Here is a 576,716-nt window from a genome sequence, read left to right as displayed (position 1 = left end):
CATTTTAATCAAATTTGCTCTGATAAAAAGTAAATTAAAAAAGGAACAAGAAGTAATGAGACATAAACTTAAGGGGCTTTTTGCTGGTATATTTTATTCTAATTTACAACCAGAACATGACTTCCATTAAAGCTGTGTCATGACTAATAAAGCAGCTTTATAGGCAATTTTGAAGGTATCTTAAAAGAAGTCTCACTAATTATTGATAGTAACAAGAAAAAAACAAAAGTAAAAATCTCACTGCGAAAAGTATACATAGTGTAAGGGTAGTAGATCAAACAGTTATTAAACTTCTGTAAAGTATAAAAGACAACAGTAGTATGTTTTGTTAAAAAGAGATGGCCCAAATAAATCAGAAGTGAAAGAGATGATGTTACAACAGCCACCACAGAGATACAGAGTATCCTAAGATACACACAGGGTAACTCAGGGCTCACACTGGACAGAGCCCACTCTCCATTCTCCTGTACATGACTTACAGGAGCCTCAGGAACTGAGGAGGGGGTCCCTGAGGAGTGGCACAAGATAGAAGATGTTAGGCATTAACATGACTGCATTCATCTTAAATGTGCCTGAACTACATTCACACGAGATGATTTTGTCCTGTATGTACACTGGCACCTCTTATCGGAACTGCAGATCTTTGGCTTCACCACCTCTACTGAGAGCATTAGCTTCGCCTGCTGTGGACCCTCTCCTATAGGATTTCTTGAACCACAAAGCATCGAAGCTTCACAGGACCCAGAGTCTGTGTGAATCCACTCTGAGTCTCAGAGTCTCAACTGCACTCAGAGACTCAGAGTCTCAACAGAGACTCCACTCTTGGAGGGCACACACAAAGGAGTGTGCACATCAGGACCCAGGAGAAGGAGTAGTCACCCCATAGGCGAATGGCCATACTTAACTGCTAGTGTTAGAGGGTCTCCTGCAGAGGCGGGGAATGGCTGTGGCTCACCATGGGGACAATAACACTGGCAGCAGAAGTTCTGGGAAATACTCCTTGGTGTGAGCCCTCCCAGAGTCCGCCATTAGCCCCACCAAGAGCAAGGTAGGCTCCAGTGCTGTGTTGCCTCAGACCAAACAACCAACAGGGAGGAAACCCAGCCCCATTCTTCAGCAGACAAGCAGATTAAATTTATTAAACTTTTATTTAATCCACAGACAAGCAGATTAAAGCTCTGCCCACCAGAGCAACACCCAGCTCTACCCACCTCCAGTCCATCCCATAAGGAAGCTTGCACAAGCCTCTAAGATAGACTCAATCACTGGAGAGCAGACTCAATCACCAGAGAGCAGACAGCAGAAACAAGAAGAACTACAATTCTGCAGTCTGTGGAAGGAAAACCACATTCACAGAAAGATACAGAAAATGAAAAGGCAGAAGACTTTATACCAACTCAAGGAACAAGATAAATCCTCAGAAAAACAATGAAAAGAGGTGGGGATAGGCAACCTTCCAGTAAAATAATTTGGAGTAATGATAGTGAAGATGATCCAAGACCTTGGAAAAAGAATGGAGGCAAAGATCGAAAAGATGTAAGAAATTCTTAACAAAGACCTAGAAGAACTAAGGAACAAACACCTAGAAAAATTAAAGAACGAACAAACAGAGATGAACAATACAATAACTGAAATGAAAAACACACTAAAAGGAATCAGTAGCAGAATAACTGTGGCAGAAGAACGGATAATTGACCTGGAAGACAGAAAAGTGGAAATCACTTCCGTGAAACAGAATAAAGAAAAAGAATGAAAATAAATGAAGACACCCTAAGAGACCACTGGGACAACATTAAACGCAACAACATTCACATTATAGGGGTCCCAGTTGAAGAAGAGAGAGAGAAAGGACCTGAGAAAATATTTGAAGAGATTATAGTCTAAAACTTCCCTAGCATGGGAAAAGAAATAGCCACCAAAGTCCATGAAGCGCAGAGTCCCAGGCTGGATAAACCAAAGGATAAAAATGCCGAGACACACAGAAATCAAACTGACAAAAATTAAAGACAATGAAAAATTATTGAAAGCAACAAGGGAAAAATGTCAAATAACATACAACAGAACTCCCATAAGGTTAAGAGCTGATTTCTCAGCAGAAAATCTACAAGCCAGAAGGGAGTGGGCATGATAAATTTAAAGTGATGAAAGGGAAGAACCTACCACCAAGAGTACTCCACCCAGCAAGGATCTCTGTCAGAAGCCATCCTGGAGCCATTGCACCATGACAAAGTCGTGAAACAATGGAAGGCGAAAGTGCAAGGCAGCACCATGCCAGGAAGGTGGTCTACAGCTCTGTTGTTATGTTTTATAATAATAAATTTACATATAGTGGCAATTTTGGGGACATGTTGCTCCACGTGAAAGAAAAATTCCTCTAAGGACTCCCCCTCCTGAAACTACCACAGAATTGGAAGCACCAACTAAAGCCCCGGGGAAATGGGTAAAGAATTAAGAGCCTGGAACTAAGGGGTTGTCTTTATGGAAAACACCCTCTAGTATGGAGTTATGGCCATGGACCGGAGTTTCTGATGACATAGGAAATTTATGGTTCTATTATAAAGGAAGATTAATTATAGAAAAGCAAATGCCTAGAGCAGAATTGGTTGCTAGGATAGGAAGAAAACACTGTCTCAGTTGGAGGAAACAACAAGAAAGGGCATGCAGGGTATATTATAAATATTTTCATGGAACTATTGTAAAAGGTTGCCTATGCAAGAAGAGAAATAGGAACAAGTAGCTCCAACTCCTACAATTAAAATAATTATATAACTGCTTGGCTTGATTACTAAGAAATAACCTGTGATTAACGGGAACTTGGGGAAATATTTTACTGGGACATCTAGAAACTAGGGGATATTTTTTTAAAAAAACCTTTATAGAATATTTCGAGGTTTGATTGTGCTAAGGTTGTTTGGTCACGTACCTGGTAATGTAATCAACTGCAATATATAAACCTGTGATTGTAAACAATAGAGCGAGAGAAACATGCAATGCTGATACTTTAAGAAGTGTAATAGATTTATTTCCTTTGCCAACGCTATCCATCCCTTGGGTATTCCTGGACTCGCTGGAGCTGGACTCCAGCAAGTGGCGCCCGAATAGGGACCTGAAGGGTAAGTGTAAATAGAGTAAGTTCGGGATAGCTAGGCTTCCACCTAGGGTGCTGCAGGCCCCCTTGCAGAGTATAGGCAAGGTAAGTGAAGGGTGGATAATCTAATAAGTAATATAAAAGGTAAGTTAACTATGGGTCATAAGGAATCTAAAGAGAGAAAATTATTTATTGATATTATTAAACATATGTTATCTGGAAGAAGTATTAAGGTAACTACTAGTCAATTAGCTAACTTTTTAAACTTTATTCAAGAACAATGTCCATGGTTCCCAGAGGAAGGTACAGTTAATTTGGATACATGGACTAAGGTAGGGGATCAATTAAAAACATATTATTCACTTCATGGTCCTGGAAAAGTTCCTGTAGATACTTTTGCTCTATGAAATCTCATTAGAGATACCTTAGATCTAGTACAAGAAAGACAGAGAATACCTTATATGGGACCTCCAAATGAAAGTACTCCCTTAATAACCTCCAAAACCACCTACTGAGAAAGTATTGTCAGCTACATTTGAAAAATGTAAAATAGATAATGATGATGATGAGTTGTCCCCTCAGGATCAAAAAGACCTGGAGGAGGCTGCTGCTGCTTATCATAGACAGCCAGCTCCTTGGGATTTTCCTGTTATTAATTCTGAGACAAAAACACCTTTGCCAAAAATTAGTTATCCTGCATTACCAGATTATAAACAAGAGATGCCTTTGAGACCACCTCCACCTCCTCCAACTAACAAAATGATTAAAACTACATTTAATATTAAGCCAAAGATGCATTCCAGAAGAATGCAGGTCTTTGATGATCCAGAATTTGCTGCTTGTTTCCGTGTAGGTTTTGAAGGAGCCTTTGATGATTGGGTGACATGGGAACCTCTGCCTTATAAGATTCTCAAAGAATTAAAGACTGCATGTGCTGATTATGGACCATTAGCTCCCTATACACTCACTTTGTTAGATGCTCTTGCTATCAGATGGATGACACCATATGATTGGGTCCAAGTGGCTCGAGTGTGTCTCTCAGGTAGGCAATATCTGTTGTGGAGAACAGAATATGAAGACTTCGCTAGAAAACAAACTGCAATTAATAAAAGACAAAGGAAAGCTGATATCTTGTTGGATATGTTAATAGGTGAGGGAGATTATGATACTGCACAAAGTCAAATGTACCTAGATAAGGAAGTCTTGTTGCAGGTCACTAGTTGTGCTGTTAATGCCTGGAAATCTCTTCCTTTGGTGGCTGGGAAAGCAACTACCTTGGGGGAAATTAAGCAAAGGGCTGATGAAGCATATGAAGACTTTGTGTGAAGATTAATACAGGCAGTACAGAGAGTAATTACCAATGAAGAGGCAGCTGATATGCTTGTTAAGCAATTGGCATTTGAAAATGCAAACAGTACCTGTCAAGCATTATTGAGACCTATTAGGAAAACTGGAAATATAACTCACTTTATTAAACAATGTGCAGACCTAGGACCTGCCTTTATACAGGGCGTTGCTATAGCAGCTGAATTAAAAGGGGAAATGTATCCACAATATGTACAAAAATATAATAAAGAAAAAAGGAGCTCCTGTCATTATGGCTGGGGGTACTCCCGGAAATTGTGTTATGGCTGTGGTGAGCCAGGTCATTTTAGTAGAGCATGTCCTTATAAGAATGCAGATAACCAACAAGAAGCACCTAATATGCCTCCACTATCGGTTCCTTCACGTATAAATTCAAAAAAGTCAATCTTCCAAAGACTCTATATCCATGATGTCAGAAGGGTTATCATTGGGCAAAAGAATGTAGATCTAAATTTCATAAGAATGGACAACTTTTACCACCTAATTCTGACACAGGGAATTCGGGAAACTTCCAAGGGGGCCTGCCCCAGGCCCTCAAAATGATAGGGGCAACACAAATAAATACATCCCAACATCTGAACCCCTTCCTTCCTTTTGTTCCATCTCAGAACTCTTCAGAGCAACCCCAGGCAGTGCAGGATTGGACTTGTGTTCCACCACCTCAACAATATTAACTCATGATGCTCCTCCAATAAAAATTCCTACTGGAATCAAAGGGCCATTGCCAGAAGGTGTATTGGGTCTCATATTGGGAAGAAGTTCATCATCTCTTGCAGGATTAACAGTTTTACCAGGTGTTATAGATTCTGACTATACAGGAGAACTACAAATTATGGTGGCTCCCCCTACAAAAACGCAACAAATATTTAAAGGTCAAAGAATAGCTCAATTGCTTTTGCTCGCATATTATCAGACAGGACAATCTGTAACTGATAAACCTAGAAATGAAGGAGGTTTTGGATCTAGTGATATGGCTTTTTTGGGTACAGGAAATTACCCAGTCTAGACCTACAAAAGCACTAAGGGTTAATGGAAAAGAGATTATTGGATTATTGGATACTGGAGCAGATGTGTCCTGTGTGGCTGGTAAGGATTGGCCTCCAGCCTGGCCAACTAAAAGTACTCACAATGAGCTTACAGGTTTGGGGAAAGCTCCATCTGTAGCAAAAAGTTCACAAATATTGCATTGGACCAATAAGGAAGGTTAATCAGGTACATTTTGTCCTTATATCATACCTTCTTTGCCATTTACCCTTTGGGGAAGAGATATATTGGCACAAATGGGAATGCTATTATATAGCCCAGATGAAAAGGTTACTTCTCAAATGTTAAATATGAGATATGATCCCAATAAGGGATTAGGCAAGGAACAACAAGGTGATATGTTGCCCATACTAACTAAACAACATAAATTTAGGCAAGGTTTGGGTTATCCAAATTTATAAATATGGCCATTGCTCGAGCTGCTGACCCCATTTCTTGGAAATCAGATCTTCCTGTATGGGTAAAACAATGGCCACTAACTATGGAAAAATTGTCAGCAGCAAGACAATTGGTACAACAGCAATTAGAAAGAAGCAGGACATATTGAAAGTTCTAACAGTCCATGGAATACACCAATTTTTGTAATAAAGAAAAATCAGGAAATGGAGACTCTTACAAGATCTAAGGGCAATTAATAATACTATGGAAGATATGGGAGCTTTACAGCCTGGATTGCCCTCTCCTGTTGCTGTTCCAATAAATTATAATATAATTATTATAGATTTACAAGATTGCTTTTTTACTATTCCTTTGGATCCTCAAGATAGAAAAAGATTTGTTTTTAGTGTACCCTCTACTAACTTTAAAAAAACCTTATCAAAGATATCAATGGAAAGTATTACCTCAGGGAATGAAAAATAGTCCAAACTTATGTCAAAAATTTGTGGATAAGGCTATAACAGAAATAAGAATTAATAATCCAGAAGTATATATGATACACTATATGGATGATATATTGTTGACCCATTCAGATAGAGGATATTTACAAGAAGTCTTACAGCATTTAACAGAGGCATTGCAAAAAAATGGACTCCAAATAGCTCCGGAAAAGATTCAAACTGAACCACCTATGACTTACTTAGGGAGAATAATACATACACAAACTGTGACAGATCAACCATTATAACTTTGGAAAGATAATTTACGAACATTAAATGACTATCAAAAACTATTGGGAGATATTAATTGGATTAGACCTTATTTGAAAATAACTACAGCAGAATTGAAGCCTTTATTTAACATATTACAAGGAAATTCAGATCCAACCTCATCTAGAAATATGACTCCTGAAGCAGAAAAGACTTTACCGTCGATTGAATCTGCTTTAAATAACTGCTTCTTACAAAGAATAGATTACACAAAAGAATGGTGTTTGCTAATCTTGCCTACTCCAGTTACACCTAAGGGTATACTTTGGCAGGAAGGACCTTCGGAATGGATCCATTTACCAGCTATTTCAAAGAAAATAGTTAGTTCCTATCCTATGTTAACAGCAACTTTAATAGCTAAAGGAAGCAAAAGAAGTAAGGAATTGTTTGGAAAGGATGTAACTAATATAATTATCCCTTATAATAAAGATCAACTACAAATTTTATTACAGAATGATGAAGATTGGCAAATAGCTCTTAGTTCTTATACTGGACAAATTCTGTTTCATTTGCCAAAACATCCGCTATTACAATTTTCTGCTACACATCCAGTTATATTTCCTAAATGCTATGTTGATCAGCCAATAGAAGATGAATCTTTAGTTTTTACAGAGGGATCATCTAATGGAAAAGCTGCTTTACTTATTAATAATGTTCCAAATGTAATTCAAACTCAGGAAACTTCTGCTCAAAAAGCGGAATTAATTGCAATAATAAATGCTTTTGCTGAGCTGCAGAACCAGACTTTCAATTTATATTCAGACTCACAGTATGTGGTTAAGCTATTTCCTCATATAGAAACCGCAGTCTTGCCAGAGCATAAAACTACAATTTTTGATCTTTTAAATTGTCTGCAAAAACAAGTTTGGGCATGTTCTTTACCTTATTATGTCGGTCATGTAAGGTCACATTCTAATTTGCCTGGAAGCATATGTGAAGGTAATCGCCAAGCTGATCTTTTGACATGAATTGTAGCTTTCCCTTGTATCGAGGAGGCACGAGCTTCACATAATTTGCATCATCAAAATTCCGCAGCTCTGCAATATCAGTTTTAACTGCCTTGGGAGATAGCCAGATCTATAGTTAAAAATTGTCCACATTGTCCAAATTATTCATCCAGTTTGACCATGGGGGTTAACCCTAGAGGATTATTGCCTAATATGTTATGGCAAATGGATGTAACTCATGTGCCAACTTTTGGAAAGCTGTCTTATGTACATGTTTCTGTGGATACTTATTCTCATGTAATTCTTGCCTCAGCAAGAACCAGAGAAACTTTTAAGGATGTTATGCAATACTTATTTTTCTGTTTTGCCTTTCTAGGCATTCCAAAATCTCTAAAAACTGATAATGCTCCTGCCTACGTTTCAAAGGCTTTTAAAGACTTTTGTGAAAATTTAATATTTCCCATTCTACGGGAATCCCCTATAATCCTCAGGGTCAAGAAATAGTGGAAAGAGCCCAACATACTTTAAAAGTTCAAATTACAAAATTACAGCAAGGGGAATTAAAGTATAGTTCTCCACATCACATTCTTCACCACGCACTATTTGTATTAAATAATTTGAATACTGATTCACAAGGTAATACTGCAATGATGAGGCATTGGAATCCTGATATTAATAAACCTAAACCTAGGGTAAAATGGAAGGATCTGATCACTGGTCAATGGAAAGGACCTGATATTTTACTAACCAGTGGCAGAGGGTATGCTTGTGTATTTCCACAGGACGCTGACTTGCCGGTGTGGGTGCCTGACTGTCTCATCAGACATGTCGGGCCCTCCACCCCTGCCTTACCACTTTCCAGTCAGGCACAAGACACCACATCTGGAGACGTCAGCTGATGAATCACCATCAGCTAAAGAATTGCTGCTGCAGCAGATACAAAACCTCACCATCGGAGAGATACCAATTCTTTGTCTGCCACGTCCATGCCCGAGACCTCACAAGAGACAAGCCATCTCTATGAGAACTTCAAACCCACCAACTTGGGGTCAGATTAAACGACTTGCTGATGATGCCGAGAAAGTGGTAACAGAGCAGGGAGCTATCTTAACACCTGGAAATCTTTTTGTTGCTATGCTTGCTATATTGGCCTGTCAGGTAAATAGGGGAAATGCTTTGGGTAATTCTTATTGGACTTATCTTCCTGATCCACCAATTTTACAAACTGTAGCCTGGGATAATGAGGATATACCAGTATCTACTACTATGCCCAGGTTAATGGGAGGAGCCATAAGCTCCTATCCATATAAGAAATTTAAAACAAATAATACTTTTACTTTTCATGGAAAATCAGGGTTCTATCCTATATGTTTTATATTTCCATCAAATAATAATTCTGTAGCCTCTCATAAGGATGGATGTATACAAGTTTTTCTTAAAGGACAGCTTACTGCTTCTCCTTTGAGTCAATCTAATAAGAGCCTTCTTTGGTCTTTGATTTATCTAGCACCCGGAGAGGATTCAACTTATAATCAACCTTCCTCTCATCCTTTTAAATTTCCTCCTTGTAATCCTCCTTATGGTATTCGTACAGGAATACGATCATCTATATTACAATCTCTGGAAGACCAATTGGACAGTAACTGGGATGCTGTAGATACCAATACAGGATTTCCTACATGGAGTTATTGTATATATTATTCAAAAATAGATATTCCCATACAGGATACCACAAAAAAAGGTGCATGATTGGAGTAATCCTGATCCATCTAAGGATTATAGATCTTATTTACAACATCATGCACGTTATGATTGGAATAATTCATTTATTCCTGCTTCTATGCATGTTAATAGATGGCACACTGGAGGATGGGTGCCTCCTATCCTAACTATGGCTCAAGATAATATGTATTATGCACAGACCCAGCTTTGGAAAGCTATTGCTGCACCATCGCCAGTTATTCTTCATAGACCTAAAAATATGGGCATTTATTCTATGCAGGCTTGTGTGTCAGCACCTTATGTACTCTTGGTAGCCCCAAAATATGTGGATCTAAATATTTATCATAATACTTCTGATTCTACTTTTTGGACACATTGCTATGATTGTACTTTGACAAGTTGTATAAATCCCTCTATGAATGTACGAGTTTTAATGATACTTAAACGACCACCATACATTATGTTGCCTGTAAAATTATCCTCTGCCTGGTATGATGATTATGGCTTACAAGTTTTGCATGAAACTGAAGTTTATTATGTTCAAAGAGATTTGTTGCAGCTTTAATTCTAGGAATATCTACATTTATAGCTGTAATAGCATCATTTTCTCTTTCAATAAGTTCCTTAGCTCAACAAGTACATACAGCTCAACATGTAAACGAGCTTTCAAAAAATGTATCTTTATCTCAGGCTACTCAGGAAGTTATAGACAGAAAGTTAGAAGCAAAGGTGGATGCCTTAGAAGAAGCAATTTTACACATAGGGCAGAAATTAACAGTGCTCAAAGTAAGATTAGCTTTGAGGTGTCATAAAAAATATAGATGGATTTGTGTTACTCCTCTAAAAGTGAATGAATCATTATATTCTTGGGAACAAATTCAGACTCATATTATGGGAGTTTGGAACCAAACGGATGTTAGTTTAGACCTTACTAAATTACATCAAGAGATTCATGACATAGGAAATACAAATTTAGATTTATCTCCGGCACAGTCTGCTCAGAATTTTTTGAAAGTATTAAGTCATTTGTGTCACATAAAACCTTATTCTCAATGCTCATTAATGGAGGAATCATTGCAGTAGTTGTAATAATTCTGATATTTTTACTTCCAGTCATCATCAGAATAATTATTAAAAGCATCAAACAACTTTCCATGGAGCTACATACTGCACTTTTAAAAAATAAAAAAAAGGGGGAGATGTCGGAAGCCATCCTGGAGCCACTGCACCATGACAAAGTCATGAAGCAACGGAAGGCGAAACTGCAAGGCAGCACCATGCCAGGATGGTGGACTACAGCTCTGTTCTTCTGTTTTATGATAATAAATTTACATATAGGGGCAATGTGGGGGGCATGTTGCTCCATGTGAAAGAAAAAATCCTCTAAGGACTCCCCCTCCTGAAACTACCACAGAATGGGAAGTACCAATTAAAGCCCCAGGGAAATGGATAAAGAATTAAGAGCCTGGAACTAAGGGGATGTTTTTTTATGGAAAACACCCTCCAGTATGGAGTTATGGCCATGGACCGGAGTTTCTGATGACATAGGAAATTTATGGTTCTATTATAAAGGAAGATTAATTATAGAAAAGTAAATGCCTAGAGCAGAATTGGTTGCTAGGATAGGGAGAAAACACTGTCTCAGTTGGAGGAAACAAGAAGAAAGGGCATGCAGGGTATATTGTAAATATTTTAATGGAACTATTGTAAAAGGTTGCCCATGCAAGAAGAGAAATAGGAACAAGTAGCTCCAACTTCTACAATTAAAATAATTATATAACTGCTTAGCTTGATTACTAAGAAATAACCTGTGATTAACGGGAACTTGGGGAAATATTTTACTGGGACATCTAGAAACTAGGGGATATATTTTTAAAAAATCTTTAAAGGATATTTTGAGGTTTGATTGTGCTAAGATTGTTTGGTCACGTACCTGGTAATGTAATCAACTACAATATATAAACCTGTGATTGTAAACAATAGAGAGAAACATGCAATGCTGATACTTTAAGAAGTGTAATAGATTAATTTCCTTCGCCGAGGCTATCCATCTCATGGGTATCCCTGGACTCGCTGGAGCTGGACTCCGGCAGATCTCATTCAGATTTGACGGAGAAATCAAAAGCTTTACAGACAAGCAAAAGCTAAGAGAATTTAGCACCATGAAACCAGCTCTACAACAAATGCTAAAGGAACTTCTCTAAGTGGGAAACACAAGAGAAGAAAAGGACCCACCAAGACAAACCCGTAACAATTAAAAAAATAGTAATAGGAACATACATATCAATAATTACCTTAAATGTGAAAGGATTAAATGCTCCAACCAAAAGACACAGCCTTGCCGAACAGATACAAAAACAAGACCCATATATATGCTGTCTACAAGAGATCCATTTCAGACCTAGGGACACATACAGACTGAAAGTGAGGGGCTGGAAAAATATATTCCATGCAAATGAAAATCAAAAGAAAGCTGGAGTAGCAATACTCATATCAGATAAAATATATTTTAAAATAAAGAATGTTACAAGAGACAAGGAAGGACACTACATAATGATCAAGGGATCAATACAAAAAGATATAACAATTACAAATATATATGTACCCAACATAGGAGCACCTCAATATATAAGGCAACTGCTAACAGTTATGAAACAGGAAATCGAGAGTAACACAATAATAGTGGGGGACATTAACATCACACTTACACCAATGGAGATCATCCAGACAGAAAATTAATAAGGAAACACAAGCTTGAAATGACACAATAGACCAGATAGATTTAATGGATATTTATAGGACATTCCATCCCAAAACAGCAGATTACACATTCTTCTCAATGGCACACGTAACATTCTCTGGGATAGGTCACATCTTGGGTCACAAATAAAGCCTCAGTAAATTTAAGAAAATTGAAATCATATCAAGCAGCTGTTCTGACCACAATGCTATGAGATTAGAAATCAATTACAGGGAAAAAAACGTAAAAAACACAAACACATGGAGGCTAAACAATACATAACTAAATAACCGAGAAATCACTGAAGAAGCAAAAGAGGAAATCAAAAACTACCTAGAGACAAATGACAACAAAACATGATGATCCAAAACCTATGGGATGCAGCAAAAGCAGTTCTAAGTGGGAAGTTTATAGGAATACAAGCTTACCTGAAGAAACCAGAAAAATCTCAAATAAACAATCTAAGCTTACACCTAAAGGAACTAGAGAAAGAAGAACAAAACCCAAAATTAGTAGAAGGAAAGAAATCATAAAGGTCACAGCCAAAATATATGAAATCAAAGCAGTAGCAAAGATCAATAAAACTAAAAGCTGGTTCTTTGAGAAGGTAAACAAAAATGATAAACCTTTAGCCACACTCAAGAAAAAGAGGGAGAGGACTCAAATCAATAAGATTAGAACTGAAAAAGCAGTAGTTGCAACAGACACCACAGAAACACAAAGCATCCTAAGAGACTACTACAAGCAACTCTATGCCAATAAAATGGGTAAACTGGAAGAAATGGACAAATTCTTAGAAAGGTATAACCTTCCAAGACTGAACCAGGAAGAAATAGAAAATATGAACAGACCAATCACAAGTAATGAAATTGAAACTGTGATTAAAAATCTTCCAACAAACAAAAATCCAGAACCAGATGGCATGAGAGGTGAATTCTATCAAACATTTAGACAAGAGCTAACACCCAACTTTCTCAAACTCTTCAGAAATTTTCAGGGGAAGGAACACTCCAAAACTCATTCTATGAGGCCACCATCACCCTGGTATCAAAATCAGACAAAGATACTACAGAAAAAGAAAATTAGAGACCAACATCACTGATGAATATAGATGTAAAAATCCTCAACAAAATACTAGGAAACAGAAGTGAACCACACATTAAAAGGATCATACACCATGATCAGGTGGGGTTTATCCCAGGGATGCAAGGATTCTTCAATATATACAAATCAATCAATGTGATACACCATATTAAAAAATTGTGGAATAAAAATATGATCATCAAAATAGATGCAGGAAAGCTTTTGACAAAATTCAACACCCATTTATGATAAAAAGTCTCCAAAAATTGGGCATAGAGGGAATCTATCTCAACATAATAAAGACCATATATGACAAACCCACAGCAAACATCATTCTCAATGGTGAAAAATTAAATCATTTCCTCTCAGATCAGGAAGAAGACAAGGATGTCCACTCTCACCACTATTATTCAACAGAGTTCTGGAAGTCCCAGACACAGCAATCAGAGAAGAAAAAGAAATAAAAGGAATACAAATTGGAAAAGAAGAAGTAAAATTGTCACTGTTTGCAAATGACACGATACTACACATAGTGAATCCTAAAGATGCCACCAGAAAGCTACTAGAGCTAATCAATGAATTTGGTAAAGTTGCAGGATACAAAATTAATGCACAGAAATCACTTGCATTCCTATACACTAACAAAGAGAGATCAGAAAGAGAAATTAAGGAAACAATCCCATTCACCATTGCAACAAAAAGAATAAAATACGTAGGAATGAACCTACCTAAGGAAGTAAAAGACCTGTACTCAGAAAACTATAAGACACTGCTGAAAGAAATCAAAGATGATATAAACAGATGGAGGTATAAACCATGTTCTTGGATTAGAAGAATCAATATTGTGAAAATGACTATACTATCCAAAGCAATCTACAGATTCAATGCAATCCCTATCAAATTACCAGTGGCATTTTCTACAGAACTAGAACAAAAATAATCTTAAAATTTGTATGGAGACACAAAAGACCCCGAATAGCCAAAGCAGTCTTGAAGGAAGTTAAAAGAGCTGGAGGAATCATACTTCTTGACTTCAGACTGTACTACAAAGCTAGAGTAATAAAGACTATATGGTACTGGCACAAAAACAGAGATATACATCAATGGAACAAGATAGAAAGCCCAGAGAAAAACCTACATACCTATGGCTAACTCATGTATGACAAAGGAGGCAAGGATATACAATGGAGAAAAGACACTCTCTTCAGTAAATGGTGCTGGGAAAACTGGACAGCTACATGTAAATAATGAAATTAGCACACTCCATAACACCATACACAAAAATAGACTCAAAATGGATTAGAGATCTAAATGTAAGACCAGACACTATAAAACTCTTAGAGGAAAACATAGGCAGAACACTCTATGACATAAATCACAGCAAGATACTTTTTGACCCACCTCCTAGAGAAATGGAAATAAAAACAAAAATAAATGGGACCTAATGAAACTTAAAAGCTTCTGCACAGCAAAGGAAAACATAAACAAGATGAAAAGACAACCCTCAGAATGGGAGAAAATATTTTCAAATGAAGCAAATGACAAAGGATTAATCTCCAAAATTTACAAGCACCTCATGTAGCTCAATATCACAAAAACAAACAACCCAATCCAAAAATGGGCAGAAGACCTAAGCAGACATTTCTCCAAAGAAGATATACAGACTGGCAACAAACACATGAAAGGATGTTGAACATCACTAATCACTAGAGAAATGCAAATCAAAACTACAGTGAGGTATCACCTCACAGCAGTCAGAATGGGAATCATCAAAATTCTACAAACAATAAATGCTGGAGAGGCATTTACTGGAGAAAAGGGAATGCTCTTGCACTATTGGTGGGAATGTAAATTGATATAGCAACTAGGGAGAACAGTATGGAGGTTCCTTAAAAATGAAAAATAGAAGTACCATACGACACAGCAATCCAACTACTGGGCATTTACCTTGAGAAAACCATAATTCAAAAAGAGTTATGTACAACAATGTTCATTGCAGCTCTATTTACAATAGCCAGGACATGGAAGCAACCTAAGTGTCCATCGACAGATGAATGGATAAAGAAGATCTGGCACATATATAAAATGGAATATTACTCAGCCATAAAAAGAAACAAAACTGAGTTATTTGTAGTGAGGTGGATGGACTTATTGTCAGTCCTACACACTGAAGTAAGTCAGAAAGAGAAAAACAAATACCGTATGGTAACAGAGATATATGGAATCTACAGGAAAAAAAGTTTATGAAGAACCTAGGGGCAGGAGAGGATTAAGGACACAGACGTAGAGAAAGCACTTGAGGACACGGGGAGGGGGAAGGGTAAGCTGAGACGAAGTGAGAGAGTGGCATGGACATATATGCACTACCAAATGTAACATCAATAGCTACTGGGAAGCAGCCATATAGCACAGGGAGATAAGCTCTGTGCTTTTTGACCACCTAAAGGGGTGGGATACGGAGGGTGGGAGGGAGATGCAAGAGGGAGGGTATATGGTGATATATGTATATATACAGCTGATTAAATTTGTTATACAGCAGAAACTAACACACCATTGTAAAGCAATTATACTCCAATAAATGTGTAAAAGGAAAAAAAAAGCCCAGAGATAAACGTACACACCTATGGTCAACTAATCTATGACAAACATACGGACACCAAGTGGGTAATGCCATGTGAGGGTGGTGGTGGGATGAATTGGGAGACTGGGATTCACATGTGCACACTTATATGTATAAAATAGATATCCAATAAGAACCTGCTGTATAAAAGGAATAAATAAATTTAAACAAATTAAAAATAAATAAATAAAATTTAATAAAACAGAAATAAGTTTTTCCCTTCACATAGATGTATTTATATGAATGTATTATTTCCATGCTTATATCTCTAAATAAAAAAAGAGGAATAAATAAAATCTACCTTGAACCAAAAAGAAAAAAGAAAAAAAAAACAGAACCCACCAGTTATCCAGAGGAAAATCATATCCGGGCACTTGCTCCAGTGTTAAAAAATTCTTAAGTTGGTCAGAGGTGGGAAATCATCTCCCATGCAGCCAGCAGCGCCCCCCCACCCGCTGCAAGGAGCATCCTCATTGCAAAGCTGGGGGACTGTGTCAAGGCGTCTGTGAGTAAATGTGAGCTGAGCCCCAGGCCTGATGCAGCTGAACTGTTCCCACCCTTCTCATGTAAAACACCTGAATATGTACAAGGACTTGAAAGCCTAGAGGAAGGGCCGTGGAGCCACACCAGCGACAGCACACAGGCCGACTTGGTGCCTGCAGGCCAGCCAGGATGGTCCTGGCCCCAGACGCTCTTCTGGAAGCTTTCCATTTCCCTACCTGAGACACCCCTCCTGTCCCGGCCCCCACTGCTTTTTTACTTCCTCACCTCAGCCCAGGGAGAAATTCCAGCGGCAGGTATGGGTGACACATCCTCTTCCTTAGCAGGTGGCAGCCTGGTAACTCCTGCAGAAAGTCCAGCAGAGCCAAACTCACACCGGGCCACCCACAAAGCCACGGCCCCTCACTCCCTCCCACCACCCCAGCCCCGACACTGCTGACGGGGCAGAGAATATGGCGTCAGGCACAGCTGCAGGGGCTCTTGCTGCCTGGAGCGGTGTTTATATTGACCTCAACCCAGGCACACCTGGGGAGGGCTGGCCGGCAGTGTCAGGCTGCCCAGGTCAGCCAATCCTAACCCCTCAGGGGCTCACATTGCAGAAAATGGGCCTTGCTGAACCAGCCAGGTCCAAGGAACAGGTGTGGGCTCCTGAGAGTCAGGATAAACAAGGAACTGCAGCTCCGGCTTGTTTTCTAATCATTTTATCTGGCCCCTGAGTGGGAGACAACTTCAGGAAGACCCTCTACTAATGAGAGGAACCCAGGAGTCAGGGAGAGGAGGGGTGATGGGGGGAGACAGAGGCCTGGTGCCCCGGCTGCAGTGGAAGTCTCTGGAAGACCATGCAGAGGGAGGCCGCACAGAGTGATGCCCAGGGTCACAGACCTGTCAGAGCTGCTGTTTGTTAGTTCAAGTCCTGCTCTGAGGTGCTCTGTGTCAGCTCTGAGAGACAGGTGATCTGGGTTGCTCTGCAATGAGGGCTATGTGCACGGTTCCTGTGTGCCCAGCCCTGCCGGGGTGCCTGTCCAGGGGAGCTCCGTATCCTGGGAGGGGCCTGACCACGAGAGCCCCGTGGGCTGCTGGGGACCTGCCCAGGTGAGCCCCATATACTGGGAGGGGCTTGACCACGAGAGCCCCATGGGCTGCTGGGTAGTTGCACAGGTGAGCTCCATAACCTGGGAGTGGCCTGACCACAGAAGCCCTGTTGGCTGCTGGGGACCTGCCCAGGTGAGCTCCATATCTTGGGAGGGGCCTGACCATGAGAGCCCCGTGGGCTGCTGGGGACCTGGTAAAGGACGTCAGGACAGTGAAGCCACCGAGGATATACACCCAGTAGGTCCTAATTCCTACACCCTGCTGGTCATTCTACCATCCACCAGGACATGGTATTCTGTATTAGACTTCAATGATGCCTTCTTCTGTATTCCATTACTCCCAGAGTCACAAGAAATTTTGGCTTGTGAGTGGCAGGACTTAACATACAACAATAACAATAGTGCCGGGCCGTCCTGCCCCAAAGGTTCAAAAATTCGCACACCATCTTTGGGGAAACGTTATCTAAAGACCTAAAAGTTCTACCTCTGGAAAAGGGAACCCTCCTTCAATATGCAGATGACATTCTGATCGCCAGCCCTACTAAGGTGACCTCTGAACTACCTAGCCAATAAAGGATAGAAGGTGTCCAAGAAAAAGGCTCAAATATCACAGACTAAGGTGACCTGCCTGGGCTTCATTCTCATGGAAGGTCGGAGAAGCCCATCCCAGGATAGGGAAGAAGCCATTTGCAGCCTTACCCCTTCTAAAACTAGAAGACAGCTTACCAGTACCTGGGGAGGCCGGGGTTTGCTGCATCTGGATCCCTAGCTACAGTCTAAAAGCTGGGCCTCTATATGAAACACTGACACGAAAAGATGATGATCCTTTTGAATAGAATCCAGAAGCAGGCTTTCAAGAATGGAAAGAGCAGTCAGTTGAGACCCTTGCCCAGGAACTCCCTAATTTAGATAAACCCTTTGACCTTTACATTCCCAGTCAAAAGTTAATCAGCCTTGGAGCATTAGTGCGAAAACTGGGACCGCTTGAAATGGAGCAAAAAAAGAATGCCCTTCAGGTATGATAAACTATGGTCACCAAGGGCTTGGCCTGCCACCCCGACCGGCCAGGATACTGGGGGTATCTTAAAACCTGAAAATCAGCAGCCCGCAAGGCCAGCTCCCTCCCAAGGGAAAAGGACCCCACGTGGTGATCCGAACCACCCACCATGCCCTGAAGTTGCAGGGGTCACTCTGTGGGCACACAGACCTCGAGAGAGGAGGCCCTCCAACTCCAACCTCCAGAGAGACAACCAGGGGCAACAGCCTCCCATAACTAGTCGTGTGACCATCACTTGACCTTGAGCTTCTCTCAGAAAACAAGAGTGTGCCCCAAAAGAGCAGACTACTGCTTGCAGGACTTACTGCACCCAGAGGGGAGATAATAAGCTTGGTGGGGAACTGTATATCACGCTGTCACCATAGAAAAGCCTACAGACACCGCAGTGACAGCGGCCAATAAGACCGGCTGGACTCCAGGCTACTTCAAAATACCGTTGACTCAGTGGCCGTCATGGTCCTGGATCACCAGCGATCCAGGACTGTCTGAGAGTTGAGTGGGCAGGGCTCTGACACCTGGTGCTGTTTGTACATTAATTTAGTGGCCTAACTGAAGAACACGCAGACTACTGGTCAGAGCATCTAGGCTGGCAGAAACCGTCAGCCTAAGGTGGCCAAACAAATGTGGGGTGGCATGAAACTGGCCCCCCTGCACCTCTGCGCATCTCTTTCATGGACCCTTAAAGGTCATTAGAATTTATAACACTTCCAATGCCGGTGCTCAGGCAGATGAGCAGTGAGGCAGGAGGCCTGGGGACAATCAACGTCACGTGGAGGCTGCTGGGGAGAAGTTCTGAACCTCCCCCCCAGTTATGAGGCCTCCCAACTCAGCATGAAGCAGGTACAAAAGAAGAGTCTGCACCCACAGCACCCCAAGAATGAGGAAAGGGACAAAAGGCAGAGGAGGGGTTTGTCACCAGCAAAGCCCATGAAAAATTCCTGGGAGATAAAAATAGAATCTGGGCAATAAAATAAAGTCTAAACTTTTTTTCCATTGTGCTTTGTCTAATTTCATGTGCTCCTAGGGTTCCACATGCAGAGGTCCCACACCCGGCACTTCAGACCCAATTTCCTAGTGCAGAGTGGCTGGGTCGACACCTCAGCTCACGGGGCCCCATGCAGACTCCCTGACATAGAGCCTGAGCTGCAGCCAAACTGGCCCTCGAGAGCTCAGTGCCCTCCCTCCCACTGACGCTGCCGGGATCCTCACACAGCAACCCAGCCCACAGCCTGCGGGGGAGTGCACGCTCTCACCTCTCCATTCTCTTTTCAAACTATAAATTTTCTTTGCTTCTGAACCAAACTCAGTCTCGGTCTGTTGGCTCCAATAACACTGGGCAGGGGGACACTTGTTGGGGCCCACTCTGGAGGATCAGTAACAGAAATTGAGAACATTGTAACTTCAATGAACAGATGTGTGAGACAAACTGTAATTAACATAGAGCAGTGTATAAGGCTCGGGTAAAATAAGGTGTTTCTAAGACTTACATTTGCTATTTCCATCACTTTGTTATAAGCAAGTTCAGTGAAGACGTTTGTCTTATTTGTCAGGTCAACGTTAGAGAAATGAAGTGATTTCTTTCCAAGGATGTACATCTAATAATCTTGGCTGAAGCTTCAATCTTGTTTTGAATGCTTTTCCATTGAAAATGATACCTCTCTTTCAGCTCCCCCACTTCTCAGAAGTATAAAATCTTATAATTTATTATTACCAAAGGGGAAAGGTAGGAGGAGGGATAAATTAACAGGTTGGGATTAACACATACACACTGCTATGTATAAAATAGATCATCAACAAGGAACTACTGTATAGCACAGGGAACCACACTCAATATTTTGCAATAACCTATAAGGGGAAATAATCTGAAAAAGAATAGATATTTTTATCGACATCATCTATCAATGACAGGTAAAATGTAACCTAAGGGAAGCCGATGGTGAGTGCTTCTGATGCTGAAGACTTCAGTCATCTAAAGTTCGGACTCTGCCTACTTCCCAAGGCCCTTAATGAACATACGTGTAGCCATAGCTTAAAACTTACCCAGTTTGGGGTTTGGGGAGACACTGATTTGGAAAAATCTCTGGTGTTCTCCTTACATGCACAGGACCCTTCCTACAGCTAAAACATGCCTGTCACACCCAGAGGATGGTACACCATTTGATCGGGAAGAGTTTCGAAAAGGCATCTCAACTCCTCAACTCTTGGTGCTCGGGTTCACCCCTCCAGCGTCTTTCCTAACAATCTCCCCACTTGGGGATGTCAGCACCGTCAACATCCTGTTGCTCACAGTTTGGAATCTGTCCAGAGGATGAAGTGGAAGGATGAGAAACAATGAGAGACAAGTCCTAGGTGTTTGGACAGGCACATGCCACTCTAATTTCCAATCCAGAAGACAAATTCATCAAAGGCTAGAATTGCCCATGGAAACAGAATAGTGCTAGAGGAAATCCCGCTGTTTTGTGGCCAGTTTCCAAAAACACAAGTTGAAACATGGAACTCAGGAGCACTAAAATTCATGAAACTGCAAAGTTGAAAATATCTATTGCTGAAAAATGTCTTGAGGTAAGTCACCAAAAAGGACTTGTAGGCAAGGGAGAATGGCAGGAAACGGATTTGAATAGGTAGAAAGGACTCCCCATTAAAGCACAAGAAAAGGGGCTGAATATCGCCAATGATGCAGTTGGCCAAAAATGGCATATGCATTTTTTCTGAATATATTCTCAAAAAGGGCATACACCCGTTTTAGGCAACCAAACAGGTGGGCACTGGAAATCAATACTACAAAATGTGTCACTTCGCATCAGTCAGAAGAGCCATCCTCATAAATTGTAAACACCAGAAATGCAGGACAGGGTGAGGAGAAAAGGGAGCACTGTGAGGCTGATAGTGGAAATGTAAATTGCCAACGGCCACTCTGGAGAAGTGTATTGTGTTTACTAAATCATCTAAAAAATGAGCTACAGAGTATAGGGCCTTTCCACTCATGGGCGTATATCTTGGGAAAAACAAAATTCGACAGGACACAGCCACCCCAACGTTTACCGCCTCTGTGTTTCAAAGAGCCTCAACCTGGATATAACCTAAATGTCCCTGGAAGGAAAAAATGGATAAAAGAGATGTGGTACTTATGTAGAGTGGAATATTACTCAGCCCGGAAATCAATGAAGTAAGGCCAGTTTCAACAACTACAAAGGAGTTACGTAGGATCGTTCTAAGTGACATAAGTCAGAATGAAAAAGACACATATCATAAGATATCACTTAAAGGTGGAATCAAAAATGGCTAGACATGAAACGAATTACAAAAGAGAAACATAGTCAAATATGTAGAAAACACACAAAAGGCTGCTAAACGGGAAAGGTGGGGAGAGGTGAGGCATTATCCAGGAGGTTGAAATTAGCAAAGATACTGTTCCAAATACCAAATTGATAATCGACAAGGACTACACGATACCACAGAGGACTGCACTCAGCACACTCAAGTCACTGGAAAAGAATATATATGAATGGTAAGAATCTGAAAAAGAATTTATTGATGTCTCTCTGTACGTGAATCAAGTGGTTGTATAGAAGCAAGAAACAGACCATTGAAAATCAGCTGCAACCAATTTAATAATAAATTAAAAAAATACAATGAGACACAAAAATTCTTACAACTTTTGCACACGGGCTGTGATGCAACATGGATTGAACACATCTAGGCCCACAGCAGGATGAGACATAAGGCTGGAAACTGTTCACAATAAGAGAAATAGTGAGGTTGGGTGAGGAAATGCAGACCCTTTAAATTAATACTGCCTGGTACTCATTACATGGGTCCCAAATCTGCAGGTTCAAGGGAATCTTCCAACAGCTACAACATTCATGGGAAACCCAGAGGAATGTACACCATGTGAACAGGAAAGGCCTCTGAAATACACCTCATTTTTCATCTCCTGGTGCTCCGGTTCGCCATTCCAGATGCCTTACTAACAATATCCCCACTTGGAGATTCAGGGCTTTTAACCTCCTGTTTCGCACAGTTTGCTATGTGTGCGGAGGATGAAAGGGAAGAGGGGGAACAAATGAGAGATTAGCTCTAGGCATTTGGACAGGCACATGTCACTCTAATTTCCCATCAGGAAGAATTAATCAGAGGCTCAGCCTGCCGCCCCAGAAACAGAATATGGCCTGAAGCAATCCTGCAGTTTTGCGGCCAGCTCACAAAAAAGTGAGTTGATAAATGAGGCTCAGCGGCACAGCAATTCACAAACCTGCACAAGCAGAGTTTTACAGGACAACTATCATCCAAAAATCTGTTGAGGGAAGGCAACGAGGAGGACTTGAAAGTGAGGCGAATTGCAGGAAACAGATTTCAAGAGGTAGATTGGAATCACCTTAAAAGCACATGAAAAGTGGCAGAACTTCGACAAAGATGCACTTGGCCAAAAAGGGCGTACACGTTTTTTCCTGAATATATTCAGGAAAAAATGCATACGCCCTTTTTGGCCAACCAAGCAAGCGAGCAATGAAAATCCACACTACAAAGTAGTCTGACTTCCTGGCAGTCAAAAGGGACATCCGAAAAATATTGTAAACACCAGGACGATAGGACAGGCCATGGGGAACAGGGAGCCTTGTTATACTAATGGGAGGGATGTAAATTGCCAAGAGGCACTCTGAAGAAGTGCACAGTGTTTCCTAAGACATCTAAAAAACAGCTACAGAGCCTAGGGCACTTCAACTCATGGGCGTATACCTTGGGAAACCTGAAAATCAACAAGACACAGCCAGCCCGACGTTTAGGGCTGCTCTGTTTACAAAAACCTCCACTTCAGTACACCTTAAATATCGCAGGAAAGAGAAAAATGGATAGAGAAGTTGTGGTACTTATGTACGATGGAATATCCCTCAGCAATGAAATCAATGTCCTAAGGCCAGTAGCAGAATAATGAATGGATTTAGGTATGATGATTCTAAGTGAAGTAAATCACACAGAAAAAGAAACTTATCCTAAGATATCACTTATAAAGGGAATGTAAACATGGCTACATATGAACTGAATTAGAAAACAGAACAGAGTCTCACATTTAGAAAATACACTTATGCCTGCTTAAGGGGAAAGGTGAAGTGGGGTGATGAATAAAACAAGAGTTTTATATTAGCACATGTACTGTTCTATAAACCAAATATGTGATAGACAGGACCTACTCCTTGTTCAGTGAACAGGACTCAACACCCCCTATTCAGAGGAATATACCTGACTAGTAAGAATCTTAAAACTTATGTATTGATATGAATCCATAAGGGAATCAAGTGTGTCTAGAGCGGCATACAAACGGCAGTGTAAATCAGCTCAATCCCATTATAACAATACATTTTTTTTTAAAAAAATCACAAAACATCAAAATTCTTGCAAAATATTTTCAGGGGCTCTGATGCAACCTGGATAGATCCAATCTACACCCACAGAGGGATGAAACATAAGGCAGGACACTTGCGGCTGAGAGGATTGGTGAGGTTGGGTTAGCAAATGCAGACCCTTTAAAGCAACAATGCATGCCACCCATTCCATGGGTCCGAACTCTCCAGGTTTAAGGGAATCTTACTACAGCTAAAACATGCATGAGAAACAGAAGATGGGACACCGTGTGATCAGGAAAGGTTTCTAAAACGCTCCTCATTTTTCCTCTCCTGGTGCTCGTGTTCCCCATTACAGCTGTTTTACTCTCAATCTCCCCACTTGGAGAGTCAGTGCCTTTAACCTCCTGCTCCGCACAGTTTGCAATTTGTGCGCAGGATGAAAGGGAGGAGGGGGAACCAATGAGAGACTATCTCTAGGCATTTGGTCAGGCACAGCCCACTCTAATTTCCCATCAGGAAGAAGAACTAACCAAAGGCTCAGCCTGCTGCCCTGGAAGCAGAAGAGGGCCAGAAGCAATCCTTCAGTTTTGTGGCCATCTCACAAAAAACGAGTTGAAAAATGGAGTTCAGGGGCACAGAAATTCACAAACCTGCAGAGTTATAAAGGACAAGTATTGTCCAAAAATCTGTTGAGGAAAGCCAATGAGGGGGACTTGAAAGTGAGGCAGAATTGCAGGAAACTGATTTCAAGAGGTAGATAGGAATCGCCTTTAAAGCACAGGAAAAGCGGCACAACTTCGAAAATGATGCACTTGACCAAGAAGTGAGTATGTGTTTTTTCCTGAATATATTCAGGAGAAAACGCATATGCCGTTTTTGGCCAACCAAGCAAGCAGGCAATGCAAATCCGAACTAAAAATTAGTCTCACTCCCCACTGGTCAAAAGAGACATCCGAAAAATGTGTAAAAACCAGAAAGGCTGGACAGGACATGGGGAACAGGGAGACGTGTTACGCTGATGGGCGGGATGTGAATTGCCAAGAGCCACTCTGGAGAAATGCAGGGTGTTTCATAAAACATCTAAAACACAGAGCGACAGAGCCTAGGGCACTTCCACTCATGGACGTATACCTTGGGAAAACTGAAAATCAACAAGACACAGCCACCCCAAGTTTAGGGCTGCTCTGTTTACAAGAACCTCGATTTTGATAATCCTTAAATATACCAGGAAAGACAAAAAAGGATAAAGAAGTTGTGGTACTTACGTCCGATGGAATATCCCTCAGCAATGAAATCAATGTCATAAGGACAGTAGCAGCATAATGAGTGGATTTAGGTATGATGATTCTAAAGTGAAATAAGTCTCACAGAAAAGGAATCATATCATCAAATATCACTTATGAAGGGAATGCAAACATGGCTACACGTGAATGGAATTAGAAAACAGAACAGAGTCTCACATTTACAAAACACACTTATGCCTGCTTAAAGTGAAAGGTGAGGTGGGGTGATGCAAAAAACCAGAGTTTGATATTAGCACATGTACTGTTCCATAAAACAAATATGAGATAGACAAGACCGACTCCTTTCTCAGTGAACTGGACTCAACACCCCCTATTCCCCGCAGAGGAATATATCTGACTAGTAAGGATCTTAAAAACTATGTATTGATATGTCTCCATAAGGGATTAAAGTGTGTCTAGAGTGGCATAAACACAGCAGTGAAACTCAGCTCAAACCCATTATAAAAATGACCATCAAAAACAAACCACAAATACAAGGAAATTAGTACACAATTCGTTCATGGAATCTGATGTAACCTGGATTGCCAACATCTACACCAACAGTTTGATGAGACATAAGGCTGGACACCTGGGGCTGAGAGGATTGGTGCAGTTGGGTGAGCAAATGCAGACACTTTAAATCAATAATGTGTGCCACCTTTTCCCATTGTCCCAACTCTCCATGTTTAAGGGAATCTTACTACAGCTAAAACATGCATGGGAAACCCAGAGGATGGGACACTGTGTGATTGGGAAAGGTTTCTAAAATGCTCTTCACTTTTCCTCTCCTGGTGCTCGTGTTTGCCATTACAGCTGTTTTACTCTCAATCTCCCCACCAGGAGAGTCAGTGCCTTTAACCTCCTGTTCTTCACAGTTTGCAATTTGTATGCAGGATGAAAGGGAGGAGGGGGAACCAATGAGAGACTATCTCTAGGCATTTGGTCAGGCACAGCCCACTCTAATTTCCCATCAGGAAGAAGAACTAACCAAAGGCTCAGCCTGCTGCCCTGGAAGCAGAAGAAGGTCTGAAGCAATCCTTCAGTTTTGAGGCCAGCTCACAAAAAAACGAGTTGAAAAATGAAGTTCAAGAGCACAGAAATTCACATACCTGCAGAGTTATAAAGGACAAGTATTGTCCAAAAATCTGTTGAGGAAAGCCAACGAGGGGGACTTGAAAGCGAGGCAGAATTGCAGGAAACTGATTTCAAGAGGTAGATTGGAATCACCTTTAAAGCACAGGAAAAGCGGCACAACTTCGAAAATGATGCACTTGACCAAGAAGTGCGTATGTGTTTTTTCCTGAATATATTAAGGAAAAAACGCATATGCCCTTTTTGGCCAACCAAGCAAGCGGGCAATGCAAATCCACACTACAAAATAGTCTCACTCCCCACAGGTCAAAAGGGACACCCGAAAAATGTGTAAAAACCAGAAAGGCAGGACAGGACGTGGGGAACAGGGAGACGTTACACTGATGGGCGGGATGTGAATTGCCAAGAGCCACTCTGGAGAAGTGGAGGGTGTTTCCTAAAACATCTATAAAACAGAGCGACAGAGACTAGGGCACTTCCACTCATGGGCATATACCTTTGGAAAACTGAAAATCAACAAGACAAAGCCACCCCAATGTTTATGGCTGCTCTGTTTACAAGAACCTCGACTTTGATAATACTTAAATATCCCAGCAAAGACAAAAATGGATAAAGAAGCTGTGGTAGCTACGTACGATGGAACATCCCTCAGCCATGAAATCAATGTCATAAGGCCAGTAGCAGCATAATGAGTGGATTAAGGTATGATGATTCTAAGTGAAATAAGTCACACAGAAAAAGAAACTTATCATAGGATATCACTTATAAAGGGAATGTAAACATGGCTACACATGAACTGAATTAGAAATCAGAACAGAATCTCACATTTACAAAACACACTTATGCCTTCTTAAGTGAAAATGTGAAGTGGGGTGATACAAAATACCAGGGTTTGATATTAGCACAGGTAGCGTTCCATTAAACAAATATGTAATAGACAAGAACGACTCCATGCTCAGTGAACTGGACTCAACACCCCTATTCCCGACAGAAGAATATATCTGACTAGTAAGTATCTTCAAACCTATGTAGGGATATGTCTCTGTAAGGGAATCAAGTGTGTCTAGAGGAGTGTAAACACACAGTGTAAATCAGCTCAATCCCATTATAAAAATGAATTTCAAAAACAAAACACGAAAACAGCGAAATTCTTATAAATTTCGTTCACGGGTTCTGATGCAACCTGGATTGACCCCATCTACACCCACAGCTGGATGAGACATAAGGCTGGACACTTGTGGCTGAGAAGATTGGTGAGGTTGGGTGAGCAAATGCAGACCCTTTAAAGCAATAATCATAGCCCCCATTCTATGGGTCCCAACTCTCCAGATTTAAGGGAATCTTACTACAGTGAAAACATGCATGGGAATCCCAGAGGATGGGACACGGTGTGATCGCTAAACGTTTCTAAAATGCACCTTATTTTTCCTCTCTTGGTGTTCGGGTTCGCCATTCCAGTCAGTTTAATATCGATCTCCCCACATGGAGAGTCAGCCCCTTTAACCTCCTGTTTTTCACAGTTTACAATTTGTGCAGAGGATGAAAAGAAAGAGGGGGAACCAATGAGAGACTATCTGTAGGCATTTGGATGAGCGCATGTCATTCTAATTTCCCATCATGAAGAAGAGTTAACAAAGATTCAGCTGGGCGCCCCAGAACCAGAATAGGGCCTGAAGCAATCCTGCAGTTTTGCAGCCAGCTCACAAAAAAGCAAGTTGAAAAATGGAGCTCAACGGCACAACAATTCACAACCCTGAAGAGATTTACAGGACAACTATCGTCCAAAAATATGTTGAGGGAAGGCAACGAGGAGGACTTAAAAGCGAGGCCAAATTGCAGGAAATAGATTTCAAGTGGTAGATTGGAATCACATTTAAAGCACATGAAAAGAGGCAGAACTTTGACACTGATGTACTTGGCCAAAAAGGGTGTATGCGTTTTTTCCTGAATATATTCAGGAAAAAATGCATACACCCTCTTTGGTCAACCAAGCAAGCGGGCAATACAAATCCGCACTACAAAGAAGTCTCACTTCCCACTGGTCAAAAGGGAATTCCAAAAAAAGTGTAAAAACCAGAAAGGCAGGAGAGGCCATGGGGAACAGGGAGCATTGTAATGTTAATGGAAGGGATATAAACTGCCAAGAGCCACTCTGGAGAAGAGCATGGTGTTTCCTAAATCATCTAGAAAACAGAGCTACAGAACCTAGGGCAGTTCCACTCATGGGCATATATCTTGGGAATACTGGAAATCAACAAGACACAGCCACCCCAAAGTTCAGGGCTGCTCTGTTTAAAAGAACCTCAACTTCGATAATACCTAAATATCCCAGCAAAGACAAAAATGGATAAAGAGGGCTTCCCTGGTGGCGCAGTGGTTGAGAGTCCGCCTGCCGGTGCGGGGGACACGGGTTCGTGCCCCTATCCCGGAGGATCCCGCATGCCGCGGAGCGGCTGGGCCCGCGAGCCATGGCCGCGGAGCCTGTGTGTCCGGAGCCTGTGCTCCGCAACGGGAGAGGCCACAGCAGTGAGAGGCCCGCGTACAGCAAAAAAAAAAAAAAAAAAAAAAAAAAAAAAAAAAAAAAATGGATAAAGAAGTTGTGGTACTTACTTACTATGGAATATCCCTCAGCCATGAAATCAATGTCATAAGGCCAGTAGCAGCATAATGAGTGGATTTATGTACGATGATTCTAAGTGAAATAAGTCACACAGAAAAAGAAACTCATCATAAGATATCACTTATGAAGGGAATGTAAACATGGCTACACTTGAACTGAATTAGAAAACAGAACAGAGTCTCACATTTAGGAAACACTCTCATGCCTGCTTAAGTGGAAAGGTGAGGTGGGGTGATGCATAAAACCAGAGCTTTATATTAGCATAGGTACAGTTCCATAAACCAAATACATAATGGAAAAGAACTCCTCCTTGCTCAGTGAACTGGACTAACACACCCTATTCACTGCAGAGGAGTATGTCTGACTAGTAAGAATTTTAAAACCTATATATTGATATGTCCCTGTAAGGGAATCAAGGGTGTCTAGAGTGGCATAAACACAATAGTGAAAATCAGCTCAACCCCATTATAAAAATAAATTTCAAAAACAAAACACAAAAAAGAGAAATTCTTACAAAATTCCTTCAGCTGCTCTGATGCAACATGGATAGACCCCATCTACACCCACAGCTGGATGAGGCATAAGGCTGGACACTTGGGGCTGAGAGGACTGGTGAGGTTGGTTGAGCAAATGCAGACCCTTTACAGCAATAATACGTGCCACCCATTCCATGGGTCCCAACACTCCAGGTTTAAGGGAATCTTAAAACAGTGAAAACATGCATGGGAAATCCAGAGGATGGGACACCATGTCATCAGGAAATGTTTCTAAAACGCACCTCATTTTTCCTCTCCTGGTGCTCGGGTTCGCCATTCCAGGTGCTTTACTATAAATTGCCCCACGTGGAGAGTCAGCACATTTAACCTCCTGTTTTGCACAGTTTTCAATTTGTGCAGAGGATGAAAGGCAAGAGGGGGAACCAATGAGACACTAGCTGTAGGCGTTTGGTCGGCATATGTCACTCCGATTTCCCGTCAGGAAGAAGAATTAATCAAAGGCTCAGCCTGCCACTCCGGAAGCAGAATAGGGCCTGAAGCAATCCTCCAGTTTTGAGGACAGCTTTCCAAAAAGCAAGTTTAAAATTGGAGCTCAGCGGCATAGCAATTCACAAACCTGCAGAGTTTTACAGGACAATTATCACCCAAAAATCTGTTGAGGGAAGGGTGGGAGGGAGGGAAACGCAAGAGGGAAGGGATGTGGGAACAGATGTATATGTATGACTGATTCACTTTATTATAAAGCAGAAACTAATAAAAAAATTTTAAAAAGAACAAGAAACTTATCATACAATATCACTTATAAAGGGAATGTAAACATGGCTACACATGAACTGAATTAGAAAACAGAACAGAGTCTCACATTTACAAAACCCACTTATGCCTGCTTAATGGGAAAAGTGAGGTGGGGTGATGAATAAAACCAGAGTTTGATGTTAGCACAGGTACCACTCCAAAAACCAAATATGTAATAGACAAGACCTGCTCCTTGCTCAGTGAACTGGAGTCAACAGCCCTATTCCCTGCAGAGAAATATATCTTACTAGCAAGAATCTTAAAACCTATGTATTGATATGTCTCCATAAGGGAAAAAAGTGTGTCTAGTGCGGCATAAATGTGGTAGTGAAAATCATCTCAACACCACTGTAAAAATGAATTTCAGAAACAAAACACAAAAACAGCAAAATTATTACAACATTCATTCAGGGGCACTGATGCAACCTGGATTGACCCCGTCCACACCCACAGCTCGATGAGACATAAGGCTGGACACTTGGGGCTGAGAGGATTGGTGAGGTTGGGTTAGCAAATGCAAACCCTTTAAATCAATAATGTGTGCCACCCATTCTGCGGGTCCCAACTCTCCAGGTTTAAGGGAATCTCACTACAGCTAAAACATGCATGGGAAACCGAGAGGATGGGACACCGTGAGATCGGGAAAGGTTTCTAAAACACTCTTCACTTTTCCTTTCCTGGTGTTCGTGTTCCCCAATACAGCTGCTTTACTCTCAATCTCCCCACTTGGAGAGTCAGTGCCTTTAACTTCCTGTTCCGCACAGTTTGCAATCTGTGCATAGGATGAAAGGGAGGAGGTGGAAACAACGAGATAATATATCTAGGCATTTGGATGGGCACATGTCAGTCTAATTTCCCATCAGGAAGAGAATTAACCAAAGGCTAATCCTGCCACCACGGAAGCAGAATAGGGCCTGAAAAAATGCTACGGTTTTGCAGGCAGCTCACAAAAGAGCGAGTTGAAAAATGGAGGTCAGGGACTTCCAGGTAAGATGGCGGAAGAGTAAGACGCAGAGATCACCTTCATCCCCACGGATACACCAGAAATACAGCTACACGTGGAACAACTCCTACAGAACACCTACTGAATGCTGGAAGAAGACCCGAGACCTCCCAAAAGGCAAGAAACTCCCCACATACCTGGGTAGGGCAAAGCGGAGAGATTCCCGCACAGAGGATCGGTGCCGACCGGCACTCACCAGCCCGAGAGGTTTGTCTGCTCGCCCGCCGGGGCGGGCAGCGCTGGAAGCTGAGGCTCGGGCTTTGGTCAGAGCGCAGGGAGAGGACTGGGGCTGGTGGTGAGAACTCAGCCTGAAGGGGGCTAATGTGCCACAGCTAGCCGGGAGGGAGTCCGGGAAAACTCTGGACCTGCCGAAGAGGCAAGAGACTTTTTCTTCCCTCTTGGTTTCCTGGTGCGCGAGGAGAGAGGATTAAGAGCGCTGCTTAAAGGAGCTCCACAGACAGGCGCGAGGTGCGGCTGAAAGTGCGGAGCCCAGTGACGGGCGTGGGATGTTGGGGCTGCTGCTGCCACCGCCAAGAAGCCTGTGTGCGAGCACAGGTCACTGTCCACACCGCCCTTCCGGGAGCCTGTGCAGCCCGCCACTGCCGGGGTCCCGGGATCCAGGGGCGGCTTCCCTGGGAGAACGCACGGCGCGCCTCGGGCTGGTGCAACGTCACGCCGGCCTCTGCCGCTGCAGGCTCACCCCGCACTCCGTGCCCCTCCCTCCCGCCAGGCCTGAGTGAGCCAGAGTGCCCGAAGAGGCTGCTCCTTTAACCCTGTCCTGTCTGAGCGAAGAACAGACGCCCTCTGGCGACCTACACGCAGAGGCGGGGCCAAATCCAAAGCTGAGATGCAGGAGCTGTGAGAACAAAGAAGAGAAAGGGAAACCTCTCCCAGCAGCTTCAGAAGCAGCGGATTAAAGCTCCACAATCAACTTGATGTACCCTGCATCTGTGGAATACATGAATAGACAACAAATCATCCCAAATTGAGGAGCCAGGAGTCAGTGCTGTGCCTCTGAGGTGGGAGAGCCAACTTCAGGACACTGGTCCACAAGAGACCTCCCAGCTTCACATAATATCAAATGGTGAAAATCTTCCAGAGATCTCCATCTCAACACCAGCACCCAGCTTCACTCAACGACCAGCAAGCTACAGTGCTGGACACCCGATGCCAAACAACTAGCAAGACAGGAACACAACACCACCCATTAGCAGAGAGGTGGCCTAAAATCATAAAAAGTCCGCAGACACCCCAAAACACACCACCAAACGTGGACCTGCCCACCAGAAAGACAACATCCAGCCTCATCCACCAGAACACAGGCACTAGTCCCCTCCACCAGGAAGCCTACACAACCCACTAAACCAACCTTAGCCACTGGGGACAGACACCAAAAACAACGGGAACTACGAACCTGCAGCCTGCAAAAAGGAGACCCCAAACACAGTAACATAAGCAAAATGAGAAGACAGAAAAACACACAGCAGGAGAAGGAGCAAGATAAAAACCCACCAGACCTAACAAATGAAGAGGTAATAGGCAGTCTACCTGAAAAAGAATTCAGAATAATGATGGTAAAGATGATCCAAGATTCTATTTCCAAGATTCAAAATCTTGGAAATAGAATAGACAAAATGCAAGAAACAGTTAACAAGGACCTAGAAGAACTAAAGATGAATAAAGCATCGATTAAACACACAATAAATGAAATAAAAAATACTCTAGATGAGATCAAAAGCAGAATAACTGAGGCAGAAGAACGGATAAGTGAGGTGGAAGATAAAATAGTGGAAATAACTGCTGCAGAGCAAAATAAAGAAAAAAGAATGAAAAGAACAGAGGACAGTCTCAGAGACCTCTGGGACAACATTAAATGCACCAACATTCGAATTATAGGGGTTCGAGAAGAAGAAGAGAAAAAGAAAGGGACTGAGAAAATATTTGAAGAGATTATAGTTGAAAACTTCCCTAATATGGGAAAGGAAAGAGTTAATCAAGTCCAGGAGGCACAGAGAGTCCCATACAGAATAAATCCAAGGAGAAATACGCCAAGACACATATTAATCAAACTGTCAAAAATTAAACACAAAGAAATCATATTAAAAGCAGCAAGGCAAAAACAACAAATAACACGCAAGGGAATCCCCATCAGGATAACAGCTGATCTCTCAGCAGAAACTCTACAAGCCAGAAGGGAGTGGCAGGACATAATTAAAGTGATGAAGGAGAGAAACCTGCAACCAAGATTACTCTACCCAGCAAGGATCTCATTCAGATTTGATGGAGAAATTAAAACATTTACAGACAAGCAAAAGCTGAGAGAGTTCAGCACCACCAAACCAGCTTTACAACAAATGCTAAAGGAACTCCTCTAGGCAAGAAACAAAACAGAAGGAAAAGACCTACAATAACAAACCCAAAACAAATAAGAAGATGGGAATAGGAAGATACACATCGATAATTACCTTAAATGTAAATGGACTAAATGCTCCCACCAAAAGACACAGATTGGCTGAATGGGTACAAAAACAAGACCCATCTATATGCTGTCTACAAGAGACCCACTTCAGACCTAGAGACACATACAGACTGAAAGTAAGGGGATGGAAAAAGATATTCCATGCAAATGGAAACCAAAAGAAAGCTGGAGTAGCAATTCTCATATCAGACAAAATAGACCTTAAAATAAAGACCACTAGAAGAGACAAAGAAGGACACTACATAATGATCAAGGGATCGATCCAAGAAGAAGATATAACAATTGTAAATATTTATGCACCAAACATAGGAGCACCTCATTACATAAGGCAAATACTAACAGCCATAAAAGGAGAAGTCAACATTAACACACTCATAGTAGGGGACTTTAACACCCCACCTTCACCAATGGACAGATCATCCAAAATGAACATAAATAAGGAAACACAAGTTTTAAATGATACATTAAATAATATGGACTTAATTGATATTTACAGGACATTCCATCCAAAAACAACAGAATACACATTTTTCTCAACTGCTCATGGAACATTCTCCAGGATAGATCATATCTTGGGTCACAAATCAAGCTTGGTAAACTTAAGAAAATTGAAATTGTATCAAGTATCTTTTCTGACCACAATGCTATGAGACTAGATGTCAATTACAGGAAAAGAGCTGTAAAAAATAAAAACACATGGAGGCTAAACAATACACTACTTAATAACGAAGTGATCACTGAAGAAATCAAAGAGGAAATTAAAAAATACCTAGAAACAAATGACAATGGAGACACGACGACCCAAAACCTATGGGATGCAGCAAAAGCAGTTCTAAGAGAGAAGTTTATTGCAATACAATCCCACCTTAAGAAACAGGAAACATCTCGAATAAACAGCCTAACCTTGCACCTAAAGCAATTAGAGAAAGAAGAACAAAATCACCCCAAAGTTAGCAGAAGGAAAGAAATCATAAAGATCAGATCAGAAATAAATGAAAAAGAAATGAAGGAAACGATAACAAAGATCAATAAAACTAAAAGCTGGTTCTTTGAGAAGATAAACAAAATTGATAAACCATTAGCCAGACTCATCAAGAAAAAAAGGGAGAAGACTCAAATCCATAGAATTAGAAATGAAAAAGGAGAAGTAACAACTGACACTGCAGAAATACAAAAGATCATGAGAGATTACTACAAGAAACTCTATGCCAATAAAATGGACAACCTGGAAGAGATGGACAAATTCTTAGAAATGCACAACCTGCCAAGACTGAATCAGGAAGAAATAGAAAATATGAGTAGACCAATCACAAGCACTGAAAGTGAAACTGTGATTAAAAATCTTCCAACAAACAAAAGCCCAGGACCAGATGGCTTCACAGGCGAATTCTATCAAGCATTTAGAGAAGAGCTAACACCTATCCTTCTCAAACTCTTCCAAAATATAGCAGAGGGAGGAACACTCCCAAACTCATTCTACGAGGCCACCATCACCTTGATACCAAAACCAGACAAGGATGTCACAGAGAAAGAAAACTACAGGCCAATATCACTGATGAACATAGATGCAAAAATCCTCAACAAAATACTAGCAAACAGAATCCAACAGCACATTAAAAGGATCATACACCATGATCAAGTGGGGTTTATTCCAGGAATGCAAGGACTCTTCAATATACGCAAATCAATCAACGTGATACACCATATTAACAAATTGAAGGAGAAAAACCATATGATCATCTCAATAGATGCAGAGAAAGCTTTCAACAAAATTCAACACCCATTTATGATAAAAACCCTGCGGAAAGTAGGCATAGAGGGAACTTTCCTCAACATAATAAAGGCCATATATGACAAACCCACAGCCAGCATCGTCCTCAATGGTGAAAAACTGAAACCATTTCCACTAAGATCAGGAACAAGACAAGGTTGCCCACTCTCACCACTCTTATTCAGCATAGTTTTGGAAGTTTTAGCCACAGCAATCAGAGAAGAAAAGGAAATAAAAAGAATCCAAATCGGAAAAGAAGAAGTAAAGCTGTCACTGTTCGCAGATGACATGATACTCTACATAGAGAATCCTAAAGATGCTACCAGAAAACTACTAGAGCTAATCAATGCATTTGGTAAAGTTGCAGGATACAAAATTAATGCACAGAAATCTCTGGCATTCCTATATACTAATGATGAAAAATCTGAAAGTGAAATCAAGGAAACACTCCCATTTACCATTGCAACAAAAAGAATAAAATATCTAGGAATAAACCTACCTAAGGAGACAAAAGACCTGTATGCAGAAAATTATAAGACACTGATGAAAGAAATTAAAGATGATACAAATAGATGGAGAGATATACCGTGCTCCTGGATTGGAGGAATCAATATTGTGAAAATGGCTCTACTACAGAAAGCAATCTACAGATTCAATGCAATCCCTATCAAACTGCCACTGGCATTTTTCACAGAACTAGAACAAAAAATTTCAAATTTGTTTGGAAAACCAAAAGACCCCGAATAGCCAAAGCAACTTTGAGAACGAAAAATGGAGCTGGAGGAATCAGGCTCCCTGACTTCAGACTATACTACAAAGCTACAGTAATCAAGACAGTGTGGTAGTGGCACAAAAACAGAAAGATAGATCAATGGAACAGGATAGAAAGCCCAGAGGTCAACCCACGCACATATGGTCAACTTATCTTTGATAAAGGTGGCAGGAATGTACAGTGGAGAAAGGACAGCCTCTTCAATAAGTGGTGCTGGGAAAACTGGACAGGGACATGTAAAAGTATGAGATTAGGTCATTCCCTAACACCATACACAAAAATAAGCTCAAAATGGTTTAAAGATCTAAATGTAAGGCCAGACACTATCAAACTCTTAGAGGAAAACATAGGCAGAACACTCTATGATATAAATCACAGCAAGATCCTTTTGGACCCACCTCTTAGAGAAATGGAAATCAAAACAAAGATAAACAAATGGGACCTAATGAAACTTCAAAGCTTTTGCACAGCCAAGGAAACCATAAACAAGACCAAAAGACAACCCTCAGAATGGGAGAAAATATTTGCAAATGAAGCAACTGACAAAGGATTAATCTCCAAAATTTATAAGCAGCTCATGCAGCTCAATAACAAAAAAAACAAACAACCCAATCCAAAAATGGGCAGATGACTTAAATAGGCATTTCTCCAAAGAAGGTATACAGACTGCCAACAAACACATGAAAGAATGCTCAACATCATTAATCATTAGAGAAATGCAAATCAAAACTACAATGAGATATCATCTCACACCAGTCAGAATGGCCATCATGAAGAAATCTAGAAACAATAAATGCTGGAGGGGGTGTGGAGAAAAGGGAACACTCTTGAACTGCTGGTGGGAATGTCAATTGGTATAGCCACTATGGAGAACAGTATGGAGGTTCCTTAAAAAACTAAAAATAGAACTACCATATGACCCAGCAATCCCACTACTAGGCATATACCCTGGGAAAACCATAATTCAAAAAGAGACATGTACCAAAATGTTCATTGCAGCTCTATTCACAATAGCCCGAAGCTGGAAACAACCCAAGTGTCCATCATCGGATGAATGGATAAAGAAGATGTGGCACATATATACAATGCAATATTACTCAGCCATAAAAAGAAATGATACTGAGCTATTTGTATGAGGTGGATAGACCTAGAGTCTGTCATACAGAGTGAAGTAAGTCAGAAAGAGAAAGACAAATACCATATGCTGACACATATATATGGAATTTAAGAAAAAAATGTCATGAAGAACCTAGGGGTAAAACAGGAATAAAGATACAGACCTACTTGAGAATGGACTTGAGGATATGGGGAGGGGGAAGGGTAAGCTGTGACAAAGTGAAAGAGAGGCATGGACATATATACAGTACCAAATGTAAGGTAGATAGATAGTGGAAGCAGCCGCATAGCACAGGGAGATCAGCTCCGTGCTTTGTTACCGCCTGGACGGGTGGGATAGGGAGATTGGGAGGGAGGGAGATTCAAGAGGGAAGGGATGGGAGAACAGATGTATATGTATGACTGATTCACTTTGTTATAATGCAGAAACTAATAAAAACAAAAAAATACAATATAAAGCACAACTCTCGCCCAAAGATCTGGTGAACGTAGTCAACGAGGAGGACTTGAAAGCGAGGCAGAATTGCAGGAAAAAGATCTCAAGAGGAAGATCGGGATCACCTTTAAAGCACAGGAAAAGCTGCACAAATACGACAATGATGAACTTGGCCAAAAAGGGTGTATGCGTTTTTTCCTGAATATATTCAGGAAAAAATGCATACACCCTTTTTGGCAAACCAAGCAAGCGGGCAATGCAAATCCTCACTAAAAAGAAGTCTCACTTCCCACGGATCAAAAGGAATATCTGAAAAAAGTGTAAAAGCAAGAAAGGCAGGACCAGATGGGGGGAACAGGGAGACTTGTTACGGTGATGGGCGGGATGTGAATTGCCAAGAGCCACTCTGGAGAAGTGCAGGGTGTTTCCTAAAACCTCTAAAACACAGAGCGACAGAGCCTAGGGCACTACCACTCATGGGTGTATAACTAGGAAAAACTGAAAATCAGCAAGACACAGCCATCCCAAAGTTTAGAGCTGCTCTGTTTACAAGAACCTCGACTTCAATAATCCTTAAATATCCCAGGAAAGACAGAAATGGATAAAAATAGCTGTGGTGCTTACATATGTTGGAATAACCCTCAACCATGAAATCAATGTCATAAGGCCAGTAGCAGCATATTGAGTGGATTTAGGTATGATGATTCTAAGTGAAATAAGTCACAGAGAAAAAGAAACTTATCATAAGATATCACTTATAAAGCGAAAGTAAACATGGCTACACATGAACTTAATTAGAAAACAGAACAGAGTCTCACATTTGGAAAACATTTTTATGTCTGCTTGAGGGGAAAGGTGAAGTGGGGTGAGGCAAAAAAACAGAGTTTGATATTAGCACAAGTACTGCTCCATAAAACAAATATGTAATAGACAAGACTGACTCCTTGCTCAGTGAACTGGACTCAACAACCCCTATTCCCTGAAAAGAAATATATCTCACTAATAAGAATCTTAAAATTTATGTATTGATAGTTATCCATAAGGGAATAAAGTGTGTCTAGAGCGACATAAACACGGCAGTCAAAATCAGCTCAACCCCATTATAAAAATGAATTTCAAAAACAAAACACAAAAACAGCGAAATTCTTACGCAATTGGTTCAGGGGCTCTGATGCAACCTGAATTGACTGCATCTACACCCACAGCTCGATGAGACATAAGGCTGAAGAGTTGGGGCTGAGAAGATTGGTTAGTTTGGGTGAGCAAATGCAGACCGTTTATATCAATAATGCATGCCACCCATTTCAGAACTCTCAAGTCTCCAGGTTTAAGGGAATCTTACTACAGCAAAACATGCATGGGAAACCGAGAGGATGGGCCACCATGTGTTCGGGAAAGGTTTCTAAAATGCTCCTCATTTTAACTCTCCTGGTGCTATTGTTCCCCATTACAGCTGCTTCACTCTCAATCTCCCCACTTAGAGAGTCAGCGTGTTTAACCTCCTAATCCAACAGTTTGCAATTTGTGTGGAGGATGAAAGGGAAGAGGGGGAACCAATGACAGTCTAGATCTAGGCATTCGGACGGTCCCATGTCACTCCAATTTCCCATCAGGAAGATTAACCAAAGGCTCTGCCTGCCGCCCCGGAAGCAGAATATGGCCTGAAGCAATCCTGCAGATTTGTGGCCAGCTCACAAATTTGTGAGTTGAAAAATGGAGCTCAGGGGCACGGAAATTCACAAATCTGCAGAGATATAAAGGACAACTATAGTCCAAAAATCTGTTGAGGGAAGGCAATGAGGAGGACTTGAAAGTGAGGCAGAATTGCAGGAAACAGATTTCAACAGGTGGATTGAAATCGCCTTTAAAGCACAGAAAAAGTGGCACATCTTCGACAATGATGCACTTGGCCAAAAAGGGTGTAAGCGTTTTTTCCTGATTATATTCAGGAAAAAATGCATACGTGCTTTTTGGCCAACCAAGCAAGTGCGCAATGCAAATCTGTACTACAAAGAAGTATCACATCCCACCGGTCAAAAGGGACATCCGAAAAAAGTGTAAAATCCAGAAAGGCAGGACAGGACATGCTAACAGGGAGACTTGTTACGCTGATGTGCAGGATATAAATTGCCAGGAGCCACTCTGGAGAAGTGAAAGGTTTTTCCTAAAACATCTAAAAAACAGAACTACAGAGCGTAGGGCACTTCCACTAATGGGCGTATACCTTGGAAAACTGAAAATCACCAAGACACAGCCACCCCAAAGTATAGGGCTGCACTGTTTACAAGAACCTCGATTTCGATAATCCTTAAATATCCCAGGAAAGACAAAAATGGATAAAGATGTTGTGTTACTTATGAACAATGGAATATCCCTCAGCCATGAAATCAATGTCACAAGGCCAGTAGCAGCATAATGAGAGGATTTAGGTACGATGATTCTAAGTGATATACGTCACACAGAAGAAGAAACTTATCATAAGATATCACTTATAAAGTGAATGTAAACATGGCTACACATGAACTGAATTAGAAAACAGAACAGAGTCTCACATTTGGAAAACATACTTATGCCTGCTTAAGGGGAAAGGTGAAGTGGGGTGATGCAAAAAACCAGAGTTTGATATTAGCAAAGGTACCATTCATAAAACAAATAGGTAATAGACAAGACAGACTCCTTGCTCAGTGAACTGGACCCAACACCCACTATTCCCCACAGAGCAATATATCTGACTAGTTAGAATCTTAAAATTTATGTACAGATAGGCCTCCATAAGGGAATAAAGTGTCTCTAGAACAGCATAAACACAGCAGTGAAAATCAGCTCAACCCCATTATAGAAATCAATTTCAAAAACAAAACACAAAAACAGCGAAATTCTTACACCATTAGTTCAGGGGCTCTGATGCAACCTGGATTGATGACATCTACACCCACAGCTCGATGAGACATAAGGCTGAATACTTGGGGCTGAGAGGATTGGTTAGTTTGAGTGAGTAAATGCAGACCGTTTAAATCAATTATGCATGCCACCCATTCCACAGGTCCCAAATCTCCAGGTTTAAGGGAATCTTACTACAGCAAAAACATGCATGGGGAACTTAGATTAGGGGACACCATGTGATAGGGAAAGGATTCTAAAACTCTCCACATTTTACCGCTCCTGGTGCTAGTGTTCCCTTTACAGCTGCTTTACTCTCAATCTCCCCATTTGGAGATTCAACCACTTTAATATCCTGTTCCACACAGTTTGCGAATTGTGCAGAGGATGAAACGGAAGAGGGGGAACCAATGAGAGTCTAGCTCTAGGCATTTGGACGGGCATATGTCACTCTAATTTCCCATCAGGAAGAAGAATTAACCAAAGGCTCAGCCTGCCACCCCAGAAGCAGAATATGGGCTGAAGCAATCCTGCAGAATTGCGGCCAGCTCACAAATTGGCGAGTTGAAAAATGGAGATCAGGGGCACAGAAATTCACAAATCGGCAGAGTTATAAAGGAAATCTATACTCCAAAAATCTGCTGAGGGAAGCCAACGAGGAGGACTTGAAAGCGAGGCAGAAATGCAGGAAACAGATTTCAACAGGTAGATTGGAATCGCCTTTAAAGCACAGGAAAAGTGGCACATCTTCGACAATGATGCACCTGGCCAAAAAGTGCATATGCCTTTTTTCCGGAATATATTCAGGAAAAAAGACATAGGCCATTTTTGCAAACCAAACAAGCTGTGCAATGCAAATCCACAGAAAGATGTCTCACTTGCCACCGGTCAACAGAGACATCTGAAAAAATTGTAAAAACCAGAACAGCAGGACAGGATGTGGCAACAGGGAGACTTCTTACGCTGATGGGCGGGATGTAAATTGCCAAGAGCCATTCTGGCGAAGTGCAGGGTGTTTCCTAAAACATCTAAAACACAGAACTAAAGAGCCTAGGGCACTACCACTCATGGGCGTACACCTTGGGAAAACTGAAAATCAACAAGACGCAGCCACCCCAAAATTTAGGGCTGCTCTGTTTACAAGAACCTCGACTTCGATAACCCTCAAATATCCCAGGAAAGACAGAAGTGGATAAAGAAGTTGTGGTACTTACATACGATGGAATATCCCTCAGACATGAAATCAATGTCACAAGGCCAGTAGCAACATAATGAGAGAATTTAGGTATGATGATTCTAAGTGAAATAAGTCACACAGAAAAAGAAACTTATCATAAGATATCACTTATAAAGGGAATGTAAACATGGCTACACATGAACTGAATTAGAAAACAGAACAGAGTCTCACATTTACAAAACACACTTATGCCTGCTTAAGCAGAAATGTGAAGTGGGGTGATGCAAAAAACCAGGGTTTGATATTAGCACAGGTACCGTTCTATAAAACAAATATGTAATAGACAAGACTGACTCCTTGCACAGTGAACTGGACTCAACACCCCTATTCCCCACAGAAGAATATATCTGACTAGTAAGAATCTTCAAAGCTATGTATTGATATGTCTCCATAAGGCATTAAAATGTGTCTAGAGTGGCATAAACACGGCAGTGAAAATCAGGTCAACCCCATTGTAAAAATGAATTTCAAAAACAGAACACAAAAACAGCGAAATTCTTACACCATTCGTTCAGGGGCACTGATGCAACCAGGATTCACCACTTCCAAACCCACAACTCAATGAGACATAAGGCTGGACACTTGGGGCTGAGAGGATTGGTGAGGTTGGGTGAGCAAATGCAGACCCTTTAAAGCAATAATGCGTGCCAGCCATTCCATGGTTCCCAACTCTCCAGGTTTAAAGGAATCTTACTGAAGCTAAAACATTCTTGGGAAACCCAGAGGATGGGACACAGTGTGATCGGGAAAGGTTTCTAAAACACCCCACCTTTTTCCACTCCTGGTGCTCTTGTTCCCCATTACAACTGCTTTACTCTCAATCTCCCCACTTGGAGAGTCCGCGCCTTTAACCTCATGACCCGACAGTTTGCAATTTGTGCGGAGGATGAAAGAGAAGAGGGAGAACCAATGAGAGTCTCCCTCTGGGCGTTTGAACTGGCACATATCACTCTAGTTTCCCATCAAGAAGAAGAATTACCCAAAGGCTCAGCCTGCCGCCTGGAAACAGAAGATGCCCTGAAGCAATTCTGGAGCTTTGTGGCCAGCTCACAAAAAAGCGAGTTGAAGAATGGAGATCAGGGGCACAGAAATTCAGAAACCTGCAGAGTTACAAAGGACAACTACTGTCCAAAAATCTATTGAGGAAAGCCAACGAGGGAGACTTGAAAGTGAGGCAGAAAAGCAGGAAACAGATTTCAAGAGGTAGATTGGAATCACCTTTAAAGCACAGGAAAAGTGGCACAACTTCGACCATGATGCACTTGGACAAAAAGGGCATATGCATTTTTTCTGAATATATTCAGGAAAAAACGCATACACTGTTTTTGGCCAACCAAGCAAATGGTCAATGCACATACACACTACAAAGATGTCTCACTTTCCAACGGTCAAAAGGAACATCCGAAAAATGTGTAAAAAACAGAAAGGCAGGACAGGACATGGGGAACAGGGAGACATGTTACACTGATGGGCGGGATGTGAATTGCCAAGAGCCACTCTGGAGGAGTGCAGGGTGTTTCATAAAATATCTAAAAAACAGAGCGACAGAGCCTAGGGCATTTCCACTCATGGGCGTATACCCTTGGTATATTGAAATTCAACAAGACACAGCCACCCCAAAGTTTAGCTGCTCTGTTTAAAAGAACCTCAACTTCGATAATACTTAAATATCCCAGCAAAGACAAAAATGGATAAAGAAGTTGTGGTACTTACATACGATGGAATATCCCTCAGCCATGAAATCAATGTCATAAGGCCAGTAGCAGCATAATGAGTGGATTTAGGTACAATGATTCTAAGTGAAATAAGTCACACAGAAAAAGAAACTTATCATAAGATACCACTTATGAAGGGAATGTAAACGTGGCTACACATGAACTGAATTAGGAAAGAGAACAGAGTCTCACACTTAGAAAACACTCTTATACCTGCTTAAGGGGAAAGGAGAGGTGGAGTGATACATAAAACCAGAGTTTGACATTAGCACAGGTACCGTTCCATAAACCAAATATGTAATAAACAAGACCTACTCCTTGCTCACTGAATGGGACTCAACACCCCCTATTCCCTGCAGAGGAATATATCTGACTAGTAAGAATCTTAAAACTTATGTATTGATATGTCTCCATAAGGGAATCAAGTGTGTCTAGACCGGCATAAACACGGCAGTGAAAATCAGCTCAACCCCATTATAAAAATGAATTTCAAAAACAAAACACAAAAACAGCAAAATTCTTACACATTTCCTTAAGGGGCTCTGATGAAACCTGGAATGACCATATCTAAACCGACAGCTGGATGAGACATAAGGCTGGACACTTGGGACTGACAGGCTTGGTGAGATTGGGTAAGCAAATGCAGACCCTTTAAAGCAATAATCTGTGCCACCCATTCCATGGGTCCCAACTCTCCAGGTTTAAGGGAATATTACTACAGCTATAACATATATGGGAAACCTAGAGAATGGACACCTTGTGATCACGAAAGGTTTCTAAAACGTTCCTAATTTTTCCTCTCCTGGTGCTCTGGTTTGCCATTCCCACTGCTTTCTATCAATATCCCAACTTGGAGAGTCAGACCTTTTAAACTCCTGATTTGCACAGTTGGCAAATTGTGCAGAGGAGGAAAGAGAAGAGGGAGAACCAATGAGAGAGTAGCTGTAGGCATTTGGACAGGCACATGTCACTCTCATTTCCGATCAGGAAGAAGAATTAACAAAAGTCTCAACCTGCCCCCCGCCCCCGGAACCAGTATATGTCCTGAAGCAAACTTGTGGATTTGCGGCCAGCTAACAAAAAAGCAAGTTGAAAATTGGAGCTCAGGGGCACAACAATTCACAAAACTGCAGAGTTATAAAGGACAACTATCATCCAAAATTCTGTTGAGGGAAGGCAACAAGGCGGACTTGAAAGCGAGGCAGAATTGCAGGAAACAGATTTCAAGAGGTCGACAGGAAAAGCTTTTAAAGCACAGGAAAAGTGACACAAATTCGACAATGATGCATTTGGTCAAAAAGGGTGTATGCATTTTTTCCTGAATATATTCAGGAAAAAATGCATACACTCTTTTTGGCCAAACAAGCAAGTGGGCAATGCAAATCTGCACTACAAAGAAGTCTCACTTCCCACCAGGCAAAAGGGACATCCAAAAAATGTGTAAAAACCAGAAAGGCAAGACAGGCCCTGGACAACAGGGAGACTTGTTATACTGATGGGCGGGATGTAAATTGCCAACAGCCACTCTGGAGGGGTGCATTGTATTCCATAAAAGAAGTAAACAACAGAGTTACAGAACCTAGGGCTCTTCCAGTCACGGGAATATACCTTGGGAAACGGAAAACCAACAAGACACAGCCACCCCAAAATTAAGGGCTGAACTGCTTACAAGAACCCCGACTTCAGTACACATTAAATATCCCAGGAAAGACAAAAATGGGTAAGGAAATTGTGGTACCTACATACGATGGAATATCCCACAGCCATGAAATCAATGTCATAAGGCCAGTAGCAGCATAATGAGTGGATTTAGGTACAATGACTCTAAGTGAAATAAGTCACACAGAAAAAGAAACTTATCATAAGATATCACTTATGAAGGGAATGTAAACATGGCTACACATGAACTGAATTAGGTAAGAGAACACAGTCTCCCATTTAGGAAACACTCATGCCTGCTGAAGGGGAAAGGAGAGGTGGGGTGGTGCTTAAACCAGAGTTTGATATTAGCTCAGGTACCATTCCATAAACGAAATATGTAATAGATAAGACCTACTCCTCGCTCAGTGAATGGGACACAAAACACCCTATTCCCCGCAGAGGAATATATTGACTAGTAAGAATCTTAAAACTTATGTATTGATATGTCTCCATAAGGGAATCAAGTGTGTCTAGACCGGCATAAACACGGCAGTGAAAATCAGTTCAACCCCATTATAAAAATGAATTTCAAAAACAAAACACAAAAACAGCAAAATTCTTACACAATTCCTAAAGGGGCTCTGATGAAACCTGGAATGACCCTATCTACACCAACAGCTGGATGAGCCATAAGCCTGGACACTTGGGACTGACAGGCTTGGTGAGATTGGGTGAGCAAATGCAGACCCTTTAAAGCAATAATGTGTGCCACTCATTCCATGGGTCCCAACTCTCCAGGTTTAAGGGAATATTACTACACCTATAACATGTATGGGAATCCTAGAGAATGGACACCCTGTGATCGTGAATGGTTTCTAAAACACTCCTAATTTTTCCTCTCCTGGTGCTCCGGTTTACCACTCCAACAGCTTTACTATCAATCTCCCACTTGGAGAGTCAGCCCCTTTAACCTCCTGTTTTGCACAGTTTGAAAATTATGCAGCGGATAAAAGAGAAGAGGGAGAACCAATGAGAGAGTAGCTGTAGGCATTTGGACGGGCACATGTCACTCAAAGTTCCAATCAGTAAGAAGAATTAACCAAAGTCTCAGCCTACCACCCCGGAACCAGTATAGGTCCTGAAGCAAACTTGTGGATTTGAGGCCAGCTCACAAAAAAGCGAGTTGAAAAATGGAGCTCAGGGACACAGCAATTCACAAACCTGCAGAGTTATAAAGGACAACTATCCTCAAAAAAATCTGTTGAGGGAAGGCAATGAGGCAGACGTGAAAACGAGGCAGAATTGCAGGAAACAGATTTCAAGATGTAGATGGTATTTGCCTTTAGCGCACAGAAAAAGCAGCACAACTTCGACAATGATGCACTTGGACATAAAAGGGTATATGCGTTTTTTCCTGAATATACTCAGGAAAAAACGCATATGCCCATTTTGGCCAACCATGCAAGTGGGCAATGCAAATCCACACTACAAAGAAGTCTCATTTCCCACTGGGCAAAAGGGACATCTGAAAAATGTGTAAAAACCAGAAAGGCAAGAGAGGCCCTGGAGAGCAGGGAGCCTTGCTATGCTGACGGATGAGATGTAAATTGCCAACAGTCACTCTGGATGAGTGCATTGTGTTCCCTAAAAGAAGTAAACAACAGAGCTACAAAGTCTAGGGCACTTCCAGTCATGGGAATATACCTTGGGAAAATTGAAAATCAATAAGACACAGTCAACCCAAAATTTAGGGCTGCACTGCTTACAAGAACCTCAACTTCGGTACACCTTAAATATCCCAGGAAAGAAATAAATGGGTAGAGAAATTGTGGTACTTACGTAAGATGGAATATCCCTCAGCCATGAAATCAATGTCATAAGGCCAGTAGCAGCATAATGAGTGGATTTAGGTATGATGATTCTAAGTGAAAAAAGTCACACAGAAAAATAAACTTATTATAAGATATCACTTATGAAGGGGATGTAAACATGGCTACACATGAACTGAATTAGGAAAGAAAACAGAGTCTCACATTTAGAAAACACTCTTATACCAGCTTAAGGGGAAAGGAGAGGTTGGTTGATGCATAAAACCAAAGTTTGATATTAGCACAGGTACCATTTCATAAACCAAATATGTAAGAGACAAGACCTACTCCTTGCTGAGTGAATGGGACTCAACACCCCCTATTCCCCGCAGAGGATTATATCTGACTAGCAAGAATCTTAAAGCCTATGTATTGATATGTCTCCATAAGGGAATCAAGTGTGCTTAGAGCAGCATAAACATGGCAGTGAAAATCAGCTGAACTCTATTATAAAAATGAATTTCAAAAACAAAACAAAAAAACAGCGAATTCTTACACAATTCCTTCAGGGGCTCTGATGAAACCTGGAATGACACTATCTACACTGACAGCTGGATGAGATATAAGGCTGGACACTTGGGACTGAGAGGTTTAGTGAGATTGGGTGAGCAAATGCAGATGCTTTAAAACAATAATCTGTTCCACCCATTCCATGGGTCCAAACTCTCCAGGTTTAAGGGAATATTACTACAGCTATAACATGTATGGGAAACCTAGAGAATGGACACCCCGTGGTCACAAAACATTTCTAAAATGCTCCTAATTTTTCCTGTCCTGGTGTTCCAGTTTGCCATTCCAACTGCTTTACTAAAAATCTCTCAACTTGGAGAGTCAGCCCCTTTAACCTCCTGTTTTGCACAATTTGCAAATTGTGCAGAGCATGAAAGGGAAGAGAGAGAACCAATGAGAGAGTATCTGTAGGCATTTGGACGGGCAGATGTCACTCTAATTTCCTGTCAGGAAGAAGAATTAACCAAATTCTCAACCTGCCCCCTCGGAAAAATTATAAGTCCTGAAGCAAACTTGTGGTTTTGCGGCCAGCTCACAAAAAAGCGAGTTGAAAAATGGAGCTCCGGGGCACAACAATTCACAAACCTGTAGAGATACAAAGGACAACTTTGTCCAAAAATCTGTTGAGGAAAGCCAACGAGAGGGAATTGAAAGCAAGGTAGAATTGCAGGAAACAGATTTCAAGATGTAGATGGTATTTGCCTTTAAAGCACAGGGAAAGCGGCACAACTTCGACAATGATGCACTTGGCCAAAAAGGGCGTATGTGTTGTTTCTGAATATATTCAGGAAAAAACGTATACGCCCTTTTTGGTCAGCCAAGAAAACAGGCAATGCAAATCCGCACTACAAAGAAGTCTTTCTTCCCAACAGTCAAAAGGGACATCTGAAAAATGTGTAAAAACCAGAAAGGCAGGACAAGACATGGGGAACAGGGAGACATGTTACACTGATGGGCGTGATGTGAATTGCCAAGAGCCACTCTGGAGAAGTTCAGGGTGTTTCCTAAAACATCTAAAATACAGAGCGGGCTTCCCTGGTGGCGCAGTGGTTGAGAGTCTGCCTGACGATGCAGGGGACACGAGTTCATGCCCCGGTCCGGGAAGACCCCACATGCTGTGGAGCAGCTAGGCCCGTGAGACATGGCTGCTGAGCCTGCGCGTCTGGAGCCTGTGCTCTGCAATGGGAGAGGCCACAACAGTGAGAGGCCTGCGTACCACAAAAAATAAATAAATAAATAAAATAAAATACAGAGCGACAGAGCCTAGGGCACTTCCACTCATGGGCGTATACCTTGGGAAAACAGAAATTCAACAAGACACAGCCGCCCCAAAATTTAGGGCTGCACTGCTTACAAGAACCTCGACTTCAGTACACCTTAAATATCCCAGGAAAGACAAAAATGGGTAAAGAAATTTTGGTACTTACGTATGATGGAATATCCCTCAGCCATGAAATCAATGTCATAAGGCCAGTAGCAGCATAATGAGTGGATTTAGGTACGATGATTCTAAGTGAAATAAGTCACACAGAAAAAGAAACTTATCATAAGATATCACTTATAAAGGGAATGTAAACATGGCTACACATGAACTGAATTAGGAAAGAAAACAGAGTCTCACATTTAGAAAACACTCTTATTCCTGCTTAAGGGGAAAGGATAGGTGGGGTGATGAAAAAAACAGAGTTTGATATTATGACAGGTACCGTTCCATAAACCAAATATGTAATAGACAAGACCTACTCCTTCCTCAGTGAATGGGACTCAACACCCCCTACTCCCCACAGAGGAATATATCTGACTAGTAAGAATCTTAAAACCTTTGTATTGATATGTCTCCATAAGGGAATCAATTGTGTCTAGTCTGGCATAAACACGGCAGTGAAAATCAGCTCAACCCCATAATAAAAATGAATTTCAGAAACAAAACACAAAAACAGTGACATTCTTACACAATTCCTTCAGGGGCTCTGATGAAACCTGGAATGACACTATCTACACCGACAGCTGGATGAGACTTCATTCTGGACACTTGGGAGTGAGAGGATGGGTGATATTTGGTGAGCAAATGCAGACCCTTTAAAGCAATAATGCGTGCCACCCATTCTATGGGTCCCAACTCTCCAGGTTTAAGGGAATATTACTACAGCTATAACATGTATGGGAAACCTAGAGAATGGACACCCTATGATCATGAAAGGTTTCTAAAACGTTCCTAATTTTTCCTCTCCTGGTGCTCCGGTTTGCCATTCCAACTGCTTTACTATCAATCTCCCAACTTGGAGATTCAGCCCCTTTAACCTCCTGTTTTGCACAGTTTGAAAATTGTGCAGTGGATGAAAGGGAAGAGGGAGAACCAATGAGAGAGTAGCTGTAGGCATTTGGACAGGCACATGTCACTCTCATTTCCCATCAGGAAGAAGAATTAACTGAAATCTCAGCCTGCCTTCCCGGAACCAGTATATGTCCTGAAGCAAACTTGTGGATTTGCGGCCAGGTCACAAAAAAAGCGAGTTGAAAAATGGAGCTCAGGGGCACAGAAATTCACAAACCTGCAGAGTTATAAAGGACAACTATCATCCAAAAATCTGTTGAGGGAAGGCAACGAGGCGGACTTGAAAGGGAGGCAGAATTGCAGGAAACAGATTTCAAGAGGTAGATTGGAATCTCATTTAAAGCACAGGAAATGCGACACAACTTCGACAATGATGCACTTCGAAAAAAAGAGTGTATGCGTTTTTTCCTGAGTATATTCAGGGAAAAACGCATACACCCTTTTTGGCCAACCAACCAAGTGGGCAATGCAATCCGCACTACAAAGAAGTCTCACTTACCACCGCTCAAAATGGACATCGGAAACAATTGTAAAAACCATAAAGGCAGCACAGGACTTGGGGAACAGGGTGCCTTGTTACGCTGATGGGCGGGATGTAAATTGCCAAGAACCACTCTGGAGAAGTGCATGGTGTTTCCTAAAGCATGTAAAAATCAGAGCTACAGAGCCTAGGGCCCTTCCATTACTGGGCCTATACCTTGGGAAAAATGAAAATCAACATGATACAGCCACCCCAAAATTTAAGGCTGTTCTGTTTTCAATAACCTCGACTTCACTACACCATATATATCACAGGAAAGATAAAAATGGATAAACAAGTTGTGGTACTTATGTGCAATTGACTATCCCTCAGCCATGAAATCAATGTCATAAAGCCACTATCAGCATAATGAGTGTATTTAGGTACGATGATTCTAAATGAAATAAGTCACACAGAAAAAGAAACTTATCATAAGATATCACTTATGAAGGGAATGTAAACATGGCTACACATGAACTGAATTACAAAACAGAACAGAGTCACACATTTAGAAAGAACACTTATGCCTGGTAAAGGGGAAAGTTGAGGTGGGGTGATGCATAAGACAAGACTTTGAAATTAGCACAGATACCATTTTATAAACCAAATATGTAATAGACAAGTCCTATTCTTTGCTCAGTGAACTGGACTCAACACTCCCTATTCACCGCAGAATAATATATCTGAGTAGTAAGAATCTTAAAACCTATGTATTGATATGTCACCGCAGGTGAATCAAGCATATGTAGAGTGTCATAAAAACAGCAGTGAAACTCAGGTAAATGCCATTACAAAAATAAATTTCAAACACAAAACACAAAGACAGTTAAAGAGAGAGAAATTCTTACAAAATTTGTTCAGGGGCTGTGATGCAACCCGGACTGACCTCATCTACACACACAGCTGGATGAGACATAAGGCTGGACACTCTTGGGGCTAAGAGTATTGTTGTGGTTGGGTGAGCAAAGGCAGACCCTTTAAAGTAATTCTGCGTGCTACCCATTCCCTGGGTCCCAACTCTCCAGTTTGAAGGGAATCTTCCTACAGCTAAAAGTTGCATGGGAAACCCAGAGGATGGTACACTGTGTGTTCTGGAAAAGTTTCTAAAACACAGCTCATTTTTCAACAACTGGAGCACTGGTTCGCCATTTCAGCTGATTTACTAACAACCTCCTTACTTGGAGAATCAGCACCTTTAACGTCCTGTTTCGCACTGTATCCAAATTGTGCAGATAATGAATGGGAAGAGGGGGAACCAATGAGAGACAAGCTGTAGGTGTTTGGACGGGCACATGTCACTCAAATTTCCCATCAGGAAGAAAAATTAACCAAAGGCTCATCCTGCCTCTCCGGAACCAAAATAGGACATGAAGCAATTCTGCAGCTTGGCGGCAAATTCACTAAAATACGAGTTGAAAAATGCAGCTTAGGGGCACAGCAATTCAAAAACCTGCAGAGTTATAAAAGACAACTATCGTCCAAAAATATATTGAGGTAAGACAAAGAAGAGGATATGAACGCTAGGCAGAATTGCAAGAAAAATTTCAAGAGGTAGATTAGTGTCACTTTAAAGCACATGAAAAGCGTCATAACTTCAACAATGATGCAGTTGGCCAAAAACAGTGTATGCGTTTTTTCCTGAATATATTTACGAAAAATCTCATATGCCGTTTTGGGCTAAGAAAGCAATCAGGCAATGCAAATCTGCCCTACAAAGAAGTTTCACCTCCCAACGCTCAAAATGTGCCATACGATAAAAGTGTAAAAACCAGAAAGGTAGGACAGGCCATGGAGAATAGTGAGCCTTGATACGCTGATTGGCAGGATGTATATTGCCAACAGCCACTCTGCATAACTGTATGGTGTTCCCTAAAACATCTAAAATCAGAGCTACAAGAGCCTAGGGCACTTCCATTCAGGGCCGTATATCTTGGGAAAACTAAAAATCCACAAGACACAACCACCCCAAAGTTTAGAGCTGTTCTGTTTACAAGAACCTCAACTTCGGAACACCTTAAATATCCCAGGAAAGACAAAAATGGGTAAAGAAATTGTGGTACTTACGTACGATGGAATATCCCACAGCCATGAAATCAATGTCATAACGCCAGTAGCAGCATAATGAGTGGATTTAGGTACGATGATTCTAAGTGAAATAAGTCACACAGAAAATGAAACTTATCATAAGATATCACTCACAGAGGGAATGTACACATGGCTACACATGAACTGAATTACAAACACAACAGAGTCACACATTTAGAAAACAAACTTCTGTCTGCTTAAGGGGAAAGGTGAGGTGGGGTGATGTATAAAACCAGAGTTTTATATTAGCACAGATACCATTCCATAAACCAAACATGTAATAGACAACAGCTACTCCTGGCACAATGAACTGGACTCAACACCACCTATTCATTGCAGAGGAATATATCTGACTAGTAAGAATCTTAAAACATATGTATTCTTATGTCTCTGTAAAGGAATCATGTGTGTGTATAATGGCATGAACACAGCACTGAAATTCAGCTAAACTGTCTTATAAAAATAAATTTCGAAAGCAAAACGCAAAAACAGCAAAAGAGAGAGAAATTCTTAAAAATTTCATTCAGGGCCTGTGATGCAACCTGGATTGACCACATTTACACCCACAGCTGGATGAGACATAAGACTGGACACTTAGGGCTGACAAGATTGCTGAGGTTGGGTGAGCAAAAGCACACCACTTAAAGCAATACTGTGTGCTACCCATTCTAGTGGTCTCAAATCTCCAGGTTTAAGGGAATCTTCCTACAGTTAAAACATGCATGGGAAACCCAGAGGATGGTACACTGTGTAATCGGGAAAGTTTTCTAAAAGGTACCTCATTTTTCCTCTCCTCGTGCTTGGCTTCGCCATTCCATGTGCATTACTAAAATCTCCCCACTTGGAGTGTCAGCACCTTTAATCTCCTGTTTTGCACAGTTTTCAAATTGTGCAGAGAATGAATGGGAAGAGGGGAAACAAATGAGAGATTAGCTGTAGGTATTTGGATGGGCACATGTCACTCTATTTTCCCATCAGGAAGAAGAATTAACAAAAGGCTCAGCCTGCCACCCCGGAACAAGATTAGGGCCTGAAGCAATCCTGCGGTGTTGCAGCCAGCTCACAAATAGGCGAGCTGAAAAATGGAGATCAGGGGCACAGAAATTCACAAACCTGCAGAGTTATAAAGGACAACTATCATCCAAAAATATATTGAGGTAAGGCAGTGAATAGGATTTGAAAGCAAGGCAGAATTGAAGGAAACAGATTTCAAGAGGTAGATTGGAGTCGTCTTTAAAGCACATGAAAAGCGGCAGAACTTCGACAATGTTTCCCTTGGCCAAAAAGGGCATATTGTGTATTTTCGTGAATATATTTGCGAAAAATTGCATATGCCCTTTTTGGCCAAGCAAGCCATCAGGCATTGCAAATCCACACTACATAGAAGTGTCACTTACCTCCAGTCAAAAGGGCCATCTGAAAATAGTGTAAAAACCACAAATGCAGGACAGGCCATGGAGAAAAGGGAGCCTGGTTATGCCAATGGACAGGATGTAAATTGCCAACAGCCTCTCTGGAGACCTGTATGTTGCTTTCTAAAACAGAGCTACAGAGCATAGCGCACTTCCACTCATGGGCGTATATTTTGGGAAAACTAAAAATCCACAACACACAGCCACTTCAAAGTTTAGGGCTGCTCTGTTTACAAGAACCTTGACTTCGGTACACTTTAAATATCCCAGGAAAGAAAAAAAAATGGATAAAGATGTTGTGTTACTTATATACAATAGAATGTCACTCAGCCATAAAATCAATGTCATAAGGCCAATAGCAGCATAATGAGTGGCTTTAGGTACGATGATGCAAAGTGAAATGAGCCACACAGAAATAGAAACTTATTGTAATATATCACCTATAGAGGGAATGTAAACATGCCTACACATGAACTGAATTTCAAAAGAGAACAGAGTTACACATTTAGAAAACACACTTATGCCTCCTTAAGGGGAAAGGTGATGTGGGGTGATGAATAAAACCAGAGTTTGAAATTAGCACAGATACCATTCCATATACCAAATATGTAATGGACAAGACCTACTACTTTCTCAATGAACTGGACACAAAACACCCTATTCACTGAAGAGGAATATATCTGACTGGTAATAATCTTGAAACTTACATATTTATATGTCTCCATAATGGAATCAAGTGTATGTAGAGTGGCATATACACAGATCAATGGAACAGGATAGAAAGCCCGGAGATAAACCTACGTACCTATGGCTATCTCATCTATGACAAAGGAGCTAAGGATACACAATGGAGAAAAGACAGTCTCTTCAGTAACTGGTGCTGGGAAAACTGGACCCCTACACATAAAAGAATGAAATTAGAACACTCCATAACACCATATACAAAAATAAACTCTAAATTGATTAGAGATCTAAATGTAAGACCAGACACTATAAAACTCTTAGAGGAAAACATAGGCAGAACACTCTATGACATAAATCACAGCAAGATACTTTTTGACCCACCTCCTAGAGAAATGGAAATAAAAACAAAAATAAACAAATGGGACCTAATGAAACTTAAAAGCTTTTACACAGCAAAGAAAAACATAAACAAGATGAAAAAACAACCCTCAGAATGGGAGAAAATATTTTCAAATGAAGCAAATGACAAAGGATTAAACTCCAAACTTTACAAGCATCTCATGTAGCTCAATATCACAAAAACAAACAACCCAATCCAAAAATGGGCAGAAGACCTAAGCAGACATTTCTTCAAAGAAGATATACAGACTGGCAACAAACACATGAAAGGATGCTGGACATCACTAATCATTAGATAAATGCAAATCAAAACTACAGTGAGGTATCACCTCACAGCAGTCAGAGTGGCAATCATCAAAAAATCTACAAACAATAAATGCAGGAGAGGCATTTATTGGAGAAAAGGGAACGCTCTTGCACTGTTGGTGGGAATGTAAATTGATATGGCCACTAGGGAGAACAGCATGGAGGTTCCTTAAAAAAACTAACAATAGAAGTACCATAGGACACAGCAATCCAACTACTGGGCATTTACCTTGAGAAAACCATAATTTAAAAAGAGTTATGTACAAAAATGTTCATTGCAGCTCTATTTACAGTAGCCAGGACATGGAAGCAACCTAAATGTCCATCAACAGATGAATGGATAAAGAATATCTGGCACATATATACAATGGAATATTACTCAGCCATAAAAAGAAGCAAAACTGTGTTACTTGTAGTGAGGTGGATGGACATAGAGTCTGTCCTACACAGTGAAGTAAGTCAGAAAGGGAAAAACAAATACTGTATGTTAACAGAGATATATGGAATCTAACAAAGAACAAAAAAAGATTTTGAAGAACCTAGCGGCAGGACAGGATTAAGGACACAGATGCAGAGAAAGGACTTGAGGACACGGGAAGGGGGGTGGGTAAGCTGGGACGAAGTGAGAGAGTGGCATGGACATAAATACATTACCAAATGTAACATCGATAGCTACTGGGAATCAGCTGCATAGCACAGGGACATCAGCTCTGTGCTTTGTGACCACCTAAAGGGGTGGGATACGGAGTGTGGGAGGGAGATGCAAGAGGGAGGGGATATGTTGATATTTGTATATGTATAGCTGATTCACTTTGTTATACAGCAGAAAGTAACACTCCATTGTAAAGCAATTATACTCCAATAAAGGTGTAAAGGGAAAAAAAGAAAAAAGAAAGCCCAGAGGTAAACCTACACACCTATGGTCAACTAATCTATGACAAAGGAGGCAAGACTATACAATGGAGAAAAGACAGTCTCTTCAATCAGTGGTGCTGGGAAATATGGACAGTTACATGTAAAAGACTGAATTTAGAACACTCCCCAACACCATACACAAAAATATATTCAAAATGGATTAGAGACCTTAATGTAAGACTGGACAGTATAAAACTCTTAGAGGAAAACATACGAAACATACTCTGACATAAATCACAGTAGGATCTTTTTTGATCCACCTCCTAGAGTAATGAAATAAAAAAGAAAACTAAACACATGGGACCTAATGAAATGTAAAAGCTTCTGCAAAGCAAAGGAAACTACAAACAAGACGAAAAGACAACCCTCAGAATGGCAGAAAATATTTGCAAACTAATCAATGGACAAATTATTAATCTCCAATATATATAAACAGCTCATGCAGCTCAATATTAATAAAACAAACAACCCAATACAAAAATGGGAAGAAGATCTAAATAGACATTTCTTCCAAGAAGACATAGAGGTGGCCGAGATGCACATGAAGAGCTGCTCAACATCACTAATTATTAGAGAAATGCAAATCAAAACTACAATGAGGTATCACCTCAAACCTGTTAGAATGGGCATCCTCAGAAAATCTAAAAACAACAAATGCTGGAGAAGGGGTGGAGAAAAGGAACCCTCTTCCACTATTTGTGGGAATGTAAATTGATACAGTCTCTATGGAGAACAGTATGGAGGTTCCTTGAAAAACTAAAAATAGAATTACCATATAATCCAGCAATCCCACTACTGGGCATATACCCAGAGAAAACCATAAGTCAAAGAGACACATTCACCACAATGTTCATTGCAGCACTATTTACAACAGCCAGGTAATGAAAGCAACCTAAGTGCCCACAGACAGATGAATGGATAAAGATGTGGTACATATATACAATGGAATATTACTCAGCCATACATAGGAATGAAATTGGGTCATTTGTAGAGACCTTGATGGATCTAGAGACTGTCATACAGAGTGAAGTAAGTCAGAAAGAGAAAAACAAATATTGTATATTAATGCATATATGTGGAACCTAGAAAAATGGTACAGATGAACCGGTTTGCAGGGCAGAGATAGAGACACAGATGTAGAGGACAAACATATGGACACCAAGGGGGGAACGCCATGTGAGGGTGGTGGTGGGATGAACTGGGAGCCTGGGATTCACATGTGCACACTTATATATATAAAATAAATATCCAATAAGAACCTGCTGTATAAAAGAAATAAATAAATTTTAAAAAATTAAAAATAAATAAAATTTAATAAAATAAAACAGAAAAAAAGTTTTTCCCTTCACATAGATGTATTTATATGAATGTATTATTTCCATGCTTATATCTCTAAATAAAAAAAGAGGAATAAATAAAATCTACCTTGAATCAAAAAGAAAAAAGAAAAAAAAAAACAGAACCCACCAGTTATCCAGAGGAAAATCATATCCGGGCACTTGCTCCAGTGTTAAAAAATTCTTAAGTTGGTCAGAGGTGGGAAATCGTCTCCCATGCAGCCAGCAGCGCCCCCCCCCAGCAAGGAGCATCCTCATTGCAAAGCTGGGGGACTGTGTCAAGGCGTCTGTGAGTAAATGTGAGCTGAGCCCCAGGCCTGATGCAGCTGAACTGTTCCCACCCTTCCCAGGTAAAACACCTGAATATGTACAAGGACTTGAAAGCCTAGAGGAAGGGCCGTGGAGCCACACCAGCGACAGCACACAGGCCGACTTGGTGCCTGCAGGCCAGCCAGGATGGTCCTGGCCCCAGACGCTCTTCTGGAAGCTTTCCATTTCCCTACCTGAGACACCCCTCCTGTCCCGGCCCCCACTGCTTTTTTACTTCCTCACCTCAGCCCAGGGAGAAATTCCAGCGGCAGGTATGGGTGACACATCCTCTTCCTTAGCAGGTGGCAGCCTGGTAACTCCTGCAGAAAGTCCAGCAGAGCCCCACTCACACCGGGCCACCCACAAAGCCACGGCCCCTCACTCCCTCCCACCACCCCAGCCCCGACACTGCTGACGGGGCAGAGAATATGGCGTCAGGCACAGCTGCAGGGGCTCTTGCTGCCTGGAGCGGTGTTTATATTGACCTTAACCCAGGCACACCTGGGGAGGGCTGGCCGGCAGTGTCAGGCTGCCCAGGTCAGCCAATCCTCACCCCTCAGGGGCTCACATTGCAGAAAATGGAACTTGCTGAACGGGCCAGGTCCAAGGAACAGGTGTGGGCTCCTGAGAGTCAGCATAGACAGGGGGTTGCAGCTGCAGCTTGTTTTCTAATCATTTTATCTGGCCCATGAGTGGGAAACAACTTCAAGAAGACTCTGTCCTAATGAGAGGAACCCAGGAGTCAGGGAGAGGAGTGATGGTGGGTGGAGACAGAGGCCTGGTGCCCCGGCTGCAGTGGAAGTGTCTGGAAGACCAAGCGGAGAGAGGCCAAACAGAGTGATACCCAGGGTCACAGACCTGTCAGAGATGCTGTTTGTTAGTTCAAGTTCTGCTCTGAGGTGCTCTGTGTCAGCTGTGAGCGACAGGTGAGCTGGGGTTTCTCTGCAAGGTGGGCTATGTGCACGGTTCCTGTGTGCCCAGCCCTGCCGGGGTACTTGACCAGGGGAGCTCCATATCCTGGGAAGGGCCTGACTATGAGAGCCCCATGGGCTGCTGGGTAGCTGCACAGGTGAGCTCCATACCCTGGGAGGGACTTGACCACGAGAGCCCCGTGGGCTGCGGGGTGGAGGGGAACCAGCCCAGGTGAGCTCCATATCCTGGGATTGGCCTGACCACGAGAGCCCCGTGGGCTGCTGGAGACCTGGTAAAGGATATCAGGAAAGTCAGTGAAGCCACCTAGGATATACATCCAGTAGCTCCTATTTCCTACACCCTGCTGGTCATTCTACCATCCACCAGGACATGGCATTCTGTATTAGACTTCAATGATGCCTTCTTCTGTATTCCATTACTCCCAGAGTCACAAGAATCTTTGGCTTGTGAGTGGCAGGACACAACATGCAACAAAAGCAATAATGCTGGGCCGTCCTACACCAATGGTTCAAAAATTCCCAAACCATAATTGGGGAAACGTTATCTAAAGACCTAAAAGTTCTACCTCTGTAAAAGGGGGCCCTCCTTCAATATGCAGATGACATTCTGATCGCCAGCCCTACTAAAGACGCCTCTGAACTACCTAGCCAAGAAAGGATAGAAGGTGTCCAAGAAAAAGACTCAAATATTCCAGGCTAAGTTGACCTGCCTGGGCTTCATTCTCACAGATGTTCGGAGAAGCCCATCACAGGAAAGGGAAGAAGCCATTTGCAGCCTTACCTCTTCTAAAACTAGAAGACAGCTTAGGGGTTCGTGGGGAGGCCAAGGTTTTCTGCATCTGGATCTCTAACTACAGTCTAATAGCTGGGCATCTATATGAAACACACGAAAAGATGATGATCCTTTTGAATAGAATCCAGAAGCAGGCTTTCAAGAATGGAAAGAGCAGTCAGTTGAGACCCTTGCCCAGGAACTCCCTAATTTAGATAAACCCTTTAACCTTTACATTCCCAGTCAAAGGTTAATCAGCCTTGGAGCATTAGTGCGAAAACTGGGACCGCTTGAAATGGAGCAACAAAAGAATGCCCTTCAGGTATGATAAACTATGGTCACCAAGGGCTTTGCCCGCCGTCCCATCAGGCCAGAATACTGGGGTATCTAAAAACCTGGAAATCAACAGCCCACAGGGCAAGCTCCTTCCTAAGGGAAAAGGACCCCACGTGGTGATCCTAACCACCCATCATGACCTGAAGTTGCAGGGGTTGCTCCGTGGACACAGTGACCTTGAGTGAGGAGGCCCTCAAACTCCAACCTCCAGAGAGACAAACGGGGGCAACGGGCCCCCATGACGACTCATGTGACCATCACTTGACCTGGAGTTTCTCTCAGAAAACAAGGGTGTGCCCCGAAAGAGCAGACTACTGCTTGCAGGACTTACTGCACCCAGAGGGGAGCTAATAAGCTTGACGGGGGAACCGTATATCACGCATTCACCATAGAGAAGCCTACAGACACCACGGTGATGGTGGCCAATATGACCGGCTGGACTCCTGGCTACTTCAAAAGGCCATTGACTCAGTGGCCGTCATGGTCCTGGATCACCACCGACCCTGGACTGTCTGGGAGTTGAGCGGGCAGGGCTCTGACACCTGGTGCTTTTTGTACATTAATTCAGGAACCTAATTAAAGAAAGCACAGACTACTGGTCAGAGCATCTAGGCTGGCAGAAACCATCAGCCTAAGGTCGCCGAGCAAATGTGGGGTGGGGTGAATCCTGTCCTGGCAGCATCTCTGTGCATCTCTTTCCTGGACCCTAAAGGTCATTAGAATTTATAACACTTCCAATGCTGGTGCTCAGGCAGATGAGCAGTGAGGCAGGAGACCTGGGGACAATCAACCTCACCTGGAGGCTTCTGGGGAGAAGTTTTGCCCCTCCGCCCGGGTATGAGGACTCCCAACTCAGCATGAAGCAGGTACAAAAGAAGAGTCTGCACCCACAGCACCCCAAGAATGAGGAAAGGGACAAAAGGCAGAGGAGGGGTTTGTCACCAGCAAAGCCCATGAAAAATTCCTGAGAGATAAAAATAGAATCTGGGCAATAAAATAAAGTTTAACATTTTTTTCCTTTGTGATTTGTCTAATTTCACGTGCTCCTAGGGTTCCACATGCAGAGGTCCCACACCCGGCACTTCAGACCGGATTTCCTAGTGCAGAGTGGCTGGGTCGACACCTCAGCTAGTGGTGCCCCATGCAGACTCTGCGACATAGTGCCTGAGCTGCAGCCAACCTGGCCCTCGAGAGCTCAGTGCCCTCCCTCCCACTGACGCTGCCGGGATCCTCACACAGCAACCCAGCCCACAGCCTGCGGGGGAGTGCACGCTCTCACCTCTCCATTCTCTTTTCAAACTATAAATTTTCTTTGCTTCTGAACCAAACTCAGTCTCGGTCTGTTGGCTCCAATAACACTGGGCAGGGGGACACTTGTTGGGGCCCACTCTGGAGGATCAGTAACAGAAATTGAGAACATTGTAACTTCAATGAACAGATGTGTGAGACAAACTGTAATTAACATAGAGCAGTGTATAAGGCTCGGGTAAAATAAGGTGTTTCTAAGACTTACATTTGCTATTTCCATCACTTTGTTATAAGCAAGTTCAGTGAAGACGTTTGTCTTATTTGTCAGGTCAACGTTAGAGAAATGAAGTGATTTCTTTCCAAGGATGTACATCTAATAATCTTGGCTGAAGTTTCAATCTTGTTTTGAATGCTTTTCCATTGAAAATGATACCTCTCTTTCAGCTCCCCCACTTCTCAGAAGTATAAAATCTTATAATTTATTATTACCAAAGGGGAAAGGTAGGAGGAGGGATAAATTAACAGGTTGGGATTAACACATACACACTGCTATGTATAAAATAGATCATCAACAAGGAACTACTGTATAGCACAGGGAACCACACTCAATATTTTGCAATAACCTATAAGGGGAAATAATCTGAAAAAGAATAGATATTTTTATCGACATCATCTATCAATGACAGGTAAAATGTAACCTAAGGGAAGCCGATGGTGAGTGCTTCTGATGCTGAAGACTTCAGTCATCTAAAGTTCGGACTCTGCCTACTTCCCAAGGCCCTTAATGAACATACGTGTAGCCATAGCTTAAAACTTACCCAGTTTGGGGTTTGGGGAGACACTGATTTGGAAAAATCTCTGGTGTTCTCCTTACATGCACGGGACCCTTCCTACAGCTAAAACATGCCTGTCACACCCAGAGGATGGTACACCATTTGATCGGGAAGAGTTTCGAAAAGGCATCTCAACTCCTCAACTCTTGGTGCTCGGGTTCACCCCTCCAGCGTCTTTCCTAACAATCTCCCCACTTGGGGATGTCAGCACCGTCAACATCCTGTTGCTCACAGTTTGGAATCTGTCCAGAGGATGAAGTGGAAGGATGAGAAACAATGAGAGACAAGTCCTAGGTGTTTGGACAGGCACATGCCACTCTAATTTCCAATCCAGAAGACAAATTCATCAAAGGCTAGAATTGCCCATGGAAACAGAATAGTGCTAGAGGAAATCCCGCTGTTTTGTGGCCAGTTTCCAAAAACACAAGTTGAAACATGGAACTCAGGAGCACTAAAATTGATGAAACTGCAAAGTTGAAAATATCTATCGTTGAAAAATGTCTTGAGGTAAGTCACCAAAAAGGACTTGTAAGCAAGGGAGAATGGCAGGAAACGGATTTGAAGAGGTAGAAAGGACTCCCCATTAAAGCACAAGAAAAGGGGCTGAACATCACCAATGATGCAGTTGGCCAACAAGGACGTATGCATTTTTTCTGAATATATTCAAGTAAAGGGTATGCACACTTTTTACCCAACCAAACAGGTGAGCACTGGAAATCAATACTACAAAATGTATCACTTCACATCAGTCAGAAGGGCCATCCACATAAAGTGTAAACACCAGAAATGCAGGACAGGGTGAGGAGAAAAGGGAGCCCTCTGAGGCTGATAGTGGAAATGTAAATTGCCAACGGCCGCTCTGGAGAAGTGTATTGTGTTTGCTAAAACATCTAAAATATGAGCTACAGAGCATAGGGCACTTGCAGTCATGGGCGTATACCTTGGGAGAAACAAAAATCGACAGGAAACAGGCACCCCAACGTTTACCACCTCTCTGTTAAAAGGAGCCTTGACTTGGATATAACCTAAATGTCCCAGGAAGGATAAAATGGATAAAAGAGATGTGGTACTTATGTAGAGTGGAATATTATTCAGCCAGAAATCAATGAAATAAGGCCAGTTGTAACAACTCTGGAGGAGTTACATACGATCATTCTAAGTGACATATGTCAGAAAGAAAAAGACACATATCATAAGATGTCACTTAAAGGTGGAATCAAAAATGGCTACACATGAAATAAATTACAAAACAGAAACATAGTCAAATATGTAGAAAACAGACATAAGGCTGCTAAATGGGAAAGGTGGGGAAGGGTGAGGTGTTATCCAGGAGGTTGAAATTAGCAAAGATACCGTTCCAAGTACCAAATTGAATAATCAACAAGGCCTACACGGTACCTCAAAGAACTGCACTCAGCACACTCAAGTCACTGGAAAATAATATATATGACTGGTAAGAATCTGAAAAAGAATTTATTGATGTCTCGCAATACGTGAATCAAGTGGATGTACAGCAGCAAAAAACAGAGCTTTGAAAATCAGCTGTAACCAATATAATAATAAATTTAAAAATATTTATAAAAACAGTGAGATAGACAAAAATTCTTACAAATTTTGTTGAAGGGCTATGATGTACCATGAATTGAACACATCTAGACCCACAGAAGGATGATATATAAGGCTGGAAGCTATTCATGCTAAGAGATCTTAGAGAGGTTGGGTGAGGAAATGCAGACCTTTTAAAGTAATACTTCCTGGTACCCAGTCCATGGGTCCCAAATCTGCAGGTTCAAGGGAATCTTCCTAAAATGAAAACATGCATGGGAAACCGAGACAAATGTACACCGTGTGATCAGGAACGGTGTCTAAAATGCATCTCATTTTTTATCTCCTGGTGCTGGGGTTCGCCATTCCAGCCACGTTACTAACAATCTCCCCACTTGGAGAATCAGCACCTTTAACATCCTGTTTCACACAGTTTTCAATTTGTGCAGGGGATAAACGGGAAGAGGTGGAACCAATGAGAGACTAGCTGTAGGAGTTTTGACAGGCACATGTCACTCTAATTTCCCATTAGGAAGAAGAATTAACCAAAGGCTCAGCCTGCCTCAGCAGAACCAGAATAGGGCCTGAAGCAATCCAGTGGTTTTGCGGCCAGCTCACAAAAAAAAGCGAGTTGAAAAATGGAGTTCAGGAGCAGGCAATTCAAAGACCTGCAAAGATATAAATGATAACCAATTTCCAAAAATATATTCAGGTAAGGCAACGAAGAGGATCTGAATGAGAGGCAGCATTGCAGGAAACAGATTTCAAGAGGTAGATTGGACTCACATTTAAAGCACATGAAAAGCGGCAGAATTTCTAAAATGATGCAGTTGGGCAAAAAGGGTGTATGCGTTTTTTCCTGAATATCTTCAGGAAAAAAATCATACACAATTTTTGGCCAACCAAGTAAGCAGGAAATGCAAATCCGCACAACAAAGAATTCTCAATTTCCACTGCTCAGAAGGGCCATCCGAAAAAAGTGTAAAAACCAGAAATGCAGGAGAGGCCATTGAGAAGAGGGAGCCTTGTCATGCTGATGGGTGGGGTATACATATCCAAGAGCTGCTCTGGAGAAGTGTATAGTGTTTCCTAAAACATCTAAAAAACAAAGCTACCGAGCATAGGGCACTTCCTCTCATGGGCATATAACTTGGGAAGACTAAATATCAACAAGACACAAGCACCCCAAAGTTTAGGGCTGCTCTGTTTACAAGAACCTCAACTTTGGTACACCTTAATTATCCCAGAAAAGAGAAAAATGCATAAAGAACTTGTGGTAATTTTGTACAACGGAATATCCCTCAGACATGAAATCAATGTCATAAGGCCAGTAGCAGCATAATGAGTGGATTTAGGTAAAATGATTCTAAGTGAAATAAGTCACACAGAAAAAGACACTTATCATAAGATATCACTTATAGAGGGAGTGTAAACATCGCTACACATGAACTGAATTGCAAAACAGAACAGAGTCAGACATTTAGAAAACACACTTATGCCTGCTTAAGGGGAAAGGTGTGGTGGGGTGACACATAAAACAAGACTTTGAAATTAGCACAGATACCATTCTATAAATCAAATATGTAATAGAAAATACCTACTCCTTGCTCAGTGAACTGGACTCAACACTCCCTATTCACCAAAGAAGAATATATCTGACTAGTAAGAATCTTAAATCCTATGTATTGATATATCGCTGTAGTTTAATCAAGTCTGTGTACTGCAGCATAAACACAGAAGTGAAATTCAGGTAAACGCCATTATAAAAATAAATTTCAAACACAAAACACAGAGACAGTGAAAGAGAGATAAATTTTTACAAAATTCGTTCAGAGGCTGGGATGCAACCCGGACTGACCACATCTACATCCACAGCTGGATGAGACATAAGGCTGGAAACTCTTGGGGCAAAGAGGTTTGGTGTGGTTGGGTGAGCAAAGGCAGACCCTTTAAAGTAATTCAGCATGTTACCCATTCCTTGGGTCCCAACTCTCCAGGTTGAAGGGAATCTTCCTACAGGTAAAAGATGCATGGGAAACCCAGAGGTTGTTATACCATGTGATCTGGACAGGTTTCTAAAACACAAGTAATTTTTCAACAAATGGTGCTCCGGTTCACCATTTCACCCGCTTTAGTAACAACCTCCTCACATGGAGAATTAGCACCTTTAACGTCCTGTTTCGCAGTTACCAAATTGTGCATAGGATGAACGGGAAGATGGGGAAGCAATGAGAGACTAGCTGTAGGTGTTTGGACGGGTGCATGTCACTCTATTTTCCCATCAAAAGAAGACTTAACCAAAGGCTCAGCCTGCCTCTCCGAAAACAAAATAGGTCCTAGAGGAATCCTTCAATTTTGTGGGCAGATCACATAAAAGCGAGGTGAAAACTGAAATTTAAGAGCTCAGCAATTCACAAACATGCAGAGTTATAAAATACAACTACCGTCCAAAAATATATTTAGGTAAGGCAATGAATAGGATATGAAAGCAAGGCAGAATTGCAAGAAAAAAATTTCAAGAGGCACATTAAAGTCGCATTAAACCACATGTAAACTGGAAGAACTTGGACAATGATGCACTTGGCCAAAAAGGGCATATGCGTTTCTTCCTGAATATATTCAGGAAGAAACGCATATGCAATTTTAGGCCAACCAAGCAAGCGGGCAATGAAAATCCGCACTACCAAGAAGTATCACATACCACCGGTCAAAAGAGACATCTGAAAAAAGCATAAAAACAGGAAAGGCAGGACAGGCCATGGGGAACAGTGAGCATTTATACGCTGATGGGCGGGATGGAAATTTCCAACAGCCATTCAGGAGGAGTGCATTATGTTCCCTAAAGGAAGTAAAAACACAGCTACAGAGCCTAGGTCACGTCCAGTCATGGGCATATACCCTGGGAAAACTGAAAGTCAAAAAGACACAGCCACCCCAATATTTAGGGCTGCTTCTGTTTACAAGAACCTCGACTTCGGCACACCTGTAATATCCCAGGAAAGACAAAAATGGGTAAAGAAGTTGTGGTACTTAGGTACGATGGAATATCCCTCAGCCATGAAATCAATGTCATAAGGCCAGTAGCAGCATAATGAGTGGATTTAGGTACGATGATTCTAAGTGAAATAAGTCACACAGAAAAAGAAACTTATCATAAGATATCACTTATGAAGGGAGTGTAAGCTTGGCTACACATGAACTGAATTAAGAAACAGAACAGAGTCTCACATTTAGAAAACACTCTTATGCCTGCTTAAGGGGAAAGGTGAGGTGGAGTAATGCATAAAACCAGAGTTTGATATTAGCACAGATGCCGTTCCATAAACCATATATGTAATAGAAAAGACCTACTCCTTGCTCAGTGAATGGGACTCAACACCCCCTATTCCCTGCAGAGGAATATATCTGACTAGTAAAATCTTAAAACCTATATACTGATATGTCTCCGTAAGGGAATCAAGTGTGTCTAGAGTGGCATAAACACGGCAGTGAAAATCAGCTCACTCCATTATAAAAATGAATTTCAAAAATGAAACACAAAAACAGCGAAATTATTACACAATTTATTCAGGGGCTCTGATGAAACCTGGATTGACCCTATCTACACCGACAGCTGGATGAGTCATAAGGCTGGACACTTCGGGCTGAGAGGACTGGTGAGAGTGGTTGAGCAAATGCAGACCCTTTATAGCAATAATGCATGCCATCCATTCCAAGGGTCCTAACTCTCCAGTTGTAAGAGAATATTACTACACTTATAACATGCATGGGAAACCCAGAGAATGGGACACCGTTTGATCGGGAAATGTTTCCAAAATGCTCCTAATTTTTCCTCTCCTGGTGCTCCGGTTTGCCATTCCAGCCACTTTACCATCAATCTCCCCACTTGGAGAGTCAGCTCCTTTAACCGCCTATTTCACACAGTTTGCAAATTGTGCAGTGGATGAAAGGGAAGAGGGGGAACCAATGAGCGACTATCTCTAGACATTTGGACGGGGACATGTCACTCCAATTTCCTGTCAGGAAGAAGAGATAACCAAAGGCTCAGCCTGCTGTCCCAGAAGCAGAATAGGGCCAGAAGCAATCCTGTGGTTTTGCGGACAGCTCACAAAAAAGCGAGTTGAAAAATGGAGCTCATGGGCACAGCAATTCACAAACCTGCAGTTATAAAGGACAACTATCGTCCAAAAATCTGTTGAGGGAAGGCAACGAGGTGGGCTTGAAAGCGAGGCAGAATTGCAGGAAACAGATTTCAAGAGGTAGATTGGAATCACCTTTAAAGCACAGGAAAAACGGCACAACTTCGACAATGATGCACTTGGCCAAAAAGGGTATATGCGTTTTTTCCTGAATATATTCAGGAAAAAATGCATACGCCCTTTTTGCCAACCAAGCAAGTGGGCAATGCGAATCTGCACTACAAAGAAGTCTGACTTCCCACCAGTCAAAAGGGACATTCGAAAAATGTGTAAAAACCAGAAAGGCAGGACAGGCCCTGGAGAAGAGGGAGCCTTGTTATGCTGATGGTCAGGATATAAATTGCCAAAAGCCACTAAGGAGCAGTGCATTGTGTTCCCTAAAAGAAGTAGAAAACAGAGCTACAAAGGCTCAGGCACTTCCAGTCTTGGGCATATACCTTGGGAAAATTGAAAGTCATAAAGACACAGCCACCCCAGAATTTAGGGCTGCTCTGTTTACAAAAACCTCGACTTCAGTACGCCTTAAGTATCCCAGGAAAGACAAAAAAGGGTACAGAAGTTGTGGTACTTACGTACGATGGAATAAGCCTCAGCTGTGAAATCCATGTCATAAGGCCAGTAGCAGCATAATGAGTGGATTTAGGTACGATGATTCTAAGTGAAATAAATCACACAGAAAAAGAAACTTATCATAAGATATCACTCATGAAGGGAATGGAAACATGGCTACACATGAACAGAATTTGGAAAGAAAACCATGTCTAACATGTAGAAAACATGCTTATGCCTGCTTAAGGGGAAAGTAGAGGTTGGGTGATGCATAAAACCAGAGTTTGATATGAGCACAGGTACCGTTCCATAAACCAAATATGTAATAGACAAGACCTACTCCTTCCTCAGTGAATAGTACTCAACACCCCCTATTCCCTGCAGAGGAATATATCTGACTAGTAAGAATCTTAAAACCTATATATTGATATGTCTCCATAAAGGAATCAAGTGTGTCTAGAGTGGGATAAACACGGCAGTGAAAATCAGCTCAACCCCATTATAAAAATGAATTTCAAAAACAAAACACAGAAACAGAGAAATTCTTACACAATTCCTTCAGGAGCTCTGATGAAACCTGGATTCACCCTATCTACACTGACAGCTGGTTGAGACATAAGGCTGGACACTTGGGGCTGAGAGGATTGGTGCGATTGGTGAGCAAAGGCAGACCCTTTAAAGCCATAATGCATGCACGCATTCCATGGGTCCCGATACTCCAGGTTTAAGGGACTATTACTACAGCTATAACATGAATGGGAAACCCAGAGTATGGGACACCATGTGATTGGGAAATGTTTCTAAAACACTCCTAATTTTTCTTCTCCTGCTGCTCTGGTTTGCCATTCCAGCTACTTTAATATCAATCTCCCCACTTGGAGAGTCAGCTCCTTTAACAATCTGTTTTGCACAGTTTGCAATTTGTGCAGAGGATGAAAGGGAAGAGGAAGAACCAATGAGAGACTATCTCTAGGCATTTGGACAGGAACTTTCACTCTAATTTCCCGTCACGGAGAAGAGTTAAACAAAGGCTCAGCCTGCTGTCCCGGAAGTAGAATAGGGCCTGAAGCAATCCTGTGGTTTTTCAGACAGCTCAAAAAAAATCCAGTTGAAAAATGGAGCTCAGGGGCACAGCAATTCACAAACCTGCAGAGTTATAAAGGACAACTATCATCCAAAAATCTGTTGAGGGAAGGCAAATAGGTGGACTTGAATGCGAGGCAGAATTGCAGGAAACAGATTTCAAGAGGTAGATTGGAATCACATTTAAAGGACAGGAAGAGCAGAACAACTTCGACAATGATGCACTTGACCAAAAAGGGCGTATGCGTTTTTTCCTGAATATATTCAGGAAAAAACGCATACGCCCTTTTTTGGCAACCAAGCAAGTGTGCAATGCAAATCCCCAGTACAAAGATGTCTTACTTCCCACTGGTCAAAAGGGACATCCGAAAAATGTGTAAAAACCAGAAAGGCAGGACAGGCCCTGGAGAACAGGGAGCCTTGTTATGCTGATGGGCGGGATGTAAATTGCCAACAGCCACTCAGGAGCAATGCATTGTGTCCCCTAAAAGAAGTAAAAAAAAGAGCTACATAGGCTCGGGCCCTTCCTGTCATGGGCATATACCATGGGAAAACTGAAATTCAAAAAGACACAGCCACCCCATAATTTAGGGCTGCTGTGTTTACAAGAACCTCGACTTCAGTACACATTAAATATCCCAGAAAAGAGAAAAAGGGTAAAGAAGTTATGGTACTTACGTACGATGGACTATGCTTCAGCTGTGAAATCAATGTCATAAGGCCAGTAGCAGCATAATGAGTGGATTTAGGTACGATGATTCTAAGTGAAATAAGTCACACAGAAAAAGAAACTTATCATAAGATATCACTTATGAAGGGAATGTAAACATGGCTACACATGAACTGAATTAGGAAATAGAACGGAATCTCACATTTAGAAAACACTCTTATTCCTACATAATGGGAAAGGAGAGGTGGGATGATGCATAAAACCAGAGTTTGATATTAGGACAGCTACCATTCCATAAACCAAATATGTAATAGACAAGACCTACTCCTTGCTCAGTGAACGGGACACAATGACCCGAATTCCCACAGAGGAATATATCTGACTAGTAAGATCTTAAAACCTATGTATTGATATGTCTCCGTAAGGGAATCAAGTGTGTCTAGAGCGGCATAAACACAGCAGTGAAAATCAGCTAACCCCATTATAAAAATGAATTTCAAAAACAAAACACAAAAACAGCGAAATTATTACACAATTTATTCAGGGGCTCTGATGAAACCTGGATTGATCCTATCTACACCGACAGCTGGATGAGACATCAGGCAGGACACTTCGGGCTGAGAGGTTTGGTGAGATTGGGTGAGCAAATGCAGACCCTTTAAAGCAATAATGCATGTCATCCATTCCAAGGGTCCCAACTCTCCAGTTGTAAGAGAATATTACTACACCTGTAACATGCATGGGAAACCCAGAGAATGGGACACCGTTTGATCGGGAAATGTTTCCAAAATGCTCCTAATTTTTCCTCTCCTGGTGCTCCGGTTTGCCATTCCAGCCACTTTACTATTTATCTCCCAACTTGGAGAGTCAGCACCTTTAACTTCCTGTTTCGCACAGTTTGCAATTTGTGCAGAGGATGAAAGGGAAGAGGGATAACCAATGAGAGAGTAGCTGTAGGCATTCGGATGGACACAAGTCACTCTAATTTCCCAACAGGAAGAAGAAATAACCAAAGTCTCATCCCACCCCCCGGAACCAGTATAGGTCCTGAAGCAATCCTGTGGTTTTGCCTCCAGCTCACAAAAAGAGCGAGTTGAAAAATGGAGCTCAGGGTCACAGCAATTCACAAACCTGCAGAGTCATAAAGGACAACTATCGTCCAATAATCAGTTGAGGGAAGGTAACGAGGTTTACTTGAATGCTAGGCAGAATTGCAGGAAACAGATTTCAAGAGGTAGATTGGAATCACCTTTAAGGTAGAGGAAAACTGGCACAACTTCGACAATGATGCACTTGGCCAAAAAGGGCGTATGCGTTTTTTCCCAGGAAAAAATGCATACACCCTTTTTGGCCAATCAAGCAAGCGGGCAATGCAAAACCACACTACAAAGAAGTATCTGTTCCCACTGGTCAAATGGGACATCCGAAAAATGTTTAAAAACCAGAAGGCAAGACAGGCCCTGGAGAACATGGAGCCTTGTTATGCTGATAGGCAGAATGTATATTGCCAACATCCACTCAGGAGGAGTGCATTGTGTTCCCTAAAAGAAATAAACAACAGAGCGACAGCCTTGGGCACTTCCAGTCATGGGTATATACCTTAGGAAAACTGAAAATCAAAAAGACACAGCCACCCCAAAATGTACGGCTGCACTGTTTACAATAACCTCAACTATGGTACACCTTAAATATCCCTGGAAAGACAAAAAAGGGGAAAGAAGTTGTGGTACTTACGTAAGATGGAATATCGCTCAGCCATGAAATCAATGTCATAAGGCCAGTAGCAGCATAATGAGTGGATTTAGGTACGATGATTCTAAGTGAAATAAGTCACACACAAACAGGAACTTATCATAAGATATCACTTATGAAGGGAATGCATACATGGCTACACATGAACTGAATTAGGAAACAGAACAGAGTCTCACCTTTAGAAAACACTCTTATGCCTGGTTATGGGGAAAGGAGACGTGGGGTGATGGATAAAACCAGAGTTTGATATTAGCACAGGTACTGTTCCATAAACCAAATATGTAATAAACAAGACCTACTCCTTGCTCAGTGAACGGGACTCAACGCCACCTATTCCCCGGAGAGGAATATACCTGAGTAGTAAAAATCTTAAAACCTATGTATTGATATGTCTACATAAGGGAATCAAGTGTGTCTACAGCGGCAAAAACACCACAGTGAAAATCAGCTCAACCCCATTATAAAAATTAATTTCAAAAACAAAACACAAAAACAGCGAAATTATTACACAATTCCATCAGGGGCTCTGATGAAACCTGAATTGACCCTATCTACACCAACAGCAGGATGAGACATAAGGCTGGACACTTGGGGCTGAGAGGATTGGTGAGATTGTGTGAGCAAATGCAGACCCTTTAAAGCAATAATGCGTGCCACCCATTCCATGGGTCCCAACTCTCCAGGCTTAAGGGAATATTACTACAGCTATAACATGTATGGGAAACCCAGAGAATGGACACCCTGTGATCACGAAAGATTTCTAAAATGTTCCCTATTTTTCCTCTCCTTGTGCTCCGGTTTGCCATTCCAGTCACTTTACTATCAATCTCCCCAATCGGAGAGTCAGTGCCTTAAAACTCCTGTTTCACACACTTTGCAATTTGTGCAGAGGATGAAAGGGAACAGGGAGAACCAATGAGAGAGTAGCTATAGGCATTTGGAGGGGCACATGCCACTCTAATTTCCCATCAGGATAATGAATTATCCATACTCTCAGCCTGCCCCCCTGGAACCAGAATAGGTCCTGAAGCAATCCTGTGGTTCTGTGGGCAGCTCACAAAAAAGCGAGTTGAAAATGGAGCTCAGGGGCACAGCAATTCACAAACCTGCAGAGTTATAAAGGACAACTATCGTCCAAATATCTGTTGAGGGAAGGCAAGGAAGCACACTTGAAAGCGAGGTTGAGTTGCAGGAAACAGATTTCAAGAGGTAGATGGGAATTGCCTTTAAAGCACAGGAAAAGTGGCACAACTTCGACATTAATGCACTTGGCCAAAAAGGACGTATGTGTTTTTTCCTGAATATATTCAGGAAAAACCGCATACGAAATTTTTGGCCAACCAAACAAGCAGGCAATGCAAATCTGCACAACAAAGGAGTCTCCCTTCCCTGCGGTCAAAAGGGACTTCCAAAAAATGTGTAACAAGCAGAAAGACAAAACAGGCCCTGGAGAACAGGGAGCCTTTCTATGCTGATGGGCGGGATGTACGTTGCCAACAGCCACTCAGGAGGAGTGCATTGTGTTCCCTAAAAGAAGTAAACAACAGAGCTACAGAGCCTAGGGCACTTCCAGTCATGGGCATATAACTTGGGAAAACTGAAAATCAAAAAGACAAATCCAATTCAAAATTTAGGGCTGCATTGTTTACAAGAACCTCGACTTCAGTACACCTTAAATATCCCAGGAAAGACAAAAATGGGTAAAGAAGTTGTGGTAATTACGTACGATTGAATAACCCTAAACCATGAAATCAATGTCATAAGGTCAGTAGCAGCATAATGAGTGGATTTAGGTACGATGATTCTAAGTGAAATAAGTCACACAGAAAAAGAAACTTATCATAAGATGTCACTTACGAAGGTAATGTAAACATGGCTACACATGAACTGAATTAGGAAAGAGAAGAGAGTCTCACTTTTAGAAAACACTCTTATGCCTGCTTAAGGGGAAAGGAGAGGTGGGCTGATGCATAAAACCAGAGCTTGATATTAGCACAGGTGCCGTTCCATAAACCAAATATGTAATAGACAAGACCTACTATTTGCTCAGTGAATGGGACTCAACACCCCCTATTCCCCGCAGAGGATTATATCTGACTAGCAAGAATCGTAAAGCCTATGTATTGATATGTCTCCATAAGGGAATCAAGTGTGCTTAGAGCAGCATAAACATGGCAGTGAAAATCAGCTCAACCCCATTATAAAAATGAATTTCAAAAACAAAACACAAAAACAGTGAAATTCTTACACAATTCCTTCAGGGGCTCTGATGAAACCTGGATTGACCCTATCTACACCGACAGCAGGTTGAGACATAAGGCTGGACACTTGGGTCTGAGAGGCTTGGTGAGATTGTGTGAGCAAATGCAGACCCTTTAAAGCAATAATGCATTCCACCCATTCCACAGGTTCCAACTCTCACGGCTTAAGGGAATCTTACTACAGCTATAACATGTATGGGAAAACCAGAGAATGGACACCCTGTGATCGTGAATGGTTTCTAAAACGTTCCTAATTTTTCCTCTCCTGGTGCTCCGGTTTACCACTCCAACAGCTTTACTATCAATCTCCTCACTTGGAAAGTTAGCGCCTTTAACCTCCTGTTTCACCCAGTTTGCAAATTGTGCAGTGGATGAAAGAGAAGAGGGAGAACCAATGAGAGAGTAGCTGTAGGCATTTGGACTGGCACATGCCACTCTAAATTCCATTCAGGAAAAAGAATTAACCAAATTCTCAGCCTGCGCCCCAGGAACCAGTATAGGCCCTGAAACAATCCTGTGGTTTCACAGTCAGCTCACAAAAAAGCGAGTTGAAAAATGGAACTCAGGGTTACAGCAATTCACAAACTTTCAGAGATATAAAGGACAACTGTCGTCCAAAAATCTGTTGAGGGAAGGCAATGAGGCAGACTTGAAAGCGAGGCAGAATTGCAGGAAACAGATATCAAGAGGTAGATTGGAATCACCTTTAAAGAACAGGAAAAGCGGCACAAATTCGACAATGACTCAGTTGGCCAAAAAGGGCGTATGCGTTTTTTCCTGAATATATTCAGGAAAAAACGCATATACCCTTTTTCGCCAAGCACGAATTCTGGCAATTCAAATCTGCACTACAAAGAAGTATCACTTCCCACTGGTCAAAAGGGACATCCGAAAAATGTGTAAAAACCAGAAAGGCAAGACAGGTCCTAGAGAACAGGGAGCCTTGTTATGCTGATGGGCGGGATGTAAATTGCCAACAGCAACTAAGGAGGAGTGCATTTTGTTCCCTAAAAGAAGTAAACAACAGAGCTACAGAGCCTAGGGCACTGAAGGTCATGGGCATATACCTTGTGAAAACTGAAAATCAGAAAGACAGAGCCATCCCAAAATTTAGGGCTGCACTGTATATAAGAACCTCGACTTTGGTACACCTTAAATATCCCAGGAAATTCAAAAATGGATAAAGAAGTTGTGGTACTTACGTACGATGGAATATGCCTCAGCCATGAAATCAATGTCATAAGGCCAGTAGCAGCATAATGAGTGGATTTAGGTACGATGATTCTAAGTGAAATAAGTCACACAGAAAAAGAAACTTATCATAAGATATCACTTATGAAGGGAATGTAAGCATGGCTAAACATGAACTGAATTAGGAAATAGAACAGAGTCTCACATTTAGAAAACACTCTTATGCCTACTTAATGGGAAAGGAGAGATGGGATGATGCATAAATCCAGAGTTTGATATTAGGACAGGTACCATTCCATAAACCAAATATGTAATAGACAAGACCGACTCCTTGCTCAGTGAACAGGACTCAATGACCCCAATTCCCCACAGAGGAATATATCTGACTAGTAAGATCTTAAAACTTATGTATTGATATGTCTCCGTAAGGGAATCAAGTGTGTCTAGAGTGGCATAAACACAGCAGTGAAAATCAGCTAACCCCATTATAAAAATGAATTTCAAAAACAAAACACAAAAACAGCGAAATTATTACACAATTTATTCAGGGGCTCTGATGAAACCTGGATTGACCCTATCTACACCGACAGCTGGATGAGACATCAGGCAGGACACTTCGGGCTGAGAGGTTTGGTGAAATTGGGTGAGCAAATGCAGACCCTTTAAAACAATAATGCATGTCATCCATTCCAAGGGTCCCAACTCTCCAATTGTAAGAGAATATTACTACACCTATAACATGCATGGGAAACCCAGAGAATGGGACATGTGTGATTGGGAAATGTTTCCAAAATGCTCCTAATTTTTCCTCTCCTGGTGCTCCGGTTTGCCATTCCAGCCACTTTACTATTTATCTCCCAACTTGGAGAGTCAGCACCTTTAACTTCCTGTTTCGCACAGTTTGCAATTTGTGCAGAGGATGAAAGGGAAGAGGGATAACCAATGAGAGAGTAGCTGTAGGCATTCAGATGGACACAAGTCACTCTAATTTCCCAACAGGAAGAAGAATTATCCAAAGTCTCATCCTACCCCCCCCCGGAACCAGTATAGGTCCTGAAGCAATCCTGTGGTTTTGCCGCCAGCTCACAAAAAAGCAAGTTGAAAAACGGAGATCAGGGTCACAGCAATTCACAAACCTGCATAGTTATAAAGGACAACTATCGTCCAATAATCAGTTGAGGGAAGGTAACGAGGTTTACTTGAATGCTAGGCAGAATTGCAGGAAACAGATTTCAAGAGGTAGATTGGAATCACCTTTAAAGTAGAGGAAAACTGGCACAACTTCGAAAATGATGCACTTGGCCAAAAAGAGCATATGCATTTTTTCCTGAATATATTCAGGAAAAAACGCATACACCATTTCTGGCCAACCAAGCAAGTGGCAAAGCAAAACCACACTACAAAGAAGTATCTGTTCCCACTGGTCAAATGGGACATCCGAAAAATGTTTAAAAACCAGAAGGCAAGACAGGCCCTGGAGAACAGGGAGCCTTGTTATGGTGATAGGCGGGATGTGTATTGCCAACATCCACTCAGGAGGAGTGCATTGTGTTCCCTAAAAGAAATAAACAACAGAGCGACAGCCTTGGGCACTTCCAGTCATGGGTATATACCTTGGGAAAACTGAAAATCAAAAAGACACAGCCACCCCAAAATGTACGGCTGCACTGTTTACAATAACCTCGACTATGGTACACCTTAAATATCCCAGGAAAGACAAAAATGGGTAAAGAAGTTGTGGTACTTACGTAAGATGGAATATCCCTCAGCCATGAAATCAATGTCATAAGGCCAGTAGCAGCATAATGAGTGGATTTAGGTACGATGATTCTAAGTGAAATAAGTCACACAGAAAAAGAAATTTATCATAAGATATCACTTATGAAGGCAATGTAAACATGGCTACACATGAACTGACTTAAGAAACAGAACAGAGTCTCACATTTAGAAAACACTCTTATGCCTGCTTATGGGGAAAGGAGAGGTTGGGTGATGCATAAAACCAAAGTTTGATATTAGCACAGGTGCCGTTTCATAAACCAAATATGTAATAGACAAGACCTACTCCTTGCTCAGTGAATGGGACTCAACAACCCCTATTGCCCGCAGTGGAATATATCTGACTAGTAAGAATCTTAAAACCTATGTATTTATATGTCTTCGTAAGGGAAACAAGTGTGTATAGAGTGGCATAAACACGATAGTGAAAATCAGTTAAACCCCATTATAAAAATGAATTTCAGAAACAAAACACAAGAACAGCGAAATTCTTACACAATTCCTTCAGGGGCTATGATGAAACCTGAATTGACCCTATCTACACTGACAGCAGGATGAGACATAAGGCTGTACACTTGGGGCTGAGAGGATTGCTGAGATTGTATGAGCAAATGCAGATACTTTAAGCAATAATGCATGCCACCCATTCCATGGGTCCCAACTCTCCATGTTTAAGGGAATATTATTACAGCTATAACATGTATGGGAAACCCAGAGAATGGACACCCTGTGATCGTGAAAGTTTTCTAAAATGTTCCTAATTTTTCCTCTCCTTGTGTTCCGGTTTGCCATTCCAGCCTCTTTACTATCAATCTCCCCAGTTGGAGTGTCAGCGCCTTTAACCTCCTGTTTTGCAGAGTTTGTAAATTGTGCAGAGGATGCAAGGGAAGAGGAAGAACCAATGAGAGAGTAGCTGTAGGCATTTGGAGGGCCACATGCCACTTTAATTTCCCATCAGGAAGAAGAATTAACCAAACTCTCAGCCTGACCTCCGGAACGAGAATAGTTCCTGAAGGAATCCTGTGGTTCTGCGGGCAGCTCACAAAATAGCAATTTGAAAAATGAAGCTCAGATGTACAGCAATTCACAAACCTGTAGAGCTACAAAGGACAACTATCATCCAAAAATCTGTTGAGGGTAGACAAGGAAGCACACTTGAATGCGAGTCAGTATTGCAGGAAACAGATTTCAAGAGGTAGATTGGAATCGCCTTTAAAGTACAGGAAATGTGGTACAACGTCGACAATAATGCACTTAGCCAAAAAGCGCATATGCATTTTTTCATCAATATATTCAGGAAAAAACGCATACGCCCTTTTTGGCCAACCAAGCAAGCGAGCAATGCAAATCTGCACTACACAGGAGTCTCACTTCCCACCGGTCAAAAGGGACATCCAAAAAATGTGTAATAACCAGAAAGGCAAGACAGGTCCAGGAGAACAGGGAGCCTTGTTATGCTGATGGGCGGGATGTAAGTTGCCAACAGCCACTAAGGAGGAGTGCATTGTATTCCCTAAAAGAAGTAAACAACAGAGCTACAGAGTCTAGAGCACTTCCAGTCATGGGCATATAACTTGGGAAAATTGAAAATCAAAAAGACAAAGCCAATTCAAAATTTAGGGTTGCATTGTTTACAGGAACCTCAATGTCAGTACAACTTAAATATCCCAAGAAAGACAAAAATGGGTAAAAAAGTTGTGGTACTTACATACGATGGAATAACCCTAAGCCATGAAATCAATGTCATAAGGTCAGTAGCAGCATAATGAGTGGATTTAGGTACGATGATTCTAAATGAAATAAGTCACACAGAAAAATAAACTTATCATAAGATATCACTTATAAAGGGAATGTAAACATGGCTACACATGAACTGAATTAGGAAAGAGAAGAGAGTCTCACATTTAGAAAACACTTTTATGCCTGCTTAAAGGGTAAGGTGAAGTGGGGTGATGTAAAAAACAAGAGTTTGATACTAGCACAGGTACCGATCCATAAACCAAGTATGTAATAGACAAGATTGGCTCCTTGCTTAGTGAACTGGACTCAACACCCCCTATTCCCCGCAGAGGAATATATCTGACTAGTAAGAATCTTAAAACCTATGTATTGATATGTCCCCGTAAGGGAATAAAGTGTGTCTAGATTGGCATAACCACGGCAGTTAAAATCAGCTCAACCCCAATATAAAAATAAATTTCAAACACAAACACAGTGAAATTCTTACACAATTCCTTCAGGGACTCTGATGCAACCTTGATTGACCACATCCACACCTACAGCTCGATGAGACATAAGGCTGGACACTTCAGGCTGAGGATTGGAGAAATAGGGTGAGCAAATGCAGACCCTTTAAAGTAATAATGTGTGCCACCCATTCCATGGGTCCCCACTGTCCAAGTTTAATTGAATCTTACTATAGCTAAAACATGCATGGGAAACCCAGAGGATGGGACACCACCGTGTGATTGGGAAAGGTTTCTAAAACGCTCCTCATTTGTCCTCTCCTGGTGCTCGTGTTCCACATTACAGCTGCTTTACTATCAATCTCCCAACTTGGAGAGTCAGCACCTTTAACCTCCTATTCTGCACAGTTTGCAAATTGTGCGGTGGATGAAAGGGAACAGGGGGACCCAATGAGAGTCTAGCTCTAGGCATTTCGATGGGCACATGTCACTCTAATTTCCGATCAGGAAGAAGAATTAACAAAAGGCTCAGCCTACCGCCCTGGAAGCAAAATAGGGCCTGAAGCATTCCTGCGGTTTTGTGGCCAGCTCAAAAAAGAGAGTTGAAAATGGAGCTCAGGGGCACAGAAATTCACAAACCTGCAGAGTTATAAAGGACAACTATCGTCCTAAAATCTGTTGAGGGAAGGCAACGAGGAGGACTTGCATGAGAGGGAGAACTGCTGGAAACAGATTCCAAGAGGTAGATTGGAATCGCCTTTAAAGCTCAGGAAAAGCGGCACAACTTCGACAATGATGCACTTGGCCAAAAAGGGCATATGTGTTTTTTCCTGAATATATTCAGGAAAAAACGCATACGCCTTTTTTGGCCCACCAAGCAAGCGGGCAATGCAAATCCGCACTACGAAATAGTCTCACTTCCCAACGGTCAAAAAGGACAGCCGAAAAAAGTGTAAAAACCAGAAAGGCAGGACAGGACGTGGGGAAAAGGGAGACTTGTTACACTGATGGGTGGGATGGAAATTGCCAAGAGCCACTCTGGAGAACTGCAGGGTGTTTCCTAAAGCATCTAACAAACAGAGCTACAGAGCTGAGGGCACTTCCACTCATGGGCGTATACCTTGGGAAAACTGAAAATCAACAAGGCACAGCCACCCTAAAGTTTAGGGCTGCTCTGTTTACAAGAACCTCGACTTCCATAATCCTTAAGTATCCCAGGAAAGACAAAAATGGATAAAGAAGTTGTGGTACTTACTTACGATGGAATATCCCTCAGCCATGAAACCAATGTGATAAGGCCAATAGCAGCAAAATGAGTGAATTTAGGTACGGTGCTTCTAAGTGAAATAAGTCACACAGAAAAAGAAACTTATCATAAGATATCACTTATAAAGGGAATGTAAACATGGCTACACATGAACTGAATTAGAAAACAGAACAGTGTCTCACATTTAGAAAACACACTTATTCCTGCTTAAGGGGAAAGGTGAAGTGGGATGATGTAAAAAACCAGAGTTTGATATTAGCACATGTACCGTTCCATAAACCAAGTATGTAATAGACAATACCGACTCCTTGCTCAGTGAACTGGACTCAGGACCCCCTATTCCCCACAGAGGAATATATCTGGCTAGTAAGAATCTTAAAACCTATGTATTGATATGTCTCCGTAAGGGAATACAGTGTGTCTAGAATGGGATAAACACGGCAGCGAAAATCAGCTCAACCTCATTATAAAAATGAATTTCAAAAACAAAACACAAAAACTGTGAAATTCTTACACAATTCGTTCAGGGGCTCTGATGCAACCTGGATTGACCACATCTACACCCACAGCTTGATGAGAGGTAAGGCTGGACACTTCGGGCTGAGAGGATTGGTGAGGTTGGGTGAGCAAATGCACATCCTTTAAAAGAATAATGCGTGCCACCCATTCCATGGGTCCCAATGCTCCAGGTTTAAGGGAATCTTACTACAGCTAAGCCATGCATGGGAAACCCAGAGGATGGGACACCATGTGATCGGGAAAGGTTTTGAAAATGCTCCTCATTTTTCCTCTCCTGCTGCTCGTAGTCCCCATTCCAGCTGTTTACTCTCAATCTCCCCACTTAGAGAGTCAGCACCTTTAACATCCTGTTCCGCAAAGTTTGCAAGTTTTAAGGAGGAGGAAATGGAAGAGGTGTAACCAATGAGAGTCTAGCCCTAGGCATTTCGATGGGCACATGTCACTCTAATTTCCCGTCAAAAGAAGAATTAACCAAAGGCTCAGCCTGCTGCCCCATAAGCAGAATAGGGCCTGAAACAATCATACGGTTTTGCGGCCAGCTCACAAAAAAGCGAGTTGAAAATGGAGCTCAGGGGCACAGAAATTCACAAACATGCAGAGTTATAAAGGACAACTATCGTCCAAAAAAGTGTTGAAGGAAGGCAATGAGGTGGACTTGAAAGCGAGGCAGTATTGCAAGAAACAGATTCCAAGAGGTAGATTGGAATCGCCTTTAAAGCACAGGAAAAGTGGCCCAAATTCTACAGTGATGCACTTGGACAAAAAGGGCATATGAGTTTTTTCCTGAATATATTCAGGAAAAAAAGCATACGCCCTTTTTGGCCAACCAAGCAAGTGGGCAATGCAAATCCGCACTACACAGAAGTCTCATATCCCACCAGTCAAAAGGGACATTCGAAAAAAGTGTGAAACCAAGAAAGACGGGACAGGATGTGGGAAACAGGGAGATTTGCTACGCTGATGGACGGGATGTAAATTGCCAAGAGCCACTCTGGGGAAGTGCAGAGTGTTTCCTAAAACATCTAAAAAACAGAGCTACAGATCCTAGGGCACTTCCACTCATGGGTGTATACCTTGGGAAACCTGAAAATCCACAAGACACAGCCACCGCAAAATTTAGGGCTGCTCTGTTTACAAGAACCTCAACTTCGATATCCTTAAATATCCCAGGAAAGACAAAAATGGATAAAGAAGTTGTGGTACTTACATACGATGGAATATCCCTCAGCCATGAAACCAATAGCAGCAAAATGAGTGAATTTAGGTACGATGCTTCTAAGTGAAATAAGTCACACAGAAAAAGAAACTTATCATAAGATATCACTTATAAAGGGAATGTAAACATGGCTACACGTGAACTGAATTAGAAAACAGAACAGAGTCTCACATTTAGAAAACACACTTATTCCTGCTTAAGGGGAAAGGTGAAGTGGGGTGATGTAAAAAACCAGAGTTTGATATTAGCACAGGTACCGTTCCATATAACAAATATGTAGTAGAGAAGACCAACTCTTTACTCAGTGAACTGGACTCAACACCCCCTATTCCCCACAGAGGAATATATCTGACTAATAAGAATCTTAAAAGCTATATATTGATATGTCCCCATAAGGGAATAAAATGTGTCTAGATCAGCATAACCACAGCATTTAGAATCAGCTCAACCCCAATATAAAAATAAATTTCAAACACAAACACAGCGAAATTCTTACACAATTCCTTCAGGGACTCTGATGCAACCTTGATTGACCACATCCACACCCACAGCTCGATGAGACATAAGGCTGGACACTTCAGGCTGAGAGGATTGGAGAAGTAGGGTGAGCAGATGCAGACCCTTTAAAGTAATAATTCATGTCACCCATTCCATGAGGACCCACTGTCCAGGTTTAATTGAATCTTACTACAGCTAAAACATGTATGGGAAACCCAGAGGATGGGACACCGTGTGATTGGGAAAGGTTTCTAAAACGCTCCTCATTTGTCCTCTCCTGGTGCTCGTGTTCCCCATTACAGCTGCTTTACTATCAATCTCCCCACTTGGAGAGTCAGCGCATTTAACCTCCTGTTCTGCACAGTTTGCAATTTGTGTGGAGGATGAAAGGGAAGAGGGGGAACCAATCAGAGTGTAGCTCTAGGCATTTGTATTTGCCCATGTCACTCTAAATTCCCAATAGGAAGAAGAATTAACCAAAGGTTCAGCCTGCCACCCCGGAAGCAGAATAGGGCCTGAAGCAACCATGGGGTTTTGCAGCCACCTCATTAAAAAGCGAGTTGAAAAATGGAGCTCAGGGGCACAGAAATTCTCAAACCTGCAGAGTTATAAAGGAAAACTGTCATCCAAAAATCTGTTGAGGGAAGCCATCGAGGAGGACTTGAAAGCGAGGCAGAATTGCCGGAAACGGATTCCAAGAGGTAGATTGGAATCAGCTTTAAAGCACAGGAAATGTGGCACAACTTCGACAATGATGCACCTGGACAAAAAGGGTTTATGCGTTTTTTCCTGAATATATTAGGAAAAAACGCATACGCCCTTTTTGGCCAACCAAGCAAGCGGGCAATGCGAATCTGCATTACAAACTAGTCTCACTTCCCAACGGTCAAAAGGGACATCCGAAAAAAGTGGATGGTGAAACCAGTTGGTGAAAAAGCTGTTTCTGTTCAATTCTGGTTCAGCCCTCTCTCCCCGAGTTCCTATCAAGCTAAAATTTCATTAAAAAGACATAGAGGGACTTCTCTGGTGGTTAAGTGGTTAAGACTCTGCACTCCCAGTGCAGGGAGCCCGGGTCTGATCCCTGGTCAGGGGACTAGATGCCACATGCAAGCCACAACTAAGGAGCCCACCTGCCGCAACTAAGACCTGGAGCAATCAAATAAATAAATAAATAAATAAATAAATATTTTTAAAAGAAATTAAAAAATAAAAACAGAACATTATCTTCATACAGTTAAACTGGGTCAAGAATTCAAGGGAAAAAAAGACACAGGCATTCAACTCATGTAGAGATATAGGATCAAGCCTTATATTAAAGTCTTGGAAGAAAAAATTCATTAAGGTTTTATTGTATCTGTATGAATAATTTTCAAGCCAGACTTTTCTGCATTACTCAAATCTCATTTCAAATATGATTGCTTCTTTGAGAAATTAGAAACTATTAGAAAACAAGTCATGGTCAGTATTTTAAAACCTGACTTTTCAGCACTTAGACATGTATTTTCTTTTTCCCCTAACAGACCTATAACCCAACTTACATGAGTTTTTCATTCCCTGGAGAGATGTAGTTGGTCTGCTCAAGTGTTCCCCTAAGCTACCAAAAAGGCAGTGTGCCCACTGTGTAATCAAAAACGTCAACTTTTGCAGTTACCAGATCAAGTTCTAGAATTGAGCATTAGTGATATAATCTTGTAGAGAAGCGGGGAAGCGGGGATAGCTTTTTGTTTTGTTTTGTTTGCATTCAGGAGTCAGTGCTTTGGTACTGGAAGAAGGAATCATTAATCATCTCAGTCAGACTTCCAACCAAGAATGGGATGGAAGAATGGGATCTTGCCCTAATGAAGCCTAATCTATATTACTTGTTTAAAATTTCTCCTTCTCCTGTGGTCTAAGCTATGAAAGCCTTAAATTTATTTTCTGGAGTTCTGGAAAAAACAGTCTTTAAAAAAAATTAAAGAGAAACATAATCTGTGTTCCCTGAACTCAGGAGCAAAGGATCTTTTGTCTGTAAATGCCTTTCTCTTGAGAATTATGAGTTTTACCAAAGCATGAGATCATAGGCTAGCAGAAATAGAAATTAAAATGAACTTCTTCCATCAGTTTTTAACTATTTCATTTAGCTGCTAAAATATTAATAACATGATCTGAAATATGATTACTATTGTAGGTGTCACTTTGCTGCAATAAAAATGTTATGGACTGAATTGTTTTTCCCCAAAATTTATATGTTCAAGTTCTAACCCCCTCCCCAGTACCTCAGAATGTGACTGTATTTGGAGATAAGATTTTTCAGTTGAAATGAGTTCATTAAGGTGGATTCCAATTCAGTATGACTGATGTCCTTATAAGAAGAGGAGATTAGAACACAGAAACACACAGAAGGAAGTCCATGTGAATAAATAAGAGAAGACGGCCATCTACAAGCCAAGGAGGGAAGCCTTGGAAGAAATCAACCCTGCCAGCACATTGATCTTGGACTTAACCTCCAGAATTGTGAGGAGATAAATTTCTGCTGTTTAAGCCTCCCAGTCTGCTACTTTATATAGCAGCCCTAGCAAACTAATAAAAGAAGTGAGGTTGGTATTATTTCTGCCTCCATAAGGTCAGCACAGGGATATGCCAGAGCTTCTCTTAGACTTTTCCTCAAGTTTTTTGAGTCATGGTTGATAGCCAGCTAATACAGCTCCAAGCATCATGTCTACATCCAAGACAAGAAAAGAGGGGAGAAAATGCTCTTCTTTTTATCAAAAACTAAAAGATGTGACTTCATTATTTTTATATGGACTCTATAATTGCAAGTATCAGAAAACTCAAAGAAGTTTAAACTCAAAAAGCATTGGCTCAAGCATTAGAAAATCCAGGGGTAGTACCAACTTTAGGCTGGCCAGATGCACAGATCAAATGATATTATCTGGAATGAGAGTCTCTCTCTCATGATTTTTCTTTCACTGTATTGCCTTTCCTCTCCTACTCCTCAGAGCTATTCCTAGATATTCCAGGCTTTTTCCTCATGACTGCAAGATGGCTGCTGTAGCTCTAGCCTCACATTCTTTCAAGATCTAGTTTAGCAAGAAAGAGTTCCTATCTCCCATCATTCCTGGGTAAGAACACCTGCCTGCTTCTTCCTCTGGCACACCCTCCTGGTGTGATTATGTAGAATACTTCTTCACACTCCTATCTTAGCCTAAGCACTAAGAAGTCTGCATTCACTTAATAATGAGATGATCAGCAACGTTGTAAAGAGTAACGACCTCCTCTTTGTCAAGCACTTACTTTGTGCCAGACTTGGTTCATTATCGCCTTGGTTCATTATCGCAACAAGAATGATTATCCTACTTCAAAAATCTTATTGAGTATTTACATATTTTTAAATAACTAATCCTAGATAAGTCAAGTAACTTGGCACAGATCTGTGAGATAGAAAATAGAGCCAGAAATTTCATACATTTCTGTCTAACTCTAGAATCTTCATCCTTTTAACCAGTTAGCTCCGCTTGAATCCTTACTGTTTTTCATAAAGCGTGAAAAGTAGTAGCTCTTTATCCTCCCTTCAAGAACCTCCCCTGCCATCTCTTCTAGAATGATTCCTGTCATCTATTCTTCCATTCATGAAAGGCTAATTCCTAACAAATAAGTGCTCCCCTCCTTCCCCAATCACTCTCCTTTAGGAAAGGAAGAAGTTCCCTTATCTTGCAAAGAGAATCATTTGAATTCTATGGAGTCACTCAACCTCTGCCCTTTACAAGCTTATCCATCTTTTTAAACTTCTCTGGCTTTTTTTCATCATGCAGTTTTACTTTCCTTGAGGCATATTTGAGTCAGTCCTTAACATATGCTAGTGATGCAAAACACTTGAAAATAAATAGACAGCAGTTATACCAATAGATAAAGATCAAAATGAGGGCCTATTTTACATTGCCTTCTTTTCACCAAAGATCTATTTTCAGTGCAGAGATCCAGTGAGATCAATAGCACCTCTGTGCTTAAATCAGAAACATGCTGGCATTATCAGTAGCAAGCAGAGTATGGCGCTGAGTGCAATTACAAAGAAACTTGAAAGATATGTACCCTCTTTCTTTAGAGATCACAAATCAAGAGACTACACACTCATATTTGACAGTTGTTTTTCTCAAGGCCACATCAGTTAGGAGGCACAATCTGGAAAATAAGATGTTAAATATAATTTAGCTTCATCTGAAGATTTGCAGGAGTTCTTTCTATTCTCCATCTACACCTCAACTTCCCTCTTAAGGAGAGGTGCCCTTCCTTTGACAGCCTTGATAACCCTGTTACCCCAGTACATGCACCCTATTGCATCACAATTCTCATTGATGGAAGTGTACACCCCGCTAGATCGAGTGTTCCATGAGGACAGTGTCTACATATTCATTGCTGTCCAAGCAATGCCTAGCACAGTGTCCAGCAAGCAGTGCTTAGTACATGTCTGTGATTTGAAGAAGTAGATGCTGCATGAAGACAGTGGTCCTCAGTGTCCCTGTGAGCTCCTGTCCTTCAGTCACTGAGATGGCATCAAATAAATTTCAAGGGAATCTCCCCTTCAGGTGACAAAAGACCCTACCCACCAATGCTGAAGTGTATAGAGCCTCCAGGACAGTTTCCAGAAGTTTCCATGCCAGTCTTTTCAACAATAAATTTGATGCCAAGGTCTGAGACTCACTGGCTGAGATGACTAACATTCCAGGGAGTAAAACTCTCAGTTGCTGCTTTAGGATTGTGTTTATTTGTTGTTTGTTTCCTACTTTCCTGCCCTGGCACCCTGTCAAACCAGAGAGAGAGTTCCTTCCTCCTTCCTTTACCTCATACAGAGCTTGGCAAAGACCACATGGAGTCCTTTCCACAAACCTCTCTCTACCCCAGAAATCCCTCTTCTCCTCCATTTGGGTCATTCATCTCCCCCTCATCAGATCTATTGGCAGAATTTTATTTGCAGCTCATACTTTACTCTGGACAATCTACAATAAGCAAATAGGCATGGGCAGAATATGGATAATTCAAGAAAATTATTAACTGTGGCAGGGTACCCTAAATCTGGATGGTAGGAGTTGTCAAACTTTTTAGGAGCCTTTAAAGTGTTTCTGAGATTCCTTCAGGGCAGAGACCGTCTTGTCCACTAGTGTCTGGCATGCTGCTTGGCACATTATAGGCACTCAGTAAATATCTCCTGAATAAATGAATGAAGACTTGAACACTGCCTTGTAGTAAAGGCTCATTAGGTCTCAAATAACCATTATTCACCCATTGCCTTTGAGGAAATTTGTGTGTGTGCATGTTCTTGAGAATTCTGAAGGTAAGGTGCAGAAGACCACACACAGATGGTTCAGGCCTCATCTGTGATCTTCAACTCCTTGTAGAAGCACAACTGAGAAAGAGAGAGAGAGAGAGAGAGAAGGAAGGAAGGAAGGAAGGAAGGAGGAAGGAGGCAGGGAGGGAGGGAGGGAAGGAAGGAGGGAGGGAGGGAGGAAATGAAAGAAGGAAGGAAGGAAGGAGGGGAGAAAGAAAAAGAGAGGGAAGGAGGGAAGGCAGGCGAGGGTGAGGCATGTACCTCAGGTTGATCTGTTATCAGAACAAGAAAAGGCAGAAGCAGAGTAAAGTGGTTAAGAGCATAGACTCTGAAACAAGACTGTCCACATTGAAACTAAGTCAAACACTTAGTTGCTCCCTGACTTTGAATGAAGTAGTTAGCCTCTCTGTACCTCTGCTCTTCCTAATAGGCATAGTAAAATCTATAGTGCCTGTGACACTAGTATTGTATGAGAACAATTCCATGAGTTAATATATGTAAAACACTTAGGATGTTGCCTGGCAAACAGTAAGCACTCAACCAATGTTTGTAGATATTATTATAAGGTGCTGTGAAGCTCAATCTTCACCCCACAACTGAGTTCATTCAGATTTCAATAAATGTTTTGTACATTAAATTATTGTGTTCCTATTTGGATCACAGCGGGAGGTTATCCCCTTGAGAGTGAAGGATGGAATTTTCTCACTAGTAGGAATAAAATTTTTCACTGTCTGTCACTATTTTAAAAAAGTAGTTTTAAAACAAGAAAAGAGAACACAAAGGGCAGGTCTTTATCTGGTCAGTTGAAGGAATTCTCAGTCACAACTGGGGCCTGACCTACATGAAATACATACTTTCTGATGGATAACTCCTGTTAGGTTAGTCCCTAGCACAAGAACAAATGCCAGTTGTAATAAAAATAATAGCTAACATTCACCTTTCTAAACTGGACACATGTTTACTTCAATTCAATCTTATAAAGTAGGAACTATTACATACAGAGGCTGACCCATGCCTGGAGAGCCAGCACCACCTACAGGATCTGTATTAGTCAGGATAGGCTAGGTTTTCTTGTGGTAACTGGAAACCTCAGAAGCTTAACACAAAAATAGCTTATTTCTCACTTACACTACGTGTTCCTTATGGATCTGCAGGAAGATCTGCTACTCACACTCAAGATCCCAGGCTGAATGAATCTCCACCACTAGCTGCACAATTTGGAACATGCAGCTTCCTTGTTGCTGCAGCAGGAAAACGGAAAGACACATGAGGTTTTCTGTGCTTCACGCCAGGAGTGATTCATGTCACTTTCACTCAGTACTGCTCTTTCTTTGACCTGGGCCACAGCTTAGGGAGCTCTGAAATGTGGAGTGCTATGTCAGTGCCTGGGACTTGGTTAGGGGTGGCAGTAAAGTCCAGGTGGAGTTCCCCAACCCAGAACAGGACCTGCAAGGGCCCCAGCCCTCATTTCTCCCCATTGAACCCTCTGACCCTGTATCCCATGCATGGAGTCAACTACATGCCCCAAGGATCCATGAGACTTGTGCCCATGGAGGCATCCTGGTACCATGTGTCTGGCTCTGGCTCCAGAAGGGCAGCCTGGTGAAGCAGATTGCTCCTGCAGGCCAGCATTATATTTATTTTTTATTTTATTTTATTTATTTATTTATTTTATTACTTTCTGCTTTATAACAAAGTAAATCAGTCATACATATACATCTGTTCCCACATCCCTTCCCTCATGCATCTCCCTCCCTCCCACCCTCCCCATCCCACCCCTCCAGGCGGTCACAAAGCACGGAGCTGATCTCCCTGTGCTCTGCGGCTGCTTCCCACTATCTATCTACCTTACATTTGGTACTGTATATATGTCCATGCCTCTCTTGCGCTTTGTCACAGCTTACCCTTCCCCCTCCCCATATCCTCAAGTCCATTCTCAAGTAGGTCTGTGTCTTTATTCCCGTTTTGCCCCAGGTTCTTCATGACATTTTTTTTAATTCCGTATATATGTGTTAGCATACGGTATTTGTCTTTCTCTTTCTGACTTACTTCACTCTGTATGACAGACTCTAGGTCTATCCACCTCATTACAAATAGCTCAGTTTCGTTTCTTTTTATGGCTGAGTAATATTCCATTGTATATATGTGCCACATCTTCTTTATCCATTCATCCGATGATGGACACTTAGGTTGTTTCCAGCTCCGGGCTATTGTGAATAGAGCTGCAATGAACATTTTGGTACATGTCTCTTTGGGAATTATGGTTTTCTCAGGGTATATGCTCAGTAGTGGGATTGCTGGGTCATATGGTAGTTCTATTTTTAGTTTTTTAAGGAACCTCCATACTGTTCTCCATTGTGGCTGTACCAATTCACATTCCCACCAGCAGTGCAAGAGTGTTCCCTTTTCTCCACACCCTCTCCAGCACTTATTGTTTCTAGATTTCTTCATGATGGCCATTCTGACTGGTGTGAGCTGATATCTCATTGCAGTTTTGATTTGCATTTCTCTAATGATTAATGATGTTGAGCATTCTTTCATGTGTTTGTTGGCAGTCTGTATATCTTCTTTGGAGAAATGCCTATTTAAGTCTTCTGCCTATTTTTGGATTGGGTTGTTTGTTTTTTTGCTATTGAGCTGCATGAGCTGTTTATAAATTTTGGAGATTAATCCTTTGTCAGTTGCTTCACAAATATTTTCTCCCATTCTGAGGGTTGTCTTTTGGTCTCGTTTATGGTTTCCTTTGCTGTGCAAAAGCTTTGAAGTTTCATTAGGTCCCATTTGTTTGTCTTTGTTTTTATTTCCATTTCTCTAGGAGGTGGGTCCAAAAGGATCTTGCTGTGATTTATGTCATAGAGTGTTCTACCTATGTTTTCCTCTAAGAGTTTGATAGTTTCTGGCCTTACATTTAAGTCTTTAATCCATTTTGAGCTTATTTTTGTGTATGGTGTTAGGGAATGATCTAATCTCAAACTTTTACATGTCCCTGTCCAGTTTTCCCAGCACCACTTATTGAAGAGGCTGTCCTTTCTCCACTGTACATTCCTGCCTCCTTTATCAAAGATAAGTTGGCCATATGTGCGTGGGTTTATCTCTGGGCTTTCTATCCTGATCCACTGATCTATCTTTCTGTTTTTATGCCAGTACCACACTGTCTTAATTACTGTAGCTTTGTAGTATAGTCTGAAGTCAGGGAGCCTGATTCCTCCAGCTCCATTTTTCATTCTCAAGATTGCTTTGGCTATTCGGGGTCTTTTGTTTTTCCAAACAAATTTTGAAATTTTTTGTTCTAGTTCTGTGAAAAATGCCAGTGGTAGTTTGATAGGGATTGCATTAAATCTGTAGATTGCTTTGGGTAGTAGAGTCATTTTCACAATATTGATTCTTCCAATCCAGGAGCATGGTATATCTCTCCATCTATTTGTATCGTCTTTAATTTCTTTCATCAGTGTCATAATTTTCTGCATACAGGTCTTTTGTCTCCTTAGGTAGGTTTATTCCTAGATATTTTATTCTTTTTGTTGCAATGGTAAATGGGAGTGTTTTCTTGATTTCATTTTCAGATTTTTCATCATTAGTGTATAGGAATGCCAGAGATTTCTGTACATTAATTTTGTATCCTGCTACTTTATCAAATTCATTGATTAGCTCTAGTAGTCTTTCAGTAGCATCTTTAGGATTCTCTATGTGTAGTATCATGTCATCTGCAAACAGTGATAGCTTTACTTCTTCTTTTCCAATTTGGATTCCTTTTATTTCCTTTTCTTCTCTGATTGCTGTGGCTAAAACTTCCAAAACTAGGTTGAATAAGAGTGGTGAGAGTGGGCAGCCTTGTCTTGTTCCTGATCTTAGTGGAAATGGTTTCAGTTTTTCACCATTGAGGACAATGTTGGCTGTGGGTTTGTCATATATGGCCTTTATTATGTTGAGGGAAGTTCCCTCTATGCCTACTTTCTGCAGGGTTTTTATCATAAATGGGTGTTGAATTTTGTCGAAAGCTTTCTCTGCATCTATTGAGATGATCATATGGTTTTTCTCCTTCAGTTTGTCAATATGGTGTATCACGTTGATTGATTTGCGTATATTGAAGAATCCTTGCATTCCTGGAATAAACCCCACTTGATCATGGTGTATGATCCTTTTAATGTGCTGTTGGATTCTGTTTGCTAGTATTTTGTTGAGGATTTTTGCATCTATGTTCATCAGTGATATTGGCCTGTAGTTTTCTTTCTTTGTGACATCCTTGCCTGGTTTTGGTATCAAGGTGATGGTGGTCTCGTAGAATGAGTTTGGGAGTGTTCCTTCCTCTGATATTGTTTGGAAGAGTTTGAGAAGGATGGGTGTTAGCTCTTCTCTAAATGTTTGATAGAATTCGCCTGTGAAGCCATCTGGTCCTGGGCTTTTGTTTGTTGGAAGATTTTTAATCACAGTTTCACTTTCAGTGCTTGTGATTGGTCTATTCATATTTTCTATTTCTTCCTGATTCAGTCTTGGCAGGTTGTGCATTTCTAAGAATTTGTCCATTTCTTCCAGCTTGTCCATTTTATTGGCATAGAGTTGCTTATAGTAATCTCTCATGATCTTTTGTATTTCTGCAGTGTCAGTTGTTACTTCTCCTTTTTCATTTCTAATTCTATTGATTTGAGTCTTCTCCCTTCTTTTCTTGATGTGTCTGGCTAATGGTTTGTCAATTTTGTTTATCTTCTCAAAGAACCAGCTTTTAGTATGGTTGATCTTTGCTATCGTTTCCTTCATTTCTTTTTCATTTATTTCTGATCTGATCTTTATGATTTCTTTCCTTCTGCTAACTTTGGGGGTTTTTTGTTCTTCTTTCTCTAATTGCTTTAGGTACAGGGTCAGGTTGTTTACTCAAAATGTTTCCTGTTTCTTAAGGTGGGATTGTATTGCTATAAACTTCCCCCTTAGAACTGCTTTTGCTGCATCCCATAGGTTTTGGGTTGTCGTGTCTCCATTGTCATTTGTTTCTAGGTATTTTTTAATTTCCTCTTTGATTTCTTCAGTGATCACTTCGTTATTAAGTAGTGTATTGTTTAGCCTCCATGTGTTTGTATTTTTTACAGATCTTTTCCTGTAATTGATGTCTAGTCTCATAGCACTGTGGTCAGAAAAGTTACTTGATACAATTTAAATTTTCTTAAATTTACCAAGGCTTGATTTGTGACCCAAGATATGATCTATCCTGGAGAATGTTCCATGAGCACTTGAGAAAAATGTGTATTCTGTTGTTTTTGGATGGAATGTCCTATAAATATCAACTAAGTCCATCTTGTTTAATGTATCATTTAAAGCTTGTGTTTCCTTATTTATTTTCATTTTGGATGATCTGTCCATTGGTGAAAGTGGGGTGTTAAAGTCCCCTACTATGATTGTGTTACTGTCGATTTCCCCTTTTATGGCTGTTAGCATTTGCCTTATGTATTGAGGTGCTCCTATGTTGGGTGCATAAATATTTACAATTGTTACATCTTCTTTGATCGATCCCTTTATTGTTATGTAGTGTCCTTCTTTGTCTCTTGTAATAGTCTTTATTTTAAAGTCTATTTTGTCTGATATAAGAATTGCTACTCCAGCTTTCTTTTGATTTCCGTTTGCATGGAATATCTTTTTCCATCCCCTTACTTTCAATCTGTATGTGTCTCTAGGTCTGAAGTGGGTCTCTTGTAGACAGCATATAGATGGGTCTTGTTTTTGTATCCATTCAGCCACTCTGTGTCTTTTGGTGGGATCATTTAGTCCATTTACATTTAAGGTAATTATTGATATGTATGTTCCTATTCCCATTTCCTTAATTGCTTTGGGTTCGTTATTGTAGGTATATTCCTTCTGCTGTGTTTCTTGCCTAGAGAAGTTCCTTTAGCATTTGTTGTAAAGCTGTTTTGGTGGTGCTGAACTCTCTCAGCTTTTGCTTGTCTGTAAAGGTTTTAATTTCTCCATCAAATCTGAATGAGATCCTTGCTGGTTAGAGTAATCTTGGTTGCAGGTTTCTCTCCTTCATCACTTTAATTATGTCCTGCCACTCCCTTCTGGCTTGTAGAGTTTCTGCTGAGAGATCAGCTGTTAACCTGATGGGGATTCCCTTGTGTGTTATTTGTTGTTTTTCCCTTGCTGCTTTTAATATGATTTCTTTGTGTTTAATTTTTGACAGTTTGATTAATATGTGTCTTGGCGTATTTCTCCTTGGATTTATTCTGTATGGGACTCTCTGTGCCTCCTGGACTTGATTAACTCTTTCCTTCCCCATATTAGGGAAGTTTTCAACTATAATCTCTTCAAATATTTTCTCAGTCCCTTTCTTTTTCTCTTCTTCTTCTGGAACCCCTATAATTCAAATGTTGGTGCGTTTAATGTTGTCCCAGAGGTCTCTGAGACTGTCCTCTGTTCTTTTCATTCTTTTTTCTTTATTTTGCTCTGCATCAGTTATTTCCACTATTTTATCTTCCACCTCACTTATCCGTTCTTCTGCCTCAGTTATTCTGCTATTGATCCCATCTAGAGTATTTTTCATTTCATTTATTGTGTTTTTAATCAATGCTTGATTCATCTTTAGTTTTTCTAGGTCCTTGTTAACTGTTTCTTGCATTTTGTCTATTCTATTTCCAAGATTATGGATCTTGGAAATAGAATCTTGGATCAGCTTTACTATCATTATTCTGAATTCTTTTTCAGGTAGACTGCCTATTACCTCTTCATTTGTTAGGTCTGGTGGGTTTTTATCTTGCTCCTTCTCCTGCTGTGTGTTTTTCTGTCTTCTCATTTTGCTTATGTTACTGTGTTTGGGGTCTCCTTTTTGCAGGCTGCAGATTCGTAGTTCCCGTTGTTTTTGGTGTCTGTCCCCAGTGGCTAAGGTTGTTTCAGTAGGTTGTGTAGGCTTCCTGGTGGGGGGGACTAATGCCTGTGTTCTGGTGGTTGAGGCTCGATCTTGTCTTTCTGGTGGACAGGTCCACGTCTGGTGGTGTGTTTTGGGCTGCCTATGGCCTTATTATGTTTTTAGGTAGCCTCTCTGCTAATGGGTGGTGTTGTGTTCCTGCCTTGCTAGTTGCTTGGCATAGGGTGTCCAGCACTGTAGCTTGCTGGTCGTTGAGTGAAGCTGGGTGCTGGTGTTGAGATGGAGATCTCTGGGAGATTTTCGCTGCTTGATATTATGTGGAGTTGGGAGGTCTCTTGTGGACCCGTGTCCTGAAGTTGGCTCTCCCACTTCAGAGGCACAGCACTGGCTCCTGGCTGCAGCACCAAGAGCCTTTCATCCACCCGGCTCAGAATAACAGGGAGAAAAAGTAGAAAGAAAGAATTAGTAGAAGAAAGAAAGAGAGAGGGAAAGAAAGGAAGAAGGGAAGAAAGGAAGGAAGGACGGAAGAAAGAAAGAAAGGAGGGAGGGAGGAAGGCTGGAAAGAAAGAAGGAAAGAAAGGAGGGAGGGAGGGAGGAATGAAAGCAAAAGGAAGAGTGAATGGAAGAAGGGAGGGAGGAAGGAAAGAAAGAAAGAAAGAAAGGAGGGAGGGAGGGAGGAAGGAAAGAAAAAGAAAGTGGAAAGAAGAAGGGTGGGAGGGAGGGATGAAAGAAAAAGAAAGAAGGAAAGGAGGAGCGGAGGGAGGGAGGGAGGAAGGGAAGGTAGGAAAAAAAGAAAGAGCAGGTAAAGTAAAATAGAATAAAGTATGAAATACAGTAGCGTTATTAAAATTAAAAAGTAATTATTGAAAAAAAAAGGACCGATAGAACCCTGGGACATATGGTGGAAGCAAAGCTATACAGAGAGAATCTTACACAGAAGATTACACATACACATTCACAAAAAGAGAGCAGGGGGAAAAATCAAAATCTTGCTCTCCAAGTCCACCTCCTCAATTTGGGACCATTCGTTGTTAAAAGAGGAAAAGGGCGAGAAGTCTGAAATCTTGCTCTCTAAGTCCACCTCCTTAATTTGGGATAATTCGTTGTAAAAAGAGGAAAAGGGGGGAAAGTCTTAAATCTTGTCCTCAAAGTCCACTTCCTCAATTTGGGATGATTTGCTGTCCATTCATGCACTCCACAGACGCAGGGCACATCAAATGGACCGTGGAGCTTTATCCACTGCCTCCGAGGCTGCACAGAGAGATTTCCCTGTCTCTGCTCTCACAGCTCCCGGGTCTCAGCCTTGGACCTGGCCCCGCCTCTGCGCGTAGGTCGCCGGAGGGCGTCCGTTCTTCGCTCAGACAGGACGGGTTTAAAGGAGCCGCTGATTCGGGGGCTCTGGCTCACTCAGGCAGAGGGGAGGGAGGGGCGCGCAGTGTGGGGCAGGCCTGCGGCGGCAGAGGCCGGCGTGGCATTGCAGCAGCCCGTGGCGCTCCGTGCGCTTTCCCGGGAAAGCCGTCCCCGGGTCTCGGGACCCCGGCAGTGGTGGGGTGCACAGGCCCCCCGGAAGGCGGAGCGGACAGTGACCCGCGCTCGCACACAGGCCCCGCGGCGGCGGCGGCGGCGGCGGCAGCGGCGGCAGCCCCAGCGTCCCACGCCCGTCTCCGAGGTCCGCGCCTTACCCGCGGCTCGTGCCTGTCTCCTGCGCTTCCCCACGCAGCCCTCTTAATGCCCTCTCCTCGCGCACCAGGAAACAAAAGGGAAAAAAGTCTCTTGCCTCTTCGGCAGCTCCAGACCCTTTCCCCGGACTCCCTCCGGGCTAGCCGTGGTGCACTAACCCCTTCAGGCTCTCTTCCTGCCGCCAGCCCCAGTCCTCTCCCTGCGCTCCGACTGAAAGCCGATACCCGAGCCTCAGCTCCCAGCCCCGCCCGCCCTGGCGGCCAAGCAGACAAGCCTCTCGGGCTGGTGTGTGCCTGAGGGCACCGGTCCTCTGTGCCAGAATCTCTCTGCTTTGCCCTCCACACCCCTGTTGCTGTGCTCTCCTCTGCTACTCCGAAGCTTTCCCCCTCCGCCACCTGCAGTCTCCGCCCGCGAAGGGGCTTGTAGTGTGTGGAAACCTTTCCTCCTTCACGGCTCCCTCCCACTGGTGCAGGTCCCGTCCCTATCCTATTGTCTCTGTTTATTCTTTTTTTTCTTTTGCCCTACCCAGGTATGTGGGGAGTTTCTTGCCTTTTGGGGGGTCTGAGGTCTTCTGTCAGCGTTCAGTAGGTGTTCTGTAGGAGTTGTTCCACGTGTAGATGAATTTCTGATGTATCTGTGGGGAGGAAGGTGATCTCCGCGTCTTACTCTTCCGCCATCTTCCTCCGGGCCCAGCATTATATTTCTTTTGTAGGATTACAAAGGATCAGGCAGCCAGAATGGTAATGACATGTTCATTTGGGGTGATGCTCACTCACATTGGACACAAAATGTGTTCTAAGGTACCATCTGTTTCCCCTGCCATCCCTTGGGCTTAAAGCACGTTTGGGCCCTTAGGTCAGCTCTCACCTCTCTATGTTCAACTCACAATATCATCTCCAGTCTACAGCACCCAAGGGTGATGGCAGGCATTCTTTACTCTGTATCCCCCACTGCTGACATGCAACATAGATACAATCCCTTCTGAAGGCTCTGCATCACATGACAGAGAGTCTTGGGAAGAGAGGGGATTGCCTATCTTTTTCAAGGGTAAAATTTTAGATCATTGCTGCTTGATGTCAATGGGCTTTTCCAAATGATGTTTTCTCTTGCCTCCAATTATTACAGTGATGTCATATTCTTCTAAGTCTGTCTGAAGCAGTACCAGACATTCCGTGTGAATGGGACCGCTCCTCTCACTCTGCCCAGGGGCCTATCCTCCCTGCTGGTGTCAGTATGTGGAATTCAAGGATGCAGTCAACATTGAAAGAGATCACTTTCTAGAAATGCAGGGAGTACAGCCTAAAAAGTTTAAGAGAAGATGTGGCTAAAAGATGTGTTGTAATCTACTTCCACTGTAAAATTTTAAACAGTACATATAACTTGACCAAAAATGAATTATCATTCACATTTTCCTTCATACACAGATAAGACTTGCATGTGTGGTCATCATCCAAAAAAGCATAGCAACGACCTTTGAGAGAATCATTGGAAGCCAGTATTCAGGAATGGCAGGATGGATAATGCAGTGTCAGGAAAGATGTTGTAACCAGCATGAAACACAAGGAATTAGAGAACCACAGAAGCAGGAAGATCTATATTGATTCAAGACAAATAGGTTCCAAAGAGCCATGGCATTGTGAGTAATAACAATGGTGTCATCTTTTTCTCCCAGTGGGAGATATGAAATTAGCCAGAAATGGTGCATTTGGTAATAAAGAAGTCAAAAAGATAGTTCTTGATCCTGAATGGAAAGAGATGGTGCCTGGACACTACAAAAAATAATCTTTATTTGCACTGTTTGGACAATAATCAAATACCTAAGTATTGCTTCTGTAACCACCTTTCTAAATCTTCATTTATAACTATGCCTCACATTACCCACAAATTGTGTAATATATGTTTGGATCACATTGTTTATATAGGCAGGGACCTCGCCAAATATATTTTGCCTGGGACCTCCCCCACATCCTGAGATGACCCTCCTTCCATACACAAGCCATCGACCAGAACTAATCTTGTGGCCTTACCCAACTGCAAGGGGTCTAAAAGTGTATTCTGAGGGCCCAAAAGGAGAGGAGAAACAAATATGACAGACACTAGGAATATGTGACACAGGAACCAACAAGGATGCTGCTGAGTCTGGGTATTTGAAGAGTGGCCACATTTTAGCAATTAAAAGTTGCTCCCTGAGGGAGATGCAAGAGGGAAGGGATATGGGGATATATGTATATGTAGAGCTGATTCAGTTTGTTATAAAGCGGAAACTAACACACCATTGTAAAGCAATTATACTCCAATAAAGATGTTAAAAAATTTTGCTCCTTGGGTTGCCATTTCCTTCTTTATCCCACAACTGTTTCTAAAGCCTCATCAAATGTTAAACCCTTGCCTTCGCTGTGCTGCACCACAGTCTACCGTAGTGCTGAGAGCATAAATACAACATAAGTCAGAGTTCCTAGGACTGCAGGAAGCAATCCGCAGACACATCAGCTATAGCCTTGGACAGAGTGGAGACGAGGATTCCAAAGCCAGGCAACCGAGGAGACAAAGAAATGATAGAACTGATAGAAAAGGAACTGACACAGAAACTTCTAAAGAATCTCCTACAGACACTAGAGGAAAGAAGAGAACCTCTAAGAGAGGTCTGAGGTCCTGAACGGGGAATGGGACTGAGAGCCATTACAAATTGCAGTGCACCTGCATCAAAGTATCTGAAATTTTTCTTTGAATACCTATCTCTTCTCCAGAGCTCTGATCTATGGTTCAGTTCCTCAAAGCTGGATCTGACATCTAGACTTTTTCACTTTTATAAAGTTAATTCCACTAAAGTTACAGTGGGCACCATAAATATGAAGTTGTGTTATCTTTTTCTGTGATATTTACATTTTTGGAAGACTTTTTTTTAAATAAATGATGGCCTTTGAACAGTAATCATTAGGAATTTTGACAGCTGGTAAATAAGATATTTGGAGGTGAGTGGACTTCTTGGTACCCCTCAAACCTCAACATTTGCGTACTTCTTAATCAGGATGGCATTGCTACATGCAGTCATCACAGGATGATTGGCAGCTTAGGTACTGATCCTGCCCCGTAATATCAGGTCTGTTCAGCTTCCCTCATACCCTTGTGTTAGGCTCTAACATAGACTTACTGATGCTCTAGAAACACAGAGGAACATGCCTCACTGGCACTGATGGCTTGGAGAAATTCAGGCAATCACAATAATTTAAAGGAAAGTAACCCTTTGGATGGAAGGGAGAAGGGTGAGGGAGAAGTGGCAGAGAGCACAAGATGGGAGACAAGGGTTTCCCTGGTGGTGCAGTGGTTGAGAGTCCGCCTGCCGATGCAGAGGACATGGGTTCGTGCCCTGGTCCGGGAAGATCCCACATGCCGCGGAGTGGCTGGGCCTGTGAGCCATGGCCGCTGAGCCTGCGCGTCTGGAGCCTGTGCTCCACAATGGGAGAGACCAAAACAGTGAGAGGCCTGCATACCGCAAACAAACAAACAAAAAAAGATGGGAGACAAAAGGACTAGTGCTGATGTCAGGAAGCAAGGTTGCTGGGACAATGTTGCCTCCTAAGGATTGAACTCCTGCGTGAAAGGAAAAGAGAAGCTTGCATATTCAGGAGAAAGAGATTCCAGTGTGTTAAAGTGAAATGTGTATAACAAGGGAACAAAAATTAAAGAAAGGAGGGCCTATGAAATTGATAGGTAGCAGTGTCTGCAGCTTTAAAATTTGCTATTTAGCTCCTGGTTCATGTCCTATGACCAGCTAGAATTCAAGTATCCCTCTGGTACCTAAAATCAATGAAGGGAAGAAAAACTGTGCTTCACTACAGCAAAATCAACATGTGAAATAAACCTTGAAAAGTTTCAGGTCAGGCATAGTGTCCAATAGGAAATGGGCTTGAGACCAACACAGCAGAGAAATGAGAGAAAGTAGAATTTCAGATCATCAAAGGAAGCAGAGCAGTGTTCATTCATTTATTCAGCAACTATTTATTAAGTATCTGTTATGCAGTACACTAAATGGGGAATATATTAAAAACATATAATATATAATCTCTCACAAGGAGCTTCCTATAAGGAGTGGATGACAGACAGCTGGGTAAACTCTAATTATAATACAGTATGATAAGTACTAGAATAGGGAAATCACAGAACACTATGAGATTATATAAAAGAGGAGCCTAGTACAATCTTAAAAGTTCAGAAAACAATCCCCAGAACATGTAAAAACTGAGCTGAGACAGAAAAGGAGTGTGGGGGGTTAACTGGTTAAATGTGGGCAAACCTGGTTCAATCAGAGGGAACAGCATGTGCAGAGGTCCAGAGACAATCAAGTACCCAGTGTGTTTGCAAATGGATCTGTGTGGATAGAAGAATATCAGCTTTGGGGGGAGGGGGGTGCAGGGGGCGGGAAGCATAAGATAAATGGAGGAGTAAGCCGATGTCAGATTATAAAGGGCATCCAAAGTTGTAAGTTGGACTTATCATGAGAGCAGTAAGGAGCCATAGAGAAGTATTGATCAACCTTATGTAAACAATTCCTGCTGTTCCTTTTCAGAAACACAGGAGTGCTTAGCATAGTTCAGAGAATGAACTCTTTACTTAGGCAGATGGATGAAACTTCCCTCCCACCACCACTCAAAATCTCTCTCTTTGCCACCAGTTACCCCACTTTATTTCATAAAATTGAGTCTGCAAAAAGTAAATGACTTGGGCTTCCCTGGTGGCGCAGTGGTTGGGAGTCCGCCTGCCGATGCGTGGGACATGGGTTCGTGCCCCGGTCCGGGAGGATCCCACATGCCACGGAGCGGCTGGGCCCGTGAGCCATGGCCACTGAGCCTGCACGTCCAGAGCCCGTGCTCTGCAGCGGGAGAGGCCACAGCAGTGAGGGGCCCACGTACCGCAAAAAAAAAAACAAAAAAAAGAGTAAATGACTTAGTTAATTTATGCTCTCGTCTATCCAGCATCTCTCATCAAGTCTTCAAATACTATCCTATAAGCAATGTTGCTGCAGTAACTTTATCAGAATGTCATAGAGGAAATTATATTCTAAGAGTAGGATGTCAAAGCTAATTTATAGCAGAATAGTATCGACTGTCATTTCCTCCCAATAAAATCTGTGGACCAATAACAGAGAACATCACCTTGATAGAATCTTAAAAATGTCTCAGAATGAGAAATTAGGGCAGAGTGTTGGTAGAGCTTCAGGGTCTTGGCTGAGTATGTTTAAGGTGGTCTTGCAAGTGGGAAACTGGTTGAAATTGGTCAGAGTTTTATCATTATTATTATTATTATCAAAATAGCTCTGGATTGGTAGACACACTGAAGTAGGGGTGTTGAAGCTAGTACTGATGAGCAAGCTATTAGTCCTGGTGAGTAAGCTGTTTCAGTGATTTACTTTTATTTTTCTTTGATTAATTTTTCTTTTCTTCCATGAGCAGGCATTTCTTGAAGCAGATAATTAGGTTATTTTTACCTGGTCCTAGCACTGATTAACATAAGGACAAGAAACAATGTCTAGTCCCAGTATTGTTCATCATTGAGACAAGAAATATTGCTAGTTTCAGTCCTCAGTAGCCACGTAATTTCTTTGGAACATGTTCCCATTTAACCAGTAAAACTCAGGCTAATAAATGGATAAAAGGGACAGTTATTCAAGTTAATATGACATTTGTTCTGCCATTGTTAGCTACAGTGAATAATTAAAAATTGAATATAGATAAAATTTAAGAAGTATAAATAAGGAGAGCTCACAAAAGTACTATCTTTTTGGTAGAGTCCAATATATTAAATACTCAGCTGGACACAAGATTATGATGAGGATTAAATACAAAAAGATAGGTAGATATTATTATTATCCATCAGTGAAATTGCTAAGGTACAGAAATAATCATAACACTTCATTTTTTTATGAACACATCATTCCTCCTCATCCAAATGTCCTAAAATATGATTTTTGTGGTCTGGCCTCATTTTACTCTCATAATATCCATAAAGTTCCTTCAAATATACCTGCTTTTTCAGAACTTGGAACACACTGTTCCTTCTGTCTGCAGTGTCTTACTCTTCTTCTGGTCTTTCCCCACCCACCAGGATCATTTCCATTTATCCTTCTACAGTGAAGTTAAATATCACACATTTAAGAAAATGTCTATGACACCTCCCAGTTACATTCAGTAGCACTCCTTTTTGACCCTGTAGCACCCTGTGAACATCTGACTCCCTTACCAGATTTCACACTGTGTTAATATTTGCTATCCAACTTGCCTCTCATGTGTATTAAGCCAAGAGCAGAGAACTATGCTTTCTTCATCCTGATACTCCTCTGTGCTTCACAATATGACTTATTTTAATTAAACTATCTTTACTGAATGTAGTTGGAGAGTTTAAACCTACATAAAATGATATTGACCAGAATGGGTTTAAGTGAATCTTCATGTTGTAGTAAATGTGTTTGCTGTGTGTGTTTTATATTTTGAATTTTTTTCAGAATTTTTTCTTTTTTTTACATTTATTGTGCACTTTATTTCTATTATTATTACATTGTAATATATAATGAAATAATTATACAACTCACCATAATGCAGAATCAGTGGGAGCCCTGAGCTTGTTTTCCTGAAACTAGATGGTCCCATCTGGGGGTGATGGGAGACAGTGACACCCAAAGTGTGTTGCTTATATCCAGTCTACTCCGTAAGATGCAGCTTAATTGTCACTTGCCATTCACTGACAGGGTTTTGATACGTCTGCAAGCAATTGATTTATTATGGTCTCTGTGCAAACCTCTCTGCTAATGATAAACTGTGTTTGCAGCCCCTCCCCAGCGCTAGCATCACTGCCTCAGCTCCACCTCCGATCATCAGGCATTAGGTCAGCTCCACCTCTGATCATCAGGCATTAGGTTCTCATAAGGAGCATGCAACCTAGATTCCCTGCATATGCAGTTCAGTAGGGTTCGCGCTCCTATGAGAATCTAATGCCACCACTGATTTTTTTTAACATCTTTATTGGAGTATAATTGCTTTACAATGGTGTATTAGTTTCTGCTTTATAACAACGTGAATCAGCTACACATATACATATATCCCCATATCTCCTCCCTCTTGCATCTCCCTCCCACCCTCCCTATCCCACCCCTCTAGGTGATCACAAAGCACGGAGCTGATCTCCCTGTGCTATGTGGCTGCTTCCCACTAGCTATCTATTTTACATTTGGTAGTGTATATATGTCCATGCCACTCTCTCACTTCGTCCCAGCTTACCCTTCCCCCTCCCCATGTCCTCAAGTCCAATCTCTATGTCTGCATCTTTATTCCTGTCCTGCCCCTAAGTTCTTCAGAATCATTTTTTGTTTTGTTTTTTTTAGATTCCATATATATGTGTTAGCATATGGTATTTGTTTTTCTCTTTCTGATTTATTTCACTCTATATGACAGAATTATTTCTTTAAAAGGTTTTGTGGAACTTTCTGAATTGTCATAAACCAAATGGAAAAGTACTGACTCTTGAGAATACTAAAGTTTACTCCTTATGCCTTTCATGACTTACCTTATAGGGCTCTTTGTCAGCCCAGAACAGTCCATTCTAATTAAGGCAAACTCAGATATTCTGGCTATCCAAGCAAGGGTAATGACAATATCCAATTTGGAGGATAAAGCTCTCGAGCTGCAGGAAATATTATCAATACTAAGCAATCAATACACTGACAGTAAAAATAAAGACATATTGAGAACTACAACCCAGACCTCGAGTAAAGGACAATTGCTAGGTAAGACTGCCCAGGAAGTAATCATAAAACCTCTTATACCAGTCTCTCAGTGATATTTTAGAGAATTTAGTCCATTAGATATAGCTAGACACCCACTTTCAGTTCTATTAATTATATATGAAATATTTTTAAATGATAACAAACATGCATCTATAATTATAAAACAATCCACATTTTAATGGGTGTTAGGTTTTACCTTTAAAAGCTCTGTAAGGTCTAGTGAGGGTGAACACTTTAGAGCCAAAGATGATCTAACAACTTTCACTTTCCTTGACCCTAATCAGCTCTGGGCACTAGTGCCCTTCATCTTTAGGCTCAGTTTTGTCTGATTCATCAAGAAGACATGAGCAGAGAAAGAACTAACATCTGGAATCTGGCACAAGTCTGAGTGTGGAAGAGTTGTGCTCTATCCTCACTGGCTATGTGCCAGTCCATTGTCAGTCTTCCACCTCAGATCCTGAGCAGCAGCCCAGTTTTCTGCTGAAGCAGGAGTCCTTTCTGGAATCCCAGCCTACTTTCAGGAGTCCTTACAAGGCAAAGGCCTTGAGAATACCCTATCACCAGGATTTGGAACCTGCCCAGTGTTCTCCTGGATGCTGCCTACAAACTGAAGTTTCACCTAAAATCTCACTCTATGAAATACCATTGGATATTGTCTAAGTCACCTTGGGCTGCTATAGCAGAATGCCACAGACTTGATACCTTAAACAACAGGAATGTATTTCTCACAGTGCTGGAGGCTGGGAAGTTCAAGAACAGGATGCCAGCCTTTTTGGCTTCTGGCAAAATCTCTCTTCTTCACTTGTTGATGGCCACCTTCTCAGTGCATCCTCACATGGAAGAGAGTGAGTGAGAGCAGATTCTCTGGTGTTTCCTCTTATAAGTACACTAATCCCATTAGATCAGGACCCCATCCTCATGACTTCATTTAACTTTTATTACCTCCTTATAGGCCCTATCACCAAACAGTCACAATGGGGGTTAGGACTTTAATGTATGAATTGGGGGCTGGGAGACATAATTCAGCCTATAACAGATATAAACACTATTCTAAATCTAAATCAAGCCTAAGTTACCCATGTACATTCAACAACAACAATAACAAAGCAACAATGTCTATTGTTTATTAAATACTTTCACCAAATATTTAGGGTAATATTATTAGGTCAATTATTATTTATTTCTACTTTGCAGCAGAGAAAGTTGAAGGCTTCAGGTGTAAAACACCCTAAACAAGGGCACAGAGCTACAAAATGACAGAGGTGGAACTCAAATCCATGTCTATAGGAATTCAAAGCCCAAATGAGACCTGTCTACCGTGCCTTCTTAGGTGGAAACTATAATTCAGATTGCTGATCAACCTTCAGTCCCAGCCTCTTCCCTTTCCCCACCTGCCTGGACTGTGGAGATTATTAAAGTTTGCCTCATAGACACACCTGAGTTTGGGCAATTATGGAGCTGACAGCAAGTCAATTATAATATATTTATTCAACACCCATGATCAGACACTGGGTAGAGCATTAGGTTACTACTTAAATATCTACATATGCCTGAAAATATTAATTTAGAAGCAACAGATTCAGATGGTACTTTGGTTACTGTAATGAAATTTTGCCACATTCTGCCCCTTTGATTCATGCTCTTCTTATTTAAAATTCTTCATTGCTCTTTGTAATATACCAGCTGTTAAGCTGACCTCACATACATCTTCCTCTGTCTTTGGCCTCCCAGCACCATATCCATTTATTCTTTATTCAAAATACATAGGTGACTCTTGAACAACACAGGTTCAGACTGTGTGGCCCACTTATACATGGATTTTTTTTTTTTTTTTTTTTTTTTTTTTTTTTGCGGTAGGCGGGCCTCTCACTGCTGTGGCCTCTCCCCTTGCAGAGCACAGGCTCCGGACACGCAGGCTCAGCAGCCATGGCTCACGGGCCCAGCCGCTCTGCGGCATGTGGGATCTTCCCAGACCGGGGCACGAACCCGTGTCCCCTGCATCGGCAGGCGGACTCCCAACCACTGCGCCACCAGGGAAGCCCTACATGGATTTTTTTCAACAGTAAATCTACAGTACTACATGAACCAGGGTAGAACCAAGGTTGCAGAACTGCAGATACTGAGGAACCACAGATACAGAGGAACTGCATATATTAAGGGTCAGCTATACATTATATGCAGATTTTTGAGTTCATGAAGTTTCAGCACCCCACCCCTGCAGGATGTTCAAGTGTCAACTGTACTTATTGAGCCCCTTCTGACACTCAGTGTGTCAGGCACTGTTCTAGGCATTTGGGATACATCACAGAACAAAATAGACAAATATTCCCGCCATAGTACTAATATGCTAGCATAGGGAAACAGAAACTGGTAGCCATATTAAATAAGTAAAGTATGTAATGTGTAGAAATTATGATATGGACTATGAAAAAAGAAAAGGCAGCACAAGGTAAGGGAGATCAAGAGCATGAGAGGAGAGGGTCAAGGTGAACCTCTCTGAGAAAGAGACACGTAAACAAAGACATATAAGATAGACATCTGAGGAAGAGTATTTCAGACACAGGAAGCAACACTTGCAAAGAACTTGGGGTGAAAGAAGGCCTGGGCATGTTTAAGGAACAGCAAAGAGACTAATGTGGCAGGAGCCCAGCGAAAGACAGAAAAGTCAGAGAGTTAATGGGGCACCAGATAAAGAAGGACCTCTGGCCACTGTAAGAGTTTTCATTTTTTACACTGAATAAAATGGAAAATCATTTCAGGATTCTGAGCAGAGGAATGACAATGACCAGACTCATGTTTTTAAAGGATCATCCTGGCTGTTATATAAAGGACAGATTGTAGGGCAGCAAGGATAGAAGCAGGGAGGCCAGTTAGGAAGCCATTGCAATTATGCATGGCAGATTAGTTGGGGAGAGCATGGAGGTGGCAGTGGTGGTGGTGGTGATGATGATGGTGATGGTGGTGGTGGTGATGATGGTGGTAGTGGTGGTGGTGGTGGTCATGGTGGTGGTGGTGGTGCTGGTGATGGTGTTGGTGGTGGTCATGGTGGTGGCGGTGATGATGGTGGTAGTGGTGGTGGTGGTGGTGGTGGTGGTGATGATGGTGGTGGTGGTGGTGGTGGTGATGGTGGTGGTGGTGGTGATGATGGTGGTGGTGGTGGTGGTGGTGATTGTGGTGGTGGTGATGATGGTGGTAGTGATGGTGGTGGTGGTGGTGATGATGGTGGTGGTGGTGGTGGTGATTGTGGTGGTGGTGATGATGGTGGTGGTGGTGACGATGGTGGTAGTGGTGATGATGATGGTGGTGGTGATGAGGAGGAGAGGTGGTTAGATTCTGGACATACTTTGAAAGTAAGAGAAGCCTCATCTATGAACCAAGGGCTGCCAGTTTTTGAGCCAAAGGACAAGAAGTGTGTCAACAGGCTTAACCCTCAGTGCAGGAGGTTGGGGTACATAAAATAATATCTAACATAGTAGGCACTTATTACCCACCAGTCATACTAAGAGTCCCACTAGTAAGATAAGAAACTAAAGCACAGAAACATTAAATGATTTTAGTTAGTAAGCAGACGAACTGGGATTTGAAGCCAGAACATCTGGCACTGGAACCCTCACAAATAACCACTCCCCATACAGCTTTGCTGGTTAAGTCACACTTTATAGACTTGAGATTGGTGACTCAGGGACAATTAGCTGGAGCTGATACACCAAGGGCAAATCAGGATAACCTCTAAAATGCAGCAGTCCCTAACTCACCACTGAGGCAGAAAACCCATAATAAAGCAGTGACAACTAATGAGCTTGATTCTAAAATGAATGAATCTCTGGGCACAAGATGATTCCATACTGGGATGACAGCTAAGTAAAATATGGCAGTTTTACACTCTACCCTATTTTTTAAGCAGTGTATGGCATGCGATTTAACACTTCCTTAATGATAGAGGACAACATCATGAAACTTCACTAGAACACTGTGGTCCAGGAGGCACAGCTAGTTATGCTATTTGGCTTTGGGGAAGGTTTTGGTATGATTCTTTTTTAAAAGAATATATTGAAGTTTGAAATGAGAAAAAGAGATAAAGTAGCTGGCAGTATATGAGCAGTGTTTTTGCAGCTTAGCCTCAGGAGAGATAAAGGGGATTGATTCAGAGTATAGCTGGGCCTTAAGGACTGCCTTTCTGCCTCTGAGGAGGAGGACATGGTGATGAAAGGGGGCTTACAGGAATGCTGCTATCCTATGACTGGCATTTCCCTGGGAGGAGACAAAGCCATATGTGTGGTCAGAAAACACAGGTAAGTGCCCTCCCCTTCTCCAGTCTAGGCATGTGCTTATAGGTTCCCAAATTTCCCTTTCATAAACATCCAAAGTGCACCGTGCCTGCAATGCTGATAGCTGACAGGAGAAATTGCAACACACAGATGATATTACAAGGACTATGTTGCTGGAAGGAGGACCCCAAGGCTTGTGTCTTGGTGGGAAAGGAACTGAAGTCCACACAGATTAGTGTCATTACTTTGTGTTTGTGGTTTGACAGCCTAGGAGACCAGAAAAATATCAGAATTTGAATTAAAGGGGTCTAACTCCCTCTTAAAACAGCTTTCAAGTCTTCTAAGTAATCTGTCATTTTGGATTAGGCATCATATTTTTTATGTGGACTTTTAAAAATCTAAGTATGGTGCATTTCACAGCTTTAATAGGCAGAATTCTGAAATGGTTCCCAAAAAATTTCCACCCCTGGTGTATACAAACTTCCTCCCAGTGATTCAATCAAACACTAATCTGATGCTGCTGTGGAGGATTATATAGATATAAAAAAAAGTCCCAAATCAGTTGACCTTAAGACGGAAATTACCTTCAGTGGGCCTTCGGTGGGTCTGACCTAGGTCCTAAAAGGAACTTATCCCTTCTGGTGAAAGAAATTCAAAGTATGAGGTGGTTCTGTACAACAGAGATTCTTTGTTGCTCACTTTGAAGATGGAGGAAGCCAAGTGGCAAGGAATACGGGTGGCATCTAGGTGCTGAGAGCAGTCCCCAGCTGATAGCCAATAAAGAAAACAGGACCTCAGGGACTTCCCTGATGGTCCAATGGTTAAGACTCCCCGCTCCCAAGCAGGGGGCCCAGGTTCAATCCCTGGTCAGGGAACTAGACCCGGCGTGCCACAACTAAAACCTCAGTGAAATAAATAAATAAATAAATTTAAAAAGAAGAAAGAAAACAGGACCTCAGTCCTATAACCACAAGGAACTGAAGTCTTCCAATAACCTGAATTCATACCCAGATCCTCCAGAAAGTAACCCAACCTCGCCAGCACTCTAATTTCAACCTGTGAGACCCAGAGCAAAGGATGCCACCATGACATACCAGACTTTTGACCCACAGAACTGTGAACTGATAAGTGGGGGGTGCTTTCAGCAGCTGAACTTATGGTAATTTGTTACACAGAGATAGAAAACTAATACAATTGCTAAAAGCACATTTTGGAAAATAAATCACTAGTAGAACTATTTAAGATATGATTAATTGATTGAAAAAAATCCTTCCTCACCTGGATTCTTTCTTTCATTTTTTTCCTCTACCAGATATTTATATTTCATATTTTGGCATTTCTTAAAGCAAGCTGTCTTACTTCTGTTGCTGCTACATACTAATCATATGACCTAAGTTTCACTATGAAATTTATACAGAATCAACTAGCAAAGAAAGCATTTCTGAAAATGATTTTTGTAAGTATGTTACAGTTTAATTAACATGAAACCATCTGTGAATAAATTCGTCTATCTCTCAATAGTTTATCTCTAATTGATCTTGCTTATTCAAACTATTGCCCCATTTTTCTTCCTTCCTAATGAAGCTCATAACATGGGAGGGAGACCCAAGAGGGAGGAGATATGGAGATATATGTATATGTATAGCTGATTCACTTTGTTATAAAGCAGAAACTAACAGACCATTGTAAAGCAATTATACTCCAATAAAAATGTTAAATTTTTTAATTAAAAATAAGTAATTATTAAATCATATTATCAACAATCTTTACATTTCTACATACAATCCATTTATACATTGAAATATTTTAAAAGCCTCTTCAGAACTCAAAGGTAAAAGGCTGTAAAAAATATAACATCATGGTTAATAAATGTAAAAGAAATCCTAATGTCTGATTAGAGAATTTTAGTCAGAATCAAGGGTTTTTTAAAATTCAAAACATTTCAACTATAAATTGTTGGCTTTCATAGAATAGCTAAACCAATGTATATATACTAAAAGTATTATTTAATATACTCAAAAATTTTAATTAAAGTTTTTACTAATAGAGACTTTACTAATATGAAAGGAAAAAATCCGCTTCTTTCATATTTAATACAAAATATTATTAAAATAATACTCATATAAATAAAATATCTATGTCCCCTTATGTCTTATTGTTTTAAAGGCAGGGACAAAAACAAAAGTATTCAACTGAGGCCTAGAGCTTTAGGGAGAGATGACTCCTGTTACTAAGAAACAGAAACCTCAAAAGCAGAGTCCAGATTCTGGGATCATGATTGAACAAGATTTCTGGCATTTGCTATAAGCTAATGAGGCTCCTCAGAATCTAATCCACCAGCCAGGGTGTTAATGGAGTTTAATTGCCAGGGAAAACCCAAACCTGGCTGAAAAGGTCCTGTGATGGCTCAACTCCTAAAGCAATTCCCACTCTTTTATAAACTTGCCAACAAACAAAGCGTTCAGCTAAAGCAGTGAAGCACTGATGAAATTAGGTGGACTGTTGACTGCAAGTGGCAATCATTTAAGGAATAAAAAGGTATTTTTAGGCCACTTAGCTGAACAATCCAGAGGTTACACTAGCTGAGGCGCAGCTAGATGCAGAGCCTGAGTTCTGTCCCTCAGACTCTCTCCATGGAGCAGGCATAGGGGTCCCCAGCACCCCTCTCCTGGCAAACTACCAGCCTAACAGCTCCTGTTGTATGAGAATATCTGCAAAACTTCTGAAGAGGTTCTGAGGAGAGGTCTGACAGCCCTGGTTTAGGAGCACATGCCCATCTCCGTAGCCAGGAATAGAAAGGGTGGGGAAATGTGGTAGGCTAAGATTGTACCCATACCAAACTTGGGGGCACTCCCCCATGCACAATAAAGCCAATCTACTGACACCGGGTTGTGGTGAAGTAAACTGTAGCATTTATTGCAGGTGCCAAGCAAGGAGTATAGATGGCTAATGCTCAAAAGATCCCAAACTCTCCAATGGATTTCAGGGAAGAATTTTTAAACAGTTCTCTGATTGGTTGAGGGTGAGGTAACAGGGTGGTGTCACAGGGGTTAGTATCATCAATCCTCAGGCTCTGGCCCATCTGGGGGCTACATGCTCATGGTCATCATGAAGTTATCTTCTTCTATCTGGTAGGGGTTTTAGTATCTGTGAAACAACTCTGGAATGTGAATCAGACACTATTATCTATGTCCTTCAGGAAGGAATTAAACATTCTGTGACAGCCATGTGGCTGATGTACTGTTCAAAGTTTTCCTTGCTCTCCTGGCCCAACTGCTATTTTTTTGTAACTACATGTTCACATTCTTTCAATATTTAATTCTTGAGCCAGCCTTTTGTGACTTAGGGGAAGCCTGGGAGAGTAAAGCTTTTCTACTAACAAGAGGCAGGTGGAGGACATTGTGGGGAGGTAACCTGTCCTGGGAAGGCCCTATAGAGTCCTGCTTGGTTATGAGGTGTGCAGTCATACCCAAGATACATTTGTTTCCTTTAGAGAGGTCATGTTCTGTGATCAGAAGAGGGCTGTATGCCAGGAGAAAAAATATATAGAGGTCTTTATACCTCAGAAGGGGAATCCTCATCTATGCCACTCTCAAAGATAGCCATTGATGATGATGAACCAGGGAGATACTGCTAGCAAGGACCTGAAAAAATTAGTCTGTCCCCTGGAGGAAATCAGCCTTCTAGCAGAGCAGGGAGATCTTTTAGATATCTACCTAGCAGATGTAATACATATAACAGGATAGCAAATTCACTGTATTCATTTCCTTCTATGAAATAGGAATTTTTAAATTATAGTTAAAGGTGGGTGAGGACAAATTCCACAGTGTCATGTGTAAGACTATAAGGAACTGGATTTACTGGAAAAACATAGAAATCAAGAATTAGAATTAAGAGGCCTAGAGCCTGCTTCCTCTCATCATCACAAAGAGAAGTCTGCAAAAATCAGCTCAGCATACTCCTTGACACACCACAGGTTCCTGTCTGCAGGGGATGGATAGTTACTGAGTCCAAACTCATTCTGCTCACCACACAATAGGCCAATAAATCAGGAAATGAGGTGTTGGGGCAAGGTTTAACGATTTTATTCAGAAAGCTGGAAATCTGAGAAGATGGTGGACTAATGTCCTAGAGAACCATCTTATCAAAGTGAGAATTCAGGCTTCTTTTATACTAAAAAGGGGAGGGGTGTGGTCAGTTGTTGCAAACTTCTTGGTGCCAGAATCCTTTGTTCTTGCAACTGTCCATGTAGGTCAGGTCATGATGTTCCTGTAAACCTCCAACAAGACAAATGTTATTCTCTGCTCTGCAACTTTTTATCTCTTTGTGAATGGAAAAGTGTTATACCCTTAAAAGTCAGAGCCTTGAAAATGGACTATCCTATATATTTTAGGCTGTAGGCAACAATCTTAAAGCAAAAGCAATAGAATACAAAATTTAAAGTAAAAGAAACAGATCTAATATGGAGTCAGATTTGTTCCTCCCTATTAGAGGATGCTGACTCTTGACTCCCTTAAAATGCAGTCATGATAAGGTTGGGTTAAGGGATATAAATAGAAAGGATTTAGGCACCAAAGAGTCTGAGTATAAATGCCAACACAGCTGGGAGGAGTTGTCTGAGAATGCCAGCTGCCATCACCTCATTACCTGTAAGTTGTAGCTGTGGGTGTGAGAAGGGCTTTCTGTTACTGTGTGTCCAGGCACAGCCATTCCTTCTAGGGGAGGAGGAGCAAGCCTCTGTATCTAAGTTGCTGAACAACTTTCCATTTCCCTTCCAATATTAAATTTGTCATTTAGCCTCAATTGCAGGATCAAGAAGAGCCACATTCAAACTTGACTGGTGAAATAAATACCACCCAAAATGCTGGACGTGAAAGAGAATAGAGAGACTGGGTGGGTTATCTCCCTTTAAAGAGGGTTTAGGTGTGGGATTTTGCTATTGTTCTTGGTCTTCAATATGGGACAATTTGTAATGTGATTTGGGATGCTTCTAGAACTCTGAGAGTGAAATGAATGTTGGCTGTGGGAGTCAGGACCTGTGGTGTGCTAGGCAGCCCAGGCATGGCAAGGTGTGGGCTGTGACAGTTATTGTTTTTGGCTATCCCATAGGGTCCATGTGGATTTTTTCCTCATCCTAATTCATCTGGCAAGAGGCCCAAAGAAGTCTACCTACTTGTTTCCCTCCTTTCTGTAGATACAGTGATTGAGTTATTCAGAAGCTGATGTGTAGCTTAAGCAGTTCCAGTAAGAATCATTCCCTGGAATCATCTGTAAAGTGTATCCTGTTAATCCCTTCTCAGAACTTTATAGTGACTTCCCATTAGAATTAAAGCCAAACCCCTTAGCATGGCCTATGAGAACTGCATGATCTAGCTTCTATTTCATCATCAACTTCCTCATCACTTGACATCCTATGACCTTATCAACACACTCCAGCCATAGTGGGTATCTCTTTGTTCCTATAACATGTCAAGCTCATTCCCATCTCAAGTATGTTTTCTTTGCCTCAAATTCTCTTGGATTCTTCTCATGTTGATTCTTTTTTCTTTTTTCTTTTGGTAACTTTTTAAAAATATAATTTCAAATTTACAGAGAAGTTACAAGACTAGTAAAATGAATTCTTGTATACCAATTATTCACATTCATCAACTGCCACATTTTGCCCCATTTACTTTTTCATTCTCCCTATATATATATTTGTATGTATATGACATTTATTTAAACCATATGAGCTTAAGTTGGAGACAATTTGCCCCCTACTTCTAAATACTCTTATGTGCCTTTACTAAGAATGAGGACATTTTCTTTCAGAACTAGAATGTAATGAACAAAAATCAAGAAACTTAACAGGAATACAACACTATTATCTAATCCACTTTGCATATTCAAATCTCATCAATTGTCCCAATGATAGCCTTTATAGCAATTTGTTTTTCAGTCCATTAGCTCATATAATGTTTCATTGTTACATCTCTTTACTATCCTTTTATCTGGAAATGTTCTAAGACTTTTGTATCTTTCTTATTCATACATTACAAATATGGGAAATATCTTTAATAGCTATCAAATATAGTTATAAATACTTCTGACATGTGACTTCAAACTCCCTGAACTTAAATATTTCCATCTGAAGGCTATTCTTCATAGGAATTGTTATGTAACTGTTACCAAGTCCAAGCTCATACTGCTCACTGCACAACATGCCAATAAATCGAGAAATGTGCTGTGGGGGCAAGGTATAGCAACTTTATTCAGAAAGCCAGCAGACCAAAAAGATGGGAGACTAGTGTTCTGAAGAACCATTTTGCCTGGGTTTTGGATGCTAGTTTCTTTTATAGAACAATGAAGGGGAGGTGAGGAGATAAAGTAAAAAATGTGATAAGTTGTTGCAAATGTTTCCTGGTTCCAGCCAGACTCCTGAAGAGATGTGTTAATTTCTTCTTTCCTGCAGCCATTCACAGATGGGCCTGGTCAGGATGTTTCCTGTGAGCTAAACAAAGGTATTTTAGCTTAACATCAGGCATGGGAGGCAGGGTCCCAAGAGATGGGCCATTATGTATACTTTAAGCTATAGGCAATATCTCTTTATAGTGATTAACTTGTAGCAAAAGCAATAGAATGCAAAAGTTAAAGTAAAATAAATGGATCCAATATGGAGTCAGATTTGTTCTTGCCTATTACATAACCTGAAAGACCAAGATCACAATAGCCCTTACCTGCATAGTAGCAAACTCTCAGGTCCCCTCTCCTTGAAATGCCCTACACCAAGAAGCACAGCATTTGCAGACTCCTGTCAATGCCCAGCTTTTGCTCTTGTGTAAGTCTGGACTGCTATTATTCTTCTAACCATGGATTCCCTGGACTCAGGGCTCTGCTGCTAACAATGAGGTAACTACGGAATCATCTCAGAGCTGCTGCTGAAACCATATTCCACCCAGTTAACAGGAGCCGATAAGTAACAAAAATTCTTGAACTTGTCTTACAATCAACAGATAAGGGAACAGCTTGGTAAAACTTCCTTGCTTGCAAACTGCCTTCCAGGCTTCATGCAGACGAGTTGTTTTACAGGAACTTGGAGTCAGCTTCTGCCCAGTGTGAGTGAGCTACGGCCAGTTGGGACCACCAACCCTAAAACTGGGACGTGCAGGTGTCTGAAGAATGGCCTGTTGACCTCCTAGGACTGGAAAACTCCACCCTCAGATCATGTAAGCATCTCCATTTTGAACACACGAAAACATGTCATCCAGACGCACCTGCTCAAAACACCAATTACCTTACCTCTTCCCTGCCTCCAATCACCTTTCCTGAAGCCTAAGACCACTTTGCTTATCCCATAAATATCCCAAACCCCTCAGTTTTGGGGAGGAAGATCTGAGAATTGTCCTCTTTTTCCCGTGCTTGGCTGTCTTGTGAGTAAACTCTTCCTCAGCTGTAAACCTTGGCGTCTCTGTGTTTCGCTTGCTGTGCGTTGGTAAATGAACCTGGTTCAGTAACACTGCTGCTGCCCCCACTCCCACACTAGCCTCTAAAGAAACAGTTCTAAAATTGGGTGTACATTAGAGTCACCTGAAGTACTTTTAAAAATTCTGGTGCTCCAGGCCAATTAAATCAGATTTTTCTGGAGGAGAGATTCAAGTAGAGTCACTGTTGTCTCCATTCCTTTATAAACATGGATACAGATATGATTAATTCTCTTTATCAGAACCCAAGCCAGGTTCTGCATCTGAACTTTCCTGAAGATAGGAATAAGTAAAGGGAATTTATAACGTTTAAAATAAAAAAAATCACCTTACCTTTGGCTAGTTTACATGAATCCAGGCTTCCTGTATTATTCTTATGGGGCTTTTGCAGGGAGCCTCCATGTGTAGCTCCTAGGCTGACTACTTGTGGCAAAGAAAACTTCCAACCACCATTGGAAGTGCCCACAAGAATATCTAGACTAGGTTCAAGAGGACACTCATAAAGGTAGGAGCTCCTTCTTTAACCAACAATGGAGCCTACCTCTTCATCTTCATTTCCTATTCCAGAGAATTTGCACTAGGAAAATCCACTTCCTTCAGGACAAATGCCACTTGGTGCCCATAGTAGTAGGTTCAGTGATGAACCCATGGGGCAATCTCACCACAACTCCAACACACTGAAGCTCAAGTAACATTCATGCAGAAGCAAAAGATTATTTCTTTAATGATCACTCTCCCTAATAGTAAACAAAAAAGGACAATGCTTTCCATTTTTAACATTTCTCCATCATGTGTAGTATTTTAATAGTTCAGTCATGATTGATCATCTATAAATTAGTTTAGTTCTGTTTTATGGTCCTTCCTCACCTGCATTCATCCCTGCAGTATTTTTGGCCTAAATACCTGACATCTCTAAAATACTGATCATCACATAGGTTTTGGGTCATCATGTCGCCATTGTCATTTGTTTCTAGGTATTTTTGATATCCTCTTTGATTTCTTCAGTGATCACTTCCTTATTAAGTAGCATATTGTTTAGCCTCCATGTGTTTGTATTTTTTACAGCTCTTTTCCTGTAATTGATATCTAGTCTCATATTGTTGTGGTCAGAAAAGATACCTGATACAATTTCAATTTTCTTAAATATACCAAGGCTTGATTTGTGACCCAAGATATGCTCTATCCTGGAGAATGTTCCATGAGCACTTGAGAAAAATGTGTATTCTGTTGTTTTTGGATGGAATGTCCTATAAATATCAATTAAGTCCATCTTGTTATGGGATGCAGCAAAAGCAGTTCTAAGAGGGAAGTTTATTGCAATACAATCCCACCTTAAGAAACAGGAAACATCTCGAATAAACAACCTAACCTTACACCTAAAGCAATTAGAGAAAGAAGAACAAAAAAACCCAAAAGTTAGCACAAGGAAAGAAATCATAAAGATCACATCAGAAATAAATGAAAAAGAAATGAAGGAAATGATAGCAAAGATCAATAAAACTAAAAGCTGGTTCTTTGAGAAGATAAACAAAATTGACAAACCATTAGCCAGACTCATCAAGAAAAAAAGGGAGAAGACTCAAATCAATAGAATTAGAAATGAAAAAGAAGTAACAACTGACACTGCAGAAATACAAAAGATCATGAGAGATTACTACAAGAAGCTCTATGCCAATAAAATGGACAACCTGGAAGAAATGGACAAATTCTTAGAAATGCACAACCTGCCAAGACTGAATCAGGAAGAAATAGAAAATATGAACAGACCAATCACAAACACTGAAATTGAAACTGTGATTAAAAATCTTCCAACAAACAAAAGCCCAGGAACAGATGGCTTCACAGGCGAATTCTATCAAACATTTAGAGAAGAGCTAACACCTATCCTTCTCAAACTCTTCCAAAATATAGCAGAGGCAGGAACACTCCCAAACTCATTCTACGAGGCCACCATCACCTTGATACCAAAACCAGGCAAGGATGTCACAAAGAAAGAAAACTACAGGCCAATATCACTGATGAACATAGATGCAAAAATCCTCAACAAAATACTAGCAAACAGAATCCAACAGCACATTAAAAGGATCATACACCATGATCAAGTGGGGTTTATTCCAGGAATGCAAGGATTCTTCAATATACGCAAATCAATCAACGTGATACACCATATTGACAAACTGAAGGAGAAAAACCATATGATCATCTCAATAGATGCAGAGAAAGCTTTCGACAAAATTCAACACCCATTTATGATAAAAACCCTGCAGAAAGTAGGCATAGAGGGAACTTCCCTCAACATAATAAAGGCCATATATGACAAACCCACAGCCAACATTGTCCTCAATGGTGAAAAACTGAAACCATTTCCACTAAGATCAGGAACAAGACAAGGCTGCCCACTCTCACCACTCTTATTCAACATAGTTTTGGAAGTTTTAGCCACAGCAATCAGAGAAGAAAAGGAAATAAAAGGAATCCAAATCGGAAAAGAAGAAGTAAAACTCCCACTGTTTGCAGATGACATGATACTATACATAGAGAATCCGAAAGATGCTACCAGAAAACTACTAGAGCTAATCAATGAATTTAGTAAAGTAGCAGGATACAAAATTAATGCACAGAAATCTCTGGCATTCCTATACACTAATGATGAAAAATCTGAAAGTGAAATTAAGAAAACACTCCCCTTTACCACTGCAACCAAAAGAATAAAATATCTAGGAATAAACCTACCTAAGGAGACAAAAGACCTGTATGCAGAAAATTATAAGATACTGATGAAAGAATTAAAGATGATACAAATAGATGGAGAGATATACCATGTCCTTGAATTGGAAGAATCAACATTGTGAAAATTTTACTACCCAAAGCAATCTACAGATTCAATGAAATCCATATCAAACTACCACTGGCATGTTTCACAGAATTAGAACAAAAAATTTCACAATTTGTATGGAAACACAAAAGACCCCGCATAGCCAAAGCAATCTTGAGAACGAAAAACGGAGCTGGAGTGATTCCTCCACACACTGACTCAAGGGAGTCAGGCTCCCTGACTTCAGACTATACTACAAAGCTACTGTAATCAAGACAGTATGGTACTGGCACAAAAACAGAAATATAGATCAATGGAACAGGATAGAGAGCCCAGAGGTAAACCCATGCACATAGGTCACCTTATCTTTGATAAAGGAGGCAGGAATGTACAGTGGAGAAAGGACAGCCTCTTCAGTAAGTGGTGCTGGGAAAACTGGACAGGGACATGTAAAAGTATGAAATTAGATCATTCCCTAACACCATACACAAAAATAAGCTCAAAATGGATTAAAGACTTAAATGTAAGGCCAGACACTATCAAACTCTTAGAGGAAAACGTAGGCAGAACACTTTATGACATAAATCACAGCAAGATCCTTTTTGACTCACCTCCTAGAGAAATGGAAATAAAAACAAAAATAATCAAATGGGACCTAATGAAACTTCAAAGCTTTTGCACAGCAAAGGAAACCATAAACAAGACCAAAAAGAAACCCCTCAGAATGGGAGAAAATATTTGCAAATGAAGCAACTAACAAATCTCCAAAATTTACAAGCAGCCCATGCAGCTCAATAACAAACAACCCAATCCGAAAATGGGCAGAAGACCTAAATAGACATTTCTCCAAAGAAGATATACGGACTGCCAACAAACACATGAAAGAATGCTCAACATCATTAATCATTAGAGAAATGCAAATGAAAACTACAATGAGATATCATCTCACACCAGTCAGAATGGCCATCATCAAAACATCTAGAAACAATAAAGGCTGGAGAGGGTGTGGAGAAAAGGGAACACTCTTGCACTGCTGGTGGGAATGTCAATTGGTACAGCCACTATGGAGAACAGTATGGAGGTTCCTCAAAAAACTAAAAATAGAACTACCATATGACCCAGCAATCCCACTACTAGGCATATACCCTGAGAAAACCATAATTCCAAAAGAGACATGTACCAAAATGTTCATTGTAGCTCTATTTACAATAGCCCGGAGATGGAAACAACCTAAGTGTCCATCATTGGATGAATGGATAAAGAAGATGTGGCACATATATACAATGCAATATTACTCAGCCATAAAAAGAAATGAAATTGAGCTATTTGTAATGAGGTGGAGAGACCTAGAGTCTGTCATCCATAGTGAAGTAAGTCAGAAAGAGAAAGACAAATATCGTATGCTAACACATATACATGGAATTTAAGGTAAAAAATGTCATGAAGAACCTAGGGGTAAAACAGGAATAAAGACAAAGTCCTACCTGAGAATGGACTTGAGGATATGGGGAGGGGGAAGGGTAAGCTGTGACAAAGCGCAAGAGAGGCATGGACATATATACAGTACCCAACGTAAAGTAGATAGCTAGTGGGAAGCAGCCACATAGCACAGGGAGATCAGCTCGGTGCTTTGTGACCGCCTGGAGGGGTGGGATAGGGAGGGTTGGAGGGAGGGAGATGCAAGAGGGAAGGGATATGGGAACAGATGTATATGTATGACTGATTCACTTTGTTATAAAGCAGAAACTAACACACCATTGTGAAGCAATTATACTCCAATAAAGATGTTAAAATAAATAAATAAATAAAAAATAAAATAAAGTACTGTTCAAATAGAAACAAACATACAAATAAGTAAACACATGAATAAATAAAAATAAGCTACAAATCCACTATGGAGAACAATATGTAGGTTCCTTAAAAAACTGCAAATAGAACTACCCCTGCTCACATATATCCACGCAAAATGAAGGCACATTGCAAATTAAATATGCATTTAGAGAAGGAATATTTCTCCAAAGGAAACATAATATACAAAGAATTCTACCTGCAATATAAAGACAATGTTTTGCATTATCCTAAAGAGTAATTTAATCCTTAGAACAGTTTATTTTGCCATTTCTCAAGCATTTCTATTTTCTCATTATGTTCTCTTGTATTTGTACACATACAAGGTGGCTTTTCCAGAAGACAGAACATTCTGCAGCAAACATGAATCCAGATCAGAATCTCTTGTAGGAGATAAACTGGTCTACAACACTGACGTGACAGTTCTTTTTCAGCTACTGTTATTCCCTACAATATTTTAAAGATCATAGAACAAACTCCACTTCTGCTAAAGCTCAGGACCTGATATATTCTTCTTACTCATAACAGTATCTGCAAACAGGAAGCTTTTCCCAAGCACAGAGCCTAGTGTTAGAGTTCAGCTCTCAGATGATGAGAGCAGAAATTGACTTCTGCTTGCCTGTCCACAACTTGCTCCAGAAACCAGTGCCTTTTCTCTCAGTAACTGCTGAGTCTTTCTGCCAAGCATTTTCAGTCTTCTTTTGGCCTTGGCTCAGAATTGCTCTTACAGATACATCAGGATTTTTAACCCTGAATCACTCATCCAATTTTATGTGTTTCTTATAAGAACACTTTTTAAAAATAATTTCATGTTTTTTCTTTTTTGTTACAAAATTAATGAATGTGTATTGTAAAAACTTTTTGAAAATATATCCATGCAAAGAGAAAAAGGCATTATCATGAAGGCCACCACATAAATATTACTATAGACTACTTATTTTATAAACCTTCCCCCCTGTCATTTTAGGGGATATATGCATTTTTAAATACAGAAGTGGGAACAAGAAATGTAAACCATTGTGATTCATTTTCTCATGACAAAATAAATTTTTCTCATGCCAATAAACGGTCTTCTACAAGGTCACTTAATGGTTATATAGTATGTCAATGTTAATTTACATAACCAGACACATATTGTTAAGCAAGTTGCTATTTTCTCTTGTTATAAACAATATCTTTGTAATACAAATTTAGCCCATATCCATGATTCTTTCCTTGGGATAAATTCCTAAAACCAGAATTACTGGATTGGAAGTTATGCAAATATCTAATTAAAAAAACAGGTACATTGCTAAAATGCCTTCAAGAAAGTTTCATCCAATTTACCCTCTTATTTCAGCACCCTTGCCAATAAAGAATATTACTTAATTTCTAATCTTTTATAATTTGATACATAAAAATATGGAATCTCAATTTTTTAACATCATTTTACATATTTTCATATAATGTTCTATCTGACTACTTGCAAGTTGAACATTTTCTGCTGTAGGCCAATAGTTTAACTCATGAATTGCCTGGTGATATCTTTCAGCCATTTTCTTTTATTTGATTTTTTTTCTAAATTAGAGTTTCCCTTTCCTTTGTTCATGTATGTATCATTTTCTCGTAGATTTATAAGATCTCTTTATATGGAAAACATTAAAAATAAGAGGGACTCCTATATATGTTTCCATTTTTCACCACTCATTTTTCTTTCCAAAAAGTTCACAGTTTTTTTACATTTATGCATTCAACCAATATTAATAATTATGTAATAAAATCAACCAAACTTTGTTTACTGGCTTCTATTTTTGAGATCACACTTAGACAAGTCTACCTCTCGATGATGACGTAACTATTCATTTATTTTCTTCTAGTAATTTTATTCCCTATTATTTCAATTTTTAATAGCTAAAACTTAGGTCGACCTGAAAACTGTATGATTCATGGAATGAGGTAACAATCTAAATTTTTTTTTTTTTTTTTTTTTTTTATTATTTTTTAAGTTTATTTATTTATTTTTTTAATTAGTTTCTGCTTTATAACAAAGTGAATCAGTCATACATATACATCTGTTCCCACATCCCTTCCCTCATGCATCTCCCTCCCTCCCACCCTCCCCATCCCACCCCTCCAGGCGGTCACAAAGCACCGAGCTGATCTCCCTGTGCTCTGCGGCTGCTTCCCACTATCTATCTACCTTACGTTTGGTAGTGTATACACGTCCATGCCTCTCTTTCGCCTTGTCACAGCCCACCCTTCCCCCTCCCCATATCCTCAAGTCCATTCTCAAGTAGGTCTGCGTCTTCATTCCCGTTTTGCCCCTAGGTTCTTCATGACATTTTTTTTTTAAATTCCGTATATATGTGTTAGCATACGGTATTTGTCTTTCTCTTTCTGACTAACTTCACTCTGTATGACAGACTCTAGGTCTATCCACCTCATTACAAATAGCTCAGTTTCGTTTCTTTTTATGGCTGAGTAATATTCCATTGTATATATGTGCCACATCTTCTTTATCCATTCATCCGATGATGGACACTTAGGTTGTTTCCAGCTCCGGGCTATTGTGAATAGAGCTGCAATGAACATTTTGGTACATGTCTCTTTTTGAATTATGGTTTTCTCAGGGTATATGCCCAGTAGTGGGATTGCTGGGTCATATGGTAGTTCTATTTGTAGTTTTTTAAGGAACCTCCATACCGTTCTCCATAGTGGCTGTACCAATTCACATTCCCACCAGCAGTGCAAGAGTGTTCCCTTTTCTCCACACCCTCTCCAGCATTTATTGTTTCTAGATTTCTTTTTTTTTTTTAATTAGTTTCTGCTTTATAACAAAGTGAATCAGTCATACATATACATCTGTTCCCACATCCCTTCCCTCATGCATCTCCCTCCCTCCCACCCTCCCCATCCCACCCCTCCAGGCGGTCACAAAGCACCGAGCTGATCTCCCTGTGCTCTGCGGCTGCTTCCCACTATCTATCTACCTTACGTTTGGTAGTGTATATATGTCCATGCCTCTCTTTCGCTTTGTCACAGCTTACCCTTCCCCCTCCCCATATCCTCAAGTCCATTCTCAAGTAGGTCTGTGTCTTTATTCTCGTTTTGCCCCTAGGTTCTTCATGACATTTTTTTTTAAATTCCGTATATATGTGACAATCTAAATTTTTAATAAAATTGTTACAAAACCAGTTTTTGTCTAATTCATTTTTCCTCACTGATTTGAAATATTATCCTCAACATGTATTAAATTTTTATACATAACTTTCTCTGTTTCTGGATTTTTTAGTTTCATTGATCTGTCTTCCTCCTCCTCTGCCAACATCAGGCAATTTTATTTTAATTGTATAGTTTGTCTTTACCCAAAGCCTTTTCTTTTTAAATAAAAAGTTTAGCTCTTCTCTAATATTTATTTATTAAAATTAACTTTAGAGCCACTTTGGAAAGTTGGGATTTCAATGGGATTTGCATTCTATTTGTAGATTAATCTGAGAAGGATTTACTTCTTTATAATATTATGATTTTGCAGGGCTTTTTTATGTTCCTCTGCCTATCTTGTAGTTCTCTTCAAGAGAGAACTGAAAATGTTTGTCAGATTTATTCCTAAGTATTTTCTAATGAGATTAAAAAAGAAAAAGAGTAAGGACTTTGGTCATCTGTCTTAATTTCCACACATGACCTTATGCTGTTCAGCTGCAAATTCTCCTACACAATGGTTTTTAAGGATTCTAAACATTCAGTTGGGAAAAAAGACTATTGTATATCAAAATACTAAATACTTGGGTTAATGAAGTGGTGTTATGGATTTTTTTCTTCCAGAATTTCTGATTATTCTTTATCTTATCATTATATATTAAAAATATATTCAAAATATGAATGAGGAACCTGAAAAGACCAAAAAAAAACCCTCTCACTCTTTCCATTCAGAGCTTCAGCTTCAGGTATAACTGTAGGCATTTAGAGTCTCTAACACACGTGTGTTTGTTAGTCACCCTGACAAAACTATGACGGCCTTGAATTTTTTTCCTACACATTTTACTTGTATATTTCATGGCACCTAGTACAGTATTCTGAAAATAGTAACTGCCCAGTAAATCCTTTCTCCAAGAGTTATCAGAAAAAAAAAATGAATGAGCCAGGTGAAAGATAGAGGGAAAGGGTTGCAAAATGTGACATGGCATTTCAAAATAAAGCATGCATTACCTTTATTTTCCCTACTTCCTTAACTTTTTTGTTAATATACTTTTTTAAGAGCAGTTTTAGGTTCAAAACAAAATTGAGAGGAAGACACAGAGATTTCCCATATACTCCTGTCCCACATATACTCAGCCTCCCCCATTATCAACATCCCCCGCCAGAGTGGTATATATGTTACAACTGATAAACCGACATTGACACACCATTATCACCCAGAGTCCACAATTTACATTAGGGTTCACTCCTGGTGTTGTACCTTCTATAGGTTTGGACAAATGTATAATGACATGTAGCTACCATTATAGTATCGTATAGAGTAGTCTCACTGCCCTAAAATTCCTCTATGCTCTGCTTATTCATCCCTCCCTCCCCTGTCCCCAACTCCTGGCAACCACTGATCTTTTTACTGTGTCCTTAGTTTTTCTCTTTTCCAGAATGTCATATAGCTGAATTCAGACAATCTGTAGCTTTTTCAGATTGTCTTCTTTTATTTAGTAATATGCATTTAAATTTCCTTTCTGTCTTTTCATGACTTGAAAAGCTCACTTCTTTCTAGCACTGAATAATATTCCATTGTCTGGATGTACCACAGTTTATTTATCCATTCACCTACTAAAGAACATCTTGGTCATTTCCAAATTTAGGCAGTTATGATTAAGCTGTTACAAATATCTGTGTGCAGGTTTTTGTGTGAACATCTTTAACTTCTAAAATCTCTCGCATTCTCTCTATTTCTACTACCACTGTCTTCACTCAAATTCTCATTGCTTATTTCCTAGGATAAACAACTTTCTGCTAACCAATGAAACTGCCTTCACTCTTGCCTCACTCCAATACCTCCTCCAAAGCTGTTTCATTAATTTAAAAAAAAACTTAAAAAAATTCTGTTTAATTTAAAAAAAATAATCTGATCATGTTACATTCTTGCTTAAAATCATTCATTAGCATTCATGATACGGTTAATTCCTCTTTCTTTTTAACTGCAGTGTAGTTGATTTACAATGTTGTGATAGTTTCAGGTGTGCAGCATAGTGATTCAGTATTTTTGCAGTTTATATTCCATTATAGGCTATTAAAACATAATTCCGTGAGTTACACAGTATACTTTTGTTGCTTATCCATTTATATAAAATGGACATATATAGTAATTTATATCTGTTAATCCCATACCCCTAATTTGTCCCTCTCCCTTGCCTCTTCCCTTTGGTAACCACAAGTTTTTTCTCTATATCTGTGTGTCTGGTTCTGTTTTGCATATACAATCATTTTTATTGTTTTTTAGATTTTACATATAAGTGATGTCATATAGTATGTCTTTCTCTGTCTGACTTTTTTCGCTAAGCATAATATTCTCTATATCCATCCATGTTGCTGCAAATAACAGTATTTCATTCTTTTTTTATGGCTGAGTAATATTCCTATATATATATATATATATATATCACATCTTCTTAATATATATCTCACATCATCTGTTGATGGGGCCTTGGCTATTGTAAATCATGCTGCTATGAACATTGGGGAACATGTATCTTTTCAAATTAGTGTTTTCATTTTTTTCAGGTATATATCCAGAAGTGGAATTGCTGGATCATATGGTAGTTCTATTTTCTGTTTTTTTAAGGAAGCTCCATACTGTTTTCCATAGTGGCTGCACCAATTTATATTCCCACCAGTAGTGCATAAGCTCTCCCTTTTCTCCACATCCTTGCCAACATTAATCATTTGTTGTTGTTTTTTACAATAGCAGTTCTAACAGGTGTGAGGTGATACTTTATTGTTGTTTTGACTTGCATTTCCCTGATGATTAGTGATGTTGATATCTTTTTCCATCCCTTAAATTTCAGTCTTTGTATGTCTTTAGCTCTGAAGTGAGTCTCTTGTAGGGAGCATATAGATGGGTCTTATTTTATATCCAATCATTCACTCTAAGCCTTTTGATCAGAGCATTTAGACCATTGACACTTACAGCAATTATTGATAGGTATGTACTTATTGCCATTTTGTTCCTTGTTCTTCTATTGTTTTTGTAGTTCTTCTTTCTTCATTTCTTCTTCTTTTTGTTTTTCCCATTATGGTTTGATGAATTTCTTTTGTAGTGTGCTTGAGTTCCTTTCTTTTTTACTTTTGTGTATCTATTATAGGTTTTTGATTTGTAGTTACCAAGGGTTTCATATATGTTGACCCATAATTTTATCTACTTCTTTAAACTGATAAACTTCTTTAAGTTCAAATATATTTTAAAAGCTCTACATTTTTTATTCCCCTTCCCCACATTTTGTGTTTTTGATGTCATATTTTACATTTTCATGCTTATCCCTTTACTGTTTATTGTAGTTATAGCTGCTTTTACAATTGTTTTGTTTTTTAATCTATGTATTGACTTATTTAAGTGATTGTCAACCATTACTTCTTTTCCATTTAAAGAAGACCCTTCAAAATTTCTTTTAGGATAGGTTTAGTGTTGCTGGAGTCCTTTAGTTTTTGCTTGTCTTTATCTCTCCTTCTATTTGAAATGATAATCTTGCTGGATAGACTATCCTATTTAGCAAGTTTTTCCCTTTAGCACTTTAAATATATCATGCCACTCCCTTCTTGACTGCAAATTTCTTCAGATAAATCAGCTGATAGCATTATGGGGGTTCCCTTGTATATGACTCTTTGTTTTTCAATTGTTGTCTTTAGCAATATCTCTTTAACTTTTGCCATTTTAATTATGATGTGTCTTGGTGTGGGTCCATTTAGGTTCACCTTGTTTGGGACCCCCTGTGTTTCCTGTACCTGGATATCTGTTTCCTTCTATAGGTTTAGGAAGTTTTTCAGCCATAATTTCTTCAAACACATTTTCAATCTCATTCTCTGTCTCTTCTCCTTCAGGAACCCCTACAATATGTAAACTGGCACATTTTATATTATCCCATAGATCTTGTACATTGTTTTCATTTTTTTTCATTTGTCTTTCTATCTGTTGTTCTGACTGGGTGATTTCCATTATTCTATCTTCCAGATCACTTATGCATTCTTCTGTGTCATTTAGTCAGCTATTCACTTCTTCTGGAGTGCTTTTGTTCTCAAAAATTGAACTATCTATTTTTGATTGGGTCTTCTTTATGGTTTCTAGTTCCTTGTTAAAATAGTCTGCTTAGATCAATTCTCTTTCTTAATTCAGCTAGGATTTTTTAACTTTTTATTTTATATTGGAGTATAGTTGATTAACAATGTTGTGCTAGTTTCAGGTGTACAGCAAAGTGATTCAGTTATACATATACATATATCTATCCTTTTTCAAATTCTTTTCCCATTTAGGTTGTTACATAATATTGAGCAGAGTTCCCTGGGCTATACAGTAGCTCCTTGTTGGTTATTCTTTTTAAATATAGTAGTGTGTACATGTCAATCCCAAACTCCCTATCTCTCCCCCACACCCTTCACCCCTGGTAACAATAAGTTCATTTTTTAAGTCTGTGAGTCTGTTTCTGTTTGGTAAATAAGTTCATTTGTATCTTTTTTTTAGATTCCACATATAAGCAATATCATATGGTATTTCCCTTTCTCTGTCTGACTTACTTCACTCAGTATGACAATCTCTAGGTCCATAATGTTCCTGCAAATGGCATTATTTCATTCTTTTAATGGCTGGGTAATATTACATTGTATATATGTAAAACATCCTCTTTATACATTCCTCTGTCCATGGACTTTTAGGCTGCTTCCATGTCTTGCTTATTGTAGAGTGCTGCAATGAATATTGGAGTGCATGTATCCTTTCAGACAATGTTTTTCTCCAGATGTATTTCCAGGAATAGGAATGCAGGATCATATGGTAGCTCTATTTTTATTTTTTTAAGAAACTTCCATAATGTTCTCCACTGTGGCTGTACCAATTTACATTCCCACCAACAGTTTTGGAGGATTCATTTTTCTCCTCACCTTCTCCAGCATTTATTGTTTGTAGATTTTTTTTTTTCAGTATGCGGGCCTCTCACTGTTGTGGCCTCTCCTGTTGTGGAGCACAGGCTCCAGATGCGCAGGCTCAGCAGCCATGGTTCATGGGCCCAGCCGCTCCACGGCATGTGGGATCTTCCTGGATTGGGACATGAACCCGTGTCCCCTGCATTGGCAGGTGGACTCTCAACCACTGCGCCACCAGGGAAGCCCTAGATTTTTTGATGATAGCCACTCTGACTGGTGTGATGTGATATCTCGTAGTTTTGATTTGCATTTCTCTAATGATTAACGATGTTGAACATCTTTTCATCTGCCTCTTGGCCATCTGTATGTCTTCTTTGGAGAAAGGTCTATTTAGGTCTTCTGCCCATTTTTTGACTTGGTTGTTTGTTTTGATGATACTAAGCCACATGAGCTATTTGTAAATTTTTGAGACCAACCCCTGTTGGTTACATCATTTGCAAATATTTTCTCCCATTCTGTGTGTTGTCTTTTTGTCTTGTCTATGGTTTCCTTTGCTGTGCAAAAACTTTTGAGTTTAATTAGGTCCCACTTGTTTATTTTTATTTTTATTTCCATTACTCTGGGAGATGGATCAAGAAGGATATTGCTGCAATTTATGTCAGAGAGTGTTCTGCTTATATTTTGCTCTAAGAGTTTTAGTGTCTGGTCTCACATTTAGGTCTTTAATCCATTTTGAGTTTATTTTTGTGTATGGTGTTAAAGAAGGTTCTAATTTCTTTTCTTTTCTTTTTTTTTTTTTTTTGCATGTAGCTGTCCAGTTTTCCCAGCACCATTTATTGAGGAGACTGTCTTTCCTCCATTGTATAATCTTGCCTCCTTTGTCACAGATTAATAGGCCATAGGTGTGTGGTTTTATTGCTGGGCTTTCTGTCTTGTTCCATTGATCTATATTTGTTTTCGTGCCAGTACCATACTGTCTTGATTACTGTAGCTTTGTAGTATAGTCTGAAGTCAGAGAGTCTGATTCTTCCAGCTCCATTTTTCTTTCTCAAGATTGCTTTTGCTATTCAGCGTCTTTTTTGTCTCCATATTTTAAGATTTTTTGTTCTAGTTCTGTGAAAATTGTCATTGGTAATTTGATAGAGATTGCTCTGAATCTGTAGATTGCCTTGGGTAATATAGTGATTTTGACAATTTTGGTTCTTCAATCCAAGAACATGGTATAACTTTCCATCTGTTTTTGTTGTTTTCAATTTCTTTCATCAGCGTCTTATAGTTTTCAGAGCACAGATCTTTTTTCTCCTTAGGTACGTTTATTCCTAGGTATTTTATTCTTTTTGCTGTGGTGGTAAATGGAATTGTCTCTTGAATTTTTCTTTCTGGTCTTTCATTTATAGTGTATAGAAATGCAACAGGTTTCTGTGTATTAATTTTGTAACCTGCAACATTACCAAATTCATTGATGGGCTCTAGTAGTTTTCTGGTAGCGTCTTTAGGGTTTTCTATATATAGTATCATGTCATCTGCAAACAATGACAGTTTTACTTCCTTTTTTCCAATTTGGATTCCTTTTATTTCTTTTTCTTCTCTGATTGCCACAACTAGTACTTCCAAAACTATGTTGAATAAAAGTGGCGAGAGTGGACATCCTTGTTTCTTCCTGATCTTAGAGGAAATGGTTTCAGATTTTCACCATTGAGTATGATGTTACCTGTAGGTTTGTAATATATGAACATATCTTTATTATGTTGAGGTATGTTCCCTCTAGGCCCACTTTCTGAAGATTTCTTATCATAATTGGATGTTGAATTTTGTCCACATCTTTTTCTGCATCTATTGAGATGATCATATGGTTTTTATTCTTCAGTTTGTTGATGTGGTTTATTACACTAATTGATTTGCAGATATTGAAAAATCCTTGCATCCCTGGGATAAATCCCAGTTGATCATGGTGTATAATCTTTCTAATGTATTGTTGGATTCAGATTGCTAGTGTTTTGTTCAGGACTTTTGCATCTATGTTCATCAGTGATATTAGCCTATAATTTTCTTTATTGTGGTATCTTTGTCTGGTTTGGGTATCAGGGTGATAGTGGCCTCATAGAATGATTTTGGGAGTTTTCCTTCCTCTACAATTTTTTGCAACAATTTCAGAAGGGTAGTTGTTAACTTTTCCGTAAATGTTTGATAGAATTCATCTGTAAAGGCATCTGTTCCTGGACTTTCGTTTGGTGGCAGTTTTTAATCACAGTTTCAATTTCAGTCCTTGTGATTTGTCTGTTCATATTTTGTATTTCTTCCTGGTTCAGTCTTGAGAGACTGTACCTTTCTAAAAATTTGTCCATTTCTTCCAGGTTGTCCATCTTATTGGCATACAGTTATTTGTAGTAGTCTCTTATGATCCTTTATATTTCTGCAATGTCAGTTGTAACCTCCCCATTTTCATTTCTAATTTTATTGATTTGAGTTCTCTCCCTTTTTTTTCATGAGTCTGTCTAAAGGTTTATCAATTTTGTTTACCATTTCAAAAAACTGGCTTTTAGTTTCATTGAGTTTTGCTATTGTTTTCTTCATCTCTATTTCATTTATATCTGCTCTGATCTTTATGATTTCTTTCCTTCTACTAACTTTAGGTTTTGTTTGTTCTTCTTTCCCTAGTTGCTTTAGGTTGCTTTAAGTTTAGGTTGTTTATCTGAGGTGTCTCTTGTTTCCTGAGGTAAGATTGTATTGCTATAAACTTCCCTCTTAGAACTGCTTTTGATGCCTCCCATAAGTTTTGGATCATTGTACTTTCACTTTCATTTGTCTCTAGGTATTTTTTATTTCCTCTTTGATTTCTTCAATGGTCCATTGGTTGTTAGGTAGCATATTGTTTAGCCTCCATGTGTTTGTGTTTTTTATAGTTTATTTCTAATTTCATAGCTTTGTGGTTGGACAAGATACTAGACATGATTTCAATTTTCTTAAATTTTCTGAGTCTCACTTTGTGGCCCAGCATTTGGTCAATCCTGGAAAGTGTTCCACGTGCACATGAAAGGAATATGTATTTTGCTGCTTTTGGATGGAATGCTGTATAAATATCAGTTAAGTCCATTTGGTCTAATGTGTCATTTAAAGTCAGTTTTTCCTTATTGATTTTCTATCTGGATGATCTGTCCATTGATGAAAGTGGGGTGTTAAAGTCCCCCACTATTATTGTGTTACTGTTGATTTCTCCCTTTGTGGCTGTTAGTATTTGCCTAATATATTGAGGTGCTCCTATGTTGTGTGCATACATAGTTACAAATTGTTATATCTTCTTCTTGGATTGATCCCTTGATCATTATGTAGTGTCCTTCTTTGTCCCTTATAACAGCCTTTAAAGTCTATTTTGTCTGATATGAGTATTGCTACTCCAGCTTTCTTTTGATTTCCATTTGCATGGAATGCCTTTTTCCATCCCCTCACTTTCGGTCTGTATGTGTCCCTAGGTCTGAAGTGGGTCTCTTGTAGACAGCATATATATGAGTCTTGTTTTTGTATCATTCAGCCAGTCTACGTCTTTTGGTCGGAGCATTTAATCCATTTACATTTAAGGTAATTATCAATATATATGTTCCTATTGCCATTTTCTTAATTGTTTTGGGTTTGTTTTATAGGTCTTTTTTCTTCCCTTCCTCTCTTGTTCTCTTCTCTTGTAGATTGATGACCATCTTTAACATTGTGTTTGGGTTGCTTTTTCTTTATTGTGTGTAACTATTGTAGTTTTGGGGTTTGCTGTTCCCAAGAGGTTTTGATATAGCAGTCTATATATGTACAAGTTTGTTTTAAGTTGCTGGTCTCTTTCCCACCTAGAGAAGTTCCTTTAATAATTTTGGCAAAGCTGGTCTGGTGGTGCTGAATTCTTTTAGCTTTTGCTTGTCTGTAAAGCTTTTGATTTCTCCATCATAGCTGAATGAGAGCCTTGCTGATAGAGTATTCTTGATTGTACGTTCTCCCCTTTCATCACTTTAAATATATCATGCCCGTCCCTTCTGGTCTGCAGAGTTTCTGCTGAAAAATCAGCTGATAACCTTATGGGGGTTCCTTTATATGCTATTTGTTGTTTTTCCCTTGTTGCTTTTACTATTTTTTCTTTGTCTTTAATTTTTGTCAATTTGATTATAAGTGTCTCAGCATATTCCTCCTTGGGTTTATCCTCCCTGGGACTCTCCTGTACTTTTCCATGTCAGGGAAGCTTTCAGTAATTATCTCTTCAAGTATTTTCTCAGGTCCTTTCTCTCTCTCTTCTCCTTCTGAGACCCCTATAATGCAAATGTTGGTGCATTTAATGTTGTCCCACAGGTCTCTTAGACTGTCTTCATTTCTTTTCAAAATTTTTTCTTTATTCTGTTCTGTGGCAGTGATTTCCACCATACTGTCTTCCAGGTCACTTATCCATTCTTCTGCCTCACTTACCTGTTATTCTGTTATTGACACCTTCTAGTGTATTTTCCATTTCAGTTACTGCATTGTTCACCTGTTCATTCTTTAGTTCTTCTACATCTTTGTTAAACATTGCTTGCATCTTCTCAGTCCTTGACTCCATTCTTTTTCCGAGATCCTGGATCCTCTTCACTATCATTATCCTGAATTCTTTTTCTGGAAGGTTGCCTATCTCCACTTTACTTAGTTGTTTTTCTGGGATTTTATCTTGTTCCTTCATCTGGGACATATTCCTCTGTTGTTTCATTTTGTCTAACTTTCTGTGATTGTGGTGCCTGTTCTACAGGCTGCAGGATTGTAGCTCTTCTTGCTTCTGCTGTCTTCCCTCTTCAGTTAGCATTTTTATTACCAACTCTTTGAACTCCATGTCTGACAAACTATCTCTGTTTCATTATTTCTTCAGGGGTTTTCTCTTGCTCTTTCAATTGGGAATAGTTCCTCTGCCTTTTCATTTTCACTTTCTCTGTCTCTATGAATTCAGGTGAAACAGGTATCTATTGTGGTCTTGAAGGGCTGTTATGTGGGAGCATCCCTATATAGACTGTGAATGCCAAATGTCTTCAGTGTAAAGGCTTGACTTGATGTGAATGCCAGCCGCATTTTTCCTTATGGTGTATTGGCCACTATCACCTTGATAGAGGGTGTGGCTGGTGTTGTAGGAGCTAAAGGCTGCACAGAGTGTGAGGCAGGACTTCCTTTCTGCTCAGTGGCCCTGTCCAGGGCAGGGCCTGCTCCCAAGTTGCTGGAGCAGAAGCCCTGAAGTTTGGACTCAAGCATGCTCTTTTCCCCTTAAGAGTGTGATTTTCTTTCTCCCCCCACTGGGGCCTTTGCCCCAAAGAAGGGGAGTGCTTAAGTAACTGAGGTTCGTGTGCTTACAGAGCTCCAACGTGCTGCCTGTGTAGGTGTTATGACTCCTTTCAGACACAGCCCTAGGTTTCATCTTTTCCCTGATGTGGTCATCCCATATCTAGTACAATGTTGTGGTGTGAGTTGATGGACTGGAGCTTTCAGTGGGCTGGGACTGGGGTTCAGGGCAGTTGCAGGAATTGAAGTGGCTGTGCTGCTGTCAGAAGTGGGCTGCTTCTGGGGCGATGTTTGAGTAAGGACCAACAGTGGCCACGGCTGCCCCACCTGGACCTCCTCCCAGGCCCACATGCTGCCTCTGCATCCCTAGTTTGAATCTTTTCCCACCCTAGATCACCCTAGATCTGGTGCCAAGCTGTGCCGTGGATTGAGTAGGGCCAGAGTGTTCACTCACCTCAGATTTGGGAGTGTGCCAAGGTGACAGCAGCTAAGGCAGACCTCTCTGCACCCTGTCTAGGGGAAAGCCAGCACCCGTGCATGCTTGTGAGTGGAGTCTAAGCTTCTCCAGCCTATTTGTTTCAGCAGATCTCCAAGCAGCCAAGTGTGTATTGTTTCCTCTGCAAAGAACCCCAAAACTGGGACACCCAGTCTGTGGCTCAACCCACTCACTCCCCAGGGCAAATGTCTGCCCCTGTATAGCCTTCTTTTTCTTCTTAGTCCCCTCCCAGGGGCACAAGTCCCAATTTTTTTTCATCCTACCTGATTATGTGAGCATCTTTCTTGTAGCCTTGGTTGTATAGTTCTTCTGCCAGTTTGCAGTTAGTTTTCCATGAGATTGTTCCACATGTAGATGTATTATTGATGTGTTTATGGGAGGAGGTGAGCTCCATGTCCTCCCCTCTTACTCCACCATTTTGATCCCCCTCGACATCACCTTATTTTTTAGTGTGATTCTTGTGTGTATGCTTATGTCCCCAACTAGACTATAAGCATCTAATGGGTAGGGGCTGTATCTCATCTTCCCTACTTTTATATTCCTAGTTACACAGTTTTGGCACATCAGAGTCATTTCAGTGAATGCTACTAAATCATGGATTAATTTAAAAAAATAAAACTTCATATGCCAAAGAACAAAATCAACAATTAAAATGTCAAATAATACAGAATGGAGAATACACTTACATTCCTAAGCATGAGTCTTCAAAGACTTCCTCCCATACTACAGGTAACCAGAAGGGTCCCAACATGAGGGAAGGGCATGCAGCAAAGTAAACATTGTTGATGGTGGTGGTAGTGTTTCTCACTTTTTATTATGTCATAAAGTGCAAGAAAACAACAAGAGATTTTGTAATATTAAAAAATGAAACCTCTACGCAATAAATTTAAGAAAAGGTAAATTCAAATGTGGATCACCTCTTGGTTCTTACTCTGAGCCCAGTAAAGTTAAAGCAAATACTGAACAGACAACTGTTACATAATTAGCACCTACTGTTTACTAGTGTAACTCTTCCATTAAAATAGTTTAACTTTGATGAAAATTTTAATAGGTTGAGAAACTGTAGATTCAATTTCCTCTGTAATTACTCTCCCCTGTTCCCAAGAATAATCAAGTTAGCTATAGTTTACCTAGAATTATGTATACTCAAAATGCCATTAAAAAGCAGAGTCAATATTCTGAAACACCACAAGATGGGGATATTACTCCATTTAAAATGTCCTTTTTTTCCCTTTAAACTTAGCTTTCTTCATAGGGCTTAATTTGTACTTTGTCAAAAAATCAAGATTTCAAGATCATCTATGGTCCCAAAAGATGTTAGAATCCAAACCGTCTATATAACAAAATTGTAACAGCAACTTCCAGGTAAAATGTGTCAGTGGAGTATGAGTTATGGTGTCTCCCCCCTAGATGTGTGCATCTATCTTTTACATGCAGCTTCACTGTGTGTGGGATGTGTGTGTATGTGTGTGCGTGTGTGTGTGCTATCTTCCAGGTGTTTATTATCCTTTCCCTCTGTTGCTCTGTTGTTCTATATGTGTGCCCCCCATGCGGTGATTCTGTGTGTCACTGTAATTGTCTCTCCCACTAAATTGTGTCTAGCTCATGATTACAACCCCAGGATCAAACAAACATATGTCTGCATTTGTCCTGTGAACATGTGTGTATGCCATCCTTTCTGTTTCTATTCTTCCTTATCTCTTCTGTTTTTCATTTAAAAAATCCTAATACTGTATTTGTGTATTTTTGGAACTAAAATCCTTAGTTCCAAAAATCCTAATGTGGAACTAAGTTGCCTAATTCCACTATCAAATTCATGAAATAATGAAATTTTTTCTTCCATGTCCACCCTCACCGCTCCTATTCAACATCATATTGAAAGTTCTAGCTAATACAACAAAACAAGAAACAGAAATAAAAGCATACAGATTGGGTAGAAAGAAATCAAACTGCCTTTTGTTCACAGATGACATGATTGTTTATGTACAAAATCTGAAAGAATCAACAAAAAAGTACTGAAACTAATAAATGATTTTAGAAGGTTGCAGTATATAAGGCTAATATACAAAACTAAATTACTTTTCTACATACCAGCAATGAATAGTTGGAATTTGAAATTAGAAACACACCACCATTTACATTAGCACCCCCCAAAAAAGAAATACTTAGGTATAAACCCAATAAAACATGTACAAGATTTAGATGAGGAAAAGTACAAAACCCTGATAAAAGAAATAAAAAAAGATCTAATAAGTGGAAAGATATTTGATATTCAAGATAGGAAGACTCAATATTGCCAAGATGTCAGTTCTTCCCAACTTGATCTGTAGATTCAGTGAAATCTCAGTCAGTATCCTAGCAAGTTATTTTGTGGATATTGACAAACTGATTCTATAATTTATATGGAGAGACAAAAACCCAGAATAGCCAGAACAATATTGAAGTTGAAAAATAGAAAGAGAACTAAAACCACATGACTTACTATAAAGTTATAGTAATCAAAACAGTGTGGTGTTGGCAAAAGAATAGACAAATAGATTAATGGAAAAGACTAAGGAGCTCAAATAGACCCACACAAATATAGTGAACTGGTCTTTGAAAAAGGAACAAAGACAATTCTATAGAGACAAGACAGTCTTCAATAAATGGTGCTGGACCCACTGGACACCCACATACAAAGAAACAAATCTAGACAGGTTTTACACACTTTAGGGCTTCCCTGGTGGCGCAGTGGTTCGGAGTCTGCCTGCCAATGCAGGGGACACGGGTTCGGGTCCTGGTCTGGGAGGATCCCACATGCCGCGGAGCGACTAGGCCCGTGTGCCACAACTACTGAGCCTGTGCGTCTGGAGCCTGTGCTCCGCAACAGGAGAGGCCGTGACAGTGAGAGGCCCGCACACTGCGATGAAGAGTGGCCCCCGCTCGCCGCAACTGGAGAAAGCCCTCGCACAGAAACGAAGACTCAACACAGCCAAAAATAAATAAATAAATTTACACACTTTACACAAAAATTAACTCAAAATGCTTTATAGACTTAAATGTAAAATGCAATATTATAAAACTTCTAGAAGATAATATAGTAGAAAATCTAAGTGATCTTGGGTTTGGTGAAGACTTTTTTAGATACAACACTAAGAGTATGGTTCATGAAAGAAAACGTTGGTAAATTCGACTTCATTAAAATTTAAAATTTCTGCTCTGCAAAAGATAATGTTAAAGAATGAAAAGCCGCAGACCACGAGAAAATATTTACAAATCATACATCTGAGAAAAGAACTTGTATACAAAATATACTAAGAACTCTTAAAACCCAAGAAAAAGAAAACAAATAACCCAGTTAAAAAGTAAGCAGGGCTTTCCTGGTGGCGCAAGTGGTTGAGAGTCTGCCTGCCGATGCAGGGGACACGGGTTCGTGCCCCAGTCTGGGAGGATCCCACATGCCACGGAGCAGCTGGGCCTGTGAGCCATGGCTGCTGAGCCTGCACGTCCTGAGCCTGTGCGCTGCAATGGGAGAGGCCACAACAGTGAGAGGCCCATGTACCGCAAAAAAAAAAAAAAAAAAAAAAGAGTAGGCAAAAGATCTAACCATACAGTTCATCAAAGAAAATATAGGCAGCAAATAAGCATATGAAAAGATATTCATCATTAAATATCATTAGGGAATTATAAATTAAAACAACAATGAGATCACTACATTAGAATGGCTACTATCCATAACACTGACAACACCAAATACCAGTGAAGGTGTGGAGTAACAGAAATAGTCATTCAAGGCTGGCGAGAATGGAAAATGGTACAACCACATTGGAAAATAGTTTGACAGTTTCTCACAAAGCTAAACATAATCTTACTATATGATTCAGCAATTGTACTTCTAGATATTTATCCAAATTACTTGAAAATTTGTCTGTACAAAAACCTACATATAAATATTTTAGCAGCTTTATTCATAATTGCTAAAAATTGGAAGCAATCAAGATGTCTTTCAATAGAGAAATGTATGAACTGTGATACACCAATACAGTGGAATATTATTTGGTGATAAGAATTGAGCAATCAAGCCATGGAAGGACATGGAGGAACATTAAACACTTATTTCTAAGTAAAAGAAGCCAGTCTACAAAGGCTACAGTATATGATTCCAACTCTGTGACATCCTAGAAAAGGCAGAACTATAAAGAGTAAAAGGATCCGTCGTTTTCTAGGGTTCAGAGGGAGGGAGAAAAAGAGAGAATGAGGAATAGGTGGAACATAGGATTTTTAGAGCAGTGAAATGGTTCTGTATGACACTGTAATGGAGGATATCTGACATTACACATTTGTCAAAAGCCATAAAACTGTACAACAGAGTGAACCCTAATATAAACTATGGACCTTATTTAATAATGTATAATTATCAGTTCACTGATTATAACAAATGTGAACCACTAATGCAATATATTAATAATTGGGTAAACAGTGGGGGAGGGGGAGCAGTAGGGAAGAGAAGGCAGAAGATAACTCTCTTTACCTTCTGCATGATTTTTCTGTACACCCAAAACTCCTCTAACAATAAGTTCTATTAATAAAAAAACAGGCAATAATATCACATTTTATGATACTTTTTAATGGCCATTATTCAGAGTAGCTTTGTGAAATTAACTGGAACTGTAGTATAACATTGTTAGTTTCCAAAAACTCTGTATAAGGTGCATACATCCAGGTAGTCTGGTCATCCAAGGTACTTTCTACGTTTTAATAGATTTTATCAGAAAAGCTTTTCATTACCTACAGGGTCCAAGATTCTACTGTTGGATGTGGAAAACTCTAATGAAGATGATCTTAATATTGAAGATACAGTTATGACCCTAAATTACTTAACAGGGGGTTGTGTCTTATTAATCTTAACATATCCTATCCTGACTAGCCTTATGTATACACTTTAAAATTTTTTGTCAAATAAATGACTGAATAAAAAAAGGGAAATTACTGAATGAAATGAATCAATGCATATGTGGGTTGTATAACTCATAATTTAGTCCTTTCTATTGATTTCTGATTTTCAATTACAGCCAGTAAATAAAGTGTGTGGTATTCATCATTCCTCCTCTTTTACTCCACTAAGCAAAAAGATAATTATAAACCGCATCTACAAATTCTTTAATTCACCTTGACTAAAAATTTTAACAAAAGTCAGAAGCCATAAATCTCAGTTAACATTTTAATAAGAAACACAGACAAATGGAGATCTGTTGTCATGAATGTTTTAAGAAAATAAATCTCATGAGATCTGATTCAAGATGGTAGAGTAGGAAGATCCTGAGCTCATGTCCTCCATGGACACACCAAAATACAACTACATATAGAACAACTATCTCTGAGAATGATGTGAAGACTAAAACAGACTTTCTACAACTAAGTATATGAAGAAAAGGCCACATCAAGAAGGGTAAGAGGGGCAGAGATGCTGTCTAGTTAGAAACCACACCCCCAGTACAGCAACCCACAAGCAGGAGGGATATCACAACTTTGGAGGTCCCTCCTGAGGAATGAGGGGTCTGAACACCACAATGGGATCCCCAGCATGGGAGACCTACACCAAGAAGACTAGCCTCCGTAACATCTGGCTTATGTCCAGGAGACTTGAAGGGTTGTGGGAAACCAAGATTCCAATTTTGAAGAGCTCATGCACATACCTGCTCCAAGTCCCAGTACAGAAGTAGCAGCTTGAAAAGCAACTGGGTCATATAAGAAGGAGATTCATTAACTGATTTTATAGCATGTGCCAGAGGGACAGGGATCTGATGGAACTTTCTCTTGGGATGGAAGTGCTGAGGGGCACACACAGCCTACACAGCGGATAGCCCTGGAGCACCTAGATAAAGTGATTTGCGCCACTGGGCCCCACAGGACACCTCCTACATAAGACCTCTCTTTCAAGACTGGGAAATGTAGCTGATATACCTAATACACAGAAACAAACACAGAGAGAGTTAGGCAAAAGGAAGAGACAAAGGAATTCCTTGCAAACAAAAGAACAAGACAAAACATCGGGGGGGGAATAAATAAGTAAAACAGAGATAAGCAATTTACCAGATAAAGAATTCAAAGAAATAGTAATAAATATGCTCACTAAACTTGAAAGAAGAATAGATGAACTCAGTGAGAATGTCAACAAAGAGATAGAACATGTTAAAAAGAATCAATTAGAACTGAAGGCAATAACTGAAGTGAAAAATACACTAGAGGGAATCAACAGCACATTAGAGGATGCAGAAGAACAAATCAGCAATCTGGAAAACAGGGTAGTAGAAATGACACAATCCAAACAGCAAAAGGAAAAAGAATCCCTCCAAAATGAGGATGGTTTAGCAACTTCTGGGACAACATCAAGCATACTAACATTCACATTATAAGGGTCCCAGCAGGAGAAGAGAGAAAAGGACAGAAAACCTATTTGAAGAAATAATGTTTGAAAATTTTCCTAACCTGGCAAAGGAAACAGATATCCAAGTCCAGGAAGCACAGAGAGTCCCAAAAAGAAGAACCCAAAGAGACTTACAACAAGACACACTATAATTAAAATGTCAAAAGTTAAAGATAAATAAAATCTTAAAAGCGGCAAGAGAAAAACAACTAGCTATGGACAAGGCAGCCCCCCATAAGACAATCAGCTGATTTTTCAGTGGAAAGTTTATGGGCCAGAAGGGACTGGCACAGTATATTCAAAGTACTGAAAGGTAAAAACTTACAACCAAGAATACCCTACCCATCAAGGTTATCATTCAGAATTGAAAGAAAAATAAAGAGTTTCCCAGACAAGCCAAAGCTAAAGGAATTCATCACCACTAAAGTGTCCTTACAAGAAATGTTTCTTTTATACAAAGAAAAAAAGTCACAACTAGAAAGAAGAAAATTATGAAAGAAAAAACTCACTGGTAAAGACACATATATATTAAAGGTAGAGGATCAACCACCTATAAAACTGGAAAGAAGGCTAAAAGACAAAAGTGGTAAAATCATCGATAGCTAAAATAATTAAAGTGATACACAAAATTAAAGGATATAAAATATGACATCAAAAACAAAATGTTGGCTGGGGTGTAAAAATGTAGTTCTTTTAGAATGAGCTCAAACTTAAGTGACCATCAACTTAAAATAGACTTCTTTATACATAGACTGTTATATATTAACCTCACGGTAACAAAAAGCCCAAAACCTATAACAGATAGTCAAAAGATAAAGATAAAGGAATACAAAAATAACACTCAAGGAAGTCATCAAATTATGAGAGCAAGAGAAGAAGGAACAGAGAAGAACTGCAAAAACAACCAAAAAGCAATTAATAAAATGGCAATAAGTACACACTTACTAATAATTATTTTAAATGTAAATGGGCTAAAGATTCAAGCAAAGACATAGGGTTGCTGAATGGATAAAAAAACAAGACCTATATAAAAGCTGCCTACAAGAGACTCACTTTAGATCTAAAGACACACACAGAATGAAAGTGAAGGGATGGAAAAAGATATTCCATACAAATGGAAATGAAAAGAAAGCTGGGATGGCATACTTATATAAGACAAAATACACTTTAAGACAAAGAATGTAACAAGAGATGAAGAGCATTACATAATGATAAGGGCATAAATCCAACAAGGGGATACAACACTTATAAATATCTATTCATCCAAAACAGGTTCACTTAAATACATAAAGCATGTATTAACAGACATAAAAGGAGACACTGACAGCAATAAAACAATACTAGGGGACATTAGCACCCTATTTACAGAAATGGATAGATCATTCAAACAGAAAATCAATAAAGAAACAATAGCCTTAAATGACACATTAGATGAGATGGACTTAATATATTTATACTCAAAATGCCACCAAAAAGAGCCCAATATAGTCACCACATTTTATTGCACTTCACTTTATTGCACTATGCAGATATTGTGGGGTTTTTCTTTTTTCAAATTGAAGGTTTCTGGCGACCCTGCATCAAGTACTTCTATTGACACCATTTTTCCAACAGCATTTGCTCACTTCATGTCTCTGTGTCACATTTTGGTAATTCTTTCAACATTTCAAACGTTTTCATCATTATTATATTTGTTATGGGCATTTGTGATCAGTGACTTTTGATGTCACTATTGCAAAAAGATGACAACTAGTTGAAGGCTTAGATGATGGTTACCATCTTTTAGCAATAAAGTATTTTTAATTAAGGTATGTACATTGTTTTTTTAGATATAATGCTATTGCACACTTATAGACTACAGTATAGTGTAAACATAGCTTTTATATGCAGTGAGAAACCAAAAAGTGTGTGTGAATTGCTTTATTGCAATATTCACTTAATTGTAGTGGTCTGGAATCAAACCCACAATATCTCTGAGGTATGCTGTACACATTCCTTTCAAGTGCACAGCAAACATTCTCCAGCATAGATCACATACTTAGGCCACAAATCAACTCTCAATAAATTTAAGAAGAATGAAATCATATCAAGCATCTTTTCTGACCACAATGGTATAAAACCAGAAATCAATTAAAACAAGAAAACTGGAAAAAATACAAAGATGTGAGGCTAAACAGCATGCTAATAAAAAATCAATAGATCAAAAAATATATCAAAGAGTATATCAAAAACGAAAATGAAAACAAAATATTCCAAAATAAAATCTATGGAATGCCAAAAAAAGTAGTTCTAAGAGGAAATTTTATAGCAATACAGGCCTACCTCAGGAAAAAAAAAGTACTCAAATAAACAATCTAACCTGACATGTAAAAGAACTATAAAAAAAAAAAGAGAACAAAGAAAGTCGAAAGTTAGTAAGATGGAGGAAATAATAAAGGTTGGAGTGAAAATAAATGAAACAGACAGACACACACAAAAATAGAAAAGACCAATGAAACTAAAAACTGGTTCTATGAAGAGATAAACAAAATTGATAAACCTTTAACCAGACTTATCAAGAAAAAAAGGAGAAGAAATGAAAGAGAAGTCACAACTGACACCACAGTTTTCATAAAGAAATATATTTTTTTCATTACTATGAAAAATTATACACCAACAAAATGGACAATGTAGAAGAAATGGATATTTTCCTAGAAACATAAAATGCTCCAAGCTGAATCAGGAAGAAATAGAAAATGTGAACACATTGGTCACTAGTAATGAAATTTAATTGGTAATCAAAAAACGCTGAACCAAGAAAAGTCCAGGACCAAATGGCTTCACAGGGAAATTCTACCAAACAGTTAAAGAAGAGTTAATACCTATCCTTCTCAAACTTTTCCAAAAAAATATGAAGCGGAAATGCTTCCAAACTCATTTTATGAGTCCAACATTATCCTGATACCCAAATCAGACAAGGACACCACAAGAAAAGAAAATTACAGTCCAATACCACAGATGAACATAGATTCAAAAATCTTCAACAGGGACCTCCCTGGTGGCACAGTGGTTAAGGATCCGCCTGCCAATACAGGAGACATGGGTTTGAGGCTGGTCCAGGAAGATCCGACATGCTATGGAGCAACTAAGCCCGTGCACCACAACTACTGAGCCTGTGCTCTAAAGCCCGTGAGCCACAACTACTGAAGCCTGCTTGCCTAGAGCCCATGCTCCTCAACAACAGAAACCACCGCAATGAGAAGCCTGGACACCTCAAAAAAGAGTCGCCCCCACTCGCCACAACTAGAGAAAGCCTGCACACAGCAACAAAGACCCAACACAGCTGAAAATAAATAATTAATTTAAAAACCTTCAACAAAATATTAGCAAACTAAATTCAACAGTACAGTAAAAAGATCATATACCATAATCAAGTGGGATTTATAGGGATGAACGGATGATTCAATATTCACAAATTTAGCTTCCTCATTACTCTACCTCTATACATAGTCTTGACATTACAGTCCATCAAAGGAGCCTGTTATTCTCTTGTCTCCACATCTATTCCACTCACCTTGCAAATTTGTAATCTTGTGGCTCTCAACTTTGGTTGCATACTAGTGATCCTCTGCAACATTAAAAATAAATACACTGTAACTACTCTAAACAAATTGCAATCTGATCCTTTCCGAGTAGGACTCATGCATTGATATTTTTTAAAGCTCCATGGATGATTCTATAAGAATAACTGCAATTATATACTTTTGTTTCAGAAAGGGCTAATTATTCACTAAAATTGTGCACCTTCCCCTTCCATTGTAAAAAGTCATAATTAGGAAGCAGCTGCCTAGTTAGGGGGTTATTCCTGAGCACCCCCGTATCAAGGTAGGGCCAGGTGATGAGTGCTCATCATTAGAACAGAAATACTGCGCATCATTTCTGATAGAAGGAAGTTAAGAAGCAGTGTATATTCTTCATTCTCTTTTTTCCTATCTACTAACTGGATGTAGAAGACTCTAGGGGGTCTAGCAAGCACAAAATCACAAGGTGGAAGGAGCCTGGGCCCATGAATCACAACTTGAAGAAAATCACGCTTCGACAAAGTTTTATATCATCACAAAATTACTCAGAGAAACACATGTATTCTGAGGTTTTTTTCATCAGCTAGAGTTACCCAGATCAACAGATAAATTGGTACCTTGAAATGGGGTGCTGCTGTGATAAAAATCTCAAATGTGTGGAATTAATTAGTGATCAGGAAGCAGGCATCAGGGAAACAACTAGCAGAGGCTGGTAAGATGGAATAGCGGTAAAAACATTTTTCAAGTATTACATTCAATAACTTGGAAAGCAGACCAAAAACCTGTAAGCTTGTAACTCTACAGCCATGGTTCTCAACTGGGGATGATTTTGCCCCCTGGAGGACATTTGGCAATGACTGAAGACAGTAAAACATCGTGAAAATTTTAGTTATTTTTCAAGACCAACTCAATTGTTATGACTTACTCCTCCTATCAGATTATACTACCTTATGTCACTCATATCAGAATTAGTCTTGTATATGCACTCCATCAGAATGTGACACAATTCACTTTTTTTTTTATATTTGTCTCCTCTTCTCTATTATAAGTCTAATGTAGTCTAATCCATGTATCCCATATATTGCCTAGAATGTCTTACACACAGAAACAATACAATTTGTGTTTGTTGAGTACACATTTGTTGAATGAATATATACTATTCTTCAAAGCACTGATTCTACGGCCCTTGATCTCATAGTCCAGTATTGAGATACACATCAAAAAAATCACTTCACAATACAAGTCTTACAGAATCTGAGGTCTTACAGACACTAGTTTTCACATTATTAGGTGTTCCCAGCGACTGCTACCCTCTGGGCATTCTTTCACCCCCAACTTCTAATTGCATGCGACTAGTTACTGTGTAAACTTGCCAGCTGCCTTAAGTAGGGAAAACAGTTGAGTACATTTCTAAGGAATGTATTCGGTCTAAAGAGTTTGAATGATAGTCTTTTAAGGAGGTTAAGGGTTGGAAAATAAACTCAATTTTAGTACTCGAGTAGCAACAAGGGTACGAAAAACAGAAACCGCTATGGCTAACCATAGGAAGAAATGGTCAGAGGCAAGGGCATCAGGAAAGGCTAAGAAAGGTGATATATATATAGAGAGAGAGATAAGAAAAGATAATTATCTACTTTGATATTACAGACCAATATAGATTAGCTTCATTTGGCACTGTTAAAAACTCCTTAGCTCATCTAGTTGGCTCTGACATTAGGAGGCTAATGGACGGTTCACTATATATGGAAAGCAAAACAACAATTTAAATTTCCCTTCCAGACTGAAATACTGCTTCTCAATTGAAGATACAAATCTGGACTTCAGGGTGACTGGAGACAGATTTGGGATCATAAGCATGCAGGTAATGGAAATGGATGAAGTCACTCAGGAGTAGTAAAAACCAAAAAAAGAAAAGCTGAAAATGTAGAGGATATACAGAGTAGAAGCCACTGAAGGAATTAATAAGCAAACTAAATCATTATGGTTTCCTCACATAATCCATATCACATTATGTTGGCTGTTTTATATGAGTTTACAATTAAACCAGATGGCTTTGTTTTTTCTCAAATACATTATTTTTTCCACCTTGATTTCAAGATCTTTAGTACATGAACCACTCTTCTCTGCCTTTATATTTTCCTAAACGCATCACCCCCAGTAGTCAATGAACTTTTGATTCACTGAATTTAAACCTGGCAAGGAATTCCACTCCTTTCACCCATCCACCCCCCAAAAGCCCAAATCTCTCATAAAAGGGAAGTTTCTAAATTCCTGCATCAATCTCTGCAAGGTAATCCTACCCTCACAGCATTCTTGGCTACTAGGAGTGTGGGTTTAGAGAAACATTCAGTTCATCAAGGCTCATCAATGGGAAAACCTGGTAAGACTAGAGAGAACATGACCCTATGGCTAATTTCTTAATAGAGCAATAGAAAGCCAAAGAGCCTTCGGTGGGGCATTGAGGGAAGAGGCATTAGAAACTAAGACTTTATGACTTTGGGGCAGATATGGTACCCAAACAGCTTCTGGTGTCATCCACCAAATGGTCCCAACTACTGATCAAATGCATTCAACTTGGTGCTGACGGCTTAACATTCCAAACGTGAAAAGGAGAAAAGCAGAGATTACAGGGACCATCTACGAATGAGCAACACATACCAGTAACCTGGGACTAGGATGTTAAAATTCACATCATTACAAAACAAACCTCCCTGTAGGCCACATTTCCTTTTAATTTTCTTCTTCTCATCTAACCACCCCCTCTTTTATTTGAACCTAACGGTCATTCTCTTCCCCATATCATCTCATTTGGGGGTTTATTTTTTTTCCCCTTTGATCTGTATGGATCTGAGTGTATACATGCTAATGTGCCTTTGGTGGTAGTGGTTTACAACAACTTTGGGAAGGCAAGACTTTCATGTTGGGACTATACTGTGCCAACTCTTCAATTCTCTTTGAGATTACCTCATGAACTAAAGAGAAAGGTTTGCATGAATTGTTTTCCCAATGGTGGGTTTTAAATTGCTGAAGTGAGAAAGGATCCTTACTGAGCACAGCTAACCAGAAATCAAAAAAAACAGATGATCCCAATTTCAAATGCTATTAGGTTGTGGATAAACAGGGAAATGGAGAGTAGTGCAAGAGGAAGGCTAACCTCATAAAAGGGTAAAAGGAAAGGGCAATCGCTGCCACAAGTGCACTGAAAAATAGATAAGTAAATTCAGACACTGGTGGCAGGTGGCGGAGGAAGGTGGCAAGGAATAAATGTTGAAGATTGGAAAGGTTAAGAGGTTAGCCTAGGTTGGATAAAATAAATGTAGGCTTTGGCATCAAATACCTGGGTTTGAATTCTTACCTGTAGTCAAGTGATCTTCAGCAATTAAGAGTATAAGCTGAGCATCAGTATTTCCACCTAATTCATAATTTTAGGGTTACTGATATAAATACACTGCTTAGAACACAACATGGTATTCAGTAATTGGCAGCTTTTATAATTATGTTTAAGGATAGAAGAGTCCAAAACAGAACTTTTAGTTTACCATTGTTGGCAGCTTTCAGAAAAGAGAAAATAGCTACAAACCAAAGAAAGAAGAGCCAGTCTCTCACAGGATAGAGAGTCACAAGATTCACACTCAAGGCCACAAAACAGTGAACCTTTTACTAGATATTAAAGTTTAAAACCACACAGCTTAACAGTAATGTTAATTTTACCACTAGGTGGCAATGATACAGCTGAATTTCACTGACAAGGTTAATTTTAAAAACAGTGAGCAAATCCAGACAGAAATTCCAAGAAGCTTTTTAGTACATATTTTCATTTTAGAAAAATGAAAAAAATTTTATATACAATTTAATTTATAGCAAAATGTGTAATTATCTGATTCAATATGTATGTTAACTTCTGAGGCAATTCATGCAACAAATACAATTTTTAAACAGTTCTGGTCACAGATAAATCTTTTTAAAAAACCTAGACATATATCTTGAGGAGAACAGAAATTATGGAAAGCTACAAGTATTTTTGAAGCTTTAGAGTTCTAAGAAAGTCATTATAAAATGCAAAGTATTTCAATAAAAAAGTTAAGTCTTTCAAAAATGACTGATAGAGAACAATTCTTTTTTTTAATTTAGGGCCAAAATATGAAATAATATGCAGACACTTTGCTTTTAAATTACAAACGAAATTAATTTTCATATAGGTAATATCTTTTCAATGTCTTGAATAAAACTACATTGTTAAGCAAGTTTATCAAAATTCAGGAATACCTTTTTACAAATGTCAAATAATAAATGATGTAATTCCTTAGAATCTGCACTTTCCATAATTATTTCTGCTTTCTTCATGAAAGATAAGTTATAGCTTATTAAAAATAAAAACTTTATTCATTTCTTCTTTTCATATCAAATAAACGGAGAAGGTATGATGAACTTTCTCAAATTATAGACATTTTCAAGTGCATAGTAAAAAAACCCAAAAAACAAGAAACTTTCAAATACCCAGGATATTCCCTCACATATAGGGTGGGAGCTCACATCACCACATGTAACATTATAAAACCTGTACTATAATTAGATGAATAAATAATAAACCTATACTGTTATCCAATTAATAATATAATTTTTAAAAAGACCCAATTAAAACGAGCCTATTTATTCCCTTTTTATAAATAACCTAACGTTCCCTATACTTTCCACTCCCAGTTTCTACAAATGAATGTCAGAGTATCTTATATATAAGATTTCCAATAGTTTTCTAATTTAGCAATCACTTCCTATATTTACTTTATTTCCAGAAAAAAGTCCCCCCAAAACAAATGTAAGAAAAGCATGATTTCTAAGTTATTTTATTAATTCATAAATCAGTTTCCCCTTCATTTTGAACTTCATTTTGAATTATTATAGGTCACCCTGAAATCTAACAATATAGATATTTCTCATTACATCAGTGTATACAAATATACAAAACAACCAACCACTTAAGATGGTTAGCACAAAGAAAGATTACCGTGGCAGCCCTCACAAATCAAACAAAAGATTTCAGGAAAGTGCTCAATCTGTTCACTGTTACCTGTAACTTCTGCCAGAAAATTTATGGACTGCCACTGTCATGGGAGGGATAATTGTAGACCTACAAAAGTGAATACATACGTATGTGTAATTTATACCTATAAAGAATCAGTTTCTGATTATCTACACAGATAAAGGGACAAGAGACAGATGCTGCAAAACACATAATCCTCAAACCACTTCAGATACATTTTTCATATCTGTATTTCACAGGGCTGTGTCTGAGAATTCAGAACACAAAGAAAATTAAGCCATATTGCAGAGATCAAGAGTTACACAATTACCAAAACAATGGTAATGCTGATATGCCATTACTAACTTGAGTTTGTCATCTTCTGTTTATTTCTGATGGTGGCTCGAAGTTTACGTATCACCAGTCTATCAGGCAGAATCATATCACCTTGTTGTTCTAGATAATCCAATAAATTTTCAGTCCATTGGAGAGCAGCTGCATGATTAATATGTTTCTCTGGAATCAGTTCTATTTCCTCCTCCTCATTTTCACTGGATTCGTCTGTCTGGCCTTGTGCTCTTCTGATGATTTCACTGTCAGTTAAGACTTCATAGCCTGGTTCAGTACTGTCCACTTCAAGCCATTTTTCAACGTTCTCAGGAGTCACATTTTCCAATCCTTTGGTGTGTTGTAAAATGGTAGTCACAGCAGCCACTGAGATATCTTCTTCATCAAAGTTCAGGCTTTCTTTTTCCTCTATGGTAGGGAGAATCTTCTTCCATGCTCTGCTAATGGTAACTGGCTTTACTAAATTCCATGCCATTGCTATTTCATAAAGTGCATCTAGCAGAGTTAGTTTCTTCCAGAATGATCTCAGGTCATTGCCTTCTTCCAAGTTGTTCTGGAGAAGACCTGCACGATAGTTTCTCTTCATTGTAGCTATGACTCCCTGATTTGAGGGCTGAATCAATGAAGCCACATTAGGTGGTAAATATTTAGCAAATATTTGGCCATCATCTGACCTCAGGACATTTTCATTTGGATGTGTTGGTGAATTATCCAACAAGAGCACAGCCTTTTCTTGCAAGCCTTTGGATCTTAAGTGCTCGCGAACTTGTGGCACAAAGATCTTATCAAACCATTGTCGGAAAATGGAAAGATCCATCCATGCACCTTTTTGGCTGAAATAAGAGACTGGCAGGTTTGAGGTGTCAGTTGACTTGAAGGAGCGAGGTTTCTTTGCTTTCCCCACAACACAAAGCTTAAGTTTGTGTAAACCTGTTGCATTGGCACAACACATGATAGTGACTCTTTCTTCAATTGACTTGTGCCCAGGGGCTGTGCATTTACCTTTGATTACTGAAGTCCTGGAAGGCAAGCATTTCCAGAACAGTCCAGTTTCATCTGCATTGTAGATCTGTTCCGGTTGCAAATTCTCTCGTTCAATAAAGTCTCGAAAGTTGTTGCAAAAATCTTCCACAGCTGTCTCATCTCCACTTAATCTTTCGTTTCTAATATTAATCTCTCTAATGCTGTGCCGCTGCTTAAAACGAGTTAACCAACCGGCAGAGGGGTTAAAATCACCATCCATTCCCAAAGCATAAAAGAAGAACTCTGCCCTTTTTGCACAAATTGGTCCAGACACGGGATTCCCTTTTGCTCTTTGCTGGTTGAACCATTCCAGCATTGCTCTGTCCAGTTCCTCATACATGGATGGCTTCATAGATTTCCTCTTGGCCAGAAGACTTGTGGAATCAGAACTGCTTGCATAAGTTATAATCTTTTCCTTATTTTTTCTTATATCCCGAACTGTTGTCTCGCCAATTCCATAAATCACTGCCAGTTGTTTGGAAGAACCTCCATCTTCAAGTTTCTTTATTATATCAAGCTTATCTTTAATAGTTAACACCACACGCTTCCGTTTCCCTGACATGGTGAGGCTCTGGGACTCAGGGACTCACCCCAGACTCACACAGAAGCAATCCTCTAAATCCTGCCTTCTCTCACAGACTCACTTTAACACAGCCTTACACACTCAGTCTTTCAACCTTACCAGGCACCTGGTGGCCCTGACCCCTTCCCTGGCTGGGCTGGGCTGGGCTGGCAAAGAGACGGCAAAGGACGATCAGAGGGGCGGAAGTCTGAGAGAACAGGCCTTTAACTTTAAATGGGCAGTAGAGGAGGCCCCAAGTCACCGCGGATAATCCAGATTACAAATATTTGTTTTATTCCCCCAGTGGCCGCGAGAAAGACTATAACCCCATCGTGACCACAAGCCTCCTTCACGCCCAGATCCTGGGTCAACGGCCGTCACTAACCCCCGCCACACCCCAAAGTTACAGCAGAGAGCGGAAGAGCCAGGGAGTCGGGGACTGGCCCCCTTCCCCAGGGGGACGGTTACGTTGGATTCCTTCCCCAGCAGTCAGCCCCTTCCACCGCAAGCCCCACTTCCCCGCGTTGGCGTACTTTGCCTACACAGCCCTCCCCGTTCCTCACTGCCCGCCGAGCCCCCTCTCCCCACCTCAGTTGGAACCAGGACCCCGTAACGCTCCCTGCCTAACGCGCGGCGACCGCTCCTCCCCCGACCACAAGCTCCCGGAAACGCCCCCTCCCACCGCCGGCCCCGCCCCTCGCCCCTCCCAGAGGCGGGACTTCCTCCCGTTCCCGGAAGGAGGAGGAGCGTCGTCAGTCTGGACTGGGTGCCTGGGCGGAGGCAAAGGTGGAGGCGGATGTAGAGGCAGAGGAGATTTGAAAGGTGAGGGCGCGGGTGCGGTGCGGGCCAGCTCGGGGCGGGGACTCGCTCCCGCTCCGGCTGCTAATGGTTTATTAGAAGGGCGGGGATAAAAAATTCCCGCCGGCGCTCTCGGGGTAGGCGGGACGGCTCCCCTACGCTCGTCGCTCCACTTGCGGGCCGCCGGGGCAGAGCTGCAGTGGGCGGGGTGCCAGTTCCTTCCGCGAAGGGGAAGTGGGCAGGTCTGATGCGCGGGGCTCTGCGGGTGATTTCGCGGGTTTCTGGCTCTTCCAAATCCTTGTTTGTTTTCTGGGGACCGAGCTCCTCTAAAGTCCGGGGGTTGGTGACGTCCCGCGCACGTCATCGCGAAGCTGTGTCAGAGGGTCCCGTTTCTTAGCTACGGTGCCTCCTCCCTCCTGGGGGTGAGTAGCAGACGGGCGGGCGATCTGCGCCAGGTGTCTGCGTCCCGCCGAGGAGACAGGTTTGTAATCATGAAAATGACTGTGGTGTTAACTCCCGAGAGGCTCTGTTCCTTCCTAGGCCCCCTCATCCCTGCTGAATTTAGCGAACCATCTTCAGTGTTACAGATTTTAATGAATACTATAGTTGTCGGAGATGGCAAGCTGGCAGGCTCCACTCTATGCGAAATTGTGGAGTACTAAACCGTAATTCTAAGTGGGAGACATTGGCTTTCTTCCCTTTATGTTTTTCCTATTTTCCTATTTCCCATTTCGGTTTTGTTGTGCTGCCCTGTTTTCCAGCCAATGGAAGAACTATATAAATTTATTCACAGCAATGCGATAACAACAAAAAAAGAATCATATTCTGTAGCCCTTAAATCATGTATTACGCTGGCTTGTTTTGGTGTCCCAAGTAATCTCGTCAGATTGTGAGCTCCTTGGGAGCAGAGACCGTGTTGTTGAAATCTAGAAACGCCACAGCTCCGAGCATGTGCAGGCACATAGTATACATTCAATGACTGTTTCTTTGCTTTATTAAGGTTTCCTCTCCAAACTGTCATATAAAAGAAAACATCAAGAGGGGTAATGTTTTACAAATAGGATGCATCCCTTCTGGTGAAATTTCAAGTAATGGCTGGGGTTCCACCGCCCTTCAAATTTTTAAGTGTAAACTACCACCTACATTGTTCATAGGGCAAGTCGATGATTCCTAGAACGAATCTTTTCTTGATGAATTAACCTCAAAGTCTAGAATAAAGGATATTTCTGATGAGAAATTCAGGTGGCATCAAAGTACCCTTTTTAGTTGTAGAGTTACCGTGCTAGAGAAAGAACACAAGCCTTATGGGTTATCGCCTTGACATTCTTTGGCAGACAAGATAGTATGTGCTATTTACATGATTTTAACCATGAAACACAAAGATGTGATAGTATTGATCATCTTCATTCACTTATTTAATGCTCTCTGTGTGGAGTCTCTGGTTTTCTCTTTGCCTAAAGGTAAGGTATCATTAAAGAAGCTTGATTAAACTTTCATTTAAAAAAATTGAGTGTATACTCAACATATATAGAAATTACATTCATTTGCATGGATTATTTTCTGAGTGAATTATAATGATCAAGAGATGTCTTACCCATCAGCCTAGCTTTATCTTCTCATTTCTCTCCTCAGGTTCAGTTCGCTCACCTTTTCCCTCTGTCATCCTTCCCTCCCCAGCTCACGCAGTAAAAGTATCCACATTTAAAAAGAGGAGCCAACCATAATCAAATTATCTTCCTTTTCAATAACAGATTTTTTGACATTATTGATATAAACAGCAATTTTGAAATATGAAACGCCCTGGAAATTTGGCAGTTGGCCAAATGAAATTTGATTTGTTTACATAAAATTTGCCTCCTTAAACATTCAATACTGCAGCTTTCCAAAATAAAATTTTTCTCATCAGAGACTGCCTTTCTTTGGAATCTTTACTTTTTGACTCAGTGGGGAATCCCTTAAATTTTGTGGTCAGTATCATCAGTAAGGTGGTAGAGGGAAGTCTGCAAATTTTCATCTCTTTTGCACATTCTTTTCTTGCCTGTTAGATAAATAATTTACAGAAGTTTCTGGCCTAATTCATGTGCACTAAAATTCAGTTACGTAATTTAAAAAGCATGTTTGTAAACTCTTAGTCAAACTATTTTAATGATTATTTCCAGAAACTAAAATTTAGCCTGAATGAGAGATAAAATAATGACTTTTTGAAGGCATAATTTTTCCTACCTTGTACAAATATAATAATGGCAGCAGTCATTGTGTAGCACTGGATGGGGAATCAGGAGACCTGGTTTCTAATCCCTGCTCTGTCACTAACGAGCTGTGTGATCTTGGGTAAGTCATTTAAACTCTACATCCTTGGCTTTGATTTTTATAAATGAAGATAGATAATGTCTTCCTTTTAGGATCATTGTCAGGATTTTAAAATATATTTGAAAATGCACTGAAAATTACTATACATATAGCGTTTTTTAATAGCTTAACTCTGTGCAGTCATAGGTATTTGAATAGTGTGACATTCTTAATCATTTCTATCATTGTCATAGGAATCACCGCTTGAAATTATAACTGTCTTTTGCACATCGTATAGTTTTGTAAGATAATCATCTAGTGTGTATGAAACTGCTTTTGAGTACTAATAAAATCATCTTTCACTTTCATATTCCTCCTGTCCATACTTCAGTGTATTTACTGAGGCCATATCTGTCTTTTGTTTTCATAAACTTGTTTTCATTATTTCTCCCAATTCAGACAGATTTATAAAAAAGCCTTACCTTCTTATTGTAGTGTAAAGCACATGCACAGTTAGCTTATGCAAATTTATAACTATATATGCTTAAAAAATACTTCTTTGTATTATATGGCTTCAAAATATAACCTGCCTAGTTTATCTGGTGTTTAATAAAAAGAAAAAAAAACAGTAATCTGTTTAAAACCTGAAAGAGAAACTGGGGGGACATATTTTGCAGCAGTATGGTATACAATAATCCATACTTTGAAGAATAATATAGAGATCTTTAAAAAGAGTAATTTTGACCACACACAGTTTTATTCTTTGCTGATTTTAATATAAACCTTCTGTAAAATACAACCTAATTGTAATTTCAAGTAGCAGAATATTTGGTCTATGGACTAGGATTTGGTAGATCGCTGTTACAGTGCTGAATGTATCTTGTAGCAGTTACTGTCATAAGGTCTCCTACATTATAATTTCTTGTGTATAATCTCAGCAACTGTTGTTGTTCTGATTTTATATGAGTTGTTACCATTATAGAAGCAGTCACGTTGCCTTATAAACATAACAGAATTTGTACAATGAAATGGGTGGTATCTCCCCACCAACTAAAACGATAATCATCATGGGAAGCTATAAACTTGGTTCAGTAACACTGCCATTGCTCAAAAAATTTCTGGCGTTCTAGTTTTGGAATTACTATCACAGAGTTTGCAGCATATTTTAAAAATATCTTTAATAGTAGTTAATCTTCATCTTTTCAAATTCCCTTTCATTTCTGGAAGCTGGTAACAGTCCCTTATAACTAAGACAAGCGAATAAAGTGGATATTTAAATGTCTTTTTGGGATAAGAAATGAAGTGTGATTATTTTCATATTTTTTGAAAATAAAATAGAAAATCTCCAGAATATTCTGTGCCATGGTGGAAATATTGGAACAATCAGCCTCATAACGTGATTTCTTTGAAGGAGACGGCACTCAATTGAATACATAAGTTCTTATATGCATATTATGAGGTCAGTCTCATTGCATCGTGATCATATTTCTATTTTCCTTAGCAACCACAGAAGTACATATATGTTACCGTTTTTTAGTTAAATTGTCTCTAATTGTTCTTTTACTGTATACTTGTGATAATTTTGATGGAGTTTACCCTTTTCTGAATCAGGAACTTAGATCATTTGTTTTCCTTCCCAATACCATGCTCTGCTTCACCATGAAACTTTTTTGTTTTTTCACCTATATTATTGGATTGTTAGTAAGTTTTCTATTGGATTATATTGTATCTTTAACTTTTAATGGATTAAAGCCATTGCCATTTTACTAAAATATATGGAGGCTGAAATCTTAGTAGATAAGTTATTGCTCAGTTTTGCACTGTTATCTATTTTATGTCACTTAGTACTTTATAACTTTCTTCATATAAATGTTTAACTTTTATGTTATAATTCATGTAATTTCTCTATTCAGAATCCTTCTTTGCTTATGGGAGGAATCATTTTGTAATTCCACCCTACCTTTCTATACTGGTCTCTTTTTTTCCAGCATAAAGCCTTTTTTCCCACCTTTTTGGTCACACTTATTTACTAAACATGTCATGTTCATTCTCAGTGCCAAAGTTTTGACTTTATCATTTTTTCCTGAAATCCCTTTGTTTTTCATTCTTTCTGTTCAAATTTAGTCAATTCTTCAGTGGTCTATCAGATCATATCTGTTCAATAAAATTTTCAGTGAAACAATTGCTGTTCTGATCTTCCTGCATCTTTACACTTTTATTGCAGTTATTTTTTTTATCACTCATTTGGTACTAAATGAATACTACCTTGCATTTTTCTTAATTATGAACCTCTATCAGCACAGCATACAACATAATTCAGAATAGATGTTCATATGATGATTTCATAGATGTTCAATAAATTATTTGTTCTATAATTTGTTATGCAAATTATGCAACCATCTTCACTCAGATATTTCATGTGATTTTACCTTTGTGAACCATTTAATAACACCAAATAAATATAGTTTGTACCATAAATGCATTCACTGTTGTAATCTGGTTATATTATTATATTCCTAATAACTTTATTTTGTAGAAGCTTAAGTGAAAATGGTACATATTAGAAGACATGAAACAAGGCAAAATTCTAAAACTCAAGAGTGTGAACAGAAATCTCGAGTGGATTGGAGGCGGACTAAAAGAAGTAGTCTCTCACAATTATGTGATAGTGATGACGAGCTTGAGAGTGATGAGGAGCTTGATAGTGATGAAAGTGTTGACAATAATGAAAGTGTTGACAGTGACGAAGAACCTGATAGTAACAAAGGGCTTGATAGTAATAAGAAGCCAGAAAATGAAAGAGAGCTTAAATTAATTAAAGTTGAAAGTGAAGGAAACAATAGTAAGCATCTCATTAACACTGGCAACAGTTCAACATATGAAGAAGAAAAGAACAAAACCAAACATGGAAGTATTGACTTACCAGATCATGAAAAGCATTCAGGTCAAGAGGAAGATGATCTCAACAAACACTCTGGACAAATAACAGAGGAGGATTTAGAAGAAGAACACATCAAGCGAGGGAAGAGAAAAAGGATCTCCTCTGTGATGTACGACAGTGATGAAAGTGATGACAGTGATATCCTAGTTAGAAAAGTGGGCGTTAAACATCCACGTAGAGTGGTTGAAGATGAATGTTCTTCAGTGGAGATGGAGCAAAAAGAACCTGAAAAAACTTTAGCCGCAAGAAAGCGAGAACAGCTCCAGAAACTGCAAGACCTCTCAAAACAGAGATCTCGTCAGAGACGCAGTAGTAGTAGAGATTTTGAGGTGTGTTATATTTTATTGGTTTTGTTACTGTTTTTAACTTTTTATTTAAGTATTTTATAAAAATCAAAGGGCTGAGTCTGTTCTATTTCACAATAATTCTAAAATTTATTTTTTAGTCAAGTTCCCTTAAACATGTTTGATTGCAGTATTGTATCTAATAATATTTTTTATGAGCCTCATTCTTTCACTCTTTTTTAAAATTGAAAGACTTCTTTAAAATTTGGTCTTTCCTGTTTTTAATTTCTACTTATAATCCTAATGTCGATTTTAAACATTTTATTTCACTAACCAGGGTATATTATCTTCTTCCTAATTTCAAAAGTTCAACATTTAACATGACAAGATTTTTTTAACCTTAAAATATAAAATTAATTTCTACAAATCATTTTTTATTTCAGATTTAATCTTTTAATTTCACATCCATACTGACAATTTTTTTTTCTTTTTTTTTCTTTCTTTTTTCTTTTTTTTTTTTTTTTGCGGTACGCAGGCCTCTCACTGTTGTGGCCTCTCCTGTTGTGGAGCACAGGCTCCGGACGCGCAGGCTCAGCGGCCATGGCTCACAGGCCCAGCCACTCCGCGGCGTGTGGGATCCTCCCGGACCGGGGCACGAACCCGCGTCCCCTACATCGTCAGGCAGATTCTTAACCACTGTGCCACCAGGGAAGCCCCATACTGACAATTTTTTAAAGGTACACTTTACTAAAAATACTAAAAGGTATGTTTTAATTTAATTAGGACTCTGAAAAGAAATCCTGCCCAAGCAGTGATGAAAATGATGAGGAGGAGGGGGAGGTGGAAGATGATTATGAATATGATGAAGATGGAGATGATTATATTATTGATGACTTTGTAGTGCAAGATGAGGAGGGTGATGAAGAGAATAAAAGCCAACGAGGAGAAAAATCGACATCACAACTGAAATTAGTAAAACAGAATTCTCTTTGTAAGTTAAATATCAAGAGAATGTTTTATGACTTGTTCTAATCATGATATTATACTAAGTATCAAATCAGCCTTTTACTATCATGTTCTAAATCATTGATTAGGAACCATGGTTTCATTTTCAGGTAAATTTGTCTAATAATAGTTTATTTTAGTGGTTTTGAGAACCCTTTACACTCTTAAAAATAATTGAGGACCCCAAAGAGCTTTTGTTTCTGTGGGTTGTATCTATCAACATTTACCATTGTAGAAATACAAGAGAAATTTAAAATATATCTATTAATTAAATGACTTAAAATAACTCGTGTAATGTGATAAGCTCATTACATATTAATATAGATAACATTTTTCTAAAAAATAACTATTTTTCCAAAAAATGAGAAGAATGGCATTGTTTTACATTTTAATAAATATATTTAATGTCTAGCTTAACAGAAGGCAGCTGGGTTCTTATATCAGCTTTTGCATTCGGTCTGTTGTGATATTTTGTGATATTAGATTAGATGAAAGCAATTTTGTTTCACACAGATAGGTAGCTGGAAAAGGGAGGATTGCTTTTAAAGCATTTTAAAAATAATTGTGGATATTCTCATTTGACACCACACCAAAATTCAACAAGTAGTAGTTTCTTAAAGGTTAGTTTGCAGTATGGAATGTGAAAGCATATGAATGAACTTTTAGTACTTACATTCCATTCCATTGGTCTGTCTTGTAATTTGAATGGATCTTTTACCCATGCATGATTTTGTAACATCATGCACTGATCATTTGGAAAATATTGGTTCACTGGGTTATGTAGCTCTTCCATATTTTGACACATTTCATTATACAGTATTTAAGAAATCACATTCATTAATATCACCACCAATCTCATCAGAAAATTCTTTAGGTATTGGGAAGTTGTCAAGCTCATAGTAACAAATACAAGTTTTTCAAAATTCTAATTTCTACTCAAAAATCTGTTTTTTATCTTCAGTAACAAATACTGTGAGTTCTTGAAATGACAGTTTCTCTTTGTTCATTTTTGACAAAATATTTGACAAATGCCTGAATAACATAGTTGGTCAATAGTTCTCTCAAGTAAACATGGTGTTTCAAGTAAACCTGGCAAATGAGGCTTTTTAAACTCCCAACTCAAAGTACGATATGACACTTGATATGCAGCACAAGTGCTTTATCCATACTTCCCATTTCATTTCACTGAATACAAAAAAGGTGTATACTCAAGATTCAAGATTTAATAAAAGTAATAATTTTTACTGCTTCATCAAGGACATTCTTAAGTGAAAGTAGGTTTTTTACTGAATGCATAGCAATGATTATAATGATTACTAGTAGTTTGGTTCTGTAGCCATGATTCATGTTAAGGAGTCAGCTGCCTTATCCATAGTTACTTTTGCAACAACATTGAAAATGTCAACATGGTGAAACAGCAGATAATTATCTTAGTGTTATTGCTTTGACCTCACTGGTCCCCTTAAATGGACTAGGAGACTTCCAGGGGTCTACAGATCACACTTTGAGAACCACAGGTGTTATCTGATCTTTTGAAGTGACACTCAGTGAAACCTATCAGGAAATTAGAATCTTTTATATTTTCACACAATGAAAATATAAATAATAGGGCCCTGAAAATTTAGGATGTCTTTAAATATGTATTATTGTTCTGATCCCTATAATTGTACATAAATTTAAAGACTTTTTTATGACGTTTTACAACTCTGGTACAACTCTGTTGGATGAAAACATTTTTTTTCTTCAAGAATGAATTTTTTCCAAAAAAAATTAAAGGGCATATTTACTAAAGTTAAGTGTAATATGGTTCAAATTAGATACCATGATTTAGATAAATTAGTAGATTGAGGGATAAATCAAATTTCAAGAAATTTATCAGTTACAGAAATGCCAGTGATAAGCATCTGTGTACTGAAAGTTAATGACTATTTTCCTTATGTCAGTAGGCACCGGTTCACCTGCCATCTGGACATTTGAATCTCAGGGAAACTCAATTAGGAAGTGTCCCATCATTCTGGATATTAATATCTAGAATGTGATAGGACATTTACTGAGAGATACCCACTCATAAATACTCCTGTTAATTAATGAAAATAAAAGTCCACCACATGGGAACTATTTTAACTTTCTTCTCTATCCTACACTTTTATGCTTACTTTTGTTTTTTTAAGGGAGGTTTTAGATTTACTGAAAAGTTGAGTAGAAAGTACAGAGAGTTCCTGTATAACCCCTCATTCAGAGTTTCCCTGTTATTAACATCTTGGATTAGTTTGGTACATCTGGTGCAATCGATGAGCCAATATGAATACATTATTAACTGTAGTTCATAGTTTGTGTCGGGGCTCACTCTTTGTGTTGTACATTCCGTGGATTTGAGAAATGTATAATGATGCAACAGGTATCCACCATTACAATATCAGAACAGTTTCACTCTCCTAAAAATGCCTTGTTCACCACCTACTCATCCCTCCCTCCCTCCCTCCCACCCCAGAACCCCTATCAACCACTGACCTTTGAAATGTCTCCATAGTTTTCCCTTTGCCAGAATGTTTTATAGTTGGAATCATACAGCATGTAGCCTTTTCAGGTTGGCTTATTTCACCTAATAATGCATTTAAGTTTCCTCCATGTCTTAATGTGCATGATAGCTCATTTCTTTTTATTACTGAATAATATTCCATGGTATGGATGTACCACAGTTTGTTTATCCATTCACCTGCTGAGGGACATGTTGGTTGCTTCCAAGGTTTGGCAATTATGAATAAAGCTGCTATAAATATTTGTGTGCAAATTTATCTATGGACATAAGTTTCCAACTCATTTGGGTAAATATCAAGGAGTTCTGTGCTTGCTTTTACTATTGAGCATCTCCACCTTAGAAGGAGATGTACCTCATTTTTTATGCAATACATTTTATCTTATGTGTTCTTAATTGAAGCTTCTCCTTCTGGCTCTATCCTTACAAGCTCTCTTTTCTCAACTTGTAACCATATTAATGCTTTTTCTCCCTTGAGTTGGCATGTTCTATTAGCCACCATTCTAAATCTTATCTTTTTGTTCAAGTCTCCCAGTAACTCTGCAAAGCATTGTGCTTAGACTATTATACCCATCAATCCAGTGAAATTGCTCTCACCGAAGTTAGTGATAACTTTTTAGTTGTCAAGATGCGCTTTGGTTTTTATGTTAACCTGATACTTCTGTGTGCTTTGCCACTAACCATTGACAACTCTCACTTTCAAAGTTCTCTTTTTCGCTTCTTGCATTCCCCTTTATAATATTGCTTTCCTCTTTTTCCATTTGCCATGTAAGTATCGATGTTTCTAAAGGTTACATCCTCAAACTACCTTCATTTTGCTTGTGCTTCAGGCAGTCTCTGCCCCATAACTTCAGCCCGATCTATGGGGAAATTCCCAAACTTTTATTTCCAGCACAGATTTCTCCATAGTCTTAAGGCCCAATTTTTAAATCTTTTTATTGAACATTGTCATCAGGATGTCTTTCAGACATCTCAGACTCAATATGTGCAAAACTAAATGATTGAGAGGGAGCATAAGGGAGTTTTGGGCTGGTGGTAGAACTTGTTTCTTGATTGTCATGGTGGTTACACAACTTCGTGTTTTGGTCACAGAACTGTGCACCCAAGAGTGAATTTTATGGTATGTGAAAAAGGAAAGCTCAATAAAGAAATCCAAATGAGCACCCCTACTTCCCAAAAAATTACCTAAATCGTTAATCAGCTTCACTTCTCTTTATAATCCTAATACACATCAGACTTGGTGACACATTATAAGAACTTATTAGCTGGATGGATGGATGATTAAGATAAACATATTGACTGAAGGCTCCTGGGTCTTATAGTTTAAGAAACAAAAATGTTAGGCGTGACCAGATTTATTAATACATCAGAGGAAAAAAAACCCACATATTTTTATGTGATAATTTATGATTTGAGTAATGTTTTTAATACTTAACAATTATTATGCCATTTAAGAATATAATAAATGAAGCTAAATACAGGCAGTTTTTGATATGCCAAGGGATTATGTTCTAAAAGTTGCTATAAATCAATTCCTACATTTGAAAATCAACATACATTTTCTCGTTAAAGCAATAATTTATATGATGAATAGTGAACACCCTTCTGTGGCCTGGGTTAGGTTGTAATTAGGCTAGTATTCCCAGATTCATTCTCCCCCCATCCCCAACTTCTATAAGAACAGTGACAACTACTCATATTCAACATGTGATCAGAATTTGGGAGAAATGTTCAGAACTCCAAATTCAGCACTCACTTGAGACTCACAATCAGTGGCATATGCAATTTTACCTTTTTGAAGAGAACGGCTCTACTGTAGGAAGACATTTTGTTACTTCCTTGCTATCTGCTATTTGGCTCTGAAAGACACATTTGTAACACCTTAAAATAGAATAGTTTGCCTCCTGCTACATGGTTGAAGCACTTAAAAGAGAGTCTTTTTCCCTTCTCATCAATCCCTATTATTATTTAGTCATATTTATTCTGAGACTGCAACTCCCAGAAAAGATATCAAAGAAAGTAGAGGGATGGACTAGCAATGGTTTGTTGTATTACAGATCTATATAGTTCACATGGTAATAATGTTATACACAGATAGATAGGAACACCTTCAGATTTGTAGATACTAAAGATTATATTATTTTTCCAGTACTCTATCATACGTTCAGAGTGACAGAGAACCAAGTAGTACATCATAAAAGTACATCTCAGTCTACTAGTGCCTTGCTAGAAAAATGCTTGCTAGAATACTGGAAATTAGATTGAGTGAACATTAACTTAGTCTCCACCTAGCAATTAAACAGAAGCATTCTATCAACATGCATGGTGTGACTAAGAGCAATCTCACAACAATTTATGTTAAATATTAAATGCTCTCGAGAACTTCTCCTCTTGTTTTAGGATAAATAAAAAGTACCAGTGAAATCATATGGCACAAGGGAAAAGTAACCCTGCCCTGAAGACTCAGGAAGAAAATGCCCGTGAAAAAATGTTTCATTAAGGGAAACGGAAGAAAATTGTACAAAGCATTTGCTTTGCAATCTATGAAAAAGAAAGTCATGAGGAGAGAACAATTTGAGGTGAAAGGGAGGTAGTTAAGGATACACTGCCAGAAAATGAAAAATATAAAGTCAGAAATAAAATCTATATTGAAAGCAGTAGAGAGCAGAATTAACAGTACAGAAAGTCTCATCAATGATATGTAGGTTAAACCCTAGAAGTTCCTATCATAGAGAGAAAAATAAAACATTTCTAAAGGAGGAGATAATACATAAAGAAATATAAATGAAGACCCTATTTCACAAATTCCTGGGGGGGGGAAATACAGAACAAATGGAAATCTAAAGGAAGAAAATTACATAACCTTAGTGAGATATATAAAAGATTTGAATGTGCTGAGAGGCTTACCATGTTTCTGGATATAAAGACATGGAGATGTGAATTCAAAGGTATCATAGAAGAAAATATTCTTGAGTTGCCTAACACACCTGTTTATGCAGATTAAAGAGGCTCACATCCTAAGTTGATGAAAAATATTTTCAAACAGGCATATGAAGGAAATATTTTTGTAATTACAAGAGTAAAGAAAAAGTCCTCTAACCATTCTTTTTAGAACTATAAAAATTGTTTAATATTAGGTGCCATAATGTGTTGCATATGTCAAAAGAGAAAAAATAATAATTTCAATAGATTCTAAAAAGGCATTTGATAACATTCAATGCCCATATCTAGTTTTCCAAAAAGTCTTAAGAATAGTTATATGAGCATATGTCCTTTACATAACAAAGAATATTTTAAACCAAAATCCAACATCATAATGAAGCACTAGAGGTATTCTCTTTAAAATAAAGAACAAGACAAAAATATTTCCTGCTTTGTTCTAGATGTTTTCAACAATGCAACAGATGTGAAAGTAAAACAAGAAATATAATTATTGAAAAGGAAAAGACATTATTGAACATAATATGATTATTCACAAGCTATCAGTTTCTGACTTATTTAACCAAAGATACAGAAGTTAAGTGAAAGGATATGAGTATATTGAGAGTAGGAGTAGACGCAGCATCTATTTCCATATTCTTCTTAAGTTCTTTTTTCTCTATATGAGTGGGAGGCACCTGTTGGAGTAGAAAAGGGGGCCCATTTCTTGCTCTGCCCCTGCCCTCTTACACTGGGCTTACATTTCCATTTCAGAAGAAAGTACACCAACAATCCATGTGCTTCTGCCTAAGATAATATAAACATTCTCTTGGTTTTTGAAGTAAACTTAGCACTAGCAAGACCACATCCTCCTCAAGGTAGGGGGAGAAAGCAGTCAGTGCCCAGGAATTCCCAAACAGTATCTCTCTCTCCAGCTCTATAATGTTCCAGGAAGCTCATTTTCCTTAGAAAAACATCTCAAAAAATGACAAGATGCACAATAAATACGTAAAACTCCGTAGTTTTCTTATATGCTGTCAATAATTATTTAGAAGATATAATGAGGGAAAATTCCATTTACACTAGTGAACAAAATTATTACTAGGCCTAATCTTAAGAAGAAAAGCATGACTTTACAGGTACAAGAATAAAATTTACTGTGGAATAGGAAAGGAAATGTGAGTAAAAGAAGAGATAAGCATGTTTCTGGGAGGTAATAAATCATACAAGAAGTTATATCTTCTGAAATCAATGTTTTGATTCAGCTTTGCAAACACAATCCTAAAGTTCACTTGAAAGAACAAATACATGAGAATAAATAAAATTTGAAAACAAAAAATAAAGTGGAAGGACTTGCCCCACCAGATTAAAAAAGTAATCATAAAATTGCAATAAGTAAAGCAATGTAGTACTGGTGTGAGAATGATAGCCAGATCAGTAGGAAAGGAAGGACAGATGGGGCTGAAACAAAATCTTAGCATATATATGAAATACATGATAAAGGATGCACGGAAAATCAACAGAATGACCAAACTATCCAATGATTGGATGTGGGGAAGGTGATTAGCTACCTTGAAAAAATCAAGTTATGCCTAAATATGAATATTGTTTATTTTCTCCTGTATCCTTTTGAAATGTTTTATAATCATGGAGAAAAGTTATAAACAATATTTCTAGGGTATTCCACAGAAGCCCATCAATATAGGGATTAAAGCAATGAGAAAAGCTCTGGGGGAGGTCTGAGCTCTATTCCTGACTCTGCCTCTATCTAGTTGTGTAATAAGTTATTTCATCATCGAGTCATTTTTACTAGTCTTGAAGGATTTGAATTTTATTTTCTCCAATTTCCCATTCACGTCTAAAATTCCATGTTCTGAAGTATGAAAGTATCAAATCTAACTACCATGCAGAACAACATCTATGTAAGGGATTGTAGCATGAAATCTAGTGTCAGAGTGTCTGTTCCAGCCTTGGTTCCAACACTTACTAGCTATATGATCTTTGGGAAGTTTTTCATCCTCTCTGTATCTGTTTCCTCAATGAGAAATAAACTGAGAGTAATGATAGTACCTCATAGGTTTGTTGTGAGAAATAAAGCAATGCATGCAAGTGCATAAAATAATGCCTGGCCTATACTTGCTCGGTAATATTTTTTTTCAGATTGAGATGCCAGGATCATAATTCCACCACCACCCCACCCATCCACTCAAGCACAATGAAATCAAGGCCCTCTTCCTGACTCTTTTGAGATTCTGACACACATTGGTAGGAGAGGGATTCTGTGGTTAGGAGAAAAACTCCCCAGATAATTCTGATTCTCTGCCCTTTCCTTTTATTTCCAATCCTAAAGAAGCACTGTTAGGGTCTTTGAAATAGAGCAGCAGTTCCCAAAACTCTATAGCAGGTGAGTAACATTGGGCATTAGCATATTCAAGACTGATAAATTCAGTGGAATAAAAACTTAAGATTCTATTTCAATTTGTTTGATAGGTACAATGGGGGTAAATTTGATTTTTTTTTTCTCAACACATCAGTTAATATTCCCAGAACAGTTTTCCCTTAATTCAGCTTGGGAAGTGCTAGACAGAGTTTAAATGCATTTTAACACAAATTAAGTATGTACCAACACTATAATTTTATATCCAGAAGCTGATGAAAGTCTAGTTGAAGTTAAATTCTATTGAAATATTTCATTTTACAATTGTATTCATAAATGGCTATGGTCAGTTTTCTGCAATTTTTAATTAATCATAGGCCCTTTAAAGTCTAAGGGCCACAGTGCAAATTATCTACTATTGTCAAGTAGTTTTATTACTGCCTTTTTTTGGCCACTCTAGTACCTCAGTAAGGTGTTTTCTTAAAAATGAATGCATACTAAAAGTTTCCCCTAGAGTCTAAAATAAGATTTATACAGCCCTTTTAGTAACTAAAATATAAATTAAAAGATTTCTTGTTAAATTTCATCTTTGTTTTATGTCAACTGAAAGCAAAGTCAAAATCACTCATGGATGCTAATAATAAGTCTTAATTTTGCTTTAATCCCTTGCCAAGCATCTTCCACTTTTCCTGAAATACTTAGGCAGCCCTTAATGTGTCTTCACAAGTGCCCAGAGCAGGGACAGTTGTTCTTTGATGACAGCTTGGATCAAGGAGGGGGTCGTGTTTGACAGAGAACAGTTCCACAACCATAGTAACCCTTGACCCACAGTAACGGGAAATAGTAGGGACCTCCTCTCTCACCATTTGCCGGGTCACCACAACAGGTGATTCCATGGACCAAACTGGGTTAGTGGGAAAGTAGGCTTATACATTTGGTATGAAAAAGAGAAGACATAAATTTTCTAAATTGGTATGGAAAATCCTAGATCTGTGGCAGCAGAAAGGGAATAGAGTTTTTATAGCTATTGTCCTTCTGGCTAGGGTAGCAATTTCCTGGACAATTTCATATGTAACATGGTTTAGAGATAAGGAATAAGAAAGAATATAGAAACGTGAAGAATATGTTTCATTCACATATTGAGCAGCCAACCTTTAGAAATTTTCTTTCTTGTTCTCTCACTCTAATTGTCAAGTTGATAATTGAACTTCAGTGCCCAGGGGATGATTTTGATTTTTTTTTCCACAATGTATCTTAATATTTCCTGAACAGTTTTCCCTTAATAAGTTTGGAAAGTGAAGATTATTTGAAATAACAACTTGAAACTTTGGATTAGAAGCCAGTAAATCTGGAAAATGGAGACTTTCTCAGTGAATAGACAAGTCACTGAGCCAGCTATAAAATTAGGATAATTAAGCAATTTCTCCTATTTCTTAATTTCTTAGCCTTTGAGAAAGGAACTCATATTTAGGGAATTGTTTTGTCTGCTGGATTCTAATATTTATTTTAAATTAATTTCAGATTCTTTTAGTGACCACTATACTCACTTTGAAAGAGTTGTGAAGGCTCTTCTGATCAATGCTCTAGATGAATCTTTTCTGAGAACATTATATGGTAAGTTAATAATATGAATGGAAGAATCAAGGGTTTTTTTCCCCCAATTTTTAAACAGCCTCATTGTTCTATATGTATATATGTGTGTGTGTGTATAAACAAAACCACGGAGACCCAATCTTAAGGCCCTTCAGTTGTTCCCTCTAGTATCAACTACACCAAAAGTCCATTCACGTGAAAAACTTGTTAGTGTTTATTATTTGTGATATGTGAAAGTACAATAGAAATAGTTTCCCTGCCCTTTGAGAGTTCACAGTGAACTTGAGGATACAGGACATATACTAATTAAACAGCAGGGTAATTCAACACCCATGTGTTGTCCCAGCCTAAGCACTAAGCTCCTTGAATTTCACCAAAAGTTATATGCTTTTTTATGCTTTTGTGCCTCGTTGTTTCTCGTTAGAGTATAATCCCTTTCTACCTTAGATTTTCTAAGTGAGTATGAAATCATTTCCACTATGAAAGCTATCTGTGACCCATTCAAATAATATTTGTCACTCCCTCATTTGTGCTATCATTATCCTGAGTATGGTGGCACTGATGTATATGCACTTTTCATATATATTGAAAATGTATTTTTGCTTTCCTCCCTTTCAAGAGTGTGAGAAGAACCATACTTTCTATATACACACCCTTTGTATCTAGCACGGAATCTGGCTCTTAATAAAGACAATAAATATGTTGTGCTGAATGTCTACCAAAGTGCCAGAGTAAGATTTCATTCAGACTTTATTGAACAAATATTTGTTAAGTGCCTACTAAGGGCCAGGCATTATTTAAGGGCTAGGAATATGGCAATGACTATGATATGGAAGATTCTTGCCTCATGTTGCGTGAAGTCTAATGGGAGAGACAGCAATGAGTAAACAAATATATAACATGATTTCACCTAAGGGATTAATTCTTGAAAAATACAAAATAAGATAAGGAAATCAAGAGTGATAAAGGAAAGGAAACTCTCTGTTAGTTAGATTGGTCAAAGAAAGTCTCCCAAATGGTATCTTTTGAACAGAAACCTGAATGACGTGAGGGAGGAAGCAAAGCATGGATCTAGCAGAGAGCACAGCAAGTGTAAAGACCCTTAGAAAAGAGTAAGTTTGATGTGTTCAAGGAACAATTAGAGAGCCTGTGTGGCTCCTTCCTTTCCCTAATGCTCTGATGGAAGGATTTTCTTTAACTTCATTAACTTTTTAAAATTTAAAATGTTTCTAACCAACCAAGCAAGTTATCTTCTTAAAACTATGGGAAGAAATCTTTATGCAATTATTTAAATATTTTATACGGGCAAAGTGATTGTTTTTGTTGTTGTTGTTATTATTCCCCTGAACAGATGGCACCAGGCAAAAATCATATGCACAAGATATGTTGACATCTCTTCATTATTTGGATAACCGCTTTGTTCAGCCTCGTCTAGAGAACTTAGCCTCTAGAAGTCGTTGGAAAGAGCAATATAAGGTATACAGTTTTATTTGTTTTTGAATCTCTGGTCGCGGGATGGAGTGGGGTTGGAGTGGGAGACGTCCCCACTCCAGTCCTTCAATAACCAGTCACACTGAATAATCTTCTAAATTATTAACAATTTTCTTTGTTAAATAATCAGCTTGTTGTTTCTTATCTCTTCTAAAGGCTATAATTGTTTTAGTCTTTCACACTTGTTATATCTATCCAATAATTAAGTAGTCCTAAATGGTAACTTTAGAACATCTCTAAGGCTTAGCCCATCTGTTTAAATGAGGAGATTGTCTCACAGGATGTTAATTATTTCAGAAAAGAGAGTTTCATTGTTAAAAGGAGGTTGAGAAACAGTAGGGTTAACTTAACTGGAGGACTTTCAAGGAGCATTAATGTGTGAATTTATACTGTAAATCTTCAAGAGGGCAATGTAGAATATAATACTTTCCAAATTTGTGTTTTACTATGAGGCTTCTTTTCATGAAATACCTATTATTACCTTCTAGGATATTGGTTCCCGTAACTTAATTAGGGAAACACTGACCTATGTAGTCTTTGACATCCTTCTCCACCTTAAGATTTTGTAATTCTACCAATTTTGGGGAAACATCTTTTTAATTTATAAGAGATATTTGATTCCATGTTATCACCTAGATTTCTATTTTATGATCTCTAATAGTAGAGGCTGTACTATATGATTTTTAAGGCTTTTTTTCCTCCCTACTTCTAACATTCTAGCTTCTAATAATTAGCAAGAGGAAAATGACAAGATAGTAGAAGTTCAAGTTCCTTATAGTCCTTCTAGCACTTAAATCATTAGCTACTGTACCTCATTTATGTCAGGAGATTTGGCTTCATCCAAGGCCTGTTTAGCCTTGAATTACCTGATGATAAATTAGCCACAGATGGATTAGGTTTAAGGACAGTTATGGGATTATTAAAAAAAAAAAGAATTAAAAGACTTCAATTTGGAGGATAGCTTGAGTTTAGGGCCACCATATATATCTTTTTGACTTTGGGTGATTTTTTTAACGTTTGTAAATTCCAGTTTCTTCCTCAGATAGAGAAAATATTTACTTACTTTTAAGGTAAAGCACATAGCATAGCTCTTAGGATGTGGTATATATGTTTTTGTCTTTAATAGAAGGATAGCATATTGATCATTTAATTTTGCCAAGTAACTGATATGCAAAGTAAGGTATCTTATTTGATCTTTAGAGTAACCCCTCAAGGAATGTACTATTATTTCCTCCATTTTAGATATGAGAAAATTGTGACTCAGAAAAATTGAGTAACATAAGGTTACACAGCTAGTAATTAGCCAGGCCAATATTTGAACCTAGAAACCTTAGGTGTAGGGTTTTTCAGACTTCAAAGCCCATCCATTCTGTTATATCATGCTTTACCATACTATGGTAGGTTATGTTGAATTTGGATAACCCAATGTTGAAATAATAACTGTAATATACAAGAAAATATTAGCTTAAAAATTTAGAGACAGAGATGATTCAATACAATCTTGGTCAGGATAAGCTAGGTTATGCTGCAAAAAATAAATAATGTGACAAACAAAGTAAACCAACAACAAAAATCACAATAGCTTAACCTAACAAAGTTTATTTTTCACTTATATGTCCAGTGTGAGTCAATAAGGGTGCTGTTTATTGTAGTCACTCAGAGAACCAAGCTGATAGACCTTTCATTTCAGCATGTGCTTCTGTGAATACCAGAGAAGCAGGAAGGGAAGATGGTTAGTCATCTATTCACTCTGAATGTCAGCCTGTAAGTGACATGTGTCATGAAGTACCATGAAATATGAGAAACAGTAAAAAGTAGACAAAAGACAATGTCTTTGTGAATCATACAATGTAAAAAGGAAACTATATTGGGTACTTAATTACTGTCAGGCTGATAGAGAATGCAGTTTAGTGACCCTGCTAATATGCTTATTGTGTGCAGTTCAAATATTGTGGTAAACTGATCCACGCTACTAATTAGAACAGTAGTATCTAGCACAGTCCTAGAGAATAAGCAAAACTACTCAAGCACAAGTAATTTCACAGCTTAATAAAGCTTATTTATGAATACCAAATATTTTCTCAGTTTGTTTACTCATTGCTAACTCACCTATTAGACTGGCCATAGCAATAATGGCGACCTAGAAATCCTAGTTCAAACTTGTTTATTTTCCTAGTACTTTAGTAAGAAACCATAGGAGAATTAAATTATTTCTGGGATATTTTGTGGAAAATATAATTCATACAATGGAGACTGAATGTGATCTTGTTTTTTCTTAATTTTTTACTAACCTAAATGAATTTAATCATTTTATTATATTATTCTGAATTTTTTCTGCTCATTCTTTCCTATTTTAACTAATTATTACATCTGGAGATGAGAAGAGGGAAAAGAAGTAAATTAAAACCTGTGAAAAGCACTGCTTAATAGTAACAGAAGTTTGAGTGATATGAAACTAATTTTTTTCCTAATCTGGTTTCTTTTCATTTACTAGCCTAAATTATAAATTCACTTTTAAAATTTAAATCTATCTTGTGCTCAGTACTAAAGTAAGAAATACCAGTGTGTTTTGCTCTTACATCTTACCCTATCATTGTGATTTCTAACCTTGATTTTAATTTGGTTGGGCTCTTTTTATGTTTTATTTTATTGTTGTTTTTTTATCCTTTAAACCTTCATTGCATTTTGAAATTATTTTCAGGAGCGAGTAGAAAATTATTCTAATGTAAGTATCCATTTGAAGAATCCTGAGGACTGTTCCTGCCAGGCTTGTGGATTGCATCGCCACTGTAGATATTCGGTGCATTTATCAGGAAAGTTATATAACACCAGGACTATGGAAATAGATGATTTCATGTCACATGATAAACAGGTATTTTTTACCTTTATTTTAGTTCTCAACATTTAGAAATTTTCACTAAATAAGCCTGCACAAGTAACCCTAAGTTATTTTCACAAATGGAGAAAGCACCAGGAGAAGGGAAAAGAATACAAGGAAAGAGTGTGCAATTTTTGAATGTGAAAAATATGTGTTATGCAGCAGATTCACTCCAAATTTAGTCAGATACTGAAATCAGTGCATACTGTCTAAGTATATATCACCCAAACTGTGGGGGAGAGGGGAGAGGGTATAGGATGAGGATGAAAAGGGAGGTAACTGGGGCAGGGGAAGCAGAAGTCCTTTTGGAGTCCAAAGGAGAATTTGACCCCAATGGAAATTTTAGGGCAGATAATCTACCAAAGTGACAATCCACAGACAGAGAGGCCTATTCACCTCAATATGAGATTTGAAGGAAAATTGTGCTTCAGCCTAGACTACATCAGAAGTGTTTCAGAGCCTAGAGCAATCATCATATATTTAAGGTGCTGTTAATTTTGAATGAATAGACAAAACAGAAGAAAATGTTTGAAATATTTGAAGAAATGTATTTGATAAACAAGAGCAGAGCAATGTAATGTGAAGAAAGACAAAGTGCAAATGCTTACTACTTCTATTTTTAAATCTTTGTAAAACTGTTGCATTTATAAATGCAAACATATTAATATTGAGATCTTCCTCTGGCATTCCCTCCATGGATTCTGCATCCACTGATACAGAGGACTGACTGTGTATTTATTGAAAAAAATCCCTGTCTATGTGGACCTGTGCAGTTAAAACCCTAGTTGTTCAGGGGTTAACTGTACTATGTTTATATCTGCTGTTGGTTAAATCTGCAGAGAGGATTCCGCAGATATGGAGGCCCGACTGTGGGACTTGAGCATCTGCAGATTTTGGTATCAGGGAGGGCGGCTACTGAGGAGTGACTGTAGTTTTAGTTACAGCAGTCTTGGTTAGGGTACTGAGATGAGAGGTGTTGGACCACCAGGTTATGGTAGTCTGAGAGCATGGATGAGAAGGAAATCACCTAGAGGAAAAAGATGTGAAATCTGAAAGGCAGTTAGGAGGACTGAAAACAGTCAGGTTTTCAGTGTTGCCCAGAGTCTGTCCAGACTCCTCAAGATGCTTAAGAACCAGTGGGAAGAGGCAGTAATTTTGAGGCAAGTGGCAAGGTGTAATGCGTCCACGCAAAGAACAGGCCAAGAGGAAAAAGAATCCCTTGGCTCAGTCTATTGCACTAAATGTTCCTAGAGACCTAGGAACAAAAACCAAACTTCTTCCCATCCTTCCTCTTTCCTTGAGGATCTTTTTTCTTCCTTCTCCATACTTTAATTTCCTTAAGAAGCTGGCTGCTCCTCTGTATTTGAGGGCCTAGAGAAATACCTCGAAAAGCTACCTACAGTGAGCTGGATATTATAGATGTGCATAATGCATGTTTCATTATATTTCCTTGCTTTAATTTGTTAAACAGTGTTAATTTTACATGCTGTATCTAATAAATTACAAATCAGATTATTTCTATTGCCTTGCAATCACCATCTTCTGCTTTAGGAAAATTTGCTGACAGTTTTTACCTTTGTTTCCAGTTATATCTTTGGATATGTAGGGTACCGTAGTTCACACTAGTAACTGAGATAGTTATCTTCAGATTTATCAGTTCATAGAACTATGCTAACCCTGCACAGTGGATTAGTAATCATTTATATGTCACTTTGCTTATCTGCTTTAAGATAATCATCACAGAACTTATCATTTCTCTCTCTCTCTGGCAAGTTTTTTAATACTGTCTATCTCGTTAGACTAACGTCCTTCTTTTTTTCTTTTTTCTTTTGGCTGTGCCGTGTGGCTTGTGGGATCTTAGTTCCCTGACCAGGGATTGAACTTGGACCCTCGGCAGTGAAAGTGCCAAGTCCTAACCACTGGACCACCAGGGAATTCCCTAGAATAGTGTCCTTAATGTTTAGAAATGCAATTAGTTAATAAAAAGTACTCTCTAAATACATTTCTGGACATTTAAGGACACTTCTAACAGCATAGATTCATTTTACTTGTTTTTAGTACTTCATATAAATAGCATGCTACAATGTAAGCTGTGTTGTACTGTATACATTAATTCATAAGGTATAGTGGGCTATAACAATTCACTAAAATGGGTGAGGTGAAAGGAGAGGTCCGCTTGCAGTGTATGCAACTACTATATACATTTACTGTTTACATTTACTGTTTTCTATGAAGCCTTACTAACAATGGTTTAGGCTCTTCCATATAAAATGTGATCACATTTGGGAAAAAAATAGTGTGAGAATATTCTAAAGGTAATTTGGGGTTTATTGACCTCCATACGTGTAAGGTAGACACCAAGAGGGTAGGAATTAGAAATGGAAAGGAGTAAATTATAATGTTTAATATTTTCAGTGGATATTTTTATTTCATACAGAAAAAAATTAGAGATTTTTAAACACCTCTCCTTCCCTTTTATCCCAACTTAAAAATTCTATATAGATAAATTCCTCTTGTTTTGTGGAAATATAGAGTACAATGCAATAGAAGTAAAAAAAATCACATTATTCTTCCAGAACAACCATAGGAGACTTCTCCCACATAATCTGTTCTAATGGCAGAAATGGAGAGACTAGCCCTAGTGTCCACTGCAACTGTTGTGGTATCTTTTTACTCAAAGTGGGAGGTACTGGCAAGTGAACTGTAATTTATACGACTAGTTTGATGATAATGTTGCAATAGGAATGATACTTAGAGTGAGCAAGCAATGAACAATAATACCTGATTGTGTCTGATGATCTGAAAAACAGATTTTCCCAGAACATGAACAGAAATCTGAACATGATTTTCTTCAACTTTTGGGGATTTTAAGAAAGGTTGTAAGGTATCCCAGATACCATCTTTACAAGATGATGCATCAAACCTGACTCTTGCTGATCATCATATTTGACTTTCATTCATCTTTATCAGTATACTCTTGTATTGTGTATTGAACTCATCACCTGTGTGATCCCTACAGTGTGACTTCAGAAAAATGGTACAGTTATTATTTGCCAGAAAGAAGACAAGTTACATAGATCAATATTGTAACTATATCATTTGTACTGAATTCATGAAAACATAACCTATTATGCCTGTAGACACAGAGACAAATACATAATTTAGGAAGAAGTTTGTCTGTTTCCTCAGGTTACTCCATGAGAATAAGATTGGTCATGTTATAAAGTTTGGAGCCCTTTCTGATGCACTTTCTACAATGAGTGAAATAATGTAGACACGATTATATTTAATTTGGTCAGTGCAGGGATACTGTTTTCCTATTTTAGCTATAGGTGTGTATAACAAAGTATACATTCAAAACATTCTGAAAGAGAATGGGTGGTTGACTTCACAAGAATAGTATTCTTAATCATAGAACCCCAGAAGTCCATATAAACATAGAAATCAAAATTTTTGTAGTTTTCTAACAATAAAATACTGTGTTATAATTATATCAGACTCACTAATTCAGGAAACAAATAGGATAGACACAAAGTTATTTTTTACTTCGCAGAATATTTTAGAAAAAAAGTATTTAGTTAAAAACTACCAATTTTTAATATTGGTATGAGAGTTTGTTTCAGTTTACATGTTGTTTATAAGCTAGAAAATTATCATAATCCAGGCATTTTTACCTCAGTAACTGTATATACAATAGCTTGCATGCTTTTCTTGTTTTTGGGTGTGGCTGTCCTTTTCCTTATAAGCCATTTTTCTCCTCCTTCCCAAACTTGGCTGACTCTGTGTTTTAAAGACTTAGTTCACACATCACCTAGTTGAGGATTCTTCTCCTTTCTGGATTGGGTTAATTGTCCCTTCTCTGTACCTTGATTGCATCCCGGGCATAGCATTTGGCACATTGTTTTGTAATCATTTGTTTTTCTCCCAGGGCTGTAAATTCCCCTGATACAGGTGGTACATATTTCATTTCTGCATCTCCAGTGCTTAACTCAATACTTGAAACATAGCAGTTGCTCAGTTTTTATTAACTGGGTTATTTAAATAAAAGAAGGTAAAGGAATCATTGTATAAATTAAAAAAAAATTAAGCATTTATTGGATTCTACTTTTAAAGAAAATCTGAAAACTAGAAAGGCTGTACATTCATTACTATATCTTCACTTCATATAGCAGGTGATGTTTATTTCTTCCTTTAGGTGTTAACTGTTGGCAGAATTTGTGCTAATCGTACCAGAATTTACCATAAACTGAAACATTTTAAATTCACGCTGTACCAGGAATGTTGCTCCATTGCAAAGACAGAAGAGGTTGAAGATGAACAGGTTAAAGAAACAGTGGAGAGAATTTTCAATCAGTCAAAAGAAAGTGGCTGGATTAAGGAGGTAAGGTGAATATAGAAGAATCATTTCATTCAGTAGGTTCTGGAGCCTAATTTTGATCAGCAAAAGGATACAAATTATGAGAAGAGAAGACAGTAAAATTTAAAAGAGAACCTCTCTTTCTCTCCCTGTCTTTGTATTTTCTCTTCTTCCACCCATTCCTCTCATGCTTATCATTGTCCTACCCTGAATAGGTGCCCTGATGTTCTAAGCATTCACTCAGCTCATCAGATAAATTTAAATCAGCAATTATACTGTCCTTTAATGAAGGACCTCTGTCCTTTCAGTTTTATGTATGTGGTTTTCCTTACATATATACTAAGTCCCCTTATTTTCTTTGACAAAGTATAGGACTCACTTCTGCTTGTCTGCTTCCTATCTTTAGAACAGTTCTTGTGACCTGAGAGAGAAGAAGCACCTGGTGCCAATCTGAGGAAAGGATCTCGGCTGCCAGTTCTAATACCACCCACATCCTCTTCTTGAGGACATGGGACTGAGCAGTGAGCAGGGTAACTGAAGATCAAGGGGAATGCAGAGGTTTCAGGCCACGGCACTGATTTTGATTCCCCCATATCCTGTTGATCACTAAATGTGATATCAGGGATAAAGTGGGGGTTTTGAAGAGTGCACTGGATTCCCGAAGATCTGCTGGCAGCTCATAAGCTCTGGTCTGCTCACAGAGCTTTTAGAATTGTTATGGTGCATGGAAAGAATGCTAAAATGATTGCAATCTTCCAAAACAAGTCTAGTTACATGACTGTATAAGAGAGAACAGATAAGAGATTTTCAGGCAACTCAGATCAACAGTATATTTAATCTTTAAAAAAAAAAAGGCTGACTTGAGATCCATTGCCTGCATTATTTGTATCATAGAGAAATTTGTAAAAGAAAAAAATGAAAAGAGAGCTTAGAGAATAAACTTACAAACAAAGGGAAAGAAAATGAGAACAACAAAACAGGAACTTCTTAGGACATTACAAGTTCCACAGAGGTCTCCTGGGCTGGTGAATGACATCAAGATTGGTTTCCCTTTTGACAATTATCCGCCCACCACAAACCACCACCCAATGATCTCCTTGCCTGCCCCCCACATCTTGACCCTTAAGTCATCTTGCTCTCATTTTTCTCTCTTCAGCTCTTTATCTTTTACTTTGCTTCCACTTCTCTTACTCCCAATTCTTTCCTCCTTATCCTTCTCTGTGCTTTTTCATTTGCCTTGGGGAAGAGCCATCACTTACCCAGTAAGTCCCAACTTCATTTTCCTTAATGACATTAAATTCTAAAGTGCTTTTATTGATGCATTTCAATGTTGCCAACCCTCTACTGGAGTTGAAAGACCTATTGGAACACTGCATTTTTAAAAAAAATTACGTACTAGGTGTAGCAAAATCACTGTGCATTACATATATTATATAAGAATTTTGTATATAGGGAAGAACATTAAACTTCTTTCAGAAAAAAGTAAAACCATTTCCAAATCACATACCTTAGAGAAAGCTTAACAAGGTCTATGACAACAGAAGGGACCTGGAATAAAAAAATATTCTTAAGAAAGCCAAGTATCACATTATGCTTAAAGAATAACACTTAGCATTGGGCATTGAAGGTATTTCAAGATGGTGCATGTTTAGGACAATGTGCACATTTTTTTTTCACATAAAATACCAAAGAACTTCATTTTCTTTTTGAGATCCTTCCTACTTAAAAAAAATTGTAGACTTTCTCAAAAGATTTCCTAGAAACCAAAGAAGTTTATTAGCCAGTATAAACCCATATGCAGCTTTTTGTGCTGTGATTAAATTTCAGGATTTATCAAGTACCCTGACATTTCTCAGCATCACTCTGCCTCCCCATCAGTGTGTGTGTGTGTGTGTGTCTTTGAGTATTAGCACTGCATGTGTTCTTGTGATGCATGACTTCTTGGCCACAGTTATTCTAACCCTTTCGAATGCCTGGGCTCAGTGCTATTATACTTGAGTGGCCACATCCATGGCTCTTTCTGCTCTTAGCTCTCAATTATTATGTGAACCCCTTCTTTTACCTACACAAACTATCTGTTCCTGTCTTTCCTTCCCCAACTTGTGTTTCACACCTTGCTTTTTTCCTTACCTGACTCTTCTTCCTCCGAGCATTTTCCTTCCATTATCTCGGGATATCTCAGCATTTCTTCCCAAAGACCTGCCAACTAGACTAACTTCATTCTTCTTATTCTTCCTCCTAACAGTTGAACTAGGAGATCTATTTTTAACTAATGATATTAAAAGGGTAGGAGCAATTCAAGTGAAAGAAAAGAACAAATGATAAGAAAATTATAATACAAAATTATAATAAAATGAAAATATATAATAAACATAATAGTAATATATGTCTCGTTCTAAATTAAAGCTGAAGAGCAGAGTATCATATGCACTGGCAAATTCTAACAAATGTTTTTTCTTTAAGAAGAGAGTGCCTATGATGATGGGGTTTCCAGGGAAGTTGAAGACAGGATTGTTGGGATGGGGTGGTGAACACATAACACCAGGAAGTGAATAAAGTATGTCCATAGAAGTATCAAGTTTCAGTTCCTATCACCACCAGCGTCAGAGTTATCAGGATCCTCACTCACTTTACTGGGAGTACAACCAGAGCTCATAAGTAGAGTTAAGAAACCATTAGGTCAGTTCATCTCCTCAGCTGAAGGAAGCACTCTGAACTCTGTCAACCTTGAAATCTCCAAATCATCCCAATTCCTCTCTTCTCTTGTCCTGCCCTGGTCTTTACTCTCCACCTTCATTGCTGTCACTCAAATTTAGGCCCTCATTACCTAAATTATTACAGTAGACTCGTAACTAGTTGCCAAAGCATTCTAGACTAGATGTTTCACCTTTTCTTTCCCCAAAAAATACACCTCAGATAGTGTCAATTTCCTGCCGTAACACCTTTGGCAGCTTTCCATAGCCTGTCACATTATTGCTAAACTCTGTAACCTAGCATTTCATACTACCTCTTTGGTTCAGTCTTATCTCTCTCAATTCCCCTACAAAACCTCAGATTGTAGTCAAATCCCGTACTTTCTTGTCTTGTCACTGTTGTATGGACTTTTGTCTCCTAGAGAAAACTCTCCACTAAATCGTTGCCTACCAAATCTTTTTCCCCAGGACAGTTTAAATGCCACTCTTTCCTGGTCACCTCAGCTAACCATAACGTCTCTTCTGAACCCGCATAACAGTGTCTATACTTCTTTCTGCCGCTTGTTATTTGTTGTCATTGGTGAACTCTGTTCTCCTTAGGGGCAGGGAAAGCAATTTTTTTAATACCTAAACAGTCATTAGCAGAGTATTTGATACATGTTATGTGTTCAGCAAATTTTTGTTGAATAAGTTATTAAAGTTGTTATATTTCTACTATAAATATAATAGAAAACTTATCATTTATAAGAAAGTTATGAAATTAATAAGAATGTTCATTTTGATCTCTTTCCAATGCTTTATATGAATTAGAAATGCTTATTTGAAATTGAGTCCCTGTTCATAATAAAAAGATTTTTGTTCACAATTACCATGAGATTAACTTGTTCCTATTTGTGTCTGTAGATTGACACAGACAATCTAGTTTATCTTCACGGCTTTGAGTAAAATAACTAGCTTTTTTATTGTATACACAGAAATACGGTCAACTTCAAGAATATCTCAGTTTTGCGGATTACTTTCAAGATGAGAAGTTTGACTGAATTGTAACACATTTCCTTCAGAGAAGATTTTATAAATTCCTGTAAATGTGAAGATCATGAGTCTTGTTTCTCTGTATCATGTGACATTTATATATTTTATGTATAGGTTCATGGCAAAATATCTTGTGTAAAACATATGTTCATCTTAATTTCCACGAAATGGCGCTCTACAGCCTAATAAAACTTTTATCCACTGTACATAGAAAACATAAGCTTAATCATTGTTAAGTGTATTTTAAAGTTATATAACAATGCCTTTATAACATACGACTATCAAGTAAATGAGCTGTTCATGTACTGTCAGTTTAATAGAAAAACACTGTATTCAAAAAATGTATTTAGACTAACATCTATACATATTTATTGCTGAATTCCTGCCCAGATCTGTTTATTACCCTTTTGCAGTATTAAATGATCTTCACTAATATATTTTTTACTACTATCATTATCTAAATCAGTGGGCCATGAAAGAAACCTCAGTGTCTCATTCAATTCAGTTTCCTTGCCTCAGAATCAGACTGTAATTTACCCATTTCAAGTAGAGGAGTGCTTTTTCTCCTCTTCCAGAGTTTCCCTTATAAATAGATTTCAGGCCTCCAGAGTCTTCCAACCCTCACATTCAGGAATAATTTCATGATATGTATTTTCATGCTTCATAATGTTCTTTCTTTTTCCTATCCAATTTTGTCTACAGGTTAATGATTTAAGATGTATTTTGTTTATTTTTATCCATTACTTTTCCCACATAAGTATTTATGTTAGGATCAGAAGATCTCAGAGAGACAAATTCAGCCAAAAATAGTTTAAAAGCATATTTTGGCATCTGCATTGCTTTGCACATCTAAATTTTCCCTTAATATAAATATAATAAAGTAAATAATAAAGTAAAATGGTTTCAGAGTGAACAAATGGACCATGTCTATTCTGTATCTTTAATTCTTAAAAGTGGTATTCTCATAGGATCCAGTTCCCTGTGGAATTTTATTTATTTATTTTTTACATCTTTATTGGAGTATAATTGCTTTACAATGGTGTGTTAGTTTCTGTTGTATAACAAAGTGAATCAGCTCTACATATACATATATCCCCATATCTCCTCCCTCTTGCGTCCCCTGTGGAATTTTAGATACTTGTTTCTTACTTCAAGTGTTGGTTGAACCTAGCTTCATCTGTTATGTGGTTCATGGAATGGACTTCCTTACAAACTGCATACATTAAAAATTGCATTTTATTAAGTCCTTACATAGAGATTACTTAATATTTTCTGCAATTAATTTTCCAAAATTATCCCTATTATGATTGTAAACAAAACAGGGAGAAAGAGCTTACAAAGTTGTGAGAACACTGATGCTGATGTTTCATGTGAGGAGTGCATACCTTTTTAAAAGTGTGAAATAGAAATTTCAGTCACATATCTCTATTATTCTTATTTTTCTGTCATATGGAAATAATCCTTAACTATATGAAGCCACAGTTGAAAGTTGAAGTGAGTGTCCAAAAAGATGCAAGGCAGAGTTTAGAGGAAAAGTGATAGTCAAGTGGGAAGGGTGAAGGATCATGAATGATTTGTTAAAAAAGAAGTCCCAGAAAAGCAAAGGAATGATCTCTAAAGTATCTCTGATGACCCGGGAAGCATCACTTCTTGTGTGTGACACTACAGACAAGCTTGAGCCAGCTGAAGAGTGAGAGTTCCAACTGAAAGTTTAAAAAATTAATTTATCTATTCTTTTAAATAGCATGCATTTAATTTGTAAAAATGAAAGCACTAATGATTTTAGGGACTTATGATGGCAGCTGACCCAGTTCCTAGGTCAGGCATCGTGTTGGCTTGAAGCATTTTTCCTATTAGAACAGCATTCTGACTGTTGATCAGGAAATGCTAATAGGTAGTCTTGCTGATGTCTAAGGTCACTGCAACCAAACAAGCTTCTTCAGTAGGTGTTTGGAGAGTACAAGAGGCTTTTATGTACATGATAACACCAAAAGAATGGCAAAGAGACAGGCTGTCAGGAAATGAGAATTAGCATGGATCACGGGGCCAAAAGCAAGTAGTCTAGAAGAAAATAGAAATGTTGAAAAATTAGAATTAACTTTTGCAGGTATTATGACATACCGTATTATTTTATCATCACCATCATCATTGATACCATTGATTCTATATAACACAAAAAATAGTTTGTAAACTTATAAATCTAACATGTCTATGAACTTTTTAGGTCTGGGCATTTATTACTATAGTGTTAAATGCTTTGTGTTAGGTAGCTATGGATAGTAGAGATGATGAGGAACACAGATGGACAAATAAAAAGGAACTAATGCTTTAAAAAAAATCCATAGAGCTATTACAGAAGCTTTAGGGATATAAGAGAGGGAACAGTTCCATAAAAGGGAAAGACAAGGAAAAAAAGAAATGTTTATTTTATTGGGAGCTGTATGTAATTGACCATATTTTCTCACTTGTCTGCTCTCATACTCAGATGAGTAGTTCTATTCACTACTCATTTCTTGGAGGTATTATAGGACTTGCTTAGACTCCAGCATGTTGATTGAGGTGTAATTACAGCCCTTGAGCTATTTGGGGTATAGTCTGGTTTCCCTGTAACTCTTTTCACACTTGATACTGAGGCAGCAAGTCCAGTGGTTAAGAGAATATAGATTTGAAATCAGCCTTGAGTTTGAGTCCTGATGTGTTACTTCCTAGTTAGCTTAAATAGTTTAATTTCAATAAGCCTCAGTTTCCTCATTTATAAATGGGGTTAATAATACCTCTCCCTCAGGATAGCTGGTGGATTAAAGGAGATATAAGTGAAGTGCTGTGCCTGAAACAGTGACTGTAAATAAACAGCAACTGATGTGAATGGAAATGAGGATGTGGATGATAATGATGTCAGCTTGAAATTAAATGGTTGTAAAGGGTAAATTTGTACAAAAGACAACGTAAAGGAGTGTCCTACAACACTAGAATACAGTATGAAAATGTATTAAATTGTTGTTTGACAAGTTTTTAAGGTGTGTCCTTGCTTAGAATTCAAAGTTTACGTCATTTAGGAATAGCGGATTTGACCAAAAACTCTGTTATTAATCAAAACCCGTGTTACTGCAGGACTGTAGAGTGAACAGTAAATTTTAATTTAGATATTGAATTTTTTCTCTTTTATTAAGTATGATTGCTGAATATAAAGTACCGATAGTAATAGAAAGAAGATAATGTCTAATGAATACACCTTTTAAAAATCAAATATAAAATGATCAAAACTCCTTCACTTTTTAATGACACCTCATGAGAGAGTTCTGTGTACAAATTTGCATACCTAACAAAGATATATTTCTGCCTTTCTCCATGAGTGGTGAGGAAATTGGAAGGGACAGACAGAAGTATTTTCCAACGAGAAGTAAAAAAGTTATATTCCATCAGAATGCACTTGTCCCAAATTCCAAACTAGCATTCCGGGATTTGGGAAAATAAAATGAACTAATGTAGGCCAGCCTATCGAGAACTAAATTGTAGATAAATCCAGCCTTAAAATGTTTGCATTGATCTTACCCATTCACTTCTATCCACAGCTCAGTTTGAAGCAGGACCGTGTTACTGAGATGCCAGAGTTGGTTTAAATTAACAAAGCCCCAGGCTTCCCTGGTGGCGCAGTGGTTGAGAGTCCGCCTGCCAATGCAGGACACACGGGTTCGTGCCCCGGTCCGGGAAGATCCCACATGCCGCGGAGCAGCTGCGCCCGTGAGCCATGGCCGCTGAACCTGCGCGTCCGGAGCCTGTGCTCCGCAACGGGAGAGGCCCCAACAGTGAAAGGCCCACATAGCGCAAAAATAAATAAATAAAATAAATAAATAAATTAATTAATTAACAAAGCCCCATTGCTTGAGACCTCAAATCCAAATGACTTCCAAGTTAGGATACACAGAATATTTACTGACCTGACTATACCAATCTTGTGCTCACCTTAATTTATTCTCCATAATTGATAATAATAAGCAGAATCCAATATACATTTTGCGGTCTTAAATGTAGGATTATCTGAAGATGAGGGGACAACAGTCTGTGTCGGAGATCTATTTGGTTTGTGTTAGTAAACTTCTTGAAACTCGACTGCTACATAATGATTTTCCTCATTGTATATGTAAATCAGACAGCTATGGAGACCCCAGATCTTGCATTAGGTTTGTCATAGGCAATCTTGTATTTTCAAAGCACTATTTTTTTTTTTTCCTTTCTGGAACTGGTATTGGTAATTTCATCATGGTAAACTATTTTAGTTATTCTTACTGATTTGCTTGTGATCACCCAGATTGACTTATCCAGAGACGTACAAAGCAGCCGGGCAGGTAGATAGACACCCTCCTGTCCTTTAGGAGCTAATGATGTGATTTCTTCTCCTCTCCCTCCTCCCCTCTCCCGCAACGCGCACACACCCTACGTCTCCCTGTGACACTCTTGAACATCTCCTCCGTGCTCACCCAGCTCTCGCTAGGGTGCTCTGGGGTGCCATGGACAACATACTGAAAAATGAAAATGACATCCTCAGGGGGCGCGTAACGGAGGTCTGGAAGGGAAAATACATCCCCTGGCCGGGAATTTCTTCAACATTTCGAGCTGGTGAAGTAGTCGACTAGAGGTTGGGGAATTTCCCCAGCCTTCTCCCCCGCCCCGGAGCCGAGGCGGAGGCCGAGCTGCGCGCGCCGCCGCCGAGATGCGCAGGCTTTGGGATTCACCTCTTCAGCCGCTGGGAGGCCCTCTGCGTTCCCCTTTCCCCGGCGCCGGCCGCCTTGCTCGCCTGTGCAGTGGCACCCGCCTTCCACCAGGGAGCCTCGGGCGAGCGCTCCCCCCGCCCTCCGCCCCCCCCCGCCCCCCCGCAGTTCGCTGGCTCTCTCTTTCTCCCTCTGTCTCACTCTCTCTCTTTCTCTCCCTCTCCTATCGGAGCACAATGAAAGCCTGTGTATCGCCGTGACTCCGGGCAGCGGAGCCAGTGTCAGCCCAAGCGGCGAACAACAGACGGGAAAGAGAAAGGAAAAGACCAGCTACTTTCTTTTCCATCTCTAAAGCGGAGCAATCCAAGAGATAGAACCACATTGCTTATTGCGAGTCCAGACCCTCAGATCCACTGGCCGGGGATGGAATGTACAAAAGTGGACAGAAAAGTGGCTGGACATGACTCGGTGCAATTTGCTGGAAGTTTGTAAGTTTGACCATCGTTTGTAAATTACTCTCGGAGGAGTTTGTCTCTCTTGATAACTGTATTAGAATCGAGCCGGGGGTGAGGACTAGGAACGTAAGCGGGAAAGAAAAAAATGTGTTGAAGGATCTCTCTCAGTGGCTAGTGACTTCAGACTGCTTTCATTTAAGGCTGGGAAACCTTAGAGGGAATGAGGATTTTACTGGTGATTGGATTAGCTGAAGAAAAAAGCATGGTCCAAAAGTCCAGTTACTGGCATTAACAATTGAAAAGCTGCCTCCCGTTCTTTGGGGAGAGGATCACATCCTGCAGTCCCCCAAAGGGGAGAAAACACCGGAGCAAAGGGAAAGGGAGGAAAAAAAATTAAAAGCCAAAAGACAGTATCTCTTGATTTTTGTACGTTTTGAACATTGACTTCAAAAAGCTTCTGAAACAGCACTTTTTTTTTTTTTAACCTGAGGAAAAGTAAAGGCCGTGGGTTACAGAGACCATGGCAGAAATGGGTTTCTCTGCAGAAACATCCCCATAAAGAATCTTCCAAAACAACTAGGTGAGGGGGAGTCCAGCTCTGTATTAATACCTCTCACAATTCCCTTTGCTGTCTGTTCCTGTCTCTCACTTGACAATCCCTGAATTCTTGCTCTTACCCCCAGATCGTGTGTTTACAAAGTACCTAGTGGCTCTTGTCAGCTTGGTGGGGAGAAAAAAACCCCACTAACTCTGTCCAACTTCTCCAGAGCTGTCAAATGCAATTAGAGTTAAGTTGATTAGGGTTTGTTTCCAACTTACCCTCTGCGATTGGTTTCTATTCTTTCTCCTCACCCTCTTTTACTCACTCCCCTCCCCCATACCTTCTCCACTACTCCCCCCAACCTCTGAAGACCTCTATTCATGTGGCCCTGAACACTGAGCGCACATTGTCAACAGCAGATTTGCCTGCACTAACCAGCCATAGCCTCCTTCCACCTCACCATCCCAGAGGCAGCAATCATTGTGTCCAGTAAGATGGGGGACACAGCGCCCCCGCAGGCCCCCACAGGAGGGTTAGGGGGGGCCCCTGGGGCGGGGCTCCTTGGAGGGGGCTCAGTCACCCCGAGAGTGCACAGTGCCATCGTGGAGCGCCTTCGGGCACGGATCGCCGTCTGCCGCCAGCACCACCTGAGCTGTGAAGGACGCTACGAACGGGGTAGGGCCGAGAGCTCAGACCGGGAAAGAGAGAGCACCTTGCAGCTCCTGAGCCTCGTACAGCACGGCCAGGGGGCGAGGAAGGCTGGCAAACACACCAAGGCCACTGCCACTGCTGCCACTACTACAGCCCCTCCCCCGCCACCTGCTGCCCCTCCTACAGCCTCCCAAGCGGCAGCGACAGCGGCCCCACCGCCCCCACCAGACTATCACCATCACCACCAGCAGCACCTGCTGAGCAGTAGCAATAATGGTGGCAGCGGTGGGATCGACGGGGAGCAGCAGCCACCGGCTTCAACCCCGGCGGACCAGAGGAACTCGGCCCTGATTGCGGTAAGGCACCTGGTTTTCTCCTGATTCTGGCTGTGGTCGTGTGGACTTTGGCGAGGGTAGAGCTGGCCTCGGCCTGATGTAGAGTGGACGGCAGTGCAAAGGGCCAAGATGCCACCTGACTACCTCAAAGGCTATTGGGTGTCTTGTTTGTGAGGTGTTACTAAACCCTTACTCGTCAAGTTCTGCTGGTGTTCATTCATGGGTTTTCCTCCACCTGTAGAGTATTCCTTAAGTGGTAAGAAACTTGAGTTTTCCAGAGTTTGCTCTGGGGTCCAGAGCTTGCAGAAGAATTGGCTACGAGCAGCAAGATCTGAGCCATTGAGGAAGGTCTTGTCTCAGGAAGCCTCCTGCTTTGGCGAGCCAGCACTGATTAGGCCCAGCAAGCCATGCTTAGCCTGAAAGCATTTGTTTAGCAGTCCAGATGACCTTGAGCCAAGCCTTTTCCTTCTTGTCCTATTTCCACTTCCCTCTTTGAAGTGGCCCCTTCTCCTTGGGTCAGGAGAACATAAGTGGTCATCTCTAGCAGAGCAAGTTCCCTGAGCGTTCCCTCACTCAAAAACAAAAACTTGGGGAAATAGCCCAGAGACTGGTGAGGGAGTGTTTTTACAAGGCCTGCTCCCTGATTTCTTACAGACTCCCCCACTGTCCCCATCTAGCTTCTTGCCACAGGCACTACAGTCAGATAGTGCCCACTTACAGCCTTCAGTAAAATGGGCAGGCGCAAAGGGGCTGTTTCCATGCTGTCATCCTAGAAAGTGCCTTGTCTTCAGCCATTCCTGGTGACAAGACATCCAACCTGAAAGTTGTGATTAGGTTTCTGGCTGGAAGTTCTTCCTCAGAGGTATAGACACACCTCATCCCAGAGGGGGTAGCCCTTGACTCATTGGTTCTTGGTGCTAGTCCTGGTTAGGTGACTGCCTGCCTTGTGCTGGCTTTCCCCCCAAAGCTGCTGGGCCCATAGCCTCAGGGTAGAAGGTGGAGCCCTGCCCTGCAGCCCTGCAGCCCTGCAGCCCTGCAAACTTCCTCCATTTCTGAGTTCTGTGGGGATTCGGAAGTCCTGTGTCCGCTCACAGCACAGCTCCAGTTTGCCCAAGCCAGCCCTAATGAAAGTCAGCAACAGGAAATGGCCATGCAAGCTGAAACGTCCTCAAAAAGCCCAAAGGAGAGGAAGGCACTGGGTTGAACTCCTTCTCCGAGAGAACTTGAGAAGGAGCTCTAGGGAGAGGACATCCTCCAGCTAGGCCCCTAGGATGCTTCTCTGTGGGTCCTCCTTATCCCTGGCCTGGGTCTGTGATGGTTGAAGTTTCCAGAAAGTCTGGGGGCTGTATTGGTGCTGTTCTATTCCACCACACATTTTGCTTGAGATGCCTAGAACTGCAACTTCCTGGCGCCAACTCCAGACGAAAGATAACTGCTAACAGTTAAACTGCCCAATGTTTGTTGTTTTATCCTTGGATACAATTAGCCTGTGGGGTTATATTAGTGCTTCAAGGCCTAATTTCCTTTCCCTTCCACCTGCTCTATCCCCACCTCTCCCTGGAATTCCCTAGGACAGTAATGAGAGTTTGTTTTGTGAAAGAGACATGTTGAGGTAAAGGGGGGGCGGGGCGGGTAAAGAATCACTCAAATGGAGAGAAGAATGAGGTTTGTATGTGAGTGTGTGTGTCACTGGCATCTGCAGCCAAAAGCATCTAAATGCCCTGATTGTCCCCAGTAAATTTATAATCTGTCTGCAAGTCTCCCAATAATACCGCCTTGTGTGCTTCACAGTCTCTTGGTAAGTGTTTCGGGGGGGTGATACAGGGAACCAGGCGCCCAGCCCTTCTCAGTGGAGAAGACAGATCTCTGTCCTGGGTGCCAAGATGGGATGTGGCCTTCACATCCCAGCCACTGCAAGGAAGGTGTCTGCTTATGGGCTCGTTCTTTTGGTTTTTGCTTTTCTCCCACTTTGAAGGAAGATGAGGCTGCCTCTTTCTCTTGGGGGCTTGGGGATGCGAATTGAAACCAACGTCAGTGGTTATTGTAACTTTACGACGATAGCAATATCCATGCCGGGAGGAAGTGAGAGCACCATGTCTGGCCTTTCCCAACTGGAGGCTTAACTGCTGCGAAAGGCAAAGGCGGTTGCTCCTTCACTCCTGTTCTAAAAGGGAGCCTGCTTGCTCTCCCCTAACTACCAGCCATCTCCTAAAACATCCCCTTAGAGGAGCTCGCTCCCCGAGTGCCGAGAAGATTGATGAGAGGTGCACTGTGAGTTAGGAGTAAAAAGTCCAGTTTATTTCTGATGGTGACTTTTCACTGCAAACCTGCGCCATTGCAAGGGTTGATCCACCAGCCCCCCTTTTGGTTATTGGAAATTCCCTTCTCCATTCTAGCTTCTAAATTTGGCGCTTTGTTACTCAGCATGGTACTCAGAGAGGGTGATGCAAGTACTGTATTAACCTGATAACATTGTGTCTGAAGGGAGGCCTGGGCATTTGGGAGTGATTCACTAAGCCTGTTAAATCTGCAGGTCTCACTTCGCTCAGGATCCTCTTATTTTCAGAAACACCATCCATTTAAAGGGGCCTTTGCGCAGAATGGGTGTCAGAATTCTTTCTTAATACTGTGTCCATAACTAGATTTGTTTCTGTCTGGGTGTGTTGAAGGTATCCCTTGAATACTTAATTCGTATGCCCTAAGTGGCCATAAATGTCCTTTGGAGAAAAGGAGAGAATATTGATCATCTAAAATCGAATATGCACGGTGTCCTCAGATGAAAGCCCTGTGTCCTGCATACCTGCTAGTACAATGCCTTGTATATAGTCAGTAATATTTGAATGAGGGTGGAAAGAGAACTTCTGTTCTGTGGGATAGTGTTGTCTTTGAGGGGTGTGATACTACAAGAAGTATATAATGTCTGAGATTTTCAATAGCCTGAGTTTCAAGAACAATGCAAGACACAAACCTCCAAGCTGGTTCTAAGTCTGTCCACATTGAGAGCCTAATTCTGCAGCCCTTACTCAGCCAGTTTCTTCATTTAACTCAAGTGCAAGTTCAGGGGAAGCCCCATTACTGCAGAGATTGCAGGAACAGGGCCTTGAAAGAGGGCCTGGATTGTAAGGGTTTAAGCAGATCTGCATTTCTGACCACTTGGAGCAGGCTTTAGGCACTAAATCATTTTCTGGTGAAGTATGTTTGAATCTTTGAATGAACTGTGAAACTGAATAATTGCTGGTCCATGGAACAGAAAGGTTTAGAGCTTCTGTGGTGCATTATTAATCTTTCCCTTTTGCCTGAGACAAGCTCTTTTTCTGTTGCTTAGACTGTGTTGCTAGGCTGGATAGATAAGTGGTTCTAAGTCATCTTTGGCTTCACAGATTATCTTTTCTCTAATGTAGTGTGGAGGAAAGAAAACAGATCAGACAAGGAGACTGCATCCTCGGGGTCTGTGCCTGCCTGATCACTAACAAGCTGGGTGACCCAGGACAAGTTACTTAGCAGTCATGTGTAAAACAGGACAATAATGCTGCCCTAGCTCGTTGAGAAAGCCAATGAATGTGTGTTTCTGAATAGGCTTTGGAAAAAAACTAAGCACTGCAGAAATGCAAGGCATTATTACTAGTATTACTAATAATAAACTACTAGACAACAAATCATAATACCAGTTTTTCCAGGGATTAAAAGTGTACTTAAGCTTTCAGTTGTCTGTTTTAAATGGTGAAATAGCTTTTATTGTAAATAGAGGGGTTGGTATTTCAAATTCAGTGCTGTCAATATAAGACTGAGCTATCAGAGTACTTAACTGTTCCCGAAGGTCCCCGGAAATCCTAGTGAAAATGTGCAACGGCGTGAAAGTGTTTAGGGTCTTTTACAGGCCCCTGCACAGACCTGAGCAGCTTTGGAAAGGTGTGTCCCCCGGCTTGTGTCAGGAATATTAGAAAAGTAGTTTGCACAAATGACATGGGAAAGTTAACTATTTTGTCAACAATCGTCTAAAATGTTAATTGTTAGCTTAGGAAAGTCAAACAAGTTAAATCATTGCCAGAGTCCCCTGGTTATTTTTAACTGATAATAATCAAGTTTCCAATTGACAGTTCAAAATTTGAGGGCTGTAGGGTGGGCGTGGGGCTGAAAACAGAAACAATTCATTTGCCAGAGCTGGGTGTCTGCAGCTGTCCATGTGGTAAATATCCTCCGTGGGACAGTGATAGGAGTGTTTACATTGTTTATATGTGCAGCCATCATTTCCTTAAAAACTGACCTATTTTTGTTCTGTTTTCCAGAACAAAGTAATAAAGGGGGAGTTCTTATCTATCCAGAACCTTCCTACTACTTCTTTCCAGTAAATATAATTGTAAGATCTCACAAAGGCAAAAGAGTTCAAGTGGAGAGAGAAGTTGGTACACTCCTTTATCAAAAATGGGTAGAAAGCTTGTTTTGACAGCCAAGTAATGTTATTATGTCACCCAAGATGTCTTGCTTGTTTAGGTCAATGTTTATCTATAGAAGGCATCTGCTTTCTTTGAAATAATGTCTTTGCTAGGTGATGCTTATGAAATTTTTCTCAACCTTAAAGTTTAGTGCAGTATGGCTCCCCTCTGCCAGTAAACCTTTTGTTAAGTACCAAGACAAACATGGGTGTCCAAATGTTCTTAGGCATAACAAATATGACTGAAAGAGTGGCCTTGATTAGCTGTTTTTTTTTATTGTTGCAGTGTGTGTTTGTTTTTAGCACTGCTACTTAATCTCAAAAAGCTTAGAAGGAAATTTGAAAAAAATCATCCAGTTCTGCTATGCATGGCAGCTAAACCATTCCGAGTGGCTTCTACTACTTCCTTGTACTTTAATCCAGCCCCTTTTATATGATCATAGGCAGGATCATGTTTAAAGAAAACAATTCTAAATTCTTTCTTCTGCATTTTCATGATAATTTCCCTTATACTTTAACAGGCTCTGTGGGAGAATAGAGAAATACAGCTAAAGACCTAGTCCCTTCTTACTTACAGGCTAGTCGTCAATCAAGACCACATGGACACAGTAAAAGTACTTAACTAGGTAGAATGGACCAAAACTGATATAGAAAATCAGAGCGAGAGAAGAATAAATATTTCTTGAGCCCTAGAATGTCAAGACACTTTTATTGTATATTTTATGTAATACTTAAAAAAAGAGAGAGAGAGAGAGAGAGATGAATAAGCAATATCTGGCTATTTCACAGATAAGGATACTGAGGCTTAGAGATTTAGTAAATGGAAGAATTTCATGCATAGATTTTCGAGTCTGACCTGTGTTTGATCCCTCCCTCACACCTACCAGCTGTATGAGCTTGGGGAAATAATTTTCTTTTTAGGCATCAGTATCTTCATCTGTAAAGTAAAGCTAATACTCTTTAGTGTAACAGTCAGCGTAGTGCCTGACACATAGCGGGTACTCAAAATGTGAGTGCTGTTAGTAGTTGGTAGGAGAGAAAGTCAAACCCAGGCCAGGCAGCACTTTATGGAGAATGTGGGTCCCCAGCAGGCCTGGGAGGAGCAAGAGAGAAGGTGGAATGAGGAGTGGGGCTGCTGGGTGCCAATGTGGGTGAACCTTGGGTGTTTGGGGACAGAGAGTGGAGCCTGGCTGACACTGGTCTCGTGTGAGCAGTGAGGGGAACACGTGAGGCCGATCCACCTCCTGGAGGGTCCGGAGCTCTGGCAAGAGTGTATCAGAAGCCCTGGGAAATGGTCGAGCGAGGAAGGCTCAGAGGAGTCAGCGTCTGTGAAGCAATAATAATCCTTCATATACTTGAAGACAAGTATTACATTTCCCCTCCAGCAGCCTCTTCTCGTTGCGCACTGCCTAAGTGTTCTGTATTACCTATCTTCAAGTCCCTTGAGCTGCTTAATGCCTTGCTATTTACACACTTCTCCCATTCACTGTGAGTTATATACAGCGTGACATGGCCTTTGGCATTGAAAGGAGATGGTTTTAAAAGCACAGTCGCTAGACGCAGAAGAGAAACTAAAAGAAGCAGAACCAACTACACCTCTCGTCTTGGGCTGGCTAGGCCTTCCAGTGCAAATAAGAATCTCCCCCATGGGTAAAAGTGGGTTCTCTTGATGTTAAACTGATCTTCCCAACAAATGAGTTTAGTAACTTGGAAAAGGTCTTTTCATTAAAACAAACAAAAAAAAATCACGAGCAGAAATTTATGAGAAGCTGTGAGCCCAGATAGTCTTTGAGACTTACTTGCTTTCTTCCTTGCTTTTTAATTACAGGTGGGTTGCAGATCTTTACTCGCCCTAAGGTCAGTCAGATACCGGTTTCCCCTATTTGGTCCATGTTCACAGGGCACAGGGAAGGCTCCTATGGAGTAGATGGCTGAGGGAAAAAGTCAACAACTCCTTCCCTCCCTGATTCGAGGCAGGATGCTGGGATACTGACCATAGCTGGAGTGGCTCTCCATCTTCGGCTCCTAGCTCTGACCCTTTCCTATACATATCTAAGGGACAGGTGTGAAAGAATGAAAGCTGTTCTTTTTCCTTGGAGAAGGGATGAAGAGACAGGTTTATATATTATCCGCAAGGCTTGAAGAAGACTAGAGAGTCGGGCCCTACCACAAGCAAATTGCCAAAGGAATGGATAAGAAACGGGCAAATAGCAGTATTTGACATGAACTGTGGTCTCTGTGGGTCTTAATGGTTTTAGCAAAAGTTCTGAAATTTCGTATCAAGATTGTGGACATGGGTGCTTTTTCGAGTCGGGGGAAATTATCCATGAAGTCAATAAAGAATCATTGGCAGCTATTCTATGCCAGGAGAATGAATGTATCCATGATGAGTGATTTGATATATAGCCTCTGTCTTCTTGGAATTTACAGTCTGAAAGGGGTGGGGGTGTGGTTGGAAACAGAAGTGTTAAAGGCAGCTTGAGGTGGCAAGACATCGTAGCGCTTAAGAACCTGGGGTTAGGGTGAGACTGCCTGGTTTCAAATCACAGCTCTACAGCTTACTAGCTGTGTCTTCTTGGTTCATTTAATTAAACTCTCCAGCCTCAGTTTTCTCACCTGTAAAATGGAATGATAGTGATATAACTAACTACTTCCTGACACCTAGAAGAGGCTCAATACATTTTAGATGTTGTTATTGTTAATGTGAGAAGTGACATAGTCGAGTCAGATTCGTGGTTTTTCCAGCTCAGGATTCTATCCCCAAAAGGATGTCAGGGATATTTTATGCAAGGGATGGCTTTTCTCTTTATATTTATTTAAAATGGTTAGTGAAGTATACCATATTACCCAGTATATCCATACTATCCCTAAATAGTTTACTATGGAGATGCCGTCTGGGATGGGTTTACATTTCTATGAAATGGGTTGAATAGTATCCTTCTTCAGAACAGGATCAATTAATATCTCTTCTATTCCTGGGATTCTAGGACTCCTAATTTAGAACTTGACTAGAGTGAGTGTTTATTTGACTCCTTACTTCTTCTTAAATAAAGGCTGGGTTTCCATTTAGTTGCCCAGGGAGTGTGTTGTGTGGACTGTGTGGGTAAATGAGAAATTTAGACTGTCTATTGAGAATTTGGAATGATTAGAATGGAATAGTCCAAATTTACCAATTTAACTGAATTATTAATTCATACTGACGAATAATTCTTAAGTGAATCTGGTCACAGAGTCGCAAAGAGTTAGCAGTTCCCTGCTGTGGAGATTTAAATGTATGCTTTTGAAAGCCAGGTCCCTTGCTCAAGTTGCCAGGGAATCAGTTCTCTCACTGCAACCGCACACAAACAGGCGGCACGAATTTGCCCTCTTCCCAACCCCGACCTGGAGCATGTTGAAAATTTCAAGCCTTGATGTGGGTCTTAGCTTGGAATCTCTTCTTTGCTCAGTACCTCCTCAAGTGTGACTTTCCATAAGAAACACGAGGAAAATGCTGCCAAGGCTTCAAAGCAAGTTTCTGTGAGGATAATTCTTAATCAAAAGCACAGTGTTTCTATGAAGAAGTGACAGGATTAGAATGAGCATAATCTTGTTCTTGGTGGATGATATTTGGATAAGGACGGATTTCTTGGTTCTAACTCAGAGCAAAGAATGTAGTCAAAACTTTTTTGGTAGTTTCTTTATTCCCCATCATTTAAACTTACATTCCCCTCCTCCTCTTAAAGGATAATATTCTGAGGAAATGTAGAATCAAACTCATGTTGGGTTTGTTTTGTTTTATATTGTTTTTAACAGTGTTCTTGCTTCCGGAGTCACGGCTGGTTCCTATGTTAATATAGAATCATTAACATCGTCGTTTTAAAAGTTCTCTTTTGTCAGAAATGTGGTTCAGTTTTCCAGCACACTAATAACTCTCACTCACATGAAGCCCAACACCTTGAATTCCTCACTGTACAACGGGCTTCTTTTCAGGTAGTTCTGAAGGATTTGAACAGAAAGTTAATTACATGTCTTTTTCTTTTTTTTTTTTTCCCAGAAAATTTACTTAAGGCCAAAGTTTCCTTCAACTGCTAATAACTTACCAGGGGTTTGTTGGATACACAGTATAATCTCTTAGAGTCATGGTAACCAGGGTGCAAAGAAGTGGCTTAATTGAATACAATGTGTACTGTACTGTGTCTTTGGAATGACGATTGCCACACTTTGGTGTACACTGCTCATTTCTGGAGGTCTCTGGAGTCTAAATTATGTAAAAATAAAAACATTCTCTGGCTGAGCAGCTGAGAAACTAATTTTTCTTTGTTGTTCACCTAAGTAGGCCCGTACTTGCTAAACCGGCAAAGGCTTGCACATCTGATTGCCACACTACACCATGTAATTTCAGACAGCAAAACCTGTGAGCTGGCGGTATTATCCCATTTGGTTGTTTCACAGAGGTGTTGAAAAAGAGCAAAGTACAGACATAAGGGTAAACAGGAAAGAGCAGTGGTCCTTCTGACAGAAGCACGGGGCAGAGGCGATAGATCAGGAAAGTTTGCACCCAAGTCCTGTAGCCATTGCACCAACCAGAGCTTCCTTTTCTCGCTTAGATTCTTTGCATGTGCATCTCTTTGCAGGCTCATTCCCCCGGAGAGAGATTCTGAGCTGTCTTTGTGCTAAATTAAACATTAGTTTTCTCCTTGGGAACCTGATCTTCCAAAGACTAGGCAACAGTATCTTTCCGAGAGAGCTCTCAGCTCCCTCAGGAAGAGGCTAGCTCAGGAGCTTTCTCACCTCCACTGTCTGCTTCACTGGTGTGAGTGTGTGTTGCATGTGAGTGTTTTGTCTACTTGGGTCTAGAAGCCCTTAGAGCAAGGACTTGTACTCTTATTTTTGGTATAATGAAGGAGGACCCATGCTGTCTTAGAATGTATTAAATGGAAATGATCAGAACAACACCCAGATCATGGAAGATTTCAACCACCCATAGGAAGGAGTTTTCTTTGCTCACTGCCCCCCAAATTCCAAACACACAGCAATGAAAGAGGGAGTATGTGGCAAAATAGAAGCCATCTCATTTCTAACTTTCTCATCTCCGTCCTGCCCATCCCCTAAGAGGGCTAGTTCATATTGTTCTAAAAATAGGCACTATTCTATCAATTTATACAGTCTCATGAGCCCTTAGAGAGAAAACAGATCAAACCTGTTTCTCATAGGTGAAAAAATTAAACCCCATTTAAAAGCAAACACTCCAAGTTCCCATAGCAGTAGAGGTAGAACTAGAACCCAAGTTTTCTGACATCTATTCCAGGTTATAAAAAGTAGTCCTTTTAAATAAATCTATAAAAAGAACAGTTAAGGACAATGTAGGATTTATATTAGTTTTGATAGTAGAAGGAGCATGGAGTTTAGAGCCTATGGCAAGCTGTTTTATTTTTTTTAAATTTAATTTAATTTTTTTTTAAACATCTTTTTTGGAGTAAGTTTTTTTTTCTTTTTCTTCTTTTTTTTTTTTTTTTTTTTTGCGGTACGCGGGCCTCTCACTGTTGTGGCCTCTCCCGTTGCGGAGCACAGGCTCCGGACACGCCGGCTCAGCGGCCATGGCTCACGGGCCCAGCCGCTCTGCGGCATGTGGGATCTTCCCGGACTGGGGCACGAACCCGTGTCCCCTGCATCGGCAGGTGGACTCTCAGCCACTGCGGCACCAGGGAAGCCTAGAGTAAGTTGTTTTTTAAATGATCACAATGATTCCTTCCATCCCACATGCCCCTTTGTAATGTGACTTTACCACTCCTCCCACTGAAAAGTGGATGCTATTTCTCCCCAGTGAACCTTGAGTAGCCTTGCGACTTGTTTTAATCAAAAGTGTATGACAGAAATGGTGTTGTGCTATTTCTGAGGATGGGCTTTAAGAAACTCTCTTAGACGTAAAATTTGTTAAGGGTAAGTCTTAAGTGTTCTCCCATAAACAAACAAACAAGTAAGTAAGTAAATAAAAAATAAAGAGGACAGGAGAAAACTTTGGGAAGTGATGGATATGTTTTTGGCCTTGATGGTGGTGATCGTTTTTTGGGTGTATACTTATCCCCAAACTCATTAAGTTGTATACATTAAATACGTACAGCTCTTTATATGTCAATCATACCTCAGTAAAATGGTTAAATAAAAAAGCCCTCTTGGGACACTGAGACCACAATATAATGAAGCTGGTCTAACCAACTGGAGGATGAATGTCCACATACTGAGAACCAAGGTACCCCTGCCTCTAACCAGCACCAACTGCCAACACGAGAGCGAGGCCATCTTGGACCAGCCAATCCTCCAACTCACTGGAGCCAGATGAGTGAGTGAGTTCAGGTGGAATCAGCAGAGGAACTGCCAAGCCGACCTAGAGAATCATGGGAAATAGTGCATAATTTTAACTTAGCAGAGGTTGACTGAATCAGAGCCAGAAAACCTTAGCGTAGAAGACAGTTCCACCTCTTTAGGTGTGTTACCTCAGGACTGGTTACCTAACATCTTTGAAGACTCATTTTCTGCTTTTCGTGATGGTAGAAACTATCTTAAAATGTTGTGAGGATTATATGAGATAATACATAAAAGAACCTAGCGTGTTGTCTGGCACATGGTGGAGCTTAACAAACATTAGTTTCCTTGCTTCGTCCTTTGTCTCTTCTCGCTGTGTTATAATTCAACCCCCCGCCCCCCCCACCACCACCTTTATCATCTCACTTTCACTTCATGGGCATCAGTGTTCTCATAGGCTTCCCCAGCTCACTGTTCCTCTGAACAATTTATTTTTTCCCTCCCGCATGATGGCCTGGTGCTGTCATTCCTCCTAACTACCAAATTTCCAGCATTCTTGTTATGCTCCAGGGAACACGTCTGCCTTCGGTAGTCTACCCTTAAAATAGAAAAGGGTTAACCTCATAAAGATGTCACTCCCCTTGTACTGTTATGCTGCCCTTGGGAGAGTCAAACAGCATAGCAAATATATATGGGCAATGTAATTGCCTTCGATCTTCTAGGTCACAGAAGACTTTGCTAGCGAGTACGGCATCCGAGGGAAAGTAAGCATATTCTGTCTTGAAGAGCAGACTTTCTAACATCTATCCCTGTTATTGTTTTTGTGTTTGTGTTTTTTGGTAGCAGATTACTCTAAGTGCTTCATTTTTTCCATTTTACACTGCACAATAAATGAATAAACAAATAAAGAGGAAGTGATATAGTGATACTATATTATACTTCTAATACTTATTAGTGATAATAAGAGAGTACTGGCCTGGGAACTGGATGTCGAAGGTCCCAGTGCTCCCACTGATACCAACTAGTGACAACTTAGTCAAATTCTTTTACCTCCCTGGTGCTTACTTTCCTTCTTGGAAAAACAATGAGGGGCACTAGGTGAGTGGTTTGGCCCACCTCTGAGGCCCCTTTTGGGTTGATACACTTTGAATAAGTTCCCTGATATTTTGCTTCTGTCTTTCAGCCTTCAATCTCGACTTAAATATATCTGCTAAGAAGAATGGAAAGGAGATGTGACAAGAGTGAGAATGTTTTATTTTGTTTTTTAGAGGAAGTGCTAGTGAGGAGGGTCTGAAGTAATCTTGGAAACAAGGTCTAGCCAGCTGGGGCAGAGGGTGAGGGCACAGCCATGTTAATTGCTTAGCACCCTTCCTAGAAGTAATGAGCAAATCACTCCATATCTAACCCTATTTGATGGTGTTTAGGGTTCCAGTATGAGAAAAACAGTTGTAGGACTAGAGTTTGATTCATTAAAGTGACTTTGGGGGAAGCACTGATTTTTTTTTCCCCAGATCTCCCAACTACACTTGCAACATTTTTATGGGTAAAGAAGTTTTCCAATCCAGTCCCCCAGTGAAATAATTACATGAAATATAAAATATAAACCAAAAAGAAAAATATTCTTGTAGAGCCTTCCTTCCTCAGGAATTGACTAGTCTTTTAGCTGTATACATCGGTCTCTCCATCTGTTTGTCTCTTTTTCATATACATATAACAATTGGAAAGTGCAGATTAATGGATGGGGTTTTATATGTGCCACCACTTCATTTTTTAAACGTGCTTCCACTTTAAAAGGGAACTACAAAAGAGAGTCACTGAGAAATTGGACTGGAGGAGGGGAATTCAATCCACTACCTCTTTCCCCCCCACCCCCTTATCACTGAAACCCTAAACAGAGAGTGTAATCACCTATTTCCCAAGGGCAGCCCTAAGCCCTTAAAGCTCAGATCTGTTTAAGGATTTAATAGAACTGGAAAAAAGAAATGCACAGGATCTGCTCCAAATCAACAAAAGAAAATTTACCCAACCAAATATTCAGTCTAGAGAATTTCTTTGATAGCACAATCCCTTCCTTCCCTATCTCTTGATTTAGTTAGAGCACAGATCTTCAAATTGCATCTTTACGACTCCTAGAATCTTGTGGGTCTGTGGATCACATCTTAGGCTCCAGGCCAGCCCAGTACATTTTCTTTCACAAAGCAAGATAACTAGCGGGAAGCCAAAAGGGGCATTTGGTTGTGGTTGTCATTTATTTTGTTTCAAAGGGTAGACACACTCAGTTCCACTGTTAGATTAGAGCCAGAGAGATGGTGACATTTTCCCTAGTAACTTCTAAACTCTTTAGCTTTTCTTCTAAGATTTTTTTGATTTTTAGATGAAAATGCTTGATATCATGTTTTGCAACATGGCTTTTCTTTTTAAAAATACTATGATAAAGGAAGTTGTGTTGCCTTTCTTTTCCAATAGAATGGGTCTTACTTTTGCTTAGAAAATGTGCCCCAAATTCCCATTACATATGCACACATGCACTTACACACACCCTTTGTTTACCATGGTTATTTTTAGTATATATAGTAAAGTATTATTAGTAAATAGAGACACAAGTTGATTATATGGGTGACTTTACAGAGAAAATAGAAGGGAGGAAGTGTGTTAAAGAGTATGGGAAAGATCCGTTTTAAAGGCAGTTGCTCCAGAAGACAAGAGTACGCCAGATTGCAGAAAGTAGGAAAGAGAACATTGTATCCCAGTGGTTAAGTGTGGAGTGACAGGAGACCTCCATTCTGGTCCAAGCTTAACTGCTAACTAACAGGGTGACCTTGGGACCAGTCAGTCCTCCTTTGTTTCTTAGTGTCTCCATCTGCAACCCAAAATGTTTGGATTCCTCAGCACTTTGCTTGGCTGGATTATTCTTGACACACAGGATTTGGCTCATATATCACCTCCTTTGACAGACCTCCCTGTCTGCTCTAACTAATGTAGACATGCATGATTGATCTCTTCTCTTTTTCTCTCTCGTCTTCCCCTATCACTTTACCCCTTTACAGAGGTTTTGTTGTCTTCATAAGTTTTACCACTATCTGAGTTTATGTTGATTCCTTATTTATTTGTGCATTTCCTATCTTTCCCCACTGGGATGTAAGCTCCATGAGACCAGGGACCTTGTCAGTCTTGTGCACCACATGTACCCCAGCCCCGAGAAGTTCCTGGAACGTTTTGGATCCACAGTAAATATTTGTTGAGTGAATGACTAGATCAATGGCTTTTAAGCTAGAGATATCTTATGAGTCCTTCAGGGATGAAAGTAGGAAAGAGAGATGCAGGAACATGTAATGGGCCTCCAAGGTCTCCACCTCCTGTTTAAGTATGGGTGTATTATGTATATATGTGTATGTATTATGTATATAATGTGTATATTATGTATGTATGTATACATAATTATATATATCATATAATATATGCACATATATTTGTGATACAGACATGTGATTATAAACTTAGCAAGAGATATATAAAGCATATATAAACACTAGTTTTTTTAAAAATTTATTTATTTATTTATGTATTTATTTATGGCTGTGTTGGGTTTTCGTTTCTGTGCGAGGGCTTTCTCCAGTTGCGGCGAGCGGGGGCCTCTCTTCATCGCGGTGCGCGGGCCTCTCACTGCCGCGGCCCCTCCCGTTGCGGAGCACAGGCTCCAGACGCGCAGGCTCAGCAGTTGTGGCTCACGGGCTCAGCTGCTCCGCGGCATGTGGGATCTTCCCAGACCAGGGCTCGAACCCGTGTCACCTGCATTGGCAGGCAGACTCCCAACCACTGCGCCACCAGGGAAGCCCCAACACTAGTTTTTAATTACACTAAGGCGTATGTGCATATGTATATTATATATAATATATATAAAGGTATATCTATAAATATACATATGGAATATAGATATATGCCTTAGTGTGATTGAAAACATGGTTCCAGTGCTACAATTATTTGAAAGATACAGGGGCATGATAATCTTTTAAGATTGTTCCCAGATTGAAATTCTAAAGCCCAGTATCTCATAAGTAGAAAATATTGGTGCAAGGAAAAGGATGATAAGATAGAAGTTACACATGTCGAGTGCCTACTGTATGCTGGGTCTTGTGTCAGGCCCTTGGACCACACAGGAGAGACAAAGCTCCTGTTGGATGGAGTTTATATTTTAATGGGGAGGGACGTAGGGACAGAGATAAACAAACAAATAAAGGAATGAGATCAATTTAACTAGTGATACAGTAATGCATAGCTCTCTGTTCCTTAAGGTGGCTGATTGATTTGGGTTGATTAAAAGGAGGCAAACACTCTGGGAAGTGGAAAGTGATAACCCTAAGCAAACAGTTACCCTCAGAGCTCGAAGATGGGCTCCTTTGCCAGTGCCTGCTGTGAGCCTGGACAGCTGCCTGCATAGTGGTCCTCCCGGTCCAGGCCGTGTGCTGCTTTGGCCAGTCTGTGTAAGATGCTGGTTCTGATGCTTCTTAAGAGGCGGGTGGCCATATCAGTACCTTCTTTTCCTTGGAGCTACTGTGATCATTTTGTTAGAAGTCACTGAGGTTTGAGAACTAAGGAGAAATGGCTGAAATGCTCCTTTTGAGGAAAAGAAGACTATGACCTGTCTTTAGATGCAGATACAGGAAAGAGATGGTCAGGAAATTTGCAGCAGGACCATAACGGGGTGGAGGCTCTCAGGAGGCAGGCAGAAGCGGTAACTGGCGTTTGCAATAGTCATCGTAATGTCATCCTACATGTACACAGCCCTTGTAGTCCTCACAGAAACCCTGTGCTGTAAATAAGGTGACTGTAGCTTTTTTAGTCTAATTAGGAGAAACAAAGTTGGAGCAGCTGAGAAATGCTAATAATATCTTACTTTTGAATAGCAAATTTGCAGTTTATCGAATGTGTATACACAAGTTATCTCCATTTGTTCTCTGGGGTATTATTCTACCCATTTTAGAGACTGCTAAGAGACTTGAACTGGCCTGTACTAACCCTGCTAGTGAGCAGAGCCGTCCTGACCCCTGGGCTCTGCAAGGCTCACAGCTGGCAGAGTGGAGTAGCTGGGCCCCAAATGCACCACTGAATTTGCATCTAAGATGAGGACATTGACTGCCTTGAGCTCCCAGAAGCACACCCACACATATTTTGAAGCAATGACTCGCCTAGAAAGAATGACAATCATGAATGGAATGAGGATGTCAGACACCCAAGGCACATCAAATCTAGAATAAGGGAGGCTGGAAAATGAGTCTTTTTTTTTTTTCTTTTTTTTAATTCATTAATTTGTAGGAATACAAGTCTAGGTGAGAAAACTTTTTTAATTTATGAAAGCCTACACTTTGCTACCTTTATTTCTTATGAGTCTAGTCAGTCAACCCGCAGGTCTGGGGAGAGAGGGCTCCAAGGTTGTTATGAAGAGAAACTTGAATCAAAGAAGCAGATTCATCTCTAAAACCAAGATTTGGTCTAAGTTTTTCTCCTTGCTGTTGCTTATTTTGGATGCAGATCTTAGATGGAGCTTAAGGGAGAGACCTGCAGCTCTTTGCTGAACAGTGAGTATTAATACACTCAGATCCAGGTTGAATGTATATTTTAAGTTGGTGGGTGTTTTCTCACTACCTGGAGAAAATATAGAAGTTCATAATTGTTAGGATTTTTGCTTCAAGGTGGAGAAATGCCTTATTTATCTTTGTATTTCCACTATTACAATAATGTCAGATATCTTGTAAGCAAGCATTTGGTAAATGTGTGTTAAACTAAACTGTGGAGAGCATGCATTTTTTAAAGGACCCAACCTTTTATATTTCTGTGACTAAATGTACCACGTACCAACTGTGAAACATTGATCTTTAAGGTATTCGTTTGGTTCAACTTTTTTTTTTTTTTTTTTTGCGGTACACGGGCCTCTCACTGTGGTGGCCTCTCCCGTTGAGGAGCACAGGCTCCGGACGCGCAGGCTCAGTGGCCATGGCTCACGGGCCCAGCCGCTCCACGGCATGTGGGATCTTCCCAGACCGGGGCACGAACCCGTGTCCCCTGTATCGGCAGGCGGACTCTTAACCACTGCGCCACCAGGGAAGCCCCCGGCTCAACATTTTTTAATCACGTTTATTAAGTGTTTAACATATCAGGCACTCTTCTAAGTGTTTTTTTGAGTATTAACCCATGTTTCCTCATAATCACATGATGAAATAGGTAGGTATGATCTTATTTCCACTAGACAGATGAGGAGGTTGAGGCATGAAATAAAGGGATAGGCCAGGACACTCATTCATGCACGTGGAGTCGGGGTTTGAACAGAGTGGATTATGCTACTGCCATGTCATGGTTTCCAACTGCATCTAGGAGAAGGTGATTATACAGGCAATGTCAGCCTCTAGCTCACACATGATTCAGGCCTGAGTTTGGAGGCCATGAGCAACAAGACATTTGAATGTGAGTAACAATTAGAACTAACTCTTTGTGTAAAATGCAGATCGAATTCTGAATGAACGCCTACAGGCCACAGATTATTCTTTGAGACAGTTCAGTTGCCATTCTCCTGTTTTTTAAGAGTAGAAAGTGCTTGAACATGTAGGATCTGTGAGTGACAAATATGTTTCAATTTGCATGCTGGGGAGGTTGGTAGCAGTCACCTGAAGGGCTGCATAGAGGTTTCTAAGGCGATATCCAAGCTCAGTGGGAAAGAGGGCCATGGTGGTTCATTACTGACATCTTCAGGATTCAGGAATCCAAACCTGGAGGATCTTGAATGTAGATTCCTGATGAAATATGAATTCTTCCCATGGAGGAATGTATCAAGACCTGATTACACTGTGAGTGGGGCCTTTACAGAATAAATTTAGGCTTATGTAAGTTCATTGTGTCTTAAAGACAGGTGAGTTCCTTGAAGACATTATAAGCTCTGCTCTCTCTTGAGAGCTCAGATAAAGTGACTGAGGCTTTTTCAGTATCTTGTAAGGTGCAGTGCAAACTCAGCTGCGCTTCTTCCTTGACTTGCAGTTGTATTAACCCCAACCCCCTCTGATGTGGAAATTCTGGATATACCATTGCTCATGATCAGTACTCTGAAGGAAATCCATTTTTGGTAGAAGTGGAGACAAAAACAATGTAGAAATGGGCAAATAATGCCCTAAACATAAGTGAGGTCACTGAAACTTTCTTTTGGGAATCAAATCCTGCTGTAGTTGCTTTTAACAACTTTTTAAATAGCCAATTTGTGTTGAGCTATTATGTTCAGCCCACAGTAGACTTCAGGAATGGAGTGGTTCTGTGGTCTCTTGGAAAGTATTTTCATTTTATCAATAGCGTCCTTTGACCTTAGAAGATAAGGGATGTAGCATCTTGAGTTTGTGAACTCCCTGAATTCAATGTAGAATTTTGGGTGATGGTGTACATGCATTTTCCATGTGGACCCGTTCCATAGCTTTGTGAGATTCTATAAGGATTCCAAGGGCCAAAGAACCTGAAGCCGAGGCTTGTGGTGGTGGGAAGAAGAATCCAGTGAAACTAGGCTAGTGTGAGTCTTCAGTCTACACAGAGCAGCCAGTTCTAGAAGATCTGATGTTTCCTTTTGTTTGTGTATTGTTCGCTCTAGTTTCAGGAACCTGAACAGCAAGCACATGTAGCTTTCTTCATGCCTAACATAGTTCCTTTAGCTTGGACTTTTGTTATCTATCTAAACATTTTCTTCTTTCTGAAAGGCCAGCAATCCTCAGGTAGCAGCTGAACTCTTTGTTCTGTTTTGCAGTATCGTTCTGAGCCCCTGTCCAGCGATGTTTTCCTTTGTTTTTAAGTGACCTCTCACCATTTGGAGCCTCCCTTCCCTCCCACCTTGACCTCTTAACTCCAAGTTTATGTGTCTGTGTCATTGTGGGGAACTTCTTGATGAATAGGGTAAAGCTGGATTGGCGCTTCGTCTCGGGGATTTTTCATAGTAACACTGACTCTTTATTATTAGCTGTGCACTCCAGGCTGCTAGAGTTCGTATTTTGGCAGTGGACCATCAAACACCCTATTTTTAAGAGGCTTTAACTTAGTTGTAAACATGTGCTGTGACTGGGAGCTTGCTTTCTTTACTCATATTTACCAAAAGTGGTTTAACTGTTGAAAAGTTGTTATAAAAAAAAAAAAAAAAAAGCTCAGACTTTGGGACTGTTTTTCCACTCGTCTAACTCAAAACTATGCACTATCTAAAAAAAGAAAATTTGGCATTTAGTCACTAATTTGATGGTCCAGTCATATTGGTAATTTGAGGGGAGGAAGAAATGGAACTGCTGGGTCATTTTACTTTGACAAATGCCTGTCAAACTTGCAGAGAGGGAATAACGGTTGCTACACATGTTAACATGATTGACTAGAACAGCTCAAAAAAAGGCAGTCCAATACACTGAGTAAATTGCTTATGTCCTTAAAGTTTTCTATATTTAGAATAAAAGCTTTCTATAGACATATTTCCTGCACACTCTAAATTCTCCTAATGGACTTCACTGGCCCCATTAGGAGAATATAAATAATATCCCAAACTCTTGTCGGTGTGCACGTACATACAAGGACCATTGATGTCTGGGGACCTTAAAAAGTCATATCTAGAAATTTGATGAAGGAAAGAGTATCACAAATATGTTTACTCCTTTTATCTCTGGAAGGAATTTCAGCAAGTATAACAAAACACACATTAATCTTTCGAGGAGATTGTGACTTATAGCTGTAAAGCAGGATCTTCGGGAATTTAAATGTTCAAAAGGAGGGGTTAAACTTTGACATCTTCCTCTTGTGATTGAAGATTCTAAAAGTAATATTAGGCAAATTCTTGTGCTCCATCACAAGAGAAATACCAGCTTTCCGTGAGGGGTTAGCCTTTCCTCAAACCTTTTTGCAACAGGGGAGGGCAACTGTGCTTCCAAGATTGGCCGCATTTATGAGGGGGAGAGGATAAACACATAGGGGAGCGTGTGTGTTTCAGGGATCATGAGCCCAGTAGGCAGCCATAAGCTGTGGAAGCGCTTCGGCCTGGAAATCTGGCTAGCTGATGAGTGCATCTTTTCCGCACAGATCCTGTCGGAAGGCACCTTTCCTCAGTGTTGTTCTTACCCCTCAGGCTGCTTGTAGATGTTCTGTCCTCCCTACATCCCAGGCAGATGAACACCTACACTGACAACACGTGGATTCCACAATGGCCAAGGACATTGGCTTCCTTGGTCCTTGTCATGTAATATGTCGTCTTACAACCATGCTTCCTGTTCTGACTTTTAAATCACTCTCCTTTTCCAGTGCTTTCAAAGACAAGAACCTTCTGGTCCTGATGGACAATCATTCACTATAACACACACACACACACACCTCACAAGCTCCTCCTGTCTCCATCTTTTTAAGGTAATAAGGAATGGAAGACTCACCGTTTATAAATCCAGAAATTCACAAGAGAATGTCTCCATGCCAGAAGAAGGTTAGTAGGTGGAGAGGAGAGAAGCACAGCCAGCCTCACAGTGGGCATGGTCCTCTCTGCTCCTGTCATTTAGATCTGCTCAGGGATAGGACAGGGTGTTCACCAGGGTCATCTCCAGAGTCAATGAAATGTGCTTCCTTGTTGAGTTGCCATGAGCTTGGGTATACCCTTGGGTATATATAGGGAATTAGCTTAGAATTATACTCTTTGGTCAACTGCCCAGAGCTGCTTTGGGGCTATGGTGTTGCTCTAAGTGATACCTTTCATAATGACTCCCTTCTCCTAGCCTCCCAGTGTGTCATCAGACCTTTGGTTGTACTTTATTATTAGGTTTGCAGTGGGGCATTAATTGACAGGTGACATAAGCCAATCAATATAACAAGGAGTTAATTCCACTTCATTCCATTTTCCCCTTCTTGAGCTGCAAGTACTTCATAGATATATCCTAATTTATAACACCCCTTTAGTGGAAAAAGCATCATTGCCTAGTTTGCATGTCTCTTATCTCCCTGAACCATCCTGGAAAGCTCTCTGTAGATTCTGCAGGATGATCTGGTGATTCTCATTGATAAATTTTTTTTTTTCACAACCATTTGAGCGAAGTACTGCTCTAGGTACTTTGCTGAATTCAGAAAAATCTCAACCAGTTCTCTCAGGGCCAACCTTCTATGTATGAGCTGTGATGTGCTCATTGACTTCGTGGTACTTATTACAACCTGAAAAGTATCAAATTGTTTTGTTTTATGGGTTGTATTTCTTCCACTATTGAATGTAAGATCTTAAAAAATTAAAATAGAATCAAAATTAATTTAATATCAGCAGGAAGATTTTTCCTAAAATTAGTAAGAATATCTCGTCCCTCCCTTGAGGGAGGCATGTACTACCCCCTGACCTGGACCTCCTTCAGAATAAACGCAACCGTAATACCGTATCTGTACCCTCCTGTAGCTACATATGTGCATAACTGTTCTATGAGTAGCGAAGAAAAAGAGGCCATCGTGGATCAGAAGGACACATACTTATGCTTTTAAAACTTTCAGGAGGGAGAAGAATTTGCAGAATTGAACTCTTAGAATTCTCTGTAAGAATTTTTTAGCATGGATTTTTGTTCAAAAGTTAGATTCCATGTTAATGAGATGAAAAGATTCGTTAATTGTATCAGTTATCTATTGATGCATAAAAATACCCCCAAACTTAGCAGCTGAAAACAGTAAACATATCCTATTTCATGCAGTTTCAAGGGTTAGGAGTTGGGGAGTGCTAGCTCAGGGTCTCTTGTGAGGTTGCGGTCACCTCAAGGCTTGACTGAAGATGGAGGATCTGCTTCTAAGTTCACTCACATGGTTGTTGGCAGGACTCAATTCCTTGCTGGCTGTTGGCCAGAGGCCTTAGTTCCTTGCCTCCTTGGCCTCTCCATGGGCTGCTTGTGTGTTCTCAGGCCACAGCAGCTGGCTTCCCCCAGAGACAGTGATCCAAGAGGGAGAAAACCAACACAGGAGCCACAGTCTTTTACAACCTAATCTCAGAAGTGACAAGCTTTTGCTTGCACCATATTCTGTTGGCAACATAGGCCAACCCTGATACAGTGTGGGAGGGGACTGCACAGGATGTGAATACTAAGAAGTGGGTATTGTTGGGAGCCATCTTGGAGGCTACTTAATATATTAATGAGTAAACATTAGCCCATAGCCCAGGTTACCATGTCCTCTACTATGATATTAAGGAAGGTTATACCACTGACTATTCTAAAATTAGACCATTCATTCATTTCACTTGTATTTATTGAGTACCAGCTATATACCAGGCACTGTTCTAGGCACTTAGGATACATCAGGGAATAAAACAAAGATCCTCACCCTCGTGAGTCTTACGTTCTGCTTTATATTCTGCTTTGCATGTCACAAATTCCATAGATCAGGGCCCAGGTGATTACGGTAAGTACCTGGACCTCAAACCATTGTTGCAGGCTGACTTGCATTTGACCAGCTTCAGCTGAAACAGGGGTAGCTATTTTCTATATCTGCCAGAATAAGGGTAGACTTTTTGAAAGATGTGGTAACAATATAATCTCTCTAGTGATTACATTCTTTTATTAACTCACTGTCTTAAATGATGGCTTCTCTGTCTTTGATAGCTAAGTGAGGAAGTAAAGTACATTACTTAAGAATTAAGGGAAATAGAGTACATTACTTAAGAATTAAGGTTTGGGAGACCCTCCCAGATTTGAGTCATACTCTTCTGCTTTCTTACTGTGTTACCTTGGGTGTGTTGTTTGACTCATCTGAATCTCAGTTTTGTCATCTGTAAGATGGTGCTAACAATAGCACCTTTCTTGGAGTTGACTGAAAGCCCTTATCATAAGATTTGGGACATAGATATCGCTCAGTTTTATCTGCCTTTTCTTCTTTCTGACTGCATCTGTGTACTGCTCACAGACTCATTACCAAAGGTGCTATCAGAAATGACCCACTAGTTCAACCCAAGCTAAACCATCCAAGACAATAAGAGGTATCATAACTTTACTCCCAGAGCTATGGCTGCTGCTAGTGTGTATTAAGTGGGAAGAATAACTCAATCTGGGCTTCATAAATTGTGTTAAAGCCTTTGATTTATCATCAGGAGCTTACCATTTAGAAATGTAAAAGTGTTTTCAATATCCACCTGCTGGTTTCCTACTGATGCTGTTTCTGTTGAATATACTTTACTAATAAGTCATCTCTCAGCAAAGGAACCTGGAGAAGAAAGACTCATGTGCTCAGGGGTTTCTCTCTCACTCTGTCAGTCTTGGGCACCTGAGCTAGGAAGCCCCTGATTTTTCTTGGCCGAGCACTGAGCAGGCAGCTGCTTCCTGTCCCAGAGGTGGCTGCCTTTCCAAGGCTGGGAAGCCTGTGGCCCCGCTCTCAGTTCCTTTCTCGCTTTCCTTCCTCTAGAAATACCATTAGAGAAACTGGCAGTGAGAAGGAAGGGACCCTTGTAACTGCCAGCCCCAGAAAGAATATACAGATTGAGCAGCTAGGTGTATTGCAGTGGAGGGAGGTGCAGTATGATTCTTGGAGATACCCGGTAATTTGGAACTCTGTGCATTTTACATGCCACCCCCTGGCGCCCCCCCCCAATTTCCCCTTGCCTTCATTGGGCAGGAAATCTATGCATATGTGATACATAATCCCCTCAACCATTGAAAGACGTGAACAAATGTGACCAATTTCCAGGCAGTCATGGGCTCTGGATTAGCTTAAGAGGAAAGGAATTCTGAAGACTGAGGACACACCAGGGTGGAGAGGGCTGGGGGGCAAGGAACAGATGCGTGACGTCAGGCAGTCCTGAGTTTGAATCCTGACGCTGACACTGTGACCTCAAGGGATGGTATTTTTTAACCTATCCAAGCGTATTCATAGAAAAAAATGAAAATAATACCAACCTGTGAGCGTATGTAAATCACCCAGCACTTTGAACAATAAAAAACAAACAAGCAGAAAAAGAAGGTCCCAGGAAACATTTTTTTCCCCAAACTCTACCAGTTTTCTAAGTTAATCAATGGAGAACATCACATTGTTTTTATTAGGGGAAGATATTTGCAGCTTCCAGGGCTTCGGTTCTCAACATTTCTGCATATAGCAGTCACTAGGGAGTGTGTTAAATTGCTGGGCTCCAGCACCAGAAATTCAGGAGCTCTGAAGTGGGATCTTTCTAGAAGGTTCTCAAGCCACATTTGGAGACACAGTCTTTGGGGTAACTCCAAGTCTTAGAAGGTTTTGAAATCACCTTGGCTTAAACATTTTAGGCATTCGTGGAGGTCAGATAGGAAACATTCTTTTAGCTTTGAAGACATTGAACCAAAGTTATTTTAGAGCTATTTTAGAGCTATAGAGCCTTTCTGGGTGCTTTGGAAGGCACAAAAGCAGAGATTTGCAAAGGTGCGCCTTCCATTCTGTGGAAAATCTGTTGGCTTCCTGTGTGACCTGGATGAAACAATTTACTACTTTCCACAAGCACCATTTAAGAATGCAAGCAGGAACAGGACACCCAGGAATATCTGTGGAATGCAGGCCTGAAGCTGAAGGACAAGTAAAACCAGAGGGCTTGAGAAGATAACGAATGCCAAGAGGCTGAGTGCTTAACCCTGAAATGTGACTGCCCACCGGGGTGGGGAGGACGCTTGGAGCCCAAACAACAGAGGAGTCATCTGACTCTGACCTTCTCTGTCTGTTGGATCATTTTCTCGATTCCTCCAAGACGTAGCTTGAATCCCCTGTCTGGTCACCACCTTGGACCAGGTTAGTACCTTCTCTACCCTCAACTGCTGCAACAGCCAACGAACCTATGTCTATTTTAGTACACACATGGCAACACAAGTTACGTTCTTACTATGTAAGATTGTTCACATCATACCCCTGCTTAAAAGTCTTTAGTGGCTATACACTACCAAACCTAAGGTAGATAGATAGTGGGAAGCAGCCGCATAGCACAGGGAGATCAGCTCGGTGCTTTGTGATGGACAGCCTGGAGGGGTGGGATAGGGAGGGTGGGAGGGAGGGAGACGCAAGATGGAAGGGATATGGGAACAGATGTATATGTATAACTGATTCACTTTGTTATAAAGCAGAAACTAATTTTAAAAAAAGTCTTTAGTGGCTTCCTGTTGCATTTAAAATAAAATCCAAACCTTTTACCCAAGCTTGGAAGTTCTGCACAGACTGCTCCCTACTGATTTCTCGAGCCACCCTTGCTCTTGCTTAAGTTGCTCCAGCCAGAAGCACTTATCTCCCCAAATGATTCAGGGTCTTTCCTTCCATGGAGCCCTTTCTTTTTTTTTTTTTTTTTCTTTTCTTATTTTGCGGTATGCAGGCCTCTCACTGTTGTGGCCTCTCCCGTTGAGGAGCACAGGCTCTGGATGCGCAGGCTCAGCAGCCATGGCTAACAGGCCCGGCCGCTCCGTGGCATGTGGGATCTTCCCGGACCGGCGCACGAACCCGTGTCCCCTGCATCAGCAGGCGGACTCTCAACCACTGCGCCACCAGGGAAGCCCGGAGCCCTTTCTTGTGTGATTTCTCTAAGGTGTCACCTGACTGGCTCCCACTTAATTTTTAGATCTCTACTTAAATAATAGTCTTAATATTATTTACCTTCTAAAGAGGTTTCTCTCCTGTTATTCTGTATTTTTGCCCTTCTTTGTTTTCTTTACAACACTCATTACAAGTTACATTGTCTTTTTAAAATTTACTTATTTTTTTCCCATTCTGGTCCATCATCCTCTTTAGAGGATGCTCTCTTTTTCACCAGTGTATCTGTGGTACTCACCAGAGTGTTTGGTCTCTTGTTGAATGAGCAAACATATACTCTGACTTGCTAGGGTATGAAGAAGGCTTAGTGGGAATAGCTGCTTCTGTTTTCCAAAGTCATCCTTCTAGAATATTCCGTGGAAGGCAACGCAGGAGTGTGCAACAAGTGACTCACTCACCCAAACTGAAATTCAGGGAATCACAGATGCTTTCATTCTGTTTTTCAGAGAAGTCACAGGCCTGCATATTGCCCAAATGAGAGCAAGGCTGGGTCCATGTGATAGAATATGTGTGCCTAACAGTGTACTAGTGCTTTTGGCTACCTTCATGGCTCAGTCTAACTGCTGATCTGACCACTGGGAAGAAATGAGCTCTGAAGTTGGGTTACATAAAACTGAAGCATGTATCAACAGGACCAGGGTCTCCACAACTTCCTCACAACCAGCCCCTTTGTGCATGCCGACAGTTAGGGTGAGACGCACAGCCCAGCACAGGGTGATAGGGAGGCTTTGGGCCAGATGTCCTCAGGGACATGCCAGATTGCTTCCTTCTCTCTTGGGCCTTCTGGGTACCAGGAAGGAGGAGAGTGGGGCATTCTGACTTGTCACAGTGGGTGAGTGAATGCTATCTGAGGACAAACCAAGAACACTAAAACACTCTGATTCTAAAGAGACAAAATCTTTAACGAGTGTATGAAAACAATAGAAGTGTGGAAGCCATTCACAAGATCCTGGGACACAAGGACTAGATTAAATGTTAATGTTTAAAAGAGGTAGCATTAGAATAAATAAAAGGTAGTTCTATTTTATATAATAAGTAGTAAATTTATGGGAAATGTAATTGCAAGAGGTAGTAGGCTGAATGAAAAGAGAAATGTAAAATAGATTAGATGAAATGTAAATCTATTTTGTAGGTGACCAGAATGTGTTATTTAAGGAGTGCTTGTGGATATCATTTCTAATCTTTGAGGTTTACAGTAAGGACAACCATGTTGTCCCACAAAACATTCTTGGTAACATTTAGTCCCTTATCCTTTCAATAAATATTTATTAAGCACTTTCTGTACACATGGTACTATACCGTGAGCACAGTCAGAAGTTGCCAGTTGTCCCTTGGGGGCAAAACCTGTCTGGTTGAGAAGCTCTTTTTAGTATATTCTTTAGAACTGAGGGAAATGACCCAGGTTGCTGGAATTAGATTAGGGACCCCATACTATATATCTCAGAAGCTTCCTAGTACCTCTTGTGTACCTTGATAGAACCGCTAGAGTTGGTACCTGTTGTTTTGAGTAGTACAAATGTTTGGTCTTGTACATTGTAAGAACACAATTCCTCACTGGCTGCTGTGACACCCAGTTCCAGCTGAGATTGCTGACTTCATTTGTCCTCTGGCCTACAGTCTGGACTGTAGCGGGCTGGGATAGAGCCTTGCCTGCCCCTGCCACTCCCATGGCAACTTCCCCTGTGAACCGTTTGGTGCCTCATGTTTATTCAGGGTACAAAGTGAGTCTCCATTATCTTCTCAACAGAATGATGGAACAGTCCTTGACACCAGGCAGGAATTTCGGAGGCATCTTGGAAAAGGGAGCAAAAAGTTGAAATATTTTCCCTGTGTTTTAGGTTATCTCAGCAGAAGGAGTTGAAACAAAGAGAAGGCGGCAACAATGCCGCTGTGCAGAAGGCTCATTATACCTCTCAGATATGGCACTGGTCGCCAACCCACGGGAAGGATGCTGTTATTGTCTGGGAGTGGGTGAGGCCTCGTGAAAAAAGTCTGTGGTATGAGGAAATGTTAAACAAACTGGACCTGTTCTTATTAAGAAAAAGGGGGATATCAAGATAGCTTGAAAATGATTCCAAACTACTACTCAGAGTTAAAGGTGCTGACTATGGAAAAATCCAAAAACGTGGCCTGTGTCAGGGCCCAGCAGGTCATATGTGTCTAACCAGCAGCTATTTGGCCTGGCTGGCAGGGCACGGGCTATGAGGCCACCTTTGCCTCTTGGCCTCTTTATGTTGTCATCTTTAAATCTCATCAGCCAGGGTTGAAGCTGAGTGAGATCTCCTCTGCAGAATGGTCCCAGGAGACCTTAGAAAGTTTCCTTTCTTGAAAAAGTTCCGCTTCAGTGTGCCTCAGGTTTTTTCCTTTCCTTTTTCATATCCCACCCCTGCTCCCAAAGACCCCACTGTGGGAAGAAAACAAGCAAAGAAAAATCTAGAAAAACCGGGTAAATTACTGTGTGCTCCTAATCAAACTACTGCAGAGAATGTTTTCAGGCTATACAGATTACCTGATTCAGGATTCAGACTCACCTGGCGTGCTTGATAAAATGCAGATTCTAGGGTCCTGTCTCAAACCTAGAAAATCCAGATGTCTGGTATAGGGCCCAAATAGCTGCATTTTCAATAACGTATGAGAACCTACATGAGGACAGGGATCGTTGTCTTTTACTCATAAATGTATCCCAAATACCTGGATTACTTCCTGAAAGCAGTGAAAATATTATAGGGCACTGTAAATATCTGGGGCTTCCCTGGTGGCGCAGTGGTTGAGAGTCCGCCTGCCGATGCAGGGGATGCGGGTTTGTGCCCCGGTCCGGGAGGATCCCACATGCCGCGGAGCGGCTGGGCCCGTGAGCCATGGCTGCTGAGCCTGCACGTCCAGAGCCTGTGCTCTGCAACAGGAGAGGCCACAACAGTGAGAGGCCTGCGTACCGCAGAGGAGAAAAAAAAAAAAAATTATGAAGTGAATGGATGAACCAAAGCCTCATAGGGTTTGTTCATTAGGATTGCTCTTCTATGAAATAATAGCAGAAACCAGTGGTAGGAGGGAGGGGTATTTAATGGGAGGAAGACAGACTAGAAAAGAGGAAGGAGAGAAGTCAGTTTGAAGAATGGGGCAATTTCTGGAAGGCTAGGCTTAGGTGGGGCACAAAAATGGGAGACTCTGACTGGAACTTGTGGTGGGACTTGACAGACGAGGAAAGGAGCTTGAAAACAGGGAAATGCAATGAGACAGTGGTTACAACAATGGTTCTTAAACCTTAGTGAACCCCCCAGTCCCTGGGAGGGCTTGTTAGACCTCTAATGGCTGCTCCCCTCCCCACTGAGTTTCTGATTCAGCAGCTCAGGGTGGGGCCTGAGGATCTGCATTTCTAACAGCTTCCCAGGTGATGCGGATGCTGCAGGGACCTTTGTGAACCACTTAGAGTTAGACTGTTAGTCTCAGGAGTCAGGTGGTTTGGGGTATGAACACCACCTCTACACCTTGCTAGTTGTGGGAACTCAACAGGTTCCCTAACCTCTGTATCTCAGTTTCCTTCACATGTAAATACGGATAATAATGATGGCTAAATGTTGCAAAGCTTACTGAGTTGATGTATTTAAAGTTTTTAGCAAAGTCTAACACCTCCAAGCACCCACTATCTTAAAAATTTTTATTTTATCAGGTGCCACTGCTGTACTTTTTTGGAGAAATAGGGATATAGTTGTTACTCTAATGAAAGAGGAGATATGACTTCATAGATCTTTACTAACAGGATGGACCCGTTCAGATTCCAACTTAACTATTTATTTCCCTGTCACAATATAGTACCTAACTAGCTGAAATTAATTCCTGATAAGAAAGTACTTACTCCAAGGCTAATTTTCACAACAGGTAAACATAAATGGCCTGACTGGAGATGGATGGTGTTGATGGTTCTACAACAATATGAATGTACTTAATGCCACAGAGCTGTACACTTAAAAAATGATCAAAATGGTAAAGAATTAAAATGGCAAGTTAAAAGAATCTGAAAAAGAATATATACGCATATATATACATATATATGTATATATATCTATATCACTTTGCTGTACACCTGAAACTAACACAACATTTTAAATCAACTATACTTCAATAAAAAAATTTAAAAAGTTTTTTTAAATTAAAAGTTTAGCATATCAGAAAAAGTAAATAAATAAAATGGTAAATTTTTTGTTACATATATTTTACCACAATAAAAAAAATAAGGTAGATGGACTGAGTATTACTTTCACCTCCCGCCTTAATGATCTCCTATAGGGAAATTCATTTTGGAATATACTTTAGCAACTATTGTTCAGATCAGCCTACTTGGTTTGAAGAGTGACTAAATTTTGAAGCAGAAATTGTACATCCTCTGGGCGAGCTCTCTAGGCCTGCCATTGTCAGTGCAGTCTCTGATAAATCAGTTTTAAAGATGAATCCAGTGATGTTTTTAAGGTCCCTAATATTGAATTGCAGTCACTTCTCATAAACAAAAAGCCCAGCTTTCTGGATTCTCACTGGATGACTGAAAAAGAAAATGCCCTTAAGGACTTGGCCTGAGACAGCCTGTCTTTTGCTTTGAACTTTTCCTTTGTGAGATGATGAACTTGATGGAGAAATACGGGCCATTCACTCATTCTAGTTACATAGGCCTTCATCTGGTGTCAGTAACCTCCTTTTTTATGGTTACATACTACCCTGGCAAGAAAAGATATCTTTGTTCTTAAAATCAAATACTACAGCAATAGAGGTAAAAGGCCTCCTGATAAAAAGCATATGAAGGATCTGGGAAAAATCATTTAGAAAAGAAAATACAGGTAACTTTCAATTGCCCATCTCAGAGTGAAACTCAACATCACACAGAGGTAGTCACCCTATTATAAGAAAGTTAGATCCCCAAAGCTTGTAATCGCACTGTGTATAACTTGGCATGCATTTTCCTATAGCACCATTTCTACATGTGAGACTATATTTTGAACTTCAGCATGGAACTTGGAAAATCAGGAAGTGAGGTCTTTGCTGGACTCAGCTATGAGAATCCATCTAGGTTGAACAGTCTGCAGCCATCTGTAGCATCAGCCCTGGAGTGATGTCCCTTTGCTACCACTGCTGCCATCCCCATGGGAGGCAGGTTGCAAGTTGTGCATTCATATCACAGCAATGGCTAACGTTCAAGGTTGGAGCTATTTCAGAAATCACAATGTGATTTTATAAGATGTTTTGCAGAGACATCTTAAGTAATAGGTATTTCTAATGATTTTGAAAAATGGAATTAAAGTGGGTTGTGACTATCTAGCTTCTTCTCTTTCTACCTGCTCTTCAGCCTCTTCTTTTGTTTTATGCACTGTTCTGTTGCATGCCAGGAATGGGCTTACATGATTTCTCAAACTCCAGTCAATGTAAATAAACATAGTATTTGTAGTAGAGTGGTGAAGAGGTATTCAGACCTGGATTTTATGTGAACTCTTGAACAAATTACTTAACCTCTTTGAGCTACAGTGTCCTTATGTATAAAATGGAATAATAACTCATAAAAGGTTATTGTGAGAATTAAATGAGATGAAATATGTAAAGTGCTTAGCCTAGTGCCTAGGCATAGTCCTAAGTGTTGACCATTACTATTGTTACATGCTTCTTGGGCTATCTATTGCTACTTTTCTGGCTTATGGTTAATTCACTCATCAATATTTGCATAAATGATGTTGTAGAAATATGTGTTATAAGCATTCTGTGCATTTGCATAGCAGGTTATAGCTTATAAAGCAGTTTCTCCTTTGATCCTTAGAACAACCCTGTGGAATCAGAAGAGCCGAAGATATCTCCTCGTTTTACACATGAGGAAACAGGCCCAGAGAGGTGTAATGACTTGGTTTGGACTGATTTAGGCAGAGTGAAGAGTCAACCAGAGTCAAGACTCTTTAATCCAGTGTTTTCTGTTATCTATGAGAAAGTGTCTTCTAATCACTGGTATTGCCAACCTAAGACTAGGAAGAAAAGGCTTACATGTTTCTTGCTTTAATAATTTGTTTTTTAGAAAATGTATCCAAGAAGCCATGCTTTCTGAATAGGGTTTTAATGTTTATTTTTCTTCCATGTACTGAAATTTTTTAACTCGTGGGTTAACAGTGTGGTAACTTGAAAGATGATCCCAGGGATTTCATGCTTCTGGCAGTTTCAGGTCACACTGGGGTGAAATTTGACATACTCTAGTCACCCCTAAGGTAATGATGTTGTTGAGATGGTGGAAACCCTGATGAATTCTTAGGCAGAATGAATCTAAAAGGTTGTTTCAATATTTTTATCCCTTCTAAGTGACTTTGACTTTCCACATACTGATTTTTAGATTACTTAGTTAATTAAAAAAACCTTTAAACTTCTGACACAATAACAGTTTTGGCTGTTTTCTTTGGAGTAGTCTTCTTTACATATCAGTTCTCTAAATATCTATAATAAAATTCCCTTTTTGACATAATCACAGCATAAACTGTTATAACTTCTTGGCTCCAAATGTGACACTAGTTTTTAAAGGAGCAAGAAACAAGTGTTCTCCCTATCTGTCATCATGTAAATGTTAGAAATTAAGAGTCTTGAAAATCAACCATTTGGGACATGTAATATGATAATAGTTAAGGCCTTGGGTAGTAGAATCCAAGCTCTACCATTTATTATCCGAGCAAATTGAGGGAAATTATTTCATTCTAAGGCATTGATTCCCCCCTCTATCAAATGGTGATGTAATTGAACCTGCCTAACAGGGCTGGTGTGAGGACTAAGTGAGAAAGTGTTGTTGTAGTGCCCAGTAGTAGGTTAGATGCCATCATCCCCATTATCACCATCATCACCACTGTCACCACCATCATCACCATCGTCATCGTCATCCACGATGGTCTCAGTAATCTTGATACTGGGTTGTATGCCTCTCTTTGTACAGATTCCATGGTCATAGGTGAGAATGAATCATTCATAATTATGAGCAGAATAACGTGTGATAAGCTTAAATTATGCAGTTACTGCAGTCTTTTTACAAAATCGCATCTATAGGGTTAAACTGAAGGGCAGTTTTGAGACTTTGGTCTCTGAGTATGAATGCATTGTCAAGCCCTGCACAGTAAAATACAATAGCATTCCAGATCTCAGTATGATGTCAGACACAATGGATTACTCATTTCAGTGGGAGTTCATTCTCTCCAAAAACCCAAAAACATTCATCCAGAAATTTCAAGACATACTGATGAAGACATTGCCAGCTAACTCCACCAAGGACACTTGATTCTCTTTTTTTCTTTCTCTTTAGCTCTTTGTTTTGCTGAACTTAACCAGTGAATTATTTTTGTTCTATTTTATTTCTTTATGTTGCAGACTTTTACACTTGGACAGGAGTATGCAGAGCAGAAAGTATATAGCACATGTGTTGTTCACTGTGTATAAATGAAGGTTTCATTCATTCAACCAATATTTGTTCAATATCCATTGTATTCAAGAGACCAGTTTAGGTACATGATTCCTGACTTCAAGGACTTTAGATTCTAATAGGGAAATAGATTAAAAACAAGCAAACACAACAAAAAGTATGATAATAGCAAGTATTTTTTGACCATGGTGTCCAACTTTCTTTAAATTTAAGCTAAGACATAAAGGAGTAGGAATTAGCCATGGAAATAATTTTGGAAAGTGCATTCTGGGATGATAGAGCAACTCTAATCCATACCTCTTTTCTTTTTTAGCTCAATACTTTATATATGTGATAGGTTTCTTTCTTTTCTTTTCTTTTCTTTTTTTTACTTTTTAAAAAAGAATTAATTTAATTTATTTATTTTTGGTTGTGTTGGGTCTTCATTGCTTCATGGGCTTTCTCTAGTTGCGGTGAGCGGGAGCTACTCTTTGTTGCGGTGCGTGGGCTTCTCATTGCAGTGGCTTCTCTTGTTGTGGAGCCTGGGCTCTAGGCATGCGGGCTTCAGTAGTTGTGACGCATGGGCTTAGTTGCTCAGTGGCATGTGGGATCTTCCCGGACCAGGGCTTGAACCCGTGTCCCCTGCATTAGCAGGCGGATTCTTAACCTCTGTGCCACCAGGGAAGCCCCCCTGTGATAGGTTTCTTACTGATAAAAATTACATCATTAGATTGAGGGGTTTTGGAAATGATTGGATAATAGAGAATAAAACATAATGGAGTCTATAGCAAGTGAAAAGGTGATGCCAGAATTTAGAGTAATATCATAATTATTTAAATTGTCACTAGAATAGATTTGGGGGGTTAGTATTTAAATACATATAGAGTCTTGAATAACACACAGCAGTCACCCATATGTATGTTCAAAAGGCTTCAGTTACTTTTCAGAATTCTGCTATTGTTTAGCAAATCACTGGATTTTTTCCCTTCCTGGTTTAGGATATCATTGAAATATCTTGGTATAATTACTTCCATACGTTGTCATTAGTGTTTTATATTCTTTATTACATGGACTAGCCCCCCAAATTGTAGCTGTGCTGAAATGAAACTTCCTCTGAAATTTTTGTCCTAATTCTGAGGTTGGTGGGATCCCAAATGTAATCTATAGCACTGTTTAAGGTTTGAGTCTAGAATTATAAAATCTTCTATGTACACGTGCAGGGCTTCACTGTAATTCAGAGTGGAACTATCAGCATTCAAAACCACATGAAGCTAGGACTCTCTTCCTTGCCTTCCCCACCCCCCAATAAAGTGATATCCACCCATGAGTCACAGACCATTCATTCCCTTGGGTTTGGTATTAGTTCTGCTCCTGAACTCTCATGGGACATCCGTTGCCTGAAAATCAAATGAATACACAAGGAGAGATTATCATTGTAGGGGATTTGTGGGAGCCCAGACACTTTTTATGAGAAGAGATTGTCCCCTCCAAGGATGTTATTTGAATCTGAAAAGAGGCGGTCATAAAGGAAGTGGCGCTGCTTTAATCTGCTATAGGGAACTGCCACCCTGCTCTAGGCGGTCTTCCCATCTGAGCAAGAATGAGCATTCCGCTGGAGAAAGCAGCTGAGGTTTGAAAACAGTTCCAATTTTGAAGTTTCAGGAATGTGTCGGAGCTGCAGCTTTAAGATGGCATTCCCCCGCTCTCCGCTGTCGAGAGAACCTGAGCTAATGTGAATGGGAGTTTTGTATGAAGGTTGCAGGGCGAGCCAGAGCCACTTGGTAATCAGGGCAGCAAAGCACATTAATCCTTAAGGGATATACTTTACATACAGCTTCTCTCTTTTCTTTTAAAGTGAAAGTATAAGTAAAACTTCCATGTGCTCCTGTAGCTCTCTTGCCTTTGATCTCATTTTAAGTTCTGCAATGAAGGCAACTTGATCTCTGTCACTATCTCCTTTCATAGATGATAATTAGCACAGTTCTAGGAGACTGGCTGCAATGATACCCTTTGCTGTTAGAAAAAGGGAGCGGGAGCAGGGATCAGAGCGATTGTTTGCTGTGTTGATGACTGTGATGTTGCCATGGGAAAGCTCAAGACTTCAGGAGAGTTTGTGTTTTGTTGGGCGAGGTGCCAAGCTGTTGTGACTTATTACAGCCCTGTGAGTGAGCCGTACAGAGCAGTATCCTGTGTAGCAATTCAAAGGGCAGGATCGCTTTAATCAGGGAAAGATAGAGCACTGAGTATTCACATTATGCTTTATTTCTACTTGGAAATGATAAACAAAGCCAACATTTTGGTAGTCTCTGGGTTTGCTCTTTTAACTTTGGAGGAAAAACAAGTCAATTCTTTGCACTCACCCCAACTCAAAGGCAAAACAAAAATGCTTCTGCTTTACATAGAAAGACCCCTTGTCAAGAATGGTGTGCTCTCAAATAACCACTCCACCCGCAAATGGTAGTTCATCTTGACTCAGCCTCAAGAAAAGCAAAACTTCGCAGGCAAAGTTGATTTGGTGTGAAAAAAGAAAAAGGGAAAAGGTAGAAGTTTGGGAAGGTTACTTCTAAATTCAGTCTCCAGGCAGGCCTTTGCCTCACTTATCTGGGAGATTCAGCCATTTGTACCCCCATGTCTAGCTTAATACATGGCCCAGCCTAGATGTTTAGTCATTGTCCAACCACACCAAAGGCAAGGAGTTTTTGTTGGCGTTGTATGAAAAGTTAATATATAGATCCACATAAAAGAAAAATATGCAGCTTTGTGTATTATTTTGGCCTTTCAGGTCCCAAAGGGCTAGCTATGGCCCCCTTTTTGCAGTAGTCAACACAGCCCTAATTCTTTAGGAAGATGCCAAGTCTCCATTTCATTTTGTACTGTGTAGACGTTGCCTAGAAGTTCCCTTGGTGCCAAGTCTTTTGAAGCCTTTTGATCCATTCCAGGGAACTCTTGGAAGAGGAGAGAACTTCACAATTTCCATTTTTAGCCTAAAACAGATGTCAACATGTTAACTCTTCTTCGTTTGGTATCGTGGGCCTGGGCCTGTGCAGTGACCACAAAGATGCCACTAAAGTGCTCCATGTTTTCTCAGTGTGTTTTCATCCAGAGACTTGTAAGAAATATATGTGTTGCAGATAAATGAAGCAGCTGTCTTGAGACATAACAGGAGTAAAGGTATTTTTTCATGTTTTAAAATACTAGAGTAAAAGTTTCACCTGATAGATTTTAAATGTTCGTTTTATTTAATTTATTTTTTTTAAGATTTGAAAGGCTTTCATAGGTGGATGAATAAAGGAAGTACTGATTTTTAGCAGATTATTTCCCAGCTCTCCTTTTTTTTCTTTTTTTTTTAAGGTCCATTTTCTAGAAGTATTTCACTTTATCTTTTGTAAACACTTTTCAGAGTGTTTATACTTGTGTTTGTTGCTTTGTAGTTTTATTTGGTTGCCAAATTAGCTATTTATTTTCACCCAATTTGACCTTAGATGGACATATTTTACATTGAGACAGTTGTTTTCATCTGCCTTAATTTTCAGTTACTATATTTCCAATTAACTATTCAGAATCGTTAATCATACAAGATGAAGAAGTTTTTTCTAATATAGAAAAAAGTTCCCTTTGTGTACTATACTAGATGACTCAGATAGTAAGTTACAGATATCTAGATTTTGGGAATTGGAAATTGATGAGATTGTTTTTCCCCCAAGCGTTTTCTATATAATACAGTTTCACATGTATTTTAATATAGGACAAATTCTGTCTCATCATCATCATCATCATCATCGTCATTGTCATTGTCTTTTAAATAGACCTTATTTTTTAGAAAAGTTTTAGGCTCAGGGCAGAATTGAAGGCGAGGTACAGAGACTTCCCACATATGCTCTGCTCCCACACATGCATAGCCTCCCCCACTGTCAACATCCCCCTCCAGAGTGGTACATATGTTACAATTGATGAACCTATATTGACACATCATTAACACCCAAGGTCCATAGTTCACATTAAGGTTCATTTTTGGTGTTTTGCATTCTGTGGGTTTTGACAAATGTATAGTGACATGTGTCCACCATAGTAGTATCATACAGAACAGTTTCACTGCCCTAAAAATCTGTGCACCACCTGTTCATCCCTCCCTCCCCCCAACCCCTGGCAACCATTGATCTTTTTACTGTCTCCATAGTTTTGCTTTTCCCTTATTGCTTTAAAATGCAATATCTTTAATTTTAAAATATTTTGAAAGTTACTTAAAAATTTGAAAGTCACTTAAAATGGATAAGGGTGTTTTTAAAAAAAATCTTAGAACTTTGCTTTTGCATTAAGAATTTGTTACAAATGGAATAATTCCTTCACCATAAGTGGGAATTCCTTGACCTAATAATATTTCAGAATGCTTTTCTCAGTCAAGGGGATTATAGCTTTCTGGGGCTTTGGAATTTTCAAAAACTGATTGAGTCAGTAGCTCCTTGAATAGAAGCATAAATGGCATAACACATAAGAGCATAACATGGCAGCAACACATTTAGCTTTTTCTTTTTCAATGAGCCTTCCTCCTGGATGATGCTGGTGTAGTCTCATTGTGATCTGGGCTGTTTCTGGACAACTTTATGTGGTTATCTGCTCAGGTCTCCATAGCTCCTTTGCCTGTTCCAAGAAGAGTTATTTGAATACATTATTACTTGCAGATCTATAATAGGTCATTAAGGAGATTAGGGCTAATGGGAAGCATGAAAAACTTTTGGAAGTAGATGACATGAAATGTAAAAGGGTGATCTTCTAGACGTAAAACAAACCTTGGTTTCACTCTCAGGAAAGAGTACTGGATGGATGGGGTGGGGAACTTCTTTCTCTTCCTTTCTAAATTCACCTCAGCCCACTTCCCACTTTGTGTTTTAACTATTGCAATACTTCCAAACTGCCCTCTTGCCCCCTTAACATATCCTCCATCCTTTTGCCAGTTAAATGTCTAAAATGCATCTCTTGTTGTCCCTGCTTTAAATTTTTTAAATAGCACCCTCTTCCTACAGAAAAAATTCTGAATTTCCTAACAGACCCTGAATTTTGTGGATCCTCATATTGGGAGAATTCTAGGCTTGTTACTTACTGGAAATTAACGGTGGCAGAAGTTAGCCTGACTCCTCATTCTGAGGAGTGAGGGTGTGAACCCGGCCTCAGCAGGAAAGCCAGTGTCCCACCTCAGAATTGGAATTCTGGGATCCAGGGAGGCTCGAAGCTGACTTTTAAGAAGTAGGGCCCAAGCAGCCTTCACAGATTTAAAGGACTGGAATGGGTGTATTCTGTGAGCATCAAAAGGCTCTGGATTGGGAAAGAAGGGGCACACATTGATGGGGATTGAAGACCATTCTGGGTCCTGGCATCCACTATCTGGTACATAGTAATTGTGCACTAAGTATTTGCTCATAGAACTAACTGACCCACAGCTGTCATTCTAATGTTTTGTTTTATTTTTCTTTCCACCTTGTCAAACACCTGGGTCAGAGGTCAAGTGGGATGGGGAAGGTGTCAGCTCTAGAGCCTAGAGTGAGCCCATGAGTCAGAGAGATACCCTGGCCTTGTTTGGGTACCAAGGGCAGCTTGGGTAGCATGCCTTACCTGCTACCCATCTGTGTCACTGTGGGCTCATTTTGGGGGATCTGTTCTTACATGACACATTTTTTTTGGGGGGGGTACACGGGCCTCTCACTGTTGTGGCCCCTCCCATTGCGGAGCACATGCTCCTGATGCGCAGGCCCAGTGGCCATGGCTCACGGGCGTAGCCGCTCCGCGGCATGTGGGATCTTCCCGGACTGGGGCACGAACCCGCGTCCCCTGCATCGGCAGGCGGACTCTCAACCACTGTGCCACCAGGGAAGCCCCATGACACATATTTGTCTTCTGTACTCCGCCTGTCTTATTCAAAGGCCTGTCACATAGTCATTATCACTAAGGTATACTCTTGTCATGGAAATAGCTCAAAAGAGGAAAGGAAAACAGACCCCTTTATTTTCCTTTATTTGAAAATTCTTAGATGCACCAAAAGGAATTATTAGAATGGCTGTTTCCACAGTTTTTTTGTATTAGTATATACTTAGAACAGAACTCATGGAAAACTGATTCCTACTGGCTCCTTACTCTATGGTCCATTTCTTGAGGAGAAATTGCTATTTCACTATAGAGATAACTATAATTCTAGCAAGATTAGCAAAAGAAACAGTATCAATTGTACTTTGAGATTGCTTATATTTTGACATTGCAGAAATTTCTATATTGGTAAATTACGTGATATTTCTATAAAAGTTAAAGAATGTACTACTATTTGAGGAAATAATTCAGGACACCCGAATAGGAAGTATTATCTCTCCTAGAATATGTGTGAATCATAAGCCCCACTGTTTCAAGGAAAGTATAGAAAACATTGCAGAATGTCAAAACTACATGGATGGTCAGTGTTGACCAGCAGTCTGGTAAAAATGGGTCCTTGAATTCATTATAAATTGGCAGAGCCCTTTTTGAAAACATTTTGGCAATATCTTTCAAGAGCCACAATAATATCTGTGCCCTTTGACTCAGTAATTCATTTCTGGGAATCTCTCAGAGGAAAGAATCCAAAATATGGAAAAAGTGATATGTATGAAAATAATCATTGTAGGGTTATTTATAATAATAATTAAAACCCTTGGAAACATCCATATGTACAACAGGAACAGAATTAGGTGAATTTTACCTATGTAAAAATATGAATATGAAAATCCCTGGAAAGTAATATGTATAAACTATAATGGAAGTAATGGGACTTCCCTGGTGGTCCAGTGGTTAAGACTCTGCACTCCTGATGCAGGGGGCCCAAGTTATTTCCCTGGTCAGGGAACTAGATCCCTCATGCCGCAACTAAAGGAACCCACGGCCACAACTAAAGGAGCCCGCCCGCGGCAACAAAGATCCTGCGTGCCACAACGAAGACCCGGCACAGCCAAATAAATTTTAAAAATATAATAATGGAAGTATTAAGATGGTCTGTGTATCTGTGTATATTCTTTGGTTGCAAGCAACAGACACAGACTCTGGATAATTTAATCAATAAAATAATTTGTTAGAAGGACATGGGGTTCTTTGCAGAATCCAAGAAAATCTTGAATAACCAAACCTTGGGAAGGGAAGGAATGAGGACAGCTCTGAGGCTCCAGGTAGCAGGAACTGGAAAATCCTGTCTCAAGGGTACCTCCTCAGGGGAGAATCAGATCTACCTGGTTTCTGTTCAGGTGTCATTCTCCCCAACCTCAAGAGAATCAGAGTTTCTTTGATATGTCTTAGATCATATGTCCACTTTGTGACCAAGGGAGGAGGGCACCATGATCAACAGTCCCACCCAGATCACATGCAGAAGGAGGGGTGGCTCCCCTCGGGAAGTAGGGGAGATACTATTCACAGAGAAGAAGGAAGAATTGACGTGGAGCAGGCCAAAACAACAGATGTATAGTACATGGTGGGATTTTTTTCTCTTCTCTTTATAATCCAAACTTTCTTATATTTTCAAAATCAATTAATTTTAATCAACAACGTCTGTCTTAGTATCTGAGTATGAATCCAAGAAGCACAATTCATAAAGTGGCTGAATAATTTTCCCAGCTTTGTGTTTACTAGAATGTCTTCAACCATGGCATACATACTTTAATTTAGGACAGTTAACAAATTCCTATCTTATATGATGCATCTTTTAGCATATATAAACTCTAGTGAAAAGCTCTTAGAAATATATTTGTTCATATCACTTAGTCATGGGCCACACACAGGGTAGCAAGATAGTCATTCTGCTTTGAACACATGTCCATGGACTATCACTGATTGGCTTGACCCCTCGGTTTCTAAGTTGAGCGGCTCTGCTCTGGAGTCTAACTACTACTGATGTAGTCTAAAGGGGGCCAAGACTACAATGAGGAAATCAAGGCACATAGGTGCAAAATTTGAGGATGCACTCATTCTCAAGTCTTGCATTCATCTAGTGTGAGTGTCTTCATAAATTCTATGCCTCACTCTAGTCCCAGCCCTGGTGACTGGAAAGCTGGCATATACACAGATTCAGAATTCTTAATTTCTAGGAAAAAGGAACCTATTTTTTTTTTCTCTCTCTCTCTCTCTTTGTTAATTTTTTACATGATAGCTGTAGGGTCCTAACAATACCTGGGACCCTTGGTCAATTGATATTAAAATCCTTTGTAGCAAAGGATTCATTCAAAACCATGTGGCTAGTTATAATAAAAAAAAATTAACATTTATTGAATGCTTACTGTGAGCCAGGAGTGGGGCTAAGCATTTTACATTTCATCCTCCACATAATCCTATGAGGTAACTACTCCCATTGTAAATATCACCTACACTGAGGCATAGCAATTTAGGTAATGTGACCAGGATCCCAGAGTCACCAAGATCCCAGAATCAATAGCAGATCCAGGACCTAACTCCAAAGTCCTTGTTCTCGATCGTGGTGTTATGCCACCACCATCCTGGCCTTTTACCCAGTTATTTCCAGTCCCCCACCTGCCTCCTAATCACCCCCAGAAGCTCTGGGGTCATGAATCCTCTCTTATGATGTCATCTGGTCCAGGGATCCTCCCTTTCTTCCAACAGCTTATCTTCCTTTCGCTGACTTCCCTTCCAGCTCTTTCCACCGTGCACACTGAAAACTCTTTTCCATTGTATAAAAAACTTCTCCACACCCTCAGTCTCCACACAGCTTGCTGCCTTTACTTCCAGGCCTTCAGTGAAACCTGGTTCTCCCCTAAGAACATTTCCTTCCTTCTTTTCCTCTCAGATAAAAGATGGAGAAACTTGATGTGCCTCAAAACCGTTAGGAAGCGGTGTCAGCATTATCTTAGTTCCAAACTGCCTCTTTCAACTTCTCCCTCCTCCTCTGAAATTTGCACCATTCAGCTTTATTGCCTTTAACATGTTTTGTCATAGCTGTCTGCCTTTATTCAGGTCACTTCCATGCTTTGACAGCCCGCCGAGGTTTTTCTTTCTCCCAACTCCTGTCATCAACCCAGCAGATTTCACATTCCTAAAGGAAACGCTTCAAACACTCCAGCTCTTAGTTTCCTGACCTCTAATTTCATTAACATTCACCTCAGCTCCACTGCGAACTGGATTCCCATGGCCTCACCCTTGACCTTATCATCGCCTCAAACTGTCCTGTCAATGAAATCTCAAACCCTAATATCACAGGATCTCATCTACGTCCACCTCCCCAATTTCTCACTCTCGCTAAGCCTCCCGCTCTTCCTTATGGAGACCTCAGCAATCTTGACTGCTCAGCGGTTTCTTACTCTCCCCACCTCCTCTTGACTTTTGTTCTTGTTTTACGCAAACTGAGTCTCGAGGTTGGCAGTGGAAGTAACTCTCTCACCAGCATTTTCAATTCCTTGACTTCTTTATCCCTTTTCTTATTGCTCTGGTTTTGATTCCCCAGAAGCTGGACCATGAGGAATTGAGTGCAAGTAGTTTACTCAGGAGGTGATTCTGGAAAGTATGTGAACAGACATGGGGAAGTGAGACAGAGGGAAGGAAGCCACTGCAGGGTGTGTTAAGAAGCAGGTTGCTGCTGTTGGTAACTAGGGCTCATTCTGACCGTGGACCTTGGGCAGATGCGTGGAGCATGTCTCAGAGTTGTCCTCCCACCGGGCACAAGGAGGGTAGTGTATTTATCCACCAGCATCCATGGGCCATGGGCTGAGGGCTGCTTTCAGGGGAACTTCTTCCTTAGAACTTCTTGCTTCCTCCTGTCCGAGGGCCAAGCCTGCTTACATAGCTGGAGAAAGCCCCAAGGCAGAGGGTCTCAGATGCTTATATGTTAAGAAGCTGTCAGTGTGCACAGGAGAGGTGGATGCCAAGAATATATGGGTGGGGCACAGGCAGCATCTATTACATTCATCTACCATGCAAAACTCTCAATACAGGATTGATCCTACAAGCTGCCTTCTGAATACCAACCGTACTTTGTGCTATTCTGAATATCTAGTTTCTGCTCTTGGCAGGACCCATAAATAACATCCTATGCTCTTTTAACTTGTTGCCTTTCTTTCATTTCCCTCAGGATTTATGATTAGAGTCAGACAGATTGAGTTCACATTCTGGCTCTACCACTTTGTGAATTTGGGCAGATATCAAACCTCTCCAAACCACATTTTCCTCTTCTGTAAAATCAGAATATTAATGCTGATTTGATTGTTTTGTTATAAATTGTTTAATGCAATAATAAATACATTCAGATGTATAAAGAAACATACACATATTATATATAGCCTATAACATATATTTTATATAATATAGATATAAATATATAGGTATATAACCTAGCATAATGGCTAACACATAGCAGGAACTCATTAGCTCTTTATCTTCTTAGTTATCTTCTCTTACATAATCCCAACGTTTTTAGCAAATGGCCTTGCCTCGTATAGCTCGCAGAGAAAACAGACCATGAGCTCTTAACTCTACAGTTTTTCAACACCCTCCCAGCAGAGAATACCTACCCCTGTGTTTATACATTCCTTGAGTCTCAAAGGGAGGGATACTCTTCCTGTTCAAGGCTAACCTTTATCTGAGCCCATTTCTACTCCCCCTGAACTTTATACCATCAGTACCAGCATTCTCCTCCCAAACCCTCAGCCTTTCCATCTATCTTCACACTTTTTCTTCAGACAACTTTCTTTAAATAATTATAATCACTTGGCTTATATATACATTGCATTTTAACTTTAACCCAGTCAGAGTTTGTAGCATGCTGTTTATTAATTGAAGCAATAAAAGACACCCTTACATTACATAGTTGCCAAGATAGATATCAGTGCTGCAGAAATTCATGTAGCTTTCAGCATAATCATACAGACCTGGATGGAAAAATCCTAAAATATTTATATTTCCTGAGCATAGTAGGTTTCTGGGAAATTGGAGGAAGCAATGCGAAGATGAAGAAGATGGGGTATAGGTGATAAGTAAAAGGTAGGATTTAGGGCAGGGAGTAGGATTTATAGTCTATAATAATCAAGGAAATGAAAATCTGTAACTGCACTTAAAAAGAAATTTTAACATATGGGGTATTTCTGTATTCCCCCCCCTTATATAAAACATCAGTGACAGGCTTCCTTGGTGGCACAGTGGTTAAGAATCTGCCTGCCGATTCAGGGGACACGGGTTCGAGCCCTGGTCCGGGAAGATCCCACATGCCGCTGAGCAACTAAGCCCGTGAGCCACAACTACTGAGCCTGCACTGTACAGCCCACACTCCACAACAAGAGAAGCCACCACAACAAGAAGCCTGCGCACTACAACGAAGAGTAGCTCCTGCTCGCCACAACTAGAGAAAGCCTGCACGCAGCAACAAAGACCCAACACAGCCAAAAATAAATAAATTAATAAATTAATTTAAAAAAACATCATTGGCATATCAAAAATACTTCTTATCGAGTTTTTAGACTTTAGGATTGTGAAGACAAAAACAGGTTGACAGACTGCACATGAAACTTGTGGGAGTTGCTTTCCATAGTAAGTAAGCATACCGAAAAAAATCTGTTCCTGTTATAGGTACCAATTTACCATTAGTATTGTTCTGTTGTTTTGCAAACACTTACTGAGTACTTACTCTGTAGACTTTCTCATTAGTGCTCTGCTGTGCTCTACATAGATTGTGAAAAGACAAGAACAGTAAGAAGAAGTTAATCTTAGTCTACGCCATGTGTAGAGTGAGTCACTGGTTAGTTTGAACCTGTTCTGTCGATATCCTAGATGCTACAGGCAAGGTCATATCACTGTTTTTCATTTAATGGGAATCAACGAAACATTTCCTGATAATTTGGGCTCCTGTTTTGACCAGAACTATAACTGCCATAATTTCATTGGTGATACAGACTTTGCAATTTTATGGAGGGAAAGTGTTCCTTCTTGTTAAGAGTTGGCTGGGTACCACAATAAGGATTCAATTCATGTGAGGATTCTACTAGGGACTGAGTAAGCAAATGAAGCATTTATCCTCTTTTCTCTCAGTTTGCCCCATCTGTCCAGTGGATGTTATACTGTTTTTTCTTTGTTGTTCAAGGGCCAATTCAAATATCTTGAATAGTTTCTTGGCCATCAACCCAAAGAGTTCGTTTCCTATTGTCCATTAAGATGCAGTACAATTAACAAGGCTCATAATTCTACATTCTTTCAACTTTTTGGAGTTTAACAGTGGTACTCTAAAATTCTTATCCCTTCTTACTCTTATTCTCATCTGTACTTCATCCTTGAACTTTTGACCTGGGAGTTAGGCACCTGAAGATGGTGCTTTTCAACTTGCTGGCCATGACCCATTAGTTGGTCATGAAACCAAATTAGTGAGTTGTAACCACTAAAAAAGTGAATGGAGTAGAAATTAGTGAGTTGCGTATTGGTAGGAGTATTATTTTCTGAAATTTGTTCCAATTGTGTGTGTATGTTCTGGGTATGATCTAAAATATATTTCTTGCTGTGGGTTACAGTCAAAACAGTTTGAAAACCACAAAGAAGAATGTGTCACAGATGAGTGATTAGCAGTTTACTTGAGTATTAGTATTGAAGCTACTGCTTTGTTGTTTATTTTTAGCATCACCATCAGACACCCCTTGGTGCATGTATGTTCATATATGAGTGTGTGTGAGTGTGTGTGTGTGTGTGTGTGTATGTCTGTGTGTCAACAGCACACAGAACAGTGGTAATTTGAACCACAATGTAGTTTAATACTCAGTTGGGATTTATCAAATAACATGACTGCACATTTAATTACTATTGTGCGGCCAGGTTAAGTAATAATGTAGGCTTCTGAGGGTCTTGGGATGAAACAGACTCCAGATGATGGGCATTTAGTTCTCATGCTTGGGCCTTCAGCAGTGTATCTTAGTCTGTGTTGACTTCTATTTACAGCTCATCTCACTTGGGCATGCAGGAAGCAGTTTTCAATGTATTTGGTGTGAATCTGGGCTTACAAATTAGTTTGAAAAATGCCAGTTCGTTTTTATGTTTCTATATATAGTAAAACATTTTAATCCTGTCTCTGTTTTTATTGAAAGTTTATTCACCTGTGGTTTTTCTATAACTCTTTAAAACTCTCTTAAAATATCAGTGTTTTCAGAAAAATTCTGGCCATTGCAAAAGTGAATTAGTAATAGAAATTAAATTTGCATAATTCAGAGTTAAATCCAAACTAAATAAGTCTTTCATTCACCTGGTGTTACCTCAGTTTTGGTGGAGTGTCTAAGTTTTAGCTTTACAAGATTATTTGAAAATGTATTTCTACATCTGGGAGAAATTGCTAAATATGCCCTTATATTGCGGCTGCTGTCACTACACTGAATTTGGTCTTCTTGGCCATAGGTAACAAAATTAATTTATATTCAAATACCTCACTTCCTAGTAAATTTTCTTAGGTGTTAGATACATGGAGCCTTGAAATCAGACAGCTTCGGTTCCCAAATCCCACTTATTAGCTTTGTGACAGAGAACAATTTTCATAGCCTCCCTGAGCCTTATTTTTCTCATTTGTGAAATGGAGATAATAATAGTGTGTACCTTATAGAGTCGATAAATCAAGGCAATGCATATAAAGGATAAAGCATGGTCCCTAGCATATTGTAAGTTTTCAATAAATGCTCTCTCTGTCTATTCTGGAGGAGATTCTGTTCTTATCAAAATTGTATGAGAACTATATGAAGTTAAAATTCTTTACTTGTGGGACATTTGATTACTATACCTCTAAATAAACAGTGAGCTTCTTAGAAATAGTGATCTCTGCCATCTTTCTCCTTTAGAATCCCTAAAGTTTTTCCCTGTAAAAATTCATACAGAAGGTGCTTATAACAGGATGCTGGTCAGTTAGCTACAGTGGATGAAAATGTGAAAAATTTTGCCAAATGGTTGTTTCTTTTTCTTCTACCCCAAGGTTACCATGTGGTTTTGGTGTTAGGGCGACCACATCTTTAGAATTAATTGATGTGTGTTAAAAAGAAAAATCAGTAAATGTTTTCTTACAATGGGTTACCTTTGATATGAGAACATCCTTGTTCCAGAGGAGAGAAAATTCACAGTCTCCGCTCTTTGTAATGTGTTTCTGGAGCTGGCATTGTTTTCAAAAGGAAAATATTTGAGCTTGGCATTTGTATAAGTTTCCCTTATGATGTACTTATTTCTAGGGAACAACTGCTTTGGGGCAAGGATAATTAAGAATGGACATATTAGTCTTTTGAAGAACTGTTTAAAAAATGAAAGCTAAGCTAATGCTGAAAATAATACTTAAAATTCACTAGTCTCCCTCCAGAGTACTTTCTAAACATTGGGCATTCAGCATTTATTTTCTAGCTGCAACTGGATAGTCAGCGCTTGCCTGAACAGCCAAGGTTAAATAAAGAGCTTAGAAAGTATTTATCCAATCCACTTCGACTGCTAGACTCTGGATGTTTGGAACCTTTAGATCATTTGAATCTTTTTACAGTTTTCTTCTCTACTTCTCTGTTAAATGTATAAAATCTTCAGTGTTTTCATCTTTATTTGAAACATTGACCAGTCTGTTCAGATGTGACTGTTTCACTTTAACTTCCTCTGATTGGGCTGACACATGAGAATGGCATGCTATCAAAATGATTATTGTTCTGTATACTTTCCATGGGCTGTTAAGCTGTGTCTAATTTTTTCAGCCTGACAATTTTGAGGGTCCCTACTGCTTGAGTCTTCAAGGTTGAAGTTTTGCTGTTGATACTGTTGCTATTTCCTTTTAGTTTGCAACGCTTCAAACTTTCTCTTTTTAGTAAAGCATTTGACGTTTTTATAGTTATTATCTTAATGTGCATCAAAAAAGTAGTATGATTTAACATCCTTCAGATCACCAAAAATGCAAACCCTATGCCCTTACTCCCTTTCAGCATATGAGAGACTGAGGAAAATTATTTATTCTTCTAATGATTTCAAAGATGCAACATAGTTTTACACCTGATTACAGTGGGATTTGTTTATTTGTTTGTTTTTTATTTTGTTTTGTTTTTGAATATATATTCTAATCTGCCACAGGCTCACACTTAATACTGAATAAGTGGATTAAAGTGGTCATGATCCAAACCTTTAGTATGTATAACACACTAAGTGAATTGGGCAGAAACTTTGTGGATGCTTTAACAGTAAAAATGTAGATAGTTGGGACATGACACAGGTAATGTCATGTCCATTTTCATTAGAGATTCTTTTTAAGGAACACATGGTTGCACGTGACTTCATAGCGGTTGTTTGAAAAATGTCCATATTCTAAGTTATGGGTACCCTTTTCAAGCATAGTCCAGGTGATACATTTTTACTTTCCATTTGAAAGGCAGTGTAGTATTTGAAAAAATCAATTGTAAAGCAGAAAATTTACAATAATGATCAACTCATATATCAGATCTACTTTCTCTAACTTGAATTTACCCAGGGATGTTTGGGGCTGTCTTCTGTGAGACTTTGCTCCCTATTTCTCCACTTGGTTTTACATTCCAGTCCTATAAACTCACACTGTGCTGTTAAAAGAGCAGACTTATTCATGGATTTGCCTACCATCATGATAGTCATATATCAATGCACTAGAAGGAACAGAAGAATAGAAAAAGATTAGATCATTACTGCAAAGGGACAGACTAGCCTTTTTTTTTTTAATTGAAGTATAGTTAATTTACTATGCTATGTTAGCTTCAGGTGTACAGCACAGTGATTCAGTTATATATATGTATGTATGTGTGTGTGTATATATATGTATGTATGTATGTATATATATATATTCTTTTTCAGATTCTTTTCTGTTATATGTTATTACAAGACATTGAATATAGTTCCCTGTGCTATACAGTAGGCTCTTGTTATTCATCTATTTTATACATAGTAGTGGGTATATGTTAATCCCAAATTCCTAATTTCTTTCTCCCTGCACTCACTATCCCCTCTGGTAACCGTAAGTTTGTTTTGTATGTCTATGAATCTATTTCTGTTTCAGAAATAAGTTCATTTGTATCTTTTTTTAGATTCCACATATAAGTGATATCATATGATATTTGTCTTTCTCTGTATGACTTACTTCACTTAGTATGATAATCTCCAGGTCCTTCCATGTTGCTGCAAATGGCATTATTTCATTCTTTTTTATGGCTGAGTAATATTCCATCATGTATATATACCACACCTTCTTTATCCATTCATCTGTTGATGGACACTTAAGTAGCTTCCATGTCTTGGCTATTGTAAATAATGCTGCTTTGAATATTGGGGTGCATGTATCTTTTCAAATTACAGTTTTCTCCAAATGTATGCCCAAGGAGTAAGATTGCTGGATCATATGGTAGCTCTATTTTTCATTTTTTAAGGAACTTCCATACTGTTCTCCATAGTAGCTATACCAATTTACATTCCCACCAACAGTGTAGGAGGGTTTCTTTTTCTCCACACTCTCTCCAGAATTTATTATTTGTAGAGCTTTTAATCATGGCCACTCTGAGTGGTGTGAGGTGATACCTTGTAGTTTTGATTCGCATTTCTCTAATAATTAGAGATATTGAGCATCCTTTCAAGTGTATGTTGGCCATCTGTATGTCTTCTTTGGAGAAATCTCTACTTAGGTCTTCTGCCCATTTTTTTGATTGGGTTGTTTTGTTTTGTTTCTTATATTAAGCTGTTTGAGCTGTTTGTATATTTTGGAAATTAATCCCTTGCTGGTAGCATTGTTTGCAAATACTTTCTCCCAGTCCATAGGTTGTCTTTTCATTTTGTGTATTGTTTCCTTTGCTCTGCAAAAGCTTTTAAGTTTAATTAGGTCCCATTTGTTTATTTTTGTTTTTATTTCCATTACTCTAGGAGACAGATCCAAAAAAATATTGCTGTGATTAATGTCAAAGAGTGTTCTGCCTATGTTCTCCTTAGGAGTTTTATAGTGTCTGGCCTTACATTCAGATCTTTAATCCATTTTGAGTTTATTTTTGTGTATGGTGTTAGAGAGTGTTCTAATTTCATTCTTTTACATGTAGCTGTCCAGTTTTCCCAGCACCACTTATTGAAGAGACTGTCTTTTCTCCATTGTATATTCTTGCCTCCTTTGTCATAGATTAGGTGACCATATGTGTGTGGGTTTATCGCTGGTCTTTCTATCCTGTTCCATTGATCTATATTTCTGTTTTTGTGCCAGTACCATACTGTCTTGATTACTGTAGCTTTGTAATATAGTCTGAAGTCAGGGAGCCTGATTCCTCCAGTTCCATTCTTCTTTCTCAAGATTGTTTTGGCTATTTGGGGTCTTTTGTGTTTCCATACAGATTTTAAAATTTTTTGTTCTAGTTCTGTGAAAAATCCCATTGGTAATTTGATACAGATTTCATTGAATCTCTAGATTACCTTGGGTGGTATGGTTACTTTAACAATATTGATTCTTTCAATCCAAGAACATGGTATATCTTTTCATCTGTTTCTGTTGTCTTCAACTTCTTTCATCACTGTCTCATAGTTTTTGAAGTACAGGTCTTTTGCCACCTTAGGTAGGTTTATTCCTAGGTATTTTATTCTTTTTGATGTGATGATAAATGGGTTTGTTTCCTTAATTTCTCTTTCTGATATTTCATTGCTAGTGAATAGAAATGAAACTTATTTCTGCACCTTAATTAATTAATCCAGCAACTTTACTGAATTCATTGATGAGCTTTATTAATTTTCTGGTAGTGTCTTTAGGATTTTCTATGTATAGCATCATGTCATCTGCAAACAGTGACAGCTTTACTTCTTTTTTTCCAATTTGGATTCCTTTTATTTCTTTTTCTTCTCTGATTGCCACAGCTAGGACTTCCAAAACTATGTTGAATAAAAGTGGCGAGAGTGGGCATCCTTGTCTTGTTCTTGATCTTAGAGGAAATGCTTTCACCTTTTCACCACTGAGTATGATGTTAGCTGTGGGTTTGTCATATATGGCCTTTATTATGTTGAAGTATGTTCCCTCTATGCCCACTTTCTGAAGAGTTTTTATCATAAATGGCTGTTGAATTTTATCTAACGCTTTTTCTGTATCTATTGAGATGATCATATGGTTTTTATTCTTCAATTTGTTAATGTGGTGTATCACACTGATTGATTTGTGGATATTGAAGAATCCTTGCATTCCTGGGATAAATCCCACTTGATCATGGTGTATGATCCTTTTAAAGTATTATTGGAGTTGGTTTGCTGTATTTTGTTGAGGAATTTTGCATCTATGTTCACCAGTGATATTGGCCTATAATTTTCTTTTTTATGATATGTTTGTCTGGTTTTGGTGTCAGGGTCATGGTGGCCTTATAGAATGAATTTGGAAGTGTTCTTTCCTCTGCAATGTTTTGGAATAGTTTCACAAGGATAGGTGTTAGGACAGGCTAGTCTTAAAGTGTTGCTGGGAACGACTAACCCAGATAAATGAGTTTTTGGCAACAGATATAAAAGAAAATTTCTACATTGGAGAGGTATCATGGAGTACAACAGTGGAAGGAGCCCAGCCTTTAGAGTCAAACAGACCTAGGTTTACGTAATTAGAAGCTTGGGCAAAATGAATTAACTATTTTTGGTTTCAGTTTTCTCATCTACAGAATGGGATAATAATATCCACCCTATAGGACTGTTACTAGGATTAAATGAGGAAAAGTGTCTATAGCATTTAGTCCAGTGCCCTGTGCACAGTGGACATCCAATAGATGACAATTCATTTCCTTCCCTCCCCAGAATTCTCTTCTTTTTATGAAGTCTGCCTATTCCTGCTACCCAAAGTGCCATTATAGTACTAAAATTTTATGATTCTGTGATAAAGCCAACTTTCCATTATATGCTGCCTTACTCAATAGTAAATATGATCAGCTAGAAGGAACTAACTTTTAGCTGAATTCCATCCAAGGATGACAGCAGTGGTTCTGTGCTACAAAGTAGAATGGTGCATGGCAATAACATACAGGAGGTAATTTGTTATATGTATTCACTGAGTGGTGACACAATTTTAGTGCTCGAGTATTTCTAAAGAGTCCTAAGAATAGTGCTTTTCCTAATATATAAATGTTTCACATGCTTCAAAATGATGTTCTGGTGGCACACAGATCTGTGGCAGGAGAGAGACAGCCATCTCAGAGTCTAGTCTCTGGTGTTGCATGGGCTCCTGGGCAAAGGTAATATACATCCAGGAGGTGAAGATCATAGTAGGAAGTGATTATCCTTTACATTGGCAGATGCTCTCATACCTTTCAAAGTGACTGTGGTTAGCAGCAGTATTTTCTGAATAAAAAGGTGATACGTGCACACACACATATGCCCCTTTATGTGCTTGTACAAATATTGCACATGTACACACACAAGAAGCAGAAGGCACATGTAAATATATATGGTTCCAAAAAGGATCCAAAGAGGCCTTAAGTAAATTAATACCAATAAAAGGGAAAACAAGACTGTAAAATGAAAGGGAAAAATAATATACTAAAAGTAGGGTTTTAAGTCACATGAACTAAGATTTCACTTATCTGAAAGTTATTTTCCTGAAACCTCAGCAATACAGAATGTAGCCAAGGACCAGGCAGTAAACAACACAGTGCTTGTGAGGAACTAGTATAAATATCACATGGTTCTCAGAAAAACCAATTCTGTTTTCCATTCCTTTAATTACCTAACAACTTTTTCTTCAAGTTTTCCTGCCTTCAGAAATTAGATGTCTTCACCTACAGAAAAAAATATTCTCTGATATAATGATCTCAGCAAAAAGTAACAAGTCTGATAAGATGGAGGGAGTCAGAAAGATTATAAAAATCAAAATAAAACAAAACAGAAAAGCCCAGCAGCCAGAGGCTATGGCACATAGCATTACGTGTGGAATGTGTTTTGAGGGCTTTACCACTTTACAGCACAGTGCAACAATTATTGTTAATAATGGTGGTTCTGAGCTTCCCCGGTGACGCAGTGGTTGAGAGTCCGTCTGCCGATGCAGGGGACACGGGTTCGTGCCCTGGTCCGGGAAGATCCCACATGCCGCGGAGCGGCTGGGCCCGTGAGCTTGCGCGTCCAGAGCCTGTGCTCCACAACAGGAGAGGATACAACAGTGAGAGGCCCGTGTACTGAAAGAAAAAAAAAATAATAATGGTGGTTCTGAGTTATTTAGACATAGATTGGATTATGATCAAGATATTCTTTAAGAAAGTAGACAGTGTATAAGACCATTTCACAAAGATATCCATCCTAATTTGTGAAAGTAAGAAAATTTGGCACTTCAAGGGTAAATATCAAATGTCTGAAATTTTGCTTATATGAAAAAATATCTTATCAGGATTTGTGAGGATTTATAATGCATGTGTGGATAGTAGAGGTAGAGTGTGGTTCAGGCAATGTGGAGCACATTAGAATCTTGAAATCTTGATTGTCTCATCAGTCAGCTTGGCCTCTATGCCTTCGCTAGGTTAGCCTGGCAATTGACTGTCCCTGGGGATGAACTGTGCTTATTCTCAGTCTCAAAGAAGAAGCAGAATGGAAGCACCACAGTTATTTTGGCAGTAGCACTAACATTAATAGTAGCAGCAGCATCAATTACTATTTAATGAGCCACATTCTCTCCACTGTCTCTTTCAAGCCACCAGGGTACCATTTTGTGCAGCAGAGTGGTAAATCAAATGGCACCCTACTGGGTTGAAAGAGTAACTGCATCTCCCTTAAGAGTTCAACATACTCCCTGAATGTGAGAAAAGCTTTGGGGAGGATAAAGGCCATTAAATGCCCCCAGGGTGTAAGACATTGCCAAAAGTACCAACATTTCCCCATTATTCTACAGGGCCAAATGGATATCAGCCATCAGAGGAGGTGGTCCAATGGTACTTGGGGTTCAGTCTCTCCTAAAGGCTAATGAAGGAATAAAAATACACTACTTCTAAGTTTGAGAAAAGTGAGGGAGGTTAGAGGACCTTTTCCCCTGATTCCAGTTATTAATTTAGTTTGTATTTATAACCAATCTCCTTCCAAACATTTTAAGTAGTTTTACATAATTAAAAGGACATTAAGGGGCTTCCCTGGTGGCACAGTGGTTAAGAATCTGCCTGCCAATTCAGGGGACACGGGTTCAATCCCTGGTCTGGGAAGATCCCACATGCCACCGAGCAACTAAGCCTGTGTGCCACAGCTACTGAGCCTGCATTCTAGAGCCCGCAAGCCACAACTACTGAAGCCCGTGTGCCTGGAACCCGTGCTCCGCAACAAGAGAAGTCACCACGATGAGAAGCCTGCACACCTCAACGAAGAGTAGCCCCCGCTCACCACAACTAGAGAAAGCCCACGCACAACAATGAAGACCCAATGCAGTCGAAAATAAGTAAATAAAGTTATTAAAAATAAAGGACATTAAGTAATAAAAAACATGCAAAATGTTCAAAGAAAGGAAATTCTGTCCCTTTGAATATATGATGTGTATACCCAGTTCACTCGGAGAAAGTTAGATATATCAAATTAATACATGATGCCAAATAAAACACAAATCTAGCCACATTACCCTTTCCTACCTACACTTCATATTCCACAAACTCTCTCAAAAGGGATCCAGGTTAGCTAGGTTTATGAATTTCTATTAATTTAAATAAATCTCCAGTGTAAGATGTGTAATGGCTATAAGCATAGTCTGCTCTAAGTAAAGTTTGATGCTTTTAGGTGTCAAAAGGAATCAAGAAGCTTACATTTTTGGGTATATTAAAACACTGGACTTGATATTTCAAATCTGTCAGGAACTAAAAAATTCATTTATTCATTCTTCATTCACACATGAGTTATATGGAATTCCACAAACACTTATGAAGTGCCTACTAAGATTCTAGGCTGTGGAAGTGTAAGGGTCTGATCCTTGACATTAAGAGTCAATATATTCCAGTTAATTTTATAATCTGTCTAATCATTTAAAAGTTCAGTTATTCATAGAGACGTAGAGAATAGAGGTGTAGACACGGGGGTGGGGGGGATGCATTTGGAGACTGGGATTGACATATGTGCACTGCCGTGGTGTAAAACATAGCTAGTGGGAACCTGCTGTATAGTGCAGGGAGCTCAGCTTGGTGCTCTGTGGTGACCTAGATGGGTGGGATGGGGTGGGGGTGGGAGGAAGGGGATGTATGTACACATGTAGCTGATTCATGTGTACATGAATCACAGGCTGCTGGACTCACATGTAAATCAAAGCTAGGTGAGATTAGACTCTGCATAGAGTTAAAAGGATTAACCGAAAAAAAAAAAGTGCAGTCTGAACACAACAGTCTCATTCCCAGTCATGGTTTTTGAAAGCCAAGTTTCAGGTAGAACTTACTGCTTTGATATCAATCCAAGTCTTTTTCTATCCTTCTACCATTTCATGACTCAAGTACTAAAACTGAGCGTAGATCTCAAAGATGGTTAGGAGACGAAGCAGGCTTTACCCATATCACGCTGCCTTTCCCCATAACTCTGTACCTACCTAAGTGCGCTGCCACAGCCGCATACTGGAGAAATACAAAGTTACTTATCAAAAAACATATATCAAGAATTCAATGCATGCTGGCTTGGCTTATTAGTAGGAAAGTTACACTTTCTTCACCGTTTTAAAAGATTTTTATTGAAATATAGTTGACTTATGATGTTGTGTTAGTTTCAGGTGTACAGCAAAGTGAATCAATTATACACGTATATATGTATCCATTCTTTTTCAGATTCTTTTCCCATATACAGAATACTGAGTAGAGTTCCCTGTGCTATACAGTAGGTCCTTATTAGTGATCTATTTTATATATAGTAGTGTGTGTATGTTAATCCCAATCCCCTAATTTATCACTTTCTCCCACTTTTCCCCTTTGGTAACCATCAGTTTGAGATCTGTGAGCTGGTTTCTGTTTTGTATTAAGTTCATTTGTATCATTTTTTATTAGATTCCACATATAAGTGATATCATGATATTTGTCTTTGTCTGACTTACTTCACTTAGTATGAGAGAAAAGTTACATTTTAAACTTAACAAATGTGATTCTGTGTTTAGGTATTATCATTCCAGAGTGACCTTCATTTACATGTATAGTATTGTATACAAACCTTTTGAGTTTTACCAAACTTTCTGGAAATCATGAAAATTAATTTAAATTTATAATGCCCAGGTGTTTGTATGCCACATATTTACTGGCCTCAACAGCTTAATTTAAATTCACATTGGAGGCTAGTGAGCAGTCAGACTTGATATTACGTGAATAATCATGGTATTACCATTTACTGCTTAGCAGTTTGATTATCATTGTACAGGCCAGATGGAAAATGTGCTTGTCTCTTTTATACCTTGTTCTAGATGGTAGCCAATTAACATAATCTGCAGAACAGTAGATATCCAGCCTCAAGTAACAGGATCCAGATCGTGTTAAAAGATACTGAATATTTGCTCTGAACTTTGAATTCTTTTTCTGCCATCAACTAATTTCCATATATTACACAAGAATAGAATATTTCCTGTGGTTTTCAGGTGCTTTCCAAGATTTGTCATTCAGATTTATAGCACCCGATGTAAATATTTCAGTGATAGTAAAAAATGTATCAGGATACCATTTCACTTTGTCTCAGAGTTCATGTGGGGCCCTTTTGGGATTCAATGTCTCAGTTCCACAAATTTGCAAAGTGTATTTAACGATCCAACTGATAAGCCCTTCCTTTCATGAACTCTCTGTGAGTTAGTATGAAAATGAAAGACTAACGTTTTTCCTTAGCTTTTTAGCTATTTTATCTCGTAACTTGAAATTAAACAACAAGATGTGTCAGAAGAAGAGTATTATCATGGTAAGAACATTGAAAGATAACATCGGTGCTTGATTCTTCCCTTACTAAGGTGACTTTGAGTATTTAATGACTCTACTTTGCAGTTCAGTTACTGTAAAGTAATCCACTTACACTAGATTGTCTGTTAGTACTGTTCCAGCTCCCTATGTTTTGATTCTATATTTAAAATTTCTACATTCTTTTAGAAATGTTTTAAACTAAAAAAAAAGGACAAAAATCAAGATATGTGTTTCTGTAATGCATTTACGTGAAATTAAATTTTCTTAGTGTATTTTGCTATAGGTTGCCAGTCCTAAAAGCACTGGTAATGCCCTGGCCACCAGACGTTGAACTTTGTTTTGCTTTAAGAAGTGTATCCCATCCAAGGACAGAAGTAGACATATGCATTCACATAATCCCTCTGTGTCTTCCGGAGGGTTTTCATCAGATGAATTTCCCCCAAAGGGCCTTTTAGCTACCAACAGCTTCTCTTTAGGACATATATATTTCTGACTGTGGTCATTTGTTAAAGAGAATTTTAGCAGATGTTATTAATCAAATAAATTTAAGAGAGCTATTGCTTTTCACTTTCTCCCATGGTATAACTGTCATATAATAACAGGTTGTCTGGGCTCCCCTTTTTGAAACTATCTGATGACAATAATCTTTATTCTTGTAAGCTCAGTTTACATCTTTTCTTCTTCTGATCTGTTAAGTGCTAGCTGCTGATTTCTTTGTACAGTATCTCCATCAATTCATTTTCATCCCTGGAGCAGTCCATCAGACTGCCCCCTCTTGTGAATACATTGTTACTTTTTTTTTTTTTGGCTGTAAAATACACAACTATCCATACACAAAATTTGAGGGCCACATTGAGATCGTTGGCTGATATGCTGACAGTATAAAGATTCATTTAAATTGCTTAGTTGCACATTGGAATGGTTGAATAGGTTCCTGTCTCAGAGATTGATCAGCAAGCTTATATGAAACACAAGTTATTTAACATCCTCACCACATACTTACTTTTCTCTAGACCAGCTCGTACATATACTCATTTTGACACACTAGGGAATTAGCATAGTCATTTATTCAACAAGCGTTAATTAATAGCTGACTTTGTGACAAATCTGTAATAAGAAGGATAAAAATGAAAGATATTAGCTACAGTTTACTGAATGCCCACTATATGCCAGATTCTAAGCCCTTTTTTTTTTTTAAACATTGACTAATTTAGTCCTCACATCCACGGTGGCATTGGTACTTTTGTTTTTAATTAATTTATTTATTTTTGCTGTGTTGGGTCTTCATTTCTATGCGAGGGCTTTCTCTAGTTGTGGCAAGTGGGGGCCACTCTTCATCGCGGTGCGCAGGCCTCTCACTATCGCAGCCTCTCTTGTTGAGGAGCACAGGCTCCAGACGCGCAGGCTCAGTAGTTGTGGCTCATGGGCCTACTTGTTCCGCGGCATGTGGGACCCTCCCAGACCAGGGCTTGAACCCATGTCCCCTGCATTAGCAGGTAGATTCTCAGCCATTGTGCCACCAGGGAAGCCCCTAGGCCCTTTTTTATAAATATGAAGAATAACAGTTTAAGAAATTAAATTTCTTTTTCCCCTAGTGGGATTCACATTCTAAGTGAGGAGACAAGCATAAAAGCAAATATTTGTGATATGTGCTACAAGAGAAATATGAGCAGAGGTGGTTTATGTGGTTTGAATCCTTGCTCAATACAGGCTTATTAGCTGTGTGACTTTGGACAAGTCCTTAACCTCTCTCTGTGGCTTAATATCTTCATTTGTAAAATGAAGAAAAAATCAGGTTCAAGAGATATGGTTGCACAGACTGTGCACTGCACAATTCCATGAAGCCTTACATGGCACCATTCAATAGTTAATGATGGACACCTCATAGGCTAGTGATGAGGATTAGCAGAGAAAATATTTTTTAAAGTGCTTAGATAATGCCTGGCACATTACAGGTTCTGAGTAAATGTTTATTATCACTCTAAAATGCTGAATTAGAAGAACTGAAGAGATTGATTCTTCATTAGGAAAAAGTATTCATGAAGATTTTTTGAGAATGATAGGATATTGATTCAAACCCATGCCATTCTTTCATTACTTCCACTACTGTGGAGGCTCGTATTCCTGGGAAACTAAGGCCGCATTGCTAGCAGAGTTTTAGTCCTGCATATTGGAGCTCAAAAACTGTTTTCAAGCCCAACTAAATGGTGTCACAGGTACTTTGGCACCGTCAGGCTGGTGCTGGCTCTCAAAGCCCAGAATAAGTTGTGCAATCTTAAGGAAGCATGCAGAGTCACTACTAGATTCACTGTTATATTTCCAAATCTCTCCTTTGGAAAATGACTTATCAATTCAGTGTTGAGGACCAAAGAGAAGAAACTGTTATGCATCTGGAAAGGTGAAACCATTAAAAGAAATAGGAATAACAACAGGAGGAAAAATAGGCTAAAGATGGTGATGTTTGATATGGAATGTGTGGAGTTAGACGTATTAGCAGGTGTAACAGCCAGACAGAAGTGTTTATTGGGCAGTTGAACTATGGGTCCAGGCCTCTGGAGAGGACTCAAGTCCAGGGACAGTGATTTAAAAGCTATATGCATGTCTTTGAAGATGAAATTTGTAGTGGTGGAAGAGCTTACTAACTGAAAGTGGTACCTGTTAGGAAATGCCTACATTTTGAGGATATGGGTGGAGAAATGGTTTTCCTTTTGATTAGTAGGCAAGGGAGAAAGGAGTCTTGAGAACAAAAGTGATATTCTATAGTATCAAATGCTGCAGAGGTATGTAAGAGCATGAGGATGGAAAGAAAAGTTTGATAATTAGAAGGATCTATGTGGATATCTAGAGAGCAAAGTGCTTTCAGTGAAATTTGGAGAATGGAAGACAATTATAGATGGGGCAGGAGAGGAAGTGGACATAGCATTTGTGAAGAACTCTTTCAAAAATTTTAATGGTGTGAAGAAGGAACACTCCTCAGGAAAGGAGTTAGAGATCAGAATAGCATTATTTTTACGTGAGCATAACGAATACATTTAGAGGCAGAGGTAAATAAGTGGAGAAGAGATTGAAATGTAAAAGAAAGCAGGGATAAATCACTAGTGCATAGTAGCTCATTTGAGAATGATGGGCGACTTGTGAAAGCAGCTGGACTTTGGAATGTAGAGGAAGGATGTTGGTTGGTGTAGTAGGTTCATGAGTCATGGTGTATCTCTTCTAGTTTCTTAAGCGCTGGCTTCAGTCACATTTCTCACCTTCTTAATGACTTCTCCAGCTAGAGACTCAAACTTAGTAGTTAGTTCTTTGAGGGCAATGGGATTCTTTCATTTGTGTCAATTTTCACTTTTGGAGAAGACAGTTATAGCACATATTATTTTTATTGATGTAAGGGCATCTTGATATTCCCTTTCTATTAACCCTGTAAGTGCCCTGGTAGACAGCATAGATAGTAATACTAAACTCACACATCTACAAAAAATGTGCTGGAAAATGAGCGCCCCTACCTAATTTCTGGTTAAAAAATGGCTGTGACATTAAAATAGATAAGAAGGCTGTGATTGTAATTCTGGTGTTGGAAGTTAAGGCCACAGAGAGTACAAAGTTTAATAATTCTGCAGTGAACGCAGAAGAAACCCTACACCTTGACAGTTGCCATCTCTTTAGTTTATGGCTTATTTAGGTTTCAGGTTTCAGTTTTATAAGTGATCAAAAGTTAAAGTTTGTGGATTACACAATCTTTTGTTTGCCCTTGTTGATGGATTGGTTCCTGCTTTCCTGAGTTTTTAGTGGAAACAATTATATCATATAAGAAACTATCTCACTTGTTTCTATTCCCTGGCATCATATATGGAAAAATACAGCAGTTGGTTGAATTGTCTGCTAGAAACTGGCCTTTAAAGGAGAATATAAGAGGAAGAAACTTTGCAAGCGTATACTTTAAGTTTGAAATGAAAAGGGGTGGGGGGACATAGGGAGGTGACTGAGTTCACATTGCAGTTTTTGAAGGTAATTTACTAATTCATGAAGGAAGTTACAGTTACCTCTGAAATGTAGTGTAAAATTTAAAAATTCATTTAGATTTGACAAAACATAAAAAAAAAATTCATTTAGATTTGAATTATAAAAATTCAACATGATCACTGATTGTAGGAAGATGATATCTGATCTTAGTTATATTGTCCAAGCAGAATTTTCTGCCTTATTTAAACCAAGAAATCTCACTTTTCCCTGTGCAATTGAATATTTCCTGCAAAAAGTATATCTTCTAATCTAACCTTAAAAAGGAAAGAGCACTTTAAACAGAATGAGCTTTAAAAAAAATTTTTTTATCAGGAAAATTGCTACAAATTTCTATTCTACTCCAATATTGAAGACCTGACCTGGCCTAGCCTGGTGTATGAGGGTGGACATCAATATATCTTGTCTTACCCAGTAGATGTGTCCTTGAAAAATTGTACTGAAAACCAATTTTCAGATTAAAAAATAATTTAAATCCACTCAAATGGCTTGAAGTAAAAGAATTCTTTTGTGAATCTTGTGAGTCCTCTTGTGCCATGGAGAATGCCTTCATAATTCAGTATAAAGAAGTCACTCCCCACCCCAAATACCGACACACAGGCATTTCTTTCTTTTAAATTCTGATTTGTTTGGTTGTAATGGTAGTTTGTTCAGTAGATCAGAGGATCTTAAACTGGGGATCCATCCTACTTTCACTGAAAAACATAATGATCCTCTCCCCCACCAAAATCAGAGGCAGATGTTCTATATATTTAGTTGTCGTTGTTGTTGTTGTTGTTTTGTACTACGCGGGCCTCTCACTGCTGTGGCCTCTCCCGTTGCGGAGCACAGGCTCCGGACGTGCAGGCTCAGCGGCCATGGCTCACGGGCCTAGCCGCTCCGTGGCATGTGGGATCTTCCCAGACTGGGGCATGAACCCGTGTCCCCTGCATCGGCAGGTGGACTCAACCACTGCGCCACCAGGAAAGCCCAGATGTTATATTTTTGATGAACAGTATTGCTAATTCAGCTGATAAACATGGGTAGAAGCCATTGCTCCTTTTTCCACAACCAGTGCCTCATTCTGCCCTGTGAGCCCAGACCCTAGGGAACCCTGTGTGGATATCTATGGGCACTGCCCTAAGGAGCCCTCTGCAGCTCCTGCATGAGAGCCCCAGCCCTGCTTGCTTCTCCTCCCCAGTCAGCCTTCTAGACCCCCAGGGAATAGGCACCCCTGGCAGCAACACTAGCAGCCTCTTGGGCAAATGCTCAGTGTCCCATCCCCCATGCCCCTCGCTGTGTCTGTCCTCTGTTGCCTGACACTCCCCTGGAAGTGCCCTCACATGGCTACCTGTGGGAACTGTGGCTCCCACCATATTTGATTACATTGTTAAATATTTTGAATATTACTCATGATGACAACCATGTTGAACGTTCAGTTTTGTGATATATTTAAAAACAAAACTTGTAAGCGTGCATGATTTGAAAATCTGCAAACAGTAAGTGCACTAATTTTCCTTTTAATACCACTGTCTCTTAAATAATGTACTCACGTGCTACATTTGGAACTACCATTGCAAACTTTCGTGCCTTCATCTGAGAGTTAAACTGATGTACTTAGTTCCTATAGTGTATCCTGTTAGATGCGGAAGTGAAGATAAGGTACCTCCCCTGGGAGCTCACAGTTGAGAGTAGGAAATGTATGTGCTGTATGAAAAGGGTATATTCCACAGAATGATATTATGTAGATAAATTAAACCGAGTTACAAATTAAATTACACCAGGCAGAAAAGACTTCTAGCCACCACTCATCATTATGACCCCATATAAATTTCCAGTTCATGTTGCGCATAGGGCAGGTACCCTGGGCATTGTGTGGTGGTCTTTAAGTAATGAAATAGCTTGGTGTGAGGCAGTGAGGCCTTCATTATAAGGAGGGTTCAAGCCCCGATCCACTTACCTATCTCTTAGGCATATTGCTGATGTACTAAGATCCCTTTTAACTGAGAATTTCCATGATACCATGAAATAATCTCTGACCTCCTAGGAAGGAAATAAAAAAACAGAGGATACAAAAATGGAGCAAACCAACCAGAATAGTAAAAACTGAAGAAAAAAAGAAAGGAGTCTTGGAATGTACAGGAGAAAGAGTTCAATAACAGTTTCAAGATCTATAGCTTTTCACTTGGCAGAAAACAAATTACTATGAGGCGACATTGGGAAATTACTGCAATTCATTGCCTTCCTTTAAAGTTTTTTTTTTAATTAAATAATTTTAGACAATTGCCCCTTTCTGTGAGAAATATAAGACCAAAGTGGCATGCATACTAATTTTTCTGTTTTCCTTTTATTCCACCTACCGACTCCATAGTGTCTGCTTTCCAAAATTAGTTTGAAAGCCCACAACCTGTGTCTGAACTGGGCGAAATAGCACAACAGTTCACACCTGGAATGAAAGAATGATTTTTTTTTTTTTTTATGTAAGACTGTTAATGGCTGCGTAGAGCTCTATCTATATACGAACCTATTTATAAATACATTTTATACATGACAGATTCATTTAGACTAGAACTGATTCCAGGGTAAAACAGCACGAATAAAGTATTATTTCTGATAACACCCTCACTCAAATAAGATAAATGAGTTCTTGCAGTTACCATTTTCTCTATGACTTTTTTTTTGAGATGCAGAAAAACCCCATTATAAAGTGCCTAGATCCCCCAGGGACACAGACATGCTGTAGGTTACGATCCATCTTCATCTGCTTGGGGAGGTACAGCTACTCCTCCCTCAGCTCCACAGTAATTCCTGCTGCCAGTTCCAGATTGTTCAAACCCGTGGGTCAGAAAAGACACAAAGACACAGATGAGCCCTAGGTATGGTACATTCATAAAATGAACAAGTACTTTCATGAAAAACATGTCAGGGGACTGGAGGATGTCTGACTGACAGAGGACCAGGGAGAACTAGATTCAGTACCTTAGTTCTTGGCTAAGCCCTGAGAAGTTGGTCATTTGTCCTCCCGTGTCTCCTCTCCTTGTGTGTCTTCCCTTAAACTTTGTATAGGGTTTTGTACTTTGCAAAGGACTTACTTTGACATACAACATCTCATTTGTCTCCTATATACTGAGTGTAGGAATGAACAAAAGGTCATCGTTAAGGACAGATTGTGAGTTTATGCACTGAACACTGCAAATGCCACCCCAGCAATGGGGAGACCTTTCTGATATTCCCTCTCTCCCTGTAATGAAAATATCATCGATAGCCAACCTGGCAATAGATCTGCTCACTCTCTGCCCTCTCCTGGGTGACCTTAGATAAGCCCAGGGTTTTAAAAGCTTTCTCCTGTGCCTGAGCCCACATATTCAATGGTGTAATAGTCATGTCATTTGGATGACACATGGTCATGTCAATTTCAATGTCCTAAACTGAAGTTTCCCCTCCAAATCTGTTCTTTCTTCTGTATTCTTTATGTTAGTAAATGGTGGTCTTTCATCCCAGCCAGAAATATGAGAGTTCTCATGGATTATACCATCTCACTCACTTTTCAGTTTCTATAAATGACCCAGTTCTTCTATTGTCTGCTGCTTTACTATCTTTCCCCATCCTCTCTTCTTCATTATCCCCACTGCCACAATGTTAGCTGCTCCAGATCTCACATTTTCTCACTTTTACTGCAACAAAAATATCCCAAGCAGTTACCCTGCTTTCAGGCTAATCCCTTCCAATATGAAGCTGCCAGAGTGGGCTTCCTGAAATGTTCTTATGTTTATCATGAATTCAACCTCATTAGCAAAGTGCACAAAGACCTTTGTGATATGCTATTGCTGAACAAAACTGTTGGCCTCCCTAGAAAGGCAAAGTATATTTGATACTGCTGTGCTGTTCCCTCCTCCTGGAAAGCCCTTCCAGTCTCTGTTTAAGAAACTCCTATTCATCCTTCACTGCTTGGGGAATCATGGGTCATCCTGTTAGGAAAGATCCATCACCTCCCCAACTTGCTAGCCTGAGTTTGCTCTTCTTTCACCCTCTCCTAATATTCAATCCATCATAATGTTTTATATATCCCATCATTGCACTTAATGCATTAAACTCTAATGACTGTTTTGCAGGGCTGTCCACCTCACAACACTGTAAGCTCCTTAAGGCAGAGACTGGTTCTGATGGGCTTAGCATAGTGACCAGCAACAGGAGAAGCATTTGGTAAAAGTTGAACAGAATCTGTTTTACTTTTTCCGGAGCACAAAGCATGCATGAAAGATTAATTTGCTCCACATGGGAAGTCGTTGCCCAGGCTTACCAAAAGGTCAGGTCTATATAAAGTGGTGTTACTTTTTTCCCCCTTTCCTTTAGCAAGACATTAAAGGGAAAAGCACAGTTTAAAAACTGGACCTATGGAACCTATTTCTTTTGTGAAAACTGATTACAGAATCAGATTCCCACAGCACCTAAGCTATTCCTTAGGGCAGTGCTTCTCAAAGTGTGGTCCCCAGAAGAGCAGCAGCAGCATCACCTGGGAACTTGTTACACATGCAAATTATTGGACCCCACTCCAGACTGTCTGAACTGGAGACTCTGGGGATGGAGTTTACCACTCTGTTTTAACAAGTTCTCCAGGTGACCCTAGTGGTCACCCTAGTTTGAGAACTACTTCTGGGGATTAAACAAAACACTCATGGAAGGATATTAGCATTTATAGAGGACCTATTATGTGCCAGACATGTTAACTTTGTCATTAACTTTTTCACAATGCCAAATTAGCACTTAAAGATTTAATTCCATAGCCAAAACAATCTTGAGAAAGAAAAACGGAGATGGAGGAGTCAGGCTTCCTGACTTCAGACTGCACTACAAAGCTACAGTAATCAAGACAGTATGGTACTGGCACAAAAACAGAAATATAGATCCATGGAACAGGAGAGAAAGCCCAGAGATAAACCCACGCACATATGGTCACCTTATCTTTGATAAAGGAGGCAAGAATATACAGTGGAGAAAAGAGAGCTTCTTCAATAAGTGGTGCTGGGAAAGCTGGACAGTTACATGTAAAAGAGTGAAATTAGAACACTCCCTAACACCATACACAAAAATAAACTCAAAATGGATTAAAGACCTGAATGTACGGCCAGACACTATCAAACTCTTAAGAGGAAAACATAGGCAGAACATTCTATGACATAAATTACAGCAAGATCCTTTTTGACCCACCTCCTAGAGAAATGGAAATAAAAACAAAAATAAACAAATGCGACCTAATGAAACTTAAAAGCTTTTGCACAGCCAAGGAAACCATAAACAAGACCAAAAGACAACCCTCAGAATGGGAGAAAATATTTGCAAATGAAGCAACTGACGAAGGATTAATCTCCAAAATTTATAAGCAGCTCATGCAGCTCAATTTCAAAATAACAAACAACCCAATCCAAAATTGGGCAGAACACCTAAACAGACATTTCTCCAAAGAAGATATACAGATTGCCAACAAACACATGAAAGAATGCTCAACATCATTAATGATTAGAGAAATGCATATCAAAACTACAATGAGATATCATCTCACACCGGTCAGAATGGCCATCATCAAAAAGTCTACAAACAGGGGCTTCCCTGGTGGCACAGTGGTTAAGAATCTGACTGTGAATGCAAAGGACACAGGTTCGAGCCCTGGCCTGGGAAGATCCCACATGCTGCAGAGCACTAAGCCCATGCGCCACAACTACTGAGCCTGCGCTCTAGAGCCCCCGAGCCACAACTACTGAGCCCATGTGCCGCAACTACTGAAGCCTGCATGCCTAGAGCCCGTGCTCCACAACAAGAGAAGCCACGACAATGAGAAGCCTGCGCACCACAACTGAGAGTAGCCCCCACGCGCCACAACTAGAGAAAGCCCATGCACAGCAATGATGACCCAACACAGCCAAAGAAAAACAAAAACAAAAAACACAAACAAACAAATAAATTTATTTTTAAAAATCTACAAACAATAAATGCTGGAGAGGATGTGGAGAAAAGGGAACCCTCTTGCACTGTTGGTGGGAATGTAAGTTGTTACAGCCACTTAAAAAACTAAAAATAGAACTACCATACGATCCAGCAATCCCACTACTGGGCATATACCCTGAGAAAACCATAATTCAAAAAGAGTCATGTACCAAAATGTTCACTGCAGCTCTATTTACAATAGCCAGGACATGGAAGCAACCTAAGTGTCCATCGACAGATGAATGGATAAAAAAGATGTGGCACATATATACAATGGAGTATTACTCAGCCATAAAAAGAAACGAGTTATTAAAAAGAAAATTGAGTTATTTGTAGTGAGGTGGATGGACCTAGGGTCTGTCATACAGAGTGAAGTAAGTCAGAAAGAGAAAAACAAATACTGTATGCTAACACATATATTTGGAATCTAAGGGGAAAAAAAAGGTCATGAAGAACCTAGGGGTAAGATGGGAATAAAGACACAGACCTACTAGAGAATGGACTTGAGGATACGGGGAGGGGGAAGGGTAAGCTGGGACAAAGTGAGAGAGTGGCATGGACGTATATACACTACCAAATGTAAGATAGATAGCTAGTGGGAAGCAGCTGCATAGCACAGGGAGATCAGCTCAGTGCTTTGTGACCACCTAGAGGGGTGGGATAGGGAGGGTGGGAGGGAGGGAGATGCAAGAGGGAAGAGATATGGGGACATATGTATATGTATAACTGATTCACTTTGTTATAAAGCAGAAACTAATACACCATTGTAAAGCAATTATACTCCAATAAAGATGTTTAAAAAATAATAATAATAAAATTTTTTAAATAAAATAAATAAAATAAAATAAAAAGTAATGTATTAACCTATAATGGAAAAGAATCTGAAAAGGAATATATATGTGTATATATATATATATATATATATATATATATATATATATATCTGAATCACTTTGCTGTACACCTGAAACATTGTAAATCAACTATACTTCAAGTAGAAATAAAAATTTTAAAAATTACAAAAAAAAGATTTAATTCTGCTAAGATACCTTTAATTCTATTTAAAATTATTTTAGATATAGCAGTCTTGAGTTTGCTGTAGTATCTGGCCAGGTGAAAATGGTGCGTCTTCACAATGCTGTCCCCCAGTGTTCTCCAGGAGTGACTCCTTGCTTCTTCTTTTTTTTTTTTTTTTTTTGCGGTACACGGGCCTCTCACTGTTGTGGCCTCTCCCGTTGTGGAGCACAGGCTCCGGACGCGCAGGCTCAGCGGCCATGGCTCACGGGCCCAGCTGCTCCGCGGCATGTGGGATCTTCCCCGACCGGGGCACGAACCCGTGTCCCCTGCATTGGCAGGCAGACTCTCAACCACTGCGCCACCAGGGAAGCCGTCCTTGCTTCTTTATACTGATTTGCAGCACTGAAGTGACATGCAAAATATATTGCCTTGAATCATAGATATCTACAGCTTGCTTATCTCTCAAACTGTGAGTTTTTACAAAGCATAGACCCTGTTTTGTGTGCAGAAGCCTGCACTCTGCTTTAGATAGTACTTTCCACATATGAGCTAAACACTAGATAAATATCAGTTGGATGAATGAATGAATCTTACAACATTTATCACAGGACTATACAGATTTAGGTTTGTACAACACAGAAGAGGAATTAAAAGCTTTTTTGTCTTTGTTTTTGTTTTTTTTTTGCCTGAGAAGCCATATCATCTGTTTATACGGAAGAGAAGGGGAGAAATAATTAGGGAAACAGAGATATAACCATGTTTTTTTCTCCTCTTCTTCTTTTTGTTAGCTGTTTCTTCAGCCACTTTAGCCTGGTTGATGTTTTAAAGACATAGATATTTAAATATGTGGATTAATTTAACTACATGAATCCCAGAAGCTATCTGAATTGGATAGTTTTTATAATCCGCCTCAAATATAAAATCTTCTTTGGTTGGAACTATGGGCATCAATACAGGTTGGCATGACCTTAACACATCACTCCTGGCCTTGGAGGTGCTCTGTTCAAGGAGAGACAAGGACACTTCTTTCCTTAAAAGTGGCCCTCTGTGACATTGCTGTTTTGGATTTTAGGACTAAGCTAAAAAAAAGCTGGGCACTGACAAGTGAAAGAAATTGTTCTTGCTGTCCTCTCCCTGTAGGCAAAGAGAGCGTCATTTTGGGGTGAGGAATGACCAGAGTATTACATGACAGTGCAGAATTGTCAGAGATCCAGAGTGAATATGCACAGCCTTCCAGGGAGTAGAATGAATCGGGCTAAAGGAAGAAAATTAAACAACAGTCTCTTATACTATATTCACCGCCACCCCCCCCCCCCAGGTTATTGCTTTCTCTAGAAATGGAGAATGGGCCAGAAGACTGGTTATTATTTCATTTTTTTTCTTGAGATTCTGCACTTATTTCCATGGACATGAAATTTGAAAGCATCTAAGTGAAAACTGTGATTTCCCTGCTCTCCTCCTTGCCTTGAATATTATGAATTCTTAACATATTCACCTTGCTAGACTTTTCCCAGTCATTGTAAAATTCTCTTTCTGAAGGAATATAAATTTCTGGAGGTTGTGCATAGGGTCTTCTATGGGCTAAAATGTTTAGCACTTGCCCAGAGTGAGGAGCTAATGATACTGCTAATTACAATCCTATTAGGTAGTTAAAGTAGACATAGAGATGAGTGAAAATGGAAGAGAAATATTTTTATTGATTTATAGCATAAGGAAACATTTTTATCTAAGTGCTACTATTTATATGGCAGGAATGTTTAAATTAGAGGAAAGTCATAGGTCACACAACACAGTTGTTCTGTTCTCTTCCAGTGTCCCATGTGGAGAGTTGTACTTACAGCAACACTGGTAGTGAACTTCACTTTAAGGTGTTGCAAGGTTTGAATTCTACAACAAGAAAAAAAATTCCTTGATTTATGGACAAAGAGAAAAATGTAAAAGTTAGGATGTGTTTAAGAACTAGTCACCAATTATGTTCTTAGCCGTTATTTTAAAGGGATCTGGGCATTAACATTATTCTCTGCAGTATTATTTGTAATAGCTGAGAAGGGGAAGTAACCTTAATATCCACTCATAAGGAGTTGACTATATTATGATGCATTTATATGATGGAATATTATGTAATGATTAAAATTTAGGACACATATACTTTATATTAACATGGAATTAACTCAACAGGATATTACATGAAAAAGTAGGCTCCAAAATAACATTTGTAATATGAACCCATTTATGTGAAATTATACATGTCTAATGTGTATGTACAATAAGATTCATGACAGCAGTTACCCAAAACATTCATCGTAATGATCTCTAGGTGGTTGCATGCAGGTGATATTTGTTCTCTCTTTAGACCTTTTAGTATTGTTTGAATATTTACAAAAGAATACCTTTTTAAAATACATTAAAAATGTAAGAAAAGAACAGGTTGTAAGAAAAGAACAGGTTCTGTGAGCATATGAGCTATATGAGCTATATCACTCTATGCAGCTTCTGTTTCAAATTATGTTTTAGTTTTTCCAGTGCAGTTCTACACTGCTACCCTTTTCATTTAGAAATATGTTAATTGATAGGTGGCCTAATTTAATATATCTGGTGTTTTAAAAATTTCACAATAGATATAACTATGAGATTCATAAAGGATAAAGTAAAAATAGCAGAAATGAACTAAAAGTTTTTTTGGTTAATATCAGAGAAATACAAATATAAAAATAAGAAAACTGTAGGAGAGATAGAGAGACATAAGTAAAGATGGCCATAAAGAGAAATGAGAAATGCTTTGAAAGAGAACTAAGAATAAATAAACCAAGAAAATTTGTAAAAGAAAAGAGACAGGACGATAGAATGATACTACCTTATAATGAGCATGAATTATGTGTTATAATAATTTAAATTAAGGATTTGGACTCCACAACAGTCCTAAGAATTTTGTAGTTTTTAATCCTCATTTTGTATATGAGAAATGAAGTCCTGGGAAAGGCAAGCATCTCTTGCCTTAAGTCACAAATTTGATACTGTGACTGGAGATCTCTCTACTTTGTACTAGCCATCCTAAAAGTTACTTTTTTTTAAACCTCAAAATAATTCTGGGAGGCTTCCCTGGTGGCGCAGTGGTTGAGAGTCCGCCTGCCGATGCGGGGGACATGGGTTCGTGCCCCGGTCCAGGAGGATCCCACATGCCACAGAGCGGCTGGGCCCGTGAGCCATGGCCGCTGAGCCTGCACGTCCGGAGCCTGTGCTCCGCAACGGGAGAGGCCACAACAGTGAGAGGCCCGTGTAACACACACACACACACACACACACACACACAAATAATAATATTAATAATAATTCTGGGGAGTATCACCCCGTTTTACAGATGAGAAACCTGAGTCTCACAGTCACAAAGTAGCTTGTCCTAACCCACATAGCTGTAACATAGAATAATCCAGACTCACACTTAGATTTCTTAACTGTAAATCCAGTGTTTGCTTGTGTGTTTTTCTTTTTTTCTTTTAGCACTACGGAGAATAACTTGCAATAGAAAGGAAAAATATAAATAAAATAAACAAAGGGATAGAGATGAAAGCTACCAAAAACAAAAAAAGCTTTCCAAAATTAACAACCATTTGTTTAAACATATGAAAGTAAATTACTTTCATTTGCATGAAATTACTATTTTGGGCTAGTGTAATTTTTCCCTAGTCAAATATTGATGAAACCCAGTAAATTCTGTCCTTTTTAATCTAAGTTGAACTTTTTAAAAAAACTTTTCAGGGGGTAAATAAATTATTCTTCCAAAACCTTTACAATTTTATGGGAAAATAAGAAAGACCATGCAAGAGAGACAAGATTATTGCCTTGGTTTATAAACAGTTCAGAATTCAGATTGTTTTTCATTGTTGTCAAAAAACAGTACCATACTTTCAATGCAACTTGATGCCAGTTCTGATTGTGACTTTCCTCTTGTTTCTATGGTAACAAACTCTACTGTGATCAGCACTATGTAAAAACTTTTTGCATTGAAAGAGGCAAGGAAAACCTGACTCTGCGTGCCTGATACACATAGTAGGGGCTGAATAAATGTTTACTGAATGAAAGAGTAAAAAAAAAAAAGAAAGTAGTCTCAGCCATACAATTGCATGCTAATCAGATGTGGTGCTAAAATTTGCATATGCAAACATCTTCATGGGACAGAACAAACTTTAGCAAAACAGTAAGGTGTAGGGTTGTTTTTGCTTCACTTTAGACCCAGATTGTAGCACAAAGAGAGCTAAGTCGAAGGCTTAAATAGCTTAATTGTGCAGCAAGTTAGAAGTTAAAGGGTCAGAGTAATGTTAAGTAAATGAAGCTGTTTTGGAGAAAACCTGTAATGCTGCATTCCAGGTCTCCAAAGGCACAGTGCCATTTTTGTGTGTGTTAAAACAGTTTAAGGCCAAATAGTGGTGTTTGCTGACTTCTAGAGCTTCCTTATGTTTCCAGTCTTTGCAAAGCAACATAGCCAAGCACACAATATCTAAATCTGGTGGACTGCTTCTGAGATTTTGCTTGGAAGATATTTAAATACATGTTGTTGTTTTTTTGCTTTGAGCTCATAATCTGGTCTGTTTTCTAAAAACTTTACTTTCTGGCAGTTGACCATTTATGTTTTAAAAGATGTCTGAAAATTCCAATCCAGGTAAGGTGGGTGTCTTTCGTAAGATCACGGAAGCTTTTTAACATGGAAGAAAAAAGGTAGGATCTAGGTGTGTGGACCAAGAGGTTTTTTAACATATTATCAATCAACTCAACAAATATTTATTGAGTTCCTGCTATGTGCCAGGTATTGTAGTAGGAACACGGTAAACAAACAAACAAAAATCCTGCTTTCATGAAGCTTACATGAAAGGAAAAATATTAGTGGGGAAACCAAAAATAAACAAACAAAAGTAAAATAAATAAATGTTAGATGGTAGCAAGTGCTATGGAATAAAATAAGGCAAAGAAAGGGGCCGATTTTTTTTTTTTCGGTAAGCCTGCCTCTCACTGTTGTGACCTCTCCCATTGCAGAGCACAGGCTCTGGACGCGCAAGCTCAGCGGCCATGGCTCATGGGCCCAGCCGCTTTGCGGCATGTGGGATCTTCCCAGACCGGGGCACGAACCCGTGTCCCCTGCATCGGCAGGCGGACTCTCAACCACTGCACCACCAGGGAAGCCCGAAAGGGGCCGATTTTAAATAGAAAGTTCGTAGAAGCCTCACTAAGATAGTGGCATTTGAGCAAGAACCTGAAGGAGGTGTATGAGAGTGCCAAGCACACAGCAGATCTAAAAGAGCAAAGGGTCTGAGACAGGAGCCTCCCTGGCATATTCTAGGAATAACAAGGTGGTCAATACGGCTGGAGCAATAAGCAAGGGAGAGAGAAATGGAGTTGATGTCCAAGAGGTATTAGAGTCTGGGAGAGGAGGTGGGAGGCAGATTGCGTAGCACCTTGTAGACCATGGTAAGAACTTTAGCCTTTGTTCTAGATGAGATGGGACTCCTTGGAGAGTTTTAAGCAGAGAAGTGACATAATCTGACCTAGGTTTTAAATGGATCGTTTTGGGCTGTTGTGTTTAAAGAAAAAAAAAAAAGGGAGAAAGGGCAGAAAATGGAGATTGTATAGGAGGCTGTCGTATTAATCCAAATAAGAAGTGACAGTGTCTTGGAACAGACCAGCAGTAGCAGAAGTGGTACGATTTGTTGGATTCGGGATACCTGGTAGTGATGACTGCACTCTGAATGGCTTGAATGTGAGGCGGGAAGGAGGAATCAACAACGATGCCAAGTTTTCTCACCGGAGCAACTAGAAGGATGGGTTTGCTCTTGACTAAGAAGGAGGAGCCTGTCTTCTTCACAGGTCGAGTTTTTGGGAAAAACATCAGGAGCTGATTTTGGACATGTTAAGTCTTAGACATCTAAGAGGAGATATCATTTGGATATATGAGTTTGGAGTTCAGAAAAGTTGCCTGGGTTAGAGGTGTAAACTTGACAGTTATCAATGACTAAATCATAGACATTATTTAAAGCCATGAGGCTCAATAAGAGGTCTGTGGGCTGAGCTCTGGGACTCTCAACATTTAGGGGTCAAGGAGATAGGGAGGAACCCCCAAGGGAGACCAGAAGGAGGGGCAAATGAAGGAAGAGGACAGATTGGGAGCCAAATGAACCCATTTCAAGGAAATATAAAGCAAAAAGCGCTTTTTGATGGGCTGCATATATTTACCAGGACATGCCAAAGTGAGGAGAAGGAAACAGAAGGAGCTATGTAACCTTGGTCCCTTTAGCAACACCCATCTTAATACCTTCTCAGGAGTATGTCATCCAACAGCCATTTAGGCCGACCAGAGAGCTGAAGCAAATGCATGCAATGATGATTCCTGTGACCGGCTGCCACAGAAATGTCACCATATCCACAGAATTGTAGATACTTACTTTGGACAAGTCCTGAAAGGAAACCTATTTTAATCCACCTGATACAAAATTTCCACCATGAATTCATCCCATGATTTTTCTTAATCATCTTCAATAACAGGTGATTTCACATTTCCGAAAACAGTTGGTGCTTCTTTGAATACCTCTAACTAGCAGCTGCAATAAAAATGGCCAAGTCAGGGGACTTCCCTGCTGGTCTAGTGGTTAAGACTCCGTGCTTTCCACTGCAGGGGGCACAGGTTCAATCCCTGGTTGGGGAACTGAGATCCCGCGTGCTACGTGGTGCGGTCATAAATACATACATAAATAAATAAGGGTCCAGTCACTAACATGGTACATGAATGAGGTGGATTATAATGCCGACATTGTATTGATTTATAACGTAGGATGTGTCTGAGTTTTCAGAGATTTAGCCCAATCCACATATGTATTCATTCAAGCAGTCCAGCATTCGCTTGATTTATAAACTTATTTTCCTCCAAAGTCAGATTTTTTACTTTTCAAATGTTTGTTTCTGGGCAGCTACAAGGAAGAAAATATATTTACCTACTTTTTAAGATGCATGTTTCATTATGTTCTAGTTGAAGGGGAAATTTCAGACGATTAAATAAAGATAGCCGAATACCATCATAGCAGAACCTTCATAATAAACTAAAATCCTAGAGAGCAGAGGTAGCATCTTCCTGGTTCTAGAGGTATGTGCCTGTCAGGAAGAGAAAGCCAGCTCCACATTTCCAGGGTCATGCTGAAATCACATGTCATATAGTTTCAACAGGGGCCATATTTTGATGCCTGTTCCTATAGGAGAAACTGCTGAGTTGTTCCAAACAGCGCATAAAAATAACAAACGGGCTGAACGAGCAGGCACAGTCAGGGCCTAAGAAGTAAAAAGCCCCCATTTTGGCTGTTGCACTAGCGGGGGTACCTCCCACCATACTTGAGAGACAGCCCTTCTGTAAATAGACTCAACTCACAATCCCAGCCTGGAGTGCAACCAGCTGAAACCAGCCCCTGGAGGAATTGAACCCCTGCAGGGAGGGCAGAACCAGTAGTGCTTTCCTGTATTTCCCTGCCTGCCAATGTTACCCCAATCCAGAGCTTCCCTTCTACTGTGGGCAGCACAGGGCAGTTAATAATGCACCTAGAATGGGAAGCACAAATCAGCACCATGTGTGGTAAGCAATAGGTAATTACATTTCAGTTGTTTAGTTAAGTTTTGCTTTCTGGTTGCCTTGGGGGAACTGTAGGGAAGGTTTTTTGTTGTTGTTGTTTTCCCCTGATGTCTTTTTTTTTCTTTTTCCCCTGGTTAGAAACTGAGCAGTTCCACATTGTGTTGAAATGGATATGCAGCATTCGTGTCAGCTGAATTAAGCACCTGTAATCATATATCTCCTCTCCTTTGTCTACGTGTGCCACCATCTTAATATGTGGGACAGGAATTTTATTTAATGGAGACATAATTTTTCTATTGTCTTAGGGCTTATTGAAACCGGCTCGTTCTCCATTAGAATGCTTTTCTGTACTTCAGCCATCAGCTCGGCACTAGCTCCATTATTGGTTTTCACCCTTTTCTTTAAATACTATGTATTTTCCATCAGAGTCCAAGTAGCTGATAAATTTGCTTACACCTGCAAGGAAATCTTCTGCCTTTTTCTCCTAGGTTTTGCACATATACAAATTGTGCATTAGGAATGCTATACCCTTCCTCACAAAGCTGCATGGCCATTCTTTCATTCTCTTAAAAATTACCTGTAGACCTACTATGTGAAAGAATATGTGATGTGCTCAGTGGAAGATTTACTTTTCCATAAGGTTATGGTTTTGTAAGCCTCCGATATTTCTGAATTTATATGCCTTGAATAGTCCGTCACAGAGGGGCCCCACTATGACATACCTCCACGAGTATGATAATTATTAAAGTGTGTCCTTGGAACATACCCAGCCACAGAAGAGGGAAAGCCTGTCACAGCACAGGATGCTGAGTGCATCCTGATGCTCAGCACCTAGGTATCAACATATCAATCAGCTTTTACCTTCTATCCTGGGAGTCAAGTCTGCATTTGAAACTTGTAGACTGTTTTGAGATACAAGTCATTAGAAAGATATGTGGTCAATTTCACTTTACCGGTGAAGCTCAGAATGACACCAGAATATTGGTTTGGAAAGACTGTCCTCCTCTTAAAGTCCAGCTCAGGACTGACGCAGGAGGGCCACCATCTTCACTGATGAGTCATCTGCTCGTTTTTCTTTTGAGCAGGATTTTCACAATGCAGACTTCAGTGCAGCGCAGTTACATCAGGAGGCATATTCCATTTATTCCCTTAAAAGATTACACCAGTTGCAGGAGTAACTCATGGGGAAAATATCTCTGTTGTTTTTCCATCACATTTTCTGCTGCTCTCAACTCTCCCCTCTTCTCCCAAGCACTGAGGCCAGGAAAGGGCCCTCACTTTTCCATCCATTCGTATGGACTAAGATGCTTTGTACTGAGTGTGTTGGTCTGGTGATTTCCTGGCCTCTTCAGGAGCCTGTCCTCCTCTGTGGTGGTCTCTACCAAGATCCTAAGGAAAGTCAGCTGACACTATTTGTTTTGTGCCCTAAAGAGTAAATAATATGGTTTTTTTACACAGCAATTTGAATTCCTTAGGTTAGTGTTATAGCCTCAGTATGGTTAAGTCCTGGCCATCTGTTAACTTTTTGAAAGTCAGAGAGGGTCTTGCCATTCAGAACTCCTCCCTGACAGAAGGGTCTATGTTTATGGCTGAAGAAAGGCATACTTAGCATATTAAAGGTATACTTAGCATATTAAATATGTCAGTGATTTGTACTACTTTCAATCTTTCCGTTTCAGAAGCGTCTTGAGAACTGGTCTAGTATCACAACTCTTTATTACAGCATTGAGTACAATTTCTAATGCTTCATTTGCAGACCCTCTTTTATTAGTTTAAAAGATACAACTTGAAGCTTCAATAATGTAGAGTCAGTGAGGAGAGATTCCAAAATGGATAAAATAAAGCTGAGGGTAATTAAAACGGCTCGCCCAGTGTGACTAAGAGGGTCAGGAATAGAACCTACTCCTAATAGAACACATTTTTGTATGGGAGGCACAAAAGAACGGGACATGTTAACAGTCAGAAAGAACTCAAGTTCAACCATAAAGCATATTTGTATACACTGTTGCATATTGTGTTCAAATGACTTATTTTTGCCTTGGTCTGTTCCAATGCACATTCCTGCCAAAGGTAGATATTGGTTTGGAGATCATTTTTTCTCCCGCAGCATGCAAGAGTCAGAGTTTCCAGATACTTAACTGAGTAGGGGGTCTTGGTCATAGAAGACATGAACTGGTGGGGTCCGCACCTTGTAACCAATTCTGCAACACCCTGGTGTGTGAGGGGGCTTTACAAACCCAGCTGGTTTCCATGGGAATGCATAGTTGCTGAGGCAAATGTGGGCAAATGTAGGTAGACAGCCCAGGCAGGAGAACCCTCGGGCACATGTGGCCACAGCTCAGGTTATAGGCTCCACGAAAGTGATCTGGCTCTTATGTGAATTATATTTGTAACCAACATTTATTTCACAGGGATTTCCATACATTATCTCAATTTTTCCTCACAAAAGCCCCAAGAAGGAGGTATGTTAGCACGCTGTTACAGATCTTTTATGAGGCCATAAACAGGCTCAGGGAGACAGCAGCAGGCTCAAGGTTACACAACTAAGAAATGAGGATCGCAGAACATACAGTCAGGTCTCTTGACTCAAAGTTGGGTGCCTTTTTATTTTTATTTATTTTTATCTATTATTTTTTTATTGGAGTATAGTTGATTTACAATGTTGTGTTAGTTTCAGGTGTCCAGCAAAGCAAGTGATTCAATTATACTTTCTTTTTCAGAGTCTTTCCCCTTAGAGGTTATTACAAAATATTGAGTGTATTTCCCTGTGCTATACAGTAGGTCCTTGTTGGTTATCTATTTTATATGTAGTAGTGTGTTTATGTTAATCCCAAACTCCTAATTTATCCTCCCTCTTTTAGGTACCCTTTTAACGAGACCAACCACTTTGACTACTCAAAGGGTTCTTGTGGCCACACCAGCCTCCCCACTTACCTGCAGAGGCAAAATACAGACTGAAGGAGTTCTTCCTGTGCTTAGGGGTGTGTAAACTGTCAGGACCCCACTCTACTTTTCCCCTCTTTCAGGACCGTCTTAGCTCTCCCTTGGGGTGAATGCAGGTCACAGTGTGGGGTCATCTGCCTCTGCGGTCCTCATCTTCACCATGGACATCAGACTTCCTTTTTTTTTTTTTTTGCGGTATGTGGGCCTCTCACTGTTGTGTGGCCTCTCGCGTTGCGGAGAACAGGCTCCTGACGCACAGGCTCAGCAGCCATGGCTCACGGGCCTAGCCACTCCGCGACATGTGGGATCTTCCCAGACCGGGGCACGAACCCGTGTCCCCTGCATCGGCAGGCGGACTCTCAACCACTGCGCCACCAGGGAAGCCCCAGACTTCCTTTTAAGGTGCTCTGTATGATTCACTAATAGTTTGATATTTTTGCAAGATACATGCGCATTTTTTGATTGAGAAACATTTTACAAATGCTGAACATATTACTGTGATGAAATAACAATGACTAACATTGCTGTTAAATTGTTGTAATTATAAGGGCTTCAACCTTTTTTTGATTCAGTGTGTTTGTTTTGATTTGTTTTATCTTGCCTTTCAAATGGCCTTTTTGGCTTTGAAACATTAGCAAATGGTGCTGTTCTCTTACAGATCTAGTTCCTACTTTTAGCAGCCATGGGAAATATATTCAAAACATACCTGAATTAAACATGGCATTTTAGAGAACATTTTGTCTTCACTGATTTGTAGTAAAAGAAAAACTGAATAAATCACAGTTGGTTAAAGAAGTGATAGTACCACTGACCTTAGGGTGAATAAAGTACTCCTGAGAAATAAATTGTTTATGTAGATATGATAATACCATGATATATTCAACCCAATCAAATACATAAACTGGAGTAGGAATGTTTAAACATTTAACTCCTGGGGAGGCAGTTTACTACTAGACAACAATGTAATGATTAGTCATACCTAGCCATATAGAGATCTATAAACACATAGATGCAAAGTAAACGCAAATTCTTTGGTTGATTAATGGATAATAGGATTGAAAAGAAGTCAGGAAGTGCACAAAGGTGAAATTATAGTAAACCATACAAATATGGCACTTACAACCAGTTGATCTAAAAACTTGCCATTTCTTGGGTGGCAGATGAAACAGAACATTAAAACAAGGATTTTAAAAAATGGGTTAAGTTTAAAAAACAAAAGGAAATGATAACTGGAAGGGAAAAACAAGAGGAAGCCAAATGAGCAGGAATCAGAATCCTGGGGGAAGTTGTGTTTTTTGTTTTTTGGGGTTTTTTTCTGGGGGAAGTTTTTTCACATTGATTTCTGTGAATTCTATGTATGTAATAGAGAATGCTCATTGAGGGTTAAATTTAATCTTATCTCTGAGAACACTGTAAATTACCTTTGGTCAACACCTTTAGAAAAGTAAAGAATTGAATTTGTGACTGAGCTCTTTGTTTGATCAGCACACCCTCTATATAATTTTAATCCAGTTAAGTCTCAATTTCATACTTTTAGTGACACATGTCCAATTGGTGGTGCCCAAACTTTGGTGCAGGTCAGAATATCCCAGGATGCTGGTGAATGGTGAAGATTTCTGGGTGCCATCCCCGGATATGCCGATTCAGTTCACCTTAGGTGAGACCCAGATGCAAGGACTAAAGACTGCCTTTTGAAAACACTAACATAGAGAATCATGAACCAGGAGGGAAATGGCTCTTTGAGTCAGAGAATGCCATTGATTTTTATGAACTGTGACCCTATCAAATATAAATTTTAAAATTTAAATTTTTGCTCATGGTGATGTACTGGAAATATGATATATTCCATGTTGGTGAGAAAAGACTTATAAAAATGTCTGTGATTACACAACTTGGTGGCTTATAATCAAAATTTTAGAACATAAAGCTGAAAGAATGACCTAATTCAACTCTTCATTTTATAAATGAGCCATACGAGGCGCAGGGAGTTGAAGTAACTTGTACAGTGTCACGTAGCTCGCTAATGACCATGTAGGATTATTTTGCTCTTTCCATTCCTTATGTTGCATCTCTCTTAAAATTTTCTGAAAATGGTCCAGTATTATAAAAAGGACTGAGGGTAAGCCAAGCATCCCATTAGCTGATACCTTTGACTTATACAGAAAAATGAGATTAGAGACTTGGGCAAAAATACATACAAAGAAAGAGTCAACAAAAGCAATTGCATAGGGACGACTATATGATATGTCGTGTCCCTCCTCTAAATAAATGTCATGAACTAGGGGATGGCTTAATGATGCTAAGTTGTTGCAGACATAAAAGTTTGAAGCAAATTATGAGGCTCCAGGATACGGTAAATTGGTTTTACCTTCTAAAGACTATTAAGCTTCGCTTGGATTTTTCAAAACTGCCCTCTCCCCACAAAGCTTTCTAAGAATAGATAGCTTCTTATTTGGTCTGGCGCCCCTGCCAAATCAACTAGGACTTTTTGGGGGGGAGGGGGGAGCAAGTTGCAAATAACCAAACCCTGATTGACAGTGTTTAAAACAAATAGAGAGATTTTTCTTCTCGCATTACCATATTTCGGGACATAGGTCATCGTTGGTATTAGTTTAGTAGCTCAGTCATATCAAGGCTCAGGGTCAGTATCTCTGTGACGCTCTTCCCCTTTCTCTCATAGTCTCAAACTCCAGGTATCACATTGGCATTCAAAGTAGGATGAAGGGATGGGCAAGGGAGAAGAGGGTTGAGAATGGGGTGTGGTGTGACAGAGTGTCTGCCACTCTCTTGGTTCGTGAAGAAAATCCTATTATTCCAGCGTCAGCTGTGTAACTGACTGGGTCTCATGCAGGACCTCCAGTTTGAGACGTTCTCTCTTCTTGTCCCTCCTCCTGTACCACCATCCTTCTAGACTCAGCTACTTTGCCCCCTACACACACACACACCACACAGAGTGACCACATACCCACAGGCAGTCAGAACCTGTATTTCAGAAGAGTCCTTTGATTGACAAGCCTTTAGGAATGTGCACAGGTGTCCCTAGACTATAGGAAGTTTTGTTGAATAAGCTTTCTCTGTGGATGTCTAGCAGCCCTTCGTCCCTGCTTCTTTAAAAGAATGATTGAATCCAAATATGACACACTGATGTTAAAAAAAAAATCAGAAGTTAGTATCTTGAAAGCATATCCTAAGGCTTTTCTTCAGGTAACCTTTATATTGAACTATAAAAAGATTAAAGACACCTTCTGTTGGACTCAGGCCTGTCATTCATGCTGAGATTGTTCAGGAAAAGAGGTGCTGACACCTTTACTAAGTGAAGTCAAGGTCTTCCAAGCAGGAAACTGGTTTGATGACAATATGCTGACTTGTCAGTTAAGCTGGTGGTTGCCCTGGGCTTCAGAGATTGGCTCTCTTTTTGACTTCTAACTTTTGTGTGTGTGTCGGGGGAATCTTATGAGTCATGGTTAGCCTTTCTAGCCTGATTAAGCTTGAAGGAGCCTCTGGATTACTGAAAAAAAATGGATTTTGCAAATAATCGTCTTCGGCATCCCCACAGGAGAAAGGCAAGTCGGTTCAGAAATGGAAATCCTAGACAAACAACTGAAGCTAAGGACACCTCTGTGTGTAAATGCTTCCAGATGCAGACAAATTTTTCATTTCATTCTCTACAGTTTTCATTTTAAAGGGTTATTGAGATGGAAGCGTTGGAGCAAAGTGCATTAGAATCATTTGCCCTGGTTTCCCATCTGAGTGAGATCGACTCACAGTTGCAAGGGGAAAACACTGTCTAAAAAATAAATCTTAATCAAGTCCCTGTAGTCTATCAACACTTGCTTTTCAGAAGAAGGAAAAGAAGAAACATCTGAGGAAAACAGGGCTCAGTTGGTGGAACATCTTGAAGGGGGCTGGCCTCTTAGAAAATTAAAAAGACATGCGGTAGCCTAGGAAGAGTCTGTGGTTGTTAAATAGAATAACGTAAAGGAAGAACTTTAAGATACAACCATTTTAAAGTTTAAAACAACAATCTGCAATTATTTGGACCGTACAGTTGTTAGGATGGTTTTCACCCTTTTGAAAGGGTTCTGAACAGAGTTACAGATAGTTTTGTTTTTTTTTTAAATCATTGGGCCAACAAAAAAAAATGTCATTTGGCCTATAACATATTCTCTGCTCCCACCCAGCAAGTCCTCCTCCTGTTTCCTACCAGTCCTCCTCCCCTCCTTCTACAGCTTCCTGTACAAAAGGCTAGGATACCAACATCTGCCTGAAGCAAAAACACATGCATTTCAACCAAATAAATAAAAAGGAACAAAAGTCTGGGTACACCATGTTGCTCTTATTCTCACCGGCTGACTCCCATTAGTCCTCTCTTGTTATTGTTATAATGTCTTTCAGGCCTTAGGCTGGTGGGCCTCTGCTCAAGGGTGATTTGAAACCTGCTGATAGCGGCTGGAATGAAGCATGGAGAATCTTTTCAACTTAAGGTCTAACCTCACTGAGTTAGACCACTGTATTCTTGGGCTTAGATGTTTACTCAGTAAATGATGCTCTTCAGTGGTGGTGCCTGGGCCACTGCCCAGCCATGTGGAAGGGGGTGAGTGTGGATATGACTTCCCTCTTCGGAGGAGCCTTCTGCAAATCAGAGCTAATGGAACCCTAATGAGAACGTTCACCTCCCAGCTCCTCTATGCCAGTGTGGTGGATAACAACAGGATGTGGGTTTTAAACACGTGTAAGCTTCTTCAAGCTGCCTCTTTCAGTTTCATTCTTTTTTAAGGCACTAGAAAATAATAATTCACATATTTGGAGCAAACTTTTTTTTTTCTTGCTACCAGTATGTTTTTTGTCATAATTTTATCCCATATCAAGACTCAATTCCATGCACATTTCTACAAGCCACTCAGGTAACTGAGTTAGTATCAACATGTATGTAGTACGCTATGCAAACGAAAACACAGGATATTTATGACACAGGCAGATTATGATGTACGCTAAAGAAGTTTCACTTTCTGTGGATGGGAAAATAGATCGTATTCATCATCTACTAAGGGTGTTCTACTGCTGTTTCTCTAGACTTGGTTGATGGTTTTAATGAACAGGACCAAAAGATGTCAAAAGCCACAAGCATGTTGGTTGTAAAAATCAAAGGCATTTAGCTCTAAATTAATTTCTTTTAAAAGAAGTTGTGACATTTGAGCAGGCCATAAAATTAGGATCTGCAGGCACTTTTATCAGAGACCGGAGAAAATGAGAGGGAATTGACTTCCATTCTTTGCATTTTCTGTTGTTATTCCAATCCTCACCCTCCCTTCCCTGTCCCCTTTGCTCCTCATTCCAATCCATTCTTTCTTTTCTATTACTGGCTATCTTTCCTATCCCATCTGTTTCTCCATCTCTTTTTACCTTGCATTGTCCTTTTCCCGTCACCCTTGGGATACAGAGTTAAGAGAAAACACAGAGGATGGTCAGGATTGGTGAGCAGAGAAATTTTGTAGATTTTTTGTTTTGTTTTTAATCACAAGTTTTGAGTTGTTTTTGCACTTGAAGTATGCACATGATAAAAAGAAGGCTGCCATTTCAACTCATATTGTCTTGAAAATGCAAAGACTCCTTTCTAGTTTTTCTCTATAACGAAGACTTCGTTGGACTGTGGACTCTGTAATTATGCTCACTGAACAAATACCTTGAAAGGGGAACAATTCCAAGTCATGTATCAAAGATTCAATTTGACATGTATTTACTAAATGCCTGACATGCCTATGCCTTTTGTTTATTCATTATAGCAAGATAGAGTGAATTCGTATTCTGTGCTGGCACTGTGCTCCGTGTTGAAAATCCAAAATTAAATAAGTCACAAGATTCCTACCTTCAAGAATTTATAGTCTAATGGAGGAGAAAGGGGTATAAAAAGATCAATTTCAGGGTGATGAGAGAGTGGTCTAATACCCAAAGAGCTGTGGTTTTAAAATGATGATGCAAGCCAGTTATCTCTTGCTTACGGAATAGATGAGCTACAGGAAATTTGGTAATAAAACAAGTTTATATAAATTGAAACATTTTCCTACAACTCCACTATGAAGTTGGAAATGTTTTCCCACAGAAAAGCCTCCCAAAATGTCGAATGCAAAACTTGAGATCACAGAAAATACTATATTGTGCCTATATTTGGCCTCCTGAAAATTGTGTCTTTACAAAGCCATCCCTGCTTTCATTTGCAGTCCCCATCCTGCCACTCACTGTTTTCTTCTTGGAGTATTTTTCTATTTCTGGGATTGCCACTATCTTGAGACCGGAAGTGCTCCTTTCTTTCTTACTATGTCTTTCTCCTTTCTTTCTTTCTTCCTTTCTTTCTTACTATGTCTTTCTCCTATGTCTTCACACTCAGCCTCTGCAGCTCAGTTTCCCTCCTTCCTTTCTGTTGAGAGATTTATGGCAGATAATAGAGTCAAACAAGATGTATTCCAGCCTGTGGTTTCAGATGTGTAAGGTGTGACTTCCTGTCTCCATCTGTCTAGCTCAAGAATTAACTTAGGGTGAGGAAGGCCGATATTTATTCATTCATTCAATAAATACATATTGACTACCTACTATGTCCAAGCAGAACACAGTTCCTTACCAGGTAGTATGGGAAGATGAGTATTAAATGCTTGTTTGTTTGTAATTGTGATTAGGGCTACAGAGGGCAAATATAGGTTTCTGTGAACAAATAGCGGGGGAACTGAGTTTGTCTGGAAGATGTTAGAAGATCAGGAAAGGCTTCCCTGAGGAGGTGATATTTAAACTGAGATCTGAAGGGTAAGTAGGAGATTCCTCCAGGTAGAGGGAAGAGTAAAGGTTTTGGGGCAGGAAGAAACATGGTAGTTTTGAGGAACTTAAAGGTGGCGTGGCCATAGGGAAGAGAGCAAAAGGGAGAGTGAAACAGGGAGGAGTAGGATTAAGCTCGGAGGCTCTGGAATCATATGTCCTGAGTTAGAATCCTGGTCTCACGGATCTATCCATTAGGAGTACTTTTGGCTCCAAGTAACAGAAAGCCTGCCTAATAGAGTTAACATATAAAGTACAATATAAATATATTGTCCCCACAAAACAAAAAGGGTGAAAATAGGCAGTTCAGGGTTGGTTGGTGCAAGACTTATGCGCTCATCACAGGCATCCTTAACTGTCACTTTGTCATCTCTGATTTGGAAGTGGCCCTGGGCCTGATGGCCCCACTGGAGGCGAGAGGGAGGGGAAAGGTGTGCAATGCCAGGTTCTTTTATCTGCAAAGTTATAAGCTTCTCAGAAATCCTCTTGTGGACTTCTGCCTACATGTCATTGGCCAGAACACAACCCAGATAGTAAGGAAAGCAGGGAAAGTGAGAATGTAGATTTACCAGCTGTGAGCATGGAGGCAGCCCAGTGAGGAGGGGTTGGGAATATGTATTGGTTTCCTCAGTAAACAGTGACTGACATAAGCACTCTCCAGCTTTATGATCTTTGGCAAGTAACTCAACTTCTTCAGTTCCTCACCTGAAAAATGGGGACAATAAGAGTGTCCACCTAAAAGGGTTGTTATGGGGTTAATTGAAAGAATTTTTGTGCTCGGTACATAATAAACATTCAACTGATGTGAGCTCTGATGATATGCTTGAGAGATATGCAGCAATCGGGTCATGAAGAGCTTTGTAAGCCATATTGATCATTTTGTGTTGATACTTAGCACAATGAGAAGGTACCAAAGGATTTTAAGCCAGGAGGAGGCATGATCATATTTGTGTTTTCAAAAGAGGCTTCAGTTTCCCCTCTAACGGATACAACCCATTGTGTGACATTGCAAACTGTCAGCACAATGCTTTGCTTACCTGTGTTTGCTCTCGGATAACTTTTCTTTTAATACTTTTTTGGCAATCTAAGTTGTTTTGAGATGTGTGAAGTTAGAATCAAATGCAGGTGTTTGACTTCCTTTGATTTTTTTTTTTTTAATTTTTAACCCTGGGGCAATTTAATGCCAGAATATCAACCTACTTTGATCAGGATTTTCAAATCTATTTCTCTGATAGTGCACCTACGGGATAGGAAAAAAATACCACAAAGATTTTACTTTGCTTTCTTGAACTACTGCCCTACTATTGAGGACCACAGCAAGCTTACATGTTTAAAAAAAAAAAAAAAAAGGAAGAGCTCCAGCATTCCTTTCACACTCCCACTCGCCCCCGAGGTTCTTCCACTTCCTTCCTAGGCTTTTTTTAGAAGCAAGTGTGTTTTTCTCATGTCCGGCAACAAAGGATGTTTTTGTGCTGCCACTGATGTTTGTGTGTGTGACTGACTTCAGAACTCTTTCTAGAAAGTGCTATCACTATTTGCATAGATTAAGTAGAACTTTATCTTAAGCGAAAGTCTCAAAGGGCTATTTTTGTTTTTTTGTGAGTGGATTTGCCGTTATTTAACTTCAAATAAATTTACCTATGTGTTTTAAAATAATCTGAAGAGGACCTGTCCAAATTCCTTCACAAGTCCCACACGAGTTTTAATCTTAAAAAAAAAAAAAGTTCAGATGATTCTTTCAGCATATTGTATTTATTCCTATTACCTTGTTAAAGAGTTTATCATCGCTTCCTTAAATATGTCTGAAAGTGCCGTGCTGCAGGTTGGAGGTAAGGTGGGGGGCATGGTGGCTATCTATAAGCTTTGGTGATTTGTAACAGTCACAATATCCCGCGCTGGGGCTATTGGATGCCTTGACATTAGGGGTTTTCATTTAATTGTAATTCTCTGAGCAATGAGACAAGGTGAAATCAACAAAACTCAGATGGCCGAGAATTGTGCCATAAATCCTGTGAGAGAATTTACCTTTACGTTGTCAGACAATATAAATCATTCAAAACGTATGCTGAAACGGCTTCACCTTTTCTTGATGAGAAATGGGGTTTACATTCCAGGTTTTACTTCTCAACCAAGAGAAAGATATTAAAAGAGCCTCTGAACATTTTAGACACATTTTGGTGGCCAATCTCTGTCCGTGTGCTGCCAGCAATAATCCCAGCAATGGATATTATAAAGAGGCAGCATTCCGTTGAGTACAGAAACAACAACCTTAGCTGCTTCCTAAACAGGATTGCATTGGAGATAAGTATCTGCTTTTAGTAAATACCAAGCCCCACCCATAGTCTAGATAGGAAGATTTCCACTCATGTGAATTTTGTGATTTCTCTTCTGTTGGAGTTAAGAAGGGAAGCTTGGATTCCAAGGTCAATTTAATGTCTAAATTCCTTGGCATTTGTCATGTTAGATCAGCACATCTCGGGTGGCCTTCGGTAGTTATTTTAGCATTGATTTACCTCTAGTGGGGTAAATCAAAGGAAGATTTAGAAAATCAAAGTCAGTTTTCCTTGGCGTTTTCTCAGAAACAAAGGGAAGCTGTGGTGTTGATGGGTTTTTTTTGTTGTTTTTTGTTTTTTTTTTTTTGCTCATCTTTGCCTTCCATGCAAAATCACTCTTTGTATGAGTTTCTTTCCCATGTTGAATATCTGTTATAGGCAGAGCCCTGGGTATTTCTGTGGTTAGGGGATTATGCAAAATAATTTGAAGGCACACCAGCAGACTTTGAGGAACTAAGTATTCATTTAAAGAGACAAGATATTATAGTGGGAGTTGTGAGAGTGGGCGTGTGGTGTTGTGAAAACCTAGTCTTTCATGTCACACCTGGGCTTGCATCCCACCTCTGCCTAATACCGCAGCAACCTTGTGCAGAGGACTTCATGTAGTTCATCTGGAAAATGGAGATAATGAAGATGCTTGCCTCTAGGTTGCTGTGAAAAGGGCAGCAAGGTACACTTGACTAAGAACATGACACAAACCAGACTGCTTGTGTTTAAATCCCAGCTGTACTGTTTACAGCTGATATGGCCTTGGGCAAATCTCATACTCACTCTGTGCCTCGGCTGCCTCATCTGAAGATGGAGACGGTGCTAGTACCCACTTCATAGGGCTGCTGAGCATCTAAAAGGAGCGAATAAAGGTAAAGAGCTGAGAACAGTGCCCTGCATGAAGCATTATCTAAGGGTTTGCTTTCATTTTTGTGGGGATTAAATATAATGCGTGTGAAATGCTTGATACACGTGTAGGAGGTAACTGTTAACTATTACATTATTTAGAGAACTCAGCACAATGTGTAGTACATTTTTAGTACTAAGTAAATTTTGGTTGACTTTATTATCTATTGCATATGCCTGTCTGTGTATGTGTTTATATAATAAGAGAGAGAAGTACATATTCCCCAACAACATAAAAAAAAAAAACCTTAAGGGTCAAAGTATATAGGACAGAATGGATATTAGCCAAGCCAGCCATACATCTAGGAGAGTTCTTGCTATACTACCTGGTGCTTAAGTGGTTTGTTTTGTCCTTATTTATAGGCCTATTTTTTCCATTGATGCTTCGCCAGCATTTTCAACTATGGATGGAACCCCTAATACCTCATAAATCAAAGGAATAATCACTACTGATTGTTCCTACCACCATAGAAAGTTAAAATATACTTGGCTTTTGGGCTTGACTAGAAACCTAATTAATGATAATAATAATGCAGGCATTTTCCCACTTATAAACAATTTATTGTCTAAAAATTCAGTTATAAAGCAAGAATTTGGATTGCATGATACCCAATAAAAATAATGTTATAATGACCATTAAAATTTAGGCCTACCTATATAATTATCCTAGTATTTTGAAGAACAAAAAAGGTACTGTACATTGCTGATAACCGAATATGAGTCATGGCATGTATTCTGATTTCTAGGTAGAGAGATACCAGAGACCTCTTCCCCTGTGAAAATCCTGGGGGTGATGGGGATAAGACGGGTGCCTCCTGTCCATCCCCACCACCGTTTAGTTTACTAAAGAGACAGGAGTTTGGGGGATACGGTTTTCATTATGCAACTTCAGCCTTGGTTTTCTGGGCAAATCAATGGTAGAAGAGAAAGAGGAGATTTGAGGTAAAAGTCATCATTGGTATGTATATGTCATTTGTAAAGATTACTTTATTGTTAAAACCTTTGGCATGTTTCATTGTCCCCTACACTCCCTTCACCCCAGTCCACCTCGCCACAAATCAAACAGGGCCATGGTCCTAGGGGATAACTCCAGTTATTTCCATCAGAGTTCTTCCTGCCTGTACCCCCCAGTATGAAATTGAGACAGCTTTCAGACGAAGATGTCCCTGAAATCCTCCTTTAAAAAGGCAATATTAAAAGAAAAGAGTTTGTAATGTCATTATCACTATTAATTCCGAATTGAGTCAGATTTAATTGTTTTGCCAGGCTAAAAAAGCCTCTCTCACTACTGAGTCTGTATGCAAAGGCAGCCTGGCAGAGAAATCAAATACTATGCCATTTAAGATGTGTCCATCACTTAATGCTTTACACGGAACAGAAAGTGACAGTGGCTTTCTTCATGATCCAAAGCTGATAATACGACATCTGTTTTTTCATTCATTCAACAAACATTGAGTTTTCAGTATGTGCCAAGCACTCATAGGTGCTAGGTGTAGAGCAATGAAAAACAAATTATATGCCTGCTGAGGCTAGACTGATGATAAACACACCAGCAGGTGAAGACATAGTGTGTCATACAGTGATAAGTGCCATGGAGGGGATTAATTTCATATAGGATGGTCCTGCAGAAGGAAGTTAGGGAGCGAGCCATGTGACCATCTGGGAGAGGAGCTCTCAGAGAGAACAGCAATTACAAAGCCTCTGAGCCAGGAGCATCTTTGTTGACAAAGGTGTTCCAGCTGGATCAGAGTAAGCTAAAGGAGCTTGGTGAGTGATGAGGTCAGAGAGGTAGCAGGGGTACTTCATAGGGCTTTGTAGACCATTAGAAAGATTTGATCTTATTCTAAGTAAGAAAGAATATGTTTTGAAGATAGAGCCAATAGGAGTGCAGTGCGTTGGATGTGGGGTGTCAAAGAAAGAGCAGAACCAAGGATAACTCAAAATGTGTGGCCTGTATAACTACAATTGTCATTTATTGAGCTGGGGAATATTATTGGAGCATCATGTTTGGCAACAGGGGAAGAAGTGGGGGAGGGGGAGTTGGAATTTTTATTTTGGACATGTTAAGTCTGACATGCCTATTAGACAACCAAGTGGATATGTCAAGTAGGCAGGGGATAGATTAGCTGGAATTCATGGGTGAAGTCTGGCCTGAAGTTATATGTTTGGGTATTTAGGGCCACAAGATTGAAAACACCAGAGAAGGAGTGTAGATAAAGAAAAGAAGAGGTGTTTGGACTGAGTGCTAAGACTCTCCAGTATTTAGAGGCCAGACCAGCAAAGGAGATGGAAGAACAGTGTACAGTGAAGAAGACAGAGGAGAAGACAGTGCCCCACAAGACAAGTGGGGAAAAGAGCTGAGAAGGAGACAGTGTTTGTTCATGCCAAATGCTGCCAATAAATTAGATAAGCTGAGGACTGATAATTGATTATAAAGTTTGGTGAAGGCCATTGGTAACTTTCAATGCAGTGCTGATAAACCAGCTCTTCTGATTTGTAGTGTGTACCAATTTCCATGCTGTCAATACCTCCATCATAGCCTATTTCAAGCTACCGATAGTTTCAGAGGAAGCTTGCAAAAAAATTCTTGAATTTAACAGTTGGCTTCAGCTAGCTCCTGCACATCCCGCCTTGACAGGAGCCATTTTGGTGGAGTGGGTGGGGATGGAAGGGATTCATAAGAGATGAAATGAGAAGAATTGGAGATGGTGAATATAGACAATAATTTTTGAGGAGTTCTACTCTAAAGAGATAAGGTGGTAACTGGATCAAGATGTGTGGTCAAGAGTTTTTTGGTTTTGTTTGTTTTTGTTTTTGTTTTAAATAGGAGATATAGCAGCATGTTTGCATGTGCATGGTGGTGATCCAAGTAGAGGGGGGAAACTGGTGAAGGAGAAAGCAGTGAGAATTGTTGGAGTGAAAACCCAGATTGGGAGAGAGGAAAGGGTTTAATGCTCAGGGAGTGGGTGGCTTGGTTTCAGCTTAGAGCCTGGGTAGTTCCCTTATAGTCACAGCAGAGAATAGAGGAGCATTGCCCAACAGAAAAAGTGTGAGGCACATATGTAATTTAAAAATTCTAGCAGCCACATTAAAAAAAAAAAAGAAACAGGAAAAAATAATTTTAATGATTTGATTTAACACTATATGTACAAATTATTTAAACATGTACTGAAAATAAAACAATTACTTATGAGATATTTTACATTCATGCTTTATAAGAAAATTTCAAAATCCAGTGTGTATTACACAAAAAAGCACATCTCAATTTGGACTGGCCACAGTTCAAGTGATCAATAGACGCAGGTGGCCAGACTGGAGAAGGCAGGTATAAACAGTTAAGTGCTTAGTTGTCTTGGTGGGAGGTTGTGGAAGTTCTACTTGCTTCTGTTTTCTCAGTGAAATAAGATTCAAGTTAATCCAGCAACTGGGACTGACAATTGGGCAGAAGGTGCTGAGGTCTGAGGAGAGAGGAAAAGGTGTGAAATAGTCCTGTAGGAGAATGACAGGGTGAATGGAACCAGAAAATTGTACTAGGATCAGGACAGCACTGACACCCCATTTGAGGTTAGTGGTCCAGAATTTAAAGTGAGACCTGCACTCCCGAGTGTGTGGTTTTCTTTAGCCACTTTCTGTTCTGCAGAGGCAAGGGCAGGGGCATCTGCAATGTGTACAGAGTTAGATTGAACCGGGTTGAAATGAATTTGGAAAGCAGACGCCAGACTGTCAATCCAGTAGAAAATGCTAAACTTTCCCCGTAGGAAATTTATCCATTTTTCTGTCTGATCTAGGCTTTCTGTGTGTGGGTTGGTGGGGGGGAAGTATGAGATGTTAGGCAAGAGTGTGTGGGAAGGGTTTAAAAGCATAGTGACATTTTTTTTTTTTTTCGGCCGCTGAACTCCTATCTCAGAATTCTTCTCTTAGCAAACTCTCCAAATTCTTTCGCTGGGGTCCCTTCACTGAGCTGTGCGTGCCCCATCTTTCTCCTTCCTTAGAAGTCATCAGACTGTTTACTAAGGTTTATTATTTTTGCACGGCCTGAATCTGATATGTACTTGTCAAGACGAAATGGGTGTGTTGAGCTGACTCTATGTTTGTTGGAGCCCAGGAAGATGTTAATGAGGGCTCTCTGTTCCCTGCTTGTAACCTGAAGCTGCCAGCCAACAGAACAAATCAGAGGTTTCCAGCAGTACACTGAGGTCCTTATGTAAGGCGGATCACACGCATTTTTGTCTGCACAATTTCTTTCTGTATAATTATTCTTTTGATCATGCTACACATGAAAAGAAAAGCAACTGGGGGTATGAATCATGTCCTTGTTTCACTTGAAATTCAGAATTGAGACAGGGTGAGGAATCTGTGAGAACTGCTGGTCTGAGGGAGGTTGTTCTCCATTCTTTTTTTTTTTTTGCGGTACGCGGGCCTCTCACTGTTGTGGCCTCTCCCATTATGGAGCACAGATTCTGGACGCGCAGGCTCAGCGGCCATGGCTCACGGGCCCAGCCGCTCTGTGGCATGTGGGATCTTCCCGGACCGGGGCACGAACCTGTGTCCCCTGCATCAGCAGGCGGACTGTCAACCACTGCACCACCAGGGAAGCCCCGTTCTCCATTCTTAATTGACAAACTGGGTGCGTGTCCTCCATGGTGCCCTCAGAGCAGACCTCCAACCTTGAGCCTTTCATCCATCAGGCACCATGAGTAACTCCATTCCTGGGTGTGCTGCTGCAGGCAGCACGGTCTGAACTTTTCTCTACTGGGCACGTGGGAACACTTCATTGTTCTTCAGCAAGTAAGTTAGGCCCATTGGACTCCATTCGGACTTCTACTGAAATGTCACAGGAATTTTCTCACTGGTTTGATATTAAAGGGATTGAGCGGTTAATCTGTAACTGTGCTTTTGGCAGCTTTCAGAATTATCAGTTTACAAGGGGAGTTTGTGGATACAGGAGGTAGCTCATATGTACTCTGTTCCCTGATGCCTTCCTCGACACCCCAGACAGAATCAGTCACTTGACCCCCGGTTCTCTCATTGCATTTTGTACATATTTTACCCATGTCCCTGAGCATGAGGTCCCTTTCAGAACTTCATGCTTTTGCATATGATGTTTCTTCTACCTTTCCCACCTGTAAATACCTCCTTATCCCTCAAAATCCAAATATTTGTTGAATGGATGAATGAGATGCTTTTAGAGGAGGGGGCCTTCCCTAAATTGATCACTTTTTCTTATGAGTCCCCACACACTTGGGTTATGTTTCATTTGGGGCACTTATCCAGTTCTTAAGATGTATTTACCGCTCAGTCTCTTTCAGGAGTCTGCAACTTTCTCCAGGATAGGACTGTGTTTTATGTACTTTTGTGTCTTCAGTGCCTAGCATAGTTAGTACCTGACCATGTGATAAGCCCTCACATTTTTGTTGAATGTGATATGCAGAGAATTAATCATGATAGTGTGATTTACATAAATATAGAAATAGCTTGAATTGGACCACAGTTTTATAGCCCATACAAGGTTGTACGGAAGTAAATCATCCAACTTGATGCATTTCAGATGAAACCTCAAAATGAGGATATATTGGATTTAGCCCAAAGCAGAAGTTTATATAAAGGATGTAAACTTTTGCCCACCACACTCAGGAATTAAACTAAAAAGAAATGTAGGGCTTCCCTGGTGGCACAGTGGTTGAGAGTCCTCCTGCCGATGCAGGGGACATGGGTTCGTGCCCCGGTCCGGGAAGATCCCACATGCCGCGGAGCGGCTGGGTCCGTGAGCCATGGCTGCTGAGCCTGCGCGTCTGGAGCCTGTGCTCCGCAACGGGAGAGGCCACAACAGTGAGAGGCCCTTGTACCACAAAAAAAAAAAAAGAAAAGTAAAAATCCATTTGTAGGTAATTTCAATTTGAGGCTTATAGGTATGTAAATAAAGGTTTATTTAAGGTTTAATAACCAAGTTTTATGTGGGTTCTTGTTTGGGAAAGAAAACTTTCACATGGCATTAATATACAGTAAATTGTGATTTACAAAAACATTCTTACATCCTGTCTGGAGTGAGATTTTAATTTGTCCAATGAACTTTCCACTGAAAGAGAAAATGGCAAAACTGACAAACTAATCTAGCTATTCACGTTTTGTTTTGGAAACTTGCTATTCCCAAATGTTCCCTGAATTTATTTTTGAAAATTCTTTGGAAAATTCAAGGAAAACTTGGTCTTTGGGAAATACCTTGAATGTTAGATTTTGTATGTCAAAGGAGTATTGGATTTCTTGTTGATAGCAGTTTTACTGACTTTTTATTTTCTTCTTGTACTATTTATTGTTTCTACAATTCCATATGTATGTGTTTTAATCTGACATCTGACATTTTAAGATACACTGTGTTTCTTATGTTTCAGTTGGATAAAATAGATGTATAAGTTAAAAAAATGTTTTGTGTACATCTTATCTCATTTGATTGAATGTGTCTTCCAGATAATAGGCGTTTCGTATGGAATGGATGGATAGGTGTGTGTGTATGCTTTGAGAGTGCAGGTGTTAGGTACAAGTCACAGCTTTACTACAATGCATATTAACTCTCTGGCCTACAGCAAATTAATGATGTAAACCTCTGTTTCTTCAAATGTGCATAATCATAGTTCTACACAGGGTTGCAGAGATTAAAATAAATTATGCATGTAAAGAACTTTGTATCACAGTTGGCACATGGTGAGGGCTCAGAAATATTATCTGTTGCTATTACTCTTATTAACATAACAATAAATGGCTTTAACCATATAACCCATTTTTTAAAAATTTAAGGATGAATCATTACATGTAGGAATTATGAATGTATTGATTGTAGTAGGTTTGGGGATACTAGTAATTTTCTAATCATTATAGCTCAAATTCTTCTATCCATACGAATATGAAGCATAAAGTAACCGGAAGCTTCTTTATCTATTTTTAGAATTACAAGCATAGCTTAGATATGAAAACATTCGTATGCTTCACCATGATACAACAGCTGGTTGTATTACGTACCATGTCTTATTAAAGCATCATCATTTTGTACAGTTTAAAATGTTTATAAATTCTAGGTAAGCATTCTTCAAACAGGTGTCTTTCCCTCTAGGGTGACACTGATATTCTCAAAAGGGGTGATAATATTTTTAAAGGTCTTTAATAGGGTTGGATCATTAGGCATCACAGCCCCCAAGTTTTACTGATTTTCACTCTAGACAATGAGGAAGAAACAGCATGATCTTTTAGGCAAAAGAATACGCCACTGAGGTATGCCCTTGAGTCAGTTTCCCAAAGAGAAAGTCTGTAGGCGCAGAAGGAGGGCGCCCGGGGCCACTGACGGACTTAGGTTGTGCTCAGAGAAGGCTGGCTGCTCAGTAGGCACTTTCCACTTTTCTCCTAACTTGCACATCTGGGTCCGCCTTCTCGGCGGCGTGGGCTAAACACCAGTCTGAGGCTGCTGAGAAAGGGCCGTGGGCTCCTTGGGTGATGTTCTGGCGAGGCCCGCGCCGCGCGGCTAGGGTCCCGCTCGGCGCGCGCGTGGACACGCGCACATTGCTTTGAACTTGAGCAATTCCTCCTGTTTTCTCTCCACCCTATTTCTGTTTGTGCAGAGCTGGCCTTTTCTGGCAGGAAGTGCCAGCCATTTAAGGAGTGCAAGCAATTCCCGACAGCCTGTCCTCCGCCCCCCGCCTGGCTGCTTTGCTTCCATCTCATTGGCCCGGAGACGGGCCGGGGCTTAGCCCTGCGAAGGTTCGCATTTTAAAAATGTCTTCTTTTGTCAGCTTGAGATTTTCCAGAATGTAAAGCGGAAAGGAAGAGAGGAATACAAGGAAGCTATTAAAAATATATTAAATAAACTCTACTGGGAGTAAGTGTAAGTCTAAGAGAGAATATGTAACTTTTGCAAGGGAAGTTTTGGTGATTGCTTATTATTTTAACAAAGAAAGAGGGAGGGAGGGGGAGAAAGAGAGAGAGAGAGAGAGAAAGAGAGTGAGAGAGTGTTTTCTCCCTGAACTGGAGAAGCAGATGTTTAAAGGAGAAGGGCAGGAAGTGGCTCTGACAAATGAAAGGATTTTTGATTGAATTCATGAGCTAAAGTTTCCTGCCAGTAATTCATTCAACCCTAGGCTACATAAAAGAAAAACCCACATAATTGAATTTTAATCGCCTAGCTTTTTAACATACAACCAGAACAGGCAAGTGGAGCTGCCACAGGTAAAACTGAAATAATGCTGTAAGCAGATCTTAGATGATTATTTATTGGTAGTTAAAAAAAAAATTATGATGCCCTTTGCTTCATACTGCTCCCCCTTTATGGGTGCTTGTGGACCAGAGGCTATTCCTTACTGTCTGTATAAGTTAAAATCCTTCGTGCATTTTTCTTTAAGCTGTTTTGTGAGCAGGTGCAGATAGCTTTCATGAACTGAGCCGGTTGAAATGTTCTGTTTCAGCCTGCAGAAACTGAGGTTTTAAAAAATGAAACAACTGTGTTTTGTGCTGTATCTATAATTCGGCTGGAAAATGTGTTCCCCAATTTATGGTGAAGTCTGCCACTTCTGTTTCGTTCTCTTAATGAATTTAGTTTGTTTACAGCCTTAAGGAAATCTTGTCACTAGAATCCACCCTCAACACTCCAGTATTTTTCAGTCTGATGATTTCACAACCAGGGCCATTGCAAAATAAGGGTAAATGGGCTTTTTTTTTTAAACCCCTGGAGATTTCTTAAGAACTTTTTTTCCTTTCTTTTTTCTTCACAGTGTACTCAAGTAAACAGTTTCAGGAAAACTTGAAAACACTGAGACTTTCATACCTTTTCATAAATATAATATGAAATAAGCTACTTCTCTTAGTGAAGTCTTATAATTTTATACCAAGCAACAGAAAGTGGGGAGTCAATGCATCCTAAAAACTCTTGGTTTGGTGCTTGCATTATTGAGTCCTCCTGCAAAAAAAGGGAAGAGCAAATTAACTCCTTTGGAGTACAGAAGGTTCTGTGGGCATCGGTGGTGATGAGCCACTGCTTTCTGCTCAGTCACACTCACACGGGCACTAATGCCAGGCCGTAAACCAAGTAACCAGAGCCAAAGCCAGAATGGCACGAATGGGCTGCACTCTGAACTGAACAAAACCCAACTATAAAGGTTGTAACTGAACTAAAACATGTCCAAAAATAGTCCTAATGAACTAAACCAGCATGATACTTACATGCTTTCTAAAATGATTGAACAAAGCAAAACTAGAACTTCAAAAAAATTCCATGAACTTAACCTGAAACAAACTCACAGCCCATTGGTCTGGCTCTGTGTTCTGGTGTTGTTTATGGGATCCTGGCTGGAACTGAAGGGTTTGGATCCTGCTCTTATGTTGACCTTCACAACGATCACTGTCCCAAGGATACTGAATCAGGCAGCAAGTGTTGAGGGGCAATACCTGTTAAGTTGTCAGACTGAGATACAAACCCCAAAGGACAGGGTTGCTCACTCTCAGCACTACTGAGAATTTACACTGGCTAATTCCCTTTTTATGGGGGCTGTCCTGTGCATTGTAGGATGTTTAGCAGCATCTCTGAATTCTGTCTACTAGCTGCAAGTAGGCCTCCTCCCTCCAGTTATAACAAGCAAAAGTGTCCCCAGATGTTGCCGGATATCTTGGGGTAGGGGGCCAAAATCACCCCCTGTTGAGAACCACTGCAGTAGTCATCAGTGTTGTTTCAAAAATGCTGTTGTACTGATTGTACTGATTGAATCAATATCCAATAGATATTGGAAAGAAAAGCAATACATTTATCTGCCCAGAAGGATCATCTAGTAGATAGTAAGTCCTAAAAGTCCTCATTTCAAAGTTGGTTTCTCTACTAAAGCAAGAAACCCTTTATGTTGGAAAGTCCATGTATGGTATTATGGTGTGGCAGAGCTAAGGAAAATACTGTACGTTATAGAAGACATTTATAAGCACACACACTTATAAAAAGTTTACTTCACACCAACTTATGGTGTCAGTGATAAAATGATTCCAGAATCTTCTGACCACACAAACAGTGTTTATCTTCATATTCTGAAAAAAGTGGCAGAAATATTTCAACACATTTGAGTCTAATAGTAGTTTCTAGTTCACAGTGTAGGGAGATGCTGTTTGATCCAGGCTGCCTACATACCCTATAGTGAATTATTATATATTAGAGTGTTATTTCAGGAGAATTAGACATCTTAATTGTAACTTTTTTTTAGTTTGAGTATATGCCTTTGAAATGAAATTTATAGTTATTACATGCTTCAATGAGGCTTCATTTTTATATATTATAATGGTACCTTCCCCTTGGCAGCTTTCATTTGGTAGGAAGACTCATTTGTACATCAGAGCATTATTTGGAACAGTGAGTTTTGCCAAGATTATAATGTGGTAATTGCATCTAAAATTAAGCTGTGCCAAAGCATTGCAAAAATAATAATAAATCCACTAAATATATAACACGGACACAGACAGTTCATCCACTTTTCTTAATACTGTGAAAAACAAACCAAATTTTCTATTTTTTTGTCTGTGAGGAAAACATGGGGAAAGAATAATCACAGTATAAAATTGAACAGCGAATCGAGTTTTCCAAGTGGTTTATTTTAAGGGTGATTTAGCATTCTAAGGCACAGACCCTTAGCTTTTGTTTAGCTTTAGTCTTTAATGTAGATTATAAATCAAACTGCTATATAGCAACAAAGAAAAAAGTGACTGGTTAATATGTCCTCATACAGTGTAACTGATGATGATGTCTGTGAAGCTTATAATAAGAAGAAACACTCCCTTAATCTCAATTGATACCACAACCACTCTGTTCAGAATCAATAGTTTTCCTATTTTACCAGTGGGAAAACTGCAGCTCAGAAATGTGCAGAAGACATGAGCAGGTCAGCATAGCTGTGGGAGGGGTCAGGGAGTGAGTTCTGGAATACTAATATTCCAGAATTTACTGGTATATCTGCATCATTGACCATCATTCTGCTCTATGACATGACCCTTTCGCTGTAAGATGTAGGTGCCATTATTCCATTTTCTTATGATAAAAAACAGACTCTGTGTGGACCGCTTGTAAGTGGTAGCCCTAGAATTTTGAAACCAGGATTTGTGACTTCACTTTTTTCTTTTTGATTCCCCTGTACCTTGAATTCAAAAGCATAAAAGAAACTCAGGGTGTATCAGTTCACACTAAGTATAAGTTCTTAACCTTGAACAAGTATAATCGCATTATGGATGGCCTCAGTTTTCAGGAAAACCAAAACTTTGAAAGTTCTTTATTCTGTCCCAGGAATCTGCCTTTACTCTGAAACTGGCGAGAACAGCCAAAGTGTTTGCATCACTCTGTGCTGGACTTTCTGAAGAGAGCTGCCCCAGAGAAACGATAGCGCTGGCAATGACTCCTCCAATAGGGGTCAACAGCTATTCACTTCCACCTCCTCCACTGCCATCGCCCAGGAGAAGGAAGAAAATTTACCCCAGTGAGCTGCTATCTAAAGCCTTTCCTGTCTCCTTCCAATGTATCAAATCATCCAAACCTGACACTGCCTGCCAGCCATTGAAAGAATAGCACAGCACTTAGTTACGGCAAGTCAGAAGAATTGGGCCATACCATATCAGTGTGCTCAAGTGTGGGAGCTTGAGTAGTCAGTAAATCAGTTCTGACATTCTTAAAGATGTTAGCATGATTTATATCTTTTATCGCAGTTATAGTTGTGTCAACCAGCCTCACCCCTGGCTGGCCAGTCTGTGCCTCTTGAGTCTAGTCCTGGTGTCACGTGCTGTTTCTGACTTGGACTTGGGCCACAGTACCTCTTCATTCTCTGTTTTCTCCACAGGCTCCTGAAGCCCAAAGTTGCTACTTATTCCTTTGGATAATGACCCTTCAGCAAAGCCCTAGTTAAATTCTTTCCCACTTAGTTCGGTTTCTCCAAGAAGCTTCCATCAGCTGTATTCCATCAGTGACTCAATAATATTCTACCCCATTTTGTGAACAAGTTCTTTATCTGACTGACTCTGTTCATACCAGACACTTGAATAAGTCACATTTCTTGACTTACCTCTTCTAGTAGCTTCTGGCTCATTAGCAGACAAATTCTGTATGATCTCAATTATATGTGGAATCTAAATGACTGAACTTATAGAAACAGAGACTAGATTGGGGGTTGCTAGGGGCTGGAGAGGTGAGAGAAGAGTGATAGTGGTCAAAAGGTACACACTTCTAGTTATAAAATGAATACATTCTGGGGATTTAATGTACAGCATGGTGACTATAGTTAACAATACTGTAATGCGTATTGAAAGTTGCACTTTACACAACATTGTGAATCAACTATACTTCAATAAAATAAATTTTTTAAAAAGTTGCTAAGAGTAAATCCTAAATGTTTTCAACACACACACACACACACACACACCAAAAAATGGTTAACTATCTGAGTTGAGGATGTACTAGCTCACTTTACTGTGGTAATCATTCTGCGGTATAAACGTTTATCAGATCATCCTGTTGTACACCTTAAACACACACAACGTTATGTGTCAGTTACATCTTAATAAAGCTGGGACCAAAAAGCATTAGCAAGCACACCTCGACATATCATATCTAAAATGGAAGTTTGGTCTACAGCGATAATAGCTACAATGGCACCTAATGTTGGGAAAAGAGTTACTGATTTAAGTTAATTAAACTTCTCTGTGGGGTAGGTTGGAACAGTGACAACCACAGCCATTGTGGGAATACCACTGCAGAGACAGCCAGGCTTGGACTCACAATGGTGATTTCATTCAAAATTGGGTTCCTTTTCTCTGGTCTCTCAAATTATTTCCAGAGGTTAGCCACTTAACAGAAAAAATAAATCTTCTCTCACTTGGAAGTAAAGAATGTGCTATTTGACTTGAAACATAACACAAATATTCTTTGGCTCAGTTTTGTTTTGTGTCTGATGAGCCTAATGCTGCTTTTTTCCTTTATACAAACCCGTCACTTGTTTCTTATGTGAGGTGTCCTAGCGTGAAATGCTTAAATCAAACTTTATAATCAAACTGTTTTAAGTAACAGTTTTCTTGTCTCCTCCATATTAATGAAACAAGCTTGTCCTCGGAGCTGGGTATTTCAAGCCTAATTCTCTTTAGAGCACAGGTGGCATGGAGTATACAAAAGCTCCTCCGGTTCCTTTAACCACTTAAGTACTAATTTTGTGGCATGGAAAGCATTAGGCTGTGTCCATACAAGCAGAACAAAGCAGAATATTGAGCAATTTTCCCAATTTTATCAATGTAGTAAGTCGACTCGATTGATGTTTCTAGTTAAAACAGATGTTTCAGTTGTCAGGATGCATCCAAATAAAGTGTTTGTTGAAATAAACATTAGCTTAGCAGTTTCTTTTCATTGCAGCAGCATTCTAAACAATGGGCAGGTGTAAACTGTGGAAATCTGTGAGCTTTGAAGAAACTGGACATACTGTAAAAGATTATGTCGTTTTCCAAATGGATTATATGCATAGCCAGACTCAATTCATGATTATTTGTTTTTTGTGTTTTTTTTTTTTTTTTTTGCGGTAAGCGGGCCTCTCACTGTTGTGGCATCTCCCGTTGCGGAGCACAGGCTCCAGACGCGCAGGCTCAGCGGCCATGGCTCACGGGCCCAGCCGCTCCGCGGCATGTGGGATCTTCCCGGACCGGGGCACGAACCCGTGTCCCCTGCTTTGGCAGGCGGACTCTCAACCACTGTGCCACCAGGGAAGCCCTCAATACATGATTATTATATTAATGAATGAAGGAATGAATTGTTAAGTTTTGTAACCATTTTGGCTTGTGCTTGATCAATTAGTTAAATTTCATATTTTTACTATGAGTGAATTCTATACATATCCTTCCTCGTTTACTTAGCTGTTCTTTTATGTGTTTATATATTCCACCCTGCAAGTAATGACTGAAACGGTCCCTTTCGTTTGGCCCTGGTATTCCATATATATTTATTAAAGTTATCCCATTTGGGGGTTTCCACACCTTATTGCTGTTTCTGATATAAAAGTTTGACCTGTAGTCGCCCAGAACACAACTGGCAAGCTATGTAAACTTTGAAGCCATGTAAAAACTGCTGCTATTGATTGGAAAAAAAAAAAGTATTTATTGGATGTTTTCTGTGTGCCTAACAGTATACTAGATATTATGGAAAACAGCTTCATCTGTGGGGAGCTGACAATCTAATTGGAGAAAGAAAACCAACTCTCATGAAAAAGTTATAAAGAAGAAATGAAATGTATTATGTGGTCCAGGCTCTTAGAGCTGAGGATGATAAGGTGTTAATTGCGTGGGAGAGACAGTAAACCTCAAAGGAGTTAAAAGAAGGTAGAGATCAACATGGGCTCAGGCCATCTAGGAAGACTCTCAAAACAAACCAACAATATTTATAAGCCCCTTCTATGTTCCAAGCATCATGAGGGCTCAAGAGAAGTGTGGTCAGAGATGGGACTTAAGCAGGATCTGAGAGGATGAGAAAAACACTGACTGGCCAAGAAGACAAGGTAAAGTAAAATACAGAGCTCAGGGGAGGGGCGGGGGCAAGGGAGAGCCGCAGCTCCGCTAATCAGCTTAACGTTGCAGTTCTTCCTTTGAAACTCCTTAGACTGATGCAGATATGCCAACTTAGATTTTTTAAAATCCATTTTGGCTCTTGCTTGGTCTGCAAAATATTAGCATCCAGTTCAGAGGTTTCTCTCTAAGAGAGAGAGAGAGAAAAGCAGATAGTGCTATTCTTGGGGATATAGGAAGATGATCTAGCAGAAATGATGGACGGTGCACTAGTGTCTTTTTCTTGCAAAGAAAGGCACTGTGGAAAATAAAGGTGCCAGCTAAACTCTATAATGTGTGGTAAATGCAGAAAAGTCAGTATCCCTTAGAGGATGTGGATGAGATGCTGGTAGCCAAGCTCTGTTATTTGTAGGGTTGGTACTCTTTGGGTTTGGAAAAACTCCCATTTGTTAGGCACTTCTTTCTGTTTTGAAACACAGTGTTTCAAAGTGAGTGAGCCTTCATTATGCTTTCTAAGTTCCATATATGCTTGTTCTTATTCAAAATCCCCTGCTATGGAGACCAAGAACCAATCATTTCTGGTTTAGAGATGCTATGATACCTGCAAACAACTTTATTTTCCAGGCAGAAAAGAAATGGGAGAAAAATGTTTATTTTCAAGATAACAGTCCTGCTGGTTTTAAAATCATTGTCATTAGCATTGAGATCTAATGCCTTTTCTGCTCTCTGTTTAAAGCACTTTAGGTGTTTTGGGTTTTAGGGTAACACAATATCTCAAGTATTTTATTCTGTCAAGACAGCAGTCGCAAAAGTTCATTTGGTTGTTGGGGAGAGTTTGGAAGAGAGGAGACTATTCTTGCTCTACCATCATTTCATTAATTTTGTATCCTTCTGTCTTGTGTCTAGAGAGAAATTGGATAAAGTAGAATATGTCCCTAGCACTCAAGTTCTGATGGTGCACAGCCTCATTCTTACTGAAGCAAAGAAGTTTTGCTTTTGTCATCAATGCAAAGTGCTTTTTTGGTGTGAGGACTCCTGCCATTTCCCTCAGGATCCCAGACCTGCAGCACAGGGTGCTCACTTACCAAAAGCACAGCCGAAAAGAGCATTCATATCTGGCACAAGCAGTGCGGTGCATCTGTTCTAGGAAAGTGTGGGCCAGATGTACTGCCTTGTCTAAAACAGATTTTACTGCTGTTTACATTCTCTTTCCAGCTCTAATCTGCAGCTTTCTGGCTTGTCCATGATACAGTAGCAAGGAGGTATCACTTGGTTGTTAAATGCTTGAAATGATGTGAAACATTTCACTGCAAACTAGGGTTTTGAAGAAAGACTTCTTCGAAATTGATTTGGATTTCTTTAAAGTATCATTTTATAGGGAAGAGTCTTAACCCCTAGGAACATAGAAATTTAGAAGGAATTAATAAGGAATAGATGATCACCTGGGCTAACCCTCCATCTTTTATAGATAAGAAGTCAACCCTGAGGGAAGTGATTACTTGCCCAAGGTCAGATAGCCGTTTACTGGCAGGATGAAGTCTAAAATCCAGGTATCCTGACTTTCATTCTAAAGGAATGATGCAAATTCCTCAAGACCAGGAGACAGCAAACCTCATTCTGTTAAGGGCCAGAGAGCAAATATTTTAGACTTTGTAAGCCATATGGTTATTGTCAGAACCACTCAACTCTGTCCCTGTACCCGAAAGTAGCCAAAGACAATATGTAAACAAGAGTGTGTCTATATAAAACTTTATTTACAAAATCGGTCAGTGGGCCAAATTTGGCCTTCAGGCCGTGGTTTGCCAACCCTTGCTCTAGATCTTAAGGAGGAAAATGAGCATGAAAGTCTCCTTGGGAGCTTCTTTATGAGCCACATCCAAATTTGATCTGTCATGGAGAATGTCAGTTTTTCAAAGGTCCAGAGGGTGCAATTAGTTAGATAAAATTGCTCTGACTCAGGCAAAACTGACTCTTTTTACAGCTTTCCTGAGAAAAGATTGTTTATGAGAATTTCAAAGTGTTGAAGAGTCATTCTTCAGGATTGTCCTTATGTCACTATTGTTCCACTTAAATGTGGAAGATTTCTGTTTTTATATGCCTTTCAGAAGTTAAATACACTCACCACAGAGGTCTTCTATTGTCACTGTTGGATTTTGTTAACACGAGTAATCTCTTAAAATCTAAGCGTATATCTCTTTTTCAGAAACAGGATTCCGAAGAGTTTCCCAGTTTAACAGCAGATGAAATGAAAATGAAGTTTTTCTAAAAGATCCCTATATTTTTATGTAAAATTTCTCTTGGAACACACAAATGTTGAAGTTTCTTAAGTTTGCACGTGTGTGCAAATGTATGTGTATTTGTGTGTGTGTGACAGAGGGATAGAGAGAGAGATAGAGAGATAGAGACAGAGATCTTTAGGAGGTAAACCAGAGGGGTTACCTACATCTGTAACAATAGCTGTCCTGATTATGCTAAGGGAAATAAGTCAGACAGAGAAAGACAAATACTGTATGATATCACTTACACGTAGAATCTAAAAAATATAACAAACTAGTGAATATAACAAAAAGAGGCAGACTCACAGAGAGCAAACTAGTGGTTACCAGTGGGAAGAGGGAAGCGGGGGAGGGACAAGGTAGGGATAGGGAATTAAGAGGTACAATTAGGTATAAAATAAGCTACAAGGCTATATTGTATGACACAGGAAATATAGCCAGTATCTTATAATAACTAAAAATGTTTTAAAAATTGTGAATCACTATATTATATACCTGTAACTTATTTAATATTGTATATCAACTATACTTCAATTAAAAAAAAAAACCAGGGGCTTCCCTGGTGGCGCAGTGGTTGAGAGTCCGCCTGCCGATGCAGGGGACACGGGTTCGTGCCCCGGTCGGGGAAGATCCCACATGCCGCGGAGCAGCTGGGCCCGTGAGCCATGGCTGCTGAGCCTGCGCGTCCGGAGCCTGTGCTCCACAACGGGAGATGCCACAACTGTGAGAGGCCCGTGTACCGCAAAAAAAAAAAAAAAAAAAAAAAAAAAAAGTAAAACAATAGCTGACCTGGAATGAAAACCACATTTCCATTGAAACTTTTTGGTGGGTTCAGTGTCCTATGACATCCTTGGTGGGTTCAGTTAGTTGAACGTACCTTTACTAAGTTAAATTTATAGGGTTCTTCTATTCCATACGCATATTTGTGTGAAAAGTGGTCCTTCAGGAATTATGTTGTTTTTGCTGGCCTCAATCCAGAGGCATGATTTAAATGGTGGATGGAAAGACACACAGAGTAGGATGGAGGTGGTGTTGACTGAGGCAAGGAAGGGAGAGAGGGGCTCAAGTTCTCATTTTGAGGCCCACCTGCCACGTTTCATCTGAGCAGGTGCAGCCAGCTCCTTACTTTCTTCCTGCCTCCCCCTATTCCCCCTTGCTCCTCCGCCTCTTCGCTGCTCTTTTCCTACTACTGAACACTAATGTGGCAGAGGAATAGGGTGATCTGTCAAGACTGATCTGGGAGAAAATAATTTTAGTTCTTTTTCATTTCCTTCTTCCCTTCAGTATTATAAAGAATGGAGGAAAGCACATACATATATAACTTTTCCCCACTATAAATGTTGCATTTTCAAAGCTAATAGTTTTATCTATGTGTAACAATTATTTGGGGAGTAATTAAAAAGCAAGTTATCTATTTTAAAGTTCCTTTTATTAGGAAATAACTACTGTAATGCCTCACTCATTTCCTGTGGTTGTGTTAGTCTCTAAAATAAATTTGGGATAATAAATAACCCTAATATTCTAACTTGCTTTTCTTTTGGTGGTGGATATTATTTTTTTCTTCTCAGTTTGCTTTAAAAGTTCACATAAGTGTTCTCATTGCATAAATGATAGCATTAAAAAATTGGTTTTTATAAGCAAATAATTAAGAGGTTAATATCCTTCTTCTGAAACTAGGCACATAATAGGGTGTTGGGTTTGATTTGATTTTGTTTTGTTTTATTAATGCTTACAGTTCAAGTTATTTCTTTTCTCATCAATCTCCAGGTTTTATTAAAAGGGGGTAAAGAGATGGTATGTTGACCAATCTGTAGTTCTAATACTCTAATACCATGACTCAGCATTCTGGCCTCTACATCTGTGGATCCACGTCCTCCTGTTAGAAATTCCCTTCCCTTCCTTTCCACCCACCTACATCCTACCCAGACATCAAGTCCCTCTCTTAAGACCGTAGGCCTTTAGGAATCTCTCCTTGGATAATTGCCCATCACAAGGATCCTTACTCTTTTGGAATTTGTGTAACACTTTCATTTTGTGCCAAACAATTCCTCACTTAATTATATATTATTTTGGATCACTCTCTGGTGGTTTCAAGCGTAGTGTTAAGCACATCATCTGTGCAGCTGTTTGAAGAAAAGGCAGGTGGCTCATGGGGAGTCAGAGGTGTGATGCCTAGGGAAGGCCACAAGCTCCCACAGGGAGGAATCAGCTTGGAGGTTTTGTTAAAATCAAACTGTGGGGCTTCCCTGGTGGCGCAGTGGTTGAGAGTCCGCCTGCTGATGAAGGGGACATGGGTTCGTGCCTGGGTCTGGGAAGATCTCACATGCCGCGGAGTGGCTAGGCCTGTGAGCCATGGCCGCTGAGCCTGCGCATCCGGAGCCTGTGCTCCGCAATGGGAGAGGCCACAACAGTGGGAGGCTTGCGTACCACTAAAAAAAAAAAAAAAAAATCAAACTGTGGCCCTCAGACCCACAAGCACAGTGACTAGAATGTCAGGATACCACGTGTTGCTACATCAACCAAGGCAAACTCACTTTCACCTGATTCACAGAGGCTGATTAAAATGCCAGTTTATTCATTTTCAACATGAAAACTAGTGTAAATAGACACTCAAGTTCTCAGGCGAATGCATCGTCTACCTCTGAGTAAGCTATGTGAGTTCCATAATAACCATCAGAACTCTTGGTGAGCGTGGAATCAATGCAAGAGTGGCTAGTCAAATTATTTAAATGTTCAAAGGATTAGAACAAGAACATGGTGATATATTTTTACCATAAGGATATACCTGCACATAGAACTGGGTAGGTGGTATCCTTTGGTGGGATAAGCTTGGACACTAGACAGTGCTTATATGAATGCTCTGTGACTTTCTCACCGATCCTAGGTATGAACAACCAACCTTCTTTCCTACTGGCAAATTTTTCCTTAAGATCTTAAATAGAGCTGGTTATTAGTTTCCCGTCGTCTTAGTCTCTTGCATTTGATTTTTTTTTCATCTCTGCTATGATCCATTGTATGTAGGGAAATCTCATTTCTGTAACCTCTAATTCCTCAGGGTACATCTCACTGTTGCCTTCCTTTACCTCCTACAGTAGGTACCACTAAATATTGAATGATTGATCATCTCCCCACTCCAGTACAAAATCCTTAATGGCATAGACTGCACAAACATTTATTTATTCAGAATTTAAGAAACAAGCATATTTACTGTCCACTATGTTTCAGCATTTTTGAAGTTAATAGGGATACAGAGGTGTGTAAAACACAGTGCCTTTCCTTAGAAACTTCATATTTAAAAGACAGGTGTGTAAAAGAAGTACAATAATGTGTTTTGGGTGCTATGATGAGAACAATGTTGGGACATTAAAGAGGAAATAATTGATTTTACTTGTGGGGATCAGGAGAGTTTTCAATGAGAGAAATGTATTGATTAAAATCCCTCACATATGCAATTTTTATGATAAATTGTTTTAGATATCAATTCAGATTATTAAAATCTTGACATCTTTCTCATTCATGACCATTCACTTGTCATTAAATCCTCATGCCTAATCTAAGTTTGGAATGAAAGTCACAAGACACATCTTTCACTATTTCCTGATTTACTAAACATGGAAATGTAGCTCAGGATTTGAGCATTTGTTGATCTCATGTGACCATGAGAACATTAAATAAGGAAGGAAGTGCAGAAGTGAATATGATGATCTCTTACAAAGCCCTTATCTGGGTAGAGAGGTAGGGTGTCAGTTAGGCAAGTGTCACATCTATAGACATCACAACATATTAAGCTTAGTATCAACTCATTTCCTGACAGCCATCCTCAAATATATACATGAATGAAATAAGAGAACCTGGGGACTCTGTACATCTCAGACTGACCAAAACAGAATCAACATAATCTGATGTCGGCAGTCTTGAAAATCAGAAAATCCAAGAGGCAGTTGTCCCTCTATGCCTTTTAATAAATAATTAACATCTCTGTGTACTCATTTACTCATTTGAAGAAAGAGAGCTAGTATAATCTAGTCATAATCTCCACATATAGGATGCCATAAGATAAATGAGATGCAGTTCCGTTCTTCCAACATTTTAACTACTTCAGTTTCCTAAATTTAAAAGAAATATGCATAAATCATTGAAAGAACAATATGTGTAAATCTTTAAAAGAGCATTAAGTGAAATAATGCCTTTAAAACTGACAATCAATATGTACAAATATGTATAAATATATGTAGATATTTGAAAGAACAAAATGTATAAATCTTTGAAAAAATATTTTAATGCATTTTGATGTATTTTTGTAAATGAGAAATTTTTGCACAAATGTTATCATATCCATATTCTAAATAGCACAAGATTTTCTTTCTAAAAATGGGACCAAAGGACAGTCATATGGTAGAAAATCTTTCATTAATCAGACCAGATTTCATTAAAAATATTTTTTAGAGCTGTTTCAATTTTCACCTTATCCTATTGAGGATAACAATTTTGAAAACTTGCCAACTGCTGATAAGAATAACATTTGTATGCTGAGTATAATACTTTCCTTTTTAAGAAAAGATTTCTCTGATTCTAGGATACCAAAATAATACAGCAAATAAATTTGTGTTTTCCATATCCACATCCACTTTTCTGCCTTTGATATCTAGCTTTGATTTTGCAAGATAGAATGTTATATGAAAGTAAACACCAAGTGGCTATATTTCTTTGCAGCACAAAGATTCCACAGTTTCTCCAAAAATTGAATAAATACCCAAAATAATTTAAAATTTCTGGGGTAGCATATTCTACTTTTTTCCTGGTATAATGAAATGAAGCACTCTTTCAGGTTTTTATTCTCTATTGGTTTGAAGAAAACATTTGTGAATTCTTAAGTAAGTTAACCAATTCATATGTATTGATCTTTTGTGTTCAAGGCATCATGGTAGGTGCTGTGGGGATAAGGCAAATAGAAGTCTATATTCAACACCCAGGTTGCTTACAGTCTAGGTCAAAAGACTAGACACATGGTGAGAAATGCTTTATGACATGATGCACAAAGCATTATGGGATGGAGGAGCATATAAGAAGAGAGTGGTGATCCAGAGGGATGCCTGCAGTCCATGGGGTTGTGGAAGACCTCCTGGAGGAGCAGGTGGGAACCCTGTAGGATCTTCCCTGCTGCTTCCAAAGAACTTAATTAAGAAACACTCTGAGATATAATTGCTCTTTCTAGGAAACAGTTACAATTTGATTCTTTAAGTGTTTAACCACTTTTTCAACTTCCTATTGTTTTCTTCTTGACATTCATAGGTTTCTTAGTGCTTTGGGGTTGGATTTGTGTTTTTCTCCTCTGTTGACTTATCTGAGAAATTCTGGCACTAGCCAGGTTTGGGATGTTTTTGTTCAGACATTCTTAAGTTATTTGGTAAGAAGTAAAGTCTTTGTTGGATTTTTCTGCTTAGAAACTGCTTTTTCTTTGTCTTTGTTTAAATCCTGAACTCAGTAAAAAGCTCTTTATTTTTATAGAGTGTTCTGCAAAGCAATATCTTGGGAGGTGAGAGAAGAGAAAACCCCTTTTTCTTTTCAACTGGAAGTAGCAATATTTTCAGAAAATATTTAATAAATGTAAAAGATATCCAAAACAACCTTACAAGAGAATGCATGCACACGGTTACATAAAAGAGAGCCCAGTGCTTTCCATGCCCATATCAGCAGGCCTCAAAATTGCTTGTGAACGACGGAAACCGTGGCCACGTGCCAGCCAGAAGCAACATCACCCGAATGGAATTCACAGTTACACTGTTAAGACTTATAAATACAGTGAGGGTCCAGGAGCCAGGACCTTCAGGCAAATCAGGCTTGTCTGGTCTGGTCTGGTCCGGCTGACTGAGCAAGCGAGCCCTCTCTTTGCATGAGGACTTCCTCAGCGTCAGTGACTAAACTTGTTTGTCCCCAAAGCTAAAATGTCCCAAGGGATGGGGGACAGTAGCCATCCATTTTCCTGCCAGATACTGTCCTAGTTGGGGCAGGAAGTCATCCTGAAAGTCAGGGGGTATGTGGTTGGCCTGGGGACAGTGTTTGGAAGTCAGGAAAGTGGAACCTTTTTTTTCTTTCTTTTTTTCTTGCGGCACGCGGGCCTCTCACTGTTGTGGCCTCTGCCGTTGCGGAGCACAGGCTCCGGACACGCAGGCTCAGCGGCCATGGCTCATGGGCCCAGCCGCTCCGCAGCATGTGGGATCTTCCCGAACCGGGGCACGAACCTGTGTCCCCTGCATCCGCAGATGGACTCTTAACAACTGTGCCACCAGGGAAGCCCAGTGGAACCATTTTTGAGTATGAATTCATTTCCCTTCAGAGAAACTATGCTGGATCCTAGGAACTGGGTGCTGTCACAAAAGATAAAATTAGATAAATCAAAGAAGTAGATCTAGAAAGACTTGTAGGAAAATAAGAATGCAGCCCAGCCGTGGCTGAGAAGGGTGAGTGAATTTAGCTTGTGCCACTGGGAGTGAGCCATGCAGCCAAGGTGACAGGAAACCGTAAACTGTCCAGAAGCTTAGCAAGAAGTCCTTTCTCCCCTACCCTGCTGACCAAGAGGGAAAAATTGGAGAATTGAGTTTGTCATGAGACAGTTATGACAATAACAGCAACAACAATAATAATAAGTGCTTATTCTATGCCAACTTTCAAGCTAAATACATTGTACCTATTTCTCATTTAAACTCATGACAGCCATGTGAAGAAACTACTATTATTATCTCCATTTTACCCATGAGGAAACTGAATCTTAGAGAGGAAAAAAGCATGCCAAAGGTCACATAACTGGATAGTGAGAATTTGGGTTGTACCCAAGTATGTTTAACTTGAGAGCTCAAGCTCTGGACACACACTGTACTGTTTATTCATTTATTCACATATTCACATCTGTATTATATACCTACAATGTGCCAGGCACTAGAGGAGAAGAAAAGAGACCCCCCACCCTGTACTGCATGAAACTTACAGTCATGTGTTCATGAAATAATGATATAAATATTTATTTGTGATCTGTGGCAACTAATAGTAAGGAAAGGTGATGGGACAGAGAATGCCTAGGTACTAGGATGAGCATATCTTTGTTATTAAGGGAACCATGAAGCATGATAAATAAGGTTAAGGAAAGGGTTGCATACTAAGAAAATGTGATATTATTTGGGGGAAGTCAAGGAGCACTTCCCTGAGAAAAAAACACATGTTTTATTTTTTATTTATTTATTTTCAGCTGTGTTGGGTCTTCCTTGCTGCGCACGGGCTTTCTCTAGTTGAAGCGAGCAGGGGCTACTCTTTGCTGTGGTGCGCAGTCTTCTCACTGCAGTGGCTTCTCTTGTTGAGGAGCAAGGGCTCTAGGTGCGTGGGTTTCAGTAGTTATGGCTCACAAGCTCAATAGTTGTGGCTCATGGGCTCTAGAACACAGGCTCAGTAGTTGTGGCACATGGGCTTAGTTGCTTGGCGGCATGTGGGATCTTCCTGGACCAGGGATCGAACCCGTGTCCCCTGCATTGGCAGGCGGATTCTTAACCACTGCGCCACCAGGGAAGTCCCAGAAACACATGCTTTTAAATCTGAAGGATTAAAGGCTGAAAACCAGGCAGAGAGGAGAACATGCATAGTAGGAGGTACCAGAGCCCTGAGGCTGGAGAGAGTTTGACGAGTTAGAGTCACTGAGTCTATGAATCCTCGTTGACAGATAATGTAAACTACTGTTGTGTCACCTTCAAGGTGCTTCATGTTCTCCAGTTGAACCTAAAATTTCTTACTGTTTCCCAAATGAATTGATATGAAAATATTCTCGCTGTTCTTTATGCATTTTTTATTTGTTTTCTGCTAATTCTATCCGACATGGCTTTCAAGGTTTAGGGAAACAAGGGCCACATCTGTCATTGTTGTTATATTACAGTTCCTAAGATTACATGCAATTGGGTACTTAATAAATGCATTTTTATGATAAAGAGAAAGAGGGGGTAGTAAATGTCAATTCAGAGAATAATAGAATTTAGTTGCTTCTAACTGATGTGCTCAATTAGGACTTGACATTGCCTGTAAAAAAAAAATCTCATCTTTATATATTATGTGAGCTAAGAAATAGATTCATTTTTAATTTTTGCTAAGTGAAGCTTTTTAATATTACTTGAAAGTAAACGGGAAATTTTCCAAATTAATGCTCAGCAGTTTGGCATGTGGGGGGAAAAATCTTTTCTCTAAAGCAGCTTTTCCAGGGAACAGATTAGTATTAATTAGGGGATGTTTTACTAATGGAATATTTTCCCTGCCATTGATGTCACTGTCCTTCATCCTTGAGGATGGCGTTATTGACAGTGATTGTTCTTATGTGTGATAGACTACGGGCAGACAGACCATTTCACAAAACTCCATTTGTCACATACCCCGAGACAACTGTCCTTGATTTAAAAGCCTGAAGCTGTTTGTCAGGCCTGGCATTGTGTGGGACCCTACCTGCTAAAATCATAATTGGCCCAGCGGCTTTTCTTGAATTCCACCCGTATTCTTTCTCTACTACAAAAAATAATTCTTAAATAACTTTTCACACAATTAGGATTGATATCAATCCTTTTATCACTTGCAGTGGGTAAGACGGTGGAGAACACTGGAATTTGAAGGCTTTAAAAACATGCATCCTATCTTATTTGTCTTTGTATTTCCAAGGCTTAGAATAGTGATTGCCTGATAGCAGACAATTTAATACATATTTATTATATAACTAGTTGACAGAATGAATGACAGTCATATCCACTGCAACTAGTGAAAGGTGGGTTCCAGACCATGACTTTTGGTAACTGCCTCAAATTTTCTTGTCACTTTCAGGAATTAATGATCATAGATTCAAAACTATGAATATCTACAGTGAGAATACTCATAATATTTCTATAATATCTGTATCAGTTATCTATTCTGAATAATGAATTTCCTCAAAACTTAGCAATTTAAAGCAACTAACATTTATTATCTCACAGTTTCTGAGAGTCAGGAATCTGAGAGCAGCTTAGCTGGATGGTTCCAGCTCAAGGTCTCTCACGAGGTTGCAGCCAACCTGGCTGCTGGGGCTGTAGTCATCTGAAAGCTCAAAAAGGGCCGGAGAATCTAAGCCCACTCATGTGGCTGTTGGCAGGAGACTCCCCAACGTGGGCCTTTCCATAGAACAGCTAGATTGTCCTCATGACATGGTAGCTGGCTTCCCTGAGAGGCAGTGATCCATGAGAGATCATTTTTATGTTCTAATTTCCCAAGTTACATACTATCACTTCCACTTTATTCTATTTCTTAGAAGAGAATTGAGTCACTAAGTCAATCCTGCACTCAAGGGGACCTACATTTAGGTCCTACCTTGGAAGGGAGGAATATCAAAGAATTTGTGGACGTTTGAAACCACTGAAATATCTAAATATTGAAATATTTCCAATATGTTAACATAAATTGCGTGTTTTTTTAAGTGGTACAATATATCACAATGTTCCGTTGGTCAATAAGAAGTGCTTTCCGACAAAGTGCTTTTCCTGGAAATCAGCAGTTTTGAAGTCTACGTAATGCCATTTAAAAAATGAACAACAACAAAAAATCTCATAACCATGAGAACAAGAATCACCAGTACTTGAAGAATCCGAATAATAACCTTTTAAAGTTTTTATTTTATTTTTATTCCTCTGAAGTAGATTTCAACAAATTCAAATTAAAAAAAATTAAGAGCATCTACTTTGTACCAAGTACTATGTTACATGCAGTGGGAAGGGGAGAGGCCTGGGTGCAAAGGTGAAAAAGACACAATCTATCCTGAAGAAGCAGACAGTGGGGCAGAGATGATGGATGCATACACAAAACTTGATATAATACCAAGCTTACTGAAATGAGTTTTCTAATAGTGCTACAGAGATAGTGCTATGGGAACACAAGGAGAAGAAAGTTAATTGAAATTGGAAAATGAGAAGACTTCTCGCAAGAAGTGCCACTTGAACTGACCCTTGGAAGATGAGAGGCCATCCTAATAGATGGAATCATGGTAATAAAGACATAGAGGCAGGAAAGTATAGGTCTTTGGGAAAATGGTTGTGGGGTGGGAAGAAGGCTGGAGTTTAATACTGGAAAGACAAACTGGAGCAGCTGAATGCCATGAGATGGTACACTCTGTGCAGTGGAGAGCTATGAAAGAGTTGTTTGGTTGGGTTTTGGGTTTTTTTAATTATCAATATGTAAGTTTCAGGTGTACAGCTTTATATTTGGACATCTTTATACACTACAAAGTGATCATGACCACAAGTCTAGTTACCATCCATCACCATAGAGTTGACCCCCTTCATCCAGTTTGCCTACCTCCCAACCCTGTTCCCCTCCATTAACCACCCAAAGGATTTTGAACAGGGGGGATTATTGAATGAATGAACAGACTAAAATTTAAGAATTAGAACATGTGGAAATTATAATGATAACTATTTATTTTATGCTTACTATCTGCTAAGCACTTTATGTGTATTATCTCTAGTCCTGGTGCAACCTTATGAGTGTATTTCCATCACCATTTTACTGATCAAGACATTAAGGCTTAAATAGTTGAAATAAATCACCCTGCTAGTGAGTGGTGGAGTTACAATGCAAATCCAGGATTGTCTGACTTCAAAATTCCATATTCCTAACATGCATGTGTAACTCTTTCTATATTATGAATAAAATATGGAAGCATATTGAAGAGTACACGTAGGTTGTCAAAAAATACTGATTTGAAGCTGATTATGAGAACAAAGAACTTAGTATCCTTGTCTTTTACTCTTTATCCCTATCTGTAAACCAGACTACCTATTGAGAACATACATTAATTACGTTCCTGAGGGAAAAAGCCAGTCCTGTTACGCCTAAACCAATCACCATAAAGAAATAGTTCAAAAGACCAGTACTATTGAGAACAGCTTCAAAAAGATGAAAATACCTGAGCAGACCTGCCCTCTAACATTTGCAGGGTTCAGGGCAAGACAAATGGAGGCCTACATACCATATGCCTCAATATTAAAAAGTTATAAATCAGGCTAATAAACAGATGTTTTCTGTCTTCCTACTTTGACAAATATACGTTTATAATGACAAAATGAAAAAATATATGGAAAGCTAGCGTTCTTGTATGACTGAAAGTCAACAAATATCTAATGACTGCATTTAATTATTGTTGTGTGCATCTGGATATTCTGTTGTTGGGTTGGTGATGTTTCCATGAATAAGAAAATTAAGTTATCCACAATTAATAAAGTATTAATTAATCCATAAAATTTATTTTATTGCCTTCATTACTGCAGAATCCCTAATCTTGTTGTAATAGCAAAGATTTTTATGCATTTTTTTTTCTACTGACTGTCACGATCTAAGATGCTAAAGTATTAAAAGTAAAATGTAATTTTATTCAAAGTGTGCACAATTTGAATACATTTTCATCACAAGTGTAACTTAAACATAAACATGACAAAGTTAAAAATTTTTTTTGTTCTCAAAAGTTATTTTTCCTCTAAAATCTTCAATTTTCTGCAAAACAAAAGGTAAAATTTGAAACATAATTAATGAATGTAAAGTTTAAATTAAAATGGTTTAAATGAAGCTGAAATTTTATTTTGGGGGAAATTTAATTAAATCTTATTAAATATTTTAATGAAAACTATTAGCAATTCTAATGTTCAGTGTTGATCTAGTTGCCAAAGAATCTCTATCAAACAGGTCACTTCTAGCCCTACGTATAACTTCAAGAATAATAGGACTTGTTCCTGATCTTAGTGGAAATGGTTTCAGTTTTTCACCATTGAGGATGATGCTGGCTGTGGGTTTGTCATATATGGCCTTTATTATGTTGAGGAAAGTTCCCTCTATGCCTACTTTCTGCAGGGTTTTTATCATAAATGGGTGTTGAATTTTGTCGAAAGCTTTCTCTGCATCTATTGAGATGATCATATGGTTTTTCTCCTTCAATTTGTTAATATGGTGTATCACGTTGATTGACTTGCATATATTGAAGAATCCTTGCATTCCTGGAATAAACCCCACTTGATCATGGTGTATGATCCTTTTAATGTGCTGTTGGATTCTGTTTGCTAGTATTTTGTTGAGGATTTTTGCATCTATGTTCATCAGTGATATTGGCCTGTAGTTTTCTTTCTTTGTGACATCCTTGTCTGGTTTTGGTATCAAGGTGATGGTGGCCTCGTAGAATGAGTTTGGGAGTGTTCCTCCCTCTGCTATATTTTGGAAGAGTTTGAGAAGGATAGGTGTTAGCTCTTCTCTAAATGCTTGATAGAATTCACCTGTGAAGCCATCTGGTCCTGGGCTTTTGTTTGTTGGAAGATTTTTTATCACAGTTTCAATTTCAGTGCTTGTGATTAGTCTGTTCATATTTTCTATTTCTTCCTGATTCAGTCTCGGCAGGTTGTGCATTTCTAAGAATTTGTCCATTTCTTCCAGGTTGTCCATTTTATTGGCATAGAGTTGCTTATAGTAATCTCTCATGATCTTTTGTATTTCTGCAGTGTCAGTTGTTACGTCTCCTTTTTCATTTCTAATTCTATTGATTTGAGTCTTCTCCCTTTTTTTCTTGATGAGTCTGGCTAATGGCTTATCAATTTTGTTTGTCTTCTCAAAGAACCAGCTTTTAGTTTTATTGATCTTTGCTATCGTTTCCTTCATTTCTTTTTCATTTATTTCTGATCTGATTTTTATGATTTCTTTCCTTCTGCTAACTTTGGGATGTTTTTGTTCTTCTTTCTCTAATTGCTTTAGGTGCACGGTTAGGTTGTTTATTCGAGATGTTTCCTGTTTCTTAAGGTGGGATTGTATTGCTATAAACTTCCCTCTTAGAACTGCTTTTGCTGCTCTCACCACTCTTATTCAACCTAGTTTTGGAAGTTTTAGCCACAGCAATCAGAGAAGAAAAGGAAATAAAAGGAATCCAAATTGGAAAAGAAGAAGTAAAGCTGTCACTGTTTGCAGATGACATGATACTATACATAGAGAATCCTAAAGATGCTACCAGAAAACTACTAGAGCTAATCAATGAATTTGGTAAAGTTGCAGGATACAAAATTAATGCACAGAAATCTCTGGCATTCCTATATGCTAATGATGAAAAATCTGAAAGTGAAATCAAGGAAACACTCCCATTTACCATTGCAACAAAAAGAATAAAATATCTAGGAATAAACCTACCTAAGGAGACAAAAGACCTGTATGCAGAAAATTATAAGACACTGATGAAAGAAATTAAAGATGATACAAATAGATGGAGAGATGTACCATGTTCTTGGATTGGAAGAATCAACATTGTGAAAATGACTCTACTACCCAAAGCAATCTACAGATTCAATGCAATCCCTATCAAACTACCACTGGCATTTTTCACAGAACTAGAACAAAAAATTTCACAATTTGTATGGAAACACAAAAGACCCCGAATAGCCAAAGCAATCTTGAGAACGAAAAACGGAGCTGGAGGAATCAGGCTCCCTGACTTCAGACTATACTACAAAGCTACAGTAATCAAGACAGTATGGTACTGGCACCGAAACAGAAAGATAGATCAATGGAACAGGATAGAAAGCCCAGAGTTAAACCCACGGACATATGGTCACCTTATCTTTGATAAAGGAGGCAGGAATGTACAGTGGAGAAAGGACAGTCTCTTCAATAAGTGGTGCTGGGAAAACTGGATAGGGACATGTAAAAGTATGAGATTCGATCACTCCCTAACACCATACACAAAAATAAGCTCAAAATGGATTAAAGACCTAAATGTAAGGCCAGACACTATCAAACTCTTAGAGGAAAACATAGGCAGAACACTCTATGACATAAATCACAGCAAGATCCTTTTGGACCCACCTCCTAGAGAAATGGAAATAAAGACAAAAATAAACACATGGGACCTAATGAAACTTAAAAGCTTTTGCACAGCCAAGGAAACCATAAACAAGACCAAAAGACAACCCTCAGAATGGGAGAAAATATTTGCAAATGAAGCAACTGACAAAGGATTAATCTCCAAAATTTATAAGCAGCTCATGCAGCTCAATAACAAAAAAACAAACAACCCAATCCAAAAATGGGCAGAAGACCTAAATAGACATTTCTCCACAGAAGATATACAGACTGCCAACAAACACATGAAAGGATGCTCAACATCTTTACTCATTAGAGAAATGCAAATCAAAACTACAATGAGATATCATCTCACACCAGTCAGAATGGCCATCATCAAAAAATCTAGAAACAATAAATGCTGGAGAGGGTTTGGAAAAAAGGGAACACTCTTGCACTGCTGGTGGGAATGTGAATTGGTACAGCCGCTATGGAGAACGGTATGGAGGTTCCTTAAAAAACTACAAATAGAACTACCATATGACCCAGCAATCCCACTACTGGGCATATACCCTGAGAAAACCATAATTCAAAAAGAGACATGTACCAAAATGTTCATAGCAGCCCTATTTACAATAGCCCGGAGATGGAAACAACCTAACTGTCCATCATCGGATGAATGGATAAAGAAGATGTGGCACATATATACAATGGAATATTACTCAGCCATAAAAAGAAATGAAATTGAGCTATTTGTAATGAGGTGGATAGACCTAGAGTCTGTCATACAGAGTGAAGTAAGTCAGAAAGAGAAAGACAAATACTGTATGCTAACACATATATATGGAATTTAAGAAAAAAAAATGTCATGAAGAACATAGGGGTAAGACAGGAATAAAGACACAGACCTACTAGAGAATGGACTTGAGGATATGGGGAGGGGGAAGGGTAAGCTGTGACAAAGTGAAAGAGCGGCATGGACATATATACACTACCAAACGTAAGGTAGATAGCTAGTGGGAAGCAGCTGCATAGCACAGGGAGATCAGCTCGGTGCTTTGTGACCGCCTGGAGGGGTGGGATAGGGAGGGTGGGAGGGAGACGCAAAAGGGAGGGGATATGGAAACATATGTATATGTATAACTGATTAAATTTGTTATAAAGCAAAAAAAAAAAAGAATAATAGGACTTGTTTAATATTACAAGATGTTCTGCCACGATGTGCACCTGTTGGGAATATCATGCTAATAGGTGGGTACTTCTGGAACCAGGAATTAGAACACAAAAAGAAGCAACAAATGGAAGGTCGGCATTACTAGGAATGGTCCCTCATTTTCCTTTGCATTCATGCCAAGGGGAAAGACTTGACAAATTAATTAATTTGTCTTTTTCTTACCTAAGTGCTTCTACTGCCCAAATCTCCCTGCCCTCCAAAGTGTCCTCTGACCTTGGCAGAATCACAAGCCAGAAGAAACCTTCCCACCTTCAAGAGGAAGCACCCTGGCTTCCAAGACACAACGCAGGAGATATGGAGACGCATCCCCCTGGGGCCTGAACACTTCTACTCATAAAAGTGGATGTTTAGGGTGACTTGTGGCGTTGGGCATCACTGAGCGTCAAATTCCAAGTGACCATGTCAGCTAATACATTTCTTTTGTCTGTATTTGTGACACTCATGGCTCCCCAAAGCACAAGGCCCAGGCTGCAAGGCTGGTGCTGATCCTGAGCATCACCTGTAAGTGATTCAGTGCCCTTCAGTCTGCAATGGCGGGATGACATGTGGGGTTGAGTTGGTGATGGGAGTGGGTGTTGGAGGGAGAGGCTGCCAGCGTAAAGGCTTTACCTGTGAACATTTTCCCGTTGTGAAATAGTCTGGTTTTAATAAAGCCAACAGATTCTACCAGGAGAAAATGAAAGATTACAATTGTCTCAGTGAATATGTGACAAAGTAGAGGCGGAAACTGGGAGGAAATGAGGTGAAACACAAGGGAGTGATGTATTGGAAAGGGGGAATGAAAACCAGTCAAGAATGGAAACACCTGAAAAGCTGTTCAGGAAGCTTCACTCACTTCTTGTGTACAAGAAACCTGCTCTTCTGTGTACATAGGATCTGTCTGTTCACATCTGCAAATGGGGCAAATTGAGCTGTTTTCTATTGATGCTGAAGTACACTGAGACTTTGGAAATCTTCAATAGCAAAATCAAGACCAGAGAACAGTAAAAATAAATAAATTAATTAATAGCTAGCTTGTCTGAGCTGCCACTCAGATCTTCCCTATACTGTGCAGAAGCAAACAGCTAAATAGTGATTTTGGTTTTGTGGTTAAAGTCAACTACTAGGCAACTTCTTAAGTGGTTCATGGCTGTCCATGTTTTATCCTTATAATTGAAACAATATTTCCCTCTTTTCCCAGAGTAATCATTTTAAAGGTGGGGTTTCTAACCTTGGGGACAGCCTGGCCCCTACAGTGTTACACTGTTCCCAAAATGACAGGGGACACAGAAGAGACTGGTCACACTGAAGCCTGCAGGATTGGGACTTTGCTCGTGACGCCAACTTGGCCACTAGAGAAGGAAAGGCTCCAGGCTGCCTCTGAGTCTTGATGGGTTTGGAATGACTTTAAAATTATTAATCAATAGAAATAAGATAGGTGGGGACTTGGGAACACGTTGTTCTCTGTGGGTAACAATGGCAATGACAAGGTCAATTGCTGTTAAGTCTAAACAATCAGAAACTATGAACTCTCTCACCCAAACTCCCAGAGTTGTTGTCACTGGCTTGCTGGATGGCTGCATTATAAACAATGTTGTGGTGAAATCATTATTTATTAACGACCATAGTAATAATAACACTACACTGCAGACGGATTTTAGGGCAGTACATCTCCTAAGTGCTCAATAAATATTTCTTGAATAAATACTTGTTCATTGGTTGGCTCAACAAATGTTCCTTGAATACCTGTTACGAAAAAGGTGCTGGGTCCCGAAACAAAAATGAATTTGTCACAGCTGGAGCCTTCCAAGAGATTGCAGTTTTGCACATGTTATGCCAATGAATGGATGACCCAAAATGTTTTTGTTTTTATGTAGAGGATTTTGCATGTGATTTTTGGAAAAAGCCACTAGAGAGCTCAGAGGATATACTTAAAACTTGTATTTTGCTTTAACATGTATATCCCCAGTTACTTTATTGATTATAGTACAACCGAAAATCAAACATCAAAAATCCAATCTCACATATACTCCAGGATGCCAAAAAAAATCACTTTGCATTTAGAAGAGCATCTTCCACGGCATTTAAAAAAGAGTTACAGTAAGGAAAAATAGTATGCGCGACTTCAGATTGCAGGAAAGTGGGTCCCACTTGGCTTTTAAGTTATGCAACTTCCTCACTGATGACTGAGAGAAAAATAGAGGCAGCAAATAGTCAATAAAGAGTAAGGCAGGAAGTGTGTGGTGACTGGAGTCCCAGGAGGGCTCACCATGCCGGTGCCACTACAGAAACAAATCTCTAAGGCAATTAAAGTTTTCCTGCTTGTCACACGCTCCCAAACAGAGCACAGTGCAGTGGTTTAAAATGTGTAGGTTTAAAGGAGTGCAGAGAAATAGAGAAATAAGAAAATGGAATCTTTACCTTGTAGAGTGAATGAGGCTCACTTATCTGTCCCCAGGCAGTGCTTTTCACTATCTGGGTGGCTGGGAATTTGGAGTCTCTGCTGGCTCTCAGGCACTAACTCTTCAGTCAATTCTTGAAGGTCCTGATAAGCAGTGGACACTGTGGGGAGTGTGGATTCAAAAAAGATAACAGTAATATGATGATGTCGATGATCATGACTGCCTCCCATGGGTCAGTGCTCTCTAAGAGTTGACACTACACATACATCATCTCATTTAGTACAGCACTATGAAGTGCTATTGACCCCATTTTACTGAGGGCTGAAGATAATCAACTGAGTCTTAAAGATGTGTTTGTCCAATGTTACAAAGCTAGGAAAGGACAGAGCAACATTTGAAACCAAAATTGGTCTGACTCCAGGGCTCACGCTGTAAATCACAGAGCTATGCTACCACTGGCTACATTTTTCCCCCAGGGAATTTATAAATGAAAAGTCAGTTCAAATAGTAAGCAGTTATGTTGAATGTCCAGTGAATGGTGTAAATGATAAATGCTGGCGAGCTGGGGTGGTAGATGTGATGAGGCGATGAGGGAAGGCTTCTTGAACAAGGTGGAATTTACATGTCGTTTCTGAAGAATCAGACACACTTAGATTGAGAGGTGAGGGTTATGTGGAAAGTGTTTTTAAGATGTCATATTTTATCATCTTACTCCTCTTGACTGGCAGTAATGAAAATGAAATATTGCAACAAAAATAAATGGAGGTGCCCACTCTGTGAAGGGCATTATTTTTGTTGCTTTAAAGCTTTTTAGCATACTCTAAAGGAGGGACTGGTTAATCTCCAGTGTCTTCTAGATCCATTAGACCCTGAGCCAGATGGCTCCATGGGGCCTTTGGGAATGGCCAGTGCAACAGTCTCTACTTTTGCACATACTCGTGAAAAGAATGGCCCCTTAGGAATTTTGGAGACCTGCAATCTAGAGATAATGTAATTCTGCTCATAATTCAACTGCCCCCAGATGTACGGTGGCCAGATTTAGCAAATAAAAATACAAGAGGCCCAGTTACATTTGAATTTCAGATAAACAACAAACGCTCTTTTTAGTACAGGTATGTCCCCAAAATTGAATGGGACATACTTGTACTAAAAAGAGCATTTGTTGTTTATCTGAAATTCAAATGTAACTGGGCCCCTGTGTTTTATCTGACAACCACAGCAAGGTAGGAATTAGAGGGAAAATTCTGAGATTTGAATTTCTTTGGCCTATGTAAATACTCCTCCTTTAGGAAACATCAAATCAACTAAAAAAGAAAAGAAAAATTATCACTAGTGCTGCAACCCCCATGAAACGTGTTCAATTTTAACATGAAATCAATGGAGCAGGAAAAGAGTTCCATCACAAGGTAATTTTGTGGAACAATGTAAAATCTCTGTGTGTTGATACCTTACAAATTCGCTCAAGAAATTCTGATCTTAAAGTAATAGTCAGGGTTGACCCAAGTAAGTCACTTGCTCTTTACCAAGATAAAAATACATGTCATGCCTTGTAGTCTGAGGATAAGAAAGGGCAGGCTGAAAAGTGGATTTCCAAGGAATGCCCTCATTAAAGATGACAATTAATAGGGGTTCATTGAGGAGGCATGTGCCTTCAGATTGAATTGTAAGAATGATGATTGTTTCTGGAGTTGGAGTCAAATATCAGCCTTTAAACCAAGTTCAAATCAATGCTGCACCTGCCTTCTGTCACTGACACCGCTGTGGAAAAATTCAAAGGCACGCTCAACATGTTTTTGAGTGCATTTTCAAAACAACTCAAAATTAAAACAAGCACCCCCAAAGCAGAAAGCAAATGTATTTACCTATTTAATGTCTACTTTGCCAGTAATTATTAAATAAGAAAGGATTCTGAAGAGAAATAATGTACTTTGAGAGAATGTAAAGCATGCAAGGTAAAATGGAGTGTTGAAGAGGGAGAGACTTGAAATCACATTTAGACATAAATCCTTTCAGGTCACAATCTCATAGATTACCAGCATCTGCTAAGCCTAGATAGTTTATAATCACTAAAAGTGTTCTAATCTTCCTATGGAAGGCTTACCAAGGAAGTACTGAATTACACTGGGTTAATACTTATAAGAATGAACAGTCAAGAAAATGATGCACAAATTAATGTAGTGGCTACATAGTAAAGTCTAATGTTTGTAACGTATCTGAAGCAGGCTGTGGTTATCAAAGATAACCTCCATTAGGGTGATGTGTTCTCAGCTATGTAATCGCCTGGAAAGTTGCCAACAATTATTTGCCTTCACCCACTCCTGCAGTCATCTCTGACTTGTCATCTTCTTACCTTCAAAAAGAGAGGAGGACTTAAAGGTTGAGTCCATAAAATAGAGAGGAAACCGTAAAAGCAAAAGCACAGATCTGTCAATGAAGGAAGATGCTCAAATACGCTGTCAGTGAATGGTGTTCTTTGTATGAAGCGTCAGCTTTAAATCTGATGTCTCTGAAAGTCTATCTACCTCCCATGCCCTGAACAGTGCAGGGCAGCATTTAGTGCTGTGTGAAGTGTGCGCCATCAGCACCTTCGAGTAACAGTCTCCATGTCCTATGATGTGTGTTTTTTTTAAGATGGACAAGGTGTTTATGTTTGTATAAGATTTTATTTACTAAATGCTTAGGAATGAGCATTCTCACTTTCCTCCAGTGAATTTCCCAGGATCAAGGGATATATTTTAATGACACAGAGGTATAAATTGACAAATTATAAAACAGCTGAGCAAATTCTTGTTATATGTTAATAGAAGCAGCAATAAAACATGTAATAAGACCTGAGTAAAGTGCTTTTGTTGGGTGCATTCACACATCCATTTAAGTAGAATATTTGGACTTTAATTCCACACACCCACTGCCTTGCTCTTGTCTTCCCTGGTCTCCAGTCATTCTCGCAAATTCTCTGAACACATGGCCTCTTTGTGCCTGTTTGCTTTCGTGTGCCCTCCTGCCCCTGGTGGGATTCCCCTCTGCCCTTTGTCTCTCTGGTGAACCTCTGCTTATCTTTCAAAACTTAATTCAAAAATCACCCTCTGACCTCTGCTCCCCAGTAACCCCTCTACTGTGTTGCTCCAGCCCTGCATTCATACCCTCTATGAGAAAGCACGTACCATTGATTCCCATTAGTTGTTTCTTTGTTTCCGTATCTCAGTGGGCTCCACACTTCTGGAGACCAGGGACTGTGTCTTCTTCTACTTTTTAGTCTCAGAACAGAGTATGATATATGACACATATAGGTGATCAATAAGCTTTTGTTCAATGACAGTCACCTGCAATACGCCACTGGCCTGGGAAATCTGTAAGGGGTATAAGACATGTATGATACCAGAGACCAAATACTCACATGAAATTGCTAAATGACAAAGCTCTGAACTTTTAAAAAGATTTACTTATTTTTTATTGAAGTATCGTTGATTTACAATGTTGTGTTAGTTTCAGGTGTACAGCAAAGTGATTCAGTTATGCATACGTATATATCTATTTTTTTCAGATTCTTTTCCCTTATAGGTTATTACAAAATGTTGAGTATAGTTCCCTGTGCTATACAGTAGGTCCTTGTTGGTTATCTATTTTATAACCATAACCACATAATGTGTATATATGTTCATCCCAAACTCCTAATTTATCTCTCCCCTTTCCCCTTTGGTAACCATGTGTTTGTTTTCTATGTCTGTGGGTCTATTTCTGTTTTGTATAGAAGTTCAAGGGATATCATATGATATTTGTCTTTCTCTCTCTGCAAAGCTCTAAACTTAATGATACCAGCAGTGAAAGTTGTAGCAGTTGAGAGAAGGGAGAGTAAAATTCTGTGGGAAGGATTTGGGAAGGCTGCATGGAGAAGGTAAAATTTGAGGTGGGCTTTGACAGAGGAGTTAAAATGGGAGAAGGCAGTGGTCTCCTCTTCCTGGGAGGTCATAGACTTTAGGACAGAAAAGTCAGGATATATAAACTGTGAAAAGAGGGCCAAGTGTGAGTGTGAGGTTTACACTGAAGAGTAGGTTAAAATCTCCCCATTCTTCATTCTAGGTAACACTGGGAATCTTCTTCCAGTGTCCAGTGTTACATCTTCTTCCTTTGGTGTAGGAGGCAGGCCTAAAAGGGAGTCAGCTTTCACTCTGACAACTTGTGTAAACACTGTGTGTGGAGTTCCCTTGGGTTGGGGACACATAGATCTGCAAAGATGGTAAATAATTTTTTAGAAAATTGAGTCTATAACTCTGCCTCAAAATATGCAGTACTTGTCCCAGCCTTCAACTTTCCTATTCTTCTCTTATAATTTTATGAACTATATTTGAGGTTTCTTTTGACCTAAAGCTCAACACCAGAAAGGCATTCTCATTGCTTTTGTTGCCCTAAACTATGGCTCTTTCAATTTCTGGACTCGGAAATGTCATTTGATTATGAGGATAAAAAGTCCAAGGGTGGGAGGAAATGGGTTCCAGAGATGGGAGGGCCAGCAGAAGCCGAAGCAGCGGCCGGTGCTGGGTGCTGGGTGCATCTGGGCTGTGTTCAGCTGCACGCATGGAGGCGGAAGGGTGGGAGGGAGTGGGCGTCCAGGTGGCGGCAGGGTTCAGTGGGCCGGGCAGTGAGCTGCTTAAGGGCGCGGTCCGCCTCCGCCTCTGCACTGCATTGAGCAAGCCTCTGACTGTTTCCTCCTTCGGATGTCCTCATCCCAGAAGAGGGGATAACGATGGGTATTCATCAGAGGAATCACTGACCAGCATCTCATTCAGAGCAGCTAATAGAGGTGGTAGTTAGACCTTTGAAAACATGAAACAAAGCAGACAAGTAAAAATAACAGGAAGTGGAAGAGAGAACTCCGTGACCCATAATGTTCTGTGTCATCTACTGGTGTCACGCAGGTCATAAGGCCTCCGTAAAGATTTGTGACTTAGGAAGATGGTCATGGGGACCTAGTCACTGTGAACCCAGTAAGCCCCAGCATCTCAAGGAGCATGGTCTCCTCCTAGAGCACTTATTTCTACATTGGAATTGCCCCATTTCTCAGCCCATCCCCTTTTCAACTTTGTACAAACATAAGTGGCCAGTTCACTTTGCTACACAAATGACTCATGATTTTATGAGCAAGGCATGCAGCTTCCTTCACTCCACTTACAGGAAAGGAGCACATAGAGGCATGTCTCTTACAGGTTAGGTCTTTTCTAGGTGTGAAACAAATTCAGTGAGGGAACAGCTAGACCCAAGCTCAACTATCCAAGATCAGCTAGAGGATGAAGCTCATAATTAACTTCAAAAGGCACATGATTCTTCCTGGATCCTCAACCTGTACTTCCTAATTGGACCTGAGTTCAAAAATCTCATTTCTCACGAAAGGTCAAAGCATATACATTTGGGGCATTTTTGCACAAATGGATGTGAGCAAGGATTTAAGGAGGAAAAGGCAACTTTCTACAGTTTTCAGCACACATTAGCTATTTGACAACTGCTGAAATATAGCTGCATTTAGAGGTAGTGTGGGTAGCCAACCATTGCTATTCAAGATGGGAATTTTGGCCAAGAACTTAGAAGCAAGTGTACAGCGTGTTCCACATGACTATGAGCATTTCTCATCTGGAAGATAACTGCATCAACAACTCCTGGAGTTTTCTTGGTTATTTAAACCTTCTGCCTTGGAATTGAATTCATGGCTTACCACCATCGGCAACCATTTCCCGTTTTGTTGTATGCTTTCACGGAAGGAGTAGGAATCCATAGAGGAAAAGGGGAACAAATGATTCCGGAGAGTTTATATCCCGTATCACATTTAATCCTCATAAGAACCCTAAAACATGAGTGCTTTTTTCTCCATTTTATAGACCTTTTAAAAAAACTGAAGCTCAGAAAAGTTCAGCAACTTGTCTAGGATCTAGATGACTAGAAATGGGAGTGCTGGAATTAGAATCCAGACTTTCTTGACTCAAAAACATTCATTTCATCTACATCAGTTTACCAGAATAACCTGAGCATGGCCTCAAAAGACCTATGCTGGAAATGTGCCTTCTCCTGGTTCGAAGGATGGATTCACTTTTTATTTTTCAACTATTTAGGTTGCTTATGTATTATATTACATAGCAATTCTGAACATCGATAATCAAATGAAGGGGAAATACCTTCACTACACACACACACACACACACACACACACACACACACACAATCTACCTTTTTTTTTGTTTTTTCAATTGTCTCTTTGTTCCAAGACTGGGAATAAAAATAATTAGAATTTGCTTTGGGGCGTCTGTGTCCACTTTAACCTGATCTATTTTGTCTAACATTTCTTTGCAAAGCTCTCAAATGCATTGTTAGCCTATCTGATCCTGTCGTCTAGAGACTGCAGAGTATTTCACATCTTACCGGGGGAACAGATCACTTTTAAGGAAGGGAGGGCATTCTTTACTGACTTTTGCTAATTTAAACCCATTGAATTTTGTTTCTACTGCCATTTTAAGGGCAAAGAAAGAGCAATGCATCTGTAAAGAGCTCTGTCACTTTTCTCCATGTGATGACTAATGGTGAGGAACTTAAAACCTTATCCTTGGTATCTTTTGGAGTCCAGACAATTCAACACTCTCTTGGGATGAGTAAATATCAGCCTGTTCCCAGGAAGATTAACTAGTAAGATGATGGAGGAAAAGCTGCTACTTTTTAGAGGGCTATACTTAAACTGCCATCTCTACTTCTTAAGACAGAATCTCAGATGATTCATTTCCATGGTGCTATAATTTCTAGAAAGAAAAGATATTTTATACAGTTTTAAGAGTAACAGTAGTTTCCTTCCAAGATGTTAATTTTGATCTCAAAGTTAATGTTTGTTCATGTAATACATTTACTGATCTTTAAAAGGCCATAAAATAGAGTTAGAAGACCTGGCTTCCATATACTTGTAGGCAAATCCTCAATTTCTTTACCTGTTGTGGAGGTAACAATACTTATCCAACTTCCCTCATAGCCTCACATTTAAAGGGAGAAAAATGAAGCATATTTAAGTACTTTGAAAGTTCTAAGGGTCCCCATGGGAAGCAAAGCATGAGCTTTGTGGACAGAAAGCCCCAAATCTGAAACTCAACTTCGCTACTTATCACCTGTCTGGGCAAATTTCCTAAACTCTGTATCTTGGCTAACTCATCTGTAAAGTGGGCCAAAAATAGTCCCTACCACATAGGATACTTGTGAGAACCAAATGGACTACTCCCCCTAATTATACCATAAGGAAACCAAGGCCCCAGTTGGCAGTGTCTTTCCCAAGTTCACTCGTCAACAAATGCTCACTGAGTTATACCAAGCAGTGTGCACGCAGGGATTCAAAAGCCATTGTTTAAATTACTATGCCGCCTCAATTCTGAGGAAGACTTTTTTTCTTCTTAATTGAGAGCTCTTTCTGCTCCTTTATTTCAGGAGGCATGGTCATATTGCTGACTCTTTCTTGTTTATGGGCTGATGACTCATTCCTGAGTTATCTTAGCCTCTTGTTCCTTCTTTCTTCCTCTCTTCTGCCATCTCCATCATGGGACCATTTTCTTTCTGCTAGCACTTCTCCTGGAGATTATGGAAAAGTGGTGAACTACAGTGAATTAACTCCTTGTTAGCAGCCTTGTCTCTTGAGAGAGAAGCTTCACCCACTGCTGCTGACTGATAAAACAATGGCAATCTCTGCTGTCTAAAAGCGTCTCCCCTACAACTTTGGCTTCCAGGCTGCCTCTTGCCTCATTCTGCTCTAATTGCTCCTTCTTTGTTGGATCGTCTTCTTGGGCTAAACCCTTAAATGTTAGTGTTCCTTGGGGACCTGCCCTTGGACATCTCTTTTTATTTTGCTTGCTCTCTCAGGTGATCCCATACACACATGTGTCCTCAGTTACCATCTATCAGATACTGACTTTTAAGTCCGTTATCTTTCACACTGAATCTCTTTCTTAAACTCCAGATCCAGATGCCCCTTGAACATCAATGCCTGTCTCCCACAGGTGCATCAAACACGTGTTCAAAAAGGAACTCACTTGTCCCCCCCATTCACACACACACACACACACACACACACACACATACACATACACACACAGTTTCCGGGTTAGAACTCTAACCTCTTCCCACTGTCTCCACTAGGTACCCTGTGAGCCATGATTAAATTTACCACTTTTCCCCAAGTGCTTGTCATATAGGAGATCTGTAATTTCTTCCTCAAAGACCCACCCATCCTTCTGCTCTCCCGTTTTCTTACAACTACTTCTTAGGTCCCAGCAAGTGAGCCTTTAAGAAAGACAGTCTTTTTAGATCCCTCTCATGAATAATTATTTGTTCCATCTGTGCATTCATCTCCCTTCGTTCATAACTTTATGTTATGATATCTTTTTATTTATCTCTCCCCAATAAGACTTTGAGCTCATCAAATTAGATAATATTCTTTTTTAAAAAATGTCAAAGACCCTGTCACATTGGACAATGCCTTACACACAGAAGGAATTCAATAAAAATTATTGAATGAATGCACTTATGACTATTATTAAGACCCAAGGAGCATTGTTTATCATTCTGTTTCCATGGTGAAATATTTGATTGTTGAGAATCATTTACTAAATAATTCACTTAGCCCTCCACAAACTAATTAACAAAAAAAGGCCTTCACAAGTGGCTTTGATATCACATCAATATATGAGTTTAGAGTTAGATTTCAGAAATATTTCTGTACCCTTTGGATTTCAACAACTTTCAGATCTCCCTAAAATTTATTTAACTTTAATTTACTTAAACTGTTAAAAAAAAAAGTAATCGTTATACATAAGCTTATCTGACCCCAAATTTCTGATTATTGTATTAGCTCCAGATATAGATGAGGGCTTTAAATCTAAAGGTATTTCAATAAATGAGTAGAATGAAGTCAGTGTAACATGTAGTTTGAGGAAGTAGTGCACATATGAAGCTATAGAAAGGAAGAGGCAGAAGAATTTCAAAAAACTTAAACCAATTTTATTTACATTTGCTGCCATGTAAAATAGTGTTAGTTGAATGACATGTTGGTTTTATAAAACTCTCATGGTTTGTTATTAATTGTCTAACACGGTGCCTAGAGATAGGAAAACAAGAATAATAATTATAATAACTTGACATTTATAGAGCACTTACTATATGGTAGATGCTGTGCTAAGGACTTTACATTTATCACTTAATCCTCCCAATATCTCTTTGGCACAGTTCCTATTCCTACTCCTGTTTACATATGAGTAAAATGACACTTGGAAAGGTTGAATGACTTATGGGAGGACACGACAAGCAACACATTTTATAGCTCTTTCATTGTAAGTCTAACTGGTCGTTCTGAGTTACGTGAATGAATGCCTTTTAATCATCTCAATGCTGTATTAATTAGTAAGTGACTGATAAATCATTTGATACATTTGTATAAACTGTTTTGACACATCTAAAATGACAAGGCATCTGGCACATGCTGTAGTCATTATTGAGAATCATCAAAATTAAGTGTAGTTAACTATTGGTTGTCTAAATCCACCCCTTTAGTTTGCTTTAAAGTCTGCTTCTCTATCAGAGTCCTGAGCTTTTACTATAAAGTATGCTTGCTTGTGTTTCCTGGACCTAGAACTCTTTTTTGGGTAGAAATGTAAGAAGAATTATTTCTTTAAAATTGGACAGTATCGGGAATGCTGAGTAACATATTCTTGAAACATAGTGGAGATTTTTAGGTCTGCTACATGATGTGGGAAATACAATTTCCTGCTGGAAGGTAATTTAAAAAAATAACTGATAGTAAGTTTTGGGGACACTGTTCAAGTGTAAATGTACTCAAAATAATCACAATTAAAAGAGCCTATGGATTTTCTTTAAGGCACATTTAGTAAAATGCTCTGATTTGTAGTAACATTTAAAAGTCATTATAAATTTAAAAGTGAAGTGACAAATCTGTAAAATATATTTTAAACATGTGACAGACAAAAGAAATATCTGTAAACTGACTTTGTATGATGAAACTTTAATGTTACATACGTGGGACTTAGCAAATGAAATCTAAATTTCATATAGAAATCATACCTAAAAATATACCAGAGATGAAAGCAAAGACGTATATTCAAAGGATGTTTACTGAAACATTATTCTTTTTGTTTGTTTGTTTTGCCATTATTCTTATACCAAACTTCCAGGAGAAATCCACCAGTGCAACTGAAGAGCAATGGTTAAGCAATGATGATTTAATAACTTATGAAGATAACTGTGAAGCTGTTTTATTTTTTAACATCTTTATTGGAGTATAATTGCTCTACATTGTTGTGTTAGTTTCTGCTGTATAACAAAGTGAATCAGCTATATGTATACATATATCCTCATATCCCCTCCCTCTTGCATCTTCCTCCCACCCTCCCTATACCACCCCTCTAGGTGGTCACAAAGCACCAAGCTGATCTCCCTGTGCTATGCGGCTGCTTCCCACTTGCTATCTATTTTACCTTTGGTAGTGTATATATGTCCATGCCACTCTTTCACTTCGTCCCAGCTTACCCTTACCCCTCCCCGTTTCCTCAAGTCCATTCTCTAGGTCTGCGTCTTTATTCCTGTCCTGCCCCTAGGTTCTTCAGAACCATTTTCTTTTTTTAGATTCCATATGTATGTGTTAGTGTATGGTATTTGTTTTTCTCTTACTGACTTACTTCACTCTGTATGACAGACTCTAGGTCCATCCACCTCACTACAAATAACTCAATTTCGTTTCTTTTTATGGCTGAGTAATATTCCATTGTATATATGTGCCACATCTTCTTTATCCATTCATCTGTTGATGGACACTTCGGTTGCTTCCATGTCCTGGCTATTGTAAATAGTGCTGCAGTGAACATTGTGGTACATGACTTTTTTTGAATTATGGTTTTCTCAGGGTATATCCCAGTAGTGGGATTACTGGGTCATATGGTAGTTCTATTAGCCTACGGGTTTTATAATGCCTTTCCCTAGGTTAATTACTTTCAGAATATCTACCCATCACAGTATGCTATATAGGTTGCCAATAAAGAATGCAAATTATTTTTTCCTCTATATTTGATCTCCTGAGTTCGATTTATGAATAGTAAATGAAGATGGAGCTGCCTTTATTGTAAAATCTGAGGGGCATGAAAAAGTTTTCTTGTCCCAAAAGATTTTGTCCAAAAGAAAAAAAAAAAAAAGAAAGAAAAGTTATATGTTTTAAAGGTTTTCAAGCCTTTGATTGCTATTAACAAGTAACTCTCCCTGGGAGAGAGAAGCCCTTATGTCTTTATCACACCCTTAAGGAATCACACTGGGCAGCTGTCAACATGAAGATTCCCAGGTCTAGTCTCAAAGATTCTGATTTTATAGGTCTGGGATGAGACCTATAAAATGCAGAAATCTGCATTTCATTGCTGATTCTGATTTAGATGGTCTTCTGGACAACACTGAAAAAGCTTGACTTCATGGACAACTGACATAAACTGGGGATGTAGAAGCAAGAGTAAAAAGAAAACTGAAAAGTGGTAAATTCATCTCATTGAAAATAGCATCTAGGTGTAGCCCTGCCTTGAGTCTCTGGTTTATCTGAATTTTATTACTTCAAACATCACCAGGTGAAATAAATGAAATAAAAGCTCCTTAACTGACTTTAAACACTCAAAGAAGGGGAAAAATGACTTTTGTTTGTTTCAGAGGGTTCTTTTTAATAGCCCCCAAAATCCACTGAAATGCTAAAATTTTAGAGCAGAATGTACGAAACGTTCTTGAATTATATTTTATTCTTGGACGCCAGGCACGTTGTGTTTGTATCACAAAACACTGAAATAATAAAAAGCAGGTGCCCTGTCAAGTTTCTTTCATAATTGGAAAACTAAGAGTTGACGTATTTTGCAAAAACTTTTGACGGAATAACCCCAGTGAATTAATCTAGTGCCCTCACTTACATGAATGAGATGGAGATTGGGGAGGGGTTTAGTACTTAAGAATATAGTAGGTGACAAATTAGGCTCATAATACTTTTTATGTTTTGTGGGAAATAATTTTATTTTTATTCACTGCTAGAAAATGTGGCCAGTTGTTAAGAAGAGCTTGTTCCATATGATGGAGACTCTGAGTTTGGAAGTTTAGACAAAAACCTTGCAGGAGTGCTAGTATGGAGAAAACAGGAAGACAGCTTCCTCTCTGAACATACACCGTTTCCTGGGGAGGAAGTGGGGGCTTTAAAAAAATTGTTCTTTGTTGACTCTGTAACTGAGAGGCATCTATTTAGTGGTGACTGTACATGTTTATACAACCAGGACATCAACCTTTAAAAAAAATCCTGAAAATACCTTTTCTATTTGATAATGGCATGTTCAAAGCCCTTGGATTAGTTGGTTTGGAATTTGTTGTATTTTATGATCATCATTGATTTACTCACAGCCAAGCATATACTGCCTGGACAGTTTTTAAGGGACAGCAGTTAAACACCATGCCATAAAGTGGATTTCAGCACTGCTCGTATTTTGAGCACAGTGGCATGGCCTGAGGCAGCCTCACCACCTCGCAGACTGAGCAACAGAGGTGATGGGTATTACCCAGTGTGCCAGGACCAGCCCTCAGAAGAGGCCCACTTTGTGTGCATAGGTAAAAATAGGCAGCCCCAGGCAGTGATGGCAATGTGCATAATCTGTGATCAGTTTGGTATATGGGATACCTACTGGCTGAAACTTGTTTATGGCCAACCTCATTTAAGGATGAAGCAATACCATCAAGGTGACCACAACTTACCAATAAATTGAGGGAATTGTGAGCATAAACCAAAAACCATGAGAACCATGAGAGTCGCTGAGTCTAAGCCAGTTCTGTACATTGACTTTTAAATAGTAACTTTAACATTATATTGAATGTTTGGGCAGAATTTTCCCTGTAACCTTTAAGGGACTTAAAAGATGGGCCAGCGAGTAATTGAAATGACATCCTTTACACAGCAGAAAGTGAGCATGACAATGCTCAGAGTACCCCAAAGCCATAGATTTCCAGATTACAATAGAGAAATCTAACTGGAGCAGTTACAAAAAAACAAGTCCTTTTATTGAGGGCAGAGTAAATCTCTTTTATGAAAACAAAAAGGGAAGTGGCTTTAACATCTTTCCTTAAGTTACTTTGAAAGAATGGTATTTATCGTGTTTTTTCAGGAGGTTGGATATCTTTCCCTTGCTTTTTTTATCCTCATAACTTTATGGTCTCTGTAATTTTTGTCTTTCTATTATCCACCAAACTTAATGTTTTAAAATACCTTGCTAAAACCATATGTTCTCCCAATGTTCCTTTTTATACCTCCATTATTTCCAGAAATTTCCAAAGTATTTGAAAAACAGTATTATGTAGTTGCAGAGTTGCCCAAAAAACCACACCCAAGACAGTCTTTATTTTCTCACCTAGTTAACTATATTTATTATGTGGTATGTGCAGGCAAGAATAAAAGAAAAAAGAATCTGCATTCTTTTTCTTTTTGTCTAAAGGGGGCAAAATGAAATAGATTACCCGATGACTTTTGGCCTTCTGGCAATTTCATTAGCTATACAATAATAAAAATTTTTCAATAGAAGTATTTACTTTTCTCTTGTATTAATACTACTCATCAATCATCACAATTATCCATTTCGCCTCAAAGAAGCTAATTTTTAATGACATATAAACTAAATTGTTTTTTATGTTCACAAACCTTTTTGAAAAGATTAAGGAACTGTTGTTAGGTAACTGATAAAAACCCTTATTGCTTAATTTGCTCACTTGTGAAAAGTAATCCCATCAAAACACAAATTAGGCAGGCATTGAGAACCAGAAAGCTCAGATGAGGTACTGTTATTGACAAAGACATCAATTTTTCTTTAGGCATATAAGTAAACCTTATTTCTCCTTAAATGTGTAAAAATCTTCTGTTGAGGGCTTACTTGGAAAACCCAGACCAAACACCTGAAGGATCAAAAACAAAATGCAATTTTGTTTTCTTTTAGGAATTAAGACCTCAATGTTTAGCTGTTCCTTGCTCTCAGCCAGAGACTGGGGAGTCTTTCAAAAGGAGTACCAAAGAAGGTGGGCATGGACAGAGGGAGACAGATCTTTGACCTCTTGGGGGAAAGGAAGGACAAGGGTTCTGACGGCAAGGCGACCTCCAGCCGTCAGCCTGTACGTTAGGAGAAGAGTCGAAGGCAGCCTCTCAGAAGTGGTAGCGTTTGGGCTGTTGCAAGAGTAATCAACCAGCTTGCCAAGGAAATCAGCCTGTGAGCCACAGTGTGTGCCCTGGACTCTGGTCCAAGAAACAGGAATCATACCCCTGCGCTCCTTACCATGTCTTCACCAGCCTGGCGCTTGGACACGTAGTGTAAGTCAATTAAAACTGGTGAAATTGAATTAAACTTAGCTTGAGCTTCTTGAAGGGAGTGACCATGTCACATTTATATTTAAACCCCAAATGCAGTGCCTGAAATATACTAGAGACTAAATATATGTTTAATGATGAACCAGTTATGGAATCTTTGGGAGTTCTCATGCAGTCTTGCAGAAATGATTAAATGAAAGATATTGGTAGATCTGTTGTATTAAAGTACTCCGAATAATTGTTACTACAAAACAATAAATGGGAACAATTAGGTCACTGCAGTTATTGCTCAAAGGACAACCCGCAGATTCGAGCATCCAATGGTGTGGCATATGGTTATGCATCTCACCATGTTGACATCATGCTGCAAAATTCACACATTATATAAAAAGAAATCACACCAGGAAAGTACAGGCTACCACAAATAGTAGAGTGAAAAACACATTACTGAAGTTTACTGCTTAGTAACAGATTTTAGGAATTTGAGCTTCTGATTCTTAAGAACTTCATTGATGCCAATTTTGAGAGGCCCTCCAACCAACGTAAGAAGAATGAAAGATACAAAGAAATGAAGTGTAGTAGAACAGGGATGAGAGGGGGAGGTAAGTGACTAATTTAGGTGCAGCTAACATTATTTCTAAAACATGTAAATCCTGTCAGGCCCACCTTGGCAGGGAGTCAGGAGGCCTGGGTCCTTGCTCTCTCTCTGCTACTAAATAGATTAAGCAGAGTTCCTCATCTGTAACATGAAGACATTGAACTATTTCTGATATGAATTGTGGTTTTAAACAACCCAAAGCACATTTAGGGTTTTGCCAAGACCTCTTAATGCACATTGCTATTATCTTTACAAACATATCAGTAGAATTATAGCCCATAATTCAGTGACCTCTTTATTATCCTGAATATAATTAACTTGATATTACAGGTAAGGTTGTGTCAGCCATTTCTTAATAATGTCCCCTTTCCAAAGGATAACTCCTCTTCAGTCTCTTATCTTGCAGCACTTTCTCCTATTTCTGGTACAGAATCTGCCTGGAGCAATGTCTTTTACTTAGTCTCTTTGTATGTCTGTCATCCACACTAGACTCTGAGTTATTTGAGGGCAAATACCATAACATACTCATCTTTTAGAGTCCTTGCCTAGTGCAGGGATTGGCACATAGTAGGTGCTCAATAAATACTGAAGGAATATTTTAAAAACTTAGTTGGTCAATAGCATATTTAGTGTATGTATCAGATACCTTCTTTTCTTTAAAGTTTATTTATCTATTTATTTATTTATTAGTTATTTTTGGCTGCGTTGGGTCTTCATTTCTGCCCATGGGCTTTCTCCAGTTGTGGCAAGCAGGGGCTACTCTTCGTTGTGGTACGCAGTCTTCTTCTCATTGCAGTGCCTTCTCATGTTGCGGAGCATGGGCTCTAGGTGTGCGGGCTTCAGTAGTTGTGGCTCACAAGCTCAGTAGTTGTGACTCACGCGCTCTAGAGCGCAGGCTCAGTAGTTGTGGCACACAGGCTTAGTTGCTCAGCGGCATTTGGCATCTTCCCGGACCAGGGATCGAACCCATGTCCCCTGCATTGGCAGGCGGATTCTTAACCACTGCGCCACCAAGGAAGCCCTAGACACCTTCTGTTTGCCCCTTCTATTTGGGTCCATGTCCACCCTTTTTTACCCTGTTCTAGCCAGCAGGTTCTTGCCTTTCAAGGTAACCTGTTCTATAGGATTTTCTCCTACTTGGTTTCAGAAACTTCTTCCTCTTCCAGTTCTTCAGTCTAGGAATGCTGACCATCTCTGCTGTTAGCCTTGGGTTCCTGCTGTAGCCCTTGGGATTCCCCTATACCTTACCTACACCTGGATGATTAACCCCTTAACCCCTCCACGAATTATCCTAATTGGACCTGTTTCCTGTCAGGACCCTCACTAATACAGTAGATAAGAAAGGAAAAAATTTCAGTTTAAAATGTGTTTTTGCACTCATATCATTGAGAATGACCACACTGAATTTTTTGGTAAACACCTCAACAAGTAAATCCTGTGAAGGCTAAGTATTTTTGTGTACAGCTGACCCTCACTGATTCACTCATCCCCTAAGTATGCTGTTACAGATTCATTTCAGTGTCTACACCACAAATGCATTTTGCATTCCAGTTAGTAAGTACTTATGTTTACATTTGGTCATTGGCGTTTCTCTGTGTCTTGTGACCTCTTGCATTGGAATATAGTGCCTCAGGAGAAAGGGTGTCATCTTTTGCTTTTTCTATGATGCTTCACAGATAACAGCTCTATGGGTGACAATTATCTGAAAAAAATCTGGATATTTATGATTATGAATAGAGCCTAATAAAAGTAGAGCTGTATGTGTAAAGAAACATTTTGCACATTTTTTGGGCTAATTTGACTGGGCTTGTTACATTGTTTTCCAGAGCCAACAATTCTTAAGGGAGTATATAACCATTCAGTTAGTATATTCATGGCAAAATAATTTGAAGAATCATTAAAATGCCCATCCTTCAGAGCATGTTAAACATATCAGTTCAGGCCAAGATCCAGATATGCCAAGCCTTTATCACTGATGCGTAAGCACCAGGAAGTCAGAGACATATTCTATTTTGGATACTGCTGAATCCTCAGTGCCTAATACAGAGACTGGTATTCATTATATTTGTTGATTAAATGAATATATTGGAATTGCTTACATTATTGTTGTCTTTCGTGTTTTTGCAGTTGCCATGTTGTCATTCATAAATGATCAAAAAGACAATTTAAGTTCATTTTCTCAGCAGATGTTTATTGCATTCATACACTTGTTTTTGAACAGAGTGTTTCCCTTAGGAGCTCACGTTCTACAGCTGAAAAGTACCCTCTTGAACACAACAGAGTCATGGGTGGATCCCACTCAGTGGCTTTTCTTTTACAACAAAATACCTTTGCTAAAAGCAAGTCTGTACCTCCAGTCTCCCAACCTCTTATTTTTGCCAGCTTTGCAGAAATATATTGAAGCAATTAGCACTTTCCTAAAGAGCCCCTGATTCTATTCTGGGATTCTATGGCTGATGACCATGTTGTGCCTTTTCATGTGGACTTAATTACTCCAATACAATTGCTGGAAAGCTATTTTTTTCTTGCATGATTTTTTTCTACCTCACCCTCAATGGATGAAATCAGAATCTTCCTCCTTGTCTGTGATTCACAAGAGGTTTTCAGGGTGTCATGGTTCCATTAGAGACTTTCCCAGGTCCTTTTATTAGGCTTTTATATGACTCCAGTTGATCTATTCAGGCTTTTAAATTCATAGACATTTTGATTTATTCGCAAACACTTTTTACTTGTTTGATTATAAATAGGTTTTCGATGTGAGTCATTCTTCTGGAGCGGTCCTAGTGGTTTCAGAACTTGGAACACATTGAATAAAACTCCAAACTTAAAGTAATAGTTTCTTAATCCAAATAGATTTCTAGAGGGTGCAGAGTTTATGAGGGAATTGTACATGGCAAGATACTGTTATAATTGGGGTATGTACATTCCCTTTAGGGAATTAAATATCCTCCTTCTTCTCCTCCCTTTCCACCTTCCTCTTCCCTCTCCTCCCTCCTACTCTCTCTCCTTTTTTTTCTTGAGGACCCAAAGATCCACTTCCCTTTGTAAAGATTCACATTTACATGGAAGAGAGAAATGCTTTATAGATCCTTCAAGTAGGTACGTATTATAAGTAGTCATATACAACAATTTAAATCTATATTGCTCTGAAGAATTTGTTCATGAAAATACAGTTGACCCTTGAACAACATGGGGATTAATCCACATATAACTTATATCATCCCTCCATATCCTCGGTTCCTCTACATCCTCAGATTCAGCCAACCGCAGACTGTGTAGTACTGTAGTGTTTACTATTGACAAAAATCCATGTATAAGTGGACCCCTGCAGTTCAGACCCGCATTGTTCATGGGTCAACTGTAATTCTTTACAATGTATATTCAGATTACATGCCATAAACAAATGAGGCCTTTCTTTTCTTTTTTTATTAAGAAAAGGGAAAGACAAGAAAAAGCCGTCTTTTTTTTCAAAAGAGGTATGAGTCATTGTACTCTTATGAAATATTGCTTCCAAAACATAAAAGCAAAAAAGTTCAGAAGTAAAACTTACCATTTTGGTTGCTTTTGTTACATGAAATTGTCTTTCTTATTTTTTCCCTCCTTGGTCACCACATTGTTCCTTTTATGCGGGTAAGGGATGGTGCCATTGCCCTCTGATTGCTTTACACACTGGTGCTTTCTCTCCTGAAAGGGCCATTTTCAGTCAGACTGACTCTTAATGTCATTTTGATATTTCTCCACCTCATCCCCACCTCCCGCCCCATATACACACACTTTGCACTACTGCAGATGTTAACTTCTCAGAGCCCAGAAGTTGCCGACATGTCTGCAGGAAGAAATGCCAGCATGATGCATAACCATGACCTGAAGGAAATAATAAATTGCAGGAGTGTTGCTGTGAGGAACATACTAATTTAGGACATCTTTCTCTGATGAAATGTCAGGCTCTTAGTTTTCCAAATGTGGGAAGTTTTGTTCTTGTTTTCCTCTTAGGCACAGGATAATTCCCAAGAGAGATTCCATTCATTCCTCATAGAGAAACAGAAGACAAAGAATGAAGCTGAGCTAGTAGCTTGTTAGGAGAATTGTGTTTACTCTGAGATCTGATTCAAGAAAGGGACTTGGAATCTCAGCAAGTCCAAGCTAGAACTTCTCCATTTTGCAGCTGGGGCATATAGAGCTCAGCCATGGATCCTCCTGACCAGGGAAAGTTCCAGTCATCTAGAACACTAAACAGACAAAGAGACATAGAGACTGTACATAGAGATTGATGGTTGGCAATGTCATTAATGAGGGTCATGTTTACATTTTTATTGTTGTTATCGAGTCCAGGCTCATACTGCTCTCCACACGACGGCCCAATAAATCCAGAGATGAGGTGTTGGGGCAAGGAATAATGACTTTATTTGGAAAGCTGCAGACCAAGAAGATGGTGGACTAGTGTCCCAAAGAACCATCTTCTCTGAGTTAGAATTCAAGCTTCTTTTATACTAAAAGGGGAGGGCATGTGGTTGGTTGCTGCAAACTTCTTGGTGTTGGAATCCTTTGTTCTTGCATCTGTCCATGTAGGTCAGGTCATGGTGTTCCTGTAAACTTCCAACAAGACAAATGTTATTCCCTGTTCTGCAACTTTTTATCTCTATATGAATGGAAAATTGTTACACCTTTAAAGGTCAGAGCCTTGAGAATGGACTATCCTGTATATTTCAGGCTGTAGGCAACATTCTTAACTTGTAGCAAAAGCAGTAGAATACAAAGGTTAAAGTAAAAGAAACAGATGCAATATAGAGTCAGATTTTTCTTCCCTATTGTGACTAATCTTTCATCTGTTTTAACTACTATCTTCTAATTGGTGATAATAATATAACTGAAGTCCTCAGATATTTAGGAAGTACTTTTATTTCTTAATTTACCCAAGTTGATTCCTTGCCACCCTTCCCCTCCTCATCCCTCAAGAGACAATTTCAGTAATGTTCTCTTCATGCTAATAAGTGATGCTCTTCCAGATGGAACTAGAATCCGAACCCTGCCTAATGAAATGGTTGGTCTTCATTTTCGCATTGGTCCAAATTGATGAAACATACAGGGACTTTTGCATTCATTGTTTTATTCATCTTTTATAGAAAATGTGAAGACGTCTGGATGGGTTTGGCTTTCTGCCAATTAATGTTGCCACTGTTTTCCCCTGATGCATATTCACATGAGTCAACAGCAACCTTTTTGACTAAGCAGAGTTAGATTTAGCAAGCCTGTATGCATCAGGATATTGGACGTGGGGGAAATTAGAATAACGGGGTAGTGAGACCTCAGACAGAAGCACTGACAAATAGGTTCCCAAAACAATGGAGTCACCGTGGCCCTACACCACCTCACATCTCCCCAGAACAAGTTCTATGTGATGGACAGGCAAAGAAGTGTTCAGTTTTGTCATCCCTTGCTCAGAAACTCACAGCCCAGAAGAATCTGGAACCTGGATCTTAAATTAAAGAGGGTACAACCTCTCTAAGGAAAGAGGCTCCACCCCAGCCCAATATGTCATGTCTCTCCTTGTCCATCCTTGAAGCCAAGCCTTCCTGTGAAGATCCCTGGTGGGTTTTAACATATCATTTCAGTGAAAAAGCATGCAACTTAATAGCAGATCAAAGGCAAAAGGCTAAAAAGTATTTCATAATGTGGTGTGGTGGGGGGGCAATTCTTAGGCTTTGTTAATAGAAATAAATTAACTGAAATGAGGAATGTGTTTCAGTCAGACTTAGCTTTGGTTGTGAGTGACAGAAAACACAAAAATCACAGTAAGTAAAACAGCATAAATGTTTCTTTCTCTCTCTTATGAAAGAAGTCCCAAGGGATGGACTTCTTCCAAGGGATGGAAGGAGAGGGAGGCACTTCACAGCATCAGGGATCTACATACTCCCTAGCTGTTCTCCCAGCTCAGCATGTGGCTTCCACGTGGGGGACAAGATGGCTGCTCGAGGCTCAGTCAGGAAGAAGAAGCAGGTGGCTGCAGCAGTAGGGACAGCCCCTCTCTTTAAGGACTCTTCACAGAAGTCACACACAATACTTCCATGTAAGTCTTAGTCACATGCTCACCCCTAGCTTCAGGAGTGGCGGGAACATGTTGCCTTTACTTGGGGTAGTTATGTGGGCAGCTAAATATCAAGGCTAGTGTGACTAATGAAGAGGGAAAGGATGGATGTTGTTCTCCCTTCTGGAACTTTGGTAGTGCTCTGCCCACTTCCCAGAAAACTAGTGGTCTCTCCATGTTCCGGAAGTGAAAGGCCTTCTCTACTCCTGTCTTGTTCACAGAACACCTAGGGTATGCTTTTCAGTCCCAGGAGCCACACTACAAAAGAGATATATGTGAACAAATCATTTCAGAGGTAAATTACCAGGATGTGTGAGGACTGGACCCTCCATCTACCTCAGTGTTAAACAAATTGAATGGACTGTGTCACATGAGGAACAGGTGAAAGAACTGTTGACATTTCTCTAGGAATTTACTCCTTTCTCAGAAAAAAACATGGGGACGACATAATACAATACTTGACTTAGGACGTCTGAAGAGCTATTCAGTATGTTCCCAGTTGGTAGAATTAGAAAGTGTCCCCAGTTAATGAGTCTGACAAGAGGCACCATGTAAAGAAGCATTTCCAGGTCCTCAGAGGAGTCCTGAGATTGACTGAGCTGTGTCCGGGGAGAGTGAACTTGCTGTGCTTGAAGGGATTGAAGCAGTGTCTATGGGGTCCATTGACAGCCTTCTAATATGTCCTCCTGGTTCTAGTCTTCCAGTCCCTCCAATCCATTCTCCACACTGCCACCGGTGATCTTCTAAATGCAAAACAGATGGGATAACTTCCCAGATCCATCCCTCTCAGTGGCTTCCCATTGCTTTCTAATGCCCAGTTGCTCCTGACCTGGTCTTGTCTTACTCACTCTGAGTCTCCAGACAGAATTGCCACTTCCCCCACTGTGTCAAATTTCTCTCCCTTATGGAACTTGGCCCATGTCATTCCCTCTTCCAGAACGCTCTCCTCCATACTCACTCTCACACTTCACGTGGCCAACTCCTACACATCCTGAATCATCACTTCCTCTCTCTGAAGACTCCACTCCCACCCCCTCAGAAGGGGCTTTCCCATAACTTGTGACGCCTCTGTTAGCACAGCATTTGCTACAGTTAGTGCAATTGCTCATTTAATGATCCGTCTTTCCAGCTAGACTGTAAGCTGTCTCTAAGTAGAGTCTGGTATTCTCAGACTCAGCACACTGCCTGGTCATCCTAGGTGACTGAAAATAATATGGAACGTTATAGAAGATACTCAAGCATCAGCTGAGGGGAAATACAGGTCAAGCATGAGGAAGAAACAGTAGAGGTAGGCGTCATGAGGAAGGGACAACAAATTAAAGAGTGTCTTTTGCTCCAGCCTCCCTTACATTCTTTCTGGAGTGGTGGGATTGAGGCATGTGAAAGAATTACTTCTCTTGGGTTACTTGGATTGCCTCCCAGCCCCCAAAGAGTTAGAGCAACTGTTACAATGGAATTTGAAATACTATCTATGTTAATGGAGGTCAGAATTACCGAGACTGGATTTACAGCTCCAAAAATTGACCCAGATTTATTTCCTATTATTCACAATTAGTTATGTTGAAGGAAGAGCAAGGGGCTTCTTGGTATATAGACTATTGCTAATGTGTCCCTGGACTTAAATCTTGTTTGGCTTGTGTCTCTTCTGGAGAATGTGACTGAGCATCTCAGCAAGTGGGGCTGAGCTTGGGGTCCTGACCACATCAGCAGCAGAATTTGCATGTGAGCAGCCTTGGCCTCCCAGACCTTAGTGACCTGGGCTGGTCACCCATGTCTGCCTTTTCCTGAAGTGATTTTTACAGGCTCTGAGTAGACTCCTGCCCTTAAATACCTACTGCCATTTGCTTCTTAATGCTTAACACTCCAGGTTTAGAGATGAGGCCTGAAATTCAAGGACCACAAGAATGACATGTTGATTTAAATTCACATATAGGAGACTTGGGCTACAGAAAGTATAGATGGGGAGTGAAAAAAAAAAAAAATGGGGAGTTTGAGACAGGAAAGGCCAGGAATTCTAAGTAGGCTGAGCAGGTAGGAGACAAACTGCATTTAATTTATAATTTTGTTTAGCCTTATTTACCCCAAACATAACAGACAGGATCAATTTCTTTTTCGGGGCTGAGAGGATAGAAGAGGAGTAATTCAGACCCAGGAGTGGACCTCCTGCTTCCAGCATGGGGACAGGGCATCCTCTATTATCCACTAGAACTACTGTGGGATTCTCCATGTGGCCTTGCCCTTAAATGGGAGGGACGTACAGCCCCACCTCTTCATTACCACTGGTGACCTCGTGGTCAGCCCCTGCCTGCTCTGCAGTTGCCCACGTCTCCTTTTTCTTGGTACATACAGACAATCAGAAAGTAGATGAATAGGCAAACAGACAGCAGTTCCCCAAGAGGAGGGGTTTTATGCTCATGCAGCCCAGGACAGTGGTCACCTTGAGAAAGATTTTTTAAGTCTAGTCCTGTTCTGAGGCTGACTGGAGATAACTTTTCCTTGAATGAAAATAACCCAACCGGCATGAACTATTTATTTTCGTGATTGCTCCAAGAAAGCACATGAACAACAATCTTATTGTCTCTTCCATTCTTGTTTTAAAAGGCATGCAGCTGCTAATAAGTTTGTGTGTGCAAAGCATTAATTAACAATAGTCCCTTTTTATTTATATTTACCCTCTAAAAATTTAATTGTTAATTGCTTTTGTAAAATGTGCAGTTTGTGCATCTTCTTTCTGTAGATTTGCTGTGCAGTGAAATTAAACATTTTAAAATGTGTCAATGATCAGAGAGGCTTAATTCTTTTGACATATACAATGACAGTGTTTCAATTCTATAAACAAAACCCACTGGTACAATTAATCATTAACCTACTTGCTGTAGGGATTAAGGGAGAGAGCGGATGTTAACTCTTTTGTGACTCACTGTAAGTCAGCAAGAGAGGAAAGATGGTAGCACGTGTAGTTTTTGTTGTCTGAAAATTGACGGCAGTTCGATAATCAGAGGATAATTTTCCAATAAGCTATTGGGATAGTTTCAATAATATCCCAATATTCCGATAATATCCCACTTTTAGCTATTCAAACTTGCCTTTGTACTGAGTCATCTGGAATTGTCTTCCACGCTGTGGATGTACACGACCCGGTTACTCATGCAAGTTGCCTTTCCATTAGGTTCTAGTAAATTATGCCTCTCTCTTGCTCAACTTTCTGCCTGTTTGTTTATTTTTTGGTGAAGCAGATACCCAGAAGGCATAGACAATTCATATTAGTTTTCTGAGTTTGTGAGCTGATGGAAGAATCACATGGCTCTTCCTCTGTACTTTATCACTGGAGGAATTAGAGAACTCCACCATCCCTGGTCCTTCCTGTAAGCTCATCTTCTGAGCTTTCCCTCTTTGGTGCCTTACCCCCTTTAGGTGGTCTTGGGAAAATATACTTACCCCTACACTGGAGCTCCCCAGCACTACCAAGTGGTGAACTGAGGTGTTTCTGTAAACAGAGGTAAAAATATAAGCGAGCTCTGTGGAATATTCTGTAGATTTAAATATACTAATCATATTTTTCTCAAGAATACACCAGCCTTTCACAGGTCTTTGCAGAGAGTCAGTCTCTCTCTCTCTCTCTCTCTCTCTCTCTCTCTCTCCCCATATTTATATATTTTTGAATGCATGAATGATCAATAGCATGACTTGTGGTTCTGTCAGAGGTCAGGTCAGTAGGGAAAAAAGCCTACAGATGAGGGAGAACATGAAGTTGAAAGATTTTACATAGCTTGGATGCCAACACCTTTCAGAATATTTGGCTTTTCTAATTTCATTTTGCCCACATAAAAACAATCAGGAAAAAAAATTCAGGGTCTGAATATTTTTTAATCTCTTGTTTCCCAAGCAAGCATATGTATCACAGGATTATATCTGCTCTCATTAGGAATGTTTAAGCATTTTGATTCTAAATATAAACCCCACCTATTTGACAGTGTTCCTTTAAATGTCAGAGAAGCTGGAGAAGTTGAGGGGCTGGGAGGGATCGCAAACTGAACCTCTCTGAAGGATTTTAATGCATTCCCTTCGGTGTCTTTTCTTCCTGAGAATAAAGGGAGGGAAAAGAGCCAATGGACTCAGCCCTATAGCAACATTTTTCCCCAAGGAATTTTGTATTTAGTTCTTGTGCCTTTGGCTAATAAAGAAGAGAGACACATTTAGCTCATCTGAACAAAAGAAAGCAACGTTTCAAAATGTGGTTCTTTTACTTGCAGATTTTCTAGATTTTATCTCACCCAACTCTAGGCTGTAAACTAAAGAGGACAAATTATTTAATGCAAGAAATTTATTCTCTCCTTGCAGTAACTGCTTTGTATTGAGAGAGCTTGTTTTTCCGCTCAGACAGAGTGAAACAGGAAATTATGTGGTGGCTTCAAGCTGAAGAGAGAGCCACACTCCATAATTTGAGCACCTAGCTTCTCCCTTTCCCAGATAATGTAGAGAATTTCTTAAACTCTCACCTTTACTTTGACTATTCAGATATGTAGGCTTCAGCTATGAATACACAGTATTACGAGTTCAAACACTGGGACTGAATTGACCCGTTAATAAAATAACTAAACTGGTCCAGTTAACTCATAACTCCTACCTCCCACCTTACCCCCTTCCACTCTGCCAGCCCGTTCCTCCAATTCAATTGACCATTTGTTTGCGTGAATTTATTGGACTGACCACCTGGTGTGCTGTTACAGAGGCTTGGTGTTTCTTTTATTTCTGTGACTATCAGTTTTTGATTCTTATTTTGAGGCCAGTTCTAGATAGTTTACCCTTTGATGGATAGAGACCTGTGCTTTGTCTCATTTGGTTCCATTCAGACGAAAAGTAGGGGTGTAAAAAGGATGTTTGGGTCCAGATAACAGGAGGCCTAGATCCTCTCACCTCTGGGGACTGTCCCCTCTGCAGACAGCTACAATGAGAATTAGAAAGCAACAACAGAAAGGAGAAAAAGACCACATGGTGGAATTGTCAGCTGCTTTTGTTAATGTCTCTTACAATTCAGGTCAGGGTAGTACATGCATATACCTAAAATGGGGAGATGGTCTGGTTAAAAGTCAAGTATGCGTTCTTCACATTTTATAAGAAATAGGATAAAGACGGATGAAAAATAAAGATCTTGCTTTTCAAAGAGAAATTTCCATTTTGTTACAAAGCTGAGTGCTTCATTTGAAATTGGTAAATACACGGCTGCTTTGCATATATTCCAGAAAATACAGTTTGTCTTTTTGAACCTCGCAGGATTAGCTGCTGTATTACTATTTCTTCTTATTTCTGGAGCTATAGATGTTATATAAACAGGATAGCTCACAAACATCTATCAGCATGTCTTTAGCATGGTGTTCTGTCACGTGAATGTTGCAGTCTGATCAAATTGATGGTGTCTTTCTAGCTGGGGAAACACAATGCCACATAATTCCATTCCCCCGGCATCATGTTTTAATCAGTAGAAGACAGCAAGCGCCAGAGAATGAACAAAATGGTTCCTGAACCACTTACCCGAGAGTTTTAATGGTGCACCTAAGATGTGATTCCTGGAGTTCACAGTACTGTAAATTATTCCAAGGCATATGCTCCACCAGAATTTTTATCTTAAAATAATTCAATTCTGGTTCACACAAGGGCAGGGTCAGATGGCCTGCAGGAAGAAAGCCAGCTAAATTTCCATGATTCATGGTCACTAGGAAATGTCTAGTTGCAGCTGATCATTCATACTGGCAATATGTCCCAAGTATAGGTCATTCCAGTTATGGATAACCTGACTGCCCTTAGTAAGACTAAAGGATAGTTAAATGTAAAATGGATAGCTAGTGGGAAGCTGCTGCATAGCACAGGGAGATCAACTCGATGCTTTGTGATGACTTAGAGGGATGGGATAGGGAGGGTGGGAGGGAGGCTCAAGAGGGAGGGGATATGGGGATAAATATATACATAAAGCTGATTCAACTTGTTGTACAGCAGAAACTAACACAACACTGTAAAGCAATTATACTCCAATAAAGATGTGAAAAAAAAAGACTAAAGGATAGTTTTACTTTGCCTCTAGATAATTTGAAGGCTGTGAGTAATATCTAGAAGGGATCATTCCAAGGAATGCTAGCTTAGAGACAAAATTCTTCCTAATCTTTTGAGAACAATTATCTTTGAACAATCTAGCTGTGCTAGCAAGATTTGGGATGGGAGACAAGGGATGTAATTATAAAATCACAAAATGCCTCATCATAGATGTAACCTCCATTTTTCTTAAAATTTAGGCTCTCACAGTTAGAAGCATCTTTAGAAGTCTTTGAACCTTAACCGTATCTGTGTCTGGGTGATATTAACTCCTATTCTAAGGCTCTTTACCTGATGGTTTCCTCCTTCTTTGGATCCAGTTAGAAAGAGATCTGTCACAATGGTGTTCCTTGTTATGAAGGACCACAGAGGAGGATTATAAGGACCTTGTCTTGGAGGGTCTGGCACATTTTTCATATAACTTTTCTCAAAAGTGAGAGCAAATTCCATCCTTCAGAGAAACCATGTGCTTCCCTGACTGCCCTTTCAGTGCGCCAGCTTCCCAACCCTGTTCTTCAGCCAGCCTTGACTCTTGGCTTTTCAGAAGGCTCAGTCTCACTTGATTTCAAAGCCTCTACTCTCCTCCCTTGGACTCTACTTACTCGTGGGCTGGGCCACTGCAGAAGTCCAAACTTCACATAGTTATCTGGATTTGTATGAAAATGCCTTATATGTCACCCAATTGGATATCAATCCATACAGGGATTTCTGCCAGAAGACCCCCCATCTGTGGCCTTCCAGCTGGGCTGCCAGACCTCTAACACTCTCACCAAGAGACCTCGTATTCTCTGATGCAGCCCATTTCCTCTGAGTTGGGCTTCTTATAACTCTGTGAATTGTTCCTAGACAAGAACTTGGGTCTACACCCAATTAGTTGAACCCTTCTTTCACATGCTAGAACTTTAGCTGATTAAAGATAACTCTTATGCTTCTGTCCTCAGTCCTTTTCATCTTTCTTATATCACAGTAGTTCAGATTCTCTCTCCATGTCACCTGGCATGTCCTCTAAACAAGTTATCAGTTTGGCTATCTCCCTTCTAAAAGGGGTACCAAAAACGGAACACTGTATTCTTAGCGGGGTTGGCAAGAGCAGAGTTGAGGAGAACTAACTCTATATGTGCAACCTCACAGCCACGTTGTTTTGGCAGCCACATTGATCCGTGTCAACTAAACTTCTCTGTATCCAGTTGTCTCTTTCAGAATAGGCCCTCAGTAAAATTTTGATCACTTGAATTAAATTATCTCCTTTTTACACATTAGCCCCTGCTAGATTGCCTCTGTCCAATCCTGTTCATTCTGTACAATTGATATTTTATGTCCAAGTACAGGGACTTAATGTTTATCCCCTCAAACATCAACTTTTTAGGGCTGGCTCATGATTCTAACTTGTTGAGATCCTTTTGTTCTGAATTCTGTGCTCGGTATATTTTTTATTGCTTTCAGCTCCATGTCATTGATAAATTGACTAAGCATGTTTTTACAAAATTTAACCAAGTCATCAACACAGGTTATTAAACAAGACAGGGAAGAGGTCAGAGTTCTATGGCGTGCCATAAGGGCCTTATGGGTTGTCATTCTTCCATGAATCAGCTCTCTATATGGACGTTTGACTCATTACAAGTCCCTCTAAAAGAGATGGCCAGTAGGATCATGGATTCTATGGTCAAGCAGAAATGGATTAGAAACTCCAACCCTTTCCCTCACTAATGGTGTGACCTTGAACAAGTTCATTAAAATTTCTCATCAACAGACTGCTCATCTAGAATAATATTTCCTTCCTAGGTTTTGGGGGCAGATTGAATTAGGCAATGGCTATGAATTATGGACCAGTGCCTGGCACATGTTTGTCACCCATCAATATCACCCAAGCTCCCTCCCTCACTTAGTTTGTCTACAGCTTATATACAAGGATATTACAGACTCTAGGTTCACCACTGAAAGTAAAAATTCAGTGATCTATTAAAATTGCCTCATCTATGTGGCTTTTTTATTTCCTCTTAGCGAATCTTTCAGTATGAAATCATTTCCTTAAAACGGGGGGTTAAAAAAATAGGAATTAAGATTTTTTTTCTTTATGTCATCTAGTAACATGCACCATTAACCTCAGCCACATAAATTCCTAGTATGCTTTGGCTCTGAACTTTAGAAGAAAAATTCTTTAGTCATCTTTAGTATTTTATAATTATAATTAAGCCAACTTGATAAAAATATAAATACCCTAGTTCCATCTTTTAAAGCTGTTTCCTCTTGTGATGTATTCATTTCTGAATGAAGGTTTTACTTCCTACAAATATTTCTGGATAATTCAACAAAGACACCTATAATCAAATCTACAACAAACATGGTAGCGAGTCGATCTAGAGTTCTAACAGCTTACACTGTGTGTCTACAGATGGATATGATGAAGTATGACATGAATTAGTAAATCTGTCAGGAGAAAAACAGATTTGCTGTCACAAATTAACCAGTTTTACCATGATTTCAAGGCCATAGATTTTCAATTACCTGAAATTAGTCATAGTGGTAAGATACTACTTTTCTTTCTAGTCTAGCCCACAAACAGTGTTAAAGCCTGTTTCAGGTATTTCAAATGGAGAATTTAAAACATCCATTTAAAACGATTTTTATAAGCTCATGTTTCCCTAAGAGTAACTCTTGGTAATCAAAAACACTAAGGTAAAATACAAAGATTTACCAGGTAGTAAATGAATAAGCACAAAACTTGTACTATGCAAAATGTTCACTAGTTAAAAAAAAAATCTACTTCAATAAGAAATCTAGATTAGGCCCTGTTGGCTTTCATTGTATAATGGAAATCCATTTATATGCATTTCCAGACTCTCATCATATCATACCTTAGGGCACCAATAGGGGAATCACCTCTTCTATTAAACTAGATGTGTCAGGAGAGTAATGGGTGTAGAGGTGGTCGTTACTATGAGTGGAACCAGATGGAGAAAAAAATCCAGTCCGTAGCACTGAACTGGAATCTTCTCTTGGCTGATATGATGTGACTGAATTCTAGGAATGTTAGTTCAGTTCAAAGAGGAATGGGTTCTCATCAGTGTCTCTTTGGGCATTTGAAATCTTTTGCTTATTTGTTTGTAGGATTCTTTTTTTTTAATGAACTAAGGCACAGCACTTTTGATGCAGCTCTGACTAGCACTGTAGAATGCTGCCTCATAACTTTTTCCTGTGACACTTCCTTTCAGTGATGTTTCACATGAGCTTTTTTCCCTCTGCCCACACACTGTGTTCACCACCAAATTTCCATTGTCAGTCCCTGCCCACACACAGTTGCACTTGCTGGTATACTCCTCCAATCTTAGAGCAGTTCACACTACCACTAACATTTTCATTACACATTATGGAGAAAAAATCAACTTCCTCAAAAAGATCATAGCGTTCACGTAAAGGACTTGCTATTTTCTAGGGCATTTTTGTCTGTGAGGTCTCCTCATTCCCGTTTTTTCCACTTGCCACAGTAAGAATATGTGCTCTCTCTTTGCTTGTGGGACCCCCAAGCCGTTTTTCACTGTTGAATGGTTTTCCCATCAGAAGTTCTTCATTATGAGTCAATAAAATAATACTCTATAGTCACATCCCCAGCGAAAGGAAGGATTGCCTAAGTCTCTAGATTATTCAGGAAAGGAAGTGGGCGGGGCGTGGGGGGTGGATTTGTTCGCTTTCTATTTTCTATTCAAGCAAAAGTAGATTTTAAAAACCGAATTAGGGAGGTAATAGGAACTGCTTAAATCAGACTCTCTTATCTGTGTTTATAAACTCCCAACTTGGGAGAGCTTGAGAAAAAGAAAACTAAAGTTTCAAACATGTGCTTGTTTCTAAGCACAAACTTGGCAACTTCTCACGTGGCTTTCACGAAACCTAAGAGTTCTCATACAAGTGAGGTCTGTGTTCATCACTTTCCAGCAAAGATTAAATAACAGGGTGCTGTGGTGATGACTCTGGTTGCTAAGACTTCATTGCCAAGTCAGAAACATCAGAGGGACAACTCCATTTAACCAGAGGCCAAGGATACCTCGGCTACATGAGTGCCAGGCCAAATGCCAGCCAAATTAATCAGCATGCAGAGTGCAAGAGTCAGGAGCAAAGCCTCTTCTGGGGCGCTCAGTCCATAGACCGGTGTGAAAAGTAGCAGAGCAGAGGACAGTAATAAGTGGCCCATTCCCGGACGTGGCTCTGACATTTAAAAATTTCTAGTCACTTTGGGTAAGTGATACTGGAAGTTCAAGCATTTACTTCCAAGGCAGCCTGGGATAGCATCCGCTGTGGTTTCTTAACTGAGCCTAAATTAATACCCTCATTCTTTCACTTATTCATTCATTCATTTAAAATATAGATATGTCTAGGGCACCTAATAAATGTCAAGGAAATTCCAAATACACTTTTCTGGGCACAGGTAATGGGTGAATTTAAAGTTCTGAGAAAAATAGGAACCCAGAATCTGTATTTGAGCAATAATAACTAAAATAAAAGTAGTTTTTATTAACTACCTACTATGTGTACATTTTATATATCTCTTTTCTCTATCACACTTAACTTCTAAGGAAGGTGTGGAGAAGGCAATCAAAGGGGTGCTCAGGGGCAGCTTGATTCACAGAGATGAGAAGAACCCCTCAGAGGATCCCTGGATACCCTGTCAGTGTGGAAAAAAGTTAAAGGAACATAGCTCAGCACCGGGAAAGTCAGAGGAGTAGATAATAGTTCAGTGGCATGTCGGGGCTTGGGGAGATATAGGTGCTAAATCATGCTGGTTTTGTTTATTTGTTTGAGCTGTGATTTGAAAGTCAGTGAAACCTGTTTCTTTAAATCCAGTTACATTTATCAGGTCACATCCTGCTTCTGATATTTTGTGCTTATTTGTAAAGACCTTTGTAAAAAGTCTCTCTCCCTATGAGGATCCGTGAAATGTAGTTGTTAAGGGGTAGGGATCTGAAGCCAGAAACTATTGGGTTCCATTGGCCACTCAGACACTCACCACCTGTGTCACCTTGGGAAGTGATTTCAAGATCTCTGCATCAGTTTCTCGTCTTTAAGATGAAGATGGTTACAGTTCCTACAGAGTGGAGCTGTGAGAATGACATGATGCATGTGAGTTACTTACCATGGTAGCTAACATTTACAAAGTAATTATTCTATCAGCCCCTTCTGCCACTTTTTTAATACAGTCTTGTGCATCTATTCTTTCCAGGGACTCAAAAAGTACTCTGTCTCTCCTGTGTTTTGATAGGCAATTTGTAAAGCTAATATTCATTTCGAAGCAAAACCTTATTATGCTATATTGCTGTATAATTTCGTCAAGCGTGCAAGTACCTGATGCTGCTTATTAAAGTAAGAAAATACACTGTGCCATCTACCAGAAGGGAGGAATTTGTGAGTTCTCTGCATCTGGGCTTCTCAAACTGTAATGTGCATGTGGATCCTGAGTCTTGTTGAAATGCAGATTCTGATCCAGTAGGTCTGGGGCAGAGCCTGAGATTCTGCATTTCCAGCCAGCTCCCTGGCAATGCCAGAGCTGCTGGTCCACAGTCCATACTTTGATCTAGACTCCAAACCAATAGCAGTGATGGAATGAACAGGGCTGAGGAATTGGTATGAACATTCCTCCGGTCATGGGTAATTTCCTGGACAGCAGTATTTTTGTGGAAGACCCAATGCTCAGCCCTCACAGACATGGCCAAACCTCACTGAAAGGCACCACCTTCTTACACCAGCACCTGTGAAAACATATTGGAACAGGCTATAAAAAGAGAGAAACCTGCAGCCAGACACCTGGGCAGACCGCAGCTGTTCAACCAAGAGAAAGCACCCTGGTTTCAACACTTCGATGCTCCTTTTCTAGGAGGCTGGGTCCTCCCAAGTCCCCATTATTTCTGAAAATCATGAGTAGCAGACATCCCTGAGGCTGATGGACCACAGGAGGGAGCATCACAGACTTTACTTGACCTTTGTCACTGCAGTGAGTAGCTCCCAGAGAGCAGCTCAGCCTCTGTGGACCATTCCTCACTCCTCCATCAAATAGATTTTTAAAATCAGGGCTCTCAAAGTCTTTATTTAGTGGATTTTGGTGCCAGTTGGACCAATAAAACACATAGTGGACTCTATGTCTCCACATCTTCCCATGACAGTTCTTCTGATGGGGAAAAAAGAGTAAATCCTAGAAACACTTTTTTTAAATGTTTAAAAATCCTAGAAATGTTGGACAAATATAAAATTCATGACTGTATTCAGAGTCCCTTGTGCTCCATTTGGAATTCGAGGTTTAACACAGACACTGAATTATAAGGTGGTGAAATCTTCTCCTTTACCAGTGCTCATGCATTTTTCTCTAACATTGCTCCGGGGGTATTGCTTGCCCTGGCCCGGTGCCAAGAGATGTAGTGCTGCCCTGGGAGCACAGTCCACCAAAGGCTGTCCCTGCTTTCGCAAATGCAAATGCAAACTTTTGACTTCCATATATTTCAGGTAGCTTTTCCATAGTCTGTCCAAAAGGCAAACTTACTGATCTATTTCTCAATCCCATGCCCACTTCTAGCAAAATATTGGGTATAGAAATTTCAATTTTATAAAATAACAGTGAAAGGTACAACAGGGATTTATGAAAAGCATGCTTATCAGGTTATAGACATAGAGAGAAATAATAATGTAAAAATACAAAGTCAGGGGGAGGGGTATGTGGAACTCTGTCATTTCTGTGTGGTTTTACTGTAAACCTAAAATTGCTCAAAAAAATTAAGTCTGTTAATAAAAGAAATGCAAAGCTCACGACCTTGGAAAATATAAGCAGATGTGCTAAAGGTAGAAGCTCTAGAAAGGGTGTTCAAGAAGAAAGGGCTTCCGGAAAGTTTCCTATTGCTACACCATCATTAACTGGTATAATGAAAACAATCTGTTCCTCTGGTAGGAGGTAAGGAGACCCCCATTCCCCCACCCCACCCCATTTCCTGTCCAGGTTCTCTCCTGGAATGGGCTTAGAGTAAGGCCTGGGTTTGTATCCCAAGTCAGCCCTCTCACTAGCTTTGTGGCTTTGGGCAAGCTACTTAACAGCTTTGACTGTAAGTTTTCTCATCTGTAAAACAGTTATCGTGACATGTGCATAATGGAATTATTATGAGGATTAGATGAAATATTGTCAATGAAACCACTAGCCATAGTCTGTGCTTGGCAAATGTTAATCGAAGTTAATCAGCTTCTAGTAGCAATCCTCTGCTTTTGTGGTTTAATTCTATGAAGAGGTGTATCGTGTCAGATGGAAAGTCATTTAGTGGGGAAAGAAACCTGGGGAGGGATGAAACCTACTTGTATGTAGGTAAGTACCTAGCAATCTGCTTGACACACTCGAGGGCCTCAATAGATATTTGTTGAATGCAAAAGGCTCTGGACCAGGAGTACCTACAATGATTGACTTTATCCTCAGAAGCATTGCTCTGATGCTTACAGAACACCACAATTTCTAAAGTGCACTTATACCTATTTAATAAAATAAACCAAAACTTGGGAGGAAGGTAGGACAGATCTTAGATTCTATTTTAAAGAAGTGGAAACTGAGGTACACAGAGAATCACACAAAAACATTTAGCAGAAGAGCAGAATTAGAACTCAGGTCTTCTAATTTATGCAGTTTTCCCACTCTCTCTGTTGAAAGTTAGCAAGTCTCTTTTCCTTATACCCACTAGGGGAAAAAAAGACATTCTAAACACTTAAGAGAGCATAGATGAGTCATAAGCCTGAGTTTGGGAAATTTACAATATAAGGGAAGATTTGCTGTCTGTCTTGACACGTGGCCAAAAGCTATATTTTTTGCATCTTAGGCTTATTTTCAAATAATATATTGTAAAGGCTTGATGGGATGGGGGTGGGGGGAGTATGGCAGGGCAAAGAGAGAAGAAAGTAAAGAAAGGTGTTCCTAGTAATGGAAGGTTTTCATGGTTATTACAGTAGTTGCACTAAATGTACCAGCTGATGTTTGTATAGGTCTAGCAGAAAAGTAGAATTTTTAGGTTTTTGTCACACCTGTTAAGACTGTGTAAATGTCATCTTGATCTGGAGGATGGCCAGCTCCCACATATCTCCTAATAGAAGGAGCAGAATAAGATGAGGTGGTAGATAAGTAGCTACCAGTCACAAGGTGGTAGCTTGTGAGGGAGCCTATATTTGAGTCATAGACATCTGATTCCATTACTGATGTTAGAGTCTTCCCTGTATGTAGGCTTGGGTGGAAAGAAGCAGAAGTCTTGAAATTATTAAGAGTTTGAGGAAGGGGGTTAAAGAAATAAGGAAGGAGATTGGAGGGTAAAGAGCTGAAAAGGGAAGGCTAGGGACCCTGACATCAGGTTTCTCTCTTTGATACTGTGACTTGATCCTGGGTATTTTTGCCATTCCCTGGCTTCTGTAACGTCTATTATCATCCTTCCTTTTGGACGAGTGAACTATGTCTCTTTAGACTGAAGGATATATTTAGTTATAATGAGCCCAGGTGAACCAGACTTTTCATTTGAAAGGTGTTTCGAAGGTAAGGTCATTGTCACAAGACACAGCACTATGTTGCTGGGCAGAGATGTAATGTCAGGTAGAATAATACAGACTTGACAGACAGTCACATAGACCTAAGCACCCAGGGACAAAAGCAGAACACAGCTTTTCTCGGGAAGTTGTCTAATCAAATTCAGGCATGTGTACAGCCTGCAGCACTGCAAGGATGACCATTTCTTTGGGCAACGATTATGAAAATTGGATTCTTTTTTTTCAGAAGAGGGTCAAAATTAGAATTCCACAGAGCATTATCTTCTTCCCGCAATGGCCATGTCATTCTTATTAGAGACTGTGTTGCCTAGAAATCCTGCTGATCCTTTTGTTCTTCCTCACATCTAATCCATGTTCAAGTCAGCAGCCAAACTGGGTACCAGACATATTCAGAGAAGCACAAGAGACAATTAACACCTACCTCGTGGAACACTGGTGACGATTAATAATATTGTGCCTCAGCTGCATATGTTTTTTTGTGTTTACCACAATCAAGCTTGATTAAAGCTGACTTTTTGTGACATTCTCTGATTCCTTGTGGTGCTGGGAGTTTTAGGAGATTGGTTGTCCGGCCCCCATTTTTCGCCTCATAGGGAGTCACTCGTGCAGCCATTTCCTGATCTATGCCAGGGATTAATGGATGTTTCTCTGTGGCTGGTGAAACAACATTGCTGAGACCACCCCTGGAAGCTGGCTGGGGGAGATTTAACTCTTCAGATCAAATGTGTTTTTACCACCCCTGGCTCTGCCTCCTGATCAAAGTCAGGGGTGATTTCGGAGAGGTGGCCCCTCACTCCGATGCTGTACGTCTGCTCTCTCCCCTCGGGCATTAAAGATAAGCCACTGATGTGGAACCAAGTCCTCATCGTGGCAGCCGACCTCTGTTTACTGCACAATCGCGGCCCACGTCTTTAATCCCTCCCTATAAAGCTGTCTGAGAGAGTTGTACAGACCCACGGATGTCTTTTATTGTTTTTCTAGTCACTTTTAATGTCTTTTCCCACAGTTTTTGTAAGTGAGTGTTGCTGTCTCAGCCTGGCCATGTCAGCCAAAAAAAAAAAAAAAAGGAAAAAGAAAGATTCCCATAAAAAGATGCTATTTTAATAATTCGATTTATTTATTTTTTTTAGTTAGAGAATATAAAATTGTAGATTTCATCAGGATTTAAACTGTGTCTCAGGTACAGGGTCTTATTTAAACACATACACACAAACACACACACACACAGAACCAATGTCTCAGGATGTTCAACCTTTTCCACCTCCCTCAAAAACACCACTCTCTGTATTCCAACATGAAAAAATGAATTATTCCCAAGCTCTATTTTCCCTCACAGATGTTCATGTCTCCCCCACCCTGCTTTCTATCTTTTATGGCTATTCTTTTGATTAAATGTAGGTTTGGAGTTGCTAATAGTTTCAGGAGAAATGTTTAGATCTGATACAAAGGTATTTGAAAACAATAGAAACAGATTCAACATCCTTGCAGCTTCCCTGTGAAGGAAGATGTATTTCTAGGTGTGTTTCATGGCCTAGAAAGATTTAGCCAAAAGTGAAAACCCATCCCCCATAGCACTGTCAGATTTTTCATAGTACATACTGACATACCTTGTAATTTTGGCAGTGGCCTGTCATTTGGATAGTTGTCTGCAAATGCTACTAATGTTATTTTGGATAAAACCTGTCTCATTACCATGTAAGTTACGAAAAGAATTGAACTCACATATCACCCACATTCCTTCCCCTCTTCCTGTGTCACCCATGTCCTATTGTGATGCAGCGCAGTTCCCAGGGGACTGTAATGCCCCTGAAAATTGACAGTCACATTCTAGTATAACATATTTTTCCCATTTAATAACACGGTCTAGGTAATGATTCATAATCCTCAAAGGGCCTCCTGCCAGTGACAGCTGAACTCAAGAAATTGAGTACACCATGCAATTTGGCGGTTACTGTACTTTTATGGTTCAATCAAGAGTTAAAGCAACAGTATATCTGGAGAGACTTTGGTAAAATGGCATTTACCTGATATATTTCCATGTCTGTTTCACACATGTAACTCTGGCTTCTTCAGGCCACTGTGGCCTGAAAGAGGACCACAAAGGGTATATTTGTTCCCCAGGAGACAATCAGTCCTATAAAGGCAAGGATATTTTCTCCTTCTCACCTCTGTGTTTTTAGTGCCTACAATAGTGCTTGGCATATAGTTGTGCTCAGTCGTTATTTCTCCTCTCTGGTGGCATGTCAGTCAGGAAAACAATCCTCGGTTTTGAGCTCCCATCCATCAGCATCACTACATCCAAACTCCTCAAGGCTCCTTTTAAATCCTGGAAGGATTAAAGTGACTGGCTTTATTCGTCTGGCCCTCAAGTAGCAGAGCTACTTCCTTCCCACCACCTGATGGCCTTCATTAGGAGCCCTTGATGCTCCTCCTTCAATCACCATCTCATCCAGCTCCGTTACAACTCGTTACAACTAGGTGACCTCACTTTCTCAGTCTTCTCCTGACTCATAGGACCACAGCTGGACCTGAGACTTTTTTTTGAGTGTCAAGACTTTGTGCCTCTCCCAAAAGGATTCCTTCCTACTGACCATCAACAACGAGCACCCCAGAATAGTTCCTGGGTACCTTAGCTCCTTCCTACCTCTTGATGAGCCCCCTGCCTTACTTCCGAAGACACTATTTTTTTTCTCAGAAACTTTGTTAAGATTAAGTATAATAATGTATATAAGTCATCTAATATAGTATCTAGCATCAGGTAAACATTCAATAATTGATAGCTTATTCATTTTTATAATGAGTTAAACTTTAAAATATATCTTTCCAGTGCTTCCCTGGTGGCGCCGTGGTTGAGGGTCCGCCTGCCGATGCGGGGGTTGCGGGTTCGTGCCCCGGTCTGGGAAGATCCCGCGTGCCGCGGAGCAGCTGGTCCCGTGAGCCATGGCATCTGAGCCTGTGCGTCCGGAGCCTGTGCTCCACGACGGGAGAGGCCACAGCAGTGGGAGGCCTGCGTACCACAAAAAAAAAAAAAAAAAAAAAAAAAAAAAATCTTTCCATAGCTATGAATTATAACAAATGTTAAGTTCCTAATATCACAGGTATGGAGACAACATCATGAGGTTAAGTAAGCATGGGCTTGCCAGGGAATTTAACCCTGCTTCAAGCCACGGCTTTGACATTGGCTGCCTCCATGACTCAACATCTCTGAACCTCATCTTCATCTGTAAAATTTGGGTCACGATACCTCACATGGTAGGTATAAGGATTAAAGGAGATCATGCCCGTGATTCCGTGTTCTAGATAATAAAGCATCATGCAAATCGAGGTATCTTCTTTCTCCCATGCAAATGTATGTTATGTGTATTGAGGGCAGCCTGTATTTTGCTTTCGCAATAGGTGAGTTTTAGAACTGAGATTTCAGAAGACATCAGCATGGGCATAAGAAACTGACTTTCTTTTCCTTGGTTGTTAAGGGCAAATAGCACCAAAGTGGAGGAAGACGATGTAAAGTCCAGGTCTTCCTTCCCCTGATCCTCCAGTGTATGACAGAGTCTGTGGATTCCCTCAGGATTTTTGCAACCAGGGGCTACTCTGGCAGTTTGTTTTGCACACCATTAAAAAAAAAAAAATTCAAGTAGAGCCAGGAAAATTTTTGTTGGCTTGCATTTGAGATATGTTTTTAAATTGCAGAACAAAGTTTAATTTCGTTTCCATTTCCCCTGATGAGAAATAGCATCTCTACTGCAAGAAAACCTGACACTCCTTTATTCTTGCAAGGATGGTAAAAATTTTCTGGGTCACAAAACAGGCAATAGAGGAAGAAAAGAAAGTGCGTGCAAGACGCTTAAAATAAATATTCCTCTGTCGTAATTATTAGAAGGCATGGATGAAGACGCCGTCAGCCCCAGGAGTTTGGGTCATCCTTCCCTCTAGTTTTCCCTCCTTCCTTTGTTCCATGTTGCTCATACAGCACGTGCTAGGCAGGAGCTGCTTCACCCCATGTTTCCCAAAGTGCTTGGAAACGCTGAATGGCAATTATCAAACAATGCCTTAGGGTTTGTGGGCTCCAAGAATATTACTCTAGCCGAAGGCCAAATCAAGAAACTGTTCCTTGTAACAAATCCACTGTCAGAGGGAAATAGTAGCAAGAGATTTGAATTATCCCGGGTGCCACGCAAGACATTTAATTCAGGTTACCAACTGAATGTGTCTTAGGCTTTGTGGATAACCCACCAGCCTAGAATGCAGTCCCTCTTCTCAAGGACATTATTGTTTCACTCAGGAGATCAGACTCATAGGGCACTTCAATAATAAAGAAAAAGAATTGCTGTCACCGTGTTGACTGTAGAATTCCAGAGGAGAGAAATGACCATAAACCGGCGTGTCCCAGGGAAGTCTTTCTATAGGCTGTACAGTTAGTATGGGCCTTCCAGGACAAAAGAGGCAGACATCCCCTCAATAGTGCCTTCCGTTCATGCAGCCTTTTAGATCCTCTGTGACCGCACAACCCCTGAGTGATCTGGGCAGGTCTCATCCGACAGAAAGGAAGAAAAGAGAGGTGGGTGTGACCCTTCCACAGTGTGGAAGGCAGGGATGGGAGGCCGGGTCACCTCCCGCTTCTGCCTTGATGATTCTGGTGCTCCCTTTCCCTAAGTCACTGCTGCTCAAATGTGTGTTACCATTTTACTCCCCTTACTGCTTAGCCCATGGGAGATGCTCCACACATTTCCTTCTGTCCCCTTGTCCTCAAGAGAGGCAGGGCATAAAATGGCCACATTTCTAAAAGTAACAGTGCAAAAGCATAATATATAAAAGAGAAGACTTCTACGTCTTCTGCTTCTCTCAGGGGAGGCGATTCTAATTGGAACCGTATTGGAGTGAAGTGGAAGCTGGAAAAATATGATGATTTTGGAGGAGAGAAGGCGAGAGAGGAGGCCTCCGTCCTTACCTTCTAGAATCCTCTGCAGCCTTTGGCATGGCTGATGATCCATCCCCTTTCTTGCTTCCTGACATCCTTTCCCCCACTGTTTCCATGGCATCCAAGGAACTTGTCCACCTCCTCTTCTTCTTGTGAGTCCTTCTGTCTCCTTCACCAAACACTCTGGTTCATATAGCCTCTTAGATGCAGGTGGCCCAGGAGGTTTGGTCTCACCTCTGTGTCTCCTACCCTCTTCCTCCCCCAGAGCTTCCTTCTCTGTACGGATGAGCTGAGCTGCTCCAGGCCAGACTGGATTTCTGCCCTGAGCTCTAGTCCTTTATCTCCAGGGCTTCCCAGTTGCCTCAGACTCAACCTGTTACAAATGTAATTATGTCCACTGAAACCTTCCGGTCTCTTATTTCCAAGACCATTTTCACCAGAATCCTTTTTCTTCTCTTCTGCTCCCTGAGTGTCACAGAACAAATATAAAAGTTATTCTCTACGTTCAAGTCTGTTCCTTGGGTGGAGAAACGTTTCCTGCAACATGGTTTGTGGCTGATGGCTGCTGTCTGTGTCCAAGGGCTCTGGAAGCCATCTTCCCCCAGCCCCCTGAATTCCAGAGCCTCTCTGGAAAGAGGAGGAGGTGTGGCAGGTTTGCATAGGCGAGAAGCTGGCAAGAGATGGCTTGTAAATGCCAAAAATTATTGCGCTGGCGTGAACGGAGGGGAAGGACGTTAGGAAAGAAATAGAATCTTATCATCCGTGGCAACTGGCAAAAAGGATGCCCATTAGAAAGACGTCCACCACTGGCACTTTGGCCCCCATTCAGTGTGTGGTGTTCTATGTATGGGGAGCCTGGAAAACATATGAAAGGGAATTACTCGTGTTTTTCCATCTGTACACATGTGCTTTCGCTGGTGTTAAATTCTTGTTGCGAGAGTCTCTCATTCCGTAATGTACACACAGAATGATATTCCCACCACTTAAAAAAATTATTATTATTAAAACCAGCTGAGTCAATTCATAGGGCGTTGGAGCAGGACAAGTGAAATGTAAACCCACATCCTCTGGAACTGTAAATGCTTTTAACATATGCACTGCTTCATGTGGAATTTATTCCACCACCAGTAGTGTGCTCTCATGTCATTGTTTTTAAGGGTGTTATTTGAGGATAAAAAAAATGCATGGCTTAAGCGGGGGAGTTTTACCCTAAATTTTGAAATGTGGTCATCAGTGTCTAACAGACACAGAGCTTCCCTTCTAGGTATCAGGACATGAGCAGAGACCAGTTTGAGGAAAGAAGCTGTCCCCTTGCTCCTATCACTTATGTGCTTCTTTTTTTTTTTTTTTTTTTTTTTTGTGGTACGCGGGCCTCTCACTGCTGTGGCCTCTCCCGTTGCGGAGCACAGGCTCCGGACGCACAGGCTCAGCAGCCATGGCTCATGGGCCCAGCCGCTCCGCGGCATGTGGGATCCTCCCGGACCGGGGCACGAGCCTGTGTCCCCTGCATCGGCAGGAGGACTCTCAACCACTGTGCCACCAGGGAAGCCCTCACTTATGTGCTTCTTGAAAAGGAATTGTTTATCTTGCTTCAAAAATGAGCACAAAAGTCACCCAAGTAGGAGACCCTCAGAACGCCACCAGTTGGACCTCGGGTGTACTTTCTTAGGTGATGAATGCACCCAGATTAAGGTTTATTATCTCCTTTTGCTTTGCTGATGAGCCATGAGCTACCTTGCTGAGGCTTAGTTGAAAACACTACCCAGAAACACTACTCCACTCTGGCCATGGAGACAACAGCCTGCTGTGAGGTTTTAAAAATTCATTTATTTATTCAACAGATGTTTACTGAGGACCAATTATGTGACAAGCACAAGTCTAGACTTTTGGGCTACATCAGTGTACAAAAAGGATGAAGGTCTCCACCCTGTTTATCAGAATATACTGTGTTTTAGTCAAATCAGCGCTTACTACCCAAGTATGTCTCTCTATAAGGTACTTGGGGAAGCTCCTGTTGGAATACCAAAGACATGCAAGGCATGGTCCTGCCATGAAAGAAATATCAATCTAGCTTAAGTTGTCAGATTCAGGGGTTAGTTTATCAGTCCTCTTTCTGCTTTTTTTTTTTTTTAACATCTTTATTGGAGTATAATTGCTTTACAATGGTGTGTTAGTTTCTGCTTTATCACAAAGTGAATCAGTTATACATATACATCTGTTCCCGTATCTCTTCCCTCTTGCATCTCCCTCCCTCCCGCCCTCCTTATCCCACCCATCTAGGTGGCCACAAAGCACCGAGCTGATCTCCCTGTGCTATGCAACTGCTTCCCACTAGCTATCTATTTTATGTTTGGTAGTGTATATATGTCCATGCCACTCTCTCACTTTGTCACAGCTTACCATTCCCCCTCCCCATATCCTCAAGTCCATTCTCTAGTAGGTCTGTGTCTTTATTCCCATCTTGTCCCTAGGTTCTTCTGACCTTTTTTTTTTCCTTACATTCCATATATATGTGTTAACATATGGTATTTGTTTTTCTCTTTCTGACTTACTTCACTCTGTATGACAGACTCTAGGTCCATCCATCTCACTACAAATAACTCAATTTCGTTTCTCTTTATGGCTGAGTAATATTCCATTGTATATATGTGCCACATCTTCTTTAGCCATTCATCTGTTGATGGACACTTTGGTTGCTTCCATGTCCTGGCTATTGTAAATAGAGCTGCACTGAACATTTTGGTACATGACTCTTTTTGAATTATGGTTTTCTCAAGGTATATGCCCAGTAGTGGGATTGCTGGGTCGTATGATAGTTCTATTTTTAGTTGTTTAAGGAACCTCCATACTGTTCTCCATAGTGGCTGTATCAATTTACATTCCCACCAACAGTGCAAGAGTGTTCCTTTTTCCCCCACACCCTCTCCAGCATTCATTGTTTCTAGGTTTTTTGATGATGGCCATACTGACCGGTGTGAGATGATATCTCATTGTAGTTTTGATCTGCATTTCTCTAATGATTAATGATGTTGAGCATTCTTTCATGTGTTTGTTGGCAATCTGTATATCTTCTTTGGAGAAATGTCTATTTAGGTCTTCTGCCCATTTTTGGATTGGGCTGTTTATTTTTTTGTTATTGAGCTGCATGAGCTGCTTGTAAATTTTGGAGATTAATCCTTTGTCAGTTGCTTCATTTGCAAATATTTTCTCCCATTCTGAGGGTTGTCTTTTGGTCTTCTTTAGGGTTTCCTTTGCTGTGCAAAAGCTTTTAAGTTTCATTAGGTCCTATCTGTTTATTTTTGTTTTTATTTCCATTTCTCTAAGAGGTGGGTCAAAAAGGATCTTGCTGTGATTTATGTCATAGAGTGTTCTCCCTCTGTTTTCATCTAAGAGTCTGATAGTGTCTGGCCTTACATTTAGGTCTTTAATCCATTTTGAGTTTATTTTTGTGTATGGTGTTAGGGAGTGTTCTAATTTCATTCTTTTACATGTAGCTGTCCAGTTTTCCCAGCACCACTTATTGAAGAGGCTGTCTTTTCTCCACTGTATATTCTTGCCTCCTTTATCAAAGATAAGGTGACCATACGTGCGTGGGTTTATCACTGGGCTTTCTATCCTGTTCCATTGATCTATATTTCTGTTTTTGTGCCAGTACCACACTGTCTTGATTACTGTAGGTTTGAAGTATAGTCTGAAGTCAGGAAGCCTGATTCCTCCAGCTCCATTTTTCATTCTCAAGATTGCTTTGGCTCTTCGGGGTGTTTTGTGTTTCCATACAAATTGTGAAATTTTTTGTTCTAGCTCTGTGAAAAATGCCAGTGGTAGTTTGATAGGGATTGCATTAAATCTGTAGATTGCTTTGGGTAGTAGATTCATTTTCACAATGTTGATTCTTCCAATCCAAGAACATGGTATATCTCTCCATCTATTTGTATCATCTTTAATTTCTTTCGCCTCAGCAATCAGAGAAGAAAAAGAAATAAAAGGAATCCAAATTGGAAAAGAAGAAGTAAAGCTGTCACTGTTTGCAGATGACATGATACTATACATAGAGAATCCTAAGGATGCTACCAGAAAACTACTAGAGCTAATCAATGAATTTGGTAAAGTAGCAGGACACAAAATTAATGCACAGAAATCTCTGGCATTCCTATACACTAATGATGAAAAATCTGAAAGTGAAATTAAGAAAACACTCCTATTTACCATTGCAACAAAAAGAATAAAATATCTAGGAATAAACCTATCTAAGGAGACAAAAGACCTGTATGCAGAAAATTATGAGACACTGATGAAAGTCCTCTTTCTTCTGACAGAGTTGAAGATGGAGGATGCAGGCAAAGGCCTTCCACAGAGGCCCCCTACCCCTAAAGACACACAACTTCCTTGTTACCTCCCTCGTTTCCTGATTTTTATATAACTCCCATCCCTTGGCATCTGCCATTCATTATTTGGTTTCTACCATCACCCTGTCTCCAGCTGTGATTTGACTCTTTTTACCAGGCTTTGGGGCACTGTTTTGTGTCTCACTGGAATTTAACTTTGGACTGTTCTTATTTTCTGCTTTATTAATCTCATGTCTGCAGTGACAGTCAGAAGAAACACTGTCCTTTATGTGGCATTTATTTACACCTTTTTTTAGTAATTCATTTTAAAAAGCATTTGTTGAACACCCATCATGTGCAGGCATTTTACTGAGGCCCTGGGCACAAGGTTACTCTCATGGATTGCAGAATAGAGTGGGAGGGTCAGAAAAATGAACCAGTAATTAAATACAATATCTTGGGAACACAGAAAAGGAGCATGTACCCTGACTGGGTAGAGTCTTGAGGCATAAGGGGAAATTAGGCAGGGAAGCACGATCTGGGTCAAGACGAAGATATAAACACCTATGTGATAAGGCCATGAATCACCATCAGTCAGATAAAAATAACAGACAGCGAATATTGTGTCATTCTCCTCAGATCACACACAATCTGAGGCCTACTTCACTTTTCCCTCCAGTGGGTTGTACCTCCTTCTCCTCTCTGGTCCCACCATCAATGACCTAGAGAACATAGGAAGGAGGAAGAGAAGAGATAGGTGAGAAAGATGGTAGACAGGTGGAAACAGAGAGCTGAAGGAATCTTCACCCACTCAGAATTAGGAGTAAAAACTCCACACAGAAGCCAACCTCCTCTCTCATCCTTTCTCTCCACAGCTTTCAGCCAGGTGCTTTAGCCAAGAAATCCTTCTGTCATTCACCACCTGGTAATCCATGCATCCACCCTCGAACCTCTCACTGTGAGGAGAGGTAGCCTCTGCTCACCTTTCTGTCAAAATGCAGAGTTCCAGGCATCCTGGAGTTTCTGGAACTAGCTTCAGTTTTCTAAAAAGCTTCATCAGAAAGCAAACTGTATCTGTGATAAGACTGAATAAACTCACTGAGAGGTCAATTTTCTGTGCTTTTCGCTGGAACGATAAAAATGATTCCACTGGCACTTCAGAGAAGATGAGAAGCATTGATTAGCCATTATCTATGTCTCTGATTAATTTTTAAATGGGAAAACATGAATTGTTACTTAATTAATGCAATTGGGGAGAAAAATGTTTCACCACGTGATATGGGCAGAGAAGGGAGAAATAATGAAAGGCTAGGATTCCTTTGTTTGTTAACAGCTTGGAAAACACTAGCCAAGGAGACATCAGCTGCACAGCTTTGGCACAAGGGTAGAGAGTTGCACCCCACCCACCTGCTGTGCCATGACCCCAGAGAAAGGGACTGTGTGATGCTGAGGTACATATACATTTTCTCAGATTGGGTCCTCCTGAAACACACATCTGGAAGGTACTTTCATTGTGGACCACACTCTGTATAATGTACAGCCAAATAGCTCAAGACTAGAGGCCCTGTTACATGTTAGGTGACATGGGAATAATAAAGTTTTTCTTTATCTCCCAATCCTTTTTCTTCCATCATTGATGGCTACAATTCGGACACCAGTTCCAATGGGGGTGGTTCCCACAATAGTAAGCAATTCTCCAGCATTGTCTGGGTGTCCTATAATTCTGACACTACCTAGTGATGACGTCAGATCCCACAGGTTAAGGGCTCAGTCCTACAGGACTGCCCCTCTCAATTTTAGACCCTGGTTAGCTGTGCTTCTGAGTGGCTATAGATCAGAGGTTCCAAAGACCCCCCTCCTTGGATTTGATTGATTTGCTGGGGTGGCTCATAAAACTCAGAGAAACATTTTACTTAGTAGATCATCAGTTTAATATAAAAGAATATAACTCAGGAACAGCCAGATGGAAGAGATGCCCAGGGCAGAGTATGGGGACAGGGCACAAAGCTTCCATGTCCTCTCCAGGAACTCCACTGTTCCCAAATTTCCATGTATTCATCAACCTGGAAGCTTCCCAAACCCTGACCTTTGGGGTTTTTTCAGAGGCTTCATTACAAAGGCACGATTGATTAAATCATTGGCTGTAGGTGATGGGACTCAATCTTCAACCCGTCTCCCCTCCCAGGGTATTTGGGGGTGAGACTTAAAGTTCCAATCTTCTAATCACAGGTTTAGCTCCATGGGCAACCATCCCCCATCCTTAGGTGTGGTCCAAAATTTATCTCATTAATATAACAAAAGGCACTTTTATTGCTCTTGTCAGTTAGGAAATTCCAAGAGTTTTAGGAGCTCTGTGCCAGAAACAGGAATAAAGACCAAATATATATTTCTTATTATAAATCACAATGTTACAATGGCATAACAGAAATAAAGGCAGGAATGGGAGTTGGATTTCCAGAAAAACAGGCATGGACTCACTATTGCTAGTGCATTTAGATTGCTCCCAAGGGTGTGACCAGATGACTTCCTACAGGTGGCCTCAGCAAGATCCTCTAGGAAAGAGTAGCTCAAGTACCTGCCTCCTGTGGTGGCCATCTCCAGGGCCTGAGGATAGGAGAGTGAGGCCTTTGGAGAAAGTGCTGGATGGAGCAGGTTTGCCACCAGCTGGGCAGGAGGGAAGAGAATGGCTCTTTGTTTCAGATGTGCTTTTTTGTTCCTGTTTCAGCTAAGCGCTGCCACAGACTGCCCAGTGGAACTGGCACTCTCTCTTCATCTTTAAAAATCCAGGTGTGTTGCTATTGATTGACATTTGGAAACTGCTTCTGTGGTTAATACTGAGAAAACTGCTCTGTCTTAGGAGAGCCGTGAATTCTTTCAGGCCTTAGGTAGGTGGTTTGCAATTCCCAGCCTAGGAATCAGTGAATAACAGGACTGAAGGACTCTTAGAGAAACTTTAACCCAGATCACTTTTCACAGAAAGAAGAGGCCCAGAAAGGCAGAGTGACCTGCCAAATGTCACATCGGTAATTTATGGCAGATTAATAATCATAAATTAACTCAACATGAAACTGATGATAAAGCTCAACCCTGCATAGCAAAACCTACGTACCCTAAATACCATCACTCTGTTGCCGATTCTTAGAAAATAACCCAAGTGGGATTACTAGAAAATGTTTTCATCCACCCTCACAGTCAGCCCTGCTTTATGATGCAGATGTCCTGTAGCAGGTCTCTACAGAGTGCATTTTATGGACTTCATTTCCCTCCCTGACTGTCTTCCACAGAGGGATCCTGTGCAATCACATGGTACTGTGTCTCCTTGATCCGCAGGACCCCTCCAGTCCCTTTGTTCACATGAGACAGTGTGTGGTTCTGGGACCCCCAGCAGGGGAAAGAGTCTAAGATACCAGCCAGGGCTAGTATTTCTCAAAGTGCAGTCCAAGGACCATCTATCTACACAGTGCTCATTACAAATGCAGATTCTGAGATCGACTCCAAAATTACTAAATCAGAAAGCGGACAGAAATACGAATTTTAATAAGTTCCTTAGGAGATTTTTTTTTTTTTTTTTTTTTTTTGCGGTACGCGGGCCTCTCACTGTTGTGGCCTCTCCTGTTGCGGAGCACAGGCTCCAGACGCACAGGCTCAGCAGCCATGGCTCACTGGCCCAGCCGCTCCGCGGCATGTGGGATCTTCGCGGACCAGGGCACAAGCCCGTGTCCTCTGCATCGGCAGGCGGACTTTCAACCACTGCGCCACCAGGGAAGCCCCCCTCAGGAGATTTTTAAAGCACGCTAAAGCTTGAGAATCACTGCCCTAGGCTGTCTGGGTTACATCTGGCCTGACCATTCTCATACCTGTGAATGAGGTGATATGGTCTTTGAGTAAGATTAGATAGGTTTATAGATAGGTAGGTAGATAGATAGATAGGTAGATAGATGATAGATAGATCGATCTTATTATACTTAAATAATATCCATCCACTCATTAAGTTCGCTTTTATGGAGGGCTTTCTATTACTAGCACCATAGTGGAATTAATAAAAAATTAATTTAAAAAAATTAATAAAAAACCTACCATATTCTATAGTAATTGTTTTCATATATTAACTCCTTTAACCCTTACAACCTTATGGGTTACTATTATTATGTTCATTCAACGGAAGAACAAACCAAAACACAGAGAGATTTTAAAAATTGTCTAAAGTTACAGAGCTTGTAAATGGTAGAGGCAGAAGTTGAACCCAGGTAGTTGTCTAAGAACTCATGATCTTAACCACTATGTTGAATAGCCTCCTCAAATATAAAGGCAAGTAAGACTCAATCATCGATGCATCCCTTCCACCCCTAACCCCAGGAGCTCAGAGTCTAGTCAGGAATCCAGACTTAATTACATTATGGTTTATTAACTGCTATCATAGCGGTATGAACAGAATGCTATGAGGGTAAGGAGGAAATTATTAACTGCCAAAAGTGTCAAGAAAGTCTTCAAGAAAAATTTCAGAGCTCCACGAGAGCAGGGATCCTATCTGTTTGGCTTCCTTTAGCACAATTTTTTTTCTCTTTTTTTTTTTTGCAGCTAATAGATGCTAAAAATAATTATGTTGAATGAGTGAATGAATTAATGAATGAGGTGATTCATTTCAGCTGGCATTGAAGGATAAGGAGGAAATTTTGTGACAACTAAAAGGAAGAAGAATGCACACAACCTGGAGGGGTAAAAGGTTAAAAATAGCTTGTTCTGGGAACAGAGATTCTGTGTGATCAGAGCAGAGCCTGCCAGGGGGTGCTGGTGGTGGAGGGAAGAAGAGGCTGGTAGTGGAAAGTCTTAGGTGCCATGCCAAAGAATTTAGGTTAGTTAGTCCTCTGGGCAGCCATCTTCAGGCAGGGGAGTGACATGATCAGATTTCTTTAATGGCAGTACACCTCTGGAGGCCATTTTGAAGGCACAGAGTGGTTTGGAGTGAAGAAAGTAAACTAGGAGGAAGGCCAGCTAGAAGGGGTGAAGTAGTGAGGGCCAGAGATTAGGAAGGTCTGAGCTAATGCACAAGGGCAGGGGGAGGGCCAGAGATTAGGAAGGTCTGAGCTAATGCACAAGGGCAGTGGGGAGACAGGGAGGGCCTGATAGGAGATGCATGCTTGAGGCAGAAGAGGGAGGATTCAGGGACCAAGTGAATATAGAATATCCAGATAAGGCTTATGATTTTAACATAAGTGGGGATGCCATTAACTGAAATGAGGAAAATAAGAAGGAAAGTTTGAGGTGGAGAGAGTTAAAGAGTTCTGTTTTAAACACGTTGGGTTTGCATCTTCTGTCTGCCTTCCCAGTCTTTCCAGTGAAGATAAATTCCCAGAGGGCATTCATCAACGTAGTGGAGGAACACATTTGCCAATGGAGATGTGGTGTTTGGTGCCATCAGTCTCAGGGTGGAGCTGAAGCCATAGGAGCAGAAAACATCCCTCAGAATTATTAAGGGGTAAGAGAAGAGAAATAAAAAAGTATTCCTAACACATGGGTTTTAAGAGGTGAGCAGTCAGTAGGGCAGACCACGCAGAAAAAGATAATTTCAAATCACGCTGGTCTAATGGAAGAGTCACCTTGTATTTGTTCGGAAGAATTTTAGGAAAAGGAAACTCTTCTCAAAAACTCTATAGACAGGCTGAAACCTAGAACACAGTGCCTTTGTATTGGATGCTTTCTTTGGCCACCGACTCTCCTTCACCTGTGAAAATATATATGACATTTTTCCCCCAGTGAATGCCAAAGAGCCCAAGATGGAGAATTCTCCACCAAAGCTCTAGCTGTTGGTATTCGACCTTAAGGCTTCCTTGGTGGCAAGTTAGGAAAGTTTTCAAAGATCAGCGGTTAGAGTTCTCTCCACAGGCCTTCTTCTTTCCAGCTTCTACTGGGTGAAGGAGTCACCTGCTAGGCTGAGTCCATGAACCCCCAGAGCAGAGCAGAAAACAAGATGAAAAACCTATTAGGTAAAATAACCACTTTCTTTTAAAATTAACTCTATAAACATTGTAACACTTATCCTTTACCTCAATTCAATTGACTGCAGTAGAACTGACTCACCAGATTCAGTTGGGGGTTTTTAAACTAGTGTGTTTTTGCTGCCTTAGTGGAAGTTTCCCTGGGACTGCGCCTTAGTGGAGGTTTCCCTGGGACTGCCCATAGCCTGGGTCCTTCACAATTTGGGGTAGGGATGTGTGTGTGTGTGTGTGTGTGTGTGTGTGTGTGAGAGAGAGAGAGAGAGAGAGAGAGAGAGAGAGCAAGAGATGGATGCTGGTGTTCAATGAGAATTATAGGGAAATAACATTTTACATAGGATTTTCCCTGTATCGATTTATCAATCATTAAGATGGCCAATGTCCTCATGGTCTGTGCTATGCAGCATACCTACACAAATATCCTGCCTAAGGCAGAGAATTCACAAAATCATAAATACTCATACCAAATAAATATCTGAGGGAAAATATTCAACCTCAATTGATGTCAAAGAAATATAAATAAAAGCAACAATACAATACTATTTTTTCCTTTCAAATTTGTAAAGCTGTTTTAAAAATTATACTATTCTGGGTTGCCCAAGGAAATCAGAAAATGATGTGCATACTCTGCTGTGCGAATCTAATTATGTACAACCTCAGAAGACAACTTGTCAATGTATATCAAAATATATAATCTTTGACTCAGCAATTCTTCTTTTTAGAATTTATCTTAAAGAAACAAAGAACTGTATACTTAAAATAGGTGAATTTGATCATATGTGAGTTTTAGCTCAATAAAGCTCTTTTTTAAAAAAGATATGCAAAATATATATTTATTACATTATTTATAACAGTGAAAACTGGAAAAAGTCAAAATGCCTATCATATACCACACTCAATAAATTACTCTACAGCCATTTTTTTACAGAAAGTTATGTTGTAGCACTACCATAGCTCTCCAAGTGTATTCCCAGACTAGCAACATCAATATCTCCTGGAAACTTGTTAGAAATGCAAATTATAGATCTCAACCGTAGAGGTACTAAATTAGAAACTGGAATTGGGACTCAGCACTCTGTCTTAACAAGCCTTCCAGGTGATTCTGATGTTCAGTAAAGTTTGATACCTACTTGGAAAAAAAAAAGTTCCTGGTAAGTTGTAATGTGAAAACAAGCAGAAACAGGCTACAGAGCAATATATAATGATGTGAGGCCAATTTATTTGAAAAATATCTATGTATATGCATGCCTAAATAAAATACTGATAAGAGATATTTTCAAAAGTAACAGTATTTATCTACGGATGGTAAATATATAGATCTGTTTGGTTTTCTTCTTGATGACTTTCTGTATTTTGCAAATTTTCTATAATAATTATGTATAGTTTTTCTAATAAAAAATGTTATTTTGCAAAGTTCTTGCCCTTGGAAGTTCTGGGCACCAGACATTTAGGGAACTATATTGCACAAGTTCAGTGAAGAGGAAAATAGAAAGGATGGGTAGGTTTCTCCCCTAATCTCTTCTGCAAGGAGTCTTACTGTCTTTAAAGGAGAACTTGACATTTTTTGTACTTGCTCTAGTTATGAAAGTGCCACACTAACTGTCTTAAGCATCATGCATCAAAGGGTATGTGATGAATAGTGAATATCAGATCTCAGACTCAACTTCTTTTGAGACCATGATGCGGTGGTTTTCTTTTCTTTTTTCGGTGTTGTGGGATGGTTTTCTTCTTCTTCTCCTTCTCCTTCTTCTTCTCCTCCTTCTTCTTCTTTTTTCTGTGTTGTGTCCAGGAATTTGTTGCACGTTAGCATGCGCTGCTCTCCTGCTTTGGAAGAGGTCACTTTGGGGCTTTGTCACAATCTGTATCACCCTAAAAAATCAAAAGCATCTTCTCTGTTCTTGTTGGCACAACCACTGAATATATCAGGTGGCCTAGGCCTTTTGTTACAGGACAATGTGACAGAGGGAGAAAGGACAGACAGGTTCCTTGTAACTAGTTCTATAGCCTGGGGTGAGTCTTTCATATTCTCTGGGTCTCATTTTCTTCACCTTTAAACTGAAGGAGTTGACAAGATGATCTCTGAAGTCCCTCCCAGCTCTGAATTTCTGTGCTTTTATGACTAGATTCACAGAGATAGAGTGACCCATAACCAGAAGGCAATGTAATGCTCTTTGATCTGTTTCATGCAGTTTGGCTTTGCGAAAGCCTGGTGGTATTTTCAGAAGCTGGAACTTCCTTTCATGGGCATCTTCCTGCTCTGGTGCTGAAAATCTATTTTGAGATATTTACCTAAGCAATATTACCAATGAGAAATGGTGTTTGACATTCAGGATCCTTTCCATTACAGCACTGAGGAGTTGGACAGCCTACAGATAAAAAATGACCCTTTCTATAAATGTAGAGGGAGAAGGTGGCCATATAGCACAGGTCACTGGAATCTGAACTATTTATTAGAGAAGACACAGTAGTTCTTTAGATCAGTTAGGAGACTTGGATTCTAATCCTTGCTGTGACCTTGTCTAAGCATGTTATCTCTCCCGCTCTCTCTCTCTCTCAGCTGCAGTTTCCTCATTTGAAATATTTCTAATTCATCTTTAGTATTATTTCATTTCTGAAAAACATGTGAGTTTATGATTGAAAAAATGACATTGTGGAGATAAAGACAGTTTTCCTCTCTGAGGAAGTCCCCAGGAAGTAGCTATTCTAGAAAAACAGAATTGTAGAGTTGGAAGAAAGAACCCCATCAGTCCCACTGAGGGTCTGAATCATTTCTACAATATCCAGCTTTTCCTTAACAGGCAACAGGAGATGAACACATATGTTGTCTGGGGCTGACACTTGCCAACTTTTGCTTGGGGTGAGAGAAGTGTATACTTAAACTGCCGAGACAGCCCCAGGTTTGGGGAAGTGCTTTCTGCTCATCCTTTTAACTACAGAACGTTTACAGTGTGCGCTCCTCTGTTAAGGAAGCACGGGAAGCTTGCTTGGCATAGAAGTAATGTGAGTAATGACGTTTTGGCTCTAGCCAGCATTCTAAAGCTGGGGTTTTGCAAAGGTTGCAAATCCCCAGAGGAAATGCTGGAGCACAGAAGGCCTGCATATCATGGATTACACTAATCCAGGCAGGAAGTGATAATGACATAGTTACACAAGCAGTGTTTTTCATGGCTAATTGGGAAGGATGGGCATTTAATTAAACTATGCCAGACCCTGGGTTTTTTGTGTCCAGGACAGCAAAAGGGCCCTTCCTAGACCCTCTTGCTCAGGTCACTTAAGCTCATCTGTATATTCCAAGAGGGTAAAGTCTTTATCTTTTCATTAACTTCTAATACCTAATACCTGGTATAGTTCCTGAAACATAGGTGCTAAACCTGGATGAGAAGACCTCTGAGTATCTTATTAGCCATTTGAAATGCTTTGTTTTAAACCAAGGAGAGATGCCAACACTTGATTCAACAAGCCTCTTATGGATGCAGAAACAATTCTGACCTGATTCTGCATGGATGTGCTGAGCACACACACAAAAATAAAATAAAATAAATAAATAATTAAAAGTTAGATTGATAAAATAAAGAGAATGCCCCCATGAAATTATGTACATATCATTTAACTTTATTTTTCTTCTCTGTAAGCAGACAGAAAGCTGGGGGTTCTGGGATATGTTGTCAGGATTAAAGTGCTTCTTTGATTGTTTTTTTAAAAAAGCCTTTTAAAAGCTTAAAATGAACCTGATGGCTGCATAATATTCTAGAAGGGAGTAATGTATTGAGATTCAGAAAAACTGGGTTTCAGCCCTCTGGTGCTGACACCAACCTGTAGTAAGATCCAACTTTCCTCATTTGCAAAATGAAGGGCATATATTGCAATGGTTATAGTTCCCAAACCAAAAATTACCCCAGTTTTCATGATGTGGGGGACAGGAGGCAAATTGCGTGATATAATTTGGAAGCTAAACTGTGGGAAGTTCCTGGACACAACGATGCCATTCGAACAGTGGAATAAAATATGAACACTGTGCTTGTTGAATAAAATTCAGGACATATGGATGCTGAACGTGAGACAACACAATCTTAAGTAAGTTATAGTGTAGATCTTCTAATTATGTTTTTATTGCCTAGAATTCTTCCTTCAGCGCAGAAGTAGAAAATTCCAGTAACTTGAAGATATTTGGAGGGTCAGCTTCCCATCATCCCTTCTCAGTCTGAAGTGACCCTTTTGTTGGTCCTCTAACCTGCTCCCGTCCCCATCTGGGGGATTCCGAGACTCCTTTGTCTGTCTTACAGAGTCCAAAAATGAGCCCATTAAGAGGCTGTATAAGATCCGGGCTGTTCTGCTCAAGGAATCATAGTAGGAGGGAATGAGATCTATGAGATGAGGTAATAGAAATACATTCTAAAAGAACTTTTCCCTCAAATGTCTGTTTCCTTTGTGATTGATTTGTGTGGAGGAGGCAAAGGAGATTGAATTGCCCTGCCTTCCCCACCACATTCCTACTGTTTCAGCTTCTAAATGTTCCCCATCACAGGACACAGGCATCGTCTCAGAGGCTGGTCCTCAGGGACACTCCCCACTCTCAGCTCTGCAGTTTCCACATGCTTCTTTCAGTGACATTTCTGCTTTCCACTGACGCTTGAGAAATTTTATTAAAATGGAAGAAGATTTATCCCCCCAGCAGAAATTGGGGTCACTGATACTCACGGAAAGGTGCAGTGGCTCGCAGGTTATCCTGCAGCCGTTTGTCAAACCTTGTGGAGTAATTTATAGGCAAGTGCGCACCAAGGGTCACTCCTAGAGGGTGCAGAGCAAACTACACTGTGTGTTCTCCCCCAGATTTGTGTTTATGATAAATAATAGATGAGTGAATCCCTACTGGGTGGCAGGCACAGAGCTACAACAGATTCTATGCATTATTCTATTTAATGCTCAAGACAAATCTGTAAATTAAGGATTATTAGACCTCATCTCAGAAATGGGCAAGCTGAGGCTTAAGTCAGTCAACTTACCAAAGGCCATGGGGTTTATAAGTATTACAGTCGGGTTCAAAACCAGGGCTTTCCTATAAAAAAGAATGAAATAATGCTATTTGCAGCAACATGGATCAACCTAGAGATTATCATACTAAGTGAAGTAAGTCAGACAGAGGAAGACAAATATCATATGATATCACTTATACATGGAATCTAAAACAATGTTACAAATGAACTTATTTACAAAACAGACTCACAGGCATAGAAAACAAAATTATCGTTACCAAAGGGGAAAGGTGAGGGGGAGGGATAAATTAGGAGTTTGGGATTAACAGATACATAGTACTTTATATAAAATAGATAACCAACAAGGACCTACTGTAGAGCACAGGAAACTCTACTCAATATTCTGTAATAACCTATATGGAAAAGAATCTGGAAGAGAATGGATATATGTATACGTATAACCAAATCACTTTGCTGTACACCTAAAACTAACACGACATTGTAAATTAGCTACACTCCAATATAAAATAAAAATTAGATTAAAAAAACAACAACAACAGGGCTTTCTGACTCTTTACTATCAATCAGGCTCAAATGACAAGAATACCTTTAAAGGGAAAGAAGAGATAGAAGGCCACCTGAAGGGTACATGGAAGAAGAAGGAGCCAGGGGCTCCTCCCCTTGATGTAAATAGCTCTGTGGGATCCTGTAATCATAAACATCTCAGGCTTTTCTGTAGGCTCAGAAGACAGTCATTTCTGCCTGGTTTCCCCCTGATTTAACAAGAGCTTATTGATCTCTTTCTATAGTGCAAAAACACTGTGGTAAGACAGAGAGACACAAAGCTTATGAGAATATATACTGTTTCCTAGTTCAAAACCATAAACACTATAGTGCAGGGCATGTGACTAACTGTAATAAATTCAGAATGTGATATTATTTTACATAGAGTGGAATGGGCATACTGAGTAGAGGCAGTGGGGCAGTGGCTTTTTTAAAAATGTGGTTTCTGGACCAGCAGTGTCAGGTCACCATCACCTGGGAATTTATTAGCAATGCAGATTCTCAGGTAGCACCCTAGGGATGGGGCCCAGCAATCTGTTTTGTTCACTGAAGTTTGAGAAACACTGGTTTAGAGGATTAGGGGCCTGGCTGGTAGTTGAATTTGGCTTGCTAGGAGATGGGGTAAGGGACTGACAGCAAATTATTCTGGATAGGTAATTTTGGGCTGCTGATTTAAAGGCGTTTAACTTCTCGCTACTGAGACTTCAACAAGTGGATGAAGTGCGGATGGCAAGCCTTTGGATGAGGTTGACATTTTAGGAAGATTGCTGCCTGGCAGTAGATTCAAGGGACCATACACTAAAACTGACCACAGATTTCTCCTCTTTTTCCTGCCTTGGCTGCTCTGCCCACTCAAGTTTCTATGACAACAGTTCTGATACAATTTGTATTTATGAAAATCACATAAATTTCATTAGAGCCTTAGGGATTCTGACAAATCAATATTTTTCACATCTGTGGGTCATAAGGAAGAGCAGCCGCCCTTTGCCCGCTAGTCAACAGGAAACAGAAGGAGCGCTGTGCTCTCCTGTTAATTAGGAAGGCTCAAAGGCACAACTTTGGGAATTTTCACATTTTTCCTCTACCATTTGCTGTTTCCCGCAAAGAAGACTTTATTCTCCTAACACAGAAAATCTTATTTCCTTTCCCGAAAGGTAAGGCTGAGAAAAGGATGCCTTACCCACATCCCCTTACCAAATTCTATCTTTACGTGGGCATCTGAATGATACTTGTTCTAAATGAGAATTTTAATAAGAGCTGGAGGATCACTGAAGAGCAGTGCCCCTGGCTAATTCTCTACGGGGTAGTCTCACTCCTGATCATTCTACCTCGAACCTGGTGACAGCTCCTCTGTGAAATTAAAAAATAGACTTCATACATAAATTAGGACTTGCCAGTTACAGCCTCTGCCCAGCCAAAAGAAGGCTGCTCTGATTTCAAGACTCCTCTTGTCGACCTGTCGTCAGACTTCTCAGAAGCATTAGGAGTGGAGATTACTGCCAGCTCTGGGCTCTCTCCTGAGCAGCTCCTCATGTGCTGACTTTTGAGAGCATTCACGATTTCTCTGGACTTCCCCTGTGTCACACAGGAAAACCTAGACAGATGGTCAACCTGAGCAGCATCTCGCTTTCAGAGCCTGTCTCCGTGTGTGGGCCTGGTCACCCTAGGACCAACAAAACAAAGCTAGAGAAGGACAACTGGGTGGTCTACCATGTTAGGGAAACCAACACATGTCAACAGACTATGAAAATTAGGACTCTTTCCTCTGTAAATAAACTGTAAGTGTTCACCAAACCTTGGAGTCTATGGGACTCTGTAGCACCTCTTATCCATATAATTCATTTTAGCAGTAATCATATCCTCTCAGACAAACATGTTTTGTGTTTAGCCTTGCCTTCCCCACAGGACTTGAAATACCTTGAGAACAGGAAATGTGATTTATATTCCTTTTGAATACTAAAATCACAGCCCTGGAAACACAACAGATAATTCTCCTTGAACTGAATTAAAACGGAATGGAATACAAGAATTAGGGACCACCTCTTGAAGTTTGAAATAGGTAATTTGGGGGTTAAAAATAAAAGGAAGGGAAAGAAAAAACAAAATACAATCTTAAATTATCAGGCAGTAAGTTTACAGAAGTTATTACCCACAGAGGTGATATAAGCAAATACATAGGTTCTAAGATTTGTATTTGGATTCTTTGAAATATTTGTGAACCACATATGCTAGCTTTTTATCTATTTCTCTCTTTTTCTACATTAATATTAAATAGATATGTTAGTGTAAAGATAGATCATAGGTATAGGTAAGTAAAATAGTCGGTTACTTATAAGAGTCAAGTTGCGCATAACAAGAGATAACTTAAAAGGTAGTTATGAATGTGAATTTGTACAGCCACTATGGAGAACAGTATGGAGGTTCCTTAAAAAACTACAAATAGAACTACCATATGACCCAGCAATCCCACTACTGGGCATATACCCTGAGAAAACCATAATTCAAAAAGAGTCATGTACCAAAATGTTCATTGCAACTCTATTTACAATAGCCCAGAGATGGAAACAACCTAAGTGTCCATCATCAGATGAATGGATAAAGAAGATGTGGCACATATATACAATGGAATAGTACTCAGCCATAAAAAGAAACGAAACTGAGCTATTTGTAATGAGGTGGATAGACCTAGAGTCTGTCATACAAAGTGAAGTAAGTCAGAAAGAGAAAGACAAATACTGTATGCTAACACATATATATGGAATTTAAGGAAAAAAACTGTCATGAAGAACCCAGGGGTAAGACAGGAATAAAGACACAGACCTACTAGAGAATGGACTTGAGGATATGGGGAGGGGGAAGGGTAAGCTGTGACATAGCGAAAGAGAGGCATGGACATATATACACTACCAAACGTAAGGTAGATAGCTAGTGGGAAGCAGCCACATAGCACAGGGAGATCAGCTCAGTGCTTTGTGACCGCCTGGAGGGGTGGGATAGGGAGGGTGGGAGGGAGGGAGATGCAAAAGGGAAGAGATATGGGAACATGTGTATATGTATAACTGATTCACTTTGTTATATGGCAGAAACTAACACACCATTGTAAAGCAATTATACTCCAATAAAGATGTAAAAAAAAAAAATGGTAGTTATCTCTAACGATTTTCATGCCTCCTGAATAAGCATTTCATTCTTGTCAGTCGACTGACCGGTGGTGATGGGAGAACTAACATTTAGCTCAACAGAAAGCTGAGGAGATTTTGCCAAAGTCCCATGAAGGTTCATGATTAAAGTTATTTTCTTACCGCAGTACCTGCCATTCTTCCACAGACCACTAGTGGTTAGACACAGATGGATAAACAATGCTTTCTGTACCTTATGTGATTTCATGGACAAAGCTCCATGATGTTTGTGTCAAGATGTTTTGGGGAAAGTCCTTCGCTTTGGACATTGAAATGTCAAGTGGGGTGAAATATCAAGTGGGACAGCCCCTCTCTCAACCAGGGACCACTCCCTGTCGGAAATGAAGCTTGTGTCGTATAGGTCTGACCCCTTCCTACATGCATCTTTGCTTCTGGAGTTTTGAAATTTCACCGCATTCTCCAAATGCCAGCTTTGAGAGACATACAAAGCACAGAATGTTTATCAGTCTCTTCTTGTAGTGTCTGGCTTTCTGGCACTTTCTTCCTCTGCTGAATCATGACAATGCTGCCAGGGAAGCCATTGGAACCCTCTCCCCCAATGACTGCCGTTGCTAATACAGTGCCGAGTCTGCCCTGCCTGCCCGATTGAGACATGGCCGGGGACTTCACAACCACTGTAATTACAGAGTCCACCCACCACTGCAAGTGAGACACAGAGCCAAGAGAACATCAAGTTTAGGATTCCATTGTGCTTTGTTTTTTATTGCCTCATAATACTAAAGTTCCAGCTTGGAGATGAAACATTATATAAAGAGACCTAGGTTTGTTTTCAATGATAATTTGTTTTTCAGCCCAAACAAAGTAGGTAGAGTTGTTGTTGTAGTTGTTATTTAAGCTCAGTGCTTCTGGATGAACAGTGACCATTCTTTACCTCCTCTGGCCAAACTCTTTAGGTGGTTTTCAGAAATTGGTTAATATGTCCTCAGATCACCCCTGGGAGGAAGTTAAGTATCCTTGTTTTTCTAGTTGGAAAACATGAAGCATAAAAAGCTGCTTAGGCAATTGCCTTAGCCTATCAGGGTTGGAAGCCTGAGCTGTCACTGGGGAACTCTTGGTGTCTTGGAGGGAGGGCACTCTTGTCTTCTCATTGGAGGGAGATAGCATGTGTGCACTGTCCAGGGGCAGCAACATGGAGGTGAGAGCAAGCCTCCCACTCAAGGAGACCGTGCCTCTGAAACTTCCCCCCGTGGTGCCTCTCTCCTGGCTGACAGTTACAGCAAGTGACCTTCAGCTCTATGGAAAGTCCAAGTGACTAATTTAATGAACCTTTGTTGGGGGGGGGGTGCGGGGAGGCAGAGCAGGAAGAGGCTGCCTGGGCCCAGGGCCAGTGTGAGCCATCTTCAATCCATGTGGGGGGTTGAGGGAGAGATGAGAGCAGAAGGTGTCAGAAGAAAACAGGCTTCTCTACGTGGTCAGGGAAGAGAGTCTGACCATGTGGACAGATGGAGGCCCTGGGTTACGGAGGCAAAGCATGTCAGCAAACCAGGAGCACTTCCTGTCTGCAGGCAGGCAGAGGGCCAGTTCTTCGATGAGCTGGAAATAGGAAGCAGTGGGTGGTGGTCAGCAGAAACCTTTTGCTCTGTGGCTTTTACGTAGTGAAGTGAAAGAGCTTGTTATGTCAGTGATCCGGGGAGCTTGTTTATGTGCCTTGTTTTCTTTTATGTTTCCTCTTGTAATACTGATGGTACTGCATCCACAGAGGCCACACGGCAGTTATGTCTCAGACATACATCAGCCAAGAGCCATTGTTCGGGCTGCAGTCGTTTTGCCCAGCCGCGTGGCTGGCTATGTTTAGATCATGATTTAGTTCACTTGCCTCTGCTTTCTCGAAAGCAGGAGGGGGCAGGGCAAGGAAGGTTCCTTCTGTCGTCCTTTCTCTAAAGAAGGGACGGCGTCTTCCAGGCATTCTTACAGCGCAAAGCCCTGTTCTAAGTAACATGGAAGTAATGACTGAACATGGGACCAGGTCACTCTGGTGAGCTAGAGATTTTCCTCCCAGATTTTCTCAATGAATTGTTGCAACCCTGTCAGGTGGGTGGTATTGTTTGGAGGAAAATGAGGCTCAGAGAAATGCACGAGATATCCTAATAAACAGCCTGACCCTACCCTAAAGGACCTTTTGAAGGACCATAACCAGCAAGAAGGCAGGTGGAACTCAGATTGCTCTGAGCCCTGTCAGCATTCCCAGGCCCACTGCCTTCACAGGAATCCAGTCTGACTACCTTCTATTCACCCTTTCTGACGCAACTTGGCTACTAATATCTACTGGAGTTTCTGAGGGAGCCCAAGATATGGCATCCCTCTTTCCCACCTGAGTCCCAAACAAAGTGAGAAACATCACCATTCTTTTTTTTAATTTACTTTTAATTTTATATTAGAGTATAGTTGATTTACAGTGTTGTATTAGTTTCAAGTGTACAGCAAAGTGATTCAGTTATACGTATACATATATGCATTTTTGTCAGATTCTTTTCCCATATAGGTTATTATAGAATATTGAGTAAAGTTCCCTGTGCTGTACAGAAGAAACATCACCATTATTAATTTTAAAAAGGACTGCAGTGGGAGACTTAGTCCACTGACTGGACTCCAAAGTTAGGCAGACATCTCTCCCCAGGCTTGGGAACCAAGGAGAGCCTGCTGGCTGAGACTTACCTTGTGGAGGAGCAGAGAACTGCCCTCTTGGGGGCATGGCTGCACTGAAGAGAAAGCAGAGCATCAGGATCTGCACACCTCTGGCAGAGTGAATTGAGGGCCAGGAGGCCAGTGTTACAGGTCCTGGGGCTTCACAGACACCTGGCAGTAGCCCTCAGGAAGTGAAGAGTCACTTCTCCTGACGCTTCCTCCAGGATGTCTTAGGTGGAGCCTGTAGAATATGCTAAGGCGCCCTCTCTGCTCCCCACAGCCCTCCCCGCATATTGCTGTCTTGTCACATATAATCCTGAATTATGACTTACTGTTCGCGTGCCTCTCTCCTCCTGAGGACTGTGCAATCTAATGAATGTCCTGGGTCCTTTCATCTTTTTGTCCACAGTGCCTGGCACATAGCAGGTATTGGTGAGAGCTGGTTGAATGGCACTGAACCACGGTACTGAATCTCTTTACCAACCAATACTGGCAAGACTTTGTTGTTGAGTGGTCTCAGAAACTTCTGAGATGTTTTTCTAAGTGTTCATTTACAAAGTCAGGATAAACACTGATGAGACGTAGCTCTAGAAGTTCTAAAGGAAAACAAAAACTATAATGCATAGATAAAAGCTGCAGAGGCTGTTGGCAGCCAATTCTATTTATCAACATGAACCTGTGCAGAGGATGTTTGTGTGAGTGCCCTGTTTAGAGTAAGTGTGTGCGCTGGTGATTAATTACAAACACGTTGCTGGTGAGGGATCAATCCAAGATTTAATAGGGAGCCTCCAGTTACATTCATTCCCTGTAGTGAAGTACAGTTGACCCTTGAACAACATGGGTTTGAATTGCGTGGGTCCACTTATACACAGATTTTTTTTTTTCAAGAGTAAATACTGGGCTTCCCTGGTGGCGCAGTGGTTGAGAGTCCGCCTGCCGACGCAGAGGACACGGGTCCGGGAAGATCCCACGTGCCACGGAGCGGCTGGGCCCATGAGCCATGGCCGCTGAGCCTGCGCGTCCAGAGCCTGTGCTCCACAACGGGAGAGGCCACAACAGTGAGAGGCCGGCGTACTGGCAAAAAAAAAAAAAAAAAAGAGTAAATACTACGCTACTATACCACCGGAGGTTGGTTGGATGCACAGATGCAGAACCAGGGATGTGAAAGAACCGCGTATACGAAGGAACCAAGCATACGAAGGGGGTGGTGGTCATGTTGTTCAAACTCAAAGTTTGATGCCCAGAGCAACAGCAGCACCTGGGAGCTTGTTAGAAATGCAAATTCTCAGACCCCGTGTCCCCCCCGCCCCGAATAATCAGGATTTCTGTGAACAGTGTCCAGGAATCTGTGTTTTAACAAGCCCTCCAGGTGGTTCTCAGGTTGCTAAAGTTCGAGAAGCATTGTTGCAATGCACTTCCTCTAGTGTGGGAAGAACAGAGTTTCAGCGTCAAAGAAAATAATAGTAAGAGTTCACATAATTTGCAAGGTGATGTTCTGAACACTGTAAGTGTATTATCTCCATTATTCCTTTCATCAGTCCAATGAAATGGTTACTATTTTTCACTTGGGTTTATAGATGAGCAAACTGAGACTCAAAGCCAGGACTAGGGAGAGGCAAGGGAGTCACTCTCCTCGTGAGAGAAATTTAAGAGGGTGCCCCAAACCCAGTAATGAAGGTTAATAATATTTTAAAATATCAAAATTAATGCTAATAAATTAATGATGATCAGAATATCAAAGAAAGATCCAACAGGCAGAATGGTTACAATTACTTGTCAGGTGATACGGTTAGTAAGAAACAGAGTAAAGACTTGAACCCAGGCTGGTTGACTCCAGACGCTGCGTACTCAACGGAGATGCCATGGACCTCCTGTCAACTAATACTGCCCTGTTCTGATAGGGAAGGAAAGGTCCAAGCCTAGGAGCAAGCAGCGTTTGGGTCACAGGGATGCCTCATGGTTCTGAACTCACTGGGACCTAAAAAAAACAAAACAAAACAAAACAAAAAACTATCTAAAACAGAAGCAGAAAATTCAGATGGGGGCCTAAGTTTCACAGCTTGGCCGTCTATAAGAAAGAAAGACGATTTCTTCTAAGTATGAGGAAGGAAGACAATTTCCAAAGCTTCCTCCCAGTTTTTCTTCTGGTGGGCTCCTGCTGGGAAAATCAGTGGGTAGAACTACCCTGCATTCTGGCTGTAGGAATGTGATAATTAGAATCACTTAATATAACTACAGTGGCCTCCTTGGTCCATCCACCTTTGGAGAGAGAGATTGAGTACTTCCCTTGCTTCCAATCTGTGAGATTCTGGCAGACAGGCAAGCTGCTTGTCTTGAGGGCTTGTCATTGAGAGCTGGTCACCTAGAATGCCCCAACATGTTTGGGCTGCATTGTTAAACTCCATTGGTATTCTCCCAGCAAAGCTCCTCTCCTTCTTTCACCAAATCAGCATTCTGTGAACAGGATATTTCCTAACCTGGTAACATTGCACGTTTCTGCCGCACCCGCCATGATTCTTCCCTGCTTTATATACATTGATTCAAAGGAATATTTCTGGTAAATGTGTTCATGTGTCAGGAGACACATAGCTAATTACATAGCTAATACAAATTTTACATGATACATTAAAGAAGATCAAAGGGCTTACGGCTAGCTCCCACTTTCCCTCTCTTTAGTGGGGAAAGAGGAGAGGATGTTATAAACCTAGAATTCTTGCTGATCATGTACCCTGTGATATTTAAGGTAAGTGGGAGGTACAAAGTTTAAAACTGAGACATCTGGACAGAACTTCTAATATTTGGACAGAACTTCTAACTGGCCACACAGTGGTCAGTTTTTCTGTCTACTATGTATTTTGGTAGCTGTAGTATTTGGGGATAAGTTGTTTCTCAGATTTGTAATTTCAACCCAATGGAGGTCATTTCCTGGAGGCTACAAAGTGAGTGCTGGATGAGTTTACGTTTCTTTTGCTATTGATGGCAATTTGTGTTTACTCTTTTTCACCTTTTGAGTACAAATATTTTCTTTCAATAATTTATCCTAGAAATATGTATAGAGCACCTATTCACTTAAAATCATGAGGGACAATTACATGGGGAAGCTGTAGTCTCTGCTTTTCAGGAATTTATAGACAACTAACAGTCAGGAAATGTAACTGATAACTCTACTGCAAGATAGGACAGACTAAGAAGAAATAGCGTACATACTTTGGACGTTCAGCGATGAGAGAGACACATCTGGGAAGGATCTAGGAGGAGGCAGCTCAGTACAGTGGGTCAAAAGGGTTTGATAAGTGAAAGAGGGCTCCAAGTGAAGAGAGCAGGAACAAAGGCACGGGATGAAGAGGGATGGATGAAGCATGTTCTAGAAAAGGAAAGTGTCCCGTTGGGCTGGAAAGAAGTAGAAATTAGATGAGGGGTTTTGAACTATATTCATTAGGCACAAGGGAGCCAGTGAAGATTATGTTTTCCAGCAGTGTTAGAATATAAGTAGAACTATGCTTTTGAGCAGTGCTTTTCAGACTTTAGTACGCATTCACATCACCAAGGGACTTTGTTAAAATGCAGATTCAGATTCAGAAGGTCTAGGCAGGGGCTTGAGAGCCTGCGTTTCTAAGAAACTCCCAGGTGATGCCCTTGCTGCTGGACTACAAAGTATGCTTTTAGTAAGGCGTCTTCAAAAATACGTTGTAATGGGAGATCAGATAAATTAGAGTGGAAGAAGAATGGAGACTGAAACAGGGCTTATTACACTGGCCCAACAAGAGGTAAAGCAGGTCTGAACTAGAGCAGAGGAATATCTGGTGGAAGTGAAATATGTAAGGCTTGACAGCTACCTTACACAGAGTGAGGGAGAATGGGATCCATCACATATGACCCTAAGACCCTCAGACTGTGGACCCGGGTGCTGTGAGTATGCCCCTCCCCTAACACTTTGTGCTCTAGTCATCCAGAACTATTTACAGTTCTTTGGAGTTGCCAGACTATCTGTCTAGGCTTGTGTCACATTGCTGATTCTGAAAGAAATGCTAGTGTATCTCTCCAGCCCCTCATCAGACTAACTCCTACAGAACCCATGAGACTCAAGTCAGGTGTTACCTCTTCCTGGATGTCTTCCTGGTACCCTCAACTACCCCCTTCCCCTAGGCTGGATTAGGTATCTCTCCTTTGTGCTCCCGTGACATCTTGTGAGGTCTCAGATCAAAGCACTGTGTAGTCAGATGACATACCTGGCTAGGTATAACCCCGTGCTTCTGGAATATGGGAATTCTCTTTCTCAGTTTTGTAACCTCAGCGTCCCAACAAGGTGGAAACTCAACAGTGTTTGATGAATGACTGCATGAGTCATGAGGAAGAGCAGAGTTTTACTCACCTGGTGGCAATAGCTTTTGTTTTTGTCATTTCTGGTGAGAAAGGAAGTTGTTTAGATGTTGGACTGAATCTAGTTTGGTACATGGTAATTTTGAGGTGCAGAAGATCCAGATGAAGATGTCCAACAAGTAGTTAGACATTTCAGAATACAGCGTAGAAGACATCCAGATCTGAGCACAATGACTTAGGAGTCATATGTATGGAGTTGACAGTTAAGAATACAGAAGGGGATCAAATAAAGACAGAGAGGGAAAGACAAAGGGAGAGAGACAACCAGCAGAGGAACAGAGTCACAAAGAGAATGAGACAGAGAGTAGACAGGGACAGATGGAGGTAGATGGAAGACAACAGCTTTATACTTCACTTTTGAAGCCCTTCCTTCTGTGACACCCAGTGTGAGGGACATGATTGGGACACATGTCACTGTGTAAGGGTGGAGGACTTCGGGACGCGGCAGGAGGGAGATCCTGCAGGGAATTAGGCCTAGATGTGAGGTCAGGATCCAAAAACCGACTTGAAATCCAAGTTATACAGGCCTGTTTCATGCCTTTCTACCTTCCAACCTGGGAAGAATTTCATTCATCGAAATTTAGGTGAACTTACAGCTTGGTCCCAACTCCTCTGCCCTTTGCGTTCCAAACTGCTTGATGAGATAATCTATTCAACACACGCACACACACACACACACACACGTACGTTACTATGTTCTTCTTTCTATCAAGTAGCCTTGTGTGCATTTAAGAATAAGCCTTTTCAGGCTAGAAGGCCATTTTCTCCAAGTAAGAGCCCCCAGATTTTATCCAGAGCAGTACACTCCACAGAAAGAAATATCCGAATGAAGGCTGGTGGGCACCCCTCAAATCATCCTATGTGTCGGCATCTACAAGGCCTTCAGAAAGAATGATCACATACAGCCTTTTTTTTCTTGTTGCCCAAAGCAGCATTTTAACAGACTTGTATTGTGTTTTCTCCATTCAATTCACTTAGAGGGTGACATTTTGCCCTCAAATTCATATGCATAGTTGCTCTTAGAGACTTCCAGAGCTACATTCCTGACAAAATCAGACCCTCTGTTTTATCTGAAACAACCCCCCAAAGAAAATCATCGGATCTGAATGAACAGAATAATTCTTTATGTCCACGGGAGACAGGCAGACAAAACCCAATAAAACTGAAGAAAGAAAGAGACATGGCCATGATTTGTTTTTCATAATTACTTATTCAGAGTAGAAAGGAACACGGAAAGAAGGTTCCTTTTAACATGTCTTGACGTGACGGATGAGGTGTGCTCGTCATGTGTATGCAGGAGAGATGAATGCAGGGCAGTCTTATTAAAGGCGATGTTTCACGTTGGGCGGAGATATATTTCTATCTGCAACGCTGGAGATAAACACCCGGCGTTTTATTCCTCATTTTCATTGTGCTTAAAGCCCCTCACTGTTCTCTCAGAGTGGCAGGTGCTGTGACTAGCTTGCATCAGACCTTTCTTTTCTACGTCCCATCACAAAAACAATCCCCCTTTCAAGACATGAAATAGAAATACCCTAAATGCATGTTTTCCTCCTAACAATACCCCCAAACGTGTCTGTGATAGATCTGGAAATCATACTGGAGGGCAGAAAAACCTACATCATCTCTGAGTTTATTTTCCCTTCCTTGTAACTCAGTCACACAGTTTTCTTTGGTGCAAACCTCATCCAGGCCAGAAATCAAGGGAGACAAAGAAAAAAGGAAAGTTTTATCTAAATTGGCTTTGTTTCTTCAGTTATGTGCAAAGCATAAACAAACTTTTTCTACCTAAAACACACAGCCTTTACTCATGAAGGAGTTGAATCCAGAAGATTCTGACTTGAGCTGTAGAAGCAATAAGTTGGATCTGTGATTTAAAAGGAAAGAAATTAACGATACAATTGTTCACATTTCTGATTAGGGGAGGGTGTTAATGCATCCTTGAATCATTTTCTAAGGCTATGATAAATTCTAGGATAAAAAATTTAAAAATAGTAAGTGCAGGAAGTGTCAAAATAAGGTGTATGCCATAAATATTTATGCCTCCATGGTGCAGTCATGCGAGGACCTAACTTGTATCCTAAGCCATGTAAATACATAAATAAATAATCTGGGATTTGAGGATGCCTAGGAGATTATAGTACACATCACTCATAGGAAAGGAAGCATTGGCCAAGAAATGAGCTATATAGCATAAATATTATTCTTTAGTCGTGAATGCAATTATTTACTTATTATAATCTTTAAATGTTTAAAAAATTTCTTTATTTTTATTTTCTTTCATTTTGCACCTGCAGTGAGGGAGTTTGACACTAACTCATAGGTGTGCTACTTCTATAAACAGTTTTTGAATAAATAAAGAAAGGATGGGACATGATCCCTACCCTGAAGTAACTCAGTGGTTGAACTCAAGTCTCGTGGTCCCCAGGTGACTTCAGGGCCTTTTGTTTTGAGCCAAGAGTGTGCCAAGCTCTTTTCTTAGAGCTTCTACATTAAAAAGGGCTGCTAACTGCATCTTTTAACCTGTAAAGACTCAGGAAAAATAAGTTACCAAAAGCATTTCAAATGTTGAATTATTTCTTACAACCTGAAAAGAACGACTGGTGATGGTGAGTTACCTTCACCTTTGGATGAGTGATCCTGTGTCACTGCAGTATTTGAGAAGTCCCTGTGGTACAACAAAGTGTGTGTGAAATCTGGGTGTTGTCATTTACTGAGAACCTACCTCATGGCACATACTAGTTTGAAGTGCTTTGTACATGCATCTCATCTCACCCTCAAAGTAGCTCTGTGCTATGGTGCTGTGCCCATCACACAGTTGAAGACCCTGAGGGTCAGAAAGGTTAAGTGATAGAATCACAGGGCTAACAGTGATAACAACTTAGATTTGGACTCGGCCCTGTCTGACTCCAAATTCCTTGCTTTGGCCCCTTTTCTGCCTCCCAGATACACTGCTATTAGCAATATGGTATCCAATTCTTCCAAGTAATTTTAACTACGAGCCAGTAGTGAGCACATACAGCCAGACTGGTCTGGAGCATAGTTTCCCATTTTCTCTCATAGAAACCTACTGGATCCTATAGCCTTAGGGTCCCAAAGAGATAGAATTCCCTATGAGATCCCTGTCTGGCTTCCTTCAAATCGTGAAGCTTCTGCTACCAATAACTTAAAAAGTTATATCCTGACGGCTCCTGTGTAAGACAGGACCGTAACACAGTCATTTGAACATGTAAACCTTTTCCCTCACCTTGGGGTGATGGAAGTAGATGGAAGAATCATCCATATTTTATGTGATAGTACTGCATGTCACCATGTTTGTGTGTGACAAACTGCTCTGGTTGCAATCCTTCACATTATATATGTGTACAATTTTTTAAATCCCTTACACATCATGATTTTATCAGGACAGTCCCTTTTATAGACTAGGAGACTGAGTCCTAGCAGGTTTAAAGTGACAGGTTATGCAGCTAATTCACAGAGGAGACAGAACCAGAACTCAATCTCTTAACGCCTGGACCAGCGTTCCTTCTACTGTGCCGAGTTGTTGAAAATTCTGGGCCTTATCACGTGCTTCTCTTCTTTTCCCTGAAAAATCACGAGACAGCACGATGTTATCTGGCCTGTCATTGTAAATATTTTAGCATTTAAATGAGGAGGAGGAGTAAAGAGAGAAAAATGTTTTTGTAGAGATTTCTTGCAGAGATAGGAGGGTTCTTGGTCTCCATCCAGAGATCATGAGCGTTTAATGAGGCTATTGTCCACAAGTTGGTGCAGGGTTTAGCAATGAGGTGGTAGCTGTTTGATGCTTCTCAGTCTCCCTCAAGGTCTCCAGAGGGAAAACAGGAAGCAGGATTAGTACTGACAGAAGCTGCCTCTGGCCCTGGCCTTGAGGAAAGCAGGTCACCTCTCTGAGCCTCAGTTTTACCTTCTTTAAAATGAGAGTAATAGTTCCTGTTTTTCCCAGCTCACAGAGTTGTTTTTGAGAATCCAGTAAGGTAATGCATTGAAAATTCCTGGAAAACCATTCACATTACATGCCTTACAAATGTAAGGGATGCTTTTGAATATTGTTAATGGATCGCAGAGATTCCACAGCACTGAGAAAACAATGGAATTAAAAGAATGCAATACACTTCACTCTAAGTTACATTTTTTTTCCCTCTTGAATCAAAACTGGGGAAAATAATATTTATTCCACAGGGCTTGTATAAGAATAAAAGGAAATGTCTGTAAAGGACTTAGAGTAGTACTTGGTATACATCTGGCACCTCTTCCACAACTTTCAGGGGTGAAGCCTACCTCATCAGATAGGCTGACAGATGATGCCAAGTAAGACAGTGAGTATTCTTATTGTTTGTTACTATTCTGTCATTCTCAGTTTACTCCACTTCCTCTAATTCCACAATAAAAATAGAGCTGTTCATCAGATAGCAAGCCCAGGGTCCCTGTCTTCTAAGGTCAGCGCCATGGGGCAGGGGGTGCCACACAAATATTTGGGGGATTATTTAGTGACTGAATCTGGGGAACTGAGCTGATGAACTCCTCCACATTTCCACATATTGTTGAACTGAATCCACTGCCACTACGTACTTTTCTGGTCCCAATCTACTTCTCCACCTCTCTCCTCTCCCAGATCCCTCCTCCTGGACTTTCTGGAAGATTTGCCCATGACTTAGCATGTCAGCTAGCCCTGGAGTTTAGACACTGATTCTCTTTTTTTTCTCAATAAACATTCTTCCTGACGGTATTATGAGAATTCTCTAGATGTATATATTTGGTTTGTGTCCCTCGAGACCCTGATTAATGTTCCTCAGCATCCACCCAGGAGTGTGCTTTCAGTTACTAATTGCTTTACCTGGTTAGTAAAAAGCCTAATCAATTAGGTAGCAGAATTTGGAAGAGAACATCCAAGCTCTGAAAGAAAAGCCCAGTGCTCATTCCTTTACACATCAACCTTCCTGCCATGAAATTATTAGATCCTCCTAAGCCCATCATTTCAACTGCTGTCCTCTTCGTTTATTCTCTCCAGCCCTCCCCAGAGAGAACTCCAGCAGGATATTTAGAACAATTGGGCTAACATCTTCAGACACTGCAGTTAGGTGTTTGAAATAAAATGTGTAATTATGGTAGTGGAAAGCTGCATCTGATTCCAAACAAACCTCATGTTCCCCTGGCTATAATTAGAGAGCAAGGTTTGCAGCACACATTTTCCCAGCAAACCCTGTTCAAGTGAGGCTTCTGTTCTCTCAGAGGGGCTCCTGGAAGTATAGAGCCTGGTGATGAAATGATTGGACATTGGTCCCCCTTCTCAATTCTAAACGGATTGTCCACCATCATTCATAGAGCCTAAAAGTACAAGGTATGTGTAAGGAATTAACGTTTGGAGTTTTGGATAATACTCTTCAAGTGTATTTGTCTCTGAACAGGAACAAATTAGAACAAGGAAGGAACATTGCAGACACCCACAGACATCCATGGACCAACATGTGCAGAAGTAAAAACTGTCTCTTAAATGCCTCCAGAGCCTACCTTAAAATCCATAATATTAGCAGCGGGAGCAAGGTGACCAAGGGCTCAGAGGTTTTCCTGTTTCCTATGTGAGGACCGTCCATGTGAATCTTCTCAAAACTGGATTTCCCCACTGTCCTTGGAGGGTTTATGTAATTAGGCATATTTAGCTGTACCATGTTATAATGCTACAGGAAGAATCCCATTTGTCAGCAGTTTTAAACTTTGCCAAATAAAGGCTTATTGGCAAATGGCAGTGAACACTCTGATAATGACCCAACTTTAGAAAACACACACCCTGCTGTGTTGTATTCAAGCCACAGTTCTACTGAAAGAAAAAAGAGAGACAATGCCTGCTTTCAGACACCACAGATCCTTTGTATTCCAATAAAAGTCTAAATTAATGTTTTAAAAGGTTATTGCTATTTTTTCCCATTTAGATGGCATCGTTTATAACTCTTATTTAAACAAGGTCCTACGTTATTTTACTATTTCTTTTTGCACAAAAACTAGTGTTTGATTACATTAGATCATCAGCTTCTGGTTTTCATTAGACAAATCTGAAATACCCTATTATTAAGATTAAACAAAAAAATAGTTGTTTTCTTATTCTGAAACCTATTATTTTGAGGCTACTCTGACCAGAGGAAAAGAAATCAGCTTTACAAAACCTGACAGAGAGATCCTTCAAGAGGAGTAAGATAACCTCATCAATGCTGCATTTGGGTTGTATATGGGTCCCTTCCTAGAACTGACAGTGGGAAAGAGGGATAAGTTAATTCCTTGACTTTTGCAGTACTTTCTTTATTAAGAAAGGACTTCCAAAGTGCAACATATATGGCAAAATATACTGTTTGCCTATGTAATGCCTGCATTCCTGTGAGGCGCTCCTGAAAATCTACAATAAAATAGCACTTGGACCTAAGGGTTGTCAGGATCTTCTATCTCCATGTCATTTACACTTATTCTAGTGTTAATTCAACATACATATTAGGCCGAGCCATTAGCAAGGGAGGGGCAGTCACAGTAGCCTAACAGGAAAATGGGGTCAAGATAACATGCACAAATCAGGACTTCCCTAACTCTCCCACCCACTCAAATGAGAACTCTAGCCCCCTCTCTTATGGTCTCTTCCTCCTGACTTATTCTTGCTGGTCGATCTGACCTCAGTTAGAAGCCATCTCTCTAGGACACCTACCTCAGCCAACCAAAGAGGAGTTAGGTGCCCTCCCATGAGCTTGCAAACTATTATAGCTCTAATCATACCATACTGTGATCATTTCAGACTTGTTCATTTCCCACATTGGACTAATGTGAGGGACCATATCTTTTCAATATTGTATTTGCTGCATCTAGCCTACTGCACGCCACGTACGAGGTGTTTAATAAGGGTTGGTTAAATTAATGTCCCCTCAGACTAGCGTTCTTGATTGTCCCCTCACCTTCGCCAGTTTCTTCTGGGTTTGCCGCAGATTCCTGTGAAGATGGCTGGACCCACTGGTGATGTCGGCCAGAGCGCCAGCACTGCCACTGAGGTGCCCACTGACAGCAGCATCCAGGCTGCCTGTGCTTGATTGTGCTCCCCCTGCAGATGCACAGATCCTGATTCAGATGCTGCATTGTTTTGTTTGCCTATTTTATACTTCCTGTGTCTTTGCACCACCACCCTTATTTTTAGGACATTCTAGGCATGGCCCTTAGAAGGTGGTAAGGAAAGCAATCTAAGGGCCAGAGGTCTGCTGTGCTCAGAATCACCCCTTTCTCTGTGATAGTGGTTCAAACTCATGTACCTTGGTTTTCATCTCTGAGAATGAGTTTTTTCTCAGGATGCTCTCTGGCTCCTCATCTAAATGAAACTTAGTGGGATTTCCCTTCTGTATGTCCATCTGATATACCCAGATACGTCCGATTCTGAGGGTAAGCACAATGGAGGCTCTAGCTGGAGCCCTTCCTGCTCTGAAGAACTGTCTGAGCATCAGCAAACTTTTGCTCCCTTGAATTTCAGGAGAGGTGTCAAGGGTCCTGGTAGGGTAAAATACAGGGCACTCAGTTAAAATTGAGTATCTGATTAACAACAAATACATTTTTTAAGTATATGTCCCAAATATTGCATGGGACATACTTATACTAAAGAAGTACTGCACTTCAGCCCCAAACTAAACACCTCACCAGAAGTGGTAATGGTATTATCACATCATCCCTTATCCCCACTTACCTGAGCTTATTGTAAGCCTTTGAGTATTATATAACTAACAAGAAAAATATAAATGGTCAACAGTGTGGTGAAATCAGGCAGGATGTTGTATGAGACATACTTATACTAAAAAAACGACATGATGTTTAAATGAAATTCACATTGTGTCCTGTGTTTTTATTTGCTACATCCGGCAACCCTGCATCAGAAGCATCATACAGCCGTTTGAAGGACAGGGACAGTCATGTTCCCAGTATGTCCCTATAATGACCGCCCCTGCGGGTGGCCCTTGATGGAACAGATGGAACTGTCAGCTGTCTCTGACCTCCTGACCAACATGCTCACCCCAATCCAGATGGCCTTCTGCGTTCTAAAGGGAGGACACGTCACCTAATCAGCAAGTTCTAGACTCTGGATGTCTTATTTGTGTATCTTGAGTGGTGAAAGGTCTTTGGGGAAGAGAGAGGGGGAAGTCTAGAGGCTACCTCTGGCAGCACTGCATCAGGCTGCATCTTACTGGAGTTGGGAAGTGCTGCACCAAAGAGTTCTGGTTTAAAGTCATGAAAGCTTAGGGAGTAGCTTCTGAGACTTTGCTCAGAGAAAATCCAAGCTCCACATGTCATGTAGAACTTCTGCTAGCCATTCTGCCCTGGGGATTGGCTTGGATTCATCTCAGCCTGTTCATGTTGGGCAGAAGTGCTGTGCTTCAGCCCCCAAAACTAAGTAGATCAGAAGAGGTGATAACAGCATTTTCATGTCTTGCTTTATTCCTCTTCTACCTGGTCTTACTTTAAGCCTCTGAGTATTGAATAACTAACAAGAAGAATATAAATTGTCAACAGTATGATGAAATCAGGCCAAGGCAAGAATGTGAAAATGAATTAACATGAACAGGGTAGACTCTTAATTTTCTTCCCTCAGTCCTGGCTTTTGTGCTCGCCACGAGTCTAATGGAGGCCCACATGAACCATGCCAGTGCCCCGGCACTTGTAACAAAACAAGAGGAGGTAAAGAGGGATGAAATCATCCGTGGAAGCAGGAAGCAATTAACCACATAAAGAAAGTGAATCATCATCAATGATAAGCCTCACCAGCAATTTACTCAGGTTTGGGAACTTTTTGTTCAGAAGGTCTTCAGTAAGTTTTCCTAGCTTTCTGCAGCTTCCTTAATTCAATAGCTTTTTTTTTTTTTTCAAAACGACAAAAGTATGCAGTCATTACTGCCCACATACCCAGGTCTTTATTGTATCATAGAGATTAGATGTGGGTGGAAAGAGTGGAAATAGGCAACACAGATGGAAATTTCAAAGGTCCTTAACGTTTGCCTTTGCTTGAGTATTTTGTATTACAGATCTTCCTCGATTTAAGATGGGGTTACCTCCTGATAAACCTATCACAAGTCAAAAATATCTTAAGTTGAAAAGGCATTCAATACACCTAACCTACTGAGAGCATCATAGCTTAGTCTAGCCTACCTTAAACGTGGTCAGAACACTTACATTAGCCTACAGTTGGGCTAAATCATCTAATGCAAAGCGTATTTGATAGTAAAGTATTGAATATCTCATGTAGTTTATTGGATTCTGTACTGAAAGTGAAAAACAGAATGGTTGTGTGGGTCCAGCATGGTTGTAAGTATATTGGTCATTTACCCTCGTGATCGGGTGGCTCCCTGGGAGCTGTGGCTGCCACTGCTACCCAGCCTCACCAGCGAGCATCATACCCCATATCGCTAGCCCGGGAAAAGGTCAGAATTCACAATTCCAAGGAGGGTTTCTATTGAATGCATATCTTTTTTCACACCATCGCAAAGTCGAAAAATCTTAAGCTGAGCCATTGTGAGTCTGGAACCCTCTGTATTTTGGTCTTTGCCATCATCTGGTACTGTCCTGAGAGACGGAGCTTCTGTACTGTTGTTCTGCAAAACAACAGTCACTGCTGATCAAAACAATTATGAGTAGGTAAAGAGGGGAGGTGGAGTCCCCAGTCTGATTTCCTGCTGTCTAACTACCTTTCTCTAAGGATCTTGTGATTCTTGACAAAGAATTTAACGTGGTTGGAGATTTATTATTCTTTCTTACAGATCAAGAAAAGGGAATTGTTATGTAGTCAGTATTTGGGATAATAATTGTTGATACCACTGTCTTTTAAAAAATTGATGTATAGTTGACATACAGTAATATTGTGTAAGTTACAGGTGTATAATATAGTGATTCACAATTTTTAAAGGTTATACACCATTTATAGTTATTATAAAATATTGGCTATATTCCCCATGTTGTACAGTATATCTTTGTAGCTTATGTTATACCTAATAGTTGGTACCTCTTATTCTCCTACCCCTACGTTGCCCCTCCCCCCTTCCCTCTCTCCACTGGTAACCACTGGTTTGTTCTCTGTATCTGTGAGTCTGCCTCGTTTTTGCTGTATTCACTAGTTTACTGTATTTTTTAGATTCCACATGTAAGTGATATCCTGCAGTATTTGTCTTTCTCTGTCTGACTTATTTCCTTAGCATAATGCCCCCCAATTCCATCCATGTTGCTGCAAATGGCAAAATTTCATTCTTTTTTATGGCTGAGTAGTATTCCAGTGTGTGTGTGTGTGTATACCACTTCTTTATCTATCCATCTGTTGATGGACACTTAGGTTGCTTCCATACCTTGGCAACTGTAAATAATGCTGCTATGAACATTGGGGGGCATGTATCTCTTTGAATTAGTGTTTTTGGGTTTGTTTGTTTGTTTTTCGAATATATACCAAGGAGTGGAATTGCTGGGTCATATGGTAGTCCTATTTTTAGTTTTTTGAGAAACCTCCATACTGTTTTCCACAGTGGCTGTACCAATTTACATTCCCACCAACAATACCACTGTCTTTTAACACAGGTGGTAGGTGATGGGCCTAATATATCTGATTTGTGTACAGATTTGTGTTAGTAGAGCTAATTTGGTCCATGGTACATTACAAATAGATATGGAAAAAAATTTTTATTAGAACATGGTTCTGGAATATTTCCCTTTTAAGGAACTGTAAGCATCAAATGACTTATCCTGGGCAACAAAAGTTGCGGGATAATTAAGTAACTACTTTAAGAGTGCTGGAAGTTAGTGTAGGAAAAAGTGTAACCAACTACTTTTTACCTTCTTGGAAGACAAAACAATTTAAATTTCAGAATGGGTGGTGAAATCTTTCTCATCAGCATTTTACTGTAGAGGACAGGGAATCTTCCCCAAGTGTTTGAGAAAGGTAGGGAGGGGACCCATTAACCTAGAACAATGTAAAGTTTTCCGGAGGATTCACAAGTTCGGGAGGTCATAGAAACCCACTGGTCTCTAACTAAGAAACTTCTTGGGTCCTTCCTGTGCTGTGGTTCGCAGGTTCTTCCACCTCAGGCATTCCCAAGTGAGGATGCATTATCAAACCCAGTCCCTGGTGGTTTGATCACCCAAGCAACATTATTCATCCCCATCTTTCTCACCCTCTCCTAAACGCTGGCTGACCACTTGGGGGTAAGGAAAACAGGAAGACTGAAATAAGATCTCCCATTAGCAGCCATTAGGAGCTCAACATTCATAGCTCAGCAGCCACTGAAATAGATTTTTTCATAAATTTCCTGAGTAGCCTTGTGGAACCCAAGATAAAGAGCAGTTATTTGCTCCCTCTTTTACAGATGGCATAAATAACTTCCTTTGGCCACAAAGCTTTAGAGCTAGGAATGAAACAAAGATCTAGTCCAGGGGCAGTAACATGAGCTCAGGTGGCTGCCTGGAAATTAGCACTTGAAGAGGGTGACTAAGGAGGAGGCTTTTAATGTGGGTATCACAGAATACAGTAAAGTATATTTTTCTTCATTTTATTCAAATTCCATTTTGCTTCACTTCAGCATTTTTTGATGTTCCATTTTTGATTACAATAGACGGATCTTAAATCATACAGAAAGAAGAATCCTGTATTTTTATTAGCTTAGGTATATTTAGGTTGCTTTTGGCCCTAATAACTCCAAGTACCATTTACCATGGCTATTTCTTAATCATTCTGTTCAAAATAGGAATGACAGAGGCCAAAGAGCAGTTGTAACACAGTGACTTGATGAATATAGGAATATTGTAGGGAAAAGTATGGGAGGGGAAATTATATGATGGAAAGAGACTGCCTTTTGATGTGATTAGTATATTAAAAATGTCATTAAAAAATAAAGGAGCCAAGTATTAAAGGCCAATATATTTAATAATGTTCAGGTTTAACCTAATTCTAATTTTCTAATTTGCTCATAATAATACACATTAGCCAGAGGATTAATATTGGCCATAAACACCTACACAGTTTCCTCCTCTCTCTCTCTCTCTCTCTCTCTCTCTCTCTCCCGGCTCCCCCCCACCCCCACTCCGCTCACACACACAGTACTTGTAGTATGTTAAAGTGGAGACTGGATGGTCAGTGAGTTTGTGGAGAGTACAATGCTTGTTATTCTTCTTCTCTCCGAGAGGCAAGAAACAAAGGAATTCCACAGCTTAGATCATGTGAGGAAACTCTTTCTAGCTCCCAGTAAATGTGTCGTCCAGTTCTCAAAATGCACAGGCTAAAGTAAACTTAGACTCTTATCCAAAGTCTTTGCTGAGAAAACAAAGGAATTAGGTTTTCCCTAAAGATTTTCCTAAACCAGTCAGATTTGCTTCTTTTGATCCAGGAGTATTAAAAGACAGTAAGAGAAATTTAGTCTTGGGAATTACTATTTTAAACAAAGGCCCGAAACACTGGTGTCTATTTTTAAACCCTCCTCATTCCTCTCCAGTAACCAAGCGCAAGGTAATTTGAATTCTGTTTCCAGTTAAGATGGTCAACTTGATTCTACTGTACAATTCAGTGGTCTCTGCTTTATACTTGATTTCTATGATATTAGGTATATACAACATTTCCTTTCCTTTTAACCCGGTTTCCACTTACACTTTTCTGTGTATCTGAGATCTGTACTGTGACCTGCCTGAACTCATGGAAAATTGACGACACTGAAAGAGAATTGTAGTTAAGCTTCCCGATGGCACTTTTTAAAAAGAGCAGTGGAAAAAAATAACCGGGCATTCATCAGATGTGATTTTTGGCAGACACTTCACTCGGGCTGCTCAGGGTATCCCCAGAAATTATAAACCCTCAAAGTTGTTCAGGGCACAGTAAATAAAGCAAGATAAATTATTTTAATGTTCAACTTATTGATTCAATTCCCTTCTCTGCAAGTTTTTAGTAACATGGATTTCGATCTAAGTGAAAGGTCAGCTTTGAAGTGAGTGTAAAGATATTTACAGGAAACGAAGCAGAAAGTGAGGTTTCATGCATTTTCAAATGTCTCTGTTATTTAGGAGAAAATTAACTGTGGCATCAGTCAAAAGAACAACAGATGCCTACCCTCCTATATTAAGTTAAATGAATACCTACCATACCAGTAGTATGCTACTAACTCTGAAATTGGAAATTCACTAAGGTATGTTTTCCCTAACTTTGCCTGTGAAAACAGGAAATAAACAACTGTGAATTAAGGTTCTGAGTAAATATGTAGCAGTTGTAGTTTGGGGGGAGATGGGGAAGACTGCCAAGATGAAATCATCATGGTAGATTTTTTTTTCTAGTGTGGGATGCTAACTAGACATTTGTGACAACTACATAATCAACAACATCTTTAAATATTTAATTTCTTGTCAGTTGTTACCTAAATTGATTTCAACTCATGTTTATGTAAGTGTGTATGTATTATGTACATACGTATAACTAGATCTGTCAGAGGGAAGTGGCAAATTGAAGCAATTATGTGGCTCATTCTGTAGAGTAAAAAGAGGAAGAGAAGAAACCTGATGGCGAGGAAAAGGACAATTTAGAAAATTGTAACTTACCATATAGATTTATATTTAGGAATAGCTTGGACTTCCTCAAATTATATGTCTTCCTACAAATCTTGGACTCCTTCCTACTCTAGGTCATCAGATTGATTCCTAGATGTGTTTAGATGGTCACATATAAGTGAGTTCACTGGCACCTTAGTGCAGGACTCCTTGGTTCCATGCTGGTCCTCAACTGGGTTAGTTACCAAAGTTTAGTTCAACAGTAATTTAGTTCACTAAAGTACCCACTGTGTTCCAGGCCCTTAGCTAGGTGCAGGGACCTCAGTTCATTTCATTATAATCTATGAGGTGTTTTGTTGTTGTTAAAATGATCCCCTGGTCTGATGCCCAAACTAATAACAGAAAAGTAAAATGCAATACAAGACCTCTGGCTTACACATTCCATTACCAGGGTCCATTACACCAGGGTCTCCTGAGATCAGGTGAGCATGATGGGGTTGATTTGGCCAAGAGACCGGAGGTATGTGATTCTCCGAGGTCCTGTGGCAGAGGAAGGCCAGGGGAACGCTGCCCCCATGTCGGCTGAACATTCAAGTGTTTGGATCAGGAAGACTTGCGTTACAAGGCATGCATCCTTCATCCCTTCTTCCCCAAACCCAACCCTGGACACCACAGAAAGAGAATCATTTTGTTCAAAGGCTGGGTGCTCTCATTCAGAGATGCATGTCAGCATCAGGGATTAAGAGCACCTCCCTGATTAGTGAACCAGAAGAATCCCTCCTCCAGAGGCGGGAAAGAACATGCCATTCTCATTCAGGAAATAAAGCTGCATAAATGATAAGAAAAGTCAATCTTTACCACAGCTTAAAAAAATCAAAAACACCTGGGTTAGGACCTCTCTTCTGCCACCTAGTAGCTGAGTGAACTTGAGAAAGTTATTTAACATGTCTCAGTATCAGTTTCCTCCTCTGTAAAGGTGCCGTAATAATAAGATCTAACTCATAGGCCTGGCATGTGCATGAAGTGAGAAAATGTATAGAAAAGTTTGGGTGCAATATCTGGCATTGGGTAAAGGTTCAGTAAATGACCCCTGTTACTACATCCTCCTTCTGCTATAGCTCGGCTGCCTGAGGGGCTTCAGACACTATGGATCTAATGCCTTGTACATGCCTGGAGCTCAACTTTTAGAAGGAATCCTTGCTGTTTCTTCTAATACATGATATCGTGGCAAATGAGGAAATAGCAGTCAGTGGTATTTGTGTCTTTCCATGGTAACCATTTCTATTTACCCCTCTTAGCTGGAGGAAATGAAGGCAGTAGCGGCTGAATTAGTTGGAACATGCCATTCACTTTTTACCACAATGTGGTAAGTAAGAATAGGGAATATGATTATAAAATTTCTATGTATCAAATAGTTGGAAATGTCAGATAGAATCTGGGGGAAAGGATAGATTAATTTACATACAGCAAAACTTTGTTGACTCATTTCTTAAATTTCAGTATACTATTTGGACAAGAGTGTGGCCGATTTTAAATATATAAGAAGCATGATCTTCTAAGTAAATCCGGAATCTTGAAGTACTTGGAAACTTTAACCTGGTAGGGGACAAAGATAATAAACAAGTAAATAAATAAACAAATAAACCAAGTATTTATAGTTTGTAATAAGAGCTATAAAGGAAATAAATAGGGTTCTGTGTCCTACCGACTTACTAGCTGTATGATCTTGAGTAATTCACAGATCCATAGAGTAATAGAATTTGAAGGCATCTTAGAGATCGTTACAAAGGCTTTATGAGCTATAAAGCACTAAACATAAACAAAGAATGATTGTCAGCAATATCTAATTATAAGCCATTCCTACCTAGTAATAAAAGCAGCCATTAAAGACTTTTATTTTATTTTATATTGGAGTATAGATGATTTACAATGTTGTGTTAGTTTCAGGTGTATAGCAAAGTGAATCAGTTATACATATACATATGTCCACTCTTTTTTTTTTTAAAACATCTTTATTAGAGTATAACTGCCTTACAATGGTGTGTCAGTTTCTGCTTTATAACAAAGTGAATCAGCCATACATATACATACGACCCCATATCTCTTCCCTCTTGCATCTCCCTCCCTCCCACCCTCCCTATCCCACCCCTCTAGGTGGTCACAAAGCACCGAGCTGATCTCCCTGTGCTATGCGGCTGCTTCCCACTAGCTATCTATTTTATGTTTGGTAGTGTATATATGTCCATGCCACTCTCTCACTTTGTCCCAGCTTACCCTTGCCCCTCACCGCATCCTCAAGTCCATTCTCTACATCTGCATCTTTATTCCTGTCTTGACCCTAGGTTCTTCTGACCTTTTTTTTTTTTTTTAGATTCCATACATATGTGTTTGTTAGCATACGGTATTTGTTTTTCTCTTTCTGACTTACTTCACTCTGTATGACAGTCTCTAGGTCCATCCACCTCACTACAAATAACTTATCTACTCTTTTTTAGATTCTTTTCCCATATAGGTCATTACAGAGTACCAAGTAGAGTTCCCTGGGCTATACAGTGAGTCGTTATTAGTTATCTATTTTATATATAGTAGTGTGTATATGTCAATCTCAATCTCCCGATTTATCCCTGCCCCTTTTCCCCCCTGGTAACCATAAGATTGTTTTCTACATCTGTAACTCTATTTCTGTTTTGTAAATAAGTTCATTTGTACCATTTTTTAGATTCCGCATATAAGTGATATCATATGATATTTGTCCTTCTCTGTCTGACTTACTTTACTCAGTATGACAATCTCTAGGTCCATCCATGTTGCTGCAAATGGCACTATTACATTCTTTTTACGGCTGAATAATATTCCATTGTATATATGTACCACATCTTCTTTATCCATTCCTCTGTTGATGGACATTTAGGTTGCTTCCATGTCCTGGCTATTGTAAGTAGTGGTGCAATGAACACTGGGTGTATGTATCTTTTCAAATAATGGTTTTCTCTGGGTATATGCCCAGGAGTGGGATTGCTGGGTCATATGGTAGGTCTATTCTTAGTTTTTTAAGGAACCTCCATACTGTTCTCCATAGTGGCTGTACCAATTTACATTTCCACCAACAGTGTAGAAGGGTTCCCTTTTCTCCACACCCTCTCCAGCATTTATTGTTTGTAGACTTTATGATGATGGCCCTTCTGACTGGTGCAAGGTGATACTTCACTGTAGTTTTCATTTGCAGAGACTTTTATTAAGAGCTCATACTCCTCACTGGAAGTACAATATGTTTCTTAAAAACATAAAACCCATTTCATTCAATATTCCATATTTCAGTATTTTCACTATTTTAAACTAGTTCCCTGCCAAGTGATCTGACTTAGAGAAGGCTAAATATTCACCTTCTCTTTTGGAGGGAAGAGAATCAAGGTGCGTAATGATTATATGGACTGCCACTCATATGCCTGGAGATACGACACGGCCCAGAAATAACAGATCTACGTGCTTGTGAAACTTTAAAATCAATAATAATAAAGACACATAAAAAATAAAAACAAATGTATTTAGCTACTTTTTCCCAGATGGTGTTCAACAAAAATGGAAATCAGAATATAGACTTCTAGAAAACAGGCAACAGCATATTTATTCCATATTAATAGAACCATTCTTTGTAATGGTTCTCTTGTAATGTTTCATATGCTCAATATTGAACTTAAAAGTATTTCCATTTAATAGGAAATATTCCATTAAACATCAAATAAATTCATATCCTCACTCATTTTCATGAAAAATTCTGAGTGTAATCTCATATTCAAAGAGCATAATTAATGTCTGTGAAGTGCCTTAATTACCTTAGATAAAAATTATCAAGAAGTATCTTTATCTAGGAGTACCCACTTGAGATGGTTTTGTCTTACATATCTTGTGTTTCACATACTTCCTAGCTGAGTATCATGCATATAGAAGGCACTCACTGTATATTATTAAATGATATGTAACACTTAAGTAGTTTTACTCTAATATTTTTTCTACAAACATTACAGAGTAGCCATATCTTGGGTGTGATCATTATGTTCCAGGATTTAATGTAAATTTTACCAGGCTTCCAGAAATACCTAGCACCGAACACAGAAGAGACTGATGTATAAACCCAAATACCAGTTTGGGCCCTTACAGTGAGAACTATAATACACAGCAGACCAGAACACCCCAATGCACAGAGGAATTCATCCTTTCCCACATGTATAGGAGACAAATTACAAGGTCAGTTGCTTGTCAGGTATGAAATCAGAGCCATGGTATTTGGTAGGAACATTGCCGTGCTGTTATCAGAAAGCTAAGAGCATACTATATGTATACCTCCTACAGGTTTATGTTTGCAGAATGGCTGATATTTCTGTCTATGTGAGACATACTAATAGATTACTATTCTTTGAGATTCCTCCCTTTTTGTTGTTGTCATGCTGACCACCATTCACATATTGTTTCTTCAGGGCGGGAGAAATCAAATGATTATGCTACAGCTTTATAGGTGCAAAAATAACTATACTCTGCTGCTAACATTTGATCTCTGAGACTGAAGTGTGGTTGATTCTAAAGTAGACTCACTAGGTCATAGACTCTGGCAAACTATTGTCTGTCTTATTCACCTCTGAATCCTTAGCACCTTGTAGAAGGCCTTTCACACAATTGGTCCTCAATAAATACTTGTAGGAGAAATGAATGAATGGATAAGTTACTATTACAAATGCCTGACCTCATTCTTTATACTCATTTTTTCCTAATTTCCTGCTCAGAGGATAACTTTTTGGAGATCCTTTTCTATAAGTGATATGGGCAAGGGCAAGATATGTATATGTGCACACTATTAACTGTATTCTATTCCTTTGCCAAATACATGATCCTGGCCTACCAGAAACTTTAAACTTAAAGTGTACAATTCATTGTTTTTTAGTATATTTAAAAAATTGTGCAACCATCACCATTATCTAATTCCAAAACATACTTATTATCCCATCAAGAAACCCCATACCCATTAAAAGCCACTCAGCATTGCCCCCCTTTCTCAGGATTCTTGGACCACTAATCTACTTTCTGTCTCTATGAATTAGCCTCTTCTGGGGATTTCATATAAATGGAATTCTAAATATGTAATCTGTCTTGAAGAATGTTCCATGTACACTTGAGAAGAATATGTATTCTACTCTTGTTGCATGGAGTGTTCTATACTATCAGGTAGGTTTCATTGGTTTATAAAGTTGTTCAAGTCTTCTCCTGTTGAAGGTCTATCTAGCTATTCTATCCATTATTGAAAGTAGGGTATTGAAATCTCAAACTATTATTGTTGAGTTGTCTATTTATCCCTTCTGACAGTTTTTTCTTTATGTATTTTGAAGCTGTTTTTAGGTGTATATATGTTTATAATTGTTTTGTCTTCTAGAGAGGTTAAGCTTTTTATCATTCTTTGCCTTTATTTACATTTCTCCCTTTTCCAGGAATGTCAGGAATATCTCTTCATCCCTACTCTGCTGAAATTTTACCCATTCTTCAAGACGCGTCTTTAATGCTGTCTTTTCTGAAGTAGTTCTCAGTCTTTCTGCTTGTTCTGCTCACTCCTACTTTTGTATATCCATATCTCTATTATAGAATTTGTCTTTTTGTCTTTCTACTCCTAATTAAAGAGACTGTTTCATTTTTGTATCCATTCCATACAAAATGGTAGGTATGGTAGGTATTTAATAAACATTTCTAACATCAGAAAAAGATTAGCCCCATTTTGAGAGATCCTAGATGACTGGTATAAGACAATGGGTAGAAGTTACCAAGGAAGAAGTGTAACTTAGAGTTAAAGAAACCTAAGATTTTTTTTTTCCCTTGTAAAGAAATCTCAAGCCTTGAATGTAGGAATGGCAGATGATCTAACTATAGCAAATTATTCTTAAATGCAACTAAAATTCAAGTTATAGATCTTACTTCATCTTACATGTCCCTGGTTTGGATCCTTTCTTCAAGATTTAAAACAGCAAGCCATGGTACATATCATGGCTTGGCAAACTTAGAGCATTTTGGAATCTTCTTACTTTTCCCTAACTTCTTGCCAACTGGAAGATTGTGATGAGGCATGAGGTAGAGAAAGCTGTTGAGTGAGGAAGGGGGGAAAATGTCACATATCCCTCTTGGGTTTCTGAACCATGTTATGATTTCACTAGAAAAATGACATTCTTTTGGAAGTCATCTTGAAGAAAGTTCTGTGGCTCAGTGATGTAGGTGGCTCCTCTGGTTTAGCCTTCTGCACAAGAAGCCCTGCATGGGAGAATTGGCAGCCGACCTTCTATTCGGAGTCCAAGTGCCAAACACATGAACACGCATGCGAGCGTGCACACATGCGCACACACACACACACACACAGTAAATGCTGGGAAAATAATCTTTAAACGAGGTGATGAAATTGCAATGTTCCACGTGCTTATATCTTCTATAGCCGTAGGACATTTTATCTGCTCATGATTTTGCTCAGTTATGCTCTTGGCATCATTATAAACTGTCTGGGACAATGAGCTTGGGATCATCGTTTTGTATATCTCAGCTGCAAGAAGGTAACTTTTCCATCACATCTAGTAGTTCTTAGCTTTGGCTAAACATTAGGACCATCTGGGGAGCTTTAAAAATTGCTAGTAGCTGGGTTCCACCCCCAGAGACCTTGGTTTAGTTTGTCTGGATGGCAACACAAGTGTTAGGATTTTCAAAAGTTCCCCTCAAGGTTTCTTAAATACAACCAAGGACATGAACTAATCATCTAGAACGGTGATTCTCAAAGTGTGTACTAGCAACAGCAGCATCACCTGGAAACTCTTTAGAAAAGCAAATTTGAGACCCCAGCCCAGACATACTAAATCAGAAAATCTGGGGCTGGGGCCCAGCAACAATCTATGTTTTAACAAGCCCTACAGGTAATTTTGATGTACTCTAAAGTTTGAGAACCACTAGTCTAAAATGAAGAGACCTGTTTTCACTAATTTTTAAATGTTCTTTTAAAAAAGGTTAGTAGGATTTAATCAATTCAGTGTGTGTGTGTGTGTGTCAGGGTGGGGGGGGGTCCATGTTATAGGCTGTATAGTGTAATATAAATCTCTGATTTTAGTTTAGTGATTGCCCCATATACCTTTTTTCCAAGTTTGATGCTTGATATATCTTGAATTAAATACTGTCTAGTGTATTTGTACCATGTAGATGGTTACTCTGGATGATGTATAGCACATTAGCCCACCAAAAAAATAAGCACAACAATGGATTGTCCTAAAATAGACTATAATGTAAAATGTCAACCTGTGCCATACTAGAAGGAGTCTCCATGTTTTAAACAAATCACAATTTTGGACTTCACACCTACTCTGTATGTTTTCTGTCAATGTCACATCAGTGAAATTCTGGTTTGCCTTGAGCTGAATGATTAATTTTTGATTTGTGCTTCTTTCATTGTTAAAGAGTCAAGATCAGTTCAATGCTATTTTGCTCTGGGATGAAGACATTTCATTAACTCCACATCTGAGTTATTTACTTGTTTATTATTTGTCTTCTGGTTAGGTGCTGTATGGTAATTGGAAATTGAAAACACAGTCCCACAAAAGGTATGGGAGAAGCCTGGGAGCCCCAGGCCCTATGGGCCTGATGAAATGAGAAACTGGATAACATCTTAGTGTCAGCCAACTCTAACACCTATGTGAGTGGGACAGATCATCTTTGTGTCATGTGAGAAGGTGGTGTGGCAGCACTTTAGAGTTGATGTTTATGATGATTCTAATAAACAAATGACGAAGCAAACTAGGACTGTGCTACTTAAGAGAGGGTCTGTGGACCTGCAGCACTCTTATCACCTGGGAGCCCTTTAGAAACACAGAATCTCAAGCCCTGACCCACACCTGATGAATCAGAATCTGCAGGTTCACAAGATCTCCAGGTGATTTGTATGCACATTAAAGTTGGAGAAGCACTGAGCTTCTTTCACCAAAACATGTCTGTTTTCTTCTCCTTGGTCTACTGGAGTGGAACATGCTACTTATAAAGCAAGCAGCCTGTATTCCTTTCCATTCTGACGTTTCCAATGGAAACAATAGGCTCAGTAGGATGGGAAATCAGAAGGAATAGCTGACCAAGAAAGGAAGTTTAGATTGAACAAAGGTTTGGTTCATTTTTATAGCCCCTAGAGTAAGAACAATACTGTACAGAAGCTGTTAATGATGGGCTGGATTGGAAAGCAGTAATCTGTGCCAAAACTCAAATGTGTTTTTACTCTAAACTTCCCTCCAGATGTCCAGTTATACTGTAGAATTTCCAGCTGGTAGGAGCCCCAAAGAAATGGCTGGTCACTAAAATATACTTAAATATAAAATAGATCCATATTAACTTTATTTTCAATTTTTTCTGCTCTTTTAATAATTTCATTAACTTCCATTAGGCAGCAAATGATTTGGTGCTGATTGAAAATGTCTGGTTGACCTTGATGGAGAGATTTTTAGCGGAGATTGTGCTCTGTTTAACAGCTCACACAGGTAACTATGGCAACTCTCCATTTCAGTTATGAACATGTCATACAAACCCTAAGTGAAAACAGCTTCAACCTACCAGTCCTCTTTAATAAGTAACCCAATAATAGTGGACCATTCAATCCAGGGAAATAATTGAAATGGCACCAAGGAGGGAGAGCTATAGTCTTAACACATTGGCCAACCTGTTAGCATGATTTCCTGTGTGCCATTCAACAAATTACCCATCCACTTTAAACAGATGAAGAGAAACCCATATAACTGTTGCAGTAGTTTTGCCCACCCATATTCTGTTCCTCTCAGGCTGAACTTTACAAAAGGTTTCAAGAAACAGTGGCTGTGATTTCCCCAATTTGTGGATGGAAACACTGAGTCAGCAAGAGATTTGGGCACCATGTGCTCTATGGCATTCTGCAGGAACCATGCCTGAAATTACTGCACTGATCTTACTGCTACAGCCTTTTCCTTTTAAACACCATTTGCTTCCCCGTGCCTGTACCCACATGCACTGTCATCAAGCTTAGTTGCCTGCTCAGAGACACTCAGTGACTCCCCATTGTCTATAGCGTGACGTCCACATGGCATTCACGGCATGATCTGCCCTCTGCCTACCTCAGCCCATGGTATAGGGACCACACACCCCAACATCCAGAGTCATTGATCCTCAAATATGACCAGCACTTTTATTCCTCTGTAACTGCTTGTGCCCATCCTTTACCCTGTGCTGCTCTTCATCTCTTGGTCTTCCATATTGGAATCCTTCAGGCTCAGCTCAAATAATCTCTCTCCTGGCAAGTCCTTCCTGATCACCCTAATCAGAATCATGGGCTTCCCCTATACCCCAGGAACATTTGGTTTATGCCTCTATTGTAGTGTGGACTCTGAGCTGACTCATGTTGTAGTGAGATGGTACACCCCATAAGGGTAGGGGCCATGTCTGTGTTGTGTCATTTACAGATACATCCTCAGGGCCTAACACAGTGCCCAGCACAGAAGAATTTGTTCCACCAATATTTATGGAATAACTGAAAATGTAAATTTAGGTTTCTATTGTAGCCCAGCCAATCTGACGTGATTGTCTTTCTCTCCACTTTCCAAGAGCATCCCCATCTCCAAGGTCCAACTCAAGTACAATATACTTTCAGGCAAGGAATTCCTTGGCAGTACAGTGGTTAGGACTCTGAGCTCTCACTGCTGAGGGCCCAGGTTCAATCCCTGGTCAGGGAATTAAAATCCCACAAGTGGTGCAGGTCGGCCAAAAAAAAAAAAAAAAAAACTTTCAGACAGCTTCTCTAATTTTCAAAGTCTAAGATGACATCTCTCCCTGAACCCTGATCCAATATTTGCTTTCTCTATTACTCCTTTATGTGCTATCATTTTTCTCTGATAAAATTTTACCTTTCAGTTTCCATACAGCATACCTTTTCAACTAGACTCTAAGTGTCTGACAACTAGGGATGATGTCCTGTATCCCTCAGGGCTCCCAGCATAACACCTTGCACATCGTGGACGCTTACTCTATAGTTATCGTTCATGAGTCAGGATATCGGCAAAAGTACTACTATCAGAAGGAAGCCTTTTCCCAGGCATCCCTGAAGTCTGGGTTCCCGCTCTGCATGTGAATTAGAAGGCTAGTAAGCTGGAGACCACTGTGGGCCTCTTTCCCACTCTAACCCTGCCCACCGGTGCAGCTACAACCAGAACCTATACCCTTTGCTTACCAACAGATAAGCATCCTCTAAAGAATGCTTTGATCCCTTCTTTTCTCCTTTATCCTCATGGCCTGACTCACATTACTGCCTGGCTTAACCAAAAAGGCCATCCTGGAGTATGACAAGGAAAGGGAAGAGGGGATGATTAAGGGCCTCATTTGATGTTGGTTTCACTGAAGAACCTTTACTCATTGCCTTTCACCTCACCATTAGTAACATGTCAAGGGCTGCTGGGGGTCATAAATAAAACAAACTGTTCATGACACAGAGAACAGGCAAATAGTACTGATTCATTTAGGGTTTCATAATGCGTATGCCAACCCAGCACACACACTGTGGAGCTTGCCTCCCCATCTGTAGCCCAGACCCGGAGAGACGGGGTCCACAGATGTGAGCATGCGCTTGTGTAACATGGGCATTGTTCCAGCTGGAGTCAGAACCAGCAGCCACCTGTCATGTTCCAGGTGTCCCCCCATGGCTCTCCTGCCCCTTCTGGTGACAACTCCCGGAGGCTGAGACTTGGAGATGGGAAGTGTTTCCGCACCATTTCTGTGCAGCATGGCTCAGAGACCTCACGGCTCAGCCTGTAGAAGGTAAAGTGCTTCTGCTTCAAGAACCATAAACAGTCTCTGTTCAGAGTCTGTCTCTTCTCCTCTCTGCTTGTTTGCTTCCCTGCCTCCACCTCCAGGACTCTGCATAAATCATGAACTTTTCAGGTCATTCAAGGGCAACTCATTAACCCTCCCCCTCTTAGGAAGAGACAGCAATGTCATCTCTTCCTAAGTGGTGGCTTAATGGCCACAAGCAGAAAATGCTTTAGCAAGAGGCAATAATAAAATAATAAAAGGTGACTCATGAGGTATGTAATAAATGGTCCAAATTAGGGGATAAGTGCCAGTCCATGTGGCCATCACCTATTCTCACCAGCGGATGACCTAGGGGGAAAGAAAGAAGCAAAAGGAGACCTGGATTGGGAATTATTTTGAGAAAGCTACATTTGAGCTTAATACATAAGCAGCTTCTTTTAGCAAACCATACAAGGTTTAGCATTTGGTTTCTGGATCCACATTTACTCTTCTTAGGATTTCTGTGATCTGTGACCCTTCTTTTCTCTCCATCTCATGTCCTTTTACTGGGTGCATGCACATATGCGTGTTCTCTCTCTCTCTCTCTCTCTCTCACACACACACACACACACACACACACACACATACACACACACACGTGTTGACTTTAAATAAACAAAAGCATGGTGATGAAAAGAAGACTGGTATCTATAGAATGTTATCCTTTTAAATACGCTTTCCCAGGGATTATCTCAGTAAATATTTAAAACAACCATTCTAGTTAGGTAAGGCAGGTGTCATGATGAACATTTTACTGATGAGAAATCCGGGATTGATTTGCTAAAAGATAATAAGAGAGCCAGAATCAAGACTGTCTTTCCAGTCTCCGTCCCAGGTGGTTCTCCCGCCTACCCCACTGGAGTCAAACCATAGAGCACACAGCATTGTAATGATCATCTTACCCACCCCTCTTGCCAGCTGAGCTGGGAGCACTTAGGGCAGGGATAGGTCTTATTTACGCCTGTCTCCCAGTTTCTAACACAGCGGAATACTGTGTGTGAAAGGCAGGGAGGAGGATGAATGCCCTCTGGAATGCTTGCAGAAGCAGCCCCTCTAGAGAATAGGAAGGGAATCCATGGCCGGCAGAACTGGAACATTTCTAGATCCTGTTGCCTCCCGGGGTTACCCCTTATCCCTACCCGTGAAGCCTGCATCACTCTCTGTCCCTTCCCCATCTTTAGATACTTACTGTTCCTCAGCTTACATAGTCCTATGGTTCATAAAGGCTACAGTGGCTGCTGCTTCCCTTATTTGCCAGCCCAACACCTGGAGATTCCAGAGTAAACCCTGGGTGACTGTGACAGGTTGTATCTTAGAGCTGGCTCTAAGAATGTTACATATCTAAATGGCAGTCTTCCCTCAACAGGACAGAAGTCCCCTAGCATATCTGGGGACACTGCACGCAGCCACAACACCAGATGCATGTGGATTATTACACGTGTCCAGGGCAAATGCTAAATTGCCAGCCTCTTTATTAAACAAGCATTATTGAGCCTTATTAGGTGCCAGACACTGCATGAAGTGCCGGGGACGCAGTGAACAACCAGACAAGCTTCCTGACCTGGAGGAGCTCAGCCAATTGTAGAGATGGGCAGATGTGTGATTACCAGGAAAAAAGACTTTAAATGTCTCTCAGGCGCACCTTGCCCAGGTAAATTCTAATGACATTTTTTGGAAATCTGGTTCCTGCCTTCAGGAGGCTGCCTGGGAGCTGGCTACAATGCCGTCAAGGGCACAGAGGGGTGGGAAACAAGAGAGGGAATGCTTAGAACAGTAAGCGTGGTAATTGATCACGAGAGAGACAGAGACGGCCACCTCACCACCGTGGACCTCAGCCCCTCCTTGATTGTCCTGTGCACAAATGTATCCAAGAGGAGAAGCCTAGACCTCCAGCACTGAAGGGTTTCGAATGGATAGATTCAGCCAGCCCATGGCTCAGCTCGGGTCCCTGACATCATTCAGATGCTCATCAAGCCCGTCAGGCAAGTGACTATGAGACCTGTCGTTTCAGCACCAGCACCATAAAGGGCATTCGCTAGGCATAACGCAGGTTTGCAGCTTACGTTTCCTCTGCCCTGGCCAGGATTGTGGCTCACATTTCACTTACGTGGGGCTTTCGGAGTACGAGACCAGGCACGTAAAGAATGGGATAATTGATCTTTTCCCTCCTGGCTGGAATCTGTGGTTGCATTCCCTCTAAACCGCACAGAACTCCGATTTGCCGCCTTGGATTGTACAGGGTCCTCTGTGAGAAATAAAAGCCTACAGGTGTGATGGTTTACTGCAGCCGTGGAGATAGAATTTCTTATGACTAAATGGCTTATATAGTTTCTCAAACCGCACCCGCCCCACACACACACCAGCCTGAGAGATTTGCCTTCATCCAACCTCTGTTTCTTAGGCAATTTTCTCCTTTGTCTGGTTTTCTTTCCCTCCCTTCATGGCTACTCCCACAGACCCATTTACAATAGGGCACTTAAGGAGACTTGAGAATTTTCTGCAACTGGGGAAAAGGCGGAAGAGTTTTTGAACGGCACCCATGGAGAAAGAAAAAAAGGTTTTCTTCCCCATTAGTAGGGAATCACGCCTTAGAAATTCAGAGAGATTATCTGCAAGTCAGGAGGCCAAGCATTGCTGTATCTACACATCTAGAGAAATGTCTGGTGGATCTGTGCTGTCGCCCCAGGGCAACACTACCAGGCCAGTTATCAGGGCAATTAAACCCCTGCAGACAGGACTATGGAATGGGCACGAAACTAAGAGTGCCTTGGTTTCCCAGCTCTTCCTTTGAAGTCTGCTTTCCTCTCTTCTTTACGTGTTGCCAAAAAGAATGCCTTCCTGTGGTGACGCAAAGGCCTCCAGGACACTCACCCATTAATCACAATGACTATATGTTAATCCTGTATGAGTTCATTATGATTAACAAAGAATGGTTTGAAAAGCTGAAATTTAGATTTGAAGTAATGAAAAAAAAATACGATGCTTCTTTGGAACATGTTTATTGAGGGTTTATGCACACTGCACCCAAGTCCATGTCTGTTAATTCTTTCTGCCATCAGCTAATAATACACACCAGACAAATACAAGTCTTTCCTTCCTGGTGACAAGGAATCACATCCACATGTGTTAACGGCCTCCTCTGTAGCAGGAAGTTCAATTCATACTTGAACAAGTACTGATCGTCTCCTACATATCAGTGGAAACACACTGTCATGAAGATTCCTGATACCCCCTCAAGTCTGCCTATTTCTAAGATCTGAGACCACTGAGACTCCTTCCACTGTCAACTGAGGTAATTCTCTCACGATCTGGGAGCCTCTTGGCAAGCCAGGCTGTCCCACGGCAAAAGACAGAATGTAGATTCTCGCTGGCATAGAGGATCGAGGACTCTGTGGGGTCCAGCTTGAAATCAACAGCTTCAGGAGCCCTTCCTGCTCTCTCTCCTTCCAGAAATGAGCTGGAGACCTGGCTTAGCATCCACATTATCCTTCACTCGCTCCTGACCCTGGCGTTCTTCAGATGAGTATCTATTCATCAGTGATGAATCTAGCTACCTGCCTGGGGGATTTCTCTTTGCATCATTTGCCCATCTTGTATATTCAAAATCACAGCACTGGTCCAGAAATAACTAAGGAAAGCAAGACAGTATCCCTTGAGCAACTTGGAAGACAGAGCTAGAGTAAACACGGGGATCTTTGTAATTTGTTTAACTTTATTCTTCAGTTTCTCCTTAATCTCTGAGGATCCTGATCCTCCAGATTAGTGGTTTCCATACCTCACTGATCACCATAACCACCCAGGGACGCTTTAAAGATCTGGATTCTTGGGCCCAGTTGGCTGAGATTCTAATTCAGAAGGTCAGAGAGAGGAGGGGAATGAGGACGAAGACAGGAGGAGTCGGAAGAAGCTGAAAATGGCTCACCCGGGCCCCTTGCTCCACAGCCCTACAAAAATCTGATTTTTTTTTTTTATTATTCCTTTCCAAGAGTTAATGATATAATTATCCAAAAGCAATTAGATGCAGGGTGGAAACAAAATGCTTAAGGCAATGGGAGACAGGCTTATTGATGAGAAGAATGGAAGAATAAAATGTCGCCAGCATGTGAGCTCTTCAAACCTGGGCTTCAGGCCTCACACCTGGGCATGTGGAGGGGGCCTCTACTGGGGCCCTTGGGGACAGCAACGAACTCATCACACAATTTCCCTCTCACTTCCCAAGAAGCAGATCACTCCTGATCCTTCAGGTCTGCAGTGGACATTGGTCATCATCTTAGCCCCTGTGGCTCTGCTCAGCTGTTGTCTAGCTCAAGGGTGTGACTTTTCCAACAAATATGTACTGAGCACTGAGTGTCCCCCAGCACCATTGTACGCATGAGGGACTCAGTGGTGAACAGACTTAAGGCCTAGGTCCTCTCCTAGAGCGTACATTTTGGTGCGAGGAGAGATGCAAAAGCTCCTACTTAAAGAAAATTATTACAAATTAATAATGGTTTAAAAGAAACAAACAAGGTGTGTGGGGGGAAGAAAAAAGTAATTAAAGGAAATAGGAGAACTCCAAGAAAGACAGAGCCAGGTGGTAGATAGAGCCTGGCCTGGGTTCTAGACGCAGCTCTGATAGCTGTGGGCTATGTGAGAACTTCATGCCTTTATTTTGTTTCTATTTTTTTCTAATTTCTTCTACTGTAAGAAATTACCACAAACTTGAGGACTTAAAATTTAAAACACAAAATTTATTACATTGCAGCTCTGGAGGGCAGAAGTTCAAGATGGGTCTCACTGGGCTAAAATCAGTGTTTTGGCAGGGCTGTGCTCCTGGAGGCTCTAGGAGAGAATCCTTTCCCTGGTCTTCCAGCTTCTGCAGGCTGCCCTAATGTCTTGGTTCATGGCTCCCTTCCACCTCCAAGCCAGCAGTGTAGTGTCCTCACATTAGCTCTGATTCTGCTGCTGCCCACTTCACTTATAAGGACAGTTGTGATGATGTTGAGCCCACCTGGATGATCCAGGATAGTATCCCCATCTCAAGATCCTTGAGATGAATGAATCACACCTGCAAAGTCCCTTTTACCATGTATGATATGTATGATAAAATACGATAAAATATTCAAAGGTCCTAGGAATTAGGGCATGGACATCTTTGGGGGGAGGGGCTATTGTTCTATCTACCACAATGCCACACCTGCCTTTCTTCCTCTTTATAACAAAAATACTATTACTTTCTCAACCCACCTCATAGGGTTATTGTAAAAATCAAATATGGTAATGGACATAGAAGTGTTTTTACAAGTTGTAAGAGTGTATAGTTATAAGGAGTTGTGTAATTATTTTAATATGGAGAAATGGTGGGAGGATTCAGAGAAAAAGCAAAAACAGGGAAGGAAACAATGGGGGGAAAAGGTGCTAAAAGGAAAAATTAAAGGAAGAGAGTGTGTTTACCTTGGAGGAAACAAACCAAAAAGGTAACGTTTTTGTTGTGCTTGATGATGTAGAAATATTATGAGGAGGATGCACATCAGAAACACTCATTTCACGAAAGAGCAAGCAAGAGGCAGATTTTCCTGCATCACTTCTTGACTCATTTTGTTCCTTCCCAACCTTCATAAATCAGACCCAGAAGATTGCTCCAACTCCGTTATTGTGAATCTATCTTTCCATGTTGTTTTCTTTTAGTCTTTTGCATGTCTTTCTCAGTTTAACAAACATTTATTGAGAAATTACTATATGCTGTGCATGGTGCTAGGCTCTAGGGATTTCAAAATGAAAAGGACACAGTCTTTGCCCTCAGGGAGCTTAGAGCTTAGCAGTGTCATTCACTGCCTTGGGTTCAAGTTCTCTGTGTGCACGCTTGCCTTTTCTACTAGAAGATGAAGTCCCCGAACAAAGTTTTGCTTCTACTGTGGCACAGGCCCAATGACTTACAATTGTAGGTTTAACAGTTGTTGGTTGAATTAAATAGAGAACCTTTTCTTAGCCATCAAAATGATTTCTTGCCAGAGTGAGGGAGGTTGTGGAAGTCTTTGATCTGTCTATATTAAGAAGAGAGTAGAAGTCTCTCTGCGGATGGTTTGGAGTCACTTGTTAAAAGGCAGGGCCCTGGACCAAATTATTTCTTAGGTCCTTTCCAGACTTATTATCATACCACCTATTGTACCTTGGTTGCATAAGTTTATTCATTGTCAGTTAAATACGATTATTTTAAGGATTTACTCATTGGGGATGTGGTGGGCTTTCAGCAGATTATAGAACATCTTTGTTCTAAGATGCTTCTAGTCTATCTAAGCAGAGGATGATGTATTGTCTAGGCAGTGATGGGGTGAATGTTTCAGATAGCTTATTTGCCCCTTACATTCTTGATGCGGTACTCCAGAACTCCTTCTCTGCATGAGAGCTTGCTGAGAATGCTTCTGCAGCATGACAGGTACTGAGCCCATCAAGGAGTCCAAGGCCACGTCACTTTCTGAAAGTAATCCAACTGTGGAAGAGCAAGGCCAGTTCTGTTCCCATGCCTTGTCAACTTGCATGGTTTTTTGTTTATCTCCTCCCCACATTTGCTCATCAGATTCTCTTCCCTTGCAATGTCTTCCTCTCACATCTCCACTTATCTAAATTCCTCCCATCTTAAATTGTGTCTGCTTAGACCCAGGAAAAGAGGTTGGACTTTAACCTTCTGGGCCGGTCTGATTCATTAAGATACCTAAACTCATGACGGTCAATTCAGTTCACCATTTGTTATTACTACTTAATAACTATGTACTTATTAACTACTTTGCCTTTGTTCTTTAAAAAATAACTTAGCTTTTGTTGTGTTATCATTATTTTCATGTGCTCTGTATTTTATTTCTCTGTATCTTCTTATGGCTACCCATAGTCCCTTGCACTTAGTAGGTAGGATTCAATAGAGCCATTATTTAGTGATTCCCTTAATGAACTGAACATTGAAATACTCATTCTCTTTGCCACACACATGAATCAGCATGATATTCCACTTAGGGGAGCACATTCAAGCTCGAGGAGTCATTTGTTTGGGAAAAGCACTTGGGAAACCAGTTTCATTTTTCCACCTTCTTCCTCCCAGCCCTGCAGAGATGGGGAGAACTCAGCTCCATATGTCCCAGTGGCTGAACACCAGAAAGCTTAGCAACTGAGCACAAAACCTGTCTCTAAATTACACACACAAGCCAGGACCTCCTATTGCCATGTTGTCAGACCAGAGTAGAACATGAACACAGACAAGGGACATGGTGCTACAGGCTGACTCTGTTTGGGTCACACTGCATTCCAGGGGAGGCCAACTGATTCAGAATCCTCAGTGTCACAATATGGTCCTTTGCAGTTCGGGTTAGAATATTTGAGCCATGTCTTTGTCCTCTCTGGCCTGTCATCCCGGAGGGTGAAACATATAGTTCCTCAGGTCCGCTTTATGAACCCATCCAGTGGGAAGGTACATGTACAAATTTAACTGAGTGGTGAAAGTCTGACTAAGAATGAAAAGCACGTAGAATTTCAAGCAGAAATGCGTTCTTCACTCTTACAGTGGTGTAAAGGGAGACCAAAAAGCACTGTCTTGCCTCCAACTGAGAAAGCATATGTTATTTACAGGAGCTTGGTGCCTCTTTGCTGCCTGTGTTGCTATATCAGAATCCCAGGGGGTACTTGGCTTCCTGGCCTCAGATTTGTCAGGGTAGGAGAGAAAGTTTACCAGCCTTTAGGATACCCCTGAGCCCCAGAGTCTGACTCACATGGCTGTGGTAAAATGGCTCTGTGGGTTTCCCAGGGCCCTATGAAAATGGTGCTTCAATAGACACTAAGACTCAGGATCTGAACCCCTGGGTTCTTCTAGGTTGTCCATTTTAGTGGAGTTGCTTGTAGTAGTCTCTTACGAGTCTTTGTATTTCTGTGGTGTCTGTTGTAACTTTTCCTTTTTCATTTCTAATCTTATTGATTTGGGCCCTCTCCCTTTTTTTTCTTGATGAGTCTGGCTAAAGGTTTGTCAATTTTGTTTATGTTTTCAAAGAACAGGCTTTTAGTTTCATTGATCTTTTCTATTGTTTTCTTAGTCTCTATTTCATTTATTTCTGCTCCGATCTTTATGATTTCTTTCCTTCTACTAACTCTGGGTTTTGTTTCCTGACCTTTTCTATTTACTCAGCCATTGTCAGTCTCTCCCACTAGACCCCAGTGAGTCCTCGAAGTCTTTGAAGACTCTGGTCTTCTTGTTCACTAGATCTCACACATGTGGGACACAGGGCCTCAATGGTGGTAGAATGATTATCCTGACCAGAACCTGTAGGAGGTAACAGGTCAGGCATATATTGGCCAATTTAATTAACTTAATTTAATTTCTGAGCCAAGATTACTTGGAGAATGAGTGAAGTAAAAACAACTTCACCTCCCACCACCAAATATTTACTATGCCCTCTCTGCTTCATCCCCCGCTTCTCTCTGTGTGAAACTCCCAGTGTGGCCTCAGTCAGCATGAGCCAACATGGGAACCCGCAGGTCCTCTCCTGGCTCTGGTTTTCCTGGTTCAGAACCACAGCAAAAGCATAACTCTGACAACCTGTGTTTCTAATGATGCTTCCCATTCACTGTCTCTGCTTTGCCGGAGACCCTGGTCATGGTGATTTTAATCCCAACCAGCTCACCTTTTCCTGCCTCTGCCCTCCCCACTACTGTTGACTTCTTTGCCTGTTGGGATTGGAGTTATTGGCTCCATTTCACATTCCAGCTATACCTAATCCTAGCCATGGGAGCCCAGCCCAGATGGGGCCTGAGGCCCTTCTGCTGACAAGGACACCTAAGAAGATGTCCTTCAAATCTGCCATTGAACCACCTCTCAGGGGAGTCCAAGAAGGAGAGAGACTTCTCAGTATTCACAATTTCCTTTTATGGTGGGGGCCTCTCTGTTGGGTGAAACTTTAGATGCTACTTCTTTATTTCTGAAAATATTTCAGGCTTTCCCATCCACAGAGCCAGCAATCGAAATCAGTAGATGTGTAGGGAGGGTGTGAGTATATGAGATCACAGATGCAGAAGCCAGAACACTGAGAGTGGGACTTGCAAAACCAGGGCTACTTGGGGTTGATTTGCATGAGTTCATTTAAAACTGAGGTTCTGAGTGGGGAGGGAGGAGGGAGTAAGAAGGAACAGGAGTTGAGCAGATTAGGATAAAACGATGACTCTCAGAGACAGAAGGTAAAATTGGGTCCTTCTACGCGGATTCCTCACCAGGAATCATCATAGTACGTATCTCAGTCTAGACTATCTTTTGCCCCAGGGGCAAAGTCTGGGCAATCAAAGAATGGTCTGGATTTCCCTCAGAAGGTATGATTCCTTTATTATTTTTTCAAACCCCTGCAACTCTGGTGATGGCATGCCAATTTCCTGGAGCAGGACTTCACCTAATGTTTCATTTTTATTTTTGATTTTTCCAGGAGGGGTCTCTAACCACACCCTCTGTGAGTGACTCCAAATACTTTCTCCACATGAATAAATGAAGCATTATGTACTCAACTATACCAGTGCCTTCATATGCTTCCAGTGTTTTTCTAGGCTTCAGCAGAGCTTAAAAATGTATAGCCCTCAATCCCCCTTTTGGGAGCCATAGAGACGGACAGAAGGGAGTCTGTGTTCCCTCGGGGCCAAACACCCTGGATTTAAGCCTCCATTTTTTCTTTTTTCCCTCGTTGGTAACCATTTCAAATGCAAACCCATAGAAGAACACATTCTCTTTATTCAAACAACAGGGATGGGGAAACATTAGGAGCAGAGTAAAAGCTGTTCAGTGCGCCTGGATGACTCAGTCTAAAATAGTATTATAGCTTGGCAGCAAACCCACTTCAGGGAAGCTGGTGGGAGACTAAAATAAAAGTTAAATTGAGGGGGTAAATCATTTTATCAGGCTTAGGATTTCTACTTGATGTAATGAGATTCTCAATATAAAATGAGCTAATATGTCTGCCCAAGGGCATAGATGTTTGAGGAAAGAATTTGAAAATACAGCCTCACAGTAACTAGCTGTCTGAAATAAAACAATGCAGGGCAGTGAAATTCTCCTCATATAAATTTTGCCCCAGTATGTTTCCTTTTGAATGCCGTGATTCAATGTGAATATCCCTTGCTTGTCATTAAGAAGGGGGACAAAAAAAGCCTACAAAGTGGTTTTTTTTCCTGTCAAAGACTTTTCTATGACATTCTATTTTCCTTCTCTTCTGCCTCTTTCTCATGTATCTTCTAGAAAACCTAGGCCTGTTTTTTGCACTGCATAATACAAACTGAATTCTGATTGTTCATAAAAGGTGAGGCTAAACATATTTCTGCATCCTTGCCTGTTGCTCTCTGACTTTGCATGACTCAAACGCAGAGTGGGCCTGGAGGGCAGAGGGCAGAGCCTTTGCTGACAAACCCACAGGGGGAAATTACGGCATTTCTTCTCAGCAGTTGACTCAGTGGCTTTTACACTTTCTCCCTTGGCTTCCCCTTTTCTAGTTGTTTCAGAGGACACTTTCCTTTAGGCCAGGTATGTTCCTTATTCCACAGAACAGGATGAGTAAGTCAAGCCTTGGGAATGTATTGCCAGCTATTCCTTCAAACTAATTCAGCTATGGAAGGAAGGGATGGCTAATGCATGGGTGTCAAACACATGATCATGGAGGGTGAAATTGGGGCAAGAATGGAAGGTGAGAGGCCTCGCCTTTTGCCTGGGAAGTAGAAGCACAGAGGGGAGAGAAGGGTGGAAGAACGGTCTCCTTTTGGTTCTACAGATGGCTTCCATATCCCATTGGTACTTCATAGACTGTAATGATCTCAGCACAAATATCACTGGTGACATTTGAGGTAGGTCAAGGAACACACCCCATGGGTCAGTCTTTTTTTTAAATTGATGTATAGTTGATTTACAATGTTATGTTAATTTCTGCTGTATAGCAAAGTGATTCAGTTATATGTATATATATGTTCTTCTTTTAAATATTCTTTTCCATTGTGGTTTATCACAGGATATTGAATATCGTTCCTTGTGCTATACAGTAGGACCTTGTTGTTTACCCATTCTATATATACTCATTTCCATCTGCTAACCCCAAACTCCCACTCCATCCCTCCCCCATCCCCCCGCCCCTTGGCAACCACAAGTCTGTTCTCTGTGTCTGTGCCAATGGGTCAGTCTTCTTAGTCCAGCTGCCACCACAAGAGGGGAGGGGATATACACAGGTTCTTGGGCCTGCTGCTATCACCCCAGGGCCATAGAGCAGCAGGCCCAAGGCCACTTTCTCAAGATGGATACCACTTCAGGTCATCCTTCACACCACGAGCATGGCTGCTGAGTTCTGAGCAGAAACCAGAGCCCAGGCTCTCTTTGGCAATGGCCTGAGTCCCATTTCCTCTTTATCACCTTGCTCAAGGCCCTTCGAGCCTGGTCATCATGTAAGTGTCAGCTTGGTTTGTTGTTATAGAGAAATTGCCATCATCTGTGTGGAGTGCCCCATCCAATCAATGAATGCTTCTGCTTCCATTTCAAAAAATTGTTTATTTTTACCATCTAGTTTACCTTTTCCAACTGATATGCTTATGTTTCTCCCTGGCCTTTCATGTGGCACAGGGATCTGCTTAACAGGCAGCATTTGTAAGTACTCAAGGAAGAGCTCTGTGATGGGTGGTTGTTGCTATAGCAGCCTTTTTGAGGGGGAAAAAAAAACTAACCTTGAAAATGGACACATAAGAAATCATAAGAAATTAAAATTTCTCCCTCAGAAAAGAATGAAGCTAGAATGCCAAAGACTCTCTCAGCCCCATGAAAAGATTTGTATGAAGCTTTTCCATCCTTTGGATTGGGCATAGCATGCTGTGGGCTCTGAATTCCCGGAATTATGTTTCAGTGTGAAAATCAAACAGCTCCATTCTTTTTCAAAGCGTTTCTTTAATTATGGAGGAGATGGCCAACATGTGGGGCAGTGTCACTGTCAAGCACCTGGAGGTCATACGTATGCAACATCTTACTTAAAAACCTCCCATTCATATCTTTTAATGGGTCCCACCAATAGAGATGTGCTATTTCCTTTTCAGAGCTGTGGTCTTAGCAACTTGATGTCAGCGTTTTCAGCTTTCACAGCAGGGAAATTCAGGTGAATTCCAAACTGTGATTAGAGAGATCTGAGTGGAGTTAAAAGGAGTCAAACAATAAAAGAGAAGCACACTCCACAGACACATGCACGCAGACCGACTGCGTGCAAAGATAAATTGCATCTGCGTATGACCGTGTTAGCTCTTGCCATAAAGCAATGAATTTGCTAGGAATAGATAAAGGTCAATGGGAGAGAGGAAAAAAAAATCTCTCTTTCTACTGCCAAAAGTAATAAAGAGAAAGAAAAAGGCACCTGTGACACTAGATATCCTGGAGAAAAAAGAATGTTACTAAATGATATTGAAAGTTTAAAAATGTGATGAGAAGCTAAAGCAAGAAATGAAATGATGTGTGCTTGCTAGGTGAACACAGATGATGGAGAATAGTCTGAATTGATGCATAGATGGATCAAGGGTTGTTGGATTGTTCTCTCTCTCCTCTTCCCCCTATTCTCTGACTGTTTTCTTTGATGGAGAAAATGATAGGCTTGATAATACATGATGATAGGCATCCAAAGATCAAACTTTATTAGATCCTTCTTATTCGATAGCAGGAAACTATCTGGGCAAAAGCAATTCCCATATGTGACCTTAATTTAACAAGTGATTAGACCCAATCCTCATGCTTTGAACAACCATTGGTTATCAAGATCAAGTAGGATACCATTTTAAATAGGCTTTTAGTATCCTTAGATTTCCTGCAAATCTATGCTACTGGAATTTTCACTGAAGCCACCCAATGCCATCCATCCCTTTATAAGTCTTCCTTTGGGTAGTTTTTGTTGTTGTTGTTCCTCAAACAGGATTTTCCTATATACCCTTATTTATTTGGACACGAAACCCCATGAAAAGAATACCTGGATGCAACACTTCTGCTTTCTCAGTGATACCTATGTTTCTCAGGGCCTGGCTTCCCTCTTATCTTGGCTGACTTCAAATGCATATGGAGCTTCCTATTACATTCAATATGTTTAACTACTCTAGGAAAAACAGGCAAACTCTATGCCTTCTATCTAGTATTTGAACAAGGAAACTCAGCCTCACTACCTCCCTTACTGGTATAGAGAAGAGAAGAAAATATGGAAGAAAACGAATGAGATAAAGTGAAGGAATTAGGCAAGATGACAGAATCATCCATTCAAAAATGTTTAACTGCATACTTACAAATACAAAATATTGTACCAACTGCTGTGAAGGATATAAAAAATGATTAGGCAGGTAACTCCCTCTAGCTGCTATCCTGCCTCTCCTTCTTTCAATCAAGCTTTTAGGAAAAATAATCTACCAATTTGCTTCCTTCTGTGACTTCCCATTCTATCTTTAATGCATTGTGATTTGGCCTCTTCCCCCAACCACCATCAAATGTCAGATGCTGTGGATGCAGCTCTGCTTTTGTTCCAGGTGACCTCTCATCATTGGTTGAAGTTGCGACCTCCCTCCCTAAAGCTCCCTTCTTCTTTCAGCTGTTCATCTCCTCTACCTTATTCCTCTCCCGCTCTCTCCTTAAATTTTAATGTTCCCTAGAGTTCCATTCCCATCCCTCTTCTTTTCTCACTCCAAACTCTCTATTTGGACTCAGAACCATGTTCATTCCTTCGACTAATGCTTAGATGTGTTTCTGTCCAAGCTCTTTAGACAGCTAAAAGCTCTCTCCTGATCTGCAGACACGAATATCTAGCCAGCAAGGAGACAGCTCCACCCATGTGAGCTACAACATCTCCAGCCCAACATGGGCCAACTTGGACCTGTCATTTGCCTCGCCACCCACCTCTTAAAACAGACTTCTCTCCCTACAATCTTTTTCTCAGCAAATGACTCTATCACCTACTCAGTCACTAATCCAGGAATCTGGATTTGGCCCTAATTACTTTCTGTCACTCACATTTCTCACATGTAATTAATCACAAAGTTCATTTGGTTTCTGTTTCCTAAGTTCTTGCCCATCACCTCCATTTCCACCACCAGCACCTTAGCTCAAGTCCAGTTCTCACCATCCCTTACTGAGTGCTGAGATATTTCTCCCTGGTCTTCTGGCTTAAGCGCTCCTATCTCCAACCCACCCACAAATATTTGGGAGTTAGAGTATTTTTTCTAAAATACATTACAGATCGTGTCACTCCTCTACCTAGTCCTTTGATGCCTACCCATGGGCTTCATAATTAAGCACACCTTTCTCTGCATAGTTTCCAAGCCAGGGAGGCCATCTCCTGCATCTCCGTGAGCGCCTCACCTCTTGCCCGGTACCTGTGATGGACAGTTCCCTGAGGACCTAGTTGTCACTCTAGTGCTTCCCTGGAATAATTCCCTAGCATGAAAGGGAAGTTTTCTCTGGTGAACGCATTTCATAAACAGCATAGATTTTCACAGTCAGGCAAATTTGATTCACTTATTAGCCAGGCAACCTTGGTCAAGTTTAAATTTTTGTAGCCTCATTTTTCTCATCTATAAAATGAGGTTCCTTATATCTCCTCTCAAGGTTGTTGTAAGGATTTAATAGTAATAATAATAATAATAATAATAATAATAATAGTTGGTATTATTGGCCATTTCTATGTGTCAGGGCTGTTTTAAGCACTCTACGTGAATTTATTTAATCTTTGCATCAGCTTTATAAGTATCATTATTATATACATTTTACAGGTGAGAAAATCAAGGTACAGAAGTTAGGTGACTTGCCCATGGTCATAGTGATAGTAAGTAGGGAAGCTGGAATTCAATGAGATGATATATGGAAAGTATTTTCTATTGAGTAGACACCCAGTGAACGCTGTTGTTCCTCCTCTTTTCTGTTGTATGCTGAACACTCATCCAGGTTTTGCTGAGAGACCCAGAAGACTAGATGAAAATAATAGCTGATATTTATTAAGCCTTAATTATTTGCCACATTTTGAATACAGACTTTATAGACATTATCTCATTTGAGACTCACTACAACTACTGAGTGGGAACTGTTATATCCATTATACAGAGAAGGAAATTGAGGCTCAGAGAGGTTAAGTAAACTACACAGACTATCTCATAGAGGACAGAGCCAGGACTTAAATCCAGGTCTCTTGTGCCAAAGCTCGGGCTCTTAACCACTACAATGTATTGCCTCAGAAGACATCAGAAGACACAAAACGGTATTTACGATCTTGCTGGGGGCACTGAAAAAGGTATAATAACAGTTATAAGCCAAAAGCCTTAAATACAAGAGGAAAGCAAACCATGGATAGCGTGGCTTACTGGGGCACAAAATCATAGAGCAGTGATCACAATTAGGCTCTGAGAAGGAGTGAGTTTTGAGCTGGAATTTGAGGACAGTGAAAGAAACACACTGGTTGAAGAGAAAAACCCTCTTTGAGAGTGGAATGACGTATATGGAGACATGACAAATGCAGAAAACGAGTCGTGGATAAAGAAGTATTTTATCCTCTAGAAATCTAACTAGTGGATACAAGATATTAATCGCAAGCCAGGTACAGAGAAGAAATGTATGTTTGGGGGTAGGGGCTCAAGTCCCAGAGGCATCAATCCTGCTGACATCCAGATTAAAAGCAATTTACAAGGTTGCAGTTGGTGAGCTTTCTCAACTTAAATCTGTCCTGTGTTGTATCTAAAAGGCAAATGAAATAAACAGTAGCAATATTTTTGAGGATTAGGAGCTTTCTGAGTTAAGACTATGCTTTTAATATTTTAAGCGGACTCAAGCAACACAGTAAATAGTTTTCTTTGCAGAATGGTGAGAAATGAGCTCTTTTATTTGTCTGATTTATCCCATGGCCATTTATAATGGGGTGAACAGTTTTTTGTTTTTTGTTTTTCATCAGGGAACAGTCAATTAGCAGTTAACCCAAGGCCCAGGTTAGTACATTCTCCTCTCTTTTTTTTTTTTTTTTGCGGTATGCGGGCCTCTCACTGTTGTGGCCTCTCCCGTTGCGGAGCACAGGCTCCGGACGCACAGGCCCAGCGGCCATGGCTCACGGGCCCAGCCGCTCCACGGCATGTGGGATCTTCCCAGACCCGGGCACGAACCTGTTTCCCCTGCATCGGCAGGCGGACTCTCAACCACTGCGCCACCAGGGAAGCCCTCATTTTTAAAAAATGATGAATATTGACTTATCATGATATGAATTGACAGAAAGGAACGGTAACATATTCCTGTTTGAAGATACGTTTTGGGAATTCCCTGGCGGTCCAGTGGTTAGAACTCTGTGTTCTGACTGCCGAGGGCCTGGGTTCGATCCCTGGTTGGGGAACTAATCCCACAGGCCATGCAGCACGGCCAACAAACAAGAAAAAAAAATAAAACGTTTCAAGAAGAACGTAAGCCTATCCTGGGAAACAGAAGTTCTCATCATCTGTGAAAAGGCTTTCTGTTCAGCCTACTGCTTTGACAGAGAGACTTACGGTTGCTTCACAATTTTGACTTGTTTCAAGTTTTATTTTCCAATCTAGGTGGGTTTATTTTCCCTCTTCAAAGAATATGGCCACACATGAAGAATTGGAATCTGTCGGGTGGAGAATTCATCTCAGTCATATAATTACTGGGCTGAGCAGGTTAGATCAAAGTGAGGGCATTGTTTTGCTATAGGACATTGCTTCAAAGAGCAGTTAAACTGCAAACAATATAAAGGCTTTATTGTCCCCCCCATTTAATGTCATTTAAATCATCAAGAATCATTTCCCATAAATGTATGGCAAATAGTGGGATTTTAATTCCTGCTTGAAAAAGTCTGCTTTCAGACCTTCCTGGAAAGCAAAGGAAGTTTTCTATCTGCCATTATACATTCACATTTCCTGGCATGAAAGGCTTAAATTGCCCGAAGTGTAGGTTTTGTTTTTGTTTTTTCAATTATAACCAAATATCTCTGTAAACCTCTTCATGTTTCAGAGAGCCAGTTAGGCAATTTCCCCTTAGATGTGTCTTTGATGTGAAAATAAACATAGGCTGGAGTGAAAGCTGAGGTCTCTCTAAAGGAACATCTCTCTGTATGGTTCATAGTTACTCAGACTAACATTAGACCAGAGAAAACACACATCAACACTGTATTTGTATCAAGGTATTGAACCTTGATACAGTTGCTATAAGAAAAATATTTCTTCAAAAGTTTCAAAAGAATGATGACATCAATGCCAAAAACATCAAAGGAGCTGTTTGGTGCTTTCAGGTACTTTGCCAAACTACCTTCTAAATGCTGCTTAACATTCCTTTGTAATGGAGTTAAAGATGAGCCTGAAATTGCAGGGACCTCTTAAAAGGTCTGCTCATCTCTCCCGCCTCTGTCTCCAGGTGATAGCGTCCAAACCAGTTAACACGTTGCAGACCTGGGTTGTCTAAACATGATTCAGATGGAAGTTTTATGTTCAGGATACTCTTGTGCATCGAGGGGAGAATTGGTGGAGATATCATCTCTGGACCTCCCCTGGGTATGCCGTGTCGAGCTATGTGAAGACAATGGGAACCCTGTTAGAATACTGCTGTCATGGAACAGCCGCCCTCATTTTTAATTCATAACGCTCTCCTTTCATAAAGGCTGTGGAAGAGCTGGGTTAATGACCACACGTGGCAAGTTGAAAGAGAAACCAAAATAAATGTGTGCATTTAGCCTCTGCTCAGCTTTTCAGTTTTAATCAGTCAAGAAAAATGTGCATTTACCTTATGAAAACTCTAATTGGAACGTAATTATTGGCTTTATTACATCTTTGTTTTAGTTGGGAATCGTTTGTTGTAAGTGACAGAAGCCCCCTTGAAGTATCATGAGGAAAAAAAAAGGTGTAAGTGTGTACGTTGAGGGGAGATTTATTGGAAGGTTACAGGGTGTCTCAATTACGGGAAATATAATTGACTCTCCCAAAGGGCTGGAACCAGGAATTGGAAAGCTTCAGGAATCTCTCTGTGTCTCTGTCTCTCTCCCACTCTTTCCTCCCTCCCCCTCTCTTTCAGCGTGGTTTCTCATCCTGGCTTTACTCTGGGCATCAGTTTCATTCTCCCATCTCTCTGTAGACTCGCTTTCTCTGTCTCTCATTGTACATGACTGAGAATGATTCCAGTACAGGCAGCCCTACATCTCTCTCATTTCAAGTTCACAGAGACTGTTGAGAAGGTCTTGTTTCAATTTCTGATTATTAGAAGAGCATTGAAATGGTTCAACTTGAATCAAATGTCCGCCTTGATCCAGTCTGCTTGGGGCTCAGGGAGACGGGATGTCCCGCCATCAGAAGCAAGCCCCACTACCGGATTCTCAGAGAAGTGTGGTTATTTAGCATGGGCAGACATACTGAATAACATGTTCGCGGCAATCTTAATTATATAGATGATATATGTTCCTATATAGAAAAACTAGAAAACACAGACATATGAGCAAAGTGGGAAAAACAATCATCATCCTGCCACCAGAAAGTACTTCAGAATCTTGAAGTGTTTCCTTCTAGACATTTTATTTTGCTTTAAATAATCTTTTTGACCTCCTATTTGTTTGGGTTACACTAGAGATGAGTTACAGTGGTCACCAAGATAGACACAGCTCAAGCCTCCCTCTCTAGGGCTTATTGGGAGATAGATAGGGCTTACATGGGAGACAGACTTATCTAGGGCTTTCATGGGAGACAGACTTAAAAATTGGAAGCAAATGAATACAAATATTAGGAAATTGTAATAAACACTATAAAGGAAACAATCAGGAGGTTGAGTTGGAAGACAACCATGAGAGCATATTTTAGGTAGGTGGTCATGGAAAACCTCTGCTGGGGTCACACTGAAGAGAAAGAAGGAGCTAGCTACGATAAGAGTGAGAAGATGTAGAGGAGGTGGAGAGTTACAGAGCAGTATATGCAGAAGACCTGAAGCTGAAATCACCTTTTGTGTTTGGGGGAATTAAAAAAAAATAATATGGCTGGAGCTTAGGTGTGAGAGGACCATCCCTTCTGTTGCCATGAGGAGAACACACTGGGATGGGCGGGGGCTGTGTGGGGAATAGATTGGGTTGGGGAGAGGCAAAATGTAGGGTCAGATTCTCAGAATGGGGTTGAACAATACTTGGTACCTCACTGTGCATGAAGCAGAGGGGGCGTGAGGAAAAAGGAAGAATGTGGTCAGAGAGAATTAGGCTGGGAAGAATAGGAACCCTTAGTACCTATTTAAGTCAGATAAGCCCTTTAGGATGAGGGAGAAATGCTGCCACGGAATTAGGAGTGGCTGGGTTTTATACTGGTATTATTTTACAAAAAAGTGGGGACTCTTCAGTACCTGGGTTCAAACCCCGAAATAATGAATTGCAACAATCCTGGGAGGGTGTGAGGGCATTCTCTCTGCCACCTGGGTTTTCCTGATATTCACATTGGCCAACGTTTTGGAATAAATCCAATTCCCACCAGCATAAGGAAAGAAGAGCAAGCTCTTAGAACACCGGTGCTTTTCCTATCACTCCAGCATCTCTCGGCTCTGCCCCAGTTCCCAGCAGCTCTGCAGCTGGACAAAGAATTGCTAAGAATCAGCCCTATGGTTTATGAAGCCCTGTGGTATGATTCATGGCCAATGGCAGAGAATCATAGACATCCCATAAACTGATTCATCTAATGTTCCCAGAACACTGACTGCCCAGTAAGTCAAATCATCCGCCAGTCAGCGAGCTAGTGCTGGACTGAGCTTGTGTGAACACATGAGATGCACAAGTACTCTCTCTTCCACTGACTCCTTGGAATCACATTGAAGTGAAAAACTCACAGACCTGAATCAATTAGCAAAGACAATGTTAGAGAGAAAGTGCTAAAATCATTAAAGCAGGAAGAAAGAACATGAGGGAAAGTAGGAGAGCAAGGCCTCACAGAGGAGATACACTGACCTTGAGCTAGACCCCTTAGAATGAAAGCTTCCAGGCTGGGCCCTCCAGCTAAGGGGGAGAGAGAAGCCACTTGATTAATGGTACTTAATACATTGTACATTCTGCTGAGGAGGACATTTAGAGATTTCCAGAGAATTGCCAACATTTTAGACATAGCATTTTTTGGGGATTTGCTTCAATATATTTTGGGCAAGAAGTGAGTCATGATTAAAGTATTTCATGCACAAAGTGGTTGGGTTTTTCAAGCTTTTATAGAATATTCTGTTCATTTTCTATTAAACACAGAGGGTCCATCTCTGAAAGGTGGCTCCACCAGCCCCTGCTTTATGATGATTGTAGCAACTAGTCAGGAAGACCAAGGAGACTGTCATCAGGATAATCACACTGGTTACCACTAAGTGGATCTAGAACGACACTGTTTAAGCTAGTAGACAATATGGCAAAGTACTTCTACCTTGAATTTTCTAATTTAATTTCAACATTCCCCTGTTGTTAGACAACAAGTTTTGTTACACTGTCACTAGCAGGGTAGCAGAATATCATAAAACAATCTTATCATTTGCATATTTGGGGGTGTATTTCCTTGGAAGGGAGAGGGATTCCTTTCCTATCTTTCCAGGCAAAGGCCACTCTCCTCCACAGCTAATCCCATACACACCTTGGCATAGCAACCATCACATTGCACTGTTCCTTTTCATTTTATTTCCAGAGAGACTGGTACACTCCTTTTTGTTTGTTTGTTTTTATCAGTTCTCACATTTATTGAGCACTATGTTCTAAGACCAAATTTTGCAGGCTCTTTATGTGCTCTAGCTACTTGGTCCTCACAACAACCCTAAGATATCGACAGCCTCACAGAATATATACTTGGTGCTAAATAAATATCTGTTGAATGAATGAGTAAACAGATGCCATTTTACAGATGAGGAAAGGCTCGTTTTGTTGTCTTCAGTTTGCCTTTGTCTAGCACATGCTGGCATGTAACAGTCGGGACAGCAGGAAGCCTCACACAGGCTCAGACTCAAGTTCTGCCTCTTCTACTGAAAAAGAGCCACCAGTGATGGAGCGCTGCCCTGAGCTGGGAATGCTGCTGGTGCTTTACTTACATGGTTCCTAATCCCCCTAAAACCCCATCCTACAGTGAGGACAGTGACTGGTTCAAGCTCAGTGAAGAGGAGGGGAGTAGCATTCACATCCCAGGTTTACTAGCAGCTCAATTCCATGTTCCTTTGAGATCCCGCAGCCTCCCGTTCACCTTGATAAAACAGGATGTGTAAAATATATGATAGTACTTATATGTGGAATCTAAAAAAAATGATACAAATGAACTTATTTACAAAACAGAAATAGACTCACAGACATAGAAAGCAAACTCATGGTTACCAAAGGGGAAGAGGGGAGAGATAAATTAAGAGTCTGGGATTAACAGATATACACTACTATATGTAAAATACATGAACAGCAAGGACCTACTGTATAGCACAGGGAACTATATTCAATACCTTGTAATAACCTGTAATGGAAAAGAATCTGAAAAAGAATCTATATATATATATATGTATGTATAACTGAATCCCTTTGTTGTACACCTGAAACTAACACAACATTGTAAATCAACTACATTTCAATTAAAAAAAAAAAAGGGATGTCTACCACTCTGAGACAGTGTTGCATGGGTTCTCATCCCTCTTCCCTCAGTGAATGTTTTGTGAGTTGATGATAAACTTGGAACATTCGCCAAGGGGAAGGGCTAGAAGTGTGCAAACTGAGAAAATGCTGTAATGAGACGTCCTCATTCTGCCCTTCAATGAGGAGTGTGTTTCTGAGGCAATTTCCATCTCTTCTGGTTACTCTTCTACAAGCAGCCATGAATAATAAGACGGGGGCAGAGAGGCATTAAAGAAGTTTTGAATGTGGGACTCTTTGTCATGTAGTGTCTTTAGAAGGACAATGTGTTGACTTGTTTTCTCTACAAAGATCCTGAATTTGCAGTGCTCTGGCTTCTATATAAAACTTTATCTTTGGTTTCATTAAAAACATAGCTATTTTCTTGACTTAAGTTGTCACATTTCTCGGAGTCCAGACCTTATGGAACAAAGTTATGGGACAAATTTTCCAGATAGATCTAACATGCCTTCCCCGACACCTTCCACCCAAAAAATAATAAAATAAATCACACTTTATTCTGAAGGAATAAAAATGGAAGTTCCTGAAAATCATACAGGAAGTATCATTCACATGGGACATTGAGTCAAGGTGGGGCTTAGAATTGCACCCCAGGAGGCTCAGCACCACCTGGAATCCATCACAAAGCTTCACACACACCTTCACGTTTGGTTTACATGGATGACAACGTTGTTTCAGTTCTCAGAGCTTCTCATTCCTTGACTTCAGGGCTCAGAAGAAAGTGTTCACTCAAGCAAAACTCTAGTGGAACCATTAAACTGCTTGTGAATTGGATATGAAGACATTTACCACAGCCTTCTTCTTACCATTGTTTTACTGCTCAGTTGTGAGAAGGGTCCAGCTTCTCAAGTACTGAGATTATCCAACAAACTACTATTTGAACACCTGTAATATGCCCAGCATTGTGGTTAGTAAAAGGAGCCAGTCAAGTATAAGACACAGTGCCCAAGCTCAAAGACCTTAAAATCTAGCTGGGCAAGTCTAATTACTATATGGACATAAAACAATACCTTGCAATACAGGGAAGCACTACGGAGAAGCTCTGAACTCTACAAGGGCTAAATAAGAAGTAGGAGCTTTCTGATGTCTTCAGTGAAAGCCTTATAACCCCATCTAGTTTGTTTGGGGGCAGGAGAGCCAGGGAAGAATCACTCTTACCTTCAAGTACTGTGATGAGCTGGAATTTGCTGTTTCAGGATCCCAAACATTTTCACTTCAAGAATCAAATCGAGTCATAAATTATTGGGGGAGTTGATCTCTTTCTCATATTACCTATTCTGAACCCTATCTCTAATCAGCCATGAGTAAAATGGCCTGAGGAAAGCTTACAGAGGATGGGACCAAGATATTCCCTTAAGCATCTAAGCAGCGGTAAATTTGGTTCTCGTGTTTATTTCTTTTTGAGAAAGACAGAAATGTTGAGGAAAAAAAAATGTGACCTTTGGACTGAATTGTTACCTTTGTGTGGCATATCCCCTGTTTCTAGGGCAGCACAGGAGACAAAGAATGCATTTATTTGTGGAAAGGGATAGGGGGCAGGGAAAGAAACAGAAACCAGAGGATTGTGCAATAATGGCGTTCTTAAATCCCTCCAGGAAGTATGTGTTTCTAGCCCTTTGGAAGAGTAAAGCACAGCTGTTGAAAAAGGAGAGTTTACCAAGGGACGGCAGCCCTGATGCCACTGTGTATTGGATTTTCCTTGTCCATATGCTTCTCGGCACCTCCATTCGCAGCCCGTGGGGCAGGCAGGCCACTGTGTCTGGGCCCTGCCCTGAGCAGGCCTACCCCTTCCCCCAGTAGAGACCGCAGGCCTCAAATAGCACGGAGGTGTTCAAGGAGAAGAGTCAGAACAAGGATGAGAGTAAAAGGAAACAGTCTGCTGGATCTCAGCAAAGGGAAGTACACTGATTCCTGTGTCATATGCAAACCAGACGAGACTTGCTGTGTTGAAATCCTTCCCAAAAGAAGCCCTTTTCTTGGATGGCTAGTAAAAGGGTGATATTGTATGCATAATCTCACAAATTAAACAAAATAATTTTGGGGTGCAGGTTTATTGTACAAAACAAAATGTGCCTCTCAGTCCATCTAGAAAAAGTATAAATATTGAAATGTAGCACTCATTTGAAGCCTTTACATGCTGCCACGAGCTTATTCATCTGCATTTCTCTCATGCCAGGGATCATTGGACAGGGTATGGTTCAGAACCCTCTCTGCATGCTCAATACATCTTTTTGAATGACCAAGTGACCCTTTGTCTCTTCCCTTTCTTCTGTTGGAGCCTCGAGAGTGATGTCCTGAGCTTTCACCATCAACCTCCAACCAATGATGTCACCATCCTCTCCTGCCATCCATCTCTATGAGTCCTGAATGCCCTTACCCTTGCCCTGTGCATGCCTTACGTCTTCGTTCTGTTATCCTTCTATCTTGGCTCTCTGTGTCCACTGTGTTGAGAACAGTGTTGGCATGTGGCAAATTGAAGGCCAAAGGAAAGCAAGCAGTGTAGTTAGTGATTCAGAAGGAGGCCTTTGGAACCAGACCCGAGTTGGCAACCTGCTTCCATATCTTTCACTATGCAATCGTAAAGTCAGGAGCTGCAATTTCTTCACGTAAAAATGAAGATCAGGATACATGTTCAGAGAACTGTGAGAAGATTAAATGGGACTCTACACAACTCTTGTTTTAAGAGCACCTGTCTTAAATTAAGTATTCAATACATAGTAGTTCTGAGGTGAGAGCCTTTGGGGGGCGTCTTGCTTTTGAGGGCCCCTTCTTCCTTATAAAAAATTTTAAATTATATTTTATGACTGTGTTGACATCAAGATAAATATATTACTATATATATTAAAACATTTCCTCAACCTAAAAGTTCAATTTTTCTTCCATACTAAATTAAATTATATTTTCATGGGCCCCTAAGACTACTGTGGGCCCTGGGCACTGTGCCTACCCAGCCTAATGGGTAGGTCAGCCCTGGTGAGAGATTTGTTCTGGAGATTCTTTCCTCTACCCTTTCAATGTTATTAACTGCTTTCTGGAAATGGTTTGTCCCCTCTGGCTTTCAGGGTATACCCTGCCCTTATACTTCTACCTGCCCCCATCCCATCTTCCCCAGCCACCTGGAAGGTCTACACTGTGGAGCTCCCAACTTCCCTAAACCAGCTGCCATCTTTCTTGATGTAAACCCATGTCTTCATTCCTCTGATTGAGTCTCATTCCCTTAGGACGATTCCTGGCCTGGTAAGGTGGCATTGAATTTTCTGATAAACTATTTCTCACTGAGGTATTCATGATATGACTCTCTGTGTTCTCTCTCTCCTTCTAGAATACAGTATTTCCATTTTGTCACAGAAATTTTCAAGACTCTGTACCACAATTCAAAGCCATATATCCGATGGAGACATTTTAGTCCAGCAAAGAAAATACTTCAGAGCAAAGATTGAACTTTGAGAATCACTGAGATTGTATTGTGCCTCTACTTCTGTGCATTCATTGGGCCTTGGTGACATAACTTTGATTAGAAGCTTCTACAAGGCAGGACATAGACTATCCCCAAAATTCTCTTGATAAATATCATGCCTAATGAAATCCTAATGGAATCTCTTTAACCATGGGGATGTCTTCCATATGTCACTGAGGAGGACTTCTGTTTCCCACCTTAAGTCATCCATCCAGCTATGCTTGGTGGTGACTTTACACCATGATACCTATGCTTAAAGAACAATTCTCACTCCCTCATTGTCTATTATTTTCTGGGTTCAGGCAGGAAAGTGTTCTCAGAGATAATCCTATTTATAAAGGAGGGAACTGTGGTCCATAGAAGAGAAATAACTTCCTGAAATAGCAAAGCAAGTAATGCCAGAATCAGGACTAGATCCTGGGCCAGCCTCCTCAATACCTGCGTGTGGGCACCATTTATTTATCTCTGTCAGGGCCTGGGGTACCATTTACTCCCCAGCACAGGCTCAGCAGTGGGAATCCTTGGTTTGGTGCCGGGCTTTATTGCTTAGTGTTTGTGTGACCTTGAAGAGTTCCTCAGTCTCCCAACGTCAATTTTCTCATCGGTAAAAGGGAGGGGAGAGGGTAGAAATAGTATCAACCTTATAGAGTTGTTGTTGTGAGGATTCTTAGAGTTGTCCTGTGAGAATTAGATGCGACTATCCATACAAAAAGCTTAGCACGATGGCTAGCACCCAAGCCCTCAATAAATGACTTTGTTGTTATTACTATTATTATTACTCCTACTACTACTACTGCTACCACCACGGCTAATTCTATTACTCTGTCTCCAACCCTGGTGGCTTAGAGAAAGTCCTGGAGCTGCTTCCCAGAGTATGTACTGAACTGCCCAGGGAGTGGCCTGACCAGTAGAGAATCTGGCAGAACAGGTTTTTTCAAAGCAGTGGAAAATAAATCAAAGGCAATAACCCAAACCTGGAAAAAGAATGTTTTCCTTTGTTTTTTCTTTACCAGTTATGGAAAAAAACCTTCAAAATGTAACATGCTGAAATAAATCACCATGGCCTCTCTTAAGGTAACACAGCTGACCCTCTTTGGTCTGTGCTCTTCCTGACCGCCTGTGGACAGAGGGTGACCACTTTCAGTTTGTGCCAAATGCAGTGATGGCTGACAGTGTTCTGTGATGATGTTGGCCTATATTAGTGAATAGACAAGATTAGGAGTCAGGGAAACATGGAGAAACAGCAAAGATGAGGGGAACAAAAGCTTCACAGACCCGTACAAAGGGTACCCTATCCCTTGCTGCAAACTGCTCATCACCAAATGTTAAATCTCATGGGATTTAGTTAGGGCTCTTGGTTGAAAGTAACACAAGCTCAACTCACATTAGCTTAAGCAACAAGGAGACTTTATTGTAAAGATTCCATAGTGTATCAAGGAAAACAACGAGAGAGGCAGAGCTGGTCTAAGATTGCAATCAGGCCTTCAAATGCTATCAAAATTTGTGTCCTTCCTCTCTGCATCATTCCCTCTCTTTCCACAGACTTACTTCTGCTGTGGCTGTGGTTGGCTTAATGGAACAACACTTCACAAGTTTTATAAATGACTGTGCAGCTACCCAAAGAGAGCCTGGTCTCACTTTCTCTGATTTCAGAATTCTCATGGAAGGAATGATTGGCCCAGCTTGGGTCAGGTTCCTTTTTCTGATTGCCCATTAGCAATGGTAAAAGGTAAACATTGGTTATACCAGCATGGTACATCGACCATAACTGTACACACTTGTGAGGGGGCAAACCCACAGGTAATGGATTACTGAAACACGTATTGAGGAACTACATGACAAGAAACATATCGTTCACACTCAGCCCTAGATTGCATCCCCGCCATTCCCTGATTCCTCATCATGTGACGAGAGATCCAGGAGATCTCTCTGCTCACTGCCCCCTCCCTCTTCGTGCAAGGCAGACCCTAGCCCTGAACAAGGTGACTCCAGCATCCTATAGTGGAAGTGACACAGGCTTTAGAACTATGCAGACCTTGAGTTAAAGCCCAGGTCTACCACTTATACTGGGCAAGTTATTTAGCCTCCCTGAGCCTTGGTTTCCTTATCTATAAAATAACGCATATCTAATGGAGTTGTTGTAAAGACTAAGGAAAATAAAATAACCATATTTAAAGTACTTGGCATATAATAGGTGCTCAGTTACGTTAATTTCATTTTCTAATTAGGTTACCTAGAAATCTTCAGGAGGGTGGGGGAGTGATGCTAAGAGAAAAGGAAGGACAGGAGAAGTGACAGAATTTTATATCTGGGAAGTGTCCTTCTGCCTCAGTAATTTGCAATTATCTTGAGCGAACATTAAATAATTGAAGTGGGTCAGCTGCACTGGGAAAGCCACCCTTTGCTAGATATAGCCTCTCACTTTAGAGGCAAAGCAACAAGGATCTCAAGATCAATGGGGCATGTTTTATGTTTCTTATTAGTTTACTGGTGTGACTGTATGGTCCTTAAATCTCTATATATAAGGTATGAAGTTAATAGAATACAGTCTTATCACTGAGTGAGTGATTGAAGTACTTAATATTTTGTTGTTACTGTTGCTGTTTAGAGAGATGCTCCTCTTTGAGAAGGTAGTAAGCCATATTTTTTTATAAACTAAACTTTATTGAGTTCTTACTTCAGTAAGCCCTGTGCTAAACGTTTACATGTCTCATGTCTTCCTATGAGTTAAGTGCTGTTGTCCCCATTTTCCAGGTAAGGAAATTGAGGCTCAGATAAGTCCAGAGCCAGGATCACTTAGCACTCAGTGACAGATTGGAATTTGAGCTCCGCTTAGCCGGTTCCAGGGCCTGAGTTCTTAACCACTATGCTATACTGCCTCTCTACACCTTGGTTTTGGCTAAGAGATTTTGAGACAGGCCAGATAAAAAATGAATCCCCAGGAAAATCTGTGCTCACAGTGTCTCATTTGATAAATGATGACCTCATGGTTTCTGCGCACCCACCCAGTATTGCTACAGGGGCTTAAATGCAAAGCTGCAGAATCATAGGAAGAAAAATAGTTAAACAACAGAGAGACTACCTCCTTCGACACGACAGCTATTCTGATTACTTACTTAGAGGATAAGAGTGATGATGGGGTTGAATCTGTGAAAAAGAAACTGGAAATTGGGTCCCAGCTTTAGACTCTACAGTGTTTCCCATCTTGGTCAAAATTGTGTTCAGTCCAGTGGCCTGTGGCCATGTGGGCTACGTGTGCATGCATGTGGAATAGTTTGGCCTGTTCCAGAAAACAACACCACTTTGGTGATTAATCGTAAGCATTATCAATAACTCCCCGTGACATGTGAAGGATTCTTCATCCATCGGCCAACGTACCAATCATGGGAACCTCTATGACCTGTCACCCCTCACCGACCTGCTCCTCCAGAAACATTTTGCTCTGTTTGTGCTACTGTTAGTTTCATTATATTCCAAACTGGGCTTCATTTGTGCCTCCTCCTATGTGTAAATGGAAAAAACATACAAATATTCTGTCTCTTTTGACTAAACGCATATTTTGAAAAATATCTCATGTTTTGTTTTCTTATTCCCCCTCTGTCTTTCAGCTCCAGGGTTCCTTGAAAAGAAAACAGATAGTTAACCTGTCCCCTGCCAACAGCAAGAGGCCTAATGGCTTTGTCGACAACTCATTCCTTGATATCAAAAGAATCCGTGTTGGGGAAAACCTCACTGCAGGACAAGGGGGGCTCCAAGTAAATAATGGACAAAGTCATATGATGTCAGGGACCTTGCCCATGAGCCAAGCACCCCTGAGAAAGACTGCCACGCTGCCAACCCATACACATTCTCCTGGAAATGGTATGTTCAACATGGGCTTAAAGGAAGTGAAGAAGGAACCAGGAGAGACTCTCTCTTGCAGCAAGCATGTGGATGGTCAAGTGACCCAGGAGAATATTTTTTCTAACAGGTACGGAGATGACCCTGGAGAGCAGCTGATGGATCCCGAGCTGCAGGAACTGTTCAATGAACTGACCAATATATCTGTGCCTCCCATGAGTGACCTTGAGCTTGAGAACATGATCAACGCCACCATAAAGCAGGACGACCCGTTTAACATCGACTTGGGTCAGCAAAGCCAGAGGAGCACTCCCCGGCCGTCCTTGCCCATGGAGAAGACGGTGATCAAAAGTGAATACTCACCCGGCCTGACCCAGGGCCCCTCGGGCTCTCCTCAGTTGAGGCCCTCATCTGCCGGCCCTGCGTTCTCCATGGCCACCTCGGCCCTCTCCGCTTCCTCCCCGATCCCTTCGGTCCCTCAGAGCCAGACTCAGCCCCAGACGGCCTCAGGAGCAAGCCGGGCCCTGCCGAGCTGGCAGGAAGTATCCCACGCCCAGCAGCTCAAACAGATCGCCGCTAATCGTCAGCAGCACGTCCGGATGCAGCAGCACCAGCCGACCAGCTGGCCAGGCTTGCCCTCTTCGGCGGGACCCTCCCCAGGTCCATTTGGGCAGGAGAAAATCCCCAGCCCCTCTTTTGGCCAGCAGCCATTCAGCCCCCAGAGCTCCTCCATGCCGGGGGTCGTGGGCGGCGGCAGCCAGTCGAAGGTCATGGCGAACTACATGTACAAGGCCAGCCCCTCGGCCCAGGGAGGGCCTCTGGACGTGCTCCTGCAGCAGAAGCCTCAGGACCTTAGTCGGAGTTTTATGAACAACCCCCACACAGCCATGGAGCCCCGGCATGGCAGCACCAAGCCTTTGTTTCATTTTAACTCAGATCAAGCCAACCAGCAGATGCCTTCCGTTTTGCCTCCCCAGAGCAAGCCTCCTCTCCTGCATTATACCCAGCCGCAGCCGCAGCCACAGCAGAGCTCGATTTCAGCTCAGCAGCAGCAGCAGCAACAACAGCAACAGCAGCAGCCGCAGCCGCAGCCACAGCCGCAGCCACAGCCGCAGCCGCAGCCACAGCAGCAACAGCAGCAGCCAGCAGCTCAGCCCACCCAACCTCTCACGAGCCAGCCTTTGCTGAGGTCACCGTTACCACTTCAGCAAAAGATCCTGCTGCAGAAGATGCAGAATCAGCCCGTCACAGGACTGGGGTACCAAGTCTCCCAACAACACAGACAGGTAAGGGCTGTGCTCCTCCCAACTCAGGTACCCAGACACCGTTCAGCTTGGTCCTGTTGCTTTGGTTACCATTATGTTTGCACTGGGACAGAATCAAGACCACAAAGACAGCAATGGTGCTGACAGATGCCTCTGAAGACCTCGTGAAGGTTCACTTGAGGCATCTGGAGACAAGAGCGTCTTCCTTGTAGAGCATCACTGTCACTGGGGTCTGTTGTGATCAAAGGCTCTTGCTTATTAAGAATGTTGCCTTAGAATCCATGCCTTTAGTGACAAGTCCAGTTGTCAGTTACATTCTGATATGCCCACGCCTGGTGTTTATTTGTTCAGTCAATAAATCAGTCATGAAGTCGGCATGCATGCCCTGAGTACCTACTGCATGCATGATGTTGTGATGGTGCTGAGTACTGAAATAAGGCCAGACGTGATATTAAGAGTGTTTAATGACAAATCTCCACCCACACCAACCAACTGAAATGTCTAAACGCCCAACCCATCACAATAGATCCTGCTGTGATTCCATGCTGGTGCATGAGGGTTGAGTATCCACCTTAAATAAGACATGTTCTCTGTCTGCAAGTACAGTCTGGAGAGGTCGACAGGCTTTAAAAACTATCATTTTAATACTGAGTGGAAAGTATAATGACATGGAGCACACAGCTTGGGTATTTACTGAGCAAGGGGAAATCACGAAGGGCTGCCGGAGAAGGTAATGTGTGAATTAAGTGTTAAAGCATGAAATTGTCATGACTACCAACAGAAAAAAAATCTGTGGTTACCTTATATCCTGCGGTTAACATAAAGCAGAGGTTTTATTCTGCCCCAAACAGGAATCATATGAAGAGATAGCCCTGTGTTTCCAGAACACACACTGGTGAATCAGTGCCGATCCCCAGGGAACTTGAAAGGAAAAATTCTTCCTGGAATAAGTGAGGGAAGGCAGGCAGGCAGGCAGGAAGGAAGGCTGAATGTTGCTTTGTGCATGTAATTTGACAGATCTGTGTTAGCGTCCAAGCACAAAGACAGCACGTTACCTGTCAAAACAATGTGTCAGGACAGTATGACGGCACAGAGCCTAGTTCCAATCACATTCCTAGAGTAGTTTGTATGGCTACTGCCCAGAAAAGAATGCCACCAGCACCACAGACTGTGGCCAAGCTAACCTTTGCCTTAGATATATGCCAGGAGAAAACTAGACTCAACTAGGATTCAAGAGCTGTGTCCCAAGTAAACTTTCAGCTCTTAACCACTTATGAAGTGTGTTTTTCTAAATCGTAGATTATGAAGAATGGACTTGGAGTAGATTCATGTGTATATTACAAAGTTCCATTTTTAGCATGGGTAATTTGGGGATCGTTTAAAAGCAAACAGTATTGTGGAACTACTTTCTAATATTCTGTGTAGCCACTTTGCTGTGGGTGAATCTGGGTTTAAATTCTAACTCTGACATTCTAGCTGTGTGACCTCCAGTGAATCAGTGAGCCTCTCTAAGCCTCAGTTTCCTCACCTGTAAATGAGGATGGTAATGTACATCCTAGGATTTTTGGCGAGTAAGTGAAGTATCTCTCAGGCGGGGGTCTAGAATAAAGTTGGCCATTATTGTGATTATCATGAAGAGGGCCATACATGATATCAGAATATTTTTCAACAAGCATTACTTTTATGTAGGAAGCCCATTGGAGTAAATCTCAAATTTTTTCATAAACAGTACTAGAGGAATAAAAGAGAACTATCTTTAATTCTGTCCAGCAATATGGTGAGTGGGTAGCAATTTACCTTTCCTGGGCCCGGACTTCTGACCATAAAAATGACCATAAATAATGAGATATTAGTAGAAGTTAGCATTTATTATTTACTCTGTAACTGGCATGACCTCTGCCCCCCTTGATTGTGGTATCTCATTTTACCCATATAAACTAATTACCATTATTCTCATTTTATAGGTGAGGCAAGTGAGGCACAGAGAAGTTAAATGACTTTTCCAAAGTTACACAGATAATAAGTAGCAGAGCCAGGATTCTGATGGTCTCCTTTGAAGGTTGTACTTTCAGACTTGAGGCTATACCGCTCACAAGAAGGATTTGCTGGGAAATGAATGGCCATTTGTAGATCATTGTGTAATTCTCAAAAGAAATATTTCTTATAATATCGAGCCATATTTACATAATCTACATAGTAAATTAAGTTTTGGGAGGATACAGAGAGTCTCAAATCTCTAATCCCCTTCAGAGCTGTTAAAGAAAAGAATCAAAAAATATCTGTGTGACGCTTGACCTTCCTGAGAGTGAGTATTATGAAGCTTAACCAAAATAAGCAGTTTACAATAGGAAATATAGCTCTTTGGTACCCCATCAGCCCTTCTTTGGGAGTCTTCCTGACACCTCCAACATCCTCTGTCTTGTTTCCGCCTCTATTGCTCATATCAACAACTGTCCACCATACTTCTGACCCTTAGTCCCCATGCCAGCTTCCAGGACCCAAGCACACCAATGAGTGCTAATGACCAAATCCACAAACATCTTCCAGTGCCTTAGATATTGTTTTACTTTTCCCAGTGTGTATGACACTTATGATGCCAAGATAATTTTCATCTTTTCAAGAAGGCCCTCAAAAAGTGGTAGAAACGGTGGTGACATGTCCAGCTAGAGACGTCTTCTGTACAGGCAGGCAATGGCTACTCAATCAAAGCCTTATCCCAACGTTGTCAATTGAACTATATTGTCCCTTCCGGCTCAACAATTCCATGAAGTATGACTCTGAAGTGTTCGGTGTCTGAGTTGTGAGCAAGTGTATCAGAGCTCTCTAGTCAAATAAGTGTTACCCTCTTGAAAGCATTCACCTTTGAAGGGGTTGGACGCATTCTAATAATGGTGCTATTGTTCAATACAGTTGCAGAGTTTTTCTCTAGGGATTGTCTTCAGAGCTTTTAGCACATTGAGTGGATTGTTATCAGTGCAGTAATATTCATCTTGTTAGGGTTATTTTTGAAAACAGTCAAGCAGAGTAATGCTGCTTTGGGTCAAAAAAAACAAAGAATAACTATGATGTGTTAGAGCTGCATTTCAAGTTTGGTTTGTGAACTTTCCCTGAAGGCAATAAAGAAAGTCAATGAGTTGCTTCCCAAGATGATAATTTTGAGAAGTAATTTTCATTTGGATGTACATATTTCTAGGTTCTTCCATTTTTATTGTCTCATCTGGTATATTGCTAAGTATTCTAAACTCAGAGAGAGTAGTTTTAACTCTGCCATTCATAGTAGACAGTACAAATTTGTGTTCTCATCTCAGATTAGCCAAATCACTGATACTCATGACCAAAGCCATAGGAGGGAAGGAAATTAAGCAATTCTTAAGTTTATCAACTAAAGCATCCTGAACGAAAACAGTAGTCATGAATTTTTTTTTCTGCTTGTCATACTCACTTTATGTCAAACACAGCAAGATTTATTAGTGGGATATGTTAATTGGAACAGTCTAGCCTTGGGAATGGTAGAAATCTTGGTTCTCTGCTACAAAATGGTAGATTGAATTTGTTGATCAGTTGTTTAGAATTTACCCAGTAGACTGTGCAAAGATGGCCTTCTCTTCTCCTTTCAGAACTCTGAACCCAGACAGGGCTGCATGCTCAGGCAGAGACTGAAACTGGGGGAATTCAGATGTCCCTCTCCCTTTATTGGGTAACCTGCCCGCCTCTGCTCTCCTAGATGTGAATGGCACCCGAGAGATAGATGCAGCATAATCAAATTGTTGGAGACATCTTTATTGTTCCATGCCTGGAGTAGTTTTAAATAATCCCTTCTCTGGAGACTGCAAGAACAAATGGTATTTGGTGTTTCACAAAATGTCTTCAGCAACTCTGTCTTGCTAGTGTTTGGGGCTTGGCAAATGGAAATACCTCCTGGCTATAATTTTCGTCTTTTTCCGATTGGAAGGTTATGGGAGAGGGCAGGAGAGGGATGTAATGCATGGAGTTCTGATTTATCTTCAAGTCACTGAATACTTGTTTTAAGGTGTGAAAGAATTACTGGTTGACCAGGGCTCATGAGAGTTCAATCCAAAGCCCTAACCTCTTGCACTAGAAAATGGTCTTTTTCAAAGCTGTATAATCAGACACTTAAAAGTGTGAATTTTTTTTTTTGTAACATTAGAGCCATGAAACTCAAGTGGATTCTATATTTGGTTTAGAATTCTCCCATCTCTAAAAATTCTGAGAGGGAAGGCAGCCAGTGAATGGATAGTTTGTTATAACCAAAACATAAATTTGTACATTTCCTTTTTAGTTTAAAGCCAAGCTCCTCAATCGTATATTAGGAGCCTCACCCCACTCTCTCTACCTAGCCAAGTTTATCCTTCAGTGCACTATATATCAACCCTTGGCATAAATCAAGCAATGTTCTCCTCCCTTCGTCTTTAAGTTGATCTTGTGTATAGCTAACCTTAAAGATGAACACTCAGAAAATTGTTTCCCAGTTGGTCTAGCTGAGGGTGGAGGAATGAGGACTCACTGTAGCTGTCACATACTGACAATATTTCTAAATCCTTATAATTGCCCAGAGAAAGTGCCAGAGAAGAGATAGAACCTTCATTCAACTGGGAGTGCCTTTTCTAATAGGAAAATAATTATGAATTCAGACTTCTGTAACAATATAACATCCAAACCACCCCTTTGCTGGGGGCTAGGGGTTGGCTAAAGGGTCAGCCAATTAGGCTAGTGTCAGGGTTTGGTTTTAGGGGCAGAATCAGGTGAGAGGAAGTCAGGAGCATGAACGGCCAAAGACAGAACCCAGCCAAAATCCTAACAGAGCTGGGAAACAAAATCAGTCAGTATACTCAGAACCGAGGAGTGAATCTAAAAGATGGTAACAAACCCATGATTTCGTTAGTGACCTAAAGTCTACAGTGTAGTTAGGATAGAGACCCAGGAGATTCTAGGTGGTCATTACAAATGACCCTCGACCATTTGTATATATACTTGTATATTTTGGAGACGAATCCTTTGTCAGTTGCTTCATTTGCAAATATTTTCTCCCATTCTGAGGGTTGTCTTTTCATCTTGTTCATGGTTTCCTTTGCTGTGCAAAAGCTTTGAAGTTTCATTAGGTCCCATTTGTTTATTTTTGTTTTTATTTCCATTCCTCTACAAGGTGGGTCAGAAAGGATCTTGCTGTGATTTATGTGAAAGAGTGTTCTGCCTATGTTTTCCTCTAAGAGTTTGATAGTGTCTGGCCTTACATTTAGGTCTTTAATCCATTTTGAGCTTATTTTTGTGTATGGTGTTAGGGAGTGTTCTAATTTCATTCCTTTACATGTAGCTGTCCAGTTTTCCCAGCACCACTTATTGAAGAGGCTCTCTTTTCTCCATTGTATATTCTTGCCTCCTTTGTCAAAGTTAAGGTGACCATATGTGTGTGGGGTTATCTCTGGGCTTTCCATCCTGATCCATTGATCTATATTTCTGTTTTTGTGCCAGTACCATACTGTCTTGATTACTGTAGCTTTGTAGTATAGTCTGAATTCTGGGAGCCTGATACCTCCAGCTCCGTTTTTCTTTCTCAAGATTGCTTTGCCTATTCAGGGCCTTTTGTGTTTCCATACAAATTGTAAAACTTTTTGTTCTAGCTCTGTGAAAAATGCCATTGGTAGCTTGATAGGGATTGCACTGAATCTGTAGATTGCTTTGGGTAGTATAGTCATTTTCACAATGTTGATTCTTCCAACCTAAGAACATGGTATATGTCTCCATGTGTTTGTATCATCTTTAATTTCTTTCCTCAGTGTCTTATAGTTTTCTGCATACAGGTCTTTTGTCTCCCTAGGTAGGTTTATTCCTAGGTATTTTATTCTCTCTGTTGCAGTGGTAAATGGGATTGTTTCCTTAATTTCTCTTTCAGATTTTTCATCTTTAGTGTATAGGAATGCAAGAGATTTCTGTGCATTAATGTTGTATCCTGCTACTTTACCAAATTCATTGATTAGCTCTAATAGTTTTCTGATAGCATCTTTAGGATTTTCTGTGTATAGTATCATGTCATCTTGTACTGAAGACTCTTGACTGGCAAAATTAGCAGGAGGGATTTTGCTTGTGTCTTGTTAGTGTTCTTTGGTTTGTTCATTTTAACATGAATACCGACTCTGTGCCATATATAAATAACCCAAACGGTAGATATTATCAACGCTTTTTTAATAGATGAGGCCACAAGGCTTAGAGGGGTTAAATAACTTGCTCAGAGTTTCAGTCAGCACTGGCCCAGTGCTAATAACTACTATGCTGCCTAGGTTAAGGAAATAGGTACAGGTGGTCTGGATTGTGCTAACAGAGCCTTCTTTGTGATGTCTGTTTGAAATTTCACTGTTGCCTACATTCCCAGTTGTTTTCTACCTCAGGCAAAATTTAAGCCAGTTCTGATGCAGTTGCCTTATCTCAATCCACAGATCTCTAGTCTCCTAGTCTGCCCAACTTGGAGCCAGGAACTAAAGATTCCAGACTAACCTGAGTACTGATCCATTCTTCACTCTAGCAATAGCTTGTATTCATTCGTGCAAAACATATTTGTTGAGTGCTTGCTCTATTTGTTGAGTTCTGGATACTGATACTACAACTGAGAACAAAGATGAAGGTGTGAGGTAGTAAGGGAAAAATAAAATTTTTTTAAACTTTTTTTTTTTCTAAAGGCTACCAGTTTTGTTTTTTGTTTTTTGTTTTCGATATGCGGGCCTCTCACCTCCGCGGCCTCTCCCACTGCAGAGCACAGGCTCCTCATGCACAGGTCCAGCGGCCATGGCCCACAGGCCCAGCCGCTCCACGGCATGTGGGATCCTCCCAGACTGGGGCACGAACCCACGCCCCCTGCATCGGCAGGCGGACTCCCAACCACTGCGCCACCAGGGAAGCCCTAAACTTTTTTTAGCTTATAAATAATCACAAAGTGTTTTCAAATTGAGCTATTTTCATCATATTGCAGACTTATTCTTGCTTCTGTTGCTAGGCTGATTTGCTGCTGGGCTTCCTGGTACCTCTGATCCATGATAAAAATGGAAAAAACCCAAGGGAGTGGATACGTGATTTAGTTTTTAAAGCAAAAATCCAAAGTCTTTGTTATATTTTTTTAAGTGATAAAGAAAATTCATTCACTCTCTTTTTCTTTAACATCATCCATCAAGATTTTAGAACCTGTTTATGGTCACTGTTAGAGGTTCACAATAGGGTAAAACCATAATTTTTGCATTCATTCATTCATATGATGAGAATTTATTGAGCACTTACAATGTGCCAGGAGTTGAAGACTAAAAGATTAAGTGATCCAAAGAACCCTCCTTGCATCCATCAAAAGATCAAGAAGTCATGGTTCCTCTCCTCAATGAGCTTTTGATTAGAAGGAGACATCTGTCCCTAATACTATTGGATTCCCATTGGGTATGCACACTACATTGTCCTTTGCTTAAATCCACTTTATGTAGTAACTGAGCCCAAATCATCTGGGCTTTTCCCCTAAGTTTTCAAGTTCAACTTTGAACATGTTACTTTAACCTTTTATAGAATAGAACTCTATTTGCTAGATATTCCACTTTCATTTCTATTTCATTTTATCATCCTAGTATGCAATAGCTCAGTTCACAATAGACTGAATTGGTGTGAAGCAACAATTAATTCCTGTGTCCCTCAATAAAGAAGTAAACACAATAGCAAGAAGAACATGTTAGCCTTGGAATAATAATCCATAGGGTTTAAATCCACAGTTAGGGGAATGACTTCTGTTATTCTCATTCCACTCATTCCAAGGTCTTTATCCATTCCTTGCATCCGTCCATAAGAGCTGTGCATTTAAGACATTAGTGGGTAATTTAGCCTGTTGAATACCAAGTTTCTAACTAGGGAAAAGAGGGGTATGAGGTTAAGAAATAGATTTGATCCTGGAGAGGGAAATGCAAGAGGGTTAATGGAAAATATGACAGATACTTAACTGTAATGTGCATTAATGTAACTGACTCAAACAATCCCCTTTGCACCCATTCCAATTAGTTTTGCCTTTTCTAATCAGATGTCAGTTGGTATCAGTTCGGTGGAGGGGGGTGGTGGGGTCTTTTTGTGAAATCAAAAGGAATCAAAAACCCATTTAGCCAGTGTGCTAATCAGTAAGTGTTCATATCAATGGTTAATTAAAGTCAGGCACAGAGACTTGAGATTCAGAAGGTGTTCACCATAAGAAGTTCTAGGTTTGAAACAAAAGACCACACAAATATTTACACTTCTAGGATCAGAGCGATGTAACATGAGTGAATCATCTTACTCTTTTACATTGTGTTGCAAGCAAGGAAGACCCAACTTACACACACACACAGAGCCCAGGCAGCTCTCCGGATGCTAATTAGACAACTCTGGATGCATATTTGCATTTTATGCAATGAATCTGAACAATAAAGTGGCACCTTATTCTCCAAGCAGTAAATGGAGTAGAGCAGAATAAAGGGAGGCCAGTGACTACACGCCTGTGCATCCTGCAAAATCAAGTTTCAAGGTCCTTGAGGATGAAAGAATGGGGGTGGTTGACCTGTTTCCCTTTCTTTCTGCTGCTAATTCCCTCCACCCTGAATCACTGGCATTTTCCAGTTTGCTTTTCACAGGAGCTTAAGTTCAGCTCCACCTTTAGGAAACATGAATTTCATAAACAGGGAGCTTGTTCTGGCCCTATGTCTTAGAGCCCACACGCCTGTGTGGGTGAACACAAGAGCGTGTGGACCTCATGTTCTTGTCTTTGGCTCACATCTCAACTTTATGTCTCTGGGTCTTTGTCCAGTACCCCCTCCCCTTGGCTGTCCCCTCTCTTCTTTTACCCTTTCCCTACAGACCAATTCTGAACTCACCTCTTTTCCCTGAACTCCTTTGAGACCCATTTTATGGCAGGCCTGGAAAGGATGCCGAGGACATTTAGCCACTGGAGTTGTTATTGGCAACAGGGGTGAAGACACTTTTCCTGGAAAAGGATGCATGTTGGGGAGAGCCTGATGAGCTGGCAGCCCCGTCTCTGTGTACCACAAGCCTCTGGCACAGGTGAATGAAGTCTGAATGGACACACCCATGGGAAAAACATTGCCCCTGTCTCATCAAGTGCTTGCTGACTGGCCTGTGTCCTTGCCATCTTGCCAACCTGCCAGTGGAGTGAGCATTCTAAAACAGGAATTTAACCATGTCTGTCACCTGCCTAAGCCCCTTAAGTGATCTTCATTTCCTCATAACAAAAGCCAGCTCCTTCCATGGCTTTGTGTGACCTGGCTCCTGCCAAGCCCTCCAGATGGATTGGTTTCTGTTCCCAGCTTTCTTCTTCCCTTAGCCCCATGCTATCACCTGTCTGTGCCCCGCAGACTCCCATACACTGTGCCCTCCAGCTCCCTCCAACAGAAGTCCTGAAAAGTACCACACTTTCACCCTCAGCTCTTCAAACATGCCCTTCCTTCTTTCTGGAACATTCTCCCGCTCTACTCTGCCTGGCTAACCTAACCCTAAGCTTTCTCAGTCTCAGCTAAACAATTTCTTCCAGAAGGTTTCCCTGGCCTCCCAATCTGGATAAGCTCCCATTCTGTATTCTCTGCTAGTTGCCTCTACTTCCTCTCTTCCAAGAGCTATCACCCCTCATATCTCTTTGTTCTTGTGTGTCTTCCTCAACGCAGCAGCGAGCCACTTGAAGGCAGGGATCGTGTCCATCTTGTTCACCCTTATACCCCAGTCCCTAAAATGTCTACTCTGTGGTTGGCACCCACAACATTTTTGCTGAAGAAATGAGCAGCGGAATTATACCATTGACCCATCATCCTTTCTTCTGTTCTAAGGATTTAAGGTCCCCAACACATCCCCCCTCTCCTCCTCAGAAGATAGAAACAGGAGCTAGCCCTTCCACCTTCATCTATACCAAGTTTGCCCTTAAGACATTTGCCCATGGACCTGACAACAGTTCAGAGAATTCACTCTCAGCTGCTCCATGGGTTAAAACTGTGGAAGGGGATTCGGCAGAAGCACTTTTGACAGAGGCTGGACTGACCTGTATCCTGGGGAATCATGCAGATAAGAGTCAGTTATAAGAATTTTATCAACAATACTCCACATGATTTTTTCTTTCAGAAAACATGTGTGGAACATCAATAATTTACCAATAATGACCAAACACAATCCCTCTTCCTAAGTAATTGAAAGAAACAAGTGATTATAATGTAGTGTTTATAAGGTTTCTGATAGAAGTCACTGTAAGGTATTCTGAGAGCACAGAGATGAAGCACTTAGTGTAGCCTTGGGAACCAGAAAAAGCATTCTGGAGGAGGTATTATCTAAGTGCCTACCTCAAGGAAGACTAGGAGGCAGTGAGGTGAAAGGGAAAAGGCCTTCCAGGCAGAGGCTGAGTTCTTTTGGAAGATTCCAAGTAGTTCAGAGTGGCTGGACTGTGGAGTGCAAGGTCAGGAAAGGAGAGATGAGACTGGAGTGGTAAGCAGGGGCCAGGTCATGAGGGGCCTTAAACACCATTATAAAGGAGGTTAGAAATTCATCCAGAGGGCAATAGAAAGTTGTGGAGAAAAGTGTACAGGTTGTTTTTAAACAGAGGCATAACTTATGCCTACCACAGAGGAGTTGCAAAATCCAAACCTATTGAACGTTAAAGAATCAGATTTGCTCCTCAGACAAGTTACAGTATAGGGAATATACTGGAGGGGCCCAAGCCAGGGACAAGGAGACCTTCACCGGATCTGTATGCCAAGAACATTTCAAAGGTTTGAACGTGCAGTTGCTGTGGGCCCAGGCAGCTCCTCCCTTCTGCCAACCCTAGAGTGTCCCTGCCTGTTCACCGGTCCTCTGTCCCATTCTCCCCCTTGCCCCTCACACTTGGCTTCTCTATGGCCAACACTGGACTTCTGCTTTTGCTCCAGAAGACTTGGTCTATCCGTTTTGTCTCTTATATCTTCACTTTCTCCTTTCTACCTTCAAGCTTGCTCAAGCCCCCAGCATCTTTCCAAAGTAACTTCCCATCAGCCCTCCTACCCCTGTGAGCCCCAATTTCCCAGTTACCAGGCTCAGGACCTCTGCGTCAGTATAAGTCCTCTCTCTCTGCCTTAGGCCACCTTCCCAGGTGCTACTACGGAGGCCACTGGTAACCATCCACGCCTCTTTCTCTTCTCCATGACCACTGCCACTGCCCATGTGCTCACATTATTGCAGTGCTCCCTTGTCCCTCCCAGTAACGGGCTGACAGTGTGTCTAAGGAGTTCTGCCTTGCTCCACACTCCGGGGGCTGAGCCCAGTGGCTGAGGTTCCAGTTATCTTTGTGGCTTTGCCAGGCCTCCCCCTTGGAATTACAGCTTCACCCAAGATCCAGTCCCTCCCTGAGGCTCCCTCCACTTCACAGGACCAGCTCTCTTCCCAGTGAAGGTCTTTTGCCCAACTACATTTTCCCCACTGGCTGCAGCATCCTGTCCACCTGCTTAGACAGTTGTGAGATGTCCTGGCCCCTGGCCTTCTCCATCCCCTGCCCTAAGTGCCCATGTTGCTGTAACCACCCCTCCTCAAGCTGTGAAACAGGTAAAGTCCATTTCTTCCCCCTCTAGTGTGTACAACATAGTGAAAAAACTCTTCCAGTACAGTTCTTACATTGTATTATACTTGTTTAGGTATCTGTTTGGTCCAGTGAACTGTGAATTCGTAGTGAGTTCGGACACTGAAATTTCCCTCCACACTCCAAACTCACAAAGTATTTTGCATCTCTCATTGCATTCATTGCTTTCAACCTTTAGCTGTTGGTAAGTGTGTATTTTAACCCCTCCACTAAACAGTAAGCTCCTTGAGACCAGAGTCTGTTTATCATTCATCTTTGTACCTCCAAGGGCTAACAGAGAAAGTTCCATCATATGGATACAGAAACAGAAAGAGAGGAGGAAAGAAGAAAACAAGGAAGGGAAAGTTATGGTGCGAACATTGTAAGTCAACCATACTCCAATAAAAATTAATTTTTAAAAAACTCAGTAAAGAATAAAAAAAAAAAGAAGCCGTTGTGTGTGTGTGTGTGTATGCATGTGTGTGTGTGTGTGTGTGTGTGTGTGAGAGAGAGAGAGAGAGAGAGAGAGAGAGATAGGCTGTATGGTCTTGAAATCAAAGGAAAATAAATAGGTTTGAATAATTTCTGATATTAATCTGAATATAAAATGTATGTTATTGAGAACTTATACATTGCTTACTTCATAAGCATCTTAATGGCCATATAGCCATAATGACCATATAGCCTTGGCCACGTTACTTAAATTCCCTGAAACTAAGCTGCAACATCTGTAAAGTGAGAACAACAACACTGATTTTGCAGGATTCTTGAACACATTCCATGGAATAACCCATAAGACATACAACAAATACAAGGCTTGCACCTGGTAGGCAATTCACAAGTGCTGGCTTGCTTCTCTTTGCAAAATAAGGACCCTCAGAACCAAATCCATTCAAACAATACAAATTAAATGTTAGTAGACACTTGCAATGTGTGATTTCCAAAACTGAACTCTCATTTAACTCTGCGTTTCCAGGCAACTAAGGCAAAAAAGAAATCATGTGGGGATATAGGGGTTCTTTTTGTTGCTGTTGTTAACATAAAAGAAAGTGTGCGGGTTCATCAATGGAAGCTAACTTTTTCCTGGACGTGAATTCAAAGGTACATTTATCACTGGGGGAATTAGGTAACATGATGGACATCTTACACTGGAAATTTTGCGAAGACACTATGACACTATTTACCTTGATGTTTCTGTTACTAAGCTGCATTATAAAGTCTGAGGCCAAAATACTAGCTTTTAATTCAGTGAATACTTTTCACCAGGAAGCTGAGATAATGTGGTCAGATTAATATTTTCTAAAACTCTGTTCAGTGGTTTTCACACCCCGTTTTAGCAAGAATACTTCTTTCCTCCCCTCCCCCTTTCAGGGTGTCCCTGAGGCACCTCCCCAGAATTTAGGTTCCTTCAGGGCAGAGATTATAAACCAGAGTTCTGGCTTATCCCAAGAGTAGAGTTTAGAGACCATATAAGAATGCATAATTTAAATTCCCGTTAGACTGCTTCAGTCAAATATCAATTGTCTCAAATGAGTCTCTGGCAAACCCCTGCATTGTATAAAGTAGATTAGACCTGTGGAATGTCTACCTCAGAATCAGATTTCAGAGAGACTTTTCAAATCCATTTAAGCTATAATCTTCTCCCTCCACATAAAATAAAACTATAAACTCCAGATGTGACCCCTCTGTTCTTCAGACCAAGCTCATTAAAAATCACCATGAAAAACTTCAGCAGTTGGTATAGTTATTTATCATCCAACAAAAACTTAAGCACCTCCTGTATACAGAAAGCCATGCCAGCTGCTGTAAGAAATATAACAAACGGATCTGCTGTGTGGTAAGAGCTCCATGGGAATGAGAAATACAGCGCATGAATATTCTGGAACCAAACTTGTTGCTGAGTATTTTACCTTGAGTAATCAGACCTTGTTTACTTCCTTTTTTACAATTTTATTCTGTAATTCTGAATTTTATGAGTATAAAATATAATTACCATCCTCATTAAAAAAATTTTTATTTTTATCAAGGTAACATGCACATAATTTAAAAAGACAAGCAGTGCTAAAATGCAAAAAACATTCACTGGCACCGCGTCCCTCACCCTTCGTCTCTAGAGGAAACCATTTTCATCATTTTGAGTTGCTTCTTCTGGGATTTGCCGTCCTATTTCTAAACTGATCCGTAACTTATACCTCTTGATTTATTCATCTTAGGCGCTACCTACGGCTTCTTATTATAATGGATGAAGATTTTAGTTCCATTTACAGCCTTTCTCCCTCTCCCCCTTTGCCGCATCACGGCCATGTCAAAATTTTGCTTGAGTTCATATCAGTGTCTTCAGCGTCATGAAGAGAGAAATAATGTTTCCTGCTAAGACCAGCGGTATATATAACTATAATTCCTCTCCAGGAGTGAAGTGTCCAACGTTGTTTTCATTTGTGAAGTTTCTCTGAATCTCTGGCTAAGTCTTTTCATACCATCCAACAGCTCTGTAAAACATCTCAGTATATTTTCCTCGCTATAATTCCTGTCAGAGAATCTCTTTGCTGCATTTCTTTTCCTGTACGTGTCTCCCCAGGAGCCCTCTGTCCCCACCACGATCCTGACGGGTGTTCTCTAGGCCTGAGGATACACCATCATCCTGGTGGCCTTCCTGCCACCATCCTGGGAAGCCCAGGATGGGATTCTTGTGTTTCTCTGTTTATTTATTTACTCTCGTTTCAGTGGACTATGTCTGCCAGGAGCTCCCTGACAAAGGGTGTATGAGAGGTAAAACCTTGAAACCTTCAGAGAAATCATAACCCATTTAAGGAGATAAGAAAAAAGAATTCAAAACATGAAGAAAGACAATGGTTGAACATAGATAGTGTCCTAATTAGTACACTTGGTGCCGCAGAATGTGCAAAGAAGGGATGAGAAAGGAACCCTCAAGTATTGAGCACCTACAATGAGCTAAGTGCTCTTTGCATGACATTCTTAAGAAATAGGAATCATTTTCTCCTCTTTATATATGAGGAAGTTGAGAGCAGAGTGGCTTAGTAATTTGCCTGCATCACACAGCTATCAGGTGGCAGAACTAGAATTCAGATCATGTTTGTCTGCTTCTAACCAGCTCCACACACTGTGTCTCTTAGCCAAAAACATGAATGCAGAACCCCTGCCCTCAAGGAGTTTGTTCAACCGTGTCTTTAATGCAATGTCAGACAATTTTCTGGCCCAGTATACTGACTGCCCTTTTACTTTCACGTATGTATGTGTTTGGTGTGTGTGTGTGTTCGTGTGTGTGTGTGTGTGTGTGTAATTTAATTCTGGTTAATAGAACATCTATTTGCATAGTCCCATGTACATCAAGGTTTTTTTTTAATATTTTTCTGTGAAATTCTGTAACAGAGCTATTTCCAAAGGAGATTTCAATTCTTTATCCCCCTTTATTTATCAGGGATTAGTCAGTTACAGTCTGATCTGGTTACAACTGAAAATATGTTAGTGGTTTTGCCCTTCTCCCTGGTGGATTTTGGTTTCTATGCCAGTCAGTTCACTGGCTGACATTTATCACATTTAGCTCCTGCCTAACAGGCATCCAGGATAACTAACTGTGTAGAAGGAATGATACATACTTCTGGCTGTGAACTGTACCTGCAGGTTACACCAAGCTCTCCTTGCCTGGAAATCTGTACTGATAGCCCTCTCAGAAACAAAACAGAATAGTAAGTACAAGGGTTATAAACATAGGAAAGGATTTTAAAATGAAGGAAAGAAGATAGAATCGTTGTTTTACACACACACACACACACACACACACACACACACACACACACACACATATATATATATAACTAATGTGCAAGGAAACAAATACCATGGATGCATTTCATTCATGCTGGCACAGTGAAAGCCCTCTGACAGCTTTCCTCACCTGGAGGGCTTGACACCTCAGATACAGCTCTCTTTAAATGAGGGAGACTCTTGGTGCAGAGAAATTCCGGGCCTGGAGCAAAGGGAGAGTTCCTCCACACTCCTAGCACTGTTCTCTAGCAGCGTCTTGGTGGCTGTTCCAGTACCCCTGCTCTCAAAGGCAGAAACATGAACCCTTTCATTCAGTCAGAAATTAGAAGCAGGTAACTGTTCTCTGAACAGTTTCCACTTTTGAATGTTGGGTTCCAAAAGTTCATTTTTAATTTGGTTGTTTGGCACCCCTGGTGCATTTTTCCACAGGAACAATTTAAAGAAAGTTTATTAAGTCCTCAGGCGAGCCTGTATAAAGTCTATTTGAGTCACATGGACTTTGAGCAATTCGAGTCCTAACCATGATTTCTCTAACTTTACATGAAGAAAACAAAATTTGTTCAGTGTACATTGATTGAGCCAGGAATAGTGGCGGAATCAGGAAGACAGTGTATTTGGTGAAGCAGAGGATTACAGTACAAGAGAGATATGCGAGCCCCATGTGTGTACAGAGCTCTTTGGTACGGAAACCTCCAGGAAGGGGCTCCCCCCTCAACCGGGCTCCAGGTTTGGAACCGGGAAACTAGGAGTATTTTCTGCTGAACCTTCACGGCAGAGGGAAGAAGGCCTTCAGACCAAGGGAAGAGGGAAAATGAGATTAGCCAGAACTTCACCAGGAAAGGGGCATAGAGCTCTTCATTTCTAGGGGTCATTTACAGACATTTAGAGCGTGGATACTACCTTAATGCCTAGGGATGACCATCCACACCAGTTTTGTGGACTAAATTTTGTTTATTTAATTTATCAGGATGAAACAGTTGGGAGCCATCAGTTCTATTTTCATAGAACTATTCCATAGAACATAGAAAGAGAGAGCAGCAGGCAGTGAAGAATACACCGGTGAGACAGCCGGGCCCAGTGACCCCACAAGGCTGTGCCTAGACTCTACACCAGGTCTGGGAGGCAGGACTTGGCAGATGAGGCTGTGTTTTGTATGCTGTGAATAGTCCACAGAACTATTTGCTTCTGAAAAAGCAGTTCTCTTACAACCATTATGATTCCTAAAATAGGGTTTTGACCCACGCGTGTGATGACGTTGAAATTGCCTACATAGCCAAAGTCAGAGAGAAAACCAGAGGGTCAGAAAGATGGGGTAGAAAGTAGGAAAGAGAGATCCCGAGGGATAAATGAAAGGAAATTGAGGCCAAAAAATGCATTTCTGACCATCTCTTCTGCTGTATAAAGATACTTTATAAGGCAATTTAAACTCTGACAAATTGCCTATTTCTGTTTGCAAATGCAGACGAAGCCAACCATTCTCACAAATCTCTCCATTTGTTTTTCCTCCTCATGTTTCATTCAGTTTGGGGGGAGGGTGGGTGATGGAGGGTCTACTGTAAAATTCTTTCACATTTCTCTGAACACTTGAAATGGGGTCAAATCTAAATGGATGTGAATTCAGCATTGGATCCCAAGGCCCAAAGGTCAGGCTCTACTTGGACGGTTTTGATATGGAAAGCGCTGCCAACATTCATGTTTGTAGAGCAGTGGGTTAGTTAAGATCTACAGAGATTTCATTTACCTCATACCTAAAGGCAAGAAGTTTCTCATCACCTGTGGGTCTGTGTGAGTTGGGGAATATTGGAGACCCCTCGTTGGTCCACCTTGTGTGCACATGTTCTCCAGGGAAGCCAGAGGCAAATGGGTGAGAATCTCAGCAAGCTGTTCCTTGGGAGTGTGAGGGCAGCCCCAACTTCCATGGGAATGGGATTCCCTGCCAAATTCAGATGCCGAGGCTTCCCTGGGGGACCACAGCCCATCCCAAATGGAGGAAGTCGCTGTGAGAAGTTAAGCAGGCAGCTCTAAAGGGCTGTGCTCCTGTGTGTGTGTGTGTGTGTCTGTGTGTCTGTGTGTGTGCTTATGTGTGTGTCTATGTCTCAGTGAAAAGAGAGCAGTTCTCCATCATTGCCTGTATTATAGTACACGCCGAATTTTAAATTTTTGAATTAAAAATATCTTTAATATCTAGAATATGTATAGTTACACACACGCATATAACTGAAAACAAATTAATAGGACAAAAGCAACAAGAAAACTCAATACAAAGTTGGGAAAATGACACAATAGGCATCATTTATAAAAAAAAAATTACAGAAAATAAAATAAGACCAATAAACATAGGATAAAATATCTCATACTACTGGTAAACAGGTAATGCAAATTAAAACAATGTGATACTTTATCATATTCATTAGATAGGTAAAACAAAAAATACCTGGCATGTATGTAAAACAGTAATAACTCCTATGAATTGTTGATTCAGAGTGATTATCCATATCTTATAAATGTTGATGTTACTTTTTAATTTATTTTTTATTCTATGCTGGGGTATAGTTGATTTACAATGTTGTGTTAGTTTCAGGTGTACAGCAAAGTGATTCAGTTATATGTATACATATATCCACTCTTTTTCAGAATGAGAGCAGCTCTCCATCATTGCCTGCATTATAGTACATGTGTAATTTAAAATTTCACAGAGAGAAAACAGTAAAGAGACTAAGAGGGGAGCTGGTTTCTCTCTCCAAGGCTGGCTTTTCTGCTCCATCAGACATAACAAGACACACACCATTCACACATGTCCAGGTTTTACAGGCTTGTCTTTCCCCCGAGTGTCTCTGAGACTCCGCTCAGATGATGTTTCAAATGAATGTGAGAATCACATCTCACAGCAATAGAGTCAGAATAATTTTCTGTTGTAATTCTTTTAAAATGAAGAATTTTTTTCACCTACGCATTGCCCTGAGGTGGGATAGAGGAGAACTGATTAACAAGTTGATTCTAAAAGTGGAGACAAGGGACCCACAAAGCAGGACCCGCCAAGGTTCACTTCAGAGTTCAAGTTTAGGGAAGCTTGAGAAAACTGCACAGAAAGGCCAGATAGCTCAGGCGCATTAGCATATGATCAACGTGGAAAGGTATTATACCATCTGAACACCAGTTAGGAAGAGGAGAAACATTTTTTCACATAGACCATTGTAGCAGATGACACATGAAACTGTATGTTCTCAGCCACAGCTTTTCCAGTAACGTGAAAAGACAAAGAAAAAGAGAACTTGGGGAAACTCCTACTCATCAGTCAGGTTTCCCCTTCAACATCACTTCCTTTCGGAAGCCGGTCAGACAGATCCACCCCCAGCCGACTTCCCCTAGCTCAGCTTTTCTCACCCTTTCCAGAATTATCTGTCTTGTTCACTAAACAACCGTCACCTCTCAATCCCCAGCAGCCAGTACTCGCCCCAGCACTTCGTAGGCACTTAAACCTGTGCTCAGTAATTGGTGGAGTACTGAGGGGCCCGTGATACAAAAGTGAAGATGATAGAATCCTTGTGGGAAACAAGATATCAGACAATTTACCAAACTTCGTAATACCTATAAGAACACTTTCTAAAATAAAACAGAGGGAAGGTTGAACTTGTGAGCACCCTAGTGATTAAATAGACAACTGTGTTAGCTCCTTCTCTGACTTATTAACTTTACTAATAAGAAATAGTGAATAGAATCCTATTTCCTTACATTTCAGGTTTGCTGCCAGGATAGCACAATATCAATAATAATAAGCAATGGATTTCATTGGGGGAATATTATATCAGGAAGAAAACATAACATATTATCAGTAGCTACTCCAGGGAATCTATTGATTGGCTGTGTGATATGTAACATTGAATTTCTAAACTTCAGAACTGAAAGCTAATACATAATTGTCTGTGTAGCAAAGCTTTAAAGAGTGAAATAAAGAGTCACCCTCAAGTTTCCACTTACGTTTCTTTGTTGCCTACTCCTTTTGTCACTCTGTCATTTAAATCATTTCTTTCAGCGGAACAATCAAAAGCAAAATATGTTACGCCCACTCCTTGGTCTGCTGTATCCATACAGCATTATTTACTGAGCACTCTTGGTGTGCTTGGCATAACAGACAGCAGAAAGGAAGTGAAGGCTCTTCCCTATGGTTTGCTGATTCAATTAGAGACAGCCATTTACAAAGATAACTTGGAATCTCAGACACAGAAATAAAACTTTTATCCCAGTGTCACAAATGACTCGAAATCTTTTTCGTATTAGGATACTCATCAGTACTCTTTTCATTCCTCTTGTAGTATCCAGTATCTCCATGTTTGATGCAGAGAGAAGGGTGGAACCCAGGGGTAGGTGCAAAGGTGGATGACTTCAGGTGGCCTTGCACGTCATAATCTGCACAAAAATTAGACTGACCTTGAATCTTTCTTCCACACTGACCTCTCCAAGGATAGAGTCTATTGAATCTTTGGGGACCATTTGCCTTGGTTGGTTTTTTGGTGATTGTTTTTTGAGGGAAATTACATTCCCCAGATATCAGCTGTAACTCTCATGCCACCAAAAAGACTGCAAACAAGAGCTTGATAAACAGAACCCAGTATTACCACTGTTTCTGGGTAGCTCTTGGAATGTGGTGGGTACAGCCTGTACTTTTCTTCACATACTGCTATGCTTTGATAGTATGAGCCTGTCCAAGGCCACATGGCTTTGATGCCATTGATTAGCTGGGTGGCTGCATGAAAACTAGGTAGCCATTCTGCCTCATTTTCCCCAAATCACAGTGAAATAGATGATCAGACCAAATGCGTGGTCCCCAGACTTTTATCTTTCAAGATCATCTTTATAAGAGATTTGCTATATTTCATTTTTCTGTATAAAGACATTAAACATTAAAACAACTACCACATACTATTACCATAATTTCATGAAAGAAAATACATTTCAGCATTACAAAAAATTGAAACAACCGTAACTGCAGAGTAAGTACCAGTCCTTTAAATTTAGCTATTTCAGAGACTCACTGCATAAGCCTTATTTATTTATTTATTTTTGGTCCCTGCTAAATGAAAACTTCCTTGGAAATGGATACGTATCCATAGAACACCGTTAGCCTATATGATCTGTGTGACTCCTTCCAACTCTACCATTTTAAGCACGATCCTGGAACTTACACATGAGTCAATAAATGCAAAGCCAACCAGAGATGCATCACCGTCTACTACAAAGAGCGGAGGTGTTCACGTTTTCCAGTGCCCAGCTAACTAGAATGTGGAAGGCACTGCCAAGCACTTCATACTACTTTCACCCAAAATAGTTGATCTCCTTCACACCATTAAATTGTCATTGTTTTCAGCTGCAGTTACTCCTTTAATTAGAAGTGAACCTAGCAAGAAGGAAATCGAATAAAAAGAAATGGAGGAGATGTCAAAGCAACAGAAGAATATAAAAGCAAAATAAAAACCTTTTTGCAAGGCTCAATGGATGATTTTGCCCCAAACACAAAAGTAACAGAAAGGATTTACAGCACAAAGAATGTAATACAATTCAGTTAAATTATTCAGTATTGTTACAGTATTAATGCTGCAGCCCAAGTTTCATTGTATAAATTAAACACACAGTCTGTTCCCTAAGATTGTACTTGGTTTCCATAATAGTTTTTTTTTAAGTCCTCACAGATTGGAAATATAAATATGGAAATTTATGGTTATCAATATTTTGAGCCAAATCCTAAGAGAAGGGGTTTGGACTGAGGTCTAAAAGTACTTAACTGAAATGGAGCCACCAAGAGACAAGTTTAGTCTTGGAGGCACATGTGAGAAGGTGACAAATGGAGTTTATCACATTGGGAGGCTTGGCTTTGCCTTCCTGTTTCCTTTGGCAGTTCAGGGCAAGAGGCCAGCTTTGGCATTCATTGCTTTAAAGGCACAGTCACTTTGGCGTGAGATCGGATCCCTGGTTCCGTTCAGGGTTCATTTTGTAGTAAATCTGTTCTTAGAATGAAGGAAGTTTTTAGAAAATGGCCCTTTACTTGAGAGAGATCTCTTTGAAGTTGAGCAGACTTGATCCCCTTCCTTTTCTTCCTGGCTGAGGAGCAAAAAAAATAGCTTAATTTATTTCAACTATGTAAATGCTCAAATTTAGGTTCAGTAGAGGTGGTGTGAATCTTAGAGATATTTCTAATAAAGTCATTACTCCCTTTTCACATATGCAAGAGAAATTCAGTAGCTTCTTCAAGTTCATTCACTCGTCAGACCCCTGATTAGAACTGTGATCTGATTTCCAGATCACTACTGGACCCCCCTCCAAGATCAATTACATTTCCCATGAATCTCTAGAATCAGAGTATTAGCGAGTATACAGATAATTCTATGTAAGAAGCATGCAAAGGCCCCTTGACCTATATTTCTCAAGATATACACTGAAGCAAGGTTTAAACTATGCAGAAATGTGGCTTGACATATCTTTATTCAGCAAATGGGCTAGGCAAGATCACTGCGTATTGGAAATGGGAATATCAGTGAGGAATCAGAGAAATTCTGTAAGGACTTGAAATTTTCATATTTTTAAAAAAGCGAAGATTAAACTAATTCAATACATCTCTTTGTCTCCCCAGATCTTATGCTCCACCAAACTTGGTTTCCTTTATTTTTTAATACAGTATGCATTTTAAGGATTTGTGGTGTAGTTGGTTCAACAGCTAAGATAAATGAAGGAAGAACTCTTCCCTAAGGGTCTGCTGATGCAATTAGAGAAAGCTGGCTGTGACTAGTCTGATTGACTGCCCACGAAGACAACCAGTCTTCAAAATGGCCAGTGGTGAAATGCCATGTTGAGCTCTTTTAATCTATCTCTGTAATATTAGGCACTTGCAGGATGGACTGGAGTGGAGAAGGAAAACGGGGCCTTTGGAAGAGACAGGGTTTGGTGACTGGGGAAATAAAAGGATGGTATAATATACAGTGCACACAAATATCCATGTCTTCACAGCCCATCAGTACAAATGAGGTCACATAAGATCAAAACTGGCATCTCACAGGCTGCAACCTTCCCCCACTACCTTCTCACCTGAGAATTCTGATCTTGTGAAAGTTACTTCTAGCCCTCCTCCACACCTCAGGTATTTGGGGGTCCCAAATAACTGTTTTATATGCTCCATACCAGCGGCTGCTACTTGGCGCCACACTTCAGATGCCACTAGCCTCCACTGCCTGGAGCATCTCGTGTCCACAGGCTGTGGATCCCAAAGTGATTCTAAGCTTAGTGCGACTTCTCTTTCTCTTCCCACACACCTCTTTCCTTCCCCAGGTCACACTCAGCCAGGAGCGTGGTTCAGGACACTGACAGGTGCCATTTGTCTTGCTGGCAAAACGACTTCCCTCTTATTCTCTGGTCCTGTTGCTGAAGTGCTCTGTTTATACCAGACTCTAAATTTCTTCATAAAGCATTTTCTTCCCCAGGAAGCTCCAGCCCCTTTCAATAACTTGGTTTCCATTGTACTCTTTTACGGTTCTGCATATATGTCTGAATAATGAACATAAATTTGGGATAGAGTTCAAACCTCTATGCACCTTTTCTACCCAGGAGGCCCCTTCACCTTCATGTAAATTCCTAAAAAGAGGGCTCACCTATTTCCTCCTGGCAGGTGTATTCAAGTCTCAACACAAGAGATGCTGAAGTAACAACAAATTAATCATTGAAGACAGAGGTGAACAATAGAGAAAAGTCAAAGACTAGTTGTGGTCAGGGCCCCTGAGGCTGAAATGAGATTTATCTGTTGTCCACACTGAACATATAGCTGTGTAGTTTGCTATAGTGGCAAAATGAATTTAAAAATCTGAATTAATCAAGAACCACTGATCTAAGCAATACAATTCCTCTCATTTTTATAGGGTACTTGTGTCTTCTAAAGTCACACTAGTATTTATCTGGAATTTTCTTTGTACATTTTTAAAAACATCCATGCCCACCTTGGACCAATCAAGTCAGAATCTCTTCAGTTCGAGCCTGGGTATCTTTTCTCTCTCTTTCTCTCTATATAGATTTAAAGCTCGCCCAGAAAATTCTACTGTGCATCAGAGCTGAGAACTACTGTTCTAGGGGAAGTACCGGGAGAGGGGAAGTTCACAGACTTGCTTTATCTCCATCTTTGAAAAGTCGGGCTTTCTCATGTAATTTTGAAGGGAATCAACTGAGGTCAATTATTGCAGTAGAGAAAGTCATCAAAGGAAAATTATCTTCTTTCCAATGGGTCATAAAAATTCTTGTAAAAATAACTAGTGTCATTGAGAATAAAACATTTCCTCAGTGAAGTGATATACGCATTACTATTATGACTCAGCATACTCAGATAATTAAGAAGTAACACTTTTGTTGACATTTGGCTACATCAAGCAGAAAAGTTGTTGAACCAGAAATGTTAGTGAGTGAGATATTTAAAAAAAAACCTGTCATTGTCAGATAATTTCTTCCTCTAACTGCATCTTTCCTAGGAGAGAATTTATTTGGCCTTATTTATCAGCATATTTGATTCTGTCATCACCCTCAGGCCAACAAAGAGGGAAAAAAGGTTAAAATTCTGTACAGAGGCCAACAAGACAGATTAGCCACTTGAAATCACAAACTTGCAAAATATGGCATTTGAATTTTTCTTTGGGAATGCATAAGTAAGATGGGTTTGAAATGAAAACTAAAACAAGGCAGGTAGTCCTGGGTGTGCATTTTCCTGTCTCCATATTAACATGTCATATCATATTCAAAGAACTCAATAGACCCCAGTAAACAATCACTTCCTCTCTTTCCTTTAACTCTCATAACAAATCTTTGAGGCAATTTTGGGATTCTCAATCCTGTTTACCAATGACAGATTTTAAAAGATGATTTAAAAACAAAATCCAAAAGGGATATAGTTTCCAGAAGAAGTGTTTCATTTGTTGGATTTTTACTTATCCTGAATAGAGTAAGGGGATTATGTGACAACTTTGGGTTTTAAAGGATTGTTGCTGACAAAATAGACTTGCTTTCTGAAATAGAAACATCCCTGTTGTGGAGCCCTGCTGTTGGATGCAAGAAACACATTTGCTTCGATAGAAATGGCCCCTTGTTATTTCTTGAAATGCGTGCCCTGTTGTGCAGAAAAAGGCATTTTGAAAGGCAGTCCGTGTCTTGAAGAGCTGTTTTTAAAATAGTGTCAGGCTATACTGGACAGACGGGCACTGAGACTGGAGATGCTATGGCCAGAGAAAAACGTGTGTAAAGGGAATCTTATCAGCAGAAGAAAAGAGTTCGGAAGGGCAAGCCTAGTGGGTCTGTTTGGGAAGGCAAATTAAGCGTTTGTGGTGGGCTGCACGGAACTCTGGGGAGGTCTGGCCACGTGTCTTGTCTAGTCTGTCTGCTGCTGAGTTCCCCACCCGTTTCCCATCTCACTGGGGGGAAATGCCAAAGTCCTCATGGTCTTTACAGGATCTTACTACAAAATCACACATGCAGGAGCACACACTCTCTCTCTCTCTCTCTCACACACACACTCTCACACCCCCCTCCAACTGCAACTCCCATCACTCCCCCTGTTTCTCTCTCCTCCAGCCACACCTGCCTTCTCAGAATGCACCAAATTCATGCCCATCTCAGAGTCTGTACTTCTGATTCCCCCCCCACCTCTCTAGCATTCTTACCAGGTTTCTTTTTCTCCATAGTTCTGATCACCTTTGGACACACTGTTCAATTTACTTGTGTTTTTGTTTCTGTCTCTCTGCCCTCGCTAGAATTTCAGCACTGTGAAAGGAGGGACTTTTTTAGTTTTGTTCATTGTTGTCTACCCAGTACCTCAAACAGTGTCTGGCACTTAGTAAACACTCAGTCAATACTGGTTGAACGCATGGAAAACTTTTCATCCTACTCTTTATCTAATATAACCCGTTCCTAGGGGTCTGGTTCCATGGTTCAATGGAATGTGGTCTCGCCTTAGGTCAGCTCTTATCCAAGGAAGCATCATTAGAGCTTCTTCAGTAGGTGGCTCAGGACTGAGTCTAATAGGGCTCGTCAAGCCCTTCTGCAACACCGTATTCTCCCCCAGTTTCCCTGCTCCTTCCCTTTCCTTCTCCACAAGCCACAGTGGAGCTGAGGTTACTCAGTGACTGCAAAGCAGGGGACAGAGAATCCTTTGGGGATGAAGACCTTGATCCTCTCCTCTTCAGGAGCTGCTGTCCTTCCCTTCCCTTGACAAAGACGGGGCTCTGTCTTGTACCCTCAGGATGACAGTGTGTGCCAGCCCCAGTTAGTCATTCAGCACATGGTGACACTGTTTACACACTCATTATTACCGTTACTGAGAGGGTCCTGCAACACTGGCATCCTATCAGCAAGGTCCAGGCAGTGCTAAGAAGAGTCAGACTCAGGCAGAGGCAGAGTAAGATACTCTCTGTCCCTGTGGGGTTGGTTTCTGAAGAAGAACTACTGGTTTTGCTGCTAATTGAATTGCACAGCTCCCTGGCATGGGTAACTAGTCATTACTAGTCACGGACACTCTCCTTTGAGCAAGTTTTCAATCTTTTCTTGAAGGACTTTGGGGAGGGGAAGGGGAGCAGGCCTAAGAGGCTGGGTAGGTCAAAGGCCAACTTAACCGGTTTCCCTATCGGGCCTGGACCAAGCACAAAAGCAAGGAGAAGGCTGGGAGGTCTCTATCCCAACAGCACCAGCTCTGCCTTCCGTGTCTCCCAATACAGGGCAGAACAGAGAGTGATTAAGAGCATCTGCTTTGCCATCAAATTGACTTTCGTTCAAATCCTGACTTTGCCAGTCCCTAGCTGTGTGACAGTCACCAAAGTACGTCAATTCTCTGTGTTTTATCATCTATAAAATGGGAGTAATATCTACCGTACATGATTATTATAAAGATTAAATGGTGCTGTTTTTTGTTAAGCAGAGCCTGGAACATAAAACTTCACAATAAAAGGCCACTCCCCAGAACCAGACAAGACCTGAATCATCCTCTATGAATATTGGAGAGATTTATGGAATGAATCATGATTCTTCTTCCTAGATCTCTATGTTGTCATCCCAAAGGACTTTGGAAAACTAACAGCTAAGCAAAGGTTCTTTGCTCTGTCTTCTTTCTCATATGTGTGTGTGTGTGTGTGTGTGTGTGTGTGTGAGAGAGAGAGAGAGAGAGAGAGAGAGAGCACAACAGAGAGTGTTGTATACAGGCATGACACAGGACATTAAAAAACAAAATCACGCTTTGCCCTGCTGTGGCCATGAGAGCTAATATCAGTTGTAAACGTGAATGCATTAGAACTCTATTTCTTTATCTTGGCTTTGGAATAAATATTTGATAAAACCAGGACACTTTTCTTAGTAACTCTTCTTGGACCTTTTTTTAAAAAAAATAGGTATAAGCATTTTAAAATCTGTGAGACATGTATTCAGAACATTTTCCAAATCATTACCAAAAGATCACTTTTGTTCAGATACTTTAGGTTCTGGACATCAGCTATTTCCTGTCCACTTTGACACAAAAACATTCCTTCTCGCTTTTTAAGAATACAGTCCCTCGTTGAGATGTTGGCTTCCCGGTTTAGAGCATAAATTCTAATCATTTCTAAACTTCCAACTTTTATTCTACACTTAGAATTCAAGCAAAAGGACAAACGGCAATGGAGTTTATAAAACACGAAACTCCTAGATGAAAAGTTTTGAAAAGTCAGTTGTTTCCAAGATCATGATAACAGTAATTAAAGCCAACTGAAGCTTTATTCTATGCCAGACACCATTCAAGCACTTTACATTGTTAATTCACTTAATCCTCATAACAATTTTTTGAGAAAGATACTATTATCCTCCACATATTATACCACAGTGAGGTGTGTGGGGATTAGTTAACTTGCACAAGATCATGCAGTTAGTAAGAATATCCCACAGTCTGAATATATTGCCTTCTACAAATATAATAGTGAATTTTATTATTCATGGAAAAGGAAATTGAGGCTTAGAGGGTCCCAGAGATTTGCCCAAGGTACATAGCTGGTAAGGGTACAGGAAGGACTTGAACTTAGGGATATCTGAATCCAGAGCTTGGCTATATGTACATATACTTAACAAGTATTTTTCAGCATTCAGACAAACCCTCAGAGTAATTTACATAAACATTTCATCAAACTTTCCTTCTGGTAGAATTTGAAAGGACATTAGAAGCTCTCTTGTCTAACTATCCACCCAAAGTACACATCATTTTTTAGAGTGGACTTGATCAATAGTCACCCAGCTTCTGTTTCCATCCATCCATCCTCCAGGAACACAGAGGGTCCATTACTGAATCACTTGGAAGTTGAGAGTGTTCTTATAGTGAGCTGATGTGCTGTGACCTAATTTTCTATGTTTTATAATTTTTAAAGTAAATATTGCCATTCTTAGGAACCTTGGTACTAACCTAGCACTACATTGAATCGTGTATCTTTAGGAAAATAGAATAAGAAGGTGTCATACAGCGGTGTCCCATAGCTGGCCAATCATGAACCTTGGAACCCTTAGGTAAAAGATGTTCTGGCCACCCTTGGCTTGTTGTACAGACATGAACTCATCTCACTTCTAAGCACTCAGGCAGCATCTGAGGAGAAAACCCTTGGTCAAACTCTGGTCCAGCAGACATTGTATTAAAGGGCAAAAAAAGAAATTCGGCACTGGATTTGGATGTGGAATTTAGAGACTTTTGCTGGAATTAGGAACAGTTCTAATCGTGTGAATTCAAGTCATACAATTACAAAGAGATTCTCAAATTGGAAGAACCTAATATACTCACAACTTTTTCTGCATGTATTTTTTTTTTTTTTTTTTTTGCTGCATTGGGTCTTCATTGCTGTGCGCGGGCTTTCTCTAGTTGCGGCGAGCGGGGACTACTCTTTGTTGAGGTGCACGGGCTTCTCGTTGCAGTGGCTTCTCTTTTTGTGGAGCATGGGCTTCAGTAGTTGTGGCACGTGGGCTCAGTAGTTGTGGTTCACGGGCTCTAGAGCTCAGGCTCAGTAGTTGTGGCGCACAGGCTTTGTTGCTCCACGGCATGTGGGATCTTCATGGACCAGGGATTGAACCCTCATCCCCTGCATTGGCAGGCAGATTCTTAACCACTGCGCCAGCAGGGAAGTCCTTGCATGTGTGGGGTTTTTTAAATTAATTTTTATTGGAGCATAGTTGATTTACAATGTTGTATTACTTTCTGCTGTACATCAAAGTGAATCCATTATACAAATACATATATCCACTCTTTTTTAGATTCTATTTTCATAATAGAGTCACAGATGTAGAAAACAAACTTATGGTTACCAAGGGGGAAAGGGGGGGAGGGATAAATTGGGAGATTGGGATTGACATATGCATTCTACTATATATAAAATAGGTAACAAATAAGAACCTACTGTGTAGCACAGGGAACTCTACTCAATACTCTGTGTGTATTTTTTTAATGAGCATTTACTGGATAGCTATTTGAGAAACCTATGGCCCCATAAAAAGCCATAGGTTTTGGAGTGAGGCAGCCTTGGACGCAGATCCCAGCTTTGTCATTTTCAAGCTAGGAAACCTGAGTCATTAATAACCTCTCCAAGACTTGGTTTTCTCATCTATAAATCGGAGTAATAATATGTATTATAGGTAATAATGGGACCACTGTGATGGTTAAGTGGCATAATATGTATAAAATATGCAACATACTCATTGGCACATAGTAAGCACTCAGCCCATGGTGGTTATTATTACAGTAGCTATTCATTCATTCATTCATTGACTCAAATAATAAAGTTTATTGAGTTCTCATATAGTAGAACCATACAGCCAAGCTTTATGCCCTAGGCACCAAAGATACAGTGCTAAAAAATAAGAGAGGGAGGGCTTCCCTGGTGGCGCAGTGGTTGAGAGTCCGCCTGCCGATGCAGGGGACACGGGTTCGTGCCCCGGTCTGGGAAGATCCCACATGCCGCGGAGCGGTTGGGCCCGTGAGCCATGGCCGTTGGGCCTGCGCGTCCGGAGCCTGTGCTCCGCAACGGGAGAGGCCACAACAGTGAGAGGCCCGCATACAGCAAAAAAAAAAAAAAAAAAAAAATAAGAGAGGGGCAGTGACTTCCAGAACTTGCCATCTAGCTGGGAAAGCAGATACTAAAACAGATATAAGTAGTAAAAATGAAGAATGAGTTACAAGAGGAGAAGCACAGGAAAGTACAGGGATGCATAACTTTGTCGGGGGTGGGAAAGGGTCCCTGAAGAAGACTATGAGCCCTGAGGGAGGAGTCAGCACCAGACAGAGTGGGGGTGGAGATGGGTGGACAGCTTGTCCTGGGTGGGGAACAGCACACACAAAGCCAAGAAGTGAGAGAGGAGGAATGTGCCGGGAAGGAAAGATCAGTGAAGTGCCAGAAAGATTGACAAGAGGGTAGACTCAGACTAGGACCAAATGAAGGACCTTGTATGAGCCATGTTAAAGACCTTGCTAGGTTTTATCCTAAGGTCAATGGGAAGCCTCTGAAAAGCTTTTATTGGGATGGGGAGGGGGGTTGTTGGCAACATAATCATATTTGGCTACAGTGTACTAGAGAAGAATAAGAGTTGGTCCTTGTCATGGAGACAGTTATAATCTCATGGTGGGAGAAGTTGAAGGGGAGGAAAGGGGTCCTAAGAGAAGTACACAGTTAAAGAAGGCCCAGGAAGAAAAATGCTCTTAAGTACAAAGTTCTAGTTGAGATTTTAAAACAGGGAGTGACCCATCTAATTGATATAGCATTTGAGACCCATCTTAAAAATGGGCCCCCTTTGGATGAAGAGAGCTGGTGATGAGGGGGGCTTGCCCTCCTGGATACCTTAAGAAGTAAAATTAGTAGCCATACTCTTCAAGTGCACCCAGATTCTGTTAACTGGTGCTACATTCCCCATCCTTTCCCCTCGCCTTATTTCAGAACCCCTTTGAGAGAAAACTCCTCAGCCCTTACTGTAGCCCCTAAAACCCACGTTCTGTAAATTTCAAATTATTACCATGTGTGACACCCCCCTCCATTCTTCCAGGGCTATTTCCAGCTGGACGCCTATGTAAGCTTATAGCTTTCCAGAGCACCTCCTGTACGCCCCCTCCAGCTGTGAACTTTTTACCTGGGCTTCACTGCAGTGTCTAACATGCTTATTGAGAAGTTAAAACAGTACAGGAAATACTACATCATCCCCCTGGCATTACCAGTTAAATCTCTGAGTGTATGGGCCTTATGAGGTTGAGGCATTTATTATAAATGCCACATCACAGTTGCTGCAACTTTCTGTTTCTTTTGAGTCATTCTGTGTAACGCAAACCAATGTGAAAAGTACCCCTCTCCAACGCCTCCCGAATTTTTTATTTACTTTCCCTTCATTGATTAAACGTATGATAAGAATATCAAAGCAATAGCAGTCGGAATTTTTAAGTGATGATTAAAATAGCCATTTTTCTTTGGAACAAACGTTTTTCTTTAAATCAGGCTGAAAGTGGAACTTCTCTCTCTCAGTATGCTGGCTTCCTATTTTGTCCTGAGACTTCTGTTCAGTGACGTGCCTGTGCTGAGCACAGCTTTCACGCTAACCGTCTGATTCACCTTACTTGGAACGTGGCAGGTTTTCAGTAAACGTGTCTCACACTGCTTTGAAGAGCCTTCTGTTCCCAGAGGTTAAATAACCTCTGGTCACACTTTGGATTTGTTGTTTTCAGTTAGCGTTATTGTTACTCTGGGCAATCAATTAGTCAATCAGACAGTGTACCCCGTGTGCAACTGGGAAGCTTGTACTGCTCCAAGCAACAGGAACACCAGATAAAGTGAAAAGCAAAGACTTTTTTGCTCATGGAGAAGTACTAGAAAAATGAGAGGGAAATGAGTGTTTCTCCTTTTATTACATTTATACCTATGGGGTATTGTTTATATTAAGTAGGATTCATCTGAGATACTTCCTCCTAACACAGAGAAAACTTCAGAAATGGGAACAAAGGAAGAGGAGGAGGGAAGATGGAAAAACAAGGAAAGAAGAAATGAAGGGAATTTTTGTTTGGAATGGAAATGACTTACCTGAAAATATTTGTTTTGAAATTCTGACTTATAAGTCTTTACACCTTTCATAGAGAAAGAAAAGCTCTTGTCTTGTAGGACTGGTGGATCCTCCACTCTTTATTGGTGCACTGACATCCAGATGTCAAAACCGGGCTGCTGGTAGACAGACATATTCCAAGGAAGCAAGTCTGGCTTCAGGTTTTTTTTTCCTCTCTCTATTTGAACAACTGATGCACTTAGCAGAGAACTGTATTCATCTTTTCAAATTCACTTTCCACTTTTATAGTTTCCTCTTCTGATGACATTGTTCAGAAAAAGGACCTGCATTACATTGGTTTCCTGCCTCCGGCCCTCAGTCACCCTTCAGACTCTCTCGGGTGAACTTCTGTCCTTCACCCAGCTGTGGAAATCACACCACCTCTTCATCCAGAAAAACCAGAGGCAAAGAAGAGTCCAGGGAGATAACTTCTTGTCATCAGAAGAATAGCTGTCAATCTGCTTAAAACAAATTCAGAGGGGCTTCCCTGGTGGTGCAGTGGTTGAGAATCTGCCTGCCGGTGCAGGAGACACTGGTTCGTGTCCCGGTCTGGGAGGATCCCACATGCCGCGGAGCGGCTGGGCCCGTGAGCCATGGCCGCTGAGCCTGCGTGTCCAGAGCCTGTGCTCTGCAGCGGGAGAGGCCACAACAGTGAGAGGCCCGCGTACCGCAAAAAAAAAAAAAAAAAAAAAATTCAGAGGATTTGAAAATGAATCCCTTATGGGAGCATTTTCTTGGAAACTTGACAACCAAGTTCCTCAACGAGAAATTAACAAGCAAATAGTGATTGTTCCAAAATCACCAGATACATCGGGCACAGTTGTCTGTTCACTGAGTTTCTTTCATCTATGCATACGTATATATTTCAGATCCAGAATAACTTGGGAATCAAAATTGCTGATTCCAGATCCAACTTCTTGTGAGACCCAGAAATCATTTTACCTCTTGTGTTCTCAGTTTCCCTTTCCATGACACTGAAGAATGCTACTTCCCACTGGTCTCATGAAAAACAGAGTATGATATTTAAGAAACAGATTTGGATTATCCACTCTCTGAGCTACTGCCTTGCACAGTTTTTTTTTTTTTTTTTTTTTTTTTTTTTTGTTACGCGGGCCTCTCACTGTTGTGGCCTCTCCCCTTGCGGAGCACAGGCTCCGGACGCACAGGCTCAGCGGCCATGGCTCACGGGCCCAGCCGCTCCGCGGCATGTGGGATCTTCCCGGACCGGGGCACGAACCCGTGTCCCCTGCATCGGCAGGCGGACTCTCAACCACTGCGCCACCAGGGAAGCCCCTTTGCACAGTTTTGAAAGGAATGACTCTTTTAGATCCCAGCCACAAGACTACCATCAGTAAACTAAAACTTAGCAGTTATTGTAAAAGAGGTGATTTAATTTCCAAAGGGCCCTAATTTTCTCCCAGGGAGTAGTAACATTGAACCTGGCGCTTCAGTCTTTAAAAGGAGGGCCTCGGCTTTAAAGAATTGCAGCACATTTATACTCATGAAAGAAGTGCAATACCCTGTAATTTTCACTTACATTCACGTTTTCTTCTCATTAGGTCTTTTTCTCATTTAGAGCCAGGCCCTCTGTGCATACTTTAATGTTTCCCACTGAAATGTTATAAAATGGTTACTTGGGTGATTTTGTGCTGTGTGATAATGTAGGTAGTGATATTTTCTAAATTTAAAAAAAAATCAGGATATATGGTCTGGAAAGTCCAGATCCACTTACAGAGACTTGGGGACAAAAATTTGTAACTGAAGGAAGACATGCTAAGTAACACAAGAACAGGTTCCGAGCAGTTTGAATTCTCTTGGGGATATCAAAACCTCACTGTTTCATTGGAGTGTAAAGTGTCCTAGCTTTCTCCAGAAATTTCAACTTCGTGTTTTGTCCACTTACAATCGTGCCAGAAAATTTGGTCCTACATTCATTTAGTCATTGCGTTTATAAAAATGGACATTATTATGACGGAATCATTTTCTAGAACTCTTTTAAGCTTCAGCACGTAAAGTTCCTGCCGCACTTCATCACTTCAGCTCTTGGCTTCAGCCATGGTAGGTACACCACATGAAACTCCTTCCTTCCTGTCTTTGTCTGCGGTTCCCTCTGCAGGAAGTACCCTTTCCCTTCCCTCCTGGCTTTGCTCAACCCACTAGTCCTAGCTCATTGATCAACTCCTTCAGCAGAGTTCAATGTTAGGCTCCCACAGCACCTTTTAGCATATTTCTATGCTAGCACTGAACGCATGGATAATCCTAACTGTCCCATGGGATTGTCAGAAGCCCAAGAGCAAGGACTTTCTATCCATCTTTAAGTCTTTGGTGACTATCCCATGGTCAGCTCCGAATAAATGTTTTTGGAATATATGAAAGAGGGTAGTCTTATCCAGGTCTATGTTTCTTACATAATTTGGGCTTCTTTTTGCTTTCCTTGACCTGCTAATTCACCGTAAAGCATACACAGAGGTCATGGAAATAGGGGATTGGAATCTCTGAATCAACGTCTGCAAAGGGACAAGCAGTGAGCTAAAATCCAGATTGCTATTTTTCTTAACATTGCTTCTTACTACCATGCAACTCTCATCTTCAAGCCCAGTGCTACTATCAGGTATAAATGTAAAGTGATTGAAAAAAAAAAGAAGACAGAAATTTCATCATCTATTTTAGTCATAGTTTTGCAAAGTCACCATCTTGGGTGTGTGAATATCCATGACAAAGAGAGTCAGGTCAAGAGCCCCAGTTCCCCACTTGCTAGCTTACTTTAGGGAAATTGACCCAATTCTCTGTACCTTAGGTTCCTTCTGTGAAATGAGATAGTGGCATTTACTTCACAGAATTGTAAGGATACAACACACGAATCCCTGTTAGGTAAAGGCCTTGGCACAGGACTTGGCAGTGGGTCCCACTGTAAATGGAAGCTGGGGCTGTGGACTTGAACTCCATGGGGCTGGAGATATTCTGGCAGGCAGATGGGCAGAGTTCTAATGGCTCCTACAATGGGAACAGAGAGAATTGGGTTCTACTTAAACCAAGTACCTCAAAGAGGCAGTCTCACCCTTGCTGAAAACTGCTTGGATTTTTACAGCCCCATCAGTGTTTTCTCCTCTGGGGATAAGGTGAAAGATTCCAATGTGAGGCTGACTGCAATGTTGGCCAGCTTGCCCAGAAGGCATGGCATCCCCAGCCCTCCCTGCATGGTCCTAAGCTTGGAAGTAATCAGGAAAGAAAAACTATCATTTGGGACCCCAAGTCTACCCATTGAATTCATGTATACTATACCTCAGACCCTTACTGAAGCCTTATTGTCTCTGACACAGATTTAAGATACAATTTTTATTAAATTTTCAGAAATGATTCCTGGCACTGCAAATTAAAAAAGGTTGTCAAAGGGCTGTTAGAAGTCAGGATAACTTGTAGCGAAAAGTGTTAACTGCCTGGTACTAAAAGAGAGACCTGGAAAATTAGACACAGGGCAGAATCACTGTCCAGTATGATAATGGATGTTCCTAAGAGATCACTCTGAGTCATGTTAAAAAAAAAAAAAAAAAAAAAAGTTAAGTCATGTTCAAGATCCTTTGTTTTCAAAGGCAGGGAAATGGGAAATACTCTTTAAGGAAGATTTCTGTTGAAAGTTTTGATTTCAGTGGTCTGCAGAGTTTACTTCTGTGGAACACCTCGTTCTCTGCCAAAGCCAAATAAATGAAGTGTCGCTGTATTTGGAGAATAAGGAAAGTGGAACGTTTGTTGTAATGATGTTAATTTTTTAAAATACTTGTTAAGAACAGCTAGGAAGCTGACTTTTTTTCCCCAAAAGTTTACTGAGGAGCAAATGCAACTATACTGTGAGCTTCCTGAAGAACAGGGACATTTAATTTTGTTTACCAGGTCTAGATCAACTCAGAGGTGATTTGGTTTTGGATGGAGAGATGGGTAGATGCTGGAGAGTGTGATAACCATGGATGTGTAACTGATTTTGATGTGGAAGTTTAAAAATATCCAAGTCTCACTTCTGCTACTATCCATCTTGGTGATTTGGGGCAAACCTTTTTCATATCTGGGCTTCATTTTCCTCATCTGTAAAATGAGGAGATTGGACTAGATCATTTTATAAAGTCCCTCCCAATTCCAACAGCCTAGGATTTAATAGAAACAAAATTAGCTCTTTTGCACATCTGACACATAATTGAAAGTCTCAACTAAGTGATATAGATGGATGCAGCAAACAGCAAATTTTATTTCAAGGACATTGGTATTCTTGGAATACAGTTAGCATCTTTTGGCTTTGTCTAAAGCACATACTATGCAGTCAGAATGGCTTGTCCACATTTTTTTTTTATTTTGAATGAAAAGATTTGTGCCTCCCGCATGTAGGGCTTGGCGCACTCTGAATGGTAGCCTACACATACGCAAATGAGAACTGGGAAGATAATTAAATCTGAGGTGGAAATAGAGTAGACTTGTGAATGAACAAAGGAAGTGTGTTTCTCTGGAAGCCAAGATGTCAAAGATACATTTTACTGGTACTGTACACTTTCAGCTTTCATGTAAATCAGTATTCAGCTGCTTCAAATGTTCTAACTCTGCATTTCTGAAGAATCCATTGTGTTTATGAACTGTGGCTGAGGCAGGAGGAGGTGTCAGGCATTTTTAAATTCCAAACTTACAGAGAATCACAGACATACGTGGTGCTCTACACAAAGAATCGAATGGTCAAAATGTACTTGATTTTTGAGCTAAGAGTGAGAACAAAATGAATTCATTTCTAAGACTTTGCTTCCAAATCTGAGCTTCTAGTTTGTTTCCCAGAAAAGAGCCATGGAACTAAAAGGGGAAAAAATGCAACTCAAAGGATTCTAAACTGCTTCCTTGCTGCATACCTTTCCAATGGCTCAGTTTTGGCAAACTAGCTCCAGACCCTACCACTATCCAAGCTCCCACTGTCCTTCCTTATGACTCACACTCACACTTGGGGGCTAAGAGGCTGCTCCGTGGCTACAGGGATACGTGTCAGAAGAAACAGAGGTTGAAAGGAAACCCAAAGGTCATTGGGTCCAATCATCTTACGTTACATAGATGGAAACTGAGGTCCAAGAAGATGGCACCCTTCACACAAAGTAACACAGCAACTCACACAAGTATCCTGATTTCTAACCCATTGCTCTTTTCACAGCCACACTGATCCCTAACAAATATGTAATACAAAACAAGTGGACCAGACCCTTAAAAAAAAAACCCAGCAGGGTTATAACACTATTCCGTTTTTTTCAGAGGAACCATCTTTTCACCTTTCACATTGTTGCTTTTGTCTTGTCAGCTTCTTGCAGAAAGATGACTTACTGCTTGGAAATTCAACTTGGCATTTTCTTTAGACCAAGTGATCTTTTAAATGTAGCCAACATTTCTTTTGGAGTATGACTCCATTTCACATAACACATCCTAAGATTGATGTTTACTGAGTTGGTTGTTTAAATCACGTTCAGAGCTTGGTTACATGGGCTGTTTCTTTGTCTCTGTCTCTCCCTCTGTCTCCTTTTTCTTTGTGCTTGACACAAAAGGATGGGGCCCCCAGGATCATCTGGAAATGGATCAGTGTATTCATGTGTGAGCTTTACAAAGCACTGGAGCAAAGGTGTCATTAAACGTTAGAAGTCATTCAATCACACCCATCTCTTCCTACACAGTAAAGAAGGCTCTTATGGTAACCGTCCATAAAGCTTTGTGTATTCATTCACCCCTTGCTTCTTGTAGGAGCTGGCTCCCTTTTTTCTTCTTCCCTCTCCCTTAGAGGAGGTTTGAGATTAGCTTTGTTTTTCTGAATCTGCCTTTAATACTCCGCTCTTGTTTGGTGCTAAAAGTAACTAAAGTAATAGGTGTTTAAAGAGAGCTTCTGGGTTTAATTCTGATTATGTTTCCTTTCAAATGACGGAGGTTTTCCTAGTATCCATGATGCTGCCATGGGCTTGGCAAGAAAAAAGAATGACTCTTACCTTCCCAGAGGGAATTAATTGTCTATCCTTAAGTATGTTCCTAGCAGGCTTTTCTAGGTATTAAATGTAGAAGTCAATTAAGGGAGGTTTCAATGTATTAGTATCCTGTTTGTCTTGAAATGTAAATGGAATTTATGAGAATTTTGAAGCAGATGCCATCTGCTGGATAGTTAAGATACTGTAACCAAAAACAATGTGAAGAGAAAACATATGGAACAGTATACCTTAATGAGGGGACTGATTGCTAATTTAAGTCAACCTCCACAGTACTCCCCAGGCCTCGGGTAGAGTGCAGTGTCCCAAATTTATTGCCTGCAGTCTAAATGTTTAAATTTATTTTTTTCTAATCTGAATAGAGATATCCCTTCCTATTCATGCACAGGACTTAGATATCCTGGACCTTTCACCTACTTTTCCAATCATAAGAACAAATGCAAAAGAAGTGCTCATCTTCAGGGAGAGGATAACTTTGCAACAATGCATTTGGGAGCCACCCAAATTAAAGCCAGAGGTAATATAAAAGAAAATGAAAAGAGAGAGACAGAGATGAAATACGGTTATGTAGGAATAAAGGGTAAGTGCATCAAATTAAAACCACATGTATGACATAAATACAGGCTAAATAGCTAATTCTTTCTCCGAGGGACCCGTGAAAACAGTTGATCTCTACCTAACACCCCGACACTGCCCCCTCATTAGAAGAGCCCGTGGATAAAGCAAACACTCCTTAAATTAGCCAACCTCCCTTAGAAATTATATAATACAGTCACATTCTGTATAACTCTTATTGATGCTGGATCCCAGCCTGGGCTCTTCCTCTGATTATCTGAGCAGGTTGTTTCACATTTTAGGGACTCAGTGTCCTCTTCTGTTGAATATTGCTTGATGAATTTTACTTCCTTGGTGAGCTATTTTAAAAGTGGAGATGCAAATTAATAGTATATCCATAAACAGAAGCCCCCCAAAATATCTCTATCTAGAGTTACAACTTAGAATTAGGACACTGACAAGTCAGAGTCTGTGAAAGAATGGTGTTTCTCCACAAGTAAAAAAATATCCTAGGAAGTGAGAAATTTCAGAACTTCAATCTGCATCTGGCTAGGAAACCCTATGTGGAGTTTGCAGGAAGAGACCCATACATGGCTATAAGATGGCTCTGTTTTTTTCTCTCCCCATAGAATATAAAACAGGAAAACCAAGTCTGTAAATGTCTTCCATGAAGAGCTCTCAAAGCGAGGGCACCCAAGTTGTCAGCTCCATCTCCATTTCTGAGTCACAGATCCACATATATGGCTAAAAGGAGGGAAGGAGCAGACAAAATACCAAGGAGATGAAGAGAGAAAGAAAAGATGTTCCCAAACATATTCATTGTTCACCCACATGACTTACTGGTATGTTAATGTCTCGCATCAGCCACTGCTAATGAGGATGCTGCCCCTATTTCCCTTTTACTTTATAAATGGAGTGGCATTATGTAATCACCCTAATGAGGTAATAGAAACATAAGTACACAAGAAAATTTGATAGGTTTTCTCCTAATTCATCCTCTGCTGTGTTGGTCACCCCCCCATCCCATTAACCCTCCCTTTCCCCTCTGCACACCCGCCTCCAACTGGCTGAGTCTCTAGTCCCAGAGGACATATTGTTGGCTATTATTTATAATAAGACTCTCTCTTCTTGGCAGGATATAGAACAGCTGTTGGTCTATTCTCTGCCACAAAGACCAACTTCCCTCTTTTGCCCTGGATGATTGGAAGAAAGTCGGGGCGAAGAGCAATTTATAGTTGTGTTACAGCACCTCTATTTTCTTTTATGTTTATTTATATGGCTTCCATTTCTGTCTGGGATTTCTGAGATAATCAGAATCACTCTGCTACAGAATTCTCATTTGGGGAGGCTCTGGTGGCAGTTGATGGCATTTTTCTTCATTGAGTCAGACATTTTAGAACTCCAGGCTAGAGGAAATAGTGAACATTTCTTCTGTGAGAGTTTGAGAATCAATGTGTGCTTGTTTTTTTTTTTTTTCCTTAGGAACTGATGATGTGTTCTATGTTACATGAACAATAAATGACTTTGAATTTCTCAAGGGAAGGCACCTTGTCTTTGTCAGCTTTCTGTCCCCAGACTGTAGCACAGTACCTGCTCAGTAAATGTTTCGTGGATGAACTGAGCAGAGTACTGAGTGGGGTCCTGGTCTGTCCATTGTTAAGATGTCAACTTCTCTGACAGACCAGCACTTAAGTCTCACCACAGACTTCCAGGCCAGACAAGCACATCTGAGGTGGGCCTTTTCCTGAAATCTTCTGTCTTGGATTATTTTTGACTCTGGGACTCATCCTAGGCAAAGAAGTGCAAGAACTCAAGGTTTCGATATCTAGGACAGGTCCCGAATCTTCAGAGAGACCTGAACATCTCCGGAAGTGGAATATGGAGAGAATTTCTCTGTTCTCTTAGGAGTTGAAGGAAATTGCAAAGTAGGAAATTGGTCTAAGACACCAGGCCCAGAAAAGATCCAAATGGCTTTGACAGTCCTTGTTGAACAGAAAGGAATCACGGTCCAGCATTACGGTTTCTCCTCATGACAAAGTGTTTGGAACTGAGACAGGTTGGCTGCTGGTCAGGACCATGTTTAGTAAAGACTGGGCAGAAGTAGAGTGGAGTAGTTAAATCCGAGGTGCTGGGGTGTGGCAAAGAGGAGATTGACTTCTGGTTCCCTTATTTACTTTCATGTGAAAATAGCTTAGTTAGTATTAATAATAGCTAACTTCCTCCATAATCCAACCAGCCCCCTTCCTGGAGGAGACTTGGAGAGCCGACAATTTCTATGGGGTGGGTGCCTCTTTGTAAGGGTTTGTAAGGCACTTTCAGATTTCCCGGTCTGTGTTCCTGAGTGTGTCATAAACATCCTGACGGACCTGAAGGGTCTCTATGTTGTCTCTGATACCCCACAGCCCACCCAATAAGCACCAAACAAGTGTTCCCGACAGACACACAAAGAATCTATATGATTAAAGAGAATACTAGGTGCTAATGCCACTGAAATGTCTGCCTTTCCGATAATTTTCAGCATTTTGTAGGCAACAGGGGAAGAAAGAATAATAATAGCTGTGGTTTATAGAGTGCTTATGACATGACAGGCACAGTGCTTGTCACTTTACATACCGTATTTTATCTCATAATCTGGTTTCTAAAGGGAATCACTGGAGACAGAAAATGTCACAGTACTCACTTTTGCCCAACTGTGAGCCAGGCCCTTCAGAACTGGGAAAGAAAGTTGATTAGGTTGGGTCAGAGAATAGCTTAAGACTTCTCTGGAAAAGGAGAGACATAGGCCTGCAACACAGTTAGATCCAGGTAAACTTCTGCCCTTTTTATATGCCCTTCACCTATACCCCTGGTTACCCTGATGCCTCCTAAGTAGTTGCTTATTAACTCAAATAAATTATAATTGACAGGCATTCAGGCATTGTAGGAAATGGAGAGCCAGGAGTGCCTTGTAGGAAGCCCTTGGTGGTTCAAGGCCATGTTTAATTAAGACTGGAGTAGTAAAATCTGAGGCATTGGGGTGTGGCAAAGAGGAGATTGACTTCTGATTCCCCTATTTATTTCTTGTGAAAGTAGCTTAGTAAATATTAATAATAGCTATTATTAAGGTACACACCACATTAAATAATGTACTGGTTAAGTCAGACTGCCTGAGTTCAAACTCCACACTAGAGCTGTAACTTTGAGGCAATCTCTCTGTGCCTCGACTTCATGGTCTAGAAAATATATAGAATGTCTACTTTACAGAATTCTTGTTAAGAATTAAATGAGATGATGCATGTCAAGTGCTTAACATAGTGTCTGGTATTTAATAAATATTGGCCATTAATATTATTATTACTAATAATAATCAATACATACCTCTTTTATTTCCATAAGATATGAAGGCTAATTAAGAGAAAGGACCTTGCATATCTTTGTATCTAGCACAGTGCTTGGCACATTGTAGATTCTGAATGAATACTGGCTGGCTGGCTGGCTGGCTGGCTGCCTGGATAGATGGATGGATGGATGGATGGATAAATGAATTTGAGTGTATGTGGATAAAAGACTCTACCAAAAAAACCTCATTCTTTCCAGATCCCTTCCTAGAAAGTCATGCCTCACGTGTTACCCAAAGGAAATCACCACGACACTAAGCCAGCTTGCAACATCCAGCAGGCAGTTCCTTAGGCTCAACTAGACATTCAGACTCACAAGATTACTATATACCACCTCTGACATCAGTCTACTCAGAAGGATATAAGATAGGAACTGTAGTTGCCAGCAGAGTAGCATTAGACATTCTTCTATAATTAGAGCCCCATCAGCTCAGGTGCAAGATGATGAAATCCATACTGGGCAGGTGAAGGAGCTGCCTTTGCTTTAAAAAGCCTTATATCCCACAGCAGTCAATAGCTCTACACCAACTCCAAAGACATGGCTTGCAGTGTCCTCTCAAGGGACATTCTAGTCACAGAAATGCTGCACTCAGAGGAGTCCAAAGCCTGGCCTTCCCATCAGGTATTTACAGTTCATTTGTACTTCCCCCCTAGTCCAGATGCAGTCTACCAATGAGGGGTCATTTTTTACCATATGCCATGTTGCCTAGTAACATAGTTGACACATACCATCTTTATCTGTTTCTAGGGAAACCAAGCTAAGAAGTTAACCAAAGGTCAGATTCTCATGCAAAAAGGGAAAGAGTTTTTAACTCTGTGCCCACACCATCTAAATAGTTACTTACAGCACAGCCTGAGAAACCTTTACAATGTCTATGTGAAAAAACACATTCTTACATCTCATACCTGCCACGTATATTTCCCAGAGTAAAATTATATAGGTGTGGCCACACGCACCATTCTGCACCCTCCCTTCAACAACCAAGAGTCAAGCACAGTGATTCTTGACACTATGCCTGCCTTTCTCATTGTCACCCACCCCCACCTCCAATCAACAGTCTCATCCTTCAAAGCCCGAGCACGGGTAGCTCTCTACACACACACACACTCACTTCTACAAATACACAAGAGACTTCAGTTTCCTTGGACCCGTCTCATCTTAAAAGATTATCCCAGCCCGGAAGTCACACCACTAAGGATCTTTTGAGTTTTTCCCTTCCCTACAGCATTTTTGGGAGGATAAAATGAGATTAAAGAGGTAAAGAGTTGAAAGGACCATAGTAAAAATCTAAACTAGCTTTACTGTTCAGAGAGTGGGACTGAATCCCAAATATGGGTGAATGGCATCAGATTTGCCTAAGTGGGAAGCATAGAGCAATCTCGACTTCTCTGATTTAAATTATTAGTGATGATATCCATCTTTACTATAAGTAGTTAGGGAGATTTTTTTGACCCATGGGAACCACTAAACTCTCAGATCATTTCATCTTTTAAGCAGCCATGAGATGGTAGAGAGTTTGGTTAGTACCAACTTGTCTTAGTAAAAGGATTACATATTCCATTTATTTCCCTGCCCCAGTGATGATAATAGTTTCTATTTATTAAATTATTAACATGTGCCAGGGACCATGTAAAGTACTTTACTTACACTCTCTTGTTTAATCATCAAATATCACTAACTCTATTTCTCAGCAGAAACCAAAGCTCAGAGAGTTTACAAGACTTTCCCAAGGTCACTCAACTGTAGGTGGCAGAGCCAGGGGTTAGGTCATGTTTAGTATTAGATCAGATCTCATGTTCTGTGTTCTGTGATATCTTCATGGAGGTGGCTTATGAGTTATGCATTATTTCCATTAAGCCAGTCTGTAAGTGCAGTAGGAACAGATTTCACATTGCCTTTAAAAATTATTTTTACCTCCTTTCATCAAAAAAAAGAAAAAGAAAGGGATTTTATTGAAATAGGGAAGAGAGTTGTTTAGATGAAAATATTTATGAGGCAAAGGGAAGTTCTCATTTTATTTGAATTTCTTTTCTCTATTTTATATTGTTACCTATTCTAAAATATCAAAAAAAAAAAAAAAAAAGGCCATAAAGTACAAAGGGGACTAAAGAGAAATAGAACATAACATGCACATTCTGAAGTCACCACAGCTAGTCCTGTCAGAGCCCTTTCAAAGGAGTGGTAATTACAACTCATTATCTACCTTGACGACGTGCGAAATAGTACAAGAACTGCTTCCAAATTGTTAAAATTCTATTTGAGATATTAGAAGCATCACTGGTTTATTATAGTTGAAAGTTTCATAGCTTTTCCCCAAAATTTCAGCTACATGTTTTGTCTACTTATAATGTACTTGAACATGTATTCCTGCCAAAAAGAAAAATTAAGCTAAATTCTTCCACTTACAGCTAGCACGTTCCTACTTTGTTCTGATTAATTCACCGATCTGTGCAGGAAAGAATTTGCAATTGGCAAGAAAAATTCTAAACTGGGCAGTTCAATTGTCAAATAAATTTTAAAACTTGCACGGGGTGTGGGGAGAAATGTAGACATGTCGGCATTTTGAACCCATAAATGTGTGTTTTCTTGTAGATCATGCCAATCTAAGAGAAGGAAAAAATGAAAGACTTTGGTTCTGTCAGATAAAATAATTTTTGCTTTAGGAAACTTGAAGAGATCCATTCAATCATATAATTTTTCAGTGAAGGTAAATGTAATAAAACTTTATCATTCAATTTATTTCCTTCAACCCCTCTTAAGACGTTCTCTTAGAAAATAGTTGCATGAATAAAATGACCTCCATGTGTAAAAAAATTTTTTTTGGTTAAGATCATTTCCTTCCTGTCTGAATTAAATTGGAGTATGAAAGATTAGTTTTATAGGAAATACAGGATGGAGTTTATCAGAATGGTTTCATCCTCCTGAACTTTATTTATTGGGGACATCAAACAGAGAATGAACATTTATTTATTCACAGTGTTTCCTTAATCATGTAGTTTTATCATGCCTTTTGATTCTTATACAATCTTATTTCTTAATCCAGATTTCTTTGCTTTCTATTAACTTGCTCACCCATTAAATAACGGTTAGAAAATATGTTGTATATGGAGGGTTAGCAACCTTTCAAAAGTGAGACACCTTTTTTGACACCTGGTCTGGCATGCTGGGGTAGCTAGAGTGGATACTGACTGTCCAAATAGAACAAGGAGAATGGAAGTAGCACAGAGTAGATAGAGACTCTGAGAGGTCCCAGCCTCTCAAAACTATACCAGCTACCACTTCCATATTTTTTACTATAGACCATTGAAGACTAAACCTATACCTTAGCATGACTTCCTTTGACCAATTTTTTTTCTATACTTATAGAAATCAGAAGGAATGAATGGAAGAAGAGGTAATCAGTATCTATTGAAACCTTACTATATGCCGAGAGGTGAGCTAGGAGTTTTATTTAAGTTATGAGTTATCTAGCGAATCTTCAAAGCATACCTGTAAAGTAAGTTTAATTAATCCCATTGAAAGGTGAGGATGAGATGATTTGCTCAAGGTTTCTTACGACACAATGCCAGAGCCAGGATTTGAGATAAAACTTGTTGGAGTTTGGATTGGGAAGTGGATTGGCTGAGTAGCAAGAAATTGAAAGGAAATTTTGAACAGGGGTATTTGGGGGAAAGGCATTCATGTATTCATTTAACAGCTATTTGATTAGCTATTAAGTGCCAGCCCTATGCCAGGCACCAGGGGAAACAGGAGTGAATGATAACTGTGTGGACGCTGTATTTCTGTCACTTAGTTGAGAACTGAATAGCCAGGAACAACACTGTAAACTAGAAGAAAGATGTGAAAAGGAAGGTAGAAGGTACCAAAGGCAACCTTTGGTATATATCTATTGAAACCTTCAATGGAAACATTCATTTCTCCTGTCATAAGTTTCTGACCTGAGCTTGGGCTGAGCTCTTTCTCCAGAGTAAAACCTAACAAATGTATTGTTGGAAAGTAAGGGCTATGATTCTGGAGACTAAACGTTTAAAGGGAGCTTTAGTCTATAAGCCTCTGAAGTAGAGCCTCTACAATCATATCCCAGCGAATGTGAAGGGCATAGATGTTGGAGGTGATGATCTAGATTCCATTTCTCCACCATATCATTCCTTAAAGAGACTCTGGCACTTAGAAGATACTTTACAAATAATTGTGGGAGGGAAGGAAGGAGGAAGGAAAAGGGAAGGAAAGAGCAAGTTTTCCTGGACCTGTGTTCAGATTCTACCTGTCTTCCCTAGGGACCTCTGATACAAATGGAGTTTGCTTATGCAAATCCAGGGGCTGAGATTATCCTGTGTATTAAAACTGTTCTAAGCAGCTTAGAGTTGCACTATCATATAAGTTCATTTATTAGAGACATTTGTCTTTTACTTTGAAGGTAGTTGTATCTTACAAAATTTGAGGTGGAAAAGAAATGCATTAGGCTGACAGAGGTAGGCTACCATTCATAGTTTTGAAACTAGAACATTTTGCTGACAAAGAGAAATGTATTTTTAAGCCTGAGTTCTTTAAAAAAAAAAAAAAAAAAAAAAAAAAACACTCTTCCCTCCTTGTCCTCTAGCTAGGCTATCTCTGCCAGCTCCCCGGCTATGAACACAACACATTCTTGCAATTCATCACTTCCCTTGGCTCAAGCCAGCCTTTAAAATGGTTGGCGGCATATGCTTCTCATTAGCTCTGCCTCTGCCTCACCTGCACTGCTCAGACTCCTCTCCCCTGCCCCCTGCCTGCCCCCTTCCCTCTTCCTCCTCCTTCCCCAACCCCAGACCCTACTCCTGCCAGCTTCTCTTACCGAGCAGCGCTGCCTGCTGGCATGGCAGGAGGCAAGCAAAGAAGAAGAAGAAGAAGGAAATAGATCAGTTCTTTCGAAAGTAAATTCTGTGGTTTAACAGCCTTTCGTTCAGAAATAAGACCTAGGAAAAGAGAAAGCCAAGGGCAAAACCGTAAACAATAACAGAAATGGAAAAAAGCAGAAGTCTGCTGAGTGGGAGAAAAAATAGAGAGGGGCAGCAAAAGGTTAAAAGGGAAAAATTCCCGTCGTTACATCACTTAGGCAACCAAATGTTTCTTTAGGTCACTGGTGTCTGTCTGTCTTGATTTATCTTCTAGGTTCTATAAGGGAGTTTTACCCATTTGGAGGGCATTTTCCGTTTAACTCTGTTATAGGAGGGACAAAATATTCCTTCCATTTGGTGAATTCCAGTTCCCTCTGTGACCCACTGCATAAATTAAGAATAGACTGAATCAAAGATTTTTTGATCAGCCCAAAAGAGACTTACCAATACGCACCAAATTCTTTTCTCATTTTCTCCTTGTGTGATAGCTTTCGATTAGCACTTTCAGTCCTTGGCTTATTTTCCAAAATAATCACAAAAGTAAATTCTCTCATTCTATCTTCGAGTATAGTTGGACAACTCTGATACCAATTTATTCCTACCACAAGACTTAGAGTGCAAATTGGTGGGCATCTTTTTTGAAACTTGTTATTAATGGCAAGAAAGGAATGTTGAAAGGGTAAAGGCCTTAATCTTTGATGGCGTTATAAGAGGGTCATAGAAATCTGAAGGGACCTCAGAGATTCCCTAATCCACACCCTTCATCTCACAGATGGAGAAGTTCAGGCTAAGAGGTTACGTCCCCACTGTCATACAGGGACGGGGTGGCGGGACGAGGCTTCACCCAGGGATCTTCAGCCCTAGTCCTGTTCTCTTTTCCATGGTATGCAAGCACCACGCTCTCCCGCAAGTCCCTTTGTGCCAACATTAGAGACAGGGTTCTGCAATCTGCAGGTCTGGTATGGCTTTTGGTTCTACATCCAACAGTTGATACAGAACCTAATGAACAAACTGACTTTGCTCAATGTTGATGACCCATTATATCTGCCGGGCCAATAAAATACCTCCAGAGAAAGAACCACCTCTGAGAAAAATTAGAAAAAGGTTCCCCTTCCTCAGGGCATATCCACACTCCCACCCCTCACCCTCTATCCTGGGCACAGGGCTTAACAAACTGCAGGCTGGATTTTTTTTTTCATGGTCTGTGTAAGAGCATCCTGGGCTCCTGCATCCCCTACAAATATAGAGTTCTCTCTACAAAATATAGATAATTTAGTCCCTATAGCAAGGGAGGGGGCGGTGCAAGGAGGAAGGTTAAGATCCACCCTCTGGGAAAGCAGAGGGCAGGGCAGGAAGAGGGCCTGAAGGCACCATCTGCACTGAGAGGGGAAGGGCAAGGGGAGGGGCTACAGGAGGGCAGCCAGAGGCTGGGAGCTTAGGGTCTGGGGGCACCAGAGTGGAGCCTCTGAGGTCATTGTTTATGAGGGGAAGGGGTTCACTAGTGTCTTTGGTAGGGCCTGAAGTCACCACCGGTGACAATAGGGGTTGCACAGGAGTCTTACAAATAGAAAGAGTCCACTTGGTCCATCCATGGGCAAAACTTCCATGACAACGTGTGTAATGGTCCTGACCAGAGGATGTTCATGGATCTAGAGAATCACAGGTGCAGCCAACCTCCTGATTTACAGAAAGTCATTCTGATGTTTTCATCTGGAACAGAGATCCTCTCATTATAGTGGATGAAGGGAAAAAAACTCATCTTCAAGGACTTAGACAGTTTTTTTTTTCCTTAACATCTCTTGTTTCCAAAGAACTGAGCCAGATTCAGCTCTGAACAAAATTGTGCAATCAGACAAACTTTCCAGAAGACCTCTTTTCCTCTTGATTCACCTCTTTTCAGCAGCCAGATGCTTGTACACCCCCTTAGCCACCTGCCCTGTCACTCCCTCCTGGCTTGCAGTCACAATCTTTTCTAAGATGTTAGCTGACAATGGCCTCATGCATTCGTTCAAAAAATATTTATTGAGAACTTACTCTGTGCCAAGTTTAATGTTTTGCCCTTCCTAGAGTATTTATGTTTTGATAGAAATTCCCAAGCCCAGCACAATGCCTGGTATATAATATACATTCAATAAATAAATGAAAAAGGAAGGAGGGAAGAGAATGGGAGGCATATAATACTCAAAGAATTGTGAAATTCAAGAATTACATCAGGCAGTGCCCAGGAAGGGAAAAATTGGGGGCAGGAAACCTTTATAACCACCCTACATGTCATGGCAGATAAGCCTTAAATTCTGTTCCATATTCTCCAAAATCTTAGGACATCAGTGCAACCACATGGAAAACTGCTGCAAGCACCCATACTCTACCTCCAAATTCTTCCAGACATACCTCCCTCTTGCCCAGCGAGATACCCCAGCACTTCTGAGCTCCTGGATTTTTTTGGACTCTGTTCTGGTCCCATAGCTTGGTTTCTATTATTTACATCACCCCTGGATTAGCAACTGTCTTGAAATTATACCTTGGCGTTAGCCTTCATACTGGTGCAACGCAAGGTGTGATTTCTGGGATTTCTCTCTGGCTCCAAGTAGTTTGCTCCCAGAACCCCAGGCCCTGGCCCCCTACTCACCTGACCAACATAGCTGCTCATCTCTCTCTGCTTATTTTAAGTCCATAAAAGGGGGGGGGCTATAGTTACTAAAATCACTTACAGAGCCCTTCCTTGAGAGCTTCTGTTGGAAGTCACCTCTCAGTTTTCTTCCTATTAGAGATATTTATGTGTCTTTCTACTTCTTTCAAATGGAAGTTCCTAGAAAGAAAATGCTCTGCCTTAGTCACCTCTGTAATACCGTTATTGCTTAGCACAGTGCCTTGTCCATAATAATTCCCCCTAAAATATTTTTTCTTTGTTGAACTATTCAACCAGATATTCTATTGCCCATTTCATTGTTTTGCTTTTTTTTTGCCCATTTTGTTTTAGTTTCTTTGTTGTTGTTGTTTTTTGTTTGTTTGTTTTGTTTTTTGGGGGTTTTTTTGCGGTACGCGGGCCTCTCACTGTTGTGGCCTCTCCCATTGTGGAGCATAGGTTCCAGGCGCGCAGGCTCAGCGGGCATGGCTCACGGGACCAGCCGCTCCGCAGCATGTGGGAACTTCCCGGACCGGGGCACGAACCCGTGTCCCCTGCATCGGCAGGCGGACTCTCAACCACTGCACCACCAGGGAAGCCCCGTTTTAGTTGTTGTTTTAACCAGAGGAAATTAACAGGGATTTCTCACTGATTCTGGTCTTCCTCTGATGGGAAAATTTTTATGTTAAATGCAAATTACTTTGCCATCTGTGTGCAGCATACGTTCTGGAATCCTTTCCCTTTATATGGGGAAACCAGGTTTTCCCATCAATGACCATTAAAGTACATTTGGCAACCCTTGCAGCTCTTTCTCCATAACCCAGGTGGCAAAGTTTGCTTCTCATTTCCACTTGTGGATTTTTATAAGGCTTGTTTATGCTGCTCCTTCTTTTCAAGTACTTTTTTGTTCCTGAGCAGAGGGTTTGAACCTTCTGCTTGGACCTCCCCATCCATTACTCTCTAGTCATTGCACTGATTCTGTGAGAGGAAGCCTGTTTTGCTAGTTAGAACCTAATTCCACTTGCTAATGTGTCTGATCTTTTGTATTTCTGCTTGTAAAATGATATCAGTATTTGTTGTTGCTCCTTCCTCCCTAGGTTGACAGGTAATCAGAGAAATAAGTTAGCTGAGCTAAGAAAAGGTGGCGTTTTTCATGTGCTCCCCAGTGGACCTCTTCCTAAATTAAAGGTAGTACCTGGGTTAAGTAAGGAATTTTAAGAATTGGCTGGTAATCAGCATAATATTAGCAAGGGTTTGATTCTGAAAAGGTTTCACAGAGACACAAACCTGATTTAAAGATATAAAGGTAGGATGGGATCCAACGGTGAAGGACTTTAATTTTTAGGCTAAAGGTTTGAACTTTATCCATTGGGGAACCACAGTGAGATTTCAACAAGGGAGTGACCTAAATGATTAGATATGAGTTTTAGAAGGGTCATTCTGACTTCAGTGTGGAAGACCAGTGGGCATCCAAAGTCAGTGTAGGAGGCTGATGCAGTAGTCCATGTGAGAAAAGAGGAGGGCCCAGATGATGGAAGACAATGGAAACAAAGGAGGAAGAATAGATTTGAAAGACATTTCAGGAAAAAGAATGGATCTTCTACCTCTGCTCCCTCATCACTCACTCCAGTTCCCTTGGCTTCCTCTCTGTTTCTCACACATCAGGCACACTCTTTTTTCTTTTTAATTGAAGTATAGCTAAGTTACAATGTTGTGTTAGTTTCAGATGTACAGCAAAGTGATTCATATATATATACTTTTTCATATTCTTTCCCATTATAGGTTATTACAGGATATTGAATATAGTTCCCTGTACTATACAGTAGGCCCTTGTTGTTTATTTTATGTATAGTAGTGTATTATGTTAATCCCAAACTCCTAATTTATCCTTCCCTCCCCACCCTTGCTTAACCGAAGTTTGTCTTCTGTGTCTGTGAGTCTATATCTGTTTTGTAAATATCGGTAAATTCATTTGTATCAGTTTTTTAGATTCCACATGTAAATGATATCATAGGATATTTGTCTTTCTCTGTCTGACTTCACTTAGTATGATAATCTCTAGGTCCATCCATGTTGCTGCAAATGGCATTATTTCATTCTTTTTTATGGCTGAGTAGTATTCCATTGTATATATGTACCACATCTTCTTTATCCATTCCTCTGTTGATGGACACTTAGGTTGTTTCCATGTGTTGCCTCATGAGTGTCCTCACTGACTAGACTGCTCTTCCACCAGATTACCATGGCTCACTTCCTGAGATCCTTCAAGTCTTTGCTTGAATATCCCCTTCTTAATGAGCCTTACCCTGATCAACCTGTTTAAAAATACATATCCCCACCAAAAATCACATATCAGAATGTTCATAGCAGTGATATTTACAATAGCCAACAAGTAGAAAATATCCAAATGCCCATGAACAATTGAAAGGGTAAAGTGTGGTATAATCACACACTGGAATATACCATATAGTAATCAGAATGCATGATTAACCTACAACAATATGCAATAACATGGATGTATCTTGTAAATGCTGCCAGAAAAGCAGCCTGGTTAAAAAAGACTACTTAATATACAATTCCATTTATATAAAAGTACAAAAACAGTCAACACTGAGCTCTGTTATTTGAAGTCAGGATAATGGTTACCTTTGGCTGGGGAGTTGGTTACTAGAAGAGCATAAGAAGTGCTTCTGGGCTGCTGGGAATGTTTTCTGTTCTGCCTGCTGGGTACACGGGGTTAGTTCAGTGTGTAAAAATTCAGAGAGTGGTTCCTTAATGATATGTGTACTTTTCTATACGTATCATATACATCAATAAAATTTTCAAAATGCAACTCTTCTCCTGATACTTCTCATCTCCCTTTCTCCACTTTTCCACAATACTTACCACTTTCTAACGTAAGCTGCAATTATAATGTTCATCACATTCTTTACCCATTAGAACGTAACTTCTATGAACTCAGGGATTTTGCTGCATTTTGCTTTCTGCTATATCTATATCACCTTGAAGTGTGCCTGGCACATAACAGGTAACAGAATGAATGAACGAACTATTGAATCAGAAAACGTGAATAGAGCAGGCCAGACTCAGAGATACAAGTGGAACCCTGGTTGAGGTCTAGTGTTGCTTTGGCGATTTCTCTTTTCCAAGTGTGGTGGATAGGCTGCTAGCCCCGAGGCTGTGATAGTCTCTTTCCCATGCCTGTCTCCAAGCTACTTCTTAAGGCTACTTCTGGACCTTTAATTAAGCCTTTTTCTTATCCTAGACTATTTACATCATTTGCCCTGAGTCAGAAACCTTCCCATCTTCAAAGCCAAGTTCAAATGCCATCTTTTCCATAAAGCCTTTCTTAACAACTTCAACCTAAATTCCTTTAGCTTCTTATTTTTACCCTTTCTGTGATACTCTTCTGGAATTGTTTTTACTCATTCATTCATTCATTCACCAAATATCTATTGAGCATCTACTAAATGCTGGATACTATTTTAAGTCCTGGAAAATACAAGGTTGAAAAACAATGTATTTCGTGGGGCTATATTCCAGTAGGGTAGATAGACAATAAACTAATAAATAAATACATATGTAAAATTATTTGGGGTGCTTTGAAAGAAATTAAGCAAGATAAAGAGTTGGAGAGTGATGGGGTGCTATTTTAGATAAGTTATGAGGAAGACTTCTCTATATCAACAACACTGGAGGAGAGACACAGATGAAGTAAGGAAGTGAACTATGAGGAAGAACATTCCAGGAAGAGGTAACAGCAAGTGCAAATGCCCTACAGTAAAAGCAAGCTTCTGTATGAGTCTTGTATGTGTATTCCTTGGGATAGGGTTTGTATGCCTAGCACACTGTTTTGGATGCAGAAAGTTCTGAGTGATTGAATTTATTCAAGATTTTGTCACTTATTAATCCATTTCACGTTTTTACTTAAATAAGCGTTCCTAAAATGTATTAAATAGAATATATCCCAAACTGAATTATGCAAAATCTGTTATACCACACACTCATGGTTCTGTGGCCAAATAAGTATAAGAAATAATGAAGATTCATAATGTATACAAATATAATATAGGTGTTGCTGTCTCACACTAAGAAACAAAACAAAGCAAAACACCTAATTCATTATTTTCTAACATATGATTTCCCTGTGGAACAAACATTCATAATGCACAAAACACTAGAGTTCCATAGAGTTCAATTTGGAATATATTATCTCAGATTCCTTCATTTTTATATTAGGTACTTATTTATTAAATTCCTAATATTTACCTGACTCTGTTTCATAATTTTACAGATAAGATATGAACACCAGAATATTACAATATTATTCTATTTGATAGAAGAACATAGATTTTCAACATTCTCTTCCCTGTGTAATAGAGTATATATCTTCACAGCCCCACCCTGCCTAATTTTAATCTATATCTAGTGATCTTCTTCACACTGTTAACAAAGCTGTCTCTTGAGATACTTGGTCATCGTCAGGATTAGGAGTTAAAATATCAAGGGACTGGTTCGTAAGCCAGAAATAAACAAATAGCAGTCAAGAAAATAGAAACAAATCTCAGAATGCCCAATGAAAGAAAAGTCCTAGATGGTAACATACATCCAGGCTCCATGGATGAACAGCCTTTGAATACAGCTCCCTCTGAAATAAAACATCCAGAGAATTGCTGCTTATGAACGTCTATGTATTTTTGGTCTCTCCCCCTTTGCATGTCCTCTGTGACCTGCACTAGATGACTGGTGACAGCCTTAAAACTCAGAAGTTCTAATATCAATCTATGTTTCTTTACTCCCGATTGCTCCCTCTTTAAGTATTTATTGGTTTTCCCTGGTCACCAGCCAGCTGAAGATACATGCTTCAGTAACAAGGCTAAATTTGCAAACAGCTGTCAAATAAAGTTGTAGCTGTCTTACAACTGTGTCTGAGTGTGTTTGTCTCAAACTGCCTGCCTATGTGTATGAGAAAGAGGGAGGACCTGGATTCTTGGACAAGTTTAGCCAAAGATCTCATAGCCACTGGTAAATTTGAACAGGAGAAAAGAGCATTTATTCTTATTTTATGGTGGGTATGGCATATAGCTTTACAAGTTTAAAGGCAGCAGGGAAACTGCAAAGCCAAAGGGTTTTCTGGGGTATTCGTTGCTGGGAAGAAAAACAAGCCAAAGTTTTGCTTGTGGGCAGAAATATCCCAGAATGCATCTGGTGATTGGGCAGAAAGTGAGCCCTGGCCAGAGCCCAGTGCCACTGGCTCAAAAGTACAGCGCGGGAACAACCTAGGCGGTGTTCTCAGCCTCAGATAAAATTTCCAAGATGGATCAGTTTCAAATTATCTGCTCTGCTTTCATATATCTAAGATGATGCCCCATGTCTAGGATTCTGGACCTCTGAACTGGGAATGGAGGCTAGAGGGAGAAAACCCTCTGGTTTTTGTCAGTATCACGAAAGGTGTTTTACCTTGGTTAACTAGGCAGCAGCACACCTGGATGTTAGAAATGGACTGTTATTCCTAGAGAATTCGGGACAGTAAAACATTATTTGGGGTTAACCATGTTCAGTGTTTTGTATCATAAGAATCTTGACTCCAGAGATATATTTACAATGGAACTGCTTAGTTAAATCTCTAATTTTATTTATTTTATTTTTTAACATCTTTATTGGACTATAATTGCTTTACATTGTTGTGTTAGTTTCTGCTGTATAACAAAATGAATCAGCTATACATATACTTATATGACCATATCCCCTCCCTCTTGTGTCTCCCTCCCATCCTCCATATCCCACCCCTCTAGGTGTTCACAGAGCACGAGCTGATCTCCCTGTGCCATGCAGCTGCTTCCCACTAGCTATCTATTTCACATTTGGTAGTGTATATATGTCCATGCCACTCTCTCACTTCATCTCAGCTTAAACTTCCCCATCCCCGTGTCCTCAAGTCCATTCTCTACGTTTGAGTCTTTATTCCTGTCCTGCCCCCAGGTTCTTCAGAACTTTTTTTTTCTTTTTTTTAGATTCCATATATATGTGTTAGCATACGGTATTTGTTTTTCTCTTTCTGACTTACTTCACTCTGTATGACAGACTCTATGTTCATCCACCTCACTACAAATAACTCAATTTCATTTCTTTATATGGCTGAGTAATATTCCATTGTATATATGTGCCACATCTTCTTTATCCATTCATCTGTCGATGGATACTTAGGTTGCTTCCATGTCCTGGCTATTGTAAAGAGTGCTGCAATGAACAATGTGGTACATGACTCTTTTTGAATTATGGTTTTCTCAGGGTATATGCGAAGGAGTGGGATTGCTGGGTCATATGGTAGTTCTGTTTTTAATTTTTTTAAGGCACCTCCATACTGTTCTCCATAGTGGCTGTATCAATTTACATGCCCACCAACAGTGCAAGAGGGTTCCCTTTTCTCCACACCCTCTCCAGCATTTATTGTTTCTAGATTTTTTGATGATGACCATTCTGACTGGTGTGAGGTGATACCTCATTGCAGTTTTGATTTGCATTTCTCTGGTGATTAGTGATGTTGAGCATCTTTTCATGTGTTTGTTGGCAATCCATATATCTTCTTTGGATAAATGTCTGTTTAGGTCTTCTGCCCATTTTTGGATTCCGTTGCTTGTTTTTCTGATATTGAGCTGCATTAGCTGCTTATTTATTTTGGAGATTAATCCTTTATCAGTTACTTCGTTTGCAAATATTTTCTCCCATTCTGAAGGTTGTCTTTTCGTCTTGTTTATGGTTTCCTTGCTGTACAAAGGCTCTTAAGTTTCATTAGGTCCCATTTGGGGACCTAAATATTTTTGTTTTTATTTCCATTTCTCTAGGTGGCAGGTCAAAAAGGATCTTGCTGTGATTTATGTCATAGAGTGTTCAGCCTATGTTTTCCTCTAAGAGTTTTATAATGTCTGTCCTTACATTTAGGCCTTTAATCCATTTTGAGGGTTTTTTTGTTTGTTTTTGCAGTACGCGGGCCTCTCACTGTTGTGGTCTCTCCCATTGTGGAGCACAGGCTCCGGACGCACAGGCTCAGCGGCCATGGCTCACGGGCCCAGACACTCCACGGCATGTGGGATCTTCCCGGACCAGGGCACGAACCCGTATCCCCTGCATCGGCAGGTGGACTCTCAACCACTGTGCCACCAGGGAAGCCCTTGAGTTTATTTTTATATATGGTGTTAGAGAGTGTTCTATTTTCATTCCTTTACATGTAGCTGTGTAGTTTTCCCAGCACCACTTATTGAAGAGGCTGTCTTTTCTCCATTGTATATTCTTGCCTCCTTTATCAAAGATAAGGTGACCATATGTGTGTGGGGGGTTATCTCTGGGCTTGCTATCCTGTTCTGTTGATCTATATTTCTGTTTTTGTGCCAGTACCATACTGTCTTGATTACTGTAGCTTTGTAGTATAGTCTGAATTCCGGGAGCCTGATTCCTCCAGCTCCGTTTCTCTTTCTCAAGATTGCTTTGCCTATTTGGGGTCTTTTGTGTTTCCATACAAATTGTAAGACTTTTTGTTTCAGTTTGGTGAAAAATGCAATTGGTAACTTGATAGGGATTGTACCGAATCTGTAGATTGCTTTGGGTAGTATAGTCATTTTCACAATGTTGATTCTTTCAATCTATGAACATGGTATATCTCTCCATCTGTTTGTATCATCTTTAATTTTTTTCACCAGTGTCTTATAGTTTTCTGCATACAGGTCTTTTGTCTCCTTAGGTAGGTTTATTCTTAGGTATTTTACTTTTTTTTTGCTATGGTCAATGGGAGTGTTTCCTTAATTTCTCTTTCAGATTTTTCATCATTAGTGTACGGGAATGCAAGAGATTCTGTTCATTAATTTTGTATCCTGCTACTTTACCAAATACATTGATTACCTCTAGTAGTTTTCTGGTAACATCTTTAGGATTCTCTATGTATAACATCATGTCATCTGCAAACAGTGACAGTTTTACTTCTTCTTTTCCGATTTGGATTCCTTTTATTTCTTTTCCTTCTCTGATTGCTGTGGCTAAAACTTCCAAAACTATGTTGAATAATAGTGGTGAGAGTGGGCAAACTTGTCTTGTTCCTGATCTTAGCAGAAATAGTTTCAGTTTTTCACCATTGAGAATGATGCTGGCTGTGGGTTTGTCATATATGGCCTTTATTATGTTGAGATAAGTTCCCTCTATGCCTACTTTCTGGAGAGCTTTTATCATAAATGGTGTTGAATTTTGTTGAAAGCTTTTTCTGCATCTATTGAGATTATCATATGGTTTTTATCATTCAGTTTGTTAACATGGTGTATCACTTTGATTGTTTTGTGTATATTGAAGAATCCTTGCATTCCTGGGATAAATCCCACTTGATCATGGTGTATGATCCTTTTAATGTGCTGTTGGATTCTGTTTGCTAGTATTTTGTTGAGGATTTTTGCACCTATGTTCATCAGTGATATTGGCCTGTAGTTTTCCTTTTTTGTAACATATTTGCTTGGTTTAGGTGTCAGGGTGATTGTGGCCTCGTAGAATGAGTTTGGGAATGTTCCTCCCTCTGCTCTATTTTGGAAGACTTTGAGAAGGATAGGTGTTAGCTCCTCTCTAAATGTTTGATAGAATTCGCCTGTGAAGGCATCTCATCCTGGGCTTTTGTTTGCTGGAATATTTTTAATCACAGTTTCAACTTCAGTGCTTGTGATTTGTCTGTTTATATTTTCTATTTCTTCCTGGTTCAGACTCAGAAGTTTGTGCTTTTCTAAGAATTTGTCCATTTCTTCCAGGTTGTGCATTTTATTGGCATATATTTCCTTGTAGTAATCGCTCATGATTCTTTATATTTTGTAGTGTCAGTTGTTACTTCTCCTTTTTCATTTCTAATTATGTTGATTTGAGTCTTCTCCCTTTTTTTTCTTGATGCGTCTGCCTAATGCTTTATCAACTTTGTTTTGGCTAATACTTTATCAATTTTGTTTATCTTCTCAAAGACCCAGCTTTTAGTTTTATTGATCTTTGCTATCATTTCCTTCATTTCTGATCTGATTTTTATGGTTTCTTTCCTTCGTCTAACTTTGGGAGTTTTTTCTTTCTCTAATTGCTTTAGGTGTATTGTTAGGTTGTTTATTTGAGATTTTTCTTGTTTCCTGAGGTAGGATTGTATTGCTATAAACTTCCCTCTTAGAACTGCTTTTGCTGCATCCCATAGGTTTTGGGCCGTAGTGTTTTCATTGTCATTCGTTTCTAGGTATTTTTTGATTTCCTCTTTGATTTCGTCAGTGATCTCCTGGTTATTTAGAACTGTATTGTTTAGCCTCCATGTGTTTGTGTTGTTTACAGTTTCTTTTCTATAATTGATATCTAGTTTCATAGCATTGTGGTCGGAAAAGATATTTGATACGATTTCAATTTTCTTAAATTTACCAAGGCTTTATTTGTGACCCAAGATATGATCTATCCTGGAGAATGTTCCATGGGCACTTGAGAAGAAAGTGTATTCTGTTGTTTTTGGATAGAATATCCTATAAATATGAATTATGTCCATCTTGTTTAATGTGTCATTTAAAGCTTGTATTTCCTTATTTTCATTTTGGTTGATCTGTCCACTGGTGAAAGTGGGGTGTTAAAATCCCCTACTATGATTGTGTTACTGTCAATTTCCCCTTTTAAGGCTGTTAGCATTTGCCTTATGTATTGAGGTGCTCCTATGTTGGGTGCATAAATGTTTACAATTGTTATATCTTTTTCTTGGGTTGATCCCTTGATCATTATGTAGTTTCCTTCTTTGTCTCTTATAATAGTCTTTATTTTAAAGTCTATTTTGTCTGATATGAGAATTGCTACTCCAGCTTTCTTTTGATTTCCATTTGCATGGAATATCTTTTTCCATCCCCTCACTTTCAGTCTGTATGTGTCCCTAGGTCTGAAGTGGGTCTTTTGTAGACAGCATATATACAGGTCTTGCTTTTGTATCCATTCAGCCAGTCTATGTCTTTTGGTTGGAGCATTTAATCCATTTACTTTTGAGGTAATTATCAATATGTATGTTCCTATTCCCATTTTCTTAATTGTTTTGGGTTTGTTATTGTAGGTCTTTTCCTTCTCTAGTGTTTCTTGCCTAGAGAAGTTCCCTTAGCATTTGTTGTAAATCTGGTTTGGTGGTGCTGAATTCTCTTAGCTTTTGCTTGTCTCTAAAGTTTTTAATTTCTCCGTCAAATCTGAATGAGATCCTTCCTGGGTAGAGTAATCCTGGTTGTAAGTTTTTCCCTTTCATCACTTTAAATATGTCCTGCCAGTCCCTTCTGGCTTGCAGAGTTTCTGCTGAAAGATCAGCTGTTAACCTTATGGGGATTCCCTTGTATGTTATTTGTTTCTTTTCCCTTGCTGCCTTTTTTTTTCTTTGTATTTAATTTTTGATAGTTTGAATACTATGTCTCTCAGCATGGGTTACCTTGGATTTATCCTGTATGGGACTCTCTACACTTCCTGGACTTGATTGACTATTTCCTTTCCCATATTAGGGAAGTTTTCAACTATAATCTCTTCAAATATTTTCTCAGTCCCTTTCTTTTTCTCTTCTTTTGGGACCCCTATAATTCAAATGTTGGTGCATTTAATATTGTCCCAGAGGTCTCTGAGACTGTCCTCAATTCTTTTCATTCTTTTTTCTTTATTTTGCTCTGTGGTAGTTATTTCCACTATTTCATCTTCCAGGTCACTTACCCATTCTTTGTTATTCTGCTCTTGAGTCCTTCTAGAGAATTTTTAATTTCATTTATTGTGTTGTTCATCATTGTTTGTTTGCTCTTTAGTTCTTCTGGGTCCTTGTTAAATGTTTCTTGTATTTTCTCCATTTTATTTCCAAGATTTTCGATCATCTTTACTATCATTACTCTGAATTCTTTTTCAGGTAGACTGCCTATTTCCTCTTCATTTGTTTGGTCTGGTGGGTTTTTACCTTGCTCCTTCATCTGCTGCATATTTCCATGTCTTCTCATTTTGCTTAACTTACTGTGTTTGTAGTCTCCTTTTTCTCAGGCTGCAAGTTCCTAGTTCCCATTGTTTTCGATATCTGCCCCCAGTGGGTAAGGTTGGTTCAGTGGCTTGTGTAGGCTTCCTGGTGGAGGGGACTGTTGCCTGTGTTCTGGTGAATGAGGCTAGATCTTGTCATTCTGGTGGGCAGGGCAGCATCTGGTGGTGTGTTTTGGGGTGTCTGTAAACTTAGTATGATTTTAGGCAGCCTCTCTGCTAATCGGTGGGGTTGTGTTCCTGTCTTGCTAGTTGTTCAGCATAGGGTGTCCAGCACTGGAGCTTGCTGGTCATTGAGTGAAGCTGGGTCTTAGCATTGGGTCATTGAGTGGAGCTGAGTCTTAGCGGAGGTCTCTGGGAGAACTCTCACCAACTGATATTACGTGGGGCCAGGAGGTCTCTGGTGGTCCAGTGTCCTGAACTTGGCTCTCCCACCTCAGAGGCTCAGGCCTGACACCTGGCTGAATCACCAAGACCCTGTCAGCCACATGGCTCAGAAGAAAAGGGAGAAAAAAATGAATGAAAGAAAAAATAAAATAAAATAATTAAAATGAAAAAATTTTTAAATATATTTTTAAAATAAAAAAAATTTTAAAGTAATTAAAAAAAAGAAGAGAGCCACCAAACCAATAAACAAATCCACCAATGATAACAAGCGTTAAGAACTAAACTAGGGTAAACATATAAATCAGAAACTAGTCAGTCACGTACAGCAAACCCCAAGTCTATAGTTGTTCCCGAAGTCCACCGCTTCAATTTTGGGATGATTCGTTGTCTATTCAGGTATTCCACAGATGCAGGTACATCAAGTTGATTGTGGAGATTTAATCCGCTGCTCCTGAGGCTGCTGGGAGAGATTTCCCTTTCTCTTCTTTGTTCGCACAGCTCCTGGGGTTCAGCTTTGGATTTGGCCCCACCTCTGAGTGTAGGTTGCCCTCTGGCATCTGTTCTTTGCCCAGACAGGAGGGGGTTAAAGGAGCAGCTGATTCGGGGGCTCTGGCTCACTCAGGCCAGGGGTGAGAAGAGTATGGAATGCGGGGCAAGCCTGCAGCGGTAGAGGCCAGCATGACATTACAACAGCCTGAGGCATGCTGTGTGTTCTCATGGGGAAGTTGTCCCTGGATCACCGGACCCTGGCAATGGCAGGCTGCAGTCTCCCAGGAGGGAAGGTGTGGATAGTGACCTGTGTTTGCACACAGGATTCTTGGTGGCTGCAGCAGCAGCCTTAGCGTTTCATCCGCGCTGATAACCGCAGCTCACACCTGTCTCTGAAGCTCATTTAGGCAGTGCTCTGAATCCCCTCTCCCCACACTCCCCAAAACAATGGTCTCTTGACTCTTAGGCTGTTCCAGACTTTTTCGCGGATTCCCTCCCGGTTAGTTGTGGTGCACTAGCCCCCTTCAGGCTGTGTTCACGCAGCCAACCCCAGTCCTCTCCCTGGGATCTGACCTCTGAAGCCGGAGCCTCAGCTCCCAGCCCCCACCCATCCCAGCGGGTGAGCAGACAAGCCTCTCAGGCTGGTGAGTGCTGGTCGGCACTGATCCTCTGTGTGGAAATCTCTCCACTTTGCCCTCTGCACCCCTGTTGCTGCGCTCTCCTCTATGGCTCTGAAACTTCACTCCCCCACCCACCTACCCCCGTCTCCACCAATGAAGGGGCTTCCTAGTATGTGGAAACCTTTCCTCCTTCACAGCTCCCTCCCACTGGTGCAGGTCCCGTCCCTATTCTTTTGACTCTGTTTTTACTTTTTTCTTTTGCCCTACCCAGGTACGTGGAGAGTTTCTTATCTTTTGCGAAGTCTGAGGTCTTCTGCCAGCGTTCAGTAGGTGTTCTGTAGGAGTTGTTCCACATGTAGATGTATTTTTGATATATTTGTGGGGAGGAACGTGATGTCCACTTCTTACTCCTCCGCCATCTTGAAGGTCTTCCATCTCTAATTTTAAATAGTTATGTGATTCAACATATTTTCAAATCTTTTTTTTTAAACAAGAATTCTTTTTTTACAACTTTTAAAGGTTACTTTCCATTTACAGTTATTACATAGTATTAGCTGTCTTTTCAAATCTTGAGATCTAATTTCCCTAACCATCAGCCCTATCATTATCATTTAGTATTATAAGAAAGAGATAAAGCTAAACCCAATGTCACCCCCGTTTACCCCCGTTTACCATCCTGCTGTATACACTTAACATCTTGCCTTCTGTATGTGGCACTTTCTTACCCCTCACTACAACTGTGACTGCAGTGGTGACCAAGTCAGTCCCAGGGGCTGTGAGTCAGATGATTATTGTGTGTTCTTTACCACCAAATTCCTGCACAAAATAGTGCTAAAAGCATTTAAAACGAATGAATGGTAAATCACTTCTGGCTGTGAGAGGAAGTAAAGCTCTCCAGAGTGAACTGAAAGGGCTGTTCTGGCCCCACTTAAAACCTCGGGCATACCATCTTGTTTCAATAGCCCCATCCTGTAGATAGGATTATCTTAAGCCCAGATTTTTGTGATTGTCTAACTGTATTTGATATCATTCTGACAGGCTTAAGCCACTCATTAGATGAGGGATTTTTTATGTTTGTCACCTGCCTACTTTACAATAGAACTGCGTGTGCAGCACCTCGAAGAAGTAGCTGTATTTTCCTCAAAATTCCATTTAAATATCATATTGTGGTAAAGTAAAAAAGTTACTGTACCCATTTATTATTTTTTTCACAGATTCTATTTTTTGAAGGTCCATTGTATGCCAGGTACGCTTTGAGACCTTTTTCATGTTTAATCCCTGTAGTCACACTGAGAAGTACATATTATAATCCTTAGTTCTCAGATGCCGAACCCACAACAGACCAGAGAGGTTATGTAACTTGCTCAAAGTCACATGGTTGGAGCCAGGACTACAACCCAGGTCACCTGATTCCAAGGCTGTCTGTCTCCCTCTCATCTCTGTGTGTGAGACAGTGTTTGATTTCAGGGAAGAGAAATCTCCTCAACCTCTCTTGAATAAAAGATTTTCTAGATGGATACTGTGGTGTCTTCGAGAACCCAGTATTGGGAGGATACTGAGATTCAAGAAAATGAGAAAGTAACAGCAGCCATCTCTGTATTTCTCTCTTTGAGATCTCACTGTATCTTTTCCTTCTTCCCTCTACCAAGTTCTTAATTTCTTTTGCCCAGGAACTTGAGCCTGCAAGAGCTTTGGCTTACCATAATGCCAGTTCTTAGGCCACACAACCTCACAGGTCCAGGAGCCAACAACGGACAAACTCAGCCTGCCTGTCTTCCATAGAATGCACAGTGTTAAAAAAAAAAAAAAAGAAAAGAAAAAAAACAGGAATTTGATTGACCTAGGCAGAGGAAACTGTTCCAAAAGAGAGTGTTACAAGAAAATAATGGGTGTGCCTAAAACACATGCTTCTTTATTTAGATATTCTATATCAAATTTTAAAATCTGAGTTAATTATTCTTGTCTTCCAGTAGCTTTCTTCCAGTCTAGTTCTGTTTATTTTTTCACATACCTCCCACTGATGATAGGCAGCCTACCTTTTCTTGGCCTATTTTTGCTCTTATCTTGATTGCCTCCTTACAGGCTAGCACACAAATCAAGATTCCAGTGTTTTTTCTTTGTGGCAGTTATGCAAATGCTTTTCCTTCTTTAGTAGTTAAATTCCAATTCCACTTCCTCTAGGTAGCTTTCCGTATGGTACCTTTTCATACACAGTGATGATATGAGTCTGTTCTTAAGTCCAGCCCCTTTGCCTATGAGGAGAGGTCATTTGAAAAAGCAGAGGATCCTTTTAAACATTTAAAGTGAACCTCCCGGAAAGCCCCATACAGTTCTCTTGTGACCCAGAGCATATATTGAAAGCCATGTGGTTAGATTGATCGGGGTCCAGGGCAAAACTAACTGGCCCTATATGATCAAACCAAAGACTCTGATCCCCTGGTATGCCAACTAGACAAACATCTGACCTCAAATTCATGATGGATGGTCTGAGGCCGGTGCTGAGGAATAGCACCTATTGTTTCCTTAGACTATGTCTTTAAAATTTCTCATTATCATTATGCCTATACTATTATGAATACTCAATAAAGTATCAAAAATAATTTGGGGATAAGGAATTCTGGGCAGAACTTGAAGTCATTGAACTTGAATTATTCAGGACTTCTCTTATTGCTTTTCTATTACAACAAAGCTTTTTTGCATTAAATGAGAAGGAAGTTTACAGTAGCTGATGGAGTCACTTTTAATTACATGGTTTAGTAAATAACAAATGTTTTAATCAAAGTTTTAAACCGGAAGAAATTACATACAAACACACACACACGTCAAAGTATTTGACCAACTGCCCTAGCTGGCTGGCTGACTCTGCTGTTTTAGAAGCAAAAAAAGAACATGGAGATGGAGGTCAGAATCTGTGCTTCCTGGATTCAGGTTGTTAGTCATCAGATACAAAGAGTATAAAACTCTGACTTTACAAGTGTTCATTATTTTATTATACATCCTTATGAGACCTGTTCCCCTTAGGCCACCTAAAGGACTAGGGTGTTTAGGATGTTGAACTGTTTAACTGTAATTATAACAATTAAAACCTTATAAAATGCATCAAATAAAATAGATTCAATGCTTCCACTTTTAGTCTAATTTAAGAAAAATAGTTAGAAGGAACATTGCTCTTTCCCAAAAAAGATTAAAATTCAGGGATGGGATGGGCCAACAGTAGGGGGAGATAAGTATAGAAGGGAAGAAAAGATTTTCCTTAAAACCCTTTATAAAGTGTTTTTATTTTCATGCTTAACAAATGAAGCCTTCATCATCTTTGCTCTGGGAACAGTTTCAAGCCTAAGAAACACAGTTGGAAATGTGCCGTGTTACAGCCCATCCCCAGTTAGTCATTCCAACTGGATCCAAATCAAGTAGCTCCCTTCCAAGAGTTCTCCAAAAAAAGCTCATGATAAGAGATGAAACTTAGCAATGCAACCTGGAAGGCTGCACATTTACCCTCTGCCACCAGGTTTCCAAGACGTGGCCCAGAGTACACCCTCCTCCTCTTCAATGAGCTCTTTCACCAGAGCCCAGCTCTGCACCCAACAATCAGTTTCTCCTCTCATGCAACCTCTTAACAAAAGCATAATCAGAATCAGACTCCCCTGGAGTCCTTTTCGTTCAATATTTATTAAAAAGCATTTCTTGAGTATTTACAGTGTACCAAGCCCAGGTCAAGACTGTGTGGTCACAATCCCTGTCTTCAAGGAGCTCACAGTCTTTCAAGGACTCATAGACTTGCAGCTACTACCTAAGTACATATTTATTTATGTATTAAGCATTTTTTAATAGCACTCCTGCCAGGCATTTTAATAGAAAATGTGGCGGGTACAAGTAAGGCATGGTTCTTTATTGCCTGGAACTTACAATCTAGATAAGATAAGACAGGCAGAAAGAACTATAATATAAGGTAGTATAATGGTAGGTGTTGTAGAAGTGGTAGCAGATGTAATTGTCTCCAGAGTAATGGTTTGGAAGGCAGCTTGGATACAAGGTAAAGGTTAGAAGTGTCAGGAAAAGGAATTTGAATGAATTATGAGCTGCAGCCATCTTGGGAGATTATACAGGTATATTCCTTGCCATAAAAAAAAAAGTTTTTAAACAACATGCATTATTTTTTTGACTTTAACTTGTAGACAATTTTGAAGGGGGTTTTCCTCCATTTAAAAAATTAAGTTATAATTTACATACTATAAAGTTCTCCTATGTGCATAGTTTCCAAAGTGTTGACAAATGCATAGCCATTTAACTATAACCACAATTTATTTATTTTATTTTATTTTTTTACATCTTTATTGGAGTATAATTGCTTTACAATGGTGTGTTAGTTTCTGCTTTATAACGAAGTGAATCAGTTATACATATGCATATGTTCCCATATCTCTTCCCTCTTGTGTCTCCCTCCCTCCCACCCTCCCTATCCCACCCATCCAGGTGGTCACGAAGCACCAAGCTGATCTCCCTGTGCTATGCGGCTGCTTCCCACTACACAATTTATTAATAGAACGTTTCATCACCCTAAAATTCCCCTGTGTTCCTTTGTAATCAGTTCCTTCCCCCACCTTCAGTCCTGGTAGCCATTGGTCTGTTTTCTGACCTTATAGTCTTATTGTATAGAATGTTGTATAAATGAAATCAGACAGTACGGAGCCTTTTGCATCAGGCTTCTTTCACTTAGCATCGTGCATTTGAGATTCACCCACGTAGTTGTGTATCAATAGCTGTGTATCAAATTCCTTTTCAGTGCTGAGTAATATTGCATGTATGAATGTATCACAGTTTATTTAAACATTTACCAGCTAAGGGACATTTTGCTTGTTTCCAACTTGGTCTTTGTGGGAACATAAATTTTTGTTTCTCTTGGTTAAAGTCTAGGACTGGGATTGTTCGGTCAGATGTTAAGTGTATGTTTTTAAGAATCTGCCAAACTGTTTTCTGAAGTAGCTGCACCATTTGGCTTTCCTGGCCTCAGTGTTTGATTGTTCTAGCTGGTCCATACTCTAGCCAGGACTTATCCCAGCCATTCTTAATTTGAGGAAATTTGAGGCCATGGACTCAGTTTTAGACAGAGAGATAGCATGTCCCCATCTTGGCCCACTGATATGCAAAGAGCAAAAATCGAGCAACCGGCATTCATTAAACACTTTATCTGTTCCCAAAGTATGCTGTGCACTGTGGGCATGTACACAGCATAAAACTGGATCCTTTTATCCAGTGAATCTTTTATTCTACCTTTTCCCAAGCTGTACTCTGAGAAAAACTCTAAGAACTGTTTGGTTATTAAATATGTTAAGGAATCCTCCTTTCTGGAAATTAACAATTCACCTTAGCATATTCAATGTCTCTGAGATATTTTTCAGTAAAGAAATTGCTTTAGTTTGTTTTAATCACAATTTCCCATAGATGTAGAGATGTTAACTGTGTTTGCCATTTGGGTGGACAGTTGTTACAGAAACATTTATTAAATAATTCTATTCTTTTCTCATGGATTTCTAATGTCCTTACTTTTTTTTTTTTTTTTTTTTGGTATGCGGGCCCCTCACTGCTGTGACCTCTCCCGTTGTGGAGCACAGGCTCCGGACGCGCAGGCTCAGCGGACATGGCTCACGGGCCCAGCCACTCCGCAGCATGTGGGATCCTCCCGGACCGGGGCACGAACCCACGTCCCCTGCATCGGCAGGCGGACTCTCAACCGCTGCACCACCAGGGACACCCTGTCCTTACTCTTATATGACAATTTTCCTTGTATTTGTGAGTCTGTTTCTAGACTCTCTATTCTATTCTGTTGATCTTTTTTTTACTTCCATGCCAATTCACAGTGTTTAAATTACAATGGCTTATAAATCATCACATACCTGGTAGAGTAATTCCCCCTATCATGTCTTTCTTTTTTTCAAAAATATAGTAATTTTTGAACTTGTATCCTTCCATATGAATTTTAGAATGAGTCTGTATAAAAAAGTAGCAGAACAGTTTTTCCAAACATAATATTTTGTGATCTACCAACATACAAAATGAATAAAAATAAATGCTCTACTTGAGGTGGGATGGAGTCTCTGGATGTGACCTCTAAGCCCTTCTTTCAGCCCTTGAAATCTTTCTTTCACCAAACTTCAAAGGTGTCAACTGAGCAGAGAAAATGAGAGCTTTAAGCCAGTGAATGACTAATGGTGGGAATTTCCAGCCCACAGAGAGACAAGGTCAGAGGAGAAGATGGGAGTACAGATCAGGGGATACATGCTAACCTGGCCCATTTTTTAAGAGTTTTTCCTATTACTATTCTTGACCAATGTCCGATAATTGGAAAACTGCATTATCTAGGTAATCCTTTATAAAATTTGTTCACAAGAAAGAAAAGTTTTGTCTTAATTATGACTCATTTTAGAAACTGGAAAAAATGTGGTGTGGTCTCCCACATAGGTAAAGAATCCCTCTGAGATGGCAAACAACTAGAAACCTGGATATTGTCCTTGGAAGACAGACTAGTAGAATTTTAACATTGTGAAAATCTCTCAGATCACAGTCCATCCCTATCAGGGAATATTACTGCACAAACAAGATGAGCATCAGTTAAAAGATAATTTCCTGAAATAGTCTCATGTGGAACAAACTGAAAACCCACAATCCTTCAAGAAAGATTTTTTTTCATTACTTGATCTTTAAAAAATTGTTTCACTCTTCACTTCCCTAGCAGATGTTGTAAATTTCAGAAACAGGCAGGGACTTTTGGATTGAAATGAAAAAGTGATCCACTTAAAAATGTAAAATTCAGTTCAAAATGTTTAGAATATAGTAAGTGGGGCCTGGAAAGAGTATACCTCTGCCTTGGAGGATTTCCTTTCTATGTTATTCGGATGCCATAAATCTGGCAAAGAGCAGCACTGCCCTGAATGTGATGAATAACATTTTTATAACCTTTTTTTTAACAAAATGGCTCATGTGTGGGGAATATATGAAAATTGGATGCTACTATTGATAAGATCTGGCAAATTATTTTGTGTTTAAGGAAGTACTGGTGGGGGTACAATAAAGGATGCAATTCTATAAATTCTATACATATGTCACATTTTACTCTGCCATTTTTTTATGCTTAGTATTTAATGGTAATTTAAATATAAGTACAATAAAATGTGAAAAACAGAAGAAAAAGAAACCCATTGTGTATATTTACATAATAATGTATGTTATCAGTCCCTTCAGGACATTTAAGTTGTCATCACTCACATTCTTTTTTTTTTTTAATTGAAGTATAGTAGGTTTACAATGTTGAGTTAGTTTCAGGTGTACAGCTAAGTGATTCAGTTTTATATATATATATATACACACATATATATATATATATATATATATATATATATATATATATATATACATACATGGAGAGAGAGAGGAGAGAATCTTTTTCAGATTCTTTTCCCATATAGGTTATTACAAAATATTGAGTATAGTTCCCTGTGCTATACAATAGGTCCTTGTTGTTTATCTGTTTTTATATAGTAGTGTGCATATGTTAATCTCAAATTCTTAATTTATCCCTCCCCCCACCTTTCCCTTTTGGTAACCGTAAGTTTCTTTTCTATGTCTGTGAGTATGTTTCTGTTTTGTAAATGAGTTCATTTGTATCATTTTTTTAGATTCCACATATAAATGACATCATATAATATTTGTCTTTCTCTGTATGACTTACTTCACTTAGTATGATAATCTCTAGGTCCATCCATGCTGCTGCAAATGGCATTATTTCATTCTTTTTTATACATATAAATTTATTTTATTTATTTATTTATTTTTGGCTGCGTCGGGTCTTCGTTGCTGCACGCCAGCTTTCTCTAGTTGCGGCGAGCGAGGATTACTCTTTATTGTGGTGCGAGGCCCTCTCACTGCGGTGGCTTCTCCTGTTATGGAGCATGGGCTCTAGGCACATGGGCTTCAGTAGTTGTGGCTCATGGGGTCTAGAGCTCAGCCTCAGTAGTTGTGGTGCACGGGCTTAGTTGCTCCGTGGCATGTGGGATCTTCCCGGACCAGGGCTCAAACCTGTGTCCCCTACATTGGCAGATGGATTCTTAACCACTGCGCAACCAGGGAAGCCCTTTCATTCTTTTTTATTACTCTGCCTTCTGACTCTATTCCTTAGATATCAGACTTTGCTGATTTTTAATTTTCTTTTCTATAAGAAAAAAACTTATCAAATACATGCTCATTCATTTATTACTTCTACAAATATTTATTGAGTGCCTATCATGTACCACTTTGTTGACCACTGAGAATATAGGAGTAAACAGGACAGTCTCAGGCTCTCATGGAGTTTAAAGCTTATAGGAGATGATAGACAAGTAAGGGGAAAAAAGCATGATGAGTGTCATGATGGGAGAGATTTAGGGGACACTGTCAGGGGACCTGACCTAACCCTGGGGTTGGGAAGACCTCCCAGAGGAAGTGGTGTTTAAACTGACCCTTGAAGGGTAAGTTGGATGTTTATAAGAGAGAAAAGAAGAGCCTTTCAGGCAGAGAGAATAGCATGTGCAGAGGTGCTGGGGCAGGTGGAGCATAAATATCTTGAGGGAGCAAATTAGGAGAAAAATTATCTATTACCAAACTTTCCAGATCCAGCGAAAAGTATCTAATACTATCTCAACTTGTGTACTCAGTCTGTGGATGGTTACCCCTACATTTGGTCAAATAATATATAGAGATGCAGCCAGCTACACATTACTGACACCTTGTTTATAATGTGTCCATTCATACAGAATGGCAAAGAATGAATCTGAATGTACTATGCTCCCCTTACCTTTGTATCTCTGCCTTTTTCACGTGATGAACTCCCAACCCTCTTCCAAGACCCGGTATATCATCTCCTCGAGAAGGATTCCTTCTTGGGTCCTTCCTCCTTCAGTCTGAGGTAGGTGCCCCTCCTCTGTGGGCACACTGTGTTCTCCCGTCAGAACACTCTTCAGTTTGTTTTCCAGCTTATCTCCCTGCTCAGTTTCGAGCTCCTAAGGTAAGAGACAAATGTAAGGGAGAGAGTAAGAGGGGGCTTTGAAGTCAGAGTCCTAAGTTAAACCATAGCTCAACCACGTGCTGTGTATCCTTGAGAACTTACTTCTGAGACTCAGCTGCCTCATCTGTAGAATCAGTATAATAATGGTGTATATCTCTTAGAGTTGTTTTGAGTATTAGAGAATAATGTACGTGAAGTGCTTGGCACAGTGCCTAGCTGTAATAACACTCTATAAAAATTTGCTCAGACTTCCCTGGTGGTCTGGTGACTAAGACTCCACGCTCCCAGTGCAGGAGGTCCGGGTTCAATCCCTGCTCAGGGAACTAGATCCCACATGCCACAACTAAAGATCCTGCATGCCGCAACTAAACATCTCGCATGCCACAACTAAAACCTGGAGCATCCAAATAAATAAGTATTTTTAAAAATTTGCTGCATGAGTGAATGAATGAATGAGAAAATGTGAGGTTTGTTCACAAGATTGATTGTTCAGAGCTCACTTCCTTCCTTCCTTCCTTCCTTCCTTCCTTCCTTCCTTCCTTTCTTCTTCCTTCCCTCCCTCCCTCCCTCCCTTCCTTCCTTCCTTCCTTCCTTATTATTACAGTATAGTTGATTTACAAGACAGTGCTCTTTAGACTGTAGCCAATTCAGTGATCCAGGTCCCATGAGCTCAGTCCTGGACATTGTTGCCTTAGCCAGAAACTCCAGAGGCACAGGTATCCATTAAACAGGTACTGACTGCAACAGCTTCAGCTGCTGCCTAAAGAGTCCGGCTTCTCATTTTACCTTACCTGAGTTCTGAATCCAGACTCCCAGTACTACCATACTTCCTACAGGTAGAAGAGAACACTTCTCACATTGCTGTCTGTTCATTTCTTCATTCATTCATGAAGCATTATTAAGTACCTACTCTGTGCCAGGGACTGGGAGAGAAGTTAGTGATGTAATGGAGATCTGATGAGATGTTTTCCTTCCTTATTTATTTATTAGCCAGGATGCTAAACAAATGCATTGTATATGATACTTTTTTCCCCCATGGCCACCCAGAGGCCATCTTAGCCCTACCTCGTGTTGCACCTATTGTGCTCCCAACACCATCCCTTCTCTCCCTCTCCCTATCTAGTAGAGCTATATATCCGGTTCTGTTATAGCTATGTGTGCTGAGCACACTAGTGCCAAAAGGAGTACTTTTGATCACTATTAAACTGAACCTTCATAAATAAGATTACATAAAGAGCAAAGGAAGACGTACAGCCTCCTGCCTTGTTAGCATGCTTCTAACTGTATGAATCACTCCACAACAAAAGGAGCATTGGGACCCTCTCACCTAATGAGAAGATGATGCTTTTAGTGGTGTTGCCAAAAGGATAGGAGATGGATAAAATGATGTCCAAGGAGCCAAGTCAAATGTAACTATTGTCTCTCTTGGGTGGTACGTATGACTTCAATTTATAGAGAATATTGACATTTTAGGGTTGTTTTATAGGCCCACCTTATGCTTTTACTCAAGATGAGAACCCACTTATCTTTTCATTCAGCAAACATTTATTTATTTATTTATTTCTGGCTGTGTTGGGTCTTTGTTTCTGTGCGAGGGCCTTCTCCAGTATCAGCGAGCAGGGGCCACTCTTCATCGCGGTGCACGGGCCTCTCACTATCGCGGCCTCTCCCGTTGCAGAGCACAGGCTCCAGACGCGCAGGCTCAGTAGTTGTGGCTCACGGGCTTAGTTGCTCCACGGCATGTGGGATCCTCCCAGACCAGGGCTCGAACCCGCGTCCCCCGCACTGGCAGGCAGATTCCCAACCACTGTGCCACCAGGGAAGCCCAGCAAACATTTTTTTAAATTGAAGTATAGTTGATATACAATATTGTGTTAGTTTCAGGTGTACAGTATAGTGAATCAGTATTTTTGCAGATTATACTCCATTATAGGTTATTACAAGATAACGGGTACAATTCTCTGTGGTATACAGTATCCTTGTTGCTTATCTATTTTAAATATAGTAGTTTGTATCTGTTAATTCCATAGCCCTAATTTGTCCCTCCCTTTCCCTCTCCCCTTTGGTACCCACAAGTTTGTTTTCTATATCTGTGAGTCTGTTTTTGTTTTTGGCAAACATTTATTGAGGGCCTGCATGTACACTGCTGGCTAAAGTATAAGTCTTCTTCTTTAAATATGCTTGGCCTGATGGGAGATGAGAAGACTAATAAATGAACAAATCATAACATTACAGCACCAGATGGGGGTTCAGAGCATGAGTCTAGAATTGAACACTGCATTTGAAATTTGAAGCAAGTCAATTACTTGCTTACAGTCTAACTGGGGATAGTTACTCAACCTTTCTGAGCCTCAGTTTTCTTATCTATAAAATGAGGATAACAATAGCATTACCTTAGGAAAAATGTGTTGAAGAGTCAATGAGATTTTCTATGTAGAGTGCTTCTCATGGTGTCTGGAACATTGTAAGCCCCCAGTAGATGTTAGCTGGGGTTTGTTTGTTCTTTATTTTTATGGTGGTTGTTATCAGAGGCTATAACAGAGTCTTGAACAGAGTGCTATGGGAACATCGAGAGAATGTGACCCATCTGACTTAGGCATAGGTTTCCCAAGGTGACATCAGAGCTGGGTATTGAGGACGAGCAGAGGAAGGGCATTCTAGGCCTCCAGAGTAACACATTCAGAGTCACAGAGTCATAAAGATAGTGAAACAATTCAGAGAACAATTCAAAGACATTCTATAAGGTGACTGGGTAAGAGTGGCCAAAAATTATCCTTAGACACAGGCTGGGGAGATAACATTGATACCGTAGAAAATGGTTGGAAATTTATAGTCAGTAGGAAGCCAAAGGAGGTCTTCTAATTATTCCTTTTGTCTCTTCCTACATCCAAACTATTCAACAAGCAGATGGCTTTTCATAACGTGGACATGTATCTGCACACCTAGAAGATGTAAAAAATATAGTGTAAGAAACTAGAGAAATTCTCAATAATAAGAGCTAACATTTGTTTGAACTTTATCGACTAGTGAGAGCTTTCATATATACATTCTGTTTTAAGCCTTATGATATCCCTGTGATTTGGCATCACTGAGATTTCCAGCTCATATAGAGGAAAACCCAGGCTCAGCAACTTGTACAAAATCACATGATTAGGAAGTAGTGGAGCTGGGGCTGTAAACCCATCTAACTCCAAGGCCTTGGCACTTTGCAGAAATGACCCTCTCAACAAACTTATGGTTACCAAAGGGGAAATGAAGGGATAGATTAGGAGGTTGGGATTAACATGTACATTACACTAGTAGCAAGGACCTACTGTATAGCCCAGGAAACCATATTATTTTATAATAACCTATTAGGGAAAAGAATCTGAAAAAGAATATACAGTATATATATTATATTATATTATATATATATATAATATATATAATCTGAATCACTGTCTGTACACCTGAAACTAACATGATATTGTAAATCAACTATACTTCAATTTTTAAAAAATCACTAAAAAAATGACCTTCTCTACTATCATAACTCTTTCATTGTCAACCTAACATTTTTTCCCTGAATAAGAACTCTTGTCTATTAAAAAATAGATCTTCCCATCACTGTTTTGGTCCTCTAAAATACTGCTGAAATATCCCTTAACCAGCTTATCCCTAGGCTTTGCTTCAGCTATTTTGTGGCTTTGATATCTGGATTTCCCATTTTTACGATAATCCTGTATCTTCATTTTCTCCAACCCTAGACAACCAAGAGTGTTTGCAGTTTAATTAATCTGTCAAAATCTGTCACTTTCCTGCAGGAGACTTACCCCTTTTAAAGGTGATTCCAGCCTTACTCAGCAAAACCGCCTCTTGTTCACTACCTCTTGTGAAAAGCGTCTCATCTTAATAACTTGACTCTTTCCACCTCTTCCCTGCTTTCTCCCTGTGCCTCCCTACCCTCTGCCTGGCATATTCCGTTTGCTCAAAGCCTGAAAATGTTTGTGCTGTGAACAGCTTGTAAGCAAAAACCTACCAGGTGGAAACTTGGCAGTGAATGGCCACCCCTTATGTTTCCAGAGCCTCTCGTAAGAACTCAGGGAATCTGTCTGCATTTCCCTGCTGGCCCCAAAGATTCCCCTCCCACAGATGGGACACCCCATGTAGCAGTGTGGTTCTGCCTCGCTCTAGAACATGATCCCACATTCCACAACAGTCCTCTAACTAGCTGGGTGGTCCAGGCCATGTTCTGGGGAGCCTTGCCAACTGCTGATGCCTGGCTACCAGGCAGCCAGCAAAGCTTCCACATGTGCGGGAACTGTGCTGGAAAGGTGAGGGGACAAGACTGGGCTTAGCAAGTGGGTGCATTGGGAATTCATATAAGAGAAAGGAGGTACTCCAGAGGCCTCAAAGCTACCCAGCAACAAAACATGAAAACAGTGACCCCATCCTATGGCAACAGTGCCACCTGTAACTTGTACATCTGTCCAGGTCAACTGCAGGTCAGGAGAAGCAATGTGGTTGAACTTCCCAGGTAGATGAGGGTCAGGGCTTTCAATCAGTAGCATAAATAGCTCAATGTCCTGCCTGGGAAAGTTTACTCTGGCCCACCCTCTGCAGAGATGCTTCATCTTGTTCTACCCGGTTCTCTAGGACTTCATGGTCCTAAACTCTTCCTCACGAATCTTGTTTCAGCTCTACACACCCCCACCCCCAGGGAGCCCCTGCATTCCTTGCCTTCTTTGGACCTAGTATCTTTAGTATCCCTCTCCTACAGTGTGACAATTGCCTGGTTCTATTCAAATATAAAGATGCCACCATCACTTATTTTTAAGGTTCAGCCTGATGCCTCCTGGACTAGACCATCTGCCTGCCTGTTCCATCCTCACTGCCGTAATACCAGCTAACATTAATAAACTTCATTATAGTAGGTTGAGTGACGTGATCCTTACGAGACCCTGTCAGCCCCACTATGGGCTGCATTAGGGATGTGCTATTAGCTTCATTTTACACCTGAGCAAATAGGCTCAGAGAGGTTAATTCATCTGTGTGAGGTCACAGAGCCAGTAAATGGCACAGCTGGCACTCAAACCTATGTTTTCTACTTTAAGTCTAGTGTCCTTTCTTTTACAGACAGGGACAGTGAGAGTGGACGAAATCCAACAACTCTCACATATGCTCATGGGGCCAAGTGACCCTTTCCAGATCAGCTCCCCGGCATCTTTCTCTACCCTCCCCACCAGGCAAAAGACTAATCCTTCTAAAAGCCCTCTGCTCTCCGTTTGCCACCTTAATCCCCAGGATCCCATCTGTTATGTCTCTGGACACAAATACACGTGGCCCATTTAACTGTAGTGATTCAGGCAGAATGAGAAAGGTAGGAAACTGGGACAGAATTCCCTGATTATAACAGGGCAGGCACTGGGATTTGGGGACAGATTCAGGACAGGGGCCAGCAGTGGAGATCATTGTGGCAGACAGAACACAGCAACAGATGACTGGTGGGAATACAGTTATTTGAATTAGAGCAAAATGAAATTCAACACAGTGTCTTCAGAGTGCCCTGACCCGTGGATGGATCATATGGATAAAGAAACAGGAGGAGTGGTAGAAATCCAGGCAAACAGACAAGGGTGAGCTGGAGCAGATGATTAGGAAGGAGCACAGTCATAAGGCCCAGGATGGCAAGAGCAAGACAGTGCCTCTCGCCCTAGAGAGTCTGGGCTACAGAGACCAGAACTTAGTTACAGACACATGACAGGAGTCCTCCAAACAGAACCAGCTTCAAGGTGAATCTGGTCTCAGGAACAAAGGCAAAGCCTTATTTTCAAAGCCAGAGACTTGGTCAGGACCACACCTAAAACCCAGCCTCAAAGGGAAGAGGGATGCTGGGCCTGGCAACAGGCAGGACCTAGCATCCCTCAGTTTGGGACATTACCCTCATAACCTATATTAATCAGAATAGACAGGTTATGATGCAAATAATATCAAAATCTCACTGGCTTAAACATAAGTTTTATTTCCTACACTGTATGTCCACAAGGGGGACAGGGGTGTCTGTGTATCACAGCCATTTGGGGACTGAGCATGATGGAACAGCCATCACTCCAAGCACAACCATTTGCCGAACCAGAGAGAAAAGAAAGAGTCTTTAAGGGTCTCACATTAGCAAATAAATTCTTATCCAGAGAGTGGCACACATCACTTCAGCTCATGACTCATGGCCAAAGCTAATCACATGTCCCCAGGCACCCATAAGGAAGCCAGGAAGTACAATCCTGCCACCGGCCCAGTAGTCAGAGAGCTGCAAACATTCAGGAAGCAGCCTACAACAAGGCCTCGATGTATTGGACTCATGACGGATTATTATCTTCAACCTTAGTTGGGAAAATAAGGCATCAGTTACAGAAATCTCGAAAACATGAACTTTTCCGTTCGTTTAACAAGTATGTGTGAAGCCATGTTGATGGTGGTAGAGACAGTGGTGACCAGATACATTTTTTCCCTCAAAGAGCTCCTAGTCTAATGGGACAGAGAACAAAACCACATAGTAAGACAAGAGCTTCACTAAGGAGAAGCCCAGGATTCTATGGAAGCCCATGGGAGAGGTGACTGATCTAGGTGGTGTGTGGGTAGATGAGTGTAAGGTAGGCTTCCACGTTTACATATAACTATGCTCATTCACACACACACACACACACACACACACACACACACACACCACAAGAGACAATGAGAGTAAATCAAAAATCCACAGCACCAGAGTCTATCCCCTGTATCCCTCTGTCCATGAGGCATGGTTGTTCCTACCCTATGGAGAATAAACTCATAGAGGAGAGCTTCTGTTTTACCCACCAAAGTCTAGCTCTAGAATTCTGATGACTTGAAGGTAATTCAATTTGAAAAGGAGGAACAGCCATTCACTCTCTCATTCTGACAAAAATTTCCTCCCTTAAACTCTGCCACTGAGACCTAAAATTCCGATTTCATTTGCTTGTCTGGTTAATGCCTAAAATAAACTTGTGGAACTCCAAACATTAACTGAAAGCGGTCATGCAATAAAACCCCACCACACCTGTTCACAGTAGTTCATCCCTATAGCTTTAGGCAGGTGGCGCACTCAAGGTGTGGTCTGTGGACCAGCACCATCAGAATCACATGAGAGCTTGCTGTAAATGCAGAAACTTGGTGCTCCAGCGCCTGCCAAGACCTACTGAATAAGACTTTGCATTTTCACAAGATCCCAAAGTGATTCATAGGCACATTAAGGTCTGAAGTGTACTGACCTTGTTGAGAACAAGAGGCACTGACCATGAGATATAGACAATTTTTTTTAATATATGTATTTATTTTATTTATTTATTTTTGGCTGCGTTGGGTCTTCGTTGCTGCGCGCCAGCTTTCTCTAGTTGTGGCGCGCCGGCTTTCTCTAGTTGCGGCGAGCGGGGGCTACTCTTTGTTGTGGTGCACAGGCTTCTCATTGCGGTGGCTTCTCTTGCTGTGAAGCACGGGATCTAGGCGGGCAGGCTTCAGTAGTTGTGGTGCGTGGGCTTCAGTAGTTGTGGCTCGTGGGCTCTAGAGCGCAGGCTCAGTAGTTGTGGCGCACGGGCTTAGTTGCTCCACTGCATGTAGGATCTTCCCGGACCAGGGCTCGAACCTGTGTCCCCTGCACTGACAGGCAGATTCTTAACCACTACGCCACCAGGGAAGTCCCTAGACAATTTTTTTAATTGAAGTATAGTGATTTACAATGTTGTGTTAGTTTCAGGTGTACCGCAATGTGATTCAGTTTTATATGTATATATATTTTTTCAGATTCCTTTCCATTATAGGTTATTACAAGATATTGAGTACAGTTCCCTGTGCTATACCATAGTTCCTTGTAGTTTATCTATTTTATATATAGTAGTGTGTATACGTTAATCCCAAATTCCTAATTTATTCCTCCTCCCTTTCCCCTTTGGTAACCATGAGTTTGTTTTCTATGTCTGTGGGCCTATTTCTGGTTTGTAAATAAGTTCGAGATAGATAATTTTTGATGTCAAAAGGAGATTTCATAAATCTGAGGCATGCGGTCCTAATGGGAGGGCAAGTATGGATTCGACTTCAGAAGCAAGCAGCGGGTACAGAATCCTGTGCAGAAGGGAGGTGCTTAAGAAAAATGAGAATCTGATGAAAGAGGGGGAAGAAATTAGATAGCAGGGAAAGGGAGCTTGAAGGCACCTTTTGCCTTTTATACTCTTTTGCCTGGAGATGGTCTTGGGAATTATGCGGGTCTTGGTTGGGGTTTAGAAGTGAGGCAAGGGGGCTTCCGCTCGCAGCAACGAGAGCCTCTGCTCGCAGCAACTAGAGAAAGCCCACGTGCAGCGACAAAGACCCAACGCAGCCATAAATAAATAAATAAATTTATTAAAAAGGAAAAAATAGAAGAAGCGAGGCAAGGACTCAGGAGGCCCCTTCCCAGTTGCTCTTCCTTTGCCCCTGCTAAATCTGCACGTGCAAAACTGTTCTATCTACATGCACTACCCTTCGCTGACTTGTACCTCCAACTGGCCATGTAGAGTGTGGATCCGTTGATTGAAAGCTCTCCATAGCCTCATTAAATGGCACTTAACAAGTGAATAGCATAAACTCCAGAACTAAGAGACTCAGAGGAACAACCAAAGTCTGCACTTTTAAGTCATGAATATGGTGGGAAATTTATAAACTAGCAGCTGGATTTTTTTATTTGAACAAAAGTTTCACCCAAAATGGACTACCAGGTACAATCAGATCCTTCCAGTATTAAGGTCTTCTGAATCTGACCTGTTCCCTCAGCTGTGCTTGTCAATCCACTGTTCACTGCCAGGTGTCTGGTTCTACATCTACATTATTATTACTGTTGTTGTTGCTGTTGTTGTTTTTAGCCTTTCACTGCTGATGTAGCTGTAATGGACAATTTACATGTACTTTTAGGGAATTCCCTGACGTTCCAGTGGTTAGGACTCTGCTCTTCCACTGCAGGGGGCATGGGTTCGATCCCTGTCAGGGAACTAAGATCCTGCAAGCCATGCAGCACGGCCAAAATAAATAAATAAGTAAATGGATTTTTATAGGGCTCAGAAAGTTGAGTTACCTTAGCCCAAATAAAATTTGATATGCCAGGAGTTACATCTGAACTGAGTGAATGGCTAATTCTTTCCATAACATTTTCCCATAATGTATACTTTATTCAAAACTTGTCTGTGATTTTTGGAGCACATTCAGCAAGCATTTCCACCCAGAAGACCTCAAGTTGAAGTTAATAGCTTCCTGTTACAAAGGTATTAGAGACTATAGATATTATATTCAAAGTGATTGCTATGATCAGGTTAACTAAAAACTATCCTTGGGGCTTCCCTGGTGGCGCAGTGGTTGACAGTCTGCCTGCTGATGCAGGGGATACGGGTTCGTGCCCCGGTCCGGGAAGATCCCACATGCTGCGGAGCGGCTAGGCCCGTGAGCCATGGCCACTGAGCCTGCGCGTCCGGAGCCTGTGCTCCGCAACAGGAGAGGCCACAGCAGTGAGAGGCCCGCGTACCGCAAAAAAAAAAAACAACAAAAAAAAACAAAAAACTATCCTTGACATTATTATTATAACTTCACTAGTAATACTTATTAATGGTATTATTTGCTATATAAGCAAAACCAGTATAGAAAACTGCATATATTTTGAAGCAGATGAAATAGGGTAAGAGTTTACATTACTAAGGCATTTGCATTTTCCACTTAAATTATTTTCATAAACATATAAACCTAAACAAACAAAACCCTCCACATTCCTTTCTGCTACCTTTTTTTCTCCCCTCCCCTTTTCATCAATACTCCTTGAAAAATTTCTTCAAAAACCCTGACTCTCACGTCTCTTCTCATTCTATCTTGAACCCGTTTTAGTGAGGTTCTTTTTTTTTTTTTTTTTTTTGCTGTACACGGGCCTCTCACCGTTGTGGCCTCTCCCACTGTGGAGCACAGGCTCCGGACGCGCAGGCTCAACGGCCATGGCTCACGGGCCCAGACACTCCGCAGCATGTGGGATCTTCCCAGACCGGGGCACGAACCCATGTCCCCTGCATCGGCAGGCGGACTCTCAACCACTGCGCCACCAGGGAAGCCCTTAGTGAGGTTTTTGTCTCTAGATTTCCAATGAAATAGCTCTTTTCAAAGTCATCGGTGATATCCAGTTGTCCATTTCAATGGTCAGTTCTCAACTCTCATCTTGTATGATTTATCAGCAATATTGAATCCGTTGATCACTCTCTTCTCCTTGACACACTTTCTTCACTTGGCTTTCAGGAGGACATCAATCTTTTATGGTTCTCAGTCCCTTCTGCTGGTTTCTTCTTCATCTACCAGACTTCTAAGCATGGGGTGCCCAGAGGTTAGTCTTTGGACCTCTTCTTTTCTGCATCTGCACTCACTCCCTAGGTGATAACATCCAAATTCATGGCTTTAAATATCTTCTCTATGCTGACAACTCCCCAGTTTATACTTCAGCCTGGATCTCTTGCCTGAACACCAGACTCATATATCAAGTTGCCTACCTACACTTGGGTATCTCAGCCTTGACATATTCCAATTTAAATTCTTTATCCCCGCCCCCCCACTCCCCTCAAGTCCAAAAACAAAGCAAAACTGTTTATCTCACAGTCTTCCCCATCTTAGAAAATGATTACTCAGGCCAAAAATCTTTTAGTTGCCCTGGACATCTTCCTTTCTCTCTCACTCCACATCTAGTCCACGGGTTAACTTTATTGGTTCTGCCTCTGAGTCTTTCTGGAATCTGGCCACTTCCCACTGGCACCAGTCTGGCCCAAACCATTCTTTCTCCCCTAAATTATTCCTTATAGCCTTCCTTACAGGTTTTCCTTTCCCATACAAACTATTCACATAGCCGACAGAGTGATCTTTCAAACATAAATCAGATCCTGGCACTCCTCCACTCAAAATCCTCCAATGTCTTTCCATATCACTCAAAGTAAAAGTTAAAATTCTAACAATTGCATACAAGGCCCTATGGTATTACCCTGCCCCCTCCACCACTATGACCCTCTTCCCTCTTTTTCTACTAGCCGTACTTCAGGCTCACTAAACATGCTCCCACCTCAAGACTTAAGGAATTTCAGGAACTCCTCCAGCTATCCTTTCACTTCCTTCAGGTAAAATGTCATCTTAACTCTGAAGTCTTCTCTGATCACCCTACCACCTCCAACCCACACCTCCAACACACCCTATGCCCCAGTCCCGCTTTCTCTTCCTTTATAGCATTTAGCATGTGATATATTATATGATCATATGTTCATTATCTGTCTTCCTACACTAAAATATCTGCTTCATGAAGGCCACAACTCTGTTTTATCTACCGCTGCAACCCCAGGACATGGCATAGTAGGAACTCTATGGTTTTTGAATGGAAGGAAGAAAGTAGGGAGGGAAGGGAAATACATTCTCATAAATGTATGAGCAGCACTACTGCTCATAAAGTGTGGGTCAGTTTTTAAGATTTCATTTACACGCAATTTTTTGGAAATCAGGGCTTCCATAAGCCAAGATACACCTATCCATTTAAACTGGATTTGAATTCACCCTTTACTAACTGTGGGATATTGGACAATTTAGTTAACTTCTCTAAAAGCCTCATTTTCCTAATATATGAAATGGTGGTAATAGTAAAATATACCTCCAAAGACTGTCATGAAGATTAGAAAGGGTAATGTCTTTAAATTGTTTAGGAATATGCCTCGTTAGCAAGCCCTCAATACATGTTGATGGTTGTTATTATTATTACTGGTTACTCTTCGTGTCTTTCAACTTAATAAATTATTTTTTAAATTACCACAACTTAGTATTATTTTCAGAAATTATAAATTGAATATAATTCTCATGTATCACAAGAAAGGACAACTGGAAACATTTGACTGGTTCCCCACCTCAACTTTTTTTTAACTATTTAAACAAAATTTTTCTGTAGAATTTTGACTCTGTTCTTCTGAAAGCGTTCTAAATCAGAAGTTTAGTTTTTTCTTCTTTTTCATGATACTGACAGTGTGTAGTGTATCAGCTCTTTTCTTTATGTTCCTAAAGCCCATAATTCCATGCAAATGCAACTTAGAAGTACATTCTGGGTCTTTGTATCTAAATGGACAAAAGAAGTCCACTATTTATTTCCAAAAGTCTTTGTAAGATGTTACCGCAGTTAGAGTACAACTCCACAATTAATGTTCTTCCTAGAATCTAAATACCTCTGCCAGATGGGGTGGAACACGCTCTCTTCAAACTTGGGGAGGGGGAGATTCTAAACATCAGGAGGAGTAAGATGTCAGAGGGCACGTTAGAGGGGCACCAGGTCTATTAAGGGTCCTGACTCTGGTGCAGATGGTAATTTGATAAACTGATCACCACGAGCTTCCAGCCACTGGGAGGAGTAGGAGGGTCGGAATGACTCTTCAATCTCTAGTTTTTGTCTTCTAGTCCTTCCCCCCTCCTTCACTTTCTTGCCTTCTGTTTCCTCCCAACATGAACGACCCCACCACCACCACCAGATACAAGTAGGCAGTGTCTGAGAGAGCAGTTCCAGACTCAGGTAATAAGTTGATCTACAGCATTTCATTGCGTGAAACTATCTAAGTCTATCTACATAGGCACAGAGACCCAACCAAAGTACTGATAAGAACTGATTGCTGAGGCCAGTTTGAGTAAAGATTAAGTTCTGAGCAAAAGGACTTCAGAATCAGCCTGATGATGAACTTAAAGGCAGCCCCAAATGCCATTTTTATGTGTATTTCCCAGGGACTTAACCTCCTTCATTTTGGCTCTGGAAGTCACAAATACATGGTCTTTGATGTACACCTCTCAAAATTATATTCTTTCTTTTAAACTGTAATAACACGAGAAGTTAAATAACAATTATAATAGTCACCAATATTAACTGAGCTATATTGATATGAAACACTTTTTATGCATTATCTCCTGCAATCCCTGCAGTCATGATCTCCATTTCACTAATGAGAAAAACAGAGATCAGAAGATGTGAGTGACTTGCCCAGGATTTAAACCCAGGTCTGTCTAAGTGCAAAGTCCACATTCTTAACAAACTATGCCATAATGCCTGCAGAAAATTAACTTTGGCTTATGTCTTCCCTGTGGTATAAAGAATCTTCTACACATTTTGACATACATGAATCATAGTTAATATACCTCCATGAATTGCCTTTTTTGCCTTCTTAACACTTTCATTTTATTATTTTTTGCTCTTCTGCATTTATTGGATTGGATTGGCTCAATGGAAAACTGGTCTGCAGCTTCATGCTTTTATTTTAGCCAACTGGAGTAGTGTTTACAAAATGATTTTTACATATATTATCTCATATGCTACCCTGGGTCCTGTTGCACTAGACCACATTGGCTTATATTTTCATATTATGTACCAATAGTATATACTTACCACTGCTTTATAACAAAGACTCTGGCCGAGTTAGATTTGTATTATTTCTTATACTGATATTATAGCAGGGCTCTGGAGTCAGGCTGCCTGAGTTAAAACTTTGGCTCCATCACTTACTATCTAGATGAATTATTTAACATCTCTAAATGTCAGTTCTCTCATCTGTAAAATGGGGATACTAATAGCACCTATCACAGAAGGTTGTTACAGTTATGAAACATGATAGTACGTAAAGCAGCCAGCATGGTGACTGACCCACAGTTAGTTCCCAATACATGAAAGCTACATTGTTATCTATGGATAATGACTCAAATAAACATGTATTGGAATTTCTTTGACATTTTCATACCCATGATATATAAATTGCTCTAGAGTTCCATGACATCTACACACAGTTTGAGAGTCTCTTAACTTGTAATTGATTTAGATCTTTGCCCTAAGACTGACATAAGCCTGCAAATGTTACAAGCTTAGCTTCAAATTGGAAAAAGATTGAAGATAAGCAGACCAGTTAAGCCAAATATTGTGTTTCAAAGGTAATTTGTGTGTGGTAAGGTCAGTTTACTGTAACTACAGAGAAACATAGAACCAGTTAGAGTAGATTACCACAAGTTGAATTGAGTTGAAATAATCAGATTGGTTGGTTTTTGTAAGAATATAGTCTAAAACCATCTCAAACCCTGAAAACTATCCTCCTATAGTTCATCATTGCTTTCCTTCACAGTTCAGAGTTCACTGTTGTTAGTTTTAAATGTTGATCCCAGGAGGCTCCAGTTAAAAGATGTTCATTTTCTGAATGGGGTTTGCTAACAGGCTGCTTTGATTTAACATGAGTCAGCGACCATTATGTCATCCCAGTCACATACATTTGGGTGAAGAGCTTAATTACCAATAATAAGGTGGTCTTTCTGTTTGTAGAATGTCATTGTCATTCTCCTTTCCGTAGTGAATATACCTCAGCTTAAAGAAATTATGGCTGTATGCTAAAATGCTGAGTACACCAGGAGAATTGTGTATTTTGTGATTGGATTTCATACTTTAGTTTTTATATGGTAGATATACTAGTTAAAATCTTCTACTTGAACTACTAGAGTCCTGCTATTACTTAATTCTGACCTGTTGGAAAAGAGGAGTTAATAAGTACAAAGAATCCTCAGGGTTACTTCATTTTGATTTTTGTTAGATGTGATGTTTGTTATTGGAAAAACAATATATTTTTAGTTATAACTGACTTCCCTTGGTAATTTGTTGTTGTTATTTGCATTAACTAACCCTTGTCCCTCCCCTCCCAGAAATTGTCTCATAGCTACTCTTCCCTCTTCACCCGACTCCTAGTTCATAGGTAGCATGGTTATCATTAGTGATATTTACATGCTGAAAGAGAAAAAATAGAACCTCCAAGTCAATCTATTAAGACGAATACATGTACCACCCCACGACCAGCTAAGATCAATAAATAGTACCTAGTCAAGTAATTTAAAAACACAACAAAGAAGAGCATTGAATAAAATGATAACAATGTTAGTTAACAGTACAACTCTGCTGCCTTGTGAAACAGAATTATTTGAAGGAGGATTTCTGAAAATATTTTTATTGTTTTTCAAAGCATGGTGCTTTGTCAACACAGAAGCTATTTTTATGTAGAAACAGTAGTGAAGTTATCTTATGTTCACTACGAAACTAAATTATATCAACTTACCATCATGTTGCTTAAGGAAACAAACAGATTTCAAAGGTTTATTCCAGAAAACAGTGTTTAATCAATTTCTTATACCGTCTTTGAACATAATCTAGTAAGCAGATGTGGAGTTAACGGCTTATTATGTTCTCACTCCCTATATCCATTCAGAGTCTGCCAGGCTCAGAATAAAAGTCAAGACATGTGCACATGGAAACTCTGTAGATGTTTGGAGCATTTGAAATTAAAATAGTGAGAAGGCTGCCTGGGTGTCCCTTCAGACATGGCACAGTGGAGCACAGAGACAGGAAATATGCCAGACTGCCTCTGCGGGAGGCTGCTGAGAACACGTGCATCAAGGAACAAGGAACTGCTTAATGATTAATCACTGTCAACCTTTGTTCTCGTTAAAGACTTGATTGTTGGACAAGGCTTGTAATGAGGGACTGTTTTGGTGTCTGTTGCTATGAGATTGTGTTCACTGATGCTCAGTGGATATAAGCCACTGTTCCCTTTTTGCCCAAGTAGAATAAACTTGAATGAAAATGCTCTAACAGTGCCTGCTAGTGGTGCTTTAAGAAGAGGCTCTGGACATTCTGTTTACCAAATGTTACTCCAGCCCCAAAATAGAGGACAGATATCCAGGAGTTTGTCTCAGCTGAATTATAGCATATGAGATTTTAGCAAACAAAAAACAAAACCAGAGAACTTTGATAATAAAAAAAGTAGATAGAAGTAGATTTTAAGGAAGTAATGATATAAAGACTCTCCCCCAACCACACACATGCACATCTTTTTGGCAGACACAGATATTCAGAAATTAAAATTTAAAGTTGTGTTACCCTTTCTCTTGCCTTCAGTAAATAAAATACTGAGTTGTGTCTTGCAAACCAAATGCTTAACCACCAAATCGTGTGAAAGGCTGAAGTGTGTATTGGCATTTTCCTGAAGGCAAAGGAAAAAATTGCACTTATTCTGTCATTGACTAGTTGGCTTATGGACTTTTGCATAACCATTTTTGAATCTTTATTTCACTGCTATAAAAGATCAATGGAGGGCTTCCCTGGTGGCGCAGTGGCTGAGAGTCCGCCTGCCGATGCAGGGGACATGGGTTCGTGTCCCGGTCCGGGAAGATCCCACATGCCGCGGAGCGGCTGGGCCCGTGAGCCATGGCCGCTGAGCCTGCGCGTCCGGAGCCTGTGCTCCGCAAAGGGAGAGGCCACAACAGTGAGAGGCCCACGTACCGCAAAAAAAAAAAAAAAAAAAAAAAAAAAAAGATCAATGGAATATTTTACAGGAGGAAAAAATGCTGTTTTTAAATGTAAAAAATTATTCTTCTGAGTTGATGTGTCTTTAAAAGACTCTAAAACTATAAAAAACATCTTTGCATCATTACCATGAAGTCACTTTATAAATATATACTTATGTGACAGTACTAAAAGATATAGAATAACTAACACTGTGGATGATATTGCCAGATTATGACTACTGCCCCCTAGCCAAAACAACTTCTCTCTGACAAATAAAGCCTGCTATAGTTTTTTGATGTCTGCATGAAGCAACTTTTCTTCTGGTTGATATCATATGTAACTATTTAGTTCAAAATATTATGTGTCCCTATTCCTCTCTCCTTTTTGTTCTCTATTCCCCTTAATTCATCCACAGTGTAATCAGGGGAGTTGAGTAGGGACTGTTTGGACCTCCAGCAATCTAAAATATGGCCTCTGTTGGCATCCTATGTCCCTACCTAATCTACAGGTAACTATGAATGTTCCATTGACATCAGAAATGATCCTGTAGAACCCAGGGACCTGCCTCTTCCAGAGCATCCCCTACACATAAAGGTAGGAAGGGACCTAGGAAAGGCCAGTTGATCAGTTCCTGCATCTCCCCATTGATTTGCTCTAAGTCCTCCCAGACAGGAAAACCAGTTTTTCATTTAAATCTCTAAATAGAAATCCAGTTTGCTTGGCAAAATAATCACAATATATATAACCTGTAAACACTTCAATTTTCATAGTCTTGCCTCTATGTTTATATATGTATCCACGTGTAATTAAAGATGTAGAATGTAAATTTTCCCCGACCACAGCATTTATGTGTTGACGTTACAATGGGGAAATATCCTAAATTGAGACAGAAATCAGGAGGTTTACAATGATAATGATAATTATAGCTGGTTTGGTCATTTAAGACATATTACAATTTGCAGTAAGTGGATTATCCCCAAAGCTACAAATTGTTCCTGATTCCATTGATGGAACTGCAACCCACTGAGGAATATCTTTCAATAAGACATGCTTTATAAATCTTGGTAGGCCTGATGGTTTTTTCATCCTTGACCAGAGATATAAACGTTAAGGAATACTTGACCATTTTGTAAGGTAGATCCTTGAACAGATGTCCTTGGGCAATATATCTAGTAGCTAGCCTAAAATCCTGGGGGAAAAAATATATATATCAAAATAAATCACTCTCTATACAACATTGTGAATTATTATTTGCATTTAAATAGAAACACTACTGCCTTCCTTTACTGTAATAGACGCTTACAGGTAAATTACCATACTTTTCATGGCTTCCCTAGGAACTGAAGGAACCATATATCAATGCCCATGTTGTTTTCTTCTACCCTCTAAAGACCAGTGTAGTAGTTAAGTACACAAGTTAGTTCCACTGTTGTTAAATTTGACTAGAAGTTATTCAGCATATAGCAATAGCCTCTCTTTAATCTCTTATAAATAATAAATACAATTAAGTTACTAAAATAAACTATTTTCCAGATTTATTGCTTTTCCTCTAAAAACAGTGATCATCCCACTTTCTTTTATGACCAAGGACCAGGTAAAATCCAAAGATTAGCACCTTCTTGGTATGGAAACTTATAGCAGAGTATATGAATGAATGTCATTACCTGGGAGAAAACCATGAACCCAGCTGCCAAAAAAATGATTAAGGTAAAGAAAATTTATGAGAAAAATACTCAGATGTTTGAAAGGCCAAGAAAAAGTTGCAGCATTGGGGTATAGAAGGACTGTGGTACAATAGAATGATCATTTTTAGCATTAAGTAATAGGTATTTATTTTAAAGGAACTGAATTTTCCTTTCTTTCATATGATCTAGATAGCTACATTAACGTTACATCTAACAGTGTTATTTTGGGGAATTCCCTGGTCCAGTGATTAGGACTGTAGCTTTCATTGTGGCGGCCTTGTTTGACCCCTGGTCGGGGAACTAAGATCACACAAGCCATGTGGTGTGGCCAAAATAATAATGATAATAATAACAACAGTGTTATTTTGTTTCTAAAGAACTCAAAATACTTTAAACTTAATAAACTCTCAAAATATCTATTAATTTAACTACTTTTCTAAAATGGAATACTAATGCTTGCCCAATATCTTAAAAAAAGCAACTTTTAATAATGATGCTAGAATCTCAGGGTGTCAGTACAGCTGTGTCTACAAGGAGAAAACTAAAGTCAAGACCTGGCAAGGACTAGATAAATATGATGAACTTCAACTAAAAATCTATCAGGTAAATTAAGTCCTTGGATAAGATAATTAAGCTGGGTCCTACTAATACCAAAACAACCGGTTGAATCAGTTAGTTTAGTTAAATAACTTTTGCAAGCCAATTGTTTGGCAATACATAGGCCAAAAAAAAAATATTTGACTGATTTTAAGTTTCCATGATATTAAATGTCATGGCATTTCACATACTTGGCCCAAGTTCTGTTAAGTTTATGGACAAGATAGAAATTTTTAAAATTATTTTTGTGTTTATTTTTCTTATGTGGATGGCTAGATAACAATATTTTCAAAATTGGCTCAAATTTAGTCACAGTTTGATTTAAATATTCAGAAATGCTCAGATATATACTAAATGAACTGTTACTTGGATCCAGCCAGCAGCTGAAGAGCTGTTGCAGTCCCAGATGTATGTCCTTTTAAAAAGTACCACATGGATCTGGAAAATGCAAAACAATGTAAACACTGGAAACTGTACAATATATCAGTCTCCCTTCCTGCATTCTCTTCTGATCAGCAGTTAGGAACATAAGCCACAAATGTTTACCCAGTTGAAAAATCACTGGACAGTTATGTTCAAATCAAGGATCTGTTTCCAGTTACAAGTAACAGAATCCAATACAATCAACCTACCCAGATTGCTGAGAAAAAAAGGTTAAAAGTTCATATAACTCTGTACATGCTAAATTTAAGTTCAAGGTTTTTTTTTGTTTTGTTTTTTTGTTTTTTTTTTTGCGGTAGGCGGGCCTCTCACTGTTGTGGCCTCTCCCCTTGCAGAGCACAGGCTCCGGATGCGCAGGCTCAGCAGCCATGGCTCACGGGCCTAGCCGCTCTGCGGCATGTGGGATCTTCCCAGACCGGGGCACGAACCCGTGTCCCCTGCATCGGCAGGCGGACTTGTCCCCTGCATCGGCAGGCGGACTCTCAACCACTGCGCCACCAGGGAAGCCCAAGTTCAAGGTTTTAATCATGAAAAGATTTTATAGCATCTGGAATTGACAAATAATAACAAATATTCTTGGGCAAAGCATTTTATATGATATTTGATACTGATATTTGTCTTTCACTGAAATTTTTGATATCCATGTTCCTTTCTAATAACAGCTAAATAATTGCAAATCATTTTATAAATTAAGTTTATCTGATTTTCAAGTAATTATTTACTATTAACAACAAATATATACAATATATATACAATATATATATACAAATATATCTTTGTTATGTCAGGCTTATGTGTGCTGGTGGGAATGCACAGATGAATAAAACAGTCCATTTCCTTAAAGTAATAATAGTGTAGTAAGAGAAAAGATACATGTAAATAAATAATTTATATAGTCTATAAAATAAACACAAAATATATTTGGGACTTAAGCAACACCAGTCACCAATGTTGAACAGGTACCAAAACAGATCTACCTTTTTCTGAATTCTCTATTCAAATGAATTAATATGAAGAGTCAGCTTGTGAACCCAAAGTTGTACTAGAAATCCTTATAGTTGAAAAAATGTCCTAAAAAGTGGTTGACATCTAAAAATAATTTAGACTCTCTACTCCACCTTGTAAATCCAAACAGAAACAGAGAAGCTAAAATACTGTTTATGTGTGTTAGACATCCCTTATGTTGTTACTCAGGATAATTAATAGAAATTTTAGGTACATCTTTCTGGATTCATAGCCATTAAGTAACAGCAGATCTGGTAATAGTTGTACAGCTGATTTGACTAATGTAGACAGACAAGATAATCAGACCAAAGAAAGTTGACCTTCCTCATTCTTCCATAGTAGACTTTTCATTTAAGGTTATCATTTTTCTAAAACATTATTTTGGTACTCTGCAGATCAAAATGTGTTTGTATAGTTTGCATAAATAAGATTTGGTAAATAACCTGATTTTCTGGGAATTGATCCAAGTGAAACCCCTAATCTTTTGAAGTTCATCCCATACTGATTATTAGGGAGAAATCAGCTTTTTTGAAGTCCCACTGAAGTATTTAGTGGCTTGTTTTGCTAATCCAAGGGAGACTTCAGGACTACATTTAACAGAGAACAGATGGCTCCTTTTTAAATGTCTTTTGTGGTCATTATAATAATACATTCAAAAATAGCTTATCATGTCACATTAGAGTAGATGGACACATTTGAGGACCTTGACCATCGTCACTATACTGTATTAGTGGACTTAAATTTCTATGTCTGTTAGATAACCTGCAATAACCAAGATATTATCTCTGTTCTCATAAGAGGAGATAACGTCAGAATTTGTAGGCTACTGTGTAGGTCAGTACATTTAGTATATTTTAGTGCAGAATGGATATTCAAAGCACAAAAATTACCTCTAGCGAAATATTTTGTAGATATATTTTGCAGAATCAGGGAAAAATACAGACCCTTCTACAGAATCAGTTCAGTTAAGACAGATATTATTAGCAAAGCTATATAGTTCTATATTGTGCCTTCCACACAGAAGTATATGAACAGGTCCAGAATTCAGTTTAATACATTTTTCAACATTTCCATCACCAAGCTCGATTCAATAAGTTCAGAAGATAACCAGTTTGATTCCCCACTCCCCACCTGAATCAATCTATTATTTGTTCATTATATGCAAAACCACTGCATGTCATATCGTTAGGTTGCATTTGAGACTCAATGGAAAAAATAAATCAAATTATTTCATCATGGTGATATCTATGGTCACCCTGATTCAATATAAATGGAATTTCAACTATTCTAGCACTAGAATGAAACTTAGAAATTCTAACCTAACTTCCTTATCTTAAAGTTGGAGAAAGTAAAGCCTAGAGAGCTTAGAAGAGAAGACTACAAAATTAACAAGGTTCTCAGGTCACAGGAAACAGATTCCTATAAGAATCAATGAAAGAATGTCATAGAGTGTAAGAATTGTGTGGGCCAAAATCTTCATTCGTTTTTTCCGTAAGATGGCTCTGGTAGCACTTAGTTGTCTTTAACTTCATTCGAAACAATTTTGTTAGATTGTATGTGACGGCTGCCATATCAGCGTGCATTTTGAAAAACTTATCAAAATTGGTGAATTTTTGTGTAGCCATTTTAATATTGAAGATGGAAGAAAAAAAGCAACATTTTCGGCATATTATGCTTTATTATTTCAAGAAAGGTTAAAAAACGCAACTGAAATGCACAAAACGATTCGTGCAGTGTATGGAGAAGGTGCTGTGACTGATCAAATGTGTCAAAAGTGGTTTGCGAAGTTTTGTGCTGGAGATTTCTCGCTGGACGATGCTCCACAGTCGGGTAGACAAGTTGAAGTTGATAGCAATGAAATGGAAATAACAATTGAGAACAATCAACGTTATACCATGCAGGAGATAGCTGATATACTCAAAATATCCAAATCAAGCATCGAAAATCATTTGCACCAGCTTGGTTATGTTCATCACTTTGGTGTTTGGGTTCCACATAAGTTAAACAAGAAAACCTTGACCGTATTTCCGCATGCAATTCTCTACTTAAATGTAATGAAAGCATTGTTTTTAAAACAAATTGTGATGGGCAATGAAAAGTGGATACTGTACAATAATGTGGAATGGAAGAGATCGTGGGGCAAGCAAAATGAACCACCACCAACCACACCAAAGGCCGGTCTTCATCCAAAGAAGGTGATGTTGTGTATATGGTGGGATTGGAAAGCAGTCCTCTATTATGAGTTCCTTCCGGAAAACCAAACCATTAATTCCAACAAGTACTGCTCCCAATTAGACCAACTGAAAGCAGCACTCGACGAAAAGCATCCAGAATTAGTCAACAGAAAATGCATAATCTTCCATCAGGATAACACAAGACCGCATGTTTCTTTGATGACCAGGCAAAAAATGTCACAGCTTGGCTTGGAAGTTCTGATTCATCTGCCGTATTCACCAGACACTGCACCTTCGGATTTCCATTTATTTTGGTCTTTACAAAATTCTCGTAATGAAAAAAATTTCAATTCCCTGGAAGACTGTAAAAGGCACCTGGAACAGTTCTTTACTCAAAAGATAAAATGTTTTTGGAAGATGGAATTATGAACTTGCCTGAAAAATGGCAGAAGGTAGAGGTACAAAAGGGTGAATACATTGTTCGATAACGTTCTTGGTGAAAATGAAAAACGTGTCTTTTATTTTTACTCAAAAAACCGAAGGCACTTTTTGGCCCACCCAATAAGAAGAAGTCAAAATTGTAAAAGAAAATAATAATGTAAAATAGGTGCTAACTTTTCTTGTATACCTGCTCTGAGCCAGAAACTGTGCAACATATTTTACCTACATGATCTTATTTAAGCCAACACAGCAATCGTATGATGAAGGCACTGCTATTTACCCCTTAATAGTTAAGAAACTGAGACATAGAGACTTTTGTAACTTGCCCAAGAACAATTAGTAAGTTATGGAGGAAATATTTAAACCCAGGCAGTTTGACTACAGAGGCAGCATTTTTCATCATTATAGTATTTTGTCATGAGATATCACATGAGATATGTGAGAATTTTCTTAGGTTTCTCACTTCTCCATCTTAAAGAGAAAAAAGCTAAAAGTAGTCTATAAAATTTTGATTAACATGAAATTCCAGAGTCAAAATTCCATATTGACTTTTGTTTTGTTTCCAAAGGAAAAATCTTACAGTTTTTTCAAGGTATTAGAGGCCATCTTTGGAAATCGATTCTTAAAAGTTCCAGATTTGTTTCATGAATAATTTGAACATCATTTTGATTTAAGAACCAACCCTTTAAAAAGGATTTTCTTCCTTTTGAACTGTGGTGTCATTTATCCCTTCTTTATTCTTCATTACTACTTGTTACTGGATTGCCTTCATGTTTAATGAGAACAGAAAATGCTGATAACTTACCCCATCCAAAACCATAGTACCTTCGAAACATTTCTAGAGGACGAGCACAAGTGTAGGGTATAAAACTGGTTCCTAATGTATGTCCCTTTGAAATAAATGTTTTTGTAAAGATGAGTTATAAGCTTAATATAGTTACACATTATACCAAAGAAAGAAGAAGAGGGGATTAATATCAACACAATATATAGAGTAAACTCAACAAAGGATAAAATTACGCTTAAACACAAGTTCCTAATTTTCTTTTAGTTGGTGGAGGCAGTGGTGATAATAGTTAGCTATCGCTAAGTTTGAGGCACTGAGCACATCTTTGGATGATTATTGCTTATTGGTTTATTGCTGGTATTATTACAAACCCCACACTCTCTTCACTATCTGACAATCAGAAATTGTATATTATTCAGCCCTATGCCTTGTGTGGGTATATGTTTATATTTACATTCAGTAAATATCAAACTGACTTAAGAGGAAATATTAATATTTTTCATGTCTATTGCATACCTGATACTAATATACTAAGCACTTCACTTACTCTATGTCATTCGTTCTTAACTACCACCCTTTGAGGTAAATATTATGACCACGTACAACTCTGAAAAAAGTGGAGCTGGGATTTGAACCTAGTTTTGTCTGATCCCAGAATGACTATTTTCACTATTGCTGCCTATCCATTCAAATTGCTTTTATAATAGAACAGAGAGATATTTTTAAATAATTTGACTTTTGCCTTATTTTATTATGCCTTCAAAGTATTTTGCATTTTAAAGGCATATGTGTAAAAAAATGCCAAATTTCTTAACCTATAACCTCATCTTTAAAGTGGGAATCATAGTTAGAATTATTGTGAAGATTAAAGTAATAAGTGTCAAGCCCTCAACACATGGCCTGGCACATAGCTTTTTTTTTTTTTTTTTTTTTTGCGGTATGCGGGCCTCTCACTGTTGTGGCCTCTCCCGTTGCGGAGCACATCTCCGGACGCGCAGGCTCAGTGGCCATGGCTCACAGGCCCAGCCGCTCTGCAGCATGTGGGATCCTCCCGGACCGGGGCACGAACCCACGTCCCCTGCATCGGCAGGCAGACTCTCAACCACTGCGCCACCAGGGAAGCCCCGGCACATAGCTTTTAAAAAATGGTAACTGTTAGTAGAAATTGTACTCCATCAGTGTGCTTTCCTCCGTCCTTACAACAAAGGCAGGGAGTCATTGTCACTGTCATTATCATCATCATCATGATCTCCATTATCACTCACCACTAGCTCTTTTTCTTCCTAACACATCCTTTATGGCCTGGACCCCTCTAAGCTGGCACACCCATTAAAGCAACACTGGATTTAACCACTTTGCTCAACCTTTGCCTTCTGTCCTACACTGGCTTTCCAGTTGCCTTTGAGAAGGGCTAGCATTTTCATCCCATGTGCCTTAACAGCAAGTTCTGTCCCCATTTTCTAGTTTGCACTGCTTCATTTATTCATGTATTTATTTATACAAAAAAAGAACATTTATGGGGAGTCCACTGTACCCTGCGAATTTCATGATGAACATCCCAGCCCTCCAAGCATTTATAATGGGAGATAGATATAAGCAAACAAGCAATTGTGATACAGAGTGACAAATGCTACCTAGTGGATCCATACCAGCTTTTAGGGAAGCACAGAAGAGGATGCTGAACAGCCTTGGGAGGTCAGAGAAGACTCCCTGAAAAAAGGACATCTGAGCTGAGCCCAGAATGAGTGAGTGTTTACTTGGAAGGGAGGGTCAGGGGAAGAGTGTTCCAGGCAGAGAGGATGTGAACACATCAAAGCTGTGGAGAGGAGAAAGAGCTCTGTGAGACTGGAGAATTGCGAGTGCTTTAATATCACTATAGTATAAAGTGAAGAAAGGACGTTTTGAGAGGTGAACCGGGAGGAAAGATGCAGAAGCCAGATATAGAGGGACTTATTTCTATACCATTTTGGGGAGTTTGGACTTGATTCCAAAGGCAATGAGGAGCCGTGAATGGTTTTAACCTGGATGTGCGGTGTAGAGGATGTACTCAAGGGGAAAATCATTTCATTTCTTTCATAAATACTAACCTTTGAGGGATGGGAGGTGGAGTTCTCAACCTGAGGCCTGTTGATGGTCTATGCATGTTTAGAAGATTTGTAAGCTCCCTTAAATTGTAAACACAATTGTTAGTTGTGTGTGTACTTGAGGGGAGGGGAGAAGAGACAGAATCCATAGCTTTGTGAAATCCTCAAAAGGCACCGTTATCCAATGAAAAGTTTGAAACCACTGCTCTAGGGGCAGAAAGCAAAAAGCTAACTTACAGAGCAGAAATTTCAGGTCTGCCACAAAGAGCCCTTCTAAAGTTGAAAAGTTTCTCTTTTAAGAAAAATTTCTCATTCCTTCCCCTAAGTTACCAAAGTCTTCCCACTCCACCCTGACCCACTGACGTTTTGTTCCTGGCCACTCTCCCACCTAAATGCTGCTTCCTCGCTCATGGAACTCTTCTTCTGTGCCAACCCATAACAAGTGTCCACCCCAGAGGCTAAGAATAGACACAGTGTCCTGGTGACTTGAGAATTAGGTAACCTCTGAAGGATGAACGCTACAGTGACCACAAACTCATTCTAATCATTTGAACCAAACAGATTATAAGCATATGATCAGGGTTTCCCTGCAGGGTGGAGGAGAATGTTCTAAGCAAGCGAAGAAAAACGCCCTATTAAATAGATGAGAAAAGCAGCTACTGTTCAGAGTTGCAAAGGATAAAGAAAATACTAATCTAAATACATCCTTCTGTGTTTGCATATTCTACGTTTCAACATCTCCCCTACCCGCCTCACCCCCACAAGCCAGTTCTATCAGACAAGCTATAATTCTCTCAAGCAAATAGACTTTATTCCATTCATTTCTCCTTAACGTATTTTCCTGGATTTGGATATGGTTCTTCATCTTTTCGTTAGGTTTTGTGACTTTGTAAAAGTCAATTCCTTAACGTTTCTGGTCAGTGTCTTCAACTGTAAAATGCAGTTGGATAAAAGATGTGTAAGTTGCTTTTCAGCTTCTACTGTTTGTAATGGTGGCTGCAGTGAAGGGCTATTGTGAACAGATGTCATTATAGGTATTTTTTACTCTCAACTTGCCTGTTCCTTCCAAGGATTGCTGGTTACTTTCTCTAAGGCAGTTTATCAATTTAATGTAAAAGACCAAAGTACTTAGTCTGACTTGGCTAGTACAGCCAAATAGAGCAAGGGTCAGAAAATTTTTTTCCATAGAGGGCCAGATAGTAAATATTTTAGGCTTGTGGGTCATAACGTCTCTGTCACAGCTATTCAATTCTGTCGTAGCGGGGAAGCAGCCACAGACAATATATAAATGAATGTGTATGGCTATGTTCCAATAAAATTTTAGTTACCAAAAAAGGTAGCAAGTTGGATTTGACTGGTCATGTCATAGTTTAATGACCCTTGAAATAAATGACTGGAAAAAAAATAGATAAATAAATAAATGACTGGAAACCTGAAGACAGCAGTGTTTTGTCCCTTCAGTCTTTCTGTGTAAAAGTTGTTTCCTGGATGATTTCCTGATCATTGTTTTGTTGTCACTGTCATTACTGTTGCTGTGTGTCAGCCACTCCCAGCCACCTCACCATCCATATGCCCCAAATAAATAACTGAAGTGGGCCTGCCATCTTGTAGGGAATCTGAAACAGCTAAGGCAACTTGCTTCTCAGGCATAGAGATAAATAAATGGCTTCATAAGCAGACAGTTCAGAAGATGCATAGCCTGGAGGAACAGTTGAGCAGTTAGTTCATGGAGACAGGGAAGGAAGAAAAGAGGGAAAGAGACAAGCTGGGGGGAGGGGGAGAAAGATTGAATAGCAAATCAGTTTGTGAGATCTACTGTACAGACTTGCCCAGCTGGGTACTTTATCTTGAATTTGTTTTGCAAATTGCAGATGCCTAGCTCTGGAAGCCAAGAAAAAGAAAGGGCAGTCATTCCACGCCAAAACACTCTCATGGATCCCAAGTAACTTACATTACTTCATTTTTGTGGGGAAAAAAGTCATTATATATTCCCCTTCCAAAATAAGAGAAACAGAGAGCCATTTTACCCAGATGCCCAAAACAAGACAAATATTTTTTAGAGGTTTCTTTTTTAATATTAAGAGAACAATACTTGTCTGATAACTGCTTGCTTTGTGAAACTTTCTATGTCACTGTTCAGCCCACAAAACTGCTTTAATAGTAAAACTGACTGAATTCAGTGAGTATTAATATTTCAACATACTTCAGTGAAACCAGGGATATTTTTGTTTGCTGCTTTAGGACATGTCTAATTGGACCCCATTTTACCTTTTGCTGAAATCAACCTACTTCACAGAACCCTCACATTCCATTAAAATGAAACAGGCAATCCTAGCATTTTTATTAGTTAACGTTTTTAAAAAAGATATCTCACATATTGACCATGATTTACAGAGCCATTTTATTAAAGTCACACCTAGGGGCCAGGCCTACACTCTGGTGTTTGTTACTGAGATTCACAAGGTTTTCTTCATACATACTCTTTCTTTAAATATTTATGCCTGAAATTTTAAAGGAGAGGGTATTGGTGAATTCACTGTTAGGGCTAGAATAATGAGGTTTGTTTCTAATTTTTAATTTGGACATTCTTTTCAAAAGGACTTAAAAATGGCTTTAAGAGAAATGTAGGTGATAAGAAGGAGGACAGGTGATTTGTCCTCTAAGGAAAAGGGTTTTCCATTTTAAAGAGTTCAGGACTTCCCTTAATTTTCTGCCAGATTTTAGAGACATGGTTTGTGATCTTGTTAAGTTAGTACTTCCTGTGCTGATCCATGGACAAGCTCTTAAGTCAACAAAGTAACACATTTGGGAAAGCATTCGTTTACCATAGTTTCCATACATTAAAATATGCATCCAGCTTCCTATAAATGTAAATCAGCCTTACTCACTGCCACTCACTTGTGAGCATGTTTTGATTTATCCAGCTAAAAGGTTTGGTCATCATATACATGATTTACCAAATGGTCTTCTAACATCCTTGAGACCATTCTGGAAAATAAATTTCCCATCCATAGTCCAGTTGGAAAACTTGGAAGTACAGACACGCAGCAGAGTTTTCCAGCAGGCTGAGTGGTCTTTGATCCCTAAGGCCTGAAGAATGCATGATGTGTAATATTGGGTTGGCCAAAAAGTTCATTTGGTTTGAAGTAAAAATAAAAGACACATTTTTCATTTTCATCAAGAATTTCATTGAACAATGTATTCACTAACCCAATGAACTTTTTGGCGAACCCAATAGATGCTCAACAAATATCTGTTGAATGAATGATTAAGAGTAGAGTGAAGATAATAATTCTAAAGATATAGCTTGATTATTGGCAGAATTTTATTAAAAAGATACAGAAATGCTTTCATTGGTCTAGCAGTCCTGTGCTGGATTAAAACAAGGATTAAGAAGCTTTAATCATATTTAAGCACTTGGCATACTACCCTAACTCAGTGGCTTAGCCAATACTATAAAAGAACTTCAAAATCTTAAATACACATCACACACATACACACACACTCACATAGATGTGGAAAACTATCTATAAGTGCATATTAAATGTAAATTTATATTAAATCCCAGGATGATAGGATCAGAAGCCTGTTTTGTATGTTAGCATCAAATACCATAATTTATTGGTAGAAACAGAAAAAAAACACACACAAAATGAAAGGTCATTCAAGTTCATGATTTGAAAGAGACTCTAGAAATCTGAGTTTTCTAGCATATAAAAGACGACATCAGGGCTTCCCTGGTGGCGCAGTGGTTGAGAGTCCGCCTGCCGATGCAGGGGACACGGGTTCATGCCCCAGTCCGGGAAGATCCCACATGCCGCGGAGCGGCTGGGCCCGTGAGCCATGGCCGCTGAGCCTGCGCGTCCGGAGCCTGTGCTCCGCAACGGGAGAGGCCACAGCAGTGAGAGGCCCGCGTACAGCAAAAAAAAAAAAAAAAAAGACTACATCAGTAAAAATAGCCTAATTCATTCACAACCACACACACACACACACACACACACATATACACACACACATACTCTTTCATCTATGAGCTGAGGATGTGCCATTTTTACTATGGCCTTCACAAGCAATTGAGGAAAAATGAGTGTTGAGGGAGAAACAGATGATTTCTATTAAGTCAAGTTCTACATGGGCTGAGTGTAAGGCAAAGAGTGAGGCTGAATATGGAAATCAAAGCCAACGCATGGGAGCATATTTTTCTTTCAAAATATTTTATGTACTAAAGTTTGCACAACATCTTGGCAATGACAGCAAGCCTGTGTAAGGAGGTGTTTTGTGTTTCACAGCTAACATAAGGGCAAAAAAATGTATCAGCAGCCAAATATTACTTCCATCATGAGTGGAAAGAATGTGTATGGTAGAGTACATTGTAAGGCCCATGGGCTAAAAACTATAAGGTTTGAAAATCTACAAAATTCAAAAAGAGAGCTTATCTCTTATTTTAATATCTTTTGGTATTGTAAAGGAATGAAACTAAATTTAGTACAGTCCATCTGTTTGATTAGAGAGAGAAAGACAGAGTTACATTTTCTTGGCATGCAGATCTTTTATAAATCTTAGCAGAGGGTAGTTTTCCAGATTTCACTGGAAATTATTTTGATGATGTTCACTGATTCTGCCAACAGTAAGCATTCTGTCACCTCTTTTCTTTCTCTTCATTTTTCCCCTTTGTAAATACTTTTTTGATCTTTAGAAAATAGAAAACTGCCTGTCATAGTAGATATTCTGTAAAATTTATCAAATTTATTAATGGATGGATGGATACATGGGTGACTAGACGAGACATTAGGAGACGTGGATTTTAATCCTAAGGCACTAGTAGGTATCATACCACCTAATGGAAATGACTATGCATTGCTTTTTAATGCAGTAACTTTGAGTGAGTGTGTGCATGGGCTTTGTGATGTGTATATCTTAGATTCCCAGGTAAAATATAAGCCAGAGATTCTTTTTTTAATTGAAGTATAGTTGATTTACAATGCTGTGTTAGTTTCTGGTGTACAGCAAAGTGACTCAGTTATATATATAGTTTATACAAGATATTATATAAACCATTAAAGTTTATTATAAGATATTGAATATAGTTCCCTGTGCTATACAGTAGGACCTTGTTGTTTATCTATTTTATGTATAGTAGTGTGTATCTGCTGATCCCAGACTCTTAATTTATCCCTTATCCCACCCCCTTTCCCCTTTGGTAACCATAAGTTTGTTTTCTATGTCTGTGAAGCTGTTTCTGTTATGTAAATAAGTTCATTTGTATCATTTTTTTAGATTCCACATATAAGTGATATATGATATTTGTCTTTCTCTGTCTGACTTACTTCACTCAGTATGATGATCTCTAGGTCCATCCATATTGCTGCAAATGGCATTATTTCATTCTTCTTTATGGCTGAGTAATATTCCACTGTGTGTGTGTGTGTGTGTGTGTGTGTGTGTGTGTGTCACATCTTCTGTATCCATTCATCTGTTGATGGACACTTAGGTCGCTTCCATGTTTTGGCTATTGTAAATAGTGCTGCTATGAACATTGGGGTGCACATATCTTTTTGAATTAGAGTTTTCACCTTTTCCAGATATATGCCCAGGAGTGGGATTGCTGGATCATATGGTAGCTCTATTTTTAGTTTTTTAAGGAACCTCCATACTCTTCTCCATAGTGGCTGCACCAATTTACATTCCCAACAGTGTAGAGGGTTCCCTTTTCTCCACACCCTCTCCAGCACTTATTATTTGTAGAGATTTTGATGATGGCCATTCTGACCAGTGTGAGGTGATACCTCTTTTTAGTTTTGATTTGCAGTTCTCTAATAATTAGCGATGTTGAGCATCTTTTCATGTACCTTTTGGCCATCTGTATGTCATCTTTAAAATATAAGCCAGAGATCTTAACTTCAAATGCCTACATGGGCCAAGCAAGTAATAGAAATAAGGGAAAAGGGTGGGTATAATAAAATGAGGAATAGTGGGGACTGTGGCCAACTGGAGAGCACCAGGGCCTACCTTTGTTTAAAAAATGATGAGAGCCAAACATACCACATATGCAGTCAAGTACACTTACACCATAAGCTCCTTCACAAAAATAATTGTTTCTAAAATATCTCTGCCATACACAAAATAATACAAAGATAAGCAAGTAAGAAAAATATTAATTGCTAAAATTTATCTAGAACCTACTAAGTGCCTAGAACTGTTCTAAATTTCATCTGGCCTAATTTTATGTCATGAATGTAATTACCTTCATTTTACACATGAGGAAATTATGACACAATACTTCATAAATCTATATTGGTTGGTCTATATAATAAATAATTGGATATTAAGAAATAAATAATAGCACAGCACAGAACAAAGTATCAGGGCCCTGAGCTGAGCCCCTAACCCAGATGAAAGAAGCACACTCCAAGAGAGAGTCCTGGTGGCTTGTAGGACATGTGGGGTGAAATCTTTCCCAAGAGCCATGATGGATTTAATGCTGACAGATCTGACTGGGCATTGAGTGCAGATGTGTTAGGGATAGTTCCTTTCAGCTGCTCAGAGGATGTTCCTACCTCAGAGCTGACTCTAATTATTTTTCATTAATTGGTGAGAAGGACCACCCCCTCCCCATCCCCACACCTCTGCCCTTCTCCGTAAAACACTCCCTTCCAGGCGCCTGATTGAGGGTGACCCCTTAGAACAGTGCTCAATACACATTTGCTGCATGGACAGATGGGTTGACCCAGATTTACAGTAGGAAGCTTTTTCTCCCGAACTCTTCCTGTCTCAACTGAGAGACAATAGAGGATGGTGATTGAGAACTGGAGTTCTGGAGTCAGACAGGCCTGACTTCAAATCTTCCTCAACTACTTACAGCTAAGTGATCTCTCTGAGGCAGGTTTCTCATCTGCAAAATTAGGATGAAAATAATAGTCCTTGCTCATTGTCTCATTGTTCTGTTAGGAGGATGAAATGATATTAATCACATAAAGTGCTAAGCCCAATGACTGGCCTCTAACAAACCTCAGTGCATGGTCATTTTCGGATTATTTTGTATCCCTTTTCCTTGTGGCAGTTGGTGAGCTCTGTAGCCCCAGGGATTATTAAAGCAAGACCACGTTTCCTGCATCCCCAGGCTTTGAACTGGTGGCTTTTTTTTTTTTTTTTTGTAGTTCAGCAGATAACTAAAGAAAGAGAAGACAAGTCCACAAGTGGAGTACCTACTATTTACTGTTCATCAGGCATCATGGGAGTTGCTTTATCTTTTTTTTCTTTGCGTTACGCGGGCCTCTCACTGTTGTGGCCTCTCCCATTGTGGAGCACAGGCTCCAGACACGCAGGCTCAGTGGCCATGGCTCACGGGCCTAGCTGCTCCGCGGCATGTGGGATCTTCCCGGACCGGGGCATGAACCAGTGTCCCCTGCATCGGCAGGTGGACTCTCAACCACTGCAACACCAGGGAAGCCCCTGCTTTATCTTTTTAATGTCTTGTAACCTCACACAGTCCAGCTGGGAATGCAAGTTGGATTTTATTGCTCCCATATAGCCAGTGTTTCTCAAAGAGCATTCCCTGGAGCAATGAGCATTAGAATCACCTGAGTAGGCACCAGATCTGTGGCCTCAGAATTTCTGGAGCAAGGCCCACCTGGGTATCTGCTTCCTAGATGAGTATAATCAAAGTGGGGGGATCTTTCATTTAATACTTGTATCATTTAATCTAAAACTTGATTCTGTATTCTCTTGTATTTTACATGTAAGCATGTCATTTCTTCCTTAATTAGATGATAAATTCTCCAAAATGAGGACTACGTTTTCTAGTTTTCTTGTAACCCCAACAGTGCACAGCTCAATCCTAAACACACCATTGGGAATTAGTGAAAACACCTGGCTGGATTTAGCTTTCTGCCCTGGAGGGTGCTGACCTGTCAATGCCTAAACATTGGTAGAGACCTCAAGTTAGAATGGCAATTCACCAATACCCAATATTATTTAACACACAGTTGTGAGTCTTTGACCAATACTTTCTTATTGTCAGCTGGTGTTCTTTTACTGATTAATGCACTAAGATTCCCAACTTACTGACCAGGGAGGAAAATTAACAAGTCTCTGAAAGGTGAAGTCCCTAACAAGTTTCAGTGTTTGTGAAACAGAAACTCACAGGTCTTCCTACCTTATCACAGAAAGCTAGGCCCCTTCTGTCCAAAATGGTTATTCAACTTTTAAAAACACGTGAATTGAAATGATTTTCATTGCAGGATCAGCAATGATATGGGCTAACTTTAGGGAAAAGGAAGAACTTGTTACTTTATGATATGTTTGTTCCTGAGCAATTGAGAGGTTTGCCATATGTTTTTATGGTAATTTTCTTTGACATGCCATAAATACCTTCTGGAATGCGGAGATTCCACCATCAGAGTCACGTGGGAGCTTTTCCAGTACCCTAATGTCATTAAACCAGCTGCTTTGGTTGCTGTAATATGCAATTATTTCTTCTACATTTAAAAAGCAATTCTCTGATCTCCAACCCATTAACCACGTTTGATCTTAACAAGTTGAAAAATGTTTGGAATCTAAGCTTATGATCTTTGTGCAAGTTTTTTTTTTCTTTTAATTCACAGTAGCTTTCCACCCCCTCCCCTTCTCTTTTTTAGGATCAACACTCTGTGGTAGGCCAGAACACAGGCCCCAGTCCAAGTCCCAACCCCTGCTCAAATCCAAACACTGGAAGTGGTTACATGAACTCCCAGCAATCACTGTTGAATCAGCAATTGATGGGAAAGAAACAGACTCTACAGAGGCAGATCATGGAGCAGAAACAGCAGCTTCTCCTCCAGCAGCAGATGCTGGTTGACACGGTAAAACTTTCTCCCAATTTCTACTGCACATACCTATTGGCCCAACTGAGGGAATTCATTATTTTCCATTTCTACTTACTGTGCTTGTCTCTGTGTCCACCTACGGGACAGCCACCAGGGTGTCCTGGCTGTACAAGAGGCTAAATCTATACATGTAAAGTGCTGCAGGAAAAAAAAAAAAAAAAACTTGAGTTACCAGCTGCTGGACAGTTGGAATGCACAGGACCTGGGCTGACTAGCCCTGCCCAGCCCAGGAATGTTTAGAACCACCAACATGGGCATTGGTATCAGGCAAAGGAAACCAGTCTTCTTCCATAGCCCCAAGGGGCAGAAAATAGGGGACAAAACTTTAATCAACTCAAATCCAAATTGATTTTAGAGGTGAAAGGGTTTTAAAGCAACATTAAAAGCCAGTGTGGAGTTTCAAAACTTAAAATTTCGCCTCCAAAATAAAGCATCTCAGAATAGTAGATTTTTTTAAGGAAACCGAAAATGTATTTCCCACTTTCACATTTAAGTGGCCTTACCTTAAAGTCAAGGTCATTATTTCCCACACATTACCCAAGCATTAACCCTCCTTCACTATTTATCTGCTTGTCCCTGCTATATTCTCAAACTCATACATTCAACAACTGCTCCAAACCCTTCCTGCCTCCTAAGACCAAAGCCTTTTCTCCAAATTTTATTCTTTCCCTTCAAACTATTTGGCCAAATGAAAGAAGAAAGAGGCAGAGTTAACCATCTCCAGGTTGACAGAGCCAAGGTACACAGAAAATAAAATTTTTAAAAAATAAATTTATACTCAAGGAGCTTTGCAGTAAGAGTCGGAAACGCAGGGTGTGATAAGCGTATCATTCATTCAGTAAATATTTACTAATTTACAATGGGACTACAGCCATAAACAAGACAACCCTGTCTTTGTCCTTAAGGAGCTTAGAGCCCTCTGGGGATGTCAAATAAATAAGCAATTGTAATACATGTGATTAAATGCTGTGATGTGGGATTACCAGAAGTGGTTTCAGAGAGGAAGTTATATCTACTGAAGATCTGAAGGTGAAGTAGGAGATGCAGGGAAGAACAGTGGAGGGTCCAGCCAGAAGAACCAGCATATTCAAAGACTCAGGGACAATAAAGTCTACTACATATTACGTTTGCTGAGGCATGTCACGTGCACAAGGATAGGGAAGTGAAAGGCTAGGAGGCCAGAGATCAGAGACCAGAGGATAAAGCTTGCTAAATCAGAATTTATATTGTTGAAAAGCAATGGAAGGGAATTCCCTGGAGGTCCAGTGGTTAGGACTCTGCACTTCCACTGCTGGGGGCCCCCGTTCAAGCCCTCGTCAGGGAACTAAGATCCCTGCAAGCTGCACAGTGTGGCCAAAAACAAAAAAAAAAAGAAAAGCCATGGAGAGGACTTTAAAGCATTTTAAACAAGGAAGCACTAGATTCAGATTTGATTTGCATTATAATAAAGGTATAAACATAGCGAGGGAAAATGTAATGGAGGGAAAGATAAAATCCAGCCTGGAGAGATTGAGGATAGTCTCCCAGAAGAGATAAAATTTGACTTTGACTTTGAAGGACTGTAGGATTCTGATGGATAGAGTGGTCCACCATTCTAGGTGGAGAGTGGGCCAGAGACCGAAAGGTATAGCCTGGGTGTGTATTTGTTGGTTAGTCTGAGATTGTATGATGAAATATTTAATGCATAGTGAAAAGTACAAATCATAACAATCCTTTATGTTTTTTAAGGAATGACAAATGGAATTAAGTTTGGAATCCAGAGCATGTGAGAAGAAATAGTGAGAAATAAACTTATTTGATCTTGAACAAGGAATAGTGAGAAATAAACTTATAGGTGACCTTGAATGTTGCCCTAAGTTGTAGGGGAACCACTGACTGGATTGCTAAGTGACACAACTAATTTCTACTATAAGTCATAGTTTTGAAATCTCCACTCCTCCTACCCACTCCCTCCCTTTTTATGATCTTCATAAACAAAATAGCTAAGAAACAAGGGCAGTAGAAGAGAAAAACATACAATCTAAGATTGGCTTACTGGGTACACTTCCATCATTCCCATCAACACTACTAATTTGTTGACGTAACAGGCAGAGGTTGAATTTCTGAATTTTCAGCTCTCCTTAAAAGGAGAGGAAACATTCCATGAGGGTCCTATCCTGGCACTGTCCTAACTCCCATGGAGTCCCATTTGAGTCACCGCTGGGACAGGTGCAAAGGGCAGTAGCTAAGCTGTGAGAGATGAATGAGAATGAGGCTGCTGTTTTTGTGATTTTTATAAACCATTCACATTTCTTTTTGTTTGGCGGACATTGAGGGTGCCTGTGCTTTTTAGCATATCCAGGAAGAAACAGTCTTTGATGCCACTTTACATTAGCATATGTTTTGTAGTCATTTGCAGTCAGTTGGCAAGGCCACATAGGCTCCTAAATTGAGACATTTTCTCATGAAAGTGTATTATCCCGTACTTTCTATTATTTTCCCACCAATGAAGCACAAAGAAGAGAGATGAGTAGTACTTGTTACAATGGGCATCATAATTACCAACATGTTTTGTGCACCTACTATGTGCCAAGCACCGTGCTGCGCTTTTACGGAATTAAAGGATTAATCCTTACAATAGGAGTATGAGAAAGGTCCTAGAATTATCCATATTTTACATTTTGAGATAGCGAAACTGAAGCAGAACAGATATGGGCAACAGAAGATTATTTCTATATTAGTTTTTTGGGTCCAAGATATTGGGTTATCATGAGACATTAGTTGTGAAGTTAAATTTCATGTTGCACAGAAGTAACCTCAGGGATGGCCGGTGAGTTTACACTTGCGTAGAATGGGGATGTCATTCTCTTGCAAATGGAGCAGTCTCCATTCAGTGTTGAAGTCTGGTCTTTGCTGCCCCTCAGCACAAAGTGACAGCATGGCAGTTCTTGTCCACGCGCAAGGCCATTAACTCTAACTCATTTGTGAACAAGTACTTTAAGAAACTCAAGTTTCCAGAGCTCTGTATGTTACCACTTTGAACAACCTAAATAACCCCTCAGGAGAATAAAAAGTCAATAAGTAGATTGAACGTATGTAAAAATAAATCCAGATTTGAAATCTAGTCTTTCATAGAGCAGCAAAGGCCTGATTATCACTCACACACATGCGTGAACTCTGTTTTCTACAATAGAAACACCTAATTGCATAAGAAAATATGATAGATGCTTTTGAAAAAGAGAAGATTTCAGAAAGTCCCATATTGGCATAAAAATCAAAACTGTCAGCTTGCACAATAGTTTACAGCAGGAATGGTTGCATATTGCCACATTTGGGTTCATGGAACATCTCAAGCTGTTTCTTAAACATTTAGGGTTTGGGCAAAACCAGAAAGAGTTTCACTGACCACTTTTTCCCTTAATTTGTAAACCCACATTTAAAAGAAATGTAATCCATATGCTTCTGATTCATTTACACTTAGCTCATAAAAATTGTGTTTTATATGAATTACTTGATGCCCCCATATCCCTGTGAGTCTTTCAAGTCTTTTTCCTTAGAAACAAGAATTTGAATTTGGTTTGTTGTTGTTTTAAAGCCACTTTTTTCCCTTTATAGTAGATTTATGCTACTTAGAAGGTTTGGAATTTGTTGGGAAACTGAGAAATACATGGTTTAAGTGGGTTCTAAGTTGGGCAGCCCACATTTGGCTTCCATCTAATTAACCCATCTGTTACAAGGTTTCTTTTCTATTTATCGACTTTTCTATAATTGTATTGTTCTCTGTATACCTATGCCAATTATTTTTATCTTCGAAAAAGGGGGTTGCTTTGGGGTTCATGCAAAGTTTCAGTGAAGCCATTCTAAAAACTTCCTGATCCATACTGAGAAACAAACAAAAAAAATCTCCTGATGTCCAGAACTGATACAACACTCACAGCCAGGCTATCTTGTTCTTGTTGGACATAGACAATTTTACAGAACACGAAGCTCAGACAGGATTGCTCTGAGACCATGATAAAATGAGACAAAAGAAGGCCACTTCATAATTTTGTCTAAAACCAGACATAAACAAGGTCACTGTGCAACTCACAAAATAGGAAAAATTCTCCTCTTTTGCTAAATGAGTGACAAATAATTCTTTATTCAGTCATAGAATCAACCTCACTTTCTGACAGCTTACAACCTCGAACAAATCCTCGCTTCCTTAGACCCTCCCTAAATCACCCAGTCAAAGCCCAAATCCTATAATAGGTTCTTTCTAATATGCTCCTGCTGAGACACCCTATGGTCCCCCGTGATGTGCCTTCCTCCTCGCTCCAGTGAGTGATAAACCCAACAGGTATGTTCCTGTAACTGAATGCAAATTTATGTGCCCCTACACACAGCGAGGCCAAACAAACCAAAATGTCAGAGTTTGGAGCACATAAAGGTTTATTGCAGGTCCAGAGAAAGGTTTATTGCAAGGAGATGGGTGGCTTGTGACCAAAAAAACCCCAAACTCCTTGAAGGGTTTCAGCAAAGGACTTTTAAAGGAAGGTGAGGGAGGGAAGTTGTTAGTTGTTGTAAACTTCTTGGTGTCGGAATCCTTTGTTTTTGCAGCTATCCATGTAGGTCAAGTCAAGATGTTCCCATAAACCTCCAACAAGACAAATGTTATTCTCTGTTCTGTAACTTTCTATCTCTATATGAATGGACTCTTAAAGGTCAGAGCCCTGAGAATAGGCTATCCTGTATATTTCAGGCTGTAGGCAACATTCTTTTATAAAAGGTTCAGAGCCAGCAGGACTAAGCACAGGAAAAGGGCCAGATCTAACATGGAGTCAGATTTGTTCTTCCCTCTACATTCCTGGTAGCCTTTGGCTGAGGCCACTGACACTATAAAAAGAACACCCCTGGGCTTCCCTGGTGGCGCAGTGGTTGAGAATCTGCCTGCCAATGCAGGGGACACGGGTTCGAGCCCTGGTCTGGGAAGATCCCACATGCCGCGGAGCAACTAGGCCCGTGAGCCACAATTACTGAGCCTGCGCGTCTGGAGCCTGTGCTCTGCAACAGGAGAGGCCGTGATAGTGAGAGGCCCCGCGCACTGCAATGAAGAGTGGCCTCCACTTGCCACAACTAGAGAAAGCCCTCGCATAGAAATGAAGACCCAACACAGCCATAAATAAATAAATAAATAAATAAATAAATAAATAAAAAGAACGCCCCTGTTTCCTCTGTTAGCCCCCAAACTCACCTACTCTAAAGATCTAAAGGTGGCTGATTCCAGAAGGAAGAAAAGAAGGGAGACTGGGAAATTTCTGGGCTCTGAGAATGGGGCACAGAGAAACGAAGCAGCAAGAGGCCCTTGCATTGTGTGGCTGGAAAGCCTAAGTTTTTAACTCAGGATTTGGTTTTGGTTCTACCACTGTGTGATCTTGGGCAAGTTACTTAACCTAAGGAAGCTTCCATTTCCTTATCTTTTAAGTGGGAATAACCATACTTACTTTCAATGGTTGTTTATGAGGGGGAAAAAAATAGGTAATATGCACAGAATGCCTATATCATTATCTGATAGGTTATCTCCTCCAATCTCAGGTTGCCAGATTTAGCAAATAAAAATATAGAATGCCTGAGTGTCCTGCACTTTATCTGGCAATCTTATTCCTACACCTTACACACTTGGTAGGACCAAAATTTTATATAGGTACCAAAGTATATCAGGTGTGCTACAAAACAAAACTAGAAATCCTCATCTCAGAATTCATAGAAATTTTGTTCTCGCTGAAAGCTAATTGCAAAATAAAGAAAATGAGAGTAGTTACAAGACCCAAAACACATGTTGAATGTTAAGGAGGGGTAGAAATTACACTTTCATGCAGGAAATTGAAACTGAAAAGTTTTGTCTCTAAATAAGGTCCATGATTCACCACTATGACTGCAAATCATGAATAAAAACTAAGTAAGATCCATGATTCGCAAATATGACTGCAAAATTTTTCTTATATTCTTACTTTTTTGAATCTATACATTTTTACAACTGAGAAAGTAACAATGCAGTTTAATATGTTTTCATTTGTGTTTTCAAGGAGAAAATTGCTCCACAAGAGCAGATAAACAGACATTTGACAAGGCCACCCCCAGATTATAAAGACCAAAGAAGAAATGTGGGCAACATGCAGCCAACAGCTCAGTATTCTGGTAAGTGTTCTTAAAAATTAATAAAAATCATAACGGTGCAAAGAAGAAAACTGTTCAGTTGTTAGTATTTTCTCCTTCCCCCATCTCATATTTAATTGTAACATGTTTCTTAGACTCCTTCTCTAGCTCCCATTTAACTTTCAGATCAAGACCAAACTGGAATTTATTTTAGTCTACTCATCAGTTTTTCTTGCTTATTTTTGTTCCTTATTCACATATTTCACTGCTCTCAGGACTACTTGTGAGAGTCAAAGAAGCATAAATATTTTCTAACTGCTAGGTTCAACCATTCTCCTCCCAACAGCATATCCTGACCCAGATAGTGTAAGGTAAGCAGACATTTCTCCCTCATAGTCACATTTGTAACTTACATAGTACCCAATCTTTTCATCTCCACCTTTGGGCTCATCTCCCTAAGACAGATAGCCCTATCACCAAAAAATAATTGAAAAGCAAATTAAGTCTTTAGGAAGTCTCTCAAAAATACCAAAGGTGGATTGCATTTAAAATATAAAGCAAGAGGGTTCCCTTTTCTCCACACCCTCTCCAGCATTTATTGTTTGTAGATTTTTTGATGATAGCCATTCTGATCGGTGTGAGGTGATACCTCATTGTATCATTGATTTGCATTTCTCTAATGATTAGTGATGTTGAGCATCCTTTCATGTGTTTGTTGGCAATCTGTATATCTTCTTTGGAGAAATGTCTATTTAGGTCTTCTACCTATTTTTGGATTGCGTTGTTTGTTTTTTGATATTGAGCTGCATGAGCTGCTTGTATATTTTGGAGATTAATCCTTTGTCAGTTGCTTCAGTTTGCAAATATTTTCTCCCATTGTGAGGGTTGTCTTTTCGTCTTGTTTATGGTTTCCCTTCCTGTGCAAAAGCTTTGAAGTTTCATTAGGTCCCGTTTGTTTATTTTTGTTTTATTTCCATTTCTCTAGGAGGTGGGTCAAAAACTTGAGGACACAGGGGAGGGCGAAGGGTAAGCTGGGACGAAGTGAGAGAGTGGCATTGGCATATATACACTACCAAATGTAAAATAGCTAGTGGGAAGCAGCCGCATAGCACAGGGAGATCAGCTCAGTGCTTTGTGAACACCTAGAGGGGTGGGATACGGAGGGAGGGAGGGAGGGACACGCAAGAGGGAGGGGATGTGGGGATCTATGAATACGTATAGCTGATTCACTTTGTTATAGGGCAGAAACTAACACACCATTGTAAAGCAATTATACTCCAATAAAGATGTTAAAAAACAAACAAACAAAAAAACAAACCAAAAAATAAAGCAAAACTTCCTAATGGGTATCTCAATATAGCATAAGTGGCAGACACTACCCCTAAAATCCCTCCCTTCCACTCTCTGAACTCCAAAAGAACCTCTTTTAAACATAGCCTGTGCTACCCCTGCCTTCCCCTAGTCAGCATCTATTCGAGCCTTTCTGCCCAGAACTCTCTGCAGCTTCTCATGTAAACTAAGCTTGTCCTCTATTTTCCTAAATTCTCTCTGCTTAAGGCCATAAAGGAGATTCTCTAAAGAAGGAGGGGCTGTGAATATTTCTGTTTATTAATATTTTCTGGTCCTGTTAAGTGTAGTAATCAATATGTTGTTCTCATTTATTTAAACACTTTCAAATGCACCAGATTGCCTCTTTCCACTAAAATTAGGAATGGGATATATATATTCCACTCTCTAAGATTGCTTTGCTTCAGGGCAAAAGGAGGATTCTCTGAGTCTGTCCTCAAGGAGGTTGAAAGACAATATGGGTATCATTTGGAACATGGCTTCTTATATCATGGCCTATCAGTGGCTTTGGGGGAAGCCAAGAGCCCTCTGAAATATTATATCAAATTCAAGGTGAATGTCTGTGCTTTTCTTTTCCCATTCATATAAAAGATTCCCAAGGATAGCAGTCTAAGGCTGGTTTGGTGGCTCTACCATGTTATCAGGGATCCAGGCTTCTTTTGTCTTTCTACCCCACCTTCTTGAGCATATAGCTTCCATCCTAAGGGTTGCCTTGTGGCCACCACATCACCAGTCTTCATATCCATATTCCAGATAGAAAGGTGAAAGAGGGGAAGAGGGGAAAAGGTAAAATGGCCTCCCAAATGAGTCAGATTCCCTTTTCAAAGTAGGTTTTTTTGGACACTCATCTAGTAACTTCTTTTTTTTAAATTAATTAATTTATTTGTTAATTTTGGCTGCATTGGGGCTTCGTTGCTGCACACAGACTTTCTATAGTTGTGGTGAGCAGGGGCTACTCTTCATTGCGGTGCACAGACTTCTCCTTGCGGTGGCTTCTCCTGTTGCAGAGCATGGGCTCTAGGCACACGGGCTTCAGTAGTTGCAGCACGTGGACTCAGTAGTTGTGGCCTATGGGCTCTAGAGCGCAGGCTCAGTAGTTGTGGCACACGGGCTTAGTTGCTCCACAACATGTGGGATCTTCCCGGACCAGGGATCGAACCCGTGTCCCCTGCCTTGGCAGGTGGATTCTTAACCACTACGCCACCAGGGAAGTCCATCACCTAGTAACTTCTGCCTTTAGCCAGAATTTATTCATATGGACCCCCCATCAGCAAGGATGTTTGGCAAATGTGGTTTTTCAGCTGGGCACATTGTTGCAAAATCAAGGCTCTGTTTCTAAAGAAGACAGGGAGGTTGGGTATTTGGGAGGGACCTAGAAGTCTCTTCCATAGTGCATATGGGCATTTTCCTGAGGGAGGTGACCTTAGCAACCAGCTGCTAACCCCCAGATGGGTAAGAATCACCACTCTAGAGCACTGTACTTCACGTGTCTTCTGAGAATGAAATAAACAACAAGCACAACACAAACTCTTTTATCATTTTTTATTTCAATCTCAGTACTATAATAATCACCTTGCCCAGTTGTTAATATTAAAAATGATGTATGAAAAACACCTAGAACAATTTCTACCACATACTAAGAGCTTCTAAATATTAACTGTGATTAATATTTTTTTATCTTTATGGAAATTCTCCCTATTCTAGTTGTTTAAAAATACAGCTCTCCTCATAAACCTTCTCAGGGAATATTGTTAAAATAGGGGGCACCTACAGGGAGTGATTTTTTTTAAATAAATTTATTTATTTTTATTTTTGGCTGCCTTGGGTGTTTGTTGCTGCACATGGGCTTTCTCTAGTTGCGGCAAGTGGGGGCTACTCTTTGTTGCGGTGTGCAGGCTTCTCATTGCGGTGGCTTCTCCTGTTGCAGAGCATGGGCTGTAGGCATGCAGGCTTCAGTATTTGTGGCACGCAGGCTCAATAGTTGTGGCTCGTGGGCTCTAGAGCGCAGGCTCAGTAGCTGTAGCGTATGGGCTTAGTTGCTCCCTGGCAAGATCCCCGGGATCTTCCCGGACCAGGTAGATTCCAGCCCTCTGCAATGGCAGGTGGATTCCTAACCACTGCGCCACCAGGGAAGTCCCTAGAGGGAGTGATTTTTAAAGCCTCGAAATTTTTTCCATAGCATTTCCATAATGGAAATTCTCTTCTCATGAAACCTTCATATACCAAGCTGATATTGCTTAATCTCATTAGCAGCCTATGAACTCTGAGTTACTGTCCAAGTTTCTCCTATCTGACTCTGATCCCTCTTCATCAAACACTGCCCTACATAGTGAGGGCCTTGTGCTAAACCTGGAGATACAAGGAGATAAAGAGACTGTTCCTGCCTTCAAGGGGGATGTAATTTAGTGGGGACATATTTTAAAACAAATAGCAAGGCCTTCAGTCTTTCAAGGTGTGTACCAAGCTAGCTATCCTCAAGCAGTAGGGGATATGCTAGGGTTATAATTGCAACCATGCTCTCTTCTCATACTGCCATTCTGATACTCATATGTGTGTCTAGTTCTCTGTTTCTCAGTATCTCTGATTCTCTGGGCCTCCCTGCCTCTCTGCTGGGAGAGTACTTTAAAAGAGTATCTTTCTCCAAGTTATATCTTTGCCTTAATCTCTCATTCACTTGTTCGTTCATTCATTCATTCAATAAATATCAGTTGAATACCTACTTTGCACCATCCACTGAACTTGGAGAATATGACAGTGAACAAAACAGGCAAAAATTCTTTCTCTCATGGAACTTATCATCCAGCAGGCACTTTTATTTATCTTTCTGGCATTCCATTTTTGCCTCTCAAGATGTCTTGCCATGATGATTTTAACCTCCTCAAGCCAGGAAGATTTCAATGTGTCAGTTAATCACTGTCCGATAGGTGGAAACTCCTCATTCAGCAGACTGTGATTGAGTGGTCCCACATTCAATCACTTATTTACAGGTATCAACATAACTAGCTGGCACTTTGAGGCTCCATGTATTTCCCAGTACAGAAGTTAAATGCTAAATGAAAACTTGAAAGAGCAAATGCAGCTTGAGAGAGGAGGCTGGAATATCAGGGAAAGCTTAATGAAGGAACTTGGACCTTGGCCTGAGCCTTTGAAGAAAAGATAGGGCTTGGTGAGGTAAGAAGGGCATCATATGAGAAGGAAATGGTGTGAGTGAAAGTAGTTCATGATGTGTGGATAACAGTGCGATAATGACTAATCCTCCTAGGGCAGAGTGCTTTCTGTATGGAAATAATCACTGGAGCATGGATTACATTGAATTCCAGATGTTTGAAGAGATGGGAATTTACCTGTCTTATGGCAGCTTCTTGAGTGGGGATGCAGATGAAAACTGGACATGATTTTCAAGGCCATAGATTTGCACCATTAATCTAGTAGCCATGTATAGGTTTCATCCACATGTTCTAATTTGGACCCAGGGGTGACCAGTAGCATGGATTTCATGACAGCTGGATAATCAAAGTTGTAGTCTTTGGTCTTGAAACAGAGTAAAGCTAATTCAAAATGGAAGGTTGACTATCACTGCCCCTCAATGATTCCAGAAGAAGAATAAAGTAAAGCCTAAAAAATAGAACCATTCTATTTCAGTCTTCTTTCTATAATGTGTAAACTCTTGACTAAGGGGTAACTTAGGGTGATACTTCCCCCAAAAAACTTCTTATTCCTTTTATATAATATGCTATGATCATTATTTCTCTTTATTTGTTCTTACACCCAAAGGCAGTCTCAGAGCTGATAAGCTACTGTAAATCACTATAAGAGAAGAGATAACCTACTGTTATGAACTAATATAATTATCTTCTTTTTCTCAGGTGGCTCATCAACAGTGAGTTTAAACTCTAACCAGGCTTTGGCAAACCCAGTTTCAACACACACCATTTTAACTCCAAATTCCAGCCTCATGTCTACTTCTCATGGGACAAGAATGCCATCCTTATCCACAGCAGTTCAGAACATAGGGATGTATGGGAATCTGCCTTGCAATCAACCTGGAACATACAGCGTCACTTCAGGAATGAGTCAGTTGACCCAACACAGAAACCCAAGCCAATTGATAGCAAATCAAAACAACCCTCTGATGCCCCGGCCACCCACTTTAGGGCCCAGTAATAATAATAATAATGTGGCCACTTTTGGAGCTGGATCTGTTGGCAATTCGCAACAATTAAGACCAAATTTAACCCATAGTATGGCAAGCATGCCAGCACAGAGAACGTCGAATGTAATGATCACATCCAACGCAACAGCACCAAACTGGGCCTCTCAAGAAGCAACAACCAAACAGCAGGAAGCGCTGAAGTCTACAGGAGTCCGCTTCCCCCCAGGCACACCTACAGCCTATACTCCAAACCAGTCATTGCAACAGGCGGTAGGTAGCCAGCAATTTTCCCAGAGAGCAGTGGCTCCCCCTAATCAGTTAACACCAGCAGTGCAAATGAGACCCATGAACCAAATGAGCCAGACATTAAATGGACAAAACATGGGTCCACTCAGAAGTCTGAATCTCAGACCCAATCAGCTAAGCACACAGATTTTGCCTAATTTGAACCAGTCAGGAACAGGGTTGAGTCAGTCGAGGACAAGCATAAGCCAGCCATCATCCCTGACAGCTGGCAGTTTTCCTTCACCCAACCAAAGTTCCAGGGCTTTTCAAGGAACTGACCATGGCAATGACTTAGCTTTTGACTTTCTCAACCAACAGACTGATAACATGGGCCCTGCCCTAAACAGTGATGCTGATTTCATTGATTCTTTATTGAAGACAGAGCCTGGTAATGATGACTGGATGAAAGACATCAACCTTGATGAAATCTTGGGGAACAACTCCTAAAGAAGAAAAGGGAGACAATTCACAAACTCCAAGCACTAAAAGGCAGTATTTTACAAGGACTCTGTAAAGGCCAAACTGTTGACTTTTAGTTGAACTCTATGAAGATACCTTGGCTTAAAAATGGAAAGCAGAAAGTAACTGTAGCGGTGAACATTTTGGTCCAAATGCTTGTTTTAAATCTCAAACCTGGAAGTAAAACATTGGGATCACTTTTTCCCTGTCTACACCCCAGGACACAGTATCCAGTTTATCCAAACGGAACTGTGATGTTGATGTGTAATTAGTTGTGTAAAATAAGCTTCCCAAGCTCCTTTTCTCCCTGAAAGAAAAGTAATAGAACTTCTGGCTTGTTTAAACCCCACGTCATGCGGAGGTACTAGTTCCAAGCAACAAACAACAAATTCCTTAATTTGCTCTAACAGATATGTAAGTGTGGTTTAATCCCTCCACTCTGTCTTTTCATTTAGGTTTCCTAAAACTTCCAGGGTAGATTGAAATGTTACAGATTTGTTTGCAGTAACCAAACATTGTCCTAAGTAAACAAAAACTGGAGAACATAGAGAACACCCAGTGGACTATAGAATTTCTTCCCCAGATTCATCCCCTCACTTTTTCAGTTTTCCCACATATCCTATACTTCAAGATGCTGTGTCTAGTGATGAAACAAGAACGCAGAGATGGCCAACTTTTTTCCACAACCAATTTCCAAATCCAGTTTCTGAATCTTAGATTCAGTCGTGACCTATCCTAATCATACTGAAATATTAGTGCACGTGTCTGCATCAGATTTCACTACTTAAAAGAGAAAACACCACATTTGTCATTGCTATTAAGGAGATGTATTTGACCACAAATAACTTGGGGTGTTGCTTACTGTGATGATGACTGCTGGTTAGTCCCCAAGCTGAGTGAAATTGAGCCTGGCCCTCTCTGCTTATTTTGATGACCAGAGACTGATTTGTAAGAAAAGGAAGTTTGGAGACCAAAGCTGACTGTAGAAGGTATCATGTCTTGGTTGAAGATAAGAAGCAAAAGGTCAGGACCAGGGATGGTGGGTATGGGTGTGTACAAATCTATTTCATAGGGTTTGAAGGAAAGCATAATTGAGACAAAAAATAATCTGGCCTTATGTGGACACATTATTTGGGTGAACAGCTAAATAGAATGTGATCTATTAATAGCAGTCTACTCATTCTTCTGTCCCTGATGTGATGAATCATTGCCACATGCTAGATGGGCCCTTCATATCCAGGTTTTCTCCCTCAGGGCTGAGCACTGTATCAAAGAAAGAGTTCCTATTGAGTTGTGTAACAGATCAGCTGCAAAATGGGGAAAATGTGTGCTGATTTGGGATGTATGCAAAATATCTCTATCATTTTCCTCTTTACAGAGGAACACAGGTTATCTTCAGCTTTTTTAGTTATACACTCTCGTATTCAACTATCAAGTGATATTTAACTGAAATCATTTAATAACTCTTTAAATACCTTTCTAAAAAGAACACATTTTGAAAGTTCTGCAAAGCCCTCTTGCAATCTTTAAAATGTCTAGAAGCACTCTCTTTTACACAATACCAACGTCACTGGCCCGGAATCTTTTCTGTGCTAGGTTGTAAATATAAATAAATTACTTGTTTTGTAAACTTTTGTAAAGAATATTTTGGTAGAAATACTTAAAGCATATTCTTTGGGTTATATTTATACATATGTGAAATAAATATACTATCAAAAGGTTATATTTTATACAAAAAGTAAATTGTTACCTTTTGTATGCTAATATACAAAGTTTTGTATCATATGATGGTTTATTTTTAGCTCTTACACTTCAACCCTAGGTGGTCAAGTGGGAACTTTTGAAAACTATCAAGAGGCTTGTTAGACAAATTTATATTCTGAAACCTCAATAAGAAAGCATTCCAGGTTTCAACTCTTTCCTTTTTTTTTTTTCTGCTCCCAAATTCTTTTTTAAACCCATAGTTGTGTCTTGTTTGATTATTCTGCTGTGCACATTGTATTGGTCCTTGTTGCATGTGGTCTACTGTGTGTTTTCCCATTTTATAAAACAGTGTTTCTCCATGCAAAAACGTAAGGAAAAAGTTATGTACATATAAACACTTTTATTTTATGGCTCCTCCATGTTACTGTATATATCTGCCAGCACGTCCCAGTTACACTCCTGTGATTCAGCTTATTTTTACCCTAACATAAATAATATGTTTTGTAGTAGCTATCAAATTTAAGAGATAAAACAATCAAAATGTTTGGATTTTCTTCTATCTTAATGTGAATTTCATAATTAATGTCTATTTATTCAGCTATTCATTAAAATACAGGATTCTTTGGAAAAAATGGTGTAGTCTATAGTTTCTGTTTGTTGATAGCCTATTACCAAAGATGATATAATTTTCCTGAAAGCTGAGATAATGACGATTTGATAGACATATGCAATCAAAACTTAAGGATTTACAACTTAAAAGCTATGGAATACAATCTCCCTTTTACAGAAATACCAGACTACTTAACTGTTGGCATTGTTTATCATTCTGACACATCATACACGAGATAGAAGTAATTTTCTTTTTTTTTTAATTCAAAGACTAGAAAGTCATTTAAGTAAATAATTCATTCTTGGCTTTGTGTTAAGCCCAATGAAGACAAATAACTCTGCTCTAAGTGAATGCACTAATATTACTTGCATTACTGTAACTGTACCCATAACTGTAAAGATTTCAACTTGTAAGACAAGTATTTTGTATCGCGTGTAATTTCATGTGTTAAAAAAATAGTTTAAAAAATTCAGAAGTGGTTCTCTTGTATGAAATCATGCTTTCAGTCACCAACAATATTGTTGCTCTATCACAGAAAGTTCTGATGGGCAAATTTATTCTCTGGGAAGCTTCTAATACTAGTGAAATGCTGATGTGACTCATTTCAATATTCTTTACTTCTCTTAGAAAGTTTGTATTGAGATCCCATATGCACAGCAACTACTAAATACTGGAGAAACACAGCCTAATTCTCAGGCACAGTGGACCTTTGCCTGGCCTGTTGTGTGGCATTTGGGCAGACCAGGCTGAGTGAACATGGGGCCAGGTAAACACAGCCTCACTGAGCATATTTACACAGTCCTTCTTGGGAGTCAAGGAGGTTGAGAGAAAGATGGGCCTTTGTAGGAGGCAAGGGAAACCATTCTATCAAATTTTCTTGCTCCACTGTTGAAATATGTTGCTGGGGTTCCATTGTCCCTTCCCCCTCTACCAAAAAAGATGTGTGACATTATCCTTTTTATTAGCATTATAATAATAAAATTTTATTAGCATTATTAATGGAGCAATAATAAAATTTATATTTTATGTAGTGCCTGTCCAATGACTCTAGAAGGTTGTAAACAAAATCAACATCAATAAAAATAACTAAAAGGCATACAAATTAAGAGAAAGAAATGTGTAATTCTAAAATTGTCCAGTCAATCCTAGTATGTACCCAGGGAAGGATTCTTGAGAGTAAATGAGAGGGTAGACGTGAGTGCAAAAGAGAGAGAGGCTCAGCTTCTTCCTCCTCTGTGTTTGCAAAGGCAGTACAAACGTTGTATCTGCTATTTCCATTTTATATCTCTGTGTCTGTGTTTCCTCACTCAAAAATGAGGGCTTGGGGTTGAGATAGTCCCAACTCTAAAACTCTATGATTGATTATTTTTCCAAACAATTTTTCTAAAGCTAAGTGGAAAGTTAACCAAAGAGACTTGAAGCATCATTTTTAAAATAGAAATCAGTGTTCAATCAACCTTTTGAAAATTTTCAGATTGCCAGTCAACTTTATTTAGCAAAGCACCCCTCTGCTTGAAAATTAAATCAGATGAAAATCAGATTTCATCAAAAGTAAGCCAGAACTAGTCTGTGGACTAATAGAAAGGCAATGTAGATGTAGGTGCCCACTGACTACATACAAGTCCAAGTCCTGAAGATCAAAACCTGGGATGTGATATTAAATGGTCATCTTCTTGTGAAATCATAGAATTTCATAAAGAAAATATTTGCCTAACAGGGAGAAGAAATCCCATACTTTGAGTAGCGTACTCTGTTGGGTATATAATAATGAATTTTCGTCAGTTGTAAATGGCAGTGTAACATCTTTTAAATACATTTCCTAAATTCCTATAACAGACAAAGTGCAGGTAGTGCCCTACTGTTAACTTCACTGGCAATAAAAACATTATTAAAACATTATACCATGAGAATTAAAAAATATATTGACCTTCGATTTTTAAAAGTAAATGCTGTTGTCCCTGACCTGCATGCAATAATATTAAAAGGGGGCTTTTGTTTGTTTACATAAATAGCATCTTAAGTTTGCTTTTTACCAAAATGAATTAGCTCCAGGCTTTGCATAAATATATAGAAACTTTTTACAATACTTAGAATTCTTTCAGGAAAAGGGAAGGAGAAAGAGAGAATAATATATAAAAGACTGTAAAACCATTGACGGTTTTCATAGGGTTCTTTCGGCAAAAGGGAGAGAAGGAGGAAGGAAGAAGGAAGGAAGGAAAGAGAACATATCTCAGATAGGCTTAAAGAAAGGAATCTACTGATGGACATAACTGCAAAGGCCAGGAGATAGTTCTGGGTTTAGACACAGCTGAATCCAGCAGGTAACAACGTCATCAAGAATTGGTTCTTGGGGCTTCCCTGGTGGCGCAGTGGTTGGGAGTCCGCCTGCCGATGCAGGGCACACGGGTTCGTTCCCCATTCCGGGAGGATCCCACATGCTGCAGAGCGGCTGGGCCCGTGAGCCATGGCCGCTGAGCCTGCGCGTCCGGAGCCTGTGCTCCGCAGCGGGAGAAGCCACAATAGTGAGAGGCCCGCGTACCGCAAAAAAAAAAAAAAAAAAAAAAGAATTGGTTCTTTTTTGTCCCTCACCTTTGCTTTCCTGAGTCTTGGCTCCATCCTCAGGCAGGCCCCTCTCTCATGGTGTCAAGATGGCTGCTAGAAGCTCCAGACTTATATCTTCATAACTCCACATCCAGCTTGAACCAACTTTACATCTCACAAGCTTTGATTAGGGCATGTGCCCATCCCTGGACAATCACTTTGGCCAAGGAGTTGCAGTCTGATTGGCCAGTCCCGGGTCAAGTGCCTATCCCTGGAGGCAGAGGGAGTATTAATACAATCAAACTATATGGAGTTAGAGTGGGAAAGAGAAGGGAGGGAGGGAAGGAGGGAGTCTTCTTCCTCATTCTTGTCACCTTGTGGTAACAAGGTAGTTACCTTAGGCTCGTGTCTATGTTCTAAGCTGGAAAAATAGATAGGAAAAATTATGAAGAGCAAAAAAATGTTGCTTATAGAAAATCTTTACCTTTCCATTTGGGAAAGGTCACCCCTACTCAGAGATTTTACCATACCTTATTAGCCATGACTGTGTCTATGGCCTTTCAGATCTTCAAGAGAGGCTAGGTGTTAAGTATTTAGAGTTGTAGCCCCTGTAGTAGAGGATGGCAAGGGAACAGGTGATTGGAAATGATGTAAATACAAATATAAAGACATGTATGGGAATGATAAACATAAATTCAAGATGTTAATTATCTTTGAGGGATTATAGAGAAATGTGATTGAGAGGGTGTACACAAAGGACTCAAGTTACGTTATTTTCCAAGCTGAATGAAGACTACATGGCTGTTATTTTTAAATGCTTTTTTGTATATCTGAAATAGATTATTAGAAATCAAATGAAAGCTAAGTTAAATTATTTGGGGCTTTCACTAAAGGCATTCTGCTGTGATAAATGAATGAATAAATAGTGATTGATTTAGATTTATGGTGGTATGCAGATGATATACATTGCAAGGTACACTGAAAGGCCCTCCTGATTAAATAACTAAAATACTAAATTTTAACATAAAAGGAAGATTCCAAACTTACTAAAAAGCTACAAAAATAAAAGCCATGTGCTACTGGCATAAGTGTAGACATAAAGTTCCATGTTGTAGAATTGAGGGTATAAAAATAAACACTCACATTTATAGTCAAATGATACTTGAGAATGCCAAGACAATTCAAGGGGAGAGAACAGTCTTTCCAAAAATAGTGCTGGGACAATTGGACATCCATATTGAAAAAATTGATGTTTTGACTCCTACCTCACACCATAAACAAAAGCGAACTCAAAATGGTTCACGAGACCTAAAGTAAAACTAAAAATATAAAGCTCTTAGAAAAAAAAGATGTAAATCTTCATGATCTTGGATTAGGCAAGATAGTTTCTTAGATCTCTCACCAAAAACATAGAAACAATGACAACAAAAATAGATGAATTGGACTTCATCAAAATCAAAAACTTGTGTGATCCAAGGCGACTATCAATAAAATGAAAAGATAGCTGTATTAGTCAGATATCTCCAGAGAAAAAGAACCACAGAAGTAGTAGGATAAATATACATACACATACATATATAATATGTATATGAAAAAACCACTGAATTGGACACATTAAAGGGATAAATTTTACTGTCTGTGATTTATATCACAATCAAACTATTTTAAAAATAAAAAATAAATAAAGGGGCATTTAAAAAATAGATCAGTGCATTACCACCAAACCAATATGCCATGCTCAGAAATAAAGTAAAACCAGGAATCCTCGGACATAAGCAAATGTCAATATCAGCTTTGGCCCTGACAGTTTCTGTTGAACTCTGGAGACCCTGAACTTGCATTTTGGCAACTTCACAGGGTGTGGGGGACAGGATATACAGGCTAGGGAACTTTCAAGGTGAGGAGTCCAATTAAAAGATCCCCTGCAAAAAGCTGGTAATCCAAAGGAATATAACCACAGAGTAAGGGTGAAAATGAAATAAACCCTGCTGTGTTACAAAGGGGAAAAATTCTTCCCTGGAAACATATAACCAAAGTCAGCATTCATATGAGTTTGGGTTTGTATTCATAAAAGTTTACACATTAAAAAAAAAACCTGAGTGTAGAATTTTATTTGAATTGTCCCCAGGTTGGGTACACCCTCAGGAAACAGACAGAAAAAAATGCAATTCCTCTTAGGAGCTTTCAAAAAATCTCCACAAAATTTCAAAGAAAACTAGAATCAGATCCATCATCAAAAATCACAAAACACACAAGTAAACAAAGCATCATGAGTGAGAACCAGCATAAACAGCAGACAGCCGAAGACCTAGATGTTGAAAATAACAGACACAAAAAATACCTAAATTTAATACACTTAAATGAAATACACAGAAAGAAGTAGAAGCTTAGAAATATCAGCACAAATTGAATACTGTCCTGAGTAAAAGCTTAGGTGTGAATAGAATTTTCATAAATTTGATAACATTATATGCCATAAAATAGCCTTGTTAAATTTCAAAACATCAGTATTATACTGACCACATTCACCATCCCCAATTCACTTAAGTTAGAAATGCACTTTAAAAGATAATGGGAAAACTCCATTCACTTGGACATTAAAAAAAAAAAAAGAAAATCTAAACAACTCATGGATCAATGAAAAAAATGTAAAATAGATAGCTAGTGGGAAGCAGCCACATAGCACAGGGAGATCAGCTCAGTGCTTTGTGACCATCTAGAGGGGTGGGATAGGGAAGGTGGGCAAGAGGGAGGAGATTTGGGGATATATGTATATGTATAGCTGATTCACTTTGTTATAAAGCAGAAACTAACACACCATTGTAAAGCAATTATACTCCAATAAAGATGTTAAAAAAAACTAATAAAATATAGAAAATGTTTGTAATTAAACAAAAATAGAAAACTTATGTTGGTTAAGCAGTTCTTGGAGAGAAATTTATTCTCTTAATTGCCTTTCATTAGAAAAAAGGCTCAGAATGAATTTTAAAAATCCAACTTGAAAAGTTAGAAAAAGAGTGTAGGATAAATCTAAAGGAAGTGTGAGTAAATAATAAAAATAGAAAAAATTTAATTAATAAAAACAAAAGCAAAAACAAACATGCAATTGAGAGAACTGACAAAATCAAAAGTTGACTCTTTAAAGATATTAACTAGCAAACTACTGGAGAGACTCATCAAAGGAAAAAGAGAGAAAAAAATTATTAGGAATTAAAAAGAAATATAATATTCACTATTGTGAATCAATTTATGGCAATAAATTTGAAAATTTAGAGGTAATGAATGAATTACCACAAAATATAACTCTTCAGAACTGATTTAAGAAAAAAATGGAGATGCCTGGATAACATGAAACATTAAGGCAGCTGGGATACATGTTCAAAATCTTACTATAAGGAAAACAGCAGGACAAAGCAGCTTAGCAGAAAGATTTTACTAAATAGTCAAAGAATAGCTAAGTTCAATTTTACATGAATTTTTCCAGAGAAGTGAAAAACAAATGACACTTTCCAACTCACTTTTTGAAGCTGGCATAACCTTGATGCCAAAACAAGACATGGATGGAAGGCACATGAGAGGAAAATAACAGACTGGCTACACTCGTGAACATAGTTTTGAAAATCCCTAAACCAAATTTTAGCCAACACAAGCCAGTAGTATATAAAAAATATAGTAAATTATGACTGAGTTGGGTCTCTCCCAGGAATACAAGTTCCGTTTAATATTTTAAAAACTGATAGGAACAAGACAAAGATGCCAACTATCATCACTCCCACTCAGTCTACTCAGAGCAATGAAACAAGAAAAAGAAATAAAACACATAAAAATTGCATAGGAAGGACCAAAACAAACATTATTTGGATAACCACAAATAGGTATGATTACCTATTTTAAAAACCCCCAAAGAATCCAACAAGTTTCCTTGATACAATTGATACATAGAAGCAATCTGTTTACACTACCAACCATTAAAAAGTATAACTTGAAAAAACTTATCATTCACGATAACATCAAAAACAAAAATTTAGGGTATATAAATAAAGCCCTATATGAATAAAATTATTAACTTTTAATAAAAAACATGTTGAAAGGCCTGATAAATAGAAAATCATACCATGCTCTTGGACAGGAAGAATCTCTATTTTAATGTCTTCAACTTTATCCACTGCAGAAGGATTTGTGAGGATACCTCTTGGTGCTTCCATACTCAATGATAATAGCACATAGGCAGTTTCCACAATCTAGTCTTTAAAAAGTCAAGGTAACCAAAGATTCAGTTCCCTCAAGGATGAAGCACTGGGTCATCCCACCAAGGCAAGCTGCAAGAGAATTTCTGACCAAGAGAAATCTATAATGTGTAGTAAAGGGGTTGATGAATATTAATGATAGCCTTAGGACCAACTACAGCCTTAGGGACTGTACTTTGTCTCATTAATTCACCTATTGTTAAGCCTTTTTTTGTTTTTCCCTTTTTCAGGGCTCTGCATCTTGAACCTTGAAGAATCAGTGACAGGATAGAGTGAACATAGTGTGGGGCTTGAGCGGATCTGAGTGGTACAAGGGATGTTTTGTAGCAGATCCAAAAAGGGCTTCACCACATTCTCTCAACCAATCCTGGACAGCTGCTGTGCAAGATGATTCCTTCCTGTGTATCTCTGCCTTGGGGTGTCCTCAGCATACTCAACCCACACATGGGACAAGCCATAAGTGACAGGGAGTTAATACCCCAGGGTGATCTTCAACCAATTTAGGACAGGAATTGATGGACAAGTATTCTAAGTTCCACCTCCCTTAGTGGATAAACCTAATTTGTGTTTCATATTCTTTCAGAGCTGCCAGCTGGCATAAGCCCATAGTGATAACCTGCTCATGAACTCCCATTTTATCTGCTTTTCTTCTTTCTGAGGATCTTACTTCCTCACATCTTTACAATGCTTCCCAGAATCACTTCCCAGGAAAGCTGCTTATACCCAAATCTTTGTCTTAGGATCTACTTTGGGGGGAATTAAACTAAAAAACCAAATTGTCCATCACCAGTAGAATGGGTAAATTGAGGTGTTGTTCTGAAATAGAATTCTATGCTGCAGAAGGGAATTAGCTACACACATCACCATAATGTTGAGGGGAAGAAGTAAAAGTCACAAAAATACAGCTCTATTCTGTTTAGTATTTAAAAGGCAAACGAAAGATATAATTTAAAGATGCACCCAGGACAGCAAAATTGAAAAGAAAAGCAAGAGAATGATTATTATAAAAGTCAGTCTAATAGTTGCCTCTGGGGTGTGTAACAGAAAGGGCTTTTAAGGTACTGGCAATATTCTATTTCTTAACTGGGTTGTGTGTACACCAGTCATTGTGATATTATTATTCTTTATATTATACATATGCATCTTATTTACACTTTGATATGTTTCATGGTAAACAATTTTTAAGTGCTGCCAAATTAGGTATGTGAGAGACAGAGGATTCCAATCAATCAAACAATCCATCACTAAGTACAAGGGTTTTGCACTCAGATTGCTTTGCAAGTGTTTTGTTTTCATTCCATTTTAATGAAATCAGAGCTTGAAATCATACAAGATGCATTATGTATGTGATTCATGCAAGAAAGACTTCAGAGCCTCCCATTTGCAAAACCATACCAAAAAGAAAGGCCTTGGTCATAACATCAAAAGATTTATGTACGAAGACACTTTATAAGCTATATATTTAAATGTTTAAGATTTACATTTTAAGTTAAAACATTTATGTATATTTGTATGTATATAGTATATGTATACATATATATAATTCTCTCTTTAATCCAATTTTATTTTCTTTTTTAAATTAACTGACAAACAACCAGTTCTGTTCAAATCATGTAAGAAGACATCTACTCTATTAAACATTAGGAAATGAACTAAAACTTTTAATTAGTGTAAGGCTTTGTTTGAGAACTAATTCGAGGTGAGGATAGAATGGCACAGAGGTTATGTATGTTTGAAAACTAAGCTTGATCCTTAACATTTATTCCTGAGAAAATGTAAGACTTAAATATTAGGGAAGATTATCTCCAATATGAATGGATACAACATAAATAATCTTCAAAGTAGTTTTTACTCATTATTCATTCATATACTAACTTGAAAGCAACATGTCACTTTTCAAAGCGCTGAAGAAAAAGTTAAACATATAAAAAGATAGATAGATATATAAACCTCATTTATATATGTATCTCCATTTGTATAATTCTGCCTTTCAACACTTACTGGAAAAATAGAAGATTATTCTACATCTGGTCTTTTGGTCAAAGTTGGCGGGGAATTTTGTTAATCTTTGGAGTGATCAGAAGGTTTGAAAGATGTCTTAATCCTGCTCCGAGTGTGTCAAAGTAGATAGATGTCTTTGTTCATTCCACAAAACCAAATAAGAGTGGTGGTGTGCGGATTAGAATTTGACAATTCAATCCAGATGACTATTTTATTATGGAAAAATATTCCACATCCCTCATCTATTCCAGAGAATATATCATAGAGAAGGCACTATAGCTACACTATGATACAGTTGCAAATATTAAAATGAAGGGTTATAAGAAGAAAACACAGCTGTTAAAGGGCAGTGACTGAGTGAATTCATTTAGTGTTACATATCTATGATGATGTTGGTTATTCAAGATTTTTTCCAAAACTCATTTCAAAGGCTCTCACTTTAGCATTTCAAAGGTAGTGGATAATATTTGGGGGAAAAAAGTATCACTCCTTTTAGATGCAATAATAATAGAATTTGAAAGCTAAATATGCAAAGGCTTATAAAATAATGTGTATTGGGGAGTTCTGAATGTCCATTGTGTGCACAGATGTCTCAGTTAGAGAATGAAATATTGGCATTTTTCATAGTTTTTCTTTCTTGAAGTCATTTGCACTTGTGCAATGACATGAGCTCTTTTAGGACACAGAGAGAAAAGCTGATCATCTAAAAAAAAATGGGTAAAATTTTGGATCTCCAAATTTAACTGACCCTGAATGTGTTATTAAACAAATAAAGCACTGCATATGTGTGTTTATTTGCTTTTGTTTTAAAAATTCAAAACATGTCAAGGCATATTTCACCTCAGAAAAATATGTTCAAACCATTTTACGTTTTAAAGTTAAAACATGTAGTGCTCCATTCAGAAAGTCCAGATTTTTTTTAAAGTTCATTTAACTCTATCATTTTTCCAAATATCTAATGCTTATTGTCCCATTGCAATATAAAGTCGGAAACTATGGATACTTCCTCTTAGTCCTTTAATAGCACAATTGGATTCAAAGATTGTAGAGCCTTTGTTAGAGAGCTAGATTTCCCATCTCTGTGTATAGTTCTTTTTCTTGAAACTGTACTTCCCAAAGTATATTTCATGAATTACAAGTTTGGGGCTTTGCAACACACAAACAAAGGGTTTCCATTGTCAAATTAGGTTGGAAAGTACTAGAATGCATTCTTAGTTCTATACAAGAGATGCTAGTCTTTTGAAATTTTTCTCTAGCAAACAAAACTGTTTAACTTATTTTTTTTTATTTTTTATTTTTTTGCGGTACGCGGGCCTCTCACTGTTGTGGCCTCTCCCGTTGCGGAGCACAGCCTCCGGATGCGCAGGCTCAGCGACCATGGCTCACGGGCCCAGCCGCTCCGCGGCATGTGGGATCCTCCCGGACCGGGGCACGAACCCATGTCCCCTGCATCGGCAGGCGGACTCCCAACCACTGCGCCACCAGGGAAACCCTAACTTATTTTTAGAACTGGAATTTCCTAAAAATTTATTTGAGCTTTTTCACATAACCCCAGTTGATATCCTAGGGTATGGTTAGGCAAATGCTGTCCTACATAGTTTAAACAAAGAGTGTATTCTGGATGGCCTTTAAAAGAATATTCATTTCTACAATATGTAAACATTGATATATTTGTATTTGCAATGAAAAAATACTTTGTGCATGATAGTTAATAAAAGTCTAACATTTTACTGACTTCTCAAGATCAGCACCAGTCTTTTCAGAGATCGTATTTGTTTGTTTGCTTTCTGTCACCAAAGTGATACAGAGACTAAAGAAGTTTCAGGAACACCTGCCTCATATAATATGGGATACTTTTCAGATAATGGTGATAATAAAATGAAAAGTTTTCAAATGAGAGCGCCAGAGTAAGGGAAAGCACCTGCCTTTTGATATTATGGAAGAAAGAATTTGGAGGAGCATGAATCGAGAGCTGTAGTTTAAAAGGCTGCATATGAGGCTTAAGGCATAAAGCAGAATCACAGAATATTGGTCTGTGTTCTGAGAACATTCGCCTAAGGAATCTTTGAAGAAAACTTGAGAAGACAAAAGTAGGTGAGATTTTCTAGACATTATATCTACTTTCACTTGAGACCCCCTATTACCGTTTTAACTGTTAGTGCTAATTTATTATTCCCTTTTAACTTACATGGTTTTTATTTTTTTATCAGCTCTACCTAAAATCACACATTGGTGGTACGTTCATACCATTTCAGCTTGTTTTATTATTTTAACTATTTCATCTGTTAGTCCTCTGGTTGTGATTATTTTGCTGGATGTAGCGATAATTCTTAATCCTTCTTAGTCCTTCTTTTCATTTTCTATATCCCATTTTCTCTTCTACTATATTATTCTTAGTCTCTTTACATTTTTCTTTTATGTTGCTTAATTACTGTTGTAAAAATTATTTTTAAATATATTGAGTGTATTACATTTTATTTCTTATTCCTTTCTGCTCTTGAAACTTAATAAATGCCAAGCAGCTAATGTAAGGGAAGAATCTGTAAGGACTGTCCACACCCTGAGTAATGGAAGCTAGATGGGTTTTTTCTCTAGTCCAGTCTGCCTAGTCCATCCAACTTTCCTTAGAACACTCCAGTTCCCACCCTATTTCCTTTAGTGTTGAATTCCTTGAATCTAGATAATAATATTTACCTATAGACAATCCATTTGAGCAGTGAAAAAAGTGCTGATTTTTATGGTAAGGTGATACATAACTAAACATTCATTCATCCAATCAATAGATATTTATTCTAGTGAAAGGGAGAGGTGAGAGGGTCTATTTTCAGATCATTCTTCTGCATAATAACAACCACACCTTCAACATTTTACACTTACTAAGATTTTTCTTTATGCTGAACACTATTGTAAGCATTTAACATGTCCTAATTCCATTTCTAAAAATTCTATGAGGTTTTTATTATTTCTTTTGTACTAAAGCAGAAATTAAAGCAAAGAGAGAGTAAATAATTTTCTCAGGGTCATACATCTGGTTAACTCATCAGCAGGATTAATTTCAGCAAGTAAGTAGATGGTTTTAAACCTTCAGTAAATATCTTTAAATTAGGAAGGCACAATATGTCAAAAACTAGGATTTAAAAATACTTTTATCAGTCTGCTTCCAAAGATCTAGTTGATTCACCTTGCTATCAAGGCAGTGTTAAAAAAGGATTAGGGACTTCCCTGGTGGCACAGTGGTCAAGAATCCCCCTGCCAAGTCAGGGGACGTGGGTTCAATCCCTGGTCTGGGAAGATCCCACATTCCGCAGAGCAACTAAGCCAGTGTGCAACAACTACCAAGCCTGTGCACCACAACTACTGAGTCCATGTGTCACAACTACTGAAGCCCGCGTGCCTAGAGCCCGTGCTCTGCAACAAGAGAAACCACTGCAATGAGAAGCCAGTGCACCGCAACTAAGAGTAGCCCCCGCTCGCCGCAACTAGAGAAAGCCCACGCAGCAATGAAGACACAATGCTGCCAAAAATAAATAAATAATTTTTTAAGAAGGATTATCTAGGTGTAGATTATTCGTCCTGATATGTTCGTGATCCCCAATTTCTAAGTTTTATCCTGCCATCTGTGGCCATTATACCAGTTGATCAAGGCATCCAAAACACAGATAACAATCTAGGAAAATAAATAGTCTTCATTTTTAGCTGGAGCAGCAGCCTCAGATCACCATCTCATAATCTACACTATTGGACCAGACTGGAAATATGTCAGTTTTATCTATATCTTTTGCTCTTCTTCATAGGTCTGGAATGGAGCCAACCTAAATAATTCATTCTTTATTCTAGAAATCATTTTGGTTATATATACTTGGCTATCAAAGATGGGGATGATCAACCTAGAAGATTTCCCCAAATCCAGTTACTCCTCCAGAGTCATGGGGTGGATGCTAAAAAGAGTACTGTGGCTCCAATCCAGTCCCGTTTATAATTCCCATATTCTGTACACTGGAATCTCTAACCCCTAGGAAGGGCCCAATTTGTGTTCTTTTGAGGACTCCATGCTTTCCTAAACCCATCTCAGAGCCTTTTATTATTTTAGGGATGTCACAAGGGTTTGAGGGGCAGCTATGAACACATTATATTGTGTGACCTACAAGTAGTTTTCCCCAATTTCCATCTCTTCTCATGGGAACCAAGCCAAATTTGGTTTGAGATAGGATTACTTAATTGAGGTTTTTAGAATGATAGTGGCTGCAACTTTTGCTGAATTAGGTAAATAAGAAATCAGACACTCATTAACTATGCTACATAACTATTTGAACGTCAGAGGACTTTAACAGCAAGGCATTGACATACTGTTTACTTTATTGCAATGTCCTTCCTGCCTTTCTTCACCTGTCTGACTCACACAACTCAATTTCATGAGATCATCATCTCCTCTAGGAAACCTCCCCTAGACCCCAAGTTGAGCTAATTATCCCTATTCAGTGCTCCCAAAAGACCTTAAACTTATTTCTGATCATTTTACTTATTTTCATTTAAAAATTATTATCAGTCATGTAAAATAAATTACTGAAGTTACTTCAAAAATGCTATTGAGAATGTTATTTTCTACATCACTTTAGATCCTTCACATAAAATTTCAGTGAGATATTTCCTTTTGTTTCTTCTGAAAAACTCATATGATTCCTCCTTTCTGATAATGAGAATTATATAACAGATTATGTGGAGTTTTTGTGTGGAAAAGGTAAAGCTTTGATAAATATTTAAAAAACAAAATGTAGATGAAGAGGGCAACCATCCAGTGAATTCCTTTATGTATAGCAAAGATGGATTATTAAGTCAAAATCCTGATTTGTTTCTCTCTTTAGTTTAGGTTCTTTGTTTTTGAAGTCAATTGTGTCAGTTTAGACCTGTTTAAATATTCCTAATGAATCTGATTGCAGTAAGGGATGGATATATTAAACCTGAAATTGTATTCCAAGGGCTTAATTAAATAGATTTGGCCTCATACAACTTCTCCTGAAAGCAACACTTCACGATTAACTTCCTTTCAAGTTGTTTGCACTCATCTCTTTGTTTCCCTCAGTCTCCCTATGCAAGTTTCCTTTTAGTCTGGGAACACATATATGGATTCTCCATATTTTGAAACTGTACCCCTGAAATGCAGGGGGTGGAGGTGGAGTGTTGTCAGTGTTTCCTCTCTGTCATTAAATTACTCCTAAGCATGTCAGTGTTTTTCGCAATTTCCCATTACTTTGCTTCTCAATTTTAAAAAGATCAGTATTTAATTTGCTTTAAATCCTTTAGAGTGTATGAATAACGTTTATCAACATAGCAGTGTGATGATAGAATTCAAGCTTTGAAATTTAGAAGCAGAGATCTGAAGATCTCTATTATATACAAACCCAAAGATCTCTATTTGGGTAACACAAAGAATGTTGTTAGTTTTTCATCTTTTTCATACTGCACAGATGTTATATCTCAGACTATGGGTAACTATAAATCATGAATAATGTGAAAGCATTACAAAGAAATGAACATGCGTTTTAGAACTAAACCTAGTGATGGATAGATTGCCTGGAAGGGGAAAAAATACAAACATACTCTGCCCAGAGAACATATTCTTCAGGAAGTCATCACTCACTCACCCAAAACATTGTTGGTGGTGAATACCATTTTCCCTTGTGATTAGGTGGTGTTTTCATGAACATTATCAAATCAGATTAAGCATTCTCTTGGAAGCACCTATGAGCCATATTGATTCATTCATTCAAATATGTATTTATTGAATGCCCACTTTTTACCAAGCACTCTTCTAGATGCTTGGAACACTTCAGTGGACACAACCAACAAAGATTCCTAGCTGGGGCTTCCCTGGTGGTGCAGTGGTTGAGAGTCCGCCTGCTGATGCAGGGGACACGGGTTCGTGCCCCGGTTCGGGAGGATCCCACATGCTGTGGAGCGGCTGGGCCCGTGAGCCATGGCCGCTGGGCCTGCGCGTCCGGAGCCTGTGCTCCACAACGGGAGAGGCCACAACAGTGAGAGATCTGCGTACCGCAAAAACAAACAAACAAACAAACAAAAAGATTCCTAACTGGAGGTGACAGATAATAACAATAGATGGAATAAATAAGTAAAGTATATGACTAGCAGAAGGTGATAAATGGAATGAAAAAAATTAGAAGAGGATAAGAGAGATATAAGTGCAGTATATGCAAAATTTATGTGAAATGTCTCAAGAAAGACATTTGAGCAAGGATTTGAAGGAGGTGTGAGAACATTAATATTAGTATAGAAAAGTTGTTAGCAAAGATATGTCAAAATCATCAGGTTATGACAAGAGAGAAAAAAGCAAAACAAACAAACAACAACAACAACAAAAACAACTCGAAGTCATTCTGACTCAATTTTATCTTCAGTTCTGAATGTTTCAAAGTGATTGCAGCCCTAGGGGAAGACAAGTAGGTTTTTGATTAGTTTTCAGCCCCAAACACAAACTTCATTTAAGGTCAAGGAGAGGCCTTTAGTTATCATGAGCTGGAGCAAAAATTCAGTAGATGACCTTGAGAGCATAAGCAACTCACACCACATAAATGTGATATACATTAGATATCCAACATTAGATGCTAAAAGCAGGTACCAAAGCTTGACAGTTCATACAACACTTTCCAAGAGATTCAATAACAATACATCAAGATGTAATCTCCTCCAGGACAAATTCATCCTTCCCAAGATGCCAGAAATCTTTTATCTGCTTCCCAATGCTTGAAGTAATATATGAAAGAGTCATGAAAATGCCATGAGTGTGAAACTAATTTAAATGAATCAAAGAAGGAAGGCAACATGTCCACAGATGTGTAGTTTAGGAACTGTGATCACGCTGAGACAATTTAACTTACTCAATGGAGAAGTGACAGTTGATAGATTAAATCACAATTATAGAGATCATATTATATGAAAATATGAAATTAATAAATTCAAACACAGAGTTTTAAAAAATGTATTTCAGATAGTTCAATCTGTTGATGTTGTTTAACATGTCCCCAAGGTCACTAGATACAGGGGTCTTCAGTTACTGGCAAAATTTCAGCAATGTTAAGTCTTCTGTTCTTCTTTGGTCTGACTTATACTGTATGTCTCTTTATTCTTTTAATGAATTCGATAGAAAACTACCACTTATGGAACATGTATAACATGTCAGGCACCATACCAGACGCTTTATGTGTATCATCTCACATTCTGATGTGTATGCGTGTGTGGTTATGTAGGAAAATGCAGGAGGAGAAGGAAGAGTAGCTACATTTTATAGGAGTTCAAAGAGGTTAGGTGACTGCTCTAAATTCACTAGGAAATATTAAAGCCTGGATTCTGCTCAGGATTTCTAGCACTGTTAAGCTGTCTGCTACTAGACAGAGGCTACTATAATAATTATTGTTTCCATAGAATGTTATTGTTTATATTACATACATACTTTGATTATATCATGATCCTAAGATCATTTAATTAGTCTTGGTTTTCTTCAAAATTATCAAAATGCACTAAAGCCTCATGCCTATCTTTTAAGTATGAACTTTCATAAACTACATTTATATGACAAACTCTTTACATTTGCCTCTATCTCATGATGAGGAAAGAGACTGCATTTTTAGTAAATACAATAATACAAAGTATGGCAAATTACTTAACTTCTCTAAGAGTGTTTCCTCAACTATAAAATGAGGATAATAATATCTATCTACTTAACTGCCTCACAGATTATTGTAAAGATAAAGTGTGATAATACTGTGTATATGAAAGAGGTTTGAACATTATTTATAATAATGCATTACATTATTTAATGATTTTTATTAAAGGTCATTTCTATGTTCCTTTATAATACACTTTCTTCCTGATTTTCATTGTTTTTCAACTTACATAAATATATGCTTGATATTAAAGTTTATCATGTATCAAAATCTATAGAGTAGAAAGTTAAAATTCCATTTCATACTCACCTTTCTCAATCCAACTAATTTTCCTTTCCAAGAGCTGATAATAGTTACTAGTGATCCTTGTTCTTTCAGATCTTTTAATATTCATTTATATTCATGAATTTAAATGTATTCATTTTTTTTCTAAATACATATCAATCAAGTATATCTTACTTGACAATTTTTTGCTTACTTTTGTTAACGACATGTCCTGGAGATCTTGAATAGTTGTGTGGTAGTGTAGTACTTTATAACGGATAATTGAGCTATTTCTATTATTCATGTGTCTGTAATGAACACCCTTTAACATATATATATATATATATATATATATATATGTCTTCATGTAAAAGTAAGCATATTTTAATAAGCTGAACTCCTATAAGTGTGAATGTCTGGATCAGAGAGAATATTACTAATTTTAATAGTTATGGTCAAAAAATCTTCCAGATAAGTCTGTGCCAAGTTATACAGTCCCTTACAGTATACAAGCATCCTTTTCGGGACATTTGCAAACACTAGTTTTTATCAATACGTTCATTTTTGCCTATCCTATGAGTGAAAAATACATCATTGCTATTTTCATTGTCATTTATCCTACAACAAGTGAGGTGTGGCATATTCTAATGTGTATATTATTGGCTAATTGCATTTTTTCATGAAATATGTTTTTGTGTTCTCTGTCCATTTTCCTGTGGAGTTGTTGCCTTTCCCCTGGTTTATAGGCACTCTATATATTATGGCCATATTTCTCCTTTTTATTTTATACATAGAAAATATTTTATTACAGTCTGTCACTTTTATTTTTGTTTACGGTGTCACACACCAGAAAGAAGTTTCATAGGTTTATATAGTTAAATCTGTTAGTCTTTCCCCTTTTGATTTCTGTTTTTCTGTGTTGCTTAAGGTCTTTCCTATCAAAAATTATAAAAATAGTCTCTTATATTTTCTTCTAGTACTATGGCATTCACTATTCTTTGTGAGAATATAGGTAGCTAGTTTCTACCTCAAATCGTGTATAAAAAGATTTCTGATTGATTAAAGATATATGTATCTGTCTATCATCTATCTCTTTAATGTTTCCCAAAATGGATAACTAATTGTATTAGCACCATTTTTTCCATGATTGTGCAAGATTCGTATGTTTGTATTGTGATTAACACTGCCTCCGAATCAAGGAGTCACTGTGCTAACAAATCGCTCATCTATCACATCCTCCACCAGCTTCTATTCTCCATCTTCTACAGAATACAGTATTCCATTAATACTCTCTTGATGCAATTTTAGGCACCAAGTACAAGTCACTGGGAGAGATGTTTTGGGCAGTAGCACCATTTTTTGAAGAGTCCATCCATTCCCCACTGATTTGAAATCACTTCTACCATATAATTAATCCTCATATATATTTAAATTGGTTTTGGATGACACTCTAGTCTTCATTTTGCCTTGTAATATTTTCTTGTCTAGCTCTAATACGTAAGAGTATATATATTATGTAATTGTAATAAAGGGATATTTATATTCTTTCACTTAATACTGTAAACATATTTTCATGTTTCTAAATAGTTTTTCCTAATTATTATTTGAATGGCCATAATCTATTATTTACATGTTCTGTACCTTATTTCTCCCCTATTCTTGGACATTTCTATTGCTTGCTTCTAAAGATAATGTTACAATTAACATCTTCATTCTCTCTCTCTCTCTCTCTCTCTCTCTCTCTCTCCCTTCCTCCCTCCCTCTCTCATTTTCTGGCAAATCCTTAACAGCAGAGTTACTGCATAAATTGGCGTGAATATCTTTATGGATTTTACGATGTCTTGCCATATTACTAACAGGATTTCTTCAGTTTTCAACATTCTCTGTAATATATGAATTTACTTATTTCACTGTGATCTTCTCAGTATTGAGTGTTATTTCTCAAAAATGTTTAATAATTTTTATTTCCTCAAGGTGCCCTGATAATCCTGTATGAAGTTGATTATCTGTCCCATCGTTCTGAGTGCATCTTGATTATTCTATATCACAGCCAGATAATTTCTCATTAAATTATAAACAACTTAATCTGTATTGTGAGATTGAAAATGACATACAGTCTTTGATTGCCTCATGCTTCTATTTGTTAACTCACCATAATAGACAACACATTGTGGACTATGGGATAATTGAGTTCTAGTCCAATAAAGTCCAATTTTAGACATTTACTTTTCTGGTTATCTGTGGCTGCATACCAAAATCATCCCCATATTTAATGACATATAACAACCTTTTGTTATGATCCATGTTTTCAACAAGGCACCGAGGTTGTAACATCTTTCTGCTCCACTATAACTGGATAACTCAAAGGCTAAGTGTAACTCAGTGGCTGGGGGCTACAGCCATCTGAATGCTTAGTAACTCACGTGTCTTGCAGTTGATGCAGAACGCTGGCTAGAACCTTAGCTATCGGTATTGGCAAACAGCTGGAACATCTCCACATGACTTCTCCAAGTGGCTGGGTTCCAAGGTCAAGTATCTTGAGAGAGAAAGTCAGGTGGAAACCATATAATTCATGACTTAGAAGTTGCAAAATGTCACTTATTTTAGTAGTCATAATCTCACCCAGATTTAAAAGGAAAGAACATAGACTCGACTTTTTTTAAATTTTATTTTATTATTATTTTTATACAGCAGGTTATTATTAGTTGTCTATTTTATACATATTAGTGTATATATGCCAATCCCAATCTCCCAATTCATCCCACCATCACCACCCCCCCTCCACTTTCCACCCTTGGTGTCCATACATTTGTTCTCTACATCTGTGTCTCATTTCTGCCTTGAAAACTGGTTAATCTGTAACATTTTTCTAGGTTCCACATATATGCGTTAATATACGATATTTGTTTTTCTCTTTCTGACTTACTTCACTCTGTATGACAGTCTCTAGGTCCATCCACGTCTCTACAAATGACCCAATTTTTTCCTTTTCATGGCTGAGTAATATTCCATTCTATATATGTACCACAACTTCTTTATCCATTCATCTGTTGATGGGCATTTAGGTTGCTTCCATGACTTGGATATTGTAAATAGTGCAGCAATGAACATTGGAGAGCATGTGTCTTTTTGAATTATGGTTTTCTCTGGGCATATGCCCAGTAGTGGTATTGCTGGGTCATATGGTAATCCTATTTTTAGTTTTTTAAAGAACCTCCATACTGTTCTCCATAGTGGCTGTATCAATTTACATTCCCACCAACAATGCAAGAGGGTTCCCTTTTCTCCACACCCTCTCCAGCATTTGTTGTTTGTAGATTTTCTGATGATGCCCATTCTAACGGGTGTGAGGTGATACCACATTGTAGTTTTGATTTGCATTTCTCTAATAATTAGTGATGTTGAGGATCTTTTCATGTGCCTCTTGGCCACCTGCACATCTTCTTTGAAGAAATGTCTGTTTAGGTCTTCGGCCCATTTTCTGATTGGGTTGTTTGTTTTTTTAATCTTGAGCTGCATGAGCTGTTTATATATTTTGGAGATGAATCCTTTGTGTGTTGATTCATTTGCAAATATTTTCTCCCATTCTAAGGGTTGTCTTTTTGTATTGTTTATAGTTTCCTTCACTGTGCAAAAGCTTTGAAGTTTCATTAGGTCCCATTTGTTTATTTTTGTTTTTATTTCCATTACTCTAGGAGATGGGTCAAAAAGGATCTTGCTGTGATTTATGTCCAAGAGTGTTCTTCCTATGTTTTCCTCTAAGAGTTTTATAGTGTCTGGTCTTACATTAAGGACTTTAATCCATTTTGAGTTTATTTTTGTGTATGGTGTTAGGGAGTGTTGTAATTTCATTCTTTTACATGTAGCTGTCCAGTTTTCCCAGCACCACTTATTGAGGAGTCTGTCTTTTCTCAATTGTATATCCTTGCCTCCTTTGTCATAGATTAGTTGACCATAGGTGCATGAGTTTATCTCTGGGCTTTCTATTCTGTTCCATTGATCTGTATTTCTGTTTTTGTGCCCATACCATATTGTCTTGATTACTGTAGCTTTGTAGTATAGTCTGAAGTCAGGGAGTCTGATTCCTTCAGCTCTGTTTTTTTCCCTCAAGATTGCTTTGGCTATTCAGGGTCTCTTGTGTTTCCATACAAATTTTAAGACTTTTTTGTTCTAGTTCTGTAAAAAATGCCATTGGTAATTTGATAGGGATTGCATTGAATCTGTAGATTGCTTTGGGTAGTATAGTCATTTTCACAATGTTGATTCTTCCAATCCAAGAACATGGTATATCTCTCCATCTCTTTGTGTCATCTTTGATTTCTTTCATCAGTGTCTTATAGTTTTCTGCATACAGGTCTTTTGTCTCCCTAGGTAGGTTTATTCCTAGGTTTTTTATTCTTTTTTTTTGCAGTGGTGAATGGGATTGTTTCCTTAATTTCTCTTTCTGATCTTTCATTGTTAGTGTATAAGAATGCAAGAGATTTCTGTGCATTAATTTTGTATCCTGCAACCTTACCAAATTCATTGATCAGCTCTAATAGTTTTCTGGTGACATTTTTAGGATTCTCTATGTATAGTATCATGTCATCTTCAAACAGTGACAGCTTTACTTCTTTCCCAGTTTGGAATCCTTTTATTTCTTTTCTTCTCTGATTGCCATGGCTAGGACTTCAAAAACTATGTTCAATAATAGTGGCAAGAGTGGACATCCTAGTTGAGTTCCTGATCTTAGAGGAAATGCTTTCAGCTTTTCACTATTGAGAATGATGTTTTCTGCGGGTTTGTCATATATGGCCTTTATTATATTGAGCTAGGTTCCCTCTATGCCCACTTTCTGGAGAGTTTTTACCTTAAATGGGTGTTGAATTTTGTCAAAAGCTTTTTCTGCATCTGTTGATGTGATCATATGGTTTTTATCCTTCAGTTTGTTAATATGGTATATCACATTGACTGATTTGCATATAGTGAAGAATCCTCGCATCCCTGGGATAAATCCCACTTGATCATGGTGTATGATCCTTTTAATGTGCTGTTGGATTCTGTTTGCTAGTATTTTGCTGAGGATTCTTGCATCTATATTCATCAGTGATATTGGTCTGTAATTTTCTTTTTTTGTAGTATCTTCATCTAGTTTTGGTATCAAGGTGATGGTGGCCTCGTAGAATGAGTTTGGGAGTGTGCCTTCCTCTGCAATTTTTTGGAAGTGTTTGAGAAGGATGGGTGTTAGCTCTTCTGTAAATGTTTGATAGAATTCACCTGTGAAGCCATTTAGTCCTGGACTTTCCTTTGTTGGAAGATTTTTGATCACAGTTTCAATTTCATTACTTGTGATTGGTCTGTTCATATTTTCTATTTCTTCCTGGTTCAGTCTTGGAAGGTTATACCTTTCTAAGAATTTGTCCATTTCTTCCTGGTTTCCATTTTATTGGCATAGAGTTGCTTCTAGCAGTCTCTTAGGATGTTTTCTATTTCTATGGTGTCTGTTGTAACTTCTTTTTCATTTCTAATTTTATTGATTTGGGTCCTCTCCCTCTTTTTCTTGATGAGTCTGGCTAAAGGCTTATCAATTTTCTTTATCTTCTCAAAGAACCAGCTTTTAGTTTTATTGATCGTTGTTATTGTTTCCTTTGTTTCTGTAACATTTATTTCTGCTCTGATCTTTATGATTTCTTTCCTTCTACTAATTTATGATTTTGTTTGTTCTTTCTCTAGTTCCTTTAGGTGTAAAGTTAAATTGTTTATTTGATATTTTTCTTGTTTCTTGAGGTAGGGTTGTATTGCTATAAACTTCGCTCTTAGAACTGCTTTTGCTGCATCCCATAGGTTTTGGATTGTTGTGTTTTTGTTGTCATTTGTATTTGTTGTCATAGGTATTTTTTGATCTCATCTTTGATTTCTTTAGTGATCTCTTGGTTATTTAGTAATGTATTGTTTAGCCTCCACGTGTTTGTGTTTTTAACATTTTTTCCCTGTAATTTATTTCTAAACTCATAACATTGTGGTCAGAAAAGACGCTTGATATGATTTCAATTTTCTTACATTTATTGAGGCTTGATTGGTGAGCCAAATCTGATCTGTCCTGGAGAATACTCCGTGTGCACTTGAAGAGTGTAATCTGCTGTTTTCGGATGGAATGTCTTATAAATATCAATTAAATCTATCTGGTCTATTGTGTCATTTAAAGCTTGTGTTTCCTTATTAATTTTCTGTCTGGATGATCTGTCCACTGGTGTAAGTGAGGTGTTAAAGTCCCCCACTCCTATTGTGTTACTGTCAATTTCCTCTTTTATAGCTGTTAGCATTTCCCTTAGGTATTGAGGTGCTCCTATGTTGGGTGCATATATATTTATAATTGTTATATATTCCTCTTGGGTTGATCCTTTGATCATTATGTAGTGTCCTTCCTTGTCTCCTGTAACTTTCTTAATTTTAAAGGCTATTTTATCTGGTATGAGTATTGCTACTCTAGCTTTCTTTTGATTTCCATTTGCATGGAATATCTTTTTCCATCCCCTCACTTTCAGTCTGTATGTGTACCTATGTCTGAAGTGGGTTTCTTGTAGACAGCATATATATGGTTCTTGTTTCTGTATCCATTCAATGAGCCTGTGTCATTTGGTTGGTGCATTTAATCCATTCACATTTAAGGTAATTATCGATATGTATGCTCCTTTTATCATTTTCTTAATTGGTTTGAGTTTGTTTTGTTAGGTCCTTTTCTTCTCTTGTGTTTCCCACTTAGAGAAGTTCCTTCAGCATTTGTTGTAGAGCTGGTTTGGTGGTGCTGAATTCTCTTAGCTTTTGCTTGTCTGTAAAGCTTTTGATTTCTCCATTAAATCTGAAAGAGATCCTTGCTGGCTAGAGTAACCTAGGTTGTAGGTTCTTCCTTTTCCTCACTTTCATCACTTTAAATATATTGTGCCTCAGTTATTCTGCTATTGATTCCTTGTAGTGTATTTTTCATTTCCGTTATTATATCTGTTATCATCTCTGTTTGTTTGTCCTTTAATTCTTCCAGGTCTTTGTTAAACATTTCTTGCATCTTCTCAATCTTTGCCTCCATTCTTTTTCCAAGGTCTTGGGTCATCTTCACTATCATTATTCTGAATTATTTTTGGGAAGGTTTCCTATCTCCACTCCATTCAGTTGTTTTTCTCCAGTTTTATCTTTTTCCTTCTTCTGGTACATAGTCCTCTGTCTTTTCATTTTGTCTATCTTTCTGTATATGTGGTTTTCGTTCCACAGGCTGCAGGAATGTAGTTCTTCTTGCTTCTGCTGTCTGCCCTCTGGTGGATGAGGCTATCTAAGAGACTTGTGCAAGCTTCCTGATAGGAGGGACTGGTGGTGGGTAGAGCTGGGTGTTGCTCCTGTGGGCAGAGCTCAGTACAACTTTAATCCACTTGTCTGCTGATGGGTGGGGCTGGGTACCCTCCCTGTTGGTTGGCTGGCTTGAGGGGACCCAGCACTGGAGCCTACAGGCTCTTTGGTGGGGCTAGTGGTGGACTCCAGGAGGGCTCATGCCAAGGAGTACTTCCCCAAACTTCTGCTGCCAGTGTACTTGTCCCCATGGTGAGCCACAGCCACCCCCCTTCTCTGCTGGAGACCCTTCAACACTAGCAGGTAGGTCTGGTTCAGTCTCCTATGGGGTCACTGCTCCTTCCCCCTGGGTCCTGATGCACACACTACTTTGTGTATGCCCTCCAAGAGTGGAGTCACTGTTTCCCCGAGTCTGTCAAAGGTCTGCAATCAAATCCTGCTAGCCTTCAAAGTCTGATTCTCTAGGAATTCCTCCTCCCATTGCCGGACCCCCAGGTTGGGAAGCCTGACGTGGGACTCAGAACCTTCACTCCAGTGGGTGGTTTTCTGTGGTATAATTGTCCTCTGGTTTGTGAGTCACCCACCCAGCAGTTATGGGATTTGATTTTATTGTGATTGAGCCTCTCCTACCATCTCATTGCAGCTTCTCCTTTGTCTTTGGATGTGAGGTATCTTTTTTGGTGAGTTCCAATGTATTCCTGTCAATGACTGTTCAGAAGATAGTTGTGATTCTGGTGCTCTCTAGATTCCATTTCTTAATGGAGAATTGTCAACATCACATTGTAAGAAGAGGAAGTGGGATAGGTTTATTTCTGCAAAAATATTTGGAAAATGTAATCTGCTATATTTATCATTGTATTTCAAATTTTTGCTATTCTTTTCTGGCTGATTTTGTAAAATATTTACATTTACAGATCCATTTTTTTATATTGAAGTACAGTTGATTTACAATGTTGTGCCAATCTCTGCTGTACAGATCCACTTGTCTTGAAATACACAGATTCGCATTTTACATTTGCACTGCGGTTCTGGTGACCATTTATGGTGTTTTCTGAGCTATTCTACTGCCTTTTACTCTTTACTCAAAATAGTATTTAACAACATTCAGATGTTACTGTAGTTTCTGCTCCATTGCAGTGAGATCTCTTTTGTTGTTCACTTAGCTTATAAGGAGACATGGTCATAATTTTAGTTCTATATCAATTTATGGTTAGTGCCAAACGGTTTGGCCAAGTATTCAAGTAAGGGCAAGGAATCAGATTGGAGGATTGATATCAAAGAAACCTGAGGAAGAAATTGCAGATTGACATCTTGGAATGGGCCCAGAGTTTGAAAATTTTTTATTCCATGCAAATGCCCACCAGGAAGTACCCATTAGGGAAGAGGCCCTAATAATCTGATGACAAGATGACCTATTTTGTGGGTATCAGTGAGAGCTTCTTTTCCTAGCAAACCCTAATACTTGCTCAAAAGAGCTTATAAACAAACATGGCAGGAATCTAAGCTAAAGGTGGAATGAACAATATGAAATTTTTTTGAACAGAGCTGATCTGGCGACCTCCATAGCTGAGTGCCAACCTGCCAACAGCAAAGATTGATGCTGAGTTTTCAGTATGGTACCATACCTGGGAGGGAGCAACTGGTCACCTGGTATAAACTGATTACAATAATCACTGCCATTATGAAGTGGCAATAATATGTCCTCAGAGGAACAGATACTTAGTCTGCTTAGTCTGTATGCTTAATCTTATTTTCTCTGCCTGCCATGCTTTTGCCCAGCACCAAATTCTCAGAATTAACAAATGCCTTATTCACTGCCATGCCATCCCACATAACACTGTGTTTGAACAATGAACTAATTTTACAGCTAAAGTGGGAAAATGGGGAGTGTCCATTGGATTCACAGGTATTACCATGTGCCTGTCATCCAGAAGAAGCTGATATTATTATTATAGAATAGTATATATATTGAAGACTCAGTTATGACACATCCTCTAATACAGCTTCCAATATATGGTGTAGTTTCCCTCACAAACACACTTGGGTCTGTAACTCAAGGTGTAGAAGTGAGAGTGGTTTCACTTACTATTATACCTAACTAGCTATTTGAATAATGTTTGCTTCCATATGCCGTTTGTGCTTTGATGGCCTAAAGGTATTAATACCCAAGGGATATTTCATGAGGGGACATAACAGTGGTCTCACCAAAGTGGAAGTCAAGATTGCCATCAGACTATTTTGAGGTCTTGGGGTTACTGAATTAACAGGTAA

At 40.0% G+C, this 576,716-nt stretch overlaps 3 protein-coding genes across 8 annotated transcripts; 2 read left to right on the top strand and 1 right to left on the bottom strand.

The window, feature by feature from the left end:
- Nucleotides 1-147,774: 147,774 nt before the first annotated feature.
- On the bottom strand, nucleotides 147,775-152,107 carry JRKL (JRK like). Its single transcript, XM_081240320.1, has 2 exons — nucleotides 149,488-152,107; nucleotides 147,775-147,831 (listed from the first exon to the last, which is right to left on the bottom strand). The coding sequence occupies exon 1, from the start codon at nucleotides 151,370-151,372 to the stop codon at nucleotides 149,801-149,803; it is 1,572 nt and encodes a 523-aa protein (XP_081096446.1). The 5' UTR covers nucleotides 151,373-152,107; the 3' UTR covers nucleotides 147,775-147,831; nucleotides 149,488-149,800.
- Nucleotides 152,107-181,482, top strand: CCDC82 (coiled-coil domain containing 82). 6 transcript variants are annotated; one of them, XM_081240322.1, is made up of 9 exons: nucleotides 152,136-152,194; nucleotides 155,798-155,918; nucleotides 156,996-157,729; nucleotides 158,468-158,675; nucleotides 168,043-168,135; nucleotides 169,466-169,590; nucleotides 172,307-172,477; nucleotides 176,679-176,864; nucleotides 180,508-181,482. In XM_081240322.1, exons 3-9 carry the CDS (start codon nucleotides 157,010-157,012, stop codon nucleotides 180,571-180,573), a joined length of 1,569 nt encoding a protein of 522 aa, XP_081096448.1. In that variant the 5' UTR covers nucleotides 152,136-152,194; nucleotides 155,798-155,918; nucleotides 156,996-157,009; the 3' UTR covers nucleotides 180,574-181,482. The 6 variants fall into 6 exon arrangements, with proteins under 6 accessions (XP_081096447.1, XP_081096452.1, XP_081096448.1 ...); XM_081240323.1 differs by lacking the exon at nucleotides 152,136-152,194 and adding an exon at nucleotides 152,203-152,651; XM_081240324.1 differs by lacking the exon at nucleotides 152,136-152,194 and adding an exon at nucleotides 152,676-154,501.
- Nucleotides 181,483-185,034: 3,552 nt separating this feature from the next.
- MAML2 (mastermind like transcriptional coactivator 2) lies at nucleotides 185,035-551,345 on the top strand. The gene is made up of 5 exons (XM_081241478.1): nucleotides 185,035-187,277; nucleotides 429,338-430,855; nucleotides 535,497-535,700; nucleotides 541,769-541,880; nucleotides 547,052-551,345. The coding sequence occupies exons 1-5, from the start codon at nucleotides 186,765-186,767 to the stop codon at nucleotides 548,068-548,070; spliced, it is 3,366 nt and encodes a 1,121-aa protein (XP_081097604.1). The 5' UTR covers nucleotides 185,035-186,764; the 3' UTR covers nucleotides 548,071-551,345.
- Nucleotides 551,346-576,716: the final 25,371 nt, after the last annotated feature.

Source organism: Mesoplodon bidens, assembly GCF_964165515.1.
Source record: "Mesoplodon bidens genome assembly, chromosome: 7".
In the NCBI taxonomy this organism is placed as follows: domain Eukaryota; kingdom Metazoa; phylum Chordata; class Mammalia; order Artiodactyla; family Ziphiidae; genus Mesoplodon; species Mesoplodon bidens.
The sequence above is the reverse complement of the archived record's forward strand: the minus strand, read 5'-3'. Positions and strand labels throughout refer to the sequence as shown.

What these genes read in the sequence shown, in the direction of transcription:
- JRKL (XM_081240320.1), bottom strand. Translation starts at nt 151,372, where the DNA reads ATGTCAGGGAAACGGAAGCGTGTGGTGTTAACTATTAAAGATAAGCTT.
- CCDC82 (XM_081240321.1), top strand. Translation starts at nt 157,010, where the DNA reads ATGGTACATATTAGAAGACATGAAACAAGGCAAAATTCTAAAACTCAA. An exon ending in AGTAAAACAGAATTCTCTTT is followed by an intron (nt 158,676 to 168,042) that starts GTAAGTTAAATA and finishes AATTAATTTCAG; the next exon opens with ATTCTTTTAGTGACCACTAT. An exon ending in TTTTCTGAGAACATTATATG is followed by an intron (nt 168,136 to 169,465) that starts GTAAGTTAATAA and finishes TCCCCTGAACAG; the next exon opens with ATGGCACCAGGCAAAAATCA.
- MAML2 (XM_081241478.1), top strand. Translation starts at nt 186,765, where the DNA reads ATGGGGGACACAGCGCCCCCGCAGGCCCCCACAGGAGGGTTAGGGGGG. An exon ending in TCTCCCAACAACACAGACAG is followed by an intron (nt 430,856 to 535,496) that starts GTAAGGGCTGTG and finishes TCTCTTTTTTAG; the next exon opens with GATCAACACTCTGTGGTAGG. An exon ending in GCCAACAGCTCAGTATTCTG is followed by an intron (nt 541,881 to 547,051) that starts GTAAGTGTTCTT and finishes TCTTTTTCTCAG; the next exon opens with GTGGCTCATCAACAGTGAGT.